Raw genomic sequence first — 484647 nt, 5'->3', positions numbered from 1 at the left:
TACTGGAACACCGGATCTCCGAAGTTAAACCTTGGGTTTGGTCACGCTTTGGATGGGTTGTTCTCGTGGTGTTGGCTAGAAGAAGCAGCAGAAATTAACTGGCCACCATACCACAAGTAAACTCCGCCTCAGAATACCTGATCAATAGCCCATAGCCTAGCTAAAGCTTTGGATACAATATACCTTCTCGGTTCTGCGTGATCATATTTGTATACTGGTGATACAACATACTGTACGTTCTCGACGAGTACCTGAATGGTTTACCACACCGAATGAGTTCTTTCTTGGTTCAGATAAAGTGAACTGTGATGAGTGTAGTGACTCGTTTTTCATTCCCTGCTCACAATATAAGTTAAATATCTGCTTAAATCACTTCGTGAACTCTGACGTTGACCACTTTGTGAAATGTAACTTCCATCTCCCTATTCAGAAGTAGGTACTTCCATACCAGTCAAAGGTAAAATTTATATCCTTCTCCCGTGGACAAAGTTTTCCATTAGCGGCAAATATTACTCATGTGAACTAGACTTTCAATGATATCAACAACATTGTGCACGAACGACCTCGAAGTGGGATAAGTATTTGCGACACTTAACTCACTTAGAAGATTCCGGAACATATTTTCCCGAGTATTAAAAGAACGCCTCATTTGCACTCTGGCATTACCTCATTTCGACCACTGTGACACTGTGTACAACGACCAGATTGCTACACTTAACGACAAACTACAACGCGCGCAAAACGCCTGTGTTCGCTATATTTGTGACCTACGTTACTTTGACCATGTTACACCTGCCTACGATGAACTCGGTTGGCTAAAACTCAAACAGCGCCGTAATCACCATGCTTTATTCCTTCTTCATCGAATACTCTTCCCATGCTCACCTCCCTACTTTTACAGTCAATTACACCACCTCTCATCCAATCACAGTTTCGGAACACGGTCAAAATCTGATACACTCTTATCTATTCCACCTCACCGCACCACACGATACACAAACTCACTTGTTATTTCTTCGGCACGACAATGGAATACACCACCCATCTCTGTCAGAGGAGCCTCACCTGCTAGTTCTAGGCAACTTTGTCACCAATACATACTAAGTAATAGATGAAGTCCTAAATTGTTATTCGTATATTATGGAAATATTGTAGATTTAGCCTTCCTCAGACTATAGACTTTATATATTCTAACTGTTATTATCAAGGTTAAGTTTAATTCAAATTAAGTAATAATGTCATAATTGTGTAAATAATAATAATTATCATCATCATTTTCCTATCTTTTCCTATTTTTATTTTTGCTTTTCATCATAATATTGTATTGTTTAGTAGTTGCAAGATGTTTCAGTTGTAAGTCTATTTATTTTAATTTTGCACATGTAGACATTGTATTTTCTGGTTGGATGGAAGAGATGGCCTAATAGCCTTAATCTTGCCAGACAAAATAAATTCATTGTATTGTATTTTATTGTATTGTATTGTATAAGTTCTACATGAGTAGCTCAGTGTCTTCGGGCGCCACCGGCATTTAACCTGGAGTTCATTTCTATTGTAGAATAAGTGAACGGCAAGGTAATATGCTTTTCCGAAAGTAGTAATTTTTCTAATGCCAGGTAGGATATTGAATCCACGTCCTTCAGAGTAAATCTGCCTGTACCATTCCAGCATGTAGGCCTACTCTTCCTTTCTTCAAAATACATTAAAGCGAACGGTAAGAAGTACTTCTTGGGATTTGTCTGGTATTGCGGATAGCGACAGACACTATCGTATACTCTCTTTGTCGACTGTGAGATTCAAAAATAAAGTAGCTTTACTTCATTGTTAGATTATGGCTTTGTCTGAGAGCCTTGTGCCAGATTCTTGCGTCAGTAGTCATATTAGTGTGTGAATAGATACGTACCACGCTAGTCCTAAAGAGACAACATTTAGTGATTAGATCCGGGTCACAGTTTCCTTGGCCGAATTGTTTGTGTTCGTCTTAATACAGATTAGAAGTCGTTCGCTCACGCTCATTCGAACCCCATACGATCGACCGTATCGCTGTCGACTTCGAGCGGGTTGGCTAGCAGCATGTAGTCTGAGGTAAGGCGGTCCTTAGTCTTCGCCATCATTAACTCGTTTCTTGACATAGATCAAGTAACCTACTCTCGAAATCTGTTGTACACATTTCGACTCACTTCTGTGTAATATTTTGTTTGATATCGTATGGCACGGTATTGTATTTGATAGACGCACTTGATTCGGCTGCACATTATACACGTGTGCTTTCCTACGTGAGGTAGAAGATGCAAACATCAGTATGGAAGCACAGCATTTACATGGCACATATCCTGCACGTTCACTATTCGCAGTGGTTACTAGCAAGAACTATTCCCACACTTCGGTCTTCATCTTTTCTTAATTTAGTAATCAATATTACTTCCTCTCAGGTTTTACTTTCACCCTGTCTTTGGATTCCCAACGGTTTGCAACGAATGCCGTAGTGACTACGGATGTGAATCAGTCGGAATGAATATGGTGCGTTCGCTCAGACTGTCGATCGCCAAGTGGTCGGACAGGTCGCTCTCACTAGAGAAGCAACATGCACGACTACCTTCGTTCGACCATCCGACTCGTTGGCTGAATGGTCAGCGTACTGGCCTTCGGTTCAGAGGGCCCCGGGAACCTTCATTGGTTGATTCCAGTGGCCCAGGGGCTGGGTGTTTGTTCTGTCCCCAACATCCCTGCAACTCACACACCACACATAACACAATCCTCTACCACAATAACACGCAGTTACCTACACATGGCAGATGCCATCCACCCTCATCGGAGGGTCTGCCTTACAAAGGCTGCACTCCGCTAGAAATGAAAATGAAAACCTACAACCTGTTTTCCAGTCTTTGACCGGATCAGGGATGTAATGAATGAATCAGATATAGGCTGGTTATTACGATGGGGTCGCCACTCCCAAAGTGATTTATATTAATGAGTGATAGATGCTATGAAATGAGAATGGAGAGTGTTGCTGGAATGAAAGATGACAGGGAAAACCGGAGTACCGGGAGAAAAACCTGTCCCGCCTCCGCTTTGTCCAGCACAAATCTCACATGGAGTGACGGGGATTTGAACCACGGTATCCAGCGGTGAGAGGCCGACGCGCTGCCGTCTGAGCCACGGAGGCTCCCGCTAGAAATAGCCACACAAAATTACAATTATTACTTGTTCGACCGACCGTAACACATCACTTCATTTACACTACCGACTACTATAGAAACATGCAATAGTGAATACATTCCCTCCACAAAGCGTCGGCGTCAGGAAGGGCATCCGGTCGTAAAATTGGGATTAAACTACACACATAGTGCGGACTCCCCGTAATTAGGAAAATGCCAGGAAGTAGAAGATTCCGGGACACAGTGACTATTGTAAATTTGATTTCTCCTCACTTGTTGTATTGTAAAATGAAATGAAATGGCGTGTGGCTTTTAGTGCCGGGAGTGTCCGAGGACAAGTTCGGCTCGCCAGGGGCAGATCTTTTGACTTGACTATCGTAGGCGACCTGCGCGTCGTGATGAGGATGAAATGATGAAGACAACACATACTCCCAGCCCCCGTGCCAGCGAAATGAACCAATGGTGGTTAAAATTCCTGACCCTGCCGGGAATCTAACCCGGGACTCCTGTGATCAAAGGCCAGCACGCTAACCATTTAGCCTTGTTGCATTGAATACTGTCCGTTCTGAAGAAGTTGGTCCCTTTGTGCAATCCTTGGTCAACATCACAATAGCACAGGTTATCAGGCAGGCTCCACATGTGTTAAGTTACAAGACGTATGATGAACAACATGTATACATACATTATCATTACAGACAGTTATGCCTTTCAGCGTTCAGTCTGCAAGCCTCTGTGAACTTACTAAACGTCGCCATAATCCTCTATTTGCAACTAGTGCTGTGGCCTCATTTAGTTCTATACCTCTTATCTTTAAATCGTTAGAAACTGAGAAACCATCGTCCTCTTGGTCTCCCTCTACTTCTCTTACCCTCCATAACAGAGTCCACTATTCCCCTAGGTAACCTATCCTCCTCCATTTACCAAACATGACTCCACCACCGAAGCCAGTTTATGCATACAGCTTCATCCATCGAGTTCATTTCTAACTTAGCCTTTATCTCCTCATTCCGAGTACCCTCCTTCCATTATTCCCACCTATTTGTACCAGCAATCAATCTCGCTAGTTTCATGTCTGTTACTTCTAACTTATGAATAATATATCCTGAGTCCACCCAGCTTTCGCTCCCGTAAAGCAAAGTTGGTCTGAAAACAGACCGAAGTAAAGATAGTTTCGTCCGAGAGCTGACTTCCTTCTTACAGAACACTATTGATCGCAACTACGAGCTCACTGCATTAGCTTTACTGCACCTTGATTCGATCTCACTATATTACCATCCTGAGAGAACACAAAACCTAAATACTTGAAATTATCTACCTGTTTCAGCTTTGTATCACCAATCTGGCATTCAATTATGTTGAATTTCTTACCTACTGACATCAGTATAGTCTTCGAAAAGCTAAATTTCATGCCATACTCATTGCACCTATTTTCAAGTTCCAATATATTAGACTGCAGGCTTTCGGCACAGTCTGCCATTAAGACCAAGTCGTCAGTCTGGCCAGACTGCTTACTACATTTCCACCTAACTGAATCCCTCCCTGACACTTCATACCTTTCAGCAGATGATCCATGTAAACTATGAACAGCAGCCTTGTCTAACCCCTGTAAGTAACCTGAGCCAAGAACTCATTCTACCATCAATTCTCACTGAAGCCCAGTTGTCAACATAAATGCCTTTGATTGATTTTTAATACTCTACCTTTAAATCCATAGTCCCCCAGTATGGCGAACATATTTTGCTTCGGTACCCTGTCATATGCTTTCTCTAGATCTACGAAACATAAATACAGCTGTCTATTCCTCTTGTAACATTTTTCAATTATCTGGCGCATACTGAAAATCTGATCCTGACAGCCCTTCTGCGGTCTGAAACCACACCGGTTTTCATCCAACTTCTTCTCAACCACTGATCGCACCCTCCCATTCAAGATGCCAGTGAATACTTTGCCTGGCATTCGAATCAATGTCGCAAAACCTTTAACTGAATTAGCATTAATATACTAAGTGCCATGGTATTAGAGTTAAGATGAACTGTTCAGATTACCGGTATATTATATCGGTCAGTGTACATGCTCAGTGAATCTTCGAAATAATGAAAGAAACATATGAGCAATTAGATTAACTTTGAGATAGTATTACAACAGGTCGAGAACTTGCATTTACAAGTCCATGAAAGAACGCAGAGATTAGAAGTTTTAAATACGACGCTACGAACACCAGGTTTTGTGTCAGCATGTATGTTACTGTAAGGAGGGGATTAAATGATTAAATAATCAATTTTTTTCTTCTCTCATACTACTCGGCATAACCAGGTGGTGCTTTGATTTATGACCATTCCAAACACAGAGAGTCGAGTCATTCTCACTGACGAGCGGTTACAAAATTCGATGCTCCATATCAATGTATAAAACTGCTAATGGCTATATGTAACCTTGTTCCTGTACTACATCGCAGGTAATAAACCTTCACCTATATTGAGCAAGCGTTATTTCATATTTAATGGATTGCTGTCCTTTGTACGCAGACCTTGTCGTTATGAGTTACCTTACCATGTAATTACAGTTCAATAATTCTTGATCTGCATGGTGTAGATACAGTGCGGGTTAGTCAGAATTGAATCACTGACCACTGAAACGAATATCAATGTCCTTTCTTACCGTTGGTAGTCCTGGAAATGGTTTTCTGTGATTATCTCCAATTCAACTCCTGGAAATTGTTGGCACGGTTCCTTCAGCTAGACTTAAAGTAGCTTACAAATATTCGCTTCAGAAGAGGGTAAAATACTTTTGGAAATGCTTGCTAATCTATATTTTAGGGGCTAGTTTTAAATGACTCATGACCGAGCTCGATAGCTGCAGTCGCTTAAGTGCGGCCAGTATCCAGTATTCGGGAGATAGTGGGTGCGAACCCCACTGTCGGCAGCACTGAAGATAGTTTTCCGTGATTTCTCTTTTTTCACACCAGGCAAATGCTGGGGCTGTACCTTAATGAAGGCCACGGCCGCTTCCTTCCCACCCCTAGCCCCTTCCTGTCCCATCGTCGCTATAAGACCTATCTGTGTCGGTGCGACGTAAAGCAACTTGTAACGTAAAGCAACTGGGAAACCACGGAAAACCATCTTCAGGGCTGTCAACAGTGGGATTCGAACCCACTATCTTCCAAATGCAAGCTCACAGCCGCGTGCCCCTGACCGCACGGCCAACTCGCCGGTGAAATGATTAGCACGAGCTTAGGAATGGGTGAAAGTGTATTGAATTTCATTAGGACTAGATACCAGTATTGACATGAATATGTTTTACGGCTGGGGGTCACCTGAAAATTTGCGTTACGGAAGTTAGCGTGACGGAAGTGTAACCCTAGAAACCGTGCAGGCTGTGATGTAAGGTATGAATGGATGGCCAGACATTGTTACATAGCAACCGTGCAGGCTATGTCATATGGCTGGTCGTCATCTGAAATTAGCAGCTGTTGATGGATGGCCATGACCGAGACCCATGTTTATGATAATTTAGTAAAACTTCCGTACCCGGTGGGCGAAAGCAAGTACACTATAGAGAATACGTGTCACTTTGCGAGATACCGCAAGACATTGAGATCCAGCACACCTAGCGGGACGGTCTTGAAATTGAGTACAGTAGTAATTCCGATCAGCTGTTGAAGTGTGAAATGTTTTTCTCGGATTTACATTAAGAGGATGATTTTCGTAAAAATTGAATTTATCCGATGACAAAAGTTTTTGGATTTACAGTCATACAAGCATTGAACCATGCTTGGTAAGAGTTGTGCTGTTTTTGCCTAAAATAACTTTGAACTTATCCAGCTATCGAAACCTCTCTTCTGTTTTCCTCGAGACAAAACACTGGGGTCTTTCTTAACAATATTTATTGTGTCTGTTAGGTCATCAGCCCAGAGGCTAGTTGGATCCTCAAATAGCACCACCAAAGGTTATGCGGTTATAAGGAAACCCCAAAAACCAATGGCAGCACCAAAATGAGGCGTACTAGGCAAGATGAGGAGTGAGGTAGTTTGCCATTGCTTTCCTCACTGGGTCAGAAAGTACTATTGCAGCACGACTGACCCTATGAGCAGCACCTTTCATAACATTCAGATGCACTAGTCGTGCTCTGAATGTCATTACTCAGCCACTACCCATACCCCAGCAACTTCCATATTGTCACAGCCATGGATGTTGACTGGGACTTTGGTGGAAGCTACACTTTACTCTGGCCTGTGCCAAGAGATGGATGCAAAAGTACTGCATCCATCAAGAAATGACAGCAGGCAGACAATATTTATTATCCGTGAAAAATGCTGTCTTCTTAATGTATTCGGTAGTTTGTTAGCTACCGAGTTATTATTTTCCTACTGTCTGTGGATATTAAGAAATTCGTGTAAATATATTTGATGAAGAAAATTAAAACAAAATTCATAAAATACAAATTCTTGTTGTTGTTATTCTTCTTCTTCTTCTTCTTCTACTACTACTACTACTACTACTACTACTACTACTACTACTACTATCACTTTTCTCACATATGTGGAGTCACGGGTGCGAGCTGTGGGGCGTACATGTGCAGTTGGCCCTATTTTACGCCCGAATGCCCTTCCTGATGCCAGCTATATATAGGGGGAATGTAATCACATGACCTCGGAGTTAAAGAAAAGAATTATTTTGTTCCTGAAGAAATAACTTAAAATTACGTTTTATTTAAGTTACACGTTCTATTTATTTATATAGTTAGAAACGGTGATGCTATAGTAGGTACCTAAAAAATGCTTAAATTGACGTTGGAACCTGTATTCCTATAATTCGTATTTTTATCCCTAAATCGGTTAAAAATGCTTTTCATATATTCCGAGAAAATAAAATATGTGCTGTCTCGTTTTAAGTATCTTAAACAAAATCTTAAAATCGGAAAGCTGCAAACCACACTCTCAGGAAAGCCTTAAGAACCTCCCTCAGCGAACACTCCTGTTGTCTGTCACGAGGCAGGAAACAGTAGGCATATATATTGGACTGGGGGGGGGGGGAACCTCGATTTCATTCTGTGAGAACATTTGGGTATTCCCATTTGTTCAGTGTGTGAATTATGCCGAAAGTATCAGGTTCCAAGTCATCTTTAATAAAAAAAAAGTGGTTACAGGAGTTTCCCCATTTCACATTGAATGGTAAAATTATATTCTGTGACGTTTACAGCAAAGAGGCGACTGAAACTTGTTTTATATCGCCCCCCCCCCCCAAGGAGTTATCAATTCAGCAAAATAAACCTGGTATTTTAATTGATGCCTATTAAAATACGTAAATTTGAAGCTACCTAAAACTAGTTTAGAACCTATTTGACAGTCTATTTTGGGCAGATAAAATGATATCTTAGCACCTAAAAATCCGAGGTCTAGTAATCATTATTGGATGTTGGATGCTGGTTGGAAGTATAGTGTGTTCTCTGAATATGAAAAGTGTTGAAACAAACACGAACACCCAGTCTTCGAGCCAGAATAATTAATTAGACGCGATTAATATCCCCGGTCCGACTGGTAATCGAATCCGGAACCTTCTGAACCGAAGGCATCAACGCTGACCATTCAGCCAAGGATTCGGACAAAACTAAATCTTTTGAGTTTCATTGTCTCTATCAGTACCAGTATTAACATTCAACTTTCGTAGTAGAACAAAGCAAGAATCATTACCGTATTTCTATCAATTTTAACATACAACTTTTGTAGTTTCAATCTTGTCGTCTGATGTTTAAGGTCAGGCCGGCAGGTGCGCCACTGTCAGTTTAGTACGGGAGAATACGGTACTGTCCAGTACTGGCGAAAGGGATCCAACATGGCGCGCCCCAGATGACGTCACATAATCAGCAGGCTCGCCCGAAGAGAATGGGGGCTCCCCAACGTCTGCATTGTTAATGGCAAGACCAGTGGGCTGGATTGGTTAGGTCTAGGGAGTGACAAAACCTTTGGTCTGGATTGATTAGATACGGCTAGTGACAAAACCATTGGACTGGGGGCATAAGTTCCCAGGTTAGAGCCATGAAGCGGCCCTTAGGCCTCTAGTATCCCTCATGACAACACCATTGGTCTGGATTGGTCAGGTCCGGCTAGTAATGGTCTGGATATGTTAGGTCCGGCTAGTGACAAAACGATTGGGCAACTACCAAATTTGCGGTTCTTACATCTGCCGAATATGGCAGCCCTTTGTTTGCACACTATGCAAGTTCTATCGGAAACAATACATAATTTGGACGGCGAATAAGAACACAGCACGAACCTCATTGCATATCATTTTAATATGATTTTCCTCCTCTCTAAGTCTGCCCACCGGGTACAGGAGCGCCACTGATAAATGCCTGAAAATGAAGCTGCCTAAAATGTATTTTTAGAACATACTCTTTTTTTTTTTACATTTGAGAGCCTATTTTAGTACCTAAAAATCAGAGGTCTAATAATAATAATAATAATAATAATAATAATAATAATAATAATATGGCAACTACTGAGGTGTGGGCCTTCTGATGTGGTGTCATTTAAATCGTATAAATTTCAGCTCATATTACTTGTAGAAGAGCGATGTGTTGAAGTCAAGGCTAAAGACCCAACAACCTGCCCCTAGAAACATAATTACTATATAACTTATAAGAAAATACAAAATATGAAACATTTTCCACACCACTCACTTCAACAGCCACTGCCATTGGCTGAAATTTATAAAATATGGCATCACTCCTGGAAGCTGCCATCGTTATATTATGTGGGATTAGAGTAAACATTATTAAAAGTAAATAGATTTTGTAAGTATTGATGTGGACTTTTAAGGTAGAATTTTAAAGCTTTGTAAGGCCTGTTGATAGTATGAAGCTTCGAAATATAAATTACACACCAGGATTAGATACCCTATTATTTTAAAAATAATGGTTTTAATTGAGTTGTAATAGTTAAGTTCTTGAGATGTGATTACCACCTGCAACACAATAAACAATCCAAATCAAGGAATTGTAAACACCGGGCGAGTTGGCCATGCGCGTAGAGGCGCGCGGCTGTGAGCTTGCATCCGGGAGATAGTGGGTTCAAATCCCACTGTCGGCAGCCCTGAAGATGGTTTTCCATGGTTTCCCATTTTCACACCAGGCAAATGCTGGGGCTGTACCTTAATCAAGGCCACGGCCGCTTCCTTCCAAATCCTAGGACTTTCCTATCCCATCGCCGTCATAAGACCTATCTGTGTCGGTGCGACGTAAATACCCTAGCAAAAAAAAGAATTTTAAACATGTACCAATATCAATAATAATAATAATAATAATAATAATAATAATAATAATAATAATAATGGTGTGTGGCCTCTTCCCTACTTTTGATGAATTCTAATGATGAAGACTGCATACACATCCAGCCCCCGAGCCATTGGAATTAACCAGTGAAGGTTAAAATCGCTAACCCGGCTGGAAATCAACGCTGGGAAACCCCTGGACCAAAGGCCAGCACGCTAACCATTTAGTCATGGAGCTGGGCAATACAAGTATCAATGAAGTAATGTATCTTCAACTTGCAACCTCTGCAGAAATTAGCAGCCAACAGTAATAATGAAACACAATTTCATTGCCTGGGAGGCTCTATAAAATGGAACTCGAAAAATGTGGACCAATGGAGTGTTTGTACAAGCCAGGTCTGTTCAGACCAATGAAGTGGATTCTTGTTACCAAATAGTATTATGACCGATAATCATAACCAACTAAGACACTAGCAACCAATGAGCATCAAGGTGTGGTAGTCTACAGTGTGTTATCTTGCCTGGGGATATCTTATTATTTTGTTCTACCTTTTTTGGTTGTTAGTTCTATGTTTTTTCTGCCTAGAAACTCTGATATTGAGCTGATGATGATATTTTCACCTTCAAATTGACCACTACCAATGTTACTTGATAATGTTTTATTATAGGTTTTATGATAGGGGCTGCCTGGCCGAGGCGGTAAAGGCACGCTCGGTTCGCCCGGAAGGACGTGGGTTCGAATCCCCGTCAGGAAGGTGCACATGGCCGTGGCAAAGGCAGCCAGGCGTAGAGCTAACAACTCTACCCCATCAAGTGCCGAGGTTACAGATAGTGGAAGCCTTTACCTTCCACCCCTCCAAGGTCCTTCATGGCCTGTACAGAGATGACTTGGCTTTATAGGTTTTATGATACCTACTGGTATTGTGTATAACCACAATTACTTGTGTCTGGTATTAAATATTGTGAAATATGGTTCAGTCCAAACATATTCATATAATGAGTTACCGGTATGTTAAAAAAAGGTAGAAGAAAGATCCAAAATATATGCCCAGGTTAGCTGTTGTTTGTCTCAGGTGAGATTTAAATCTGGAATTCTGAGTTCAGGTTCCTAGTCCTATCGTGGAATGTGATGTAGAATATTCAGATGGAACAGAGTTAATATGAATGACTTTGAAGCTTGAAAGTTTCACATTATAAAGGAAAGGATCAAATCCATGCTTGTATGTTAATCAGTTACTTCATTTCACAAATTCCTTTTCTTATTTTATAGCATGATAAACTTTCACTCTATTCTTTCAGCAATACTTTTCATTAGAAATGTAATTTTTTATTCTTACTAAGGCAATTTAACTGGTTCCATTCATTTTGGCTTACATCTAGGTGACATTTTTCCAAACTTTATAGAACCCATTTCTATATTTAGTCAAGGGTAGTGATTGAACACTGATACTTCTCTCCCTAGGAGGGAAAGGAGTATACGGACTCATCCTATTTGCTCTCCAGGCCTTCATGCTGCAATTTGATGACAGAGGAATGTTTAGCTACACACCCTATCATAATTCATTAACTAACACAGGTCACCTTGCAGTTCAATAAGGTCTCTTATTTATCACATTTTCTACGACTCCAAAGAACTCCTGTAAGACAACATCTATGATAGCACACAATCTTCAAAAACCATACAAGTAGTTGACAGGATGCAAAGTAAATTACACTAGTGTTTCTGCCACTCACAAATCATCATTGTTTCCTGACCATGATGAATGACAAACCTATTTCACTAATGTCCACCATTTCTCTTTTGATCTTTCCATTATTAGTGAAGTTGTGACAGCAATACAGAAGTAGAGCAGTATACAGTTATTTTAATTTACAATCATTGACTATTTACTGTTGTCAAGTTGGATATGTGATTTGTTGTTCTGTGTTTAATGTTGAAAAGCAGTATATTTTTTGTGAGTAAATTTTAAATCTGTTAACAACATAGCTTTAAAGAAAGTATTAAGTTGTATTGGAAAGCTGAACACCTGAACAGAAGTGATGTGATGGTTTAAGCTGGCATTTATATTCATGAACAATCATTGAAAAAGAAGTTCTGTATCCTTTAATTGCTCTTGTACACATGTGATGTTTGGTAATGATTAAGGTTATTATTTTGTGCATGTGGTTAGTTTTCAAGATGAAGAAAAAAACTATTTAACATCTTCCCAGGCATCAAAAACATATGAAAGTGAATGATGGAAGCATAAACAATGGCAAGGAAATACCAACAGTGTCGTGTAGTTATAAAGTAGGAAATCGCTATAATGAACAAATAACCACGTATAACAGTGGGACAGAGGACATTCCTGAATGTTGGGATTTAGACAAAAAGCAGGAATTTTGCAATAAATATGAATGGCTGGTGGTAAAAAAATAAAATATCTTGGCTGCAGAAATTGTAAAGAAGTTGGTGATTTTGGAATTGAAGACATGTCATGAAGGATGAACATCTCACAGCAGTAGTTTTCAGTTTCTATTTGTGCAGTGGGAAAAACTGAAAATAAACCTCAGAAAATCTCTGCAAGAAAATATTTTTGCATAAAGAGATTTCAGCTCATCAGGCTACAGTTAAAATATTAAAAACAGCAAAATTGAAAACATTGAAAACTGCATGCACTTTGAAAGGAAGTAATTGTCAATGTTTTTTCTGTAGAAAAGCTAGAAATTTTAGTTAAAAAGAAATACTAGTCCAAGAAATGGTCCCTTTGTTCTGTCCATATCATTTGAAGACTGAACAACATCGAGGACCTATACCAAATGAATGGAGAGTTGCTATAGTAGCCCCTGTGTATAAAGGAAAGGCTGACAGACATAAAGCTGAACATTACAGGCCAGTCAGTTTGACATGCATTGCATGTAAGCTTTGGGAAAGCATTCTTTCTGATAATATTAGACATGTTTGCAAAATTAATAACTGGTTCAATAAAAGGCAGTTACATATGCAGCAGAAACACTCTTTTACCTGAATAAACAATCAAAGACTGACAGACTTCAGAAAATTGAAAGGAGGATTGGAAGAACCTGTATCAACAAAAAATATCAGAAAGATGGACAGTGGCGGTTAATACCTAACGAAGTCATGTACAAAGAGCTAGAACCCATTACAGATACTATGCGTAAGAGGAGACTGGGATTCTTTGGACATATCATGAGGATGCAGGACTCGAGACTTCTGAAACAACTAGTACAACACAATCTCGTCTCAAAAAATACCACAAGAGGATGTAAATGGATCAGAGAAGTAAGGGAGGATCTGAAGGAAATAGGCCTTACAACAGAAGACACCAAAAATAAGATAAAATTGAATACAAAACTCAAGAATACAAACCTCCGCTTTACCCTTACACAAAACAAACCAACAACACGCACATTTTCAACTGAGGAAAGGGCACGAAGATCGGAGCGTCTGAAGAAGTACTGGGAGGACCGCAAAGCCCAAACAATCCCTTCAAAGAGACCTGAACGACGGACTGACTAAAGTGATCCTATGTGGTCATAAAAGAAGAAGAAGAAGAAGAAGAAGAAGAAGAAGAAGAAGAAGAAGAAGAAAAGGCAGTTTGGGTTAGAAAAGGTTATTCTGCTGAAGCTCAACTTTTTAGGATTTCAGAAAGATAGAGCAGATGTCTTTGTTTCTGGGGATCAAATGATCTGTATTGCGGTTGACCTTTCTAAGGCATTTGACAGGGTGGATCATGGGCGACTACTGGCAAAAATGAGTGCAATTAGACTAGACGAAAGAGTGTCTGAATTGGTTGCTATATTTCTAGAAAAATAGATCTCAGAGAATTAGAGTAAGTGAAGCTTTATCTGACCCTGTAATAATTAAGAGGGGAATTCCTCAAGACAGTATTATTGGACCTTTATGTTTTCTTATATATAAATGATATAAGTAAAGAAGTGGAATCAGAGATAAGGCTTTTTGCAGATGATGTTATTCTGTACAGAGTAATAAATAAGTTAAAAGATTGTGAGCAAATGCAAAATGACCTCGATAATGTTGTGAGATGGACAGCAGGCAGTGGTATGGTGATAAACAGAGTTAAAAGTCAGGTTGTGAGTTTCACAAATAGAAAAAGTCCTCTCAGTTTTAATTGTTGCATTGATGGGGTGAAAGTTCCTTAGGAGGATCACTGTAAGTACATAGGTTTTAATATAAAGAAAGATCTTCATTGGGGTAATCACATAAATGGGATTGTAAATAAAGGGTACGGATCTCTGCACATGGTTATGAGGATGTTTAAGGGTTGTAGTAAGGATGTCAAAAAGAGGGCATACAGGTCTCTGGTAAGACCCCCAAATAGAGTATGGTTCCAGTGTATGGGGCCCTCACAAGAATTACTTGATTCAAGAACTGGAAAAAATCTAAAGAAAAGCAGCTCAATTTGTTCTGGGTGGTTTCTGACAAAAGAGTACCATTACAAAAATGTTGCAAAGTTTGGGTTGGGAAGACTTGAGAGAAAGAAGAGCTGCTCGTCTAAGTGATATGTTGCAAGTGATAAATATCATTATGGTTCCGTATTGAAAAATAGATCTCAGAGAATTAGAGTAAGTGAAGCTTTATCTGACCCTGTAATAATTAAGAGGGGAATTCCTCAAGACAGTATTATTGGACCCTTATGTAGGATGCTAATTAAATTTATTAATTAACCACCTATTCAATACATTCAAATTTTTATACAATTAAGAATCGATCACTGTCACCTTAAGAATGTAAGGCATCATCATAGAAGACATCATCAGTCACTGTACCTCCTCAAGATTAAGTCAGGCACCTGATTTAAAATTAAAGTATAGTTACTAAGATCTAATATTAACATTTTTACAATAGAAGCAGTCTAAGGAAAAGATTACAGTATTTGGTATTAATGTGCATAACAACATCAGCCGTTGGCTGTTGATTATTAGTTGTATAAGGAACATATACAGTGTTTAGTAGCAGTAGTCTAATTTGAAAATTTGGAATGTTAGAAAAATATACTAGCAATTTGAGAGAATGTTAAATGAGACTTTACTCAGAAGTAAAGTTGTAATATTGGAAAAAACTATCTGGTTGAAGTCTTAGCTTCGAGAATTATGGCTTGCAGTAAGTAATTGGTGATTTAACTTGGCGTAAAAGGAAAAAGCATGTTACTAGTTGTATTGAATGTATTGAATAGGTGGTTAAATAATGAATTTTTGCTGAGTACCAGTGGTCTGATTTGAAAAATTTAAATATTACGTTATTTGGAATGCTAGGAAAAATAATTACTAACTTTAATATTAACATAATTACAATAGGAGCAGTCAGCTTGAAACTTCTGTGATAAAACTTTTGTCTTGCGCTTCAGTAGCATGTACTCGTAGGTGTTTCATCATCTGACCATCTTAGTGCGCGGACGATGGGACACCTGGTCTCAGGTACTTCAACTAGTTGGAGGGATCTGCTGTGACATTCCTGTTGCTTCCTTCTATAGATTTGATTACTTGTACTATAGCTTGTGTTGGTATGTTCAGCTTTTTCTCTTCTGTAGAAAGACCAATTGAATCTCTGCTCTTCCCAGTGTAGATGTACCTACAGTAACTGTTCAGTGCAAAACATGTTAATGCTTCTGCAAGAATAATAATTTTCAGGACAGATTTTCTGGGTTTGCTGGCCATGTACATTTTAAATCTACAATGGTCTCTAAACCCCATTAGCATTTCATCTATTCATACATTTGTGCCAACAGAATAGTTGTTCTGTGAATTTTGGAAGAATCTGCTATATATCTGACCAAGTGCAGCAAGCACATGGATCAGTTCCCAAACTCTCTTATCTGTCTTCTCTGTTGTCGAAGCCAAGGGCTGATAAGAGAATAAAAAAGAGAGTTCCATTCATAACTGCTCGAAACACCTCCCTCCCAGTTCCATCTGTCGCAAAAAAAAAAACAACGTATATCTTCATCATTGGGTTTGTAGACTACTGTGTAGACCAAAAGCTTCGAGTTCCATTGTGTCTTATGGGTAATAATTCAGGCCTCTTACAATCTAGATAGGATGCCGATATTTAGGATTGCCAAGTTTTCAAACTAAAAATACAGGAGATTCAGGAAATGATGGCCAAAATAGTCCCATCGTCGTATTATTGACATGTTTTACCTTTAGGAGGCCATTATATTCAACTGTATACAAGTCTTTGAGTGATCCTCATTGTCATTTTCCCTATCAACAGTTAAATAGATGTACTAAAACTGCACATTGAACTGAGATCGAGCATGTAAGTCTACATGCTACTGAAGCACAAGACGAAAGTTTTATCACGGAAGCTTCAAGCTGACTGCTCCATTGTAAATCTGTTAATATTAAACTTAGTAATTATATTTCCTAGCATTCCAAATAATGTAATATTAAAATTTTTCAAATCAGACCACTGCTACTAAGCATGTATATGTACTGTGCCATTTCATTGTCCTGATTAATGAAGGTACAAAATTTTAAAGTTGTCATTTGCCGTGAATAACGCTAAAATTTTCGTAGATCAAACGGCAGAAAATACAAGTTAAATGATACGAGCAAGTGGAATCAAAGTGGCCATGACCGAGATAAATGTACTATTTTCAAATTGTTAAAGTCAACAGAGAGAACAATTGAACACTGAATTGAAATAAGCCACGGTGAAGCTCGAGAGAGTAATTTCGTGAAGGAATATACCATATTCTAAAACAAGAACAATTTTAATCACTAAAACTGAATATATCACGTAATCATATTGCCGTGTATCTCAAATATGAGATTTAAAGCGAAGTACGAAGGAGGAGGTAAAGTACAACAGAATTTATACTGGGATTGCACTGAAGAAAAGCGAAAGTTTCTTTAGGAAACACATCTTAAGGAAACGCTAATATTTAAAGCAAAATACCAATAAATCAGACGATCATAAGCTACCATTAACATCCTAGAAACCTCTATAGCAGATAAATTGACGTATACTTTACCGTACAAAAACACGGTAATAGTGAAGGCTTTGCAACTAATAAGATGATGATATTAACATTGTGTTTGGATATGTTTTTCATACATGTGCCCGAGATCGACGTAATGGCTTGCTAAATCAAAAATGGGGTTGACGACTGATGGAATCCAGCCGACACTACCCATGAATACGAATGCAATTGCCGAGACTCGTAGATGACGGAACCGAGGTCCAGAGAAGACATACCCGCAGAAGGATGTAGCAGAACAACTATCCCGACCACAAGCACATGCAAAATAAGATAGGTTTTGCAATTTACTTTAAAATCATTTTCATTTAATTAGTTCAAATCCATGCAGACTTATAGGAGATGAATTATATTTATCCATGGAATCGAGAGATTAGAAAAACTGATATTTATATTTTTTTGATTGACAGATATGACGACCAGGAAGAAGAAATTGAATTTAAATTGAGGCTTTCAAAGAGAGATTACTGTAAATAGTGATGGATATTTGGACTTTTGATTTAACTTATCCAGAATATACTATATTATTTGAATAAATAATAGTTATTAATCCATTATTATTATTTATAGATTATAGTATTAATAGGCCTATATAAGATGATGTCATCGTTGATAAGAACTTGCTGAATCTGTGGTTGATTTTTAAGATCAAATGTCCGTTAAAACATAACGTAACTGAAAGAGAGATAATGGATAATTCTCAGTTGAAGTCACGTAACATTTTTTATGTTTAACATAATCCCTGAGATGTCTTACGACTCTAGCTGCGGATTTTCTTGAATGCCACGAAATACGGACCCCGTACGGCGCAGTACCTTTGTCACAACTAGTAACATTGTATTATTATACACATTATTACCCAATATTTTATGCTTTTTCGTTTTACACTAAGTTAAATCACCAGTTACTTTAACGCCATAATTCTCAAACCTAAGGCTTCAACCAGATAGTTTTTCCAATATTACGACTTTATTTCAGTAAAATCTCATTTAACGATTTTCCTAACATTCCAAATAATGAAATATTTAAATTTTTAAATCAGACCACTGCTACTAAGCACTGAATATGTTCCTTATACAACTAATAATCAACAGTCAACAGCTGATATTGTTATGCACATTAATACCAAATATTGTATTCTTTTCCTTAGACTGCTCTATTGTAAAAATGTTAATATTAGATCTTAGTAATTATACTTTAATTTTAAATCAGGTGCTTGATTTAATCTTGAGGATATACAGTGACTGATGATGCCTTCTATGAAAGGCGAACCATGTCTCACATTCTGAAGGTGACAATGATCCATTTCTAATTGTATAAAAATTTAATGTATTGAATAGCTGGTTAAATAATAAATTTAATTAGCATCCTACAAGTAAGTGGTACGTTCTGAGGTGTGAGTGGAGAGATGGCATGTAATGACATAATTAGACGAATAAGTTTGAGTGGTGTCTTTAAAAGTAGGAAAGATCACAATATGAAGATAAAGTTAGAATTCAAGAGGACAAATTGGGGTAAATGTTCTTTTATAGGAAGTGAAGTTAGGGATTGGAATAACTTATGATGGCAGAAGTTCAATAAATTTCCCTTTGAAATCATTCAAGGAAAGGCTAGGAAAACAACAGATAGGGAATCTGCCACCTGGGCAACTGTCATAAATGCAGATTAGAAGAGATAGATTGATTGATTGATTGATTGATGGATTGATTGATTGATTGAAGAGCAAAAATAATTTTACCAATCTCTCAAATTTTGTGAACATCCACTACAATGGACATTAGGTGGGGAAACATGAGTCATCAAGGGAGATTCAAGGGGGCAGTACAAATAGCATTCAAAAGGATGTCATAGGAGTATAAAATTAATGTAGGTAAGGATGAAAAGAGAAGAAATATTTACAAAAGGAATGATATAGAACAAATGCTTTATTTTGAAAGAGAACGATGTAAGACATCATTTTGTACCAGAAAAATTCCTGATTTGAATAAAATGGGTTGCTCACACTGGGCTTTTCATCCTGCAGGCACACAGCATGAAGTGGGTAGTTGGGTGACCAGTGTGTATATTATCTGCGCACTTTTTAGTGATAGATTTACACCCTAGTGCTGAAGCGGTCGACTTTGGTTATCTTCGAGATTCGTATTGGCAACCTTTGAAACACAAACTAAGAATCGCTTATCATCGCTGTGCGCCATCTGGCGTACACTTTAAGTACTCGTACTGTTGTTGTTTACACAGCAAAGCTAAACTATAGAATTCATGCTAGGACCACTTTTCGCAACGGGAAATGTTATATAGTATTAAATATTGTGTGTGTGACACAGTTGTTTGCTTAAAATAATAAAGGTTTATAAAATTCATATCGATCGATCATATTATCGATTCAATTCAGATTTCATTTCCATTCAGTTGGCAGTATTAACGGAACCCTTCTTACTTCTCCAACGAGTACAAAAATCTATCACTAAAAAGTGCGCGGATAATACTTCATCCACAGTGACCATGTGGTTATATCACAGGCCATGAAGGTCAGAGTTGGGCGAAGGCCTACCTGTCAGACTCGAGCATTGCAGCAATACCCAGGTTGGAAATTGAGGCAGAAACTAATGAAAAAGAGAAGGCCTCATGAAATCTAACTGTAGAGAGCCAGTGGGAAGAATAGTAGTTTTTTTGCTAACAGTAGATCGTGCAAAATGCTTACTACATGGGCAGTCTGTTATATCGTAAAGGTATAATGTAGAATGCAACTACGAAATGAAACATGCTCATTGGCATGATGAAGATGAATGTTAAATACTATTTTCAGAAACTCAATGTACAGGAAACATCACAAATCACTAGAACACTGCACCAAATCAAGCATAAAATAGTTTTATGTATTATGTTTTACTGAATGGATTACAGGAATTTTTCTTTTCACAATGGAAATTCTGTCAATCCCACCCAAGAAATTGTAAATCATAGCTTGCATGCTTCAAATCTGTATCTTTGTACAGTCACTCAAAGGAAAAGAATAGGCAGAGCCAGTTCGATGATCTCATGATCATGTTCCTCACAGGCACATTTTTTTCAGAAACAATTACACCTACAGATATAATGTTTGTTGTGAATTATACTTCGATCACAATAAAAATTAAGGCTAATAAAATATTGTTAGGAACACACAATGCCATGAGCTCATTCTCTTTTTGAGGTACTGTACTTGGTAACAAAAATTGTAACGTGTCAGTTTTCTTTGAGTATGTAAATACAGGGAGATAAAACCATGTATATTAATATTGTGTGCAGTATAAATCTTGTTGCTTGTTGTTTAAAGGGGCCTAACATCTAGGTCATCAGCCCCAGTATAAATCAAACAAAAACATTGGAAAGATAAGTTTTTCTTGCTATTATAGTGCCCTTCTTTATGCTGTATTCCAATCAACATTTAAATGAAAATGGTGTGAAGAAAGATTCGCAATCACAGTTCAACACCACTCGTCCTGTGCTGCACTGAATGTTTTTACTCTCTCGCTTGACTGTAATGTATGCTTGGCGTGTAAGCTTGTGATAGTGCATATATCACACCCTCGCACTGTATATTTTATTCTTAATATTTTAACCTGGAAGGTCTCCATATGTGTTATCAGTAATTTGTTTTGTACAACGGTTGGGAAAACATTGCTATTTTGAACTCGGGAACTTTGTATTAGTCATGGGGACATCCCAGAGTCTGATTAGGTGGACTTGTTGTTGTAGTCGGAAACTTCCGATGACTCATGTGAAACACCCCAGAATCTGTTGATGCTGTTACTGTCATGTGATCCGGAAGAGGTTCAGGGCATGGTCTTGATAAGAGGATCTACTCAGGATTGGCTGGCCAGGATAAATTTCGACGTATCATGTGCAAGCTTAGGTCTATATATGCATGTGATCAAACAGTGAGAAAGGCACACAAGAAAGAACTTCTAAACACACTGGACTGGACTAGACTTCAAACATTTGGGAACATAATATTATCATTATGGAACGTGGCTGGCCTACAAACTGTGGAGTGCTTAGGCACTGGGTATTATATCACTTGTGGCAGCTTGGTATTATATGTTGATGAAAGCTATCTCAGACTTTCCATAATTTATGTTCAGGAACGACAAGTGTGTGTTGCTCAAGTGAGTGTATCTTTAAAACAAGTGTTAGAGTTTGTGAACACAGTATTATGAGGTACAGTATCTGTGTGAGATAATAAGTGCCAATTATGAGAATCTACAAGTCATGTTGATACCCAGAGACAGTGAAGGGTACTTATCTACATATATGTGCATTGTTCAACGGACCAACTGCAAATGGTGGCTTGGTCCCCGCTATTGTTTTCCCACTCTTTTTGTTGTCGTTGTTGTAAATATGGAGTCTTTCAGTGATATTCTGTGAGTGTATTTATGTATATTTTGGTGTGTTGATGAGGTGCTCATGCATGGATGTTATTGAGAATATAGTTAGTTATTGTAGAATCAGTGGAGTTATTGATGAACCTAGGTGCAGTTCCTACCTATTTAATCATTTTCAGAAGGTTAGTTTAGGCCTGAAGCAGATGTACCAGTATGCAGCTTTATGTACACGCCCTGGGAGAAAAAGATTTATCATGCTCCATCTAAATTCGAGGGATCCATTCTGGTGAACTCGGGCGATACTACTGACATTTCAACTAATTATATTTATTAATTTAATTTATTTTAGTAATTAATTCAGTTATATATATAAAATTAGATTTCAATTTACACCCATGCATGAGGCAATTAAGTACTTTATTCTATTCATATTTGATTATTTTAATCATATTGCTATGGTTAATAATTCTTATTTGATTGTTATTCAAATATAGTTACAAGCTGACTGCATTTACATCAAGCCAGCCTGGCCACACTGGGCTAGTCTCAAAGGGTGCCAGATTGAGCAACTCTGCTGTACACGGTAAAAAGGACAATTAGTAAAGTATCAAAAACATTTCATAAACAGGACTGTTTTTGGTTGCTTTTTTGGGTTGGAAGGATTACTGAAATGGAGAAATTATTCAATTCAGATGTGTGTGCTAAACCAAGGAGCAAATATTTTATGCAATTTTGTTCAATCCTCCTCACATGGATGCCTAACTGATATGAATAAAATACTTGATGATTAAATTAAAGAGAGGGAGCTTCTGAACTATCTTAATCACTGCCCGACAAGGTAACTGGAGACTGTATTGGTACCTCCACGTAATGGGAAGTATGGTAGACACCAATTTTGTCAAGCTTTCACAAGGTTAATCTACATGTGCACAAAATTTGGAAATTCTCATCAATGGGATTTAATTTTTGAGATTTTAGCATTTCAGTTTTCAAATGCCAATTTTATTTTAAATTGTCATATAAGCCATCATTTAGAGAACCATTCTTGTAGCATAGTGGTCTATGCACTGGCTCCATAATATAAAGTGCACAGATTTGAGTTTCCATCAATTCATTTTTTACTTTTAATTTTTACTCCTTGCTGTTGTTTTTAGTTGTATGGAGTATCTCTCTTTCATAAGTTATGTTATTGACAATTTATTATAGTGATCCTAATGTTCATTCATAACATCTCTTCCAAAAAGAGTGGCACATATAAAAAGTATTTTTCCAATAGACAGTCTTGAAAAAAAAAAAAAAAAAAAAAAAATAATTGCAGGTTACATAGATAAACAGCAGTTAAGATTAAGAGCAAACAAATACGACATTTTAAGGAGAGAAAGAAAGAAAGAAAGAAAGAAAGAAAGAAAGAAAGAAAGAAAGAAAGAAAGAAAGAAAGAAAGAAAGAAAAAAGAAAGGTGTCTCAAACCCATACACCGTACATTAGAGCCAGTGCCATGACCACATGAGGATGCTTCTCTCAATGCAAAACTTAGATGACTTATATCTGGAGTTTGAAAGATGAAATACTGAAGTCTTTAAAACTAAAGACCATTCAACAGAATTTCAAAATGGGTATTAATTTTATATCCATGTACACTAAACTTGGTGTCCGTTACACTATAGATTCCCCTTGTGAATGTTGAATGAAGTATGTGACATTCTATTTGTTACTGTATTAAGTAATCAGTGATTTAATATTAAAATTACCGAGTAAGTGGCCGTGCAGTTAGGCTTACGCAGCTGTGAGCTTGCATTCGGGAGATAGTGGGTTCAAACCCCGCTGTCGGTAGCCCTGAAGATGGCTTTCTTGGTTTCCCATTTTCACACCAGGCAAATGTTGTGGCTGTACCTTACCATAATTAAGGCCACTTCCTTCCCATTCCTAACACTTTCCTATCCCATCATTCCCATCATCGCCATAAGACTTACCTGTGTCAGTGTGATGTAAAGTAAATTGTAATTTTTTTTTAAAGAAAAACAAGAAACAAACAACTAAAAATAAAGTAAAATGAATAGTAAAATAATAATAATAATAATAATAATAATAATAATAATAATAATAATAATAATAATAATAATAATAATAATAATAATAATAATAATAATTACATATACTGTAAATATATTAGTGCAAGATTTGCTTGTTTCAGTCTGAACATCTTTATTGTTCTTCTTAACTGAAGACTTTGAAACACATTTATTACTCTAAGCAGCAGCAAGACTTTAAAGATGAATTCTCAAGTTTTAAAGAGATTTCATGCACCTTGTGATCCATAAGAACATTTGCAGATTTACACTCTTGTTCTTGAATTCATTCACTATACTTCTTTTTTTTTTTTTTTTTTTTTTTTGCTAGTTGCTTTACGTCGCACCGACGCAGATATGTCTTACGGCAACGATGGAACAGGAAAGGGCTAGGACTGGGAAGGAAGCGGCTGTGGCCTTAATTAAGGTACAGCCCCAGCATTTGCCTGGTGTGAAAATGGGAAACCATGAAAAACAATCTTCAGGGCTGCCGACAGTGGGGTTTGAACCCACTATCTCCCGAATACTGGCCGCACTTAAGCGACTGCAGCTATCGAGCTCAGTATACTTATCTTTTAATTGCTTATGTAGTTTCTGTATGATACAGTATTTAGCACATCAACACATATTTGTCGACTGTATACAGAACTCTGAATGAAGAAAAAGTGTACATATGGAGGAACTAACTCACCTGTACAAAGTGATGCGGAGGACCTTGAGAAAAGTGCAACTGGTAGTTGGACTGCCAAAGACAAGCCAGTATAGTTTGAAATACCCCAATGAAAATTAAATTTTATCCGGGATTCAAAACCAAATTATATTCTCCTAAATTTATTAGTGTCTTGGCTAATAAAATAGTAGTCACTGCCATGATCTTATGTGTACCCGTCAATCTGTCAAACCTTCCTATATTTGTGTTACTCCAGTTCATAGGCCAATTATCATTTCTCCATTCCCTTATCAAGTAAGCTGTGATCCATATATAAATATATTTTTATTTTATATCTTATTTATGTAAAGTTGCATCCCCATCTATTACTTCTACACACACATTTGGTGAAGTAACAATCAATAACAAAAATTACATTGACTTAACACAGGTTCATCCTTTCTTATTACAGAAAATATACTGACTATTGACTATCAATGAAGTTTTATAGTAAAAATAAACTGAAGACTAGTGCCAATATTCATCCAGCCATCCATGATGGAGTTTCATGTCCATTCACTCAAATGTACCAAGATATAATAGTATTCACATATGAATCAAAATGTGTAGGTGAAGGATCATTCAGAAATTAATTAACTTTGTCTTATTAGTAATAAACATCTTCAAATTTGGTTTAAGGGAAATTTGTCATCAATTTGTATACTGTGATTTAGAACAGAACAGGGGCATGTGCTACAATGGGATAACTACAGAAGAGTTCTTTTGAGATTTTGATAACGCCTCTTATGCCATCTCTGTAATAAAGAGTGAGGCAGATCTTAGGCCCTGGAGAATTTATGGACTATAGGAATGATGGCCAGGGCCTGGGCATTTTATGGCCAGGTATAGAAGCTTTCCCGAGAGATAACAAGAGGAACTTTCCACCTGCTGACAGCCAGCTGAGGGCTTGTATCTGAACGAATAAGGCATGTTGGAGTGAAAACGCAGTACACAAGACAACACTGTATATTTTCTGTTGAGACATAAAGTCCTATGAAAAATTCATAGCTAATTTTCACAGCCAACCACTTGACCATCAAAAGGTACCATAGTGCAGTTGTTCGTGAAGTTGCAAGAAAAAGGATCTATTTTCAATATAACACAATGTCCGAAATGAGCCCTGGCTGCCTTACCTGCTTATGATTATCACCCTTGGGGCACCCTCAAATGGAAAATGTACAGAAAAAATCCTTGCACTCTTCAGCCTCTCAAACTAGAGATCATAAAAAGTGCAATATAAAATACAAGCCAAGAAGAACTGCAGCAAGTTTTCTAGAACTTTCTACTCCTCTGCGATTTGTGCTTGGATACAAAAGGTGAATATTTTCAACACCTACTGTGAAGTGCAGTTAATATATAACAGTTAATACCATAAATTGTCGGTTAAACATTTACTCCAGTCCATCACATTACGGCTCACTTCAGTGAGGCAGTGTATGCTGTCGACCACACGGGTCCTGCTTCAGCCCATGAATTCTCCTGCGCATTAGGTAAACTTCTCACTGTATTATACATAATCATTATAGACTGTTATGCCTTTCAGCGTACAGTCTGCAAGCCCCTGTGAATTTGCTAAATGTTGCCACAATCCCCTATTTGCAACTAGGGCTGTGGCCTCATTTAGTTCTATACCTCTTATCTTTAAGTCGTTAGAAATTGAGTCTAACCATCGTCGTCTTCGTCTACCTCTACTTCTCTTACCCTCCATAACAGAGTCCATTATTCTCTTAAGTAACCTATCCTCCTCCATTTGCCTCACATGACCCACCACCAAAGCCAGTTTATACATACAGATTCGTCCATCAAGTTCGTTTCTAAATTAGCCTTTATCTCCTCATTCCGAGTACCCTCCTGCAGGAAACTAAAATTTGTGTTTTTAATTTTAATTTTTAAAAGCACATCTTACATCACAGAAATGACAGATTATGATAAAGATTTTTTACTGAAGGAGATTCTGACTGATTTTGCTATTGTCAGAGGGAAAATAACTGTTCTATACATTTCATACTGGTTAATGCACTATCTAACCATCCTACCTCACCTGTTCTGCCTCTGCGACACTCCCTTGAAATTTTAATGGCTTTAAAATAAACCAAAAATATAAAATTATTTACCCTAACTTGTGATACCCTGTAAACTTGCTGATATTATTTCCTTTTATTACAAATTCAGAATACTTTAAAGGAAAAATTAATAATGCAAGCATTTTATAACTAACACTCAATTAGTCTATCTGATTTTTAGAATCTTAGCATTGTGTACACTACATAGCTAACAAAAGGAAGTTTAGTATGTCTTGCAATTAGCCCTTTACTTGTTTTCTTTTGTTCTGTTCCAAAGATTGAGGTAAAGCAACACCTACTCTAATCAAATCTCATGTGAATACTATTTTTCTTTGTGTATTCTTGATACATTCTTTGAACTCTGGTCATAAATTAATTCTATACAGTAAAGAAAATAAGCTACAGAAACCATAGAACTCAACCATAATTAGTACGGTATATTATATGGTAATTAAATTTCTTAGTAAACAAGGAAGTAACATATTTCATGTACTGTACAATAAAATATTTATACTATGTTAAATACAGGCTATAACTAGAATTTCTAAGGTCAGAAAAGTGAAATCAAACTTGAAATACACCTTTCATCAACTTTTGGTGTTGAAACTTACAGTGAAGGATGCAAAACACGCCTTAAGTTATGTAATTACAATGTTTATACTCGCAAAAAAACCTGCTTTTTAGTATGTACAAATTAGAATTAGGTGAAAAATCTCTTCTCTTTCCACATTCACATCATAATGGTACATTTTGCTATGGGAGAATTCCATTATTGGAAAATATATTTTCTCCCATTAATTGGCAGTAAAATACAGAATATAGAATAATGATTATAGATACATTGCCATAATTGTTTATAATTTATAATAGCTAATATACAGAATATTATACACCTTGGTCCACTAAAAGCTTCTTAACAGAAACCTCACTTGCATTTTCACTGAATTTCATGGAAGATAGTTGGCAATTTCTAAGTGTGGGTTTTGCCTCTGTCACCATGAGAACTATGGTACCATACAAAGGGCACTAGGGAAGTTTTGCAATATGCAAAAATGGTTGGCTGGACACCCCTGTTATGGTGAGGGATAAAAAGAGTGGTGAAAACCGGTCTAGAAGACAGCAAGGCGCAACCTTCACACCAGTTGTTACCAAGCAGTGGGAATGAAAGCAAGTTAAGATGTTAGTGTGGTCTAAAGTTGAATATTTTGCAGTTATCTGCTACAATTTTGCTCGTGGATTAACTGTTGACAAGTGCCTGAAGGAAATGACTCCTGTGCTGGAGAAAGACTGTCCACAATGGACAACAATTTTCCGCTGGTACAAAGAGTTCCAGAGGGGAAATTTTGGGGTTGAAGACGATCCTTGTTCTGGGCGACCGTCTGAATCATTGACTGAGGAAAACATTGAAGGTTGGAGGAAAATGTTGCAGCAAAAGAGGCGGTTGACATATCGGCAGATAGAAGAGAACCTCCACATCCCTGCAACAACTATTCATTCAATTCTAAACAATCATCTCCATGTTAAAAAGGTTTGTTCCCTTTGGGTGTCCCATTGACTTTCAGAGGAACAAAGTGCACATCGAGTGAAATGGTGCCGAGATAAGCTAAAACAGTTTGAAAATGGGACTTCACAGGTGACGAAACTTGGCTTTATTATTATGATGTCCCAACAAAATCCCAGAACAAGGTGTGGCTGTTTGAAGGTGAGGGTACTTCTGTGACTGTAAGAAAGTCAAGGTCAGTGAAGAAAAGGATGATTGCAGTATTCTTCATTAAACGGGGCATCCTTACTCGGGTTATGCTAGAAACACAAAGGACAGTTACTGCGAAATGGTACAGTGAGACTTGTCTGCCTCAGGTCATCCAGGCTCTCAAGCAGCTCCATGCAAGGTCACGGCTCAACACTTGGCTCTTGCATCACAACAATGCTCCAGCATATCATGCTAATGTAACAAAGGATTTTCTTGCCAGATCAGGGTTGACTGTGCTTGATCTCCCTCCATACAGTCTTGATCTTGCCCCATGTGACTTTGCACTCTTCCCAGAAGTGAAGATGAAGCTGAAAGGGCAGAGTTTTGCATCCGACGAGGAGCTTCTGGCAGCATGGGATCAAGAGTGTGAAAATGTAATCAAAGAAAATCAGCAGAGTTGGTTCAGTGACTGGTTTCGACATATGGAGAAGTGTATTGAGTGTGGTGGAAATTATTTTTAAAAAGTCTAAAGCGTTCACTCACATTGCAAAACCTTCCTGGTGCCCTTTGTATTTATTTTCTGTTTATGATACCAAATCCTACTTAAGGAATGTACCAGTATGGAATGTTAACTCTAAATATACAAAAGTTCCATTCATAATTGAGGTTTCACATTTATAAGTTAAACTGAATTGAAACATTTTTCTTAGTTAATTTCATTTGAATACCTTCAGAAAATTGTACAATGAAATATTTATCATTGCTGTCATGTCTTCCAGTAAATCACTTCCATACCCAACTGAGGTATGATAAAGATGATAATGCAAAGTTCTTGAAGACTTTCAAGACCTGAAGAGGAGTGGGAGGTGAATACTTCCACCATATATAACTTCAATTATGCCTAGCCACTTTCTCTCTAGGTATTAACATGGTGTAAGCTGAGTGACATGGAAGTGTCATTGCTAAATTTTTCTACTTCCTGATGAAGTTCTTTCTGTGTGAAATAATAATAATGATAATAATAATGATAATAATAATAATAATAATAATAATAATAATAATAATAATAATAATAATAATAATAATAATACCTGGAGCCATTAGAATTAACCAATGAAGGTTAAAATCTCTGAGCCGGCCGGGAGTCAAACCCGGCACCCTCTGAACCGAAGGCCAGTACGCTGACCATTCAGCCAACGAGTCGAGTGGTGATCAGTTGTCAATACGGACCATAATGAAACTTGTGAGTCAGACTTTGTCAAGATGAATTACATCCAAACCAGATATGACTGTCGTCTGGGAATTTCTCACATAATCGTATACCATTAATGTACCTTGCAGGATGAAAGATGCACCCTGCAGATAATCAGCTCAATTTGTGAGATTTTGTCACTGTAGGTACCTATAAGTGTGGCAGTTAGTTGACCAACTCAGTCCTGCTAGTTATGGGCCTCAAGTTAGGAAGAGATGAAAACAGTTTTTGCTAGTGGGTTGCATCAGTCAGCTTTTCATGGCCCTTTTACCTGAGATAAGATAACCTATTCTTTTATAAAAGTGGCAACGTTGTTCCCCAATTACAACTCCAAGTTCAGATAATGTAAATTTCTTAAAGAATTTTAAATATGAACTCAAGGCAGTCTTTAGCCAGTTATTGATGTTGTGAAAGATACTGAAGAATACTGGAGCATTAACAGTTACTAACTTGTTAATTGAAGGAAAAGTGTTCTATACACATAATTACAGAAGAGGATATGCCCTTTTAGATGATATGAATAACACTTTGCATATTACTGCCTTTCTGATCTCATTTATACAGTTCATTGTCCACAACTGCACCAATTCCAAACAATCTCACACTTGCATTGCCTTGGTAACACACCAGCTTCTCACTCTTGCCACTTCAGTATTGTTCTTGCTTCCTTGAAGCTTCCCAGGGAGTTCATATGTCACTAACAACACTGCATACCACACAGGGCGAGTCTCTCAGTCTTGCCCCAGCCTAACACAATACTCTGCTTAATTTAGGAGCAATAGCTTAGGTACAAAGTATGTGAAACAAGGGTGATGCCCTATGATGGTTCTGCAGCTGTAGGTTTTGCTGTGCCAGTCCCATTGGCAGCAGGCTGATCTTCACAAGTCTGCAACAGGAATATATTAATATAACCTTTATCAGGAGAAGCAATTTAATTATTAGTTAAGGCAAAAAGTTGTTAAATGTCATAGAGTTATAACTGACAAAGTTGATCACTTAGGGCCGGTTCTACCATCTGCTGGTAAAGTGGCTGGCAGCTGCCCGGGAGGTAAACTACCTGGGGGTGTAAAGCAGCTGGTACTTTGCGTTGCGTGCAACCACCTCCGCACAAGCGCTGGGTAGCTACCAGGAGCTAGACACCGATATACGGAGTTGGCTAGACTGATTTTCGGCGACTTCTCGCTTTCGAGTGTGCTGCTATCTATCGTCAGATATATGAAGCTCATTTCGATTGTCTTATTTTCCTGTGCTTGCATCTGTTGATTATCTTCAAAAAGCCTAATAAGGGGAGTCTTAAGAGTTATGGACAACGATTTATGTCAAGCTTTCGTGATTTTAATCTACGAGCTTCAAAATCAGTACCTAATTGGGATTAAAATCTCGAGATTACATTTTTTTATCCCAGTTATAACCTGTCATGTCAGGCAGCGTTTTTGGAAAGTATTCTCGTAGTAGATTGGTCAAATCGCTCGCTGCGTAATAGAAGGTACGCAGGTTTTCATCGTATTTCTAATTTACATTAACAAATATTTTCGTTCCCTGCCGTTGTTCGTAACTCTTTCACGCGCTTCCATATACGTTTATACACCTAACATCTTCCTTACGGACTTAATGCCTTTGAGCATTCTATCTGCAGGCTTCTGTGAATTGATTAAGTATCTCCACGATGCTCTATTTGCAACTAGCTCTGTGACCTCGTTTAGTTCCACATGCTTCCATTTATTTATAATGCATTTCATTCTAATGTTTATGAAGATAAAGTTGGAAGGTACCGTACTGTTAAAGAACTAATCGGGGTAAATATCCATCATAGGAAGTGGAATTAGGGAATGGAATAGTTTCCAATTTCTTCGAAATCATTTACAAGAAGACTATGTAAACAACTGATAAGGAACCTGCTACCTGGGCGACAGTCCTATATGGTATGCTATATTAATCGTATCATCACTATCTATAAGTAGCACACATATAGAGCATTTTCCTAGTAGACATAATATTGTGATTAAACATTTCAATGAAATATGTTATTAACAAAAGAACGTATGAAAAGAGGCATACAGATTAATACAACGCTAATAATGAGGAAAAAAAAGGATTCGTCATAATGAGTACTCGAATCTGAAAACCTCGTATTATGAACTGTGTGCATTAGCCATTGCGCTACAAGGTACTTTGAGGTAATATGGCTACATAGCAACAAGTTATACCTGGAGTTTGAAAACTGAAAAAAAGTATAACGCTAAATCTCGTTTGAAATTATTTGCAAATAGGTTTCGATTTTATATCCTTTTAGAGTTTATTTGCGAAAGCTTGACGTGTAAAATATGTTCCCTACGCTGTCAATGCGAGAGACTGGTGTGACCGTTGCAACTCTAAGGAACCATTAATGTTCAAAATCCTGCAATACAATATCGATCACTGTTACAGTATACTGCTTTTTTCAGTATACTAAGCTAATTTCAGTTGTATGTCACCAGAAATACAGCTAATAATGTTCAGGCCGGGCTGAGTGGCTCAGACGGTTAAGGCGCTGGCCTTCTAACCCCAACTTGGCAGGTTCGATCCTGGCTCAGTCCGGTGGTATTTGAAGGTGCTCAAATACGACAGCCCCGTGTCGGTAGATTTACGGGCACGTAAAAAAACTCCTGCGGGACTAAATTCCGGCACCTCGGCGTCTCCGAAGACCTTAAAAAGTAGTTAGTGGGACGTAAAACAAATAACATTATTATTTATTAATAATGTTCAGCTCTCAAAACTTGCCCGGCAGGTAAAGTCTTATCGGGTCCTCGAGGTGGCCAATAAATTACGCGCCGGGTAACGACGATTTATGCTGCCGATATCGCTACCTGGGAGTGGTCGAACGGAAACAGCCTTTTACGCGGAGGGCAAATTACGCGCTACTTTACCAGTAGGTGGTAGAACCGGTCCTTAGTAAAATAAGAGAATATTTTTATGTACATGTAAACAAATTAATTTCCTAATCTATATTAATCCTGAAAGCTATGGTCTACAAATTATTGAATTGTTTTGACACAATTAATGTATAGTCACTTTTTACATTTAGGCCTACTGTGATGTATTATGATATGAAGAGTACCACAAGGTCCTCATAATAAACCCAGTACTATTTGTAATTCGAGGACAGGATAAGAGATGCGCCCCAAGAACAGCCTGATGCTATAAATGAGGAGTTGGAAGATTGTAGAATTAAAAACAGCGTGGAGGAAAAACATGACAATTGTGCTGACAAGAGCAGAGGGAGAGTATAAATGAGTGATAGGAATTGGAGATAAAGATTTTTTTTTTTTTTTTACAAGGTGCTTTACGTCGCACCGACACAGACAGGTTTTATGGTGATAAAGGGATGGGAAAGGGTTAGGAGTGGGCAGGAAGTGACCATGACCTTAATTACAGCCGCAGCATTTGCCTCATGTGAAAATTGGAAACCACGGAAAACCGTCTTCAGGGCTGCCAACAGTGGGAACTCACTATCTCCTGAATTCTGGATACTGGCCGCACTTAAGCGAGTGCAGCTACTGAGCTCAGTGATAAAGATATTGAATTGTGGACAGCTTGAAGTATTTACTGAAATGAAGGAGAATTCAAATTTAAATATGGGAATCAACTGATGGAGGTAAAAAAGAGTATCTTCTGTCACAGAGTTTGCAACTCCTATGGAATAATCAAATACCAAAAGTATGATAAAGAAATATAGCACAAGGTAAGCCCATTTGGTGGCCATAATCATGATCATGAGTTCTGTTGGTGGAAAAGATTTTCACCATCAATGTTGGCCAGCAGGGTAGGAGAGGTAGTGGTATAAAATTTCTAATCACTGGATTGTGTGCTAAAAGCCTGGATTCAATTCCAAACCTTTCTGCAGTGTTCATATGGAGTAACGGTATGTGACGCTGTTGATGGTGATTCATTTGTTGGATGGGGATGTTAAACCTTGAGCAGGCCCCTAGGTGTTATTTGACTGGAGTGCGCTAAATCCTCTTCCCTCCATCTACTTTATCCTCCCTCTGTACCTTGCTCTACTTGGGTGCGGATACTCACAGTACAAGAGTAACTCTTATTTCACATATAATTCTACTTTGTTTTGTAAAACTCTTTTTATAACTTAAGTGTTTATGTATATCCTCAAAACTGTACTCATTTTCTATAATATTGTACTTTTTCTCCTTGACTTCTATAACTCTTAATGTACAAGTACCTAACTGTTAGCTATGGTTAAGTAGTTCTACATAGTTTTTAAGTTAAGTTGCTTTTTAATGATTTGTAATTAATTATTTATCATTCCAATTATGTTACTGGTTAAGTATACGATAGGGACAGCTGCCCCTAACTTTGCCAGGATAAATAAATAATCTATCTATCTATATGCTGACACTGGGTTTCACCCTCTCCCTCCCTCCATCATCATCATCATCATCATCATCATCATCATCATCATCATCATCATCATCATCATCTTCTCACACCCAGATGTTTAGGTCACTCATGGACGTCAAATAGAAGACAATGGGTTGGGATATAGTACCGTATCTGAAGACTTATTTGATTATTGTTTACATGAAGGAGCTATACCAAATGAATGGAGAGTTGCTATAGCAGCCCCTGTGTAGGGTGATAGACATAAAGCCAAAAATTACAGGCCAGTTAGTTTGACATGCATTGCATGTAAGCTTTGGGAAAGCATTCTTTCTGATTATATTAGACTTTTTTGCAAAATTAACTGGTTCGATAGAAGGCAGTTCGGGTTTAGGAAAGGTTATTCCACTGAAGCTCAACTTGTAGGATTCCAGCAAGATATAGCAGATATCTTGGATTCAGGAGGTCAAATGGATTGTATCACGATTGACCTGTCAAAGGCAACTGATAGGATGGATCATGGGAGACTACTGGCAAAAATGAGTGCAACTGGGAAGACCCACACCAGATGAACTGAACAATCTTCAGAGACTTCCAGCACTAAAATCCATGCACTAAATAAATAAAAACACAATTGAATTCCTTATCTGCAATGAGTGGAACTCTAACATGACCAATTAATATTGTATGGAACATTTCTGAGAATTATGTTTCAGATCACATTAGAAAATATGAAGACATGCACTAAAGAAATAAGAGTTGTTCAAATAGAAAATAAAATAATATTTAAAGAAGAACTTCAATCTCTTAATTTATATTTTGATTAATTAGTAAAGACATATTGAGACAAACTTCTAGATTTAAGTTTCATAAATTCACCAAGTTGGAGAAATTGAATATCTAGAACCCAATCCACCAACCTGCAAGTCATACACCCTTCTATTGGCAATGTAAGGGAAGGTGCAAAGCAGGTACTATTAAGAAAAGAAAACCAAAAATACAATATGTAACATTTGTTCATTAATGTGGAGAAATACAATTAAACAATTTGGGATACCATCTAAGATTATAAAGGAACGTTGGGAATAGCTTCACTCAGCTTTTTTTGCTACCAATTTGGTGAATTTGTGAATTTAATGATTTTATCTACCTAAACGTTATTACAATTCAATGGTTGAAACAAGACACGTGTCATGTTATTTGAGGCCAACAGGAAGTCTTTATGTAGGGCATAGGATAGATACACAGTGCTGATAATATTATGAACTGTTAAGCTAATAATAAGTGATATACTATCGCTGACTGGTATCCTTAAACAATCCAGCTATGCTTTAGTGGCTGCAGCAAATTTTCAGTGAAATTCAGGAATGGTAAAGGAAAATACCAGTTTCAAGAAGAGTAAAGTTCACTCTCAGTTGGACCTCTTATTTGTAAACACAGACACCATATGTACTTGTACATTTGTAAGTGGAAGTTGTTATTTGTTATCTACTGTTGTGTTGGTTGCTGCCCGTCTGATGGCTCTGAGTCTTCCACTTACATAAAACATTATTTCTGCATCTACTGACATTTTCTGGCAAGGTTTCAGCCATTTTATTACCTACCGGTGCTAACAGCCACTTACAATTTTTTAACAGATGCTCCTGCCTCACTTGATGACGAATTTCATCAGCGGCCTTGGAAAGATTGTATTCATGACAATCAAGTTTATGCTTGTGTTCACGCCCTCATGTCGTTGGCTTTATATTATTACCACTTTGGTTTTCCACTAATATTTTATATGAACTGTTTTAATTAAAATTTTAATAGAAGAAGTTTTAGTCTCCGACAAGATTATAGTTTAATCACAAGACAGTTTTCCATTAGCATCTTTATATATTGTATCACTTTTCACATTTTTATGTTCTGAATTTTAATAACTGACTAAACTTTTAACTTCCACTTTTAATTTAGTTGTATTTTTGATGATTGTGTTTAGGCTGAAGATGCCCTTAATTGAGGGCGAAACATGTCCCATGTAACTAAGAATCTATTTATGTAACAACTATAAGTGAAAATATAAGTATTGAATAGGTGGAACAAATTAAAACACCTTTATTATTGTTGAACTGTAAGTGGTATGTTCCGAGCTGTCAGCGGAGAGATGGCATGGAATGACATTAGTAGACGAATAAGTTTGAGTGGTGTCTTTAAAAGTAGGAAAGATCACAAAAAAATATACAGCGAAACCTCGGAATGCGAGTAACTTGGTCTACGAGTGTTTTGAAAGACAAGCAAACATTTTAAATTAAGTGTAACTTGATAAGCGAGTGAGGTTCCGCAAGACGAGCGTCACGTGTGCCTACGTTTTCCCCTCCCCTGTTTGTTTGTTGAATGGATGAATGAGAACTTTGGTCCTGTAGTGAAGAAACACCTATCAGAAAATAATCTGCCATTCAAACTCTTGTTGGTTATGGACAATGATCCTGCTCATCCTCCAGGCCTTGAGGTCTTGAGGACGACTTACTGTAGGAATTCAAGTTCGTTAAGGTTAAGTTGCTTCCTCCCAACACTACTCCACTACTCCAGCCTATGGATCAGCAAGTCATTTCGAACTTCAAGAAGCTATACACCAAAGCACTATTTCAGTGATGCTATGAAGAGACCGAAGGAACAAACCTTACCCTCCGAGAGTTTGGGAGAAATCATTTCCCCATCGTGAACTGCCTGAAGATCATCGATAAACCTGGGATGGCATCACCAAGAGAACTCTCACATCCGCTTGGGGAAAGCTGTGGCCTGACTGTGTTCTTGGACGTGACTTTGAGGGGATTGTTGGTGACAATGAGCCGCCGATTGTCGATGAAATTGTGTCCTTAGGGAAGACCATGGGGCTGGAGGTGAATGACGTGGACGTTCAAGAGCTGGTGGAAGAACATCGCCAGGAATTGACCACCAACGAGCTGATGGATCTGCATCGTGAACAACAAGAGGAGGTTATGGAGATCTCGTCCGGGGAAGAGGAGGAAAAGTCAATGGAATCTCTCACTTCAACTGAGATTCGGGAGAAGTGCAAAATGTGGGAAACGGTGCAAAATTTCGTAGAAAAACACCACCCGAATAAGGCTGCAGCAGCGCAAGCGATGAATTAGTTCAATGACATTGCAATGTCACATTTTCGTGAAACCCTCAAAAAGAGGCAAAAGCAACAGTCATTGGACAGGTTCCTCGTTAAAGTTGCACAAAAAGAAATTGTCTCCCTCACATCAACAATGATTTTATTGTAAGGAAAAGTGCACTTTAATTTTTTACGTTATATTTTGCTTTAGAAATGATATGCGAATATTTTTGTGTTGTGGACGAATCATCCGCGTTTCAATTGTTTCATATGGGAAAACTTGCTTTGATATATGATTGTTTTGGATTACAAGCATGTTGCCGGAATGAATTATGCTCGCAATTAAAGGTTCCACTGTATACAAAAATTGGTGCCTTGTTATGACAAGTGTCTTACTTATGGTGACGACCATGTGCAGAAGTATTTTAAAGTATGTAGAATTCAAAGGAAATCGTCATCATCATCAATGTCCCACTGCAGTTGCCCGAGTGTGGTTTCAAAGGGAATATATATTTAAAAAAATGTTGCATTTCTTAAAAATATTATCTGTACTTTCTTAAAAATGCACCTTGTATATTGTTTAAAATAATAATTGCCACAAATCCACCACAAAAAATAATTGCAATAGACATACAGAAATATAGACCCATTTACTCTGATATCCAAGCAATTCACAAACGCTTTCTCAATATTAGCTATTTATCAGTGGCAGTTCATGTCTTGGACTGGACACTCTTGTACTTCTACTAGTGTCTTTTCCCATTGTTTCAGCAGAGACAATAACCTTTTTCCTGTTTGATTCCAGGCCTGGCACAAATTTATTTCTAAAAGGTGGCTACTACCAGAGTTTTCCTCTGTTGGCAATAAACACAAATTTCAAATTCCCTCCTTATATGCAGCAAAGTACCAATGACCTTAGTTTAGGACCAACTGATGTATCTATTTCCAAAGAATATAAAACAAACAAAAACATTCTTTTTCTGCTTTTGTGGAGTTTTATCCTTTTAGTAATAAGTGATTCAATTACTAATATTATTCACCTTAACAGTTGGTGTTTCTGACTAGGACATAGTATACCAATATACATTATAATTCAAACACTGAAACTGTAGTTAAATAGGTTGAGAAAACTGGAAGCAACAGTTTTACAGAAATGGGACAATTACATGGGACTTGTAGGCTATGTATTAATTCTCAGGATTTTATAGATGATTTCTCTTCAAAGTGTGAAGTACGACATCCCAGCAAATCTGCTGCTGAATCCCATGGGATTTGAAAAGTTCCACAACAGGTCTTAAAAATGTCCCATGGCTTCCAAACAGCCGCCCTACCACACACAGTTTCATGCTTCCTGGAAGTAACTTACTGTTGGTTCATACATTTTGTTTTGGCAAAAGCTGTCACCTGATTCTTCAGTTATAATACCTCTACCCCTAGTCCTGTCCTGCACAATGATGTCTATTCAGTGAGTGCTTCCACCTTCAGCCACAAAGTGAGCTTCCTTATGAACTTGTAGTTAGTAACGAGAGTTTTAGCAGTCATCTTCTGTGTGAGATGGTGTTGGTAATTTCTTAAAAGCTCTCCGTGATGACAAAAAGCCAAGTACATGGGCAAGGGTTTTGGTCTCACTGCAGTGCCTGAGGTGGGTATCACTTGGCTTTACCCATGAAGAGCTCTTACTGGAGCAATGCTGCACTACTTTTTGAGGGTATCTCTCCATTCAGAGCTTATAAATCCCATTTTAATCGTAAGCTATCTGTTAGCTGGAGGATATTAAAGCTGCACCGAGCTCATGACTTTTTTAAAGAGCACAATTTCTGATACTCCCGGTTTCTCAACATTCCCTTAATGTCACTGAATCCTTATTAAATTCTTCTTAAAGCCATCCATTAATTGAGGCACTTCATCAAGAGCCTAAGAATTTTGTTATTGAAGCAACCTAAAATGGGATTCAAAAATAATTAATGCTTGAGATATATCATTTGATCAAAGTAAGATAAATAATAATCACTTTCTAAATGTACCTCGTAGACAATTTTTAAAAGTTAGTAGTAGCATAGAGGCACCGTAAAATGGGGTGAATAGGAACATGGGGGTGAAAGGGAACGCACAGTAGGGAATTTATTTTATGGAAGGTTTGCATCGTATGTAAAGCAGTTCAGTGGGATTTTTTCACCCAAAATATTTCCTATCCTTATTTCCCGCCATTTCTATGTGCTCTGAAAGGATAACAATAACTTGTAGCAACAATAGTGCCCAATAAGGAAACCTTGAATTTTTTATAGCTATTAAAGACCATAAAATCTTCTTCTGGATTAGAAAATCACGTGGAGGTAAGTGCTTTTAATGTCTAGAATAAGTAACTATGCCATGTTTTGATACAATTAAACATAATTTTACCATGACATACAAGCACACTTTTCTACGTTAACACTATGCACAATTAGTGAAAAAAATCATTGAAAAATGGGGTGAATGGGAACACATACATGATGTGTAAAATGAGATTAAATGTGAATACAGTCTTCATATAAATACTGTTCGGTAATTCTATCCCTTATTTTATCTGTATTCCAGTTGATGAAGAAAGATGCCAAGGCAATGTAAACCAGATCAGAGTGGCAAAATCCACAGGAAAGACCCACCGGAAACACTTTCTGCTGCATTACAGGATATTAAAAGAGAATCATCATACAGAAAATGTTCAGAGAAGTATGCGATTCCTACAACAGTGTTAAACAGACGTATGAAATATAATAAAAGTGAAGGAGGAATAGAAATATAACCAAAAGTTGGACAGACATTGTTTAGATACTGAAAAGCATTTGGTTGATCAGCTGGTGATGTGTTCTCCTCTGATTACCCATTTGATGCATAACGACCTCCGCTGTATTGTTAAGGCTTACCTTGATAGAATGGGAGTTACTGTGAAGAGGTTCAGGAACAATATGCCAGGTTATGACTTTGCACTCAGTTTCCTTAATCGTCATGAAAATGTTTTATCTCAACGAATGTGTCTAAACAGAACAGGCACCGTATTCTAAGTCGCTTGCCCCGTTTATCAGCAGAAGAAACGGTGGATGATGTTGAAGGAAACATTCGTATCACTGATGACTGCATTGTTTCTGTACTCAATGATATGAGGTTCAGTCCTGGGACAGTAAAAATTAGAAAGAGAAAGCTAAACATTCGTCCTGGTCAGAGTGTGAAAGCTGACGACTTGGAAAATGATAGCCAAGAAGGATATCTGTCAGATGATTAGCAACAGCAGAAGGAGATCTCAAAATAAAATGAAGTTCCTACTGATAAACATGCTAGTAAAAGAAAGTTGCCAATCCCAACCAAAGGACGCAAGAATCAGAATCCTAAATCACACCTAAGGCAGGACTGCAACTGAGAACTACATCCGGTTGAAAAAATAATGAGAGGTGTGTACAAGAAAGCACGAGTTGTAGGTGTCTGGGTTATGGTAGATTTTTCTTCTCCATCCACATCATTAATCAAATCACCCAAATTCTTCAGAGCAATCCTATTTCATTGAAACAGTCACCAGTGTTGGACTATAAATGCTTCACAGTAACGTTTCTGAAGTAGGCCTACTGTATGTGCCAACTAAAGTTGAGAGCAGACAAATTTTTAAGTGGTCCGAACATAAAAATGTCTGTGAAATTGATAAGGCAAGCGTTGTTGGTGTGGTACACCACCCTAATCTTTTTAGAAGGGGACTCCTGAAATTCGATGTAAATTTCCACGTATGGTAACATTTTGGAGCATGTTTTAGGTCGACAATTACCTTATTGTATTATTTCTTACTGTTTATGCATTTTTCAGATCTTAGATAACATTTTTAAAGGTTTTCAGTGTTCCTTTTCACCCCAGTATGAGGAGAATAGGTTTAGACGGGACACTTAAGTATCTGTTCCTATTGACCCCATATTTGGGGTGAATGGGAACACTAATTTTTCAGTCAATATCACGTAACGTTTTGTACCAATCTGTTCATTTCATGTGCCATAACTAGCTATCTGACCTTATCAACACTGCTACATGAAGAAATTTATTAAATTATCTAAATCAAGAAAACAGCGACAGAAAATACTATAAAACCGTTCCCATTCACCCCAATTTACGGCAACTATAAAATGTGTACAAACATGCAAAAATTTGTTTAATGATGGTGCAAACAAGTATCAGTTAGTCTGCACTGCAAACAAGTGTTTGTACAATTATCAATACATTACCTAAGGATGTCTTAACCATGTATTTAATTTAATATCTATCCATTTCACTACAGACATCTACTTCTTCCAGTCCAATAGGGAGCATCTACCACTTGTGTTTATTGCATATTCAGTCTCATTATTGTGTAATTTAATGTCCACTCTGTTTACAAAAGAAAATGATTTGACTTAGTTCAAGACTCAACTCTCTTCTCTTCTTTATTATCTTCTTTTTTCTTGGAGAAACTATATATATTACTAAAAACAAATAACTTACATTGTTCTTCTGTCAAGTCAAATTGCTAACTCTTGCCTCTACATTACTCCTTTACCAGAAACTAAGTTATATTTAGACAATGTTTATATATAGGGTATCAACAGAAAAATAAACAAAGATAATAGACAATGATAATACTACTGATATAACATGAGAAATGCAACAAATAGAACATCAGTGACACTAGTTATTCCAATTAAATAAAATGTAGACCCACTTGTTGAATATATCTAAAAGAAAATTTGATCATTCAACCTCTTCATGAGATTTTGATCGGTCCACATCCCTGCAACTCCTCTTCTGGTCTTTGACCAGCAACAAGTTGTTCAGTAACAGGAATAGTAGGTTATGGTCTTAAGCTTTTAGTCTCTTATTTTTTCTTCTGCTAGTTGATACTCAGGCTTGATTCTGTCAATGGAGAGATTAATGTCCCTGCCTTTGACATTAATTGTAAAACATTTGTCTTGCATATTCATAACTAGGAATGGTTCTTCATATAGAGCCTCAAGAGCCTTTTCGATTCTGTTTGTTCTGAGGAACATGTGTGAACTCAAACAGAAGTCTTCATGGATGAACAGAGATTTTGATGAAGCCCTGCCAGTTGCAGTAGGTTTCAATTGTTCCATGATTTTTCTTTAATATATTTATTTTTTTTTTTTTAAGTTGTGACGCTAACATATCAGCCTCTGTTTGTAGTACTGGTGGTTTCTCAAAGAATTCTCCTGAAAGCCTGATTACATCATCTCAGCAACTGAATATTTGCAACTTTGAGAGCTGCTCGCAGGCCTAGTAGTACTGTTGGAAAGGTCTCTGTTCATTAAGGGTTGTTAGGAGCTCTTCTTGCCACCTTGAGAGTTTGATGTAACTGCTCTATTTTCCCTTTTGATTGTGGGTGATAAAATGTGGTGTGTTTGAAATTTTGCTCCGCAAAGCATGGCTAAACTCCTGAATAACTCTGATTCAAATTGCTTACTTTGGTCAGTAGTGATAGATGCTGGCGCTCCAAATCTGGCAATCCAGTTATTGAAGAATGCTTTTGCTATTGTTTTTGCAGTAATATTAGTCATAGGTTCGGCGCCTAACCGTCCATCCATCCAAATGGTCAGTGCAGGTAAAACAGTAGAAAACAAAATACCAGAAGATTGGAAAAAAAGGAATCATCTTCCCACTATTTAAAAAAGGACAACAGATGGAAATGTGGAAACTATAGGGGCATAATGTTGTTGTCACAGACCCTGAAGCTGTTGAAAAAGATCATCAAAATGAGACTTAGGAAGATAGTGGAACCTTTGTTTGAGGAAGAACAACACAGACTCAAGAAAGATTGAAGTACTATGGATCTCATTCTTGTCGTAAGAATGCTTACTGAAAAGTTCTGGGAACATGGAAAGAATCCTGTAATTACATTCTTGGACATTGAAAAGGCCTCTGACAGTGGCTTTTGGAACAAAATATGGGAATGCCTAGAAGATTTCAAAGTGCCAAAGTATCTGACTGATAAAGTAAAGATGCTATACCAGAACTGCTACAGCTGTGTTCAGATAGGCAATGGATGATCCAAATGGTTTGAGACAGAGGAGGTGTCCAACAAGGAAGTGCCGTATCACCACTCTTGTTCACAATAGTAATGGATAGATCCTAAAGTCTATCAAGAAAATGGACAGCAGACAAAATGTCTTGGTATATGCTGATGATGTGCTATTATGTGGAAAAATTGAAGCTGAACTACAGAAAAAACTGACCAAGTGGAACAATATGTTCAATAAATTTGAGATGAAGATAAGTAAAACAAAGACTGTAGAAATGACCATCAACAGGAAAGGAACCAACTCAAACCTCGAGCAAAATTAGAATCATTTTCTCACTTCAAGTACCTTGGAAGCACAAGCTCCAAAGACAACACTCTCAAGCACGAAATACTCAGCAGGACATGGAAAGCATCAAACTTTTACAATCAAGTCAGAAATCTACTCTGAGACTGCAAAATACCACAGAAAAACAAAAGCAACTATGTATTACACCTACTTTGTACCGATTCTGACTACAGCAGAATTCAGGCAACAGAAATGAGATTCATTCAAACTATGAATTAAACTATCTGAAAGGAAAAAAATCAGGAATGAAGTAAACAGGAAGGTAGCTGGCAATGAGGTCCCTATTACCAGTGTAATAAAGAAGTGTAGACTTCAGTGGTATGGACACGTCATGAGAATGAAGAGCGAAAGACCTGCCAGAAAATATTTTGACCTTACTGTCCATGGGAAAAGACAAAGGGGAAGGCCAAGGAAATGCTGAATAGACACAGTGAAATCAGATGTGGGGGAGAGAGGTCTCAAATGGGAAAATGTACTGGAACAGAAGATGTATGCAGCCAGGAAGAGATGGCAAGCACTTGTACACCATACCTGGGAAACTGAAGTTGGTACCGATGATGATGATGATGATGATGATGATGATGATGATGATGATGATGATGATGATGATGATGATGATGATGATGATGATGAATTTAGAAGTAATATGCTTAACAGTGGTTTTTTATACTCAAGTGTGCAAAATTGTGAATTTGACTATCTTGTTATGAAATGATTTTTGAATAAAGGGACAAATGATACAAGTAGAGACATCACACCACAACACTTTCCCTGATGGTAACTGACATTGCTTAAATTTTAAAAAAAATGTGTTGATTTTTGGGTGTAACTGATCCAATTATTCATAGTTTTCTTGATGTCTGGCTATGTCCTCATAATCAACAACAGTGATCACACTGAGTTAGGATAATGTATAAGCTATTACATTATCTTTGCCACTTACATGTCTTACATCAGTCATGAATTGCCATATATACTGCAAGTGACATAACTGTCAAGGTGAGACTTTCTTGTTCTTCTGGTGGAATGTATATATAATTGTCTTGTAGTCTCTGAATATTGTAAAGTCTCTTCCTTCCAGGCAATGTTTGAACTGTTTCACAACCAAGTAAATTGCTAGTACCGGTAGTTCTTTGTCATATGCACTATATTTGTTCTGAGTGTTATTGAGCTTTTTGGAATAGAAGGCAATAGGCTTCCAACCATCATCATCATATTGCTGCAATACTGATCTAACAGCTTGATTTGATGCATCCATAAAAAAATGCCATGGGGAAGTCTTAGTTTGGAAAGGTTAGTAGTGCAGTATTCATCAAGCCTTCTTTGAATTTCTCAAACCATTTCCTAGCTTCCTCTGCATTGGATTCTTTTGCCTGTCATTCTTCATTGATCCCTTCAAATATACACTCAGAATAGCTTGAGCAACATTCTTAAGATAACAATGATAGAAATTCATTAAGTTTAGGAAAACAAGAGTTCTTGTACTGCCTCTGGAAGCTTGTAACCTTGGATTACCTGTACCTTTTCAGGAAATGGTCTTGAGCCACAAGGAGTGATCAGGTATCCTAAGAATTCCAGTTCTTCAACACCTATTATAGATTTGATGTTCTTCAATACCTAATATAGATTTGGTGATGTTAATGCGAAGGCCATATTTCGTTAACCTTTCAAGTACAAGTTTTAGATGATTCTGATGTTCTTCTGATGATGAAGCTATCAAGATGTCAAGTATGGAAATGCAAACTCCAGCTGATGCATTACTTCGCTGATGAAACATTGGAATGTCGAAAGTGCATTTCTGAGGCCAAAACTCATAACATTAAATTTAAACAGGCCAAATGGTGTGATAATGGCTATTTTGGGTTTATCTTCTTCAGCTATTGGAATTTGGAAATACGCTTTGAAAAGATCAATTGTTGAGAAAATTTTGGCACTTTTCAATCTTCTGTAGTCTCCACATGGCTGAAGAGAACCATCCTTCTTAATCACCATATGAAGTAGACTAGCCCATTCTGAATGTGATGGTCTGATGATCCTATGATCCGGCATAAACTGAAATGCTTGTTTTACCTATTGTAGTTGAATTTGGTCTAAAGGTTGCTGAGTGTTAAATTGATGTTTGGTTTTGTGTGATCTTTTCTGGTACTAAATTTGGCTTTGTTATATCTGGATAAGAATTGAATATATCAGAGAATTTAATGTTCTTGCCACTGTGCCTGAAATGTCTTTTTCTGAAATGCACGTAACTTCACCCCGGTTAATAGGTTTGGTTATGTCATCAAGCATTTCTTGTGAATATTAACTCATAAACTGAATTCTTGTCATAATACAATACCATACTTCAAGAGATTAGCAACAGAATACAGAAAGCTTCCAAATTCTACCACGCTGTACGTCAAATACTTTGGGATGAAACAATTCCGTTAGTTTCCAAGATCAGCTTGTACAAAATATATCTAGTACCTATATTGACGTATGGCCTGGAAGCAGCAACACTTACTGGACCAACAAAGAGTCATCTTCAGGCAGCAGAAAATAAGTTCCTCTGTTTTTGTATACAATAAACAAAAATGGATAAAATAAGGAATGTGGATATCCGGCAACAGCTTGGATTGGAAAGAAGCTTGCTGGAGACTCTAGAAGTGAAGAGATTGCAATGGTATGGTCATATGAAAAGAATGGACCCTCACAGGACCCCTCGAACATACTTTGACCACGATGCTCCTGGGAAGAGACCAAGAGGAAAACCTCATGTTTGGGAAAAACAGATATTGTAGCTCCTTGAAATTAGAGATGTGACCTGGCGTCTCATATATGAGCAGCATCTGTGGATGGATAGGACAAACTGGAGGAAGCTCGTACACAACCGCATCTGGCTTGTTGGAGTGAAGAGATGATGATGATGATGATGATGATGATGGTGAAATTGAATTTATGTAGGAAATCTGCTGCTAATATATCTTTTCCAATTTCGGCATTTATAAATGTCCACTGAAAGTTTCTTTGCTAACCTAAATACAGTTTCAATATCCTAACACCACAAGTTGGAATTTTGGTTCCATTTAGAGTTTGTGAGTGTAATGAATTTTATTGCATTTTCTGGCTGGAATAATGGAAACGTCTGCTCCAATATCAACAAGAATCTACAGGCCTATAATTTTAACTCGCAAGAGTAACCGGTCTTTGTGACTTCTGTCATAGCTGTTGGCAGTCTGACTCTCGGCTGATTCTGCTGCCAGTTGGGGTTTTGTAATGTTTTCCATGCACAAAGTTGCTTACATTTTTCTTTGTCCAAATCTGAAATGGTGGCAGCAATACCGCTTGAGTCGAATCTTCTTTGCGTATTGCGACTGGAGCTGCGGCCTCTGCTTCTACGATATGGACTTGGATTGAGACTGTACTGTCGGATTAATGGAATAGCTGTAATTATTGTTCTAATTTAGGAATTTTAGCAATTCATTCATCATATGAAGCATTCTTTGAACCTTGACCTTCAGCAATATATATTTTGCCACAGGGATTCATCTCCAGCATTTTACCATCCATTACCAAATTCGATCTAGGCGTTCTTCACTCACAATTAGGATATTCTTTATAGAATCTGGTAGCTTGTTGAGCCAAAGTGTTCACAGGACTTCATTGGATACATTCCGTCCATCTAAGGACTGTATTTTCCTCAAAAGCTCAGTAGGCTTATAATCACCTAACTCAGTGCCAGTTAATAAACGTTTGATTTGCTTGTCCTCACTTTCCTTAAAACTATCGATAAGTTGTGATTTTGCTGTGGAATATTTGTTTCAGTTGCACTTATGATGTCCCATATATCTTCAATGTACGTATTTAGGTTCTAGCTGAGCTATTATGTAATTAAATTTTGTGTCCTCAGAAGTTATTCTATTTATTGTGAATTAAGCCTTCACATGATAGAACAAGATGTTGGGTTTGTCTGCCCAAAATGGCAGAATTTTAATGCTACTCTAACCTTATTTGCTTCATATTTGTTACTTGAAGGTTCTTTGGTATTATTCTTCTCCATCGTATTATTCTATGGTTATGTTCAAACTTTAATTTTATTTCTATAGATGTTTGTATGTAATGTATATAGCTCTAAGTTGATCTGCTTTTCTTATCTCATGCTATGAATATATATAGGAGTCCATAAAAGAGTTATTTACGAGAATGTCAAGAAAGCATCTGTACACATGCAAAGGTTAAGCTGAATTATCATGTGATGTTTAACAAGTAGTCACAGCTTAGGCCTACCCACCACTACTATGTCTTAGTTATAAAATGTGTTTTTCCTCATGCACTGGCTCTTTAACATACCACAACTTTCTTTTATATTAAATTCACTTGAGAACCAGCTAAGCAACAACTCTTGCATTTATTCCTAAATAGTATCCACATGCAGCTCAAACTAGTTTGGCATTTCACTTACCAGTAACTAAACAATCAAGGTCACCAATTATCATATGTTCAGTCTTGTTATTGTAATTTATTTCCGTTATATTTACAAAAGAAAAAGATCTCTGTTTAATTCAAGACTCAACTCTCTTCTCTTCTTTATTATCTTTTTTTATAGGAGACACTATATATATATTCTTTACTAAAGAGAAAGACAATGTTCTGTCAAGTCAATAGTGGCAACTCGTACTTCTATATGTCGATAGAATTTTGCCTACATGCACTATTTTTGGTTTATATTTTAGCAAGCGTATAACCTTAGTAAGCATATGTATAATTGAGCTCTCATTTTTTAAACTGTAAGTAAACTTAGCTTAGAAGTGTTTGTAGCTTCAAAGATTTTTAAACATAATCTGTTGTGGAATTCCTGTGAAGTTTGAATGTTGGTTGTTCACATTGTTGTCTATAATCAAGTAGTCTTCTTCAAATCATGCACTTGAATGCCGTGCTCTCCTCTTGTGTTATTCTTTTAACAATTAGAAATTATTTTAATGGAAAATTTTAGAATATTAATAGAATTATATGCCTACTAGCATAATAGAATGTTATTGGTAAAAGTTATCCTATGAAAGAACTGTTCTTATAACATTAAACTAGTAGTTAATTTTTATGCTAAACTAATGCAAAAATTAAGTGAATGTCCCATCCCACCGAGAATGAAACTATGATAAGTCGTACCCATAGTCTCTTGCTGGATTTCTACCTTGTAAGATGGATTGTCATAAGCTGACTGACTCTTGCGACTGGATGAGATGGCTGCTTTGTGTTGGCTATTCTTCCTCATGAGGATGAGCAGTAGAATGAGGGTGGCAAGGATAGCAAGTGCTGCAAGGATAGCCACAGCGACTAGCGGGCTGTAGTAGTCTCCGGCCTGGTTCACAGGAGTAGGAACACTCTCCAGCTTGCCTGGAATGAAAAGCACAATTCATTTCTCGAACATAATATATTTTCAGTAGAGTTAATAAATTGCTGTTTTAGTATTTGATATGAAGGTTTTGTTAATAATGGATAGAAATGTCTTGCTAAGCAGTGAATGACCATTTTGAAAGGTCAAAGTTCAACTCTCTGATATTACCAAATATTTTTCAGGGTCCATTATGAAGCTGAAGTAACTCTGCAAGGTAAACATCTCAATAACAGTGAAGCATTTATACTTACCTTTGAAGCAATATAACAGTTTATAACAGAAGTAAAAGAGATCTGGTTAGCAGAATTATGGTTATATGGTCAGAGTGGATGCTGAAATCATTTGCAAGACAGGCACTCATGTTCAGACCAGTTGGATGGAGTCCCTCAGGGTGGCCAAGGAAGAGATGGGTGGACTGCTTGTGAAAAGACATGTAAGCTGTCAGAATCCGTCTCACTGATGTAGTATATCAGACAAAGTGGTCAGCGAGATGCAGAAAGGAGGACTTTGTATCTTGATAGGAATAACACTTATAAGAAAATAAAGCCCTCACGTCTAATAACATCAACTTGAAGCTAGGAGATACTGGTCACAGCATATATGGAGTGTGTTCCTCCATCAAAATGAGGCCTGGGCACAACTTGTGACAGATGGAAGAAGAGTCAAAGCATCTGAATTATGTTGTTACAGAAGAACGTTGATGGTATCCTGGCCTGAGAGAGCAATGAAGTACTGTACCGAGAAGAATAGGAGAGACGCCATGCTTGATAAAGTATATGAGGACGAAAAGGAACATGTGGACTGAACACATCAGGCATAGGAGTCTACTAACAGCTATCTTGGAGGATTCAGTGGAGGGAAGAAATTGTAGGAACAGGCCTAAGCTGGACTACATAGGATAACTAGTGAGGAAGATAGACTGCCAATCTTACATGGAGCTAAAGAGATTGGCACAAGACTAGGATTGTTGGAGAACTGTTGCCAACCAACCACAGGGTTGACAACCTTAGAAGACCTTCCAGTTGGTCCACTGTAAATGAGGCCATAAAGTTGATTGAGAAGCAATTGTAACTTAGAATAAAGATATGAAAGCACGTATTCATTTTGAAGACCAAATATACAACTACACTAAACATGGTGTGAAATACAACCAATTTTTCTGTCATTCAGTTACTAGCAGAATACACTATGAACCTAAAAGTGAAAATAAAATTGATCAAAGAATGAGTGTGGTTAATTAGGAACAGGCACCCCCTTTCTTTGAGGAGTGGGGTCCATTCATGAACTTCTTTTCTTGGCATCAAAAGTAGGATAAGGAGAAAGCATGTTTATACAGGTAGCAGAAGACAAACAACACAGGACAAACTCAAAAGAAGAAAAGGAACCCCATTCTTGTATGTATTAATGTAAAATAAAGGGAACAAGATGTGGAGTTTGTCCTTACTGGTTTTGATTTTGGTTTATCTTTTTGTCTCCTTTCTGTTGCTTTTTCTTTTCTTACTCACATTTCATTGTTTATCCTTTATTTATACTTCTATCCACCTTTATTGTTCCTTGTCTTTCATATATATTCAACAACTTGTGCATGTATAAAATTAATTATAAATTATGAGAAGTTCTATACACTCACCTTGCTGTGAACTATCAACTGAGGACACTGAGCCAGGCCTAGTGCTGAAGTCCTGAACGTTGCTTTTCATAATTTTTCCATTTGTGAGATACACTTCTAACCACAGCCGATATCTGTCAACATAAAACACTAGACTGTAGTAACTAATACTGGGGTATCTAGTCTGAGGTGACATCCTATCAAGTTTATGACTCAGAAAAATGTTACAAAGTAAGATAGCCATTGCTCATCAGTATATGTGATGATCTCCAGGAAACCTTACATTATGTAACATGTCAAGATTTTACAGGACAAGCAAAAAATGTAACATAGTTTAAAAATATTGATTTTAAGATTTCAACACCATCCATTAGCCTAAAACTATTTGATGCTAGCATCAATAGAGCTGTCAGTACACTGGAAAGTCTCTCAAAAGCCCCTCAATACAGGTTATGCACACTAATGAAACTATACCTTACATCACAATGGGAATTCCACGTATGGTATGGTTTCTTTTACAAAGTTTTTTCTATCATATGTAAACAGCATGTCATGATTAAAATGATTTTTTTAAACTTAGGATGAGTAATTTACTCGCTGTTCAGTTCACACATAACTAAAGATAAAGGATAGAGGTGGCAGAGATATGGAGCAAGAAAAAGTTGTGTTAGATATTTGTAACTCTCCTGAATTGTGCCAATAATCCTGACAATATACAGGAAATTTATTTGACATAAGTTGACCGTATTAGAAATAAAACTGTGCAGAACACCTTTAGAATCACCTCTATTCCTGACAAAATGAGGGAAGCAAGGCCACTATTGTCGTTACATGGTCAAAGTGGATGCTGAAATCATTGCTAGACAGGTGTTCATGCTCAGTCCAGTTGGATGAAGACCCTCAGGTCGGCCAAAGAAGAGATGAGTGGACTGCTTGTGAAAAGACATCTGAGCCATCAATGTCTGCCCTCCTGATACAATATATCAAAGTGGACAGAAAGATCTGATGTTGATTCAAGGGAAACATGAACATAATATCAGACATGCTTACGGAGACTATAATGATGAAAGCAATGTATTTTTGTTGCTGTAGTATACACTACAAAATTATGATCTGTAATGTATGCCAATTTTAATTTGGTATTTAGAAGTAACTTGAAAACTGATTTTCTTAATTTTTATATTCTTCTTCTTCTTCTTCTTCTTCTTCTTCTTCTTATTATTATTATTATTATTATTATTATTATTATTATTATTATTATTATTATTATTATTATTATTATTATTATTTCACTGTTATGACCTCATAGGATCACTTTAGTCAGTCCATTATCCTAATCTCTTTGACGGGTCTGTTCAGGCCTTGCGGTCCTTTTTCATATATTCCAACCTTTATGCCTTTTCTGGTGTTGAAAATATTTGTGTAGGGAGTTCTTTCTTTGTGAGCGTAAAGTGGATATTTTTGACCTGGATTTTTGTTTAATTTTATCTTATCTGTGGTGTCTTCTGGTGTAAAGCCAATTTCCTTGAGATGATCTCTTATTTCTCTGATCCATCTTCATCCTGTTGCGTTTTTTTTTTTCGTAAGTTAATATTAAACTGTACAAGTTGTTTCAGAAGTCTTGAATCCTGCATTCTCAATGTGTGTCCAAAGAATCCCAGTCTTCTCTTATGCTTACAATAGTATCAGTAATGGGTTCCAATACTTCGTACATGACTTTGTTTGGCACTATCCACCATTGCCCATCTTTCTAGTGTTCATTGTTGTTGCAGGTTCACTCAATTCTTCTTTTGATCTTCTGGAGCCCATCAGTCTTCGATTGCTCTTTCCCATAGAAGAGTGTTTCTGCTGCATATATGACTTCCGGCTTTATAACTGTGTGTTTTAGTTTTGCATTTATGGATAGGCAATTTTTTTTAAAATTTTTTTTTTTGTCCCAGGTTAACTTTCTTGCAGTGGCATGTATTGAACCCCATCTAACCCAGAACTGCTGGATAAATAACTTTTATGTACATTTTCTTATTATTCCTTAGAATGCTTTTTAAAAAGTTTAAAAAACTTCAAACATCTAAGCCAAGCCAAGTACAGCTGTCTTTATGATCCGCTCGCACTACCACAATTCAGCTTCTTCAGTGAGCTGGGTTTACTTGCCAGCATGAAATAGAGCTACCCCGGCAAAATTTAAGTCGCTTGATTGACGCATACACTTGAAGCTTTGTTGTCCTTGGAGCAGAGCAGGGCTGTGGGATCTCCCATGACAGCAATTTACAGCTACAGGCCAGCTAGCTTGGGTAAGGTATGTTAGTTTAAATACTTGACACTCAAAGTGTTCAACGCCACACACTAGATACTACAAGAAAAAAATATCAACAAGTTAACAGTACAGCCACTTGGATATTGTCTTGCTAACAAAAATAGAGACAGTTTATGAAATCAGTTGTAATATAGAAGAATTTATTTTATTTTGGATTTCGGCATTTATAAAGTTTTTTCAAGCAATTCATTGATGGCACATGTAGAGTATGTTTTCTGATAGCCGCAGAAAATATTTAGGTCGCCCAGCATGAACACAGAGTTAAGCGTGAAGTAAAAGAATTTCGTAATTTGTTGTCTGTGATTGTCGTATGTAGTGTATTTTTGTAGTATTCCTCTTGGATTATAGGTGAAGTTTTTGTGAGTTCTGTGCCATTCTTCATGAATATAATGCGTGTTATACGTCGTTTTTTCCTTGTTTGTCATTGATGCATGTACACTCGGTAAGTGAGTGAAACTATAACACTTCGGTGACGGTAACAAAAAGTACCCGGATTTGTTAATAATTAAAGAAAATAAAGGAACGAATTAGCTGATAAGAAAACAGGGCTTATACAAATTGCTATTTTAAAAAAAATAATTCGTATAATTTCTAGTTTCAGGCAGCTAAAATGGAATAAAATTGTAATGTTTTTCCACAAAGTGTGGGGGGGGGGGGGGCGACTGTCCCCCTCGACTCCCACTTATTGCTGCCACTGCTTTTAGGACATAATTTCTGTCTTTTAGCATGTTATTTTGAGACCAGTTTTAGTTGTAATGTTTTGAAGTTCTGATATCTGTATTCTGCATTCATCTAAGTCAGTTGCTAGTAGTGCCAAGTTGTTGGTAAAATGAAGGAAAATTGTTTTGATTTTTCTGCCTATTTCTATTTCTGTGGAGCATTTGTTAAATTATTATTATTATTATTATTATTATTATTATTATTATTATTATTATTATTATTATTATTATTATTATAATAATTGAGATCTTAATACATTACAAAACATGGTCCCTATTATATGTAAACACTGTAAAGATTTATATTTTTACAGTTTCTCAAACTTTTCTGTTTCATTTCATCTTAATTTTTATAAACATTTATTTTATTTTTCTGTGAATAAAACCACTATATATATACCCACACATGAGAATTATTTTAGGAACTCTTACTGGTATCCCCCCTATGGATGGGGGTGGTAGAATAACACCCACGGTATCCTCTGCCTGTCGTAAGAGGCGACTAAAAGACGCCCCAGGGGCTCTGAACTTTGGAGCGTGGGTTGGCGACCACGGGGCCCTTAGCTGAGTCCTGGCATTTCTTCCACTTACTTGTGTCAGGCTCCTCACTTTCAACTATCCTATCTGACCTCCCTTGGTCAACTCTTGTTCTTTTCCGACCCCGACGCTATTAGGTTTACGAGGGCTAGGGAGTCTTTCATTTTCATGCCCTTCGCGGCCCTTGTCTTCCTTTGGCCGACACCTTCATTTTTCGAAGTGTCGGACCCCTTCCATTTTCCCCTCTGATTAGTGTTATATAGAGGATGGTTGCCTAGTTGTACTTCCTCTTAAAACAATAATCACCACCACTCTTACTGGTATTCCTCTACCTAATTAAATAGCCAAATTGTCTTAAATATTAACTATGTGTTTGCATCACAATATAACATTTTGAATTTTTTTAATTTGGTAAATCCAGTCTTATGTATTGGTAACAAGGCAAATGCTCAATTTTTAAGCTAGAGACTTCTGATTTTCAAGAAAACAATTCTTTCAGTATTATATACTGTATTATCAAAATAGGTATTAAATAAAGAGAAGGACATCTTCTGACTTACAGCATAATTTCCTGATGACTGTGCCATATGTTAAAATCAATTAATCATTTGGGAGTATAAAGGAAGATGAGGACGAGTAAGCCATACTATGTGCATGACATATATAACTTCTTATACTTTAAAATAGTTATTACAGTTGACTTCATGTTTCTCAAAATCAAACTTGAAACCTTAGAAACAGCGATAATACAGGTTCACATAACTAGTCTGAATGATATCTCTAATGTCAAACAATGCCGTACCTAGTGCCAGGAATGAGATCCTTAATCAAAGTAGATGCTGGCAAGTTCCTCTTAGCAACTTTAAATGTGCTAAAGTCTTCTTTCCCTGAGTCACTCTGATAGATAACTCGGAAGATGTTGACATACTTGTCCACGGGATAAGGTACACCTGTCCAATTCACTTCCACTGAGGTTGACTTGATGTGGTGTACTTCTACTCGAACATCAAATTTGTACAAATCTGTAACAATTGGGACATTATATAGTACAGACATTTGAAATAGGTGATTCTATTTATAGAAGGATTGACTTACCAGACAATAATACTGTTCATTTGAAACAGTTCAAACATGCAGTGCTTTTTCTGCATGCTTGCCATCCATTCCTTCTTACCTGTGTTGTTGTTTTCTCATTTTCCATTTGTTTCCTTAACATGTTGCTCTTAGTTGGCAGTCATACCTGAGTATTCACACCAACATTTGATCTAATAATATAAAGTTTGTGGTGGTGAAGAAGGCATATTCTAAATACAGACTCACACTTCTAGTGTGAAGTAGTCAATAAACATGGTTGTTGTGGTTTTTGTTGTTGTTGTTGTTCTTCTTCTTCCTTCTGTCACTCTCTCTTCCCATACTACTAACCTGTCATTTTGTTTTAATAAGTGATTTTTTTTCCATCAGAGAGAGAGAGAGAGAGAGGGACAGAGATATTTTTGGTGTTTCCATGTTTATCCTTTTCTCTTTTTACAGTTACCTTCTCCTTCTAAACTGTTTTCATTGTGTTTACCCTAATATGTGTTCGTATACAAGTTCCTATCTCTCTATACAGTGTGATTCAACAGCCCCTTCCAATATTGTTTGCTGCAGCCCAACTAACGTGCACATGGTTATAGGGGTGCTATTCCCCTGTTACTAATGTTCAGTGAGCACATTTTGCACACAATTCTGAACCCTAGCGAAATGTTATTTCATCCGTTCGCAAAACATGACACCTTGAAATCATGTAGCAACACCCTTTTACCATATAACTATGTTAATGTGTCGTGTCTCATGACCGGGTGTAACGAAGAGTGGAATTAATGCTTAAAACTAGGTAACAGTGCAGTAATTAATGTCTTAAACACCAAACCAGATGGCGTATGAACTCTGCTCTCGTCATACTACCAGCCTGTTTTCAGCAGCGTAGCGTGGCTGATGTGGTTAGGCGTTCGCCTAGCAATTGACAGAATGCGTCAGCGGCAGTTCGGTTCCTGCATCGTTCAAATATTTTTATATTGGTATGATGTTTGAATACGTAAACACAGGCCCACTTCTGCCACATTCAAACAGTAGAATGGCGCTGTTATTCATCTTGTGCCCTGTGCATACCCTGCTGGTTGGGGCCTGAATGTACTGTAATCTCTGCTGTCTTTCTGCATGTTTTCCACAGAGGAATACATTGACATGCTCCACATTTATGGGGAAGCAAGACAAAATGCATGTGAAGCGCTACACCTGTACCAGGAACGGTACCCGACAGGTGACACCCGGCTGCTACGACATTCCGCAGTGTTGAAAGAAGCCTAAGGACAACAGGCGTGATTTCCAACCAGCCACCAGTCCGCGACAGGCCCGTTATATCGGGTGAAACAGAAGAGGCTGTTCTGGAGGCAGCTCGTAATAATCCACACATCAGTACATGCTATGGGCTTTACGTCGCACCGACACAAATAGGTCTTATGGCGACGATGGGATAGGAAAGGCCTAGGAGTTGGAAGGAAGCGGCCGTGGCCTTAATTAAGGTACAGCCCCAGCATTTGCCTGGTGTGAAAATGGGAAACCACGGAAAACCATTTTCAGGGCTGCCGATAGTGGGATTCGAACCTACTATCTCCCGGATGCAAGCTCACAGCCGCGTGCCTCTACGCGCACGGCCAACTCGCCCGGTACACACATCAGTACAAGGGCAATTGCACGACAGATGAATACCAGCCAGCCGTCCATCTGGTGAATACTGCGTGAACATAAATTTCATCCATACCATCTGTAGCTACACCAAGAGCTCCATGGGCAGGATTCTGAAGCTCGAATGGAGTTCTGTCGGCGGCTATTAGGCAGGCTGGACAATGATGCAGCAGTCGTATTGCATATTTTGTTCTCGGACGAATCGCGCTTCCACAATAATGGGAATGTCAATCGCCACTACATGCACTATTGGAATCTGGACAATCCTCACTGGGTGCGACAGGTGGCCCATCAAGTACGATGGGGAGTGAATGTTTGGTGTGGAATCTTGGGGGATCGCATGATTGGACCTTACTTTTTTGAGGGCCATCGGATAGGCCCACGCTACCTGCAGTTTCTGCATCAGGAATTTCCACTGCTGCTGGAGGATGTGCCCTTGCACAATCGTTCGACAGTGTGGTTGCAACAGGATGGAGCTCCACCACAATCAATTTTGCCCATTTGTAACCATCTGAACGAGGAACTGCCACGGAAATTGATAGGATAACAAGGCCCTGTTTCTTGGTCCACCAGATCACTGGATTTAATGCCATTAGACTTCTTCTTATGGGGACATTTGAAGAAAGTCGTTTACACTCGAGCACCAGAAAACTCCGACCAGCTCTGGCAACTCATCACGGACACTTGCCGAGCAATTACACCTGGAGTATTTCAGCGCGTAAGATGATCTATTGGACATCGGACCTGAATGTGCACAAACCAGAATGGTCATCACATCGAGGATTTGCTGCGATAAAACATTGTCAGGGCAGTTGTGTTCCTATTATTCTTAGGGCCACAAACTCATTCATTCGCACACAATTTGCATGAAAGCGGGAACAGAACTTACATTTGTGTGGTACGTGTTAAACGAATGTTTAAAAAATTTGTAATCCTCGCCCCGGACTCTAACCTCCCACCTGACATGCAAGCCGCTCTGCTACGCCTTTACCGACTACACTACGGTTCTGTACGGCACACTGGGCAGCTTATAGCAAGTGTTAGGTTTACTGCGGTCACGCTATCAATTTAGTGTTTCGCTGGCGTGTCAGGTTCATATGATCTAGAAGGCACACGCATGTCTTCCAGTGTTTAATATGAGTATAACATTACGGCGTCCTATCATGGTGAGGCAATAAATACCAAGATAGCTGGTTGTGTTGTCTGAGCATACCGGCAGGACAGATGTTTTCAGGACGGAATGAATATTGTGGGTTGCATAAATTGCACTGGAGGGGGTGGCTGAATCACGCTGTATATCACTGTATGTAAGGGAAAATTACAGCGGAACCTTGATATCTCGAATGACTCCTGGAGTTAAATTTTATTTCTAGTTATCAAAATTTGAGATATGCAGAATATCCATTTTTGAGCAAGTATTTGCACATATATCTATGAACTGATACAGTATTATTAAACTAAAGGTGTTTTATCACGTCAATTACAACACTTGTTATAACTCCTTGTTGAAGACAGAATACATACAGTAAAAGAACATGAACATGAAATGTACCTCTGTTAACACCTTGGGAAAAATTCTGTTTGTTTCTTCAGGTTTTTACTCTTAAGCTTCTTTTCTCCCATATAGTTTTCAAGGAAAGATATTAGGAGCCGATGACCTTGGATGTTAGGCCCCTTAAAACAACAAGCATCATCATCAGGAAAGATATTGCTGTGAGAACACTATCATTTACATTCGATTGACTCCGTATGTAGGATTGAAGAACAGTCACTGTACTTAACGCTTGGTCTGTGATGATACAGAAAAGGGCTCATGTAGCTCTAATTCTTGCAAATCACCTTGTTTGAATTCATCATTATCTTCTTCTTCTCCTCCTTCTCCTTCTTCTTCTTCTTCATCACCTTTTTCTTACTTGGCAGTAGCATTAATAATGTCTTTATCTGTAGGATGCTCAGCCATTATAATGTAAGCCTTGAAACCAGCTTTGCAATTAACAAGCTGCTGATGAACCACCAATTCTTTAAGAACAGGTGCGACGTCTTCCTCTGCAGCTTTTGAGTCATCTTTCGAAAACCCTGCTTTGCAGAAGCAGTTTTCAATTGTTTCTTGCTTCACATTAACCCATGATTTCCTCAGGATTGTTACAGACTCTAGTAGATTGATGTCTGTTAGTGAACTGAGCAAACTGGCTGTGCAGTTAGGGTCACATAGTTGTGAGCTTGCATTTGGGAGATAGTGGGTTCAAATCCCACTGTTGGCAGCTCTGAAGATGGAAACCATGGAAAACTCATTTTCACACCAGGCAAATGCTGGGGCTGTACCTTAACTAAGGCCATGGATGCTATATTTCCCATCCTTGCATTGCCAAAAACCTTTGATGTTTTAGTGGAACATTAAACCACTAGCAAAATGAAAAGTTTTAAAAAGTGTTAACGACTCCTCAAATTCAATTTTTGTTAGGATTCTCTGAACACCCCTCTTTCTATAGTAGAATTTTAAATTCTAGAGCATCCCTTGGTCCACGGGCTGTAGGTTGGATATTAATTTCAGTGGCAAGAAGACTACGTGCACTGCCTTCAACTCCTGAGTGAGCAGGGCAGTTGTCGACGAAAGGGAGGATTTTCTTCCCTTCTCATTAAAACCTCTTGTCAGTACAATGTAGCCAAGATCCATAAATGGAGCTTGTCATCCACTACTTCCTGTTACTTTTGTACATGACCTGTAATGATTTCACACGCAAAAACAACAGCAGGGTTTTGCTGATTTTCCATTCACTAGAAATGTTTTTTTTTTTTTTTTAGTCCTGACTCATTAGTTCTCAGCATTATTGTAATCTTTTCTTTACTTCTTTTTTCCAACAAAACACTTTCAACCTTTAAATGCCAGTATATTTCCAGGCAAACATTTGTAGAAGAAAGTCTCATCAGTATTAAATGCATCATTAGAACTGTCCTCTTCATTCACTGCAGAACTGTCACCTGATATTACCATTTGCAAAATTCCACTTCTAAGTTTAAATTTTTCCAGCCACCCAGAGCTGACCTGTAAATATTCATAATGTAAGTCTTCAGCAAATTTTTTTGCTTGTTCATGAACTAAGCTACTGGTGACTGAAATATTTTTATCTTAAACAGGTCACCCATTGAATCGTAGCTTCTTCAAGCTCTGGGAAATTTGATGTTTTTAAGTTTCTTCCACTGTGGTGTAAACTGTGATTCATTTACCACTAGGCAAATCTTGTCTTTATCTTTGAGTGTTGGGAGAAATTCCATACTCAGCCGGAGCTGAAATATCCTCCTTTTTCTGACTTCTCTGTACCCGGTACTTCACTTATCACTTAAAATCTTTCGTGTTTACATTTCTCCATGCTTTACATTTTCAGGACTGTAAGCAGACACTGAATGACTGGTAAAAAAGTTGCTCTGGTTTGCCTGGTACTGATGTAATGCAGGGATATGGCCCATCAAGCCTTTTCATACCTTCACTTCCTCTCTCAGCTTCCTATGGTCAATGCACCAGGGGTGGACAGATAAGCTGCTATGTAAACTTATTGAGGTCGGCTGGGTAAATGTATTGTAGTACATTTAAGAATAATAATACACACATCATAAATGCTTTACTGCAGAGTTAATGTTGTACAAAATTCGAGTTACAGGATATTTTCTACTTCTAGGGAGGAAACTTCTGCTTTAAGAAATTGAGAAATTCATACAATCAAATTTTAAGTAATAGAGAAATACACGTGAAGAATAGGACAGATGTCCAGGAAACTGAAGTTACTTTTAGAGATAATGAAACTTTGAGTAATGGAGATTTGAGATATCAAGGCTTGACTGAATATTCAAAATTTAACTAAGCTTAGGCTATAACTTATATTTTAATACTGATCCCCCTGATTAACACATGAAGCTAATTAGTATACAAAAGCTTGTTTTCAAAAAGCCAGTTTTAAAAGAAGCTAATGAAATAAACCAGTATATAAAAAAAAAAAGTAAGAAAACATACCTTGAACCTCAGCAGTTGTCACTTGGATTGCAGAGTCAGCCTGTAGCTCAGTGCTTTGTCCTGGGAAAGGAATGAAGAAGATTCCTATTTCATATGTTGTACTGGGCTTAAGTCCTTCAAGGACGTAACTTGTTACAGCTCTGTGAATTAATGGAGTTGTTGAGTATACCTGCAAATAGTAAAATATCTATTTGGTCATACAGGAACTATATCTCAACCTATTTGATAAAAATTTAACCTTTTCACTCCGGCGTAGTCATTTTTCCTTTTTTTTTTTTTTTTTTGGCTTTTTTTTGTTTTACAAGTTGCTTTACGTCGCACCAACATAGATAGGTCTTATGGTGACGATGGGATAGAAAAGAGCTAGGAGTGGGAAGGAAGTGTTCATGGCCTTAATTAAGGTATAGCCCCAGCATTTGCCTGGAGCAAAAATGGGAAACCACTGAAAACCATCTTCAGGGCTGCCGACAGTGGGGATCAAACCCACTATCTTCCAAATGCAAGTTCACAGCTGCACACGCCAACTTGCTTAGTCCAGCATAGTGAGAGTGGAAGCATGGCCTTGGGGACGAGGACACTGTAGCTGGCCGTGCCCAATGTACGGAATACTTCCAGCTCTCCACTTTCTCGCTTGTATTTGTTCCTTTTGTTGCACGTTGACCATTTTTTAAAATAGGCTATTTATATAATTTGGTCAAATATCATTGTTAGTTATTTTCATTTATGCAAATCTTTCGATCCTCCTTTTAGATCCATGCCAGTGGACTTAGCACTAACAGAGTTAAATCTTCACATCTTCATGTTTTTTGAAGTCACAATTCAGTATGAAGGTAAGAGCTTCCTCGACAGTATATAGTTTATCCGGTATTATGTAATACATTATAAGAATGCTTTAAAGCTACCCAGAGAAATGCCGACATGTTAGCAGTGAACAGCAACTAGACAGCAAAGTGAACTCACGACTGCTACAGCAGTCCACTGGCATCACTCTCTCCTCTAACTGCTACATAAGTCTACCAGAGTGAAAAGGTTAATATCTTTACTACCGAAATAAGTTGGTTATTCTTTACACAATAAATAATTTCTGTTTCCTATAATGTTGTTATAAAGAATGAAAATGGTGTCTATTTTTATAGATAACAATGCTAATACCTTATCATCAAGTTCTTTATAGCGCAACTGGATTCCGTCAATAAGTTGCAGCTCGAAGTCATCAAACTTGCGCCATGTTACCGTTATCCAAGAACTATTGGCTTCCGCAGCAGACAGGTTAGGTTGAACAGCAATAACAGGTGGGAGAGTTGTTGATGGTGCTGTAAAACATCATTACAACCAATCAGACATCATAGATGCTTAAGGCTATTCATCTGAAATTGCTTTACTGATTCTTTAATGTAGTAGTGTATGTTAAAATCTGCAACATTATTTTCTGTAGGAAAAAATATGTCTTGTATTAATAAGAATTTTCCCTTTAGTCAATGGCAAAATTTAAGCAAGTTCACTTCTTTGTATAAAAAAAAAAAAAAACTGCACCACAGCCCTGGCATACCATATGACCACCGCTCAGCCCAAAAACCTGAAGATAACAAGGTGCATTGTCAAAGCAAGAAATCCTTTTGGCTGTTATTCTTTATTTTATAGACCGAGGCTGTTATCCCACAATCAGATAGACATAGGTTAAGTGGACCTCAAATCGGAACTTGGTTTCAGGTAAAAATTTCTGACCTGGCTGGGAATCAAACCCACGGCCTCCTGGTAAGAGGCAGGCTCTGTATTCCAAGACTGAGAGTCCAGCTACTTATCCTAAGAAAGACTGAATGAGGTTTATATACTATTTAATATTCAGCTAGAATGAAATATATAAATAACAGGTAAATGCTAAAATGGCTGTTGAAATTATTTTCTTGTTATTCTGACTTATGACAATGCTACACACAAGAAACTATGAATGTTTGGAGTGAAGGATAATATTGTTTGTGCAAGAGATGCTGTAATTCTTTCTTATATGGCTCAAATGATTAACAAGGAATCTTCTGTCCAATAAAGAGTGAACATATCACTGCAATACAGTATGCTTATAAGTTATCAGCACAAATAAGTCAAAGTTCTCTGTTTTTCTACTGTTTCTTTTTCACACACTCGTGGAAGCATGGGTGAGATCTATGTCGCACATGTCAGTCAATCAATTAATCACTATTGATTGGCATTTAGGGCTGTTGTCCAGATGGCAGATTTCCTATTGATTATTTACCTAGTCTTTTTTTAAATGATTTCAGAGAAGTTAGAAATTTATCGAACTTCTCTCTTGGAAAATTATTCCAATTCCTAATTCCCCTCCTTATAAATGAATATTTGCCCCCCCTCCCCAATTTGTCCTCTTAAATTCCAAATTTATTTTCACATTATGATTCTTACTTTTAAAAACCCCAGTCAAGCACATTCACCTACTGAGTTATTCCATGCCATCCCTCCAATGGCAGCTCAGAATATTCTGTTTAGATAAGCTGTTTGTATTGTTACTCTCGAGTATTTCCAGCCCAAATACAGTAGTGTTGCTACAGTTGGATCTTTTTCAATTCTTTAATAAAGTAATCCTGGTAAGGGTCCCATAGATTTACGTGTTCTTACTACATTTCCTACATATCTCCATAACCATATGAAGAGATCTGTAACCTTTATTTACAATCCAGTTAATGTGATTATCCCAATCAAGATCTTTCCTTATAGTAACACCTAAGTACTTCATAGTGATCCCCATGAGGTACTTCCACTCCATCAACACAGTAATTAAAATAAGACTTCTTTTCCTCTTGGTGGAACATACAACCTGACTTTTCACCCCATTTACCATCATACCACTGTCTGCTGTCTATCTGACAACATTGTTGAGGTCTTTTTTTTTCTTTACAGTCATTCACAATCCAATAAATCTGCCTTGCAGAACTCCCCTCTTTAATATTACATGATCAGATATTGATTCACCTACTGTATTCTTTAAGATCTGTTTTCAAACAATTTAGTCATCCATTTAATCATTTTTTTTTGTCTAATCTAATAGCTCTCATTCTCACCAGTCGTCTCCCATGATCTACCCTAACAAAAGCCTTGCACAGGTCAATAGCGATGACATTCATTTGACCTCCTAAATCTAAAATATCTGTTGTATCTTGTTGGAATTCTACAGGTTTAACTTTACTGGAATAATCTTTCCTAAACCTGAACTGTCTTCTATCAAACCAGCAGGTAATTTTGCAAAATTGTCTACTATAATCAGAAAGCATGCTCTCCCATAGCTTCATGCAACACTCCAAGTTGAGTGGCTTGCTGGAGAAAACATTCACACTCTATCCAAAGGAGAAAATTGTACAGTTTTTATTCAAATTGCTTCTTTAACTTAAAGGCTGCCTGGCAGATAAAGCAGATCAAAGACAGTATTTTAAAGTTTTACATGCATTTTTACATAACCTACTTGATTGCCATGATCATTAAGACATCAGACCTACAGGGTCTAACAGTATGATTAGCCAGTTCTAGTCTTGTTGGTAGAAAAAATATGTCATCATCAGAATGTTGGCCAACAGGGTAAGAAAGGTGGTAGTATACAACTTATAATCAATAGATTGCATACCAAAAGTCTGGATTCAATTCCACACCTTTCCACAATGTTCATATGGAGTGAGGGCATATGACACTGTTGATGGTGATTTGTCGGATGGTGGCATTAAGCCTTGAGTGGGGAGATCTAGCTCAACACGGTAAAAAACAGGCCAATATTCATTCGATTGTTAAATATGCTACAAACGTTGTTGAAAAATTCTGCACATATCCCAGTATTGGCATGCTTCCGTATTGAACTAATTCTTTAAAATAACATTTTCTTAGGATTTCGCCAAAAGTGATCTTTGCTCCAATACGGCTGATGATGACCCCTAGATGGGTTGAAACTAGTACCGTGTAATTTATAATTTTGTGAATATATTTTAGTATTGAAAAGGTGGAAACGTTTACGTTGTTATTATTATTACTTCTATATTATTCTCAGTTCAATACGGACCAAAAACATGAAATTCATAACCATTAATGATAGATGGAATGAAATGATACTGGAGAGCGTTGCTGAAATGAAATATGACAGGGAAAACCGGAGTACCCAGAGAAAAACCTGCCCAGGCTCCGCTTTGTCCAGCACAAATCTCACATGGATTGACTGGGATTTGAACCACGGAATCCAGCGGTGAGAGGCCGGTGAGCTGTCGTCTGAGCCACGAAGGCCCTTTCCCTGCTTACTTTATATTCCTTAAAATCATAAAAATAATATGAGGATATGTGATATCTTGTGATGGGAGATGCAACCACCTCTCTCTATATCTAGAAATATTCCACTGCCACTATCTGCATGTATGTTTCAATATAAACATCTCAAAGTGTTACTTTTGAGCAAACAGCCTTGACATTAGAATATTTCCTGATGATCCTCTGTTGAATGTTTATAAACAGGATCTGTATTGTGAGTATTACTGTAGAAACTTGTTCTCAGTATGAAATACCATTGTACTGTATGTGTTGCTGCTATATTTTGTATAATGATAATGATAATAATGATAATAATAATAATGATAATGATAATAATGATATGACTTCCACCACTGTGTGCAGGCATTCTCATTTGATGCCATTTAGGCTGCTCCAGTGTCATTTCAATGTACTGCTTTACTATATGAGATGACAGAGAAATAGATCTCTGCTGGGTGATCAAAGGCAGAGTTTTAATTATTTTTGTCTGGTAAACACCAAATGTGTCACCAGAGATCTGGAGCCTGACACTCTTGCTGACCCGTACAAGGAAAAACTATTGTACTGAAACACACTATCCCACATTAGTATATGTCTTCAATATCATATGGTCTCTTAGTATCAGGTGTCCTTTTGGGGAAAAAGTTCCGTTATGAATATCCTTGGATTTACCGTTGAACTAAACCAGCCAATAGCCAGTCTGGGTGGATCAGACAATTCAGACGTTGGCCTTTTGACCCCAACTTGGCAGGTTCGAGCTTGGCTCAATCCAGTGGTATTTGAAGGTGCTCAAATACATCGACCTCATGTTGGAAGATTTACTGGAACATAAAAGAACTCCTGCGGGACCAAATCCTGGCACCTCGGCATCTCCAAAAATCGTAAAAGTAGTTAGTGGGACGTAAAGCAAATAACATTATTAACTAAACCAGCATAGTTTGTTGTTCCTTGCGTCTGCAGAAATGCATTAACCTGTATTTGCCTATAAGTACTGAATTATTAACTAGGACATGTTAATAGCAGGCCTTTAAGTTGTCCAAACTAAGTTTATATAGTTTTGAGAAAGAGAGTACCAGGTAGGAGGATGAAATAATGTGTAGCTCTTGTATATGTCCTTGGTAATGCTTGGTAATAGCCTGTTGTGATTGGAATTACGTCTGAACGTAGTTTAGAGTTATTGTTGTGTATTGTAGTATCTGTACTTAGTCTGAACATAGTTTAAAATTATTGTAGTGTATTATAGCATCTTATTAGAAATTAGTGTGTTTATTCTATTACTGAGAAATATTTGTGTAGTATAGTACCGTTTCTGTGGTATCTATAGTAGGTAACTCTCTTACTAAAGTTCTGTTGTTGTAATTAGGATAGACTTAACTGCAGTTAAGAATTGTGTAATTCTTGTGTATTATTCTCTGTTTCCAGTAATTAACAGCAATTTTCATCCTGTTAGCGTGTTGCAGGAATAAAAAATCGTACAATTTAGTATTGTAGTGTAGTAGTAGCAGCCTATATTAATTCATCATCAATCAATCAATCAATACTGATCTGCATTTAGGGCAGTCGCCCAGGTGGCAGATTCCCTATCTGTTGCTTTCCTAGCCTTTTCCGAAATGATTTCAAAGAAATTGGAAATTTATTGAACATCTCCCTTGGTAAGTTATTCCAGTCCCTAACTCCCCTTCCTATAAATGAATATTTGCCCCAGTTTGTCCTCTTGAATTCCAACTTTATCTTCATATCGTGATCTTTCCTACTTTTATAAACGCCATTCAAACCTATTCGTCTACTAATGTCATTCCACGCCATCTCTCCGCTGACAGCTCGGAACATACCACTTAGTCGAGCAGCTCTTCTTCTTTCTCTCAATTCTTCCCAACCCAAACATTGCAACATTTTTGTAACGCTACTCTTTTGTCGGAAATCACCCAGAACAAATCGAGCTGCTTTTCTTTGGATTTTTTCCAGTTCTTGAATCAGGTAATCCTGGTGAGGGTCCCATACACTGGAACCATACTCTAGTTGGGGTCTTACCAGAGACTTATATGCACTCTCCTTTACATCCTTACTAAACCCCTAAACACCCTCATAACCATGTGTAGAGATCGGTACCCTTTATTTACAATCCCATTTATGTGATTACCCCAATGAAGATCTTTCCTTATATTAACACCTAGATACTTACAATGATCCCCAAAAGGAATTTTCACCCCATCAACGCAGTAATTAAAACTGAGAGGACTTTTCCTATTTGTGAAACTCACAACCTGACTTTTAGCCCCGTTTATCAACATACCATTGCCTGCTGTCCATCTCACAACATTTTCGAGGTCACGTTGCAGTTGCTCACAATCTTGTAACTTATTTATCACTCTATAGAGAATAACATCATCCGCAAAAAGCCTTACCTCCGATTCCACTCCTTTACTCATATCATTTATATATATAAGAAAACATAAAGGTCCGATAACACTGCCCTGAGGAACTCCCCTCTCAACTATTACAGGGTCAGACAAAGCTTCACCTACTCTAACTCTCTGAGATCTATTTTCTAGAAATATAGCAACCCATTCAGTCACTCTTTTGTCTAGTCCAATTGGACTCATTTTTGCCAGTAGTCTCCCATGATCCACCCTATCAAATGCTTTAGACATGTCAATCGCGATACAGTCCATTTGACCTCCAGAATCCAAGATATCTGCTATATCTTGCTGGAATCCTACAAGTTGAGCTTCAGTGGAATAACCTTTCCTAAAACCGAATTGCCTTCTATCGAACCAGTTATTAATTTCACAAACATGTCTAATATAATCAGAAAGAATGCCTTCCCAAAGCTTACATACAATGCATGTTAAACTTACTGGCCTGTAATTTTCAGCTTTATGTCTATCACCCTTTCCTTTATACACAGGGGCTACTATAGCAACTCTCCATTCATCTGGTATAGCTCCTTCGACCAAACAATAATCAAATAAGTACTTCAGATATGGTACTACATTCCAACCCATTGTCTTTAGTATATCCCCAGAAATCTGATCAATTCCAGCCGCTTTTCTAGTTTTCAACTTTTGTATCTTATTGTAAATGTCATTGTTATCATATGTAAATTTTATTACTTCTTCGGCCTTAGTCTCTTCCTCTATCTCGACATTATCCTTGTAACCAACAATCTTTACATACTGCTGACTGAATACTTCTGCCTTTTGAAGATCCTCACATACACACTCCCCTTGTTCATTAACTATTCCTGGAATGTCCTTCTTGGAACCTGTTTCTGCCTTAAAATACCTATACATACCCTTCCATTTTTCACTAAAATTTGTATGACTGCCAATTATGCTTGCCATCATGTTATCCTTAGCTGCCTTCTTTGCTAGATTCAATTTTCTAGTAAGTTCCTTCAATTTCTCCTTACTTCCACAGCCATTTCTAACTCTATTTCTTTCCAGTCTGCACCTCCTTCTTAGTCTCTTTATTTCTCTATTATAATAAGGTGGGTCTTTACCATTCCTTACCACCCTTAAAGGTACAAACCTGTTTTCGCATTCCTCAACAATTTCTTTAAACCCATCCCAGAGTCTGTTTACATTTTTATTTACCGTTTTCCACCGATCATAGTTACTTTTTAGAAACAGCCTCATACCTGCTTTATCAGCCATATGGTACTGCCTAACAGTCCTACTTTTAAGACCTTCTTTTCTATCGCATTTATTTTTAACTACCACAAAAACAGCTTCATGATCACTAATACCATCTATTACTTCAGTTTCCCTATAGAGCTCATCTGGTTTTATCAGCACCACATCCAGGATATTTTTCCCTCTGGTTGGTTCCATCACTTTCTGAATCAGCTGTCCTTCCCATATTAACTTATTTGCCATTTGTTGGTCATGCTTCCTGTCATTCACATTTCCTTCCCAATTTACATCTGGCAAATTCAGATCTCCCGCTACAATCACATTTCTTTCCATGTCGTTTCCCACATAGCTGACTATCCTATCAAATAATTCCGAATCCGCATCAGTGCTACCCTTTCCCGATCTGTACACTCCAAATATATCAAGTTGCCTATTATCTTTAGAAATGAGCCTTACACCTAGAATTTCATGTGTCACATCTTTAACTTTTTCGTAGCTTACAAATTCTTCTTTCACCAGAATGAAAACTCCTCCTCCCACCTTTCCTATCCTATCTCTACGATACACACTCCAGTGCCGTGAGAAAATTTCTGCATCCGTTATATCATTTCTCAGCCATGATTCAACTCCTATTACAATATCTGGTAAATATATATCTATTAAATTACTTAATTCTATTCCTTTCTTTACAATACTTCTACAGTTCAGCACTAACAATTTTATGTCATCCCTACTTGATTTCCAGTTCCCTGTTCCCTTATCACCGCTCCCTAGGCCATCCCGTTTCCCTGAATGTACCTCCCTATTACCCTTCCAAACAAATTTCCTAACTTATACGTACCACTGCGGTTTAAATGAAGGCCATCCGAGCGCAGATCCCTATCTCCTACCCACCCATTAGGATCTAGAAATTTCACTCCCAGTTTCCCACATACCCACTCCATAGTCTCATTTAAATCCCCAATCACCCTCCAGTCAGTATCCCTCCTACACAGTATTCCACTAATAACAATCTCCGCTTTCTTAAACTTCACCCGTGCTGCATTTACCAGATCCCACACATCTCCAACTATGTTGGTACTTATATCAGCTTGCCTTACGTTGTTGGTACCAACGTGAAACACTACCACCTTCTCCTTCCCCTCCTCCCTCTCTTCTACTTTCCTCAACATCTGCCTCAACCTAATTCCTGGATAACATTCTAGCCTGGTTCCCTTTCCTCCACACACTTTCCCCACGTGTCTAACGATGGAATCCCCCATGACCAGAGCCTCAACCCTACCCACCTCATTTGATCCCCTCCCCTCCTGGTCAGCCCTATCTTTCCTGATAGCTGCAGAAGCTACTTCCTCCTCCCTTTTCTCCTTCCCATGACCCTGTTCCACCTGTCTTTTCCTATCCTCTACTCTACATTTCCCTTTCCTACCTTTTCCCTTCCTCCTACTTCCATGCATCTCAGCAACAGTTCCCTGTCCCTCATCTTCCCTCTGTTGTTCTACCTCGAGTGACTCGTACCGATTTCGCACAGACACCTGTCCTGAATTCTGATCCTGAATAGAGCCCTTGGCCTGCAATCTCCTTCCCCTTAGAACATTAGACCACCTGTCTTCTACAACTCCTCCCTTTCCTTCCCCTCCCTCTTGTACACCTACTGTAACCTGTACATTGTTTGAGGGAGTCCTATCTTCCTTCCTGTCTTTTGTGAGAATCCTAATTATCTCCCTCAAACTTTCCAACTCCTCCCTCATACCCCTCAATGCCTCACCACACCCACAATAAGTACACTAGCGCTCCTTAGCCATTCTTTACGGGGGGAAAATTATAAATTAAAAAAATAAAGTAACTTATTTGCAAAAAAAATAAATGAACGGAGGGATATATTGTCTGGGATAGTACACAACAATAAGGTAATTAATATACGACTACACTACAATACTACTTAGTCGTGCTCTATATTTTTTTTTTATCCTACAACCCCTAACAGGATAAAAACTGCTGTTAATTACTGAATATCGAAAGTAATACACAAGAACTACACAATTCCAAACTGCAATTAAGCCTATCCTAATTTCAACAATATTTTAGTAAGAGTTTCTACGGATACCTCTACTACACCAGTACTACACAAATATTTTACAATAATAAAATAAGCACACTAAATTCTAATAGGATATTACTCGTATACTACTGTACAGTACACTACAGTAATTTTTAAACTACTTTCAGACGTATCCTAATTACGATATCGGTACCGTACCGTATGTCACTACTAAGCACAACAGAAATGAAATTTGCAAGAACTACTGTACTCAAAGATTACCAACGAAGCTAAATGCTTAGACAAATTATTATTAGTATTAGGGGCTAATAGATACACACGAAAGATAACACACGAATATAGCAGGCAAGATACGGCACTATCTAAATGTACCGTACTGTATCTACACTACAATGTATCTACACTATACTGCGTTTGGTTAAATGCTTAAGTATGAAAAGGATTGCCGTACACAAAGAAAAACACGAATATAACTGGCAAGATACTATCTAATATATTATACCTTATCTTCACTACAATTCTACTGAAATGTGGTTATGTGATTATTACAGCTGGTGGATTACTATTATTTTCCCTACTCCACGGGACGGAGAAAATAAAAAGTGTCCCTAATTAGGCCTACTGAAAAATACGAGGTTGTCTACAATAATTTCTCAAAAATTTCTGTCAAAACTACTACTACTATTACTCCAGGGACTTGAACTGCAATTACTGGGATATATGAACTTTATTATTATTAGCTAACCGCTCATAAATACTGAAAGATCGAGGAAGCGAAATATAAATTACGGATACTAACTACCTACTCAGAAGTACAAATGAATGGAATACAAGGTCAGCTGATTTTTATTTATATTTACTTGACTACACTACACCCTTTGTTCACGACTGTAGCCAACAATGCAATATTTGAATATGAGGAGCGACAATAATCAATAACAATACAACGACTGTTAACTATTACGGTGTAATCTCTTTAACTTCTTTTTAAATGGAAGTTTAATTACTGTCATGTGATCTTTGTGAACTAACCTAGACAATATTTCTTTCCTTTCATTTTTATTTTGCACAGAATAAGTTATCTTATTTCTCCTTTTCTTTTCATTATTTAGAAAAAAAAATGGCTAAGCAGTGTGAATGTAGGAACTGTGGGTGTGGCCAGGCATTAAGGAGTATGAGGGAGGAGTTGGAGAGCTTGAGGGAGATAATTAGGATTCTCTCAGAGGACAGAAAGGAAAGTAGGCCTCCAAACAATGTACAGAATACAGTAAGTGTAATAGAGGGATGGGAAGGAAAGGGGGATTTGTAGAAGACAGGTGGTCTAATGTTCTAAAGGGAAGGAGATTACAGGCTAAGGGCTTCATTCAGGATCCAAATTCAGGACATGTGTCGGTGAGAAATCGGTACGAGTCACTGCAGGTAGAACAACCAAGGGAAGAGGAGGAACAGGGCACTGTTGCCGAGAAATGTGGAAGTAGGAGAAAGGGAAGAGGTAGGAAAGGGAAATGTGGAGTAGTGGATAGGAAAATACAAGTGGAACAGGGTCATGGGATAGAGAAAAGGGAGGAGAAAGTAGCTTCTGCAGCTGTCAGGAAAGATAGGACTGACCAGGAGAGGAGGGGGTCAAATGAGGTGGGTAGGGTTGAGGCTCTGGTCATGGAGGATTCTATCGTTAGATATGTCGGGAAAGTGTGTGGAGGAGAGGGTACCAGGGTAGGGTGTTATCCAGAAATTAGGTTAAAGCAGATGTTGAGGAAAGTAGAAGGAGGAGGGAAAGGAGAAGGTGGTAGTGTTTCACGTTGGCACTAACAACGTAAGACAAGCAGGTATAAGTACCAACATAGTCGGGGATGTGTGGGATCTGGTAAATGCAGTATGGATGAAGTTTAAGGAAGCAGAGATTGTTATCAGAGGAATACTGTGTAGGAGGGATACTGACTGGAGGGTGATTGGGGATTTAAATGAGACTATGGAGTGGGTATGTGGGGAAACTGGGAGTGAGATTTCTAGATCCTAATGGGTGGGTAGGAGACAGGGATCTGCGCTCAGATGGCCTTCACTTAAACTGCAGTGGTACATATAAGTTAGGAAATTTGTTTAGAAGGGTTATAGGGAGGTACATTCAGGGAAACAGGGTGGCTGAGGGAGCTGTGTTAAGGGAACAGGGCACTGGAAATCAAGTAGGGATGACATAAAACTGTTAGTGCTCAACTGTACAAGTATTGTAAAGAAAGGAATAGAATTAAGTAATTTAATAGATATATACTTACCAGATATTGTAATAGGAGTTGAATCACGGCTGAGAAATGATATAATGGATGCAGAAATTTTCTCACGGAACTGGAGGGTGTATTGTAGAGATAGGATAGGAATGGTAGGAGGGGGAGTACTCATTCTTGTGAAAGAAGAATTTGTAAGCTACGAAAAAGTTAAAGATGACAAACACGAAATTTTAGGGGTAAGGCTAATCTCTAAAGATCATAGGCAACTTGATGTCTTTGGAGTGTACAGACGAGGAAAGGGTAGCGCAGATGCTGATTCAGAATTATTTGATAAGATAATCAGCTATGTGGGAAACGATAAGGAAAGGAACGTGATTGTAGCGGGTGATATCAATTTACCAAATGTCAATTGGGAAGGTGATGCGAACAACAGGAAGTATGGCCAACAAATGGCAAATAAGTTAATATGGGAAGGGCACCTGATTCAGAAAGTGATGGAACCAACTAGAGGGAAGAATATTCTGGATGTGGTGCTGGTAAAACCAGATGAGCTCTATAGAGAAACCAAAGTAATAGATGGTATTAGTGTTCACAAAGCTATTTTTGTGGTAATTAAAAATAAATGTGAAAGAAAGGAAGAGATTAAAATTAAGACTATTAGGCAGTACCATATGGCTGATAAAACAGGCATGAGGGAGTTTTTTTTTTTTTTTTTTTTTTTTTTTGCTAGGGGCTTTACGTCGCACCGACACAGATAGGTCTTATGGCGACGAAGAGGGAGTTTTTAATAAATAACTATCATCATGGAAAACGGTAAAAAAAAAAAAAAAAAAAAAAAAAAAAAAAAAAAAAAAAAAAAAAAAAAAAAAAAAAAGTAAACAGACTCTGGGATGGGTTTAAAGCAATTGTTGAGGAATGTGAAAATAGGTTTGTACCTTTAAAGGTGGTAAGGAATGGTAAAGATCCACTATATTCTAACAGGGAAGTAAAGAGACTAAGAAGGAGGTGCAGGTTGGAAAGAAATGGAAATGGCTGTGGAAGTGAGGAGAATTTGAAGGAACTTACTAGGAAATTGAATCTAGCAAAGTAGTCAGCTAAGGATAACATGATGGCAAGCATAACTGGTGGCCATACAAATTTTAGTGAAAAATGGAAGAGTATGTATAAGTACTTTAAGGCAGAAACAGGTTCCAAGAAGGACATTCCAGGAATCATTAATGAACAAGGGGAGTGTGTATACAAGGATCTTCAAAAGGCAGAAGTATTCAGTCAGCAGTATGTAAAGATTGTTGGTTACAAGGATAATGTCCAGATAGAGGAGGTGACTAATACTAAAGAAGTATTAAAATTTACCTATGACAGGAATGACATTTACAGTAAGATACAAAAGTTGAAAACTAGAAAAGCAGCTGCAATTGATAAGGTTTCAGGGGATATACTAAAGACAATGGGTTGGGATATAGTACCATATCTGAAGTACTTGTTTGATTATTGTTTGCGTGAAGGAACTTTACCAAATGAATAGAGAGTTGCTATAGTAGCCCCTATATATAATATATAAAGGAAAGGGTGATAGACATAAAGCTGAAAATTACAGGCCAGTCATTGTATGTAAGCTTTGGGAAAGCATTCTTTCTGATTATATAAGACATGTTTGCAAAATTAATAATTGGTTTGATAGAAGGCAGTTTGGGGTTAGGAAAGGTTATTCCACTGAAGCCCAACTTGTAGGATTCCAGCAAGATATAGCAGATATCCTGGATTCAGGAGGTCAATTGGACTGTATCACGATTGACCTGTCTAAGGCATTTGATAGCTTAGATCATGGGAGACTACTGGTAAAAATGAGTACAATTGGACTTGACAAAAGAGTGACTGAATGGGTGGCTCTGTTTCTAGAAAATATAACTCAGAATTAGAGTAGGCGAAGCTTGATCTGTCTCTGTAATAATTAACAGGGGAATTCCTCAAGGCAGTATTATTGGATCTTTATGTTTTCTTATATATATCAATGATATGTGTAAAGAAGTAGAATCAGAGATAAGGCCTTTTGCAGATGATGTTAGTCTGTACAGAGTAACAAATAAGTTACAAGATTGTGAGCAACTGCAAAATGACCTCGTTAATGTTGTGAGATGGACAGTAGGCAATGGTATGATGATAAACGGGGATAAAAGTCAGGTTGTGAGTTTCACAAATAGGAAAAGTCCTCTCAGTTTTAATTACTGCGTTGATGGGGTGAAAGTTACCTTTGAGGATCATTGAAAATACCTAGGTATTAATATAAGGAAAGATCTTCGTTGGGGTAATCACATAAATGGGATTGTAAATAAAGGGTACAGATCTCTGCACATGGTTATGAGGGTATTTAGGGGTTTAGTAAGGATGTAAAGGAGAGAGCATATTTGTCTCTGGTGAGACCCCAACTAGAGTATGGTTCCAGTGTATGGGACCCTCACCAGGATTGATTCAAGAACTGGAAAAAAAATCCAAAGAAAAGCAGCTCGATTTGTACTGGGCGATTTCCGACAAAAGAGTAGCATTACAAAAATGTTGCAAAGTTTGGGCTGGGAAGACTTGGCAGAAAGGAGATGAGCTGTTCGACTAAGTGATATGTTCTGAGCTGTCAGTGGAGAGATGGCGTGGAAGAACATCAGTAGATGAATAAGTTTGGGTGGTTTCTTTAAAAGTAGGAAAGATCACAATATGAAGATAAACTTGGAATTCAAGAGGACAAATTGGGGCAAATATTCGTTTATAGGAAGGGGAGTTAGAGATTGGAATAACTTACCAAGGGAGATGTTCAATAAATTTCCAATTTCTTTGCAATCATTTAAGAAAAGGCTAGGAAGACAACAGATAGGGAATCTGCCACCTGGGCGATTGCCCTAAATGCAGATCAGTAGTGATTGATTGATTGATTGATTGATTGATTGATTGATTGATTGATTGGTTGACAAAACTCTCACCATACACTGCTCGTCAGAACTGTTTTCCTCTAAAATTATTGATGATGACAGCCATTTTAAGGGGCCCAACATCTGGGTCTCAAATTATCCTGGTGAGCAAGTCCTTTATTATCTTCTTTTTTTTTTTTTAAAAGAAGGTTGACATACCTGGTAGTGTCCTGACTGCCACTACTGAACTGCTGGGAGAATTATGAAGGTCTCGGAGGATCACAGTGATCTTGATCCTGTACTCAGTATCAGGCTGTAAGCCTCCAAGAGAGAATTCCAGCTGAGGAGTAGCAATGAGGTCCTTAGGAGGAGCTAGTACTTGCTGTTCCCATGTTGAGATGTCATTGTTCCTGTGAAACAATGATTTATTGAGCTTATTCAAGCTGAAAATGGAGATAACTTATTTACTTTGAGTCAGTTCATGATGATGATGATGATGATCAGCTGCTTAGGAATTCCTCAGATATTATCAGAAAATACACAACATAACACAGTATAACACTATATTTGAATACTGATTTGTAAATTGAGGTTACCACTGAAGGACTTGGATAATGAGTGGTGCAGAATTTATATACATATAAAGGATTACATCACTTACTGCTTATCACTTGTGTATCTAAGTTCCACTCGTCCGTGCAGACCCACAAGTACTGGAGGTACAGAAAACACAAGGCGTACTGTGTGAGGATCCAGAGGTATCAAGGTCTGGATCACAACTTCATCTGGAAAAATACACTCTTATTCAAAACTTTCTGATTCATGCTGTAAAAATCTGAATGACTGTTCACTTATCTGGCAAGCATTCAGTCAGCTACAATGGATTGAAAAAGAAGCTAAATTCTAATAACATTTTACTAGTGAAGATAATTTATATTAGGAAAAGGGACAAAATCACCCCTGTCAAATGATCCCAAATGTTATGAAAAGCTGAAAATGAAAAGAACATAACATGCCAAGTACAATATTCGATCTATATTGGTGAAGCATTTTTTCAGTGTTTGAATATAAGATAAGAGAAATCTTACACCTGCAATACCCACTATATATTGACCATTAAAGCTAGATAATTATCCAAAAAATTGAGTTCATTAAATGAAATTAATGGACTTGTTACATGCATAAAATCTGAAGCATGGCATATCTGCATCTATTGCTTTGTAATGATATGGGTAAGAAAAGCTAAACAGAAGGATACTTACCTGGTTGGTGACCATTATGTATATGAGGAAGCTGAGAAAATCCAGTGGGAAGTGATGTAATGCCGAATTCTGTAGAAAAACAGAAATAAGCATTGTAAACACACATTTATAATTTGTTAAAATTTGTGTGACATTCATAGTATTTTAACTTTTGGTGACTATAAAGAGGTCATGCATATTAAATTATTTAGGAGAATAGATCAACAGAGGTGCAACTTGTACACAATTACTTTAATTTAATTCTAGAGGATTTTATCATTCTGTAATGGAGTCTGGCATTAAATGTTATCATTTAACAGTGTCCATTAAGAAAAAATTAATCCTTTGCTTTCATTAAAATTATAATGGTGCCACAGTTGCTTGAATTTGCACTGATGATGCTTGGGGTTCTCTCAGGTTATCTGAATGGGACTACAATCCTTCCATACTGTTGTGGTGTGCCTTCATTTGAGGACTATACCCATACACATTGTATTATAACTACATGTCATCCAACACATGTTACTTCAGTTCTTAGAGATAACCCAGTCTCACAGATTCCAACACTTTGTTGATATCATCAAGACATGTGGGATAAGGGATTACTTCACTTCATACACAACAAATCAACAAAGCGGTGCTGTGCTTTGCATACTGGAGGTGGTTCAATTGTGGCCATTCATGTGAGAAGTGATATATCAATAATACAGTTAGCCTGAAACTAGTATTATTCATGTAACTCCATGGCACCATTCTGTAACTCCAAAATCAACACAAATGACTGGTTCTTTATTGGTATTGCAATTTTCATTTTGAGTAATGTAATTTGCATAGTTAATTTTCATGAATGAATGAATTAATTAATTAATCCAGGAACAGCGATGAGTTTAGCTGTTAATAATGTTTGACAGTTAACTATTTCTATAAGTCAATATTTTGTATCTCTTCTTCACATTGGTTTTTCATGCTACATTCTTGAAATATGTCTACCATCCACCACCAGAACAAACATTTTTAATATGAGCTATAAATAAAACAAATTACTTTAATAATTTCTGTTCCCTGGAAAAGAAGCCTCTGGTCATTAAAGCTGTAATAAGTATAGATGGATGAACAATTCAAGAAACTCTTCCTTCTACATTTCCTCCTCATACTAAAAATCATGGGTACAAGCCATGGACCATCTGGCAAATGTGGGTAGCAAATGAGTTAACTTCTTGATAAATATTATTTCAGCCATATTCTAAGACCCTATTAAGTCCACAGTTTTAAGCTAAATATTTCTTTCTTTCTTTCTTTCCTACATTTTGTGAGAATTTGGAATGCCTGTCTCAGATAATAAAACTTGTAAAGGACAATATTAAGATGATGAAAGGAATGCATTCACCAAGATTGTTAGCATTCATGTTATGTAACTCTCCTCGCAAGGGTCAATTTGCTTTGGCGTCATTTCAGCTAATGTCGCAACACTCTATACACATGTTCTCAGTACTGATGTTGATCATTACTCCCATTTTGACGTGTTCAAGTTGATAACAGCACCACCAGTGCCTTCAAACTGGTGTTTGCAGGTGGTAGTACTGCCTTTGCTGGCAGGAACTAGTGTTTACAGTGCACTATGTCTTTTGGTATAGGCTAGAGCAATTTTGTTACTTTCATAGATCTGTCTCTGTCTTATCCTTGGCTTTGAAAGTATGAAAGTGACTGAGGTATGAGCGATGCTAGTAATGCCAATCCTTATGCAGTCAGTCCCTGCTATGAACGGTGTGAAAATGTTGCTCATAGAGTCAGTTGGTGTATGCATTTCAGTGGGCTTGGCAGACTGATATGTAATAGCAACTCTGGCTCGGTGAGGAAAGCAACGAGAAACTACCTCACTCCTCATTTCCCTAGTACGCCTCTTCAGTGATGCCTAGGCCATCTATGACAGCTGATGGCAGAGCTATTGAGGATCCTACCAGCGGAATCGCTGACAGACTGAACATACATACAGTACTGGAAAGGTCTGACCTTGAGTGATACAGTACAAAGCATGTCACTCGCCTCAGCCTTCTCAGTTGCAGGGGAGTAGTGAGGAAGGAGGTTATGTTCGCTGTACCCAACATGGATCTCAAGTTGCAGCAATGTGCTTCAATTAAATTTTGTGTTCTCCTGGACAAAACTCCAACACAAACAGTGGAAATGTTGCAGCAAGCTTATAGAAATGAAGCTATGGGAAAGATGCAAATTTTTTAGTGGCACAAATGCTTTAAGGAGGGTAAAACTGATCCTGAGGATGCTCCATGCCCCGGATGACCCTCAACTTCGAAAACCGACATCAAAGTGAACACTATTGATGTCATGTTGCGAGAAGACCGCCATTTAACCATTTTTTTTTTTTTTTTGCTATGGGCTTTACGTCGCACCGACACAGATAGGTCTTATGGCGACGATGGGATAGGAAAGGCCTAGGAGTTGGAAGGAAGCGGCCGTGGCCTTAATTAAGGTACAGCCCCAGCATTTGCCTGGTGTGAAAATGGGAAACCACGGAAAACCATTTTCAGGGCTGCCGATAGTGGGATTCGAACCTACTATCTCCCGGATGCAAGCTCACAGCCGCGCGCCTCTACGCGCACGGCCAACTCGCCCGCATTTAACCATTGAACAGATTGCTAGAATGATAAACATCTCCTATGGATCAGCCGAAGACATTATACACAATGTTCTAGGGCTTAAAAAATTTTCAGTGAAATGGGTGCCACGTGCGATGAACGATGAACAGAAGGCTCACCGTGTGATGGCAAGTCAAGAATGGAAAGGGAAACTTTGGCGGGAACCAGACTTTTTGGGCAGGGTTATCATATGTGACAAGTCCTGGTTCCATCATTATGACTCAGAGATAAAATTAAAGCTTTTTCTTCGACCTCCCCAAGAATGGCACTCCTAACAGTTAAAGTAGAGAATAAAACATACACATTGATAAATGTCCATGTCCCAACGAATGACAAAAATTACAAATAAAAGGAAGAAACAGAAAAAGTTTGGGAAGAATTGGACCAGTTGATATCAGGTATCTCTGATACACATATTAAAATTTTACTTGGTGACTTTAATGCTAAAATAGGAAAAGAAAAACGATTTCGTACAGTAGAGGGTAAATGGCCAGCGCATAAATTTACAAATAAAAATTGTAAAAGATTAATTGATCTTTGTATAGATCATGGATTAATTTTGGAATCTACAAGGTTTAAAAGAAGACCACACAAACTAATGACTTGGAAATGCCCTAATATTAAATTGGGGGAGTTCCAGATTGACCATGTGGCCATGGACAAGAATAATCACAACAAAATTTATAATGTGAAAGTACTGCGTGGGGTAGACATAGATTCAGATCACTATATTTCCAAGATTAAAATAAAATTAATGCCAAAGGAGAAGAACAAAATATCCAAATCCAATAGGAGGAAGTATGACCCTAGTTGTTTAATTAATAATAAACTGTATTTTGAAAGATCTAAAACTCCTCTAAGCGACAATTTGGGGATGGTAATTGAAAAATTAAAAACCATAGCTGAAGAAATTGCTCCTGTTAAAAAACGAAAGAAACATGCTTGGTGGAATGTGGAGTGTGACACAGCGATTCAAAACAGGCACAAAGCATGGATGAATGATCAACAAAAGAGAACAGAAAAGTCCCGTGAAGAACTGAATAATTCTAGAAAACAAACAGCCAAAGAAATCAGAAGGGTTAAGAGAAATTATCACAAAGAATCATTAAACGCTATAGATGAAGCATTCATACAACATAAGACGAGGGATTTTTATAAAACGTTTCAACAATACCAATCAAACTATACTTCACCAACACTTATGATAAGAAATACAAATGGAAAACTGGCACATAGTAACCAAGATAATGCAGGAATTTTAGCTCAATACTTTCAAGAATTACTTAATAGTGAAGAACCAACACAATACCCAGAGTATGACCTTCCTTCAAAAAATAAAACACCATTAGAAAAGGTTATACCACCAGATTACAACAAAGTGTTGAAAGCCATTGATTCACTTAAAAATTACAAAGCTTCAGGGGAGAATCAACTAACTGCAGAAATATGGAAGAATGCTAATACACAAACCATTCAGAATTTACATAAATACCTCATAGACATTTGGAATACTGAAAAAATGCCCAAAGAGTGGAATATGGTGATAATACACCCTTTACATAAAAAAGGTAATAGATCAGATCCCAACAATCATCGGGGGATATCATTGCTGGATATCACTTACAAAATTTTTTCAAAGTTATTATACATGAGAATTCAAGAACAACTTGACTGTGAACTAGGAGAATACCAGGGAAGCTTTCATCCAGGGAGAAGTTGTCCAGATCAAATTATTAGTTTAAAGTGGATTATGAAGCATCACAGGGTTAGAAACAAAAAGTTAGTTATCACTTTTGTTGATTTTAAAAAGGCCTATGATAGTATCCATCGTGAGTCATTACTGAATATCCTAAAAGAATTTGGTTTACATCCAAAACTTATTCGCTTTATTGGAATTACCCTTAAGAACACTAAATCTAAAGTCAGATTTAGAAATAAACTCTCAAAGCCATTTGACATTAATACTGGACTTCGGCAGGGAGATGGACTCTCACCATTATTGTTTAATTGTGTGTTGGAAAAAATCATGCGGGAATGGATTAAGATGTGTCAACCTAACGTCAAGATTGGCAGAAAAATAAGACTCAATTGTTTAGCATTCGCTGATGATCTTGCACTACTTACTAATGACATGGAAGAAGCTAAATTGCAAATGGAAGAACTTGATAATATAGCAAGAAAAGTTGGATTGCAAATTTCATATGAAAAAACAGTAATAATGCCAACCTTCCCTGTTACAGCACCAACCATTACCTTAGCCAATACCAAACAAATTAAAATTGTGAATAAGTTTAAATATCTTGGTGAAATTATAACTTGGAACACCAATGAAAAATCATCAATAGAAAGCAGAACATTTGAGTTAAAAAAAGCACAACTAATTACATGGCCAACGTACAAGAAAAAATCTCTTTCAATAAATGCTAAACTTCAACATTACTGTTCTGTCATTAAACCTGAAGTGACTTATGCTTGTGAAACACTATTTAAATTGAACACCAAAGCAACAACTGATACACTGCAAAAGGTTGACAGAAGGATACTCAGAACAATCATTAATAAAAAACATCAGGTGGATGGACAATGGAGATTATTGCCTAATGTAGTGGTTTATAGGGAAAGTGAATCTATAATAGATACGATGAGAAAAAGAAGAATTGCCTTTTTCTGCCATCTTTCTAGATTAAATGATAATAGGATAATAAAACAACTATTTAATTACTTTAGGAAAAGTAAAACAAAAAATAATTGGTTTAAAGAAGTTCGGAATGATTTAGAAGAGCTGAATATTACAATGAAGCAAATTGAAAATAGAGAAGGAAAAAGGATTCTCAAGAACAAACAAATAAGATTGTCATTAAAAACCGTACAACACAAACAATATGTCATATCTGATGAAGAAAGGGCAGCCAGGTCAGCCAGAATGAAGAGGTTTTGGGAAAGGAAGAAGATGATGCAAGCTAAATCTTCAGTTCATTCTTTGTTAACATAAATGTATTTGGTTTTAATTTAAGTGCTCCAATGTGGGCATAAACTATGTAAATAAATAAATAAAAAAGTTCCCAGTGGAAACATCATTCCAGTCCAAGATCCAAAAAGGCCAAAGTTCAGGCAAGTACAGGGAAAGTCATGCACCTTGTCTTTTTTGATTAGCAAGGTATTGTGTATGATCATGTAGTGAAAAAGCAACATACTGTTACTGCTAATTACTATTGTGAAGTGTCAAAGGGGCCACTGAAATGAAAAACTGCAGGAAAAAGACCAAACTTTACTCAAATGGAATGGATCCTGCACCAGGACAACGCACCTGTGCATCAGGCAATCAAGACAAAAGACACAATACCCGAATTGGGCATTGAGGTGATGCCATGTCCACCTTATTCACCAGACCTAGCACCAGGCGACTTCTACATATTTCCTGCAGTGAAAATGAAACTTTGGGGGTCATCATTTTCAAAGTGATCAAGAAGTAAACAATGCAGTTTGGGGTATATTCAACAGACTATCAAGAAGGGCTTCGGGGAGTGTTTTGAACAGTGGACTGAATGCTGGAACCATTGTATTGTGTCTGAGGGAGAATACTTTGAAGGTCTGTAAGTGAATTTGAATAAAGGTAGCCAGTGTTTTACTGTACCGGTAATAAAATAATTCCAGTTATTTTTTGACATCCCTTCTACTGCACATCTTTCCTCTAACTATTCAAAACAAATTATTTCATTCTATACAGAAACCTTCAGTGATCCCAGATAGCAGTGGTGTAAGGGCTGTGGTGTTGTCATTGAACTTTATTGGATTAAATAGACTTATATATTGTCTTATAGTAAATTAATTACATTTGCTGAGGACAGCCATTCAGAAAGTCGTAAGCATTTCAAATAGGTAATCCATTAACCATTATGAGACAATAGTGAAGTAGGTTTAATTCCTTAAAGTTCGTATGATCACTATGTACAGCATCTATTCCAATAAATACACATTTGGTATTTAAAATCAGCCTTGTTAATACTTAACAGATATTTAATTAATTATTTGTTATCATGTTATACACAATACATGTTTCGAGGACCTTACTGTCCTCTTCCTCAGGGTTTTTTTCACACTACCAAATATACTTATTGTCAGACTATGTCAAACTTACTGTCAAACTATGTCAGTATATAGAAGTGTTCCTGCCATAATCATGCATTATTGTTTAGGTCAAAGTGAAGAGTTACCATTCTAAGGAATGTTTAAGGACAAATGGAAATACCAGAAACATTTAACTGATGTAATCTCTGAATTAGAAGATTTTAGAAAAATTTTAAGAGATGCTAATTTTAATAAATCTCTTACATTTTTAGGTAATAGACAAGGATGACATTTTAAGAAGATTGTAAATAGAAAAGTGTAGTTTTTAGTGTTCCTTTATGACATTTGTGATATATTTTATTTTACTAATGACTCATATTAGATATCAAGTAAGAGATATTTAGAACTTTGGTGTTTGGTGTTTAATAATAAGTAAAGAGGTCCAAGACATACTTAGTAGTGTGAAAAACTGCTGAGGAAGAGGACAATAAGGTTCTCGAAATATGTATGGTGTATTAGGTGATAACAAATAATTCAAAATGAAATCAAATAAAAATAACTTTATTTACAAATAAGGCGCCTACCTCGGTGGCAAATGGTACACAAAAATACATTATTATCAAGCATTAAATTTTGAATTAACAAAAGAAGAAGACATTTTCCCAAAATACAGCATTATATAATTTACACTAACACAGCTTTACAAAATTCTACTCATAATATCTTCTGTTCTTGCAAACATAATCAACTCATATACAGTATGTGAACTTACTTCAAATAATACAACTGTTATAAGATTAAAATTTACATTGCATTAAAAAAATATATATATATTTTTTTTACCACTTTGGTACCTAACAAGCATAACGACTTGCTGTGTCTTTACCAGAGTCCCTTTTGTCACCGCTTTTCAGAGTTACTGAAGGGCCTTCATAGCTACCGTAGCGATCCCAGGGCCCTTGAAGTCCTCACTGTACTTCACCCATACAGGCAGTCCCCTACTTCAGCTGTCCAATCTCCATAGACCAGTGGATAGAATTGATTTATTCACAAAAATTCTTTATTTACAATAACCTGCAGAGGTTGAATGCCCTCTAACATTCTAATTAATTAAATAACGCTAAGTATTGACAAGGCTGATTTTAAATATCAAATGTGTATTTGTTGGAATAGATATTGTAGTCAATACGGACCATTATAAAATCAAACGACAGTGGTTAAGTTAATAAACTCACTACGTAATGAACGGAACACTGAGGTTGTCATTCATGTTTACAAGAGCAGTCTTGGATGTATGGCTAGTACTTGATGATTTGTTGACTAAGAAGCCAGCTCTACTCGTATTCCATTTATGGCAACCTGAATGTTACTAAAGTTCTGTGAACAACAGTGTTTCTCAGATGCCATGTTCAGGGTATTAAAATAAGTCTGTACTACAGGCCAGTATGTCATGTTAACCAACCTGCGTGAGACTGGTTGTGATGCGGCACCTTGAATTGTCCTGGTGGTATTAGGAAATGTGGTGGTGGAGGAGGAGGAGATCCAGGATGGATAGTGTACTGGGGAGGAATGAGTCCTTGCTGTTGAAGGTGAAGTAGCAGTTCTTCGTCGGGTATTGGTTGAGGGCGAGCAGGACGACGCTGTTGGAAAGGATGAGGGAGGGAATGAGGTGGTAAAGGTTTTCCTGAAGGGTGCTGATGATATGGATCTGGAATAGTCTGTGGATGTCCAGGGATGGGTCGTCCATGTGGCTGCTGTTGAAATGGAAGAAGACCTTGTTGAAACTGAGCCAGAATATCTTCCTCAGATTCATGAGGAGGTTTGTCATTTTGAGGGCTTTTTGGATGTTTTCCTTGTGGAGGGAGACCATGCTGGGGAGGAATTAATCCTTGTTCTTGAAGGTGAACCAGGATGTTGTGCTCTGTCTCCGGATCAGGTTTCTTAGGTCTCTGTGAAGGAGGGACCCGATGTTGTGTAGGTTGCTGTCCTTGAGTGTATAAGCCATCAACTCCAGGGTGAAGTGGTGGGTGTTTCCCATCTGGTCTCGGTAATATACCCTGGTGCTGAAGATGAGCCAAAATCTCTTCTTCAAGTTCTGGCCTGCTGCTAGGGGGCTGATGCTGATATACTGTGTAATGAGGAGGTAGCACACCCTGCTGATGAAGATGTTCTAATAAAGCATCCACATCTACGTCAGGAGTATCTTGGTCCTGAGGAGCCTTGTTTACTGGAGGCACAGCTGGCTTCCTAACTGGACCAGCCTTTTTAACATTCTGTTCAGTTTTAATTTGCTGGGAAGGATCAGTTTGTGGCTCTTGGACATGTTCCTCCAAGTGGGGATGAATCCAGTCTACTATACTGTGTGGATGTTGTGGCAGGAATGGAGGCTGTACCTTGTATGGGCCTATGTTTTCATCACTATTTTCATCATTCTCTGGTTGTTCTTCAACTTGAATTTTGTGCTTGTTATTCATTCCTTGCATGTTCATATGATGATCTAATTTATTTGAGTGCATTGCCACATTTACATTTTCTGTTTGTGAATTGTTTGTCCTCTGAGGACTGACTGGCCCTGGCACCAGTAGCCCATTATCCTGAAACTGTGGTTTTGATTTGTTAGAGTCTGGTAGATTTTGTTGAGGTGTTGGGGATGGGTGTAAGTGATCAGGATTGAAGGGGCCAAGGAAGGGTTGTTCAGAGGATGGCATACTTGGATGACGCTGTAGAGTATTTCCTAGAGGAAAGGAGTTAGAGTCAAATTTAGTTGGTCCAGGTAGTATCTGTCCAGTTGAAGACATATTTTGTTGTCTGTGTCCAGTCTCAGCATGTCCGAGTTTCTTGTCATCAATTCCTGTAACATGAAAGTCAAAGTCTTAGATAATTGTCACAAACAAATGTAAAATCAAGCCATTGTAAGTCATTTTCCTTATTTCCATTCTTTTGGTGTTCTGTCAATTTTGTTTGATATCAGGTGACACCGGATTCAGGAAAAAATTCCAAAGCAGCATCGCAATCACAAAGAAAGTAGCACATTTGCTCCAAGTAATTTTGATTAATATTATTTCAGGAAATCTCTCATGTGGTATGACTTTAGAAAAGTATTTAGTTAGAAAACAAGCTATCCCTGAGAAAGTTCATGGTTTAGAACTAAAATATAGATAATATAGAAATTCATGAAGATATGTAAGACATGACAGACAACATTGCAGTAGTATAAAGAAGCCCAAGAGTCTCCAGAGATTTACTTACCTAGGCAGTAAGGTTTGTACCTATCACTCACTGGAGTTGTGGTTTTAATACTGGTACAGTGGTAATTTTCTTTGTACACTGATTACAGTTCTTTCAAACTTCTATGATAGTCAATCCTTCACCATTTCTAAACCATAACAACTACAAGAAGAACTTTATATACGAGGGCCGTAAATAGAGTAGTAGCAATATTGATAGAATGCAATATTTAATGAACTAATGAGTACAATAGCATTACATTCCTTCATTGTCTATTACTGTCTATTACTGTTTGCCAAATGTCAGGAAGCTGTTGGGGACCAGTGGCAAAGAGTTCTCTGTTGATGACAGCAACAGATTGCGCTACTGTGCAGAGTACAGATGCCACATCAGAAAATCAGTGGCCTCGGAGGGGTTCGTTCAACTTTGGAAACAGGTTGAAGTCACAAGATAGATAGATAGATAGATAGATAGATAGATAGATAGATAGATAATGCCTTTACTGGTGGTAGGACTCACGTCTGGTGACCAAGACCTTCCAATACCACCATTGCGATAAGAGCTTGACATTGTCTGCGACATGAATCATGCATTGTCATGCAACACAATAGAGTGATCGTCTCGCAATAAATGTGGAAGTTTGCGCTGCGTAGCCGTATGCAGATGTTGCTCCAGAAATCAGCTAAAGTAGTCACTCTTGACGCTTTGTCCCTTAGGCACAATATGCGTAAGAATAACACCCACGTAGTCATATACCACAGTCAGCATGCTTCACCCGACTGGGTTCCTGACAACATTTCTGTGGACGTGGTGAATCGGGTGACGCCATTCATTCGAATGAGACTTTACTTCAGGCTTGTATCTTGTGCCCACGTCTCATCAGTGGCAACAATACACTTTGGTTGCAGTATCTGTGCAGGTGGATGTTAGCCAGTGCATACCAGTGAGTTGATATGGAACCCAATGGTACGCAATTTTCCTCATGTTAAGACATTTCGTCAGTATGTGTCACACATTTGATGACTGAAACTAACTTCTATGCATAATTCCTGGACAGTCTATTGACTGTCTATGAAAACGAGACCGCTCACAGTCTGATCTTGAGGAACGGACAGCCGACCTGTGCGATGCAAATCCACAGTCTCATTCTGACCTGCAAAAAATACCTCGACCCATCGTGCAACCGTCCTATTTGATAATATATTCTTGCCACAGGCTTCAAATAATCCTCGATAACATTCTGATGCATTTTTGCCGTGGGCAACCTTGATTTTAATCCACAAATGTTGAGCACCTTTTGAAAACATGCTTTAGAGTGGTGAAATCGACACTCTTCACTTCAACGCCACAGAGCAACAACACTACTAACTGGATGCCCATCAAATACACACTACACTTCAAAAATAGCACCACCGGGCGAGTTGGCCGTGCGCGTTGAGGCGCGCGGCTGTGAGCTTGCATCCGGGAGATAGTAGGTTCGAATCCCACTATCGGCAGCCCTGAAGATGGTTTTCCGTGGTTTCCCATTTTCACACCAGGCAAATGCTGGGGCTGTACCTTAATTAAGGCCACGGCCGCTTCCTTCCAATTCCTAGGCCTTTCCTATCCCATCGTCGCCATAAGACCTATCTGTGTCGGTGCGACGTAAAGCCCCTAGCAAAAAAAAAAAAAAAAATAGCACCACCTGACCGCTCCCATATCCTATTTGCGCATGCCCGATCTCTAGCGAGTGTCTTTATTTACAGCTGTCGCATAAATGAAAACATGTAAGGGTCATTAATATATATAATATATTGCTAGAGATACCATAATATTAAAGCCTTTCAGATCACTTATGCATGCTTATAAGAAAGTATATGAGACCTAACATACATACATGAGACCTGCAATTAGCCTCGAAAATAAAACAAAGGCAGAAGACTTGATGCCCCAGTGTGACTATTAAGCAGTCAACATTTGAAGGGATCTTACCTGGTCCTGGATGGTGGAGAGGAGGACATATCCAATACAGACAACAGTCATCTTCTGGAAGATGGCCTAGGGTTGCTTCCTGCGGTTGACACTGAATGTCTGCGGGAGGAGTTGCCGTGACAGGTGGGCACACTGACTGACAGGTAACATTGCCAAATTGACAGAAACATCTCTTCTCACATCCAGTGATTGTTGTGGGGACTTCAGCCCAATTGCTGTATAACTCTCCTTGGTATTCGCATGAGCCATTGTTCTTACATTGGACTTTGTCTGGACAACATCTTGGTGGCACAGGAACAAATCCATCTGGATGGATATCCCATTCCAGGCAGTGAGAGTCCACCAAGTCTAGTCCAAACTCAGTGGGACAATCAATGTTGGCACATTCTACTCCAGTTTCAGAGCAGACACAAAAGGCTTCACATCCATCATGAAACTCCTGGTTCAAGGTATAGTTTTGACCCTTGTAAATGCACACTCCCATCTCCATATCAGTAGCATCTATAAGAATCAAAGTACATTAACTAGTTTATAGGTAAATGTTCAGACTTAATTACATTTATCAATGAGGTATCTATTTTATTAATCTCAATAAATGTCACGAAATAGGTGTAAGTATGACACAGAACTCATCATTCAGAAAAAGCATTTATTGTCTCAAGATTTAAAGCAGGGGCCAGCAACACATAAACTGTAATATGTGGTGAGATGCTGGAATATTTTTGAAATTGTAATAATTTTTTTTAGGGAAATATCAAGATAATATGGAACTGTAAATGAACACTGCAAGATATGAGAATTGTTATGAAGTGTTTTTTTTGTATGTAAATTTTCTGTAATTGGTAATTTAATGTCAGCAAACATGTAAAAAGACACTTGGGACATTTTAACTTGAAGTAGAAATGTAAATAGGAAATCTCGTTATTCTAGCGAATGAAATTGCATGACCATATATGGCCATATTAAGATAGTTAGCAACTTCTCGAGATTTCCTATTGCGACACCTATTTCAACAGCAATAACCGTGCGTGTGGTATACACTGTTTCGAATTAAAGCACCTTTACATTTCCACTTCAAGTTAAAATGTCCTAAGTGTCTTTTTACATGTTTGCTGACATTAATTAAATTACCAATTACAGAAAATTTACATACAAAAAAAAACAACAACACTTCACAACAATTCTCATATCTTGCAATGTTCATTTACAGTTCCATATTATCTTGATGTTTCCCTAAAAAAAATTATTACAATTTCAAAAATATTCCAGCATCTCACCACATATTACATAAACTATGATTTGCTGGTTGATAATGAGAACACATTTAGTAGATTGCAAGCTTTAAGGAGTGAAATGAGGTTTCCAGAAAGACTCAAATGTCCCACTCTAAATCCCTATACAAGCAGCAAAAGAAGATTGTATTGCATTAAGACTTTCATTTGTTTCTGTATGGGCAGGTTCCATAACAGATGAAAGTATTATTTCCCATACATTTAAACAATATCGTGAGACTGCACTGCATCCCAATTTTTATATCTATCCATTCTAAACAAACAAACAAACAAACAAAACACTAACCATAATGATGAGCAATTCTTTGATTTTTCACAGTGTGAATTAGTACTGTGATATCAGTGATTTTAATTCATGATATGATCACAACTTCTATAGCATGACATTTTCTATGAAATTCATTGCATTAAAATGAACCAGTTATGTTTAGTCGTGTCTTGCATTCAATAGAAACATACGCTATGTTAGACTGATTGAAGGCATCCCCCATGTCAAGTGGCTAAGGACATTATCAAAAATAAATTTGACGTAAACAAGCAATGGTCACATAAGTGGGAACCATTCTCATCTCTACGGCTTTATGATATGCTTTGTATCATGGAATCTGTCCCAGGATCTGACCCTTGAAGAGTTTGGTCAACTCTTAACCGTGTATAGACAAAGCATGGAGTTTGTTGAGACTATCTATATACCTACAACTGGGGAAGATCATACTGTCTGATAAAGCCCTTACACCGCCAACTGGCAAGGCAACAGATGCACATAGCCATCTGAGAAAAATAAAATAATTAAACTGGACAATATGATCCACAATAAAATCTGTTCCGAAAACCTAGTACATAAATAATGTAAACAGACACTTCCAACATTTACATAATTTACCAGTTACTGTAAAAACAATCTAGTTATAGGGTCCTCTGCAAGAATGAATCAATCTGTGAATGTATGCCTTGAATTAAACCATCAAAACCAAATACGTACATCATCTTGATAAAACTGAAATTGTAAATATCCCAAACTATGGACTTTGAATAAAAAAAACAACAAAAGAACAAATTTGATTAGCCATGAAGCCAAATCCCCTTCCATCTCCTCCTTTCCACAAATCCCTTATCCAACTCCTCAATCCTTCACTTCAGTTTCACCCCTCCTGAATCTCTTGGATAAAGAGTCGTTGCCTTCTAGGTGGCCTGCCTCCCCCTTCAGGGGAGGAATGAAAATTTGCTATCATGGTGATGATGATCCTGAGTGCCTATACTAGGGATCCAAAATAATATAATAATAATAATAATAATAATAATAATAATAATAATAATAATAATAATAATAATAATAATTCATCATTCAACTTCGCTAATCGGCCAACTAGGGACCACGATAAGCTTCACTTTACATTCTGGCATTTGTCCACTTTTAGCTTGATCCACATCATCTTCATTAGCTCACTGTGTTTAGCACAACGTTCTTCTGTCCATTTAGCACCAGTTGCCCGTTTTTTGTCCCGGAAAGTCCCAAACGTCTTCATGGTTGCTCTGAAAAGATTTTGGTCTTGTGCTTCTTCTGCTTGTAGGCCCAGTTCTGTAAGATCTTTCTTGACATTAACGTACCATGGCATTGCCGTTTTTGGTTTTGAGTCAAATATACTGAAGATACGTTTCATCCATCGAGAGTCAATCATCTGTCATATATGACCATAGAAGCGAACTATGCCTTTACGCATTGTGTCAGTGATCTTCTCTATCTTAGAGTATACTTCTTGCCTGGATTTTCTAATGTAGATGCCATTTTTGTAATAATAATAATATTTGCTTTATGTCCTACTAACTAACTTACAGCTTTCGGAGACACAGAGATCCTGGAATTTTGTCTTGCAGGAGTTCTTTTATGCGCTGGTCTAGTGACTCAAGGCTGACATATGTGAGCACCTTGAGCAGCAGGAATGAACCTGCCAACTTGAGCTCAGAAGGACAGCGCTCTACCCCCTGAGCTACTCAACTTGGCTGACCCAAATGACTTTTCTCTTGTCAAAACCTCAAGCAGTTGATTATATATCTCTTTTAAAGTTTCCTTTATGTCTCACCAACACAGATAGGTTTAATGGCAATAATGGGATAGGAAAGGGCTATGAGTGGGAAGAAAGTGACCATGGCCTTAATTAAGGTACAGACCCACTATCTCCCAAATGCAAGCTGTTAGCTATGTGACCCAAACCACACAGCCACTTGCTTGATTACTTAAATTTAAAAATTTAATTTTTATACACTGAATATCTTAAAAACTGTTTGCTTAAATTAAATTAAAATCTTAATTTTGTTGTCTAGAACTCTTTTACTGATACATTAATTTTTTTTTAACAATATGTCATAGATCCAATTACTTAAAAGGTAAATCATTTGAAAATGTGAAAAATTATCAGTAGATCACTGAAGCATCTAGGTTGCTGGCCCCTGATTCAAAGGATTTAAGGAAAGATGAAGGAAAAAATCACCATATGTTTCATTTTTCAAGGAAAATTATTAAAGTTGTCCGCAAGTAATTCTGTATGTAAGCTTTTTCTTAAATTTGCAATCAAGGCTACAGTATGGCAAATACTGATTTTGTAGTGCGTTTGCGAGGTTAAACTACATGGGTAAATCATTGATAGCTATTTAAACATTCTTATGAATGGCCTTTAATTTTCCAGAATTCCAGTTTTCAAAACACCACTTAAAAGCAATTAAATAAACCGGCAGTCAGAGAAGTGTTGTTGTAGCTTAGTGGCCAGGGCACTGGTTCCCTAATGTAAAGTACACTGGTTCGAGCCACTTTTGAACTTTCTCTCTTTTTCCTTTTACTTCTGTCTTGGTACATTGTTCTTGTCTGGCTCCTTGGTCAGTGTACTGGCTTTTGGTTCAAAGGGCCCCAGGTTCAATTCCTGGCTGTGTCGAGGATTTTAACAGAGTATAGTTAATTCATACGGCTCCGGGAATGGGTGTTTGGGGGTTTCTTAATACACTTCTCTTCATCTATGTGTATATACAACACATCTCACTATCAGTCATCACAGAAACACACAATAGTGAATGAATTCATCCTTCTACAAGGGTTTGCCATCAGGAAGGAAATCAGCCATAAAACTGGGCCAAATCAATGCCAATAAATTGGGAAGAAGAAGAAGAAGAAGAAGAAGAAGAAGAAGAAATCATCTTATTTTCTTATTTTAAACAGTACGTTATTTCTAGCATGATGCATCCTGTAAAAGTTCAACGTACAGTTAAAAGCAAAAGTACGAAGTAAGAATTTTAAAATAAAAATAACCTGATTACTCTTTTCTATGCACCTTACATTTCTGAGCCAGCGCCTTGATCACTATGCTAGAAGAACACTTCTCTCAGAGAAAAGTAAAATGCTAAAATCTTGAAAATTTGAGAATTTCCAGATAGGTATTGACTTCATACCCATGTAGAAGCTAGTGAGAACTCAACAGAAATTGGCATTTGCCGCACTTTATCCTATCAATATAGACAGTACATCTTGTGTGTATTGGTAGTTACAATTAGTACTTACTGGAAGGATTTTCTTTGGGTAATACTACTTGTACTATATTGCTGACGACTCCTCCTGCATTGGCTCGCAGATAGTATGTATGGCCTGGTTCAAGATCTAGTACCAGTAAGCCTTTTGAAGGCTGCAATTTCCATTCGTGCTGATCCATACTGGCCTCAATTGTCACATTAAGTGGTGCATCCCCTGCTAATTCCAGTCGTACTGCTGATGCGTTGACAAACTCGGCAATCAAAAGCTGAAGAGGAGGACTCGCGTGGTCTTCTTGTCCTGAGAATGGAATTCCTTTTTTTAGTGACTACTGTCCGTGGTGTAAAATTAAATGTGAACAAAAAGGAATGGATAAAATCTGATCAGGAATCTTTCAAAGGAATTGAATAGGAATGAAGTGGTAAAAGAACTCCAAGATTGGTGAAAGTGATAATAGAGCAGCATAGAAGAACATTTTTAGTAAGATTGGAAGAAGAAAGAATGATCTCCATAAGGGAGATTAATCATTAGTCATTACATGGGGTGCTGGGGTTTGAAGATTAGTGGGAGTGGTTTCCCATTTTCACACCAGGCAAATGGTTGGGCTGTACCTCAAGTTAGGCCACAGTGGCTTACTTCCCACTCCTAGCCCTTTCCTATCCCATCGTCACCATAAGACCTAACTGCATTGGTGGGATGTAAAGAAAATTATAAAAATTCACAGTCTAAACAGGGGAAGGCCCCAGAAAATGTGAAATTTAACCCTCATGAAAGGGCAGTTTTAAGGTTAAAAAAAAATAGTCTAGTTTTCTCAAAGAATGATACCAAATTGATTTTAGAGAAAAGCAGATTGTCTCAAATTGGTATTTATTATTAGTATAATTATAAAAGAAAAACTGGAAGTCTTACGTCTTTAGTTCAAAATTTAAAATCTTTGCAGATTTTCCAATTCTCATTCATAAAGAGAGTATTGCTAAGAACAGTCGATCATCTGATGAAAATGTTTGCCACAGTTTCGGAGTTCAATAATTTTATTTTTTGTTTCTTTATTATGGACATGCATGATTGTATTGTCATCAAGTTTTTCATGTATTATGGTACTGTGCAGGTAAGTTTTAAATCTTCTGAAGGCAGAGAAAACACGTTCTGATATACATGAAAAAAATCAGTTACCCTTTATGAAATTTTGGATGAATCAGATCTAATTAATAATGTGGCCGGATTTGGGACAGCAGTGGGTTAATGATGGAAGTCTCTTCATTTAAGGTTCTGAAAAATTGTCTGTATTGTTTTGGAACTAAAAGCAAAAATCTGTTTTGGAAATATTTTTAATTGTTTGTATTGTGTTGGAACTAAAAGGGAAAATTCTGTTTTGGAAATATTTTGTATAATGTTGCTGTGAGTTTTAAAATTAATATGTATCTAACTTATGTAACAGAGTGTACTGACACGTGCCGTTTTTAGAAAAACATTTCCTGTTGCGCAAAAGACTTTTCTGGATCATCAAGAGTGAAGAGACCTTTGATTGGTCAAAATAAGCTTAATTATTATTGGTGAATGTGAAAGTCGAGAGTAAATTCCGTATCGTGATTGGTTACTTTGGTGCTTACACCATTTCCTGTTTCTCGATTTCATCGGCTCCTTCCGTGGGAGTGAGGTAGCCTCCACACTTTTGATACTTGACCATCCTTGGGAGCGGTCGTGCTCCTGCATCGATCCTGTCATGGGATAACTGTCTCGGGGTAAGCACTATTTCTTCTTGTTTTTCAAACATTAACTTCATTAAATGTAATTATTCCTTTTATTGTGCAGGAGTTTATCCTTGGGATTCACATTCACTATGATTGTTGTAATGACTTAGCTTTTTAGCTAAGCACACGTCATTTTGTTTTTGGAGGCAATTTCCTTTTTCTTTTTTTTAAACTTGTAACTAACATGTAATTTAACTTTCTCTCGGGTTGCCTCCCGTAGTTCAGTTTCTCTTAATACACGCATCTAAAATCAATGTTCTTTACTGGAAGCGTTTTAGGAACTAATACTAGTTTTTGGTGCCTCTGTGTTAAGATTTTATTTCTTTCTTTTTTGTAATTTGTGTGTAATGGGGATTAGCCCTCATTTAAATCAGCATACATCATTGTATCTTTTGATTGTAACTTGACATTTTTTCCTTGTATGTAGCGCATATCTGCAAGCGCAGTTAGAATTTTAATCTTGTAAATGAGTTTTAGTTCTTTTGTTGATGATTTTTTGGTACATCTTTCTATTAATTTATTTTCTTTATTTCAATAAAATGTGAAGGGCAATTACCATCTTTTAATTCTTTCCCCACAACGAATATGTTCCATTATCTCGTAGGGGTCATGCCGTTTCCTACTTCCATTTTATACTTGTCATGTTTCCCAACCTGTTGTTTATGTTTTATGCTATTTTGAGTCTGTTCTAATGTTTTTACTGTGTTTTTAAATTCTTAAAATTTATCATAAACCTTTTATTATTTTATTATTTTATTATTTTATTATTATTATTATTATTATTATTATTATTATTATTATTATTATTATTATTGTGTAACACATGGAGTAGTTACAAATAATATAAAATATCCATATAACTCACTTGTAATTAAGAATTAAGGAAAGAAAAGTTCCATAGTGGGCTCCTCAGCTCCCTCCTCCCCTGTTGGCAAAGTAGGGACAAAAATACCTTGATACTGTTAGGGTTAAGAAGTATGATGAAAACTTCACCCCTTTTTCTTTCTTTTTCCTTCTGTTATTATTTTTTAAATATTTCTTCTCCCAGTTTGTGGGGATTGCTGGGCATCCCCAAATTTTTGTTATGGGTGCTTGAGCAATTTAGCACTCCAGAGTCAGCACCCTTGGTCATTACAATCCGATTTTGATATTATGAGGCATAGTTTGGGAGTTTACTGGCAATACCCCTGATTTGAGAATTTAGAGAATGACAAACGTTTTACAATAACATTGTCACTTCATCTCACATATATGAAAATGACAGAACAAAGTTTTCAACTTACCTACTTCACTGGCATCATGGTCACCAAGTGTTACATCACATCGAACCACCTTGCAGCATGAATCGGTTGGATCTGTGAGAGTCACACACCGATCTGAGGAGTTGTTAGGCATTGCTGGACACCTGCAAGAGAATGTGTATTAATATTACTTGTTACAAATAACATATATTTTTATTTAATAAGTTTCACTCAATTAGTAACACTTTGATTTTGTATCAGTCAAAACCTTATTATCAGCAGTTTGATGCACAAAATTGCCATTAATGACCAGATCCTCACTAAAAGGAAAGTTGACTGATTACATATGTCACAGGGACCAATGATCCCTTTAACATGTAGTGAAGTCAAACTTGCAAGCTTCTTTAGAAACCATAGCCACAGAATTCTGATTGGCATCTGGAAGCGATGCCAGTACTTGTATCATTTATGTAATTGCCTACAATATTTTAAGCACCTAAAATGTATAAACAATAACATTTCACTGACTTGTTGTTGCTGTTGTTAGTTGAGGTGTGCTTTGTCTTTTCTGCTGCCAGTCATCTCCATTAGATGGCATTACCCCTCAATGAGGATACAACACTAGATAGTTGTATAAAGCCTTAGAGACTTCTGTGTTTGGATTAATTTGCACGCTACTGTATAATCACTCATTTGAGAAGTTTTGAAAAATGATTAATAATAACGTTGTTTGTTTTACGTCTCATTAACTACTTTGATGGTTTTCGGAGATGTTGAGGTGTTGAAATTTTGTCTCATAGGAGTTCTTTAATGTGTCACTAAACCTACCGACACAAGGCTGTTGTATTTGAGCACCTTTGCATACCACTGGACCAAGCTGGGATCAAACGTGTCAAGTTGAGTTCGGAAGACCAGTGCTCTATCATATGAGATACTCAGCTCAGAAAAAAATTCTTCTTGCTGAATAAAACTCAACTGAATTCATTTAAATCTTCTTTCCATTCACTTAGTACTTGCTTGTTAATGTTTTCTGAGCTATACTTTTTGGCAGTGCCGCTTTGTTAAGATATGGTATTAGGAATGAGTAGGTAATGGATTTGTACCTTACCCCACAAACTTACAATAGATTTCAAGTTTGATATTCATCCCCTGTAAATGAATAGGTCTAATACTGGAATATTTTGGTATCTCAGAACTGGTTTTAGAGGATTACAATTGCTTGCTAACTCAGTTAAAAACTGTACACCTTTGTATTAAAACATACTGTGCACTGCACTGCTTCAACGAGACTACTCGCAGAGAGATACATTGCCAGAATGCTAGGGGTTGCACAGAATATGACTTAGTATCCGTGGAAACATTTCCACAGAACTGAAAGTGTTGTCAAGTGCCCCAGTACGGAAGAACAACTCCAGTGCAGGATCATTTTATGTGTCTACAAGTTTTCCGATTCTGCCAAGTTACAGTTTGAGCACTACAGGTGGACCTACAGCAGGCTTTTGCAGTTTGAGTTAGTGACCAAACAATCAAACAGGTTTTGATAGGTTAATGTGAGATACCAAAAACCTGTCAAGTAGATGCACTGGACAGACAACATTGTGACAGAAGACTACAGTCTGTTAGAGGTCCTCTACACTGGAATCCTGTGCTGTTCTCAGACAAATCGCACTTTGTGTTACATCATTCGAATGGTCGTTTGCAAATCTAGAGAAGACATTAGGAGAAATTTCACCTGACAGCTGTACAATTTCACCATTGCTTATGGAGGTGGATCTGTTACGGCGTGGCCAGGACTAAGTCTCGACTTGAAAACACTGATTCAATGATTTTCAAAGGATCCTAAACTGTTCGACAGTACATTGACGAGATCTTAGTGCCACATATGATTTCTCACATGAGACATCTTGCAGATGACTTGAATCCAAGCAGACAAGTCTGGGACCAACTGGAGCATCGAATATGAATGAAAAATCCACCATCCCAAACACTAAAAGCACTTAAAGATGCCCTTTTGGAAGAATTGGGACACAGCTATGTTAACCGAACAAGCAGTGCCTTGTCAGAAGCATGAGAAGACATTGTAAAGCTGTTATCCATCTGAGGGGTGGCAGTACACCTTATTAAGACACTTAATTATTATGTAGCAATTTTGGTGTATGGTCAGCGACCACTTTGCTTATGACAAGTTGTGCAATGATGACTTGTACACTACAGAATGTCCAAAGAATACTTTTCAGTTGTTAAGTTTTGTAAAGAAGGAAGTATGTTTTCATTGCAAGTCTGTTTTAATTTCAATACGTATGCATATCATGGAGGTAGGAAATTGAAAGGAGACCAAATTTATTTTTTGAGAAGTGTATTCAATGGCATATCAGGTGTTTGATAGATTAAGGAGCTGCTTGTTTATTTATACCATTTGACTATGTTGACAGAGAAAGTAAAGGAGTATATATGAAAAATATACTAAGTAGTAATAGAAATCTGTCTATTTATTCCTATAATTTTGATAAATATATCTTAGTACATCTTACCTTGGTTTACAGGCCAGCTTTCCAGCTTCCTCACAGGTACACACAGCCTCACAGCCATCATTAAACACATCTCCTCGTTGGTATGTTTCATTCTTAAAGGTGCACTCCTCTAATGGTTCAGGAGCTGGAACAGCATATTCTATATTTAATTTTTTATATTTTTGTTCTGGAACAGCCCATCATCTACAGTAAATTTAAGTATAGGGGAAATCTCTCCTCTATGGCAAATAGCAAGGTGGTAATTTGAGAGGGGATCAGGAAAATAACAAAGCTAAGATGCCCTTTCACTACAGTTTTTGTGCTACATTACAACTGTATGCTGCTAAGATATCAATTGCAGATCCAGATCTGTATCTGATGATGCTAGAGCAACTGTTACTTCTTAATAACACTCATAACAAATGCAATTTAAACTTAAGTGTGAATACTAGGTGTGTACGATACCGTTTTGTACCAACATCCGTGGGCAAATTGTTGATGAGTGCGCCTTGTGTAACCGGACCTATGCTGTGCTGGGAGAGAAACAGTGTTAACAGCAATGACTCGAAGTGACCTCCATTGGCATGCATGAAAGTTCACAACACTTGCTAGAGGCAGCACAACACAATGAGTATTCTCCTCCAACTTAGATAAATTCTGAACGTCAGAGGTAAACTATCGTAAGTAACATTCCACTAACTTTACAGGAAAACAGAATGAAGCTGCAAGGCACATATTTTGCTACCTTTAAGGCAGATTGAATCAACAGTCCTGACCATGGTACACTATCGCAAGAACCAGTACGATAAGGAGGGCGGCGGGCAGCGTAAGGTTTGAACTGTTGTACGATCACTTATCATTGTTTTTCGCTGGGTTCTCCTTGCATATACGATAGTATCACATAGCTTATTTTCATTCCTGTGAAACACACAATAGTGTACCCATAAGAAGAGATCAAAATAAGTCAGCTCAAAATTGTCGTTTTTGAATTTACGATAGTTTACCTTTGACGTCCAGAACTGTAATAAAGTAAATTCATATTCTCATCCCCGATGAGGCAACAAATAGCACTAACAGTTACACTATGAAGATGGACATAAACTGTAATTCACTACCACTAGTAATATACTGGATCACACTTCTTGGCTTACTACCCTCCTGATCATCATCCCAGTCACCTCCCTAAGTTTTGCCCTAGAGGAGAAACACTCCCTTTATCATAATTTAATAACATAGGATAAATCCCTTCAAAAGAGCTGAAATAAACTGCATTGCCAAATGGTTCAGGAAGATCAATAAATCCTACTTTATTAGGCCCCTTATGAATTTCAATATACCCTAAAACCTTCTGCTCCAGTAATGTTAAAAACTGCTAATCTTAGCTTCCATTGTGTCAAATATTTATAATGCATTTCCAATAAAGAAGAAGGGATTATTTAGAAGTTTTATTCACTAACATTTATTTAAGTGATTTTTATAATGACTTCTTTAAGAGTTGGCAGTCTTGTATATGTTAACAGAGTGCCTCTAACAAACATATAACTAGCAGAGCAAGGGGGCCATAGTTGTAGTAAGCTTCTATTTATTATTATTTGGGTATTTGTTTCATTATGATAGAGGGTATATACATTCAATAATTAACTATGAATAAACTAAACAGAAAGAGAACTTAATTTGACTTTGATTTTCAGAAACAGGATCTAACAGCACTTTATCAGTATTGCCTGCAGTAACAGTTACAACCAGGTGAAAGTCGTCTACTAATGCAACGAATGACATTAGTTTGACTAATAAACTCATGAAGGACTATGAGGAATTTAATGTGTTGAATAATGCTTGGGTGCCATCAAATACTTTCAATTTTTCTTCCAAAAAACAATGTGGATTACAAATGTCACCGGTTGGTGGGACGGAGAACTGAAACTACAGTGTGTTTGGAAATGTAAATTTTAATTTTTTTATTTGTCTGAAGGATTTAATTTTTTTGCAACTCTGGACTCTACTGGAATTTTATGTAACCGCAAGAAATATTGAACTGTATGAACATTTCAACATGCAAAGGTGTTTTGAAGTGATTTTTTTTAAAATGTAGTTTTTATGTAATCTGATGTAAAATTTGAAAGGTGATTTATTTTGGAGCATCCTGTACCTGTACCACACGTGTGGTTTCCTATGATGAAATTTTGGTGTTGTAATCGTAATGTTCCAGAACTTGTGCAATTGCTAACGATGTTAAAATTACCATATATGGTCACAAGATTTCCTATTGGCAAAATGGTCCAGGAATCTAGGGTAAGTTTGATCTTATTGGTTGATTGTAATCGGGCCATTTCCGGCCTTGTGGCCGGCTTCGAAAAATGATGCGTGAGCTCGGCGTCAATTTCCATCCGACCGCCCAAGCGAGCGTTCGCGCTCGAGGGCTACTACCCTCGGGAACTCCTGCCTTTCCGAAGTAAGTATTATTTCAGTGTTTTTGCAATGTTATTCTCTATGTTTTCTGGTTTCGTTTCATTTAGTCTAATCCTTTTGTGTTTCATTATTTCTTCGCTTAATGTCATCTTAAAAGTTTATTTGATGAGTCCGAGTTTACCCTAGGTTCCAATTGCCGTACTTTCAATTCTTTCATCCATTAAATACTTTCGCTTTAAACTATACCTTTAATGTAGCATCACCTTCATTGTTAAATCAACTTTTATGTTAAGTTACTTAAGTATGTCTTGTTTCCGTGTCGTGGAACTGTATTTTGTAAAACTTTCTTGTCATTTTTAATATAGTTGAGCCAGAGGGTGTTTCTTGTAAGTCTTTTCTCCCCCATAACGTCATACGTTCCATGTACCTCGATAAGGGCTTCCCGCAGCTTCCACATCCTGTCTTAGTTGTCATTTTTAGGCCTGTAAGTGTTCCCTGTATTTGGTTTACATGAATTCTCCGCCACTGCGTCATATTTCTACCTCCTTATTCATATTATTAAGTATTATCTTATTTACTACAATTATTATTATATCATTATTATTTCTATATTATTATTTACTACTGGTATTACCTTATTATTATTATTATTATTATTATTATTATTATTATTATTATTATTATTATGTTATTTACTATTTCTATTATTATTTTTATTTATGTACGCTCGAAATAGCGGTTACAACAAAGTAGAATGTTTATGCATTGTTGGTTAGGGAGGTTCAGGTGGCTGAGTTATTAAAAACTTGAAGACTATGTATATTGTAAAATTTGTGTGTATTTTGATCCTGGTGAAGTAGAAATGCTGTATTCCCAGAAACAGGTAGTTTGGTCAAAATAGGCTTCACTGGATGAGAAAAAGCTCTGGAGTAATTTGAACAACATGAAATTACTAACTGGTTTGACAGAAGGCAGTTTGGGTTAAGGAAAGGTTATTCCAGTGTGTTCAACTTGTAGGATTCCAGCAAGATATAGCAGATATTTTAGATTCAGGAGGTCAAATGCACTGTATTACTATTGACCTAGCCAAGGGTTGTGATAGGGGCTATTTGGAATAGACAAGAGATTGATTGATGGTTGGCTAAACTCCTATAAAACAGATATCAAAAAATTGAGAGTAGGTGAAGCATTACTGATCCTGCAATGATAAGGTGGAAGGTCCTACAAAGGCAATATTATTGGACCTTTATGTTTCCCTATATATATATATATATATATATATATATATATATATATGCGATATGAGTAAAGAACTGGAATCACAAATGAGGCTTTTTGTGGATGATGAAGTATATCATAATTCATTTAATAAGTTATGGTGTTTTAAGCAACTGCAAAATGACCTCGACAATGTTGTGAGATGGACAGTAGATACCAGTAATATGATGTTAAATGGGGTGAAAAGTTAAGTTGTAGGTTCAATTTCAGGAAGAGGAAATGTCCTCTCAGTTTTAATTACTGTGTTGATAGATGAAAGTACCTCATACAGATCACTGTAAGTAACTAGGCGTTAATATAAGTGTAATCACATGAAAGTTGTTGTAAATAAAGGTTGTAATAAATACATCTTCATATGGATACCAGAGAATCAGTGAACTCATTAGAGTACTTGTCTTGATAATTTAGTAAATCGTATACTGGAGAATTTCTGAAACATGAAGGAATTTTAGTCATTCAGATGTCTTTTTCTTTCATCAAAAACTGCTGCAGAAGGTGATGTGGTGGAGTTAATTCAAGTAGCAGACTTCTACAAAGAGAATGTTGTAACCTTAAATTCTGAAGTATTGGATTAAAGAGGATATATATTTTTTTCTTTACCTGTCTCTGCTAGGCTAGTGCATAGATATTCTCTACCTTGTGTCAGATCAAGACTTACTGTACCTCAGGAATACACTACCAAAGAAGATTAAACGGACTGGCAAATCTCAACATCATCAGGGATTTTCAAGTAGATGCAGAAGACAAAATTTTATTTCTTCAAGAAAAGTTTCCAAGAATATATTTTACTTTAAAATTTTGCATGTGAGAGTGACTTCCTGTAAGGCTTAATCAATGAATTATAGATTAATCACAAAATGAGATTTAGTTTTGGTCAATATTTTTTAAATTTAGTGGATTCATATTTTGTCTGTAAGTTGGTGTCATTTATTTCATGAAGGAAACTTTCATAATACATAACGTATGATATTATTCCTACCAAAAATAATCATACGAAAGTACATACACATATTGCTCTGAGCTGAAGTAGTTTTACATGTAGATATGGTAGTTCTTTAAGTCTCTCCCAAAAAAGAAATTCTGAGTGTGCCTCTGTGCTGTGTATTTTAGCTACTATTATAGGAGAAGGTATAATCTTTTATACCACTTGTACCTTGTAGCTGTGTAAAATTACTTACTGAAAAGGAATAAGTATAAGAATAATAACTGCCAACCATTTTTTTTGAACAATTGAGAGATCAGGGACTTCAGACTCCTGATATTTCACTGAAAAGCTATGATCATCTTTTACAGGAGTTTGAAGAATTAGGTGCTTGAAGCTCATGACATTTTGATGAAAACTATGTTCAAGACTTTCAAGGGTTTGAAACTCCTGACATTTCATTGTTGAAAGTATTTGAATGATGTTGCATTGGGGTCATGGATGAAAGGTTTGATGTGCCATGTGATAGGTAGGCCTGTGGTCGAAATAAAACATCTAGTCAGTATGGGTTTGAATTTTTACTATTAATATTTATTTCCTTAATTCTTATTTCTAAACAAATTTACATATCTTGAAGACGAAGTCAGTGTATGTCGAATGGGTACCTATATGATATGAGAAGTAATACACATATCATTAGAGACAGAGGTCAATATTATGGGCAGAATTTATATATTATCAAGAAGAGTAGTGGGAGCTTCAATGGGCGCACTGGAGCCACATCGTCGCCTCCAGGGTGATCAGTGTTCACATCCATGAGTTACAAATAATTTTCCATCAATAGGGCAGTAGAGAATTCAGGCGGCAGTGCGCCGGACTCTTACCGCTGGTTCTGTGTTTCAAATCCCGGTCACTCCATGTCAGATTTGTGCTGGACAAAGCGGAGGCGAGACAGGTTTCTCTCCGGTTTTTCCTATGGTATTTCATTCCAGCAACACTCTCAGATATCATTTCATTTCATCTGACATTCATTAATCATTGCCCCAGAGGAGTGCGACAGCTTCGGTAGCCAGCACAATTCCCATCCTCGCCGCTAGATGGGGGTTTCGTTCTTTTCATTCCTGACCTTGTGGAATGACTGGAAACAGGCTGTGGAGGTTCTCGGCTGAGCTCCACTAACGCGCAACTCGCCTTACACCGGTCGGCTGCCGCAAATTTAGAGACGCTCCCGATAAGCCCTTTGACGCTCCATGTTGGAGATTTTGGACAATTTGGAATTCTGATAAACCGACCTATTCTTGATAGTTTTGAAGCCATTCATTGTCTATATGTCGCAACATTTTACGAAGGAAATAATTTGTTCGCATTTCTTCATTTTTATTTTTCTTTATTTGAATCTTCTTCACTGCACACTTGTCTCGCCGAGAAGAGTCAAATTACACCTCACACGATGTGCTACCGCTCTGGAGTCCAGAACTACATTCGGGGCGATTTTAGTAGTACCTCAAGATGGCGGCGCAGTTACATTGCCTGATGACATCATTCTGAGGTTGGACTCTTGTTGCTGGGTATGCTGGTCCTTCCTCATCCTCACTGAACACTGTTGTCGCATGCGTCTTCTAGAAACTATTTTCTTTTTAAAACTGTCATGTTTTCGTAATGCTTGCGGGCCCTAGTACGGTTCAGAAACTATAGACGTACGGTACGATATTATACATCAAAACTATGTTTGTCGTTTTTTCAAGTGTTTGAAGAGTTTGAGGTTTGAATCTCTCGAAGTCCTACTGAAAAATGATGTTAAACATTTTAAAGAGTTTGAAACTCCCAACATTCCAATGAAAAATATGTTCAAAATCTTTGAGAATTTAAAGCTCCTGATATTCTACTGAAAACTACATTTGGTATCTTCAAGGATCAACTGTTTCCAATTTCAGTTTCAATTATAGGCTATACCAGATGACCTTTCAAAATATCAAACAGATTTTCCATTGAAATGCCAGGAGCTTCAGACACTACAGGAACATGACCTACCGTACAAGTTCAGAAATCCTACTATGTTGGCCATGAAAATCAAAACAATTTAAGCCTCACTCGTCATAAACTTGTTCTTATTGAATTGTGGAAAATGTCCTAAGTAAATCAGAAAATATATCTTTAGCTTATGCAGGTATTTCTGAAGTCTCTGGAGTCATTCTGCCTAAATTATGGATTGAGGTTTGTATTTTAGGCTAGATGTCCTTCCTAACATCAAGCAGGTTTTCAAGTGTAAATTCTAAGCTCAGATCCACGGGGATTCGAACCTTGATCATACGGGTAAAAAACCACCCAGCGAACGACTGCACTAACCACGCTCCCAATTCAGGATTTTGAAATAAAACCCACTACTTGGTGAACGGACATTAATACTAACCAGATTTACTTCAATATAAACTTCCATTTTCATAAGAAAGAGTTCATGAAATTCGCTATTAAAATATTCGCATTTGAATTACGGTAGTTTAACTAATTTTGGGTTGTTCGGAAAGTTACACGTAGGAGTGTCCTTGTCTTAAGTTGTCTTTCCAGCGATGTAAAGATTATATCGCTAAAGAACTTCTCTGGCTTGAAGGGGAAGAAGTCATATAAGTTATATGGACAAAATTTTCCTGAACTAATATTTTATTCAAAGTATCCAGAACTAATGAAGGACAGACGTAGCATTATGCATTAATTAAATGTGATTAATGTGTTTAACAAATCCAACCCGGAGTAACTCGTGTTTAGGCAAATACGTAGTACTCATTAAGTTCTGAGGACAGACCTGCGCAACTCTCAAAACCTCGCTGTACGTGGACGTATCTTCGTAGCAGCACCTCCAGTGTCTTTTGATCGGCCGGGTGGCTTCTTCACATCTATAATAACAGCTCCCGCCGACCTGAATCAGCATAACGGCCGACTCCTAGTTGGATGTCAGCCTCCCTATTACGCTCAACAATGACGACCACCACCACTACCACCACAACGACTTCCGCCCTCACCTTTTTCTCCCACCCTCTGACGACTATCACGTTTTCCCATCCTACACCACTTATGTCCTAATCTTTCTCTGTGCCACAAACTTTTCCTCAGATCAGTGTACTACCTCCTCGCTTTCTGCGCCGCAGTTCACCACCTGTTTCTTCGTCTGCACAGCCACCATCTACGACACCGTCAACTCCAGCCGCATCAGCATTGGCCGCCCGTCAACCAGCGTCACCGCCATCAACATCAGATACCAACACAGTCTTCAGTTGCGTCGTTCGCGGCGTCGACCCACTCATCTCCGTAATAGAAGTCCAACGCCATCTACGCCTTCACGCCATACCAGTCCGGAGGGCGTTTCGGATCTTCAACTCCACGGGCCCAACATACTTAGTGCGCCTACAGCTACCCACCGCAACAGCCGTCGACCATCTCATCGCCACCGGTGCCCCCATCTACGGTTGTCTCCATAACGTCGAACCCTCTCGTTCCCCTCCACAATCAAGACATCCCCTCACCACACCACGTCGCCGCACCCGGCTTGACCATCCTCCTTTTCAACCACCCCACAACGTCCGTCCACCATCTCCCCCATTTAATATTTCCTTCCCATCGCCGCCAACCCTCGAACATCTCCGACAACTCACAACTATACTGTATCAAATCGCCTCCACACTTTACCACTTCACCTTTCCCCGCAACTTCCCTTTAAGCACTCCCGTATAAACGTCCATTTCTTCCCATCTTCATAACCAAGAGAACCCATCTTCTCTTCCTAATAAATATTCACATCGCTTTACCCACCCTCTTCATTCAGCCACATCGCACTGCTCTCTTCGCATCTCCCGGCCCGAGCGAGAGCGTCACTCTCTAAGGGGCCCGCCCCACCCCCTTCAGGGTGGGGAATGAAAACGTGATAACGTAACGTAAGTTCTGAGACTTGACTCCTGGAGAATAGGCATCCACACGGCTCTATATGTTGCACACGATGCCGCAATACACGGCATACACCTACACAGAACCACATCCACTCTCAAGATAGTCGCCGTTGGCCGTTAGGCACGTTTGCCAACGTTGGTATAGCTGCTGGAAGCACCGATGAAAGGAAACACCATGTTTCGTCTCCGGTTATTATCCGGTTGAGAAACGTCGGATCATCGTCAGCACTACTGATGAGGTCACCACAAATCGTTATACGATCATCATGTTGGTCTTGCGACAGGATTCGTGGCACACTGTGATGGGTAACACGAGACATGTTGAGGTCGTCCGTCAGAATTTTGTGGCAAGTACCATGGCTGGCCCCTATTGCTGCTGCGAGATCGTCTACCGATTGGGAGCGGTTAGCACGTACCAACGTTGCAACTTCTTGGATCTTGCGTTCTGTTCGAACTGTTTGTGGTCGATCAGTTCGCACATAATTTCCCATACTGTCCCGTCCTTGCACAAAACGTCGGTGCCACCTAAACACAACACTGCGACTCAATGCGTCCTCGTATCACGGCACCATATATGCGCTATAGTGCACCACGGCGCCATCATGTGGTCAGTCTCAGAACTTAATGACTGTACTACGTACGTGCTGTGGAAGAATTTAACATTCTTTCTGGTTGCTAGTCTTGGCCTCTTCTTTTAAATCCTATTGTGTAGTTTATCCAACTGGCTGCAATACTCATCGGAATTTCTTTTCAGTTTTGACCCAGTTAATTTGTAACTGTTAGGTTCTCCAGTCTGCCAAAACTAACTTATGAATAAATAAAAAACTTGGCTATGCAGTAAGGAGGAAATCCCGGCCGGTAAGATCTTTCAAAGGAGGCTAATGTCATGCAGTTCCTAATTCTCAACGGGAGAGAATTCCGCAGCCTGGCACCTGACACTTGGAATGAGCGATTATACACGATTTATGGGCAGGCCTATATTAAGAGAGGAGTTGGATCGAGTGTAATGCTGATGAGTGGAGGAGAGTAGCTAAGGTCTGAGGTAAGTTACTGCGAGGTTGCTTCATTTAAAAGTTTGAAAATGAGTGTAGAAATGCGTAAATACAACCTGTGACAACAAAGTTCAGTGAATGAAGTCAGAACTGTCGATCCGGCAACACTGGCGACACACAACGCTACACCTGCGTAGCAGCAGGTTTTGACTACCTGCTCTCAACGTTGTTCAGTTGAGCACCGTGTGTGTGTGTGTGCCGTGTAAGACCTATTTGACACAGTGCGTGTTTAGTGCGTTGGTTCCGAACTGCGAACCGGAACATGAACGACCAAAAGATCAATGTACAGTTTTGTTTCAAGCTTGGCAAGACACCGAAAGAAACCATGCGATGCTGGTACGTGTTTATGAAGATCAACCACTGTGCTCGAAGTGTGTGTACGACTGGTTCACCCGTTTCCGAGGAGGCCGGGAAAGTGTTTCTGACAACCCCCGTAGCGAAAGACCGGCGACCGCCGTCAGTGGCGAAAACATTGAGAAGGGGAGGACATTAATCACGAACGACTGGCGGTTAACTGTGCGCATGATAGCTGATGAACTGCAGATTAACCGTGAATCCGTGCGACAAACCGTTACCCGGAAGTTAGGGAAGAGGTAAACGTGTTCTCATCTTGTGCCACATCACTCGACTGACGATCAGAAGCAGGCACGTTTAGAAGCTTCACAGGATTTTTTCGAAATGGCGGGCGCGACACCAAATTTCTTGAACTGTATTGTCACTGAGGATGAAGCCTTGTGTCTCAGGTACGACCCTGAAACGAAACGGCAAAGCATGGAATGGCGTTCTCCGAGATCCCCTGGTCGCAAAAAGGTCAGAGCCGAAAAGTCACGCGTCAAACTCGCTTTGAAAGGAAAGAGATTTGACGATATTCCTGACATCCAACGAAGCGTGACGAGGCTTTTGAACACCATCCCAAAGGAAGCCTTCTTGCAAAGTTTCCGGGACATGCATCGCCGATCTCAGCAGTGCATAGTTACAGGAGGGGACTATTTCGAAGGACAGTAAGGTCACTGTCGTGCATTGTTCAGCTATGTTAATAGTACAGGACTATTCAGCGAACTTTATTGTCACATGCTGTACACCGTCTGCTTAATCTTTAACCAGCCGAGAGTCTCATAATAATGGTTAGGTGACATGAGTGATATACTATAATGTAAAAAATAAAACCGATGCAAGCGTTCATTGCTTTCTGCAGTTCATGTGTTTGTTCCTCGTTTCCGTCAACTAACACAACATCGCAACAGTTGAGTACGGGTAACACACAATGGGCAACACGTAAGTCTGAATTAATCTTATTTTCATAGTGTGTGTGGAAGACACGACTGGTAAATTCTAAGAGGGTGAAGCGAAGCATATACTTTCCTACAAGTATCAGTTATTTGTTTATTCCAGTCTACGGTTTCATGTAAAATGACCTCAAGGCTTGTCACAGACTTATATACTTTTATTACCACTCCCTTGATTATGAGTAGGCGCGAAGGTCTTTCTTTTAGTATAGTTATTGTCTGTCCTATAATTATTGTCTGTGTCTTAACTGGATTATCTTATAACTGAGGCGAAAGAAAAGAGATGGCTTCAGATATTACATAAAACCAAAACTGGATTACCGGTATTTAAGAGAAAAGATTCACTGTCATGGGAGTCGATTTCATTTGCTGAATTGCGGTATCAATATCCTGAATTTTTAAGTGGCTATAGATTTGTAGGTCACCTGCAGAGAAGTTGTGGGTATATAAATTATTAACCATACCATTAACATAATGAATAAATAACAGAGGTCCAAGTACATAATCCTGCTGGACGTCTGTGATTTCACTCTTCCACTCCGGTATTTTATCGTCTAATACTACACGCTGAAGTCTGTGAGGTAAGAGGAGAACGGTCGCATTGTAGTGGAATTAAGATCAACTCCTTGCAACTTAGCTAATGAGATGTCAATATTAACAGTGTTAAATGCGCTGCTGAAGTCTAGGGGAGTTGGAAGTGTCAATTTCCTGTCGTCAATGGCTTTTATGATATCATCCGCAATTCTAACTAGGCCTGTCGCAGTGCTGTGTTCTTTCCTAAAACCTGACTGAAGGTGATAAAAAAGTGAATACTTTTCCAAATATTATACCAGTTGTCGATGTGTTAGATTTTTCAGGGCTTTAGGGAGAGCTGAAAGTATGAACACAGGGTGAAAATCTTATATGGCTTTTGCAGGAGACTTCTTTGGAATGGGAATGATAAGATCATCTTTCCATGTAGCTGGAAAGTGACCAGTGGTGAGACAGGCGTTAAATACACTTGTTATTATGGGCAAAATTATATGAATGATTTTGGTGATGTAGGAGACAGGAATGTCATCAGCTCTCACAGCTCGAGACTTAACCGGGAGTATCTGCTTCGTCACTTCGTACGCTGTAACTGTTCGGAATTTGAATGTTGGGCGGTCCGGTGGTTGTCGCCTTTGTATGCAACTGATGGCATTTTGCACTGATTGTTGTTCTCTTTTTAAGACTTCCCTAGCTAAGTACTGATGCAACTGTTGTTAAATCACATGCGTTGCTACCACACAAACACATAAAACGATGAAGCCATCGTCCTTGTAACTAATTAACAAGTTCTATCTGGCTAAGGGACCGATTACGTTGATATTTGGCCCCCTTAAAACAACAATTATAAGCATCATCATTACCTTTATCTGGACAAGCGTGAAGTATTTGTGGAAAGATGAGGAGGAGGGGAAAGAGGAAGATGGATATGCTAAAGGTTGACTGGACTGATAGTAATAAAAAAGAGTTTACTTAGGTGCCTTTTTCTTATGAGAGCTAAGACTGAACCTAATGCTGTGGATAACTAATATTACATTAAAAATCTGACATTCTGTCTGTCTACTCCGTTATAAAGTTCACGAGATCTCATACCCTTAAAATGAAGTATACTGCTTTTCCAGGGTTTCATTCTCCTTCAACTGTAATCTTTTGCAATTCCTTCATCATGTCTCCCCTTTGTGTTTCAAAAATAGAATAACGCATCGGCTGGTCAGTTTGATAATGTCATTTCCGTGCTTGGTGCTAAGACACATTCAACTATCGAGCGGCCCAGTTGCATATGTTTACGGGAGTTCACGACAAAACACACTTCAAGTCTATAACTGTCCAGAATAATTTTGAAATTTCCTTTATACAGTATGTCACTTACTTGCATGTTCAAATTCAATATGAAAACACTTCTTCAGCTGTTGTTTGAACAGGGTACGTTTAACGCTCACCATTACGTTTAAAATTCGTTGTAGAAATTATATTGGAATTAATTTAAAGCAAACATATCTTTCCCACTATCGAACATCGGTAACCCCTAGAATGACTGGATATCAACTACAATCTGGGGCCTTTCATCTGTTAATATAATCGTTATTGCTATAATGTTTATGTTTTTTTTTTTTGATAGTTGTTTTACGTCGCACCGACACAGATAGGTCTTATGGCGACGATGGGACAGGGAAGGGCTAGGAGTGGGAAGGAAGCGGCCGTGGCCTTGATTAAGGTACAGCCCCAGCATTTGCCTGGTGTGAAAATGGGAAACCACAGAAAACCATCTTCACGGCTGCCGACAGTGGGATTCGAACCTACTATCTCCCGAATACTGGATACTAGCCGCACTTAAGCGACTGCAGCTATCGAGCTCGGTATGTTTATGTTTTGTAGTCTAATTAATTGCAGGTAAGATTGGCAAATCCCGGGATTTGGAAATAATTTCCTTTTTTTTAAAAACTTTTTTTGATGGCGTGTTCCTCGGAGAGCCCTGGTGCAGGCATTTCGAAATGACAACAATAGGCGACTTGCGTGTCTGTGAGGATATGGCCCTACCTATGATTAATGAAAATCCACAGCCTGTTTCCAGTCATTCGACCGGGTCAGGAATGGAATGAATGAAGCGCCATCTATCGGCGAGGATAGGAAATGTGCCGGCTGCCGAGGCCTGTCGCACTCCCCTGGGGCAGTGATAAATGACTGACAGATGAAATGAAATGTTCATGGAGAGTGTTGCTGGAATGAAAGAAGACAGGAAAATCCAGAGTACCCGGAGAAAAAACTGTCTTGCCTCCGCTTTGTCCAGCACAAATCTCACATGGAGTGACCGAATTTGAACCACGGTATACAGCGGTGAAAGGCCGGCGCGCTGCCGCCTGAACCACGGAGGCTCTATTTATGATGAATGCTAATGCAAATTAATTTCGTGTTGCTATTTCTAGCCGAGTGCAGCCCTTGTAAGGCAGACCCTCCGATGAGGGTGGGCGGCATCTGCAGTGTGAAGGTAACTGCGTATTATTATGATGGAGGATAGTGTTATGTGTGGTGTGTGAGTTGCAGGGATGTTGGGTAAAGCACAAACACCCGAGCCACTGGAATTAACATTACAATCCCCGACCCGGCCGGGAATCGAACCCGGGACCCTCCGAACCGAAGGCCAGTACGCTGACCATTCAGCCAACGAGTCGGACAATGCTAATGCTGAAGACGGCACATACACCCAGTCCACGAGCCAGAGGAATAAATCCATTAAGGTTAAAATTCCCAAACCGGTGGGAATCGAACCTGGAACCCCCTGGATCAAAGACGAGCATACTAACCATTTAGCCATGGAGCCGGATACTTCTAGGTTGATAAGGAGTGGATGTCTCTTTTCAAGTGGGTAGAAGTTTTGGACAGTACTCACCTGTGTCATGGGCACAGACCAGCACTGCACAACATGGATCTTCAGCAGGCTGCTCGTAGCACATGGGATCTAGCTGACGAGCTCCTCTTCTGAAGGTAGGCTGCACACATCGCGGGCTGCACTCCACTTTAGCTCCTTCCGCACATTTACAAACTTCCTCACAGCTCCTGTTGAACATGTCGCCCACCTTGTACATCGCACTTCCCTCAGTACACATGTCCTTAGTCATGTTCGTGTCCGAGATGCTGGCCTCTGACGTTACTGGCAGTGTGGTCATCAGTGATGACATGTCAATGTCATCAAGGCTCAAGTCTTGAAGTGAACCCTTCTCAGGCTCGCTCGAGTTGTTCTCCGCACCGTCCTCGGCCATGTTGAAGTTGATAGCCCGACCCGAAGAGTTCCTAGGTGACTCCGTCATGCTTCCTGGTGTGGTTTCCATCATGGACATGGTCGCCATGTCCATGGTCGAGTTCGTCATCGGTGTGGTTTGCATCGATGAGGACGTACTGCTGTCCGGGCTGGTTCCATTGACTGCAACATCAGAGAACGGCATGGCGTTAATCATGGGGATACAGTACTTCCAAAACAATTAACACTTCAATAATAATAATAATAATAATAATAATAATAATAATAATATAATAATAATAATAATAATAATAATCTTATGGCCTCAGCTACCGTGTGCAAGCATTTTAATTTGACGCCATCTGGCTACCTGCTCGTCAATTTCAACGTTCCGTTTTACTCTAGGCCAGGGTCTCTTAAACGCCCAAAATCTCACGCGTGCAAACTGAGGCGCAGAGGTCCTGTGCACAGTGCATCGGTCCCACTCGGCTCGAGTCGTACCACCGCGTCGTCTCGAGGCGACTCGGCTAAGCACGGCTCAACTCGGCTCGGATTTGGAGCGCTACGGAGCAAGTGAGGAAGAGGGAGACAGGCGGAGAGAGCGAAGGCAGGCGTGGGGAAAGAGAGAGACAGCGCTATTGCTCCAAATCGAGGAGTGGGGGTCTGCACTCTTGTCAACCAAGCGAAATCGTCTTTTGCACCGTGCACCGCGCAATGCACTGGTGCATGCACCCTGAGAGGCCCTGCTCTAGGCCTACTAGATGGCAGAGTAAACCGAATCTCTCTTGGGCCACTATGGCTGAGTTTTAATGAATTGTCGGGTAAACACCAAATGTGTCACCAGAGATGACGCAAGTTATGTTATGTGTGTAACTAAAAATAATTTTTCGTGTATTATAGGCTATTTCTTCTTCGGTTTAATCATGCTGTATATACCTTATTTATTATAGGTTAGGCTATGTTTTCTACAATCCTTGATGTGTTCAATAATTCAGGCGGTTTCTGGTCATATGTACACTGACTTAGCAAATGTCAGGGGATAGTCGCCTAATAGCGTGTGGGGCCTCCTCTGGCCCTGCGAACTGCAGTGAGACGCCGCGGAAGTGAGTCGACAAGTCCCTGGTGGACCTCTGGACGCAGCTGACACCAAATCGTTTGCAGAGCGGCCGCCAATGCTGGTCTGTTCGTGGGTGCAGGATCCATGGCACGGAGCCTGCGTTCCAGGACATCCCAGACATGCTCAATAGGGTTCATATCGGGGATCCTGGGTGGCCATGGCAGTCGTTGGACCTCCGCTGCATGTTCCTGGATCCATTCCCGGGTGACGTAGGAGCGATGTGGCGGCGCGTTATCGTCTTGATACACCGCAGAACCGTCTGGGCGCTGGAAGGCCAAAAATGGGTGGAGATCGTCTCCGAGGAGCTCAACATACCGCGTACCATTCAAAGTCTCTTCCAGAACAACTAGGCGGCCCATTCCATACTAGGAAAATGCACCATAACAGAGACACCACCGCCCTGGACCACACCTTCGAGGCAGGCGGGGTCCATCGCTTCATGTGGTCTGCGCCATACACGGTGCTTCCCATCGGCATGGTGCAGTTGAAATCTTGATTCGTCCGACCATATCACGTTACGCCATTGTTCCAGTGTCCATCCCTGCTGGCTGAAGACAAATGCGCGTCGTTGTGCCCGATGACATTGGTTTAACAGTGGCATCCGTGTGCGGCGCCGGCTCCCATACCCCATAGAACCCATGTTCCTACGGATTGTCCACTGGGAGACGGCCTGTGTTGAATTGAGCCGTGATTTGTTGCACGCTTGCCCGTCTGTCACTACTGACAATCCGTCTCAGATGTCGCCGGTCACGGTCATCGAGGGTGGCTGGACGGCTGGTCGTTCGTCTGTTGTGGACGGTAACACCCGCATTCAACCATTCACTATACACCCTGGACACGGTTGATCGTGTGAAGCTGAATTCCCGCAGCGCTTCCGAAATCGCACTTCCCATCCGTCGGGCACCGCCCACCATACCCGTTCGAACGGTGTCAACTCACGACGACGTTCCATGAAACACCTGTCACATGCACAGCCACTGCTCACAAAGTCTTCTATACAACTGCCGCTGGCGCAGGAGGCGTGTGGTGCGCAGACAACACACCTGCACATCAGTGCTCCGCTATGTCATGACTTTTGCTCAGTCAGTGTATATTAACTCAAGGGAAGTCAGGTGAAGGTTACATTATGTTCATCACTGCATGTATAACCGTCCCAGATTACTCAGGAAAACCCCCAGTTGTGCTTATGTCAATGTAAGTGAGCTCTGGAATCTTCACATACCAAGGACATTTTTATACAGTATATAAAAATTCAGCCTGCGTATGTTAGTGTCGGTCGATTGACTTAAAATCTTGATAGAACGTTGCATTTGAATACGCGCGTGTTTACGAAGTGGTTTGAACGAAATCGGATGGGTAGTTTTTTAGAATGAGTAATTTTATGGAATTAATTTAATTACAAAGCCGCACCAAGATTCGATGGTTCTTGACGGACAAATTGTCGCTAGGAGACAACGATTTACTCTGTATCATTATAGTCCGGTAAGAATTGCTGTATATAGGAGGATGGGAACACGCTGCCATGTTTTATGAGGTACCTTTCGTGCGAGGAGGTTAATGTAATTAGGCAACTCATTGCCTGTTACTGTAAATGTGAATAAATGTGAATATACGTGAATAAATGTGTCCTGTGCTCGCAAAACTCTAAAAGTAGTCGATCGTCGTCTGTGTTTTCACCAGGCATAGTGCGCGTTTTATGAGTTGAGTCGAAAATAAAATAATAATAGTAAGCAGAAGAAGAAAGAGCTGCAAAATCGTCTCAACAGCACCAAGAACAATTACTATAGATCAACATCGAAGACGTATGCAGTTTCAGTATTTGAATGATCGAGCTCTTATATCACCGAATTTCTTTTCCATACGAACCAGATATTCAATACGATACCAAATGTAAGTTCGTTCGAATCGGAAAAATGGACACTTGGATGAAGTTTGTCCGCTCTGCACAGCAATGAAATTTAAAGAAGAAACCCCGGAAATGTGCTGCGCGAGTGGAAAAGTGAAGCTATCTGAGACGTGGTAAGTAATGATGGTGATATAAGAAACACAGGAAAGATCACCATATTGCCTGCCACATATATTGGTAGTCCGCGACATATGTACGAATATGCGCAGGACGCTATTAGCGTACGTGCGGAAATATGGTCGTACTGATCTTTTCATTACATTTACATGTAATCGAGCATAGGATGAAATAAGAGTTACTACTTCCAGGACAAACACCTACTGATCGCCACGACATAACAGCACGCGTTTTTACACAATTCGCTACATGTTTTCGGAGAAACACAATGTTGCATGTACTCTGTGGAATGGCAAAAAAGAGGATTGCCACATATGCGCATTCTAATGTTGCTTACTGTGAAGATAATGCCAAACGAAGTCAATCTGTAGAAATACCAGATCTCACAATTGATAATGAGTTGAGAACATGATAGACCATATGGAGCAATCAATACAAATTCACCGTGTATGATCGATGGAAAATGCGCTAAACGGTATACTCGAGAGACGCAATTACTGGCAATGATGGTTACCCACTAAATCGACGAAGTACAGAAGACAATGGAAATGACATTGAAGTCGATAATCGTTGGATTGTTCCATATTCACCATTTTTATCGAAAACTTTAAAAGCACATATCAACATTGAGTATTGCAATTCTGTGAAATCCAAAAAATACATTTGTCTAAATCTCTCTCTCTCTCTCTCTCTCTCTCTCTCTCTCTCTTTCTCTCTCTCTCTCTCTCTCTATATATATATATATAAAATAACAGATGTTTGTCTGTACATTTCCTAGAATTTTGAAAGGATGGTATTTCTGTATCGGTCGTGTCAACAGTAACAAGGAAATGCACTTTTTTAATTTCCCGTTAATTTCTGTTTGTCTGTCTGTATGTACACGCATCACCAGAAAACGGCTAAAGGGAATTTAATGAAAATCGGTATGCGAAGTCTGGGAGTAAGTCGCTACAATCTAGGCCATAAATAATTGTATTCCCGCTGAGAGAAATGGTAATTTAGGGGAAGGCCTACCATCTAATTTTGAAATATTCGTGTTATTATTGGTCCTATCTTAATGAAAATCGGTATGCAAAGTCGAGGAATAAGTCGCTATAATCTAGGCTATAAATAATTTTATTCACGCTGAGTGAAATGGTAGTTTAGGGGAAGGCCTAAAATTTGATTCTTAAATTTTTATGTTATTAGTGGTCTTGTCGATAACTACGAAGTAATACATAACTTAAGTTATATAGTATTAAATTTTCAATCATTTATGTTTTAAACATTCTTACCGTAACGGCTAAGATAACAGAGATATTCATGAATTTGAATTTTTGTTGCTTAAGTGTATACCAGCGCCGAGTCACGAGAAAATGGGTGAGCAGAATTTAATGAAAAACGGTACGTAAAGTCGGGGAAGGAACTAAAGTGTACACTATAAATACTTTTATAAGACGCCCTAATATCACACAGTCGAAAGAAAACTAAATGTGAAGGCCTACAATATAGAAAGCTCATAAAATTGAACAACAATAACATTGCACTGGCCATTGTTGTGAGGTGCTTTGTGTCCTCTCATCTCCGATAGATGGCATTACTGTTGCTTACCGAGTTTTTTAAAATTTGCTTTACGTCGCACCGACACAGATAGGTCTTATGGCGACGATGGGATAGGAAAGGGCTAGGAGTGGGAAGGAAGTGACTGTGGCCTTAATTAAGGTAAAGCTCCTGCATTTGCCTGGTGTGAAAATGGGAAACCATGGAAATCCATGTTCAGGACTGCCGACAGTGGGGTTCGAACCCACTATTTGCCGGATGCAAGCCTACAGCTGCGCGCCTCTAACCGCGCGACCAACTCGCCCGGTCGTACCGAGTATAACCGCCTGCCTGAATATTGGCGGGAAGTAGTTGGGGAGTTAGACAACTTCTTTCTTTAGCATGCCATTCCTCTGGTTCATAAATTTTCTGATACTGCTGGTACGTAACACACTGGTTCATCATAGCATTCGAGCTATTCAATCCCTACTCTGTGGCACTGATTGGAATGAGCAGTTTGCACACTTACATAAATGACAGAGGAGTGTTCGCGGCTATCTGCGGCCTGGTCATTCCGGCACTGGGACTTTGGACTGTTAGATCGGCACCGTAGTACTGTTCGCTAAAAGTGAGAAAATGTTCGGTTTTTCATTTGATCGAGTATTTTATATGATAACATTGCTTTTAATCGCTACATTCCTATTGACGTTTTTGTAATGACCTATGTTGAATTCAGTTACAAAAACCACAAAGACAGTCTTTCTGAGAATCCCGTAGTGAAGCACAGGTACATCGGCTATTATGTTAATAAAGGCAGCGATATGGCCGTGTTTAGAGTTTCAACAAGAACTAATTTAGATGAAATCTCTCAATATCCGATCGGAAGATATATCAGCAGCAATGAAGCTGTGTGACGTATTTTAGGATTTCCAATCAACGAGAGGGATCCAACTGTCGTTCTTCGTGCTGTCCATCTTGAAGATGAAAAAAAAAAAAGAGCAACAAATCCACCGAACGCAACATTAAGAGCATTTTTTTCGATTATGTCAAACAGATGATTTTGCAAGAAATTTCATGTATGCGGACATTCCGACTTATTGCACTGGGAACGCAACACGAAAGAATTTTGAAAGAAGGGAGAGAGACAAAGCAGTAGTTGGACAACCTGGAATATTTTCATCAAATGCTTTTGGAAGAATATACACTGTACATCCGAACAACGCTGAATGAATGCTATTATTTACGGTTGCTTCTGATTACCGTTCGTGTCCTACATCGTATTGGGATAAGTCAATTAAAGATTCATCTGACACTTCTAATCCATTTCAAATACGTACTCTGTTGTGAATTATTTTATCTACATGTCCCCCGTCACAGCCAGTACAACTGTGGGAGAAATACAGACTTCATGCCCGAAGATGTTCTGCTCAGAATGCGTCAAGGAACACTAAATCATGACTTGGATTTCACAGAAGAAATATAAAATAAAGCGCTAATCTTCATTGAGGATCTTTGCTTTGCAATGTGCGACATGTTGTTGGCACAATTGGGAATGACAGCAGCAAATCGGTCCATCAATGCAACATTCGACAGAAAACTGCTCAGAGAGCAATCACACAACAGAAATGACTTAGCCGGGCTGAGTGGCTCAGACGGTTGAGGCGCTGGCCTTCTAACCCCAACTTGGCAGGTTCGATCCTGGTCCAGTCCGGTGGTATTTGAAGGTGCTCAAATACGACAGACTTGTGTTGGTAGATTTACCGGCACGTAAAAGAACTCCTGCGGGACTAAATTCCGGCACCTCGGCGTCTCCGAAGACCGTAAAAGTAGTTAGTGGGACGTAAAGCAAATAGCATTATTATTATTAGAAATGACTTACAGCTGCTCATCCGAGAAAATACACCGAAACTCCTACCAGAAAAAAAGATAACATTTGATACCATCATACAATCTGTGGCCAACCAATCCGGTGGAACTGCTAAAACGTTCTTAAATTCCTTGATCCTGGCTAAAATCAGTTCAAATAGCCATATTGCGTTAGCTCTTGCTTCTTCAGGCATTGCTGTCACATTGATGGAAGGAGGGAGAACAGCGCAATCAGCTCTTAAACTGTCACTAAACGTGCAATTAACGGAAAACCCAACATGTAACATTTAAAAAGCATCAGGAATGGGAAAGGTTCTTCAGGCGTACAAAGATATTGTATGGGATGTGTGTGTAAAATGGCTCACAAGAAGTCATTGGAAGCATTAGACCAAACATTGAAAGACTTGCGAAATAATCAGGTTCCATTTGGTAGAGCATTGGTGTTACTCTCCGGTGACTTCAGGCAAACGCTTCTAGTTACACCTCTCTCAACACCAGCTGAGGAATTTCATGGCTGTTTGAAATAATCAACTTTTTGGAGCACAATAAAAAAAAAGCATTTAACAACAAATATGAGAGTTCAGCTTCAAACCGATCCAATAGCTAACACATTTTCAAGACAGTTACACCAGGTCGGTAACGGCAGTGTACGTACTTATTCAGAAACAGGAAAATCACCTTCCCATCTACTGTATTTCTGCAACATTGTGAATTCAAAACAAGAATTAGTAGACAAATATTTCCAAAGCATTGAAACAAATGATCGAAATCACGCATGGTTGAGCGGAAGAGCCATTCCAGAGGCTAAAAATGTCGACGTACACGATATGAACATCATCATTCTCAACAGAATTGCAGGTGAAACAGTGACATACAAATCCATTGCCTCCGTGATGAACCAAAGTGAAGTAGTGAATTTTCCAACGGAATTTCTTAATTCTCTCGATGTTCCCGGATTATCGCCACACGTTCTGAATTTGAAAATTGGAATCCGTAACATCAACCAGCCAAAGTTATGTAATGGCGCACGATTAGTAGTTAAAAACTGATGAACAATCTAATTGAATCAACAATTCTGAGCGGACCTCATAAAGGTGAAGACGTACTACTTCCATGAATACCACTCATTCCGACCGACATGACGTTCGAGTTCAAGCGACTTCAATTTCCCAATACGTCTTGCGTTTCCTATGACTATCAATAAAGCGCAAGGGCAATCTTTGTAAGTGTGCGGTTTGAATTTAGAATGCGATTGTTTCTCTCACGAGCAGTTACACGTTGCATGCTCCAGAGTCGGTAAACCGTCTGATCTTAATAAACAAAAAAATAGTCAATCCACTAGCTTTACAATAAAAATTATTTTTTGTGAAAAATCTTTCTTTTTCTTCCTTTCCTTTCATCCACAGCATAGCTACAGCAACGCAATGCAGGGCACTGAATTGAATGATGTGTTTTCTCTGTGAATCCATGTTCGCTAGAATACATTTATTTCCTTACCCATTCATTTTATATCAGAGTGAGCCACAGTGAAGCGTGGCCGGATTTAGTTAGTATTGTATAATATTCTATATGTTTGTAGACACCTTTAGGTTATATGCCATAGTTCATGACAATTGTAGAACAGGTACTCACCAAGGAATTTCCGATGTTATTATAGAATCTGCCTGATATATTTTTGTAATGAAATGTTGTAAGAAAGCAGAATTATCTAGAATGCTAACCAGTGAGTTGTACAGAGATGCAAGTTACATAACCAATTCCTGTGTTTGTTGTAATTCACTCTGCTACTCTGACCTTCGTCCAGGTGTGTTGTGTTTGTCACCACAGGTGGCTTGCTCTTGCGACTGCAGTAACTCACAGCATACAGAATTAAGCCAATGCACTGCGACGCGTGTTCTTATCTGTTGGATTACCGTACACAAAAGTATTGTGCTTTATAACGTGCCATTACAGTACCAAATGTTTTTCACGTATACTTTACAAATATAATTCTCTGCTAAAAACATTTAAACTCTTTAGACCTAACATTTGCCATCGATGAAATATTGTTTTCTCCTGGGAACTTAATTTTTGATATCATTCTCTGCTATCCCGCGCGATCACGGTACAACATTTCCTTTACCCTGTGTTAGGAGGGGTTGGTAATATGCCTAGTTGTCCCTCAAAACAACAGCAGCAACAATAACACCACCGCCAACTCAAAGTTATAATTACCCTAATATGCATTTAACATCCTTTTAACTATTAAGTAATGTCAAGATGTCATAACTTTCTGTTAAGAGGAAATTTCGGGTATATGAAAACCTTTCCACGCCGACTGAGGGGCTGCCTCGGTTGGGTTTACCTGGAAGGACGTGGATTCTATTCCCTATCAAGAAGTAAAAGAATTTAGGAATGAGACTTGTACTTATGGAGAGACACGTGGCCGTGGAGTTTCACTCAGCCTACACCAGAAACGAGTACCAGGTTAAATATTGGGGTTAAATCGGTCGGGAATAGTGACGAAGTTACGGGTTGTAAGAGCGTTTGTCTTCGACTCCTCCAACAACCTCCATGGCCTGTACAGTGATGACTTGGCTTTTAAATGCCAACTGACTCTCTCGTTGGATGAAAGAGATACAAAACTAACCATCAGCGTCTGTTGACGGCTGTGGGACAAGGTTGTTGTTAATTACTCCAGAAGACCTTGAACTGGCCAATTATTATTGCTCTTAATGATAAATATTCAACTATAAAATAATAGTAAGGCATCGGTTGTTAATGTGGTACTTAACGGCATCACCAGTCAGAACAATAGAAGTAGTTCTGTAACTGTTAATAGCGTTAGCCTATGCAGTTGCGTTTAGCGTCCTACTTTATAGCACTTGAAGAAGCGGTAACAGCTACGAGACCTACTGCACTGGGTGGTAAGAAATAAATGTCAGTCTGTGAAAGGTCTGAGCGTGTAAGTTTCTTTATTAGAATTCATGTTGAGAAACGTGGCTTTCATTAGATAAGCTTGCATTTGGTTACCACTGTGCATCAGTGGAGCAGTCGTAAGTCCTTTGAGGGAAGCATACGTCTTCCACTCTTCCAAGGGCCTCCATGGCCTGTACAGAGACTATTTTGCTTTATAAAGGCCGAACGATTGAGGTCAGTGGCATTTAAGTGTGTTTTGCAAGTGACACTCTTTATCACCGGTTCCCAGGCCATTAAAGGCCGTTATCTGTTAAATAAATGTTTATTATTATTATTATTATTATTATTATTATTATTATTATTATAGTTCCTTTTTCGGATCACTGGTAGAATATCGGCCTCCAGATTCCAAGTTCGCTGCTTAAAAGCTCGACAGAATTTGTTGGATTGTTGAAGGGCAGAAATAAATCTATTTTGCACTCCATGCTGTACGATGTCGGCTTGTAAATGATTTTGTGTTCATCCGACACATTTTAAAACTCAACCACTCAGCGTCTAACAGAGTTCCGATTTCTTGCCACCTATTCAGTGACGCCTAGGCTTTTTATGACAGCTGTTGGCGAAGCTGCAGAGGATCAAACCAGCCTTCGGGCTGATTACCCAACATACATACATTGGAGTAAAATGGAACGTCGAAACCGACATGCAGGCAGACTAAATGATGATAAATTGAGAAAGATGTAGTCTACAATACGGTAGCACCGGGCGAGTTGAGCGTGCGGTTAGGGGCGCGCAGCTGTGAGCACGCATCCGGGAGATAGTGTGTTTGAACCCCACTGTCGGAAGCCCTGAAGATGGTTTTCCGTAGTTTCCCATTTTCACACCAAGCAAATGGTGGGGCTATACCTCAATTAATTAAGGCCACGGCCGCTTCCTTCCAACTCTTAGCCATTTCCTATCCCATCGTCGCCATAAGACCTATCTGTGTCGGTGTGACGTAAAACCAATAGCAAAAAAAATAGAAAAAAAGAAAAGATCGTATTGCTTTCGGCCCACTAACTACTTTTATGGCTTTCGGAGACGCCGAGATGGTAGATTTTGTCCCACGTGAGTTATCTTACACGCTGGTAATATGCGTACACGAGACTGACGTATTTGAGCACCTTCAAGTACCATCGGACTAAGTAGGGATCGAACCGGCCAACTTCGGTTCAGATAGGCACCACTCTATCGTCTGAGCTACTCAGTCTAGCGCTTCAAAGTGACTTTTACTGCGTAAACGATACTTCTACAATTATTTTTGATTTTTCAGTTCTCCAAATTACTTCAGTCTTACAGAACGTTGGTACAGTGTAGTGTATTCTTAAGGAACATGTTTTCGGTGTGATTGTACCACTGAAGATCGTAAGTATGTGTTGATACGTTCCACTACGATTATTATTGTTCCTGCATATTTAACCGAGCGAATGGCTGCGCGGTTTGGGTCACGAAGCTATCAGCTTGCATTCGGGAGATAGTGGGTCCGAACCCCACTTTCGGCTGCTGTGAAGATGGTTTTTGTAGTTGCCCATTTTCACACGGGGCTGTGCCTTCACTACGGCCACGGTCGCTTCCTTCCCATTCCTAGCCCTTTACTATCCTATCGTCTCTATAAGACCTATCTGTGTCAGAGGGACGTGAAGTAACTTTTTTTAAAAGCTTATTTACTTATTATCTTTTCATAACACATGTAGCAAAATTTGAAATTAAAGTCTGGAGTCTTAAACTGAAGAGAGGATGATGATTTATGTCTACTTCCAGGATTTCAAACCTATGCGTACATTGTTGTAACTACAAAGACGCACACACGCGATGCTGTCTATTGTGTACATTCTTTTATTTACAACTTATATATACATTATACACACACACATTAATGAGCCACCATTTTGAACAAAACACTTCTACAAAGAAGCAGAAGAAGACTGCCAACCAACTACCAACTACCAACACAACAAAATCACAACATGAGTTCACGACTTTCACTAGCAACTCTCGCTAACAACTCTACTCCAACTCCCAAGGCTCCCTCTGTATATACATTGCCTGGCCAGGCTTCTAGAAAAGTATGACACAACATATTTTTTGTAATTTCTAGTCTCTCCAATAACCTATTTACATTGAATGGAATTTTCTATACAACTCTAGTGACAAGATGCGTTGTTCTGGACAATTATCGTGTGTTGCACAATATTACACTGGATTTATACATCATCATATTTACAGATGATATAATAAATTATATACTATTATTTACGTGTTCTTACATTAAATAAACTCATATTAATATACTTACTTACAGTAGACGTGTCGTGACATAACCTCACATGTTTTGTTACGACCACGATTTATACCAAATAAAGTCCGTACATAACTACTTAAGTAATAATAATAATAATAATAATAATAATAATAATCGAGCTCGATATTTTCATTATTTTCCCATGGGTTAGATAATTGTTTCCAAGTTATACTACTTTACATTACACTTGCATCAAATTATATTTATTGGCATCCCTTTGTTACTCTCTCTCCGGGTCGATATTTAACCTTCAGTTACCCAAGTCATATTTCGAGGACATACGTATCCAGGTCCGGTCTGAGTGACCTCTATGCAGGGAACAACGTGAATCGGGCAGGCCTATATGAGCGTTAGACGGTTTGTCATACTGATAAATAATTTGAAATAATTCGATATTCACATTGTTGTCATTTTATCTCTCGCTGCAGTTAGCCACTCGAATCGCTTCGCGAGCGAATTCCAGTGTGTTTTGCGAGGCGGTGTTGCTAAATCTGCTTGTGGCTTAACAACACTAATCGAAAACATATTCGCCAAGGTAGGAATTTCAGCACGTACGTCCGAGCTGGTGCGAAAATCCGCTACGGTGAAGTCTGCTAAACAGTATTGCCAACTTATATTTTCAAGATCCGCTAAATACTACTGAAAATCCGCTAAAATTCCGCCAAGAAATCCGATCTCAAATAATGAGCAATCTAAATTAGCAATAATAATAAATAATAACAACATTAAATGTCTTCACTCACCTGATCTGTGAGTGTCGCTGGGATTAACCCCCCTACCTGCGAGCCGGCGTTTTATTGCCGGGTGCAAACTAGGTGAATCCCCTACCTAAAAGGCCACACACAAAGCAGGCCAGTTCATTTAACGGTCTTCCTTCATAGTATAAATATAAATGCTACCCTCTCACAGTTTCATTATCTGTCGTCATTCGTCAACTAAGAGATAAGTACCCTTTCCCCACGCATTACAAATTTATGATACCATGATCTCATAACATCAAATCCAAATAACATGTTTTCCTCATGTGACCGCTAGCTCCTGGGAAGAAATACGGAATAGCTCGGAGACAGACTAGAGTACAAATTTTAATAAAACGTAAAATGGATAAAACACTGAATTCCGCTATAATAAATCTAGAGTTCCGTCAAAAATCCGCTATCCGCTAAATGATATATTTCTCCGCCGACAGTCTTCTAATTCCGCCAAATTTAGAGGAAAATCCGCTAAGTTGGCAACACTGAAAATCCACAGTGTGTTGTTTTTGATGCTCATTTCTCGTCATTGGTAGCTGCTAGGCGACGTGTCATTTACGAAAATGTGTGTTAAGAAGCCATGTGACATACAAACAGTGGACTTGGACTCGCAATGAAAAGGAAGCCTTCTTCGATCGGTGCTCTCAAGACGGTCTTAACTTACTGCCTCACAAAAGCCATTGGAATTCGCCCGCGAAGCGATCTGACTGGCTAACTTCAGCAGCTAATAAAATGGCAACGGCCCAGGATATCGAATAATTTTCTTTCAATTTATTTATCAGTATGACCAACCCTCTAACGCTCATGTACCCGGCTCACGTTGTTTCCGACCAACCTGTATACTTTTTCATACTACGAACAATTGCACAATTAAAGCGGGTCCTAACCTATACTCCCCGTGTCATATATATTTATATGCATACATATAAAAAAGGAACATAGTATACATTTTTCACATCAGATACTTTGTTAACGGACTAGATGATTTCTTTGAAAATCTCCTCTTAATGTAAATTCAAAGAATGCAGGAAAAAATATTGGATATGATTTGTTATTATTTATTCGTATAGGAAAATAAGGACACAACATGACACAGTACCGTGAAAATATAAGAAAAATAGTAAACAGAATGCTGATACTCATGTCCGGTTTGGCAGACCGCGTGAAGACTATAAAATGTAAATCACACGATGTGGCAGCTGGATGTTCTCCTTCAACAACGTTATTAGTTATTAAATCTGCTTACCCTCCAGGGTTGGTTTTTCCCTCGGTGTCAGTGAGGGATCCCACCTCTAACGCCTCAAGGGCAGTGTCCTGGAGCGCGAGACATTTGATCTTGGATAAAACTGGGGAGGAGAACCAGTACCTCGCCCAAGCGGCCTCACCTGCCATGCTGAACAGGGGCCTTATGTGATTAACTACCAGTATATATCATTGCTCTTCTGTCACTCTGCTGTGACGTAACACGTGACGTAATTTTGTTGAGAAGTATTCAGTTAATGACTGCTCATGTTTACATACAAACTCACAAAGAACGTGTGAACTTGCCCGAAGCTGTCATTTTCACCTTGCGGGATAACTTCTAAATTAAAAGCTCATCAGAGGTTTACGAACATTTAATTCCATGTTACGTTATCAACAACAGTGTCCGGTTCTGAAATAACGGGATAGTTGTAACTGTTATTCGAATGACGCTTAGGAAGATTCACAGGTCCGGTTCTAGGGTAACGTGAAAATAATCTACCGAGATGTATAACTACCAAAGTCTGTGTTCGATTCCGGGGTCTGGCTCGAATATAAGACCGATTTTGTGGACTGGAACAGTATACACTTGGCCTCACATTTATAACAAGTACAGACACTCGAACAATAGATATAATGTCCAGCTCCATTGCTAAATGGTTAATGTGCTGGTCCCGGGGATCCCGCGTTCGATTCCCCGCCGTGTAAGGGATTTCGACCTTCATTGGTTAATTCCAATGTCTTGAGCTGGTTGCGTGTGCCATTCTCAGCACTAGAATTCGTCATACATAGGGCTCCATCCTCGCTACGCGCAGGTCGCCTGTATTGGTGTCAACTCTAATGACCTGCACCAGGCCTCTTATATTATAGGCAGATGTAATCAGACAGACTTAATGTCACGTGGCTGTTAGCGAGGATATGAGAGGCCTTCTTACGTGAAGAGATGGCAACAATAACAACAACAAAAAAAAACGAATAGTGTAGCGACTGGAATACTTGAATGATCCTAGTTATGTACCGAGACTCCAAATATCATACCGGCGATCTACTCTATTCACTCCACACGGCACATGGTAATTGTGAAGAAGTTCCCGGTCTGGTCGTTGACGGAGGGGTCTTCAGCTGTCTTGGCCGGTCGATGATCGTGTAACAGTAAATTACTTAACTTGTCGTGGACCCGATAGTATGCTTCAAGTTTTATTGTGACTAACTAGAACAAATGTATGCGGAGAAAAGAAAAGCTGTGGTTTACAAAGCGCTGTAGTATGATTTTAAAAATGAATACCATTTAGACACACTTGGTCTCGAACCCTACTGTCGGCAGCCCTGAAGGTGGTTTCGCGTGGTTTCCCATTTTCGCGCTAGGAAAATGTTGGGGCTGTAACTTAGTTAACACCACGGTCGCTTTCTTCTCACTCCTAGCCTTTTCCTACCCCATCGTCGCCATAGGACCTATCTGTATCGGTGCAACGTAAAGCAAATTGTAAAAAAAAAAAAAACCAACCAAAAAACCATGGTTATGGATAAATGGCGGTGCTCGAGATACGATGCGGGGGAAATCTTCAAGCTTAACAAAAGCGATCTTCAATATTTCCTTTCACTACATAGCAAAGTATAAATATGATTTACATCCTTATTTACTTCGTATATACGAATGTTTCACTCACTTATTCAGTTGGTAGAATTTTATTAACCGAGCTCGATAGCTGCAGTCGCTTAAGTGCGGCCAGTATCCAGTAATCGAGAGATCGTGGGTTCGAGCCCCACTATCGGCAGCCCTAAAGATGGTTTTCCGTGGTTTCCCACTTTCACACCAGGCAAATGCCGGGGCTGTACCTTAATTAAGGCTACGACCGCATCCTTCCACTTCCTAGGCATTTCCCATCCCATCGTCGCCATAAGACCTATCTGTGTAGGTGCGACGTAAAGCAAAAAAAAAAAAAAAAAAAAAAAAAAAAGACTGTTATTTCTTCTTAAAATATTTAGTTAATTTAATTCAGCTGTAATAGTTTGTCAGGTTTTTATTGAAAGAACCCACGAAAATGAAATGAATTTCAGTAAAAAAAAGTACAACTGAAACGTACATACTGAAGACGAGTGTGTGGGGAGTAATAAGATCGGAGCTTGTTCGACTGATGTACGGTGCCTTAAGCAGTCTCGCATAAATAATGTCATTTGAATGTCTTTCGATGAGGTCAAACATCATCATTCCTGATTAATTTCTTTCTTCGTACGTTTGTTACCGTTACTGATGTCTACGCACACTTGAACGTGAAAGAATATGATGTATTTTTACTTAATATCTCAACGAAGAGACTAGCATACACACAAAGGTTAATAAAACAGTGGAAAGTTCTCTTTGAATAATAATAATAATAATAATAATAATAATTTCGTGTGGCTATTTCTAGCCGAGTGCAGCCCTTGTAAGGCAGACCCTCCGATGAGGGTGGGCGGAATCTGCCATGTGTAGGTAAGTGCGTGTTATTGTGGTGGAGGATAGTGTTATGTGTAGTGTGTGGGTTGCAAGGATGTTGGGGTCAGCACAAACACCCAGCCCCCGAGCCATTGGAATTAACCAATGAAGGTTAAAATCCCCGACCCGGCCGGGAATCGAACCCGGGACCCTCTGAACCGAAGGCCAGTACGCTGACCATTCAGCCAGCGAGTCTGACTCTTTCAATCCTTAGGAACCATTTATATATCTAATGCAGAAATCATATACGTTTCAGCATACAAATGAAAAATGGAATTTATTACAGCTTTAATATCATTTTAATTTTGGTATCAGTGATGTCTTTAAGCCTGTCATTTTTAGCTGTAACTATTCTATTGTTTTATGAAGCGAACAACAGCCGCACGATGTGAACTCCGAGAAACAGGCAATTTACGTTCCAGTATCCAGTTACATCATGGAGAAATACCACGTAAATTCCATCACCGTTTATGGATTGTTAGTGGGTGCAAGAGGTACCATACCAGGAATGATAGCTGACTTGTGGAAGAGGTTTGCCCTCAAAGAAAGCTACCCAGCCACGATTGCCGAGGCGGCTTGCGGGGGTCTGTGGTTCTTTTAGGAAACCATTTATACTTTCTAAAATTTTACAGTACTGTGTCTTATGGAAAACCCGTTGAGGATCAGTTTCATGAATAAAGGATTATATATATAAGGCATTTTACTGACATTTATTTCATTTTCATCGGTTCCTCCTGTGAACTAATTTTATCTTAGACTTTGTCAATCTAGGCAAGCTCCAATTATGGGTAAAGCGAAATACATTTTAGTCAATATTTACCAACTGAGTGGAGAAGATATCGAAATAAAACGATACAAAACAACACAAGATTACGTTTGTTTGCTATTCGTTTCACGTCGTACGGACACAGACAGATTTTTATGGCAACGATGGGATAGGACAGGGCTGGTACTGGGAAGGAAGCAACCGTGACCTTAATTATGGTACAGCCCCAGCGTTTGACTCGTGTGAAAGTAGAAAACCATGGAAAACAATTTTCAGGACTGAAGATAATATTATTTGAGTTTAAATCTGGTTTGTCACCTGAAGCTTTGAAGCGTTTGCTCGAGAATGCACGGTAGAAGAACGTGGAACAAACTAGCTTTCAATTTCAACTAAAACATAATAGGTTACAAAACAACGGAATTTAAAATTAATTATACAAGCTATAAACTGTATAATACTTTAACGTTCATAATAACAGTTGTGTGAATGATTTCAGAAAACTAGACAACGATTTCTTAGCTCCCGATCTTGAAATTTCCTTGATGACCGTACAAGATCTATGTCTCAATTCATATAGAAGTGGTATTATATATTAAATAGTCGAACACTGTAGTGAAATTCGTCAGTCGTTGTCTTTTCTATCCCAAGATAGCGGGTTGGGTTCGCACTGAGATCGGTGTCTTCTCAGTGTGTTCAAATACATCTCCGTGTCGTTTGCTCCCAGCACGTTAAAGAGCTTCTGAAAAACAAAATTCCGGAACCCTGACGTCTCTTGAAGTCTGTAGCAAGTGAAGGGTCGTTTAAAATCAACATCTATTTCAACAATCCTACAATTCTGCTACTTAGATGCAAGAACACAAGCATACGTAAGGAAATATACAAAATAATTCTTTAAACGTTTTCTAGTTTTGAGACAATCATGCTTACAAAATAACCCGTAGACTTTCAAAATGGATATCAGTTGACAGGATTACGAATTTGAAAAGCGAATTAATCTTTCTCCATGCACAATGCGAGCGAGGGTGACTTAACAGTGGTTTCTCTCAAGAACTGCCCTCAAGTATTTGCGAGAATTAGTATAACCATATATCAGCTGTTAGAGTTTCGGATGTTACATCTAGGTAATTAATAATTAATTAATTAATTAATGCTATTTGCTTTACGTCCCACTAACTACTCTTTTACGGTTTTCGGAGACGCCGAGGTGCCGGAATTTAGTCCCACAGGAGTTATTTTATGTGCCAGTATATCTACCGACACGAGGCTGATGTATTTGAGCACTTTCAAATACCACCGGACTGAGCCAGGATCGAACCTGCCACGTTGGGGTCAGAAGGCCAGCCCCTCAACCGTCTGAGCCACTCAGCCCGGCATTTAGGTAATTAGTCATACGTTTAATATTCTAACAGTATTTGAAGAAAAATTATGGGCAAATGACATTTTTTAAAATTTCGCTGACGAGCTTTGATGGGAATATTTTTGGTAGGCAAATGCTGGGGCTGTACCTTAATTAAGGCCACGGCCGCTTCCTTCCAATTCCTAGGCCTTTCCTTTCCCATCGTCGCCAGAAGACCTATCTGTGTCGGTGCGACGTAAAGCCACTAGTAGTAGTATTTTTGGTAGGTTGCATGTGTTCGGGTGACATGGGCTAATATCCTTAACTGGTGGCATTTCGTTTCCCTGGCATGAATAGCGTGACCATAACGTGCATTTACGGACAAATCATCTGTTATATTTATGTTGCAATAACTATTCAACCTCTCCAGAACGTGGGATTAGATGATACGTGACCGTGCGGTGTTACATAGCTCAGGTTCAAGGCGCACGATACCGTTCAGTGTTACTTGCCTAGTGCACTGTTCTCGACTGGGTTGCCTATGTAGAAGGCACTTCTCTTGCCTCGGAATCGATGGTGGCTATTCTGGTTTATTTAGACGAAGGGCATTCTGGACATAGCAACATATCTGACTTAATGTTCTATCAAATCATAAGCATGAAATTACAGTAAGAATGATCCAAAGGACAACACATTTGAGAATTGCCGCTATAAAGTCTGGTTGAAAACCTCTGATCTGTGGAAGGCCTAGCATCTCAGATCTAGTCGACAGGAGTAAGACAGCCACCACAGCACCACGTAATCTCAGTGTAATAATTATGCCGGAATAATACGAGTACCTTTTTCTCAAGTAGCTATCCCAGTACTAACACACACCCCTCCCCCTCCACCCCAGTGTTGAAAATATGACCACTTAGGATCTCAGACTGAAATTCTTCATTATCGAAAATATCATCTATTGTTTCTTCTGATTTAGTATTGGCTACCTTTGGAGATATTTCCCTAGCGCACCATTAGAGAAATGCGGAATTTGAGCTCGAATCTCTAAAGTGGTCATATTTTCAGTTAGTTCATCTTAGATAACTCTTTCAAAAATATCCTCTAAATTCACCTCCAAGTTCGAAATTATAGTTGCATTAATTACTCAAAACATTACATTAACGAAGAAATTCAGGAGTATTCAAACAAATATTCAAGGAGATTTTAAAAAAAATTGGTCTTAACCTGATCCTGTGATTGGGAGTGGTAGATTACACCCACGGTCTCACTTGTCTGTCATAAGAAGCAACTAAGGATCGATCCTTAGGTGATCTCAACTCAGGAGCGTGGGACACAGTGGAGTGGTGACCACAGGTACGATAGCTGAGTCAGACATTGTTCCATGTGTGCCAGCCGCCTCTCTCTGATCTCCTTTGGGCAACTCTTGTTCTCTTACGACCCCAACGGTATTAAGTTTGATAGGCATAACGAGTATTTTACGCCCTTTGTGGACCATCCTTTTGCCGATACATTCATTCTTCGAAGGGTCAGACCACTTCAGATTTACCACTCATTTGTGCTAAGAGAGCATTGTTGCCCAATTGTACTTCTTAAGCAATAATCCTCGGTCACAGCCTTTGAGATAAAACAAGGAAAATTCCATTTCACTAACGGAAACTAATATCTAACGCGAGTACTAATTCTATTAAAGGTAGCGGTTAAGAATAACGGATGATACATATTTGACATGAATGAAAAGTGCAGTTAGTGTTGAGAGGTTAGTGGATACGGACAGTTTCTCTAGTTCTATAAATGTAATATGCATATCGGTAACATTATGGGACAAGTGCTTGCTGTCCACTTTCCCAGCCACGGGCGCTGTGCGGACCAGAGCTGGTGACCTACGGCCTCATCTCTACTGGGAAGTGTGTTACGTGCCTGAGTCGAGCGCGATGCCCTCGAATCCTCGATAGGTTTTACTGTTTAACGCGTGGTCGACTGAGATGACCCACAGTGCAGTACCTTGAACTGCAGAGAGGTAACGTTACAGGTTGTCTCGATAGGCCTAGGTGCAGTCGCTTAAGTGCAGCTAGTATCCAGTATTCGGGAGATAGTGGGTTCGAACTCCACTATCGGCAGCCCTGAAGATGGTTTTCCGTGGTTTCCCATTTTCACACCAGGCAAGTGCTGGGGCTGTACCTTAATTAAGGCCACGGCCGCTTCCTTCCAACTCCTAGGCCTTTCCTATCCCATCGTCGCCATAAGACCTATCTGTGTCGGTGCGACGTAAAGCAAATAGAAAAAAAAAGAGAAAAGGTTGTCTTTCCAGTTTATCGACCAACACAATTTGTGTGTGTGTGTGTGATATATAAAATATATTTTTTAATTTAAATGAGCCTGAGTAGCTCCAGTGACTCGAGAAATAACTGAATATGCTTTTATTAATGTTATTTGTTTTTTACGTTCGATTAGCTACGTTTTTACGGTTTTCCGAGATGCCGAAGTGCTGGGATTTAGTACCACGGGAGTTCTTTTACGTGCCAGTAAATCTACCAACACGAGTCTGATGTATTTGAGCACTTTCAAATACCACCGGACTGAGCCAGCATCTAACCTGCCAAGTTGGGGTCAGAAGGCCTGCGCCTCAACCGTCTGAGCCACTCAGCCCAGCTATACTTTTATTCTCTCTCTCTCTCTCTTTATTCGTATAACTTTTACACTTGTACAATTTGCCTTCTATTACATGTTTTTGCATTTCATTTTTCTATTTAAGAAAATTGTGACTTCTTCTTAAATCCTTTCCTAATTCGCAATTCAGTTGTGTTTAATGCTAGAGGCTGGGGCACCTTTAGTAATCTGATCGGCGAGTTTGCTTGTATAGAACATGCAGATGCTTCGAGTATTATGTGCATGATTATTTATTTTGATACGGTACCTTGAAAGCTGAAAGCATGTACTGTTCCTACAGTGAGGAGGTATCTTTTATACCAAGGAGTAATCAACTTCGAGGTCGGGAAAGCACAATGCTGTTGTTGTAATTGATAAGGAAAGCTCTGTCCACAGGAGAACTACCGAAAGTTTTCTGGGGGGGGGGGGGGATTCATGTTTTGAAATAAGAGGATAAAATGAAATGGCGTATGACTTTTAGTGCCGGGATGTGTCCGAGGACTTTGGCTCGCCAGGTGCGGGTCTTTTGATTTGACCCCTGTAGGCGACTTGCGCGTCGTGATGAGGATGAAATGATGAAATCGACACGTACATCCAGTCCCCGTGTCAGGGGAATTAACCAATTATGGTTAAAATTCCCAACCCTGCCGGGAATTGAACCCGGGACCCCTGTGACCAAAGGCCAGCACGCTAACCATTTAACCATGGAGCCGGACAAATAAGAGGATGAACTATAGGAGAGGAAAGTTATACTTCACAAAATGGCCATTGTCAGACTTCATAAAATAACCATTGCGGACTTCGTACTTCTACTATGAGCAGCGAATGAAGAACTTGTCTCTTCATTGATCACAAACAAACGGGGGGAAGACGGCCGCTCCATCTACATCAATGCGAACGCCTTCAATGTGGTAAACCTTTTATGACGATCATATGTTTATAGCCTGTTTATTCAATTTACTGTTACGAATGAAAGACCGTCTGATTTGTTGTTCTAATTTATTTCAGGATGGCCCAATAAATGCACACACACACACACACACACACACACACACACACACACACACACACCTTTACTTTCACTTTCGCTCCTCACAGGGCTGCTGACCGTCACACACATGACGACTGTTTCTTGGCTCTACTCTAGAGAAAGTCCAGTAATTGACAGTCAAACACAGTAAACTACTTAACACTGACAACCAAATAGTAACAGGTCAACAGTGCTAAACATCGGGACAGTATTCCTCACAACAATGACCATTAACACTGTTCCAATTATACTTTCGACAGCTGCTCCACGCGCTGACTCTACGGCAGTCCACAATCCACAGTAGTACACGCACAGTACTCCAAGGCAGTACACTGCTAGTACTCTGCTCAGAACGCGACGATACCCTTGACTCGGGCAGGGCACAGACGACAAGCAGCACTTCTGTCAAGCTCCAATCACTCACTCAAAGTCAGTACACACACCGCACTCAGCTCAGATACTCTGACAATGGTGAGACACTGGCGGTAACCAACGCTACTGTCGACCCAGCCCGACTATCTACTCGCCAGCGGGACACAGGAGAGAGTACCTACACGATGCCACAGAAGATGACTACCGTAGCAGTAGTCGAAATGTCTGGACGAAATGAGAGGAAATAATAATAATAATAATAATAATAATAATAATAATAATAATAATAATAATTGTATGGCCTCAGCTACCGTATGCAATCATTTTGATTTGTCGCCGTCTGACTGCCTGCTCGGCAATTTGGACGTTACGTTTTACTGTAGGCCTACTAGATGAAAGAGTAAATAAAATCTCTTTTGGGCATCTATGACTGAGTCGTAGTGAATTTTGTCGAGTGAACACCAAGTGTGTCACCAGAGATATTTTACATGCCGACATCTTACGACATGGAGTGTCGAAATGGACTTTTTCCCACCTCCACAATTTCGATTACTTCTGCTGGGTTTAAACCCGCTACCTTGAGATCCGGAGGCGGATACTCTACCAGTTATCCACAGAGAGGGTTTTCCAACTTGTTTTAAGTCGCACCGACTCAGATAGGTCTTATGGCGACGATGGGTCAGGAAAGGGCTAGGAGTGGGAATGAAGCGGCCGTGGCCTTAAGGTACAGCCGCAGCATTTTCCTGGTGTGAAAATGAGAAACCACGGGAAACCATCTTCACGGTTGCCGACAGTGGGGTTCGAACCCACTATCTCCCGAATACTGGATACTGGCTGCACTTAAGCGACTGCACCTAGGCCTATCGAGTTCGGCGAGGGAGGTTTTACAAGAAGTAATTACAATACATATATATTGTATAGTATACTTCAGCAGTTACAGGATTGTAAAGACGTTTTGGCATTTCTTTTAAAATTCAGCGCACAGGAGTGGTGCCTCAATATTCCGACGGAGTCCCTCGCTACAGAGCTCTGGTGATAAATATAGTGTTTAGCATCATGTGCTCCTTGTGCCTGCATATAAATTTGAGCCACTACGATGCCAGAATATTTTTGCGAGGAGGCTCTACAACACACCTGAAACTGACTCAATTACAGTCTATTAAATTTGAGCACCTTAAAATGTCGACCGACTCTGTCATATTCAGTCCTACAACCTTAAAGATTTAGCGCCTAAGCAGCTGATCCCGTATGCTTGTGTGCTGCTATAATATTAGTCCGGCTCCATGGCTAAATGGTTACCGTGCTGGCCTTTGGTCACATGTGTCTCGGGTTTGATTCCCGGCAGGGTCGGGAATTTTAACCATCATTGGTTAATTTCGCTGGCACGGGGGCTGGGTGTATGTGTCGTCTTCATCATCATTTCATCCTCATTACGACGCGAAGGTCGCCTACGGGAGTCACATCAAAAGACCTGCACCTGGCGAGCCGAACATGTCCTCGGACACTCCCGGCACTAAACGCCATACGCCATTTCATTTCACTATAATAGTATGGGTGCAAGACTGGGAAAGGAGCCCTAGGACATGAAACAAGACTATATACCAGCACTCAATCGGAATTATTATGGAAACGTAAGGCAAAACCATGCTGAAGAAAACTACCAAGATTTGTCGCGATCAAGAACCAACCTATTCTTCTGTAAGTGTAAGAGCTGGGCTAGGCAGGTTGATCCATTCTCTTGGTGGGTGGCTTAGTCTTCACTAGCTTCCTCTCTAAACTGAGGACTGACCTCATCGCAAGTTTGTGTCACGATTCAGAGAATCAGGGCAATGTCTGGCACTGTGTAGTGTCAATGAACGTCAAGGAGCTGGCAATGCACTGACTGACGTAAAATATCCGATAGTAGGATGGGAGTACCTTGAACCTGTTCTGCAAATGTTTTATTGTTGGTGATCGATAGCATAACACATCTAATTAAAATCTCAGAATACAATCCGGAAATTAATAATGATAATGATAATGATGATAATGAAATGAAATGGCGTTTGGCTTTTAGTGCCAGGAGTGTCCGAAGACAAGTTCGGCTCGCCAGATGCAGGTCTTTTGATTTTACTCCCGTAGGCGACCTGCGCGTCGTGATGAGGATGAAATTATGATGAAGACACATACACCCAGTCCCTGTGCCAGAGGAATTATCCATTTATGGTTAGAATTCCCGACCCTGCCGCGAATCGAACCCGGGAACTCTGTGATCAAAGGTCAGCATGCTAACCATTTAGCCATGGAGCCGGACTAATAATAATTGTACCAGGAGGTTCACCCGCCCCACTCATTTAAATGAAGCGCCCTGAAGAATGTCATGTGATATATGAAGGTCGCAATACTAGCGCAAGAAATTTGGACTTTTCTCTACAGATGTCTCTACCAAAAAACTTATGTTATGCCCTCTAGTGTGACAAGGAACTATTAAAATCCTATAATTTTTTATTTTCAGGTTTACTACACTGAGTTGATTATCCTTTATTTTTGGTATGTTAAAGTTGTCAGTACTTCGATCTCTTCCCGCCAACTTTGGATGCTGGCCAATAGAACATTTTGTATATTTATTTTGTAACCAATCAAATCTGTCTTGTGGCTATTTAATTGTCCAATGAAAATTGAGTGTGTGTCGGGCTTTAGCCGAGAGCTCTCTAGAACCTTCCTCTCGGGTATAAAAGCTGGCACCTTTTCGAGCCACCTTGTCTTATTAATTGTCCAGTATACTGAGTGTGTGTTAATAGTGGAGGTGGGGGCGTCTCCCCCATCACCGAGTTTTCCAGCAGATTAAGATAATGGCAGCCATTTTATAACTATGTGATAGCCTCTGAAAGCTAGCTAAGGGAAGGTTTGCAATCTTTAATTATGTAACCTTAAATTTCCGAAAATGTAAACTTCTATTTCGAATGTAAATTTAAAACTAGCCGAAAAGAACTTAGCTGAAATTACGGAATAGAGAGTGCGATACCCTCTCGTATTCCCTCTGAACTTGATTTTGAGGTGACTATGAGTTTGTAACCGCTTCATATTTCTGTAATTTAACTTTCCTCCATCTAGTCACCTTATTAGCACAGGATTAGCCTCCACTTTATTTTGATTTTTGGGCCAGTAACGTTAACCTGTTGTTGTTTTTTCTCACAAAGGCCCGATAGATTGGGTATTTGATAGCCCTGTGGAATTCTAGTTCATTCTGTGTAAATATGTTAGACTGTTGAACATCTAAGACAGTAAATAGTGTTTGTATTGTAGATGTAGGTTGTGCCTTTGATAGGCCTGGGAAGGTTGTTGAAAATGTAAATTTTATAGAGCGAAAACGCTCTGGGTGTTAATGTAAATGTTGAAGGATGCCTCTGGAAGGCTGTAATGGTGTAATGTTAGGAGAATAGTCTCCTAGACTCCTAGATAATCTATTGGTGCTCTTGAAACATTGTATATTTTGAATACTCTGTAAAAGAAATTGGGAGGTTCTTCTCCCTGACTGTTTTTGAAGGAGCCGCGGCGCTCAGGGAGTGTATTATTAGGAGCTCAAAGCTAACAGTTGTTAATTAATGTTATCAAATTGTTATCAAATTTTAGGATCTTTTGTACCTAAATTTTGTTCTCATTTTTGAAAAAAAAAAAAAAAGAAAAAGATACCTGAGAAAGAAATATATCCATAATTTTAAAGTTTTAAATCAATCTTCTGATTGCCCTTTCGTGATCCATTCATGCCCACACCTACATTCACCTCTATGATCCACAAAACACGGTAATAATAATAATAATAATAATAATAATAATAATAATAATAATAATAATAATAATAGTTTGGCCTCAGCTACGGTATGCAAGCATTTTAACTTGTCGCCGTCTGGCTGCCTGCTCGTCAATTTCCACGTTCCGTCTTACTGTAGGCCTACTAGATGGAAGAATAAACCAAATATCTCTTGGGTGTCTATGACTGAGTCTTAATGAATTTTGTCGGGGGAACATCAAGTGTGTCACCAGATATATTTTACATGCCGACATATTACAACATGGAGTGCCGAATTGACTTTTATTTCCGACCTTCAAAAATTCGAGTACTTCTGCTGGGTTTAAATCCGCTATCTTGGTATCCGGAGGCGGATACTCTACCACTGATCCACAGAGAGGTTTGAGAAGAAGTAATTACAGACATATACTGTATACTTGCCAACGGCCGTAGCCGTGTTGAAACACCGGATCCCGTGAGATCTCCGAAGTTAAGCAACATTGGGCGTGGTCAAGAGTTGGATGGGTTGCCACGCGCTGTTGGTGGGGGGTAAGGGAATGGAGGAGCGGAAAGGAACTGGCCACCCTACCGCACGTAAACTCCGGCTCAGGAACACCTCTGCGTAGGTTCGGACCTGCCTTCGGGCAGAATAACCCTTACCTTACTGTATACTTCATCAGACAGGATTATAAAGAAGCTCTGGCATTGCTTTTACAATTCAGCACACAGGAGTGGTGCCTCAATATTCCGATGGAGTCCCACGGTATAGAGCTCTGGTGATAAATATAGTGTTAAGCATCATGTGCTCCTTGTGTCTGCATATAAATAAATTTGAGCCATTATGTTGCCACAATATTGTTGCGAGAACGATCTACAGCACACCCGAAACTGACTCAATAAAATGTCGATCGAATTTATCATATTAACTCCTACAAAAATGTGCTCGCCACAACGAAGTTTATGGGAAGTTAAAAAATGTCCATTCAAGACAGCAAGAAACACTGTCATATATACCAGGATATGAAATACGTAGTTACTTACATTATAAGGCTCTGAAAGTAAGGTTTTACGTAAGGCATGGCCGGAATTTCGAAACGAATATGTGGAACACTTCCGCCTTTTGAGCGTCCAACAGCTATCTTCTTATAATTTCATATTCACAGCTAACCTTATCACTCAGAACTGAGCCTAGATGATTATGTTCATATACAAGTTCAAGATCCGCGACACACTGTGAAGATGCCTGCAACGGCCAGCTACTCAACTTATTCTTGTTAAGTTTTATCTCCAAGCCAAGAATCTGTCCACGAACGATAATTTAACCTGCTGTCAAATCAAGCCAACCCATTTCTTTACCTCCAGCACCTTGCTGGGGTCACGGATCTACAACTCCCAAATTGTGGCCGATTGGTCCGTCGAATACTCCGTGAACATGCATATTCTTGCGTGATTCCAAAAGTTATCCAACCTCAATCCTATTGAACACACATGGGATTTTGTTGAGAGGGATGTGCGCGCTGTGAGGGACTTTGGCAGATGTACCAGGGGTCCCATTTTATCACATTTGAACGGTTTCAATACCAGGATAGCACCATTATGGACATGAAATGTACCTTGCTGGCAAGAGGGATTCATTGCCTCGTCTGCTTGGTGATTCACTATCTGGTACCTGGAGTGATCTGTCCAGGGGACCTTCTTCCATGCTTCGATAATCCAACGGTGGTGGCCGATGTTCGTCTTTGTGTCTTATAATGTGCAGAAAGTGGGGATAGACGGAGGTGGCAGCTTCGGTACCCCGTTGCGAGAAGATGGTCTCTATGCTACGGTTAATCACATTCCGTTGTTACCCAGCACTGAATTCGCGAGAGATCTGCTGGACTGTGGGCCGTCTATCGGCTCCTACCACCCGAGTTAGCAGACGACGACGACCCTTGTCATCAACAAGTTTTACGCCACTGCTTTTGACCTTGACCACAATGGTTTTGCTTTAATGCACACACGGTATAGTCCTGTCGCGGTGATCGTAGGCTGGCCCAGTGCTTGCAAGCTGGAGTAACCTGTAAGTCTGGCCCGGCCAATATGGGAACGATCAAATGTGTAAGTTTCTTGTCTTAATCATTCCATGCTCAGCTATTACTGACATGCGAGAACGAGGGCTGACGATATCTCATTCACATGCCACGCCATACTATTATATTCACAGGGCTGATCACTTCGTCATTTCACTTAAACGGGAGTTATTTTTAACTCAATTATTCATCAGTTTAACTTGAGTACGGCAAGTAACTACTAGGTGTATGCATAAGTAATTTCCGGTTTCATTAAGAGATGGTGCCAGAGAACAGTACGCAGCGTATGAATTTGACACATACAGCCACTCCCATAAATATTCGGCCACTAATAAAATCCGCGAAAAAATGACGACAGCAACGTCACCATGAGCAGAATGTGAAACCAAATGTGTGTAAGTAATGGAACTACATGTGGTTGCTTATGCCGAAGAGGAATCACGGAGCAATGATTTACAGTATGCTGTAAAAGAAAGGACATTGCATACAAGGGTGAAATGACACGCCTCAAATATATTCGGTCACACGGAAAGGCCACGATTGCCGTTGTGCTCATTGACAGAGACAGGGCAGACAGCGTTGCAAAACGTTCAGTTCAGTAGTGGGGTGCCGCAAGGCACGTCGTGCGGAAGTAATTTGCTGCAGTGCTGCGGACCGGTATCAAATTGGGAGCATAAGACAACACAATACCACGTTTGAAGAACGCCAGCTTGTGATATTCCATCATGCTCGAGATAAACCTCATCGAAAGTTATCGCAGATGCTTAACATAGCAGAATGATACTTGGAGATATGATCAGGCGATTCAAAAATGAAGACGGAATTGATTCAATTCCGCAGACAGGCAGACCAAGAAGGCTGACAGAACGAGAGGAGTGGTTTGTGTTTCGGAATGTGAAACGAAATCGAAAATTAGTGCTCCGAAACTGGCAGCAGCTGTTTTAGAGGAGTGTGGAAAGAAAATGGGTACTGAAACCGTGCGAAGAGCACTGAGAAGAAATGAGTTGTTTGGAAGAAGAAGTAGTGCGGTAAATGAGTAGAAGCGGTTAGAGTTCGCGAAAACCTACGTAAGCGAACCCAGTGTTTGGTGGGAGGATGTGTTATTTGTTGATGAGTCGAAGTACAACGTCTTCCGGTCCGATGGAAAGCAAATGGTGTGGCGGAAATATCACGAGGATATATGCAATTTACAAGCACCGGTAAAACATGGTGAAGGAAGTGCAATGGTGTGGGGATGTGTTGCATCGAACGGGGTTGGTGCACTGAGTTTCAGTGAACATATTTTGACAAAAGAGGGCTATTTTGCTATCCTGAAAAAACAGTTTGCGACAATCTGCGGAATAACTTGGTATACAGCGTACTTTCAAGTCCTACCAAGATAAGGACCCCAAGCACAAGTCATAACTCGTCAGGGAGTGGCTGCTATACAACTGCCCGAAGGTTTTGGAGACTCCACCACAGTTATCCGACCTGAACCCCACCGAGAATGTGTGGAATCATATGTAGGTAGCTCTACAATTGCGGATGCCAAGTTCCATCATAGTCTTGAAGAGGAGACTGCTACAAGAATGGGTGGCATTAAGCCCTGATTATATCAAGAAAGTTATTGCCAGAATGCCGAATCGACTGAAAGAGGTCATAAAACATCAAGGTGGACTTACAAAATACTGAATGTGTTGTGAATTATGCGAGTTTACGTTGCTTTTTGCATAGTGATCGAATATTTTTGAGGCGGCACTGATATTATTATTTTTAATTAATGTACGGCAGATGGCGTACTAATGACTGTCAGAATAGTTTGACATACATCACAATATCTGTAGAACGTGTTATTATGTTTTCCTACATGTTTCGTTGCATTATACATTTTCATTATAGTGTAAGAATAACTACCCAATACAAGTGTGTCAAAAATCAGAATGACCGAATATTTATGGGAGTATCTGTACGTCATTTTGTTCGTCTGACATCAACCTACCAACACACATAAGTTGAGTTCACCAACCACTAGCGCCTGTATTGTACCGTTCAGTGATCTGTCGACTTTTGTGCTTGGAAAAGAACATTTGCGGCACGCATTGCTTTCCTTATTTAATCAAAAGAAACAGGCTCTGGCAAGTTATAGTTTGCTGGTAGAAACATACGGTGAACACGCTCCAGCGATCAGAAAAAATGAGACATGGTTTCGACAATTTAAACATGGTGATTTCAATGTGAAGGCCAATGCGCGCTCTGCCAGACCACAAAAGTGTGAAGTCGAGCAATTGCAGGCGTTACTGGATGATGATCCAACTTAAACGCAACGCTATCGCCAACAAATGATTACCGTAATTTATATCACGCACTGATCGAACGGCGACCGGAATGGGCCAGAAGACATGGCAAAGTGATTTTATTACGCGACAATGCGCCGTCTCATACAACGAAACCAGTCAGAGACACCTTGAAATCGCTTGGACGGGACATCCTTCCGCAGCCGCCGTACTCTCCCGACCTGGCGCCATCTGACTTATCACCTCTTCGCATCAATGGGGAACGCGCTCGCAGAGCAGCACTTAGCAATTTCGAAGAGGTTGCAAAAATGGCTCAACGAATGGTTTGCCGCAAAAGACAAGCAGTTTTTCTGGCATGGTATTCATAACTTACTTCAAAGATGGGCGAAATGTGTAGAAGCCGATGGCCAATATTTTGAATAAACAAAAAAATGAATTTCCCTTCAAAATTGCATGTTTTCTTTACCGCAAAAACCGGCAACAACCTATGCATAGACGTACACCTCGTACAGCATTGTCAAGTTCCACTCTTTTCATTTTGAAGTATACATAATCGACATAAAGTATGAAATAAGAAAGTATTTACAGATAGCAAAGGCCAACGGCCGTAGCCGTGTTGAAACACCGGATCCCGTGAGATCTCCTAAGTTGAGCAGGAGTTGGATGGGTTGCCACGCGCTGTTGGTGGGGGGTAAGGGAATGGAGGAGCGGAAAGGCACTGGCCACCCTACCGCACGTAAACTCCGGCTCAGGAACACCTCTGCGGAGGTTCGGACCTGCCTTCGGGCAGAATAACCCTTACTTTACAGATAACAATGTAACTTGGTCGCCCAACAGATACGAACGAAGAGGAGCAGTGTGATGTGATCACCAGGACAGTGGGCTGGTCCACTAGGTACTCGACAATACCATCCACATTGAAAGGAGTCCCACGTGGCTATTGTGGGTGCTGGGAGCACAATAGGACCTTAGCCCCGCAAGCTAATGAAGTTCGCTAGCAGAGGGCGTTGAACGCTAGCCGTGCGTGCTTGCCAGCCTGCTCTTCCTGTAGAGGTCACTGCAACAGCAGTGAAATGAATAAATCTGAACGGAGACAAGTTAGAGGTTATTGTTTTGTTGTGATCTGGTCGAGCGTGACCGTCCGCGGCCTTGCACTTTCCACATCAGTCATTATTCGAAAATATCTTGAAACTTACGATGCAACTTCCGGAACCTCGTGTCTCCGGGGACCAAAAAACTACTGTAGCTAATCTTATTATTCTCCAGTTTCGGCCAAGTAATGACCATGTCATTTTAATTGATTTCGTCTTCTTCCGCGTTTAACTTTTGTCAAGTACTCTCGCATACGACTACGGCGTTGTTCTTTTCTTTCCTCTCATGAGTTTCGAGTTTTCATGGAAACCTGTGGTAAATGAGTCCCTCAAAGAATTCAAACGCATGGACATTAATATTATTATTGGTCCCGCGGTCTAGGGATAGCGTACCTGCCTCTCACCAGGAGGCTTCAGATTCGATTTCAGGACTGGTCAGGGATTTCTATCAGGACCTAAGAGTTGGTTCAAGGTCCACTCAGCATACGTGGTTACAACTGAAAAGCTGTATGATGGTGATCGCCGACTCCGGTTAAAAAAAAAGATAACAAGAATAACGACAGAGACGATCTGTGGCGTTCACCATGCGTCACCCCGTAATCTGCAGGTCTTCGGGATGAGCAACGGTCGTTTGGTAGGCCGTGGTCCATCATGGCTGTAATGCCACGGGTTTTCATTATTATTATTATTATTATCATGTGTGTCCCGCAAGAAATTGGGGAAAAGGCCAGGAAAATGATTATTACAGTAATAATTATAATAATGTTGTTAGTTTTACGTCTAACTGATTTAGCGGTTTCTGCAGATGCCTATGCGCCAGTCTTTTACCCCAAAAGGAGTTACTTTACGTACCAATAAATCTATCGACACAAGTTCTGGAGTATCTGAGCACCTTCAAATACCAGCGGATTGAGCGTATATTGAACCAACCAACTTGAATTCTGAGAGCCAGCACTCAACCGTCTGAGTTAAGACAACTTAGAGCTAACTAGTGGCTTTACGTCGCACCGACACAGATAGGTCTTATGGCGACGATGGAATAGGAAAGGCCTAGGAGTTGAAAGGAAGCGTCCGTGGCCTTAATTAAGTTACAGCCCCAGTATTTGCCTGGTGTGAAAAAGGGAAACCACGGAAAACCATCTTCAGGGCTGCCGACAGTGGGATTCGATCCCACTATCTCCCGGATGCAAGCTCACTGCCGCGTGCCTCTAACCGCACGGCCAACTCGCCCGGTACAACTTACAGTAGTACTGGTACTGCTGATTATGATTTTAAAGGAAAATGCATCAAGACAAGCATTCTCCCTAATCACAGGCGAAAGGGTGTGATTGACTGTTGTAAGAATAAAGATAGGTCCGCCTCTGTGGTGTAGTGGTCAGTGTGATTACCTGGCACCCTCGGAGGTCCAGATTCGATTTCCGGCCGGCCACGAAATTTGAAAAGTGGTACGAGGGCTGGAACGGAGTCCAATGAGCCTCGGGAGGTCAAGTGAGTAGAGGGGGGGTTCGATTCCCACCTCAGGCATCGTAGAAGTGGTTTTCTGTGGTTTCCCACTTCTCCAGGCAAATGCCGGGATGGTACCTAACTGAAAGCAGCAGTCGCTTCCTTTCCTCTTCCTTGTCGATCACTTCCGATGTACCCATCCTCGTACAAGGCCCCTGTTCAGCATAGCAGGTGAGGCCGCCTGGGCGAGGTACTGGTCATTCTCCCGAGTTGTATCCCTCAAACCAATGTCTCACGCTCCAGGACACTGCCTTGAGGCGATAGAGGTGGGATCCCTTGCGGAGTCGGAGGGAAAAAACCAACCCTGGAGGGTAAACTGATTAAGAAAGAAAGAAAGAAAGAAAGAAAGAAAGAAAGAAAGAAAGACTGTTAGGGTGAGGCCACCTGGTCGAGATACTGGTCCTCCTTCCCAGTTGTATCCCAATACCCAAAGTCTGACGCTGCAGGACACTGCCCTTGAGGCGGTAGAGGTGGGATCCCTCACTGAGTTCGAGGGAAAAACTAACCCTAGAGGGTAAACAGATTAAGCAAGAAAGAAGAATGAAGGTACCAGATGAAGAAATGAAGGATTCATTAACGGTGTTAAAATGAAGAATTCTTGGAATCGGAAAAAAAGTATTGTCGAATAGGAAAGATGAAAGTTAGGAGTCTAAAACAAGTAACTGAAATTGTTAACTACCAGACTCAGCTAGGGGTTCTGTGGCTGACACTGCACGTCGGAGAGATACACGCTTACAAGATTAACGGTTACACGAACGTGTTTACATGGAAATTGCTCGTTACTTCACGTCTAAAATCACGATCGGAAAACAATGAAATTTATAAAACGACATTCTGAGGTGTTTACAGGTTTTGATGTTCCAGATACTACATACACAACCACTTTCACTTGTGTTGCAGAGGAACGAGTCGGCTCGAGAATACTGTACGTTCTTACCATACGAGTCGCGCAACAGCTAGTTCCCCTGGGATAATGGCAGACACCACCATTTCGGGTTTACTCTGACGTCGTGTTATCTGGGTGGAGTCCGGCTCCACAGCTAAATGGTTAGCGTGCTGGCCTTTGGTCACAGGGGTCCTGGGTTGGATTCCCGGCAGAGTCGGAAATTTTAACCACCATCATCATCATTTCATCCTCATCACGACGCACAGGTCACCTACGGAAGTCAAATGAAAAGACCTGCATCTGGCGAGCCGAACATGTCCTCGGACACTCCCGATACTAAAAGCCATACGCCATTCCATTTCATTTTATCTGGGTGGACACTAGAAGATGAGAAAGACTCAGGGCCAACAATTCAGTTGTCGTACAAGATAGTGTCAGAGTTATTTTCAGGAAGTATTGTCACGATTCTGGCCTTCCCCGGGTTCAACACAGTAGCCACTGGGATAGAAGGCTAATGTATTACAAGTTCAAGTGATATCGTCACTGTCCTCTCACGAAGACGGTCATGGTTTGATTTCCGGCCAATGTATGTGGGACATTTTTAACTTATTGAGCTTTACAACATCTTTCGTTTGCCGAGAAGGGTAACTAGAATACCCGAGTCATGAAAGAGCATTAATTTTTTAATGTGCTTTTTATGATATTTTATGTAGACACTCACCCTCAAGACTTGTTTGTGTATGAACTGACTCGAGAACTTTCCTTCATTGAAGAGTTACGACATACTATGACTCTACAGTCTATAAAAGAATATCAAGAACTGTTACTTGAATTCAAATCGTAGAAGACAGAACTTTAGAGTGACTTTTATATAACGGATGCAATGACAACAGGTAAATAGTGCCAAAGTTGCTTCTACCTCAGGCATACAGTGACTCGTACAGCGCTCCATGTTTTCCATCATAAGGTATGTGTTGTACTTAGTTTTCACGAACCGAACCATGGTTGTGTGTGTCGATGGTGTGAAACATGTTGTCGTCGTTACCACGCCCTGGAGTGCCCGAAGAGGCCTTGTTCATCGAGATCGATAGCTGCAGTCGTTTACGTGCGGCCAGTATCCAGTATTTGGGAGATAGTGGGTTCGAACCCCGCTGTCGGCAGCGCTGAAGATGGTTTTGCCATTTTCACACCAGGCAAATTCTGGGGCTGTACCTTAGTTCAGACACGGCCGCTTCCTTCCCACTCCTAGCCCTTTCCTGTCCCATCGTCGCCGTAAGACCCATCTGTATCGGTGCGACGTAAAACAACGTGTAAAAAGAGACCTTGTTCTCTGAGAACACTTTATAGCAAATACATTTATACTCTTGTGCATTGTGTGCTTTTACTATTTAATCAATTTTTATGATGTTTTAAACAATTCTAACGCGATTGGCTAGAAATATAATCATCATCTGTACTTTCTGCCTATCATGCTGTATTCCTGAATCACTCTCTGCTTTGGTCTCAACAGCAACGTTTTTCAGTATGAATGGCTCCTTATATTGTTGCAATTCATCGTTGTCATCAAAATGAAACATTTAATTATTATAATCATTACCAGACTTCATTGCAAAAATGGAATAATCTCTCCACCAGTAAAACCTCTAGCCTTTACATATCTTTAGACATTTAAAAATATACAAGTTAAAATCAACGCTGATAAATCACGATTTTTAAATAAATATATCATATATAACTACATAACTACTATATATTTGCATGTTATTCTAAGACCTTCACGTAGAGGACATAGTTTCTAATGCGTGAAGTAAAATCAGCCATGGCAGAAAAGAACGTAGCAAGTGAACATAGCTTAACATACTAAGTGCCGGGCTGGGTGGCTTCTGAAACCAACTTGGCAGGTTCGATCCTGGCTCAGTCCGATGGTATTTGAAGGTGCTCAAATGCATCAGCCTCGTGTCGATAGAACTCTGCGGGACAAAATTCCGGCACCTCCGCGTCTCCGAAAAACGTCAAAGTAGTTAATGGGATGCAAAAACGGTAACATTATTATTATTATTATTATTATTATTATTATTATTATTATTATTATTATTATTATTATTATTATTAATAACATACTAAGTGGAGTAACCTGACACCGACAGATGGTTTTCAAAGAAATTTCTAACTAGCATATGTACCTCTTCTTCGCACGGGAAATGGTAATAGATTTCACGATTCCAGCATGTAAAATTCCATTAAGTTTGCTTGTGTATATTTTGGTCCTCCTCTGTGGTGTGGTGGTTAGTGTGATTAGCTGCCACCCGGCTCTGCCACGAAATTTGAAAAGTGGTACGAGGGCTGGAACGGGGTCCACTCAGCCTCGAGAGGTCAACTGAGTAGAGGTGAGTAGAGATTCACACCTCACTCATCCAGGAAGTGGTTTTCCGTGGTTTCCCACTTCTTCTCCAGGCAAATGCCGGGATAGTACCTAACTTAAAGCCACGACCGCTGCCTTCCCTCTTCCTTTTCTATCCCTTCCAATCTTACCCCCCCCCACGCAAGGCTCCTGTTCAGCATAGCAGGTGAGGCCACCTGGGCGAGGTACTGATCCTCCTTCCCAGTTGTATCCCCCGGCCCAGAGTCTGAAGCTCCAGGACATTGCTCTTGAGGTGGGATCTCTCGCTGAGTCCGAGGGAAAAACCAACCCTGGAGGGTAAACAGATAAAGAAGAAGAAGTGTGGGAGTGCAAAATCACGGTTTAGGTTTCGTATAAACCCCCAGTCAGCTCAGGGATTCAGAAATATTGGACCTAAAACCTACCCAAGGACCAGTGGATTCTAAATATGATAGTTGGTGGATATATATCCAGTAGTTTTCAAGTTATCAGAACTCCGACAAACAGACAAACAGATACCAAAGCCAAAATATATGCAGATGGTCATTATTACACCTGAAACGGATAACTGAACGAAAATTTCGCCAAAATAGTCAATGTACAGACACACGGTCGTTATGACTTTATTGATATAGATAAGAATACGTACCTGTCTGACTCACTGGCTGAATTGTCAGCATTTAGGCCTTCGGTTCAGAGGGTCCCAGGTTCGATTCCAGGCCGGCTCGGGGATCTTAATCGCCTTTGATTATTTCTTCTGGCGTGGGGACTGGGTGTTTGTGTTTGTCCGAACACTTTTCTCTTCATATTTAGACAACACACTACACTACCAACCACCACAGAAACACGCAATAGTGATTACATCCCTCCATGTAGGGTTAGCGTCAGGAAGGGTATCAGGCCGTAAAACAGGGCCAAATCCACACGTGCGACACAGTTCACAACCGTGGCCCCACAGGTATGGGAAAAAGCGGTAGAAAAAAGAAGATAATAATACGTACCTAACAATGAGCATATTTGTAATTTCAAAAGCATATTACACTCACAAGTGTGTCCTATAACTCATATTTATTTGATTTAGAAAAATACAGGTTGGATGACCAGATTATCTTTTTGCCATTTGTTTGATGGTCTTATGGCGAGGATGGAATAGGACAAGGCTGAAACTGAGAATGAAGCGACCAAGGCCTTAATTTATGTACAGCCCCAGCATTTGCCTGATATGAAAGTGGTGATCTACAAAAAATTACCTTTAAGGGCGCCGACAGTGGGGTTGGAACCCGCCATCTCCCAAATGCAAGCTCACAGCTTCGTAGCCCAAAACGCACAGCCAGCTCGCTTGGTGGTTACCAGAATAATCCGCTTGTAATGCAAGGGTTAAATAAAAAGTCATTTCCCACGTTCCACAGGCAAACGCATGTGGGATTTTAGAACTGAAACGTCACGTTTCTATGGCCTGAATTCCACAAGGTTCCGTGGTTATGATTGCGATATAATTACGTAAAACTACAACTCACTTGCTCTGTCTTTAAATCTCGGGGATATATCCACATCATAAACTACAAAGTATACACGTTTCCTTCGGCCTAGCAACCATTCTGTAGAATGACATGGGCATGGTTAATTAAAGGTCTAACACTCTGGTGCGTTAGTCGTTCGAAAACTTTCGCCAGTATGTAGCTCTCTGATCTCAGGCTAATGAGACTCCTAGTGAACTTTTGAAGAGTTATGATATTTTTCCATTTCTAACATTTGCATGACCCATGATCTCGTGCGGATCTGTAAATAATTGGGAATTCTTGGTATCCTCTCATCTTTCCAATGTAGGCCACGGCCGTATTTAGTGCTACACTCTTCGTCTCTCGTCTAACCGGACATGAAATGGCTCTGCCTGAGATGAACCAGTGTGACCTGTGACCTACGAATACAAGACGTTTTGTTACACACACCTGCAGAAGGCCTCACCGGAAGTCATACGCCATTTATTATTATTATTATTATTATTATTATTATTATTATTATTATTATTATATCCAACGACAAGCCATTGAAAAAGACGCCACACATTGTATATCATCTAAGCATATTAAAGGAAGAGAAGTGTCAGGAGTACTATGCGACAAGACAAAGGGTAAAATGTGATTGACAGGAAGTTTGTAAAAGTAAGAATATTAGACAGTACCGTATGGTTGATAACGAAGACGTGTTTAAAAAAAAATATTATGATCGATGTAAAATGGTAAATAAGAATATACACAGCCTATGGGATGGGTTTAAAGTGATGGTTCAAGAATGTGAAAACAGGATGTAGGCCTACCTTTAAATGTGGTACAAAATGGCAAAAATCCACTGTTTTAGAACAGAGAAATAAAGAAGTTAAGGAGAAAGTGCAGTCTGAAAAAAATAGAGTAAAGAAATGTGGTAGTAAGGAGAAATTGAAGGAACATATTAGGAGGCAGTCATGTGAGTTTAAGTGAAAAAGTGGAAGCGAATGTACAGGTTCTTCAAGGAAGAAATGGGTTCCAGGAAGGACATTCCTTGAATTATAAATGACGAAGGGGAGTGTGTATGTGGGGATTTAGAGAAGTATTTAATCAGCAGTATGTAAATATAGTTGGATATAAGGCAGAGAAGGTGACTAATTTTAACAAAATACTAACACTTACCTACGATAACGAATATATTTTTTAAAAAGATAAAACAGTTGAAACATAGAAAGGCAGTTTGGATTGATAAGATTTGTGGGGATATACTAAAGGCTGTGGTTTGAGATACAGTACCATATCGTAAGTACATTTAGGCTATCTAATTACTGTTTGCATGAAGGAGCTATACAAAATGAATGGGGAGTTACCATAGTAGCCCCAGTGTGCAAAGGATAGGGGAATAAACATAAAGCGTATAATTACAGGCCAGTCACCTTGACACTTACGTACAGTACAAGCTCTGGGAAAGCATTCTTTCCGATTACATTATACACTAATCACTAATAATTGGTTTGATGGGAGGCATTCGGGTGTAGGAAAGGTAATTCCAGTGAGGCCCAACGTGCAGGATTGCAGCAAGATGTAGCCTTTGACGGGAAGTTCATGGAAAATTAATGAGGAAAATGTGGGCTACTGGAGTAGACAAAAAAATAGCAACTGGATGTATGGCTATTTCCAGAAAAGACATAATTAGAGTAATTAAAGTACTGTAGGGGAAACGTTATCTGATCGTGTAATGATTAAGATGAGTGTGTTTTCTTATACATATGTATAAACGATATGGTCGAGCGAGTTGGCTATGCGCCTACGAGCGTGCAGCTGTGAGCTTGCATTCGGGTGATAGTGGGTTCGAATCCCACTTCCAGCAGCCCTGAAGATGGTTTTCCGTGGTTTCCCATACACCATACAAATGCTGTGGCTGTTCCTTAATTAAGGCCACGGACGCTTCCTTCTCACCCGTAGCCCTTTCCTATCCCATTGTCGCCTTAAGACCTATCTGTGTCGGTGCGACATAAAGGATATTGTATAAATGATATGAATAACGAACTAGAATCACAGATACAGCTTTTTGTAAAGGGTGTAATAAGTAAGTTAAGGATTGTAAGAGACTGCAAGATGGCCTCAAAAATAGTGAGATGGAGAGCAGATTGTAAACGGCGTGAAAAGTCAGGCAGTAAGTCTCACAAAGAGGAGAACTTTCAGTTTTAATTACTCTGAGAATTACTTGATTCGGGAACTCGGAAAGAGTCACTGGAAAGCAGCACGATATATTTTAGATGATATGTGAAAATGTTGCAATCTCTGTGCTGGGAAGACTTGGAAACAAGGAGAAGACTACTGTAAGCGGAATGTTTCGAGCTGTTAGTGGAGAGATGACTTGGAATTACATTAGTAGACGAATACGCTTGAGTGGAGTTCTTAAGAGCAGGAGAGATCATAAAATGAAGATGTAATTAAAGAGGAAAAATGGGTCAAATACTCGTTTGTAGGAAGATGAATATGGATTTGCAATAATTTCCAATTTCTTTGAAATAATTTAAGAAAACTTGATAACCTACTGATGAGGAATTTGCCATCTGGCCAACAGCCATACATGCAGATCAACAGTGATTGCATGTTTCAAAAACAACAATATTAAAATCGCCATATTGAATGGCGCGGAGTGTTGGTCTATTATGAATGGATATATTACATCCAGTCGAGATTAAAATACTGGTGGTGCCACTCTATTGGACAAAGAGAGAAATTACCACTTACGTGGTACACTGTTAACAAAATTTTAGATTCGGACAGTAATGGAACAAGAACTCAATCGAGAGGCCGAGGATGACCTCGTCAAACTCGGATGTCTGTTAGGCATAAGGACCTGCATGAAACTCAACTAAATCCAATAATAAGTCGGGATAGGAGGAACTGGCGGATTGAAACGAAGAGAGACGACCCAAAGTAACATAAAACATAGGACAAAGAGAAATGAGGCGGAATAATAATAATAATAATAATAATAATAATAATAATAATAATAATAATAATAATCGAGTATCGTTCAATTATCCTCACCATTCAACATTTTGCATTACGTGGCACTATGCCAAAGCCATCTTCGTACAAGTTTAGAAGATCCATGGAGAAGTGGAGTGTAAATGCTTCGACTATAAACTCCGAACAAACTGGAATAGATAATTATGCCATCACTTTATCCAGGTACCCTCGTTTCAAAGAAAAATCTGGTACTTCTTTCTGAATGAATCCTTGTGGCATGTGCCTTAGTGGTCGTAATATTTATGACTAACACCTCACTAGGACGGAATCGAACATGTATTTCGAACGAATAAAACATTCTATACCGTCTTAGCTAGACAGCTCATGTAAGAAACATAAGTACATTATAGGTAAATCAGACGCATGCAGTAACCGAAAAGCCACTGACATTTCTGACTTTTAATTATTTATTTTTGTTACTACAAGATGAGATCGATTCTACTTCTACAAAAAAGACGACGACGACAAAGACAACTTTTAACTATCCATGAACTAACAAGGGTCTTAATAAATATCATTAAATGAGACACGAGTGTTATTTTCCTATTACTCATCACTCTTTTCCAATTTTCTCTGTTGCCACCATATTTATCTTTCTATTCTCCACATCGATGTGTCTCATTTTGCATTCTTTCTCGTTTACTGCGTCTAGCTGTTCCTGGACTCCTTTCTTGCGCTTTCAATTTCATCATCAATCATTATTTTGTTCATTATTGTACCATCATGAGTTCCTTGTGCTGCTCTGATCTGATCTGTTTTTTTAACATGCTCTGTTGGTGGAAAATATCTAAATCCCTCCTTGGGAACTTAGAATTTACATCCCGATAGAAGTCATAATGATATACACTAAGAGTATCAGTTCATCCATACTTCTGCAGATATACTATCCACAGATGATATTCATATAAGCGACGCCAGTTTATATCTCTCATTTCAAGGTCCTTGAAAATCTGCTTCTCCCAAACATCACGAGGTCTTCCTCTCGGTCTCTTTCCAGGAACACTGCGGTCAAAGTATATTCGAGGAGTCCTATGAAATTCATTCTTTTCATGTGACCATACCATTGCAATCTCTTCACTTCCAGGCTCTCCAGCAAGCTTGTTTCCAATCTAAGCTGCTGTCGGATATTCACGCTCCTTATTTTATCCATTTTTGTTCTTTGTAGACAACAACGGAGGAACTTCATTTTTGTTGTCTGAAGACAACTCTTTGTTGATCCAGTAAGTGTTGCTTCTTCCAGACTATACATCAATATGGGTACCAGATATATTTTGTACAAGCTGATCTTGGAAATTAACGGAAATATTTAATCCCAAGATATTTGATGTACAGCATGACAGAATGTGGAAGCTTTCTGTATTCTGTTGCTAATCTCCTGAGGTATGGTATTGTTTGAAGACAGAACACCAAGTACAGGAGGTTGTCTACAATATCCATCTCCTAATCTTAAATTCTTCGATGAAAAGTTGGAGAGTTTTTTCTCATCAGCAAGCCAACTGTCTTGGTTTTGCTGATTTTAAGACCTAAGTTGTAACAAGTTCATGCCAAAGATCTAGTCTAGTTTGTACTTCCACTTCTGTCTCACCCCATACCAGGGCATTACTTGCTGGATCCTTTCTTTTAACTGCTTTTAAAACATCCATTATGATTATGAATAGGAGTGGGGAAAGTCAACTTCCTTGCTGGACTCCACTCTTCGCCTCGAACCATTTTAAATCAACATAAGTAACATTTAGTTAAATACAAAAACGTTACTTACAGGATGAAATGTGTAAAGTGACGTATCCAGTAGGTACGCACTTGTATTCAAATTTCGTTCTTTAATCTAATACTACTTATTCACAGCAATCCGTGAATGTGTGGTAGAGTATCGGTCTCTGGACTGCAACCAGAGGTTGTCAGATTTTTGAAGGGTGGAAGGAAGTCCATGGCGGCAAGTAAAAGATCCTTGGTGATCTTTTGCCCGAGAAAAGCAAAACTCAGCCATAGTTTACCCAACGAAGGTACATTTCTCTTTCATCTTTAACGTAAATTGGGGTGTGAAAACTGACTCGCGGGCAGGATAAAAGCCGTGAAACCAAAATGCTTGCACGCGGCAGCTTAGGCTACACCATTATTATTATTATTATTATTTATTTATTGAAGTTGAGGACCCCATAAGATGGTGACTAGTTGACAAGTATGTGTTCTTGATATTCAGTTCCTCTTGTTTCTTTCTGTAATTGCAATTAACTTCCATTAAACGAACGGTCTCTGTTCTATAAATGATGGAGTAGCTACACATAAATTACTGGAAGAAAATTGGACATCGTTTTGGACTGTGAGCGTCATGATGTTAGTCGTGACTCGTCCCCTCTATCCTTACGTTATTAACTGATTTTTGTCTACTCCATTACAGTTGAGAACCATACCCCTGACCTGTTTTTCCTGACTGGTCACTCCTGTCCCAGATAGAAGTGCGAGGTTAGTTACCCCTCATAGTGTGGGCAGTGCGGCCGCAGAGAAAATAGGCAATCCGTTAGCCCTGGCCATGACCAAAGGTGTGGAGACCAGTTGACGGAGTCTTAGCGTTACGTTCGGAGGACTGACCTCTTAAGACAATAATAATAATAATAATAATAATAATAATAATAATAATAATAATAATAATAATAATAATAATAATAATAATAATCGATGGACTAAAATACGTCTTACACACATGTTACTAACATATCCTGACCCTTAGCTAAATGTTCAGCACTGAAACCTTCGGTTCAGAGAGTCACGGGTTCGATTTCCGATCGAGTCGCAGATTTTATCCACGTCCTCCGGTTAATTCCTTAGACTCGTGGACTGGGCATTTGTGTTTGCCCAAATACACTACCAATCACCAAAGCAACACACAATACTGAACACGACCCTCCATAAAGGGCTAGAATCAGGGGAGGGGGGGGCATCCGACAGTAAAATATAAAATACAACCAAGTTAACCAAGTTCACAACCATGTGCGACACGGTTTAGAGACACGACTCCTCCAGTGAGGAAAGAGTGTGTGTGTGTGTGTGTGTGTGGGGGGGGGGGGGGAGAGAAGGTCTATGCAACTAACACTGGATTGTTTAACTTATAACCTTAAGGAAATGATTAACTTTTAGTGACTTACAATGACTTACAATTATATTGTTTACAATAATATTGTTACATATATTAAAAATAATTAACAAACCTATTCTTTAATTACTGTGAGTGGCGCAAAAAAACAAGGTTAGAAATAATATGAAATATTGTCACAACACAAAACAAGGTGCTATACGAGCTGCTCGACTAAATGGTATGTTCCGAGCTGTCAGTGGAGAGATGGCATGGAATGACATCAGTAGACGAATAAGTTTGAATGGTGTTTTCAAAGGTCACATTATGAAGATAAAGCTGGAATTTAAGCAAACTGGGACAAATTTTCGTTTTTAGGAAGGAGAATTAATGATTGGAATAACTTACCAAGGCAGATGATCAATAAATTTCCAATTTCTTTGAAATCATTTAAGAAAACGCTAGGGAAAGAACAAATAGGGAATCCGCCACTTGAGCGACTGCCCTAAATGCAGATCAGTATTGATTGATTGATTGATTGATTGATTGATTGACTGATTGATGCTAATTATTTCTCAATAGAATAGGTCACTGGTGGTGTGGCGTGTCTACTAAATATCATCAACCTTTACATCATTTTCGAACACATTTCCGCGATATTATTATATACTTTTAAATTTACGTCCTAGCTTTTCTTAACAATTAGTTAATTCATTCATATATGATTGGGCAGCTAAACGGTTTATTTCTGTGTGGTTCATCTAACATCTAGTGAAACAACATTATGAAAGGAAAATTGTGAAGGGAAAATGTGTAGCGTTTGCTACACAAAAAATAGTAGGTTTCTATTCCAGAATTTGAAACTGGTACCTCTTAAAGGTGCAGTTTTTCTGTCTTAGCTATGACCTCATGGACAAACAGTAAGTCGTTAGGCTAGTGAAATAAGCATGAGAACAGCTGATCCACATAATATATAGGTCTGTGTTTCATTGTTAGCAAGGAGCAGGAATTTCTATAGAAGTAGTACTCCTATGTTACAAATAGTTATTAAATTGTAAGAATCACAGTCTATATTTTAATTGCAGTAAATGATTGGACTAGTAATTTCTGAACTTCAGTTGGTAGCGAGTTCAGAGGGATACGTAGGGCCAGTTATTGGTGACGTCACATGTTAATGACGTCACTGGCCTTGGGCAGATGGAGGTCAGTCCCTGACCACAGCGTACGCGCGTCCGGGACTTGTTCGTATGTCGGCAAATCAAAGCCTGGGAATAACACCCGCCACTATCCGACGGCTCTATACTTACGAGAGAAGATTTTGTGGAAAATAGCGAATTATTGATGACATCTTGTAGAGACTTTTAAAAAATTCTTAGAATCTCTTCGGTACAAATTAAGGCAGAGAAATGAAGAATTAGTGAAAATATGCTGGTCTAGCAGATGATCTAATGTAGATTTAGGAGAGACTCTCTCTTCAATTGTTCGAGTCTGGCAGTTGGTCATCTATACAAGCTTATCTCTGAGTAACAGCAGGACTAAACCACAATTTAGTGAATACCTTGTACTTTCCTCATTCCTCGCACAGGGATATAGGGAACGTAATTTCAGGTGCTAATATATCACTGTCTTAACCTCCACGCAGCTAACTTCATGTGTGTATGTATGAATATATCTGAGTCAAGTTGGCAACTCCTTTTACTTTTCTTATTCACTGGGATATACAACGTTGATTTGAAATAATAGTGACAAAGAATAATTATGGCGGACCCAACACCCATGTCTGTGGCCAGACTCCTGCCGGACTGAGTGGCTCAGACAGTTGAGGCGTTATAAAATTCCGTGTTTAAGGCAGTCGGTGAAAATGAATGTTACATGTATGAAAATATAAATGAAGAAATGCTTGCATTTTAATCTCTTATGGACTGAGTCCATTCAAAGAATGGAGTTATTCAGGTTGCTATTGAGGTCTAAATCCATGTATCATATTTTATCGGTGATTTAGATAAATTAATTCACACCTCAGGTAATATCTGAGTTATTACCACTGATGCAAAGAAAGAAAAAACAAACGGGGCTGTGTCCGGGCCGCGGCCTCTGGTTTAACGTAGAATACGAACCGCGCGATAGATACAGTCGAAATAAAGTGTCCATTTAGTGTGGGTTGAAATTTACTTATGGTATTTTCTTAATTTTAAACAAATTTACACACTCTCAAGATAAATTCGACTACAGTGGGTCTGTACTAAGAGAGGTGACATATACATGCTAACAGTTTGATGTCAATTTTATGAGCGAAAGTTAAATGCATATTTACACCACCCAGGGTCGCGCGAACTTCAATAGGTAGATGATCTCGTTTAAAATTCGTTTCCATGAAACATAGAGCGTTTATGTTCCGTCTGGCATCGATATTGAAATCCACAACTGGCACGATGAACTATCATATTTTGACGGACATTATTTGTAGTCGTAGAGCAGTCTATAATTCCTCCAACATTTCCAAATCAGAGACAGACTGTAGCTCCAGTAGCGCGAAACTTGCCTCACGGCGCTCGGCTGCCTTAACTTTGGGACGCTCCCGATAAGCCCAATGCTGCTCGGTATTGGTAATTTTGAATGTTTTGGAATTGTGATAAGCCGTTCTATCCTCTCAAATGCGTTCTCGATCATTTTGAAGCTATTTATTGTTTACATGTCACGATATTTTGTGAAAGAGATATGTTTCGCTCTTCTTCTTGCCATAATGTTCTGGGGCGATGACCTCGCTGTTAGGCTCCAATTTACAAAGACCATCATTTTATTTTCTGAAATGTTCTATATTTGATTTGTTTTGAAGTGTATTCGTAGAACTCTCACGAATAAAATGACACCAAAAACGACGTGTTACCACGCTGGAGTCCAGAGCGACACTAATTATTAGCCGTGCAACACGACGATTTCAGAACCTCAAGATGGTGGTGCTATTGCAGTACTCGAAGTCAGAAGCCATCAGATATAGAACGCTGTCGTCTGAAAGTTATTTCGACTTTATGCATTTGTAACGCTCACCGGCCTATGTACGGTTCCGAAAATATAAGTATTCTACGTTAAAACGAAAAGGAAACACTCAGCCAGGGTTAGAGATTTAACACATTACATACCCTTTGACACACACTGTCCCACAGAACGTTCTGAACAGGACATGTACATATATTGTGATCTGTTCAAAATAACAAAATAGAGCTTCATAGCCACTTGGTTTTAAACGTAACATAGTCTTCGAACCAACACCAGATGATCCGATTCTGGATAACTTCGACTCTTTATAAAAATCGTCGGTATCTGCTTTCTCTGGTTCTACTCTACTAATATATTAACAAGTCATATACAGCGTGTTTCCGCAATGATTATAAAACCTTTCAGAAATGCTGGGGAAAGACATATTTGTCAATTTGAGATAGGGATGCCCGAACCGGAAACGCCTCAGTCGTTGGATAAATGCCAGATTTGTTTGGTATATCTATGAACGTGAGATACAGAAACGTTACGAATCTCAGTGTGAACACGTAAAACCTTTATATACTTGCTTCCGTGGTTTCCCATTTTCACACCAGGAAAATACTGGGGCTGCACCTTAATTAAGGCCACGACTGCTTCCTTCTCACTCCTAGCCCTTTCCTGTCCCATCGTCGCCATAAGACCTATCCGTGTCGGTGTGACGTAAAGCACATTGTAGATATGTATTTAGTTGCAATACACGATACAAAGATATTTACAACTGCTGTCCCAAATGGCGACTCCCAGCCTCGATGCAGGCATGATAACGTCGCGGTAAATTCTGACGTTGACGTATCCAGTCGACAACTCTGGCGGCGGTCTAACGATATCGCAGGCAGAAAGGATTCTTGCGAGTAGTTCCTCTTCAGTCTCTATAGGTGTGTCGTACACAAGATCCTACAAGAAGCAATCAAGTGAGGGTCAGATCAGACGAACACGATCTCCTCTTCTTATCCACTTGTCAGGAAACGTCTGATTATAGTGTTGACAAGGAGCATGTATTAAGTGGCTGGAGACCCATTATGTCGAACCCATATGTGTTGATGAACCCGCAACTGATGATGTGCGGCTTTGGTGTATATTAGATGTAGCTGAGTTACTTCTGGACCGGGGTTCCCTATCTCATATTGATCTGTGTCATCACTCATCATGACGGAAACACTCTGTATAGTACTTCGTACACACTCTACAGGACCACGGATTATTTGACAGGTCACACTAGTAAGTACTGTAATGATGACTAATGTAATCGTAGTCCATAATTTATGCTTATATAAGTTTATCATCAATGTTGACTTGACGGAGACGAGCTCACAAAGAATCGTACAGCCAGTAAGCATTAGCAGACAATGTCGGTCTTGAGGGCATGGAAGTGATTAATTGGGTAGAGTTGATCACATTGGTAAAATTGGTCTGCTATTAGCTTTGTCGTTTCTTTGTGTTCCCCTCGGAACTTCCGCTGAAAGGTAGCTGATCTACTGAAGGTCGTAGCGTGGAAGGGACTTACGTGCATCAAGAGAAGTGAGAGGGAAGGGTGGGGCGAATTTCTCAGATTGAGGAAAACATATTCACTAATTATGTTCTTTAACAGACCATGAAATGAGCTTATGAAGAGAATTAACTTATGACTGAATAAGCTGTAAGACATATTCCATGCCACTGATAGACAATTAACTTTACTATATAACTAAATATACCATAACCGAGCGAGCTGGCTAAGCGGTTCGGATCACGTAGCCTTCATCTTGCATTCGGGATATAGTGGGTTCGAACCCCCACTGTCGGCAGTCCTGACGATAGTTCTTCATAGTTTCCCAATTTTCACACCAGGCAAATGCTGAAGCTGCATCAGACAGTAATTAAAGCCACGGCGTTCCTTCCCAGTCAGCCATTTCATATCCCATCGCCGCCATAAGACCTGTCTGTGTCAGTGCAATGTAAACAAATAATTAAGATATCTGGTTGTAATTTTCATATTTTTCGTAGTTTTATATTTTGATTGGATGGCAGCTTTTCTTTTCGCACTCTGGCGATAACATTACTGCATCACACAGAATAGGAAGCGGTAGAAGATTACTAAGCTCCAGTTGACGTAATTGTGTTTCCTATCCACCGTGGGAAAGTTCATGGTCGATGAGAGGATAATGAGAAAATCGCCACTTAACCTGAGTCATGACTTTATCTTCATTCTTTTCAAGGTTTGTATTTATGATCACAAATTTAGATCATTACCAGCGAGGTAATGTCGAGTCTACAATACTTGCTCTTTATCGCAAAGGAGGTGGTAAAGTTTCAATCTCTCTAATGAGCTCGAAGCCCTTGTCCGTTTCTCTACGGATTCTGGCATGAAGTGAGATGAATCTTCGCAGCTAGTTTTCACGACCGGATATCCTTCCTTATATCAACCTCATCAGAGAAGTTAATGAAATGAAATGAATGACGTGATATATATGATAGTAGGAAAGGAGAGGATGAAACCCGGTGCCGGCACATAGCCTACTCCTGTCGAATAGCACCAAGGGATCTGCTAAAGGCTTCACGTCTCCACCCGACCGAAGAATCACCACCAACAGCGTCATTTGCCTTCACTCCATATCAACACCGCGTAGAGATTTGGAATTCCATCCAGGCTTTTGGCACACAATCTAGTGATTAGGAATTACCCTGTCGGAAACATTCTGTTGGTGAAAACCAACGGGTCTCGAACCTGCTAACCACGGTGTCAGACCATAATAGATGTGGCGCCGTAATGATCTTGGCCACCAGATGGGATTGACGTTAAAAAGCAATAATAATGTCATATTCGTTACACTGTGATTACCTTAAGTGTCTTTGATTCTGAGTTAGGTGTAAGATGAGTAAAGTTAGGAACTTATCTGTGAAAGGAAGGGCGTATCATAAACAAATTCATATTAGAACAATCTCGGTGCTTGCATCCTGGAGATAGTGGGTTCGAACCCCATTATCGGCAGTCCTGAAGATGGTTTTCCGTGGTTTCCCATTTTCACACCAGGCAAATGCTGGGGCTGTACCTCGACTAAGGCCACGGCCACTTCCTTCCCACCCTAGTCCTTTCCTGTCCCATCATCGCCATAAGACCTATCTGTGTTGTTGCGACGTAAAGCAAAATGGCAACAACTAAAAAAGAACAATCTTGAGACACTTCATCCAAGAAGGAATAATTTCATGTTTCATACCGGTGATTCGTTCCCACTCTATTCGTAATTCAGAAAATCTCAGAAACTCAAGAACCCAGAAGTTGACCAACAGCAAGTTTGCAAATTTGAGTATCCTGTTTCAGTTCGAAAATGGAAGTTCCCTTAGAGACGCGCGATTCTAGTCGGAGCTGTTGGTGATGTTGCAAGACCAACTTATTCTTTCTTGGTTCTCAGGCCTGTGTAAACTTCGTCAGTATGGTTCAAGTATGAACAGAGTTTTAGTTCGATTCCAGGCCATGATAACTTTGCATGGTTATAGCGAGTATGATTCTCCCCAGGTCTTTCTAACTCACTCCTGGAAAATGCCGAGTACTTGACTCCTCAGACACATGTTCCATTATTGGACCCACGTAATTAAAGATACTGTTACTTCCACAGTAAGACTGATTTTCAATAATACGAAGTATATTTTTACCCCTAAAATGAAACAAACAACACTAGAAATGGGAAAGAAATCGCTACAAAACCATTCCGGTGTCTTCTGGACTAAACTTTAAAATACCCGGCTACTAACTGGAACCAGGGATGAATTAACTCGAGTCAGGCTGAGTGATTCGGACATAGTGCGTTGGCCTTCTGTTGGGTTCGATCCCAGCTCAGTCCGGTGGTATTTAAAGGTGCTAAGTCAGCCTCACTTCGGTAGATTGATCAGCACGTAAAAAATTTGAACGCAAAAAATTCTGGCACCTCAGCGTCTGCAAAAACCGTACATGTAGTTTGTAGGACGTAAAACCAATAACATCAATACAGAAATAACTCGCACTATCTCATGGAAATTGAAGAAGGAAACAAACATGTAAGCTTCTTCTTCTTCTTCCAGCATTTCCACACTCTTTGGTAAGGTAGCGGGTGCGAGATGTGTCGAATGAGGACTTGACAATGTTTTACAGTTTGATGCCGTTCCTGACGTCAAGCCTATGTGGAAGAATGCATTCACTAATGCATGTTACTGTAGAGGTTGATAGTGTGGTGTGCTGTGTGTGTATGAACAGGTGTTTACTGAGACAAACACAAACACCCAGTTCCCGAGCCAGATGCATTAATCAAACGCACCTAAAATCCATGACTTAGCCGGGAACTGAACCCGAAAACTACAACGCTGACTGTTTGGCTAAAGAGACGGACTGCCAATTCAAATTAAAAGAAAATGACTTAACATATCGAAAATCAAACATGTATTGAACTAAATTCGAGTCTTGTTGAGAAACCAACGGTGTCATCAATTCTGTCTTTGTGTGCTTGGCTATGGAGGTAGGTGTGATGCTTCTCCAGTTATATCCGGCTGGTAGACGAAGGACTTTGCAGAGGGGAATACAATGCGTTCTTCTTAAACGCTGTTCACACGTCATAAATCTTGGAGGCTGTTGGTTCAAGATGCTAATTAAAACTTTGGAATGTCTATAGACATGTCTGTAATGTTAATCAGCTCAACAGGTAGCACATCGTTGAGAAGAAGTGCGCATTGCTGTTGGGTATGACCGTCACGTGGTACACGTCAACCGCCCACTGAGTACGTACAAGAGAAGATTGAGCCTGAACAAAGGGAAAGATGAACATATGACGTTCATAAACAACATGTGGAACAGAGTCTATCTTCGTAGGGTAACTGTTAGCAATAATAACTGCTCTCCTCGGAGATCTTGGCTTGATTATCAGTCCTGTCGGAGATTTAGAACCGAAGGAAGACTGGTATATGGCTAAAACGGTACATGCAGCTAACTTGAAAGATCTGTACCAACTCAGGGAATGAGAGGACACACATTTACTTCTCAACAGTGACATCGTTACATGAACATGCAGTTTCCTATGGACGGCAGACACCACGCACCCTCGTCAGGTTAGGCAAAGAAAAAGTAATTTGGTTCTTTTATTTCACAGTTTAACTTACTGAAGCCAGCCTCAGAAGCGCAGTCTGTTACTCGTCGTTCTGTTCCTAATATAACAGGTTCGATCACGACTGACGTTGGAATTTGAGAACGTTAAAAATTGCCAACTCCGTATCGTGTACTTCAAATATTATTATTATTATTATTATTATTATTATTATTATTATTATTATTATTATTATTATTTCTTTTCGTCTCTCTCCGTTAGACTCTTCTAATGACCACGTGCCAATTTCAATGCTTCATCCTCTGTTGTAATTTTTGTTCATCCAATACTCCATCTTCTCACTATATCTCATGTTTCTTTCCTCGGATCATTTTGAGCTTCTTTCTCTTCCGATCTTGGAATCCTTCCATTTTTAACATTTTCTTTCTAAAAATCTTTCTCTGTGGTTTCTTCTCCTTATATTATTTCCTTATAAATCTTGATTGACTTCATGAATCCAGGCTGTTGTTGACTTCTTGTTCCAAAGATATTTGAAGATCTGTTTGGTTAATCTGTTGCCATCCATTCTGTATAAATGTCCAGAAACATCAATAGCCTCTTCCGTATTTGTTCCGTTATGTTCTGATATATTTCATCATTACTTCTTAATTCTAGAGTTCTGTAGTTCTTAGGGACCGAGTATTTTTCTGTATAATTCTTCTAATTTATTCAGCCTGCAATTCAGTACCAGACATTCACTCGCGCATGGGCATTCCGGTTTGACCACTGCGTTGCAGGGTTGTATTTTGAGATTTTTAGATAAACACATTTTGTTGTAGATATTACTAATTTTACCATATGCTTTTTCAATCTTGTGTATCCTCTCTTCTTCAGCTGACTTAACAAATCCGTTTTCTTGAACTGTTTCTGCCAAACACCTGAATTTCTTTCTTATCCGACTAATTTCTGTTATTAGAAATTCTGGAGCATTTTGTTATATTTATCATAAATTTGGCTTTTTTCTACAGAAATTCTTAAACCTGTTTTGTTTGCTCTCTCTTCCAAGATATTGATTGTATTGCTGCATTTGTCAGGTTCTCTGAAGATTATTGTTATTAATGATTTGTAATTTAAAAAAGTCCATAATCCCTAATAGAAATAGTGAAATTAGCGTTAATCATGAATATTCTCCGTTAATCCCTTTTTTCCCCCATCCAAATGGAATTTTCTGATTTTTACGTTACACGAGGTTTATTTTGAAATTGCTTTCAACTATTAGTTACGAATCAGTTTCTGTCTTGTAACACAATAACATCTTGTTAATTACCACGAGTTCACCTAATACAACGTTCACGGCTACTTACTTCCTAATCGTAGGCCGAGTCAGTTAAAAACATGCACACGCATACCGCCATCAGTCAATGGCACCTTCAACAAAGGAAAGGAACGTGTATCTTACAGCTTGCCGTGGTGAAGGTTTGAGTCAAGAAGTCTGACTCATCCCGAAAAGCCAAGTGCACAGCTGTGTTCTTGCGATTACAATGACCCTTGTCCTTGTGTTGCGGTCAATTTTGTTTTGCGGAGATACGTACTCTTAGGCACTGCTTTACTGGTGTTTTACTGAGGGTTTTTACCAAGGTTAAGGCAATAAGAGAGCAAAACGTCTTCCGAGGAAGTTGTATGTGTAGTTCATTGAGACGATCGCCTGCTGTGCCAAAGAGTATGGTATCAAATCCTATTATTATGACGATGCTTGTTGTTTAAATGGGCCTAACATCTAGGTCATCGGCCCCTGTTATTATTATTATTATTATTATTATTATTATTATTATTATTATTATTATTATTATTATTATTATTATTATTATTATTTCGCTATGCCCGACTAAGGAGCGCGATTGAAATTATTTAACTGATTTCATTGCTTTTTCCTTCTCCCAAAATCTCTTGCGATCTTCTGACCAGGTTTTGTTGGTGGTAGTGCTTGAATGGCGTGTAAAGCGGTAATGAAATGGCGTATGCCGGAAGTGTCCGAGGACAACTTCTACTCGCCAGATGCAGGTCTTTTGATTTGACACCCATAGGCGACCTGAAGAAGATGAAATGATGAAGACGACACACAGTGCCAACGGAATTAACCAATTATGGTTAAAATTCTAGAACCTGACGGAATTCGAACCCGGGAACCTGTCACCAAAGGCCAGCAAGCTATTTAGCCCTGGAGCCGGACTGTAATGCGGTGATTGTTAACTAATTTTCTGAATTTAGATCTGTCTAATACAATGTTATCTGTGAGGCCTATTTCCTGAAGATCTTTTCGAACTTCGAGCAGCCAAACTGCTTTTTACTATTAGTGATAGGGCAAGATTCAGAATTCTTTTCGTCAATCTATTATTAGTATTTTGAGAATATATCCGTAAAATGTCAAACGTATTTTCCTAAATGTGTCTGAGATTTTGTCTGAGTTTTAATACAGGTCATAAGATTTCCTTCTTATCATCCAGATCCCTCCTGCAGTCTATTATTATTATTATTATTATTATTATTATTATTATTATTATTATTATTATTATTATTCCGTCTCACCAACTACTTTTCAGGTTTTCGGAGACGCCGAGGTGTCGGAATGTTGTCCTACTGGAGTTCTTATACGTGCCCAAGAATGCATCAACACAAAGCTAGCGTATTTGAGCATTTCCCAATACAACCGGACTAAGTTGCGAGAAAATCGAAGATTTTTGGTTCTAGTGTTTATAGAGTTACAACGTACTCGTCATGGTGGAGCGCAGTCCTGTATGCATGTCGCTAACATATATAGCGATTTAAGTATATATTACCAACTTTTAAAATTCGTTTCGAAAGGAGAAACTGCCCTTAATGATTTCTGCTGAGTGGTTTCTAGCCTGGAATTGGAAACTGTTTGTGATGGTGGGCATTCCTGCTGCCATAGTCATTAGGAGTTATCACTGGTACTAATATTACTCGCATTATCCAGTTATTGTCTGTTAACATCAATTGCCCTTAAATCGAAGTTGCTCTAGAAGGACCGGACAAAGCTCGTTTTAGCCCCTCACTGCGAGAAAAAAATACTCGATAAGTCATTTCAAGGCCATAAAAACCATCCGCATCCTAGATATTTCCGGAAACCTCGCCTATCTTGGAATACAATAAAATATTAGAAAACCGGGCGAGTTGGCCGTGCGGTTAGGAGCGCGCAGCTGTGAGCTCGCATCCGGGAGATAGTTTGTTCTAATCCCACTATCGGCACCCCCTGAAGATGATTTTCCGTGGTTTCCCATTTTTACACCGGGCAAATGCTGGGGCTGTATCTTAAGGCCATGGCCGCTCCCTTCCCATTCCTAAGTTGTTCCTGTCCCATCGTCGGCATAAGACCTATCTGTGTCGCTGCGACGTAAAGCAAATAGCAACAACAAAAAAGATTAGAAACGCAGTCTGTATCCGTATAAATCAAGTTTCTTTGTTACAACCGGGTTTCGGAATTAAATTCCACCAACAGTAACATATTATATCTCCATATTAAGTTGCAAGAGCCTCCGGGGCTCAGACGGAAGCGTGTCGGCCTCTCACCGCTGGATACCGTGGTTCAAGCGCTGGTCACTCCATGTGAGGTTTGTGCTGGACAAAGCGGAGGCGGGTCAGGTGTTTCTCCGGGTACTCCGGTTTTCCCTGTCATCTTTCATTCCAGCAACACTCTCCATTCTCATTTCTTAGTATCTATCAGTCATTAATAAATCACTTTGGGAGTGGCGACCCCAACGTACTGTATATATGATTCATTCATTACATCCCTGACCCGGTTAACGACTGGAAAACAGGTTGTAGGTTTTCATTAAGTTGCAAGGTACCTGAAAGTGGTAGGACTAGTACAAAATACATCTGTGAGATTATTAGGAAGAATATTACCGAGGAAGTTGGCGTGCGGTTAGGGTCGCGCAGCTGTGAGCTTCCATTCAGAAGATAGTGGGTTCGAACCCAACTATCGGCAACCGTGAAAAGGCAGATATTGGGGCTGTGCCTTAATTAAGGATACGGCCGCTTCTTGCAAACTCCTAGCTCTTTTCTATCCCATCGTCGTCATAAGACCTATGTGTGTCGGTGAAAAAATGTTTAAAACAAGGCTATTATTACATATTATACCCGAGAAAGTTATCAGCAAAAAGGTATCTTCTTCTAACGTTTAATTTATTACGCAAATCATTTTAATAGTGTAACAGTTAGTGATAGACATAATATTATGTTCATCTCTTTCTTGTCCTCTTAGTGAAATAATGATATTTTAAATGTTGTAATACGGTTTACTGGACTACTATAGTGCAAGAGTGGGTGTGCGAGTGAATGGAGCCAGCTACTGTTCGCGTGTCAAAGGCTGTAACGGAACCAGTTTCACATTTGGAAACCATTATATTGAAGTTAGCCCAAGGACTGAGACACAACCCTGAGCATGACCAACGGGGATACAAGCAAGCTAGCAGTTTTACGAGACCATTGATATCGTCATCGTAGCCATGAGATAATCATTCTTACGTGGAATACAAACCACAGCCACATAACATTTTATTTTAAAGATCCTATGGGTACTGACCGGGACTCAAACCAAAACCACATTGCTGGGAAGCCATTGACTATGGAACTTGGCTATCACGCCGGAAAGGATGGTCATGTTTGCCTGTCTGTCTGTCTGTCTGTCTGTTTGTTTGTTAAGTCATGAGCTCAGAGGATGGTTGGATCCTCAAATAAAACCATCGGAAGTTATACTGTTATGTGGAAACAGCAAAAAAGCCGATGGTGTCGCTGTTATGAGGCGTACTAGGTAAGGTCAGGTAGTTCGCCCTTGCCTTCCTCACTGGATCTTAGAATATTATTGAAGCACGACCGATGATATGAGTAGCAACTTTCATGGAATACAGACACAGAAGTCATCATTACTTAGCACCATTCCTACCTCAGCAGCTTCCATCAAATGACACTGGGTCTTCGTAAGAAACAACATTTTTTGTGGCCTCTGTGAAGAGACGAATGAAGAAAAAAACCAGTTAAGGATATAACCCTTTAACAGAGAGTATTAATTCAGACAACTAAACATAGAAAAGCATCTTTCTTGTACGATATGATGAGGAATCTCAAATATGAAACTATTCTGCATATCCTGTCCATATTCCCAGTAATGTGGAGTCGGTACTAGTATGGACTAAGCCACGATTTACGGCTGTTAGGACAGGTGTCTCGGAATATCATAACAGTAGATAGTGGGATGTAAAATACATAATACTATTAGTATTAATACGATCACGAGCACTCAGTTCCCGAAATAGAGTAATTAACTATATATGCAGTTAAAATCATAGGCCCCGGCCGGGAATCGAACCCGAGGCCCTCTGAACCGAAGGTCAGTACGTTAAAGATATAGTCAAGGAGCAGGAATCTCTCGGATATGAAATGCTTGAACTAATTCTTCAAAGCAAATAAGTTGGCAAGAAGAGAAATGTCTTGGCTCACAAACATACTACTGTAGATTGGACATTATTGAGAACTACAGCCTTGTATGACCATAACTTAATCTCTCTGCGGGTGGGGGTGGTAAAATAACATCCATGGTATCCCCTGAATGACGCAAGATGTGAATAAAGGGGGTTCTAGGAGCTCTCAACTTGTTAGCGTGGTTTGGTGACTACGGGGTCCTTACTCGAGACCTGGCGTTGCTTCAATTTACTTGTGACAGGTTCCTCATTTTCATATATTCTATCTGACCTCCCTTGGCCAGGTGTTGTTCTTTTGCGACTCCGACGGTACTAGGGTTTGAGGTCTAAAGAGTTTCATTTTCATTTCCTTCGTGGCTCTGTCTTTCTTTTGCCGATACCTTTATTCTTCGAAGTGCTGAATCTCTTCCATTTTCCCTCTGATTATTAATAGAGGATGGTTGCCTAGTTTTGCTTCCTCTTAAAACAATAACCACCACCACCACCACCACCAATAAATTGTTAAATGAAATAGTCTTACGCCAGGCTGTACTGGCAAACCACCGAACGTTCCTGTAAAGCAGCACTGTATTCTACAGCAGAGCGGGAAAGATCCGGTCAAGTCTTTTCTCGTTTGGTCGTTTCTGTCGTTTCATCCTACAGGCAATTCCTTTGCTTGCCATAGTACCACCACTGCCAGCAAAAGAAACATGGCCATACAGTATGGTGTTTAAAAAATATGTCTAAGTTGATATTATGAGTGAGGAAATAATGTTTCAGTTATTACACACTGGTCATGAATTAATACAATTATTTTTGTTAGCAGTGAAATTACAAGAAGTGTATTACTTGAATCCTTTAAAATAGTTTTCTTGTATGGAGCCGAGGTGTACACTCTTCGTACTACAGACCTGAAGCAGATTGATTCTTTTCAAATGTGGTGCCGGAGAAGAATGTTACGCATACCTTGGACAGTATTCGCACCAACGATTCAACCCCAGAATCAGATCATCATCAATATGTAAACAAAGAGTGTTCAATTCTTTGGACACACTATGCGTCGTGGGAATGAAGCATAGAAAAACTGATCATGCTTGGAAATGTTACCGGCAGGAGAGATCGTGGAGGATTTCGCACTCGATGGTCGAACATTATCAAGAATATGACTGGGTTGAACATCTTGGTGCAGCACGTCTTCCCGAGGACCGCAGGAGATGGAGACAACTGACCAATAAATAGCCTCCTAGCAGATCACGATCCTCAGAACTGAGGGAACAATGAGAGAGAGATAAAGAAAACAAGAACAAATTCCCCCGGTTATAACAATGTTTCGTCACTTAAGAACCAGCACCACGTAAAAACAAGATTCTAATCTTACACCGGCATGTAAAATAGTAAACATGGTTGAGAAATCTCAGCAATTGGTCTTTTACAATGAAATAGCTCAGCTATTTTTATTTTGAGAAGAGAAAAAATTGGCCTTGGAGTGTCACTATTGTAACAGCTATAGGGTTTCGTAGACTTACTTATTAGAAATAATATACAACTGACCACAATGTATTCTCAACGACAGTTAACCACCAACTGTGCGTGGAAGTCAACATAGCGCCATCTTGTAACAGAGTATGCATGTGACGTCACATTTAGCACAAACTTTGCCTTACTTCATGAAAACTACGTTTCAAATTTTCAATTTTTGTTTACAACAGGCAGCCTCCTCTTTCATCTGTCAATTGAGACATTAAACATAATGGAATTTTTTTTTTTTTTTTTTGCTATTTGCTTTTCGTCGCACCGACACAGATAGGTCTTATGGCGACGATGGGACAGGGAAGGGCTAGGAGTGGGAAGGAAGCGACCGTGGCCTTAATTAACGTACAGCCCCAGCATTTGCCTGGTGTGAAAATGGGAAACCACGGAAAACCATTTTCTGGGCTGCCGACAGTGGGGTTCGAACCTACTATCTCCTGGATACTGGATACTGGCCGCACTTAAGCGACTAGAGCTATCGAGCTCGGTTAATCGTAATTTAAGTACTCTCTTGCGATATACGCGTTCTATTCAAACTTTTTCTCTCCATGTACCCATTGTCGAGGAACGTAAGTCTACGTTCATTTATATACGCATTTGTCCATGCGAGTTAGACGATACTGAACAACTGAATTTGGCCGTATTTTGATACCTATACGGTGTTGTTTATTAAGCGATTCTCTATTCAGGGCAGGATCGGTCTCCTATGAGATGTTCAGTCGAGTGTTGCTTGTTGATTGGTCGAAGTCGAACCAAGTCTAAACCAGTTTATGCTAGTGAGAACAGTTGACGAACTCAACCATGGAGCTTCTGACAAAATAACATTCCGAGCTGTGTTCGTCAACATTTAAGAAGTGGAAGAGGAATAATTCTCCCCTGTTCCTCCTGTGTACGAAGGTCAAGATAAAAGGACTCATTGTTCATTTCAAGATATTCTTGCTAACATCTACTGTATAGTGAGGAGCATACTTGATCATTATCCCAAGTCAAGAGCTGTGACTAGTGGTATGACCTGTTCATTGTCTGGATGTTTACCTGAAGGAGGACTTTTTAGCACGTGCCCTTAGCAGTCGTTCATTTTCACGCCCGGAACTAATTAACATGCTGAGAACAAGTGCTTTGTTCCTCGAACGTCATGCTTGGAGAATCTCCACTCATACCATTTTCATTAGGTAGGGGACCCTCAAGCACAACCAGCTCTAAGATGGAAATTAATCACCACCACCATTTTATCATTAGTAGGAGAAATACAACAATGAAATCAACGCTTATTACCTATAAAAAGAAGAGGAAAGGGTACATTTGGAAAGATGAAAGTACTGGAAATAATAATAATAATAATAATAATAATAATAATAATAATAATAATAATAATAACTTTTTGCTATTTGCTTTACGTCGCACCGACATAGATACGTCTTATGGTTACGACGGGATAGGAAAGGCCTAGGAAGTGGAAGGAAGCGGCCGTGGCCTTAATTATGGAACAGACCCGGCATTTGCCTGGTGTGAAAATAGAAAACCACGGAAAACCATCTTCAGGGCTCCCGGCATTGGGGCTCGAACCCACTATCTTCCGATTACTGGATACTGGCCGCACTTAAGCGACTGCAGCTATCGAGCTCGGTAATAATAATAATAATAATAATAATAATAATAATAATAATAATAATAATAATAATAATAATAATAATAATGCTGAAGAGGTGATTGATATTTTTTAGACATTTATACAGAATGGGTGACAACAGGTTAACCAAACAGATCTTCAAATATATTTGGAACAAGACGTTAACAACCTGGATTCATGTAGTCAAGAAAGATTTGGAAAGAAACAACATAAAGGAATAAGAAGAAGCAGCAGAGAGAGAGAGAGATTTTTAGAAAGAAAATGTTAAAACTGGAAGGATACCAAGGTCGCGAGGGAAAGAAAACAGGCTCAAAATGGCCCGAGAAGAGGGAAAGGAGGCGTAGTGAGCAGATGACGGAGTATTGAAGGAGGAAGAAGGAACAACAACGGATGAAGAATTGAAATTGTCTCGTGGTCCCTAGATGACCCTAACGGAGTAAGAAGTAATAATAATAATAATAATAATAATAATAATAATAATAATAATAATAATAATTCAGATGCCGTTTGGAGGCAGTTTTTGTTTGCTGTCATTTAGGCTGCTTGCGTGTCAGTTTCAGCGCCCAGATTCTACCAGATGACAGAGCAATGTATCTCTTTTGAATGATCTGTGGCTGATTTGTAATTCATTTTATCGCGTAAACACCAAATATCTCCCCAGAGAGTTGTTTACGTGGCAACATCGTACGATATGGAGTGGGGAGTGGACTTCTTTCCTGCCCTTTAAAAAATCTGAGTACCTCTTTCGTGAATGAATCCGCGATCATAGTATTAGGAGGCCGTAATTTTGCTTCGATCCACATGGGGAACTGGTATTGGAATTGAAAGTGTAGGATCAAGAGTTCATATGAGACTGCCTAGGCCTCGCAAGCTTAAATTTGTAAGTATCACAGGAGAACAAGACCCGGCTAGGGGAAGTCGGATAGGGAAAAGTGCGTAGCCATGGAACTAAAAGGAATTCTGATAGTTATTCATAACTATTTCTTAAATTATTTAGGAGGCATTACAGCTGTATTTTTTCTGACAAATATAATGAGGTTTTAATTATTATCAGACTTCCTTCTAGATCTAGCAATTTATCCTCTTCCTGCAAGGCTTCTTTAAAAAGAACGACTTAATACTTTTCAACTCCAACCAATTCAGTTGTATCGAGTGATGTTAAAGGTTTATATATAACTATATATGCAAATTAATTTGCAGAGACCTGTGAATTTAAAATCAGGAAATGAATTTAGGAATGTAGGCCTAATTTTGTTATTACTTGCGGAGTGTTTGGAGCACTTTTGTATATAATAGTATTTATTTCGTAGTGAATCTTCTAAATACATACGAATCTTCCGTCACTTTTAAGTGTACGAATATCTAAAGTAATGAGTCACACTTCAAAAGAGTACTATTTTCCAACAGAAAACATCATAAAATAAGTTCAGCTGTTTTTGTAAAGGATAATATCGCCGAGCGCTCCTGCACGGTAAACCTGCAATGTGACGAACTTTGTTCGGCGTGGTGCAGTTAGTAGCCATCAGGGGAAGGCCTGTTCGTATTTGTGTCAGTGAAACTTTCAAGGCCGTTCTACAAAGAAAACTGGTAAAGCGGAACGAAGTTATTTACACGTTTGTTCGTATGTGAACAGGAATATTCTCTTAATAAATAGAACACGTGTTCACAAGATGACTACTCTACGCGAGATGTTTTCTTCACACTGCTGTTGTTCTTGTTGTTTCGCTTTGGGTAAAAGTTGAGTCTCTAGAGACGTGGAAGAAGAATAATTCTCCCCTGGACCTCCTGGGTACGAAGGCCAAGTTACAAGGACTCATTGTCCATTTCAAGATATTATTGTCAAAATGTAGTGTATCATGAGGAGCATACTTGATCATTATTCCAAGTCAAGTATATGCAAGACAAACTCGCTCTAACGCTCAAAGTCGTTGATATGTTCGAAAACTTTTTCCATTGTTCCTTATTCAAAATATAGTAAAATGGTGTAAAATTGCATTACCATTTCGTTGACAGTCACCAAAGAAATATACACATACCGGAAAAAGTTATCAGGATAGGGTAGAAAGTATAAAGATTAATAACTGTGATATCACAAAACCCTCCATCGGAAGTCGCGAGCCAACCAACCAATGAATCAACCGAAAGTGAAATAATTGTTCGATAGTACCCATATTCATGAAATGAGGGCCTTACGAGTCGCTAGTATCGGGAATTTAACCCAGCCCTCTGAATAGCGCTAACAGTTACACCGCGACGGTGGACAGGCTGACGAATAATGCGATTAGATCGTATTTGGCACTCAGAGGTTAAACACACTGTGTAAATTCGGACGGAATACGAATATTATCAATTGTTAACTCTGAGCAGAACTAGAAGTGATTCAAGGGATGTATAGGTCTTATATGGCTGTACAAGCTCAGAACGACACCGCTATTGTAGGCCTACTACTGTGACTTCACAGCTGATTGGTATATAGTTCTATGCGAACGCAACTGATTGTGCAAAGGAACAATGAAGGCCACGGTGACTATAAGTCGAATCCAGTTTTCTAGTGATGATGTGGTCTCTAGAAGGTCACCCAGGCGGTGCAATAAAAACTTCCTACGCCAGTTCGTGGTCTCGCGTCACCAGTAACCCGCAGAGGGCAGACTCAGGAAATGATTACATCGCTTGAGGAGTCGTGCGTAAGGCGGTTACAGCAAGTATTTTCATAAAGAAATAATCCACCTACTTCTACATATCTCAGGACAATTTACTTCAGAAATCTCAATTATGCAAGAGTATTTTCGAAATACGTATCGGAATGTACAGTAAAGTACATGAGCGTTTAAATCACTTCCAATTAAAGCGTATAGTGATGATTGTATCGTATTTAACCTGTGATGCGGTAATAATAATAATAATAATAATAATAATAATGAAATGAAATGTCGTATGGCTTTTAGTGCCGGGATATCCCAGGACGGGTTCGGCTCGCCAGACGCAGGTCTTTCTATTTGACTCCCGTAGGCGACCTGCGCGTCGTGATGAGTATGAAATGATGAAGACAACACATACACCCAGCCCCCGTGTCATTGGAATTAACCAATTAAGGTTAAAATCCCCGACCCGGACGGGAATCGAACCCGGGACCCTCTGAACCGAAGGCCAGAACGCTGACCGTTCAGTCAACGAGTCGGACATAATAATAATAATAATAATAATAATAATAATAATAATAATAATAATAATAATAATGTATGGCCTCCGAAGAGGCCCGGTGTAGGTCTTTCGAATTGACGCGTATAGGCGACCGGCGCATCTGCAAGAATGGGACCCTTGCTACCTATGATAAATTCTAACTATCAAGACAGAACGCACACTCACCCTCCGAGTCGTCGCAATTAACCAATGAAAGTTAAAATCCCCGACTCATCCGGGAATCGAACCCGGGAGCCCCTGGACTAAAGGCCAGCACGTTAACCATTTAGCCATGGGCGGTACTGGCCCCTCGACCCTGCCTCTTACCGGGAGAATGACGTATTTGAACACCTTCAAATATAACTGGACTGAGTCAGGGTCAAAGATTTTCCTCGATATGAAGTAGAATATCGGCGTTGCGCCTTGAAATACCGCTATGCGAAGATGTTGAGCGGAGAAATACTGACCCGCAGCACAATTATCATTTGAAACGAAAATTCGTTGAAAAAATTCATGCAATACTGATCCTTGGAGAGCAGAATCTTTCTGGTTAGAATTCTAAGCTGAAATATTATCACACAGCGGTTCTTCTTGGCGCAACGTCGATATATCTTCTGTTGGTGTAATTTGAGAGACAGTTTTCACGTAATATTTTTCACATTGCAATCCTAGATGTTACTGTTGATTATCCGCTTTAAAATAAGAAACCACTAATACCTATTGTGTTATTTTGAACCAATTCAAAGTTAGTTTTAAAGTTCTTCCCTTAAATTTGTGCACAAGAAGAAAAATGACTTTGTAATTTATTTCTTTGTAAAGTCAAGTCTCAATTTTGAAACATTTAAAATATTTATGGATCGGTTTAGTCCGGTACTATAATAATAATAATAATAATAATAATAATAATAATAATAATAATAATAATAATGGCATTGGCTTTAGGTCCCAGTAACTATTTTTATGGTTTTTTGAGACGCCGTGGTGCCGGAATTTAGTCCCGGGGGGTTCTTTTATGTGCCAGTAAATCTACCGACACGAGGCTGACGTATTTGAGCACCTTCAAATACCACCGGACTGAGCCAGGATCGAACCTGCCAAAATAGGGTCAGAAGGCCAGCGCCTCAACCGTCTGAGCCACTCAGCCCAGCGGTATTATTGTTCTTCTTCTCCTTCTTATATTTAAAGAGGGTTGTTTCCACTGATATTTCTTCCTGCTCCGTTAAATTAATTACCAAATGAATTGGCTACGCGGTTTAAGCCACGTAGCCGTCAGTTTACATTCGGCAAAGAGTGGGTCAAACCTCACTGTTGGCAGCCCTGAGGTTGGCTTTTCATGATTTCCCATTTTCACACGAGGCAAATCGGCATCACTCAATGTTGTACTTTAAATAAGGCCACGATCACTCTTTCATATACCATTATTGCCATAAGATCCATCTGTGTCGGTGTGACGTAAAACAAACAGAAAAAAAACTACTATTCTGGCTCACTGAATGTTTGTGCGGTACCAGGTTCATCAGAGTTGTATGTAGGTTTCACTGTATAACAAACCTCCTACCTTCAACGGACTTTCAGGGAATCGGGACAAGTAAGAAAGAATTTCCGCTTAAGGAAGGTGTACTGGAAAGTAGTGAGTCTTATTCTTGCTTTTCCGATTTCCCACTAAATCTTAAGCGCCAGAAATTATACCAAACACATCGGGATAATTTCGTCGTAGAGCGAATTTCTGTAATTTCTATAAACTTCTGATGACATCTGATAAAGTCTTCAGTATGCACTCAGTCGCTTCTTTTGCGACCTCCTTCTCCTCCACCTTTCCTTCTTTCCACCAAGACCATCTAGAATTATAGGATGGCTAAAATGTTACTAACCGGGCGAGTTGGCCGTGCGCGTAGAGGCGCGCGGCTGTGAGCTTGCATCCGGGAGATAGTAGGTTCGAATCCCACTATCGGCAGCCCTGAAGATGGTTTTCCGTGTTTTCCCATTTTCACACCAGGCAAATGCTGGGGCTGTACCTTAATTAAGGCCACGGCCGCTTCCTTCCAACTCCTAGGCCTTTCCTATCCCATCGTCGCCATAAGACCTATCTGTGTCGGTGCGACGTAAAGCCCATAGCAAAAAAAAAAAAGTTACTAAAAGTTCCGCTAGGAGGATTTGAAATTCTCCATTCAGTGCATATTTGGCTTCCGTTTCGGCATTTGAAAGTTCCACTTAATCCAGGGTGATATGCATTGCATTATGATGTTATTGGCTGTACGTTCCACAATCTACTTTTACTGTTTTCACATTGCATTTTACGCCCAATTCAAGAGAGTGCAAGTTTCCGCTTAGTAGAAGATCCGTTTTAAGACAGATTTTACTGTGCAATATTTACGTTGCTTTAACGTATTTACGTTCTTCTAGAGTAACTGAAGAACATTCCTAAAGGAAGTACTCAATGCTGATTGTTTATTAACAACACTGCACTTTTGTGCAATTAATTGTTCTTCCGATGTTATTACATGATGTGTTACGACATTAAGTTCGTCTTATTTTCGTAGCGGGAACTCTATGAATGCGACATGATCCGCCAGCAATCAAGCATGAAGTATCACTGGTTGCCTGCATCTCAGGGGAGCACACTGCTGTGTCCAGTCAGGGTTTCATAAATTGAAACTCAACGACGTTTATTCGTATCATGCTGCCTTTTGGCGTGTTGGTAATCTAGACTAATTGGATTTTTTAAATATTGCTTATCTCTCATAAAATATAAATACACAAAATACCAACGAAAACTTTATTCATTTGTTGTTGACTTTTCTCAGTATGTACCTAATAAAAGTGATAAAAATGAACCGCACGAGGCACTCATATAGGCGATTGTCGTTTCAAGCGTCAAAACAACGGAATTATCAATTTCAAACGTAACAACAGAAAAATATCTTATATACTGTAGTTTCGTTACTTTAAAGTAACGTATAGTGTGTTGCACATTATAAGAGTAATATTCATTCTAACCTTATCAATAACCTTCCTGTGGGGCTGGGCAGTTCAGGCGGTAGAGCGCTGACCAGTGGTATTTGAAGGTGCTCAAATACGTCAGCCTCGTATCGGTAGACTTATTGCCACGTTAAAGAACTGCGGAGAAAATTCCGGCACCTCGGCGTTTCCGAAAACCGTAGTTAGTGGGACGTTCAAATTATTATTATTATTATTATTATTATTATTATTATTATTATTATTATTATCATATATTTTACAATGTTGTTTATTATGGGATATTTTCCACATACTCCATTTTCAATACTGGGACGATGCCTTGTCCTGAGCTACAGGAAATAGACAGGCCTAAATTTCGGAGCCGGGCCGGCAATTGAACCTGAGGTCCTCCGAACCGAAGACCACTACGCTAGCTGTTTATTCAGGAACCGGATGAATGGTAAACAACAGATAAAAGTAATAATATAACCAGCGCCGTATAAGGAGAGGCCATTTTTAACCACTAAATCATATAGTATCATCAATGACGCATATATTCAAATACATTCGTATTTGCAGTAAATGCGTTACAAATTCAGGATCCTAGTCGGGAAGGGGGACAGTACTGGGGTTTAGAATCCCCCACCATGGAATTTTTACAAATGGTAATAGATAAAAATTGACAATAAACAAGTGAAAGTCGATTCGAGGGGTTGACTCTTTTGAACAATCACAGAGACATAATTGTAAAACCAACATATTTCTTGAATCTAGTTTCAAAGAAGCCCCAAAAGTTGGATTTTAGATTGCAATCTGAACATACCATACGCCGTAAAACTGTTCACCTCGATCATGTTGGTATTTTTCTGAATGTTAATGTAAGATTTTGTAGTGTACTGCAATCTGAATATCAACATAATTTACTTGTATCAGCGACATTATAATGACACTCACGCATGTACGCACCTCACATGCAGAAGCACCTTCATTATGTTCTATGAACATTCTGTAACTACAACACCCTCCCCCCCCCCCGTCCACCTACAGTGTATAAATTTCATGTCCTATTTCCATGAAACAGTACATCATCGGCATAAACATCTAGGTTACTTGTCAGAGGGGTCCTTATGAACTCCTGACTTCTGTTATTTTCCAGAACTTTGTTTTCTTCAATCACATCTGTCCTATTTATTTAAATATTTCGTGAGTATGTCTAACGAATTAGTTGGTAATTGCCATCTCCTGTAGATAAAAAGCGTCCTTCAGAAAGCTGAGGAATCTCGAGAGTCATGACTCACTGTTTGCTTCAGCCATGATGACGCCATCCTACATCCTCAACGCTTGCAAACCTCCCGTTGACCAAACAATCGATATCGAGCGTCCTCTCACCATGAACTTGAAGACCAGTGTGGAATATCCCAACAGATTCTAGCGCAACACAGAGTGTCACCTCGTAATTGTGTTGCGATGTGCCACAGATCGTTGCTGACTAACACGACCATTACTCAGTATACCTGGAATAGTACAGAAAGTATCCAGCTTTACTTATTTTAATTCCAGGCCCGAAATGTTTACATTTCACACGTTATCAAACATAAAACATAAAACTTCCTTCTCACCCTTAGCCTTTCCCTATCCAATCGTCGCCATAAGACCTATCTGTGTCAGTGTCACGTAAAAAAATCAGATACTGTTTATCACAAGTTTCAAAGGATTGAGTTCGGGTCTTTGGATCGATGGTCAGCGTCAAGACCTTTGGTTCAAAGACTCCCGAGTTCGTTCCCATTCGGCTCGGGCACTGGATGTTTGTGTACGCCCCAATAAATTGCTCTTCCTTTACAGTACATGCAACACATCACACTACCAACCACCGAGCGAGTGGCTGTGGTTTATATCATGTAGCTGCCAGCTTGCGTTCGGGAGATAGTGGGTTCAAACCCCACTGTCGGTAACCCTGAAGATGGTTTTCCGTGGTTTCTCATTTTAACACTAGGAAATGCTGGGTCTGTACTTCAATTAGGGCCACAGTCACTTCCTTCCCACCCTTAGCCTTTCCCTATCCCATCGTCGCTATAAGACCTATCCGTGTCAGTGTCACGTAAACAAATCACACACACTCCCAACCGGCACAGAAACATGCAATGGTTAATACATCCCTCTGTACTGAGTTAGCGTCAGAACAGGCATCCGGCCGTAAAACAGGAGCGAGTAGACATATGGCACTTTCGTGGGGTTAACAACCATGTTACCCGCAAGTATATAAATGGTTACAAAGCGCTCTTGATATGAGTCCCTCTTTGGCAAAATGATTCATCATCATAATCATCATCATCATCATCATCATCATTGGAAGTCACTCGTGATCTAGTATGATAGTCTTGCTACCAAACCGTGCGAAATGGCTATGTGGTACAGATAGCTTGCTTTCAGAAGAATGGGTTGGAACCCTTCCATCGGCAGCCTTGAAGGTGATTTTCTGTGGTTTCCCACCACGTTAATTCAGGCCGAGATCGCTTCCTTGCCGGTCCTAGTCCTTTCCTATCTCAATGTAGCTGAAAACCTACTTGAGCTGGCGTGACGTCAAAACACCAGTGGGGAGAAATAACATCATCTTACCGACGAGTCTTAAGTTTGCCAATCAGCTCTATGCGCAATGTACACACTTCACTCCAACGGTGGCAAACACATATTGTGGAGCCATTTGGTAACTGGCCATTCCTCTTTAGGGATTAATTATGTTTTCTCCTTGTCTGCTGCTGCAAAGTGATTCATTCCTTATTGACTTAAATTTGAGTGATCTGTATTTTAGTTACTTTCATTGATCTGTCTCAGCTTTATCCTTGGCTTTGACAAAATGAAAGTGACTGAGGTATGAGTGATACTAGTAATGTCATTCCTTCTGCAGCCAGTCCATGATATGAATGGTGTGAAAATATTGCTCATAGGGTCGGTTGGTGCATGCCTTTCAGTGGGCTTGGCAGACTGATATATAATAGCAACTTCTGGCTCGGTGAGGAAAGTGACGGGAAATTACCTCACTCCTCATTTACCTAGCACGTCTCTTCAGTGATGCCTAGGCCATCTATGACAGCTGATGGCGGCCCTGTTGAGGATCCAACCAGCCTTCGGGCTGAGGACTAAACATACATATTGCGAAAATAAGTTCTTTACAAACATAGATGTTTGTATTCATACACAATTAACAGCAGCAAAAACATGTTTGTCTATAAATGCAGATGAGCCGACAATTCAAGTAGGCCAAACTAACGCGGAAGAAAATTCAGTTTGTTAACTGTTTAACGTTGCGCTCAGATAGATTTTCGATGATGCTGGGATACGACCAGTAGAAGCTGAGATAAGGTACAGCCCCGGCATTTTTCTGATGTGAAAGTGTGAAACCAGAGGAAACTGTCATCAAAGCTCCCAACAGTGGAGTTCGGATCCATCCTCTCTCTCTATGACCTCGTCAACATTGGAAATTAAATATTTCAAGAAGATAATACATTCCCTTACTCTGTACTCATAAGCAAGGTCTGCCATCATCACCCCTGTGGGTGGGGGCGGTAGAATAACACCTACGGTACCCCTGACTGTCGTTAGAGGCGACTGAAATAGGCCTCACGGGCTCTCAACTTGGGAGCGCGGGTAGGTGACTACGGGGGCCTCAGCTGAGTCCTGGAAATGCTTCCACTTACTTGTGCCAGGCTCCTCACTTTCATCTATCCTATCCGACCTCCCTTGGTGAACTCTTCTTCTTTTCCGACCCCGACGCTATTAGGTTTCCGAGGTCTTGGGAGTCTTTCATTTTCACGCTCTTCGTGGCCTTTGTCTTTCTTCAACCGATACCTTCATTTTTCGAAGTTTCAGATCCCTTTCTTTTTCTATATCAGATTAGTGTTATATAGAGGATTGTTGCCTAGATGTACTTCCTCTTAAAAGAATAATCACCGCCAGCACCATCTGTCATCATCTCTTATCTTCATTTCTTTCGGAGATAAGTGGCAGATGACCAGAAAAAAACTGAAGAATTGTGCTTGGGTGGTTCTTATAGTTAAAAAAATTGACACTTATTTCCGTGTACTTGACGCGACCTGCTGTACATTTTATTTGACGTATGATACATTTAATTTGTGGTATTTTATACAACCATTTTCAGGAAAGAGGCGAACATACAGTACATACACTGCTTCAGTTGTCGCTACCGGGAAACGTCGAAGTTTTAATTTCACGAGTGTAATAATGTTCTCGGAGACACTGAAGTGCCAGAATTTTATTCCTCATGAGTTATCTTATGCTCCGAAAATCTATCGACATTGAAACTGAAAAATCGCGGTAATCCATTCTTTGTCCAGCAGAAGTTTTCAATGACAGACACAGTTAAGTGTATATCTCTGGTTTATTAGTAGTGCTAATGGAATGGTTAACACACCCGTCCGCAAAAGAGGAATTCGTGCTCGAGTCCCGAGTGAGATCACTTATTCACCGCGATGTTCATTTTAAATATTTACGCATTTCATAAAAATGGACGTTTCTTTCATTGCGGCCTGGATGAGTGACTCGGTGGTAGACTGCTGAATTTTTGGAACCCAAGTTGTAGGTTTGAACCAGACACAGTTTAGTGGTATTTGTAGGAGCTCAAAACAATTCAGCCTCGTATCGCTAGATTTACCTGCACGTAAAGGACAAACTTTCCGCCATCTCAGTGTCTCCGAAAACCATAAAAGTGGTTAGTGAGGCAGTCCGTCCGATGAGGGTGGGCGGCATCTGCCATGTGTAGGTAACTGTGTGTTATTGTGGTGGAGGTTAGTGTTACGTGTGATGTGTGAGTGGCAGGGATGTTGGGGACAGCACAAACACCCAGCCCCCGAGATACTGGAATTAACCAATGAAGGTTAAAATCCCCGACCCGGCCTGGAATCGAACTCGGGACCCTCTGAACTGAAGGCCAGTACGCTGACCATTCAGCTCTTTTCAGGGACACCTCCGTTGGAGGTGAGCTGCATGTACCATTTTAACCACATACCAGCCCTCCTGCCATTCTTAAATTTCTGGCATCGTCGCCATAAGACCTATCTGTGTCGGTGCGACGTAAAGCCCCTAGCAAAAAAAAATTCTGGCAGAACCGGGAATCAAACCCGGGCCTCCGAGGACGGCAGCTAATAACACTAACCGTTACGCTACGGAGGCGGACAGTTAGCAACTTGATTGCCGCTAATTTGCTAGTTTCTGATGTTCACGAATCTAAGTAGTTCCTGATTTCACCCATTAGCCGAACGAGTCCTTCCGAGCAGTTAACTTTCTAATGTAAATTTGGTACATACGTAGGCTGTCAGTTGGGAGAACCCACTTCGACAATGTTTGCTGCATTGCAACACCGGCTGACTTGACGTTACTAGCTATGGTTAAACGACGCTAGATGCTCAATAATGTCAAGGTAAGCTGCTTGTGCGAGGATGAACGAGTCATGCGTGTGACGCGGTCATGCGAGAACACATCTTACCGATGCGTTGAGTGTTAAAGATTAGGAACATGACGGTACCGATACAGAGCGATTTGTGTGATGGAGGACTCATGCTCTGGTTTCTGGTCTCCCCGCCAAGCCTCAAATTGAAAGCTGGGTCAATGGTCAGGAACAACGTCCATTGAACGTCGATAATAATATTTTACGATTTTCGGAGACAGAGGGGCCGAGGGGCACGAGTTGTTTTCCGTGCCGGTATATCTAACGACCCTATCTGATCATGTTTAAATAGCATCTGAGGTGAACCCATCAACTTGGCTCAGAAAGCCCAGTGCTTCACCGTTTGAGCCCTGCATTCAGCCGCCAAGACACACATAAGTACAAACGTAATTTAAAATCTACCGAGCGAGTTGGGCATGCGGTTAGGATCGCACAGCTGTGAGCGTGCATTCAGGATAAAGTACGTTTGAATCCCACTGCCGGCAGCTCTGAAGACGGTTTTCCGTAGTTTACCATTTTCACATCACTGCTGCGGCTGTACCTTATTTATGGCCACGGCCGCTTCCTTCCAACTCCTAGCCCTTTCCTATCCCATCGTTGCCATAAGAAGTACCTGTTTGAATTCTGTTAGAGGTGGTTTTCCGTACATTACCTTCTCAAGTTCAGGGGAATATAAGTGGCATCTAGAATAAAAACCCACAGCTACAGTCACCCCAACCCGGGCTCCAGGGATAGAGATGCCCAGATAATGCACTGAAATAGATTTCATTTACTTATTTACCAAAGTGTCAAATGGCAGTGAAGCTATCTACTCGAGTGACATGACTAATTAATTGTTGCCCATCTATTAACAAGACGGCAGGTTTTATCCTGGCGAGCATTTGAAAATGCGGCCCCTCTGCATTATTGTCTTCTGATGCGTTGAAAAATTCCTGAAACCAAAATTCTTACAGAACAGCGATTATTACAGCAAAATAATTAATATAAAATTATTACTTTTGTAGTCCTACTCCTTGGTTAACTGTTCAACATCTTAGCCTTCTGTTATCGGGGCCCTAAATTCGATTCTTGTCTGGAATGAGTGTTGAAATTTCTTGGGCTGAGGGACTGGGTGTTTATGCTGTTCCCATCACTTCTGCAACTCACATACGACACACACAACGCTATCCTCCTCCACGTTAACACGCAGTTTTCCTGTACGTGGAAGATGTCGACTATCAGGATAGACATAGCCACACAATAATAATAATAATAATAATAATAATAATAATAATAATAATAATAATAATAATAATAATAATAATAATAATATCATAATAATATTTTTATTATGTTATTAATTATTACGAATTAATTGCATGCATGAAGTAGTCTATACGGTGCTGCTGGCCAACATGTCTCAGAAATATGTTGACGACAATCATATAGATATTAAATTACTCTAGGGGCGAGGTGGTATCGATGGAGATGACAAACTCCGTTACTTACTTGGCCTGCTCATCGGTTATAGTACAGTTGAGGCACGTATCTATGCTTCTAATAACACGAAGATTTCGTTCCGTGGTTTATGATTACAATATTTAGTCATATTAAACTGGGAAGTTAGTTTAATTATACCTACAGTGTATAGGTATGTATATCTACCCCTCAGTCCCGTTTTCTAACACAGGTCGAGGATGAAGTGAGCTGATACTGTATGGCATGCTCTTACGGCCGTATGCCCTTCCTGACGCCAACCTCAGTTGAGGAGGTAATGAAGACGAAGTGAATGATGATGAATGAAATTGTGTTAGGAGGTGGAAGGAATCGACTGTGGCTCATTGGTCCATTAATAGCAACTATTCAGGGATTTGCCGAGAAGTGAACATAGGAAACCATAGAAAATCATTCTCAGGACAGCCGACGATGGGGTTCGAACTCACTCGCTTCCCGAATGCAGGACTTGGCCAGTACGCTCGTTAGTTTCATTATGCCAATTTTAGTGCGTCAATGATTTCAAAGTGAAAGTAAATAAAGGGGCCTGTCAAGTGGAAACTTTCAGAACATGCTTGCTTCTAAAGGCAGCCTAAAAAGAAAATAAGACCGAGGTTTCAACTTCTGGTAGAGCACATGACCCTGAAGTTCATTAAGCCCACGCCAAGAATAAGTACCAAATTCATTCCTGAGGACTAAGGTATCCCACTTGGTGCCGAAGTTGCAAATATTGAAAGCATTTGCCTTCCACTCCTCCAGTCCGGCTCCTTGGCTAAATGGTTAGCCGTCCTGGCCTTTGGTCACAGGGATCCCGGGTTCGATTCCTGGCAGGGTCGGGAATTTTGACCGTAATTGGTTAATTTCACTGGCACGGGGGCTGGGTGTATGTGTCGTCTTCATCGTCATTTCATCCTCATCACGACGCGCAGGTCGCCTACGGGAGTCAAATCAAAAGACCTGCATCTGGCGAGCCGAACTTGTCCTCAGACTCTCCCGGCACTAAAGGCCATACGCCATTTCATTTCATTTCCACTCCTCCAGGGCCTTTGTGGCCTATACGGAAATGTAAAAAAGCACCTAAGACATTCCTCATGCCGGGCTGAGTGGCTTAGACGGTTAACGCGCTGGCCTTCTAACCCCAACTTGGCAGGTTCGATCCTGGCTCAGTCCGGTGGTATTTGAAGGTGCTCAAATACGACAGCCTCGTGTCGGTAGATTTACTGGCACGTAAAAGAATTCCTGCGGGACTAAATTTCGGCACCTCGGCGTCTCCGAAGACCGTAATAGTGGGACGTAAAGCAAATTACATTATTACTACATTCCTCACAACATAATTTGTACTCGATCACGTGGAAGTTTTATGTACAATATCAACAATTTGCAGATGTCTCCTCGCGCATTATCAAAGCATCTGGAATACCTCTACGCAATCCGAGGTAATCAGATTTTGATTTTTGACAACGAATACTGATGTGTGTTCGAAACATGTGCCCTATATAATATGCGTAATATAATGTCACAATGCAATCCGGAATAAGGGGTCTGGGAAGTTGGGCGTGGGGAGTACATTAATTTTAGCAGACCTTAGAAGCTTTAATCCAAATGTACCTCTAGTTTACATACCCGTAAGTAAACAATGTGCGAAGAAATATAATGTTATGCCAAAATATTTCAATAATATAAAGCTATATCACTATCAATATCAGTTAATAAGTTATACACCCAACCTCACAAAAATGGCCATCGCATAGGGTCTAAGATTAGTTTCTTTCAAAATTCTCTTGTTTGAAATAGGATGAACATATTGTGCAGATGGTAGGATTCCAAGTATCATCTCTTCGACCAGCGGTTATCCACAGTTTACGAATATCTTCGTATGCCGAGAATGTATAAAGTTAAATATTTCTTTGCCGGCCATTTTTTGTGTGGTTGAGTGTACTTATTTTACTAAGCATGGCTTTCGTAAGGACGAAGTAATATATCGTCGTTGCGCCTAAGAAAACCGCTACCGGGCGAGTTGGCCGTGCGCGTAGAGGCGCGCGGCTGTGAGCTTGCATCCGGGAGATAGTAGGTTCGAATCCCACTATCGGCAGCCCTGAAAATGGTTTTCCGTGGTTTCCCATTTTCACACCAGGCAAATGCTGGGGCTGTACCTTAATTAAGGCCACGGCCGCTTCCTTCCCACTCCTAGTCCTTCCCTGTCCCATCGTCGCCATAAGACCTATCTGTGTCGGTGCGACGTAAAGCAACTAGCAAAAAAAAAAAAAAAAAAAAAAAAAAGAAAACCGCTATGTGATAATATTTCAGCTTAGAACTCTGGTTCTGTCATGTTAGGTTCAGTATTGCATGAACTATATCAGCGATTTTTCATTCTAAGTGGTACATGCGTTGCGGGTCAGTATTTCTCCCCTCAAGATCGTCGCATAACGGTATTTCGAGGCGCAGCGATGATAATGTATAACTTTCGGTAGAAACACTGCATTTATTTATTTATTTGTTTATTTAATTAATTGATTGATCGAGTGACTTGTTTAATTAAATATTTGTCTTTCTTTCTTTCTTTCTTTTTTCTTTCTTTCTTTCTTTCTTTCTTTCTTTCTTTCATCTTTTGTTTACACGCAGTGTATATTACATTGCTGAACTCTCGCTATGAACACTATTGTTCTATATTTGTTTACAGATGGTGTATGATGCATATCGGCACTAACGTTATCCATGTCTTATTAGTATCTTCAGTACATGCATCATAAATCCTCTCAGGTAATCTTGGATAGTATTTTTTTTTTTTTTTTTGCTACTTGCTTTATGTCGCACCGACACAGATAGGTCTTAGGCGACGATGGGACAGGAAAGGGCTAGGAGTGGGAAGGAAGCGGCCGTGGCCTTAATTAAGGTACAGCCCCAGCATTTGCCTGGTGTGAAAGTGGGAAATCACGGAAAATCATTTTCAGGGCTGCCGATAGTGGGGTTCGAACCTGCTATCTTCCGAATACTGGATACTGGCCGCACTTAAACGACTGCAGCTATCGAGCTCGGTTGGATAGTAATAATAATAATAATAATAATAATAATAATAATAATAATAATAATAATAATAATAATAATAATATTTGCTTTACGTCCCACTAACTACTTTTACGGTTTTCGGAGACGCCACTGTCGGATCATTTATTATTGTTATTTGAAAGGTACTTTAAATTTTACTCTGCGTTAATATCTGCTATTAATTGAGGAACTGCGGCAGAAAAGCTAAGTTACTTGTTTTGAACGTCAATAACCATCGGTTTCCTCGGAGATGAACAACTTGTTAAACCTGCCAGTGCGAAGGTTAGCTCTACCAGCCTGCAAATGATTACAGCATTGCCAATAAAAAAAAATCTTACTACATTCTTGCCCATCTAGCACTGAGGCGATTAGAAAGAGCATTGTTCATTGGGTGGTGTCGTGATTACATATTTTTTTCACGACGCTACTAGCACTACACTTAAGACACTGCGACTGAATTCCAGTTAATTAGAACATATATCCTCCACTGTTCACAAAATTCGCTTCTGATAATTTGTCTGACATGCTGCGGCGGTGAACGTCCGTATTCGAAACATATAATTCCAATGAACAGCTGACTGACACATTTTCCGTAGAAAGAAGTACGACCTGCTAACCTCAGATACTAGCCTTTGCTGTGTATCAAGTCAGAAAAAGCCCGCCAGGTGGCCATGGTCGTTAAGATGTGAAGTAATGCGGTCTGACACCGTGGTTTGGCGGTTCAAGTCTCGTTGCTTGAAATAATGTTCAAGATCAGAATAATTGCCAGCAGGGTAGGGGGACGGTGTGGTGTTACGCGATTTATAATCACTAGATTGCGAGCTAAAAGCCTGGATTCAATTCTAAACTTCTCCGAAGTGTTCACACGAGGGCGTATGTCACTGTTGATAGTGATTAGTGCGTCGGATGAAGACTTTAAGCTTTGAGCAGACCCTTTCATGTTATTCGACGAGAGTAGGCTATGTTACGACACCGGGTTTCACCCCCTCCGTACCTTATAATAATAATAATAATAATAATAATAATAATAATAATAATAATAATAATAATAATTATCATTATCATCATCATCATCTCACAACCAGATGCTCGAGTCGCCTATGGGAGTCACATAGAAAGTCCTACACCAGGAGAGCCAAAAATGTCCTTGAATACTCCCCGCACTAAAAGCCATACGCTAAATTAATAAATAAACAAAACCAATCCCTAAACCCCATGGCACTACAGCCCTTGAAGGGCCTTAGCCTAACAAGCGACCGATGCTGAGGCCGAAGGCCTCCTGATTACGAGGTGTCGTGTGGTCAGCACGACGAAACCTCTCGGCCGTTATTCTTGGCTTTCTAGACCGGGGCCGCTATCTCACCGTCAGACAGCTCCTCAATTCTAATCACGTAGGCCGAGTGGACCTTGAACCAGCCCTCAGGTCCAGGTAAAAATCTCGGACCTGTCCAGGAATCGAACACGGGGCCTCCGGGTAAGAGGCAGGTACGCTACCCCTACACCACGGGGAAATAAATAAATAAATAAATGATATAAGTCAGTAAGGAACAAAATATGGAGTTTAGTTTTACCGAACGAGTTCGATGCGCTCTTTGGATCGCGTAGTTATGAGCTTGCATTTGTGAAATGGTGGATTCAAGTTCCACCATCGGCAGCCCTGAATATGGTTTTCCGTGATTTCCCATTTTCACACCAGGAATTCTAGGGGTGTACCTTCATTAAGGTCATAGGCGCTACTCCCCCCACCTCCCCCTTTCCCATCATTGCGTCACAGATAACCTTCGAGGTGTTAGGATAACGTAAAATCACTATTAAAATAGTTCAATCCAGCTGTAACAAGCTTGAGGCGATTCATGAAAGTCGACTAGAAAATGTTTGTTTTAAAACGGCGAACTTTGAGGTCATCTGCCCAAGTCTGGTGTTTCACTTGTCCTTTCAGTGTTGCCGGGCTGAATAGCTCAGCCGGTAGAGTTGTAGGGTTCGACCCCGCCTCAGTCCCGGGGTATTTGAAGGTACTCAAATACGCCAACCTCGTGTCAATAGATTTGCGGATACGTAAAAGAACTCCTATGGGACGAAATTCCAGAATCTGGCCGTCTACAAATACCGTAAAAGTAGGTTGTTTGACATAAAAACAAATAGCATACTACTACTACTACTTTTTTTTAGAATTTGCTTTACGTCGCATCGACACAGATAGGTCTTATGGCGACGATGTGATACGAAAGGCCTATTAGTGGGAAGTAAGAGGCCGTGGCTTTAATTAAGGTACAGTCCCAGCATTTTCCTGGTGTGAAAATGGGAAATCACGGAAAACTGTCTTCAGGGCTGCCAAAAGTGGAGTTTGAACTCAGTATCTCGCGGATTCAAGCTCACAGCTGCGCGCTCCTAAACGCACGGTCAACTTACCCGGTACTACTATTACTACTTATTAATATTATTATTATTATTAATCAACATTGTTTTCATCTTCAGTAAAATAAATCTGCGTGCCTATGTAGGTTTCCTGGGCACAGCTTAGTAAACGTAAGGTCGAGGCAGTTAAATTACATAGTTTTAGAGAACTAAATAAGTGTCGTGTGGCCTCCGGAGTGGCCTGGTGCAGGTCTTTTGATTTGACTCCCGTAGGCGACCTTTCCGTGCCAGGGGAATTAGCCAATTATGGTTAAAGTTTCCGACCCTGCCGGGAATCGAAACCTGGACCCCTGTGACCAAAGTCCAGCGCGCTAACCATTTAGACATGGAGCCGGACATTTAGAGAACTAATGCGTGTGAGACTTCTGAAATGAGAAGTCGAGTCCCTCTAGGTACTTGCCTAATGATCACAAGTTAAACTGCAGAAGTAATCTGAAGTATCTTCAATTTTTCGCCGGTGATATCCTTGGCGTTGTTGCTCTGTATTTCAGCTTAGGACAGAGACGACAACCCGGAAATAGGTGAGAGGAATCTCGATCAGATCGCACGTCTCTCAATATTGTAATCTGCCGCTCAATCGCTCAGCAGACAAGAGATGTGTGCACGTTTTCGAGAGCCACACACCCTGCTTACCAATAAGTGTGTTGGAGTGCGTTGATCCCGTCCGGTCAGCAGGCACGAAAGACCCATCTCAACGTACAGGATGACAAACAACAAACAGGGGTGTATCCAGCGTAGTGTATGATCATTTTTCATTATGTACTGTTTTGTGAACATTTGCTTATCATTAAGATATACAATATTTAAGTTACAAGCAGTAAATCATTTTTTTATACCTCTTCATGCTAGTGGTTTTATATCGCACGCACCAATGACAGGTTCTACAGGCGACGGTGGAAAGGAAACGTCTAAGACTGGGAAGAAAGCCTTAAAACATGCAACTCCAGTATTTTCCTCATATAAAAATGATAAACGACGGAAATATTTATTTAGGACTGCCGCCACTTCTGTAATGCAAGCTAGTGCCTACACGACTCGAACCGTGCAGCTGACTCACTCGGAACATTTTACGTTTTTTTTTCTACTCGTATGGTGGTAGTATTTCGGACGTATGTCCTTTCTAGGAATACTGCATGGTTGGTAAATCTTTTTTTTTTTTTGCTAGGGGCTTTACGTCGCACCGACACAGATAGGTCTTATGGCGACGATGGGATAGGAAAGGCCTAGGAGTTGGAAGGAAGCGGCCGTGGCCTTAATTAAGGTACAGCCCCAGCATTTGACTGGTGTGAAAATGGGAAACCACGGAAAACCATCTTCAGGCCGATAGTGGAATTCGAACCTACTATCTCCCGGATGGTTGGTAAATCTTAAGCTTCTAGCAATTCTTGGGCAATATTATGTCTATAAAGTAGCAATTTAGGGTCTTTAGTGCACAGTAAAATCTTACTGTCGAGGACTTAAGTGCCTTTCATCCCGTAGTAAAACAATGTAATACTGTGCCGTGCTTCACGTTCGCGCCGTACGGAAGGAGGAGGCCAATGATAACAGTGAGAGTAATAGAACAACATTTAAACTATTAAACGTAGGTGGAAATTTGGACACTCTTGCCGGTTTTATTGGCATTAAATCGGATTAACGAGTAATGAAATAGTAGTGCAGAAAAGAGTCTCAACCATTACTAAGTTTCTTCTTTATGCCATCACCAACAGATGTTCCGGATAACATCAGTGCCATTGTACATGCCATGCCATGGTTTCAACATATGGCAGCTGCACCACTTTGACTGCTTTACCAGTGAAGTTTTAGAAGACACTAGAAAATAACTAGGTTAGTTAAGTACCATTTTAACTGTTGCCTATGAAGTTACAGTTACATTCTTTTCACTGCTATGACAAATATGTAGAGTACTGCATTATCAAGTCTCTGTAATGTATCTTTGAATGTTGTAACTTCAATTTGTTTCATCCATCTGTACTGTGTTAACATTAATCGCTGTAATATTATTTATTTATTTATTTATTTATTTATGAAACTCCTCCAAGTACTGAGGCTGTGAATATTTTATTGCAAGAATCGATGGTATATAATAAACATCGTTACATTAAAATAAAAGTTACCGGGCGAGTTGGCCGTGCGGTTAAGGGCGCGCAGCTGTGAGCTCGCATCCGGTAGATAGTGGGTTAGAACCCCATTGCAGGCAGCCCTGAAGATGCTTTTCCGTGGTTTCCCATTTTCGCACCAGGCCGCTTCCTTCCCATTCCTAAGCCTTTCCTGTCCAATCGTCGCCATAAGACCTATCTGTCTCGGTGCGACGTAAAGTAATTAGCAAAAAAAAGTTTTAAAAATAATTAAGCCTAAATCCTTACAACTAACAAAATTAACATGTATATAAAAATGTTATATAACAGAATTATTTATTGTATACTTGCCCTAAATCATACAAGTGAAATGAAATGGCGTATGCCTTTTAGTGCCGGGAGTGTCCGAAGACAAGTTCAGCTCGCCAAATGCAGATCTTTTGGTTTGACGCCCGTAGGCAACAAATGATGCCTGATTATGGTTATGGAACCCTTCAGGGTGCTGATTCCAATGACCGCGACAAATGGATGGGTGGGTATTGCTCTAGAACCTACCAAGAGGCCTGTCATATGCTATAATAAGGGATATCATACTGTAATACTGCGTTATATACTTCACTACAGCTGTATAGAACTATTTTAGAAAATATTCTTGACTTTCACTAATTCGGACCAGGTCTCTCTCCTATTAGCCCACATTAGTGACGATTTACTGTAATTCGACTGTCCTGTCCAGACGAAAAGCCAAAAACCAAACCTAACCCCATTGAGCTACATCCCCTAAAGAGCCATGGTCTAACAAGCGACCGCTGCTCAACCCGAAGGCCTGCAGATTACGGGGTGTCGTGTGGTCAGCACGATGGATCCTCTCGACCGTTATTCTTGGCATTCTAGACCGGGGCCGCCATATCACCGTCAGATGGCTCCTCAATTGTAATCACGTAGGCTGAGTGAACCTCGAACCAGCCCTCAGACTTAGGTAAAAATCCATGGCCTGGCCGAGAATCGAACCCGGGGCCTTCGGGTAAGAGTCAGGCACGCTACCCTTACACCGTGGGGCCGACAGACGAGGAGCCACTGAACCATAAAGTATACTTTGTCAGTCTGAATGTTACAATGGACTGTGCCGAGATTAGTAACTCACTTCTTCTCAATAATTGAATAACTTAATGCAATTGGGTTTTCATCGAAGTGTTTGCTTTGAGACGTCTGTATGGAGAGTAAATATGGATGAGAATCATACCCACAAGTTTATAATTTGAAGTTTTTTGAATATAAAAAATGCTATTTGTTCGGGGCGTCGACCCATGTGGATCTTTTGCCCCTACTGGCACCATATTGTGTGAACCTGTGTGTAATTGGAATGACGGTAGTGTGGAATGTTGTGTGTGAGGAAAGGAAGATGAAGGAAGTCACAAACACCCAGTCGCCAGGCCAGGGATATTGATCATTACAATTAAAAAAACCTGACCCGGCCGGGAATCGAACACGGGGCAAAGGGGTGATAGGCGGACGCGTTTCTCCCTACACCGGGGGGCAGGACTAATTTGAAGTTAGTATAGAAACTGTTTCTGCCTGCTGTCATTTCTTGATGGATACAGTACTTTTGCATCCATCTCTTGGCACAGGCCAGAGCAAAGTGTAGCTTCCACTAAAGTCCCAGTCTCATCCATGGCTGTGACAATATGGAAGCTGCTGGGGTATGAGTGGTGCTGGTTAATGACATTCAGAGCACAACCAGTGTGTCTGAGTGTCATGAAAGGTGTTGCTCATAGGGTTAGTTGTGCTACAATAGCACTGTCTGGTCCAGTGAGGAAAGGAATGGCAAACTACCTTACTCCTCATCTTGCCTAGTACGCCTCATTTTGGTACTTCCATTGGTTTTTGTGGTTTCCCTATAACTGCATAGCCTTTGGTGATGCTATTTGAGGATCCAACCAGCCTCTGGGCTGATGACCTAACAGAGAGACATAGAAACTGTTAATACTTAAGCATTCATTCTAAGCGTTCATATTTTCCAGGAAATAAGATACAAAATTCTTATTCCACTGCCAAGGTTCAATCAAGGAGTCATTAGTGAACTGAATCATGCCTTGCCGCATGCACAAAGATGATATATTAAGGACAGGCATCCTCGTTTGGGAATTACTGTACTATTATATCCTGTCCTACAAAGGAGACCTTCGACGACTTTCTCTATTTTATGTTTCTCTTTTCTTTCCTCCGAGAATTTTATCTTCGTACAGTATATACGTGTTGCGTTGAAGTTCATATCCGACAAATGGTGCTTCCAAATTACTAGTGTCAGAAGAAGCAGCTGGCCCTGTCTCTGAATGAACCCTAGAAAACAGTTGTAGCTACGTTTTAACTCCGCAACAGACTTGCAGATTTTACGCCAATTGTCACATTCAGAGGGCAGGTACTCCAACACTACAGCACACCCAAATACCTTGGAGTAGCATTAGGAAGATCACTGACATACAAGACCCAAATTTCAAACGTTGCCACCAAACTTAAGACACGGAATAACATATTCCAGAAACTAACAGGTATCTCTTGGAGAGCTAATGATTCTGTCCTCCGATCCACTGCTCTTGCTCTTTGTTGCTGAATACTGTTCTTCTATATGGCTAAATAGTGCTCATACCTAAATAATAGATACCCAATTAAATCAGACAAAGCCCGCATTACTGTTTGTCTTCGTCCTGCCAACACACACTAGCTACCACCACCGCACTTAGGAGATTAGAAGCATTACTGAAGACATGGAAGAAAACTTCAAGCATTCCGCGCTTACCAATTCAAAGAGATACGTTAAGAATTTTTAAAAACCCTGAAATTTCGGCAGTCATCATGACGCACGGCAGACAACCTTATTCAGAGCTCTTTCAACAACTCAGATTCTCAACCTCAATGGAAAGAACGTTGTCCTCTGTTATACCATACCATTGCTAAAAAATCGTGTGTTCAGCCAGCTGCGTTCCACCTTCCCAGACGTCAGTGGAGAATATTCAAGTCGAATTACGATTGATCAAGGCAGACGTGGTGTTACACTCACCCAAACAGCGATGGTGGAACTGTGACCGTAGAGAACAATTCTAGACAGATATAAACATTGTCTTCGAGTGCCCACTTAGAACTTTCCACGGCACTGCGACATATATTCAGCTCACTTCTAATGAAGCCGTCCAGTGGATTTCAAATCTGGATTTGGATTTATAACAGACGCTCTGATCTTGTGATCTCACAGTATATCTTCTATTGTGTACATAACTTATTCATACCTTTGTATTATAATCTTTAAAAAAATGTCAGAATTTGTATTCATCTTGAAATTTTCTCAAGAATTCTCCATTAGCGAGTTTTTTTTGGTGCAGATTTTTTTTCACAACCGAGCTCGATAGCTGCAGTCGCTTAAGTGCGGCCAGTATCCAGTAATCGGGAGATAGTGGGTTCGAGCCCCACTGTCGGCAGCCCTGAAGATGGTTTTCCGTGATTTCCCATTTTCACACCAGGCAAATGCCGGGGCTGTACCTTAAGGTCACGGCCGCTTCCTGCCAATTCCTAGGCCTTTCCTATCCCATCGTCGCCATAAGACATATCTGTGTCGGTGCGACGTAAAGCAGATAGCAAAATAAATAAATATATATATATATATATATATATATATATATATATATATATATATATTTCACCACAGACCTCACCGACATTTCAAAGGCATTTATTCTGTTTTAGTCTTACCATAAAAAAATCTGACTTCACAATGAAACAAATCTGTGATCTGTATGATTATAAACATTTAGATTTACATTTTTCGTTAGCAGTATTTTCCCCCTTAAATGGATTGTTACCCAGTGTAGTTCTTTTCATTCTACTGCTACTTAAGTTGTTTAGTATTTACACAGCAAATGTAAGAAAAGGTATCTACTTGCTTTACTAGTGTATTTCGAAGATGATTGTTGCATTCTATTGAGTAACATTATAATAAAATATATACAGAATATATTTAACTGAAATGTAATCAAATATATCAAGACTGGCTACTTCTATTAACTACTTCGATTATCTTTGTACAGATTTTCTATTTGTCCCTATTTACGAAAATTGTTAAATTCGTCAATGGAATATATTACTCTTACTTCTCTCTAAGATCCATTTTCAATTAATCGAAAAAGAGACGTTACTATCATATAATTTAACTGGGAAATACATTTAAACATCTGTAATCCTAAGCAATACTATTTTGTTAATATCAAGTAGTAATTTCTACACAGTGTTTAGGTATGCAAAACCAAACATGACAGCTATTAAAAACCAAGTTCCCAGAAGGAAACCATAATTTCATCGACTGCAAACATTTTTATGACAGGTATTGTTCTTTTCTGAAGTATGAATATGATATTTAAGTTCTCTTGTTGCACTTCCATATAAACTAACTCAGTAAACACTACGTGGGTGAAACAGACAAAAGCCAGCCATCTTCGTACAGGCAGTAAGTGGAATAGAGTAGCTCTTAAATTTTAATCTTTTACCATCAGGAAAAATTATCGTGTTCATTTCTGTTACAGGATGAGTGGACCCCAAGGACATAACTCGTTTTCAGAAGGGGAAGTTTAGTTTATAAACTTGTACTTACTGGTGGGAAATCCAACCCACGTCTTTCAAGGTAAACCGAGTACACACAGGCAGCTCCTCAAACATCGTATACTGGGCTAATAACACGTCAATATTACATTCTTTTAAAATTGTTTCACCGGGTGATTTTGCCGTGCGATTAGGGGCACGCAGCTGTGAGCTTGCATCCGAGAGATAGTGCGTTCGAACCCCACTGTCGGCAGCCTCGAAGATAGTTTTCCGTGGTTTTCAATTTTTACACCAGACAAGTACTGCGGCTGTACCTTAATTAAGGCCACGGCCGCTTCCTTCCTATTCCTAGGCCTTTCATATCCCATAGCCGCCGTAAAGACCTATCTGTGTCGGTGCGACGTAAAGCAAATAGCAAAAAAAAATGTTTTAATAAAAATATTTCTTATCTTAATTTTGATTCAAATTTGTTTATTTGATGCTTCCAGCTAAGGCGTGAATCAATATCATCCTCCCGTTCCGAAATCCCGAAACTCGTCCTAAGGGTTAGAGGTCAAAGGAAAACTGAAATACTACTAAATGCCAGCAGGCTAATTTAACGTTACCTTTCTTCCTGAAAGAGGGCATACGCGTGATCGAGTTGTCCGTGAAGAAAAATGCGTGTATGAAGGAATACTTGGAATTTTAAGTGACCTTCGTCGAACTCTTAATGGCATTTCGTAAGAAAATACTGCAAGTTCACAGAACCATCCTGAGGCAGTGGCACTATCTGATGCTGTATACAACATTTATTAAATAATATTTTATGCGTAAATTTTGAAAAGTAATAAAGCTTAATTTAAACTTGCATTCAGTAATGTTCTCATTCTGTAGTTATGATAATTGCTCGGATTTATTTATCGATGTCTTAATTACACTGTGCAATAAACTGTGTCATGGGATAACAGCGATATTTATCATTTTGTAATCATGTACGATTTAATTTTTCACCTTCCATAGCTTATTAATACATCGTGATTTGAAACTCAGCGAATGCATGTGGGATTCTGGGTATGCGAAATCTCGTCTCTGTGGTTGGGATTCCACGTAAATCCGGAGGTGCGTAATTCTAATCAAATTACCAACGGGCATCTAAAGCTGCAAGCTTGGTTTCCTTTCTTGTTATCCCTTCAGTCATTCCCTATTGTTTTAACGTTACACTAACATAGTTCTCGTTGACAGTATGACAGATTTGCCTGGTAGGAGGGTTCAAAAATACAATACGCTATCTTCAGGTCGGTTGACGGTGGTGTTCGAACCCACCATCTCCTGAACGCAAGCAAACATATACACGACCCGTACTGCGTAACTAACTCGCTCGGTGCATTATGTTCTTGTTACACCTCTGCTTTCCTAGGAAAATGGAATTAATGTGAGAGGAAATCCACTTTTAGGGCCATTAGATTGTGAGCATAACCTATTTCTATACTCACCTTGTTTATTTGAAACTTAATACGCCCGTTACAGCATTAAAATCGTGGTGAAGCCAGGAATCGAAACACCGAGCTCGATAGCTGCAGTCGCTTAAGTGCGGCCAGTATACAGTATTCGGGAGATAGTGGGTTCGAACCCCACTGTTGGCAGACCTGAAGATGGTTTTCCGTGGTTTCCCATTTTCACACCAGGCAAATGCTGGGGCTGTATCTTAATTAAGGCCACGGCCACTTCCTTCCCACTTCTAGCCCTTTCCTGTCCCATAGTCGCCATAAGACCTATCTGTGTCGGTGCGACGTAAAGCAACTTGCAAATAAAAAAGGAATCGAACCCAAATCAACCACGCGTACCATCCCAACATAAGACCACGGCGGGCCATTGTGAAGCTACCCTGCATTCTCCTTTAACATTTGTAACATTCCTTTTTTCTTACGATATCATTTCGGGTGGTAGGAATATCAATAAGCCTCTTGTTTTTGGAAACAGCTGCACGAGTCCGGCATAGCTCGAACGTGACGTCATAGCACTTGTCACTCCACAAGCTCGGCTGGGTCATGTTTCATTCACCTGCCTGCTGCAGGCCAGCTTCTTGCCCAAGATTTTGCCTCGTAGGAAACTACCGTACCTGATCATGCCTCTAAAGCAATTTAAGGAAGTGATTACATAGCGGCGGAATGGAAAAATGCGAGGAGTGTTAAGAAACTACGGTACAATCATTGAGCTTTTGAAATAAATATAGGAAGCTCAGGTTTCAATATTCATCCCGGTATATTGAAAATGGATCATGTCAAATATAATCTTGTAAGACTTAAGAGGGTATATACTACTACGACATCAACACCACCACTTCAGCCGCTTTTCCCCACACTCTGGTGATGTCACGGATGCGAACTGTGTCGCAAATGTGGACTTGGCCGTACTTTACTGCGGATGCCCTTCCTGACGCCAACCCTTTATGAAAAGATGTATTCATTATTGTCGTTTGTCTAGTGGTTGTTTGTGATGTGTTTTATGTATTTATGAAATAATAATAATAATAATAATAATAATAATAATAATAATAATAATACATTTCTCATGGTTTGACTTATCTCATTGTCTCACCTCTCACGCAACTGATGCACACTATCTGGCTACAAGTCGTCTTTCAAGGATGGAAATCAGGAGCGGATAGACTGTGGCCTGGAAATATATATTCGTTTAAGTGGGAGACCTCTGTTAAGATGGTTAAGGATTATATTTTCACCCCACTTCTAGTTAGAAAAACTCAAGAGGCTAAGTGCTCATTGTTTCTGGCTTTACACCAGAGTTCAAAACTCTTGCTGAGCCAGGACTATCGACGATCGAATATGATCAAGCTTCTCCCATATGTGTGTAATGTTAAGTATATCCTGCAAAATCTATATATTAAAAAAAATGATGAAAACTAAATTCAGTCAGTCCGGCCATTCTATCCGGTCGATTTCCTTCATTTTCGTTTTAACTTAAAGGTATTCATGCACAAATTTGTCATCAGGTATTATAAATCACTTAACTTCCACCTTCCTCAAATTATTTCATTTTTTCAATTTTTTTGTATCTTTGTATCTTTCGTTCTAATTGAGGTACGCAGTTGGTTTTGGTCTAAAAACGCTCAGTGGATCAAGCGCTTTCTTTTGATGTAATAACTACGTACATTGGTAGATTATGAGAATAGTTATGAGTACATTTGTCTCCAAGACGAAGATCTCTGAAGGACTTTTTAATAGTTCGGCGCGTAGTGTTGTTCCAAGGAACATTTAATTCAATTTCTTTGTGTAATGTATATTCAAGTGTTTTCTTGACACAATATTACATTCTATTACCGCAGCAGATCATGTGCTTTATTTCATTAAGTCGGAACTTTGCAAATACATCCGTGAGGATAGTAACGAACAACACCATACATTGTATATTGCGGGCGGAGCCAGCGGGAAACTGCTAGTTTATTCTGATTTTTTTGCTAGTTGTTTTACGTAGCACCGACACAGATAGGTCTTATGGCGACGATGGGACAGGAATGGCCTAGGAATGGGAAGGAAGCGGCCGTGGCCTTAATTAAGGTACAGCCCCAGCATTTGCCTGGTATGAAAACTGAAAACCACGGAAAACCATCTTCAGGGCTACCGACAGTGGGGTTCGAACCCTCTATCTCCCGGATGCGAGCTCACAGCTGCGCGCTCCTAACCACACGGCCAACTCTCCTGGTATTTATTCTGAAAAGGAGAATTCCAGTTTTCATTATTTGGCATAATCCCGCATGCTACAGTCCAAATATTTGCAGTACACTCTATGACGTGTCGATGAGCTGATTCTGTAAACAGATAAGCATTTTCCGTTTGATCTCAGAAAAATTCTGGCATTTATTCTACATTGAAATCGAAAGTGGATGTTCAACGTTTGATGATGTATTATAATTCGGTTTTGACTAGGCTGATATAATTGTAATTTTTGTTATTCACTTACCTATCTCAATATCATGTTTTGAAAAATGCAACTACGAAGTAAAACATCGCTCAACTTATTGCATGCAGTCTGCTGGTCGATAAGACTGTTGTAAAATTGGATATACGTCCTCTTCTGCTAGCATTGCCAACGGCCGTAGCCGTGTTGAAACACCGGATCCCGTGAGATCTCCGAAGTTAAGCAGCACTGGGCGTGGTCAAGATCTGGATGGGTTGCCACGCGCTGTTGGTGGGGGGTAAGGGAATGGAGGAGCGGAAAGGAACTGGCCACCCTACCGTACGTAAATTCCGGCTCAGGCACACCTCTGTGGAGGTTGGGACCTGCCTTCGGACAGAATACACCCTTACCTTACCTGTTAGCATTCTCTTCTTAAAGCGTCAGTCTATGCACAACTCGGTATTGCTCTGTCTATATAATATGTAAATAATTATGTTGCAAGTTTTTCACCGGTACCTCAGAACAAACCTTACTATTCATACAGTACTTCACGCTTATCAGTAGCGTAAATATTTATATACCACGTGGTAAATAAACGCGCATAATCTTGCGAGAAACTTTTTCTGGTCGGAGTTACGGAAAGCACAATGTTGCTGATATAGCTGAAAGCCCAACATCTAGCTCAGATGTACAAGATTACAAACTAAAGGAAAACCTTGTCTAGAAGAGAACGGTGGAGAGTATGCATTTGAGTGGTGCTAAATGGATCTCCCTATAAATATTAAGATAATATGTGGGAGACAGGAGTTACATTTCATCGTCAGAGTCCACCAAATAGGTCAACGCACACTTTTAATTTGTAGGAATGAATGAAAAATAAATATCATAAAGTGGATGCGTAAAGGCGTGCTTGGTTCACCCACAAGGACGTGGGTTCCATTCCAGACCAGAAAGACGAAACATTTGGAGACTAGATTTCTACGTCTGGAGAGGCACATGATTTTGATATTCACTCAGCCTTCAGCTAGAAATGAATATCAGGTTAATTCCAAGGTGCCAAAGGTGGCCAGGTATAGAGATAACCACTCAAATAACTTAATGCCGAGGTTACGGATGGTGGAAGTCTTTACTTTCAACTTCTCTAAGTATCTAAAAGAATGTTTGACAATAATCATAAAATGCCATTCTCTCCACATCAAAGGTGAACACCTTCGGTGTTGTAAACCATTCAAGATGATATTTGAAATGCATGGTAATTAAAAATGCGGTTACACGTCTGATCACCCTCAGTGGTTTAACCACACCGAAGACTTCGTTCTGACTTCGATGGAGTGAACTTTTGGTGTCAGTGCAGTGAATCTATCTCCATTCACTGCTCATGGTGCTGGTTAAAATATCTGATAATTTTGTGAACTCTAATGATGGCCACTTTTCTTTTTCTTAAAATCTGCTTTACGTCGCACAGGCACTGACAGGTCTTATGGCGACGATTGGATAGGAAAGGCCTAGGAGTGCTGGCTGTGGCCTTAGTTAAGGTACATTTTCCTGATGTGAAAATGGGAAACCACGGAATGCCATCTTCAGGGCTGTCGACCGGCGGTTCGAACCCATTATCTCCCGGATGGAAGTCCACAATTGCGCGCCCCTAACTGCACGTCCAACTCACTTGTATGGCCATTTTGTGATATGTAACTTCTCTGCCCTATAGTTCATCATTATGCTTACTTTCCGGGCTCAGATTGCACGATGTCCATCCAGACCATTGCCACGTTGATTGCTATCTCACCTGCATGCAAAATATATTCCTTTATGCAGGGTTGGCGTACATTTACACAAGTCACCAAATGATGGAAGTCCTGCATTATTCCACGGGAACACAGAGGTTTTCTCCTTCCAGGGCATCCCTCTTTCTCTGAATTAGTTCGCCATTTTGAAATCCCTATGCGGATGCGGTTAAATGTCTCCCACGTAGCCGAGGAAATTTTTTTCCCTGTGGCAACTCTTCCTTTAGTGGAACGATGTGGAAATTAGTTCTCCATTTCTGAAGAATTCTTACTTCCCCTCTTCTATCTACTGGTCTTGTTCTTCCCGGGAAGCTATGACGTGATCCAAGTACAGGTTTGGCTGTTTGATGGTTATACAGTGGTTGCCCATGACCCGTTTCTTGTTCCTTACTTTTTGCCTCTGCAGAAACTTCTCTTCTTTTCTTAGGTGAAACAATGCCAGCAAGGGATAGGGGAACGGGAATAGATGAGGTAGTCAGTTTGGGTAAGAGCTACAATCCCAATCCCAAATGGACCCTAATCCAATTCCAACCATGTCCCAAAACAATCGCATCTCAATCCCAAACTAATTCCAAATAAATCCCAAACTAACTCTAAACCAACCCCAAATCAACCTGCTTTGTAGGAGCCGACGCATCCCATGTCCGAAAGGACTGCTCAGCTGCAGCGAAGACGAGTGCCAAAGCTGATGTTCGTAGTATAGTTGGTAGTGTTCCCCTTGTTTTCCCAATAAGATATGCAGGAGTCTGTTTCTGGCATTAACCGTAGTTCTTGTGTTGAGTCTACGCTTCCTAAATGCAAGTGATCTATCCAAGGTAACGCAAGAGGCAACGTAGAAGCAGATACTTTTCGTAGCACCCAAAGCTAAATATTCCATCGTTCTCCAGAGGACAAAATTGTCCATTAACGGTTGATGTTACGCCTGTAAACTAGACATCGTGTGACACTTTTAACGGTATCAGTAACATTGTACTATTTCGACTTTCAAGTATGACTTGTTCCTAGATTATTAACAGTTTACGGTGAGCGACTGCCAGGAATGATAATCCTCTTTTTGCAGTGCCACCTCAATCCGCAAAACACGTTGCAGAAATAAGACTCCGTGACTTGAGGATTAATGAATAAATGTGAAGAATCTTTCAAACATCACCTCTTTTTCTTCTTAGTACCGGCCGAGTTGGCCGTGCGATTAGGGGCGCGCAGCTGTGGGATTTGGCCAAGTTTTACGGCTAGTTGTCCATTCTGATGACAATAGATGTGAGGGATGTAGATGTATTCACTATTGCATGATTCTGGTAGTGTGATGTGCTATATGTAGATGAAGAGATTCATATTAAGATGAACACAAATACCCTGTCCCCGAGCACTTAATTATTCGCAAGTAAAATACCTCCTCCGACCGGTAATCGAACCTGGGGCCATCTGAGCCGAAAGCCAGTATAGTGACCATTCAGTCAGGGAACTGGACATTAAACATCTCTTCTAACAGTTGAAATGTACGCTGAATCACGGATATTATACAGGAGATTAATCGGTTTAAGAAAGTCTGTAATGCATTACAGCTGGAACAAAACAGTGTTACGACCGTTTCCTGCTGCACCAGTGTGTCCTCAATGAGAAATGAAACAGTATAATTTCCACTGGCACGGAAACTTCTCTAGCTGTGAAACAAAGAGAGCTGTACAAAATTATGAAATAATATAATGCATTGCTTCAGTATTTCCTTAATTTAATTTCTTACAAATACCGGAATTTATTGGACAACTTAGGTGTGAAATTAAAGGGAAGCTAGTGCCAATTTGAAGTTTACAATATTATTTAAATGTCGAATAATTTTGCGCTTCTTGGTGTATTATGTGTCTTTTACCGCTTTAATAATGTGAAAATAACCCCGTGAATGGATGAGAGTGGATTTGATTTTCCAACTCCAAGATGTCGGGCTCGGTTCTGAATGAGTTGGTGGGAATCTTGAAAGCCCCAAAACTAAGACTCTCTCTCTCCTATAATTGTTGATATGGAAAAGAGTTTAGATGGCTTTTATGGCGATAGTATGGGAATCTGAAGCAATATCCGTGCTTCATCTGTCCGACCCATTGGCTGAATGGTCAGCGTTGAGGCCTTCGTTTCATAGGGTCCCGGGTTCAATTTCCGGCCGGGTGGGGATTTTAAACGCCTCTGATTAGTTCTTCTGGCCCGGGGACTAGGCGTTTGTGTTTGTACCAACACTTTCCTCTTCATATTCAGACAAAACACTACGCTACCAACCACCACAGAAACAATGATTACATCCCTCCATATGGGGTTGGCGTCAGGAAGGGAATCCGGCTGTAAAACAAGGTCAAATCCACATGTAGGACACAGTTCACATCCGCGACCCCAAATGTGTGGGAAAAATTGGTAGAAAAAGAAAGATAGATCCTATGCTCATCTGTCTAGTATTTTGGTTTCGCTGCCACTTCAGAAATAAAACAGGACAGAGATCGAGATGGGGCAACTGTGAACGAACACACGAGGTAGGTGATAATTTAATTTTTTCTCCTTAGTTTCGGACGTCTATGGACCACGTTTGGCAATCTTCGCGTTTTTTAGCCTTCTCTGCCTCCACTCTTTGCCACTCTCTTTTCATTCCGTCTTCTATTTCCTTTTTCTGTTGTTCTGTATAGGATCACCCTTTTCTTAGTTGTGTTTCCCCAGTCTCCTGGAAACCACGGAACTTTTTGATGATTTATCTAAATCGATTTCTATTCATGATGTAATATTATGGAACCCCCATCTTCGTCAAGTCCAACCTCGTCTCTCGAAAACATTTCAGCTCTGCCTTCCTCTTCCTGACGAATTCAAAGATTCTCTTCCTTAGTCTGTTACAGTACATCGTCAACAAGTGTCCATAGAACTGTAATCTTCACTTTCTCATCAATTCAACCACTCCTTCAGTTCTTTGATACAATTCTTTGTTAGATTTGAGTCTCCTCATTCCATAATTTACATTTGGCCCCTGAATTTTTCTTAGCATTTTCTTTCTGTTTTACGGATATCTTCAAGTCCATTTTTTTCAATCATGTCCAATGCTTCTGCTGCACACAGACACTCAGCTTTAACAACAGTGTCTATATGTCTCAATTTAGCCCCATAAGATAGAACCTTTTTTTGTTGTAGGTATACATTATTATTATTATTATTATTATTATTATTATTATTATTATTATTATTATTATTATTTATAAGTAGCCGTGCGTTAATCATTGGTATATCACTTTATACTACAAGCAACAGCCTTAACACTAACCAGACGAATGTCATGGGTGGCACATGAGTACGTGAGATGAAATCCTAAATGTCTCTTACAAGGGAAAAAAGTAAATGAAAAACTAAAATTAATTCTTTACGCCAATATTTCCTTTAAATTTTAAATTTAAATTTTCTAACACTAAGGATTGTGTTTTCTGAAGATTAAGGACAAAGTTCACACCCAAGGTGACAATCGGATTCAAATTCCTCACTTTGCTTATCTTGCTATTGACATATACTAACCCAATACTCACGACGAGGAAACAGAGGAGGGCAGTAACGTTGCAGATAGTGTTAGGATTCCTTCATCTCTGCTCGGAATCTTACACTGTGTTGTAGCAGATTGCAGGTGGGAATGTAGGACGCCTTTATGGGAGCAACCCGCCCTACGTTATTCCAGCTATGTATTGTGTTGTGCGGGCGCAACTGGTGCAACAGGACCACGTAACGGAGTGCTCTCAGGCTTTCTTCAAGAGTCTGGTTCCCAGCTTACATTTCTAGATGTTGTCATTGCCACAACAATTGCCACGTGCCAAGGAATGAGAGTAAGCACATTGAAAATGGTGCGGATGGCTATTCGATTTTATGTAAACCAATAACACAGACAGCTTTGATACCAAGTTATCTTAGCTCTGAATACCCTCCCAGTTATCCAAGAGGAGATATTTCCACCTTAATTACAGGCTATTATTGGAATGGTACATTGCGAATTCCGCCTTGATGCATCAGTAGCAATGAGTGCAGTATCGTCTGCATAATGTAGGATGGATATTTTCTTACCATCAAGAGGAAATCCGCCATTCCATTCTTCAAGTATAGCTCTCATTATGTGGGTACTCGCCATACATATCGAAGAGCCTGGATGAGTAGTATACAGCCCTGCCGAATACCTATCTGCATCTTGAAATTCCCAGACAGTTTGCCATTTATTTTAACTATACCTGAGTTGGCTTCATACAAATTCCTAATCGCCAAAGCCAAATGTGCAGGGACACCCATAGCCCTGTGGGTGGGGGACGCAGACGAAGAATACACCCAGGGTATCCCCTGCTTGTCGTAAGAGGCGACTAAAAGGGGGTGACACCCCTGGTGGTAGGCGGAATCAGATGAAGACTACACCCCGGTATCCCCTGTCTGTCGTGAGAGGTGACTAAAAGGGCCAAACAAGGGGTGATGGACTTAGAACCATGAGACTACTTGTGATTAGTATCATTACGTGAGTAACCCTATGGGTCGACGTTATTTCCGATTAGTACCTCCGTGTGAGGAACATCATGGGTAACGTTGCGTGAGAGTAGTATCATTTAGTGCGGAACGCCATGAGTCTGTGTTGCCTGTGGGTGGTGCTATTGTGTGTGACATACCATGGGTCCACATTACCTGTGTTTAGTACCACCATGCGAGGAACACCATAAGTCTACCTTATCTGTGATTAGTACTATTATGAGGGGCCGGTGACCTGGATTTTGGACCCCTTTGGACAAAAAACATCATCTCAGAAAGTAAAATATTGTGAATTGGATCCACTGATTGTTTTTGGATTCATGGTAATATTTTCATCTTCGTTTTAAATTCTAGTCAGAGGATAAATTTTGAAGTTTAAATAATCGTTTAATTTCGTGGCACCTCGTACCATTAGGGGCAGTGAACTACCTGCTAGGCCCCTTAAAACAACAAACATAATAATAATAATAATAATAATAATAACGGTAGATTTCTATGGTTATGTGGCAGAATTTTCTCTCAACAGACTGACCAATCGCCCGTTCATCTTCTGAGGAAACAAGAAAGTACGTACCACATGGCTGGCTGTGCCTGAGAAAGATATAAAGAAATGGGGATGGCAGACTTACAAAGCAGTCTGTGAGACCGATCTTAAAGGAAGTCCGTGCTTTTCGGGGAAAATCACAGAAGAATAATAATACAGGATGATGTACTAAGAATTCTTAAATCACTATAACTGGACACGTTCATCGTAATAGGTATTAGAAAGTAATATTCTGCGTGTAATGTTGCATATTCGACAGACTTCTTCAGTATTCTCGACGCCGTCTTCTTTCAGGTATGGATTTCCCCACCCAGCTTCATCCAGTGAGAAGCCTGACTAGAACGTGCTTGGCAGTCAAGATCAAAACTGATGTGGCGAACAACCACTAAAGATGCTCATCACGTGCCTCTACGCCACACTAAGGATCGCCAAGACAAGAGCTGCGCTCACTCGGGCAGGAAGTACAGTGACACACAGTAGCCAGATGAAACATATTTCGGGTCTCAGGATGCCCAGTCACAAGCTATTAGCGAGGTCCAGCCTCAGTCGGCACAGCTCTTCTCTACTCATCGCGGAGATAGCGGTACCATTTAACAGTAAGCTGTGTTAAACTTATTCGACGTAGTTTGAGGTCATCTTTCAGAAACTTAGTGGGCCTGTTGTGTGTTCAATGCAGTAAGATAAATACGTTTAATAATAATAATAATAATAATAATAATAATAATAATAATAATAATAATAATAATAATAATAATTATTTTAACGTTAAATTATACACGACGTAGTGGTAATAATAATTTCGTGTGGCTATTTCTAGCTACTGGCTTTACGTCGCACCGACACAGATAGGTCTTATAGCGACGATGGGACAGGAAAAGGCTAGGACTGGGAAGGAAGCGGCCGTGGCCTTAATTAAGGTACAGCCCCAGCATTTGCCTGGTGTGAAAATGAGAAACCACGGAAAACCATCTTCAGGTCTGCCGACAGTGGGGTTCGAATCCACTATCTCCCGAATACTGGATACTGGCCGCACTTAAGCGACTGAACCTTTCGAGCTCGGTGCTATTTCTAGCCGGGTGCAGCCCTTGTAAGGCAGACCTTCCGATGAGGGTGGGCGACATCTGCCATGTGTAGGTAACTGCGTGTTGTTGCGGTGAAGGATAGTGTTATGTGTGGTGTGTGAGTTGCAGGAATGTTGGGGACAGCACAAACACTCACCTCCCGAGCCACTGGAATTAACCAATAAAGGTTAAAAATCCCCGACCGAAGGCCAGTACGCTGACCATTCAGCCAACGTGTCGGACACGACGTAGTTGTGACTAGACAGATAATGTGGAGTGCTTAAATTCTCCCTTATGATGATCTTTCAAACTGGTTTATTTCAAATTCCTTAGTCCTGGCTTCCCATCTTCTCTTTCTAAACCATATTTATTTACAAAGAGACAGTTAACGTATGGTCGAACCCACGTTAAAATATCCTCTGTTCATTTTCGAATTATAGTTTTAGCACTGTCCGACTCGTTGGCTTAACAGTCGGCGTACTGGCCTTCGGTTCAGAGGGTCCCGGGTTCGATTCCCGGGCGGGTCGGGGTTTTTAAACTTCATTAGTTAATTCCAGTGGCTCGGGGGATGGGTGTTTGTGCTCTCCCCAACATCCCTGCAACTCACAAGCCACACATAATACCATCCTCCACCACAATAACACGCAGTTACGTACACATGGTAGATGTCGCCCACCTTCATCGGATGTCTGTCTTACAAGGGCTGCACTCGGCTAGAAATAGCCACACGAAATTATAGCACTCAAAATACACAGCTATAATAATAGTGACGTGTGGCCTCTTTAGAGGTATGGTGCAGGCGACCTGCGCGTCTATGACGAATTCTAATGCTGAAGTCGGCGCGCACACACCCATCTCCCGAGTCACTGGTATTAACCAATGAAGGTTAAAATCCCAGACCCAGCCGGGCATTGAACCCAGGACCTTTTGAACTAAAGGCCAGCCCGCTAACCATTTATTCATGGAACCGGACATAATACAAAGCTGAAAGCTACACAAGACACTGTCATATTTTTCTCAGATAGGACAAATAGTGACAATATACGAGCTAGAGAATTCATGTTAGTGTCCGACTTCTTTACTGAATGGTCAGCATTTAGGCCTTCAGTTCAGGGGGCCCCGGCTTAGATTCCCAGCCACGTTGGGGATTAACTGGCGTTTGATTAATTCTTCTGGCTCGGGGACTGGGTGTTTGTGCTTGTCTCCAAACTCTTCTCTTCATATTCACACAACACACCACATTACCAACTACCATAGAAACACGCAATCGTGATTACATCCTTCCGCATACGTTCGGCGTCAGGAAGGGGATTCGGCCGTAAAACGAGGTAAAATCCATATCTGATACACAGTTCGCACCCGTGACCTCACAGGTGTAGGCAAAGCGGTGAGAGAAAAAGAAAAGGAGTTCATGTTAGCAACTAAAACATTGTTGGTACCACGACAAACTTGTCAAGAGACAGGGTGCTGTGTTTCACTGAGGACAAAATTCACGGTAGAATTTAACCCGCCTTTGCTGTAAATGATTTTCAAGAAAGGAATGCTACAGACAGGCAAATACATGGTTTGATATTATATGGTGTTGCAGCTTAATTGTCTGCAGATTGCTGGTCTGATGGCGTATGATCTCCGGAGAGACTAATTGATGCAGGTCTTTCAAGCTGATGTCCAGTGAGGATGGAGCCCTTCCAAGGACGAAATCTAATGTTGAAGAAAGTACAAATACCGGGCACCTGAGCCAGAGGAATTAATCAAATGGTTAGCTACGGAGCCACGAGGTCCGTGGAAACGACATTTATTTTTAAACAATTCACTACAATCGTAGAAGTTCCTGCACAATATAGGCCCTATCAATTTACCCCGACTTACGCAGAAGCATGAAAAGCAATACATTGTCAAATAAAACAAAATCATAATGATAATTCGTATAGCACTATGCACCTTATTTTATGTTTAAACATTTTATATAGAGCATAATTTTATAACCGACAACTCCATACAATATAGCCTTCTTCATAAACCACACCTATAGACCATAACAACAAGCTGTCCTGTTTTCATTTAAGTATTAAAAAGCTTTTGTGAAATCAAATCTTTTGGTTAGGGTAATCTTTGTCATTGTGGGAGCGTACAAGTGTTGTAGGCATATATATCTAATAAAGAAATGAAAGAACAACGTTGATAACAAACTCTAGAATTCATATGCATTCGTCGAATACGAGGAGCCACTTTCCATGTCGTACATTTCATGTCCATGCAATCGCCATCGACGTTAACGGAAGCCGAAGTTCCTTGGGATTACGATTTAAGGAAGAGTTCATTAACGTAATCTATTGACGCAAGTATCTCATATTCAATGACTGTTAAGTACCATCTAACTATGCTGGGGCTCGATCCCGAAACCACGAGTATCGGAATTCAGTACTTAAATAAATTATAGGTTGCAGGCAGTAAGGATTACTGGAATCACAAATCACTAAATGCTGAATGAAGTTAATGTGAAGACAGAAAATTTGTAAATGTCCTCATGAACTATCCATCCCTGTGGTGCACTGGTAGCGTGTTTACCTCCTAAGAGGCTCTGGGTTCGATCTTGGTTCAGTCCGATGATATTTGAACGTATTTCGATTACCTAGCGTATGTCAGCAGATATAGTGGCACGTTAAAAATCTCCTTCGGGACAAACTTCCATCACACTGGGATCTCCGAAAATCATGAAAGTAGTTAGTGGGACGCAAAATCAATCATGTAGATTCGCTTTGCAAGTTCTCTACCAGTAAATTACGCACGGGCAGTTCTGCAAGTTCTCACCACGCCTTAAGTAACTCGATTTCGGATGCGTAGTTCATGCAAAATGGTTCTTCAATATAGCTGAGTAGTGATTCACAGCACTGACAGAATCGTTAAGGAAAGGAACATTTCTTCTTTTTCTTTTTGTCATGCACAGTCTCCTGAATGTTGACAATCACTACAGATAATGATTAAGCGTTCTCTGCAAGACGGTACTGTTTTTCAGTGGCCTGTATTCATTATCCAGTGAGGCGCAGTTTACTCGCATTTCGAAACGAATGAAGAAATGTTATCGGAATCTTTGAAGAACTTCACTGTCTTGAATAGTTTCATGAACGCAACCTAGTTCACTTTGAACCGACTGAAGTGAATGTATAGTGTGTTAATATCCATTCTCCCCAAACGCCACACCTGAAACCTGGGCCTCATTATGAAATAAGAGATTCCTGCACAAACATGAAACACGCCTCTGAATGTGATATTCATGAAGAGAAAGTGCTCGTCTGATATGAATAAGATTGAAAGTGGAAGAGTACAATGGGGGGAAGATAAGTGCACAACATATTATTATCAATGTGTTGTAAGTCTGTTTATTATCAGATCAGTCTTATCTGTTACGTCACTAGCCAAGTTTTTGGAGCTCCTCAAACAAATATATTTTATCAGTAAGATCGGATTGTGTAGCCTACACAGCAGAGCGCTGGTCTAACTTGGCAGGTACGATCCTGGCTCAATATGGTGGTATTTGATGGTGCTCGCATACCTCAGCCTCGTGTCGGTAGATGTAATGACAAGCTAAAGAGATATCTTGCGGGCCAAAATTCCGACTCCTCGGCAACTTCGAAAGCGGTAAAAGTAGTTAGTGGGACATAGAAACCATAACATTATATTATTAATGTTCTATGTATGGTATATTGATTGCTATACCGATATATGGAAATTAGATGAGACATATCATCACCATCTTCCACAGAATAGCTGCTCTGTCCATCCACAACATAAGATTTCCAGAAACAGGGAGGCATTCACTTCAGGACTAACTATGAGGCCAAAGTCTGAACACTATCCCTATGAAAAAAGACAAAAACAAAGCCATCTGCGTACAGAACATAACATCCCCTAGAGGAGCGGGAAGTCACGGCTTCCACTATCCGTGTCTTCGGCATTGAGTATGGTAGAGTAGTAAGATCAGCCCCGGGCTGCTTTGTCCACAACAATTAAACTGTACTCGTTTTTGGCGTAGGCTGAGTGAACCCAGAGTCAGATGTGTAAATTTTACGACTTCCCAGCTGAGAAGCAAACTCTTGTCCTTTCTGATGAACAGAGATAACCTTTGCCACTTGCAGCTAGGCAGCGCCCATCAGATTTGCGGTACTAAGACAATCTTAAAAACCATACAGGAGAGTCACAAAATGCCTACTACTTATTAAGCCATGTGGCACTTCCAGCCCATTCAGGCCTGGCAAGATGATGTTTGCTCACCGAGCGAATTGGCTGCGCGGGGCGAGTCACACAGCTGTAAGCTTGCATTAATGACAACTAATGTATGTCCCTGTTCCTGGAAATCTTATATTGTGGGCAGAGCAGCCATTCTGTGTGAGATGATGATCATAGGTCTCGTCTCATTTCGATATAGTCACATTGCTGGCAGCCGTGAAGATGGTATTCTGTGATTTCCCATTTTCACAGCCAGTTAAGACCATGGTGGCTCCCTTGCCAGTCCTATCTCATGGTTACCGTAAGACTTGCGAGATAAATCCAGAAACTAGTGACTGCTATATGGTGAGGATATAGCTTTGTCAACTTTGTAGAGGGCCGGACGTGCCGTTCCAGGGAGGGCGTCTCCTTTTCTTCCTCACCAGGGGGTGAGGGGGGGGGGGGAGGACGACACGGCCGGTCAGTAAGGTAGTTAGTTATAAGAGTGGCGCTCACATGTGGATAGGTTTCCCACCTGTGTGAGCGTCTACATAGTAGATTTAGTTTATTTTTATGTTTTAAGGGTGGCGTTTGCTTGTGGCCCGGTTATCCGCCCATGTGAGCGTCCACATTGTAGCCTACTTTATTTTTTATTTTGCGTCTACATCGTAGATTTAGTTCATTTTTAACAAAATTATCTTTGTAAGGGGAACATGTATTTGGACCGAAAGCCTGTAATGTTCTTCAATAAATACTGTACTATAGTGACTGCTATCCAGTCAGATGACCTGCAGATATTGGAATGTTAGCACGAAGACTTCGTCAGCCGTATTGCTTGGTTTCCTTGACCAGGCCTGATATCTCCCGTATCAACAGCTCCTCAGTTAAACTCACAAGACTGAGTCGAGCGAATGCCATTCTAGTCTATGGTCGAATCAACATTTTATGACTGGCCAGGAATCGAAACTGAATCGTCCAGGAGCCAGAAAGGCAACACTTTTCATCCACCCGTGAAATAATATTTGGCGTACCCGTGGAAAAATCTAGTCACTCATCTGTTTTCTTGTGCGGTATGGGTGTTTGTGATTGTTTGGAACTATGGTAGGGAGATGAATTCTTAGGACATTAAGCGAGACATCAGTGAGGGTAAGACCATAATTTGTGGTGTTCGAAATTTTTGACATGTATTTTTTATCCTGTTCTTTTTTCTCTGAACAGGTTAAAGTACACAAATTTCTAGCTTTTATGAAACGATGATACGTTTTTATTGGTCATATAAATACATATTTCACTATATTTTATTATTAAGTCATACTAGACGAAAGATATGGTATAAGCACATATTTCTGGCCATATTGCATACTTTTTGTCGTTAACCAAGTATTATTTAGATGCTTCGTGCTTATAATGGCAAGTGGCTTTGTGTGTGTTTGGTCATTACGGATTTTATTTCATTATAAATAACTCATGCACCGAGCTCGAAAGCCGTGGTCGCTTAAGTGAGGCCAGTATCCAGTATTCGGGAGATAGTGGGTTCGAACCACACTGTCCGCAGCCTTGAAGGTGGTTTTCCGTGGTTTCCCATTTTCACACCAGGAAAATGATGGGGCTGTACCTTAATTAAGGCCACGGCCGCTTCCTTCCCAGTCCTAGCCCTTTCCTATCCCATCGTCGCCATAAGACCTATCTGTGTCGGTGCGACGTAAAGCAACTTGTAAAAAAAAAAAGTTTATGTTGTAATTAAGTGAAGTTTCGCGTGTAGTAATGTGTCAAAATAGGAAGGACGAAAGTATGTTAATCAATCAATCAATCAATCAATCAATCAATCAATCAATCAATCAATCAATCAATCAATCAATCAATCAATCAATCAATCAATCAATCAATCAATCAATCAATCAATCAATCAATCAATCAATCCTGATCTGCATTTAGGGCAGTCGCCCAGGTGGCAGATTCCCTATCTGTTGTTTTCCTAGCTTTTTCTTAAATGATTTCAAAGAAATTGGAAATTTATTGAACATTTCCCTTGGTATGTTATCCCAATCCCTAACTCCCATTTCTATAAATGAATATTTGCTCCAATTTGTCCTCTTGAATTCCAATTTTATCTCCATATTGTGATCTTTCCTACTTTTAAAGACACCATTCAAACTTATTCGTCTACTAATGTCATTGCACGCCATCTCTCCACTGACAGGGCAGGTGGTTGGTTTGCTGCTGGTCCTATAAGCAAACTTTCAGTTTCTTTTAGGTCATATTTCCAATTTTCTACGTCATATTGTTGTATTTTTGGGGCATAAAATGCATGCATATTTCCAGAGTTTTTAGTCCAAGCTCTAATAATGAGTGAATCAATGTCAGTTCAGACCTGAAACCTAGTGTATCCCAAGTGTGTTGCTTTACGCTCGTAACTTCAAGCGTGATCTTACTACTTGATTATGTTGATGAAGTCTCTTCCACGCATTGTTCGCACGAGTGGAGAACTTCTCTGTAACATTGTCGACCTATGTTGCAAGAGGTCAATGATCTACCCATGTGAAGTCACTCAGGGGTGAAGTCGTCACTTCGATACACGGTTGCTACACCTTTGTGCTCTGCTTCATATCTTAATTGATGCTCCAGATAAGGTAACACGATGCCTCTGTAATCGTATTACGTGAGTGGTGGATAACCTAGAATTCTGAAAGTGGGAGTATAATTATGAGCACCGAGCTCGATAGCTGCAGTCACTTAAGTGCGGCCAGTATCCAGTAATCGGGAGATCGTGGGTTCGAGTCCCACTGTCGGCAGCCTTGAAGATGGTTTTCCGTGGTTTCCCATTTTCACACCAGGCAAATGCCGGGGCTGTACCATAATTAAGGCCACGGCCGCTTCCTTCCAACTCCTAGGCCTTTCCTATCCCATCGTCGCCATAAGACCTATCTGTGTCAGTGCGACGTAAAGCAAATAGCAGAATAATAATAATAATAATAATAATAATAATAATAATAATAATAATTATTATTATTATTATTATTATTATTATTATTATGAGCCTAATGCGCAAGTCCAGTACTGCCGCACGTGTCCGAGGTTTCATATCACTATGATATGAGTGTCATTTTAGGTCAAAATTCGCAGAGAATGCTTCCCAAGTATTCAAGGCATAAAGTCTTAATGCGTGAGTACAGAGAGATATGGAAGACTTTCATTATAAAAATTATTATTACTTGGAGTATAATAGCCGATTGAAATTGTACCCAACTGGGCAGGTTCGATCCTAGTTTACACCGGTGGTATTTGAAGGTGCTCAAATACTTCAGACTCTTGTCGGTAGATTTACTGACGCGTAAAAAACTCCTGCGGGACTAAATTCCGGCGCCTCGGCGTCTCCAAAAGACGTTACAGGGTAGTTAGTGGGAATAACATTATTTATTATTGAAATTGTCACTGGCTTCTCACCAAAGCGGCCAATGTTCGAAGCTCGGACAATTCAGGGTACTTTTGAAATGAGAAGCCACGTCCCTCTGGTTCATATTTCAGATAAGAGCCAGTAGCCATAGTCATATCAGCAATCGTGTAAATCTTCTAGCTTTCTTTTTGCAGTCGCAAGAATTACGCTTAATTTTCAAAATGTACATTATGGCATTTGATTGATCACCGTTTGGTCAGCTGATAGTGATAAAGGATAGGTATTGGTCTTCTCGTCATGAAACCAGTCATGGTATTGCTACAAGTTGTGAAGGTCATGGAAGAATAATAGTGAGTGGAATGTACAGTTAGAAGATTATATTTATTAACTATTTTCACTCGGTGGCTTCACGCTTTAATTTTAAAATAATGAAATCTGAATAGCTATATATTAATATGTGCAGGCTAATCTAGAGCAAAGTGAAGCCATGAATGAATAAGCCATATGTCCGAGGGAAGAGTGGAAGATAAAGGCTTGCGCCATGCACGATGGAGTTTCACTGACGTTTAATAAAACCTCATAATCATTACCGTATCCTCTCTGTCTCTTTTTGTTGTACAATATAATTGCTTTACGGAAAATAGTGGATAATTATCCACTGTTACCAACCAATTTTCTTCCATAATTAAGTTTTTATCAATTTTTAACTATGTGAACAGATTTAAAGTCAGATTCATCTCTAGTGCGCTAATCACTATATCTTTAGGTGTGTGATGGCCTCAGTCTGGTACTATTTGAAGTTGCTCATATACGCTAGCCTCGGATGGATAGAGTTACCAGCACGCAAAAATAGGATCTAGCACTTGGGCGTCTATGAACACCGTAAAAATAGTTAGTGGAAAGTGAAACCAATATTATTACTATAATTAACCAGGTTTTCAGTTGTTTACCTGGTTTTCAGTTACACTGGGCAGGATTATAAACCAAGCCTTGTGGAACACTGTTGATCTTCTGGTTTTCTTCATTTATGGTTCTTTAAAATTCCTCACTTTCTAAAACCGATAAATTATCTTCTGAAGCTCGCTGTTGACATTCTCGTTAAGCTTTAGATGGTGAAGTACATAATACAGATGGTGAGGAGGGGGCTTCTCCTAGATTATTATTATTATTATTATTATTATTATTATTATTATTATTATTATTATTATTATATTCAAACAATCTATGTTCCTCTTTTATTACTGGGACCTGAGATTTCATGCAGTAAAAGGATAAAAATCCAAACTGGAATCGACTGCCATCTTGCCCGCTCTTCCATCGTGTAGGAAAAGTTGCATAAATGGCAGGAGTTACAGTATAACTGGTTATACCCGAAATATCCATGCAAGTCTCTTTCTAAACCATCGCATGAATAACAGGATACATGCTACTCGTTTTGCACTTTAATGCATTACTATATGACATTCCTGGCCCTTTACCTGTTACGGGTCGACGGAAAAATATAGTAGTACAAACAACCTCTATACCGATAATTAGAGAGTCCTGCGCGGATATGTAAAATATTATCCGCATCCACTCTTCCTTCATCCGCACCCGCATCCGTATCCACGGATATTGTAAATATTTAACTATAGTACACCCCAATTGGCCTTTGCTGGCAGGACCTAGTGTTTGCAGTGCATTATGTCTTCTGGCATAGGCTGGAGCAATTTTGTTACTTTCATAGATCTGTCGCTGTCTTATTCTTGGCTTTGACAATATGAAAGTGACTGAGGTATGAGCGATGCTAGTAATGCCAATTCCTTATGCAGCCAGTCCCTGCTATGAATGGTGTGAAAATGTTGCTCATAGGGTCGGTTGATGCATTTCGGTGGGCTTGGCAGACTGATATGTAATAGCAACTTCTGGCTCAGTGAGGAAAGCTACGGGAAACTACCTCACTCCTCATTTCCCTAGTACGCCTCTTCAGTGATGCCTAGGCCACCTATGACAGCTGATGGCAGAGCTGTTGAGGATCCCCCCAGCGGAAGCGCTGACGGACTGAACACCCCAAGGTATTGAAATGGATACAACAGCCCAGACCCGCTACAGCGACAGGTTTATGAGGGATTTCCTCTCGCGACAACTACCGACGTAGTGCGCGGTTCTCTTTCGGAACCTCTGTTCCTCCCTTTCACTAACTGCGAGCAGGAGCCAGTCAGGCTTAGGTCAGATTTACGTCTGTATGTTCTCAAGGCTCTTTATATATTTCCATTCTCCCATGCCAATGTCGAGGGTCACTAACGGCAAGCAAAAAATACGAGTATACCTGAGTGAAAATCAAAGAACTTCATTATTTAGAAATTATCAGCAAAATTATTCGTACTGCCTTACAGTTTGCATCCGCCAAGACATTAACTTCGTGGATATCCGCATCCGTGCAGGGCTCTACTGGTGATAAAAAACAAGTGTTTTATTCAAGTGAATAGAATGAAGAATCTTAGAGATAAGCCACAGTTATTAAAGGTACTGCTGGGGTCAACGAGTGATGATATACGACAGATCCCTCTCCACTCGTACTACGAGTATGACCTTCGAGTAGTGTTCTGTGATTGAAGACAGGACAGGAAGCAGCAAGTAAATAACGGCCCAGCCTTAAATGAGGCGGAACAGCCACGCTCCGGAATGTGAGGTCGGCTACCGTCAGATCGTTGGCCCTTCCGCCCCCACCGCACGAGAGAGCAGTACCGCCAGCTGACATCCTCGGGCCACGCAGCTTTTGCTTCTCAGTGCGGCCACGTGATACACCTCAACTGATTTCTAGAAAAAAAAAGTAAATATTAATTTCCCGTTATATACAACTGCATTGCTGAAGTGATTGTGTGATCCATTTTGTCTTCAATACACAACCGGTTAACCTGATGCTGAATCTGAGCGACCTTATTAACAACATTCTCTTGTCGCTTCATTAGGGAACTTGAGACATCTTGTCCAACAGCCACGCGTGCGTGTGTATATCATAACTAGTTATAAGCCTACTTTCCGTACAACATGTGTGGTTATCATCAATGAGGTTAGTAGTCTAAAAGAGGAAAGTGTGCGGCTTCAGCAGTGGCCTTCGGTTCAGAGGATCCTGAGGTCGACTAAATCCTTCCACCGAGCGTAGGCGTATGGAAGGGCATCCGTCCGTCGACATGTGTGACTTCATTCCTACAGTCTCAGTGGGGGCATGGGAAAGGAAGTGATCAAGGGGATAAGGAGTAAGGAGTAGTAGTAGTATTAAGAAGGAAGCGATCGTTTAATATTGGCTATTTTAGACATATTCGAGACAATTGACTGGAGCTGATGTGAAAAACCATAGAAAGAGGACGAGAAAGGGGGGAAGTTCTGTTCCCAACTGTATTACCTTAGAATGATAGCACCCCATCCTTAGGAATGATTGCGAAAGAGGTGGAGAATCAAAAACGGGCCAACGAGGCGGTTAAGCTGCTATGCTACCCTCTAGACTTTTAATTATAACGGAATGTAATTTATTCATAGGTACAGTAATGTGACCTGATCACAGTTATCATATGTCAAGACATTACTGAAAAGGCATCCTCAGCCGCAGTTTACTTGCTTCACAATGGTCAGTCAATTGTTATCCACCAACCAACACAATCCGGTCACGCTTGTGACCACACCAATATTCTCAAATTCCAAAATCATAAGTCATCGTGGCGCAGTCTGTTAGACGTCGACCACCTGTCTGTAAGATGGGGAGTTCAACCCTGACTGAAGTCCGGGTTAATTGAGTGTGTTTTAATGTGACAACTCCGTACCATTGTCATCTAGCACGCCAAGGAAATGATGATGATGATGATTCCCCTCACATAACTTCACCACCGAAGCCGGTTCACCAGCACTACTCCATCCAGTGAGTTAATTTCTTACTTAGCCTATTATCGCTTTCTTGTTTGTACCAGGAACCATTCTTTCTACTTCCATGTCTGTCACTTCCAGTTTCTCAGTAAGATACCGTGAGTACAGCCAACTCTCACACCGTACAGTAAAGATGGCCTGAAATCAGACCCATGTGTTCCTGTGGCAATTCATTTCTTTCGTACAGAATACCATTAATCTGAGCTCACAGTATTAGCTTTGCTGCTATGCTACCATCCTGAGAGAATACACATTCTAAGTACTTAAAATGATCCCCCAGATCCAGTTTTGTATTTCCTATCTTCAATTCAATCCTACAGCCTCCGTGGCTCAGGCGGCAGCGCACCGGCCTCTCACCACTGGGTTCCTTGGTTCAAATCCCGGTCACTCCATGTGATATTTGTGCTAGACAAATCGGAGGTGGGACCCCCGGGTACTACCGTTTTCCCTGCCACCTTCCATTCCAGCAAAACGATCCAATATTTCATTTCATCTGTCAGTCATTAATCATTGCCCCAGAGGTGTGCGACAGGCTTCGGCAGCCGGCACAATTCCCGTCCATACCCCTAGATGGAACTTCATTCATTCCATTCGTCATCCAGTCGCATGACTGGAAACAGGCTATGGATATTTAGTTCGATCCTCATTGATTAGCCTTGAAAATACGAATATTTCGTGTCTACTTGCATTTATTTTCAAACTCTATGATGTTTTGTGTGTGCTATTTTATCATTATTTCCAACTTGCATAATTCGCTGTTTGAAACTACAGAATTTACGTAGGTTAGGCACCTGATTATATATTATTCATCAGTAGTTATTCTGATTTGTCAAGAAGGATCACTTTCACAGATATATATTTTTCGCCAGTAACCTATCAGAAAATAGGTCAGTAGTGGCCTAACCTCAGTCGCAAGTCACTAAGCAAGAATGCAGGTGGAGAAAGGCGCTGTGACTAAGCAAAGTCCGCGTGCAGTAAGAACACCTGTTTCCTTCCACGTGGAACGAGCTTCATTTGTCTCGTTTGTTACACGAAATAATTTAGGGAAGCACTTGTAAAGGGGAACACAAAAAAGACGGCCCCTAATTGTTCCCTTGGTCACGCTAACGACTTTTGAAATAATACACATTCTTCTTATTCTTCTTCTTCTTCTTCTTCTTCTTCTTATTATTATTATTATTACCGAGCGAGTTGGCCGTGAGGCACGGGTCACACAGCTGTGAGCTTGCTTTCGGGAGATTGTGGGTTCGAACCCTATTGTCGACAGGCTTGAAAATGGCTTTTCCATGGTTTCCCATTTTCAAAACAGACCACTGCTGGGGCTGTACTTTAATTAAGGCCATGGTCGCTTCGTTACAACTCCTAGCCCTTTCATATCCCATCGTCGCCATAAGACCTATCTGTGTCGGCGTGACGTAAAGCAAACATGTAAAATAAAATAAAAATATTGTATTATTCTTTTAGTATAACGTTACAAGGTCATACGCTCCGTGTCTGTAATTTATTTGATCACATACAGGAGAACTCATATTAGATACCACTCCAGCATTCGTCCCGAGGAGAAGAAAGTACTTCTTGGACGGCTAAGAATTGGGTTGTAATCAATATTTCTTGATAATGATTTCGGTTTCTTATTTATTATTATCGTTACTTTATTTTCGCGGTTGATAAATGCTGAATGTTTCCTGAATGCATCCTTGGCTGAGTGTTCAGAGTGGTGGCCTTCGGTTCAGACGGCCCTGCGTTTGATTCCCGCCCAGGTCAGGGATTTTAACTGTGTACCGTTGATTGTCATGGCATGGGGACTGGGTGTTTGTGTTCGTCTCAATACATATCTTCATCTACACACAACACATCACACTACTAAACACCACAGCAAACACTCAGTAGTAGTGAAGCTAGGATTACATGTTTTTCTGTTCAAAGGTTTATGCGTGGAATATAGTACGGTTATTTATGTAATTTACTTTCCATTCGTTTGAACTTAACCACATTTTGCTTCATCTGGGATATTTTCCATTAACAAGTCTTGTGAAGGGACTTTCCATGATTTACGGAATTTATGCACTTATTAGGATGCAAAAAAATGCCTTGACAGGTTTGTGAGACATGCCAAAGTCATTCTACTCACTGTTGAGCGTAATGACGTCATTACTCTGCTCCTTTTTAATACCGCATCCGGACGTCATCACCCAAAACGGTCTTCAACTCTTCGTGGTATAAAGTGGAAAGGTAGGCCGATGATCTTCTTCATTTGATTGAACTATTTTCTCGCTGTTCATTCTTGGGGGTCTTCTTCTTTCTACTTTGTCTTTAAAATGCTATTCTCTAAATTTTGCACTTTCTTCCTCAAAATTTGCCCAAGAAATGAGAAGTAGCGATCACTCAGACAGTTCTTCTATGATGGACGCATTTTGTCTTTTCTCAGTCCATGATACTCGTAACATCTTCCGCCAATACTGCTTCTCGAAGGCATCAGTTCGACTCTTGTCCTTAGCCTTCACGGTCCATGTGCCACAAAACCAACCCCCATGGCACAACAGCCCTTGAAGGGCCTTGGTCTACCAAGCGAACGCTGCTCAGCCCGAAGGCCTGCAGATTACGAGGTGTCGTGTGGTCAGCACGACGAATTCTCTCGGCCGTTATTCTTGGCTTTATAGACCACGGCCGCTACCTCACCGTCAGATAGCTCCTCAATTGTAATCACGTAGGTTGAGTGGACCTCGAACCAGCCCTCAGATCCAGGTAAAAATCCCTGATCTGGCCGGGAATCGAACTCGGGGCCTCCGGGTAAGAGGCAGGCACGCTACCCCTACACCACGGGGGCGGCTCTATGTGCCACAGCCGTACAAAAAAACGGAAAATACCAACAATTCAACCAGACGTATCTTTATAGTTTTTTTATAATGCCCGATTTTGGCAGATCTTTGTTTAAACATGGCCGCTCTACTTACGATATTCTGTCATGTTTAACTGTTAGCATTTAGTAAAGGATGAGTCAATAAGCTGGGCTGAGTAGCTCAGATGGTAAAGCGCTGGTCTTCTGAGCTCAAGTTGATGGATTCGATCCTGGCTCAGTCCGGTGGTATTTGAAGGTGCTCAAATACGTCAGCCCGATGTCGACAGATTTACGGGCACATAAAGAACAACTCCTGTGAAGTCTCTTCTTGCCTGTTGCACAATGTAGCGGTCATCTTCTGCTGTAGTTGACCGTGGTCGATCCCCTCCTCTCCTTCGAGCAGCAGTGCCTGTGGTTTTGAATGCTCTCCATGTACATTCTCCATGTACGTGAAACAATGCTATCAGCAATACCAATCTCTTGGGCTACGCTCATCACACTTCTTCCAGTTTCCCGATGACTCTTCCCCGTGTGAAGTCATCCAAATGTTGTCTCCAGCCATGCTGTAATGAATAACAGCACCACAGTGCACCGTAACAGCTCGCTGATTGACTCACACTGGCTTGTTCCGTTCCTTGAACTGCCTCGTTTTGTGGGGCCAAACCCATTTGGCGCCATAGGTTTCTATACACGTGTGGGAGACCGCACTTTCATTCATTTCCACCGAGTAGTTGATACGTTATGTTGCTTTATCCATCTCGTCCTTAAGTTTTGCACAGCAGTGTACTTTATAAACAAGTATATCGCAGATTTTTCATGGTTTAACACTGCAGTACTGAAGGATAAAATCTATAGAGATTGATTTAAAAAATATGTTGGTATTGCACCCATCTGATCCGAGTTACTTAAAGGGTGCAGTATCAATATCCCCGTTATTACGAAAACCACGGGAAAGGGCAGCATATTTTTTCGCGAGTCCCTTAATATCATTCAAGAATATGAAAACAGAATGACCGAATGAGTTGGCCGTACGGCTAGGGTTGTTCAGCTGTAAGCTTGGTTTCGTCCGGCCCCGCGGTGTAGGGAGCAACGCGTCCGCCTATCACCCTGCGGCCTCGGGTTTGTAATTGTAATTGATTAATATTCATGGCCTGGCTTTTGTGTCGTCCTTAAAGTACCCTGCCTCACATTCAACACTCTATATTTCCGGAATTCCACTTACACGCAGGTTCCTCTCAAATGCTGCAAGTAGTGGGACAAGATCTCCAGAGGTCGAAGCCACGAACAAATATAAATTTTTTTAAAGCTTGGTTTCAGGAGATAGTGGCTTTGAATCCCATCGTCGGCGGCCCTGAAGATGGTTTTCCGTGGTTTCCCATTTTCGCAGCATGAAAATGCTGGGGCTGTACCTTAAGTAGGGCTACGGCTGCTACATTCCCATCCTTCCGTCGCCGAAAACCTTTGACATGTTAATGCATCCTTAAACAAGTAGCAAGAAAAATGTCGGTATTTTAACGGATCTGGAGATATTTCAACATTCTTCTTTACTTATCCTGTAGCGGGGCTGAGTGGCTCAGACGGTTAAGGCGCTGGCCTTCTAACCCCAACTTCGCAGGTTCGATCCTGGCTCAGTCCGGTGGTATTTGAAGGTGCTCAAATACGACAGCCCCGTGTCGGTAGATGTACTGGCACGTAAAAGAACTCCTGCGGGACTAAATTCCGGCACCTCGGCGTCTCCGAAGACCTTAAAAAGTAGTTAGTGGGATGTAAAACAAATAACATTAATTAATTATTAACTTATCCTGTATATATTGGAATAAGGCTCAAACAATAAACCGTAGGTGTAGTCAGTGGGAAAGGGAATTCGTTCGTAAGCGAGCGCATTCTCCAGTTATGCTCCACTAACCGTCATCACAGTACTGTGTAATTCCAATATCAGGGTTCGTTAGCACCTAACAAGGATAAAAAAGTGCCATATACTAATTTACTTAGCATTAGAAAGATTATATATATGAGGGAAACAAAAGGAAAGTCACACAACATTACGCTTAATGTGACCCGCTTAGCCATTTGTTACGTTAATATTATTAGCGACGCTAGTTTCAGAAGCAGTTCTTGGCAATCTTTAATTTTTTCAATACAAGGTGTTATAATTTATATTTTTAACAAGTCAGTTTTAAATTATACGCTCGATTTTTTAAAGGCTGGGATTTAATTATATTTTTAAAATAATGTATTCATTTTTAAATAGCCGGGCTGAGTGGCTCAGACGGTTGAGGCGCTGGCCTTTTGACCTCAACTTGGCAAGTTCGATCCGATTTGAAGGTGCTCAAATACGTCAGCCTCGTGTCGGTAGATTTACTGGCACGTAAAAGAACTCCTGCGGTACAAAATTCCAGCACCTCGGCGTCTCCGAAAACCGTAAAAAATGTAGTTAGTGGGACGTACCTCCTCTGCGAACCATGTGACCTTGCCGCGGTGGGGAGGCTTGCGTGTCCCAATGATGCAGATAGCCGAGCCGCAGGTGCAACCATATCGGATGGGTATCTGTTGAGAGACCAGACTAACGAATGGTTCATCGAAAGGGGGGGTAGCAGCCTTTCGGAACTTGCAAGGGCGGCAGTTTAGATGATTGACTGATACGGCCTTGTAATAATACTCAACATGGCTTAGCTGTGTTGATACTGCTACACGGCTGAAAGCAACGGGAAACTACAGCCGTAACCACCTCCCGAGGACATGCAGCTCTCTCTGTATGAATGATGTACTGATGATGGCTTCCTCCCGGGTAAAATATTCCGGAGGTAAACTAGTCCCCCATTCGGATCTCCGGGTGGGGACTACACGAGAGGGGGTGATCATCAGGAAGATGGATGCTGACATTCTGCGAGTCGGAGCGTGGAATGTTAGAAGTTTGAATCGTTGTGGTAGGTTAGAGAATCTGAAAAGGGAGATGGATAGGCTAAAGTTAGATGTAGTTGGTATAAGTGAAGTACGTTGGCAGGAAGAACAGGATTTTTGGTCAGGCGACTACCGAATTATCAACACGAAATCAAACAGGGGTAATGCAGGAGTTGGCTTAATAATGAATAAGAAAATAGGGCAGCGGATAAGCTACTACGACCAGCATAGTGAAAGAATTATTGTCGCCAAGATAGACACCAAACCAATGCCCACCACAATAGTGCAGGTCTATATGCCTACTAGTTCAGCGGATGATGAAAAAATTGAAAGAATATATGAGGAGATAGAAGATTTAATACAATATGTCAAAGGTGACGAGAATCTAATTGTGATGGGGGACTGGAACGCAGTGGTAGGCCAAGGAAGAGAAGGTAGCACAGTAGGAGAATTTGGATTGGGACAAAGGAACGAAAGAGGAAGTCGGCTGGTTGAATTCTGCACTGACCATAATTTAGTCCTCGCCAATACTTGGTTCAAACACCACAAGCGACGGCTGTATACGTGGACGAGACCTGGAGACACTGGAAGGTATCAAATAGACTTCATTATGACTAGGCAGAGATTCAGAAACCAGGTATTGGATTGCAAAACTTTCCCAGGAGCAGACGTGGACTCTGACCACAACTTGTTGGTCATGAAATGCCATCTGAAGTTGAAGAAATTGAAGAAAGGAAAGAATGCAAAAAGATGGGATCTAGACCAAGTTGAAAGAAAAGAGTGTGATGGATTGTTTCAAGGAACATGTTGCACAAGGACTAAATGAAAAGGTCGAAGGAAACACAGTAGAGGAAGAGTGGAGAGCCATGAAAAATGAAGTCAGTAGGGCTTCTGAAGAAATGTTAGGAAGGAAGAAAAGATCAACTAAGAATCAGTGGATAACTCAGGAGATACTAGACCTGATTGATGAACGACGAAAATACAAGAATGCTAGAAATGAAGACGGCAGAAAAGAATACAGGCGATTAAAGAATGAAGTGGATAGAAAGTGCAAGGTAGCTAAGGAAGAATGGCTGAAGGAGAAGTGCAAGGATGTCGAAGGCTGTATGGTCCTGGGAAAGGTAGATGCTGCATACAGGAAAATCAAGGAAACCTTTGGAGAAAGGAAATCTAGGTGCATGAATATTAAGAGCTCAGATGGAAAGCCACTTCTAGGGAAAGAAGACAAAGCAGAAAGATGGCAGGAGCATATCCAACAGTTGTATCAAGGTAACAATGTAGATAATTTTGTTCTGGAACATGAAGAGGCTGTTGATGCTGATGAAATGGGAGACCCAATTTTGAGGCCAGAGTTTGACAGAGCTGTGAGTGACCTAAATAGGAACAAGGCACCTGGAATTGATGATATTCCCTCTGAATTACTGACTGCCTTAGGAGAAACCAGCATGGTAAGGTTATTTCATTTAGTGTGCAAGATGTATGAGACAGGAGAAGTCCCATCCGATTTTCTGCAGAATGTTGTTATACCTATTCCCAAGAAAGCCGGTGCTGACAGGTGTGAAAACTACCGCACTATTAGTTTAGTATCTCATGCCTGCAAAATTTTAACACGTATTATTTACAGAAGAATGGAAAAACAAGTTGAAGCTGAGTTGGGGGAAGATCAATTTGGCTTCAGAAGAAATGTAGGAACACGTGAAGCAATCCTGACTTTACGTCTGATTTTAGAGGATCGAATCAAGAAGGACAAGCCCACGTACATATCATTCGTAGATCTAGAAAAGGCATTCGATAATGTTGATTGTACCAGGCTATTTATGATTCTGAAGATGATAGGGATCAGATACCGAGAACGAAGAATTATCTACAACCTGTATAAAAATCAGTCTGCAGTGATAAGAATCGAGGGCTTTGAAAAAGAAGCAGCAATCCAGAAAGGAGTGAGGCAAGGCTGCAGTTTGTCCCCTCTCCTTTTCAATGTTTACATAGAACAGGCAGTAAAGGAAATCAAAGATAAATTTGGAAAGGGAATCACAGTCCAAGGAGAGGAAATCAAAACCTTGAGATTTGCCGATGATATTGTTATTTTATCTGAGACTGCAGAAGATCTCGAGAAGTTTCTGAATGGTATGGATGAAGTCTTAGGTAAGGAGTACAAGATGAAAATAAATAAGTCCAAAACAAAAGTAATGGAGTGCAGTCGAACGAAGGCAGGTGATGTAGGAAATATTAGATTAGGAAACGAAGTCTTAAAGGAAGTAGATGAATATTGTTACTTGGGTAGTAAAATAACCAACGATGGCAGAAGTAAGGAGGACATAAAATGCAGACTAGCACATGCAAGGAAGAGCTTTCTTAAGAAAAGAAATTTGCTCACTTCAAACATTGATATCGGAATTAGAAAGATGTTTTTGAAGACTTTTGTGTGGAGCGTGGCATTGTATGGAAGTGAAACGTGGACGATAACTAGCTCAGAAAGAAATAGAATAGAAGCTTTTGAAATGTGGTGTTACAGAAGAATGCTGAAGGTGAGATGGATAGATCGAATCACGAATGAAGAGATACTGAATCGAATTGGTGAGAGGAGATCGATTTGGCTAAATTTGACGAGAAGAAGAGATAGAATGATAGGACACATCTTAAGACACCCAGGACTTGTTCAGTTGGTTTTTGAAGGAAGTGTAGGTGGCAAGAACGGTAGGGGTAGACCAAGGTATGAATATGACAAACAGATTAGAGCAGATGTAAGATGCAATAGTTACGTAGAAATGAAAAGGTTAGCACAGGATAGGGTGGCATGGAGAGCTGCATCAAACCAGTCTATGGACTGATGACTCAAACAACAACAGTGGGACGTAAAGCAAATATTATTATTATTATTATTATTATTATTATTATTATTATTATTATTATTATTATTATTATTATTATTATTATTATCATTATTATTATCATTATTATTATTAGTTTAACGTCACGCTTGCTACGATTATACTTTTTGGATGCGCAGAGGTGCTGAAATTTTCTCCCATAGGATTTATTTTTTTGCCGGTAAATCTACCGAAACGAGGCTGTCGAACACAAACACCTTCAAATACCACCGGAGTGGCCTGGGATCGAATCGGCCATCTTGAGTTCAGAAGAGAAACAATCTACCGCCTGAGCTACTCATCACAGTACCCAATGTGGATACTGGTGTCCTCAGAATATTGATATAGAATTCTCTATTATTCTCTATACTTACCATCACGTTCTAACTTTCTTTTTTCGTATTTTCAGGTACACTGTTGAGTCTTCAGCCGACTCCGCGCTGTAGGGGTAGCGTGCCTGCCTCTTTGCCCCCGGTTCGGTTCCCGGCCAGGTCAGGGATTTTTACCTGATCTGAGGGCTGGTTCGAGGTCCACTCAGTCTACGTGATTACAATTGAGGAGCTACCTGATGGTGAGATGGCGGCCCCGGTCTAGAAAACCAAGAATAACGGCAGGGAGGATTCATTGTGCTGTCCACACGCCACCTCATAATCTGCAGGCCCTCGGGCAGAGCAGCTGTCGCCTGGTAGGCCAAGGCCGTTCGAGGCTGTTATGCCATGGGGTTTAGTTTTGGTTTGGTCTGATGAGTCTCCACTAAAATCAATGAAGTATAGAATAACGTAATTTAAGCTTGAATTGGTTAATTTGATTGAACTGTGCCAAAACCCGCCTGACTTTCCACCACTGCTTCTTGTACTCCATGGTTTACGAATGCTCTGTTGGAAAACTTGGAGTTGCACATTAGAGACAGACGATCAGCTGTTAGAGACTGTAGTGCTAGTAAAACGTCGTGGGACCTTGTAACAAGTAGGACGGACAGTGTGTCTCCGTTACTCGCGCCACCCACACTCAGCCACTCTAACCGTAACCTAGTTGTTGGAAAGGCATTGTTCAGAAGCACACCATTATTTTTATGATAGAGCAGGATACTAGAGAGAAATCTGAGATTCTTCACTTCACCAGCCACTTAAATAATACACACAAAACACCGGGTAAGAAGAAATACCACCATAGGCTACTGCATTTCCAGTGGCTTGCATTGAACCCCATCTACCCCAGCGCTGCTGGGGTAAAGAACTTTGTATTTGCATTTTCTACTTATTCCTCAGAACGCTTCTTATAATGTTTAAAAAATTGCGAACATCTAAGCGAAGCCAAGTGCAGCTGTCACGACAATTCGCTCGCACTACCGCAGTTCAGCTTCTCCAGCGAGCTGAGTTTCCTTGCCGGCGCGATAGAGAGCTACCCCCAGCGAAATTTAAGATCGCTTGGGTGACCCATGCATTTGAAGCTTCCTCGAGGCGGAGCTGTGGCCCCTCCCCCGACAGCAATTTACGGTGTTGAAAAAATCGAAGCATTTTATGCAGTAATGTCGTGGAAGTGACACACGTACTAAAAGTCTGTAATGAGACAAGAAATATCAAAGAAAATGTATAGCTGGGAAGGAGATAGGTAAAATTGAAAATAAACCTGAAATATACACTCTTGATAAGTTGTTAAAGAGACAGTGAATGACACCAGGGAGAAAAACAAAGCTATGTAATATTGTAAGAGGAATGTGGGAAAATAAATATAAAGAGGGTGAAATCAGAGGAGATGCATGTAGCTAGTCGGCAGCCGCGAAGATTGTTTTCCATGGTTTCCATGGTTTCTCTATTTAGATTTATTTTCCCACATTCCTCTTACAATATTGCATAGCTTTGGTTTTCCCCCTGGTGTCTTTCATTATCTGTTTAACAACTTAGCAAGAGTGTAAATTTCAGGAAAGTGCTGGGGCAGTACCTTAATAAAAGGCCACGGCTGCTTCCTTTCCACTCCTAGCCCTTTCCTTTAGCATCGACGCCATAAGACCTGTCTGTGTCGGTGCGGCGTAAAGCACGTTGTAAAAAGAAAAATGTGGAGGTATCTTGGATTTTGACTTAATTCAAGTCTAGGGAGTATCTCAAAAGCTAACTTTATCTCATTATTAATTAAGGAAACGTCTAAGAAGTATTAATTGAATATCCCGAAGCATACTGATAAATTATTATAAATACATTTGTAACATGTTCTTTGTTGGATTATATTTAATATTGTGTATTATAAGAAATAACTCTGTGTATTCATCAAGATTAAAATAAATCAATACTCTGTCTCCTCATTTTGTGGTCAACAGAGGCTCAATCATGCGGATAATAATAATAATAATAATAATAATAATAATAATAATAATAATAATAATAATAATAATCGTAATCGTATGCCCTCAGTTACCGAGTTATAGATCTTCTGAAGGGACGTCATCTAGGCACCCTGACCACCAATTTCAACGATCCGATTATGCTGCAGTCTAACAAAGCAATCAGAATTCTACTGGACGATTCCTATGTCTGAGCTAATTTAATTTTGTCAGATGACACTGAGTGCGCCACCACATGCCAACAACGACAAAGGGTGTCAAGATATTTGACCGTCTGTCAAAAATGGAGTGCCACAGCCGGGATCGAACCTTAAATCTTGGGATCATGAATCAACTGACCGAGTGAGCAGTGATCTGGAAATTACCTTCTCTGATTTCTAGAACCGAGATCGTCATGCAAATTCTTGGGTGTGTTGTGTTTGAACCAAAGACCTGTAGCTCTGTAAGCCGGTCAACCTAGGCCTGAGGCCAGGTGACTAACACTAGGTTGTTTACCTTCCCTTATAACGTTACACCCTTCTATGGCACGTCCTTCGTGTTTAGGTTGTATTTATGTTACACATTAAAGCCCTTCCAGTCAACATGCTCGTGTTATTAGGGAGTCAGTAGAATAAATTGATCTTTTTTCTTGAGTAAATATAATACTCACTGTTCAATTAGACCATACGCAGAAACTATGCACATAAAGGACAAGAGTGAAAATGTATTATATAACTCCTACAATCATGTTTACCGAGCTCGATAGCTGCAGTCGCTTAAGTGCGGCCAGTATCCAGTAATCGGGAGATAGTGGGTTCGAGCTCCACTGTTGCAGCCCTGAAGATGGTTTTCCGTGGTTTCCCATTTTCACACCAGGCAAATGCCTGGGCTGTACCTTAATTAAGGCCACGGCCGCTTCCTTCCAATTCCTAGGCCTATCCCATCGTCGCCATAAGACCTATCTGTGTCGGTGCGACGTAAAGCAAATAGCAAAAACAAAAAAAAAGTCATGTTCATCTTGTATTTCTTGTGAAACATTGTTCTGTTTGCTCATGTGTATAATTGTTTACCAACATTCAAGTTGGTAATATCATTTTTATACCTGCTGTCTGCAGTTTATGATCATACTAGAATAATTTGATTTCTTTTGACTATGACTTTTGTCTTCCAGTTAAGTGACAAGCGGATGTACTGACCACTAGACTACCCAGAACACTTTCAAAGCAGGCAGTACTGGACTTATGTCAAATAGAATAATAAATAAATAAATAAATAAATAAATAAATAAATAAATAAATAAATAAATAAATAAATAAATAAATAAATAAATAAATAAATAAGTAAATAAATAAATAAATTCGTCACAAGTCTGCGCAGAGTTATCCTTCAATTACAACAGACATTATGAATGCATCAATGAATTAATTATTGAATAAATAAATCAATCAATCAATCAATCACTCAATCAATCAACTGAAAGAACACTCTCAGCCTACAGCTACGGAACCCCAGTAGCTGAGGAGAGAATATTCCATTATTATGAATGAATGAATGGAATGAATTCAAACATGCATGAAAAAAAGAAAAAAAAAACTCTCCCAATCAGGGATGATTACCAACTGGGAAGAGTGCCTTCAAAATAAAAAAATAGGTAAAATCTCATTACTTGCAGGTATGTTCTTATTCATTAATGTTGCTGTGCAAGGATGCTCGCTATTCACACGAGGACAAAGGAGAGAACAATGTTTATGCGTTATACATTTCTCAGTTTTTACCATATTGGTCTATTTAAGGTTATATAAGTAAGGATTACTACTTCATGGCTTAATCACGAGGGTGAACAGACGGAAATTTCCTGCCACAAATGAGGAATACACATTTCAAGCCTCTCTTCTTATCTACAATTGTCATATCACAATAGAGTAAGCAAGAATGATCCATAAGTGTTCCTAAACTTACCACATGAGAGGAAAACAATCGTAAGAAATTAATGGAAGCCATGCTGTTTTGGTACAGCAAAAAGCACAAATAGAAGAATGAGATCGTATCCAAAAGCGAGTAATTTGAAACCAATACAAAAATATTTATAGAACAATAATTCGGTTCTCAGCCACAGTGGAAAAGTTTGTTATTATATAAACAGTTTTAACTCGATATGCTCTCTGTTTGTCTGCCTCTGCATCCTAAGATTGAGGGATCATAACCGGTGGGGAAGTAGGATTTTTGAAGGATGGAGAAAAGTCACTCCAGTACACCTTGTCGTACGATGTCAGGCAAGTAACAAATCTCTGGTGACACATTCGTTATTTACCCGACAAAATTTTTTTTTTTAAATGAGCCATAAGTGATCGAAAAGAGTTTCTCTACCTGAAAAGCCTTTGTTACATCTGGTAAAACATCAAAATTGACAAGCAGGCAATCTAAATTACGCCAAATTAAAATGCATGGATACGGTACCTGAGGACACACTATTATTTATATTAACCCAATATTACGTTCATGTTTAAAAGGGAAGAGTTAGCAAGTTATTTTAAAATGAACAATGATAGAAACTTCGTGTATTCAGAAATTTACTCTCAACAAACATGTGCAATTTACTGTGTGGCACACTTCAAGGCTCATGCTCTAAAATGCTTTATCGTGCAGAGCAACTCAGTTTTGAAAAATGACAAAATAATGGAAAAGAATTTTCCAGTTTTCGTCGGCTGCCTGTCGCGGCATTACTGTCAATATCTTTCCAAGATTTTCCTAGAAATTCAGAGGTTATGATTTCAGAATCATATAGTTAAAGAGAATAGGACATGTATAGGCTAAGCCCGAACCACCTGGCCGGGCTGAGTGGCTCAGACGGTTAAGGCGCTGGCCTTCTCACCGCAACTTGGCAGGTTCGATCCTGGCTCAGTCCGGTGGTATTTGAAGGTGCTCAAATACGTCAGCCTCGTGTCGGTAGATTTACTGGCACGTAAAAGAACTCCCGTGGGATAAAATTCCGACACCTCGGCGTCTCCGAAAACCGTAAAAGTAGTTAGTGGAACGTGGATCAAAAATATCATTAAAATAACTTTAAAATTTGAGTTTATTACTGTAAAATATATTTTCATCAACGCCAACAGATGTTCATCAGTTACTGTAAATGGATATGCCTTTTTTTTTCAATTTGGTTCACGTCGCACCGATACAGATAGGTCTTATGGCGACGATGGAAAAGGAAAGGACTAGGAGAGGGAAGGAAGTGGCCATGGCCTTAATTAACGTGTAGCTCCAGCGTTTGCCCGGTATAAAAATGGGAAACCACGGAAATCCACAGAAAACCATCTTCAGGGCTGCTGACATTGGAGCTCGAACCCACTACCTCCCGGATGCAAGCTCATAGCTGCGCGCCCCTAACCACACGGTCAACTCGCTCGGTGATACACCTTTCGACTTTGCATAATTCGTGTATGAAAAACAGTCGCTCACTCAATAAGTAGAAGGAAACAACCAATATTTAAGCTGAAAATCTTAATTTCATAAGTAGGGTTCGGAAGTTTATGACTTAAAGAAGAACAATAATTGCAAGCAAATTTTGCCTTAAAAACTAGCTAAATATGACCTAAAATAGGTAAATTATGACAAGTATTTTAGGAATAGGAAGCAAGTATTAGAGGATTAGTAACAATGAACGTGTCAAAAGTTGATAAGCGATAATACAACAGACACAATTAATCATGTAAACTGACAGAGCAAAAGTAGGCAAATAAAAACTTCATACTTTCCTTCAGAATCATAACCCTGAGGCGCAGTTCTAATTCTGTTATTGTAAAGAAAAAGTATTATCATGCTTTTTGGTGTCTTTCGGCGTATGTTCGTACAGTGTCTTGCTAAAATGAAAATATATATCTACAATACTATTTTGAAATCTTGTGTTTCAAAATTAATGCAGATAACATGTATCTTATTTTTTACAAAAGACTCAATTTAAACAAAATTGCTCAAAATATAACGAAATATGACCTTATATCACTAAAATAAACAAAATATGACCAAAAATTGAAAGTAGACGAAGTATATATTTATATGCAACATACAATTGCTTTAAACGGGGTCAGAAATCCATAATTAACAGGAATTTTTCAGATTCTGGGTAAAATGACCTCAGGAATGAAATGGAACTTTTCCTTAACATCCAATCCTCATTCATAAGCATAGCAACAGAAAAATGTTTGAATACAGAAGAGTGGCGGACGAATTAACACTGATCACCCCTCCTCGACTACAGTGCCATCTCCTGTAGTGGTCCTCGAACCAACAAGTGCTCATTCATGGAGTAGGGTACAGCTGATGGGAGTTTGTTTGAACGAGGGCGTGATAAGCGGGTCACATAATCGTTGGTTGCTCATCAAGACAGGCGTGCTTAGAATTTCCAGTGACGGATATTTCAAATGAAAGCTACCTGAATCTTGTGGTTAGAATTTTATGTGAATATGGCAATCCAGAGGATTCTGTCACGAGATAAACAGTCACATATTTACTTTACTAATTTGAAGTGATACTATGCTGAACAGTAGCCTCCGTGGCTCAGACGGCAGCGCGTCGGCCTCTCACCACTGGATACCGTGGTTCAAATCCCGGTCACTCCATGTGAGATTTGTGCTGGACAAAGCGGAGGCGGGACAGGTTTTTCTCCGGGTACTCCGGTTTTCCCTGTCATCTTTCATTCCAGCAACACTCTCCATTCTCATTTCATAGCATCTATCATTCATTAATATAATTCACTTTGGGAGTGGCGACCCCATCGTAATAACAGCCTATATCTGATTCATTCATTACATCCCTGACCCGGTCAAAGACTGGAAAACAGGTTGTAGGTTTTCATTTTCATTTTCACTATGCTGAACACGTTTGAACAGCGAGTTCTACTGTCTGGACTGTTTACTGTACAAGCTTCTCTCTTACCATTGCTAGCTCAGTGGATCTTGACAGTTAATATAATTTGTAGTATTAATATGAAGGGTAAACAAATATGAAAGGAGATTGTAAAACACAGAAATTTCTAGACTCTCCGTGGAGACTGACCTTCATAAATCGTGCCTCCTGAAAGATTATTGAAACACCAGGAAGAATGTTGTGTTCTTTGAAAGTGATGATGAATATCTTCCGTTTGGATAGAGAGCAATTTCGTGAGAATATTGAGAACAGTGTTCACAGTACTCCAAGCACAATACAGATCCGGGAGGACAAATTTCTCAGCGACTTTGCGAAATCAAGACTTGACATTTAGGTACTGATTTCGATATACGATGCTGACTCAGGATAACGGGTATATTGTTTCTTGTGTATAAGGCGATAAAATTTAAGTCCAATGTCATCGATTTTTCTCTCATAGGTCTGTACGTCCGGCTTCGTGACTGACTGGTCACCGCCTCGGTCTTCGGGCCGCGGAGTTCCTTCAATCACTCACTACTGATCTGCATTTAGTGCAATCGCCCAGGTGGTAGATTCCCTATCTGTTGTTTACCCAGCCTTTTCTTGAATGATTTCAAAGAAACCGGAAATTTATTGAACATCTCCCTTGGTAAGTTATTCTAGTCCCTAACTCCCCTTCACATAAATTTTGCCCCAATTTGTCCTCTTGAATTCCAAATTGATCTTTATATTGTTGGTTTGATACTCAGCCGGGTTGAAGAACTTTAATCGTGAACAGTTACTTCAATTTACTTGGGGAGTAGTTGTATAGGCTGTGTCCAACATTCGTGTAACTCACAGCTTTACCCTCTATTTGGCAGCCGCTGCCTACCATCTTCGGAAAACTGTCTTATAAGGGCTGCAATAGGCCAATAATAATAACACTAAATGGATTATTATTATTATTATTATTATTATTATTATTATTATTATTATTATTATGCCTGTTCGAGGCGGTAAAAACGTGCTTAGTTCACTCGGAAAGACGTAGGTTCGATTCCCCGTCAGAAAATCGAAACATTTAAGAAACGAGAATTCCACTTCCGGAGGTGCACATGGCTCTGAGGTTCACTCAGCCTTCGCCAAAAGTGAGTACTAGGTTAATTCCAGGGTGCAAACGTGGCCATGTGTAGATCTAAGCACTCTACCCCACCAAGTGCTGAGGCTAAGGATAAACGAAGCCTTTAACTAAAACCCCTCCAACGGCCTTCATGACCTGTACGAGAAGGATTTGCTTTTTACCATTCTCAATCTACGTGGTATCCTTTTGAACGTAGAACACTTGTAGGATAGCGAACAGTAGTTCTTGTAAAACACTTCTGATTACAAACACACGTCTTTACACACACAGTAGGGAGTCCCTTCTCGTTGGGATTGTCTGAGAGGGTTATAATTCCTATTCACAGCCTGGCCTTACATTCACTTCCCTCAAGTCCAGTCACCCCACACAGGAGCTGCGAGTAGACAGCTAGATTTGAACACAGGGCTACTCGCCACGCAATACACGATGACTGTTCCTCGGTTCTACTCCAGAGACAGTCCAGTAATTCACACAGTCAAACACGGTGGACAATTAAACAGCAACAGCTCAACAGTGTTAAACAGCAGGGCACACAAACACAATCACACTCACGATAGTTGCTCTACTTGCTGACTCACTGCGATCCTCAGTCCACAGATGTACACACACACAGTACTCCAAGGCAGTACACAGTTTTCTGTCCAGCTACTCACTCAACGCTCCGACGTAACGATAACCCCTCGTTCAGACTCCGGTGGGACACTAGCGAGCACCCACACCGCTATCGCTCTCAGTCCAGCTTTCGAACCCCAACACACTGACTCCAACACTGAGTCTTACACTGGCTCTAACACTGACTCCACCATGAAGTCCAACACTGATCGACTGTCCGCGGCTAGCCTCCTTTTTTATAGCTCGGGTGATGTGTACCAGGATATGCGTGACGTGGCTAGAGACGGAATATTCTCGTTGCATTTCCCAGACACACGTGGGTAAACCAGCCGACGAGATCAGTACACGGAAAGGCCAACCCCGTCCTACAGGCGGGGTGGGAGATCTCCGGTCGTCTGTCTCACTAGCCCCTTCCAGGAAGTACCCAAAGGGGCTACCACAGGGCTGGCACGTAACATTATGTTAATAACTGTTCTGACTTCCTCAAAATAGCTGTATTTAGACCATCTCACTCCGCAGCATACTCAGAAATTTGGCGTTACGAATATCACCCTGTCTATTACACACTGTTTCTGACATTCCGATGTCACTAGGTAACTCAAAGCCTCAGCTAAAAGCCACAGCAAGAATAGCGTGATGTTGCAACCTCTCCCCGCGGGGACCTCGTGCTTTAAGCGCTCGACTACGCTCACTCAATACACACCGAGGCGCGACAGCGAGTCGATCTGTCTGAAAGATTCTGGTCTCACTTTGTTTACAAGTAGACAGGCTAACAAATGTGACATTATGGCGAATAAAAGTGTATTTTGCGATTAAGATCTGTGAACATTGTACCAAAGTTTTGAAAAATCTGTGAATTGATAGTCTCAATGTCAATTCCAACCGCCGATGTGGGGTACCATCAGAAAGCTCTCTGTAAACCCAAAATAACGGTACCACAATTGTTGTCATACGACTGTTAGCAACGAATTTATGCAGGGTTGAAATTGTGAGAAATCGACATCAAAACCTGCTCCTGGATGAATAGACTCCAAATATGAAGTTTGGTAGAAATGTATTCAACCCCTTTTCCGCGATGGTGGAACAGATAAATACGAAAGCTAAAAACTACTGATACGGTCTTGAGTTGACCTAAAACGGATAAATATGTTTAAACATTTGCAAGATAAACGAATTTACAGACATCAGACTCCCTACGACTTCGTTTATATACCCAGGTAAAGGCTTTTCTATTCAGGAAGTGAAATAATGCGCAGCTTACTATTCAGTTAAAAATCTAACAATAAAGAAAATACGAAAATTAAATTTATATTTGTTACATTTTATAACTACAAATAGGTTTATATGTGATATCTAGAGTTGATTTCGAAGTCCCGTATATATGGTTATTGATAATTTTGATAGAATTTATAAAGATGGTTTCACAGATGCCTATTAAATCCTGTTCATCAAGTTTACACTTTTCAAAGAAATCGAGAACGGCATCTGTTACTGTTCCTTTTACTCCATAAAGAAGATCATAACAGTTGTAAAGTTAAAATCAGTTAATCAGTATTTATTTATTTATTTATTTATTTATTTATTTATTTATTTATTTATTTATTTATTTATTTATTTATTTACATGACGATTGCATACTCCGATGCCATTCGTCTCTTACTGTAGTTATCATCGGCAACTTGTAAATAAAGTTGTCACTGAAATGATTGCCTAATATGGCTTTCATGTCACGCACGAAACTCCAGTGGACATTCCCTTTCCCGACCCAACCGTAATTTTTTGAGGTGATCTTCAAACTTTGGTTTTTCCTACCATAGCTATCAAATCGCGCTCAAAAATGTTACCTTGGTTAATCACTAACAGTCTTTATGTGAATAATAACTCACGGTCCAAAGGTAAAGGAAGGAGGAGAAAACATTTATTCCTCTGATGAAGGCCACGATAAGAGTGTAACAGAGCAGTAAAGTGAAGTATGTGATTGCTATGAGCAACATTCTTGTTTTACGTACACACGTGGTTCATTCCATAAATCCAACCTGCTGTCTTCCACACAGACTCCACAGCAAATCCACACGAACATACTCACCTGAAAAGGAAAGATATACAGGTCAGAATACATAATAAATGATAACTCTTCCATCAATGTTACTTTCAAGTAAGGCAGGTTCATTGAAAACATAAATAATCCCTTGAAATGATAGCTTTTAGTTAGTGATTTAGAAATTGTCCGACTCCTTGGGTGAACAGGCAGCCCTGAAGCCTTCGGTTCAGAAGGTCTTGGGTTCGATTCCCGGCCGGAGCGGGTATTTTAATCGCATCTGTTCAATTATTCTGGCTCGGGCACAGGGCGTTCGTGTTTGTCCGAACACCCTCCTCTTCAAATTCAGATAACACACCACACTACCAACCACCACAGGTACACACAATAGTGATTATATTCCTCCAAATAGGGTTGGTGTCGGGAAGGGCATACGGCCGTAAAGCAAGGTCATATCCACGTACATACGTACGACACAATTCGCGTCCATGACATCAAAGGTGTGGAAGATGAAAAATGAGAAGAAGTTGGGGATTTAGGATTTGCCATTTGTTATCTGCAGTAGTCTTGGAGACTAATACACGCACTGACATACAGTAGAGTTTGTGTACCAAGAAGGAATCACTAAATTCAAACGAAATTTTATCACTGTAGTGGGAAGGACAAAATTAAGTGATAGTACCATATCATTAAATAAGGATGATGTTTCGCTCGCCTATAGTATCGCATAGGACCACCTTGTGCCTGTCTACATGCGTTGATACAATCGGGCAAGTAGTAAGCAGACTTCGTATATTATTCTATGGGGGATTTGCTTTAAGTTGTTCCAAATTATGCTTCAGATTACAACACTTCAACGCGGAGGTTTCTGGCGTCTCATCTCGTGTTAAATAATAATAATCGTATGGCCTCAACTATCGTTTGCAGACATTTCGATTTGACGCCATCTGGCTGTCTGCTCGTCAATTTCGACGTTCCGTTTTTACTCTAGGTCCGCTAGATGGCAGAGAGAGTAAACCGGATCTCTCTTGGGCGTCTATGGCTGGGATTTAATTAATTTTGTCGGGTAAATACCAAATGTATCACCAGAGATCTTTTACATGCCGACATCGTACGACATGGAGTGTCGAATGGACTTTTTTCCGCCCTTCAAAAATCCGACTACCTCTGCCGGGTTTGAACCCGCTATCTTGGGATCCGGAGGCCGACACTCTACTACGGATCCACAGAGGCAGCTTATCTCGCGTTATAAATTGTGGACGGCGACAAATTAGGTGAATGGTAATGTCAGAGTATCACATGTCATATTAATTCTTGAGTATGGGAGCAAAGACTAGTTTGATTCAATTGGAAATCTAAAGTATTCCGTCACTGTATTCTAACTCGCCCTAGCCCACTTCAAACTGTCATTTTAGTTGAAATGTCTTTCTTCTGACAATCTTTTGTAGCACCCTATGAAAAATAAACTTTGTGAGGACGGTAGAGGGCAGGGGTCAATTAGCCAGACCCAATTCATTTAGCGTTGTAAACTACAGTATTCGAAACTTAATGGAATTCTCGTGACAGAAACGAAAGATATACTGAATTTCATTTTATTATTTTTAAGGCTTCTTGTTAACAAGTTCTTACATTCTTGACAGGGAAACCCGTCATATATTATGTTCACCTTACTTAACCAGATAATTTATATGTTAGTAGAAATGAATGAGAGAAGGCAAATAAAAATCCCTGATAATGGGAAGTCCCTTTATCAAGGATAGCATTTATTCTTGGTAACATTATACAGTCGTACAATATAGTCTTTTTCCCATTCACCAGCAGGATACAAATTACTTAATTATAGTATTTTCTGATGAAAATAAATAAATCTAAAGACATCATTTAAAACATTTCGGATTCGCAACTAAAAATACGAACCAAATCTTTTCAATGTTGCCTACATGATCAAAGGAAAAGTTGTACCGCGATCCTACGAGATAATAGAGAATGTTATTTTCAGCTTATACGTGAAAACTATTTTTATATTTAGGATATATTGTAGGTACTGTGATGGTACGTTGTAAAACACAATGTTTTTATGTAAGGTAATACAATAGGTAAGAACACACGCCACAGTACAGTGGCTTGTTTCTGTATGCCGTGAGCCACCCCAGTCGTAACGGCAAGCGACCTGTTGTGACAAACACAACACACCTGGAAGAAAGTCAGAGTAGTAGAATGAATCACAACATGCAAAAGAACAAGTTATGTAACTTGGTGTCTGTAAACACTCACTTCGTGTCATAGACACAAGCACCACTGCCATGGTTGTTTGGCGCTCACCCGTGTGCAGTGAGTATGTATGTGGTTACAAACAGTCGCCCCGCGTGCGACGCAAAGCAAAACGGAAAATTTTTATCATTGTGGACAATAACAGGACGTCGAAGGCTGTGCTATCTATATATATAAAAGCAAGTCGGGCTGGAGCGATGTATATATAAATATTTAAAAATGAAAAAAGACGTGAATTAATGAGGCACTTCCAGAAATCTCAGAAATTTGAAACTTGGTACGGAGGAAACTGATGACCCCAGGATCCCTAGAAAAATCGGAAATTCTCAAAATTCCCTGAAGGGGGCACGCTGGGGGGGCTCAAATTTTGGGCTCAGCACAAGAACACAGTCGTATAGTATATCCAAAACGATAACCTATAGGTTTCGTGGGCTTAAAAATTTTCGAGAATTTCCTCATTTTTATCCCCTATCCCCCCAAATCAAAATGGCGGCACAACCTGCCAGACGAAGTAGACAATTGAAATTTGGTGAAATTATAGCTTTTGGTCCCTAACCGACGGGAAAATTCCAAGATGTTCAACTTTTTCACTTTTTACCCCCCAATGATATCGAAATATGGAGGCAATTTTAATGACTGTGCAGACATTCCTTTTGAGCTATTTTTTGGCTAAACGGGAAGTCGTATCACAAAACGGATGGCACAATGTCTCTTCAATTCGGAGTGATCTACAACTTTGGTCCCGTGACATTTTGTCGTATCTCTCTCCCTTATACGTTAAATTTGGCCGTATTTCTGGATTGTTCGTAAATTTGGTGATTTTTACAAGTATATTTCATTGTTTGACACACTTATAAGAATGATAGGATCATCACGTTGTGTGCGCACGTTGGCACGATTAAGGGACATGTGTGTACCAAATTTCATGATTCTAGCTTATACATAAGTAGGCAAAACGTAATGTAAAATGTTAAAAATGCACCCAAATTTCACCCTATTCAAAATTTGATCTCAATTTACCCCCTTAATATGGGAGATACGAGGAAATGGTTTAGAAACAAACATGTAGAGCGATAAATGAGGCGTCTGATGGCGCAAACCGTTTCTTAATATCATAAACCGTTTAGGAGATATGAATCTCGAAGTGGAAGTCTGCACTTTTCAACGTGCTCATGCTTATCCGTCATCTATATATATAAAAGCAAGTCGGGCTGGAGCGATGTATATATAAATATTTAAAAATGAAAAAAGACGTGAATTAATGAGGCACTTCCAGAAATCTCAGAAATTTGAAACTTGGTACGGAGGAAACTGATGACCCCAGGATCCCTAGAAAAATCGGAAATTCTCAAAATTCCCTGAAGGGGGCACGCTGGGGGGGCTCAAATTTTGGGCTCAGCATAAGAACACAGTCGTATAGTATATCCAAAACGATAACCTATAGGTTTCGTGGGCTTAAAAATTTTCGAGAATTTCCTCATTTTTATCCCCTATCCCCCCAAATCAAAATGGCGGCACAACCTGCCAGACGAAGTAGACAATTGAAATTTGGTGAAATTATAGCTTTTGGTCCCTAACCGACGGGAAAATTCCAAGATGTTCAACTTTTTCACTTTTTACCCCCCAATGATATCGAAATATGGAGGCAATTTTAATGACTGTCCAGACATTCCTTTTGAGCTATTTTTTGGCTAAACGGGAAGTCGTATCACAAAACGGATGGCACAATGTCCCTTCAATTCGGAGTGATCTACAACTTTGGTCCCGTGACATTCTGTCGTATCTCTCTCCCTTATACGTTAAATTTGGCCGTATTTCTGGATTGTTCGTAAATTTGGTGATTTTTACAAGTATATTTCATTGTTTGACACACTTATAAGAATGATAGGATCATCACGTTGTGTGCGCACGTTGGCACGATTAAGGGACATGTGTGTACCAAATTTCATGATTCTAGCTTATACATAAGTAGGCAAAACGTAATGTAAAATGTTAAAAATGCACCCAAATTTCACCCTATTCAAAATTTGATCTCAATTTACCCCCTTAATATGGGAGATACGAGGAAATGGTTTAGAAACAAACATGTAGAGCGATAAATGAGGCGTCTGATGGCGCAAACCGTTTCTTAATATCATAAACCGTTTAGGAGATATGAATCTCGAAGTGGAAGTCTGCACTTTTCAACGTGCTCATGCTTATCCGTCATTTATATATATAAAAGCAAGTCGGGCTGGAGCGATGTCTATATAAATATTTAAAAATGAAAAAAGACGTGAATTAATGAGGCACTTCCAGAAATCTCAGAAATTTGAAACTTGGTACGGAGGAAACTGATGACCCCAGGATCCCTAGAAAAATCGGAAATTCTCAAAATTCCCTGAAGGGGGCACGCTGGGGGGCTCAAATTTTGGGCTCAGCATAAGAACACAGTCGTATAGTATATCCAAAACGATAACCTATAGGTTTCGTGGGCTTAAAAATTTTCGAGAATTTCCTCATTTTTATCCCCTATCCCCCCAAATCAAAATGGCGGCACAACCTGCCAGACGAAGTAGACAATTGAAATTTGGTGAAATTATAGCTTTTGGTCCCTAACCGACGGGAAAATTCCAAGATGTTCAACTTTTTCACTTTTTACCCCCCAATGATATCGAAATATGGAGGCAATTTTAATGACTGTGCAGACATTTCTTTTGAGCTATTTTTTGGCTAAACGGTAAGTCGTATCACAAAACGGATGGCACAATGTCTCTTCAATTCGGAGTGATCTACAACCTTGGTCCTGTGACATTTTGTCGTATCTCTCTCCCTAATACGTTAAATTTGGCCGTATTTCTGGATTGTTCGTAAATTTGGTGATTTTTACAAGTATATTTCATTGTTTGACACACTTATAAGAATGATAGGATCATCACGTTGAGTGCGCACATTGGCACGATTAAGGGACATATGTGTACGAAATTTCATGATTCTAGCTTATACATAAGTAGGCAAAAAGTAATGTAAAATGTTAAAAATGCACCCAAATTTCACCCTATTCAAAATTTGATCTCAATTTACCCCCTTAATATGGGAGATACGAGGATATGGTTTAGAAACAAACATGTAGAGCGATAAATGAGGCGTCTGATGGCGCAAACCGTTTCTTAATATCATAAACCGTTTAGGAGATATGAATCTCGAAGTGGAAGTCTGCACTTTTCAACGTGCTCATGCTTATCTGTCATCTATATATATAAAAGCAAGTCGGGCTGGAGCGATGTATATATAAATATTTAAAAATGAAAAAAGACGTGAATTAATGAGGCACTTCCAGAAATCTCAGAAATTTGAAACTTGGTACGGAGGAAACTGATGACCCCAGGATCCCTAGAAAAATCGGAAATTCTCAAAATTCCCTGAAGGGGGCACGCTGGGGGGGCTCAAATTTTGGGCTCAGCACAAGAACACAGTCGTATAGTATATCCAAAACGATAACCTATAGGTTTCGTGGGCTTAAAAATTTTCGAGAATTTCCTCATTTTTATCCCCTATCCCCCCAAATCAAAATGGCGGCACAACCTGCCAGACGAAGTAGACAATTGAAATTTGGTGAAATTATAGCTTTTGGTCCCTAACCGACGGGAAAATTCCAAGATGTTCAAATTTTTCACTTTTTACCCCCCTAAGATATCGAAATATGGAGGCAATTTTAATGACTGTGCAGACATTCCTTTTGAGCTATTTTTTGGCTAAACGGTAAGTCGTATCACAAAACGGATGGCACAATGTCGCTTCAATTCGGAGTGATCTACAACTTTGGTCCCGTGACATTTTGTCGTATCTCTCTCCCTTATACGTTAAATTTGGCCGTATTTCTGGATTGTTCGTAAATTTGGTGATTTTTACAAGTATATTTCATTGTTTGACACACTTATAAGAATGATAGGATCATCACGTTGTGTGCGCACGTTGGCACGATTAAGGGACATGTGTGTACCAAATTTCATGATTCTAGCTTATACATAAGTAGGCAAAACGTAATGTAAAATGTTAAAAATGCACCCAAATTTCACCCTATTCAAAATTTGATCTCAATTTACCCCCTTAATATGGGAGATACGAGGAAATGGTTTAGAAACAAACATGTAGAGCGATAAATGAGGCGTCTGATGGCGCAAACCGTTTCTTAATATCATAAACCGTTTAGGAGATATGAATCTCGAAGTGGAAGTCTGCACTTTTCAACGTGCTCATGCTTATCCGTCATCTATATATATATATAAAAGCAAGTCGGGCTGGAGCGATGTATATATAAATATTTAAAAATGAAAAAAGACGTGAATTAATGAGGCACTTCCAGAAATCTCAGAAATTTGAAACTTGGTACGGAGGAAACTGATGACCCCAGGATCCCTAGAAAAATCGGAAATTCTCAAAATTCCCTGAAGGGGGCACGATGGGGGGCTCAAATTTTGGGCTCAGCATAAGAACACAGTCGTATAGTATATCCAAAACGATAACCTATAGGTTTCGTGGGCTTAAAAATTTTCGAGAATTTCCTCATTTTTATCCCCTATCCCCCCAAATCAAAATGGCGGCACAACCTGCCAGACGAAGTAGACAATTGAAATTTGGTGAAATTATAGCTTTTGGTCCCTAACCGACGGGAAAATTCCAAGATGTTCAACTTTTTCACTTTTTACCCCCCAATGATATCGAAATATGGAGGCAATTTTAATGACTGTGCAGACATTCCTTTTGAGCTATTTTTTGGCTAAACGGGAAGTCGTATCACAAAACGGATGGCACAATGTCCCTTCAATTCGGAGTGATCTACAACTTTGGTCCCGTGACATTTTGTCGTATCTCTCTCCCTTATACGTTAAATTTGGCCGTATTTCTGGATTGTTCGTAAATTTGGTGATTTTTACAAGTATATTTCATTGTTTGACACACTTATAAGAATGATAGGATCATCACGTTGTGTGCGCACGTTGGCACGATTAAGGGACATGTGTGTACCAAATTTCATGATTCTAGCTTATACATAAGTAGGCAAAACGTAATGTAAAATGTTAAAAATGCACCCAAATTTCACCCTATTCAAAATTTGATCTCAATTTACCCCCTTAATATGGGAGATACGAGGAAATGGTTTAGAAACAAACATGTAGAGCGATAAATGAGGCGTCTGATGGCGCAAACCGTTTCTTAATATCATAAACCGTTTAGGAGATATGAATCTCGAAGTGGAAGTCTGCACTTTTCAACGTGCTCATGCTTATCCGTCATCTATATATATAAAAGCAAGTCGGGCTGGAGCGATGTATATATAAATATTTAAAAATGAAAAAAGACGTGAATTAATGAGGCACTTCCAGAAATCTCAGAAATTTGAAACTTGGTACGGAGGAAACTGATGACCCCAGGATCCCTAGAAAAATCGGAAATTCTCAAAATTCCCTGAAGGGGGCACGCTGGGGGGGCTCAAATTTTGGGCTCAGCATAAGAACACAGTCGTATAGTATATCCAAAACGATAACCTATAGGTTTCGTGGGCTTAAAAATTTTCGAGAATTTCCTCATTTTTATCCCCTATCCCCCCAAATCAAAATGGCGGCACAACCTGCCAGACGAAGTAGACAATTGAAATTTGGTGAAATTATAGCTTTTGGTCCCTAACCGACGGGAAAATTCCAAGATGTTCAACTTTTTCACTTCTTACCCCCCAATGATATCGAAATATGGAGGCAATTTTAATGACTGTGCAGACATTTCTTTTGAGCTATTTTTTGGCTAAACGGTAAGTCGTATCACAAAACGGATGGCACAATGTCTCTTCAATTCGGAGTGATCTACAACCTTGGTCCTGTGACATTTTGTCGTATCTCTCTCCCTAATACGTTAAATTTGGCCGTATTTCTGGATTGTTCGTAAATTTGGTGATTTTTACAAGTATATTTCATTGTTTGACACACTTATAAGAATGATAGGATCATCACGTTGAGTGCGCACATTGGCACGATTAAGGGACATATGTGTACGAAATTTCATGATTCTAGCTTATACATAAGTAGGCAAAAAGTAATGTAAAATGTTAAAAATGCACCCAAATTTCACCCTATTCAAAATTTGATCTCAATTTACCCCCTTAATATGGGAGATACGATTAAATGGTTTAGAAACAAACATGTAGAGCGATAAATGAGGCGTCTGATGGCGCAAACCGTTTCTTAATATCATAAACCGTTTAGGAGATATGAATCTCGAAGTGGAAGTCTGCACTTTTCAACGTGCTCATGCTTATCTGTCATCTATATATATAAAAGCAAGTCGGGCTGGAGCGATGTATATATAAATATTTAAAAATGAAAAAAGACGTGAATTAATGAGGCACTTCCATAAATCTCAGAAATTTGAAACTTGGTACGGAGGAAACTGATGACCCCAGGATCCCTAGAAAAATCGGAAATTCTCAAAATTCCCTGAAGGGGGCACGCTGGGGGGGGCTCAAATTTTGGGCTCAGCATAAGAACACAGTCGTATAGTATATCCAAAACGATAACCTATAGGTTTCATGGGCTTAAAAATTTTCGAGAATTTCCTCATTTTTATCCCCTATCCCCCCAAATCAAAATGGCGGCACAACCTGCCAGACGAAGTAGACAATTGAAATTTGGTGAAATTATAGCTTTTGGTCCCTAACCGACGGAAAAATTCCAAGATGTTCCAATTTTTCACTTTTTACCCCCCTAAGATATCGAAATATATAGGCAATTTTAATGACTGTGCAGACATTCCTTTTGAGCTATTTTTTGGCTAAACGGGAAGTCGTATCACAAAACGGATGGCACAATGTCCCTTCAATTCGGAATGATCTACAACTTTGGTCCTGTGACATTTTGTCGTATCTCTCTCTCTTATACGTTAAATTTGGCCGTATTTCTGGATTGTTCGTAAATTTGGTGATTTTTACAAGTATATTTCATTGTTTGACACACTTATCAGAATGATAGGATCATCACGTTGTGTGCGCACATTGGCACGATTAAGGGACATGTGTGTACCAAATTTCATGATTCTAGCTTATACATAAGTAGGCAAAAAGTAATGTAAAATGTTAAAAATGCACCCAAATTTCACCCTATTCAAAATTTGATTTCAATTTACCCCCTTAATATGGGAGATACGAGGAAATGGTTTAGAAACAAATATGTAGAGCGATAAATGAGGCGTCTGATGGCGCAAACCGTTTCTTAATATCATAATCCGTTTAGGAGATATGAATCTCGAAGTGAAAGTCTGCACTTTTCAACGTGCTCATGCTTATCCGTCATCTATATATATAAAAGCAAGTCGGGCTGGAGCGATGTATATATAAATATTTAAAAATGAAAAAAGACGTGAATTAATGAGGCACTTCCAGAAATCTCAGAAATTTGAAACTTTGTACGGAGGAAACTGATGACCCCAGGATCCCTAGAAAAATCGGAAATTCTCAAAATTCCCTGAAGGGGGCACGCTGGGGGGGCTCAAATTTTGGGCTCAGCATAAGAACACAGTCGTATAGTATATCCAAAACGATAACCTATAGGTTTCATGGGCTTAAAAATTTTCGAGAATTTCCTCATTTTTATCCCCTATCCCCCCAAATCAATATGGCGGCACAACCTGCCAGACGAAGTAGACAATTGAAATTTGGTGAAATTATAGCTTTTGGTCCCTAACCGACGGGAAAATTCCAAGATGTTCAAATGTTTCACTTTTTACCCCCCAAAGATATCGAAATATGGAGGCAATTTTAATGACTGTGCAGACATTCCTTTTGAGCTATTTTTTGGCTAAACGGTAAGTCGTATCACAAAACGGATGGCACAATGTCCCTTCAATTCGGAGTGATCTACAACTTTGGTCCTGTGACATTTTGTCGTATCTCTCTCCCTTATACGTTAAATTTGGCCGTATTTCTGGATTGTTCGTAAATTTGGTGATTTTTACAAGTATATTTCATTGTTTGACACACTTATAAGAATGATAGGATCATCACGTTGTGTGCGCACATTGGCACGATTAAGGGACATATGTGTACGAAATTTCATGATTCTAGCTTATACATAAGTAGGCAAAAAGTAATGTAAAATGTTAAAAATGCACCCAAATTTCACCCTATTCAAAATTTGATCTCAATTTACCCCCTTAATATGGGAGATACGAGGAAATGGTTTAGAAACAAACATGTAGAGCGATAAATGAGGCGTCTGATGGCGCAAACCGTTTCTTAATATCATAAACCGTTTAGGAGATATGAATCTCGAAGTGGAAGTCTGCACTTTTCAACGTGCTCATGCTTATCCGTCATCTATATAAATTAAATCGTAACGACCGTGTGTCTGTACATTGATTATTTTGGCGAAATTTCCGTACAGTTATCCGTTTCACCTGTAATTATGACCATCTGCATCATTTTTAGCTTTGGTGTCCGTTTGTCTGTTTGTTTGTCTGTTTGTCTGTTTGTCTGTCCTTCTATAACTTGAAAACTACTGGATATATTTCCACCAAACTTCATATTTAGAATCCACCTGTCCTTGGGTAGGTTTTAGCGCAAAAAATAAAAGCGTAACGACCGTGTGTCTGTACATTGATTTTGGCGAAATTTCCGTACAGTTATCCGTTTCAGGTGTAATAATGACCATCTGCATCATTTTTATCTTTGGTGTCTGTTTGTCTGTTTGTCTGTCCTTCTATAACTTAAACTACTGGATATGTTTCCACCAAACTTCATATTTAGAATCCACCTCTCCTTGAGTAGGTTTTAGCTCAAATATCGTTTCTAAATCCCTGAACTGAGTGGGGATTTTTACGAAACCGAAACCGTGATTTTGCACTCCCTCAAAGTATACACAACCGAACTTAATGGAAATCAACCTGCCTTAATGAAAATGAATTTCTAAACCTTTTTTTCTCATGTGCATCATTTCGATAACAGGATTTAGTAAGGGATATATCATTAACGGACCGTTTTTCGGTACAAATCCCAGCGGGTGCGTGTAAAGCGTACTTCTTACAACTTGAAAACTAACAAGATATTTGAACCAAATTTTATATATAGCATCCATCTGTCCAGGGGTAGGTTTCCTTGGGTTCTGTTAGTTTGTTTGTTTGTTTCTTTGTTTGTTGGTCTGTTTGTCTTTCTCTAACTTGAAAACTACTGGATATATTTCCACCAAACTTCATATTTAGAATCCACCTGTCCTTTGGGGAGGTTTTAGGGCAAATATTGTTTCTAAATCCCTGAACTAATTGGGGGTTTATACGAAACCGAAACCGTGATTTTGCACTCCCTCTAAATACACACAACCAAACTTTATGGAAATCTACCTGCCTTAATGGAAATTAATTTCTAAACCTTTTCTTCTCATGTGCATAATTTCAATCACTTACAGGAAAGATAGTATGATCAAACTCTACACGAACATTGGCCCACCCATTACCCATATGTGAGCCAAATGCTATGCCACATAATTATCCGAAAAGTAATGGAAATGTAAGATATTCTTACACAAATTTCAACCTATTCAACGTTTTTGATTCAATCTGACCCATGAATAGATTAGATGCGAGAAAATATCATAGGACCAGCCATTTAGATCGCTAAATACTGCGCCTTACGGTACAATCCTTTGTCGATATGACGTACCGTTTAGCAGCAGTTAATCTGTAAATGAAGGTCTGCAATATTGTAAACATTCATATACTTTCGTATGTCCATCTGTATATATATTCATTGATGTCGATTTGTAGAGATCGAGAAAGGATGTGTCTGCTATTGTAATCAGTACTCCCTACACCGACTTTGACTGCTGGCAGTAGGAATGGGGTCCTTCTCCAACTCCTGTGTAACTGGCATTAGTAAGGAGGGCCTACCATTTTAATGAATAATTCACTTTTCGATTTGTCTTGCAGAAGGCAAGGGATCATGCAGTTTTGTTCGAAAGTCCCCTACTCTATTGTGTTTGGCTCTAGGCCAGGGTGCCCGCCATTATAAACAAATGTTCCAATCTAAAATTTGACTAGCATTAGGCATTGTGGCCTGCTATTTTCATGGAAACTCACTAATTCTGTGTGACTGGCAGTTAAAAAGGGACTGTCATTATAATGATAACTGCACAACTCAATTTTGACTGGTGGTAGGGAAGTTGCCTGGTATTATAATAAAAACTCCTCAACTGTAACCTGTCTGAAAGTAGGAAATGGGTCTGCCATTGTAACTAAAACTCCCCAAATCGATTGTGACCGCGCAGTAGGCATTGGGGCCTGCAATTATAATGTAAACTTGCCAACTCGATTGTGAATGGCAGTAGGCAAGTGAGCCTGGCGTTATCATCACAACTCCGCAACCCTCACTTTACATTGGAAACAACGTATGTGTACCTCCCCATGCTATTTCTCGGATAAGGCTAAGAGACATGCAATTTTAAAACAATCTCATTTGCTGCACGCACAGTATTTACGTCGATATCCGTATACAATGTAGAATACCGTAGCGAAGCACGGGTACATTTGCTAGTATTGTATAAGGCATGATCGAAAAGTTTCCAACTGAGGGCGTTGCTGCATGGGATATGCAACGTAGCACGACTCCGCTGCGGGTATATAAGCACGAACACGTAGGCAAAGGGATTATTGTGGCAGTCGTGCCGTGTCGAGGCGAGGTGCGTGCGTTAAATGCGGCCACGTGAATTATGGAAGTTATTAACAAATGCGTCCAAACAGGACCAACGTGATGTTATTCTGTTCTTGGCTGCTAAATTACGAACACCGGTGGACATCCATCGGAGAATGAAGGCTGTGTATGTCTGTCGAAAACCACAGTTGTGGAATGGTGCACCAAGTTCCGTGCGGGTCACGTTTCAATACAAGACGCCGTTCGATATGAGAGGCCAGCCTCATCCATTACGGACAACAAGAAGCGGGCGGTCAATGAGGCCTATAGTCAGGATCTCTCCCCATGCGAGTATCACGCCTTCGGTCCCCTCAAAAAGGCCTTGACGGGTGGACACTTCCTGTCGGACGAAGATGTTATGGACTCTTCACGCAGCAGGACACGGTGGTCTACCACACGGGGATCTTTAACCTGCCTCAATGCTCACGGCGATTTTACCTGATTGGCATCCCGATTCAGGACTGTACGGCCGTCGAACAGAAACTTTTTTTTTTGCTAGGGGCTTTACGTCGCACCGACACAGATAGGTCTTATGGCGACGATGGGATAGGAAAGGCCTAGGAGTTGGAAGGAAGCGGCCGTGGCCTTAATTAAGGTACAGCCCCAGCATTTGCCTGGTGTGAAAATGGGAAACCACGGAAAACCATCTTCAGGGCTGCCGATAGTGGGATTCGAACCTACTATCTCCCGGATGCAAGCTTACAGCCGCGTGCCTCTACGCGCACGGCCAACTCGCCCGGTAGAAACTTTTTGATCGCCCCTTACAGTAAATGCACTTCCTATACTCCCCTCACGTTTTCGGTGTAATATTTTCCCTTACGCCGTCTATTGCAGCGTAGCTATCGTACCTATCTTCCACAGGTTAGACATGTAGTCTGCGTCCTGTTCATTCGTACTAGTGCCTCTATGGCACGGATCCAAAACTATGATACTCGAACAGTATGACGGACCAGTGTGTCATGTACCAGTAGTTCTTCGACTATGTATGCTCCAGACGAATGGCCATATGACGATACTAAAAGGAAAGTTATCTAACACCCCAACTCCTACGCACCAGTATTGAGACAGAGGTTGTTGCATAGAGGTTGTTACCTCCCTACCACACGGCCTGCTTTGGGACAGACAATACATTCAAGTATCGGGACCGGTACATTTTCTACTACGATCAAGATATGTGAGGCCTGGGAGAGCATAATTTACTCCTCCTCCTCAGTTTGTTAGAAAGGATTCTTCGGTAATAATAATATTAACAACCGTAGGGTTCAGGTATTAATAATTAATAAGTAAGATATACAATCGAAAATATTTCCTTAATTGTTCGTCGTACTGGCACATCAGTTTGTAGTGCGTATACGATCAGAAAGGTATTTTCTACAACCTTTGTTAAATAGCATTTATAAATGGGATCAGTATTAATTTTTAGACCTTCCCCTAAACTACTATTTCACCCAATGAGAATACAATTATCTATAACTTAGCTTGTAGTACGTTCTCATCTGACCTTAACTATCGATTTTCATTAAATGATGTTCTGCCATTTCCACGAGACATGCATACAGAGAAATACAAATGACGAAACTGTAAAAAATGATATTTCTTCCTTACTATTGGCATAACCGACACGCGAATAACTCCTCTTTTCTTAAATTGTGACCAAAGTACAGACATTTTATTTTATGTATATACTCGTAAATTGCCCAGAATTTTATGAACTTAAATCTAAGGAATTTATAACGCACCCTCAACTCTTCATCAAAAATCCACCTCTCTAAATTTCCCATCTCCTCACATTATCAGGTTTCCCAAAAGTTCCATCCAAAAGATCATTACATCCCATATCCGGATTCAAAATACCTTACCCGACACCACCTTCCATCATACCTTCAAATCCAGCCCGTCTCTTGGCTAGAGAATAGGAGTTATCAACCAGATGGCCTACCTCACTCTTCAGGTGGAGAATTAAATCATGTACAAAGAAACCATTTACGCGTGATATTGCTGTTCAATTCGTTTTAAAAACTAGTTATATTCACATAACAGTAGCTTTCTTTGCTTATAGTTCTCTACAACTCCACTTTGTTACAAAGGATTCTTCAGTAAAATGAATATTAACAACGGTGAAGTGGAGATAATAAAAAAATACATCATTTACAATATTTCCGTAATTGTCCATCGTATATCAATTGAAGGGTACAGGGAAAAAAGCAGGTAGGCCTAAGTCACTTTTTTCATGAAACCCAGGAAACAGTTTTTTAATTTGAAAACGTAATTAAGTGCTTCCAAAACAAAGTAATTATTTGAAGCAAAGTGAAATATTGAAGTCTCAGGTGTAGCGAACCAAGTAAAAGGGTGCTTAGTGCCCTGAATGTCAACAGTATCAAACAAAGCCACAAATTTCACTCATACACCACTTTCTTCAGGGAAAAAACCAGGTAACTCACCTGAAACAGAAAGAAAACCAGGCATGTCAGCCCTATAATTTTGTGTGTAAGACTGTAAGACGATATAATTACTACTATTTTAATGGAATTCAATAATAATAATAATAATAATAATAATAATAATAATAATAATAAAGCCATGGTAACTCACAGTTTATCATTTATGTACCAATTCCTGGAAAAACTTCACTGCTGGATGACCACAAATTTTCATGAGGCTCATTATATCTTGGTACTTAGCTTTGGAAATACGAAGAGGACCTGAGGGCAATTGAGAGATTTGTTACACATTTTCCACACAACTAATTTTAACGGGAAATTTAAAGGAGAGAATTAGATAAATATATTAACAATTTTACCTGAATAGGCCAAAGAAGGTAGCTCAAATTCTCCATTCTTCTGTGTTGAAACACCTTTGGCAGCCTTTTTTATGATGCTGGATTCAAAAGAGCCATTATAAGAAGCTCGCCAGTGCAGTAGTCGAGGGTATTTGGATGAGGCCACAAATTCCCTGACGGGTTGGGTCTTAAACGGACATTTAAGTACGGTACATACTTCTGATCTAAAATATCTTTCCAAGCAAATAGCATATCCTTGCAGACTGTCACCACAGTGAAGGGCGATGATTTAAATCTTGAGTTTTCAATCATGCTTATGAAGTCGTTTGGAGTTTCCATCCTTTGTTTCATACTCCACAGCCCAGCGTCCTAATCAGATTCCATGTATGAATGTCCTCGTTATGGAAATATGATCTTCAAGTTTGTTAAGCCATGGATTAGATTATCAACAACATAGTGCATGAAGCGAAAAATGATGAAATTCTTGTTTTGCCCTCCAGCAGAGTCACAAAATACTTGAAGCTCTTCAACCTCATCATCAAGGTAGTTCATAATAAAATGAAAGAGAAAGGAGGCAACCTCGTTAGGCCCTTTCTTCCCAATACCCTCATGGTATACATAGAAAACCGACTTCCCAGTAGAGAGAATGTGGATGTTGAATAAATACATTGATAGCTGACGCTTTTAGTATACATCGTTGGTACTTATATTTGGTATTGGAACATTTTTGGAGAAATCCATACAAATTGCTTCCATCTTTGATTTCATAGATTTGTTTTTTGCATCTCTTTTACGTTGGTAGAATGATTCAGCCCTTTTTGTGAAGAATATTCAAGGTTGTCAGCTCTTTAATTTCCTTTTTTATCCTCTTCTGAGGTCAGCGCTTTTAGTTTGGCTGAAAATTCGTCACAACGAATGCATGTGTCACTACGTGGGTATCCAAATAATATGTTACAAAGTATTGGAATAATAACTTGCACTAATAAACAGAATGTAAAAACACAACCGACTCACAAGAGTTAAAATGAGATACTCGCGGAATATTTCAGCGATCACACTGTTCTCTATTGGGAGGCAGATGACTTGCCTGGTTTCTTCACTGTAACAGTTGAGTTACCTGCTTCTTTTCCTGTACGCCAAATCTTTGAAGGTAAATAAACCCATGACTAACCTGTTTCTTTGCCTGTTTCATATGTCTAACAGATAGTCTTTCCCATGGAGAATCCAATGGCACCTCAAACTAAATTTCGATTAAAAAGTGACTTACCTGATTTTTACCCTGTACCCTTCAATTTGTAATGTGTATAAGATCAGGAATTGTATTCTCTAAAACGTTTGTTATATAGCATTTATGCATGGGACTAGAACAGAGAATATTAATTTCACCACCCTAGCCGCTGGCGACCACGGAGCGGTCAGTACAGGTAGCTAAAGGCGATTTGTCTCGGTTATGTTTATAGCTGTAGAACCCTTCACTGCCCTAGGCTGTGTTTCAACTCTTACTGTTCCACTGACACACTCTGAGCACCCATCACCTCGGATGTTTACTTTAGCTCTCCCGTGTGAGCTATCCTCTCCTCTGGGAATAGCGGTTCAGTAGCTAAGAACCGAGCGAGCTGGCCGTGCGGTTAGGGGCGCGCAGCTGTGAGCTTGCATACAGGAGATAGGGGGTTAGAACCCTACTGTCGGCAGCCCTGAATATGGTTTTCCGTGGTTTCCCATTTTCACACCAGTCAGATGCTGGGGATGTACCTTAAGGCCACGGCCACTTCCTTCCCACTCCTAGCCCTTTCCTATCCCATCGTCGCCATAAGACGTCGGTGCGACGTAAAGCAACTTGCAAAAAGAGAAATAGCAAAGAACTACAGTACTGAACTACAGTACTGCATTGATTCTCTCAGATAACGTCTTTTCATTAGGTGACATATTCTCAAATTATCGTAGAGACTAGTGGAGTTCGTTATTTTTAAAGCTCCAGCAAATAGTTTTCTTTTGTACGAGCGTAATGACGGAGTAGTATCGTCGCTAGTTTCTAGGCAGGCATCAGTTGTTCAAAATCCCTGCAATACATGCAGGATGTCAGAGAGGATAACTCACGTCCCTGTGCTTCGAAACCACGAAAAATGCAGGTATCTCGGTAACGATCACACTATGAACAGTCATGTAAAACTACAAGATTTCTTTCCTTCATTTTCTTCCTTGCATGTTGCTACTAGACACTGTAAAAGAAAGTGGGTTTCGCAACATAAATGTGATTTAAGACGTCGTGAGAGGCTCCTCCCATCACCCTATGATATTCTAAACAACAGACTTCTAACCGTATATTTATAGACAATGAAATCAGGTCCTCTCATGAGTTAATATATAATGTAATGTCATGTCATGTCATGTAATATAATATACCTCTTACCATAGCAATTAGGCTTTGCGCAGTAGAAATATTTATTATTGTTCACTTGATGCACTGTCTCAATAATAATAATAATAATAATAATAATAATAATAATAATAATAATAATTGTATGGCCTCATGAACCGCATGCAGGCATTTTAATTTAACACCATTTATGAACCCTGTGTGTCAACTTGTACGTTCCGTGTTACGCTACAAGATGGCAAAAAGACCGGATCTCCACTGGGTGACCTACAGCTGAGTTTATTTTTCGGTAAAGAGAGTCGAACGTACTTTTCTTTACTCTTCAAAAACCAGTTACCTCTGCCGGATTTGAGTCCGCCATCTCTTGATTTTCAGAGACCGACACTGAATCGCCAATCAAATGGCAACACAAAAAGGAAAATTATCACGAGACCATTGTGAATTTATCGTCATTTTCACAGCACTGAAAACTCATGTCATATGGCATCATTGATCTAGATAGGGTTAGGGTGGCCAACGTCCTCTTTTATCCGGACATGTCCTCCTTTTTAGACCATTGTCCGTATGCGGGTGGATTATTTTAGAAAACGAAATGTCCTCCTTTTTTATTGAGAATCTGCTTTTTTTGTGGTAAATACTTCGTTTTTACATTCGCTTAAGTGCGGCCAGTATCCAGTATTCGGGGGATAGCGGGCTCTAATCCCACTGTCGGCAACCCTGAAGATGGTTTTCCGTGGTTTCCCATTTTCACACCAGGCAAATGCTGCACCTTAATTAAGGCCACAGCTGCTTCCTTCCCACTCCTATCCCCTTCCTGTCCCATCGTCGCCATAAGACCTATCTGTGTCCGCGTGACGTAAAGCAACTTTAAAAAAAGATATACAAATATACAGTACATGCGATTAATCTGTGCAGGCCTTGTATTGTGATAATTGACGCTACGCTTCTCTCTCAGGAATACCTCGTCAAAACACTGCAATGTGAATGTATGATGATTGTGATAATTGACGCTACGCTTCTCTCTCAGGAATACCTCGTCAAAACACTGCAATGTGAATGTATGGCAGCTGACAACGTGACAAGTGAGAACCGGGATTTGAAGGAAGCTTGTTTTAAATGCACGGCGTTGAAAGTGATATTGATTATTGTGATGTTGAAAAAAACGTATTCTGCATTTGGCTTTCAAACTGATGATGTGAAATCTTTTGATCACTTCTGCAATTTCAAATAATTCCTGAACAATAGTAGTAATGACCCTGAATATAACAAGTTATCTTGTAGTCAGAAGTGGGCAAAGTTTATTGTAGTTCCGAGTTATTAAAACTTCCAGAATACTTTTTCTATATTAGGGCACAATGCTAATGTATAAAGAGTATTTTCACTGATCTCAGCACAATTCAGTGATAGTAAAAACAGTTTTAGAGTAGAATTTGTGAAAATTCTCTTAATGGTTCAATACAAGGAATTTAAATGTGTATCTCCTAAAGGCAACTGAATCTTAAAAAAATGTTCCACCAAGACCTGTAAATTAGTTTCATTGTTTAAATTTTGTAGGAATTTACTGTGTAATATATACATGGATAAAACATTATGTATGTAAAAATTATAATATATTACAGTATGTCTAAATTCAGACTCTCAACGGAGGAATTTTGTGTGCTCTTTTTTTTTTCGGCATTGTCCTCCTTTTTAAATAATGTTGTCTTCTTTTGTATCTATTTACATCTGGTCACCCTAGATAGGGTTAACTTCTAGCCGAGTGCAGCCCTTGTAAGGCAGACCCTCCGATGAGGGTGGCGGCATCTGCCATGTGTAGGTAACTGCGTGTTATTGTGGTGGAGGATAGTGTTATGTGTGGAGCGTGAGTTGCAGGGATGTTGGGGACAGCACAAACACCCAGCCCCCGGGCCAGTGGAATTAACCAATGAAGATTGAAATCCCCGACCCGGCCGGGAATCGAACCCAGGACCCTCTGAACCGAAGGCGAGTACGCTGACCTTTCAGCCAACGAGTCGGACACTTCTCTTCTTGATCTTCACTCATAGACCTGAATAGACTGAGATATATCCGCTTTGCTGAGAAGCAACAGGTCAGATAGGTCCTATTGTCTATTCCTGAGGCTGGAAGGGTTCACCTCGATTGTGGATTTCTTATGAACTCTTTTGCCATCGGGGTACACATCACTTCCCGATTGCGTCATTTAAGCTTCTTCCTACATTCTTGTTTCCTCTTAGGTCACTGAAACAAAATCTAATAATCATGTGATGGCGACCATGTTTTCTGTTGAAGTTCATTGAGATACGCTCTTGCTTTGAAGAGAGGATGTGAAGGCTCCATGACTCTTGAACTGAATATAGAGAGCTATCTATTATCTCGTGATGTAGTTGCTGGCATATCAAACCCGGCAATAAAAGTGAACAACGGTGGAATCACTGAAATCTCCCAGAAAGGGTTTCAAACGCCAAGTAAGTGACTCTCACACGCTAGATGTTTTATCGTATCACATTAGCATACGCAATTATCTTGTGAACTGTCACGGTCTTGTAGGGCATTGTCTTCTTACAAACAGAGAGAGATCATTATCCTCGGAGAACCAGCACAACAATGTAATAACATTCTGTGACTTTGTCGGATCACTTCGGGGAGAATCAGTCCTTTTAACATTTGATGTTTTGGCCAAATTCGTTAATTTATCCTTTTTCTTTCATAATTTAGCTCTAACAAAGGATATTCAGTAGCTGGTGCAATGCAGTGAGCGGTATTGTTTTAGTTTCAGGAAATTTCTGAATCTTAAACTTTATGTCGTCGTCTGAAAGTTAGCATGCAGTACCGGCTTTACTAGCCGCTACTGGCAATTTGCGATGCAGCTTGGAGAAGTTTGACAGATGAAGAGGAAAGCTGGACAGAGTTTTCAGATCTTTCTTTAAAAATAAATATAGGAATATATCTTTGACATCGTGCACCGTGTAGATCATATCCGTAGCGCAAAACGTAAATAGGCCCTACATAAAATAACTTATTTTTATAAATTAGGCCCCTAAATAATGTTATAGGATGTATATTTATATATTATTTGATTCTATAGACATCATCAATAATTATAGTGGAGATTGATCACCTAATAACTTTAGTTTGAAATGTAAAGTATTCACAAATAGGCCTACTATAAAAAAAGATAGGGCAACCCTCTATAAATACGGCCTGGTTAATGGATATCTTTTCTGAGACACGTTCGTTATAAAATGTTATACAAGGGTTAGGGAAAACGTCGTCTGATAATTACAGGTCATAATGAAGAGGATCTGTACAGCTGTATTGAGGGTAGGAACCAACTTTCATCCAGTCAGCAAGGGCAAAGATAGTTTCGCAACCATATTTTTTCAGGTGGGTGTCTCAGCGGTCGTCCTGGTGACTCAGTTCGATTCTTTATTTTCGATGAACTGTGTAAGTGAAGAGGGTATTACTTGGAATAAACTTTCACCCTATTAGGTCGTGTTCAGTACATATAGTATACATCGAAGAGATGTGAAAAGTCCGACTCCTTGGCTGAATGGTCAGCCTTCAGTTCAGAGGGTCCCGGGTTCGATTCCCGGCCGGGTCAAGGATCTCAATAGCGTCTGACTAATTTTTCTGACTCGGGGACTGGGCGTTTGTGTTTGTTCCAACACTTTCATCTTCATCTTCAGACAACGCATCACACTACGAACCACCACTGAAACACGCAATCCGTCCATTGGGTTGGCGTTAGGAAGGGCATCCTGTCGTAAAACAGGGCCAAATCTAACATACATACATACATACATACATACATACATACATACATACATACATACATACATACATACATACATACATACATACATACATACATACATACATACATACATATATATATATGTGTGGCACAAGTTGCACCCGCGACCCCAGGTGTGGGAAAAAGTGGCAGAACAAGAAGAAGAAATGTCAAGTGCCGAACACCGTAATTCGACATTCGAATTTGACGGATCTTGACGTTTCATGGCCACTAGACACGAAAAAGAAAGTGGGTTTCACAACATAAGAGTGATTTAAAAATTCGTAAGACTCCTTTCAAAACATATGGACAGACATCTTCTTAAACGGCGTTATGTAACTTGTCTCATTTGAATCTGGATGGAAAATGAGAGTTAGGGTTCGTTCTTATCCTGATCCCTTTTATCATGGTATACTATTGTTGGACGGCATTTTCCCTTTCTCTGTATATATATAAACGTATTGAAATAATAGATGAATATAAAAGAAATAAAGAATTTACACAATTATGCAGAGTTTATGAAGAATACCCACACCGAACGAGTTGGCTATGCAGTTTGGGTTACGTAGCAGTGAGTTTGTATTCGAGAGATCTTTGGTTCGAGTCCCACTGTCGGCAGCATTTTCTGTGGATTCCCATTTTCACATCAGAAACACGCTGGAGCTGTACTTCGATTAAGGCCAAGGCCACTTCCTTCCCCGTCCTATACCATCGCCACCATAAGTCCGTGTTGGTGAAATGTAAAACAAATAGGAACAAACTAAGTGTGAATGTATAATGCCACCTCCGGAGGCCCGGGTTCGATTCCAGGCTCTGCCACAAAATTTGAAAAGTGGTACGAGGACTGGAACGGGGTCCACTCAGCATCGGGAGGTCAACTGAGTAGAGGTGGGTTCGATTCCCACCTCAGCCATCCTTGAAGTACTGTAGTTTTCCGTGTGATCCCACTTCTCCTCCAGGCAAATGCCGGCATAATACCTAACCTAAGGCCACGGCCGCTTTCTTCCCTCTTCGTTGTGTATCCCTTCCAAACATCCCATACCCCTACAAGGCCCCTGTTCAGCATAGCAGGTGACGCCGCCTGGGCGAGGTACTGACCCTCCTCTCCAGTTGTATCACCTGACCCAAGAGTCTCACGCTCCAGAACACTGCCCTTGAGGAGGCAGAGGTGGCATCCCTCGATGAGTCCGAGGGAAAAACCAACCCTAGAGGGTAAGCAGATTAAGAAAGAAGAAAGAATGTGAATGTAGAAATATTCAATTTATCAAATAGTTTAACATGTAAACTAAGTTAACCTATGACTTATTTTTATTGCAAGTGGTATTCTTTGTCTTACGGTAATATGCAGTGGCAGAAAGAAATTTAAATAATATATAATGGAAGAGTTTTAAGCAGATACAATGAAAGAAAAAGGAAGAGGTACTGTCCATGGGTGTTCCATAGTTGTTTGTTGGGTGGAACGTCTTATTGTGAGTCGGGGATGTGTATGAATTGAAATTAATAAATGACATGAAATAAATTTTGAAGCTTAAGTCTCCTAAGCCTACATCTGGCGCATTGGTTATCGTCGTAATCTACCGTACTCGAACCGCCGTTAGCGTTAGAAGTGCCGCCATCATCGCCGTCAATTTCGACTGTTTACACACCTACATAGAATGGACAGCAGCAGACTCACAAAGAGGATTTTTGATGCAGCTGATAGCTGAAGGAGACTGAGTGACTCAGACGGTTGAGGCGCTGGTCTCCTGGCCCCAACTTGACAAGTTTGATCCTGGATCAGTCCGGTGGGTTCTGAAGGTGCTCAAATACGTCAGCCTCATGTCCGTAGATTTACTGCCGCTTAAAAGAACTGCGGGACTATTCGGGCACTTCGGCGTCTCCGAAAACCATAAAAATAGTTAGTGGAACGTATAGCCTTTTACTTCAAATTTCGCGTTCATAATTTTATTTCTGAATATATTCCTTTCATTTTTCATTGCCTTGTTGTAGATCATCTTCTATTTCTTTCAGCCAATTGTTTTTATTTATTGAGCTATCAGCCGCATCAAAAATCCTGTTTGTGAGTCTGATGCTGTCCATTCTATGTAGGTGCCCATACAACATTAGTCGGCGTTGTCTGATCATGTTTATGAGTCTGTCTGTGTATTCGTCCAGTTCTTTGTTTGGTCTCTTCATCCATATACCATCTCTGTGTATAGCTCCAAAAATCTTTCTTAGGATATTACATTCTATTTTTTCTATCTGTCTGTCTAATTTTCCAATCGTGGTTTTTTCTGAAGCGGAAAGGGCTTCTGGTAGTACAACTGTATTGTAGTGCCTGAGTTTGGCCTGTCTCGATATGTTTCTTTTATTATAGTGTGCCCATGTGAGTTTGTATGCTTTCTGAAGTTTCTCTGTTCTGTCTTTGTTGGATGCCTTATTTGATCCTCCTATTTGTATTTATTATTATTATTATTATTATTATTATTGTTATTATTATTACCTTTAGTATTATATTTTTGTTAGTTTTTTAGCGTCGCACTAACACATCAGAGGTTTTCGGTAATGCAAGGTACAGCCTCAGCATTTGCCTGGTGTGAAAATGGGAATTCACCATCATCATCATCATCATCATCATCATCATCATCATCGTAATCTACGAGAGAGTTAGAAAATTTGTTGTAGCAAGATCCTGACCTTGATCTGTGCTAGTTAGTACTTCTTAACGACCTTGCAGGTATTTTAATAGACCGTGTTCTATTACTATTGTTTACCATGTGACATTGAGTAATGTGCCGTTCAATAAATTGAGCATGCGCCACATTCTCCACGGTGACGAGTGCACGTACTACTTCGTGATTTACTCATGCTCCATCCATTCCCTCAGGTAACTCGAGATGTGACACACATTATCAGTAAAACACACTACGTGATCATTTCGATTTCTTTGAGTACACGGAGCAGTACTGGGTAATTGAGAACTTCCTGATGAACTGTACAATATCGTTACAAATGGAGGGGTGTGAATTAAAATACTTCTAAACTTGCATCTTGAATTTAGAATGCTGCCTTGTAGTGTGTTCTCCATCCATGTCTTTGATAAGATGGCCACGTTGAGCGCCTTCCACATCATGTGATATACGGATCTCATTTGAAGGGTGTACAACCCAATGGAGATCAGCATAAGCAATACGAATCTGATATGAATTGGAAGGGTGCAGTAACAATCCACGTTCGGTAACAATGATACACTCCGAAGGCAAACGTTTTGCTCGCCAGTAAATAAAAGCCTAAATGATGATGATGATGATGACGCCGACGCCGACGATATCTTGTCATCATCCTGAGGTGGTGCAGATCTTTCCATGCGCACCTTCAATGAAGGTGAGCTGCGTGTACCTTTTCAACAGCAAGTTTCTGGCGGTACTGGGGATCGAACCGAGTTCTTTGAGGATTGCAGCCAATAGCGCTAACCGTTATACCACGGAAATCGATACGATGATTATGACAGTGACAATGAGTGTGTACCGAACATGGGATTGATAAAAGTCTGAGTTTTTGTGGCTAGTGTTTGTACACTGATTATTGTAATTTCTCTCTGCCCCTCAGAGCTTTAGAGTTAAACGCGAACCTATCAGGACCTTACTACCTCCCGAATCAAAATGAAATCTGCAGCATGATAATAAATACTAGTGCATTTCCAACCACCGACATAGTTGCTCCCTGCTTCACCCGAAGAACACTTCGACTAAGGGAGGCAGGTCACTGAAGATGCCTACCGTAGGTGTAAATAAAATGTTTGGTAGAATGAGGAGTTCCACTGATCCACGGTCATACAGGCTGGAAAATATTCATTCTTGAACATGGAGTTGGCAATAAAAATATATCGAAAACACCTGATACACCATCAATACTAGGGAAACACGATTGAACCACGTGGTGAAAAGGGGGATTTTATCATTAGTAAGTGAGTCTCTAACATCTGGAAAGTGTGAAAGAGATTAATATTATTACTATTCTTTCTTTCTTTCTTTCTTTTTCTTTCTTTCTTTCTTTCTTTCTTTCTTTCTTTCTTAATCCATTTACCCTCCAGGGTTGGTTTTTCCTCGGATTCGGCGAGGAATTCCACCTCTACCACCTGAAGGGCAGTGATCTGGAGCGTGAGACTTTGGGTCGGGGGATACAACTGGGAAGGAGGACCAGACATCTTTACCTCCCTTGTGGGGGATCAGAAGATCGGAAAGGATAGACAAGGAAGAGGGAAAGAAGCGGCCGTGGCCTTAAGTTAGATACCATCCCGGCGTTTGCCTGGAGGAGAAGTGGGAAACCGCGCGAAACCACTTCGAGGATGGCTGAGGTGGGAATTGAAACTCCCTCTACTCAGATGACCTCCCGAGGCTGAGTGGACCCCGTTCCAGCCCTCGTTCCACTTTTGAAATTTCGTGGCAGAGCTGGGAATCGAACCCGGGATTCCGAGGGTGGCAGCTAATCACACCACTACACCACAGAGGCGGACATGTCGTTATTTACTGTCGTAAATATCACATGTCATATGGTTTTATTTGCACACATTATTCAAACAAATATGTTGATCGCCATGTGGTGGGATATTACAAAAACGATTAATAGTTCCGCAACAGCATGTCTTTGTACTAGGTCACGTTTCTGCAGTCGATCACACCACCTGTCTTTAACAGCATTCTTCACTTTGTAATGGAATTTATGTCGCTGCAATAATTAGTTTTTAATGTTTTTGTTTACTAGTTATTATTCTCTCCGCTCCCTCTGCAAGTTTTCCATAGAGGTGACGACACCACCGCAGTGTTCACGTCTACAGTACAGTGCCTCCACCTCATTAATATCACGGCTCTCGATTTACAGAGTATTTTAATAAGCTCTCGTGGTTGCAGGTACCTTGCCTTCCTCTTAACCAGAGATACGGATTCGATTCTCGGCCAGTCCAAATAATTAACTTCTGGATTGAGAGCTGCAGACAAAATAATAATAATAATAATAATAATAATAATAATAATAATAATAATATTAATAATAATAATGTCCGGCTCCATGGCTAAATGATTAGTGTGCTGGCATTTGGTCACAGGAGTACCGGGTTCGATTCCCGGCAGGGTCGGGAATTTTAACCATAATTGGTTAATTTCCCTGACACGGGGGCTGGGTGTGTGTGTGTTGTCTTCATCATCATTTCATCCTCATCACGACGCGCAGGTCGCATACGGGAGTCAGATCAGAAGATCTGCACCTAGCGAGCCGAACCCGTCCCCTGGGATCTCCCGGCACTTAAAGCCATACGCCATTTCATTTTTTCATAATAATAATAATAATAATAATAATAATAACCATCATAAAGATACTGATAATGTTAATGTTATTGGCTTTACGTCTGACTAACTATTTTTCCGTTTTCGGAGACGCCGAGGTGCCGGAATTTTGTCCCGCGGGTGTTCTTTTACGTGTCAGTAAATCTATCAACACGAGGCTGATGTATTTGAGCACCTTCAAATACCACCGGGCTGAGCCAGGATCGAACCTACCAAATTGAGGTCAGAAGGCCAGCGCCTCAACCGTCTAAACTACTCAGCCCGGCGCAGATCAGATAAGGGGTGGTTGATAAGAGAGGTGGCGTATCAGGTTAAGAAAGCCCAGCAATACGGCTGAGGATGTCATAACGCTGATCAGAGATACCAGTATCTGCAGGCTATCTAGTTGGACCGTCACCGTCTTGACAGCCAAGGGCCCTGATAGGCTATTGTGGCCACACTGTCACTAGCAATAGTGGCGATGGGAAAGCGGATTAATCTGTAGAGTGTGGGTACTACTACTACTACTACTACTACTACTACTACTACTACTACTACATGTACAACTTTTTGCACATTAAACTGGAGTCCTGGAGGTCTCATTCGTATGATTTTGACATCAACATTCGCGCAACATTAAAAGCTCGCGAACTATTTGTAAACCTATACGTCTCACTAAATTACTCCCACAGTCTTGGGAGATGCCGGGGTGCCAGAAGCCAGAAGTGTTGCTCTGCAGGAGTTCGTTTATGAACTGGTTAAATCTATCAACCTTCAAACACGACCGGACTGAAATTGGATCGAACCTGCCATCCTGAGCTCAGAAAGCCAGCGCTCTACCGTTTGAGCCACTGAGACCATCGTATGCGTGAGAGGAATATCCATCTAGGCTTCACTCTTACTCTGAATGGATATTTGTGGCATGCCACTGTTCAACGAACGATATAACCATTTATTATACTTCTGTACACCTGTCCTTAACTTAATGAAACGCATACCATTCACCGCACAGTCAACGGACACTTCCGGAGGAGTGTAAGGTAAATGGACTTACTGGAGTCCCTAAGAAAAAAAAGTGGTACTCCCTTCTGTCGTAGGTTGTTTAAAATTGAAGGCCATTTATGAGTATCCAGTTACTTTACAAAATTTCTCGATAAGAACCCGCGTTCTTCCGGGCGAAGTCTGTACCGTCTTGGCAAGAGAGTCCGCCACCCTCTGCCAATAGGAAAGGAAGGAAAGCAACGCCATCTCTATACAGGCCATGAAGGCCCTGATAAGAATGGAGGGTGAAGTCTTCCGCTATTTGTAACCTCTGCACTAAATGCGATATAATGGTTAGCTCTATCTCCAGCTCAATTTTCCCCAGGAATTAACTTAGTCATTATTTCTGGTGTAGGCTGAGTGTACCGCAAAGCCAAATACCTTCTCGGAAGTAGAATTCTCGTTGCTGAAGGGCTAGGGAACCAATATCCTTCTAAGAGAACCAAGCACGTCTTTAACAAGTCGAGGACAAAACTGCCATCATTCATTTGTTGATCTAAAGAGAATCTCCGAATCAAATACTGATTTGTTGCTGTTGTTCCATTTCATGACTTTGGTTCGTCACGGTCATCGACTCAAGAGGTGTCGGTACATTCTGTCACCCGCGTTCATTTTAATAGATGTCCGGCTCCATGGCTAAATGATTAGCGTGGTGGCCTTTGGTCATAGGGGTCCCGAGTTCGATTTCCGGCAGGGTCGGGAATTTTAACCATCATTGGTTAATTTCTCTGGCACGAGGGCTGGGCGTATGTGTTGTCTTCATCATTTCATCCTCATCACGACGCGCAGGTCGCCTACGTGCGTCAAGTAGAAAGACCTGCACCTGGTGAGCCGAACATGTCTTCGGACACTCCCGGTACTAAAAGCCATACACCATTTCATTTCATTTGATTTTAATAGATTCAGGACCGAGCAAGCTGTCTTCACGGTTAGTGTCACGTAGCTGCAAATTTGCATTCGGGAGATGATGGGATCGGATCCTACCGTCGGAGCCCTGAAGATAGCTTTTCGTGTTGTCCCATTTTCACGGCCACTTTCTTCCCAATCCTATCCCTTTCCCATCCATGCGTTGTCGAAAACCTTCGAAATGTTAGTGCGACATTAAACCACTAACAAAACAAAACAAACAAAAATCTAGATCTTATGAACACGTTCCCCAGAAACACTTTACGTTAGATGACTGAAACTTTTGGGAGGCTTATTTCACTATACGTTTAAGCGTACTTTTATTGAACATATTCAGGCATATGAGTACACGCAATATAGCATTTTTAATATTCTAGTGTTTTAAACAAAGTTTATAATTTACTGACTGGTACCGAGCGAGTGGATGCGCGGTTTGGGTCACGTAAATATCAGCTTTCATTCGGGTGTTAGTAGGTTAGAATTCCTTGAAGATGGTTTTCCGTGGTTTCCCATTTTCACACCATTAAAATACTGGGGCTGTACCTTAAATTAAGGCCATGGTCACTTCCTTCCCATTTATAGCCCTTTCTTATCCCATCGTCACCATAGGACCTGGGTCAGGGGGACGTAAAATCATCACCAGGATTACCTGATTCGAGAACTGGAAAAAATACAAAGAAATGTAGTTCGATTTGTTTTGGGTGATTTCCGACAAAAGAGTAGAGTTACAAAAATGTTGTAAAGTTTGGGCTGGGAAGACCTGGGAGAAAGAAGACGAGCTGCTCGACTATGTGGTATGTTCCGAGCTGTCAGTGGAGAGATGGCGTGGAATGACATCAGTAGACGAATAAGTTTGAGTGGTTTCTTTAAAAGTGGGAAAGATCACAATATCAGGATACAGTTGGAATTAAAGAGGACAAATTGGGGCAAATATTCGTTTATAGGAAGAGGAGGTATAGATTGGAATAACTTACCAAGGGAGGTGTTCCATAAATTTCCCATTTCTTTGCAATCGTTCAAGAAAAGGCTAGGAAAACAACAGGTAGGGAATCTGCCACCTGGGCGACTGCCCTAAATGCAGACCAGTAGTGACTGATTGCTGGTGATTGATTGGGAAACATCAAAAGGGCTTAACGGAATCTCTCAGGCAAGAGCTAAACATGGATATGGAGAACAAGGTCATACGTACCAAAATGCAACAAAAGGAGACAACTGAAACTTCGAGAGGATGATTTGAACCGAATCCCTTTTGAAATAGTAGCAGAACCAGGACAGCCGGATGCGAAGCTACTGTGCCAACAAACAGAGCCAAAACAGTGTGGATGGGGTCAGTAGAATACATCCGTGGTATCCTCTGCCTCGTAAAAGGCGACTTGGAACCAGGGGCTTTCATCTTGAGAACGTAGGTTGGCAACCACGGGTCACCTGGACGAGTCTAGCACTGATTCACTTATTTATGCCAGGCTCTTCATTTTCATCCTTCCTGTTCGACCTCCCTTTTCTTAATTCTTGTTCCTTTCCGACCTCGGCAGTATCAGGTTTGTGAGGCCTAGGGAGTCCTTTCGTAGCTCTTCCTTTTCTTTTGCCGAAAGTGTCAGATGTCTTCCATTCTCCTTCTAATTAGTGTTAAGAGAGGATGGTTGCCCAGATGTATTTCCTTTTTCCTCTTAATCTGCTTACCCTCCGGGGTCTGTTTTTCCCTCGGACTCAACGAGGGATCCCACCTCTACCACCGTAACGACAGTGTCCTGGAGCTTCAGACTCTGGGTCGGGGGATACAACTGGGGAGGATGACCAGTAATTCGCCCAGGCGGCCTCACCTGCTATGCTGAACAGGGGTCGTGGTGGGGGATGGGTAGATTGGAAGGGATAGACAAGGCAGAGGGAAGGAAGCGGCCGTGGCCTTAAGTTAGGTACCATCTCAGCATTTGCGTGGAGGAGAAGTGGTAAACCACGGAAAACCATTTCCAGGGTGGCTGAGGTGGGAATCGAACCCACCTCTACTCAGGTGACCTCCCGAGGCTGAGTGGACCCCGTTCCAGCCCTCGTAGCACTTTTCAAATTTCGGGACAGAGCCGGGAATCGAATCCGGGCCTCCGGGGGTGGCAGCTAATCACACTAACCACTACAGCACAGAGGCGGACGATGTATGTCCTCTTACAACAATAAGCACCACCACCGACTAGAGCCAAATTAGGTGCGAAGTTTTACGACAACAACAAGAAGAACATAATCATCAAAATGAATAGCCAATAATAATCAAGGAGTTCCTGTTTAGCTGGACCTTGTTCGATTCCCGGCTGTACCATGAGTTTAAGACTGATTTGAGGGAACGGAAAAGAACATTCAGCTTAGCGAAGATCTTAGTTAATTTCAGCCAACCTGTGTATTCTATTATTTCCGCTCTTCAAATCCAAGTGAAGACCGAAATGATGCCCAATATAATGGTTACGGTCACTTCCTTTTCAATACTATTTACAGTTTTGATTTACTATACAGTTCCCACTTAACTTTAATTAGTTACTAAATGATACTACATTTTTGTCTAAATTATCTAGGACTGTTGTAGGATTGTAGCTTCAATGAACACCAGGCAGTGACCTGTCGCAGTAATAGATGCAACAAAGACTAAACATGACGCTGATGATAGAGGAATCGTGAGAAAAGTAACGAAAAATATACTGAACTCCGGAAGACCATTCATTTTCCTTTGAACTTACACTTCCGTTGTTACTATATTATGTGAAATTTTTGAACCTTGGCATTTCATAGAATTTTCGTCAGTAATTCTGTTCACAAGATTTGAATTTATCACATAAAGCTGACCGTATAATGCTTGGCATTTTTCCGTTGGCAGTAAATCTGAAATGTATCTATGAATCATCCACTGAATCTTAAAACAGTAAGGACATAATCCCGGAATATGATTACGTACTGTTATACTGCTTTATATGGTTCATGTAGCATCATACCTTTAAGTATGTCGTTTACTTGAGGATGTGGAAAATAAACCAAACCATTGTGGCAACACGAAGTAAAATGTCCATTTACCATATCCACAGCGAAATGTCGTGCTTGGCAGTGCACACAGATTCCATTTAATAACCCTACACTCAATAATTCAATGGAAATTTCACCGTAAATAGTGCTCCGAACCAACGGACTTCTTTCCCTGTTGCTGAAATTATTAATTCGATCCCTAGTTCGAGTTCTGACATGTGTAGTGCTTTGTAAAACAGCACGCCTTCTTGGGTTTCCTATCCGAGGAACAGAACTCATTTCACATTTCACAAAAGAAAATCGAAAACTATGTGTCTGTTTCTTAGCGCTAAAAATGATGAACACAGTGATAATTGGCTTTCTGCTAGATGGCAGGAGATATTCAGTTAAGGAATAAGTAACCATGAAAAAATGGAGAATATGTAGGACAGAAACACATAATACGCAGTTATCGATAGGCCTAATAGTCCTTCCGTCACTACTACTAAACGTTTTCATTCCTCCCCTGAAGGGGGGAGGCGGGCCTCTTAGACGGTGACGCCGTTTCTCAGGCCGGGAGATTTGTTACGGTGAAGGAGATGTGCGGAGAAGGTGAGGGGGTGGGTGGCCATGGCCTATACTACGAACTGTCCCAGCATTCGCCTTAGTGCAGGAGAATGGAAAACCACGGAAAACCATTCTCAGGACAGCCGACGGGTGGGACCAGGCGTGAAGTCCGGCACTGTGCCCCAGGCCCGTCTCCCGAATGCAGAGGCGTAGAGCAACGGTAGAGCCGTGGCCAACTTTCCTCTGCTCGTTTGGCCGGTCAGTGTACAGAGCATATGGGACAACAATCCACTCTGCATCTACCGACGCCTTCCGTCAATGCATTCCAAATTTGAAGCAATGGCGCTTCTGCTACGCCATTAATGGCGCTGTGCAATAAAACTTGGTACGATGACGCTCTGTAGTCTCTTTTACCCAATAACGGCAGTTCATTTGGTACGACGAAGGAAATATACAACCATATAAAGTACCATTAAAAATAAGTTGAAGGAACCACAAACAAAACTACCGTCTGAGAGAATACCTATTTACTGGTACAATGGTGCTGTGTGCGCGCGGAATGAAATGGCCAACATTGTGTATGGACAGCACACTATCGTGGCAGTCGATGTGACATGGCACTGAAAATCAGCGGACTACGCCGACACATAATCACAGACTCACACAGCTATCTACCGGCAAATATAGTTAAATGAACCGCCCACAGCATGGTATTTTGCGAATAACTGACTATGTGAGTCAAATAAAAGACTTTTTGAAATACAGAATATCCTGAGACGGATTTATTTCTTTTTCTCGCTTATTAGAACCAACATAGAGTAACAACTAACATACTGGTGACATCTTGATTTCACAGACCGCTTTGTTGGGCTGGCATGGGAAGATCAGCGAAGACCTCTTTCATAGAGTCGTCTACGGCGAAGCTGTTAACTGCAACGTCCTAAGCATCGTATTATTTGAATAAATGACTATTTAATGCAAATTGACTTAAAGAAATTAATATATTTTTTAGTGATTCTGAGATGGAGACCTTTATATTGATGTATAGTACACAGGCGTTAGTATTGCAGTTGTTACACCTTCTAGTTATATATCGAGAGAAAATAGATGTGCTGAAAATGAATGCGACGTTATCAAAGCTAAAACAATTCGAATATGCACTGAATTTGGAAATGCAATTAAGTTTGTTATTAAATGTTATTTTCGAAGTTATATTTTAATTTAAATGATTTTAAAATTGGAATGACAAACAAAAGCTCTAAGGGAAATATGCTAAACCACAGAACAAGTTTTGTTTCCATATGTATGAGAGATTCTCAACCAAGTTACCGGTTTTCAAGTAAAAATGGTAGTGCAATAGGTTTTTAAACGATTCTTTTCTTTCTTTTGTGAGGTGACCTCAGGTCGGGGACCAGAGTTAATGTTCCGGCAGAGCTAATTATACTGCCACAATAGCTGCGTGTGGATACCTTGCGGGCTGTCGAGTGGGTAGGAGCAGGCACAAGGCCTTCTCACTTAATAATGTGTTTCAATCTTTATGGCAATCTATTGAAAGAGTGGAGTTCCGTGATCGAAATCCAAGCTTGCCGTGACTGAAGCTGATCAAGCAAGGCTCTTACTTGGTAAGTGAAATACAGTACTTGTCACTTTATAGCAGCAGAGATTATAATGTGTGTAAGCTTATGGGGATTCAAGAGAAGAGACTAGAGGAATTTGTCGCTAGAAATTAAAGATCACATTAATATCAAAAATGTATAAAGTACTCTATAAGAGGAATAGATAATTTGTATGTGAATATCCCATCAATTTTGTAGTCATATTTTTGACCTCGCTTCTATTAAAGACAGTAGTAGATCAGAAAGAATTAAGAGAAGATTGTAGACTACGCCTGTCGATAAGTATTGCAGAATTCTCCTTATCGATTTACTTCCTAATCGTATGCTGGATATACCATATTCATAATGGCACAAACATATTTTACAGAACTGGGGATTTTACAGCCTCCTCTGTATTACACTAGACTGCTTGAATCTACTTTATTATCCTATATTTTAATATATAAGTCAATTTTACGTAAAACACTTCCATAAAAGACAAAAAATTATGACGAAACCAAACTTCGTAACGTAACGCAAATTATTTACATTGTTCTCTTGTTAAAGACGCTCATGTCTGATATTGAGTCCGACTCGTTGGCTGAACGGTCAGCGTTCTAGCCTTCGGTTCAGAGGGTCCCGAGTTCGATTCCCGGCCGGGTCGGGGATTTTAACCTTAATTGGTTAATTCCACTGGCACGGGGGCTGGGTGTATGTGTTGTCTTCATCATCATTTCATCCTCATCACGACGCGCAGGTCGCCTACGGGAGTGAAATAGAAAGACCTGCACCTGGCGAACCGAACCCGCCCTGGGATATCCCGGCACTAAAAGCCATACGACATTTCATTTTCTGATATTGTGATGTCTGTAACTGACATTACATATAGCGTATGTCCGCTGGAACTCAAGAACCTAAGAACTTTACTACAATACACCAAGCGAGATTACTATGACGTAGGGAAGTGAAACTAAAGATTGCTATCGGAGGATGGTAGGTTCGAACTCAACTTTACAAAACCCTGAAGATGATTTCTCACTAGGCATATGGCGGGGATTAACGTTAATTGAGACATCGACCACTTTCTTCCCAGTCCTAGTCTTCTACCATTCCGGTGTCGACGGAAGCCTATCAGTTTTAGTACAACTTTGAACCGCTAGCAAAAGCAAAAGGAAATCACAAAAATATGCGTGGTAGCCCAACGAATGAATGAGGAACTAGAAAAACAAAGAAATCTTATCCGGCCTCTCTCCTGGAAACGGAGAAAATTCTCTGGAGACGACGACCGCCCTTATCTCTTAAACTGGAAACCATGAAAGTATGATAGCAAAATCTCAACGTCCCCTAGCAAAGCGGATACACTGTATACGAAGCTCACAATGATCGTGACCCAAATCTGAACTAATTACTAATGTTTGAAGTAACAACTCATGCGATTGCTGCTAAGTCCGAAGGCCTGTAAGTTAAATGACGCGTAATCAGAACGATGGTCCTCTCGGCTGTTAGTTTTCTAGACCAGGGCCGTTATCTCGCCGTCAGACAGCTACTCAGTTGTAATCACTAGACATTGGATTTGTATCCTGAGATGTAGACCTCGAAAACCGACAAGGAAGTGCGTTTGAAGGTGAAATCGGACGACGTTTTAAGGCTAATAGTGCATATATTTGAGATTAGTGCATACATTTCTAATTTCGGACTTATTATGTATGTTTTCTGCTTTTATTATACGTATTTTAACATGTTTTACAAGCATTCTTCAAGAAAAAATAACGTAATTAATGCCGTCAACTCTTTCGGCAATGAAACGGTTCAAAAGCGAACTGGCTCTTATCGAGGCACACTTCCAAATCATATGACCTAGAATCAATCAAGAAGCTAGTAACACGTGGGTTGCGTCTAGGTGATTCGTTGGACATTATGGAGAACTTGAATCATGAACTGGAAGGTACCCCGGGAAACCTCGGACTTCGTCTACAAACAAAATATCGTGATGTCCTTAAACGAAATCCATACTACGACATCATGGTAGCTATAAACAGATATTTGGCTGGTACTGATATTGTGGTCCTACTAGAATGTTTAACACCTACACTCGCTCCTTAATTCAGGTGCTGTCCTGTCACATCGGCAGATGTAAAGAGATCATTCTCCGCATTGAAACTAGTTTCAACAGACAAATGCCACAGACGTAGGCTATACCAGGTCCGGCCCCGCGGTGTAGGGGCCAACGTGTCCGCCTGTCACCCGGCGGCCCCGGGTTCGATTTCCGACCGGGTCAGGGTTTTTTAATTGTAAATGATTAATATACCTGGCCTGGGGACTGGGTGTTTGTGTTCCTTTCCCTACATTCAACACTTTACACTTCCGCCATTTCCAAATACACGCAGGTTCACAATATATGGTGCAAAGTAGAGGCAAAAGATCTTCTTAGGTCGACGCCCCGAATAAATAGCATTTTTTTTTAAAAAAAAAGGCGATAGCAGGAAACTTGGGAGAAGGCTGTTGTAGTGTACAGAAAAGCAAATTATGGACAGGAAAAATAGGATGTGCAGTGTAAAATGAAAGAGGAATGTACAAGCTCGTTAGCTGCAGTCGCTTAAGTGCGGCCAGTATCCAGTAAACGGGAGATAGTGGGTTCGAGCCCCACTGTCGGCAGCCCTGAAGATGGTTTTCGGTGGTTTCCCATTTTCACACCAGGCAAATGCTGGTGCTGTACCTTAATTAAGGCCACGGCCGCTTCCTTCCCTGTCCTAGCCCTTTCCTGTCCCATCGTCACCATAAGACCTATCTGTGGTGTCGGTGCGACGTAAAGCAAAATAGCAAAAAAAAAAAAAAAAAAAGAGGAATGTGTATTTAGGTGTGTTTCTATTGTTTTTTTTTGTTTACAATGTTTCCTTATAACCCTGCTAATTGATTTAGCCGGCCCCGTGGTATAGGAGTAGCGTTCCTGCCTCTCACCCGGAGGCTCTGGGTTCGATTCCCGGCCAGGTCAGGGATTTTTCTCTCGACCTGAGGGCTGGTTCGAGGTCCACACAGCCTACGTGATTAGAATTGAAGTCCGACTCGTTGGCTGAACGGTCAGCGTACTGGCCTTCGGTTCAGAGTTTCTCGGGTTCTATTCCCGGCCGGGTCGGAGATTTTAACCTTAATTGGTTAATTCCAATGGCACGGAGACTGGGTGTATGTGTTGCCTTCATCATCATTTCATCCTCATCATGACGCGCAGGTCACTTACGGGCGTCAAACAGAAAGACCTGCACCTGGCGAGCCGAACCCGTTCTGGAATATCCCGGCACTAAAAGCCATACGACATTTCATTTCATTAGAATTGAGGAGCTATCTGACGGTGAGATGGTGGCCCCGGTCTCGAAAACCCAGAATAACGGCCGAGAGGATGCGTCGTGCTGACCACACGATCCCTCGTAATCTGCAGGCCTTCGGGCTGAGCAGCGGTCGCTGGGCAGGCCAAGGCGCTTTCAAGGGCGTTAAGTGCCGTGGGGTTTGGTTTTTTTCTGCTAATTGGTTTATCTCTTGTATTAACACGCTGCGTCTTATCTAGAAGTGCGCATATTGTTTTAACAGTGATATATTATTACCTCCCACAAACTACGCACGGATTGTTTATACCAGTGGAACAGCCGCAGCTGTAAATAGTGTAATTTTTTGTTTTTCATTCAGTTGTTCGTTCATGATCATGATTTTATATATTGGTGTGGGTGAATCGCGTGAGTCTAGTAAAGGAATGCTACGTTTGAATTTTAGTGTTTAATAACATGAAAATAAGTGCATACTTAAATGCATATTTAATAACTTTGCAGCATAGTAGCATGCTTATATTTGATATTTATACAACATATAAAAGAGCCTCCGTGGCTCAGGCGGCAGCGCGTCGGCCTCTCATCGCTGGATTCCGTGGTCACTCCATGTAAGATTTGTGCTGGACAAAGTGGAGGCGGGACAGTTTTTTCTCCGGGTACTCCAGTTTTCCCTGTCATATTTCATTCCAGTTACACTCTCCAATATAATTTCATTTCATCTGCCATTCATTAATCATTTTCCTAGAGGAGTGCGACAGGCTTCGGCAGCCGGTACAATTTCTATCCTCACCGCTAGATGGGGCTTCATTTATTCCATTCCTGACCCGGTCGAATGACTGGAAACAGGCTGAGAATTTTACAGCATATAAATCCTATGTCTAGGCTGAGTGGACCTCGAACCAGCCCTTCAGGTTCAGCAAAAGTTCTTCACTTGGTCGAGAATCGAAACCAGGATCTCTTGGTAAGAGACAATCACGCTACCCCTACACCACGTGGCTGGTAAATACGATTTTATAAGTCAAAATTCTTCGTAAGAGCTGTTATATGTATTTCAGGTCACAAAAGAAGACGTCGTACGACCAGCCGAAGTAGAACTGTGGCAGATTCACGTTGGAATGACGCGGGTTTATTATTCGGATCTAACTCTGATTTAAAATGTGCCTCAGGTTGAATGAGACATCTCACTCTCGTTCACTCTATGTGTGGTTTTCTAGAGTTCCCTCGCGCCAATATCGGGTAAGTGCCAGGACGATAGTTCACACGCACACCATGCTCATTTCCTCCGTTGTCCAGACAAATTATCATTGTTTAAATTCCCTGCATTAATTACATACTATTTTCCTGTTGATTTCAACTGTAACAATAACCGAGGTTATCAGATTTCCATTGGCGTGGTAGTAGGTAACGAGGTGGTGACCCAATCTCCCAATGTCCACTAACCCATAAGTCAACAACCAGTACAGTTCTGTTGGCACCGATTATATACCTAGTATGCAACCCGCAAAGCATTTCAGAAGGTGAAGTTGGGGGTCCGCTAGTGACTTACCTTTTACATGTACATTTAATTTCGTTAGAAGTTAAGACGATAGGGGAAAAAAAGAAGAGTAGAGTGTTTCAGTCAAAAAGTATTCCAAGGTCAGCGAGAGTGATTCAGTATTAACGTCTGTCCACCTAACATAAATGACAAGGAGTGATAAAGGTGGTATGCTAGAAACCTTATTCACATCTTCGATGGATTGAAAGAAAATTCAAAGTCTGGGAAATAATGTTAACACAAACACATATTTCTGTGAAAAAATCAGAGTTGCAAACAATTGTAACCAGCTCAAAAAACCTGTAATACCGGCTCCTGAGGTATTACAACTAAAATGTATACTTCATAATTAAGTCAAGGAAACTGCCAAAGATTAATGATAACCGTTATTCCATTTCTCAGCGCTGTAAGAGACAGCTATTACTGGACTAGCTCCAATTTCTAGGTCGTGATACCTACAAGTCCCTGCCCAAGGCACACTACTTCATCGGGTTTCAGTCCCGCAAGGACTAGTATTAAGAATCAAACACTTCAGTTCACCATTTGAAGATCAAGATGATAAAATAATGGAAGGGTCACTTGACAATGTCACACGGTACTTGTACAACGATTCCGTTATACCGTTCGTAAAAAGTGGTATCATGGCCGTTGAGCCAGCGTTTCACCGCTCTTCTTACACCATCATCACTTCGAAAACTGTGCCTCACAAGATGTTCCTTCGAAGCCAGAAATAGATTAAAACAACTTGGGGCTAGATCAGGACTATACGGTGGATGTGCCAAATCCTCCCACCGAAATTCGGAGCACCAGTTTGCCACACTCCGACTTACCACACTTCTGTCATAGATTTCCATTAACTGAACATGAACTTCCGCAGCTGGCATCTTCCTCACGTTGAAAAATCGAATTACAACATGAACTTCCTGCTTGTACTACTGTTCCAGTCGACCCTTCATCTTTAGCTGGCTTTTATCACCAGGATGGTAGCGCACAGTGCTATCAACCGATACGAAAATATATATTGGAACATAAACAAAGTCCCCCTACAATTGTAATCAGTCTAGTATCTCATTTACAGATAATAAATATCTTGTAAATTTAATTTTGCTATGCCCCTCGTAACTTGAAAACTTCAAAGAGTTCTTATTTCTGATGTTTACACATTGCGTATAGTAAGTATGCATAGTTGGCTTTTAAAAAATTCTTTTAACTTCTTTTTCATTGAGATTATGATCTATTCAAGATCTCTGAATGGACAATAACATCCCTGGACGGGTCCGTAAATGTAATACGAGATACAATCAGAAAGGCAGGCCACGGACAGGAAACTAGAGTGAGTTTGTAGAGATCCTATCAATGTACACACAAGCTGAAAACATTGTTGTTGCTTTATAATAGTGGCTTTAGACAACTTCGTCAACGGCCCTCAGCGGTGTTGCCATCTCACATTCCACCGATCCCGTTAGACAGAGACGAAAAACTGATTCTGAGTAAAATTAACTAAATTTCTGTAAATTTAAAGTGTGTACTTGTTTTACTGTATGTTTGCAGAAAAAGCACGCTTACGGGATATCATCTGTCTTGTTCGTATTCTTCGTGGCCTTTTTCCAATTACTTGCGATCGACACTACATGTGGCTTAAGCCCAGTTTTACGGTCGGATGAATTTCCTGTCGCCAACCGTCCGTGAAAAGATTTATTCACTCTTGCGTGTTTCTGTGGTGGTTAACAGTGCGGTGGGTTTTATGTGGATGAAGATATGTGAATCTGAACACATACATCCAGTCTCCAACCCACAGGAATATTAACCTGACGACGCGGCTAAAAACTGACCATTACAGAATGTATACTTCACTGTATTACTAGAAGCGAGAACTTGAAACAGATACATATATATTTAATAAACGGTCGCTTGAAAATGCGAAAGTGTTTTGCTTACATTCTAAAACCATACTCACTATCCAATTACATCAGAGCCGCTCACACAGTACACATGTACATGTGGCGGCCGCTGTGGCAGTGCCACTGCTCGATGGAATTGTGGTCCCCACATCGAAGCCTGGGAGGGAAAAGGGGCAGAGAGGGAAAATTATCCGTGCGGGTAGGGCCACGTAATTGTGAGGTTGCATTCACGAGATGGTGGGTTCGAATCCCACCGTCTGCAGTCGTGAAGATGGTTTTCCGTGGTTTCCTATTTTCACAACCAGGCAAATGCTGAGACTATCCATTAATTAAGGCCATGGTCACTGCCTTTCCAATCCTAACCCGTTCATCATTCCGTTGCGAAAAACCTTCAATGTGTTAGTGCGTCGTTAAACCACTAGGGAAAAAAATGGGGGAAGACGGGTGGGGGAAGACTTCTGGCTGGAGCTGCGGCAGGGAGAGAGAGAGTACGTGTAGTTTCCATTTCTGTACAGTAAAATTAGTAACAAAAAGCCTTATATTCATTTTTTAAACGAAAAACTCTTCTTTCAGGACATCACTGATCTGCATCCCGTGTTCGATGCACTTGTGACATCGTTCTCTCTAAATACAGCAGACGTGCAAGAACAATTGAAATTATAACTCCTGGATTTTCAGTGTAATACTGGACAACGGGACATATTTTACGCAGAAAGGAGTTTACCTCCATTTTATCGAACTTCTCCCAGACTAGACATTTCTCGGCTTCAGTGAGAAACAGCCGAAGTTTTGTCCGTCTTTGGGTTCACTTATGTAGGTGAACAGTGTTTCTCCGTCCTTAAAATACGAAGGGAAGATTATGATTGGGTCTGACGGACGCAAACCTGAAATATATTTGTTGTTGTTGATATCACGGACATTACTGGACGAAATCAGAAATAAATGAAAAACTGCTGTGTCATACATTTAATATTTAAAACGCACAGTCGATTGGGCACCATTCGCTGCTACACAGCTACGTAGGGTAAGATGGTGGGCGGGAGAGCGCAGGTTGAGGGATGCCTTTCCAACACAGCACTTCGCAAACTTCACAGTGGGAAGCACAGTGACCAGTCCTGACATTCATTAATAGAAACTGTTCTATAGGCCAAATAATACTTAGAATCACACGAGCATTTAAGAAGGTTTATCCAGAAATGACATTTTACTGAACAGCGAAGCACAAACAAAACTGTGAACGCTAAACTAATCCAAGTCGAGGAGTCTCCAACAAGCTGTTGTCAAGTCAAACGCTGCAAGCGAATTGTCTCATTATTAACTAAAGAATCAACTGAACAAATCAACTTCACGTTACGGGTTGAATAACAGTGAGAGAAGGAGGGATAAAATCTCCACCGTTGGAGGCCTAGACGTGGATAAATTAATAGAATAGCACACATTTACTGTGTAATTTACTCTTTGTCATATAATATAACAATCATAATAATGTTTCTTACATCCTACTATCTACTTTTACGGTTTTCGGAGACGTCGATGTTAACTGTGTGTCGAAGGAGTTATTTTGCGTGCCAGTAAATCTACCTACACGAGGCGGTTTTGAGCACCTTCAAATAACACCAGACCGAGCCGGGTCGAACCCGTGAACTTAGGCTAAGAAAACTAGCACTCCACCCTCCTGAGTTTTTATCAAACAAAAAAAAAATACTGGATCGGAAACGTGACATGTACAATATTTAAAAAAAACACAGATAATCCTGAATATCCTTATGCAGTGCACACTGAGCCTCCTGGAACAGGGGATTTCATCACAAGAGAACCACAGCACTAAAAATATTCAACAAGCGCCTACGGAAGAATCAAAGTAAAAACTCCATTCAGTTTTCGCCTGAGATGTTTTGCACCCTCAGCTAATGTACCTATTGTAAATCTATCTATTATGTAAAGGAAGTAAAAGGTAATAATACGAGTACTAGGCACATTTCTAGCATAGTTCTAAATTTGACAACATACTTCTAATTAATGTTATTTGCTTTTCGTCCCAATAACTACTTTTACGGTCTTCGGAGACGCCGAGGTGCCGGAATTTAGTCCCGCAGGAGTTCTTTTACGTGCCAGTAAATCTACCAACACGAGGCTGTCGTATTTGAGCTCCTTAAAATACCACCGGACTGAGCCAGGATCGAACCTGCCAAGTTGGGGTTAAAAGGCCAGCGCCTTAACCGTCTAAGCCACTCAGCCCGGCGCACACACAACTTACTTCAATCCAATAATTGGGCACGACTGTACATCACATATACATGCTATTTTCCTGGCAGAAAATATTGTAATTGTATTCCACTAGTCTACAGCAGACTTCGAGAATCCACAGTCAATCTACTGTATATTCCACTGGTTTATAGCCTTCCAAGATCCTCAATCAATTTACATCAGCCAGTAAATAATTTTTAATACATTTTTCAGTTTTTGAAAAGCTTCAGAATAGTGTTAATACACACTCACTCATTCCGTAGGTTTCTGAGGGACGTGAAGTTCCCATGCCGATCTCACAATCCTCTTCCATCCTTTTCGATCTGTGCCCGCTCTTTCCAGTTATCAATTTGGAGGTTCCGGCATACCTTGTTGATCTCCTTCTTCCAGGTGCTTCGGGGTCTTTCTGAAGGTCTTTTCCCATTAAAATATCCCTTGTATAGATCTACTGGTGCTCTGTTATCCTGCATCCTCAGTACATGTCCAGCCTAGCGCAGTCTGTTGGATTCTATCACACCCATTATAGTGTGTTGTTGAGAGAGGGTGTAAACCTCATAATTAGATCTTTTCTGCCAGCTTTGAGAGATAGGACCAAACCATGGGACAAATATTTTTCTATAAACTTTGTTCTCAAAGATTTGCAACTGCTGCTGCTATTTCTTGGTTATACTCCATGTCTCGGAACCATACAGAAGTACTGGTCGAATGATTGTGTTGTAGATACTCATTTCTGCATTCTTTGTTAAAAACTTAAGAGTGTAATATAGGGCTCATAGAGTAAATGCCTTATTTGCATTCTTTGTTTAAAAGAGCCTAATATAGGGCTCATAGGGTAAATGCCTTATTTGCATTCTTAATTCTGGCTTGGTGTTCCTGCTGCCTTCGGTTTTGCTCATCGATTAATACACCAAGGAATTTACACTCCTCTACTCTTTTAAATAGTGTAAATAATAATAATAATAATAATAATAATAATAATAATAATAATAATAATAACGGCGTATGGCCTCCGAAGAGGCCTAGTGCAGACTTTTTTCTAGTAGATGGCCTATAGGTGACCTGCATGTATGTGAGGATGGGGCCCTATCGAAGATGATTTCTTAAGTTGAAGACATCCAGCCCCCGGACCAGACGAATTAACCAAAACGTTAAAATCCCCGACCCGGCTGGGAATCGAACCCGGGGCCCCATTTTTCAAAGTCCAGCATGCTAATCATATATACATGGAGATGGATGAGAATAGTGTTAATTAAACAGTACTGATGTTGCAGTTACTGGTAATGAAAGGAATACATCTAAAAATTGAAAAAAAGAATCGCTTAACACTGTATCTTCCAGGTTTTGAAAACAGTCAGTCAACGCCCACTCTGTTCGAATACCGGCTACTAGTACCAGCACGTGGTAACAAGAAAAGCATCTGGTCTTAAATCCTCGGACACGTCCTTAATTGAACCTGAACGAGAAAACAGTGGAATAACGAACCGTAATACATACCGTCGTTGCACATAGAAGAACCGCTATGTGATACTATTTCAGCTTAGAACTCTGACCAGAAAGGTTTTATCATCCAAGTTTTGGTATTGCATGAACTAGATCAAAGAAGTTTCGTTCTACTGTAAGTTGTACATGTGCTGCGGGTCAGTATTTCTCCTGTCAACATTGTCGCATAGCGGTATTTCGAGGCTCAACCACTATAGACTTCACGCTGAACTCAACTACGGCCGCATTGAGGAGGTTAAATAAGGCTAAACATTTCATAAAATCAGCACTGCTAATCTTTATAAGATGAATATTCTTCGTACAGATGTTGGAATAGAGACACGTGTTTTCTTGTGCCGTGAATCATCTTCCTCCTTGATCTGGCGTTAAGTCCTAAAATTCTCTAAAATTAAAAAACCACCAAAGAGTATGAAATAATAATAATAATAATAATAATAATAATAATAATAATAATAATAATAATAATAATAATAATAATAATAATACCTCGTAGCTGTTGGTAGTCTGGTGCAGCCCTTGTACAGCAGACCCTCCCAAAAGGTGGGTGGCATCTGTCTGTATGAGAAACTGCCTGTTATTATGATGAAGGATAGTGTTGTGTGTCACGTAGCTGTCACCTTGCATTCGGGAGATAGTGGGTTCGATGCCCACTGTCGACAACCCTGAACATGGATTTTAATGGTTTCCCATGTTCACGCGAGGCAAATTTTGGGCTGTGCCTTCGTCAATGCCACGGTCGCTTCCTTCCCACTTCTAGCCCTTTCCTATCCCATCGCCGCCATAAGACGTATCTGTGCCGGTGCGACGTAAAGCAAAAGGAGATAAAGTGTTGTGTATGGTGTATGAGTTGTAAGGCTGTTGGGGACAGCACAAACACCCAGTCGCCGAGCCAACAGAATCAACTATTTAACATTAAAATCCTTCAACCCGACATGTAATTGACCCCAAGGACCCGAGGACTGATCACCGAGACATTGATCGCCCAGCCATGGAGCCGGATATATGAATGGATTAACCCACAACAATGAATTTGGACGTAACTATGCATCCACCGCGAGAAGAAGAATGTACGGAAGCTACTGCTAGACATTCCAATTTCTTTTCAGGTCATTTCACTTTCCGATACCTGACTGATGAAGTGGCGCACTCGATGAGGTGCCAACAAAAAAAGAAAAGGCGGCTGCGACCTGGATAACTGTCGCGTCCTTGTAATCTTCTCGGGTCGCTTCCAAAATCTTATAAAGAACCCACCCACAGGCCAGCAAACTGTGCTAACTTGATACATTTACATTTGTTCCAGTCCTAGCGAACAGTCTTGGCTGCCTTTCAAATGCAATGCGTCCTCCTAACACAAGGTCGTGTTTCTTGTTGGAGATGGTGTGCCAGCATATTTAAGGAAGGGTTGGAAAATACTCTGTACTATTCGTTCTAATACTACAAGTCATGGAAGAAATCGTAATTCACTCTGGAGCACTGTCTCGTCAATTGAAAACGCGCCAACTGCGTCGGGGTATTGCAAAAATAGTCTAACTCAGATCCTACAATAAAGCATGAAGTATTAAGTTTCCACTCGCAGAAGTGAATATTGCTTTTTTTTTTTTTTTTTTTTTTTGCTAGGGGCTTTACGTCGCACCGACACAGATAGGTCTTATGGCGACGATGAATATTGCTTAGTATCAATGGTGAAGGTCTCAAAAATCAAATTTTATTTAGCGATAATAATAATAATAATAATAATAATAATAATAATAATAATGGCATGTGGCCTCCGGAGAGGCCGGGTGCAAGTCTTTTGAGCTGACGCCAGACAGGCGTGAGAATGTGACCTTACCTATGATGAATTCTAATTTTAGAGATGATGAAAATACAGGATAATTTTCAATTTTTGCAAAAGTTTTCAATTCGGTTAAACTGCGTGAAATCGTAGTCTATATGTAGGAGAAAGAGACATTAAATGTCCTGGGAAGAAGTTCCCACTTCAAAGGAAAGGAAAATTTAAGTTTAACGCTTTCTTGTTTATTTTCTCTTCCTTCTAGTTTCATGAGGAACTGTATATTGGAACAAGGATTTACTGTACATCATATACCAGCATAAATTAACATTAATACAATGCTAAATATTTCACTATATTGGGCTAACCATGTTGTATAGGGGTAACCCGGTGATCCCAAGTTCGATTCCTGTCCAATCCAGCTATTTTAATTCTGAACTAAGGACTGCAACGGGGTTCAATCAGCCCCGTGAGACCAACTGGGGAGCTGTCTGATATGAGAGACAGCGGCTCGGTCACTAAAGTAAAGCAATAAGATTAAGGATGTCACCACGCTGGTAACGTGGCACTAAAACTGACTGGGCAGCAGCTGTCTTGGCTGAGCTTCTTTGTTATGTAAACTTATCAGTGGAAAAATCGCTTAATATCGGGATTTGCAGGAGTTTCTGACAAAAGGGATATCAACATTTATGCTTAATGTTAGATTTATTTCACTGATTTACTGTGTTCTTCACAAAGTTGATAATACGACGACAAATTCTTAAAATACGGTACTGCTTCACTATAGGCCTACTAGAAAAATTTCAGGTCTTGTACACCTTGGTACATTTCGGTGGGTATTTTCAGAATATTTAAACAAACAAATGAACTTAACTGTTTTCTCCCCTGAAAATTATATTTTTAAAAAACAATTTCGCAAAATATTTAAGTATCCGCTACCTACACCACTCCAGACATTGAAATAATTAGAATTCAAACGTTTCTCACATAGATTCTTCAAATTAGAATAATTTAGCGCTGAACTAAGTTTGATTCAATGGTCAGTGGAGTGGCCTTCGATACAGAGGGCCTCCAGTTAGATTCCCGACTGAGTTCGGGAATTTTAACCATCCTGTGGTTAATTACTATGGTTTGCGAACTGGGCGTTTGTGCTCCTTTCAACGCACGCCTGTTCTTTCACGCACAGCACACCACACCACACTACCAACAACCACGGAGGCACGTATTACTAGAACACATCTCTCCACGTAGGTTTGGCGTCAGAAAAGCCACCTAGTCGTAAATCTGGCATTAATCCGCATATCGCCGTTGCATCTAAAAAGACCGCTAAGCGACAATGTACCCACAAGTACATAACTCCTTAAGAATGAGAACTGTTTGTTACACGTAATACAATATTGGTCTTTGCGCGACAGACACTGTGCGGCTAGAGTTCTAAGCCGAAGTACGCCTATTTTACATAGGGATTTTCTGGGCGTAACGGTCATATAGTGCCGAAAACGACTAGAAGAGAAAATGGAAATAAGTTGGATGACGAGTATTTACACAAATTTAGTGGTAGTTTAGTTATTAAGGATGTGCCCATCAAAATATTGTGTTCGTCATCAATACAGTGTAGAGATAAGAGATCGCTCATGTAGGCAGAAAGACTGGTCTTTGGTATGTGTGTCTGTGTACCTAATTAAGAAAATGCAACAAGGCTCTGACAATAAACTTAAGAGTGAGGCACCTACAGTTAAGTTTTATGAAGCTGGTGACAAGGTGATAAGTCATTCCTTCTGCCAGGTTATTACGGTGTTGATGCATTCTACAGCTCTGCGATGGTGCCAGGATGTTCAGCCGGTACCAGCTGAGATGTCATAGTTTCTAATGCTGAGACCTTGACTTCTTTCGTTTTGACGAGTAATTTCAGGAAGCTCAAGTTGTAAGCTAGCAGACTTTCTCCAGTCCTGCCATGGTCTACTTGCTCTGCGGCCCAAGGTCGCTAAGATGAATTCAGTGACACACTCCATACAGTTCCGTCGGCCCACATTGATACTCCTTGGTTCATAGCCAGGAGACCGTTAAGGATACCAGGTGAGCCAGTACGTGTGTGAAGTCTCCTTCATTTTCCGATCTCAGTGGCGCAGTCAATTAGTGGTTGTCTTGTTGTTCTTAAGATGTTTGATTGACAACCTCATGTCGATGGTCGAGCCGAGTGGCTCAGACGGTACAGGTACTGATTCCTGAGCCTAAATCGGTGCATTCGATATGGTGATATGTGAAGGTGCTCAAACACGACACTTTCGTTCGGCAGACTTACCAACTTGGACAAGAACAGCTGTGGGTAAATAATTCGGCACCTCGGCGTTCCGAAATTTGTAAAAAAGCTTAGTGGAACATACGGTTCTTTAGCTGAATGGTCAGTCAACTGGTCTTCTTTTCAAAGGACCTCAGGTTCGATTCTGGGCTGGGTCTGGATTTCAACTAAAAAGCAAAAAGCAAAATCATGTCCGTACAGGCCATGAAGGCCCCTGGAGGGGTGGAAGGTAAAGGCTTCCACTATCCGTAACCTCAGCACATAGTGGGGTAGAGTGGTTAGCTATACGCCCGGCTGCCTTTGCCCCCAGTAATTAACCTGGTACTCATTTCTGGTGTAAGCTGAGTGAACCTCAGGCCATGTGCACCTCCGGAAGTGGAAATCTCCTTTCTTACATTTTTACGACTTCCTGATGGGAATCGAATATACGTCCTTCCGGGTGAACCGAGCACGCCTTTACCGCCTCCGCCAAGCAGACTCTCGGGATTTTAACTGTGTAGTGTTAACTCCTCTAGCTCAGGAAGTGGGTATTTGTTATCGACTTAACACACTTATCTTCATCTGCACACAGCACACCACACTACCAACCACCACAGAAACACGCAATAGTCACTACATCCCTCCATATAGGGTTGGCCGAAGAAATGAGCCAAACCCACCCCAAGTGCCGACCCCCATCAACTGGAGGAAGGCCAGGAAGAGAACTAAGAACAAGTTAATGGGATGTATTATTGTTGTTATTATTAATAATAATAATAATAATAATAATAATAATAATAATAATAATAATAATAGAAGTAGTATCAATATCGTTACCTTCTGGCATGTTGAAATGTTCCTGTATGGTATATTTTTGGTACATTGGCGTTTCCGAAAACCGAATATGGTAATCAGTGTGGCGTAAAGCATTATTATTATTATTATTATTATTATTATTATTATTATTATTATTATTATTATTATTATTATTATTATTATCTTTCGGAGACTTAAATTACTCCTCCTGCGAGATAAACGGCATTGAGTATCTACAAATAGGAAAATGTTGGTAGGTTGTTAAACCAATAACATGATTAATGTTCATATTTCTATGACGTCATTCTTTTCCTTAACTTAATCACACACCTGTCTTTTGTAAACACGATGATTTTGTTGGTCGTATAAATGTATATTTTACTTTATATTATCATTATTGGATATTCAACCCGAAGACTGTTTTTATCCTCAACAGCTCCATCAGGCGTACTAGGGAAATGATAAGTGAGGTAGTTTCCAGTCGCTTTCCTCACTGAGTCAGAAGTTGCTATTACATATCAGTCTGCCAATCCCACTGAAATGCATGCACCAACTGACCCTATGAGCGATATTTTCACACCATTCCTAACTGATTTTGTTAGTCATCAATACAGTGTAGGGATAAGAAATCGCTCATGTAGGCAGAAAGACTACTTTTCGGTACAAGTATACGGAAAAGTTAAAACATTTGAGAAAATGTGGTGCGAAGAAATTCAAATTTCTTAACGTATGGCCAATAGACGTTTTCAAAATGACGGAGGCTACCACCTCATGTATTTCTCTGTAACTGGTTGATGGATCCATTGTTGAAGTACATGCGGTACATTTTCGATCAGCTGGAATGGTACAATTTCGATCATAGATGTGTGCATTTTTCTGACTGCAGATGCCACATAGAAGGTCAGAGAATAATGTTTATATGAAATTATCAATTATGCTCCTTCAGTCAGTTGGTTATAGAAGAAACAATACCCTTGCCTGAAATTTCTGAGACTCCTTCAATCAACCCAAAATGGACCAACATCCTGTCGTCGAATGTAATGAATGACTGCAATTCAGTACTAATTCAATACCAGATAATTCAACCATTATGGAAACTGCTTCAACGTTAACTTGTGAAAGGAAATACCTTCATCCCACTTAATATCAGGTCACAATTTCCAGATTGTTAAGTTAAATAATGACAATAGCGCAAACATAAATCTGCACGTCAAGCACAACAAATCTTCAAGATTACACATCTCATCGAGAACATTCGAAAGACAACCAGTGCGAATTTTGTCATCTGGATTATAACTGTTGAGAATTACGTTATAAAAGGTCGATGAATTCAATGCAAGCACGGCAATGCGTGGTATCATGAAGTAAGTGCTGAAGGAACAGGAAAGAGATATTTTGTGTGTGGAAAATGTGTGTGATTCAAATTGTATCTTGAGTGATCAGAATTGTACGCGATCAAAGACAGGCTCTTCTGTTCCGTACAATTTTTACAACGAGGGTTTATTTAAATACTATCATTACTAATGTGTGCCATTGTCTTAGGTGGCTACTTCATTGTCAATATAAAATAATGTTGATAGTACCACAAATGAAGTGTGCGTGCACGATTAATTAAATTTTAATCGACAATGTACAACCTTATCTTATAGGCATAGAAATCCGAGCTTTAATTATTATCCATGCCACTGGCATCCAACACGTACTCCCGTGGGACAAGATCTATGTCAATTGAAGGAATGTTAAACGAATAGCAACATTATATGTTTGTATAAAAGGGGCTGAGTAGCTTAAGTGGTAAAGGGTGTTCGGAAGAGTGTGGGTTCGATTCTCCACTAAAAAGTCGAAAAATTTAGAAACGAGACTTCCATTTCTGTAGAGCCACATGGCCCTGAGGTTTATTTAGCCTATTCCAAAAGGCAGTACCAGGTAAATTTTTTTAATGCTAAGGTGAGCGGGCTTGAGCTAACCACTCTATACCACTTAGTGTTGCGGTCAAATCCTTTGCCTCTCATTCGTTCAAGGGCCTTCGTGGCCTATAATGAGACGACTTGTCTTTGTGTTTGTGTAAAAACGGTTTACTTTATACAATGCTTCATTCAGAAACTTAGTGTGGGCATAAAATTCGCTCCATCAAAATGAGAAAACAAAGAAATATCAAAGAGTTCGATCACGAATATTTCAAAGTCCTGCGGATCGAAACTTCGATCCGAATGGCTTGATATTATTTCATTTCTGTTAGATGCTTGACAGTTCAATGTATCTGTCAGTAAATCAACGAACATGGATCTCTCTCAGTTAATCGCTGTTATATGCTAACCAACTGCACTGGAACTCGATCCTCCAACCGAGAGCGCAGAATGCGAGTACCAAAGCAACTTCCTCCGCCCTCCCCTATGGCACTACTGACCCGATGGGCCTTGTCCTACTAAGCGACCGCTGTTCAGCCTAAACATCTACAGACCGTGAGGCGATGCGTATTCAGCGAGACGAATCTTCTTATTCTTGGCTTTCCAGACTTGAGCCGCCTTCTTATCGTCAGATAAACCAAACCAAACCCCATGGCGCAACAGCCCCGAAGGGCCATGGCTTACCAAGCGACCGATGCTCATCCCGAAGGCCTGCAGATTATGAGGTGTCGTGTGGTCAGCTCGACGGATCCTCTTGGCCGTCAATCTTGGCTTTCTAGACCGGCGCCGCCATCTCACCATCAGAGAGCTCCTCAATTTTAATCACGTAGACTGAGTGGACCTCGAACCAGCCCTCAGATGCAGGTAAGAATCCCTGACCTGGTCTGGAATCGAACCCGGGGCCTCCGGGTAAGAGGCAGGAACGCTACCCCTACACCGCAGGGCCGGCTATCGTTAGATAGCTCCTCTATTATTCTCAATTATTTTTACGCTGGCTGAGAGGACCTCGAATCAGCCTTCTTATTTAGGTAAACGTCCCTGACTTCACCGGGAATCAAATCCAAGGCCTGCGGTTATGAGGCAGATTCGCGGGGACGGCTAAGCACGGGTGATAGTGGTAAACAACGGGTCTTCAATACTGTAGATTGTTTTATGTCCTATTGTGCCTCTTGACCTGAATTACGACAACTTACCACTAGCTAACTTCGTATTTGATCGCCAGTTCTGATACTTTCCACGCTTCTCCTCGCGTGGTTCATATTCGCTACTTCCTATTATGTGCAATATTTTAGGAAAGTAAAGGTGTCATGAGATTTGTGCTGGACAAAATGGAGGCAGGACCGATTTTTCTCTGGGTACTCCGATTTTCCCTGTCATATTTCATTCCAGCAACACTCTCCAATATCATTTCATTTCATCTGTCAGTCACTTATCATTGCCACAAAGGAGTGCGACAGGCTTCGGCAGCCGGCACATTTACTATCCCCGCCGCTAGATGGGGCTTCATTCATTCCATTCCTGACCCGGTCAGATGACTGGAAACAGGCTGTGGATTTTCAAAAGTGTCATGAACACGTAGATGATAACCAATAACTTAAAATATGAACAGGCTGATCTAAATCCTCGACGAAGTTCGGGGAGTTGGTAATTTTTTGCCTTAGTTTCGACATCCGCTAGACTACAGAATTTTCAAACAAACTCGGTAATCTAATATGGAACAAACGACTTTGGATACTCTATATGGAATGTCTGTCCCCAAATGAGCTAAAACCAACCTACCTCAAATAAGTTTACTGCATTCATTTTGTAGCCTCAAAGTTTATCAGTGCCATTAGTTTCATATGTTCTTTAGTGTTATTTTCCAACTTCATTGCAATGTACGTTTTAATACAGGTCGTGTTGTAGTGAGTGGTATTCCGTAATTCATTTTCCTAACGTACCTGCAAACAATGTGTGTGTCACTAGAGATGTTCTGCAAGTCGTGCGGTGTCTGAATATAAAAGGCTTGTGATGACACATTAAGTGTTTACCCGATAAAATTAAATAAATCTCTGCAGTATGTCGCTCAAGTGAGTTTCATTTTCTCTGCCAGAAGGTCAAAACTGACTCGCAGGGAACTTAAACGGCGTCAGATGAACAAGCTTGTACGTAGTAGCTGAGGCTATAGTTAATTACCTGACAAATGAAGAATACGCTACTATTTATACTGAGACAGGGCGAGTTGGCCGTGCGGTCAAGGGCACGCGGCTGAGAGCTTAGGTTCGAATCCCACTGTCGGCAGCCGTGAAGATAGTTTTCCGCGGTTTCCATTTTCACACCAGGCAAATGCTGGGGCTGTACCTTAAGGCCACGGCTGCTTCCTTCCTACTCCTAGCCCTTTCCTATCCCATCGTCGCTATAAGACCTATCTGTGTCGGTGCGACGTAAAGCAACTAGCAAAAAAAAATATTTATACTACACCATGAATAATTTTGTAGGATAAAACTTTTCAGGTTCGTCCTTTCACCATGCAATATCGATATACCTTGAGGTTAGAATACTTCTAACTGATCTTCTATCAGAAAGAGAAAGTTCACTCTGGTTTTTATCTGTAACAGTTAACCTCGATCGGTTTCCATAGACATTAAGATATAAGAAACCTATGATTTAGGCGAAGAGCGTGGCCGATGCCAGATGGTGCTTCAAATTTACAGACTTTTCCCTTCTTCAATAACAGGGAGAGTAACATCAAGTCAGAACCAGAGAGTGCAACTTTCTTATTGAAATAAACAATTATACTATGTTGTACTTCGTACACCTTAGGGTTTGAGTGCCTTAGAAGTCACAATAACTGCTATACAGTATTTCTTATGGGATCCAGTTCACTCTATGATGATATCTGCTAATATTTAAAGGAAAGTAATACTTCTAAGACCGAGCTCGATAGCTGCAGTCGCTTAAGTGCGGCCAGTATCCAGTATTCGGGAGATAGTAGGTTCGAACCCCACTGTCGGCAGCCCTGAAAATGGTTTCCGTGGTTTCCCATTTTCACACCAGGCAAATGCTTGCTCTGTACCTTAATTAAGGCCACGGCGGCTTCCTTCCCACTCCTAGCCCTTTCTTGTCCCATCGTCGCCATGTCGGTGCAACGTAAAGAAACTTATAAATACAAATAATGCATAAATAGACTTATTTTCCACACTTAGAAGTTTTTTTTTTTTTGCTAGTTGCTTTACGTCGCACCGGCACAGATAGGTCTTATGGCGACGATGGGACAAAAAAGGGCTAGGAGTGAGAAGGAATCGACCGTGACCTTGATTAAGATACAGCCCCAGCATTTGCATGGTGTGAAAATGGGGATCCACGGGCAGCCATCTTCAGGGCTGCCGATAGTGGATTCGAACCCATTATCTGTCGAATATAAACTGACTATGCGTGACCTTTGCGTGTGTTTTGAACACTGTTACGACAAATTGTCTGTCTGTTAGAATAAACAGTAAATAGTTATATAATATTAGGTCTAATAAAACAATAACATCCAAATGTAGATAAATGAAAGTACCTCTAAAAAAGTAGCGAATAAAGCCGGATAATTCAGTATTATAAATGGTTTACCAAGCTCGATAGCTGCAGGCGTTTAAGTGCGGCCAGAATCCAGTAATCGGGAGACAGTGGGTTCGAACCCCACTGTCGGCAGCCCTGAAGATGGTTTTCCGTGGTTTCCCATATTCACACCAGGCAAATGCTAGGGCTGTACCTTAATTAAGGCCACGGCCGCTTCCTTCCCATAGTTGCCAAGAGATCTATTTATGTCGGTGCGACGTAAAGCAAATAGTAAAAACAAAAATGGTTTGTCATTTGCATGTTTGTGTTACTGTTTTATTATTACAAAAACGTATTCTACGCTTGATATTTTCATAAAAACCGTTTAATTTCGTAAAACTCATTTCGAATTGTACGTGCAGCGAAGGTCACAAATACCAGTAGTCTCTTCCAGGCGCTCCTCAGTTTTGAGTTACCTGTTTCATATACAGAATGAAGCGAAATTCGCGCACTCGGGCGTCGCAGCGTGACTCCTCACATGCCAGAAATAAAAAAAAATGTCTCTAACAAAAGTTCGTCCTGCGAGTATATCCGGGAGAAAAAGGACGTTGAAGAGTGGCAATCTGGCAACACTGTAACCACATGTAGGGTAACTACGTCTGTCAACACACAACAGTCGTGCTGTATAGTTGGTGCAGTGGATAGAGTTCTGGGTTTGCATGCAGGAGGTCGAGGGGGTCGATCCTGGTTTGAGGCGTATGTTTTTTATTTCGTAAGTGTAGTCCGGGTGTTATGGCATCTGGCATCTTAATCGTCAACAGCGATTGCAGCGGGTCCTCTAGAGACCATTTGCACTTACATACTACGATCCTAGAAATGGACGAATATTCGTTTTCATTGGTCAGCTTTGAAAGACGCCCTTTCCATGTCGTGGGCGTGAATTTGTTTGCACCACTTCATCTACTAGATGCGTTACAACGTGTTCAGCGTTACTAAATTTGTAAATGTAGGATACATGTAACCTCAGAATCGGTATCTTACTGTATTACAGTAGGTAGTGTCCGATGGAAATTAGCAAATAAAAAAGTGCGCCTCAACCTAGGATCGAACCCTCGAGCTCCTGCATGCTAACCCAAAACTCTATCCACTGCACCAACTGTACAGCACGGCTAGTATGTGCTGACAGAATTAGTTACCCTACATGTGGTTACAGTGTTGCCAGATTGCTACTTTTCAACATCCTTTTTCTCCCGGATATACTCGCAGGACGAACTTTTGTGAGAGTCGTTTTTTTATTACTGGTATGTGAGGAGTCGCGCTGCGATGCTCGAGTGCGCGAATTTCGCTTCACCCTGTATAGCAAACTGTCATCTCAGCTTTCAAGTCAAACGATGTGATTGATTACATTATGTTTTGCTCCTGTCTAACGAGTGCTTTTACACTGTTCTTAAAACTGACCTCCTACCCAATTAATCTGAATACCGGTCATGTATTGGTGGAGTGAAAAGACCAAGTCATTAGGTGATATTTCTAGGAGAGCACGGATAGAACTAACAAAATAAATACCATGCGAGTCTAGATTTCAAAAGAAAGTACTCGGAGCCTGCTAACATTTGCTTGTTAGCGAGATGGATCTAATGCGTGAAACCGCGGTAAGAGATCGGAATACGAGAAGAAAGCCTCGCTGCGTCTGACCTGATTTCTCTGACCGTATATTCAATAGCGCAACTAGTACCATTATGAAATAACTGGTTCGTTAGAGTTATCGGGCACATACAACAGAAAGAATAATAATAATAATAATAATAATAATAATAATAATAATAATAATAATAATAATAATAATAATAATAATAATACCGCAGAAGGAGGGAATATAGTGACAGTATGAAGGAATATTGGAAAAACTGGAAGGCAAGAAGAGGAAGGAAGTAATGAAGTTACTTCACGTGGTCCACAGCTGTCCAAGGTCGAAGAAAGAAAGAAAGAAAGAAAGAAAGAAAGAAAGAAAGAAAGAAAGAAAGAAAGAGAAGAAAAAAGAATACTACAGTCCTTCGATAAGTATTGAAGTATAGACCAGAAAGTAGCTTCTTTTATGATGTACTACGATAAATTTAAGGAACTTACGGAATCTTATACTGTGGATTCTAAAATTTCATTGTTTTGTGCCTTGAAACCACCACCACCACCATGCAGCAACAGTGTCAGTTAATTATGGAATTTCTGCAGTAGCCAGAACACCTGATAATTTTATTAACACAATCCGAAATTGTAACAAAATTTGTGTAAAAATGCCTCTTCATAAATTTCTGTTTCGTGTCAAGTTCTTTGTCTAATTTTATGATCTAGATTGTATACAGATATCAGTCCAAAATTCTTTTTTCCTAACTTGCGACTTAAATATTATTAAAGGCTTGAAGAATCGAGAAATGAAGCAGCATGGATTATATTGAATTATAACTCCAATTTATCCGCGCAATCCAGGTTGGCTCTGGTTTATTTATTGCCCCATATTAAGATAGATATGCTTACCTCCGAAATTCTGAAAGAGAGTGAGGAAAGAATATAAGAGCCCGTGTTAGCTTCACAGCGAGAGGTACTATTTTAATGGAACTTATTAAGTGTAAAAATGGATTATAAGTATCTAACCGTTGCAAATTTAGTAAACGTCATTGTTTTCAGCTGTAAACCGAGCCTTAGAAATTTCCTACTCAGCACTTCCTACAAGAAGACCCATTCTCAACTGAACTTGTGAATACAGAATAGCTTATAAACATGAAACTTCTACGTAGACTTTAAAGGAACTTACTTCATAAAGAGAAAAATCATCAGTTTTGTCGACGTTGTAAATCGTGCGTTCACCATCGATTTCTCATTAAGAATCAAAACTTAAATACCAAACTAAATCGCTCTCTAGAACATGTACAGGAGGATATACTGATAAATGGAACTATGTGAAGAAAGTGAGTTTGACTGTGAATATTGTGAACTTACACAAGTCGTTACCGTCTTCATGAAGAAATTTGAATTCAGAGGATTTTAGAATAAATTCATACTTATGTATGAATACCTTTTGGAGTAAGCAACTTGGTACCTGTTAGCTTGCATTCGGGAAAAGTGTGTTAGTACTCTTTCATCGGTACCTCGATTTGCCAAGTTTTTTCCAATTTAAGGGGACAGTCTGGAGATAAAAGTCGATATTCTCTCATAATATTCTGTCAAGTGTAATAAAAGCCTGTGTATGAGAGTTTTGATTGCAGAACTTTCTCGAGTAGTAGGGATCTTAAAATCCAAAATTTTAGAACATAAAAGTTACCGGAATTTTAGTTCAATATATCTTATAAAAATTATGTACGGAAAAATCAATATACGTGCTTTTTTAAAAAGAATTATCTACCTAATTCTAAAACTTAGAACACCTCAATTGGAAGAAAAAATGGAATGAAAAATTTCAAAAAATATTTTCAATTTTTGTTGGAAAACGATTACTTGTATATGAAATATTTTTTTGTGAAATTTCTAGCTTTATTTAGGTGACATTCCCACAAAGTTTCGTGAAAATACAGCCATTAGGTAAGAATATATCTTTCTCTCCAGACTGTCCCTTTAACATATTGAGGAAAATACCAAGGCTGTATCTTAATTATGGCCATGGCGCTTTCTGCATACTAAAATCCTAGCCCCTTTGCCATCCCTGCATCGCCGAAAACCTCTATGTGTTAGACTGACGTTAAATCCCTAGCAAGAAAGAAAAAATGGTTTTCGTTACAACGGTGAAATGAAAAACACGCTAGACAGTTAATTCAATACGGGACATTTTTACAAGTGGTCGATGATAACTACAGTGACAGACGAATTGCATCTTAGTGGGTAGTTATCTCGTAAATAAATAAAAATTGACTGATCTTACCTTTACGGCTGTTATGTTCTTATTCCTGCCTGCTGTCATTTCTTGATGGATACAGTACTTTTGCATCCATCTCTTGGCACAGGCCAGAGTAAAGTGTAGCTTCTACCGAAGTCCCAGTCAACATCCATGGCTGTGACAATATGGAAGTTGCTGGGGTATGGGTAGTGCTGAGTAATGACATTCAGAGCATGACTAGTGCATCTGAATGTTATGAAAGGTGCTGCTCATAGGGTCAGTCGTGCTGCAATAGTACTTTCTGACCCAGTGAGGAAAGCAATGGCAAACTACCTCACGCCTCATCTTGCCTAGTACGCCTCATTTTGATGCTGCCATTGGTTTTTGGGGTTTCCTTATAACCGCATAACCTTTGGTGGTGCTATTTGAGGATCCAACCAGCCTCTGGGCTGATGACCTAACATGACACACATGTTCTTATTATTATTTATCTGGCTGTTCGTTTAACAAAATGGAAGACTAATTATGTAGCCCGAACATATGAACAACAAAGATACAGACATATAGGGGAGATAGTGTGAAGTTAAAGAGTAGGCAAAACAGTGAGGCACGTCACACATTTATCTGAGGTCTGCATACCACTTTCGCCGAAAGAAGAGAAACCTTTCGAAGCCACACCTGAGCTAACATCTTCATTGTCTTCAACATTTGCTGGTCCGTGCACATGAATTACGAAACAGCGGAAGACCAGTAGCTGATGCCGGGAACTATCAGCAAGCACTTGCAGTGGTACGGTCCCCCTAGCGCTCTGCGATTTGATACGAGTAAGTTCGATAACTTGAACTCTACTGTTACGGTGAGTTTTGTGAGTACGACATAGCGATGGTACAGCCATCCGGTAGGCAAGATAGTTTTTCATCACAACCCACTAAGAATCAATAACATGGTGCATGGAGCCCATATCTTAAAATGTTATTGGCGGCCATGTCAAAGGCACTCGCCTCTTGAACTCGAAGTTGAAAAATCGAAACCTTGGAGAGTCTGTCGTTATTTGAGGGTGATTTAATGCAAGGTAACCGTTACACATAGCATTTCCATTATTCTTCTCTGTTTGACAGGTTACTCTCGCCTCGTTTCCTGACTGAATAGTCTTTGATTCAGATGGCCTCGAGTTCGACTGGTTAATGCCTCTGCCTCGGGAGCTTAAAAAACCTTCTTCATTTGCACATAAAACGCTACACTACCAACCACCAAGTTGATATGGTATATTTTTTCTACAATGTGCTTTACTTCACACTGAAGCAGGTAGGTTTTATGGAGGCGATGGGATAGGAAAGGGCTAGGAGTGGGAAGGAAGCGGCCGTGGCCTTAATTAAGGTACAGCCCCAGCATTTACCTGGTGTGGGGAGTGATGTGTTAGAAGAGTGTCCAAGAGACTATAATGATGTTGTGTATTTCTGAAACACAAATTTGACTACAAATATTTTGGTATGGTAACATCTTATAATTCCACAAAAACCTGCAATGGTGAATATATCAGTCCATCTAAGGTTGGTGTCAGGAAGTGCATCCGACCGTAAAGGTGAGGCCGAAACCTCGGATACAGCTCGATAGCTGCAGTCGCTTAAGTGCGGCCAGTATCCAGTAATCGGGAGATAGTGGGTTCGAACCCCACTGTCGGCAGCCCTGAAGATGGTTTTCCGTGTTTTCCCATTTTCACGCCAAGAAAATGCTGCGGCTGTACCTTAATTAAGGCCACGGCCACTTTATTTCCACTCCTAGCTCTTCCGTATCCCTCGTCGCCATAAGACCTGTCTGTATCGGTGCAGCGTAAAGAAAATTGTAACTGAAAGGTGACGGCCTCTTCCTTTCCATACCTAGCCCTGGTTCATCCCAGGGTTGACAAAAAGTACATGTTAGTGTGACCTTGAATCGCTAAGTAAAAGAAAAACAGGAAATGGAAATACGTCCTGCTTTTTCTCAAAGCAAGCTTATGGTTTTACTTGACTTGATATTATGATCATAGCCATGGGGCCTCCAGTTTTACATGATATCCAAACCACAGAGGCGTAGTTTTCATTTGAAAGAAATTGTATTTGCCAGGTTTCTAACTGGAGGTGCAATCGCGAGAAGCAACAATGATACCACTTGACTGTCACGCCGTCCAGATTTAACTGCCGCTAAAAAATCTGAAGCCGGGCTGAGTGGCTCAGACGGTTGTGGCGCTGGCCCTCTAACCCCAACTTGGCAGGTTCGATCCTGGCTCAGTCCGGTGGTATTTGAAGGAGCTTAAACACACCCGCTTCGCGTCAGTAGTTTTACTCCTACGGGACTAAATTCTAGCACCTCAGCGTCTCCGAAAACCGTAAAAATAGTTAGTGGGACGTAAACTCAATAACATTATTATTAAAAATTCTGAAGAGAGTCTGAAGGCTCTACTGAATCAAGGAAAGTGGACTGAGCTTAAGATGTATATTATAACTGTTTATAAATTTGTACACTTGATCAATTACTGCGTCTGCCCTTGAATATGCTTTTACTCGACATTTTCACGTCCCTCTTCTCTGAGAAGAACGTGGGAGAAACATTTTAATAAATCTATTCTCTGAATGGCAGGCTTTAATTCATATTCTCTAGACTACTTGCGAGAAGCAATTGTTTTTTAATCTTAGAGGTTTTAGTGTGCCTTATATGACGAATGGTGTCGTTCTCAGATAAATGTGTATTCTCGGAACACACTTGTCATATTTCTTCCAATGTTTGGAAGAACGTCTTATCTTCACAACAGGTGCTGTGGTTGCTTCGCTTTCCATATCCCATCCTTAAGCTGTAATATATGGCAGTGACGTTAGCGGTATTTGTAAGCGATTGTGTGAATTGTGACTAACCACGATAGCACTCCGTGAGTGTCATGTAGAATGTGGTACAATAAAGTGTTCAAGGAGAGACTTCTTGTCTTATGAATAAAATATCACCTGTTGTTTCCGGAGTAGTGGATGTGCAGACCAGATGTAAACTCTAGAGGGACATAACAGTGCCAGAGAAGGCACAAGGCTATGGTTAGCATAGATACAAATCCCAAGAATGTGTTTCTTGGATATTAATATCCCATACGGTGTTCTTTATATCACATGAGTTCAGTTTTCGGGCCCGTCAGGGGGGATGGGGGCTATTCCTTGAATGTGTCCTGGAAGGCTGACATGATGCTGCTTACCTCACATTAAAGAAAGCATCATGTGTCACTTTTTGGCCTGCCAGGATTTACTCCTTGTATGTGATCCGGAAAGAAGTGTACTCAGTTTCGTGAACAGAAGTGGCTTAAAATATCTGTCAGTCATTCTGGTTAACTCTATGCGAATGCTACAACCGTACTTGGCCTACAGACTATGTTGGATATCCTCCATCCCTAACATACTTAAAATACAAACACAAAAGAGTCATCACAAAGAGATTTGCAGGCATATTTCATAGTACACGGGGCTGTTGTCTACAATGTCGCAAGCCCCTTCAACAATACAATAACGCTGCACTGAGGGGCTCAACGACAGAGTGTAGGCTCAATTTCTGGCACCACAGCGTCTCCAAAAACGTCAATATAATTATAGTAGTTGGACGTAAAGCCAGTAACACTATTTCATGTTTTTCCCATCTGTTGTTGTTTCTTGAGGGGTGGAGTATTTTTGCACCTGACTCTCTTGGACTGCAAGAGCAAAATATAGCTTCCACTGAAGTCTGTCTTATTTATGTCTCTTTCAATATTCCAAGGTGCTGGCCTTTGGGCAGCACTGAGTAATAACTAGTACACTTGCATATTATGAAGGATGCTACTCCTAAGAGTCGATCGTGCTACAACAGCAGTTTCTGGCCCGGTGAGGAAAGCAGTGACAAAATACCTCATACCTCTTCGTGCCATGTACGCCTCATCATGACACCACCGTCAGCTCTTGCACTTTCCCTATAACCGTCGTTAAGGCAAGACATTCATATTCCTATATTTATAAATGCGATTTGATCTGTCGCTCGTTCACTCCTTTACAGTACTTACATGCCATACTTCTGTATCTATACACCGTCGCATTATCGTAGTCGCGCCTGTGAAAACCACTGTGAGATGATGACTGACCCGCAACACATCATCAACAACGAGAATGGCGTAATTCGCACAATACTGAATTTTAGATGACCGGCCAAAATTCTAAGCTGAGATATTTCACAAAGCTTTTTTTTCTCAGGCGTAAATACGTTTATTTCTGCATGATACTTCAAATAAAAATATTAAAAGAGACTTCATGTTACGCCATTTTACAACAAATTCGTTTGAGGAGGACGTTTTGCCATCCTGTACCAGGTATTCTCTCAAGAGGTCTCTCATCTGGACAATGACTTCTTAAGAAGGATGACGACATCGCCTGAATTTGGAGAAAAGTTCTCATGTTGAAGCGTGACTACTCTGAGAACCTCTCTCTTGCTCACAATACAGATGTGGAACAGCTCCTTCACCACGGGAATTATCATTATTAGTTCCTTATGAGATGATTATATGAACAAGATGAATCGAGAGCCCATTCCAATTTATTTCTAATCACTATAATCATCCGTGCCTTCAGTACGTTGCTTTTCTGTCACGAACGATTACATTCTCCGTGAAATACCCTTTTAAATGTGGCGAAAAGGAAATGCTGAAGTAGTATAATTTGCCATATAGCTTCCGCTACTCTCACAGACACGGGAAAGTTCAGGAGGGTTAGTGGAAGGCTGACAACCAGTGCCGTAAAGTATTCTACATAAAGAGTGGTAAACGACGCTCTCAAATTACGCACACATATCATTCACTATCTATCCGGCTCCTTAGCTGAATGGTCAGTGTAATCTTAAAATGATTATTTCCGCTGGCTCGGGGACTGGCTGTTTGTACGTCCCCCACATTCCTGCAACCCACACAGCACACCCAACACTGTCCTCCACTACACAATCACGCAGTTTCCATACACAGGAGATGCCCCCCACCCTTGTTGAAGGGTCTGCCTTACAAGGCTGCACTAGGCTAGCATTAGACGCACGACATTATTATTTTACTAGCGTGTACCCGCGGCTTCGCCCGCGTTTATTAATTCAACTATTAGATGTTTTTAAATCATGTATTTAATAGCAAAATAAAAAACCTTATATTAACATACATCGTTTTTACATGAATTGTATGAATTACATTAGTTTATCTTTAATAACATTTTTACTTTCAGTGCTTGAGATACCGGCTTGGTGGATGGTACAAATAATATCAAAACAATATAAAAGACCATATTATATAAAAACATAACAAATTTATCCCCACAGAGCTTCCGGCTAAACTATAATAAGTGTCCTTCCATGTGGATGTATACAATATGTTTGCTTTCCCAAATCTTGAACAACCAACGTACACTTGACCATGTGAGAAGCGCAGTTTCCGAAGATCGAGTCCTACAACTTTAAGCGATTTTCTTCGTGTCTCGGTGATGTACACAGCGAAACTGAAACGAACTGGGAACTTCAGACGCCTAAATTGAAACGGTATAACTGAAAGGATGATTTGCATCCGAGAAATGAATTCTTCTTTCGCCCGCAGCATGTCCAGTCAAGATGGTGGATTCAATAATATTCGGCATCAGTTTCTTGGGTGAAAGTCGTGCTCCATTGCAGAGGGAAGGAGGATTCGTATTCCTGAGAAGGATAATTCGTGTCACAATCGTCCGCTCCAAGATGTTCGAGGGCATTCCAGGTTAATCCTAGTCGTTCAAAAGCTCTGTCGTGTAGTTGACAGCCTCATCTATATTACATGTGGAGTCAATATACTTGTAAATTTGTAGAACACCGGGAAATTCTTGTAAAAGTTTCTTGTTGATGACGTTGACAGATTCATTTCTATGCGCAAGGATTGTCTTTGAAATAGCCATGCGTGATTGGCGAAGTAGACAATAAAAATATATATAAAGAATTAACGAAAGCAGGTAGTTACCAGTTATAAATATTCATCTAAGAATATGCGTATGTTAAAAATTTCACATTGCTACGTACCGTACATTTGATAGGACACCGCACACATACACACAGGCAAACAATTTTGGATATCACGGACTCCTCGTGTCGGGGACCGAAAATGGCTTCCTACGCCATGGGCTTAAAATGGCTCCTTGACTTGTATTATCTATCTTGTGTACATTGCCTAACGACAGTGAATCTATGCAGTTAATCCTGGTGACAGCACGTTGGATTGGCATGTCCCAACACACGTTTCCCGCCAGTTTTTAATTCATAACACAAGAACGAATGCACACATGGGAACTGACTACAGTACCTAGTACCACAGGTTATGAGGTAGAATGTTATTACACGGGATAAATAACGACGCCGTTCTATATCTTCAAATTCTAGATCTCTAAATCATGGCCTCTCAAACGCCCAAAATCTCAAGCGGCAAACTGGGGCGCAGAGTTCCTGTGCAGAGTGCATCGGTCCCATTCGGCTCGGCTCGGACCAACGCTTCGTCTCTGGGCTACTCGGCTAAGCTCGGCTCAACTCGGCTCGGATATGGAGCGTTACGGAGCATGTGAGGAAAAGGGAGACAGGCGGAGCGAGCGAGACAGGCGTGGGGAAAGAGAGAGAGATAGCGTTATTGCTCCAATCGAGGAGTGGGGTTCTGCACTCTGGTCAACCAAGCGAGGTCGTCTTTTGCACCGTGCACAGGTGCATGCACTCTAAGAGGCCCTGCTCTAAATAAAGCTACAATATGATTGCATGGCAGGGAATGTTACGTAGCTCGTCCACTCCCTGTTGTAATGAGTCGTAGAATTTGGAAGAAATAAGTCCTGAAGTGTAGACAATGACTAGATTGATTTTAATCCCATCAGGGGCAGAGATTAAGAGAAGTTTGAATCATAAAAATATAATTTTAAGTGATAATGGCATGACTTCAACTACCGTGTAAAAGCATTTTGAAACGACGTCGTGCCAGGCTGAGTGGCTCAGACGGTTGAGGCACTGGGTTTCTGACCCCAACTTGGTAGGTTCGATCCTGGCTCAGTCCAGTGGTATTTGAAGGTGCTCAAATACATCAGCCTCGTGTCAGTAGATTTACTGGCACGTAAAAAGAACTCCTGCGGGACTAAATTCCGGCACCTCGGGGTCTCCGAAGACCGTAAAAGTAGTTAGTGGGACGTAAAACAAATGACGTTATTATTAAACGACGTCATTTATGCTGTCTGAGTGTCAATGTCGACATTCAATTTTACTCCACCAGATGGCAGAGAAACTGAACTACTGGGTTATCTATGGCAGAGTTCCAATTAATTTTTTTCGGGCAAACACAAGGTATGTCATTAGATATCTTTTAAATTCCAACATCGTACGATATAGAGTGGTGAACAGATTTGTTCCCGCCCTCCAAATTTCGACTACGTCTGTCAGGTTTGAACAGCAAACTTGTGGTCTGGAGATCAACGCTCTACTCGCAGAGTGAGCTACATTTTAAAATTTTCATCTCGAAAAGGTACAGTTCGTGATAAAATTGGTGTATGATTTATTCAGAAATTCACTTACTGAGTTACATGTGAAATTACACTATTTCTTATCTGTTTCTGTTAAAAACAACACATTTCTAAAACCAAGTGCTAGAGGAAGATTTAACTGCGAATTTGTAGAAACAGGTTAATTATTTAAGCTGATAGAATTGCATTAAAATCTGGTTTCCTAAATCGAGGTGCTTGGTCTGTAATTCAGTGCTTAATTGTAGCTTTACAAGCAACATAAATAAAGTCAAAAATCTTACTTCTGACAGTGCTGTAGGTAAACCAGTACGGGCTGGTATGCAGTACCGGCATAAATAAAAACATGTTGTTAGCGTACCGGCAAAAGTATGTAGAATTGAAAATACTTCTTTATTAAATACTGATTTTATTAGTTAGCTGTTTTAACGTCTGCCTCTCTGGTGTAGTGGTTAGTGCGATTAGCGTCCACCTCCGGAGGTCCTGGTTCGATTCCCAGTTCCGCCACGAAATTTGAAAACTGGTACGAGGGCTGGAACGGGGTCCACTCAGCTTCTGGTGATCAAGTGAGTAGAGGGGGGCTCAATTCCCACCTCAGCCACCCTAGAAGTGCTTTTCCGTGGTTTCCCACTTCTCCTCCAGGCAAATGCCGGGATGGTACCTAACTTAAGGCCACGGCCGCTTCCTTCCCTCTTCTCTGTCTATCCCATCCAATCTTCCCATCTCCCACAAGGCCCCTATTCAGCATAGGAGATGATGCAGCCTGAGCGAGGTACTTGTCCTCCTCTCCAGTTGTATCCCCGACCCAAAGTCTCACGCTCCAGGACACTGCCCTTAAGACGGTAGAGGTGGGATTCCTCGCTGAGTCCGTGGGAGAAGTCAACCCTGGAGAATAAACAGATTAAGAAAGAAAGAAAGAAAGAAAGAAAGAAAGAAAGAAAGGTGTTTGAAACGTTTATATTTAGGTTAGATTTATTGTAACAATTTTGATTTACAGAAATAACATTTTAATCCCTCTGTTAAACACTTGTTCGTTGTTCGCTTTCCTTGAAAACCATAAGGAGCGAGCAACAAGAGTTTCTGTGATGTGATTAGTTAATTTCAAACATTTACGGCTTTTTCTCTAACTGGCTGTTTCACATCAAACGTAAAATGAACAGCATCAAGAATACCACTGCCGTGAGTCGCTTATTTGAAAAATGACGAAGGGGCCACGCTGACAGGTTGCTAGGAGGAGAATGAACTTATCACTCGTGGCTAAGTATACACTTTAAAAGGAATATTTAGCCACAGAATTCCTTTAGTTTTCAATTGAAAATTTACTACTTAGGCATATTAAAAATGAATTTAGCCACTAAACCGAGAGTTTTCATCGCTGTTAATAAAGCCGTTAAGTCATTTTAGATTGTGCAGTGGCGAAGTTTAGTCTGAATATGTCGGCTAGTTGCACGAGTATAAATTTTGAGCATTCGTGAATGTGGGAAGGAATATTTCTGTAACCACTTTTTTTATGATAGTGAGGATTTACAGTATGTAACTGTCATTGTTTTGCGGTAATGGGCCTCCTTTGACGTAATGGAAAATGATTTTAACAGTAGTCCTCAAAATATTTTTCCAATTGCAGCAATGACTTCTGAGAAAAATGGGTTTGAAAATTTTCGTTATATTAAACGTACTGAAATTCTCCGACGAGCCCAACACACTGAGGGGTGGGATAACGCCACACCTTAGCAGCTCCATGGTTGGACAATTCTCAGTAGCCTCTCGAGGCCAAAACGCTTCGTATTTGATGCAACTATAATTTTGTACCCTCGTATACTTCTGCAGGTATCCACTCTGTTTTAAATATTTTATTTAATACCATAGCTTTTGCCGTTATCGTTATCCTGATATAGTTTGTAAGGCTCCACTTCTAACATACTTTAATTACTATTGTTGTGGTGGTCATCTGCATAGCGACCAAGGTTCACAGCCATAGCAAGTAGCAACTCTTATATGGAGATCACATTGCGACGTTACTTGTAACAATGACCGTCGAAGTTATAGGCCTATTACACTGCCACTCGACGTAAATATACGTGTAACGAATAACTGTTTATAACCGTTAGATGTCGCAGTTACGTTCTTGTAACCGCAATCCTTGCAACTATTTTAGTGAAATTACCCTTTGACTCATCAGTGCTCAGTGCTGGTAATAAACGTTATATCTTAGTACGTAGGCTTCAACAGGTTTTGATACGCGAGAATTCAAAACTAATAAAAACTTGCCACAGATAGTTGTGGAGAGTGCACCACGTGCTCGTTCGAGTAATATTCATATAATGTCTATAATTTACATTCAGTAATTGGACTTTCACTTTCCAACGAGCGCGAGATGGAATCAAATTAATTCCTTGGATAAGTGCCTAGTAGGCCTGTATTATATGAAGGCTGGAACCCGTTAGCATTCACATGTAGCCACAAGTGTTCGGAGCACTGTGTGCCGTATAATACTTGTTTTTCAGTGGTGTACTTGCATTGAGTTCGGTGATCTGAAGGAATTTTTATTCGTCTAATAATAATAATAATAATAATAATAATAATAATAATAATAATAATAATAATTGTACCGGGCGGTACACCTTCACGCCGCTAATTCAAACTTGGCGCCAGTTGAAACTCCTCTGCTGGAGGAAGTCTGAACTTTATCTACTGTGTTAATTTTCAAGTTTCTCAGAAGATGTCACTACTTGGAAATTTTGGAGTTTCTGAACTGGGTCGTTTTCGATGTATTTTTGTTTTACCTGTAGTAAGAAGTGTAAACTTTCTCTTCTAGAGGACACTACTGAAGAACTACAATGGTGCACCCTAGTGCGAAGTGAAAGAACTGTTTTTTTGGAGAAATTTTTATTTCAAAAGTTTGTTCCTTGTTAAATTTCTTTCTGTTAATGTTTAAGTTGGCTGTATAACCCTTTCCTTCCCCTTGTTTTGAATTTAGCCAATCCCGAATTTCTTTAATTAATTTCTGACCAATCAGATGTATCTTCTCCAACTTGAATATCTTGCTTAACCCTAGCCAATAAAGTTTTTGTGGGCGGGTGTTCTCATTTCCGAAACGCCTCGAACTTTCCACGAGAGTATATAAACTGCTGATTTTCGGGTCTCTGCGCCACTTCAGTACCAACTTTCAAAGTGTAAAGTACGTAGCAGGGGGCGGGAAGCGCCTCCTTCTTCGGGCAGCAGTTCAACAACAAGGTAATGGCCGTTTAATAACTTCTTTTCTTGCTAGCTCAGCAGTTTAACTCTCGAGGCGGGTCCGAAGCGTTTCTACCGTGTAACTTTCCCTAAAATGTAAAGACTCTTAGCATCTATTCTCTTTTAAAGCTACATATTGGGATAGAGAGTGCTTAACCCTCTCGAGCTCCCACTCATATTGTTTTGAGGTGAACTTATTTGCCATAACCGATTCTTCCTTAACGTAATGTAAATTGTTTCCTTCTAAAGTCACCTCTTTAGTATGGGATTAGCCCTTGCATTAGCGGCCTAGAGCCAGATTAGGTTTTAAACAATAGGTATTAGGAGTGCAGATCGCCTCCTCTCAAATTGTTATTTTGGAGGTCATGTAATTAACCTTTTTCTCACTTAATAGACCTCAGTAGGTTGGGTATTTTACCCCCGTGTCTATGTCCTTAGAGGACAACTTGAAGGCGGAGTTTGGTGTGGCCTTTGATAGGCTTAAAGTTGAGAGCGAGTGGCTCTTTCTTGAAAATTGAGTATGTATGCCTCGAGGAGGCTTTTCTGTGTAATTTAGAGCAAGTGCTCCTGGGCATGAATGGGGTTTTCTGCCCCTCTGTTAAATCTTGTTTTGGGGTAAAGTTGGGCTAGTTGCCCAAGAATTGTGAGTTCGGGGCTCGAAGCCCAAATCCTGTAAATACTGTAATTGTAATTTGTTACCTTGCTACTCTGTACCTGCCATGCTTGTTATTTTTTGATTTTGCAAAGAAAATATAACCTTGTTAAATTTTAAATTAACTTTAATTTCGTAGCCTGAGACCTGTTCACCCCCGCACCTTCTTTCACCTCTAACTACCACGGAAAACTCCGTAACAATAATAATAATAATAATAATAATAATAATAATAATAATAATAATAATAATAATAATAATAGGCACCTCACTAAGGCGACACTGGTTCGAATCTCGGTCAATGCATGCGACATTTTTACCTGAACAAATACCTCTCCGTGGCTCAAATTCCACGTAAAACTGCAGTTCTTGTGACAACAATCACGTACAAGTTTTTATTGCGTATAATAATAATAATTGCCGAGTGAGTTCGCTCGAATCCCTCTATCGACAGCACTGAAGATTGTTTCCCGTGGCTTCCTATTTTCACACAGGCAAATTCTGAGGTTACACCTTAATTAAGGCCACTGTGGCTACCTTCCCAATCCTCGTCCTTTGCCATCCTTTTGTCGCCGAAAACTTCAGATGTGTTAGTGCGACGTTTAACAAATATTATTATAGGCTATGCGGGATTACTTCGAGATGATTAGAAATGAAATGGCGTATGGCTTTTACTGCCGGGAGTCCCGAGGACATGTTTGGCTCGCCAGATGCAGGTCTTTTGATTTGACGCCCGTAGGTGACCCGCGCTTCTTGATGAGAATGAAATTATGATGAAGACGACACCTACACCCAGCCCCCGAGCCAGCAAAATTAACAAATTATGGTTAAAATTCCTCCCCCGCCGGAATCGACCCCGGAATCCCTGTGACCAAAGGCCATCACACTACCCATTTAGCCATGGAGCCGGACAGATGATCAGAACTATTATGGGTTAAAAATGACGGTGGGTGTCCTTTCCGGAAACCCCTGCCCCCGTATATAACGCCCCTGCACACACACACACACACACACACACACACGCGCGCAGGATGACCGTGGAGTAGAATGTGAAATGAAACAGACACCTCCCGTCCCACTTTGATTGAACCTATCTGATGAATCCGGAATACTTCAAATAATTTAGTTAGCTAATGAAGTAGATACCACGTCATAAAACTTGTTTCAGAATTCAATTTGCTGGTCCGTTTAAAGAAATAAATTACAATTTATAAACACGAAACTTACGTAACGTTTCAAAGACACACGTCTCCCCTGAGGAGCTGTAATTTAAATTGGAATCCGAAACACAGAGACTTGACTTTCCATTCCTAGAATGACATTTGGACTGCGGTCATCCGTTAGAAGTGCAGAGACAATGTCAGCAAGTAATCACGCCCAAGAACTTGACATTAGGTATATCAGCCCGGGATTTTCCATCCCATATACGGAATTGAATGCCGATTAGACACGGAGGTGAGAAGACACTGCTTCAGTAACAATTACTCCTCTTCAAGGCCGATGCCATCTGCAAAGAACGGTGTGAGATACATTGCAACTTACTTAAGACTGAGCGTTGTACAATAAAAAAACCTGTAAATATAATGATGGGCATGTATTTCCACGCAAGGTATCAGGAATGCTAATTTATTACTATTATTATTATTATTATTATTATTATTATTATTATTATTATTATTTAGACGTTTACGGCTACTGGAGACCGCAATAAGCAACATTTACACATATTTAGAAGCTTTCTTTGCAGCCCAGTGTCGTTGCATTCTCTCTCTCTCTGGCAGCCTGTGTCCTTTCTGCTGTCCGCCCGCTGTTCAGCTGTACTTCTTCACGAAAGCTCTTGAAGTTATTGACGTCGTGTCAGTACTTGGTTCTGTTAACAACGCCTTCACGATTTAGTCGAGTTTTTTCAAATCCTTCCTGACCTTCCTGAACCACTTATCACAAGTCTACTATCGAGTATGGTAAAATGTTCTTAAATGTCAAAAACATGTAAGGCTTTTCAGGCGTTTGCTCTATTAACCAGCGTTTCGTCTTAGGTCTGACACTAGACTCATCAGAGTGGGATGTGTCAGACCCTACCCACTGACGCTCAGACTGAGCCTCTTATAAGGGCTTCTGATAAGTTCCCCTGCATACACCCCAGCGTCAGTGGGTAGGGTCTGACACATCCCACTCTGATGAGTCTAGTGTCAGACCTAACGAAACGCTGGTTAATAGAGCAAACGCCTGAAAAGCCTTACATCTGATATGTTTTTGACATTTTTTGTCATGCTCTATGGGTGAAAAATATCTAATTCCCTCCATGGGAATTTAGAATTTTCCATTTAAAATGTTCTTAGTCAACCGCTTGTCTTACATTCTAAACAGGTGGCCATAGAACTTGAGTCGTCACTTCTTGATGGATTCCATCAGTCGTTTGGTTTTCTGATAACGTTCCTCTCGTCCTAGCAACTTGTCTTGTCCAGACATGATCTTTGGGCTCATTATATTTCTAAGGATCTTCCTTTCAAACTTCTCAGCTTCTCCCAGACCAGCCTTTCTAGTAACTCGGAGTATTCCCTTTCATAGCGACATTCGGGTTTAATAACCGTAGTAATGTCTGAGTTTAGCTTGGATTGAAATTGTATTTTATTTGTACAGGTCGTATGTTCTGCGAAACACTGCGGCCATCCTATCTCACCAACTGTTGTTAGCTTCTCTCTTATTAGATCCCATCTGCACAATCTCACCGAGATATTTGAAGCTGGTAACACTTTCAATCTTACCACACCTTATCTTTAGTTGTTGGGGAGCTGCGGGGATATTAATAAAATGTATTATTATTGTTATTGTAAATGCTGAAGGAAGATGAGAGTTAGATGAGAATCACAGATCTCATCCTTGTAACTCTTCATTGTACTATTGCTTGCAGTAGTATCCAATTCCGAAGCTGTGTCTGTCACGGCTAGAAACATATGAGTACCAGTCCAAGTTTGACGACTCACTCAAAATCTCGGCGCTAAGTAGGATACTTTTTGCCTTTGTTCTCAATTATTAACCTAGTACTCATGTGTGGTGTAGACTAACCCCAGGGCCATGTATCACTGTAGAAGAAAAGGTCAGCATTCACACTGAAAATCGAACCAACATCCTTCCAAGGATGACTTTTACAGCCTCGGCTAAGTCGTCTCCAGATAGCCAAATATTGTATTTCTTGTAGGTTTCCAACACTTGCCCTCAGATAAGCCTGGCATTACTCAACAGGTCTGCCACGGTAATGAAACCATCTAAGGACAAGGACTTAACCACCCAACTGTACCAACGCTCCCCTTGAGAAAGAGAGTACCGAAGTTCACGGCTCAATTTCTTTTTACCTCAAGCGTTTAAATCAAGGAGAAGGTCGACATGTAGCAACATATGCATTTTAACTTACGGTATCGTGATCTGCTCAGGTCGTCCCACTGGTTTCACTTACCTAGAACAGAAGAAATTTACGTTAGAAGCAGGAAAATCTTGAGTAAACTTGACTCACATTCTAATCGCCTTTATCGGATTGAGGAGAAGGTATGACACAAGGAACTGAGCACGGGTTGAGGATTAACAATCACTTCCGTTGACTGATTTTCTGAGTTAGATTTCCACCACACAAGCAGAATCTCTCCTTCTCACTATAATAATAATAATAATAATAATAATAATAATAATAATAATAATAATTACCGTGCGACCTCACGTACCGTGTGCAGGTACTTTGACTTGATGTCAATTAGGCTGCCAATTTAGACGTCCCGTTTTACTGCAACAGACGGCAGAGGAACAGGAACTCTGTTGGACGACCTACGTCTCTGAGATTTAACTTGCTCGAGTGAACAATGAAAGTGTCATCAGAGATCTTTCACAAGTCGACATCGTATAACATGCACTGTGGAATGTACTTTTTATCGCCTTTCAGAAGTTAAACACTACCGAGTCTGAACCGACGATGTTGAAACCCCCCAGGCGGATATTCTACAACTGATCCACAGAAGCAGCTCTCGGTACAGTTATCCTTCTAACACAGCTGGACGTTTAACCTGCTCTTTCTTCACAGTCTTAGCAGGCCGCGGTATTTTGACTCTGCAAAGGCAGCATAACCTTTAACATTTTAACTGAAGTCTTGGGTTAAAGATTTGACGAAATATTAACTGCCTCTCTATAATACGTTTGAGAAATAGGGTTTAAATAAATATAAAAGACGAGAATACCCTATAGAGGTGTACATATTTGTATAACCTTTTTCTTTAACAATCTGCGTTCTGTACTTGTAGAACCATCAGTCCCGGGTCGTCCGACCGGCAAGTTCTTGAACGATTGTTGCGTAGGAACGAATTACTACTCGGGCCATACAGTAAGTTCTCCAGAAAGAGTCATTTTCTCTTCTATATGAACATCGATACAGGAGCTTCCGTGGCTCAGACGGCAGCGCGTCGGCCTCTCACCGCTGGATACCGTGGTTCAAATCCCGGTCATTCCATGAGAGATTTGTGCTGGACAAAGCGGAGGCGGGACAGGTTTTACTCCGGTTTTCCCTGTCATGTTTCATTCCAGCAACACTCTCCGTTCTCATTTCATAGCATCTATCAGTCATTAATATGGATCTCTTTGGGAGTGGCGACCCCATCGTACTAAAAGCCTATATATGAATCATTCATTACATCCCTGACCCGGTCAAAGACTGGAAAACCGGTTGTAGGTTATCATTTTCATGAACATCGATACAACGGAGTGAACAAACCTATGCGCTTAATGCATGCGAAACATGCACAGTTTTGGTGCCTATCATAGTGCATGCATTTATTATAATAAATTTAAAATAACCTAGGACTAGGATTCAGAAGAAATAAACCGTTAGATACCACCCCAGTATTCGCTAGGAGTCGAAACATGTTGAGTGGGTATGAAAGAAACATTTGCAGTCTTCCTTTATCAGCTGTGTACGAGTCCGACCTTCCAGACCTTCAAAACCAGTCCAAAATTATTGTTAGAGTGAGTCGTTGACACTGAGACACTCAGGTGGGAAGCTAATTCAGAGTCTACGATGATATGATAACTCTCTCCAACCAGGGTAGCTCGTCTTGTAAAAACCTCATGAGTATTTGCTGGGTGGGCCTGCGTAGCCGAGGTAGTGAAGACTTCAAACTGTGAAGGGAAGCTTCTGCCTTAACAACTGTACATGGCTCACCGGGAAGGATATGGGTTCAATTTCCTCTCAGAAACGGAGTGAATAGCTGCGTGGATTGGGTCGCGTAGCCGTCAACTTACATTCGGGAGATGGTAGGCTCGAATCCCACTGTCGGCAGCACTGAAGATGGTTTTGTATGGTGCCTTAAGGTCACAGTGGTTTCCTTCCTACTCCCAGCTTTTTCCTACTTCATCGTTAGAGCCCCGCGCGGATATTGTAACTATTTAAGTACATTATACCCAAGGTATTGAAACCGATAGAGACCGAGCGACTTGGCCGTGCGGTTAGGGGCACCCGGCTGTAAGCTTGCATCCGAGAGATAGTGGATTCGAATCCCACTGTCGGCAACCCTGAAGATGGTTTTCCGTGGTTTCCCATGTCCACACCAGGCAAATGCTGGGTCTGTACCTTAATTAAGGCCACAGCCGCTTCCTTCCAACTGCTAGACCTTTCCTATCCCATCGTCGCCATAAGACCTATGTGTGACGGTGCGACGTAAAGCCACTAGCAAGAAAAATGAAACGGATAGATAACACATAACACAACAGGCCTGATACCTGCCACCAGACCCCCACAGTCACAGGTTTACGAGGGATTTCCGCTTGGCACTACTACCGACATATTGAGCGGTTCTCTTTCGAAACACATGTTCCTACCTTTTACTAATTTAGTCATTCAGGCTTTGGTCAGATTTACGGCTTTATAATATTAAGGCTCCTTATATATCACCATTCTCCCATATCAATGTCTAGAGTCGCCTAACCACAAATGAAAAATCCGTAAACTTCATTATTTAGAAATTATCAGCAAAATTATCCGCACTGCCATACATTTTGCATCCGCCAAGACACTAACTTTGCGAATATCCATATCCATGGAGGGCTCTACCCATCGTCACCATAAGGCCTATCTCTGTCAGTGTGAATTAAATTAAAAAAATCGTAAAATGGAATAAAATAAATAAATAAATAAATAAATAAATAAATAAATAAATAAATAAATAAATAAATAAATAATCATCTCAGGAAGTTCAAAAATTTAAGACAAGTCTTCCAGTTCTGAAGAGGCACATCTTCTGGGGTTCACTCATCTTGCACCAGAAATGAGTACAGGTTCATTCCAGGGACCAAAGAGGCTGCGCATAGAGATAACCACTCGCTAAGTGTCGAGGTTACGAATAGTAGGCCTACAAGCCTCCAGCTTCCAGTCCTCCAAAGGCCTTTTGAACTGTGCGGCGATGGATTGGTTTTACCGCGCTTTGGGTGTTCATGGAACTGTGAAACACCGGGCGAGTTGGCCGTGCGGTTAGGAGCGCGCAGCTGTGAGCTTACATCCGGGAGATAGTGGGCTCGAATTCCACTGTCGGCAGCCCTGAAAATGGTGTTCCGTGGTTTCCCATTTTTCACACCAAGCAAATGCTGGGGCTGTACCTTAAGTAAGGCCACGGTCGCTTCCTTCCCATTGCTAGACCTTTCCTATCCCATCGTCGCCATAAGACCTATCTGTGTCGGTGCGACCTAAAGCAAAATAGAGAACTGTGAAACTAATGGATTTGAATCCCTCCGGTTGAAGGCTCTTTTCGTGGTTCTCACATTTCACCTGAAGATAAATTCCGACGTGTACCTCTTCCAAGGCCACGGTCGCTTCCTCCTCAATCTGAATTCTAATTAACCGCAAATACTTAAACCAGCGCACACTTTTAGACTGCCATATCTCAAACCGCTGAAAGAGAACAAGACAACGTCAGCGTTTCGTCGAGGTACGAAATAGGTCCCAAACTTTGGGGCACTGTGAGTAATCTATAAAGATCTAGCAGTTGGAAGGAAGCGGCCGTGGCCTTAATTAAGGTACAGCCCCAGCATTTGCCTGGTGTGAAAATGGGCAACCACCGAAAACCATCTTCAGGGCTGTCGACAGTGGGATTCGAACCCACTATCTTCCGTATACACCTCACAACCGCGCGCCCCTCACCGCACGGCCAACTCGCCCGGTGCACTGAATTTAAATCGGTATTCTACCTGTATTTAACAATCGGGTCGCAGTGAGAATTCATAGTAGAACGAGTTCTTGGCAAAGAGTAGTTACAGGGGTTAGACAACGCTGTAATCTTTTGTTATTCATGGATCAATTCCTCGGCTTTTAATGATTTATAATTATTTAACGGGGTCACAGAGCTAGTAGTAAATAGATTATTGTGGCGGTGGTTAATCAGTTTACAGAGGCTTGCAGACTGAACTTTGGAAGGCATAACAGTCTACTGTAAAAGGAAGATGTATGTACGTATTCTTATTAAGTTTAGAGGAGCTTTCACTTTCATGTTTCCACACTACCAAACATGGTTGAGTGTTCAACATGAATAGGCATTTGTGTGTAATGCTCATGGTTGTGGGATCGCATCCCGGCACAGTTAACAGTCCTTGAAGTGAAGGACTCTTATTAGTAGATTTACTGAACCCACTTTCAGTGTAAAATGCTGCCACTCTGAATCGAGTAAGAATGATAACTGAGGGGGGCGTCAGATACACGTGAGGGCTACCTAGCCGAGGCGGTAAAGGCGTGTTCGGTTCACCCGGGAGGACGGGGGTTCGATTACCTGCCAGGAAGTCGAAAAATTTAAGAAACGAGATATCCACTTCCGGAGGTGCACATGGTCTTGAGGTTCACTCAGCCTACACCAAAAATGAGTACCAGGTTAATTCCTGGGGGCAAAGACGGCTGGGCATAGAACTAACCATTCTACCCCATCATGTGCCGAGGTTACGGATAGTGGAAGTCTTTGCCTTCCACCCGCCCACGGGCCTTCATGACCTGCACGGAGATGACTTTTTTTGACAGATACACATATATTAATATTATTATTATTATTATTAAATATACTCGCCTCCCAAATTCGTAAGCAAATCTCATTAAAAAGAAATGAGCAAGGTTGCAGTTTTACTTGACTGTTGATTTGTGATCATAGCCACGGGACCTCCAGTTCTACGACGAACCCGAGCCACAGGTACGTGATTTTCGTTTCAAAACTCTCCCGTGCATTGGCCGGGATTCAAATTACGGCTACCTTGATGAGAAGCCAGTAACAATATAATTTGGCTACCAGCCCCCAGAATCTAATTACAGGTTTTTCATTATCTCAACTACACCGTTCGATCAGGAAAGATAACAATGAATTCAAAGAAGTCAACATCTCCCCAAAGTTTTAAGGGGACATTATTCTAACACCTCGTACAGAACAGTCACCAAGCATATAGAGCAATGGCGTTTCGTTTCAAACAATTGAAGAGAAACTTGCGGCTGACAGGTTATCCAGACCGCTCTGGTAAACAGATAAAACACGAAAATTCCTCGCCTACGTGTTGGAATTAATGTCTTCCTCATAGCACGAGATATATAACTCAGTCTGATAACCACAATAAATCAAATTATTTACTTTAAGCTCGACCGTTATCAAAAATGTCGCCTCTGATCTCTGATCTCAGGGATAAATATTTATGAACGCAGTCTAATGTGTGAGGATCAAAGAGTCACTGATAAATTTCAGCCCAGTATCAGTTCCTGAGGATGTAGGCTACTGTGCGGTGGTTCCTAACCACATGTGGGATACATTGAGGCCTCATCCCACATGTTGGCTGGATACCCAAAGATTTGCCTTCACTGAAAACTCAGACGTCACTGTAGAGACATTATATAGAAATTAGTTTCCCGTTGCTTTTCTCGCTAAGCCAAAACGTGTTCAGTCTGCCAAACCAATTGGAGTATACACACCAACTACCTGTACAATCCGTACTGGCATACTGCTCACCACAGGGACTGTCCGACTCGTTGGCTGAATGGTCAGAGTACTGGCCTTCGGTTCAGAGAAACCCGGGTTCGATTCCCGGCCGGGTCGGGGATTTTAACCTTCATTGGTTAATTCCAGTGACCTGGGGGCTGAGTGTTTGTGCTGTCTCCAACATCCCAGCAACTCACATACCACACATAACACTATCCTCCACCACAATAAAACGCAGTTACCTACACATGGCAGATGCCGCCCACCCCCATCGGAGGGTCTGCCTTACAAGGGCTGCACCTTGCTAGAAATAGCCACACGAAATTATTATTATTATTATTATTATTATTATTATTATTATTATTATTATTATTATTATTATTATTATTATTATCACAGAGACTGGCTGCTTAGCATGGCATTACTACCATCACTAAAACACAGTAGATGGGGCAGGAAACAGATATGTCTACTTTAAAAGGTGACCAAATGGGGGTAGAGCCCAAAGGCCCCATACTTAGGAACATAGGGTAGCAAAGAGCTTGGTTGGTCGTTTCTTCCACTTCCCTGTGCCAGACTCCTCAATTTTATCTTTTCTATTGGACATTCTTTGGTCAACGCTTGTTCTCCTGCGAATCGACGATATTAGCCTTGCGAGGCCTAGAATAAGTTTTATTTTCACGCCCTTTAAGACGTTTTCCTTTCATTCGCCGATACGCCATTCCGTCAAAGATTTGAACATTTTCATCTTTCTTCTATGATTTGAGTTAATAAGGGGCGATTACCTCGTTTCACTTTTCTACGTACGAGTAAGATGGAGTGTGTCGCAAATCTTGAAATAAAATATAGGATTACGAAATGCACAGATCATTAACACCGTTAAAATCATCATCATCATCTGTTTACCCTCCAGGGTCGGCTTTTCCCTCGGACACAGCGAGGGATCCCACCTCTACCGCCTCAATGGCAGTGTCCTGGAGCTTCAGGCTCTTGGTCGGGGATACAACTGGGGAGAATGACCAGTACCTCGCCCAGGCGGCCTCACCTGCTGAACAGGGGCCTTGTGGAGGGATGGGAAGATTGGAAGGGATCGCCAAGGAAGAGGGAAGGAAGCGGCCATGGCCTTATGTTAGGTACCATCCCGGCATTCGCCTGGAGGAGAAGTGGGAAACCACGGAAAACCACTGCGAGGATGGCTGAGGTGGGAATCGAACCCACCTCTACTCAGTTGACCTCCCGAGGCTGAGTGGACCCCGTTCCAGCCCTCATACCACTTTTCAAATTTCGTGGCAGAGCCGGGAATCGAACCCGGGCCTCCGGGGGTGGCAGCTAATCACGCTAACCACTACACCGCAGAGGCGGACCGTTAAAATACGTAGGCCTAAGCTGCAGTACATGAGCCATGTAATGAGAGGGGAGCGATATCGTCTTCTGCAAGAAATAATTATCTTAATAATTCTTTTTTTTTTTTTTTTTTTTTTTTTGGCTAATGACTTTACGTCGCACCGACACAGATAGATCTTATGGCGGTGATGGGATTGGAAAAGGCTAGGACTTGGAAGGAAGCGGCTGTGGCATTAATTAAGGTACCATTTGCCTGGTGAGGAAATGGGAAAAAACGGAAAACAATCTTCAGGGTTGCCGACAGTGGGATTCGAACCCACTATCTCCCAGGTGCAAGCTCACAGCTGCATGCCCCTAACCGCACGGCCAACTCTCCCGGTAACTGTGGAACCTGAAGGGTGTTAGCTGTAAACCTACTGTCCCGACCATGCACTTTAATCATCTGAAAAAAGACTTGGTCAAATGTGGGGGAGCATTAGATTTAAAAAAAATTCTCAGCAGTGAGCAAGCAGCTGAGTATGATCTTCTATTCCTGAGTTTTATACACGCTGCGGCTTTGTAGTAAAACGTTACGTGACGGTCTTTACAAATATTGAAGACGATACGCACACATGCATTCTGAATACGCTGGAGTTTGGTATTATATTTTCGCACCTAGAATGCTTTAAGGGCGCCGCTAGCTTGCCCAGCTAGATGACCTGCACATACTGGAGTGTTTCTTAGTCAGCGTGACCACATCGTTAAACTTCGTGACTAAGGAACGTGTCTATACTGTAGAAATAGGCAGCTCGAAGACTGTCAGATGAAGAGGGGAGGTTCCGTTGTAAGGCTGAACCTAGATGACGGAGGCTCTAGTTCCAGCTATGTATTGATGGTGACCAAATTATATTAAGAGGATGAGTACCTCACCAGTGTATAGATATATAAAAATGATTGCATAAATGGAGTGAGATTAATGACAATGGCTCAGTAATATATTGAACGTAAGACGTGAAAATAACCTGCTCCACCTTCATGTTGTCCACTGCAAATAATGCTAGATTCAAGATATTAAAATTATAGTTAGGCCAGTGCGGTTTTCACCGATTGAAATGGTGCGCGCACATTACACATGTCGTCTCAGAATAGTAAGCCTATTATGAATAGTCTTCTCGCCTGACTGACTGTGTTCCGGTCAGCCAAGTAGTTAATCACTAACGGTATTCCTTCGATAACAGTAAGACGTGAGGGTTGTGCTCGTACTGTCTTGTTCAGTAAAACACGCCAGAGTTGTGGTACAACGTATTTTATCACTATAGCCATTGTTTGAGTTTATTATTACAATATTAAACTATTTACTTGTTAGGGATGAGAGGGTATCACGTTCCAAGATGAGTGTAATCGAAGGTGGAAAATCGTATAGTTCCGTTAATTCTGGAATCTTATGTTGGGTGTGACAGCCAAATAGCATTGTCACTAACTCGTCACAAAGGCGGCCGATGTTCGTTTTACGACCAATGCGTGTAGAATATTTAAAATGAAATACCATGTTCCTGGGGTTCGGATTCCATGAAAAAGTGGAGGTCGCGTGACTATGATCATGAGATCAACAGTCGCGTTATACCAGAAGCTTGCTTGCTTCTAAATGGTTTGAATCACAGTTCTGGAATCCTTCATCAAGCTCAGGGCAACATTTGATGTACGGCTCCATGGGTAACTGGTTAGCACGATGTCCTCTGGTCCAAGAGGTCCCGAGTTAGATTCCCGGTTGGGTCGGGATCTTAATCTTCATTGGTTAATTCCTCGTGGTCTGGGGTTGGGTGTGTTCTCAATCTTCAACATTATAGTTCATCATAATCAAGGCCCCATCCTTACAGATGTGCAGGTCACCCATGGAAGTCAATTCGAAAGACCTAGCTATTTGATAAGCATGTTGCCCTGCCAAGAGACCCATGCTGCGTACTGCTCCACTGGGCGAGTTGGCCGTGCGGTTAGGGCCGCGCAGCTGTGAGCTTGCATCCGGGAGATAGTGGGTTCGAACCCCATTGTCGGTAGCCCTTAAGGTTTTTTCCGTGGTTTCTCATTTTCACACCAGGCAAATGCTGGGGCTGTACCTTAATTAAGGCCACGGACGCTTCCTTCCCACTCCTAGCTCTTTTCTATTCCATCGTCGCAAAAGACTTACCTATGTCGGTGCGACGTAAAGCCAATTATAAAAAATTAAGAAAAGCGTATTGCTCCGAGAATTTGTTTCAGTGTAGTTGAGGAAGACAGCTTAAGAATAGACGATAATTTTACATTATTTATTTATTTATTTATTTATTTATTTATTTATTTATTTATTTGCGATTCGGAACTCATTGGCGTGTCGTCAAATGTTGTGTTACTAGTGCTGTTTTACCCTGTCGGAAGGACGATACGAAAGTCTTGACGACACAAAACGCAGGAAAACAGGCAATTTCGGTCACATCCTGTGATCTCCTGTGGGTGGGGGACGCAGATGAAGAACACACCCACGGTATCCCTTCCCGGTCGTAAGAGGCGACTAAAAGGGGCCCGGGGCTCTCAACTTGGGAGCGTGGGTTGGCGACCACCTGGCCCTTAGCTGAGTCCTGGCATTGCTTCCAGTTACTTGTGCCAGGCTCCTCACTTTTATCTATCCCGTCCGACCTCCCTTGGTCAACTCTTTTTCTTTTCGGACCCCGATTGTATTAGAGCATTAGAGGCCTAGGGAATCTTTCAATTTCACGCCCTTCATGGTCCTTGCCTTTCTTCGTCTGTTACTTCATTTTTTGAAATGTCGGATCACTTCTTTCTCTCTCTCTCTCTCTCTCTCTCTCTACCCCCTATGGGCCGGAAACGGAGATGAAGAATACACCCACAATATCCCTTACCTGTCGTAAGAGGCGACTAAAAGGGGTGACCGAGGGATGATTGAATTAGAACCATGAAACTACTTGTGATTAGTACCATCACGCGAGGAATACCATGGGTCGCCTTTACTTGCGAGTAGTACCACTATGTTCGGTAAACAATAGGTTTGTGATTAGTAGCAACAGAGAGTGGTTCACTGTGGTTTACAATTCCTGTGATTATTACCACTATATTCGGAACATCACGGGCTTACGTTGCCTGTGATTAGTACCATTAATGTGAGAAACACCACGGGTCTAGGAGTTGCCTGTGCTTAGTACCACTATGTAAGGAACACCGTGGGTTTGCGTTGCCTATGAGTGGCACCATTATGTAAGAAACATCATAGGTCTGCGTTACCTGTGCGCCGTACAATACTTGTGAATAGTACTATAATGTGTGGAATACCGCGAGTCTACGCTACTTTTGATTAGTACCGCAATATGAGGAATGCCATGGTTCTACTTTATTAATGATAAGTACCATTTATGAGGGGCAGTTGACCTGGATTTTGGACCCCTTCAGACAACTAGCACCATCGATCCAGGTTTGTGCTCTGAAGCAGTCCCTTGGTTAGTATTATTTTTAAGATCGTTTCTGAGAAGGTGGGGCATTGCCGGTCGGATCCGCTGATTGTTTTAAGTTCATAATCATTGTTCAACGTCGTCTTTTTGAATTCTAGTCGGTGGATCGATTTTGGAATTATTTTTAACTTTCAGTGTCGTGAGTTGGATCCGCTGATTATTATAAATTCATATTCATCAATTCCTTCTTCATCAACACGTTTTGAATTCTGGCCAGTGAATGAATTTTGCACTTTTAAATTGTCATTACATTTCATCTCATTTCGTAGCATTACGCGCCGATGACCTAGATGTTGGGCCCCTTTAAACAACAACAATCATCATCATCATTACATCCTCCGACTTGACAAATACAACCTAGTACAACTGATCGTAGAAGACAAAATAGAAGGGAAGTGTGGACGTGGGAGAATATTATCTTGGATACAGCACCTCCAGTACGGGCTCAAAGTCCACTTTACGGCTGCCCAGATACGGGAAACAGAAATAACACCATGATGGTCTGGTCGCTAAACTTTGGTGAGGATACAGAACCAGAACAACACATTTTATTTATTTATTTATTTATTTATTTATTTATTTATTTATTTATTTATTTATTTATTTATTTATTTATTTATTTATTTATTTATTTGTTTATTTATTTATTAAATTGCCGGTCCTGCGGTCTAAGGGGTAGCGTGCCTATCTGTCACGCAGAAGCGTAGGCTCGTTTCTCGGCTAGGTCAAAGATTTTCACCTGATCCTGACGGTCGGTTCAAGGTCCACTCAGCCTATGTGATAACAATTAAGGAGCTGTCTGACGGTGAGGTGGAGATCCCAGTCTAGAAAGCCAAGACTAACGACCGGGAAGATTCGTCGCACTGACCATGGCCCATGAGGGCTGTAGTGCCATAGAAATAAGTACATTGTACAGGCTACAGAGATCCAATTCACTCGCACTGCCACCAGGCGAAATAATGAAAATTCACAGCCTGTTTCCAGTCATTTGACCGGGCAGGAATGGAATGGAGCCGCCTCTGTGGTGTAGTGGTTAGCGTGATTAGCTGCCACCCCCGGAGGCCCGGGTTCGATTCCCGGCTCTGCCACGAAATTTGAAAAGTGGTACGAGGGCTGGAACGGGGTCCACTCAGCCTCGGGAGGTCAACTGAGTAGAGGTGGGTTCGATTCCCACCTCAGCCATCCTGGAAGTGGTTTTCCGTGGTTTCCCACTTCTCCTCCAGGCGAATGCCGGGATGGTACCTAACTTAAGGCCACGGCCGCTTCCTTCCCTCTTCCTTGCCTATCCCTTCCAATCTTCCCATCCCTCCACAAGGCCCCTGTTCAGCATAGCAGGTGAGGCCGCCTGGGCGAGGTACTGGTCATACTCCCCAGTTGTATCCCCGACCAAGAGTCTGAAGCTCCAGGACACTGCCCTTGAGGCGGTAGAGGTGGGATCCCTCGCTAAGTCCGAGGGAAAAACCGAACCTGGAGGGTAAACAGATGATGATGATGATGATGATGAGGAATGGAATGAATGAAGCTCCCTTCTAGCGACGAGGATGGGAATTGTACCGGCTGCCAAAGCCTGCCGCACTCCTCTGGGGCAATGATTAATGAATGATCAATGAAATGAAATGATATTGGAGAGTGTTGTTGAAATTAAAGATGACAGGGAAAACCGGAGTACCCGGAGAAAAACCTGTCCCGCCTCCGCTTCGTCCAGCACAAATCTCACATGGAGTGACCGTAATTTGAACCACGGAACCTAGTGGTGAGAGGCCGGCGAAATAATATTAATAAAATATACAAAAAAACTCGGTATGAAAAACAGTTATATAAGAAAAGCTCGAAACAGACGAAATAAAACACAACAAAATCGATGACTACACCAAAGAACACAGTAAGATACATTTACAAGGAAAAGCAATCAAAATTGAACTCCGTAGGAATGTTCCTGTTTACGACCGAGAAACCATTGGACAAAATGGTGGGTCTCTTAAAGTTTCTCAATACTGCTGTAGAACTTGATAGTGTTTTGAGCTAATCTTTCCTAATGATAGAATACTGGAGTTCGGATTTCGAAAGATCTTGTGAGGAGAATGCGCAGTAGTTCTTTAGATCTAGTGGAGCAGGCGGACATAATACTGTGTGTACCGAAGAAGACAACATAACGCGAGTGAGAGAATAACAAACTTTTTTTGTACTTGTTTAACGTCGCACTAACAAATCGAAGGTTTTCGACGATGGAAGGATGGGAAAGGGCTGTGATTGGAAAGGTAGCGGCTGTGCCATTAATTTAGGTACAACTCCAGCATTTGCCTGGTATGAAAATGGGAAACCACGGAAAACCATCTTCAGGGCTGCCGACAGTGGGATTCGAGCCCACTATATCCCTACTGCAAGCTCACAGCTGCGCACGGCCTACTCACTTGGTATTTAAAGACTTAAAGAGATAAACTTTGAACTTATCGGAAGATTGTGGGTTCGGATCTTACTGATGGCTGGTTGCCATTTCTGTACTGTACAGTACTTAACATCTCTTCAGTATGTACTGTAAGTACCGAACACGACCTAATAAGCTGAAAGTTTATTTCGAGTACAATGCGGTCGGAAAAATTATTCATTAAATGTATCTTGAAGGAAGTTTAGCTCAGGTGCCTGCAGTTTGATACTGAATGGTGAAGGGTGTTAACACCTGCTTAAGACATATATTTCACCGAGCTCGATAGCTGCAGTCGCTTAAGTGCGGCCAGTATCCAGTATTCGGGAGATAGTAGGTTCGAACCCCACTGTCGGCAGTCTGGAAAATGGTTTTCCGTGGTTTCCCATTTTCACACCAGGCAAATGCTGGGGCTGTACCTTAATTAAGGCAACGGCCGCTTCCCTCCCACTCGTAGCCCTTTCCTGTCCCATCGTCGCCATAAGACCTATCTGTGTCGGTGCGACGTAAAGCAACTAGCAAGAAATATATTTCGTGTACGGTATTGTTTTTTAACTTCTGATTGCCTTGGTAGCTAAGAGAGTTCTAAGCGCAAGTTAGTTGGTTCGATTCCAGCTTACTCCGGTGATAATTGAACGTGCTTAAATAGTTCTTCCTCGTGTCTGTAAATTCAGCCGCACGTTCAGTAAAACTCCTGCGGGACAAAATTCCAGCACCTCGGTATAAAAGCGCCGTGGTTAGTGGGACATTAATTCAGTGTTATTATTATTATTATTATTATTATTATTATTATTATTATTATTATTATTATTATTATTATTATTCATACTGTACATCTTAATTAATCATTAGTCATTAGTGTTCAGTCTACAAGCTCCTGTGCATTAACTACGCGCATTCACAATCCTTTATTTGCAGCTAGCTCTGTGACTTCGTTTAGTACATCATCTCTTATCATAAAATCTCCCTCAGTTTCTTCTGCCGGCCACGTTCGAGTCCATTATTTTTCTAGGAAACCCATCATCACCCATTCCCCTCACACTACCGAAATGTATGGAATGGAATACTTGAAACGAGATTATAAAAATTCCTGTTCTCTTGAGGTACACGCCTTTGCGTCCTCGGATATGAAAGTGGATCATTTATTCCTTTAAAGTACACACCAGCTACACTCTATCTGTCTTCAAGTGTCTTACCTGTTTTGAAAGGCGATACCACGAGGCGTAAGTCAGAAAGAGACGGCTTGTTGGCTCGTCTTCGTTCTGGTCACGAGGACACAGACAAACAGCAGGTAAGATATGGCCTTGTCCACGACAGTTATAAAGATGTACAGTTGAGATAGTTGTTTACAAGACGGAGGAAATATGGTCATCTCACAAAACGTGTAATGGCCCAACGACTTCTTTACTGGTCTCCTAATCATGCGGCAAGGCTCTATTTCCGGCCCCTGAATGCTATTGTCTTCTGATCTGCATGTATATAAACGATTATAATTCTGGCTATAAAGAGCTTTACATGTCTAGCAGGAGCGATTACTACACAAAATTATCACTATGTTGTGACTATTTCCTGTTTGATACAAATGGCAATGTATGTGCTTGAATGGGTAAAAGCATAATGAATATTATATACTTACAAAGGATCCATTCAATGCATACGACAACGGTGTTAACATTTCTACTGTAAATCATATAAATAAAGTTGTAGGGGGTCCTCTGTCTGTCATTTCATTTATTTTACCATATTTGATATTTTTATCCGTTTTAGGTCAACTCAAGGTCGTATCAGTAGTTTTTAGCTTTCGTATCCGTTTGTTTGTTTGTTTGTTTGTTTGTTTGTTTGTTTGTTTGTTTTTGTTCCACCACGACGGGTAAGAGGCTTAATATGTTATATCTCGTAAAAACGTCATATTTAGAGTCTGCTCATCCAGGAGCAGGTTTTGATAAGCATACGATTTGAAAATCGCTGAATAGACTGGAGGTTTGTAAGAAGACCAGAAGAGTTTTTTTCAGTTTTCGTTTATTATTTCCTCCCATTTTCCAAATTCTGTTCAAATCACGGGTACGTGTTCCTGTGGTATTTGGCAGTGAAACGTGTTGTGTGTCTAAGAAGATGTGTGAGGTGTGAATTAAGTAAAGAAAATACCTGGTCTCTGAGGCAAATTAATTAACGATCCACCCACGAATAGATCTCAGGACGCGTTGAACCGAAGGTTTACTGTGATACGATATATATATCATATTGATATTCCCTGATCATTCTGACACGATGTGGTAAAAATAATGAACAACAATCTGGCTTACATCACGAATATATCATCCACATTCCTGCCCAATGCTATAGTAAAATTTGATCGAAAGTAGGAACAATTTTAACGATGGGTCTTAAACCAAACTTTACTTTCTTATCAACTCGTTTGCTTTACAAACGTACGCTATTCCTGTTACTTCCAGTACGAGAGGAAGGGCCAGCCTCAAACAATGGGCGGCTAGCAACCACCTGTTAGGTCACCTAATTGCTGAGCAAATGATGGCTTGTTTGTTGGAACTAATATAAAGTAAATGTAGGGTCGGTCATGGCTCTAATGTGAGAAACGTGGAAAAGCACTCAAGTATTTGGCACTTGACGATTCCATCACGTGATAGGCTCTAGATAAATGACACCAAAATATTATCAACGTAGGTTTCCATTGAAAAAGATGCACTTTACTGAGTGAGTGTTCTATTCAGTACGAGTCGTGAGCTATAAGCCTGCCTTCAGAAGATGTTCATGTGGTTTCTCATTTTCAAACGAGATAAATTCCAGAGGTGCATCGTAATAAAGGCCATGGCAACTTATCATTCCACTCCAACCTTTTCTATTAATAGTCTCACATAACCTGGGCATATAGGTCTATGTTAGTGCGACACTAGGAAAATAATGTTATAGAAAAACTCGTTATATAAGGAAAAGAGCCAAAAATGGTCTTTCCTCGAAAACAGAAACAGAATCCCCCGGTCTTCGGTCGAGTGGTGAACTGCTTCACCTAGAACGGTTCACACACAAGAGAATCGTTCTTAAATCTTTGATTTTGAAGAAGAGTTGAATATATAGCAAATACTAAAATTCTTTGAACCAGGCGAGTTGCCCGTGCTGTTAGGGGCGAGCAGCTGTGAACTTGCATCCGCGAGATAGTGGGTTCGAGCCCCGCTGTCAGCAGCCCTAAAGATGTTTTCCATGGTTTTCCATTTTCACACCAGGAAAATGCTGGGGCTGTACCTTAATTAAGATCACGCAGATTATTTCCCACTCCTACGCCTTTCATATCTCCTGTCGTCGCCATAAGACCTATGTGTATCGGTGCGACGTAAAACAAATTGTTAAAAATATCTTCGTACATCAAGATTCGAACGGGGCTGTTTCGGGGTCACGGCCGCAAATTTAGACGTACAATGCAACACGTACCCAATGGCAGGTGAAGCTCCTGCCAAGCAATGCTTTTATCTTCCTCATCGTCCAGTGATAAAGGAAGATAGTAGCCTACTACTACTTTTGAGCAGATTCATCGAATACTACAGGAATTGTTGAAGTAGTCGTATAGCTTTGAATTTTTATTGTTGGCATTTTATTTCTCAATTCTAAAAAAATCACATTTTCAAAACCAATTCTTAAGAGTTGCCATATTCTTTCGAATGACCTTTTAATACATTGTCAACATGTCGCAACATTCTGCGATTGAAATTCTTCGTCGTCCCACAATTTTCTTAAATATTTACTGTTTGATTATTTTATGTCTCATGATTATAGAAAACACTGAGACAAATCAAATGACACCTCAAACGACGTCCTAACATGCTTGAGTTAGAGTTACACTAATTGTTAACCGCGTGGCACAGCTACACTGCTGTTTGTAGAAAGTGAAACACTCAGAAGCAATGGTCTGAAACACGCTAAAATTAGAGGACGTGTAGAACAGTGGAACCATAATAAGTGATTTAAATTGCAGAGAGATGGCGTGCACGTAGGCCCAGCAGTGCCCTTCTGTGTGTGACCAGCCAGGGCAGTGTTACGCAACGCTCAGTCAGTGCGGAGCCGTCATACGAAGTGGAAACGTGTACCTAAGTGCCACTATGCCTCGCCGACATCACAGGAGAGAATATCAGCATGTGAGTGCGTTCGAACGGGGCACAATGATAGGGCTCCGCGAGGTGGATCTGTCGTTCCGTGACATTGCGCCTCGTACAGGTTACGCTGCTTCAACAGTGAGGCGTATGTGGAACCAGTGGAGAGAAGAGGGCTGTGCACAGCGCCGACAGAGTTCTGGACGACACAATGTGACCACAGCGCGAGATGACCGCCATATTGTCCGCTTGGCCGTAACGGACAGAACAGCTTCGTCCACGGTGTTGGCTTGACGTTAGAACACTGCAACGGGTGTGGGGATGTCTGCATCGACGGTTCGACGCCGTCTTCTGAGGGCCGGACTGGTGGCACGCATGCCATTGCGCTGGCTTCCAATGACCAGCAACTACCAACGCCGTAGAGTGCAATGGGCACGTGAACACCGACACTGGCGTGCTGAGTGGCAAAATATAATGTTTTCGGACGAGTCCCGCTTCAAATTTTCGTACATTGATGGCCGCATACGCGTTAGACGCCGCCGCGGTGAATGCCATCGGGCAGACTGTATTGTTGAGTGGCATAACGGACAAAGGCCAAGTGTGATGGTTTGGGGCGCAATTGCCTATAACATGCAATCTCGCCTCCTACATGTTGAGGGCAATATGAACAGCTACCGCTACATCAGGGAGGTTTTAAACCCGGGGCACTGCTCCTCTTGCAGGCCGTTCCAGACGACATATTCCAGCAGGACAATACCCGGCCGCATGTGGCGAGGAATGTGCAAGCCTTCTTCGAAGAACGATGGATACCACTGCTTCCCTGGCCTGCTCGTTCGCCGGATATGTCACCCATCGAATATGTTTGGGATATGGTCGGTCGGCACCTTGTTCGTTCAGGTCCTCCTGCAGCCACTGTTGATGATTTATGGACACGCCTACAAACCGCGTGGCAGAGTATTCCCCAGCAGCATATTCAGGCACTTTTTGATTACATGCCACGACATCTAGCGGCTCTGATTGCAGCGCGTGGTGGCGCTACGCCGTACTGAATTTCCACGGTCACCGTGCATGTACAGTTCTGTAACTGTAATCATTTGTGTCTTGTCATGTCCCTAATATGTGGAATAAATTGCATTATGATCCCAACTCTCGGTCTTGGTGTTTCACTTTCAACAAACAGCAGTGTGTTTTAATATCTCAAGATGGCAGCATTACCTTATGATGTCATAACGAGTTCAGACGCTCATTACAACAGCCTTTCTCCTTTAAAATTAGATATTAAACTTTGTCATCACGAGTGTTCTCTAAAAATTATTTCCATTTGGGGTCCAAGTGGGGTTCCGAAATAAAAATCCCAGTCAGTATTAGTTTGAAATTGTATTTTTGGAGACTGAGAAAGTGGCTGCTCGGTTTGCGTCATGTAGCTATCAGCTTGCATTCGAGAGATAGTGGTTTCGAACCCCACTGTCGGAAGCCCTGAAGATGGTTCTCCGTGGTTTTCCATTTTCTCACCAGGCAAATGCTGGGACTGTGCCTTAATTAAGGCCACGGCCGCTTTATTCCCTGGGGCCGATGACCTCGATGTTAGGCCCCTTTAAACAACAAGCATCATCATCATCAGCTTTATTGCCACTCCTAGATTTTTTCCCATCCCGTAATCGCCATACGAACTATCTGTGACGGCGCGATGTAAAGCAAATCTTGTAAAAAAGTAAATAAAAAAGTAGTTTTGGCACTTTAGTTTTTATATTCTAAACAACAGTAGAGCAGGTGCTTTTGTCTCACTATTTAAACATAGTGGGAGCTGGTAAGGAAGGATGGGTAAGGGAGGGCAGGACATACCCGTAAAAAGATGGGGTGGGACGGGCCCACTCCAAATAAGTCAAAGAAGGGAGATATGAGATAGACGGGAGGAGAGCGGCTCCATTTTCACGGGGATGGCCGCAACGGAATGGCGAGAAAAAAAAAGCATTGTCATCTGGTAGGGTTGGTGAGGCCTTCATTAGGACCTCACAGATAGGACCGGTCGAGTCATCATCGGGAGGGCGGCCTTCTTCTCACCAGGGGTGATGACGCGGCCGGACAGTAGTAGGAGTATTTAGGGGAGACGATGGACGTGGCATGAAGGTGCCGAGGATGACTACTGTGGTGACATCTTTAGGGGTCGCGTTTCCGGGGTATCCGACGGGCTTCATGGCATGTCTAAAGAGTACGTTTGGGATGATCACTACTATTATCATTTATTGCGGGTAGTATTATTTTTATTGGTAGTTTGTTTTGTCTATTTCTGTTTATTATTATTTATTTACGGTATTATTATTTTATTAGTAGTGTGTTTTGTCAATTTCTGTTTGTGGAGTTGGTGGCTTAGGTTGAACATTGTTATTTTTCTCATTAAATGGATCGAATGGGTATTTGGTTACTGTGATCTGGAGAAAAATAATAAATAATAAAATATTCTAAACAAGTGTATGCATCTTCAAAGCTATTAGTTCAAAATCATTTTCCATCACTGGGGCAGTGGGTGTGTCAATACAAAGTTTCGTGTGTTACGTTTTACGATAGTCTGCCGGTGATACGGTTCCACAGTTGGTAGGAGGGTGTTGCCCCGCTGCTGAGGAACCTTAATATTCAGGTTGACATATGTGATCATATAATATGCACGGTGACTTTACTGAGATGTGAAACATTCTGGATTAAGCTTCAAACTCAGTGCTCCATGTTACAAGGAATAAATTCTTTTAGGATCAAGAATAACGGGAAGATGAGGACTCCAGAGGTTTCTTACAATTTCAGGGCTTGAACATTACCTACTACGGAATGCAATTTCTGTTTTACTGTTGCACTGGCTTCTGAACGAGTTTCTTCAGAACAAACAAACAAACAAACAAACAAACAAACCAACAAATACACACACTCACTCGTGGGACATACTGCCCATTTAGAGTCATGGCCTGCCAAGATGACTGTAACCGGGCGAGTTGGCCGTGCGCGTAGAGGCGCGCTGTACTTTGGGGCTGGGGCTGTACCTTAATTAAGGCCACGGTCGCTTCCTTCCAACTCCTAGGCCTTTCCTGTCCCATCGTCGCCATAAGACCTATCTGTGTCTGTGCGACGTAAAGCAACTAGAAAAAAAAAAGATGACTGTTGACATAGAGATGGCGTGCAGGTACTGGGGTACTATGTAGTCAGTCGTATTATATCGCTTTTATGACTGAAATCATTAAAACGTTATTTTTTTTATATTTCCATTTAAAGAGATGCATTCGCTTTAAATTCAAGATGACTCAACGTTTATTTCACTAAGTAAAAATTGTACAAATGTACAGTAGTAGTATAGGCTATAAATTATACTGTATTTAAGAGCAAGAGATTGAATTTCTAGATATTCTCCTCAGTCCGTATGTAGCATATGCTCTACATGTGGTTTTCTTTACTTACAATAATACAAAACAATTTAAAGCAAAAATAATAATGGTAGGAAAGTCAACTCTGAGTCCTGATGTAGCATATATGCTACACGTCCTAAAACAACTTTGTGAAACATACTACATCCTTTGGTGAATTTTTAAAATTTATTTGAGAAAACTATAATCCATCGAATGTAAAAACAAGCTCGGGACTGAAGAGGATATAAATATGGCTTGACAACTAGGAAGCTTAAAGTGAATGGTTGAACCCCACGCTACGGCAACGTTCGATCAGAATCGTGCGTGGAAACCCTGACATATTGTACTTGATACGATGACTGTGCATTTCCAAAACATCTAATTAATAATAGTTACACATGACTGCACAGGCATCGATTATAATTATAACGTAGTCTCTTGGTAAAGAAATGCAGGAGATAGATGCCCATCAACGTGCCTTACTTTAAAAAAATAACGACAACACGATATCAGTATGATATTTTAATAACAGCAGGAAAAGTATAACAGAAACAGTGCAAATAATTTCTATTATTAGTAGTACTACTAGAACGCATCCTTTGTTTTACCAATATAGTCAAATATCAACGTTCATCACCACTGTCATCCGCACACTGACATTGGTATCTAACGTAATGCTGTTCGGCTCCATGGCCAAATGGTTAGCGTGCTGGCCTTTGGTCACAGGGGTCCCGAGTTCGATTCCTGGCAGGGTTGGGAATTTTAACCATAATTGGTTATTTCCCCTGGCACGGGAACTGGGTGTATGTGCCGTCTTCATCATCATTTCATCCCCATTACGCCGCGCAGGTCGCCTACTGGCGTCAGATCAAAAGATCTGCGCCAGGCCTCTTCGGAGGCCACACGCCATTTCAACGCAATGCTATTGCAGAAAGAAAGGACTGTGGGCTGAACGTAGGCGAGAGACCTTGATTGAATTTACCTGCTTCTATGCCGAAATCGTGCGGAATAAAGCACGTCTCCTGCAAACATGTCACCGTATTGTTATTGACCTACACTGCGTACTACAGGCCAATTCTTATATCAAGGGTGAATATTAGTCTGGTGTGAGATTTAAGAAGTTCTAAATGAAAACTGAGAAAGTACAACTGTATACCTTCACTATTTCATGATAATCTGGAATATTATTTTACAACTTGAGAAATAAAATATATAAGGTACTGTTTTTAAGTAGATTCTCTTGCCAAGATTCACAAACTGGATTACCGAGCGAGTTATATGTAGGCACTTTGTGCGACAGTGGATCAAACGCCAACATCGACAACCCTGAAGATTGCTTTGTACTGTTTCTCACTTTCTCAGCAGGCAAATTCTGGGGCTATAACATTTTTAACGTCATGACTGATATCTTTCCAATTCTTGTCATTTTGTACACCAACGTCACCGAAAAACTATACTAGCGCAACATTAAACTGCTAGGCTGGGCTGAGTGGCTCAGACGGTGGAGGCACTGGCCTTCTGACCTCAACTTGCCAGGTTCGATCCTGACTTCGTCCGATGCTATTTGAAGGTGCTCAAATACGTCAGCCTCGAGTCGGTAGATTTACTGACATGTAAAAGAACTCCTGCGGGACTAAATTCTGGCACCTCGGCGTCTCCAAAAACCGTACAAGTAGTTAGTAGAACGTAAACCAATGACATTATCATTAAACTGATGGGTATTAAAGTGAGACTTTACTTTTTTAAAATGGAGCCTGAGGAAGTCTCAACATGACAATCTATTGGAGAAGAAGGAGGAGAAGAAGAAGAAGAAGAAGAATGAAAGAAGTGCCGCTGTTCAATATGAGTATAAAATAAGATTGCGAAAGAAGTCACAAATACAGTATTTACGGACGTTGTTTGTTTGTTTGCTCCTAAGGTCGTCGGGAAAGTAGCTTTTCACGTTCCGTTTGTGTTTACTAATTTCCCGATGTAACGTAAGTGGGTTACTGGGCACAAGAATGCCGTTACCATTCTCACCTGGTTAGCCTTGAGCAAGTCGTAAGCGCCGAGCTACGCCTGCATTGTTCTTCTGCTAGCATCCGCCTTCCTCAGATCTTGCCGAGTTCCTTTACTCCACCGTTACAATACTTGAAGCAGGAACTTTCGATCAGCGGTCGATGAAACTAATCTTCAAGATGACCTGATCATGATGTGTAGAGTACATTGACATTTATGGCTATAGGATAAATACTTTGGGTGTGTAAGGAGACCAAGAGGTCATCAGCTGGAATTTGCTATACGAGTCTCTTGAGGTTCAGGCGTTAATCATGAAACCTTCGGGCTAATACTATATATTCTCACGCAAGCTCATAAAAACTACGAGGGATCGTGATAGTTATGTGATATTGTTTATTATTTCCCACCAAGGTGACCGCGGTTCAAATTCTGGCCAAGGCATAGAGGATTTTTCAAACTGGAATATTACGCCTCTGTATTTCACTCCTCGCAGAACTTCCAGGTCTCGTCGTTATAATGAGGATGCCAAGAGCCATGTAAAACTGCGAGCTTGTTTTTGATTCCATACTAATAATGATAATAGCTTTATGTGCCACTATCTATTCTTTCGGTTTTCGGAGATGCCGAGATTGTGTCCTACAGTTCTTCTTTTACGTGCCGGTAAGTCTACCGAATAATGGCCGCCTCGCAGAGCCTCCGTGGCTCAGGCGGCAGCGCGCCGGCCTCTCACCGTTGGGTTCCGCTGTTCAAATGCCGGTCACTCCATGTGAGATTTGTGCTGGACAAAGCGAAGGCGGGACACGTTTTTCTCCGGGTACTCCAGTTTTCCCTGTCACATTTCATTCCAGCAACCCTCACCAATATAATTTCATTTCATCTGTCAGTCATTAATCATTGCCCAAGAGGAGTGCGACAGGTTTTGGCAGCCGGCACATTTCCTATCCTCGCCGCTAGATGGGGGCTTCATTCATTCCATCCCTGACCCGGTCGAATGACTGGAAACAAGCTGTGGATTTTCATTTTCATTTCTCAATGGCTTCCTCCTAAGATGTAGGTACACTGCCCCTGCACCATAATGCTGGGTTGTGTTGCATCACGTAACTATACTCCTATACACCTGAGCGAACTATAGTCGCGCTCTACGATAGGACTAGAAGACTACTTTTAGTGACTCTAGACTTCCAGCGCTGATAGTGGCTATTTGATGTGTGGGGGATACCACTATGTGAAGAAAGTAAAAATCACGTTCTCTAAAGGTGTATATTCAGAATGATCACACGTTTTTAATGATGTAATATGTACCCAAAGAACTAAAAGATGGTGGTTTTTTTTTTTTTTTTGATAGACATGAAATTCTCTCATTGTATTTACCTCACTACAAATCTTCTAGATAATCTAGAATATTTTTTGGATAGACATGAAATTCTCTCATTGTATTTACCTCACTACAAATCTTCTAGATAATCTAGAATATTACCTTTTGCTACTCTTTTTTTTATATTCGCACCTACTCAGCTAAGCTTTTGGCGAGGTTAGGAATGAAGCGGCCTTACGGCCATACCTGATGTGAAAATGGGAAACAACGGAAAACACTTCAGGATTGCCGACAATGGGGTTCGAACCTACTCTCTCCGTAATGCGAGCTCATAGCCGCGAGACGCAAACCACGTAGCCAAGTCATTCGGTAGTTGTATAATAGACACGTGGTTTTATTCTGGGAAAGTGCAATGGAGTTTACGTCAAGTTTTCAGTATATTATTATTATTATTATTATTATTATTATTATTATTATTATTATTATTATTATTATTATTATTATTAAATGTGTGAAACATGCAGTACGTCTCAAACTGCAATCAACTACGTTTCCCGGAACGTGGTTGAAGAATTAACAATGGTATCGTAACACGCGGAAGGTATTTACTTGATGGCTATTAAACAATTACTACGAAGAAAGGATAGTTTTATTATCTTACATAATGTGAGATGTACATATAACACAGCATAAAACTGCAGTGGAATGGTTAACAATATTCGGTTTCGTGTTTCCTACTCTGAAGTATACTGAACTGTTAGTTCCTTCCTCCTCCAGGCAGTTCAGCGAATCCATCAGACTCACTCCAGCGAAGGCCAGTGACTCGTCCATTTCGTGACCAGTTACCTGGTTCAGTTCCAGCCCCGAGGATACAGTTCCTCATCTTTGCGTATTTCCTCACAGCTGGGCCTGTTTTTAACAGCTCCACTCGCTATAGTGTACCTTAAGTTGTCGTTCATCCGGCATTTCATGGCTGATAATAGCGTTATGTTGTTCCTTAAAAACAATCACCACCTGGAAATTAACGTCTTCTTCTTCTTCTTCTTCTTCTTCTTCTTCTTCTTATTATTATTATTATTATTATTATTATTATTATTATTATTATTATTATTATTATTTCGTGTGGCTATTGCTAGCATTGTGCAGTCCTTTAACGACAGAAGTCATCTGCCGTATTTAGGAAACTGAGTGTTATTGTGTTGGTGCATAGTATCATGTGTGGTGTATGAGTTGCATAGATGGTGGAGACAGTTCAAATATCCAGTCCTCCAGCAAAGGGAATTAACCACTTAAGATTCAAATCCCCGACCCGGCCGGAAACTGAACCCGAAACCTCTGATCCTAAGGCCACTATGCTAATTATTCAGTCAAGGAGCTGGCATGTTCAGCCATTCAACAATACGATTCGAAGCAACACATCTCCGAACGAAATAAGTCAACATTGTATTGAAAGAAGCAAAAAAGAGCTGTCACGAATTTCACTTGTAACTACCTGGAGGATGAATATTACACCTTACTCCCAAGTTAGATAGTAATTGGGTTGGAATTTGATCCTGGTAACTGTTGTAACCAAGGTTGAGATTTACAAAACACAACTTTATTATTCGCTTCAAATGCAAAATACACTATTTACACAAATAAAACTGAAATTTAACTTGAAGCAAAATGAATTAGGAATCTTGAGAAAGAGTCTATCTTTTGTACACTATATACAAGTTTGCAGTATTTACATCCACTACTATCTTGAAAAGATAGTCCTTGTGATAGCAAAGTCGATAGTCGAAAACTATCAGAAGTACTGACATAAATGTTTAGGAAAGTCCTTCCTTGCTGAGTTCATAAAAGCAAGTTCAATGTTGAAAGAATTCTACTTAGCGAAACTAAGGGAGCTTGCATTAATTAAGGAAATATAACGGGATGTAATAGTATGACTGGATATGGGCAGCGGAAGAGGAGCGGTGACCAGAGGTGAGACCTCGTACTGCCAGAAATTCAGTCCACCTGGTCGAAGCACATTTTCAAGAGGAGTAGCCTCCGTGCTCGACGTATGGTGTATTCTGGAGCTGGACACCGGGGCAAGTGGGCATCTGGACAGGCTGGGAGTTCCTCTTTATAGTACACACACGATGGTTCAGGCACGCGCACTGAGGGCTGCGCGTCGAGGCTAGAAGAATGACACTTGGCGCGCGTGTAGCTGGCTGGCGGAGCGAGCAGGGAGCGCCGGACATACAACAGTAACAGTAATAATAGAGAACTTCAAGAAATAGTCGTAAACATAGTAACAGATTCGCCGAGCAGTTAGCCGTGCTGTTAGGGTCACATAGCCATGAGCTTGCATTCGGGACATGGTGGGTTCCAATCACACCATCGGCAGCCCTGAATATGCTTTTCCGTGGTTTCCCATTTTCACACCCGGCGAATGCGGGGTTGTACTTTGATAATGGCCACGGCCGTTACCTTCCCAATCCTAGCCCTTTCCTCTCCTTCCGTCACCGGAAACCTTCAATGTGTTCGTGTGACGTTAAACCACTAGCAAAAAAGAAAAAAAAAGCAGGTTCGCTGTAAAGCTGATCACCTTTTCATCATATCATTCAGTGTTTCTGTTCGAAGAATTCACACACTGAGAGAAATAAATGGATGCATGACCTAAATATAATAAATCAAGAAATATTTTTATAATTGACTGCGAGACTGTGTCTCCACGATACGACTGTAACCCATTTTACACTGAGATGATGATGATTATGTTGATGATGATAATACTGCTCCAGTTTAACTTTCAATGACCGGGCGAGTTGACCGTGCGGTCAGGGGTGCACAGCTGTGAGCTTGCATCCGGGAGATAGCGGGTTCGAAAACCACTATCAGCAGTCCTGAAAATCGTTTTCCGTGGTTTCCCATTTTCACACCAGGAAAATGCTGGGGCTGTACCTTAATTAAGGCCACGGCCACTTCCTTCCCACTCCTAGGTCTTTCCTATCCCATCGTCGCCATAAGACATATCTGTGTCGGTGCGACGTAAACCAAATTGCAATATATATATATATATAATAAAAATAAATAAATTTGAAAGCCCTGAGGATCGTGATCAATAACTCCATGTCTCACTAATGTGAACATCCTCGTATCAACACAGTAGTATGTAGCCTAAAAATTAATATAAAGATAATATTCTTATTCATCTTAAATAATAAGAGAATGAACACAAATGGATATTCTGGATCTGCAAAGGAAATAGTATGGGTGTATAAAAATAATGAGCATTATCTTATATCTCAATGGACTAGTACTTTACACGTTGGCTGTAGCCTTCATTTAGATCTTCCATAGTCCACTGGAGAGGGTATCACCTGCAGTTGAGGAGGTGAGCTATACTTTGTTCCTCTCTTACAGAGGATCGCCTCGCGAGGCAAACCCCAATTTTTAAAGCTGGTTTTGGATCTACCAACCCCACAACGCAATCCAATACGCCACTTTCATTTATTATTATTATTATTATTATTATTATTATTATTATTATTATTATTATTATTATTATTATTTATTTACGCATCGCTAACTACTACTTAGATTTTCGGAGATGATGAGGTGGCAGAATATTTTCACAATGGTGTTCTTTTATGTGCGAGTAATTCTACCGATACGAGGTTGGCATAATTTGAGCACCTTCATATATTTCCGGAGAGGCCAGATCAAATCTGCCAACTTGGTCACCATCTCTCTACCATCTCAGCCTCTTAGCCCGGTCTGGCACGTGTTGGACGGCAAGTAACTTTAGCCACTGGGTTAGGTACAATCCTAACATTTATTTGAAGTAGGAAAACCTCTTAAAGGATGACTGAGAATGAGATTCAAACCTATTTGTTTCTGACGTGGAATTCGTCTATAGTTTCGGAAGCGTACTTGTGCTGATGAGTATTATGAGTACAAGAACATTTTAAAAATTCAAATCGATATAATTTATAGACAGCCTGTGCGATGATAGTTTTCAGTATCTCGTTTTAAATAGAAATTATCAATGTATGTAACAAGAGTTTCTCGTCATACAGTGATACAATAATGCTGCCATCTTGAGGTATTAAAATCGTGCGACATGCTGCTAACAATTACTGCAGCTCTGGACTTCAGCAGTCCGACTCGTTGGCTGAATGGTCAGCGTACTGGCCTTCGGTCCAGAGGGTCCCGGGTTCGATTCCCGGTCGGGTCGGGGATTTTAACCTTAATTGGTTAATTCCAACGGCCCGGGGGCTGGGTGTTTGTGCTTTCCCCAACATCCCTGCAACTCACACACCACACATAACACTATCCTCCACCACAATAACACGCAGTTACCTACACATGGCAGATGCCGCCCACCCTCATCGGAGGGTCTGCCTTGCAAGGGCTGCACTCGGCTAGAAATAGCCACACGAAATTATTTATGGACTTCAGCAAGGTAACACGTCGTGGGAAGTGTATCGTTGGTTTATACAGAAACAAAATCAAATAGCGAATATTTGAGAAAATTGTGGTGCTAATGAGTGCGAAAAAGTTTTTCTTTTGTAAAATTTCCCAATAAATGGACAACAAATGACTTCAAAATTTGAAAAACACCTTTACCTCCCACCCCTCCAAAGGCTTCCATGTCCTGTACGGAGATGACTTAGCATTTTTTATCAATAACTATCACGCGGTACGTACTTTACGTTAAAATTTGCAACCGTGACCTTCAGACTACTCCATTCAAATCTACTGTTTTGTTTCAGTCTTTCATTTTTGTGGTTTCTTACTTTATTTCTATTTTTTCTATTTTTTTGTTTTTTGTATTATTTCATCAGTTATCTTCGTGAAGTTCAGAAAACACAATATCCGCAACTAAGAAATGAATTCAGAACACGGCTGGGAATCGAACCGGATTCAACTGAGAGGGAAGCCATTATGACATATCAAACCACGTCAGCACAGTGGCCATGAATATTTCAATTTTTCCGTTTAGTTGTGTTTTACAGTTTCATGGCACAATAGAGGAACTAAAGTAAGGACGTTAACAATATGGCCTTGTTTCCGTGACTGACCATGAACGGATAACAAATAAGCTTTTATGGCTCTCAAGGTGAAAAAAAAACTTTTCAATATTGGCTGATAACATTAATGAGTTAAGAACTTCGCTTGAGCAGGTCTAGAGCTCAGCGGGTTATTTCAGTATCCATTGTCATTAAAAACTCTCTCTACAATGTTATTACTCAGCCAGAAAGTGTAGCCGAATAAACTTACTCCTGGTAAATCGCCCTTGTAAATAAATAACTGCCATCTACGTACAGGCCAAGAAGACCCCCAGGTTAGGCTTCCACTATCCGTAACTTCGCCACTAAAAGGGACAGAGTGGTTACTTCTACGCCCCGCTGCCGTTGGCCCCGGGAATAAACCTGGTACTCATTTTTGGTGAAGGGTGAGTGAATTTCAGGACCATGTACCTATCCAGAAATGGAGATAGCGTTCATAATGCTTATGACTTCTTTACGGGGAAATGAATCCACTCCCTTCTGAGAGAACCAATCATGCCACCACCACTTTGGCTACGTAATCCCTAAGCAAATAATTATGAAGATAAATATTCAACAAAGAAACCATTTTGATATCTGCAACATAAGGCCATACAAATAAAGCAGAGACCGCTTAACCAACATTTCGTTTTATCCGACGCGTTCAAAAAAGTAAAATTGGATAGCATTCCCCACAAAAATTCGTACAAACGGTACATTCCTTCCCGCGCCACTACCTGGAGGACTCAAAACCTTGCACATTACTGAAGTGTGTGGAGTAGCAAGAATGGAAATCTCCCCGCACTGATGTGTAACTTCTACAAAGAATGCGTGACATGCTGGCGAGAAGAAGGCAGTAGATAGACAAGAAAAAAAAAAAACTATCAAAAACATTTTTTACAAGAGATTCAAATCGGTATCAACAAAATGTTTATGCTAACATTTAAATAGCATTGTATGGTGAAAGTAAATATTTACTGCATGCGTGAGAAACCATCCGTAAAGAAGAGACCATATTCATGACCATTATTAGGAAGGCACTTTAAATGTTAAAGACCGGGCGAGTTGGCCGTGCGCGTAGAGGCGCGCGGCTGTGAGCTTGCATCCGGGAGATAGTAGGTTCGAATCCCACTATCGGCAGCCCTGAAGATGGTTTTCCGTGGTTTCCCATTTTCACACCAGGCAAATGCTGGGGCTGTACCTTAATTAAGGCCACGGCCGCTTCCTTCCAACTCCTAGGCCTTTCCTATCCCATCGTCGCCATAAGACCTATCCGTGTCGGTGCGACGTAAAGCCCCTAGCAAAAAAAAAATGTTAAAGAATGGAAGATAAAAAAATCGATAAAGTCGTACCGATGCAGGCAGGTATTATGGCGACGACGAGATAAAATAGGGCTAGGACCACCACGGAGGTGTCCGTGGCCATAATTAAGGTATGGCCCCAGCATTTGTCAGATGTGAAAATGGGAAATCACGGAAATCCAGGGCTACCGGCGGTGGGATTCTAACCCTCAATCTCTAATACAAACTCACAGCTCCGCTACCTGAACCGCGCAACCAACTAGTTCGGTACCAACGAGTTCGTTAGAGAATTACATTTTCATTTCAATACTTGTGTAGATTGTACATTTTTACGTACTGAGTAGTTTCTAAAAGGCATAATTCTAGATCAAAACTGAAAATTGTAAGCAACTTTCATTTACTTTCAGTTACATATATGTGGGAATCTAATGCTTAATTTAGTTTGTTTCCACTGCTCAAAGGGCCGCACACTAGTACAATAGGCTGGCATGAACCCGACAGAGACCAGAGCAGGTATCTTTATGGGTACGTTACAGAACCCCAACTTCACGCTTAAAATCCGGACTTCGATGTCTGTTAAAGAAGATAGCCATTCAAGTCCCAAGTAGCACAGTCGAACAGAAAAACAGCCCATTCTGGACATTGCTATGCTGAGACGACTGCTGCTCAGCCAGCTGGCTTTCAGGTATTGGGGTTCCGGGTGGCCGTCGTGATATCGTTAGTCATATTGCTGGGCTGTCAGACGGCTCCTCTGTTGGTATTTCGAGGCTGGCTGAACCACATTCCAGCCCTCAGCCTAGAATTAAAATCCCTGGACTTGCCTAGGATTGAACTCGGAGCCTCCGAGTGAGAGGCAGGCACGCTATCCCTACGCCACACGGCTAGTATGTTGAGTTAAATCTCCCTTTCGATCGTCCTAGAAGTGGTTTTCTCTTGACCTATTCCCTGCAGTCTCTGCATTTAACACCGATGGAGCAATAATGAAGATACTTTATAATTAAACGCACGCTTTTGAAGCAGTGCATTGTTGAATTTGATGTGTTTCTGAAGAAAATGTTCTGTTACTTCTGTCTTGTCAGAAATCTTAAAAGCAGATCAGTGTTTCCAGTGAAACAATTAGGAAAAACATTAAATGTTTCCATACTTAGGATCTTCAAAATGCTCTTTCAAAACTTTCACCTTCGTAGAGAACTTTCTTCAGCTTATCCCAGGTATTTCTGGGGTCGCTGGAGCTATTTTATTTTTGGCCATGAATTTAAGGCCGACTGGCCTCCCTGATGGCATGTGGTTGCTGAGATAAAGTCTCGACCCAGGATTGGTCGCGATTCGAACCTCAGCCCTCCGGATGTGAATCCAGCAGCTTAGCCACTGAGCTAATCACACTTCCCTTTACCTTCCTACAGAACACTATTGCTTTCTTCATTACATACAAAATAAGACCGCGCATCATGAACACTTTTAGATAAATGAACGATTCACCATTATTTTGAAAATGTTGGGCTTGAATTTTAAACAAAGTAAAACAGCACTTGTTCAGTCTTTGTATGTCCAGTGACTATCAGTCATTGTTTTGACCAACTGTTTTTCGAAATTTATTTATAAGTTGCTTTACGTCGGATCGACACAGATAGGTCTTATAGCGACCGTGAGATAGGAAAGGGCTAGGGGTGTGAAGGAAGCAGCCGCGGCCTTAACTAAGGTACAGCCCTAGCTCACTCGCAGCTTAATCTCTTCTGTATTACTGCTGCTCTTACTTTGATCGCTTCCTTCTGGCATAAGATAAAATATCAAGTTAGTATTCAAACAGTACAGACTAGCCTTTAAAACGTCGCCGGAATGATCTTCAAAGCACCTCTCCATAGATTTAGTTATCGGCTCTTGGACTCACTCTTCCACGCGACCACCACCGGTATTTTCTTTAATTTTAAGTGTATCAGAAAAAAAGGTATAGAACAAAAATTTTGTAAATGTTATTCTCAGTAAATGTTATCATGATGTACTTCTATGCGTGACCGATCGTAAAAGAAATACGTCGGGATTTATATTTCAGGCGTCCTCCAATGCTCTCCCATTTGCACTTTTGAACAACTAATTATGTTTCTTCGTCTTCTCGGCCAGGCTGTGTGGCTCAGATGGTTGAGGCGCTGGCCTTCCGACCCCTACATGGCAGGTTCAATCCTGGATCAGTCCGGTGGTACTTGAAGTGCTCAAATACGTCAGCCTCGTGTCGAAAGATTTACTGGCACGTAAAGGAACTCCTAGTAGACTAAATTCCTGCACTTCGGGGTCACAGAAAACCGTACAACTATTTAGTGGACGCAAGCAAATAATTTTATTATTTCTTTCTTAATCCGTTTACCCTCGAGGGATCCCACCTCTACCCCCTCAAGGTCAGTATCCTGGAACCTGTGACTTTGGATCGGGGAATCCAAGTGAGTAGGAGGACCAGTATCTCGCTCATCTTCTATTCTGGAGAAGGGTCTTCTGCGGGAATGGGAAGATTGGAAGGGATATACAAGGAATAGGGAAGCAAGCGGCCGTGGCCTTAAGTTAGGTACCATCCCGGCATTTGCCTGGAGGAGAAGCGCGAAACCACGGAGAACCAATTCGAGGATGGCTGAGGTGGCAATCGAACGCCCCTCTACTCAGTTGACCTCCCGAGGCTGAGTGGACCGTGTTTCCAGTCCTCGTACCAGGTTTTAAATTTCGTGGCAGAATCGGGAATTGAACCGGGGCTCCAGGTGTGGCAACTAAACACACTAATCACTACACTACAGAGACAGACTAATTATCAGGATAATATTTAAGAAGTACTGACAGAAGGACGATTTTATAGGCCGTCGTTGCGCCTGCGAAAATTGCTGTGATATAATTTTTGGGGAGAAATACTGCCGCGCACTACATATATCATTAAGGGCGTGAATTCTTTGTCATAATTCGCACAATGTTGTACCTTAGAGCAGGGCCTCTCAGGGTGCATGCGCGTGGTGCATGCACTGTGCACGGTGCAAAAGACGACTTGGCTTGGTTGACCAGAGTGCAGACCCCCACTCCTCGATTTGGAGCAATAGCGCTTACTCTCTCTTTCCTCACGCCTGTCTCGCTCGCTCCGCCTGTCTCCCTCTCCCCCACTTGCGCCGTAGCGCTCCAAATCCGAGCTGACTTGAGCCGAGTATAAGCGAGTTGAGCCGAGCTTAGCCGAGTAGCCCAGAGACGAAGCGTTGATCCGAGTCATGCCGAGCGGCAGCGATGCACAGTGCACGGAGCTCTTGCGCCTCGCTCTGCACGTGTGAGATTTTGGGCGTTTGAGAGGCCCTGCCTTAGAGGATAGAACCTTACCGGCAAAACGTTTTAAGCTGAAATATTTCAAAAAATGGTTTTCCGCTGTCGCAACGGCGATATATAGATATTTGTAGCATAGGGGGATAGGCGACCTTCTTCTTCTGCTTGTGCCATGTTCTCGCAGAATGCTGGCAATCAGTAGCATGATCTGTTGTTTGTTCATAGCTGTTCTGAACAGATTAAGCTTTGTCACCCCCAAACCACTGGCTCAAGTTGCCGATCCAAGATGTCCTACTTCTCCCCGAACCACGTTTTCCATTAATCTTTTCTTGGAGTGTTACTTGCAGAAGATGGTATTTACTCTTCCGCATCATATGACCAAAGTATTCTAGCTTCCTTCTCTTGATGGTAGTGAGAATTTCAGTTTCTTTGTTCGTACGGTGCAAAACTTCTATATTGGTCATTTTAGCTGTCCAAGGTATCTTCAGCATCCTTCGGTACGTCTACATTTCAAATGCTTGCAACTTCTTGCACATGGTCTCAGTTAGTGTCCATGCCTCAACCCCGTTCTGGCCTGCTCAATTCTGCATTGGATCTCATGAGCAAGGTCCCAGTCATCACTGATGTTGATGTTACATTCCAGATATTTAAACGTTGCCACTCTTGCGACCTGGCCCTTTGCTGCTGTGAGATGGTCTTCTTTACATTAAGCCTCAAGCCCATGCCGCTGCTGGCTTCAGTGACAGCATTAAATAGTTCCTATAGATCCTGGACGTTGGTTGAAAATAGTATAGTGTCATAGGCATACCTAATGTGATTTGTAATGAAACCATTAACCACAACTCCTTGAGTCTTTCCGTAAAGAGCATCTCGAAAAATATTTTCTGAATAGATGTAGAAAAGCATTGGTGAAATAACACAGCCTTGGCGAACTCTTTTCATACCAGAAGACATAGTGCTCTGTAAACACTAGGTACTGCCAGCAAAGGCATTTTATAGATCACATTAACAAGAAAGTTAACTGTCTTCTTCTTTAAGAATATTGTACTTAGGAGCAATGCGGTTTTAAAGTAACTGGTACCGAGTGGCCCACTTTCTCTGCTCCACTAGGCTAATAGTTACGGAAAGGCGAGTAGTTCTAGCTGTAGCTTCGGAGATAGGAAATAATTGTGGTAGTATCTTATTTAACCACAGCAGTTCGACCCCGTCGATACTGTCGGAGCGAGTGACTCATACGGTAAAGTACTGGGCTTCTGATTCTTAGTGGATGGGTTCGATGCTGGCAGTGGTATTTGAAGATACCGAAATATGCATATCTTGTGTCAGTTCATTTACCAACACGTAAAGGAAGACTCCTGGGACAAAATTCCTGTACCTCGGCATCACCGAATACCGTAGAGTAGTTGGTGGGACGTAAAGCCAACGTCGTCGTCGTCATCATCATAATCTCTTTTAACACAAACTATGGACTTGACAAAATGGAAGGGATTTCGTCGTATGAATCTGTAGCTCGTGTAATTCAAAGCCTGGAACTAACGGCACCATAGTTATGTATACACAGCGTGTCAAAAACATGGCCTACTGTAAGCTGGCCTATATTTCATTAAACAGCGAAGTACTGGCCTACAACAGAATATTAATGATCTCCCGGCCGCGGTATAGGGGTAGGGTGCTTGCCTCTTACCCGCAGGCCCCGGTATCGATTCCCGGTCTGGTCAGGGATTTTTACCTGGATCTGAGGGCAGGTTGGAGGTCCTCTCAGCCTACGTGATTACAATTGAGGAGCTATCTGCGAATGAGATGGAGGCCTCTGTCTAGAAAGCTAAGACTAACCGCTGAGAGGATTCGTCGCGCTAACCACAGCACACCTCGTAATCTGCAAGCCTTCGGGATGAACAACAGTCGCTTAGTAGGCCACAGGCATTCGGAGCTGTTGTGCCATGGGGTTTTGTTTGGTCTGATATTCTTTCTGAACATTTCACTTAAAATGTTTTGCTCAGAGATAAAAAAAATCAGATTAATGTTACCTCGAAAATAAGTTTTAATAACAATGTCCAAAGTGTGAAGGAAGGTCTAATGATTGTGCCAGAGAAAATCATCTATCTCACACCTGTTCCTCGATTCACGTTCCTAGAAAATCAAACTAATCCCAGAATAAATCCGTCGCTAATGATACCATAACGTGTACGGCACGTTGTGTTGTGGTGTTGCTCAACCAGAGATGTTGTAGCATACTAATAGCCTATCCTGTTTTTAGAATTCTGAGAAGCTTCAACAAACAATTACTGAAATGAGTAATTGTTCCGAGCCGTAAGAGTACTTCAAATTAATTACTCTCTCATATCCTTCTCTATTGTTGCCTGCCATTTGAAACACGCGCATGAATACGAATAAAGTTGTTCTTAATAACTCGAAGTAAGGAGAAAATACAACGTAGTTGATCGTCATCCTTCGGTAATTAAATCCATTAAAGAGATTTACTGAAATACCTGATGAGGAATGTACTTAGTTGGTTACCTTGAAACCAGCAATTTTGCAATAATAATTGTCAGACCTTTTGTAAAATATTTAATGCAGTATGATGGATAAGAGAAACGGTTCGTTCTGTTGTTGTTTTCTAATGGTATATCTTCGTATTTATTTTCTTAGTTTTTGACTTTCTAATATAATCTTCATGGACACACTAAGATATATATTTTTTGTTCTGATGTTTGCATAGTTTACAGTAGTAGAAATCAAGATTTCGATACGGAGGTGGTTTAAAGCGAAACAGTCAAGAACTTCTATAAGTGCTGGTTTACGTACAGTATGTAAAAGTAACAGAAGTTTCGAATACGTTGTAGTATTAATTATCAAGGCGACTGATGTTCCCTTACTCGACGTGAAGTAATAAGTATCCTCAGGCTATTCAATATGAACTACCAATAACACGGACCAACCCGAAAAACGGAACTTAATATAAAAAGTTTAGAGTCCAAAATCTGGCTGCTTGCTTTCTGAGTTTATTTCCTGTGGATTTGATGGTTTACCACTGTTGATGTTGGATGAATTACCGAGGATTTAAAGTCAAAGTCCTTCGAAGCATCAATCTCGACTCTGACCATTATCTCTCCGAAGTAAAGATCAAGTTCATCCCGAGAAACACACGGAAAAAGCGACCTCAACAAATCCCTCGATCTGACACCGAGAAACATACAGTGCTTCAAAGCGAACTCTTAGAGCATATCTCCTATCTTTGACCACCAGAAATCGAACAATTAGAATATTCCCTTGTTGACACAGCTCTTCAAATTGCACCTCAAACGAGGAAACCCAGACACCCTTCATGGGATTCGCAATGCGATGTAGCCTTCAGCGAGAGACGCAAGCCTGACTACTTTGGAAGTCCCATAAGACGCAGCGGGCATATCAGAAGTTCCTCTAAACCCGAAATAATACCGCCCGAAACATTAGGTTTAGCGAGAGAACTTTCTGCAAGAACGAAATGGCCAAAACTGAATCTAATTTTTAGAATAATAATTCGAGATTTTTCTACCACACATTCAAACGAAACCTAGCCAAGTACAACCCCCGAAACCTATGTTTCTGTGACCAACCACTGACCAGGACGCCCAAAATGTCAAAACTGTCAAATCTTAGCAAAATACTTCCAGTCCCTTCTCAACTGTAATCCACCACAATTGACTTTTATCTCTAACCTGAATCCATTTTCAACCAACCCTGATTCTTCACCATCAGACATTTCTGAACTTGGAGAGATTATCACATTTGTCAAAAAATATAAAGCTCCGGGTGAACACTCAGTGATGGCAGAATACTGAAAATTACTGGATAATAATACGCTACAGCCCCTTCTCCAAACTATCCAACAGATTTGGGAGACCACTCAGATACCTTGCGAAAGGGTCACAGCTCTTACTCATCCCCATCATATAAAAAGTGATAAATCGTATGTCAAAAATTACCGCGGCCCATATATTCCTTCTGTTACTTATAAAATCCTCTCCAAAGCCTTACTCACTGGAGCCGTAGAACTTGACTCACAAATAGGTGAATATCAAGCCGGCTTCTGAAAATCCAGATTCTGCCCAGAACAGATCCAGAAACTCAGAGCCAGACCATTTGTCATCACTTTTTTAAATTTCCAGAAGGCGTATGACTCGAATGACCGCACAACCCTTTTTCAAGTTCTCCAAGAATTAGGTCTAGACAACAAGGCCGGTAGATCATCCAAAGTCCACTCACTGGTACGTCTAAGTAAAATTCAGATCTGAGATTTGTGAAACCTTTCAAATCCAAACAGGAGTTCGGCAAGGAGATGGGCTATCACCACTACATTTCAACTGTGCTCTCGAGAGGATCATCCGGGAATGGAGACATGTTCTCCAAGCTAAAGGAATTCCTAATGCAGTTCAAATAGGATGAACTCGTAATGGTATCGATATTGATTGCCCTGCTCTTGCAGATGAGCTCGCTCTCCTTGCTTCATCTCCTGAACTAGCTACCCAACAAACCAATTACCTGCATGAATGCACAGTTAAGATTGGCCTCAAAATCTCCTGTAACAAAACCCACTTCATTTCTAACACCATACTTGCTCCACCACATCTTGAATCTTGAAAGATTCAAATACCTTGGTGAATGGGTTGAATCCAACAATGCTGAGAAGTTCGCCGTCGTAATACGTGCCAACAAGTTTGAAACAGCTTTCCGACTCATTCAAAATATATATAACAAAAATTATAACTTTCGAAATGCAAAAATTATTAGACATTTCAAACTGTAATTAGACCTGAAGCATTATATGCAGCATAATGTTTAACACTTCGAGCACATAGCCCGACTGAAAAATTGGCAATTAAGGAAAGGAGGATTACCCGAAAATTCCTTGGTCCCAACTTCAAAAATGGTGTTGCAGACTTCGGAGCAACTTAGAAATATACTCCCCGGCCGAAAAGATATCGAGCGTAATCCGGAAAAGAAGGATAACTTTCTACGCAGACTGCAAGCTGAACGAAAGTGTAAACGTTTGTTACCTACTTCAGAAGTCTCAAAACGATTCCTTCTTGGTTGATGGAGATCGATAAAGATATTTTAAAGTATGGAATCTCACAAACAGACATTTAACTCCGAGCACCACTCAGACACAAACTTAGACAGGTTCATCAAGAAGTCTCAACCCGACTGAAGCATGTCCATTCTGGAAGAAAGCACACTTCGAAAGGATGGAAACCTGGTGGGCCCGAAAGAAGACAAACAGTTGGAATTTCGCGGTCCTTAGTGGCCCTAACGATGAATATTAAATCATAATAAAATAATAATAATAATAATCTTCTTTTCCTATCGCTTTTCCCACACCTGTGGGTTGCAGGTACGAACTGAGTCGCACATGTGGATTTGGCCCTTTTTACGACCGGATGCCCTCCCTGACTCCAACCCTATATGGAGGGATGTAATCACCATTGCGTGTTTCTGTCGTGGTTGGTAGTGTGGTATTTTGTCTGAATATGATGAGGAGAATGTTGGGACTGACACATACACCCAGTCCCTGAGCCAGAAGAATTAATCAGAATCGATTAAAATCCCCGACCTGGCCGGGAATCGAACCCGGGACCCTCTGAACCGAAGGCCAGTACGCTGACCATTCAGCCAACAAATCGGACAATAATAATAATAATAATAATAATAATAATAATAATAATAATAATAATAATAATAATAATAATAATAATATGGCCTCAGCAAAGTGCCCACGCATTTTGATTTGACGCCACGTAGGCTATCTACACATCAATTTCGACGTTCGACTGTATCGCATGACAGAGAAATGGGTCTCTATTGGACAATATATGGCTGAGTTTTAATTAATTTTGTCAGGCAAACTCCAAATGCTTCGCCAGATATCTTTTTCATGCCGACGTCCTGTTGAATCGACATATCTCCGCCCTTCAAAAATCCAACTACCTCTGCCGAGTTTCTTTGGATTTGGAGGCTGGCACTTTGCCACTGATCCACACAGCGAGCCATAATAATAATAACCAAGTACTTTAACCCCTCCTGGACTTTGCAACGCACCACTGACCTCAGGCAGGCCAATACCAAATGATCGGCATCCTGCATTAAATAATAATAATAATAATAATAATAATAATAATAATAATAATAATAATAATAATAATAATAATAATTACCCCGTGATTATCACTAACATTCTGTACGAGAAGGCATCAGAAGAAGAAATAGTAGTAGTCTCCTGACTGTCTCCGAGTTCAACAGTGCTTGTTTTAAGGTAATTCCTTTGCTAACAATTTAATTTAATTTATTCCCACTGAAAGGCCGTTGTCTTCCCTTGTGTTTGCTGAGATTGCTTATCACCTCTTTCGCTTGTCCTACTGCCTAAATCATACCCTGTGTGTTTTAAATAAGAGTTTTAATCCCAGATCTAGAATCCATAAGGAAGAAAATTGTTTGAAAGCCAGTGATCTAATAAGTAATTGTTGTAGCGCATTGATATCTCCGATTGAAATGTACTGGGTGAATAGTTTAGAATAGTTTAGTGGTTTAACGTCGCACTAACACATCGAAGGTTTCGGTGACGCAAGGATGAGAAGCGCTAAGACTGAAAAGATAGCGCCCGTGATCTTAACTAAGGTACAGCCTCAGCATTTGCCTGGTGTTAACGTGGAAAACTTCAGGGCCACTGATGATGGGATTTCAACCAACCATCTCCCGAATGCAAGCTCACAGCTCCATGATACCTAAAGCACGGCTAACTCGCTCGGAGTATATTCCTTCACCTGCTCTTAGATCATAATAAATGGTGTCAATTTAATGTAGGTCTTGTTTTACAGTAAGGCATACTCAGTGAGATCAATTTAAGACAGAACGGAACGGCTGTGCAACTCAGCAGGTGTCCACAATGGTATCTGAAGGTGCTCAAATACACCCGCCGCGTGTCAGGAGATTACTGGCACACAAAAGACATCTTGCGGGATCAAATTACGAATTGTCAATGTCTCCAAAAATGCAAATATAGTTAGCACAAGGAATAACAATATTATTTTCTTTCTAATTCCGGTTTCTGTTAAATAAAAGAAAACAAAGAAAGTGTTGAAGACAACACACGAACACGCGTTGAGCCCAGACTTACATTCTACACTAAAATAAAATCGAACATCATTTCATCTCCAAGTTCCGTAACTGGTAGCACATAGGTTTTTAGAGTGAGGTACACTGCTTACTAGATATACTCATATACTTAACGATTACACAATATCATAGAACTTCAATATTACACTCCTTCTCACAATGAATGTGACGCTTTACTAATGCGCAAATCGTGTTTTCTCAACTGCTTGTAATTATATGCAAAGAACTTGTTTAAACGCAATCGCGGATCGTGTTTCATAAGGACGTACTGAGCAGAGACGACTACGTAACTCTAGTTGATGACCTGTCATTCTTCATCGGATCTTATGGGTTGGTAGGTTCTGTTCATTCATGCCGGAAGGACATACTCTCCGAAAGTAATATATACAAATCCAATGCCAAATTTAATATCGTACTTCTTTCCAAGTTCCAAGAATCTTCAAAAGCCATGGAAATATTTTAAACAATACTTCACCACTTCTATACATACAACCCCTTCATTGAGGAGACGGGCTATGGAAACCTCCGGTGGAGTAGCTCTAACTGTGACTTCGATAGAGCAGTTAGCTGTACGCCCTTCGGCTTAGTCTTTACGATATAATCTTATTCCCATATATGTTTTAGCCTGTTGTAACTCCGGGAATATGTGCCATTCCATATGTGGAAGTCTTGATCCTGAATTTATCGACTTCCTAACGGAGAATCGAATGTATGTCCTTCCTGCCTCGGTTACACTTATTATGAGGATCATATTTAAGAAGCATAATGTCCAAGAAACAAAATGTGAGAGCAGGAACTAGCTCACACATAATAAATGGGAAGAGGGCCTTGAAAAAAACCGGCACACATCTAAGAATGGATCCGTTACCGGCCCCTTGAGTGAATGAGATGCTTAATTTAATTCTTTCTAAAGCTAAAACCACCGACATATTTCAGTGTCTACGGTGTTTCCTCTGAAATGTATTTAGAGACGTATGGATGTAAACAAGACCTAACAGCTTGTTTAAAGTTTAAAGATGGCTGTAACTGCTTTGAGCTGATGTGTGCTTGTCATCACCTTGACATTACGGAAGATGAGATGAATGTTATTGCAACGTTTCTGTTTTCAAGGTAAATTATGATTGTTCTTCATCATCATCATCATCGTCGTCGTCATCGAGCACTCGATATATCAGTTAACCTCCTCTAATTATAGTAATTTCACAGTAGTGAATTTTTTTCTTTTTTAAACTGATTCATTTACTATCATCAGTTAATAGTTAATAGTTTTCAATCGTTTAACAAAATGAATATAAAAAATAGAGAGAGAAGATCACAATCAAAAACCATCTTTGCAACTTCCTGTTGCCTAAAGATCGTGATATAAATATAATATGACACTTTTTGCGTTTTTTAACTTAAAAGGATATGTATACTCTTAAACTGACAAATAAAAATTAGTAACTGAACAATAATTTATACAACCAGAAAAAATAAAAACATTTTGTTTTTAACGTTCCACACTAATTTCAAATAAATTAACCACATTCAACAGATTCACTGTTTCTGTCGTCCGTTCCTTTTTCACGTTCACACTGTATACTGGAGCACTCATTTTGTGGAACCGCACTTGCACTTGGTTGACATATGCCAGCTAGTTTACTGGCATATTTCCCGAAGAACTTCCTCTTCTTCGGACAAGTAAGAGCTTTCCTTATCCAGACACTCATATCCGAGAAGATATCTTCTTCACTTCCAGTACTTTCAGTGTGTAATACACTGCACATAACATCCTAGTAGCAGCACTGCTGCACTGTTCAGTTGAGATGGCCTCAAACTGAAGGTCGGACGGATTAGCCAGTCAGATGCAATGTAGATGTCTGACTGATTTATCAGGGTTAGTAATAGCCTCCTAAATTTTCTCCAAACCTTTTGGAGGATTTCACACTGAGCAAGTCTGTGATGTATGGTATCACTACAATTACTACATAACGTGCACAAATCGCTTTCTTTCATATGGATGCGGTGTAGCTTACTATTTGTGGGTATTTTATCAGTGATAGCATCCATGGTGATGTACTTCTTCCTCCATTCCATGTGTTGTGCTGATGCTCTGCGGGTAATCAACCTTTAGATAAAAGTGATTAGGCCTATAGTTCTCCGTCCGTCCTTTCCTGGGGTAATCGGTTCAACTTTATGTAACAAATCCGTCGAAAAACAATTGGTCGCACGAATTTACTACGCTGGCATAGCAGGGGGAGAGGTGATACTCCCTCGTGGCACGTCCCAGGTGGCGGATAGAGGCTTCCTAACCGGCTTGCCGGCGGACTTGAGCGAAATAAAATAGCTCTCGCGGACCAAACCCACATCCCCTTGTGAATGGAGGACGCAGGCGAAGAATACTCCCACAGTATCCCGTGCCTGCCGTAAGAGGTGATTAAAAGGGGCGACCAAGTGATGAACGAATTAGAATCATGACACTGCTTGTAATTAGTACCACCACGCGGGCAACATCATGGGTCGCCTTTACTTGCGCGTAGTACCACTATCTTAGGTACACAACAGGTTTGTGATTAGTAGCGGCAGTGTGTGAATCAGGGTGAGTTTTACTGTACCTGTCATTAGCGTCACTGTATGAGCGACACCATGGGCCTGCTTTGTCTATGATTAGTACCCACTTTGCGCGGAACACCACGGGATAGTACGAGTCACTGTGATTAGTACACCTGTGTGAGGAACACCATAGGTTTGCGTTGCCGGTAAATGGCGCCGCAATGTGAGAAACACCATAGGTCTGTGTTACTTGTACGTATTAAATTACCTGTGAGTAGTACCATAATGTGTGGAATACCGCGAGTCTACACTCCTTTTGATTAGTACCGCAACATGACAAATACTATAGTTCTACTTTCCTAGGGATACGTACCATTGTGAGGGGCATATGACCTGGATTTTAGACTCTTTTAGACTACAAGCATCATCGATTCAGGATTGTGGTTTAGAAGCAGTCCCCTTGGTCAGTAATATTATTGACTTACGATAGTTTCTGGGAATGTGAGGCATTGCGGGTCGGATCCACTGACTGTTTTAAATTCGTATCCACCCATTCATTCTTCATCATCACGTTTCGAATTCTGGTCAGTGGATGATTTTGGACGTTTAAATTGTCATTACATTACGTACCATAAGGGGCCGATGACCTAGATGTTAGGTCCCTTTAAACAACGATCATCATCATCATCATCATCATCATCATCATCATCATCACCACCACTATTTGGTCAAAATTTCCTAACCTTACACTCAACCTTCATCCCCATCGCACTTCTTCTTCTTCTTCTTCTTCTTCTGTGCCGTCTTCTTTCAGAGGGTTGGTGACCATCACGGAGCAGCATTTCGTATTTTATTTACCCTATATCAAAGTTATCAATATCATAGATAGTGAAGCCCTGTCGGAGGTCTGCGCTCACGATTATCTCCGCCAACGTCCTTTTACATTGTCTCCGACACGACGGAGCACCTCCTCACTGGTGATGTGGTCTACTCATGGGATCTTGAATATTCAGCGATACATCCACATTTCCAAGACCAGCAAGTCGGTTCACTCAGCTCACAGCAGAAATCGGACTACTGTACTTCCTGTGAGTAAAGGCAGCCGGGTTTACGACTAACCACTTTACACTCTTAGTGCTGAGGTTGTGGGTAGTGGAAGCCTCTATCTTCATTCCCGCAGAGGTATCCATGCCCCGAACGGAGATGGTTATATTATAATTATTATTATTATTATTATTATTATTATTATTATTATTATTATTATTATTATTATTATTATTATTAATTGGCTGTTTAGCTACGTGAAGATTACGAAAATCAAAATTATCCATCCGGCTGATCACTTGTGAGTATGCTTTAGAATTATGATGACTTATATCAAGAACCAAAAGAACGAAAACAGAAAGACCCGTTACGCATACTTCCAATTAACATCATTTGCCTGCCAAGACGATTGCTGCCCAGCTAGGTGACCTGTAGATGTTGTACTGTCAAGTGGTGATCGTAACAATATCCTCAGCCGATATATTGGCTTTCGTAACCTGGAACATAGCAGCTAGTACTACGAAAACTGATCTCCAGAAGCGCAAATGTCAGTTGACTTGCCATGAAATGTCATGGAAGCGAATTATAAGTTCAAATTCAGGGCATAGATATTCGGCGATCATTCTGAGTATTATTTTACAAAGATTCTCTAATCATAGTCTACGAGATAAATGTTTATAATAATTAATTCATTTCAAGTCCCAGGAAGTCCAGCCAAATCCTTAAATTATGCAGAAGTACGGTACAGAGAGGTTGTTGCGGATGTGGGTGTGAGCACAGTCCGCGTCAGCCGTTAGGAATGTAGTTTCATTCTGACTAATCAGAATACAGGTGTAAGTGCATTTGTATGACATTGTGCACATAATAGGGTCCCTTTCGGCTCACAATGGAGCGTGATTTTTCTCTCTCTCTCTCTCTCTCTCTCTCTCTCTCTCTCTCTCTCTCTCTCTCTCTCTCTGTGTGTGTGTGTGTGTGTGTGTGTGTGTGTGTGTGTGTGTGTGTGTGTGTGTGTGTGTGTGTGTGTGTGTGTGTGTGTGTGTGTCAGTTTCCTTAACAAGAGTGACTTAAGTTGACCATGGCTCATATATTTAACTAAAGATGCGAATAAATTCTCAATACTACTATACCTGAAAGGAAATGATGTTTTTAAATTCCATAATATCAGTACGAATCCTCAAACTTTACTTTCTCAAATACTTTCGAAAGAGAAAAAAACGTTTTTTTAAATTTTGAATGTAAAACTAAAGGTGCCAATTCAGGAAAGATTTAAGATTAAATATATTTTTAAGTATATTTAATCGGAAAATAATCTGAAAATTAGAACGAGCTTACAAGCTTAAAATACGTTATCTGATAGCACACGGTAACGAGACACGTTGAAGTAATTTGCATCTGGCAAATTGTATAAGTCCACCTCTGTAGTGTATTGGTTAGTGTGATTAGCTGCCACCCCCAAGGCCCGGGTTCGATTTCCGACTCTGCCACGAAATTTGAAAAGTGGTACGAGGGCTGGAACGGGGTACACTCAGCCTCGGGAGGTCAACTGAGTAGAGGGAGGTTCGATTCCCTCCTCAGCCATCCTGGAAGTGGTTTTCCGTGGTTTCCCACTTCTCCTCCAGGCAAATGCCGGGTTGGTACCTAACTTAAGACCACGGCCGCTCCTTCCCTCTTCCCTGTCTATCACTTCAAAACTTCCCATCCCCCCACAAGGCTCCTGTTCAGCATAGCAGGTGAGGCCGCCTGGGCGAGGTACTGGTCACCCTCCCCAGTTGTATCCCCGACCCAGAGTCTGAAGCTCCAGAACTCTGCCCTTGAGGCGGTACAGGTGGGATCCCTCGCTGAGTCCGAGGGAAAAGCCGATCCTGGAGGGTAAGCAGATTATGAACGAACGAACAAATTGTAGAAAGGATTGCCTTTATTTGCTACTGCAGAGAAGTGCGTATGGTATTCCTAGGAACGAGTCAACGAAACCTTACGACAATAAACACACAGTACTTTAAGGGATATGTCTGACAAAAGTCTATTTGCACCCTCTTTAAAGCAGATTTCTTGTACCTAGGACTAGTTTGAGGTTTTCGGGCTTGTCAATAAAATGGTAACCGTACATTTATCTGAAGAGAGTACGAGTGAGAGCCTCCGTGGCTCAGGCGGCAGTGCGCCGGCCTCTCACCGCTGGGTTGCGTGGTTCTAATCCCGGTTACTCCATGTGAGATTTGTGCTGCACAAAGCGGAGGCGTGATAGGTTTTTCTCCGGGTATTCTGGTCTTCCCTGTCATCTTTCATTCCAGCAAAACTCTCCAATATCATTTCAGTTCATCATTAATCATTGCCCCAGAGGAGTGCGACAGGGTCGACAGCCGGCACAATTCCTATCCTCGCCGCTAGATGGGGCTTCATTCATTCCATTCCTAACTCGGTCGAATGACTGGAAACAGGCTGTGGATTTTCAGTACGAGTGAAACTCAGCGGAAAATTACTCTCTGAATACTCCCTGAATATTACTGCAAACTGCCCTCGAATCATGTGTTTCGAGCACCTTAAACTATCACAAGACTGAACCGGGATTGAACCCAACAACTTGGATTCAGAGAGCTAGCGCTCTACAGTCGAAGCCATCAGGCCGGGCGAACTGGAAATAAGCTGGAAATCTGCAATAATGAAGCTGGTTGACAATTGTGCTAGCGTTGCTGCTACCGAGCTCGATAGCTGCAGTCGCTTAAGTGCGGCCAGTATCCAGTAATCGGGAGATAGTGGGTTCGATCCCCACTGTCGGCAGCCCTGAAGATGGTTTCCCGTGGTTTCCCATTTTCACACCAGGCAAATGTTGGAGCTGTACCTTAATTAAGGCCACGGCCGCTTCCTTCCAACTCATATGCCTTTCCTATCCCATCGTCGCCATAAGACATATCTGTGTCGGTGCGACGTAAAGCAAATAGCAAGTGTTGCTGCTGATGATAATGAAAAGGAAGCTTGCACTTTTACATGATTTTTGATATCGTGATCACAGCTACGAGATCATTGTTAGGTTGAATTCGAACCACAGAGATGTTAATTTTGAAGAGGTCACCTAGGTTTCCCAGAATTCGAAATGTGATTATCTTGGTGCGAAGCTATTGTTGATGTCACTCAGCTATCGCGCCTTTTCATTATGATGATGTCAATTTTTTTTTGCTAGTTGCTTTACGTCTCACCGACACAGATAGGTTTTATGGCGACAACGGGATAGGAAAGGCCTAGACGTTGGAAGGGAGCGGCCGTGGCCTTAATTAAGGCACAGCCCCAACATTTGCCTGGTGTGAAAATGGGAAACCACGGCAAACCATCTTCAGGGCTGACGACGGTGGGATTCGAACCCACTATCTCCCGGGTGCAAGCTCACAGCCGCCTGAGCCTGACCGCACGGCCAACTCGTCCGGTGACGTTAAAATTTAATAAATCAACTTCGTGGTCACGTCTACAGTGCATCATTACCCAGCTTATTTACGACAGCTCAGCACTGTAGCAGTAACTTCATCTAGAACAAGTGGTTCGTCCGAAATTGCGACCATAAAAAGTAAATGCCGTGAAAATGACCGAGATTGCCAGCAAGCATTTCATCAACATCACCTGTATCTTAGCTTAATGGCGATCTGTGATATGCTACGGTCATAATTGATATTAACTGAGCAATATGCAATTCTTACACAATAGCTATGGATGGTGATAGGACAATCGAAGTCGTGAATCGTCCAGTGCGCTTAACAACTGCCGTCAGCTGTCACGTGGATGACACAATGAGTATCCTGAAGTCCTTCTTGAACAAAGTAAAATCCCATCAAGTACCCAATGGCGAATATAACTGATTCTTAAAATCTACCGCAATTGGAGGGATGTTAAAAAATTAGCATGCAAACTGACTATAATTATATAAGTCCTGCCCCGCGGAGTAGGGAGCAACGCGTCCGCCTGTCACCCGGAGGCCCCAGATTCAATTCCCGGCCGGGTCAGGAATTTTTAATTGTAAATTATTAATATCCCTGGCCTGGGGACTGTGTGTTTGCGTCGGCCTTAATGTTCCTTTCCTCATATTCAACACATTACACTCCCGCCATTTCCAAATACACGCAGGTTCACAACATATGGTGCAAAGCAGGGGCAAAAGATCTTCTTAGGTCGACGCCCCAAATAAATAGAAAAAAACTGTAATTATTTTCACCATACGACCCGCTTTCTTCCCTTCTCATTTTTCTGTGTACGTGTAGAATTATTATTCGTAAACTATTTAATTAAAATACACATACTTGTAAGATTTCAAACTATGAATGCCTTCCTCTTCCTGCCTATTTTCGCAAATTATTAGGGCCGGTACTTTATGTGGGATTGACCCAGATTTAATAATAATAATAATAATAATAATAATAATAATAATAATAATAATATTTTTGCTAGTGGCTTTATGTCGCATCAACCCTGATAGGTCTTATGGCGACGATGGGAGAGGAAAGGCCTAGGAGTTGGAAGGAAGCGGCCGTGGCCTTAATTAAGGTACAGCCCCAACATGGAAACCACGGCAAACAATCTTCAGGGCTGACGACGGTGGGATTCGAACCCACTATCTCCTGGATGCAATCTCACAGCCGCGTGCCCGTAACCGCACGGCCAACTCGCCTGGTAATAATAATATCGGGCCGATGACCCAGATGTTAGGCCTCGTTAAACAACAAGCATCATCAGCAATAATAATAATAATAATAATAATAATAATAATAAACTGTTTTTACGTCCTACTACCTACTTTGTCGGTTTTCGGAGACGCCAAGGTGCCGACATTCAGTCCCGCAGGAGTTCTTTTACGTGTCAGTAAATGTACTGTCACGAGGCTGACGTATTTGAGCCAGGATCGAAGCTGCCAAGTTGGGGTCAGATGGCCAGCGTCTCAACCACCGGAGCCACTCAGCCCGACTGATCCTGAGTTACGACCGGATGCCCTTCGTGACTTATGTGGAGAGATGTGTTCACTATTGCGTGTTTGTGTGCTGGTTGGAAGTGTGGTATGTTGTGTATGGATGAGAAAAAGTATATTTAGACTAACACATGCTCTCAGTCCCCGAGTCACATGAATTAACCGTACGATAGGGCTGTGCCGTGTCCCCTCTCCTTTTTAACATCTACTCCTTCAGAGAAGCTATCGAGGATGTTAACCTGGGGATCGGGATAAATGGCAATATCATTAATAACACCCGCATTTTCTGTTAATACAGTTGTGTTGGCCAGTAACCTTTGTGGTTTTAAAGGATTATTAACATTGTAAAAATCAGGGCAGCATTTGTCTGTTCATGGATATTGGCAAGGCCAAGCTGATTGTATTTCGAAAAAACCTAAGCAGGCCTCCCTGCGCATCAACAACAACACAACTGCTCAGCACAAGTGTCGTCCTTCAAATCTGTTGAGACTATAGTGACTGAGCACTGCGATCCCAAGAATAAAATCTTAGCCAGGGTTTGGCAAGCCAAAAATGTATTCAACAGTATGAGGGTCATATTTACCCGTAGTGATCTCAAACTTCAGCTCCGAGTTCGGACGTTGCGATGCTGTCGTTCTGTTTGTTTCCGAAGGCAGGACGCTCATTCCTTTGCTGGAGAGGCGGAAATGTACTTCTACAGAAGAATGCTTAAAATATCATGGATAGGAAGGAAGAGCAATGAGGAAGTCTTCGACTTGTTAAATAAGAAAAAAGAGCTTCTAACAAACATTAAGAAGCGAAAGCTCAGACAGAATGGGCACACCATGAGATGTGAACGATATGAACTTCTCCAACTAATCATCGAGGAGAAAATTGACGGAAAACGATCCGCTGGGAGATGGAGAAATTCCTGGCTTAAAGACTTGCGTTGCTGGTATATGACGAACTTCCATCGAAATCTTTCGAGCCGCTATTTCGCGAGTTATCAAAATCAACTGGATCACCAACCTTCGTAGACAGGCGGCGTCCTAAAATGAAGATAAAACACCCGGTCCCAGCACTCTGAACCGAAGGCCAGTACGGTGACCATTCAGTCAAGGATGACTAACATGTTAAATACTTATAAGTTGACGTTAACCTCAGCGCCCGTTATACCATGTTCTAATAGAATTTTAATGTTATTTCCTTGATAAAGGTACCTGAGGCGTAGCCAAACTGCCATTTCCCACATCAACCCCAGACAAATACACCTCACTACGGCTAACTGCTCCCTTATTACACTAGCCGCACTGGTTTTCTGGGTACAGGTGCTGAAATAAGCCAGTCTTGCGTCGCCTGATTCATTAACACATAAGGGAACTCCTGCGGGGCAAGACTTCGGCACCTCGTCTCAAAATGATAATAAATAATAATAATAATAATAATAATAATAATAATAAAAATAATAATACCTTTACATCTTACTAATTACTTTTATGGCCTTAGAAGACGCCGAGATTCTGGAATTTAGTCCCGGGGGATTTCTTTTATGTGCCAGTAAATCTACCAACACGAGGCTGACGTACATGAGCACCTTCAAGTACCACCGGCCTGAGCCAGGACCTGTCAATTTGGGGTCAGGAGGGCAGCGCCTCAACCGTCTGAGTCACTCAGCCCGGCTCTCAAAATGGAAAATCTCATATTATAATTAAGAAAATATCTTGGATCACAGAGGTGTAGGAAGCTGCTGGGGTGAATGCGCGGACAAGGAATTAACTAGAGCGTAAGTTAACACAATAAATTTAGAAATTGTATTTCTTTCTTTATTTAATGTTAATTCAAATCTGATAAAGAGAAGATCTGAATAAACCATAACAATATTATAATGAGCCCGTCAGCTCCAACAACTTTACTTAAAGTCCAAAAAAATCGGGTACAACTTGGAAGAATTACAAATACTAATTTACACAGAAAAGAGTTGGATTGCTCTTGGCACATACAAAATTTACAAGAGCACAATTTGCTCCTATCCTTCACACCACAAGGGCGTCACGTCTCCAAGTATATCATAGTCCAGCCTCACAAAGGCATCAGTCTTTAATAGCGTACTTGCAACCTGCACGTTGTTCTTAATTAATGTATTTGCATATCGTTGCCCTGACGTGGGCTTATTTATCGCTCAACAGTTTGTTACACCTTGGTCCATAAACAATTACCGAGTAAACAGGGGCAATGACTGCCCATACTAAATGGCCTTAATGTAAAAAAGAAAAGGTTTAACATGACTGGCCATGAACAAAAGGGTAGGAGGTGAAACACTTGCAGTATTTTAAAACCCTACGTGGGCTTATGGCCCAAAGATACTGAGGCTAAGCCTATTCTACGCTGGGGTGACTAAATGAGAAACATTGCATTTCAAAAGAGTGTTAATGATTTCTGATGATTAGAAACCTTCGTTACCCCATACCAAGTTAAATACGAATCAACAGGGTAATCACTGTTTGTTCCCTTACATTACATATTTTCCAAAAGGGAATAGAACGGAGTCCTCAGACCAGCCAAAAATTCTACATTCACATCACCAGGTTTAGAAACTTACATAAAATAAAACAGGTTGGAAACCTTCCCTTCAAGCTATCTGCCAGAGCTATCACATCTTATGAAAACTGTGCCATTACCTTGTGTTGCTGGGCCTTCCGATCGCTGACCGCGAAGAACACGCCTCACTCACTAAACCGGAGTGATGAATATGGCAATCTGGCCCTAAAGCGCTCAGCTTTTATAGTATTTCGAGGGAAAGTTTCCAGAATTCTATACAGATGGGCTGGATTCATGTACACATCCCAAATTTAATCGGCTAGCGAAAATATTTACGAATTTCTGATTGGTTGACAGCTACTGAAGAAGGGACCAGAAGATGAGTAGACAACATTGATACATTTTAAAAAAATCCTAAGAACCAGGTTGAGAAACCTCAAAATTACAAATTTCTTTATGGAATAATTATAGTTTAGCCCGCAAAATGGAGCAATTAAACCGATGGTAGAGACATCTAACAGTTGAAATCCCAAGTACCTTGCATAACATCAGTTCAAGATAGATTACATGGATGACCTTATAGAAGGCGCGCAGTTTAACTGGCCGGAGAAGGTGTGCCCCAGGAACTATTATTATTATTATTATTATTATTATTATTATTATTATTAAATACCCTAATAGTAATAATTCCAGCTCTTGTAGTGCAGAATCTCTGGTGAGATTGGGCAGTATCTGCCGTGTATGGGAAACTGCTTGTTAGTGAGGTAGAGGATAGTGATGTGCGTGGTGTGTGATTTGCCGGATTGTTGTGATTTTTTTTTTGCTATTTGTTTTACGTCGCACTGACACAGATAGGTCGTATGGCGACGATGGGATAGGAAAGGCCTAGGAGTTGGAATGAAGCGGCCGTGGCCTTAATTATGGTACAGCCCCGGCATTTGCCTGGTGTGAAAATGGGAAACCACGGAAAACCATTTTAAAGGCTGCCGACAGTGGGACTCGAACTCACTGTCTCCCGAATGCTGGATACTAGCCGCACTTAAACGACTGCAGCTATCGAGTTCGGTGGATTGTTGTATAGAGCACAAGCACCCAGTCTCCGAAACAAGTGTATTAACTGTTACTGATTAAAATCCCTTAACCTAGCCAGAAATCGATACGAGGGCCCCAAGGATCAAAGGCCACCATGCTAACCAATTAGCCTCGGAACCGGGCTAAGGTTCGAAGATGTACGAGTTGTATCAAATAATTCTCGTTCTGCACGATGTCTGTGCTGCGGGTCAGTATTTCTCCTACAACGTCATCACACATAGCGGTCTTTTCAGGCGCAACGACGATATCCACGTGTGTTCAGCATTTTGAACTATACGGAGTAGAGAGTCGTGAATGAACACGCCTTCTATTACTGCCATGATTGAACTCACGATATTTCATTTAGTAAACACTATAAAGGTCATCGCCTTCAGAATCACAGCACAACATACTATTAAAAGCCTCTGACCAATCTGGTTCAACATACGGTGCAGCAGGACTGCCAGGGAGTAAGTTACGCAGGAGAAAGCAGCAAGAAACTTCGTGTCCCGGGTCCATGTTGAGAGGAACGCACGCCCGCCAACGTCTGTGGAGCTGTATTGTTTCTCTATAAAAGGTGGGTAGCACGAACTGCCTCAGTACTTGACCTACTTGGTAGGCAGCCGGACCTCGTTGGCCTAACGGAGTGTGTTTAGCTCTGAATCATGTTGTAATACCCTCTCTGCAAGGTCAAATCTTCAGAATCGAGAAATAGGAGACCGATGATTAATTTTGCCGAGAAAAACATTGTTTTCTTACTATAACCTTAAGGAATACGAGAAGCTTTATTTTCTCTCTAAAGACAACGTAAAATCAACAGACACTTGAAGACAGGACTTTGAAGACAGGAATTTGCATTATAAAATTTTAATTATATTCAAAAACTATTTGTAACATAATAATTATACTGGTTTTACGCCTCTCTAACTACTTTCATAGGAGCAAAAGATCTCTATATGTCGACTCCCTGAACAAACAGCATTAAAAAAACTACTTTCATGGTAGCTAGGAGCGGGAATATTTGGCCTACAAGAGTTTCTTTTTATATCGGTAAATCTACCGACACGAGGCTAACGTATTTAAGCACCTTCAAGAACCACCGGACTGAGCTAGAATCGAGCACTCCAACTTGAGGTCAGAAGGCCAGCGCTTTACCGTCTGAGCCACTTTGTCCGGCAAGGATTTGAACTTCCTATTTCAAAACCCATTACAAGCCATTAAATTAAAAATATATTTCTTTCTTATGAAACAGATAACCATTTGGCGGGCAAGTTGGCCGTGCGGTTAGGGGCGCACAGCTGAGAACTTCCATCCGGGAGATAGTGTGTTCGAAACCCACTGTCGGCAGCCCTGAAGATGGTTTTCCGTGGTTTCCCATTTTCACACCAGATAAATCCCGGGGATGTACCTTCATTAAGGCCATGGTCGCTTCCTTCCCATTCCCAGGTCTTTCCTGTCCCATCGTAGCCATAAGACCTATCTGTGTCGGTGCGACGTAAAACAAATAGCAAAAAAAATAGCTTCCAATTCCTGGCCCTTTCCTATCCTATCGCTGCGATATGGGCACGCAAGTTGTAAAAATAAAGTTAACCATTTTCCCATTTCTCATAACTTACACTATTCTGTTCAGAGCTCCCTTTGTGGATCTGTGGTAAAATGTCGGCCTACTGATCCTAAACTCGTGGGTTCAAACCCCCAAATAAGTAGTCTGATTACGACCGGAAACTGTCCACTCGGCACTCCGTGTTGCGATGTCAGCGCGCAAAATATCTCCGGTGACATATTTGATGTTTATTGGACGTCGCCCAGCAGAGATCCGTTTCTCTGCATCTGTTAGAGAAAAACAGAACGTCAAAATTGAAATGCAAGTATCGTAAACTGCGCGAAAGCAAGATTCCTGCTCACGGTATCTGAGGTCATACGATTAATAATTAATGAAGGGGAGTCACGATTGAAATGTTCCAATTTTTGACCAAACAATCGAATTTTCTATTTTCAATTTTAACCTTAAAAATTCCCCAATTCTTTCTCTTTCATTTCAGTTTTCGCCGTAACGCCATTTTTAAATCTCTAAATGCCGAATTTAAATGGTAGCTGTTCGGCTTATAGAGAGCAAGCCCACGCTCCTTGTCCCTCACGCTGTCACACAAAACTAGCTTCGGACCACTATTTCAATAATACCGCTGAATTGCATTTACCTTGTAGTAGGCCTACGCGGTACCTAAGAGGAGAAATACATCTGAGGGAATAATTTACAGTCCAGGGCTCTTTTAAAGCAAGTATGCTTCTTAAAACATTCTACTGCTTTTATCTACCTTAAAAAGTTTTAGCTACTTGTCATGCATAAAATTCTCCTTGCAACAGAGCTCTTACCGGATTCATCTGAAATTTTCAGAGAATGTTTGAATATGTATAGGAATTAAAAGTAGTTCTGCAATTTTATTATCAGATGAATATTATCTTCATATTTTTACTCCTGAAATAGCACGAAACTAGACTTTTGCCTATTGAATTAATTATGAAAAACCGAAAAAATCTCCAATAGTTTATATCTGATTGCAAAACCCAGAGTTTTATCAAATATATGGGTATGTTTGACATGTCCGCAAAGTTATAGCGAAAACAAATTGTGCCCCAAGGAGCATTTTCCATGCAGCATATAAAAATAAAAATTATTTGTCAATAACCTTGCGACCAATAAAGGAATTAACTCCAAGTTTTGCATGAGGCTTTATCTTATGAATATGTGCCTATGTTTTAAATTTGGTTTTTATAAGTAGTAAATTGCATAAGTTCAAAATTTCAGCTATGACCCCCCTTAGAAAATGAACTAGGTAAGGACCCAAAAACAAGGATATTTTACTCATTAGTAAAATCTCACCTAGGGTTAAATAGACCTCTAATTTTAAAAGTGCATTACAATATGAAGCATAGGAAATATTTCTCACAGAAGCAATCGTTTATCAAAAATGTATTTATCTACAAAGTGAGGGTATTTAACTGCCACAACCTTCAACCCTTCCGGTACTTAAGAAACTAATGGTGGACAAAATGCCGATACTCTGGTGTCTCTCAATATCTACTGTAATTGAAATTCCATTCTCGGCCATCCTAGAAGAGGGTTTCCGTGGTTTTCCCAGTTCAACCCTATACGAATGGCACTATGATGTACGATGTATAGGTCTCAATCCTGTAAACACAGTAAGACAATACCAGCAGAAGAACAGAAACAAATAGCTCCGATGAGAGATAATTTTGTTCCTTAAGTAAACATCTGACCACCTCTGTGGTATAGTGGTTAGTGTAATTGGCTGCAGCTCCGGAGGCTCGGGTTCGATTCCCGGCTCTGCCACAACATTTGAAAAGTGGTGTGAGGGCTGGAACGGGGCCCACTCAGCCCAGGGAGGTCAACTGAGTAGAAGGATGGTCCATTCCCACCTCAGCCATCTTCGAAGTGGTTTCTGACCTCTCCTGCAGGCAAATGCCGGGATGGCATTTAACGGCCACGGCCGCTTTCTTCCCTCTTCCTTGACTATCCCTTCCAATCAGACCCCATAGCAGGTGAGGCCGCCTGGGCGATTTACTGGTCCTCCTCACCAGTTGTATCCCATGAGCCACAGTCTCACGCTCCACGACGCTGCCCTTGAGGTGGTAGAGGTAGGATCCTTCGCTACATCCGAGGGTAACACCAACCCTGGAGGGTAAGCTGACTAAGAAACCAAGAAAGAAAGAAAGAAAGAAAGAAAGAAAGAAAGAAAGAAAGAAAGAAAGAAAGAAAACCTCTCTTTTCACACCAAGCACGCTGCAGAACTGAACTCGCTTACAATCTGTGACTCTCCTGCACCAGATGTTACTGTGTCCTGATTTCTCTTTGTTTCCTTCCTCTAGTATTCCTCAGCGAGACTGATTATTCCTTTATTTCACCATCTGCTATCAAATGAGTAACTTGCAGCTTTCACTCAAACTTCCATCAAGTCCCATTTACATGCCATGTGATATTTTTGGTTAAAACTATTTCTCTCAGCAATTTATCACGTACAAGGTAATAACATATCCAGTTCCTGTATCACCTTTAGCCTTTCATCAAGTGATTTTAGCTTGCTTTCATTATCATCATTATGAAACACCAATCCTTCTCCTCCTTGGGTCTTTTGCTTCAAGGTCATATTTTATTTGGTCACTCCATTCCTCTGTTGACCCTACAGAGCGAGTTGGTTGCGCGGTAAGAGCCGTGTGGCTGTTAGCTTGCATTCGGAAGATGGCGGGTTCGAACTCCACCGTCGGAAGCTCTGTAGAAGACTTTTCACGGTTTCCTACTTTTACGCCAGTTAGATGTGTTTGCTGTACATTATTTATGGCCACGACTGATTCTTCTCTAGCCACTTGCTATACCATCGTCGTCGAAAAACAGAAAGGATCAGTGCGATAAATAAAAAAAATATCAATCTTCCTTGGCGCACTTCTTGCGTCCTTGCCTACAACTTCCTTTCCGGACCGCTTCTTCACTTTTCTCAAATGGCCTGTTCTTCTCACATTCCAAGAATTAAAAATCGAAGTAAGGATGTGTATCTGTCAATGTTTGTTATTGCTATCAAACCTGATACGGCTGAATAACCATCCTAAGAATGCAATCTTTATAATATTCTCGTTGTCGTCAGCTGTTTCTATGCTCGATAGATATTTTGCCACCTGGTTTCAAATGAAGTTATGTATATCCTTGGATGATAGTATCGAACAACTGTACAAATATCACTTTGGTATCATCAGAGTTCCCAGTGCAGTACTACCAGTGCTTGCAGACTATGTATAGAACATCACTCCTCTGATATACACCAAATTTGGTGCATATACTTCAGGAGTTACGCAATATACAGTACTTCGATAGAGTCATTTGTGGGGCCAACTTATGAAAAAGCTAAATCGAAATATTAATCCCTGAATGAAAATTTAGCGAACAATGCATCAGATAATTACAAATTTAGTCCAGAAATGGAGTTTAAAAATATATTCAAATACTATTTAACTATTCGTAGTTGTACTCCTGATATGGGAACCTCTAAGAAAAAAATCTCTATGATTGTAATCAACCTTCTATGAGGAGACTGTACAAGAAGAAGAAGAAGAAGAAGAAAGTGATGTCAGTCTGGTACTATGCATTATCTAACATGACTGCTTCTTATTACATATGCTTCCCATAAGTTGCTTTATGGTGAAAAGTACTAAAAGTGCATTTTTTTTCCAATTACAATAGCTTATACATTAATTGTACTGTACCGCACAGCTGAAGTTAAATGGTTCGATTGCAAGACATAACTATCTTGACAGTTAATTCCTCAGCCTTTTACATTTCACCCTGGTCAAGGATACGGTCCCAATGTTCCAATATCATAAAGAAAAATAATTACAGTTCGACAATCACAACGTCAGTAGCTCCTAGAATAAAGTGACTAAATTTGACAATTCAAAATTTGTGGGTAAAAGTACAGATTCATTGTTAAGTGTAAGGCAGTGATACCGGGCGAGTTGGTCGTGCGGTTAGGGGCGCGCGGCTGTGAGCTTGCATCCGGGAGATACTGCGTTCGAATTTCACTGTCGGCAGCCCTGAAAATGGCTTTCTGTGGTTTCCCATTTTCACACCAGGCAAATGCTTGGGGCTGTACCTTAATTAATGCCACGGCCACTTCCTTCCAACTCCTATGCCTTTCCTATCCCATCGTCGCCATAAGACCTATGTGTGTCGGTGCGACGTAAAGCCACTAGCAAATAAGGCAGCGATGGCATATTTAGTTCACTCTGAAGAACATGGATTGGATCTCTCCGTCAGAACGTTATGATAACTGAAACGAGATTTCCTCTTCGGGAGAGATATATGATCCTGATGATAACCAAAAATAAGTACCAGGTTGGTTGTTAATTCTTGGGAGAAAAGGCGGCCGGACGTAGGGCCAGCCATACCATCTTATTTACCAGGCGAATTGACCATGCAGTTAGAAGCGCGCAGCTGTGAGCTTGTATTCGGAAGATAGTGGGTTCGAACCCCATTATCGGCAGCCCTGAAGATGGTTTTCTCTCGTTTCCCATTTTCATAACAGGCAAATGCTGGAGCTGGACCTTAATTAAAGTGATGGCCGCTTCCTTCCCATTTCTAGGCCTTCCCTATCCTATCGTCGCCATAAGATATCAGCGTGACATGAAGAAAATTGAAAAAAAAAAAAAAACAATTTTACGTAGTGTTGAGGTTCTCTTCCATGAGGGAACTTCACAGCATGTAGAGATATGACTTTGCTTTCTTTTTTTTAATTTGCTTTATGTCGCACCGACACAGATGGGTCTTATGGCGACGATGGGATAGGAAAGGCCTAAGATTGGGAAGGAAGCGGCCGTGGCCTTAATAAGGGTACAGCCCCAGAATTTGCCTGGTGTGAAAAATGGGCAACCACGGAAAACCATCTGCCGACAGTGGGGTTCGAACCCGCTATCTCCCAGATGCAAGCTCACAGGTGCGCGCCCATATCCGCACGGCCAACTAGCCCGGTTCGTTTTGTTTTTTTTATTGTTGAATGTAAAGCTATGTGTTACAGGTGTAGTTTACTTTAATGCGAAAGATTTAGATAATATTCCTTAAACATATGCATGGAAGATATTGAAAATTTGCACAGAAAACTGAATAAAAAGAACAGCAAGATGAAATCTCTTCCGGGGATTTCGTGGAACGTAGAGGTATAAGAAGGTGCCGAGGCGAATGGGCGTACAGGGAAATGAGCAGAGCATAAGTTAAAACACTAAATTTGAAATGTTATTTCTTTCCTCCTTTTCTTAATTTTAAAGCTGGATAGATAATTTGAATAAGAAACACCAAATAACAGTTAAAGAGATCGTCAGCTCGGGCAACAACAGTAGACTGTAAATAAATAAATAAATAAATAAATAAAAGGTACAATAGAGAAAATTATCGACACTTTTATAAGAACATGCTTGCTCCATTATTTGCATTTTAGGAGACTTAGCTCCGAAAGGTTACTGTAGTTCAGCCTCTAAGAGGCACAAGCTTCTTACAAAATCATCTAAAAAATTTCAAAAACCGTTTTTATAGTCATTTCTGCTCAACAATCCGTTACACACTCGTTTATCAGCAATTGCCAACATAACAGGGGCAATGAGTGCCCATTCTAAATGGCCTTAATAAGAAAGAAAAAAGAAAGGGTTTAGGCCTAACATAATCAGCCATAACAAAAGCCTAGGAAGCGAAACACTTGCACTCCTTTAGAAAAACACTTAAAATCCTAAATGGGATTATGGCCCGAAGTTGCAGAGGCTAAGCCTATACTGTAGAAGGGTGACTAAACAAAAAATTGTAAATGCCGAAAGCGAGTGAATAATTTAGAGGTTTAGAATATTTTAGTCACCCCATGCCAAGTCGAATGGGAACCAACAGAGCGTGAACACTCCTTGTTCCCTTAATTTACATGTTTCCCAGCAGGATTTTGAACAGAGTCATCAGACTTGCCGAAACTTCACATTTAAACAATGGCTTTAGAACTTTACATTAAGAAAATAAATGTGGAACCTTCCCCTCAAGTTATCTGCCTGGAGCTATCACATGTTAAGAAATTTCTGCCATTACCTTGAGTAGTTGGGCCTTACGAACAAAAGCAGGCAGCCCCTGCCTCCTTAATACGCCGAACACACATTAGACAGGAGCGATGAAGATGACGATACGGCCCTAAAGCGCCCAGCTTTCATAGCATCTCAGAGGGGATGATTCCAAGCCAGAATGCCTGTACACACTCCCAATTTTAATTGGCTAGAGAAATATACACAAACTTCCTGATTGGTTAATAACTTAAGGAAGAAGGAAGCCGTAGGAGTGTAGAAAACATAGATAAATTTAAAAAATGAGAAAAACTTAAGGTTTGCCGGATTCAAAAAATTGAATTTCCCTTCAGAATGAATTAGCTTAACTCCCGCCAGAGGGGGCTCATAGACCGATGGTAAAGACATCTAATGGTTAAAGTTCCAAGTATCTTGAGTTACATTGGTTCGAGATTCCTAGCACAGATGGCCCTCTAGATGGTGCGCAGTTCAACGGAACGGAGAAGGTGCACCCCCGGTACAAAATCTAATAGTGCAGACCTTTCAAAAGAAGAATTGGTAACCTGTTAGGCTATAGTTAAAACATAGCAGTTATGTATGGTTCTCTTCTTTGTTTAGGGACAAGACATTTCTTCATACTTTGCAAGCATTACGACAGTAATTTGCTCGTGGCTTAAGTGGAAAAAATGGTTTAGTTACATTTCGATAACTTCAACATTTACGTCAGGTACAAACAACTATCTACGGAACATTGCAAGACATGTGAGGACGCTGATTATTACCAACAAAGATAGCCAGTATTTCTCACCGAGGTTCGACATATCTACACTTGCTGACCTTCAAGAAAGTTACTTTCCTCGAGGCCATATGTGCTTTACTAATGCCGGATAACGATTAACATCACAAAACGCAAGTAACTACAAATGACAAGTAATAGCGTATCGAATGTGTGGTCATGTTGAATCAGTCGGCTACACGGAATGACACCATAGCTCATCTCTCTATTAAAAGAAAACTATCCATCAGACTGTGGAGGTACAGCCAAATATCCGCTGTCATACTTCGTCATATCCTGGGAAGATAAGTTCCTCCGATTTCTTACACACCCACTTAAAGCACTAGAGGAATAATAACAGAAATGTGAACGAACTACTGTTATTTCCTAACAAACAAGCTTTTCTCTTTCTTAATGATATTTATGAGTGAACTACAGAACGTATCATCTTAAAATTCGTATCGCTGGTTAAATATATTTTGAATTGCAGTCCAATAGCACAAACATTTTTTTGATTTAAGGAAATTCAAATATTTGAACAAGTACAAGCATAAAAATGTTGCTCGTGGTCAAGATTTTACTTACATAGGTCTGAATTTGATTAACAACAATACATATGCGATTAAAATTGCTATGAACTCTGTTGTACCTTCGATATTATATATATTTCTTATTTCAGCAGAGTATAGATCCCTTTTGCCGGCCCCGTGGCGTAGAGGTAGCGTGCCTGCCTCTAACCCGGAGGCCCCGGCTTCGATTCCCGGCCAGGTCAGGGATTTTTACCTGGACCTGAGGGCTGGTTCGAGGTCCACTCAGCCTACGTGATCAGAATTGAGGAGCTATCTGACGGTGAGATAGCGGCCCCGGTCTAGAAAGCCAAGAATAACGGCCGAGAGGATTCGTCGTACTGACCACACGACACCTCGTAATCTGCAGGCCTTCGGGCTGAGCAGCGGTCGCTTGGTAGTTCAAGGCTCTTCAAGGGCTGTAGTGCCATGGGGTTTGGTTTGGTTTGGTTTTTATAGATCCCTTTTGCGGCGCTCACAAGTAACCGCCCAGTGACAAATGAGCATTCAAAAGAAAGAGAATAGTTATTATTAGTGACGATTTGCACTCTCATTTCATAAATATCGATAATTTATTTTTAAAATGAGTTTGAAAAATTGTACGAAGTGTGCGATTGGTATATACTGTTGCTGTAGGAAAATACGCACCCTCATTGCTGTCCACTTCAAATTTTGGCCACTGGGACGCCTGTCTTATGTCATTATAATATGTTGTAATTATGAGTTGAGAAAAGAATGATAGTAAAACCAAAAATTACTTCCGGAACATTCGTCAGTATAATAATGCACATGCTTTTGCCTCCGTTCAAGTGGATACCATAAATGTTAAAAAAGCAAAGATTACAGTAAGTGGTAAGTAAGACTGTCTAATATTGTACTTATTTGTGTATTCCTTAGTTCACCAGTAGTTTAGCAGGGGGCTACTCCGCCTCATACGTACTTTATGAACGCGAGATTTCTCGCACGAGTCCCCTAGTTACATTAAAAACAACTGACTGAAACGATAAAATTTTACTTTGTCCAAGGTAAAAACAAATACCGTTTTAAAAACAGAAATCCTACTGTTATTTTTCACAGATAGAAAATGCAGAGAAAAGTATATTTACCGTCTATTTAGAGCTGCATGATAATTTTGGGCTAAACATAAAAATTGAAACGTAAGGAGCATATAGTATCATCTTACCTGCAATGAATAACGCATTATGAGAAAATAGATAAAGTTGTAGGATAGTAACCTAGAACAAAACAGTCCTTTACTATATGCAGGACCCTCCGATGCCTTCCTCTTGTCTTCTTGGGAGAAGTTCTTCAGCTTTTTCTCGGTATGTTCCTGATTAAGGTGGCTATGATCGTACTGTCCACACATTTTGATAACGAGGTCCTTTAATATCAAGCGCAACCATTTTTAAATCACCTTGGGAAACATCACAACATTTCTGAATGCAGGAAAGAAAGGGATATAATTTTGTGCCTCTATTTACCAAAATTCAATGCTTAAATCTCCTCAAGCTATTCAGCTCTGGTATCCATAATAATGTACATAACACTTTGTAATATTTCATAACAGTTTACAAATTTTCACATACACTGGCGGAAAAACATATCCAAACATCATGAAATAACTAATATAGAATACGGAAATTTTGGAAATATATTTGTCGAGGTAATATATTTAATTTATTAAAGGTAAAAGACTACAGGTTAAACGCGCGAGAAAAACCATCGCAAATGTGCCATGCTGGTCCATTAATAAACGGTGTAATCGCCTGACTGTTGAATGCGGGCATGCAAACGTGCATGCATTGTGTCGTACAAGTGCCGGATGTCAGCTTGTGGGATGGAGTTCCATGCCTGTTGCACTTGGTCGGTCAATACAGAGACGGCTAATGTCGGGTGTGGGTGACGCTGAATTTGTTGTCCAATAATGTCCCATACGGGCTCCATTGGGGACAGATCGGGGGATCGAGCAGGCCAAGGCAACATGTCGACACTCTGTAGAGTACTCTGGGTTACAACAGCGGCATGGGGGCGTGCATTATCCTGTTTGATAACACCCCCAGGAATGCTGCTCATGATTTGCAGCACAACGGGTCGAATCATCAGACGGACGTACACATCTGCACTCAGGTTGCGTGGGATAACCATGCGAGTGCTCCTGCTGTCATGGGAAATTGCTCCCCAGACCAGAACTCCCGGTGTAGGCGCAGTGTATCGACGCCGCAGACAGGTGGAAAGCAGGCGCTCCCCTGGCCTCCTCCTAACCAACACACGGCCATCACTGGCACTAAGCCAGAACCGGCTTTCATCGGAAAACACAACGGACCTCCACTCCATCCTCCAATGAGCTCTCGCTTAACACCACTGACACTGTGGTGCCAACTGGCGCTCGAATTGCTGCTGCAGACGCAGTCCGCTGCGCCACAGCCACCCGTCGAATACGGCGGTCCTCCCTCTCAATGGTGCCACGGGGACGTCCGGGACCCGGTCTTCTTGCGAGCGTACCTTCTCGTGACCACTGCCATTCTTGCGAAGACGTTCTGCAATAGAGCGGAAGGAAAATCCACCTTTACGTAGCCATACTATACGGCCTCGTTCAACCGCAGTGACCTGTTGATACTGACCTCTTCGTCGTCATAAAGGCATTCTTGACCCACTCACAGACACTCCGTCCAATCTCACAGGTAACTCGCCCAGTAGAGTCCGTATTTAAAGCAAACCTGATGTGCAACATAATGGGGCCGCTACTAGCGCCACGCTAATGCAATTTGCGGGAAATTTGAATCAACGTCATTTTTTACATGTATAAGCTCTCCTACCAACGTTCGTTAATCCAGCACAACCTCTTCTTGGTGTTTGGATATTTTCTTCCACCAGTGTAGTTTGTACAAGACCCTGTATTTGTCTACTTCTGCTTTTGAAAACAGTTTCATCTATCAGACATTGATAACAATAATTAATGAACAGTAGCTGGTACACTTGGTGGAATACTCAATAGGTAAGTCTACTTCTATATTATCCACACTATTGTATGGAAATCGAAGGGCAAAAATGTAGGTGTAAAAATTAAAATGTAGATGAATTAATGAGGTAGTTCCAGCAGCCCAAGAAACTTACATTTTGGAAATAGAGAAGCTGATATCTCGAGATCCCCAAAAAAAATTAAAAAAATCCCCGATGATGCGGAGCTGGTGGAATTCAAATTTGGTGCTCTGAAGCAAAAAAGAAAAAAGACGTAAATACACAAATGTGACCAATTTTTACGTACTCGTGTCGTTCAGATTGGAGTCGAGGCATACCCGATGTGACGCTATTCGCGTAACGCAAAATGACATTATAGCTTAAAATGCTTTGCGTTTATGGGAATAGTTTAGATATTATTTTAAAGTAAAATAATGAATGTACAGGACGTGACCACGGCAGGTGATGTGATGTAGTGCGCAGGACGTCATCAAAAAATGGTTGCCCATTTAAGGTATGCTTTTAGCGATCGAGAATGAGTTACCGCGTGGTGTAGTTCGGTGTATAGACGTCACACAGCGATAAGTAAAGTTCAATTCGGAAAACACCAGACAATTGAAATTTGGCAGTAAATTAAATCAATTTTGAAGGTTTCATGACTAAAAATTCAGGAATATTGGCACACTTTATAAAAATCCTTAAATATGTCACTAATAAGAGGGAAGGAGAAGAAACAGAAACGCAGATTTTCCGATGGTGGTGTTATTTTATTTGAGTCTGCAAAAGATCTGTAGAAATTGGTGAATAGTATGGACAAATTCTTGGGGAAGGAGAACAAATTGAAAATAAATTTCTTAAGAATAGAAATTTGCTCATTGATATAGGAGTTAGAAATATGTTTTGAATACTTTCGTCTGGAGCTTGGCATTGTATGGTAGTGAAACATGGATAATGACTAGCTCAGAAAGAGAATAGAAGCTTTTGAAATGTGGTGTTACAGAATGTTGGAGGTGAGATGGGTAGATCGAATCAGGAATAAAGACACAATAAATCAAATTGGTGAGACGAGAACGATTTGGCGAAATTCGACGAGAGAAGGAGATAGAATGATAGGACAAATCTTAAGACACCCATGACTTATTCAGTTACCTTTTTTTAAGGGAAGTATGGGTGACAGGAACTACAGGCGTATATTGAGGCATGAATATGACGAACAGATTAGTGTAGGATGTAGTAGTTAAGTAGAAATGAAAATATTAGCACAAGATAGGGTGGCATGGAGAGTTCCGTCAAACCAGTCTATGGACTGATGTCCCAAACAAAAACCAGCTGGTAAAATCCTATGGAAAGTAGCATATGTAGGAGGAAACTAGGTTCGATACTGGATCGAATAAGACCAAAAGTACATCTACAGAACGAACGAGACGGCCACTGGAGCGTCGCACTGGCTTCTTGTAGAAACAAATGAAAAAAAACAACAACAGGTAAGCGCTGCAGTTAGAGATCAGCGCTTCGTGTGAGTGGTTGGATTCGTAGCCACACAGAACTCAAATTGATAAGACCTGTGTCCTGAAGAACGCTAATCGAACATATGCAGAAGTTGGACATAAATAACTGTAGCGGAAGCACAGACTACTACGTGTTTTGTTCGCCCAGGGGATTTTTTTTCAAAAGCGATGACCTGCAGTATTGTTTTCGTGGGCTTACAAGCTGACACTGAACACATAATGTTATTGTTATAATCCGCTGACTTTTCTCACACTTTTCTGGATGTTCAGCACCCTTGTAACCCCACACAACTGGAGCGGAGCCGTTGGTTGAAATCCCTGTGCACTCGTTAAACTTAATCCGCAGCTTATATGCAGACAAGACCTAGGTTAATTTGAGGAGCCATGGATGGGAGCCACAGTTCTGCTACATAATTCAACCTGTCTGTCTTAACAGCGTAGCGTTCCTTGGTGCGGTTCAAAGTTGCTCTGCACGCATATAATGAAGATGACTGAAAGCTGTGAATCGCGAAAACAAATTTCTCCCATAGCTCTCTTTCTTGAATCAACGGTAAATAAATATAGCACAACAACAGTGTGCTAACTACACGAACTGAGCTCAGTTTCTAGAAAAAACGGCATACAAAGAGAACATACTGAAACCGAGGTATACAACTATGGGACACTGCGTTGCATAGGTGGTAAGATGTACGTCATTGTGCTCATGGTAGCGTGATGGGATCTTAGTGAATTAAGACAATGATTAAATACGAGACACAACATTACATTTGCCATCACGTCACGGAATCTCTGTTTAGGGTAAAATTCCTGCACTCCGCCGTCTCGCATTATCTGTGGTAATTGAACGAACGTTAAACACACACTATTTTTGCATTCATCTCTTGGCAGAGGCCAGAACAAAATGTAGCTTCCACGGAAGTTTCAGTCTGCTCCACGAAAGGGATAAAATGGTAAGTTACATTTCTCAAGGCTGTGACAATATGGAAGCTGCGTGAATCTGGGTGGTGTGCTGTGTAATGACATTCGGAGCTCGACTATTATGTCGGATATTATTAAAGGTGTTATTTATAGCGTTGGTCATGCTGCAATAACACTTTCTGGCACAGTGAGAAAAGCAATGGCAAACTGTCTCACTACTCATCACACCTTGTACACCTCATTATGGCGCTACCATCGATTTTTGCGGTTTCACTATAACAGGCAGCTAAAAACAGCTTTGGCAAATCCTTCCGGTCGTTCTATTGGACCGATGTGCTTCATTTTTGTTGCATTCTCTCCGTAATCACCTGCCGGTGAATCATGAGACATTGACAGCTCTCTTAATTCAGCCAACTTTGAGTAATCATAAAATCAATTCATTAAACGATCAGTCTGATAATTGCAGGCGAACGCTTTCCCTAACCCGCAATACATTCTGTACTTAGCGGGTTGCTAAGCGACTAACACTTTCAATACCGGGCGAGTTAGCCGTGCGGTTAGGAGCGCGCAGCTGTGAGCTTGCATCCGGGAGATAGTGGGTTCGAACCCCACTGTCGGCAGCCCTGAAGATGGTTTTCCGTGGTTTCCCATTTTCACACCAGGCTGTACCTTAATTAAGGCCACGGCCACAGCCATGTTTGATTACTAGCTGTCACGCCAGAGAGTACACACTTCCTCTGATCTCCGGGCTGAGTGGCTGAGACGTTTGAGGCCCTGGCCTTCTAACCCTAACTTTGCAGGTTCGATCCTGACTCAGTCTGGTGGCATTTGAAGGTGCTCAAATACGTCAGCTTCATGTCGGTAGATTTACTGACTTGTAAAAGAACTTCTGCGGGACTAAATTATGGCACTTCGGCGTCTCCGAAAACCGTAAAAGAAGTTAGTGGGACGTAAGGCAAATGACATTATTATTTTATTCTTCCTCTAGTCACGGAAGAATACTATTTCCTTCCATATACTCTTAGATTCTCTCACCTTTCCCAGCTTCCAAATATATTCAACAAATGGCAGAACGTTCCTAATAACTTACATGTTGCCAAGAGAAAAAAGTCTACATACAAACGGACCCCATCATGGCATACGCCTTAGACATTAGTTGGTAGCACCTATCGAAGGATAACCTATCTACACTAGAAAGAGTGAAGGCCGTGTATCTTAATAAAAGTTGTCTGCCTGGCAAAAGAAACGCCTCTTCCAGACTAACCTATGAGCTCACAAGACAACCGTTCCATATAGAAGAACGGACATTAAAATTACCACTGCCTTCTACGACAGAATACCAAGCTTTACATCAGGAACTGCAGGATTTAAAAAAAAGCGAATATATGCATAGATTTTACCAAACAGACGACATGATGACGTTAGAATAGATTAATTCTGACTACGAGCTGCGGTATATCATAACGCGCTTCTTATTTAATGTTCATGAAACCATTGAAAAGGGCAGGCAAAAAATATGACTACGATAAGTATATCAAGACGAGTTGTCTGACCTATTTATAACGAATGCTGCGGAGCAGCACGGGTCAATATCAATCAATCAATCAATCAATCAATACTGATCTGCATTTAGGGCAGTCGCCCAGGTGGCAGATTTCCTATCTGTTGCTTTCCTAGCCTTTTCCTAAATGATTTCAAAGAAATTGGAAATTTATTGAACATCTTCCTTGGTAAGTTATTCCAATCCCTAACTCCCCTTCCTATAAATGAATATTTGCCCCAGTTTGTCCTCTTGAATTCCAACTTTATCTTCATATTGTGATCTTTCCTACTTTTATAAACGCCATTCAAACTTATTCGTCTACTAATGTCATTCCACGCCATCTCTCCGCTGACAGCTCGGAACATACCACTTAGTCGAGCAGCTCTTCTTCTTTCTCTCAATTCTTCCCAACCCAAACATTGCAACATTTTTATAACGCTACTCTTTTGTCGGAAATCACCCAGAACAAATCGAGCTGCTTTTCTTTGGATTTTTTCCAGTTCTTGAATCAGGTAATCCTGGTGAGGGTCCCATACACTGGAACCATACTCTAGTTGGGGTCTTACCAGAGACTTATATGCTCTCTCCTTTACATCCTTACTACAACCCCTAAACACCCTCATAACCATGTGCAGAGATCGGTACCCTTTATTTACAATCTCATTTATGTGATTACCCCAGTGAAGATCTTTCCTTATATTAACACCTAGATACTTACAATGATCCCCAAAAGGAACTTTCACCCCATCAACGCAGTAATTAAAACTGAGAGGACTTTCCCTATTTGTAAAACTCACAACCTGACTTTTAGCCCCGTTTATCAACATACCATTGCCTGCTGTCCATATCACAACATTTTCGAGGTCACGTTGCAGTTGCTCACAATCTTGTAACTTATTTATCACTCTATAGAGAATAACATCATCCGCAAAAATCCTTACCTCCGATTCCACTCCTTTACTCATATCATTTATATATATAAGAAAACATAAAGGTCCGATAATACTGCCTTGAAGTTATTTATAATTTCTGAGGTGCATTTCAAATTCTCACTTTCCTAGGGATTTTATAATGCATAATTACTGTTGTTATTGAAATTATTGCGCCCAATATGAATGTCTAGGTTAAAGAACCGGTCGCTACGGCCATTATTGATGAATTTCAAAACAGATTGGTTCATAATCTATCCTCAACCAATCATGAAACTGTTTCCACTTCACCTCCAAGGAAATGCTGAAATGGTATATTTCTTAAGGCTACAAACATTTCCCTCCATTAGAAATACATACAAATGAACAGACAAAACACAGGGCGAGTTGGCCGTGCAGTAGGGTCGAGCAGCTGTGAGCTTGCATTCGGAAGAGAGTAGGCTCGAACCCCATTGTCGGCAGTCCTAAACATGGTTTTTCGTGGTTTCTCATTTTCACACCATGCAAATGCTGGGGCTGTACCTTAATTAAGACCACGGCCTCTTCCTTCCCACTCTTAGCCCTTTCCTATCCCATCGTCGCCATAAGACTTATTTGTATCGGTGCGACGTAAAGCCAATTGTTAAAAGAAAACAGACAAAACACGCAGTAACGTCCTATTTCAGACAGGATTCACATAGGCTCGTAATAATTATGTTAATCTCCCACATGGCAAAGGGTATAAAATGCCATACAAAAGCATGTAAAATACTTCTCCAGCAAGGTATAGGAATGTCCCATGCAAGTAGTTATTTCATACAACGAACTGATTGGCTTAGGATTGATTTCTAGAAGTATACTCACCTCGATTAGTCAGCCCCAATAGAGGGAAGTGAAATTGTTATACACATTAAAGCATGCCCAAGTACATAAAATTAACGGTACTCTAATGTTTTATATTCTAAAATACCATCATCGTGGTTGAGAGACTGTCAAACGTGAACTGGTACAGCAACACCCAGCATCACACGATAAGATGTCCGAATCGTTGGCTGAATGGTCAGCGTACTGACCTTCGGTTCAGTGGGTCCCGCGTACGATTCCCGGGCAGGTTGGGGATTTGAACCTTCATTGGTTAATTCCAATGGCTTGGGGTCTGGGTGTTTCTGCTGTCCCCAACATCCCTGCAACTCACACACCACATATAATACTATCCTCCACCACAAGAACACGCTGTTACTTACACATGCCAGATACCGCCCACCCTCATCGGAGGGTCAGCCTTACAAGGGCTGATTTTTTTTTTTTTTTTTTTTTTTTTGCTAGTTGCTTTACGTCGCACCGACACAGATAAGTCTTATGGCGACGATGGGACAGGGAAGGGCTAGGAGTGGGAAGGAAGCAGCCGTGGCCTTAATTAAGGTACAGCCCCAGCATTTGCCTGGTGTGAAAATGGGAAACCACGGAAAACCATTTTCAGGGCTGCCGACAGTGGGGTTCGAACCTACTATCTCCCGAATACTGGACACTGGCCGCACTTAAGCGACTGCAGCTATCGAGCTCGGTACAAGGGCTGAACTCGGCTAGAAATAGCCACACGAAATTATTATACACGATAAGATCTGTAATTGCATCTGCCCTGCGAGACACGAAATTCCATGTTTATGGAAGAAGTGCACTGATTGGAAGTTCATTGATCCACGAGGAGGATCTGCATTATCGTTATTCCATCAGCCTCGACAAACAACTGCATCACTAACCCGACTATCAGGGTGGATCATCAGCGGAACTAGCTGAATTTCATGCGAAAAAATGCGAGATGTACAACCGCAGTAAACCTCACTATTAAGAAAAATAAAATGTAACATTCATTCAAGTCATAGGGTTACTGGTTGAAGCCAGGAGAGCAATAAGTATGAAGTTCGCGCCGGGTATTGTGAACTATTCGGACTAAGATGTATTCTCGTTATCGATGTCAGCATATCCCCTCTGGAAGGCTCTTGAAATATTCTTAAAAGTCATCTGCACAACTCATAGTTCCACTTCACTTCTCTCCTGCAACAAAAAATTTCACCATTCCAGCGAGTTATTTTGGAAGCCTCCCCAATTAGGCAACCTCTGATTGGAGGTAGCAGAATACGACCATACTTTTAATAAACTGCTGTGCGTGAGAGTTGGTCTCTGACAGTGAACATCTCTACAAAATTGTTTGAAATAAAATAATGGGGGATTTAAAACAACGACATGTTAAAAACGCCACATAAGGAGCATTTTTATTATAAGATAAAGTTTGGAAATTCTCCCCAGCTGCTACAACAGGGAATACGCAGTACTCTAGTATCAAAGTGCTATCTTTCAACTTTCATTTTTGATAGTTAGATCCTTGGGAAACTAAATCTCGAGTTTTATATAATTATATCCCTTAGCCCTTGTAAAATTCTGTCTTAATTTACAGTAATACATCCTACACTTTGTTTACATTATGTAGTAGACATTTCATGTTTTATTTTGGAGAATATTTATGTGAATGTTGAAAAACGACCCTTAACAAAGAACGCGATGAGTTCTAATCATTATGGCCAACAGCTCCCAGAATAAATGGCAGCTCAAACCCATGTTGTAACAATAAATGTATGAGAGGTTTGAACAACAGCATTACAATGTTTAACTACTTTATGGCATAATGTGGAGACTAAAGCCCACCTTCCCTAAGCTGGCAGGAATTTTGCCAGAGGCAGGCACGGACTAGTGAAGTTGTTTCCTCAGGTGTTTACAAGAACTCTCCAAGATACGCTTGAGTACGTAATGGCTTTACACAGCAGTGGTGTGCTGGACAGGAAAACCTAACCACCTCAATACAGTATTTCCTTCCAGTACATTTCACTCCACCCCGATGGTTGAAGATGAAAGGGGGCTGAAGAAGAAGAAGTAGGAGAAGAATAAGAATAAGAAGAAGAAGTTTCGCTCCTCATCTGAGACTCTCTTTCATGTCATAAGGCAAGCTTTCAATTATTCATTTAAAAATTCAGACATCGATTATAAAATAGAACGTCGACTCCAAATATTCATAACGATTTATTGAAATATGACCTATTTTAAAATATAACTTGATGTATTTACAGTATTTCAAAGTATCTTTCCTAATTCCAAATAGTATGCTGATACTTTGAAAAAACTGTCAACTAGTACTATCAATTTCCTTGTGGTGGTGGTGGTACTCATAATTGTTTTAATGATAACTACAACGAGATAACCATCCCTTGCATGAGTATATAAAATTTTACCTTTTCTTTCTGTTAAACACAATTATTATGCAATCTTAAATTATGCTTGATATAATTTGATAATGAGGTTTTATGCTGTTTAATGTATTTCGTCGATTACCTATTAATTCCGTTTAATACAATGTATCAACCATATTTTACCTTTCGTACAATATTTGTAAATTAACTTTTCATTCTGTTAAATCGCACCGTGCAAAATAAATATATTTGGTATGCAGTTTGTTAGTCCGGCTTCTTGTCTGAATGATCATCGTACTGGGCTTAGGTTGAAAAGAACCCCGGGTTCGATTGCCGGCCTGGCTGGAGATTTTAATTGCGTATGGTTAATTTATCTGGCTCGGGAACTGGGCGTTTGTGTTAGGCTTAATTGTACTTGTATTTATCTACACATAATGCACTACCAATCACTTCAGGAACACGCAGTAGTAAATACATCCGTCCATATAGGGCTTGCCGCAGAAAAGGCAACCGGTGGTAAAAGTGGGCCAAATCATCAAGTGTAGGCCCCAATAAATGTTTAGAAAGGCCAGGCAGGACATTCACTGTATTTTTTCATGGAGTGTGCACACGCGACGACCAGGCATAGAAGACATACGGCCTTTACGCCCATCACCACCAAATTCTAAACTGCCTGCTCTTCCGGTCCCAAACGAGGAAATGTGAAAAAAGAATAAGAATAAGAAGTCATTTGCCAGGATGAGTGGCTCAGACGGTTGAAGTGCTGGCTTTTGACCCCAACTTGGCAGGTTCGAACCTGGCTCAATCTGGTCGTATTTGGAGGTGCTCAAATACGTCAGCACCGGGCAAGGAGACCGTGCGGTCAGGGGCACGCGGCTGTGATCTTGCATCCGGGAGATAGTGGATTCGAATCCCACTGTCGGCAGCCCTGAAGATGGTTTTCCGTGGTTTCCCAATTTCATACCAGACAAATGCTGGGGCTGTACCTTAATTAGGGCCACGGCCGCTTCCTTCCAACTCCTAGGCCTTTCCAATTCCCGATGTCGCCATAACACCTATCTGTGTCGGTGCGACGTAAAGCCACGAGTAAAAAAAGCAAATACGTCTGCCTCGTGTTGGTATATTTACTGGCACGTACAAGAACTCCTACGGTACTAAATTCCGGCACCTCGACGTCCCCGTAAACAAGTAGTTAGTGGGACTTAATGCCAATAACATTATTATTAAGAAATAATTATCACCGGTCACTGCTGAAAGGTACATCTGCACCATCTTCTCGGTAATTATCATTAAATTTAGCTTCAGAGGAACTCATTCACGTGCGGTCTAAGGCAAATGTTGATAAGGTACGAGGTGGACTTCATTGCAGGCTCAGTAAATTTAATTTGTTTTATAATATTCTTTTCAGCTGCTTAAACACGGCAGCCTCATGTCGGTAGATTTTACTGCCATGAGAGAGACATCTACTGCGGGACAAAATTACTGTACTTCGATGTACCTCCGAAAACTGTAGAAGTAGTTAGTGGGACGTAAAACCATTAAAGGACTCCCATTGAGAATATTATTTTGATGCACTGCCAAATGAGCAGCGCAGACAACATTTATGAGATGAGACTTCCCGTCTCTCTGGCCAAACCTGGGCTAATATAAAGCCCAACTCACCACAGGTTTATGCCCATGATTACAGCTTCAAGGTGAACAGGGTACGCACTGCGCGCTGCGTAACATCAGGTACGGTTAGATTATTTAGATCTCGAATAATAAGCAATCTCTCACGCTACCACAGTGGCTGGAGTACTTTTTTTTACGTCCTACCAATCTGTTCACTTCTTCTACAACAGCTGCTTTTCAGCCTCTAGATATTCTTCTCATATTTTCCCTCCAGCAGATTTCTCCTTTCTAAGAGACTGCCCATCGGAATGTATTTGCATTTCTTTGCGGAAAAAAGATTTTTATTTACACAAAACCGTAGTGTTGATTCACTGCTCATAAACTTCGCAGAGCTCCATCGGATAAACAATAAATTGTTTTGTACATGGGCAGGGTGTTCTCTGTGTTTGCGCAGTATTTTACGACTCGCTTCTCTTTTCATTATTACAATGCTGATATAAATATGTTTCTCTGGAAGACCTCAGAAATCATGACATCCCTCACGCCTAGACTGGCATTAAATCTCAGGGTGAATAATTCTGTGAAATTAGTTCTTCTTACTATTCTTTCTTACGACCGACTCTCAAAGGAGCTGTTCGTGTTTGATGAGACAGATGTCAGTGAAACTTGGGTGGATGATAAATTAACATGTCCTGAATTTAATGGTAATAATAATTTGCCGCACTTTCAACGGTATTATCAAAATTAATTACTGAATAGTAGCTAGGTGGCTTGAATCAGCGACGTATGCGTACGTACTGTAAAACACACTGAGTGGCCAAAAATCATGGGAAGACACTGAATGTGATGTTAATAACGAGTTGCTCCTCCGCGAGTCTTCAAAACTGCAGCAATACGGCAGGGCATCGACTTTACAAGGGGTTGGAATCGTTATGGAGGGATCTGGACCCACGCATCTTGTATTGCTACCCACAATTGGTCATGGTTCATGGAGCATACACCAGCATTCCATAAATTCTCGATTGGATTGAAATAAGGAGATCTGGAGGGCCAATCCATGGTCGTAACTTCACTGTAGTGCTCCTCCAACCACCTGCGTGCCACCACAGAGAGGTGACATGGCGCATTGTACTGTTGAAACATGACATCATCATCAGGGTACTCTAGGGCAGTAAGGGATGCAGATGGTTCGAAAGAATGTGCACATAACGTGTACCTATCAGCGCTCCCTTCAGCCGGACAATGGGGCCTAACTGCGACAATGAGAACGTCACTCAGACCAGAACTGAGCCACCTCTCGCCCGGACACAACCTTATTGACATGCGGGATCCATAGCTTCATAGAGCATACGTCACACTCTCACGCGACCGTCAGCTCGATACAACTGGAGCGGGGATTCATCGGACCATACCACACGACGCTACTGTTCCATGGTCCTTTGCTGATGTTCATGGGCCCATGCACGTCGTCGAGCTGTCAGCGAAGGGACACGAGTTGGTTGTCGGTTGGTGAAGCCTATGCAGTGCAGTTGCCTCCTTACAGTCCTGGTAGAAATGGGTGTCTGACTCCCAACATTCAACTGGGCTGTGATCACAGTAGCCTGTTGAGCGTCCAGTATCTTTATGCAAGGGCGGCGTGATATCCGTTTGTTAAACACCTGTGGTCTTCCCGTGCGGCGGTTTATGCGCATGGTAACATTCTCTCTGCGATATAGAAGATCCACCCTAGACATTGTTGATCTCAGAAACCCGAATTCGCGTGTAATCTCCGCAATGCTATGACCCATGCGCCGTGCGTCGATGATCATCCACGTTCAAAGTCGGTTAACTCGCGACGTGTTACCATCTTCATGACAGTGATGTCTGTGACGGAATGCTCAGCTACACCGCAGTAAGCGTCAGCGCTCAGGATTCATACACGGCAAATTTTCTAATGGGACACCCCTTTCCATGACTTTTGGCCACTCGGTGTATACTGATAGTTCTATTTTAAGTAACATAAAACACTTCATCCCAAACATGAGATTCTGACGATACAAACAGGATTGCACGTTCTAAAAAGCTAATTTACAACACCTTCTGTATATTGGTATATGGCTAGGCACACGACTGTTGCATCTTCAACAATTCGTATCAACTTTACATTTGGTAATATCCACCTTACTTCATCAGAGTAGACTACTCTATTGTTGAACCAGAAAATAAGTTACGCTAACACTCGTGGAGTTCCTGGTAATGATAGTGGAATGGATGGAACGTTCCTTTGCAAAGGAGAAATAAACTCCAAGTCAAGTACTTCGGTCATGCCCGTTGAATTCATTGCTCATCAACCAGAGACACCATAAAGTGAAGCATGTACTTACCCACTTGTTGAAAGATAGCGAAAATGACACCTATGAAAAAGTCCATGTCTTTGATGGTACGGGAGCGAATCAATTTGTAAATACTGCAGCAAAGAAGAGACATTCTAACATTGTCTATATTCTTGACCCGACAATACGTCATGAAACACAATTTTAGCTGACATCTTGCTCCAGTCAACAAACAGTCAATGACCTTTCCTTTAAGGTTATTTATTCTAGAGAAGAATCAGAGGAAGATTTCTCTAACTCATTATCCCAAGTTCCCAGTAGAGATACTGTAGTGGACTTTTAAAGAGCTGTCAAAAATCTTGGCACACATATCATTGTTGTTGGCATGTTAAATATCTCGGGAGGCGCACTCAGAGTAATCCGATAAAATGTGCAGTCCGGTAGAAATCGGCTTTCGTTTCTAGAGAGCAACATTTAGAAATTTCGAAATTGAAAGACAAGCTTCTTAGATGGCACCAGTTCAGAATGTTTGCAACTTGGTAGCTGAGGCCATACCATTAATAATAATAATAATAATAATAATAATAATAATAATAATAATAATGAGATGGGAGACAATCTACATATACATAACATGTCAACGAGACATGAAACTGTCGATAGAGTTTTGAGTGTTTTGACAACTATATATTCGAATATTAGGTATGTCATCAGGTGATCACACAGTCTGTAAACACATGATATTGTGTAATAGCTTGAAGGTCGTATTTGACTACGTCTCTCCATATAACTGATATTTTTTTCTCTCTACGTCAAATTCTAGTTGTAATTGTGAAACATTCTAGAACATCATCGAATTTAAATGCAAACTCTTGTAAGATGTGCGTGTGGTGTATTACTCCGTATAATATTAAACTTCATTTTTTGCATTAATCAGATATGGCGTTCGGCGGTTTGAGAGAAAACCGTATCAAAACGTCCAGGATATAGATAAAAGAACTACTCCTACCCAATCAAAGGAGATGTCATCTCCAATCCACTTCAAATAAAGAGGTTAATTCAAGTATAGGTTAGAGAGGGAATTCCGTGGTGTAGGGGCAGTGTACCTGCCTCATACTCGGAGACCAGGAAAGATTTTAGTTCTCGACTGAGAACTTAAAAACGACAATCACTCAGCCTCTTGAGACTGAGAACCTTGCTGGTATGAGAGGTAGAGAAGTCGGTCGCGAAACCAAGCAATTCGGTTGAGGGTATTGTCACTCTGACCTCGCGGCACTCCAAGTTCTTCAGATCGACTGAACAACATCCCACCGTCGTCGCCGTAAGACCTGTCTGAGCTGGTAAGACTTAAAACCAATCGCAAATAGAAAAATAAATACCCACTGCCCGGGCTAGTGGAATTAACTAGGCGTGTTTAAAATCCCCAGTCGGGTCGTGAATCGAACCCGCGGCCTAGACAGCTATCCTGACAATTCACCTGTGTACAAACCGATTCACCCGATGTCCTTATCAACAACTGACGTGCAGCAGTGCTGAATGGTTTCCTGACCCCTAATGGCACACCTGTGACTTCGTGCTCAATTCTAAACACGCTGGAGGTCTCATTATCCATCCAGTTACAGATCCTTCCACCGGGAATTCGTGAGTTGTTCTTCGTAAATAAGTAGGAGAAAGGGTAAGCGTATTGTCTGGAGTAAGTATCATTCACTTACATGGAGAAACATTTTATTGTAAGAGAAAGGAAAATTTTAAGAGTCAGTGCACATCTTTATTGAACTGGCCTTAAAAAGAACTCGTGCGTAGCACAATATTTCTAAACGACAATTCTGGTCGGAAAACCATTGTTCACAGCACTGATATTCAGCTTGAAATTAAAAGGAAATCTTACATTTTAGCAATATGTAACTCTAAATAATATACAATCATTTAGAGTGGAATTAAAATATATATTGTTTAGTTCTTTGGTGTATACTCCGAACAGAAAATGGGGGTGGGGGGTTGGAGAAGGAGTATCATAGGCATTTTATCTTTGAGATTTCCTTAGTTACAACATTGCTTTTTTATTTGTTGTGATACAATCAATCAATCAATCAATCAATCAATCAATCAACACTGATCTGCATTTAGGGCAGTCGCCCAGGTAGCAGATTCCCTATCTGTTGCATTCCTAGCCTTTTCCTAAATGATTTCAAAGAAATTGGAAATTTATTGAACATCTCCCTTGGTAAGTTATTCCAATCCCTAACTCCCCTTCCTATAAATGAATATTTGCCCCAGTTTGTCCTCTTGAATTCCAACTTTATCTTCATATTGTGATCTTTCCTACTTTTATAAACGCCATTCAAACTTATTCGTCTACTAATGTCATTCCACGCCATCTCTCCGCTGACAGCTCGGAACATACCACTTAGTCGAGCAGCTCTTCTTCTTTCTCTCAGTTCTTCCCAACCCAAACATTGCAACATTTTTGTAACGCTACTCTTTTGTCGGAAATCACCCAGAACAAATCGAGCTGCTTTTCTTTGGATTTTTTCCAGTTCTTGAATCAGGTAATCCTGATGTGGGTCCCATACACTGGAACCATACTCTAGTTGGGGTCTTACCAGAGACTTATATGCACTCTCCTTTACATCCTTTCTACAACCCCTAAACACCCTCATAACCATGTGCAGAATATACTGTATGTCAAATGGTGCAAACATACGTATAATAATAATAATAATAAGAAGAATAAAGATGAAGAAGATGAAGAATAATATGATGGATGACAATGATTCAACGGAGTGGTGAAAGATCTCGAGGTAAGAAGTATGGAAGCGATGGAGGCCCCAGTGTTGGCTCCTGAAGAAGGATTATGGAGGAGTGTGGTTTACTTAACAAAAATTTCTGAATGGTATAAACGGTCTATGAAGAATGTGTATCCAAGAATATTGTATTTGAAATGCTTATATTCCTCACGCTGAGGGTGTGGGGCGGGCCCCCTGAATGGTAACACACCAAGCTCGATAGCTGCAGTCGCTTAAGTGCGGCCAGTATCCGGTATTCGGGAGATAGTGGGTTCGAACCGCACTATCGGCAGCCCTGAAGATGGTTTTCCGTGGTTTCCCATTTTCATAGCATTTTCATATGTATGAATGACTGAATGAATGCATGTAAGGGCATATTATATTTTTTATAATAAACAACTGATTCTCCATCTGTTAGTACATTTGAGGAAGACGAATTACTACATAGTATTCGTAATATAATATCCAAAACATTAACATTATATAAACTTTATGCCATGAATTGCCTCCGAAGGCCAGGGTATATTTTGTAGTATTGTTGGTATCAATTAAATAAGGCGAAAATTGCTCGCCACTTGAGACAAATTCGAAATCTGATTTCTTCAGTGATAATTAGGAACTGCAGATGGTATAGTAGAAGATAATAGTAGAATGAGACGAATGTTATGCTTTATTAAACAAATGAGGGACTCCTGCTGGCTGTCTACAACCTAACGTGTGCTATACACATCTGTGTTTATCGTTGGTTTCACAATGTAAACGAAGCAGAAGAAGAAATTTAATTCTCGGCGACCATATCTCTATTGCCATCAAGAATAACTTGCAATAAAACTAATACAGTCCTCGGTAATTGGCTATCACCATTCTCACGTGCTTACGTAACACGCAGGATGAAAAATAAAACAGGGAAACAAGTTCTTAGCCTTGAGTTCAAGAACTACGTACATTAGTCTGCACCGTGGCACAAATTGGCCATACCCTTTTACAGCACCCCGCGGGCAGAGACAGGCCCAAAATCGCCAAAACTGCGAATAGAAAAGATATAAAGAAATAGCGATTATGAAAAATGAAAGTGTAGCTGGTGATTCACACCATGAAAACTTTCAATGACCGATCTGATCGAAACGTATAATAATCACGTTCATGCCGAGTTTGCTTTGCCCATTTAAATTCAAAACACAAGCGAGCCCGTAAGTGTTGATATCATGATTGTAGCCACAGGCCCTCGAGTTTTGCGTGAAATCAGAATCACGGAAAGGTTAACTGACCGGATGTCGATCCACATTCGCCTTGGTTGGAAGCCAGTGACAATAAAATCTGGCTATCACAGTCCCTCTATCCATTTCCAGCACCCGTGAAACCCGCGGTACACACTGACCGTTACGGATTTTGGCCGGCCAGGACGACTGCTGCCCATCCAGATCGCCTGTAGATACCGAAATTCTAAGAGGTCAGAGAGCCGGGCTGAGTGGCTCAGACGGTTGAGGCGCTGGCCTTCTAACCCCAACTTGGCAAGTTCGATCCTGGCTCAGTCCGGCGGTATTTGAAGGTGCTCAAATACGACAGCCTCGTGTCGGTAGATTTACTGGCACGTAAAAGAACGCCTGCGGGACTAAATTCAGGCACCTCAGCGTCTCCGAAAACCGTAAAAGTAGTTAGTTGGGCGTAAAGGAAATAACATCATTATTAGAGGTCAGAGAGACGACATTACTCAGCCGTATTGCTTGGGTGTCGTAATCGGGCCCTGTGCCTCTCATATCAGCCAGCTCCTCTGTTGGTTTTAGGAGACTGGGTGAGCCCCGTTCAAGCCGTCAATTCAAAATTAAAATCCTTGGAATTATCCTGATCCGTACTCAGGGTGTATGGGTAAGGCAAATGCATGCTATCCCTACATCACGGAGCTGGTATCATTTCCACCACCGCATGTGAGAGTGTTTTATATTTATAATAATGGACATGAGGAATAATAAAAAGCAGCGTGTGGAGGTAATTTCTTTTTTTGCTAGTGGCTTTACGTCGCACCGACACAGGTCTTAGGGCGATGATGGGACAGGAAAGGGCTAGGAGTGGGAAGGAAGCGGCCGTGGCCTTAATTAAGGTGCAGCCCCAGCATTTTCCTGGTGTGAAAATGGGAAACCACGGAAAACCATCTTCAGGACTGGCGACAGTGGGGTTCGAACCCACTATCTCCCGAATACTGGGTACTGACCGCATTTAAACGACTGCAGCTATCGAGCTCGGTGTAAAATTAATTAAAATGAAGGCAGCCTACATGAAGGCTCTTGAGACATTCAATAAGACAGCACTATCATGGGGAGCTAAGATCCGACAGTTGTAAGACCACAAGTTTTATAGGCATTAGAAACACTGAGCTTGAGATATAAAACCTCAAAACGAGATCTGGAGAAACTAGAACAAAGGATGGGGAGAAAGATATTTGGACCCATTAAAAAGGAAGGGACATGGAAGCTCAGAAATAATGAAGTGCATAACAAGGTTGGCAAAGTAACCGAGGAGAAAAAATTTCGCCACAACTTGGTCCAGTCACCCTTGTGTAAACAATGTGAGATTCCAACTATTGACACACGACTCCACAGACTAACACGATGTGATGGTTGATAGACGTTTGGTAATGGACACTTAATATGGTGCAGCAGTTAACATCTTCCAGTAACCCTAATGATATGTACCAACATACCCAACAGGGACCACAAGTTTGCCCTAATATGGCAAGCAATGGGCTTTCTTCATTATGCGCAGACAAACTAGAGGTGCTCTGTACAATGTTTTAGGCAGTTTATCAAGACAAGACAAGAACTGACAGTGTATAGTGCTTCTGGAGCGCAGGAGAAGTTCAATGGACTTCATGTTCTTAACTTGCGATGATAGAGCTTGTGTAAATACTATTTTGTTTATGTACGCATTTACTTGTTTCTCCATTTAATAATTTAATGTAACGATGTAACTGTATAGTAGTTACGGGACACAGACGAAAGTGAATGGCCTTTCTGTTCTTCATTTTGAAGTGATAGATAACATGTGTTAGTTATTTAAAGGAACCGGGATATTCTTAATAGTCATGCATTTCTGAAGATTTGTTGTTTGTAGTTTTTGTGTCTGATATTTATCTGTAACATTCTGTCTGTTTAAACAGCACTGTAATTAATTATGTATCCTTTCCTTTGCCATAGAAAATAAAATTTTCAAAACAATGTAACGGACGTCGTCAGGAAGAGGAGGCTGACTTTCTTCGGTCATGTGTTCCGTATGTCTGACAGCAGGCTGACGAAACAGATCCTAACATAAGTTTGGAATCTCAAACGTAAACCTACATAGCACAAACCAGGGGCTGATGATCTAAGGCTGAGCGGGATAACGGAACAAGATGTCCTAGACAGATGGATCTTTAAACAAAAAATCCAGGATTGGAGGGTACCTGATGATGAGATCAAACCAGCAAAACGACTTCCCTGGTCAAAGGACAGAAGAAACGCTCACATTAAAAGAATGAAGGACATGTGGGCAAGGAAATGTAAACATGGTTGGAAACTAAATAAATGTGGTCCAATGAGGCCGTAATGATGTTTAAAAAAAATGGAAACTCCAGTCACGCGAATATCTCAGCAACGCAGTGTGTTATTCCTTATTCCTCTGTACCCAAGATAATAGAGTTCGATCCCGACTGAGGTCAATGGCACCTGAGGGTCCTGAAATGCATTTATTCCGTCCCATTGGATCTCGATGTTTAAGAACTTATTTAACGGAAATTCAAGGAACATTTAAAAAAATGACATACATAATCGACTCTCATTGAACCAAAGACTTTCTTCTTATGTGCCGTGCCTAGTCTTCTCGACGTTGACAGTCACTCCGGCAACCTTTTTCTTGATCTTGTGCCAAGTGAAAAAGCTGTTGGACATTGTAGATATCTGACCATTCCTCGATGCCATTTAGCCATGAATTCCTTCTCCATCCATGACCGTCAATTCTTTTTTTTTTTTTTTTTTTTGCTAGGGGCTTTACGTCGCTCCGACACAGATAGGTCTTATGGCGACGATGGGTTAGGAAAGGCCTAGGAGTTGGAAGGAAGCGGCCGTGGCCTTAATTAAGGTACAGCCCCAGCATTTGCCTGGTGTGAAAATGGGAAACCACGGAAAACCATCTTCAGGGCTGTCGATAGTGGGATTCGAACCTACTATCTCCTGGATGCAAGCTCACAGCCGCGCGCCTCTACGCGCACGGCCAACTCGCCCGGTCAATTCTTTTGTTGTAACATAACTCGCTATGCCTGTAATATAAGCCGTAAAAGATGGTATTTGTTTTGTCACATAATGAGACTAGTATGTTCCAGTTTCCGACATTTCTTCAAATTTTAATAACTTTCGCTGAATTCTTGTTCTTCGTAATACAATTTCAGTAGATTATTTGATTTACTTTTTCTGGAGTGGGGTGATCCATAAGATATGGAGCATTCCCATCCTGTATGCACTCAAATTACAGATATTTTAAACCGTTTTATAGATGTGGCTGCGCGGTTTGGAACACGTAGTGGGTTCGAACCCCACTGTCGGCAGCAATGAAGATGATTTTCCGTGGTTTCCCATTTTAACACCGTGCAAGTGCTGGGGCTGTACCTTAATTAATTAAGGCCACGGACGCTTCCTTCCCACTCCTAGCCGTTTCCTATCCCATCGTCGCTTATCTGTGTCAGTGCGACATAAAGCAAAGAGTCCATGCCTCCATGCCTTATAAGAGTACCGGTCAACAATAACTGCTAACCATACTTTGACGTATCTTCTGAGATCATCATTGCAAAACAGTGATCTCATCTTGTTAAACACTGCCCTGTTTCACGAACACGTTCAGGATTCATGTTTTCTCAAATGACGTACACAGTGGTTCTGAAATGAGTTTAGGATAATTATCAAACATGGTCGTAAATTTTAAATATCTACGTAACGTTTTATCCTATTTTAAATGGAGACTCCACTTTTGAGTAGATAACTCATAAATTTGGCTGTACTTATCAATCCACTAAATTTAGTATGAAGAGAACTTCGCCTTGACTATGGTAAAGCTGATTCCTCGCTGGGTTGAAGGCTGTAGTCACGGTTCTGCCTGCTCTGAAATTGCGGTCAGACGTGACGTACTGTTCCGCTCGCTAACTGGAGTCGTCACACTTGAAAATCCTTTTTACCTTTACTATACACTGCTATTGACGCCTGCCTCCTTGGCTGAATGGTTCCATTCAGAAAGTCCCGAGTTCGATTCATATTTTAACTGCGTGTGAATAATTCCTCTAGCTCAGGGACTGGATGTTTGTGTTCGTCTTAATGCACTTCTCTTCATCTTCATACAACACAGCACACCACCAACCATTATAGAAACATGCAAAAGTAAACATTGTGTAGAGGGCAGGAAGGACATCCGTCCGTAAAACTGAGTGAAATCCACATGGAATTCCAGTTCCAGTAAATCGGGAAAAAGGACAGGGAGAACAAAAAATATACTGCTATTAATACAGCTGGTCTGAGTATCTCAGAACTTGTGAGCCCAAGTTGTTGGGATTGAACCCGGCTCATTCAGATTGTATTCCAAAGTGTTCAAATACAATATATTTACCACCAGCAGTAATAGATGATAAGGTATTCCCTCGCACTGTGAAGTGTAGTCGTAGATAACCTACAAAGATGATAAAATGAGTTGCAGTAGGTCAACAAGGCGATAAGAAACTAATTCAAATAGACAACAAAGTGTTTGTGTCGAACAAGAAATCTCAGGGCTATAGAGTTTGACCGGCGCAATTTAGTAACGATTCAATCACACCACTTGGCAGAAGAGCCTCAAGTGCCCCATATAAACAGAGAACCAGGAATCACTCACATGATTATCTTTCTTTCTTTCCTTCTTTCTTTCTTCGATCTTGGCCAACTGTGGATCACGTGAAGTAATTTAAAGATGTTTTTCCTTTCGTTGCCTTCCTGCCTTTCCAGTATTTCTTCTTTCTTTCACTACGTTTTTTCTTCAATCCAACCTCCAGGCAGATTCCCTTTGTTTTTTCTCTTTCTCCTGGAACTCGTTAATCAATTTTCTGAAAACAGCTCTTTCTAATATCTCGTTTCTTGCGATTCCCAGTTCAGTCTTGTCCTTCGATGAACCATCAGATGTATTATTATTATTATTATTATTATAAATACGATACGACTTGCGATCTCGGTTTCGGAAGCCAAGAATAACGGCCGAGATGATTCGTCGTGCTGACCACACGACACCTCATAATCTGCACGCCTTCGGGCTGAACAGCAGTCGCTTGGTAGGCCATGGCCCTTCGGGGCTGTTGTGCCATGGGTTTTTCTTTAAGACGTGAGACGAATTCACCAGTATTTCGCTATGACACAAGAAACTGGTAAACTGTAGACATGAGTCTGACGTCTGAACAGAATGCAGTTTTGTTCTGCTTAACAATGTCTTTTAATTCAAGTTCCGAAATAACGTTTAAATTGCCCGACGATGACGACGAAGAAGATCATAATGATGAAGCCGTCTTAGCTGGCACATACAGTAAATTCTCCGTGGATGAGATAGAGATTATTAATTTATTATACATTCAAACTTACTTGTGAAATATTTTCTTAAAAACTAGATTCTAAGAAATCACTGTTACAATTAGGTTACCTTCAACGTTTTTCAAGTACAGTATATCTATTTCTCTTCTAAAAATAAATGTAAAAGTCAGCCTCTGGATGAGAGGGAGTATTTCATAAAATAAAAAATAAAACAATGACTGCATATAATATTACAGGAGTCTCCCATAAACACACACAAGATGGGAACTTCAATTCTGAAAAGTAACAACTATCTTAACTTTCCTTGACTTGTAAATGGTGATCAAAAGTCTCTTTCAACACTGCACATTTTCCATCGATTGCAAATTCTAATGCTTATATTAAAATATTGTTTTAAATAACCCCACCACATGTTTATGATCCTTTACTCATTTATTAATTTAAAGTGTGATTCCTTCATATACTGTACGTTGAAATAATCCTAAATAAGTATCAATTTGAAAAGTCTTTAACACAAAGGCTCGTTCAATCCTCTCAAAGCAGCATCTTGTGTTAGGAGGGTCTAGGAAAACCCCCAAAACATCTGACAGTGATAAAGCGAGGAATATTAATCAAGAAAAGGAGTATGTTTTTTCCATTGCTATTACAGCGCCACTGATCCTTTTACAGCTTCATGGTACTGGGTCATTACTCAGTATCGCGCACATCCTAACAGATTCCGTGACATCACAGTCACAAAAAGAGACGTATGAGCACTGTGTTTTTCTCTTGTTCGTGTCAAGAGAAAGATGGGAAAATAATTCATCGATCAAGATACAGCAGTACTCTTACGTACGTAAATAATAATATTAGATATAATGTGAAAAATTAGCTTACGCTGGACTGAGTGGATCAAACGGCAGAAGCCCAAGTTTGATCACTACTCAGTCTGGTGGTATTTGAAATTGTTCAACTACTGACAAATACATTGACTCTTGAGGAACAAATTCCGGTACCTCGGCGTCTTCGAAAACCACAAAAGGAGTTGTGGGACGTGAAACCAATATTATTAGCTTTCTTTAGGAGGTGATGAAGATTGTAGTTGTTCTAAAAGGCCAAACGCTGCAGTCGCTTAAGTGCGGCCAATGTCCAGTATTCGGGAGATAGTAGGTTCGAACCCCACTGTCGGCAGCCCTGAAAATGGTTTTCCGTGGTTTCCCATTTGCACACCAGACAAATGCTGGGGCTGTACCTTAATTAAGGCCACGGCCGCTTCCTTCCCACTCCTAGCCCTTCCCTGTCCCATCGTCGCCATAAAACCTATCTGTGTCGGTGCGATGTAAAACAACTAGCAAAAAAAAGTCCAAACATCGAGGTTAACGACTCCTCATCCGTATAAAACACTCACCTTGAGCGACCTTTACACTCCATCGTTAATTTAGTGTACAAATATACAACCTGGAGGGGAATTTCCACACCACAGTAGTGTTTCAAAATAGTTTCCAAGATCCGAAAGAAAAAATAACAAAAATCCAACATCGTAAAGTCCATGAAGGCCTTTCAAGGAGAAGAAGGTAAAGGCCATCATTATTCGTAACCTCGGCACTTGTTATTGGGATATAGTGGTGAGGCCTGTGACTTGACACCTTTGCAATGTTTTTGATACCCATGTCTGAGAGAACCACAGGTCTATGAGTCACTACAGAAGTTCCCTTTCTTAAATTTCTTGACTTCCTTGCGTAGAATCGCATCTGCATCCTACTGAAAGAACAGAACCGTCATCACCGCTTCAGCTAGGCAGCTACTAGAAAAATATACACTGCACGTATAATTAAGAAATAGAGAATGGTGGTTGGAAAAAATAAATATATTGTAAAATTATCAATGGGCACTGAAGAATTTTCTATTAATTTGGTTATTATTTCTGGCCATTCTGGTTGAACTGGTACTTCTAATTACACTAGCCAACATGATTTTGTGGTAAAATAGAAAATGTGTAATTCTTATGGAAATCGCTGCCCTGATTCCGAAAATGATGCTATTTTTTTCCTATCACGTCTAGTTTTGACGCAATTCGGTGTTTTAGTATCTGCATGAATTCGTAAGATGTAATGTTGAGAGATGTTCTCGCGTAACATTTTTTAGAATACAATTATGTGATTTGATTTGTTATTGTTTGCATTTTATTATAGGTTTATTGCTGTCTAAATTTTCATTTGGTAGTTGGGGATTTCCTGGTAAATTTATAACAAACTCCCCCAGATACGCAATAGACCGCGAGGTATGTAGGATTGAAGATAAGACAGTTGAGAGTTTGCCTTTCATCTTACACCACTTGAATAATCAGACGTGTTAAAAGCCTCAGCCCTTATGCAATGTTTATGATGGACTGATAAAGCAGTTTCTTTTCAAAGATAACTGTCCGAAAGTATTATACTCAAGAAGATGAACTTGTATTTTGTACGGATGTTTCAAATCTTCTACGTCGATTGGGAGAGAAAGAGGATGTCCTAGTAACTGGCGTGTTTTTATTTCAAAATAAGTTTAAAGGTTGCTTTGCTTCATAATATAAATGTTCTGGCATCCGTCCACTTGCACACTCCACAAAAATATCTGAAACATACGAGACCTTAAAGTTGGTGCTTGAAAAAATTAAATATCATGCGCATGGGTGGCAAATTTGCGGTGATTTGAAAATCATTGGATTCTTGCTGGGACAACAAAAAGGCTATACAAAATTTCCCTGTTTCGTATGCGAATGGGATAGCAGGGCACGGGATAAACAGTGGGATACAGTGAATTGGACAGAAGGGAAACAACTACAACCAGAATCCAAAAATGTCTTGAATGTAAGTCTTATTGACCGTGAAAAAATTTCTACTGTCACCCTTGCACATCAAATTTGGATTGATGAAACTGTATGTCGAGGCATTAGATAAAAGTAGCCTATGCTTCAATATTTATCCACTAAATTTCCCTCATTATTAGATGCAAAAATCAAAGAAGGCGTATTTGATGGACCACAGATTCGTAAACAGATGAAGGATAAAATTTTCACAGACACGATGACCAAAACTGAGAAAGAGGCATGGAACGCATTCAAAGATGTAGTAACTAAATTCCTTGACCACATTAAGGACCCTCAATACAAAAAAATTGTAAGGAAAATGTTGGTAAAGTTTAAGGAACTCGGTTGTAATATGAGCCTTAAGCTTCATTTCTTAGCTTCGCATCTGGATTATTTCCCTCTAAATTTAGGAGCTGTCAGTGAAGAACAAGGTGAAAGGTTTCACCAGGATCTCAAAGATGCAGAACGACGCCATCAGGGACGTTGGGATGTGAATATGATTTACTGTTGGTGGACTGCACGAGACGACCCTTCTAGAGATCATTCAAGAACTTCAAAAACCCGGAAATTCCACGGAAAACGGGAAAAGACGGAGGTGTGAATCTAACCTGCACATAATGTAACAAAACTATGTATGTTTAACCATGTACTTTTTATTCAAGGTACGGTTATATTAATTTAAAAGCAACTGTACAGTCGAAACTAAATAGGCGCTTCATGCTTCAGTTTCACGAACTTCAATATACATTAAAAATATAATACATACTATCTACTTGCTTACAAAGCAGCATTCATGTGTATTCAATGCAAGAAAAATATGATTACGTTTTGCAAGCTGAAATTTACATTAATACATCAAATTTAATCAATACTAAGTATCAACAATTTTACGTAAGAACACAATTATATTTTGTAAAATTGCTACCAAACCAGACGTGATTCGCCAAAACTATTTTTTTTTCTCGAATTCTGCGTTAAGAAATTCATAAAACCCACCTAGTTTTGTTTTTACCGCACAAAAAAAAGTTTTATTTTGCAGGCTAGTGTTTTCTGAAGCCGTAGAAAATTAATAATTAATAATAAATAATTTATAAATAAATAATGTTTATTATTATTAATATTATTTTGAATCTGCTGCCATCTTGCAGGCATTTTAATTTGACGCTATTTATGCTGTCTGTGGATCAATTTTGATGTTCCATTTTATTACATCTGATAGCAGGGAAGCCAGAACTCTGTTGGTTTATCATTATCTTAGTTTTTAATTAATTTTCTCGGGTAAACACCAAATGTGACACCACCGATCTTTTACATGCTGACATCTTACGCAATGGAGTACCGAATGGACTGTCTTCTGCCATTCAAAAATCCTACTATCTCTGCCCGAGTTTGAATCCGAGATCTTAGATGCGGAGGCTGACACTCATCTATAGAGGGTGCTACCCGTAGAAAGACAAGTTGTCGAAGTTCCGCGGTTCACTACGAGAACAGTAAATACAGACACAGTTCTTCTCAATACCGGTTTACATAATTAACATATGAGTGGTTGAGAGATGAGCAAACGAAGGCTGTCGTCCTTGATTGAGTAAATAACTCGCAAAAGATGTATACGTGAACCTCAGTCAACATCGACGAAATTACGAACCCAGTAGCGTCAATTTGTAGTCTTTCACAGTTCACTGTACCTTTCTCGAAGCTAAGGTTATTTTTTCCCAATCCTAAACCCAATTAATTAAAAATACACCAGTATAGACACCACAAGTAAACAGGTTTTCAGAAGGAATTTACTCACACTGTTGCTGCATGTGGGACATTGTCTATGATGGCTGAACAATGAAACAATGGAAAGCAATAATAACTACTTTTGAGATTTAAAACAACTTCCATTTTTTCAGTTGTTTTTCCAAGGTAAGACGACCCTGTTCCATTTCATAAAACCAGACTTAATTCTTACCAGTGATAGGAATGGAACTCGGGGCAACCGAACATGAACCTCTTTTTGTCTTCGGCCGAAAGCTTACTTTTTTCCTTCATCACATGCTATTCTGCTTATGAGGATGGGTGATGTCCAGGCATCCATCCTGCGTTAAACTTAAGGCAAATGGCACCTCAAAATTAATACAATGAAAACCAAAACCCATAACATTTTGTAAATCCAAGCAAACGCCTAAAACAGACACCAAGATAAATTTGAACAAGTGAAGTAATTTTGCTATGTTGAAACCCTAATTTCGAATGACAATCAGAGTCTACTAGAAGTCACACAAAGCATAACAATGACAAAGTAAGCTTTCCAAGATAAAAAGCATCTGCTGGCAATATACAAAAGGCCTTTACGAAAACCTTGGCACAGAGTGTACTTCTGGACATTAGAAAAGGAAAAGAAATTGTTAGAGGCAGCTGAAATGTGTATCTTGTGGAGAATGCAGAGGATAAGTTGGTCTGAAATGAAAATCAATTCCGAAGTTCTTAGAGGCATATGAGAAAAACGTAATCTGGTCACTGAAATTGGAAAATGGAATAATAAAATGTATTTGTCACATTCTACTGCATGATGAGTTCCTTTGTCTGTGAAATGTAATATGTCCGAATGCTTTAACTGCATGAAACAGCACCAATCATTTCTCAGAATCTGAGATGGCTAGGTGCCGTGGTCAGAGTTTCTGACAAAATCCATGCAGCCTTGAAATGAAATCCAGCTTATTCAAACTCTATTTGCAAGATCATTAGTGGTTAAAAGATATTCCTTCTTAACTTTATTCAGAAACATAGAGCTGTTTCATTTTCAGTGCATGAGGGCAACAGGAGATTATCTACAACAATTCATTGTGTAATATATTCCACGATGTACAGTACATAACATTCTTCTTAAATATTTGAAGTATTTTGTTTATGCGTTTAATCCGATTATTTAATACTGTTAAAATTAGAAAAATAGTAGGCTATATAAATTATCTAAATCAACAACGATGACTTGGTCATAAAATATGGAGGTATTTAAAACAATTATATTGTCTCATATTTCTTTTTACAATTTGTTTTACGTCACACCGACACAGATAGGTATTATGGCGTCGATGGGATTGGAAAGGCTTAGGAGTGGGAAGGAAGCGGCCGTGCCCTTAATTAAGGTACATTAGCCTTGTGTGGAAGTGGGAAACCGCGGAAAACCATCTTCAGAGCTGCTGACAGTGGCGTTCACACCCATTATCTCTCGGATGCATGCTTACAGCTGCGTGCCCCTAACCCCAAGGCCAATTCGCCCGCTTCTCATATCGTGACCATGTCATAATAAAATATACGAACATTTTTGTTAATTTTCTGCATTAATACTATTACATATTTTATGAATATCGCATACTTAACGATATATCTCACTGATATTTACTACACTGTATGTACATATTTCGTACTTTGATATTATATAAAAAAAACCGGGCGCTAGTTATCAATGAGCTGCATTCTGAAGATAAGCTATGGACTTCCTCTCTCCTTTCTGAATTCTCGTATTGCCATACTTTATCTCTCAACTGTGTGTTGTTCTGGCTGGAGATGGATGATCTTTCACAACATAGATATCTACCCATGGGATAAACGTTACTGATGTCAGTGAACAACTAATGTGAAATGGACGCAATATTTAAAAAAATATATATTACTTTCAATAATTATTTCAACGTCCCCTGTGTTTAGGTACGCAAAAGAAGTCCTAAAGATATTCTTCAAATCAAAACGTTAAATGTCAATATTAATGACCAGTAACAAGTATAGGCTAATAACATTAAATAAATAGTAGTCTACTGTACTCAAATCTGAAACTTTCTGCCTGGCACTGTAGAGTGCAACAAATTACACTCATAGGATGAAAAAAATTCAAATATAGCCTACTTCATCGCTGTGGCTAATTTAGTTTCTCTTTGTATGTGGGACGATCACTTCGATATTTGGTTCCTTCTAGCAAAAGTATCATGATGTATTCCGTTTGAAATGCTTCATTACATCTGAAGAGTTCACTTTCTGAAGACAAATATAGATAACCAAATCATGGTTGCCATGAAGTAAGCACAAATAGGCACTTACTTCCACATTAATTTTGAGCTTAGTATGAATTTACTGGAAAATTCGATAGTTAAACTAGAAAACACCATTCCTTTCAACTTAAGCTGTATAAGCTACTATACAAATATCTGCACTTCCTAGTTTCTTAACGACCTAATTGGAGAGGCCTCAGAAGAATTCTGCTCATTGCCAGACAAGAACAAACTAGCACTTATGAGGCAAATATGGAGTGAAGGATGACGTTTGACTGTCATTTAGATTTCCAGATCAGAGTCGACGTTTATTTCAATGAAGGTGCTCAGGATCCTTAAACCAACGTGGCCTGTGAGTTACAGTCAAAGTGAAGTGTAACCTTAAGGTCGAGATTAGCGTGTGAGCCGTAAGTGGGCTACAGCAGTCAAGGCGCAGCACCTTTCCAAAGTGCGCCACTTAACAGTACAATCTCAATCTCCAGACCAGAATTCCTTTTACCGTGAGAACATCCCATACAGCAGGATGACGATTATATTTGCGAACTCTGGATGTGTGGGACAAAAGAGAATGGAAATTAAAAGAAGGAACCTGAATGTGACTATAATAATAATAATAATAATAATAATAATAATAATAATAAATAATTTCGTGTGGCTATTTCTAGCCGACCGGGCGAGTTGGCCGTGCGCGTAGAGGCGCGCGGCTGTTAGCTTGCATCCGGGAGATAGTAGGTTCGAATCCCACTATCGGCAGCCCTGAAGATGGTTTTCCGTGGTTTCCCATTTTCACACCAGGCAAATGCTGGGGCTGTACCTTAATTAAGGCCACGGCCGCTTCCTTCCAACTCCTAGGCCTTTCCTATCCCATCGTCGCCATAAGACCTATCTGTGTCGGTGCGACGTAAAGCCCTTAGCAAAAAAAAAAAAATCTAGCCGAGTGCAGCCCTTGTGAGGCAGACCCTCCGATGAGGGTGGGCGGCATCTGCCATTTGTAGGTAACTGCGTGTTATTGTGGTGGAGGATAGTGTTGTGTGGTGTGTGAGTTGCAGGGATGTTGGGGACAGCACAAACACCCAGCCCCCGGGCCATTGGAATTAACCAATTAAGGTTAAAATCCCCGACCCGGCCGGGAATCGAACCCGGGACCCTCTGAACCGAAGGCCAGTACGCTGACCATTCAGCCAACGAGTCGGACATAATAATAATAATAATAATAATAATAATAATAATAATAATAATGCCACTGCCTTCAGAAGGAGATGATCTTTAAACATAATTTTACACATTATATATTCATTTCTGTACGATCTGGAACTTAATGCTATTAACTTCCTTCTGTTCTCGCCTCTGACTTTGATGATCCATTCATCTTGAAGGAAAATCTTTCAAATGCCCTACCAAAGCAGTCAAAATAATGAGTCACCTGCGCTAAAATAATTTAGAAGGTGTAAATCTTGATCAGTATCACAAGATTCTCACAGTGACCGTATACTGTATATCGTTCTGGGATAAACTAAATTACAGTAAATGACAAGATTTGAGGAATTTGAGTAAAAAACTCATCAGTCAAAATCTATCCTGCTGACGTATGACTTTTATGTGGTAATATTTTTGTGTTGTTTATTTTATCCGCATTAAACAAACTACTCCCAGAGTCTTGTGGAATAAGATTAAGTATCTCATCATATAGATATCATTCGGTTGTTGAACGTCCCGCACTGACACATAAGCTGAAGGCTCTAGCTTCTCTTAGACTACATAGCGACTGTACTGTACGTGAAACCGGTGTGTATCACAATGTCCAGCTTAACAGTGTTGCAACGTCCTCTTTCATTCGAAAACCAGACAACATTTTCATTTATACCAATATGACTTCATGCTCTGTGGTGCTATGCTTGTCCCCGAATTTCTTTTCATCCTGTGTACTATAAAAGAGGACATCGTAGTAAATAATAATAATAATCATAATAATAACAACATTGTTTTACGTCCCAATAATTGCTTTTTCGAGAGAAGCGGAGGAGCCAAAATTTTTAACCTGTAGGAATTCTTTTACGTGCCAGTAAATCTACCGACACGTGGCTGGCGTATCTGAGCACCTGCGAATACTACTGGACTGAGCCGGGTTCGAACCACCAACTAGAAGTCAGAAGACCCATCGCTCTTACGTCTGAGCTGCTCAAACAAAGCCAACTCCATACGGTCGCCCATTAAGGCCCTTAGTGGAGAGGAGGGTGAAGGCTTCTATTATCCGTTACTTCCGGCTTTAGGTAGGATTTTTTTTTTTTGCTAGGGGCTTTACGTCGCACCGACACAGATAGGTCTTATGGCGACGATGGGATAGGAAAGGCCTAGGAGTTGGAAGGAAGCGGCCGTGGCCTTAATTAAGGTACAGCCCCAGCATTTGCCTGGTGTGAAAATGGGAAACCACGGAAAACCATCTTCAGGGCTGCCGATAGTGGGATTCGAACCTACTATCTCCCGGATGCAAGCTCACAGCCGCGCGCGGCTTTAGGTAGGATAGGGCAGTTAATTCGATGCCCGGCCTCATTGGCCCCCATGAATTAACCTTGATACTCATTTATGGGGCAGGCTGAGTGAACCAGAAGTGGAAATTCCGTTTCTCAAATGTTTCGGCTTGCTGATGGTGAATCGAACTCACGTTCTTGTGGGTGAACCGAGCACGCTTTTACCACCTTGTCTATAGTCCTCTCCGTGTAAGGACGTACCCTAAGGGTGCAACCTTACCCTTTCTCCCCTGTAATATTAAGGTATCGATTTATAGTTACTTTTCTTGCTGTTGGGTATTTTGCAGGTCTTTTTCAGTGTCGGTAACCATACAGTTTAGGGACCCTACTTGCCGATACGACGTCTTACATTAACCGTTAATCTGGCACGTTGGCAACGTTCAATCACTGTTCTAGCATGAATTGCGTGTTGCCACCGCATCGCCGTTAAAGTCACTAGTGATACATTTGCGAGAATATTTAAAGCATATTTTCTTTTTCTGTGGGATTGTAAATCTATTTGGCTAATACCAAGTAAGTAGAATTGTGGCATGTTCGGATAATGCATTTATTAACATTGTTTGCGTGAAATGATTACAGTGCTCAAGTACGTCAGTCTCATGTCTAGATCTACCGGTACACGAAATAACTCTTGCGGGACGAAATTTTGGCAGTAGAACTTATAACATTATTATTTTCAAATCCGCAGTGAACTTGAAACCTGACCTAATTTCCGTTCACGGAGCTTGGCACATTAGTATTCCTATATATTTCCTGATAAGCTTGAAGATATAACCAGCCTGCAGGCTGAAAATATGCCCAATAATTTCTCTCCTTACTGGTTACCGGTGTTGAAGAGAGGAGGAAATGTTCGCGCAAAAGAAAGGGAAGTCATTGGATGTCTGGAACTTTCTAAAATCACACTGCAAAGACTTATTAAATAAATTGCATCGTTTAACACGCCCCTCTTGTCAAGAATATGGTTATAGTACGCCTAGTGTATATCAAAATAAAGACGGATAATTTGAGTGAGAAAGTGTATTTATTTCCTTAATTCCTCATTGAGCGTGGAAATCGACGAGATATTCATAATTATCTTGATTTATTTGATCTTATCTTTTATCATTTACTAGGGTAGGGAAACATTGATTATCGGTGTTTCCTACATTGAGGTTAGTTTGTTATGGTTATGTCTGGTGATTTTAATATGTAACCAGGCAGGTTGGCAGCAGTGATCAGCCATTACAAAAAAGAGAAAAGAAGAGCATCGGGTGGCGATATTTACTTTCTGGGGTATTTCCTTACGTGGAAATTACTATAGGCAGCCCCTTCTGAGCTACTCAACTTGCTGTAAACAGCTTTGTGTACCTAGTGCATGTGTAGTATGTTTAACTCGTGTGGTGGTGTGTGTTTCTGTTTATATAAGGGTATGATTCGAAAGGAAGTGACCATGTTAGAGAGCGCCGCACTGTTTACCTTGAGTTAAGCAAGGAAACTCGGGATAATACGATCGAGGGTGAATTTGAATTGTCGATAATCGTCTTCCCGTTTCTTAGCGCATTCCTGCCAGACTTTCAAACTAGTCTCTGGCTCTTTGAGCTCAGTGCAACCGGACGGGGAAGTACCATGTCGGAAGTGACACAATTTCTAGTTCTTTTAGACCTTCAAGGATGAACGAATATTACGTTAGGTACATGCAGCACTCTACTTCACAGCTCATACTTCTAATACAGTTACTATTAAAAAATTAAAAGCTTCATTCCCAAGTCCATGTTCATAACAAGGTAGTTCGTCACCTTCCTTTGCCGTAGAACATAAAATATTTCGCTATCTTTAAATCATGCATTTTAATATCAAAATACATTTGGAAACATGATGCGTTTTATGGGCTTTCAGCTCCTTTGATAAATGTTTGATAAATGGAAAGTTAGAAGCTGCCTTGAATAAACTTGCACTCTCTAGAGGAGATGCAGCATAGTTTTCGCAGTAACTGCTTCGAAACCATTAATATAAAAGTGATCCAGAAAAGGTACCTATACACCGAGTAAATTGACAACGCGATTTGGGTCACACAGTTGTGAGCTTGCATTCGGGAGATGGTAGATTCGAATCCCTCTGTCGACAATCCTAAAGTATACTTACCTTAATTAAGAACACGGAAGTTTCCTACCCAATTCTAGCCGTTTTCTATCCCATCATCACCATAAAACCTATCTGTGCCGGTGTGATGTAAAAAAGAAAAAAGGATTGCACTGATAAATCAGACAATCACATATAATTGCTTCGTTGCATCCGGGAGATCGTGGGTTCGAGCCCCACTGTCGGCAGCCCTGAAGATGGTTTTCCGTGATTTCCCATTTTCACACCAGGCAAATGCTGGGGCTGTACCTTAATTAAGGCCACGGCCACTTCCTTCCAACTCCTAGGCCTTTCCTATCCCATCGTCGCCATAAGACCTATCTGTGTCGGTGCGACGTAAAGCAACTAGCAAAAAAAAAAAAAAAAACAACCAATTGCACAAGCCTCCAATTAGAAATAATGGCAGCTCAACCGCAGGTACATGCTGCTGTATTATATTATGGAATTGCCTCCGTAGCGTAACGGTTAGTGTTATTAGCTGCCATCCGTGGGGGCCCGGGTTCGATTCCCGATTCCCGGTACTGCCAGAAATTTAAGAATGGCAGGAGGGCTGGTATGTGGTTGAAATGGTACATGCAGCTCATCTCCACTGGGGGTGTGCCTGAAAAGAGCTGCACCACCTCGGGATGAGGACACGAGTTTAGCTTTTTAACCTGCGGATAAATTCTATGTAGGAAACATACATTCATAATTACTGATTCACAGAATAAGGATTGGCTACTGTAACTCTACTCTGTAAGCCATTTTCTTAAATACGTTTTTCCTTTACTTAGGTATGTGGTTCCACTATTTCAGACTGTCTAAATTTATTTATTTATTTATCTGAAAGTACACAGGTTTTACACCCAAGTAAGTACCTTCTTAACATTCAGTAACAATCTGTATCTGTGAAGTTAAAGTTTAACAAAAACAAAGTTAAAATCAACAAAAAACAAAATAGGACAAAATTAACATTATATATATCATTTACAACTTAATTATAAAAATAAAAATAATAATAATAACAATAATAATAATAATAATAATAATAATAATAATAATAACAATGCGATTTGCTTTACGTCCCACTAACTAGTTTTACGGTCTTCGGAGACGCCGAGGTGCCGGAATTTAGTCCCACAGGAGTTCTTTTACATGCCAGTTAATCTACCGACACGAGGCTGTCGTATTTGAGCACCTTCAAATACCACCGGACTGAGCCAGGATAGAACCTGCCAAGTTGGGGTTAGAAGGCCAGCGCCTTAACCGTCTGAGCCACTCAGCCCGGCTCATTTACAACTTAAAAGAAATGAAAAATGCACTAAGAAATCGCACGGTAGTACAAAGTAAAAGACAATACAAAAAACAAAGAAACTTAAAACACAAATCAGTACACTTGGAAATATGATGAGTACCAGAAAGAAAGAATCATCAAAAATTCACAAATTGTAAAGGCAGGCTTCTAGTTTCTTAATGAATTAATTATCCGATTCGGTGAATATATCGACTTCTTTTGTTACAGTATTATAAAGCGTTGTCATTTTTACGAAAGGTGAATTTGACTGATGCAATGTTTTTGACCTTTGAACGTGCAATAAATTGGTGCTGGCGTTTCTTGTCTGCGCAACATGGAACGAAATGCGTTTTAACAGATCCAAAAAATCAAATCGTCCTATTACATTCTTAGTACTTGTATAGAAATTAAGGACCGTCTGGTTTTCAATGAAGTAAATTGAAATATATTCCTTAATAACTGGGTTGATGTGCCAAAAGGGCAAAAAGTATTAAAAGTTTTGAAATGAAGATAACGTAGGAACTTGTTTTGTACAATTTCAATATCATTCATTGTTGCTTTTATACGGGCTCCAGATTATTACAGAATATTGCAGTTTTTTAATTTTTAATTTCGTGTGGCTCTTTCTAGCCGAGTGCAGCCTTGTAAGGCAGACCCTCCGATGAGGGTGGGCGGCATCTGCCGTGTGTAGGTAACTGCGTGTTATTGTGGTGGAGGATAGTGTTATGTGTGGTGTGGGAGTTGCAGGGATGTTGGGGACAGCACAAACACCCAGCCCCCGGGCCATTGGAATTAACCAATAAAGGTTAAAATCCCCGACCCGGCCGGGAATCGAACCCGGGACCCTCTGAACCGAAGGCCATTACGCTGACCATTCAGCCAACGAGTCGGACAATATTCCAGTTTGCTCCGTACTAAGGTAATACCGTATATAATTTATTCAGTACAGAGGGCTGGGTAGAAGGTCTCGAAGTTCTTATAAAACATCCTAGTATTCGGTTATTGTATTGATGTGATCGTCAAAAATTATACCACGCTCCTTAAACGTTGAAACCCTATCCAATCCCACGCCCCCATATATGATAGGCCGAGACTTCAAATTCCTTCCACCTGGTAAACGTCATGTATTTCGTGACATCATTACCAGTGCCCTAAGTCTCACAGTATGGACTGAGATTCTACACGAGCCACTGGAATCTTTGGATAAGCCTACCACCAAAAAAAAATGATTTCTTTCTTAAGTTTCTCCTCGACTGTGGAGGTACTTGCTTGAAAATACAATTAAGGTTCACTAAAAAAATAGCCGGCTGATCAAAAATCCCTTATGTGGTTAAGTGGATGTATAAATATAGATATATCCCAGTGAAAACTGAATCTCTATAATCTCTACAAACCTCACTACTACATGAAAAACCGCACACAATCCAGTAATGAAAGTGACTATTGAGAACTGTTTGAATCTAGTTGCATTTGTGATAATTATTGTCGGAATATAGCATCTAATATTGAGTGTAACACCTGTAGCACTTGGTTTCACAGAATGTGCGTGAACCTTAACGATGAAGATGTGGAATTTTTGAAGTCCCAGGGTCACACATGGAGGTGTGACCAGTGCAACTCATAGCGGCGTAGGAACATGCAAGAAGAAGTGCAGTAACTCGTGTCGGCACCATCAGTTGGGAACATTTATAAAATGCTGCAAACTTTAACTGAAGACATGGCTACACTGAAAAAATCAACCAGTTAAATAGAAAAACAGTTAGGTAAATCGATTGATGTGTGTCATGAAAGGCTGGACGAGCACAAACGAATTCTAGAAAATCACCAGGCAATAATTAATAGACAGCAAAATATTATTGATAACTTATTATCTGGAAACAATCGCCTTGCAAAAACATTCAGTGAACTTAAAATCAGGTGTGATGACAACGAGCAATATTCTAGTAATAACACACTCGAGATATACGGTGTTCCAGAAGTACAGAATGAAAATGTCTGTCAGACTATCATCAGCGTCGCCAAGGCGCTGGATGAGAAATAAAAGGCGATATGAATAATTTGTTTTAGTTGAATGTGACAAGTGTGACACTACACGCCGCATGTCTGGACTAAGAAGTCGATGTTTATGTTCTCTCCCAGTCATGAGCAAAGTCAGTGACTTCCCTGAATTGGATTATAATATCCATAAGTTTCCCACATATGCACATTTACGCACTCACAAGTACAGGCCAATAATGGCTAAGGATGACCTTAGGTTTCAAAATGAGCTAGTAGCATACCAATAACGACTTTTATTTTTATTTTACATTTTATAAATGACTTCCAGCCTTGCTAACATTGAACCTACTGAAACTGCTCCCATGTTTATTACGAAGGACGCCCATTAGTGTGGGTAGACCTGTTGTGAAGCATAGCTGCAAAACAATACCAGAGTTTAACGACAGTACTCTGTTTACACTCGTAGCGCGGTGAACGAACTGCAGGCTCAGCTAATGGAGCGGAGACTTCAACGCGGGGGAATGAAAGGAACCAACTCGCAACTTTCGTTTGTGACCTCATGTCTGTCAGACGCATTATGTATATTTTTTTAACCATGAGCAATGATAAGGAATGTCACGACATTTTATGGACTACGTGTACTGAATGATCAAAATTAACAACTCACTTGAAACATCCAACTCGGTCATAAATTATTGTACCGAGCTCGATAGCTGTAGTCGCTTAAGTGCGGGCAGTATCCAGTATTCGGGAGATAGTAGGTTCGAACCCCACTATCGGCAGCCCTGAAAATGGTTTTCCGTGGTTTCCCATTTTCACACCAGGCAAATGCTGGGGCTGTACCTTAATTAAGGCCACGGCCGCTTCCTTCCACTTCCTAGGCCTTTCCTCCCCCATCGTCGCCATAAGACATATCTGTGTCGGTGCGACGTAAAGCAAATAGCAAAAAAAAAAAAAAGCTTCCTTCACACTCCTAGCCCTTCCCTGTCCCATCGTCGCCATAAGACCTATCTGTGTCGGAGCGACATTAAGCAACTAGCTAGCTATAAATTATTGTCAGAGTGTTTCGCTACCTGAAGAGCCTACCGAATAATTCGATTGACTGTGATACTACTTAGTTGACTGAATAATTCATATCTCTACTTGTATTAAAAAGTGATCGTCATAGAGTTTATACTTCTACGGAGAGAAACGAGAGAGGAAGTGTGACGAGTCAGTTTTCTCCAATAAGGAGCTCCCGTTTTACACTTTTCTTGAACATACCTCTACTTCCTTTCGTTCAGTAATCTCTGTTATACATTTTGTTCTCAATTCTCAAGGACAACTTCGAACATCGGCAAGATTTCTTGAAAGGCTACTACGCGACGTAGGCCAACAAGAAAAGTAAAAATAAATACCATTTCGCTTAGAAAATATTCCGGCGTCATTAAGGTTATCTCGAAATGGAATGGCAGTGAATGCAACGTGTTATTTTCTCTGAAGTTATAATTAAATAATGTGTCAATCTCAAAATCATTTCGACATAATAAACGAGACATATTGGATTGTAATTTACCAGTGAACAGTTTCAGGTATTTAGAATTAAATTTCGGAAATAATAATACTTTATATAATCTTATTTTATGATAAAATAAATACAATCCACTTTCAGAGAGCGAAGGACACACTGTTAAATCTTTTCGCTAGTGAGATACTTAGGGTTTATGTTATTATTATACTCCTCCACCTAGCTGCAAAAACTATTATTTTAATGCATAGTCGTAATACGGTCTGATAATCCAGTGAAGATAAGTACTGGCTAAAGAATGTTCATTGTAAAACGTTGATAGAATGCAAGAAGACAATCTACGCTTGAATTCAGTTGTTGGACCACTGGAGGGCACTCTCGCATATGGTGGATGTTTAAGTTGATACATGGGAATTTATATCGTCTTAAAATGGAATTATGACTATAATTCGCACGAGAAGTTATTTTAATAATCGATACTTATAAAGAAGAAATATCTCATTTGAGTGGAAAAAGGAATGTATGGAGGACATTATTTTTAATGTCTCTGATTCACTGACGTGACCCTTTTTCCATTTCCTAATTTTAAAAAAATACACAGAGATTTCCCATTATAATTCTTTGATCGTAAAGTTGTGGTTTAAGACAAAAACTGTTTCTGTATTTACAATAATCGAATGTCTACTAGATGCCAAACTGTTTATAGATATGAAGGTAAGACAGACACCGGAAAAAATATAGCCCCTGTAACAAACGTGATCTTCACTTTTTCTGCCGAACTTCTGACAGTGTAGTTTTATGGCAATAAGATGCACTAGTTTACTAGCACACAAAAGAAAGGTAAGTCAACCGTGGTCCCTTCAGTATATATATATATATACTAGCAAGATACCCGTGCTTCGCTACGGTATTATACTGAAATTTATAATTGAATGCTTATTGTTTTAGATATATAATCCGCCGAAATTTGCGATCTGACCATTTTTCTGCGAGAATCCGCCAAAATTCGCGATCTGACTCGTTTTCTGATAGATTACGGCAAGTTTCCTCCCATTTTTCAATCTTTCTTTCCAGCAAACGATTTCGTACTTCCCGGGCTAGGTCCAGGTATTCCCACCCAGTTAGTTGGATCCCTAAATCTTTGCCATCTTTTCCTATAAGCATTTTTAATATGAATCAAATCCTTCAGGGGATCTGTCGTGGTGTCGTCTTGGGTGCCTTGGCGGTAGCCTACTGAACCAGCGGCCGGACTATATTCTTAGTCATTAGCCGTCCAGGACCCGTTTCCAGCGTGGTCCGCACATGTGACGACGGTCCAGAACATTATTATTATTATTATTATTATTATTATTATTATTATTATTATTATTATTATTATTATTATTATTATTATTATATGTTCTGGACCCCACAGCAATATGCAAGACCGCTACTTGGCGGTAAATTACATCTGCTGCCATTGTCATTGTTGACAATGTGGCCAGCACCATTGTCGCGCGTAGGCAAGTGTGCGGGATTTCTGGCGATACGAATGACATACATCCGTGTATTAGTGACCTTATTATAGAAGTGAACAATTTGACGGTCAATATCATTCCTATCGTTTATTTCAAATGTGTTTAAATTTTTATTTATATGCCAGGAGAATCTACTCTAATCTAAGAACGTTCTCCGAAGGAAAAGATGGCTGTTGAAAAAGAACCCAGGAAAGATTAAAAATTATCGGTTTATGATCACAATAAGTACATCGAAAGTCAACAGCCTGTTTCCTATCATTCGACAGGATCAGGGATGGAATGAATAAAGCCCCATCTAGCGGCGACAATATGAATTTTGCCGGCTGCCAAAGCTCCCCTCTGGTGCAATGATCGATGAGTGACAAATGAAATGAAATATTGGACAGTGTTGCTGGAATTAATGATGACAGGGAAAGCCGGAGTATCCGGAGAAAAACCTGTCCCGCCGCCATTTTGTACAGCACGAATGTCACATGGAGTGACCGGGATTTGAAACACGGAACCCAGCTGTGAGAGGTCGGCGCTCTGCCGCCTGAGCAACGGAGGCTCCTTATAAGTACATTATGAACAGTAAAATCAATTGGTCTCACCGCCTTTTACACCCCACTCCGTTAAGTTTATTTACCCCCAGCCCCCAAAAAATTAAAAGAAGGTGTGTTTCTTTATGTTTAAAGGAGATTCCAAATACCAATGTTCACGTTTATTACCTTCAGTTTTGAGATATAAGTATCCCCTTAAAAATAATTCACTTTTTTAACTTCCTTTCACACTCCCCCCCCCCCTTACAAAGTGATATTAAGGCAAAAATACTTGTTCCTTTAATAGTAAAGGATCTTCTAAACACCAATTATCACCACTCTAACCTCTCTAGTTTTTGATTTATGTGTCCTCATGAAAGGAATTCAGCTCCTTTTCACTCCCGCCCCCGCCCAAGATTGTTTCCCCCCCAAAACGCGCTTTTCTTTGTTTTTAAAAGAGATCAAAATACTAATTTTCACGTCTGTAACAACTTTAGTCTTTATTAGATGAATGTATCTCATACAATTAAGTCAATTAATTTTTTCAATCCTTTAACCCCCCAAACCCCCTTCATTGGATTTTCCGAGAATACGTGTTTGTTTACGTTTAAAGCAGATTCCAAAAATCAAATTTCACGTGTGTAACATCTTCATTTTTGAGATATCAGTAGCCTAATTAAAAGAATTCAACACCATTTTCAGTCACTTTTACACCCCCCCCCCACTTCCCAAGTGGTATTTCCGAAAACTAAAAATACACGTTTCTTTATTTTTAATAGAATTAAAAAATTACCATTTTTCACTTCTGTAACATGTTAATATTTTGAGATATACTGTATAAATTCTCATTTTAAAATTTCACCCCTTTTTAGTTAACCCTTAAGTGGAGTTTCCAAAGACAAATCACCTATGTTTCTTTACACTTAGAGGAGATTCCAAATACCCACTTTTTACGTCTGTAACATTTTACGCTTCTCAGATATTCTGTAGATATAGTCTTTCAAAAAATTCACCCCAATTTGCCACTCCTGTTTAACCGCCATTAATTGAATTTTACAAAAGCAAAAATATACGTGTTTCTTTATTTTTAAAGGAGATCCCATTTACAAATTTTCAGTTCTGTAATATCTTCAGTTTCTGAGATATATGTATCCTCATTAAAGGCATTCAACCCATTATTCACCCTTTTACACCCCTCCTATTGGGATTTAGAGAAAACAAAGATATACGTGTTCCTTTATTTTTAAGGGAGATTCTAAACACCAATTTTTACATCCGTAAACGTTTAAAGTTTTAAGATGTAGACACACTCATTTTAAAAATTCACCCCCCTTTTCACCCCCCTTTATTTGGATTTTCCGAAAACGAAAAAATACCTGTTTCTTTATTTTTAAAGTAGATCCTAAATACCAATTTTCAGGTCTGTAATATCTTCTGGTTCTGAAATATAAGTAGCCTCATTAAAGGCATTCAACCTCTTTTTCACCCTTTTCCACCCTTCCTATTTGGATTTTCCGAAAACAAAAAATACGTGTTTCTTTATTTTTAAAGGAGATTCTAAATACCAAATTTTACCTCTATAAACTTTAAAAGTTTTGAGATATAGATACACTCATTTTAAAAATTTCATCCCCCTTTTCACCCCCCATTATTTGGATTTTCCCAAAACGAAAAAATACCTGTTTCTTTATATTTAAAGTAGATCCCAAATACCAATTTTCAGGTCTGTGATATATTCAGTTTCTGAGATATAAGTAATCTCTTTAAAGGCATTCAACCCAATTTTCACCCCCTTTTCACCCCTCCTATTGGGATTTTCCGAAAACAAAAGACTACGTGTTCCTTGATTTATAATGAAGATTCTAAATACCAATTTTTACATCTCTAAACATTAAAACTTTTGAGATATAGATGCACTCATTCTAAAAATTCACCCCCCTTTTCACCCTTGCATTAATTGGATTTTCCAAAAACAAAAAAATATGTGTTACTTTATTTTTGAAAGCGATCAAAAGTACCAATTTTGAGGTCTGTAATATCTTCAGTTTCTGAGATATAAGTAATCTCTTTAAAGGCATTCAACCCTTTTTTCACCCCTTTTTAACCCTCCTATTGGGATTTTCCGAAAACAAAAAAATACGTGTTCCTTTATTTTTAATGAAGATTCTAAATACCAATTTTTACATCTCTAAACTTTAAAACTTTTGAGATATAGATGCACTCATTTTAAAAATTCACCCCCCTTTCACCCTCGCATTAATTGGATTTTCCAAAAACAAAAAAATATGTGTTTCTTTATTTTTGACAGCGATCGAAAGTACCAAAATTGAGGTCTGTGATATCTTCAGTTTCTGAGATATAAGTAGCGGTATCCTGATTAAAGCCATTCAACCCCTTTTTCACCCTTTTCACCCCTCCTATTGGGATTGTCTGAAAACAAAAAAATACGTGTTTCCTTATTTTTAAAGAAGATTCTAAATACCAATTTTCACATCTGTAAACTTTTAAAGTTTTGAGATATAGACACACTCATTTTAAAATTTCACCCCCCTTTTCACCCCCTTAGGGAAGGAATATCCAAAAATCCTCTCTTAGCGAGCACCTACGTTATAATATGAATATATCCCCAAAATTTCATTTCTTTATGTCCAGTAGTTTTGGCTCGGCGATGATGAATCAGTCAGTCAGTCAGTCAGTCAGTCAGGACAAGCTACTTTATATATATAGATATATATTTATTTTTATTTTTGGTCAGTGGACAGGTGCTGTAACGCGTGACCGCCCGGAAACACTAGTATTAAGATTTACTCTGGGAGAATTAAGCAGCTGCTAAGACGGTTCTCTCAACGGACAGATACACTGGGATTCTGTCACATATGAATACGTCAGTAATAATGTTTCATGACCTGTGTTTTGTGGTGTCTATAATACTGAGTGCAGTATTATGTACTAGCTTGTTTCAGGATTTGTATAGGTTCCTTGGAATTTGATCTAGTATTTTCCTAAAGAGTGAGGAGGAAGAAATACATTCATGGTCTAAAATGGAATAAGCCACCGATGTAGAATCGTCAGCATTGATATACTCTACCCTTATAAGTTACGCTCAATAATATATTGTAGGTCACGTCAGACATTCTTTGTTGTTATTTTCTCCATGTATTTTACTTTCATTTATAACTCGACTGCGTGCTGGTCATCATCACTATCATCATCAACAACAAGTACGACACACTGTATATTTGTTTCCTTTTATTTTAGAGCAAATGGATGTTATCAAGTGGCCAGAACTTAGAATGTGATAGTGTGCATCGCATTACTTATCAACATGTATCATCCATTTCTCTCCTTTTATTTAAATTAACTGGTAGAAATTTTAAATCCCATCTTTTCACGGACTTAGATATCACCTATGGTTTGAGTGTTCTGGGCAGTAATGCTAACCCAGCCGTCTAAGCGGAAGACCTAAAGGGTAACTGGGACATATTTCAATTTCACAGTCGTCGTATGATTATGATCATTATGTTTACTCATAATTTACCATATGCAAGTCATAAACTCCGTTATTTTCCGTATTTGTTTATGGATGTAAGACTCAAATCAAAACGTACAGCGATAAATGACGTGGAAAATGTAGAATGTTAAGGTAAATACTTCACGGTGAAGTTGGTAAGGAATTGAATCGAGAATGTATCGGCCTCCATCTTTTCCATTCCTACTTACTAACGTGAAGAAATACGACGCTACCGTCAATACTCATGATAGGTTTCAGAGCTAAAATTCAATTTCTTAAGGGCATCATAATCATTCACATGAAATGCAAGATAGATTTCTTACCTGACAGAAACGTCTGACGGAAGAATAAATAAAATGAATAATTATTAATACAAAAAACAATGCATTTGCAACTATCAGAGGTCTTCTAGTCTGCACGGTACTCAGGTACAACAAATTTGAGGTCAACTTAAACTTTACATGGTAGGAATTAATTAATCATATAATATTATCTATCTTACATTCAGTCAGTCTAATATCTCTCCTGAATTTAATTTTATAATTAATATAATGGTATGGTCGATCTGCAAAGCTTCTACTATTCGAAAACTCACCACTAACCTGTGAGACAGAGTGGCTATCTCAATACCTGCCCACTTTTGACCCATGAGTTACATTAATACTCATTTCATTTACCGGCTGTATGAACCACAACTTCTTTAAGGGAGTCTCAAGGTTAAAATTTCTCAAGTTCCTAAAGGGAAAACGAACCCATATCCTTCCGAGTGATCCAGTATGCCTTTACTACTTAGGCTATACTACCATATCTTCGTCTGTAGATACTGCGTGGAACGAAATCTCCGGGTGTCGGACAGAATATAACATGTTATTAATTAATCAAAACAAAATTCAGGATGTTCTCTTGGATAAGACGTGTTTAACATTACGACGCCTACATAATTCACCTAACTTGTTTAAAATGATAGTTTAATGAGAAACCATAGGAAACTGGATTTCTGGGTAGATTTGTTGGTCTCGTATTCAAGGTTGTGAAATACAAAAGATCCTTTGATATTTAAGGGTATTAAAATGCCATGAACACTTTCTGAAAGCCGAATTCCGACTCTCCCATGAATGAAACCTACAGTAGTTGAAGGAGCGTTTATATTATTATTAAACTAGGAAGTTGAACTCTTCTAAACAAAGCTACCGGAGTTCTACTTGTCAGTAGAGAAGAAGATAGCACAACTACCGTACCGTATATTAATTACTGTAAACGTTACTTCAGTTTTAACATTATGAGTGGCCAGTGACTTACAAGAAACAAGAAAATAGGGCATGTTTCTATTCTAAAAGGAATATACAATCCCGTTTTGTTTCGTTGCCCAGTATCTTCTCCGTCAAGGCACATGTCCTACGATAACAATGATTATGTTGACAAAAATAAGAATTAGGATAATATAAAACAAATACACAGGTAGTCATAACCTATAGAGAGAACAACTCTTTCACCACGGAAATATACTGGCATTTCTTTTTTCATTTAACTCTTTGAGCGCAGTCTTTCACTATATCCGATTGTGCGATATGTGGTCAAATGTATTACTTAAGATGCTTCAGTGCGCTATTCTGGTGATTTTTTAATAGAAACAAATGCACCTAAGTGCAATTAATGAAAGTGATTTCACGAAAACGATAAGATGACAGACACCTGTTGAATGGTTAAGTTCCTGATATTCTTATAACGGACTGGTCGCTGGAGTCATGAGCTTATTATCAGGAGCAACCGAAGTCAGGGGCCCGAAATTAGTACCTTTATGGTGAGGTTCCTGTTCAAGAAGGTTTTGAAGGCATCTCGTGCTTTAAAAAATTCTGTAACAATATTTAATTAACAGCCGTATTATTGCTGCAATTGCATATGAGATTATATCGAAATAAACACAAATAATATACCCGCAAGACAGTGAGGGGTGGGGAGATTCACAGCAAGTCCACCGCTATGTGAAAAATCACGAGCTTTATGAAGACCAGAGATGGTGTTTACGAAAGCCGAAGTAGTCGGTGGGGCGTAAAACTATTATTATTATTATTATTATTATTATATCCGACTCGTTGGCTGAGTGGTCAGCGTACTGGCCTTCGGTTCAGAGGGTCCCGGGTTCGATTCCCGGCCGGGTCGGGGATTTTAATCTTCATTGGTTAATTCCAGTGGCTCGGGGGCTGGGTGTTTGTGCTGTCCCCAACATCCCTGCAACTCACACACCACATATAACACAGTCCTCCACCACAATAACACGCAGTTACCTATATACACATGACAGATGCCGCCCACGTTCATCGAAGGTCTGTCTTACAAGGTCTGCACTCGGCTAGAAATAGCCACACGAATTTATTATTATTATTATTATTAAGATCAAAGACTCACTAACGCAAAATCAAGTTTTAGGGTGGCAATGTATCATCCCTTAATTGATACTATGTGCTTACGACTTGACAAACGGTTCAAAGGCATGAAGTCCATAGTAGAAACATATAGGATAATTTAACTATACTTTTTGGCTTCTTCTATTAATGATCGACTGGAAAAGAAAGCGTTTGACAATCGCAATTATTGGACCTTCTGCTCCGGTGGCTCCGAGAACCTAGCTACGCCAATAGCAGTTACCACCTATGAAAACATGTAAACTGTAGTGAGTTAGGGGCGCTCAGCCGTGAGCTTGTATTCGGGAGATAGTGGGTTCGAATCCCGCTGTCGGCACCCCTGAAGATTGCTTTCCGTGGCTTCTAATTTTCACATCAGGCAAATGCTGGGGTTGTAGCTTAATTACGGCCACGGTTACTTCCTTCCCACTCTTAACCCTGACTTATCCCATCGTTGCCTTACGTCCTTCCAATGGCGGTGCGACGTAAAGTAACATGTAAAATGTATTGGGCATATGATCAAACTATTCACTTTATCTGTCTAATTTTAAACAAGTACTCTAGTTTTGAAATATGTGAAGGATTTTTCTGATTGTTTTTTTTTTAAATCCATGACCCTCTTTTCCTTAACTTGGTTCACATGAGGCTCCGCATTCTCAGATTATCAAGATGGAATGAAGTGTGAACATAAGTAATTGATCTCATTTCTGAAGTGGCACACTCCGTCTAACGTTGCTTTCACCGGATCAAGAGATGGAATGTATGGCTGTACTTCATGCTCGATCGTTCACTAACGAGTAACATTACCTGTTAATTATTTAGACCACTAAACTATGTAAGTCATTTCATTATGAATGATTGACACTTCATCTTTAGCTGGTACATGTTGTCATCAAGCAAAATCAATAAATTTCTCACCATTTTCATATCACACGTGAACGATCAGTAGTTTAATCGGAATTATGTTGTAGAGCAAAGACTACAAATTGACATGAAATGTGATAGTATGGTAAATATTATTTTAAAAATAAAGAACATCACACAAAACAACACGTAGACTATTATTCACTCGTAGCGTTTTCATGTTATCGTTATGAAAAATCTATGGAGCATAGTAACACAAAATGAGTCTCAACTAATGAACTTCTGTGTGAAGAAGGTACGATAGGTACTTATTAACATCATCTATGTATGGTAGGGAACAGATAACCCCACGTATCTTTTGTCATTATTTCTTCACTTAAACTACAATTAGGAAATTTAACATTGAATATTAAAATAGTATAACCTGTTCTTCCGATGAAAGCTTAGAGATGAATGTGTATTAGAAACGTGAGTAGGTACAGATATTCAACAGAATTGTTCATATACTATTTGCTTAGATCGCTGTCATCACTGTGACAGTTCTCGTTTTGCAGTATGTATTTTGAAAATCTTCTCGCTACATTTGCAGGTTGACAGAGTATCTAAAATCGTGCATTGCCGACCGAGTTGGCCGTGCGGCTAGAGTCGCATAACTGTGAGCTTGCATTCGGGAGATAGTGGTTTCGAATCCTGCCGAGAGAGAAGGCGTTACTTTCTAGGTGGCCCGCCCCTTCTCAAGGGAAGGAAAACCTTTCTTTTGTCTTTGGTTTGAATCCCACCGTCGGCAGCCCTGAAGATGGATTTCCGTGGTTTCCCATTTTCACACCAGGCAAATGCTAGGGTGGTACCTTAATTAATTCCACGGTCGCTACCTTTCCAATCTTACCTCCTGCCTATCCTTCCATGACAGAAAATATTTGATGTGTTAGTGCGACGTTAAACCATTACAAAAAAAAAAGTCGTGCATTTAGTTAAAATGTAAAATAATTAGAAATCGCGCTTAAAATATCTCTGCGAAATCAACCTACAAAACATGTCTTAAGGTCCAAGATATGGTTCCCAAATATGCACAGCGTATGTGTATAAATTTGTAGAAGACTTCAAATGCAAACAGTCCCACTCGGAATTTATCTAGACTAGTAATTGCGTTCAATGTAGTGTTCATCAATATTTCGATACGCCAATATAGTTAAAATGCAGTATGTTGGTATGCAGACATTCCGACAAGCGTTCATGACCTCCCAATTTCGTGACATCATTACCAGTGTCCTAAGGCTTACAGTATAGACTGAGATTCTGCACGGGGCACTGGAATCTTTGGATAAGGCTACCACCAATTAATTACTTCTTTTTTAAGTTTCTCCTCAACTGTGGAGGTACTTGCTTGAAAATATAATTAAGGTTCGCTAAGAAATAGCCAGCTGACCAAAAATCTGCCACAGTCACAACTTAGTATCGATTTACGCGGTAATTTAATAAACAGCAGAATTTAATGTTTATAAACAATACTGATGATGTCTTCAAAGAATTTCAATACTGTCGTGGTGAGGAGCAAAGATTAACATAAATATTCTAGGGAAACCCAATTCATGATAATTTGGCAGGTATACATTCTAAAATAAACTCTGCAGTGGATGTTATTGACTCTGAAACACGCACTGGCGCTGATTCAAGGAAAAACTTCCGCTAGCCAGAACATAAACAAATAGGACTGGAAGCGCTGTGGTCACTCGGCCACAAGTTAACGCCGTCTTGTCGAGCACTACAAGAAGCTGTGTCTGCCACTCACCATTTTGTGGATCTTGTGTAGCGACAAGGGCTGCTGCGGTTAGCAGCACTATAGTCAGCAACATGGTCACTTCACTCACTAGGTACACTCTACTTAACGTCTGCACGCACACTGCAGGTTGAGGCCAGGCTGTTGGTGCTGGCCCACATAGGAACTGCCATCTAGCGGTCAGCCCTCCACTTCTTCATGGAATGTCGCCTCAGGGCAGGTTTCTCTGCTATGCTGTGCGCCACCTACCAGATCCACTAAACCACCCGCGTTTCGGCACTCGCCCATCTACACCGTACAAAAACTTCACCAAACCATGTAAGTGAGCTGCTACTGTCCTGTGTGCTCCTCGACTTCTTCGCCGTGACGTACTATCTTGCACGCTGGTTCCTGTTTCTGTAAAAAAAATGGACCATTTTCTAATAATCTTGCGAGTTTCCCTGTCGACCCCAGCATTTAATTCTCTGCGACAGCGTCTTTCTTTCCTTCTTTCCTTCCCTTCCTTCCTTCCTTCCTTCCTTCCTTCCTTCCTTCCTTCCTTCCTTCCTTCCTTCATGTACATTCAGGGAAACGGAGTGTGCTAGGGAGAGGTGATGAGAATATAAGGAGCTGGAAATTAAGTAAGGATTACATAAAGTTGTTGTTGGTAAACTGTAGAAGTACTGTAAAGAAAAGAATAGAATTAAAAATATACCAGATACTGCAACAGGTGTTGAATCGTGGCTCAGAAGTGATATTAGGGCTGCGGAGATTTTCTCACAGAACTGGAGTTTTTATCGTAGAGATTGGATAGAAACGGCAGTAGGGGGAGAACCAGATATCTTAAAAACCGACTGATATTTCATTACAAATTTATTATTCTTGATAATAATATTTACTGGTGAAAGAGGAGTCTGTAAGATATGTAAATGATGTTACGGTTCATCCCGAATGATAATAGGCAACTTCTTGTTTTTGGAATATACGACCTGGAAAATGTGGGAATGTGACGCTGAGCTGATGTGGAATTATTTGGTGATGTAATCGGATGTATAGGGAACGAATGAACAAGGAACATCATTGTAGCGGGTGATCTCAATTTAACAAATGTTAACATGGAAGGTAATGCGAATGACAGAAAATGTGACCAACAAATGGTAAATAAGTTAAGAATAGCTGAATCAGAAAGTGATTGATCCAACTAGAGGGAACAATTATTCTAGACGTGGAGCTGATAAAATCAGATAAGCCCCATAAAGAAAATGAAATGATCGATGGTGTAAGTGATCACGAAGCGCATTTGGTTGCAGTTAAAAATAAATACGATAGAAGGGAAGGTTGTAAAAGTAGGACTATTAGGCAATACCATATGGTTGATAAGAGTGGCATGGCAGAGTTTTTAGAAATTAATTATGATCAATGGAAAATGTTGAATAAAAATGCAAACTGACTATGCGATAGGTTTAAGGCAGCTGTTGAAGAGTGTGAATGTACCTTTAAAGGTGGTAAAGAATGGTAAAGACCCACTACAATATCACAGAAAAATAAAAGGACTGAGAAGGAGGTGCAGGTCAGAAATAATAGAGTTAGAAATTATCGGTGAAGTAAGAAAAGATTGAAGGACGTACTAGGAAATTGAATTTAAGAAGAAAAGTCAGCTGAGCATAACGTGATGGCAAACATAATTTTCAGTCATATCAATTTTAGGGGAAAATGTAAGTGTATGTCTAGGTACATTGAGAGAAACGGGTTTCAGGAAGGATCATTAGTGACAAGCAGAGCGTATATGTGAGGACATATAGAAGGCAGAAGTATTCAGTCAGCGTTATGTAACGATGGCAGGACCATAGTGCAATATGTCTTCTGGTATAGGCTAGAGCAATTTTGTTTTCATTGACCTGTCTCAGTCTTATCCTTGGCTTCGATAATATGAAAGTGACTGTGGTATGAGTGATGCTAGTAATGCCATTCCTTATGCAACCAGTCCCTGCTATGAATGGTGTGAAAATGTTGCTCATAGGGTCAGTTGGTGCATGCATTTATGTGGGCTTGGCAGATTGATATGTGATAGCAACTTCTGACTCGGTGAGGAAAGCAACGGGATACTACCTCACTCCTCATTTCCCTAGTACGCCTCTTCAGTGATGCCTAGGCCATATATGACAGCTGATGGCAGAGCTGTTGATAATTCAACCAGCCTTAGGGCTGAAGACTGAACATACATACAGCTGTAAGGAACATACATACAGCTGTAAGGATAATGCCCAAGTAGAGGAGGTTACTAACTGGTTTGATAGGAAGCAGTTTGGCTTTCGGAGAGGTTATTCCAGCGAGGCTCAACTTGTAACATTGCAGCAGAATATAGCAGATAATTTTAGATTCAGGTTTTAAATGTATTGTGTCGCTATGACTTATCCAAGGCATTTTCTAGGGTAGATCATGGGGGACTGCTCACAAAAATGAGGGATATTAGACTGGACAAAAGAGCAGTGTTGCCAACTTAGCGGATTTTCCGCTAAATTTGGCGGAATTAGAAGACTGTCGGCGGAGAAATATATCATTTAGTGGACAGCAGATTTTTTGGCGGATTTGATGTTATGAGATCATGGTATCATAAATTTGTAATGCGTGGGGGAAAGGGTATTTTTCTCTTAGTTGACGAATGACTACAGGTAATGAAACTGTGAGAGAGTAGCATTTATATTTATGCTAGGAAGGAAGACCGTTAAATGAACTGGCCTGTCCTGTGTGTGGCCCTTGAGGTAGGGGATTCACCTAGTTTGCACCCGGCAATAAAACGCCGGCTCGCAGGCAGGGGGGTTAATCCCAGCGAAACTCACAGATCAGGTGAGTGAAGACATTTAATTTTATTATTATTTATTATTATTTATTATTATTTATTATTATTTATTATTATTGCTAATTTTGATTGCTCATTATTTGAGATCGGATTTCTTGACGGAATTTTAGCGGATTTTCAGTAGTATTTAGCGGATCTTGAAAATATAAGTTGGCAACACTGCAAAAGAGTGATTGAATGGGTAGCTAAATTTCTAGAAAACAGAACTCAGTGTTAGAATAGGTAAGGCGTTATGTGATCCTATAACGATTAAGAAGGGTGTCCTGCAAGACAGTATATTGGGCCTTCATGTTGTATTATGTAGGATATTCGATACGAGTAAAACGTTGGAATCACAGACAAGGCTTTTTTTACAGATGATGTTATACCGTATAGAGTTGTGAATAAGCGACTGCCGAAAGACCTCGATAATGTTGTGAGATGGACAATGGTATGATGGTTAATGGGGTGAAAAGTCATGATGTAAGTTTCACAAAGAGAAGAAGTTCTATCGTTTTAATTGCTGTGTTGATGGGGAAAAATTACCTTGCTGTTAATATAAGAAAATATCTTCATTGGGATAATCATATCAACGAGGTTGTAAATAAAGTTTACAGATCTCTTCATGCGGTTATGACACGAGAGTGTTTATGTGATGTAGTAAAGGAGAGAGCGTTTTAAGTCTCGGGTAAGACCTCAAATAGAGTTCCAGTGAATGGGACCCACATTAGGATGACTTGCTGCAAGAACTGGAAAAGCTCTAAAGGAAAGCTTGCGCGGATATTTTAAATGTACGGAGATGAATTGGGATTTAAGATGATGAATTGGGACAAGTGGGACAAATATTCATTTATAGGAAAATAAATCACGGGTTGTAATAATTAATCACGGAAAATATCTGATAATGGCGACGGCCCTAAAAAAATGCAGATCAGTCTTGATTGATTGATTGATTGATTGATTGATTGATTGATTGATTGATTGATTGATTGATTGATTGATTGATTGATTGATTGATTGATTGATTGATTGATTGATTGATTGATTGATTGATTGTGATTGTGATTCTTTCCTTCCCTCCTCCCTTCCTTTCTTCCTTCGTTTTCCTTTTCCTTTTCCCAACTTCCTTGCTAATTTTCATTTTTCCTAATTTCTAAATGTCCTTCCTTTTATCCTTTCTTCCTAACTTATGTACCCATTTCCTCTATTTCCTTTCCTTACTATCTTTCATTGCTTCTTAATTTCATTCCAAATTTCCTTTTTTTTATCCTTTCTTATGAACTTAGTTCCTTTTTGTTCTCCTTGCATTTCTTCTTTCCTTTTTTCATAAATTCCTTTCCTTCCTTTTTTAATTCCTAATTTACTTTCCTTCCTCAATCACTGTTCCTTTAGATCAGCCACATTGGTCCATTTATTTAATTATTTTTTATTTATTTATTCATTCATTCATTACCCTTTTCTCATACCTTCTTCTCCGTATTCTTATTTCCGATTGTATTTCTTATTTCCATCTCATCCTGTCCTTATCCAGGCTTTACCAGGTACATCGGATCGGTAACTTCCTTCCATTTGTTATTCCTTGACTTCCCTCTACAAATCCCAACCCTAAAGACGGAATAACTGAAGATATCCGCGTAGTACAGCATAAACCTTGCTGGTCCCTGTAGAGTATCCCACAAGGTGATGCATTCTCTAATACCAATGTTGTTGTTTGGGCTACTAATTCCTTAAATGACTTAGTACAACACTCCTTTTCACTCTATCCTCTGCTAACCCTTAATTCCTAAATGACTATTGTATTCTGTATGCACTGTAATCGTTCTTCAGAAAAGTTCGCTGGTCTCTCGGTACAGTTCTTACCCTCCACACTTCCAGAAACACCAGATGGGCAAGCTCTGCGTGTCCTATCATTCTGTTTGCCAAATCATTCTTCTTCAACCGACTTCAGTCAGTATCCCTTCATTTGTAATCCAGTCTGTTCATTTCACCCTCAGCATTCCTGGGTACCGAGCAAGTGGCTGTGCGGTTTGTGTCACGTAGCTATCAGCTTACATTCGGGAAATACTGGGTTCGAACCACACTGTCGGCAGTCATGAAGATAGTTTTCCATGGTTTCCCATTTTCAAACGAGGCAAATTTCTGGGGCTGGCTGTACCTTAATTAAATTCACGGTCGTTTCTTTTCCACTCCTAGGCCTTCCTCTCCCATCGTCGCCATAAGACTTATCTGTGTCGGTGCGACGTAAATCAACTTTTAAAAAAAGAATACCATGGTTCAAAGGATTCTATTCTCTTTCTTGCTTCGCCAGTTTTTGTTCATGTTCACTTTCACATCTTGCAGCGCTCGACACGAAGGTTTTCATAAACATATTAATACTATTATTATTTTATTGTTTTCTTAAGGAAGGCTTTCCTTGTTATGGATAGTATACATTTTACGTTCTCCTTATTCGCCATAATTATCATTTTACTGTATTACCCAAAGGGCTATATTCATCTACCTCTTTTAAGACTTCAACTTCCTGAGACGATTTTTCCTTCGTCATCTGGCCTCTTTCCACTGCTTTAATTTATTTTTGTTTAATATTAATTTGTTTTCACCTTGTTAACCGGATGCGGTGGTGAGTTTATGCGAAGAGAGTGGGGGAGATTAGGATTCCTAGGAGGAAAATAGACTTAGCCATGGGTGGTAAGAGAAGTAGAGGAAGTCTAAAGCAACGATGGTTAAAGGTAGTATTTAATAATTTAATCATGAGGTATGAAACTAAACGAAGCCGCAAGGCTAGTTACAAATAGAGGTTTCTGCAGGCGCTTATTAATTGACACGGGCTTGCAGACTGAAGGCTGAGAGGCATAACAGTCTATAATGAAGATGTATGTATGTATATTTTTTTGTTATGGGCTTTACGTCGCACCGGCACAGACAGGTCTTATGGCGACGATGGGATAGGGAAGGCCTAGGAGTTGGAAGGAAGCGGCCGTGGCCTTAATTAAGGCACAGCCCCAGCATTTGCCTGGTGTGAAAATGGGAAACCACGGAAAACCATCGTCAGGGCTGCCGATAGTGGGATTCGAACCTACTATCTCCCGGATGCAAGCTCACAGCCGCGCGCCTCTACGCGCACGGCCAACTCGCCCGGTATGTATGTATGTATGTATGTATGTATGTATGTATGTATGTATGTATGTATGTATGTATGTATGTATGTATGTATGTATGTATGTATGTATGTATGTATGTATGTTGTTTCTCTTAGAGTGTGTTCATTTATCATTCAAAAAATCTTTCATAACCTTTGTACTCAGATAAAATATCATGCGCAAATCTTAGAGATTTTATTTACTCTCTTTGAGCTGCTATTCCGCTTCCAAATTTTCTTAGTGTTCCTTTAGCACCCGTCGTATTTAAACATGAAATAGAGGGGAGGACAGATTGTAACACAGTTTTTTCTCTTTCCGTACAGTTGCTTCTCTTTCAAATCCCTCGATTCAAATCACTGTAGTTGAATTTTTATCCAGACTATTACCAATACTATATAAACACTAAGCATACAGAAATTAATTCCCATCAAACTATAGTTCTAAGAGAAACAGGATGTAGTCATTTCCTCATTTCAAGATAGGAGATGTGAGCATTCGTAAACATAAATCGCACCGGAAAATTAATTATACGAGTATTCTGTTGGGAGACCGACTATTTGAACAAAATTAACAGTTAGAAAGACGCTTAGTGACAAAATATTTGGAATTAGGCATTGAAGGTGTCATTTAGAAAATTATACTGCACCTTGTGGATTTACAGCTCCTTCGTGATAAGGAATGGGTTAGAGATTTCATTCCTCATATGATTTTTTTTTTTTTGCTAGGGGCTTAAGTCGCACCGACACAGATAGGTCTTATGGCGACGGTGGGATAGGAAGGGCCTAGGAGTTGGAAGGAAGCGGCCGTGTCCTTATTTAAGGTACATCCCCAGCATTTGCCTGGTGTGAAAATGGGAAACCACGGAAAACCACCTTCAGGGCTGCCGATAGTGGGATTCGAACCTACTATCTACCGGATGCAAGCTCACAGCCGCGCGCCTCTACGCGCATGGCCAACTCGCCCGGTCCTCATATGATTAAAATTTCACGTAGATCTCCCCTCACTCCTCACAAACGAAAGAGCAGTACAACAGCCTAGCACAGGGATGACAAACCTTTACCGACTAGCGTGTCACTGTCGAGTGTGCCACCGGTTATTTTTCTTTAAAATCATCATGAAATCCCTCATTTGACTTAATTTGGGTATTAAATTGAATTACATATAAATGCATTCGACTGGATGTTTTATGACTTTATTTTGCAAACATTACTGAAAATTAGATTTTTAAAACCGGTAAATTTTAAGAATAATGTATATTTTAGTTTTTACCCTAATTGAAAAAATATGGTCATAGAATTGAGACACACTTCTTTATTAAAGCGTAATATTAAAATATGCTATGTTGCTAGATTCCCGACATGTTTATTACATGTTAAAAACATTCACTTATGTTAGTATGCTGTACGTTGTGCCACAGAAGTCGAATTCGCCATCCCTGGCCCTAGCATGTGAAGGTGTTGACTGTTAGTACGTCAAGGTGGGAATGGAAAGGAAATGTATTCAAAGCACTGCCTTGACATTTCTATGATACGAGTAGGTATCTTTATTTTCAAACACCATCAGTAGCGTAGCCAGGATCGAGGGGGCTAGTTGCAAAATGACGATAGAACATAAAGAAGGTGCTTGTGCGCATGCATGAGTGCCTTTACAAGGACACTGATACATGTGAATTATGTTGATATTCAGATTTCAGTACCGGTACGCTACAACATACTAGAAGGAGAACAATATGGTCAAGGTCAACAGTTTTACAGCGGATGGTATGATCAGATTACGATCTGAAATCCAACTTTCGAGGCTCCTTAGGAAATATATTCAAGAGATCTTTTGGTTTTACAATTATGTCTCTGTGAGTATTCAAAAGAGCAAACCACTGAGTCGACATTCACTTGTTTATTGCCCGTTTCTCTTTACTTCCTATTGTAAATTTTGCTAGTTGTTTTACGTCGCACCGACACAGATAGGTCTTATGGCAACGATTCCTATTGTAAAACCTTCATAGGGAGTGTCTAACCCCCAGTAACAACCCCCCCTCCTTGCCTACGCCCCTGAGCACCATAACTGATTGGCTTGGTCACTAGCCTCCGACCAAGACGGCCGAGGCTCGATATTCGGTTAATGCAAGTGACATTATTTGACGTGGTAGGTAACGTTCCGATTCCACTTAAAAGTATAGAAGTCAATATTAATAGTTGCGTAGTACATCGATCTATCGGCAAGTCAGGCATTTTTACCTGGACATGAGAGTTCGTTTGAGGCCCACTCAACCTACGTGGTTACAAATGAGGAACTATATGGCGGTGAGATGCGATCCCGGTCTAGAAAAAACCAAGAATAACGGCCGAGAGGATTCATCGCACTGACCATGCTTCACCTCGTAATCTGCAGGCCTTTGGTCTGAGCAACAGTCACTTGGTAGACCAAGGTCCGTCTGAGCTGTAATGCGTTTTTTTTTAATACGTCGAGCTTGGTACCCCATTACATTGCGAGATCGTGACGAATAAGTGACTTCATCGAAGGTCCACATTTCTATCTGCAGTCTTCCAGAGCAACTATTCCTATCAGTGAATAGGAGATGCGGCATAGTAGTTCAGTCTTCGATGAATACGGTGGTAATTACTTCAGAAGATGAAAAAATGTACGTCCTAAATGAACAACACCATGACCAACGAAGACTCGAACCCAACTATCTGAGGAAGTTGTGGTTGAAAACTTAGCTGTTTCACCCATTAATCATAAAGTGAATTACTTCCAACAACATGAGTAATAAGGATTTACTTGTAACTTATCTCAATTATCCAATGTGTGATTTGGATAAGATTTTTTTTTTTTTTTTTTTGCTAGTGGCTTTACGTCGCACTGACACAGATGGGACAGGAAAGGCCAAGGAGTGGGAAGAAAGCTGCCTTGGCCTTAATTAAGGTACAGCCCCAGCATTTCTCTGGTATGAAAATGGGAAACCACGGAAAACAATCTTCAGGGCTGCTGGCAGTGGGATTCGAACCCAATATCTCCCGGATGCGAGCTCACAGCTGCGCGCCCCTGAGCGCAAGGCTAACTCGCCCGGTAGGATAAGTCTAAACGTAGCTTAGAATTAGTATCACGTACGGAGATACCAATCATTTAGCTTTAACCCCAGTCCTATTGTTTCAGTTAAAGTGTTATAATTGTGATACATGCTTATCGTACTTACTGTATCATTGCGTATTATTTGTCTAGTAGAGTAAAAATCTCTCTTCTAAACAGTTCTCCCTAACTAAACAGTTACTGCATCGCACTGTTCACCATGATATCTCCCTTAACCCCCCCACCCCCCGGCACTTAACGCCCTTGAAAGGGCCTTGGCTTGCCCAGCAACCGCTGCTCAGCCCGAAGGCCTGCAGATTACGACGGGCCTTGTGGTCAGCACCACGCATCCTCTCGGCCGTTATTCTGGGCTTTCGAGACCGGGGCCGCCATCTCACCGTCAGATAGCTCCTCAATTCTAATCACGTAGGCTGAGTGGACACCGGATCAGCTCTCAGGTCAAAAGAAAAATCCCTACCTGGCCGGGAATCGAACCCGGGGCTTCCGAGTGAGAGGCAGGTACGCTACCCCTACACCACCGGGGCCGGCTGATATCTCCCTTACAGTAGTCTTAATTTTCTAGAAATGAAATATGATTGTGTGTGTCTCTGGAATATGAACTCGAATGTCTTCCTGTCAATAAATACCATATCTGCCTCCGTAGCGTAACGGTGAGCACTATTAGCTGCCGTTCTCGGTGGCCCGGGTTCGATTCCTGGTACCGTCAGAGATTTAAGAATGGCAGGAGGGTAGTTATGTGCTGAAATGGTACATACCGCTCACCTTCATTGGGGATGTGCGTGAAAAGAGCTGCACCACCTCGGGACGAGAACACGAGTTTACTTAAAACATACCATATGTTTACAGTTTCTGTTTCACATCAGAGCATTCGATGACAATGTTTTATCATGACGTAGTTACCTCTCTCTGTGAATAAGTGATCGAGTATCGGCGTTCGGATCCCAAGATCGCAGTTTCAAACCTAGTAGAGATAGTCGAATTTTTGAAGGATGGAAAGAAGTCCATTCGACACTCCATGCCGTACGATGTCGGCATGTAATGTATATATGATGATATATATGGTGTTTACTCAATAATATTAATTAATACTCACCAACTGATCGCTGGTCAGAGATCCTGTAAAATTGAACCTAGAAAGTGGCATGCAGACAATCTAGATGGTCATAAATCTACCTGTGCACGGTAGCTGAGTTCATGCAGTTATTATTATTATTATTATTATTATTATTATTATTAAAATTCCGGCAATTCAGCGTCTCCGAAAACCGTTAAAGTAGTTAGCAGGACGTAAACACAATAACATTAAAAATTAATAATAATAATAATAATAATAATAGTATTTTCGTCTTCTTCTTCTTGCGTTAGGGCCTACTAGGGACCACATTCCAATTTCAATTCTTCATCCTTTGTTGTTGTTCCTCCCTTTTCTTCCGATATTCCTTCATTGTTTCAATACGTTCCTTTTTTCTTTCTTTAGACTACTTTTTACCGGTTTTCTTTGCCTCCCTCCCTTGGAATCCTTCCATCTTTAAAACTTTCTACCCGAAAATTTCTCTCTCTATTACTTTTTTTTCTCTGATGTTTCTTTCCAAGTCTTTTTTGATCTCTCGTGTCCAGGTGGTTGTTGACTTTTTTCCAAAGATCTTTTTGGTTAGTCTATTGTCGTCCATTCTGTAAATATGACCAAAACATAGCAGTCTCCTCTTCCGTACTGTTATAAATATGTTTTCTATGTCCTGATAAATTTCGTTAATACTTCTTAATTTCCAAAATTCTTTATCTCAAATTTGTTTTTTTCAGTACGCCATATATTCCAAAATACATTCCACTATATTCCAAAATTACCAAAATTAATGACTGAGACAAAATTTTGAAGACTACGTTCCCCGCTAATGACGAAAAATAAACTAATAGTTTAAAATTAATGTTTTCGTTAAAAAACTGTATTTGCATAAAGAATGTAGAAGGCGCCATCTGTTGACAATCTGTTTAACCGGACCTCCAACCAGAGGGCGTTCCACACCGTTGGAACGTATCACAGAAAAGGTTTACCTCAGTTCTGATTTTGTCCACCATGAAGAAATAAACAACGTTCAATTGTACCCCCATGCAATTCGTGAACTGCCAGGCTGAGTGGCTCAGACGGCTGAGGCGCTGGCCTTCTGAATCTAACTTGGCAGGTTTGATACTGACTCAGTCCGGTAGTATTTGAATGGTAGTTTTCGAGAATGGGTGGAGGTATACATTTCCAATATGCAGTTGATGACTGAAGAATTCCACATTTTACAGAAAGTTTCAGGTGAATGATTTTAGCTACCTGATCATTTCGGTGTTTATAATCAGTGTTGGCCAAGTGTGGGCAGCCAGAGATGACGTAATGTATGCTCTCTGTAGTTCTGGAACAGCGGTGGCAATTGTCTGTGACAACTGTTGGATCATTCATGATGAATGTACGGTAGTTCCGTGTAGCAATTACTTGATCTTGGATGGCCAGAACAAATCCTTCTGTTTCTGGGAAAAGACCAGGGTAGGTCAGCCAAGCGAGCGGCGCAGGTTTGTCGATATGAGGCTGATCCAATTCCCATGAAGAGGTTTTTACTTCCACGTGGTCATATTCATCTCCTTTGCAGGTGGGGTGGAAACAGGCATTTCCGACGACGACAGATTGAGAGGTGTATAGTTTATATCAGCTCTGCAAACAGCTTGATGAAGACACAATATTTCAGCTCTCGAGTGGAAATATTCTCTTGGATTTAATATCAGATTGGTGTGTAAATTGACAATGGATAAAAAGCCCCTACCACCTTCTGATCTCGGGAGTGTAAGACGTTCGGTTGCAGATATAAGGCGATGCATATGGTACCGGGTGACTGAAACTGCTGTTTTCGTTTGTAACTGCTGAAGTTATGTTTGAGTCCATTTTATGACGCTAAAGGAGAATGTGAGCCGTGGTACGGCGTACGTATTGACTGCTTTGGTCAGTTTTGATGATAGTACTTTGTTGATGCGTGTTATGTATTGCTGCGTGACATTTCTCTTGATGTCGGCATGTTTCATACGAGTGCTCTGAAGAAAACCGAGATATTTGTACATTTCTTCTTCCTCCAGCTCTTAAACTAGGTGTCACTCGTGCTGAGTAGGATCTTCTGATGAGAGTTTGGGTTCTGCATTTGTCCAATCCAAACCGCATGCCTATATCTATATCTTGGTAATTGAGAAGAGATGTTGGAGATGGGGTTTGGTAGAGACATACAGCTTAATGCCATCCATATAGAGTAGGTGGCTGATTTTGAGTAGCTCTTTTCGCTTGTTCTTAATGCTAAATCCATACCCACTTGTGTTCAATAGGTAGGATAGTCGTTTCAATGCCGTGAAGAACCATAATGGACCCATTGAGTCCCTATGGAAGATCCCTCGTCGTATTGGTATGGCTCTTGTTGCAACACTGCAGTTTCTCAGAGAAACGTGAAGTGAGGTATTCCAGTTTGCCATTACCGTCTTCAGGAAGTGAATGATTGAGGGGTCAACTTTATATAGTTCCAGAACATCATTATTATTATTATTATTATTATTATTATTATTATTATTATTATTATTATTATTATTATTATTATGGGGTATCTGTGGAACAGCAGAGGTGAAAGAAGGTGTCGGGATGAATTGGTCTAACTATAAAGTCAAAGTTAATTTAAAATTTTAAGAAAGGTTATATTTTATTTTCTTTAAAAAAACTTTTTTTTCTATTTGCTTTACGTCGCACCGACACAGATATGTCTTACGGCGACGATGGGATAGGAAAGGCCTAGGAATTGGAAGGAAACGGCCGTGGCCTTAATTAAGGTACAGCCCCGGCATTTGCCTGGTGTGAAAATGGGAAACCACGGAAAACCATCTTCAGGGCTGCCGACAGTGGGGCTCGAACCCACGATCTCCCGATTACTGGATACTGGCCGCACTTAAACGACTGCAGCTATCGAGCTCGGTTTAAAAAAAACAAAAAAAACAACAAATAACAATGTAACAGGAGCCAGTATCAACAAATAGGTCGAGTCAAGATAAGATAGGTGGCATAAACTGATCTTGGGCTTCAAGCCCTTACTTTACAATTTTGAGCTCCAAGCTCACATTACAAACACAAATTCGTTCAAAGAGCAGAAATACCCTAATACGCGGAGCCCTTGCTCCTCATTACAATATTAAGTCTCCCAGAGGCATTCTTACAATACTAGAAAAGAGCTGCCCCGCTCTCAGATTTCCAAGCCTCTTAAAGGCCATACCAGACTTTACAATTAATTGCCATCAAGCCACAACTTACAACAATGACACGGGGGTATAGTGTACCCCATCTACTGGACCTGAGCAGAAAAGAACAGGTTAAGTAAATGGCCCGAAATACAAAATGAATGGAGGCGTGTACTTGCACTCCTAAATACTCATTTTAAAACCTAAAAGGCACTAGGCCGATGAAACAGGGGCTATTCCCAAACTATGGAGGTGACCCGTATAAAAATAATTTAAGACATTACAGAAAGCAAGAAAACTAGTTACCAAAACGCAGTCACCTCAAACCAATATGAAGGGGAACTCGAGAGGGTAAATCACTCTCTATCCTCGAATTACAGTTGCAGATTTTATGAAGTCTTTACATAAGCCGGCAGAAAATTACATATTTAGAAAAGTAAGTTACATATTAAAGTTTCGGTCATTTCCCGCGGGTTAAACTGCTGAGCTAGCAATAAATAAGATGTTAAACGGCCATTACCTTGCTGAAGAGCTGCTGGCTGATGAAAGAGACACCATCCGCCTCCTGCTACACGTCCACACACTAGGTTAGATGTTGATCAAGTGGCCGAGAGACGAGAAAATCAACAGTTTATAAACCCTCGGGGAAAGTACGAGACTTTTCATGAAAAAAACCAGCCACACCCTCTCGGTTTTATTGGTAGATGAAAGGTTACACACAAAATCGAAGAAGCAGCCCGTGATTGGTTAGAAATTAATTACAGAAATTCTGGATTGGCTAAATTCAAAACTGGCGGAAAGAAAGATAAATATTGCCAACCCACAACTGAATGAACGAAATTTAGTAAAGAACAAACTTATAAATACAAAATTTCTTCAAATAAAGTTCCTTCACTTCGCACCACGGTGCATGATCATAGTTTTTTAGTAGAGAGATCTATGAGAGAACGTCCACACTTCTTGAGGAAGAGAAAACAAAACAAGTTGAAATTCACACAGTACTGGGAACTTCACAATCACAAAATTAAGGTAGTGACATCTTCTGAGCAAAAGTTTAAGGAGGTCTAGTTTTAAGTTCAGTGTTTCTCCAGTGGAGGGGTTCTAATTGGCGCAAGATTTAAACGTGCGGCGTAGAGGTGTACCTCCCGGTACAATTATTATTATTATTATTATTATTATTATTATTATTATTATTATTATTATTATTATTATTATTATTATTTAGTTACTGTGAATGAATGAATTGTATGATCACCTCTCATCGTTGCGTGTAGAACTGTAAATCAACTGGATATTTGATTGGGCAGGAGCTTCTGGACTTGAAATCAAACACTATTCTAGCATATGCTAGAACTTCTGATTTCCTTACGATGCAGCTTCTCAATTTTACAGAGGAGCATTTCTTTTAACACACTGTGAGAGGACTCACAGAAAGTCGGTTACCAATCTTGATACTTCAATTTTTTGAACTACGTATCACTAGCAAGCATGTAGTTACACCTACTCAGTTGTCCTCTGGATGAGGCTGTGTTTCCTGGTGGCCACCATTGTTTAGTTATCAGATCGTGTCACAGTGCGCAGTTTAATGTATGAGAAAGTCCCGTTACCGTCAACAATGATCAGTTCCCTGTCGTTACAAGATCAACATCCTATCTCTAGTAGCTATTCCTTCCATTCTTTGTTCATTCAGACCGAGCAAGTTGGCCGTGCAGTTAGGGTCTCGCAGCTGTGAGCTTGCATCCGGGAGGTAATGGGTTCGAACCCCATTTTCGGCAGTCCTAAAGATGGTTTTCCACACAAGACAAATGCTGGTGCTGTGCCATAATTAAGGCCACGGCCGCTTCCTACTTACTCCCAGCACTTTCATATCTCTTCGTCACCATAACGTGTTGGTGCGATGTAAAGCAAATAGTAAATTTGATTTTAAATGCGTGTGTTTTCTAGCGATACCTGTTTGGCGGCTGAAGTGAAGTGATAGTTCAGCCAGGTGCCATCTAAGGATTGGATTCAGATACATTAGACTTTTTGCAAGTTGTTTTACGTCGCATCCACACAGATAGGTCTTACGGCGATGATAAATATGTAAAGGGAGGCAGTGATTCTCAAAGACTACTGACTGTTCTGAGTTGTAACAATGCACATTTGAAAACCACTATTTTGTAAGTTGTAATGAGTAATTGCAATATTTTAACTGTCGAGTTTCAGTCATTAATTTTTATTCAAGATTCATGTTAGTGAATATTTATTCGGCTACACAGTTAGAGGACATTGTAGTGTCATGATTATTTAGAACCAATGTAGTCAACTGGAGTATAATCTGTTTAATTAATGAATGATGACACTTAATTTAGACCCACCATAATTAATCAGTGTGGTTGATTTCGAGGATAAATACAGTCAACAGTGGCGCTTCGTGACATTTTACTCTGGCAGGGCTGTGCTGTCATCTCTTTTCCCTCCCCAGCCGGTCCAGTTTTCACTGACCAACACCACGATACTTATACGTAAATGTAAATAATAATAATAATAATAATAATAATAATAATAATAATAATAATAATAATAATAATAATAATAATAATAATCCGATGACAGTGGCTGAATAGAAATCTGCTTGAACTACAACATTAATTAATTAACTACATTACAATGGCATTTATCCACACACATTAATTAACAGGCTAACAGCTAATACAATCCCGACTATTATGGCACTGCACTGATTCACTGATCACAATCACAATTGATAATAACAACATCCATGGAAACAAACAAACACTGCACTCCCGAATTTCTATCTCTTTGCTCAAATTTCAAAGCATGACAACGTATTTAACAAATTGACCACCCTACAAATAGTGCCACCGGGCGAGTTGGCCATGCTGTCAGGGACACGCAGCTGTGAGCTTGACTCCGGGAGATAGAGGGTTCGAATCCCACTGTCGGCAGCCCTGAAGATGGTTTTCCGTGGTTTCCCATTTTAACACCAGACAAATGCTGGGGCTGTACCTTAATTAAGGCCACGGCCACTTCCTTCCAACTCCTAGGCCTTTCCTATCCCATCGTCGCATAAGACCTATCTGTGTCGGTGCGACGTAAAGCAACTACCAAAAACAAATAGTGCCGTCACGTTAGCTTCTTTACAGAACTGAATTGTTTAAATAGTCGGTTTAATGGAATCCATTGTTTTGTGAAATGTTTTGGAATTAACCTCTAACAAAATTAATATAAGACGTGGGAGAAAAAGCCTAGGTAGATTTTAAAGTGGTTGGCAATGTTGCTGAGGGCTTCCCCGTTCAGCGGTTACACCCACCTGCACTCTTTTTACCTCTGATAAGCCCATATCGTTCTTCCAGACTTCTCCCACAGCCCGCATACTTGCAAACTCTTGGGACTTATTGAGAGCTCTGCCGGGCAGATCATACCTGCCTGCACTCTTCCTTCTCCTGACAAGCCCTCCCGGACCCCGCACGCTAGCAAAGTCTGGGGACCTACTCAGGGCTCTGCTGCCACAGTCCGAGTGCCTCACGACTAAAGAGAAAACATCGTGCTTGCTGGACAGTAGCCACGCTCTGAAAGCCTTTGCTATTTTCTTGAAAATAGAAAATAGAAAAGCAAAAGAAAAAGGCCAAAATAATAAAAATAACATTGTATAACTGAATATCACATCACGTAAGTTCGACTTCGCTACATTTGTCCAACTCCTTATGTAATCATTTACAGCGTGAAATAACGTTAAATGTTTTTGAAAAGGCGGCGAGACGGTGCCCAAAAGCCCTTCATACACTAACCGCCACTTCTCCAGAGCTACTTCACGCATTTGTGGATAAGATCGTCGCTCTTCCGGTAAAAGGTCATATCTCACAATGCTCTTCTTGTCCATTATTTTCCTTAGGTCTGGTGTCGCCTCGCAGCCGAATATGGATATGCAATTCATCAGAACAGTTTTCGTTGTGTTCATTTTCGTGTGCTAACGCGTAAAGGAAAATTAACCTTAGGTACATTATAATGTTCGGGTGCGTAAATAAGTCATGCAAACATACATTCATAGAGTGCGGTACGGTTAGGTTCATTTTCCTTTAAACGTAAGCATAAATTAATATTGTTCTGATGGACTAAATATCCATATGTACTGGGAGGTGCGACCAGTTTTAAGGAAAATAATGGATAGAAAGAGCATTAGGAGTGGGATATATGACCTTTTTCCCGAACAGCGATGAAAAATTGGCCGTCGCAGAAGATGACTTTCTTTCAAAATCTTCTTGTTCGTAATAGGATAAAAACATTAGCTTTACATTGTGTGTATCGCAGTTGTTTTATCTTCAATGTAGGCTGAAGTGTTTAGGGTAAGAGCGATGAGGCATGAAGTAGTTTACCAAACACTTGGACTTATAGTTGTTAGGAGCAAGTAATTTAACCAGATGGAGTCTTAATCTTAGCCTTGGAGCCTCGACTGACTTCATGCTGTAGTGGCGACATCTAGTCTACCAGTGATCACTAGCTTACATCATCGTCCAGAAGGTATACACTGCAGTAACCTTCTTCATTTACTTATACCAGGAGTGCCAAAGTTAAACCAGATTCATAAACTTACCAAGGGGGCCTAGCGGGTCCTTGATCGACGCATACAATATGACCTTTTTTGCATTATCAGGCCATAAAACGCATTTATTTTACGTCATGTCAACTCAGACAAGTCTTATGGTGACCGCAGCCAAGGGCTAGGAGTCGGAAGGGATAACATGGCTTCTATTAAGGTACAGCCCCGGTGTGTACAATAAACATACCGTTTATAATGAACTAGCAAGATACCCGTGCTTCGCTACGGTATTATACTGAAATTTATAATTGAATGCTTATTGTTTTAGATATATAATCCGCCGAAATTCGCGATCTGACTCGTTTTCTATTATTTTACAGCACGTTTCCTCCCATTTTTCAATCTTCCTTTCCAGCAATCGATTTCGTACTTCCCGGGCTAGGCTCAGTTATTCCTCCTGGTCAGTTGGGTCCGTAAATCTTTGCCATCTTTCCCTTTAATCGTTTTTAATATGGATAAAATCCTTCAGGAGATCCGGAGTGGTGTCATATTGGGTGCCTTGGCGGCACTGAACCCGCGGCCGGACTGCATTCTTAGTCATTACCCGTCCAGGAGCCGTTACCAGCGCGGTCCGCACATTTGATGACGGTCCGGAACATTATTATTATTATTATTATTATTATTATTATTATTATTATTATTACTATTACTATTATGTGTTGCTCGAATGGCTGATGACAGGGAAAACCGGAGTATCCGGAGAAAACCTGTCCCGCCTCCGTTTTGTCCAGCACGAATGTCACATGGAGTGACCGGGATTTGAACCACGGAACCCAGATGTGAGAGGGCGGCACGGTGCCGCCTGAGCAACGGAGGATCCTTATAAGAACATTAATAAGAGTAAAATCAATTGATCTCACATCCTTCTACACCCCACCGCCGTTAAGTTTATTTACCGCCACCACCCTCCCAAAAAAATTAAAAGAAGGCTTGTTTATGTTTAAGGGGGATTCCAAACACCAATGTTCACCTCTATTACCTTCAGTTTTGAGATATAAGTATCCCCATGAAAGTAATTTACTTCTTTCACTTCATTTCACACTACTCCCCCTCCCCCCACCTAAGTGAAAATTCCCGCAAAAAATACTTGTTTCTTTAATAGTAAAGGATCTTTTAAATACCCATTATCATGACTCTAACTTCTTCAGTTTTTGATTTATGTGTCCTCATGAAAGGAATTCAACTCATTTACACTCCCGCCCTCCAAGATGGTTTCCCGCCCAAAACGCGTTTTTCTTTGTTTTTAAAGGAGATCCAAATACGAATTTTCAGTTCTGTAATATCTTTCCTTTCTGACATATATGTATCCTCATTAAAGGCATTCAACCCATTTTTTACCCTTTTAAACCCCTCCTATTGGGATTTACAGGAAACAAAAAAATACGTGTTCCTTTAGTTTTTATTAGATGTATGTATTCTCATACAATTAAGCCAATTAATTTTTCAATTCTTTCACCCCCCCCCCCCGCTTCATTGGATTTTAAGAGAATACGTGTTTCCTTACTTTTAAAGCAGATTGAAAATATCAAATTTCACGTCTGTAACATCTTCATTTTTGATATATCAGTAGCCGAATTAAAAGAATTCAACACCATTTTCACAGTGACTTTTACCCCCCTCCTCCCAAGTGATATTTCCGAAAACTAAAAATACACGTTTCTTTATGTTTATTAGAGATAAAAATTACCATTTTTTACTTTTGTAACGTGTTAAGTTTTTTTAGATATACTGTAGAAATTCCCATTTTTAAATTTCACCCCTTTTGAGTTCCCCTTAAGTGGAGTTTCCAGAAACAAATCACCTATGTTTCCTTACATTTACAGGAGATTCCAAACACCCACTTTTTATGTCTGTAACATTTTACGTTTCCAAGATATTCTGTAGATATAGTCTTTCAAAAAATTCACCCCAATTTGTCACTCCTCTTTAACCGCCATTAATTGGATTTTCCAAAAACAAAAAAATACGTGTTTCTTTATTTTTAAAGGAGATCCCATATACAAATTTTCAGTTCTGTAATATGTTTCGTTTCTGACATATTGAACCCGAGTGACTTAGGCCCATAATCAATCATGATTTGATCGGTAAAATAATATGATACATTTATTGAAATACAGAGGAGTGTATTTGAAAATATTTCGTTTAGGTAATGTCGAAATCAGAGCGAAGGAAGGACGACAGACTGGAGCCTGACGGATTAGCTCAACACGACAACTTTTAGCTACTTCACAGCAGGGAATATCATTAGTTGGCGTACAAGGAAATACAGAGTCCACAAATAAGTCTTGGTCAGAAAGAGGAAGGGGGAGAGTCATACAAAGAAAACCCACCACATGAGTAAGACCTTGGGATATTTTTGGTAGGACGGAAATTCCATGACCTCATGGAAAATTACAGCGGCTGAGTGTACGTTCGCTAGCCTAAGTTCGAGCAGGTGGAGATTTAAATCACGTGACCGCTTGCCGGCCAATAGTAAAAATTTGATGGGAGACTCAGTGATACCATCTTAAGGAATGAGGGATGAGATATTTTCGTAACTACAAAAGGTAATCAGTAATAAATTAATATGAGTACGCGGATGGATGTAATGAATTTATTAGATGTCACGCATGGAAAAATAATCAATACTTATTGGCAAATTAATTAAATTGAAGGCTGGATTTCTTGGAAACCGGACAGCTTGAATCTCATTGGCTGAAAGAAGACCACGTTGTCAGGGACGCTTACAAAGGCGCGAAATGTGAGGAGCGAAATCCACCCATATCTCCTAAATCTGTGATCACCTGGAGTTCATATTTTATCCAGCAGATATGCTAGCGGAGTGGATTAATTTGATGTAAATTTTAACTTCCAATTCGGAGTGCAAGTACCGATATTAAAAATCCACCCCCTCCCTAAGGGGCATGACGTCAACGAATCCGCGGGAAAAAGGCTTCATCCATATATACGGAGCTGAATTGACGGTCGCCAGCCACTTGTCTTGAATCGTTGGAGCTGAATTGACGGTCGCCAGCACACGTGAATTGAATATCGGGAGTTGAACTGTTGGTCGCCGGTAACTTAGAATTCTACGGACGTACAGTCATTTAATGGCGCGAGCATCCGCCAGTGTTTGTAAAGTGTGATCGCGCTCAAGCAACATGTTAAATCTGGAAATAGTTAACGTAGGATAGTGTTTTTTATTTATGAATAATCAGTGACGTAAAGTAATTACCCTGCAAGAGAGTAGTATAAAATATATCACCATAAGTACGTACATAATAGACTGTGTGACGAACAGTACTTTAAGGAAGTAGTAGCCTGTACTTAGCTATACCGAACCGATGTAATGAACACGTCAAGAATGCCGTATAAATCGGGCGTATCGCGACGGGCGAAAGAGTTGACACCACGTCGTACGTGTCCAGGTCCATTGTGCGGTAGGTGGACGAAGATTAAATAGTGTAAATATATTAAATTCTTGGGTCTAGGATAGAAATTTGTTGTGTTAACGTTGTAAATGGTGAAGGTTTGTGGCAGTCAAGATATGAGTGTAAAATGATAATGTGCCAGGAAATCTTTTGTGAAACTACGCCATCAAGGATGGAGGAGTAAAACGCAGAGAGGGGCTGGATGAAGCCTCTCGTCTGCAAAGCTGCAATGGAATACCGATAACTAAGATGAGTACTAAACTGTAAAATATATTTGGGAAATGTTATCGTGATGGGAAAAATGGGAATAATTTGGTCATACTTGGTTACCTTCTGTAACGAGATGGGTCGCTTAACGACCCCATCCTAAATTTGTAGCACGGACAGTAGTAAATCATAATAATGTAAATAATCGGGTCTTTTATGTATTCAGTTTGTTGGAGATGTAAATTTGTATATATAGTGTAGTACGTTAAGTCATGCATGCATTCATATTTTCTTTGTAGTCGATAATTTTCTTTACATTTGATTTTGATTATGCTAGTTAAATAAGACCCGATATGTGCTTTTATGTTTTGTCATTTTAACGAGCCATTTAATGACATGGAAGGAAAATCCAGCTTCGCCATACCAAGTGTGTTTTGTTGAAATTAATATGGTCATATTTTCAAAGTGAAGTTGTTAAATTTGTGAGATGTGATTAATATAATATTTCCAAGTAAATCATATCTGGAGTGATTAGTGCCAGAATAAATTGAATTTGTAAAAGGGGTTATGCGTTAAGCATAATAAGAGTGGACTACCGTATTACAGGCGAAATTATTATTTTTTTTAAATATTAATAATAATAATAAATAAATAATATAATTATTTTTTTTGTGAAGATATATTTTTTTAATCCGATTTGGAGAGAATAATAATTCATATAATTTATGTGATCAAGTGTTGAGTTTATTGGGAATCATTTAATGACGGGAGGTCGTTTTAATTTGGAATTAAAGTGCGTGATAACTTAATTTGATCGATTAATAATATTGAAATGTAGATCGGTGTTAATAATCCGTACATGTTAATGAACGTGTGGTTTAAATTACGGTCCAATTTTTTTTTACGTATAAATGTCGCGTTTTGAAGTTGCGATTCATTAGCCGGAACATGTAGTGCTAATATTACGAGACCATGATTGTCAAATTTTGGTAAATATAATTTCAAGATGTTACGATTATTTGTGGAGAATGAACTAAGGCATAGATCCAAATGAGATAGAAAATGTGAAAGAATTTGCAGTCAGATAATAAAAGGTCGTACGATGTCCGAAATGAATAAATAAGTCAGTTGATAATTCTGTGAGGAATAAATAAATGAATCGAGGAATATTGAGATAGAGAGAAAAATAAATTCCGTACGAGAGACACTTAGGATATTGATATGAGTGTAAAATGTACGGGCAGTGTCACAGAGAAATACTGAGTTACGCAGCGGGTAGAATTCGAACCCGTGACAGCATGTACGAAATAAATAGACTGCACAGTTATTCGTTGAGATACAACGGATCTAAGGATAATGAGAGTTCAGATTCCACAGAAATGGTCGTATATTGTATTCATTGTAATAACGAGTGAGGACAATCATGATGTCGTGATAATAATAATAATAAATATTGCAGATAAAGGATTGGACCGCCTTAATTAATTGAGCGTTGATGAAGATGTTAAACGGGAATCTAAATGATAATATGCAACCGATAATAATAATAACAATGTAAGGACGATGTTAAGTCATCGCGGTCAGATTAATAATAATTGTCATAATAATAACTGTAATGATGTCGTTGGTTGATCAGTGAAATGTTTGTAATTGCACCGATATCTTAATATATATGTTTTGGCGCAAGTGACCGGTTCATTAATGATAATATCCTTTTTAAGTGACGTGAATAATAATAATATCTTGAGTCACCTATTCATTAATAATAATAATAATCACGAGAGGGATATAATAATAATAACAGTAATAACCACTTGGTGTTTGCATCCCGCATAATAATGACGATATTAATCAACGTGACAGTGCCAGGAACCGTCGAGGAATAATAATAATAATAATAATAATAATAATAATAATAATAATAATAATAATAATTTCGAGGATGATAACATCGTGAATTAAATTATTTGGTGACGATATCCCTCTATTCGTATGTTTGAACAATGAGAATGATAATATTAGAGTCTTTTGGTATCTTTTTATTGTACGGTTTCCGTATGGGACGATGTGACAGTCATACTTGCGTGTTTGTTTACTTCGCTCGCGATGCGAGGGGGGTCACTGGCACGGTATTTCCCACCGCTTCTCGTTATCTCATCTGTGTCAGTAGTCTACTGAGGCTAACTGGTGACAATTCAGATCACATGTAAATAAAATGTAAATGCTAATTCATTGGTATGGCATCAGCTGGATATCGTAAGATAGGGACTGTCCGTGGAATCCAGTTTTCGCACTTCACGAGAAACATTACCCAGTCCGAGTACCGGTCTCGGAAAAATGTATATAGCCGGAGTACATCATCTTAGTTAAATCGGGAAGCCGACCGTAACATGGGTTATGCTCGGGCTCCCGATAGAAGGAAGCTATATCCTTGAGTAACGGTTCGATTCAAATGGAATCGATCCGTAAATTATACCTCCAAAATGTCATTTTATTTCAGAAGCAACGCAGCAAGATATTGATACCACTTGCGGTATGGCAAGTGATTTATATATGTAACATGTGTGTAAATTCAAATATTGTTGCCACGTGTATCAAAGTTTTATACGTCAAATGGCGTAATAAACCGCTCCTTCTGGCAAATTATTTCAAAGGAAACCACTCTCATAATCTTTTTATTGTAGTTAGATGATGCCCTTTTTAAAGTAACAGTCACTTCCTAGTCCTATCATGGAGTCCTTAAAGTCAAGTTACAATCGAGCCTTCCCCCTTTTAATTTTAAGTTGCTCCGTTCATCCCCGTGTTCTATTATGCCGTTATATTTATATTTGATGATTTAAATAATGAACCGACACCCCTGAGATAAATGCTAGTCTGGGACTCGGGAGGTGGACGGGTGCAAAATGGCTGGCCCAAAGTGGGGCTTTAAGAACGGCAAAGTGTTGCTTTAAGAACGGCAGAGAGGCCAATTTTATTGCTAATCAATTGTAAAATTTTTATATTTTTATATTTTTTTCCAAATTTTATATTTTTAAATTTTTGATTTTTATTAATTGATGACCGCATCACGGTCAAGTGTGTGTTCACTTGTAACGTAATACCATGCTAGAGTAAGGTTAGTTTCGAACGGAGCTAGATTTGACTAGTTTATTAATATAATCCATTGCTAATCTCTTCAAGTTTGGCAATGATTCAAAATTCAATAAGCTCGAATATTTGATGTTTCTCTTTTTCCCATATGGAATTTAATATTATTTTGGTAATTCAGGACTCCATTTAAATGTCATTGGACATGAGATGAATATTATAAACAGTTGTTTAGGAAGGCTTGAAATGGTAAAAATATTACTGAGCACCAGTTCAAGTTGTTATTTAAAAAGAGGTTGAGATGGTATAAATTAAAATTAACGTATTTCAGGGCAGGAGATTTCCAACTTCATCGTTGTTTCTAATGTTGTTGTTGTTGTTATATTGGAGCGGTTTATTGTGAAATCTTAGGCGCAAGCCAGCATTCAAGTTGAATGACCTGCAAATGTAAACAAGTTTTATAGTCAAAATTTTTTTTTTGTTAAATGAAAGTTAGTGTAGGGGTATAATGTCATAGGATAGGGCCTAGACCCAATAGCGTATTCCTTCGTGTGCAGCAAGGCGAGAGGCCGATCGGCCCTTTTGCTTTCTCAAGAAAAGTTATAATGTCTGACGACGGTGGGGAGCGATCCCAGGACATAGTGGTAGAAGGACAGGGAGAGATGAAAGCTCTCACGTTAGAGGACTTAATGCAAGCGTTGGCTGTAAATAGTGTTTCAATGAAACATGAACTTGCAGAACAATTGCGAGCTGATAGGATTTCAGATAAACAGGAAATTATTCAACAAATGAAGGTTAATAGTGTTTCATTAGAAAACAAAATAGATCAAGTACAGGCTAATAGTGTTTCATTAGAAAACAAAATAGATCAAGTACAGGCTAATAGTGTTTCATTAGAAAACAAAATCGACCAAGTACAGGCCGCGAGTGTTTCACTAGAGAATAAGATCGACCGAGTACAGGCTGCGTGTGAAATTAATAAAACAGAACTCAAGGCACAAATAGATGCAGTTCAGGCCGCGAGCGTAGCGATGGGACAGGAACTTAGGGACAAATTAACTCAAGTCCAGGAAGCATGTCACTTCGCGAAAGACGAATTAAAAGTGCACATGGATGCGTACATTACCATCGTTAATGAAAAGGTTGACCGCGTTAGAGATGAGGCTCAAATGGAACGCGCAGAAATTAAGGAAAAATTGAACGCTAGTGTCAAGGAACTCGCCGCTCTGCGATTAACTGATAAAAAAGACATAGAATCACACATAGAGGAAATTCGGGATGAGTGTAGGAAGGAGAATGACATCGTCCGGGGACAAGTAGAAGAAAAATGCGCGCAGATAGCTGGCACCTTGGACAAGCATGACGAGGGCATGAACGAGTTACGTGGGGAAGCCGCACGTACACTTGTCATCGTAGCAGGACTGAAAAACAAAGTTGAAGAACTAACTGTAAATTTAGAAGACCGTAGCCAGAGAATAACTAAGTGCGAAGACGCAAACTTAGCGTTATTCCAGCGGACGGAAGACTTAATTGAACAGGGCCAATCATTTGCCGACACGGAAGTTCGCCTATTAGAACAATGCAAGGCGTATAATGGGCAAAATTCCGGCACAAAAGAAATAGCCAGTTGTAATCCCGACGGAATGGATGACATCCGAAAAGACTTGGAGATGTTGAAGGCTAGGTTGGAACCATCAGCGTCTAGCCAAGATTTTAACCTCCAATATCGCGAATACGAACCCCATGATAACCAGGGGATTCATAAGAAAGGAGGCCTATCCCATGCTGATACACACGGTTTCAAGTTTGAAAACAGAGATGGGTCGTCTACGTCATCAAGTGCTATCCCGACATCGGTGGTACACGTCATTAAGATGTCTGATGACAAGCCACCAAAGTTCGATGCCCGTGGGCATGTCACCCCGAAAGGTTTCATCCGGGAAATCGCCAGTTATATAAGTGAGAATAAAATACCAGTAGAGCGACAACTGCGAACAGTCGAGAAATTCCTAGACGGAGCACCAGCTGTATGGTTCAGGGCTTTCTTGTATACTTTTGAAGATTTTGAAGGATTTCGGCGGGCTTTTCTCCAAAAGTTCTGGAGTATTCAGGAACAGCAGGAGTTAAGGCTGGAAGTATACTCCAGACGATATTCGACATCTTCACCCACGAAATTCTCTGATTACTTTGTGGCACAATTTCACAAGCTACGGGAGCTTGATAATCCAATGAGCGAAACAGAATTGATTAGCGCCATTGGAAAGCAATTGCCATTCGAGGTCCAACGAATGATGATAGCGTCAAATGTCCAGACAGCTGTCGATGCGGAGGCTTTATTACGTCAATTAGACCTCACAACGCATCATTCGAACCCAAGACAAATTAGGAGCAGGGACCAACAGGTGAATAATATCGAACGGAAAATCGAACCGAAGACCACTAGTACGAAGAACCAGGGAACTAGTACGGATCCGGAACCTCGTCGAGCATATAATACGGAGTGGAAGCCGCGACAATGGACGAGACCAAGGAATTTTGCGGAAGGCAACCGGCAAACCAACCAAGGGAACTTTCGAGCTGACAGGGGATACCGTGGATTCCAGAGAAGTAATTATAGGCCGTATCCAGCTAGGAATCAAGGGAACCCGAGATATTACCAGGGAGGATCTCGTCAGGAGAAGGATGACAGATATCAAGAGTCTAGGCGGTATATAGAAGAGCTGAACAAGAGAAAATGGAAGGAGGCGATCCATGATCGGGGCCGTGATGAGGAAGCGACAGGAGCGGAGAGCTTGCAGTTCCAAAGAGCAAGGAAGGGTGGCAGCAACTTGAACCCAAATGCACCGACGTTCGATTCGGGACAAGGAAACAAAGAGATGTGACTAGAAGCAGAGGATGAACGAGAGGAAGCAGATGACGAGCCGGAAGAAGATGATGTCGAAGAAGAGGATGAAGAAGATGACGGAAGGGAAGAAGAAGTCCAAGTAATCCATACACCAATTGAAGCAAGGCCATGTCCAGAGTGTGGAGAGATAGACAGCGACGTGCAGGAATTTGTCAATACGATCCATCAAATCGAAAGACAGAACGAGGAGTTAAGGGTCAGGAACCAGATGTTGAGAGACGAAATCAATAGCCGTCGCAGAACAGAGGATCCAATGTCAAATCATGATAGTGATGATATGGACACATCATAAAAAAAAAAATCTCATAATGCTCACTAGATTTTTTTTACCTGGGCAAGAGGAAGATGAACCCGAGTGACTTAGGCCCATAATCAATCATGATTTGATCGGTAAAATAATATGATACATTTATTGAAATACAGAGGAGTGTATTTGAAAATATTTCGTTTAGGTAATGTCGAAATCAGAGCGAAGGAAGGACGACAGACTGGAGCCTGACGGATTAGCTCAACACGACAACTTTTAGCTACTTCACAGCAGGGAATATCATTAGTTGGCGTACAAGGAAATACAGAGTCCACAAATAAGTCTTGGTCAGAAAGAGGAAGGGGGAGAGTCATACAAAGAAAACCCACCACATGAGTAAGACCTTGGGATATTTTTGGTAGGACGGAAATTCCATGACCTCATGGAAAATTACAGCGGCTGAGTGTACGTTCGCTAGCCTAAGTTCGAGCAGGTGGAGATTTAAATCACGTGACCGCTTGCCGGCCAATAGTAAAAATTTGATGGGAGACTCAGTGATACCATCTTAAGGAATGAGGGATGAGATATTTTCGTAACTACAAAAGGTAATCAGTAATAAATTAATATGAGTACGCGGATGGATGTAATGAATTTATTAGATGTCACGCATGGAAAAATAATCAATACTTATTGGCAAATTAATTAAATTGAAGGCTGGATTTCTTGGAAACCGGACAGCTTGAATCTCATTGGCTGAAAGAAGACCACGTTGTCAGGGACGCTTACAAAGGCGCGAAATGTGAGGAGCGAAATCCACCCATATCTCCTAAATCTGTGATCACCTGGAGTTCATATTTTATCCAGCAGATATGCTAGCGGAGTGGATTAATTTGATGTAAATTTTAACTTCCAATTCGGAGTGCAAGTACCGATATTAAAAATCCACCCCCTCCCTAAGGGGCATGACGTCAACGAATCCGCGGGAAAAAGGCTTCATCCATATATACGGAGCTGAATTGACGGTCGCCAGCCACTTGTCTTGAATCGTTGGAGCTGAATTGACGGTCGCCAGCACACGTGAATTGAATATCGGGAGTTGAACTGTTGGTCGCCGGTAACTTAGAATTCTACGGACGTACAGTCATTTAATGGCGCGAGCATCCGCCAGTGTTTGTAAAGTGTGATCGCGCTCAAGCAACATGTTAAATCTGGAAATAGTTAACGTAGGATAGTGTTTTTTATTTATGAATAATCAGTGACGTAAAGTAATTACCCTGCAAGAGAGTAGTATAAAATATATCACCATAAGTACGTACATAATAGACTGTGTGACGAACAGTACTTTAAGGAAGTAGTAGCCTGTACTTAGCTATACCGAACCGATGTAATGAACACGTCAAGAATGCCGTATAAATCGGGCGTATCGCGACGGGCGAAAGAGTTGACACCACGTCGTACGTGTCCAGGTCCATTGTGCGGTAGGTGGACGAAGATTAAATAGTGTAAATATATTAAATTCTTGGGTCTAGGATAGAAATTTGTTGTGTTAACGTTGTAAATGGTGAAGGTTTGTGGCAGTCAAGATATGAGTGTAAAATGATAATGTGCCAGGAAATCTTTTGTGAAACTACGCCATCAAGGATGGAGGAGTAAAACGCAGAGAGGGGCTGGATGAAGCCTCTCGTCTGCAAAGCTGCAATGGAATACCGATAACTAAGATGAGTACTAAACTGTAAAATATATTTGGGAAATGTTATCGTGATGGGAAAAATGGGAATAATTTGGTCATACTTGGTTACCTTCTGTAACGAGATGGGTCGCTTAACGACCCCATCCTAAATTTGTAGCACGGACAGTAGTAAATCATAATAATGTAAATAATCGGGTCTTTTATGTATTCAGTTTGTTGGAGATGTAAATTTGTATATATAGTGTAGTACGTTAAGTCATGCATGCATTCATATTTTCTTTGTAGTCGATAATTTTCTTTACATTTGATTTTGATTATGCTAGTTAAATAAGACCCGATATGTGCTTTTATGTTTTGTCATTTTAACGAGCCATTTAATGACATGGAAGGAAAATCCAGCTTCGCCATACCAAGTGTGTTTTGTTGAAATTAATATGGTCATATTTTCAAAGTGAAGTTGTTAAATTTGTGAGATGCGATTAATATAATATTTCCAAGTAAATCATATCTGGAGTGATTAGTGCCAGAATAAATTGAATTTGTAAAAGGGGTTATGCGTTAAACATAATAAGAGTGGACTACCGTATTACAGGCGAAATTATTATTTTTTTTAAATATTAATAATAATAATAAATAAATAATATAACTTTTTTTTGTGAAGATATTTTTTTTAATCCGATTTGGAGAGAATAATAATTCATATAATTTATGTGATCAAGTGTTGAGTTTATTGGGAATCATTTAATGACGGGAGGTCGTTTTAATTTGGAATTAAAGTGCGTGATAACTTAATTTGATCGATTAATAATATTGAAATGTAGATCGGTGTTAATAATCCGTACATGTTAATGAACGTGTGGTTTAAATTACGGTCCAATTTTTTTTTACGTATAAATGTCGCGTTTTGAAGTTGCGATTCATTAGCCGGAACATGTAGTGCTAATATTACGAGACCATGATTGTCAAATTTTGGTAAATATAATTTCAAGATGTTACGATTATTTGTGGAGAATGAACTAAGGCATAGATCCAAATGAGATAGAAAATGTGAAAGAATTTGCAGTCAGATAATAAAAGGTCGTACGATGTCCGAAATGAATAAATAAGTCAGTTGATAATTCTGTGAGGAATAAATAAATGAATCGAGGAATATTGAGATAGAGAGAAAAATAAATTCCGTACGAGAGACACTTAGGATATTGATATGAGTGTAAAATGTACGGGCAGTGTCACAGAGAAATACTGAGTTACGCAGCGGGTAGAATTCGAACCCGTGACAGCATGTACGAAATAAATAGACTGCACAGTTATTCGTTGAGATACAACGGATCTAAGGATAATGAGAGTTCAGATTCCACAGAAATGGTCGTATATTGTATTCATTGTAATAACGAGTGAGGACAATCATGATGTCGTGATAATAATAATAATAAATATTGCAGATAAAGGATTGGACCGCCTTAATTAATTGAGCGTTGATGAAGATGTTAAACGGGAATCTAAATGATAATATGCAACCGATAATAATAATAACAATGTAAGGACGATGTTAAGTCATCGCGGTCAGATTAATAATAATTGTCATAATAATAACTGTAATGATGTCGTTGGTTGATCAGTGAAATGTTTGTAATTGCACCGATATCTTAATATATATGTTTTGGCGCAAGTGACCGGTTCATTAATGATAATATCCTTTTTAAGTGACGTGAATAATAATAATATCTTGAGTCACCTATTCATTAATAATAATAATAATCACGAGAGGGATATAATAATAATAACAGTAATAACCACTTGGTGTTTGCATCCCGCATAATAATGACGATATTAATCAACGTGACAGTGCCAGGAACCGTCGAGGAATAATAATAATAATAATAATTGTGCCGAACCCCCGGCAGGATGACCCAAAGGAGAACGGGCCAGGGATCTGGATATAATGTAAGGTCCAAGCCAGAGGATAATGTCAAGTCCCAATTCAAACAGCTTGACAACAACTTTATTCATAGACAATGTAAAACAAACCAATTCGGAAGCGCACGAAAATCAACATAACATAACTAAAGAAGGGTTTTAACCCGTTTCCATTTCTCATCCTTGTAAAATATAAGAGGAATTCCACTCCTCTAATAAAAGGTTTAACATAACGTAAGTTGCGCACCTTGGTTCCAAATAAATGTCTTACTAAATCACTACAGCGCTACAACGCATATACAGTTCGCCAGTTACAAGGTAAGGAAAACTCTTCTATCAGTGAACTCGCAATGACACGCATACTTCCCAACTACACGTCCAGAACATTCTGGAATCTTTCTTTCATGTTACAAGGAACGTACAACACTTTAAGTTACTTTACGTTACTTTCACAAAATATCTCGGCACCAAGCCGTTCCTGATCAATTACAACCAGATACATGGCGTTACATAACTGTACAAGTTCCTAGTTCCTCCCATCATCCTACCAACACATAGCAAACCAGTAGATCTTACCTCCCATGCCCCTCTCACGGTCCTTGGTTCGACCCAAGAGTAGTGCTCTCCACCAAGAGCAGCAGGTAAGTGAGACGGACCACCGCCCGGCGAGGCACACTGGCTCGCCGGGAGGGGTAGGTCCCGATACCAACGTCATCACGCCCCTCTCCCGGAGAAGCCGGGAGGGGGTAAGTACACGCGAGGGAGCATGGCAGACGATCGACATACGAAAGAAATGCAAATACGGAGGGACGCCCCAGGACGGAAAGAATTCCTTGTCCATGGAGCCATAAGTGAGGAACAGGGAGAGACACATTTATTACACAATCAATGCCTAGGACATTCAGAAATACGCACAATGATGGTAGTAAATTTTCAATGAGCTCGCTAGCACAGGTACCAAGTCCTTTAAGGCGGGAGGAGACCAAACACACGGTTCAATAATAATAATAATAATAATAATAATAATAATAATAATTTCGAGGATGATAACATCGTGAATTAAATTATTTGGTGACGATATCCCTCTATTCGTATGTTTGAACAATGAGAATGATAATATTAGAGTCTTTTGGTATCTTTTTATTGTACGGTTTCCGTATGGGACGATGTGACAGTCATACTTGCGTGTTTGTTTACTTCGCTCGCGATGCGAGGGGGGTCACTGGCACGGTATTTCCCACCGCTTCTCGTTATCTCATCTGTGTCAGTAGTCTACTGAGGCTAACTGGTGACAATTCAGATCACATGTAAATAAAATGTAAATGCTAATTCATTGGTATGGCATCAGCTGGATATCGTAAGATAGGGACTGTCCGTGGAATCCAGTTTTCGCACTTCACGAGAAACATTACCCAGTCCGAGTACCGGTCTCGGAAAAATGTATATAGCCGGAGTACATCATCTTAGTTAAATCGGGAAGCCGACCGTAACATGGGTTATGCTCGGGCTCCCGATAGAAGGAAGCTATATCCTTGAGTAACGGTTCGATTCAAATGGAATCGATCCGTAAATTATACCTCCAAAATGTCATTTTATTTCAGAAGCAACGCAGCAAGATATTGATACCACTTGCGGTATGGCAAGTGATTTATATATGTAACATGTGTGTAAATTCAAATATTGTTGCCACGTGTATCAAAGTTTTATACGTCAAATGGCGTAATAAACCGCTCCTTCTGGCAAATTATTTCAAAGGAAACCACTCTCATAATCTTTTTATTGTAGTTAGATGATGCCCTTTTTAAAGTAACAGTCACTTCCTAGTCCTATCATGGAGTCCTTAAAGTCAAGTTACAATCGAGCCTTCCCCCTTTTAATTTTAAGTTGCTCCGTTCATCCCCGTGTTCTATTATGCCGTTATATTTATATTTGATGATTTAAATAATGAACCGACACCCCTGAGAAAAATGCTAGTCTGGGACTCGGGAGGTGGACGGGTGCAATATATGTATCCTCATTAAAGGCATTCAACCCATTTTCACCCTTTTACACCCCTCCTATTAGGATTTACAGGAAACAAAAAATACGTGTTCCTTTTGTTTTTAGAGGGGATTCTAACTACCAATTTTTACATCTGTAAATTTTAAAGTGTTAAGATGTAGACACACTCATTTTAAAAATTCACCCCCCTTTCCCCCCCCAATATTTGGATTTTCCAAAAACGAAAAATACGTGTTTCTTTACTTTTAAAGTAGATCCCAAATACCAATTTTTAGGTCTGTAATATCTTCAGGTTCTGAAATATAAGTAGCCTCGTTAAAGGCATTCAACCCATTATTCACCCTTTTACACCCTTCCTATTGGGATTTTCCGAAAACAAAATATACGTGTTTCTTTATTTTTAAAGGAGATTCTAAATACCAATTTTTACATCTATAAACTTTAAAATTTTTGAGATATAGATACACACATTTTAAAACATCACCCCCTTTTCACCCCCCCCCCAATTAATTGGATTTTCCAAAAACAAAAAAATACGTGTTTCTTTCTTTTTAAAGGAGATCTCAAACACCGATTCTCAGGTCTGTAATATCTTCAGTTTCTGAGATATAAGTAGCCTCATTAAAGGCATTCAACCCTTTTTCCACCCCTTTTCACTCCTCCTATTGCGATTTTCCGAAAACAAAAAAATACGTGTTTCTTTATTTTTAATGAAGATGCTAAATACCAGTTTTTACATCTGCAAACTTTAAAAGTTTGGAGATATAGATTCACTCATTTTAAAAATTCACCCCCTTTTCACCCTCCCATTAATTGAATTTTCCAAGAACAAAAAAATACGTGTTTATTTTTGAAAGAGATCAAAAGTACCAATTTTGAGATCTGAATATCTTCATTTTCTGAGATATAAGTACCGGTATCCTGATTAAAGGCATTCAACCCCTTTTTCACCCATTTCACCCCTCCTATTGGGATTTTCTGAAAACAAAAAAATACGTGTTTCCTTATTTTTAAGGAAGATTCTAAATACCAATTTTCACATCTGTAAACTTTTAAAGTTTTGAGATATAGACACACTCATTTTAAAATTTCACCCCCCTTTTCACCCCCTTAGCGACGGAATATCCAAAAATCCTCTCTTAGCGAGCACCTACATCTTAATATGAATATATCCCCAAAATTTCATTTCTTTATGTCCAGTAGTTTTGGCTCGGCGATGATGAATCAGTCAGTCAGTCAGTCAGTCAGTCAGTCAGTCAGGACAAGCTACTTTATATATATAGATTTAAGTTGTTTGTACGCCACAGAAGTGTGCCAGCTTCCGCACAGTCCACTAGTGCTTTTCTTCCAGTTTTCAAGATAGCGGGTTTGATCTATGGTATTTTGACTGAGTTCGATGACATTAGAGAGTTTTAAAATGTGGTAACACAATGATATGCTCTTACAGCACGTCAAAGAAACTCCTGCGGCATAAAATGCTGAAGACGTCATATTTTTCTCAAACCGCTTGAAATGTCTTCACTCTTAAAAAATTGTAATTGAAGAGATCATTAGTAAATAGCATTTTATTAACAAAGAAGTGGAGCTTCTGGGAGTTATAGCAACCATTTCATCAGTGAATTTATCGTCATTTTAGCCAAGAAAGTGCTAACATTGTATTCCTTAAAATGCCTTCACTGCCCGTATGATCAGGACCACTAGCTTAATCACTAAATTTACGCATGCGGTTTGTGTGACCATGGAAGAAAAATACATTAATCTGTGCATCTACACCCTTCATTAAGCACAATAAAACATTTACTGCACTAAAAAGATTACCCATATCCCGTATGTGAAGGGCATGTTACTCTATAAGTAGGCCTACTGTACATACAAAATCTGAATGATAAAACCTTATATAGTTTTTTTTACTATTTACTTTACGTCGCGCCGACACAGATAGGTCTTACGGCGACGATAGGACAGGAAAGGCCTAGAAGTGGGAAGGAAGCGACCGTGGTCTTAATTAAGGTACAGCCCCAGCATTTTCCTGGTGTGAAAAGGGGAAACCACAGAAAACCATATTCATGGCTGCCGACAGTGGAGTTCAAACCCACTATCTCCCGGATGAAAACTCACAGCTGCGGGATCCTAACCGCACGGCCAACTCGCCCGGTAAAACTTTTCTAACATCATTAAATTGAATTCAAGAGGTTGACTGAACTCGGTTAGCCGGCTCCGTTGTGTAGGCGTTGCGTGCCTGCCTCTTACCCGGAGGCCCCGGGTTTCATTCCCGGCCAGGTCAGGGATTTTACCTGGGCATGAGGGCTGGTACGAGGTCCACTCAGCCTACGTGATTAGAATTAAGGAGCTATCTGACGGTGAGATAGCGGCCCCGGTCTAGAAAGCCAAGAATAACGGCCGAGAGAATTCGTCATGCTGACCACACGACACCTCGTAATCTGCAGGCCTTCGGGCTGAGAAGTGGTCGCTTGGTAGGCCAAAACCCTTCAAGGGCTGTAGTGCCATGGGATTTGGTTTAGTTTGGTTTGCACTGAACTCGGTTCCAAAACTGGAACAAAGATTAAATACATTTGATAAACCATAAAATGAACCCCTACGCTACGGTAGCCTGGAAAATAATATACTATTTCAGTTTTTTTCGATAAAGTGAGCTGTCTCAGACATACCCCGACAATCAGACAGCCGAGGATGCAACGCATCTAATTAGGAGTCCAGACTTCAGTTGTTTGAACAAGACACATAATTGATGAGAGTAGACTATTTATCCCTTAAGTTGATTTACGGTCATGAGCCAAAACTATTTTAAAGAAGAAATATCACGGTTTTTGTTGTACTTATTCGTCAATTTTTCTCGCAGGCTAATGAGGTTTTGGGAAAGAGTTGTGTTGCACATGTGAACTTGGCCCAGATTTACGTCCGAATGTCAGGGAATAATTCACTGTTGCTTATTTCTGTGCTGGCTGATAGTGTATATAAGATGATGTGTGTGTTACGACCAACACTAACACTCAGTCCCCTGGCCACAGAAATTAACCAGACATGGCTTAAATAGCCGCCCCGTCTGGGAATGAACTCGGGGCTCTCTCAAGGGTAGGTTGGTACTCCCGAACCGGACATAATATTATAACATTATTACAAATAAAGACTATAATTATTCCATTTATCTCATTGTGCCAAGTGGTCTTAAGGCACCTGGTGGCTCACAAGCCTGGATCCGAGAAGACGGCAAGGCAAGTTTCTCACGGCACTTGAGCCCTTAGTTCCTGTTATCATTTCAAGAGGGAGAAAACATGTCCCTCATGTAACACTGGAGAATGCGATATGGGGACAAACGGTGCTCCAAGTATTGAACTAGATTGTAAACCTTGGTCATGATCGTCGAGACCCAAGTTAGCTTATCCTTTTTAGCAGGTTAGAAATTGTTATTACCAGATCTGCCTGATAATTTGAGTTTATTTCTGCACTATCTCTTCTACCCGTCCTAGACGGCTTACTTTTTGTATAATTCCATCAGTAGCGGAGGTGAGTGGAAGCAGAAAAGAGAGAGTTAATAGCGGTTTAATGGTATTGTTGAACAATTTAATGAGCTCAAGGCATTTTAGAACATCGCATTTATTTTTATCCGTCTCGATGAAATGAAATGACATATGGCTTTTATTTCCGGGATGTGTCCGAGGTCTTCGGCTCGCCAGGTGAATCTCTTTTGATTTGACGCCCGTAGGCGACCTGTGCGTCGTGATGAGGATGAAATTATGACAAAGACCCAGTCACCCTGCCAGGAGAATTAACAAATTATGGTTAAAATTCCCGACCCTGCCGAGAATCGAACCTGGAACTCCTGTGACCAAGTGCTGGTGGTGATTATTGTTTTAAGAGGAAGTACAACTAGGCAACCATCCTCTATATAACACTAATCAGAGAGGAAAAATGGAAGGGATCCGACACTTCGAAAAATGAAGGTATCGGCCAATGGAAGACAAGGACCACGAAGGGCGTGAAAATGAAAGACTCCCTAGGCCTCCATACGTAATACCGTCGAGGTCGGAAAAGAACAAGAGTTGACCAAGGGAGGTCGGATAGGGTAGATGAAAGTGATGAGCCTGGCATAAGTGGAAGCAATGCCAGGACTCAGGTAAGGGCCCCGTGGTCCCCAGCCCACGCTCCCAAGTTGAGAGCCCCTGAGGCCCCTTTTAGTCGCCTCTTACGACAGGCAGGGGATACCGTGGGTGTTATTCTACCGCCCCCACCCACAGGGTGACCTGTGACCAAGGACCAGCACGCTAACCATTTAGCCATGGAGCCGAGCGTCCGACTCGATGATATTAGGGCATTTGAGATCAAGAAAGTATTCATTACTCCCTTGTTTCATGACTCCCTTTTCTCTTATTCTTTACATTTTTCTTCTCATTTCGATGGTCATCTTCAATATTATCTAATCAGTAGGGGCCGGTGATCACGTAGTTTAGCACCTTATAATTACAACACGTCAACAAACATTACCTTCACCTTCTTCTTCCGGGAGTATGTACCTTTTCATGGGTGGTCTAACGTTCTGAACTGTGTCCCTTATTTGGCACTCTCTGATGCATCAGCTGGGCGAACACCGACATACACCTCCGTTTAGGTCCTCCTGGAGGTCGTCGTTCGTCTGAGTTGAATTCGAGGGCTGTTCTTGCAACCGACGCTGCATTTCTTCTGACCATGTGCCCATACCACCGTAGTTTATATTCTCTCATTTTCCTAGGAACGGGTTACACTCCGAAGGTATTCGGGATGTACTCGCTTCTGGTTCGGTCCAACCGCGTAACTTCCAGTGTTGCCAGGTCCTCTGAAATTTCGCAAGATCATCCGATTCCAGAAAATACGAAGTTAGATGGAAAACTTCCGTTTTTTCCGTCCTCACTTTATCGACACAAATAATAATAATTTCGTGTGGCTATTTCTAACCGGGTGTAACCCTTGTAAGGCAGACCCTCGGATGAGGATGGGAGACATCTGCATTGTGTGGGTAACTGCGTATTATTGTGGTGGAGGATAGATCGAAACACGTTACTATAGTCCTAATATTAACAGAAGCGTTCTGACAACTAGCTTAGGAAGAGTCCGTTGACTGCCTACCTGGCCAAGGCAACGCGTGTGGTTCCACTGCGGTCGCCGTGGAGATGTGCTTGTTGTCCGTCTGGAGTTGCTTGCAGTTGCCAAATATCTTGTCACAAATGGTTCAATGTGAGTTATAATCTATTTCTGTTTCTGTTGCAAGGCCGTTGAAAATATGAAATGGCGTATGGCTTTTAGTGCCGGGATATGTCCCAGGACTTCGGCTCGCCAGGTGCAGGTCTTTTGATTTGACACCCGTAGACGATCTGCGCGTCGTGATGAGGATGAAATGATGATGAAGACGGCACATGCACCCAGTCCCCGTGCCAGGGGAATTAACCAATTATGGTTAAAATTCCCGACCCTGCCTGGAATCGAACTCGGGTCCCCCGCGACCAAAGGCCAGCACGGTAACCATTTAGCCATGCAGCCTTACTTGTGTGGCCGTTACTAATTTCAAATAGAATACAGAAGTCTGAACGAACGAACAAGAGAGGAAAAAGGAGAAAGGAATGTAGAATTGTGACAACACCGCACAACGGCCCCTCCCTACTGAGCTAGCTCTCAGAACACTTCTATTAATATTACGACTATATATAGAAATATTTTACACCGCTGCATATCAATGCAGTATTATGTGTTTCACTTTCCTTCAACTGCTTTCAGTTTTAAGAGAAATTAGGATTCAATACGGATGTACAGGGTGACCCAAAAAAACACTGACAACGCTTAGTATGTTGTACGGGAAGGCAAACTGATCCGTTTTCAAGAAGGAGCCCATATCCAGAAACGCACGGCTTGGACGCTGTAGTGCAACGAAGTGTGAGATGGGTGTGCGTTACGCATGTCGTCGATAAACCCAACATGAGTAGCACTTCGGGCTCATTACAAACGGGGTTAGAACTGTGTATCTCCTACGTCATTGCAGAGCCTACATCGGCGGTGCTGAGCCTCACGCACATGACCCGATACGTGCGGTTGTCTATGAACAATTTCAATCGCTCCGTGGACTCGGGCAATGAGGTCCTCCGCTGACGTTACAAGAGTGTCATACACCATACTCTTCGTACTACCAACGTGGAACTGTCCGGCTTCTCTTAGTCGTTTCTCGATGGCCACGAACGTGGAATGATGTGGGGTACGTCTGTTTGGAAAACGTTCCGCATACAATCTTGCAGCAGCTCTACCATTGTAATCCGCTTTGCCGTATGCAAGCACCATGTCGGTCATTTCCACAGCTGTGAACTGGTACATGTCGCACTGCTGTTAACAACGTTACTGCACTGGCAGACTACAGTACTCCAGTAACGCAGTAGGATGCGCATCAAGGACTGTGTGGAAGAATGTCGCGCATGCGCAGGAATGTTATTAGGCTGAAGTCATCCATCCGCAGTACACAGATGGTTAAAGGTTTGCATACCTTCCGTATTAAGACACCAAATTGGAACAAATTGTCACAACCGTTCTCAAACTTCGACGCTCTACAGCCCCCAACCGGTGCATTTCCCGACAGAGGCTCCTTCTTGAAAACTGATCAATCCACCATCCCACACAACATACTAAGCCTTGTCGGTGTTTTTTGGGGACAACCTGTATTACCCTCAGAATGGGTTCTTTATCGTACCAATGGTACGGGCCTCTCACATACAAGCACTCTTAAATGACAGCCGACTGCACTGGGTTATCAGTACATGACGAATCACATCTACGATGGCAAGGGGAAATAAGAAGGGGAGTGAGGTGATGACCTAGATGTTAACCCCTTTAAATGACGATCATCATCCTCATCATCTCAAACAGGAAGATCCTCAGGTAAATGGCTGAAAGTTATTCAGTTCTATCACTCAATGTTAATTATATGATCATTTAATTTTCAGTAACATTTAATAATAACTGACGTATTTCTAAACATCTTCCGAGATTTTGACTGAATATTCCGAAATGTTCGAGCTCTGTCTACCAAAATATTACTTTTAGATCTAGCAATACTGTTCCCAGAGACGAAATCATCCTCATGTCCATTAAATGAAGTGCTTGTTCATGTCGCTTCGTGGCAGCCCAGCTTTCAGTTCCATGTAATGCTACCGGACGGATGATATTTCGGTAGACCTTTGGCTTAAGACGATCACAGAGAACACCCGTGTTTTGGGACCGCTTCAACCAAGCATCATTCATTCGAGTTCTGGTGTCAAAGAGCGTGTTACTGTCAAGTGATATATGTAAGACCCAGATGTTGATGACGTAAATAATATTAAAAATGCATTTAAAATGTTAAAAATGACTATTAAATGGCCTAAACATTAAAAAAAATGCATTATAAAAATATAATAAATGATAAAATTTAATGTTTAAAATCCCTTCAGAAAATAATATGATGGCCGATGACCTTAGATGTAGGGCCCCTTTAAACAACAAACATCATGATCGTCGAAAATAATAGGTTGGACAAAAACTTACAAAGTACATAATATAGACCTTTTATTTGGTGGTTGTGTTCGAAGACAGAGAATGCACAATACATTGAATCGTGTTCGAAAAATAAACAGTTTGAAAAGAACTCGAAATAATAAATGACTATTTGTGAAATTAAGGTGTACAAAAACATTTAAAAATATGATACAACTTGAGAAATTAGTGTCTACAAATTAAAAATATGATTCAGCAATAAAGACTCCGCCTCCCATCACTCTTTAACAATATTAATAGGAGACAAGAGCTTGATATAGCATCAAATAAAAGTGTATTCGAGAGGTGTGTAAATAGTCTCTTGAAGATAAGTTGATGTGAAGGGATTATACCACCATCTTGACCCACGACGACTTGGCTATGAACATGGACATTCTCATGGTTTTCGATTCGGACAGTTGTTATTAGTAGGCTGTGTACCTGATCTTGTTATATTTTGTTATTTTTGCTATATTTTATTATGAAAGTTTACGTTTGTTAAATAGTCTTTTGCCAGTGCAAGTGAAGTTTGCTCAGTGTAGCTGTATCTTGTGCTTCGTGAATAAATAAATAAATAAATAAATAAATAAGACTACTTAATATTACGCCTATGTTGAAATGTGTTATTTCAATATTTGTATAACTACTAGTTAAGCAGACGTAATTTCATAAAATAATATGATAACATGACAAAAGGGACAAAATGACCTACGGAGACAAACATTTCTAAAATTTGACCGAAAAATTCTCCAAAATCATTTTCTTACAAAATTTGCTCTTAAAATATGAAGAAACAAAAAAAACGCAAAAATAGAGCAAATATGTGAAATAAAAACTTCATATTTGTAGTCGAGGTGCCATGAACAGAGTTCATACATATTGCATTTTTAAATCTGACCACTGAATAAAAAGATGACATGTCATCAACATTCGGGTCCTAGTTATGTGCGATCCAAGGTAGTGAAAACCACGGTGTACCATCTACAACAACCATTAACATCGCTGCCTGTTCGAGGAAATCCGTGAGTATAAACTGCGTTAAGTGACAAACTCGAGCGTGAGTGCGGATTTTAAATAATAGGAGTTAAATGTAGTCTATATCAAAACACCTTACCTCTCTGCGTAGCCATTTTAATTTTAACGAACCTAAAAACCGCCATAACATCAAGCTTTCATTCAGTACATTCATCACTGAGTCGTACGAAGTAAGTTTTTTCATGTTATTTTGGTAGTAAATGTTTTTGTATGTCAATAATATGTATGGTATGCTTAATTAATTTGCCAACAGGTTCACGCCATCTGCTACATCTTAAATACTTTCAGCAGTAAAAATTTAGTTGTTGCCTTGAAGTTTTACAATTTGACCTATTATACACAGTTTCATAAACATTTTTTTTCTTACCGTGAATAATGCTATCCTCAAAGTAGACATTCTGTTGTTGATAGAAACTGATATATATATAATAACAGTTCTGTCTGTACATTGCTCAGAATTTAAAAAGGATGGTATTTCTGTGTCAGTCGTGTCCACAGTAACAAAGAAATGCACTTTTTAATTTTCCGTAATGTCTGTCTGTCTGTACACGCTTCACGAGGAAACGGCAGAGGAGAATTTAATGAAAATCGATATGGAAAGTCAGGGAATAAATCGCTACAATCCAGGTCATAAATAAATTTATTCACGCTGAGTAAAATGGTAGTTTAGCGGAAGGTCTAAAATTTAATTCTCCAATGTTTATGTTATTAGTGGTGGTATCTTAAAGAAAATCGGTATGCAAATTCGAGATAATAAGTCAATATAATCTATCCCATAAATAATTGTATTCGCGCTGTATGAAATGGTAGTTTAGGGGAAGGCCTAAAATTTAATTAAATATTTATGTCATTAGTGGTCCTATCTTAATGAAAATTGGTACCCAAAGTCGGGGAATAAGTCGCAACAATCTAGGCTATAAATAATTGTATTCACGCTGAGAAAAATGGTAGTTTAGGGGAAGGCCTAAACTTTAATTCTCAAATATTTATGTTAATTAGTGGTTGTATCGATAAATACTATATAACTACATAAAGTTATACAGTATTAAATTTCCGATCAGTTATGTCTTATACATTGTTACCGACTATGATCACAGAGATATTCATGGATTTGGATTGTTGTTACTAAGTCCATATCAGCGCCGAATCACGAGAACATGGTAAGCAGAATGTAATGAAAATCAGTATGTGAAGTCGGAGAATAAGTAACTACAGTCTACGCTATAAATACATTTATAAGACATCCTAATATCACAGTGTCGAAAGGAAACTAAATGTGAAGGCCTACAATATAGAAAGCTCATAAAATTGATCAACAATAACATTACAATAACCATTGTTTGTTATGATGTGCTTTGTGTCTTCTGTTGCCACTCATTTCCGATAGATAGGATTACTGCTGCGTACCAAGTATTTATTTAAAATTCACTTTACGTCGCACCTACGTGCGGTGACGATGGAATAGGAAAGGGCTAGGAGTGGGAAGGAAGCGGCCTTGGCCTTAAATAAGGTACAGCCCCAGCATATGCCTGGTGTGAAAATTGGAAACTTTGGAATACCATCTTCAGGGCTGCCGACAGTGGGGTTCAAATCCACTATCTCCCGGATGCAAGCTCACAGTTGCGCTTCCCTAACCACACGGCTACTCACGCGGTCGTACCGAGTGTAACAGCCTGCCCGAATATTGGCGGAAAGTACCTGGGGAATTAGATAACTTTCTTCTTTAGCATGTCATTCCTCTGGTTCATAAATTTTCTGATACTACTGGTACGTAACACACTGGTTCATCATAGCATTCGAGCTATTCAATCTCTACTCTGAGGCACTGAGTGGAATGAGCAGTTTTATATTTCACGGAACAATAGCCCAGGAGTGTTCACGGCAGTCTTCGGCCTGTTCCTTCCAGCTCTGGAACTTTGGACTGCTAGATCGGGACCGTAATACTGTTCGTTAAAAGTGAGAAAATGCGCTGTTTTTCATTTGATCGAGTATTTTATATGATAACATTGCTTTTAATCCCTACATTCCTACTGACGTTTTTGTAATGACCTATTTTGACTTTAGTTAGGAAATCCGCAGTCTTTCTGAGAATCCCATAGCGAAGCACGGGTACATCAGCTAGTATTAAATCAAATGCAAGCTGTTCTCCTTCAGGACTATCGTCGCCTTTGAGGATCGTCCATATGGCTCTAAATAAGTACATTCATTTACATTTTTTTTTTAATTTTCGTATTTATGTAGTGATTGTGTTTTCAATAGAAACTAACATAGAGTAAAATTATTCGGGTGTTAATGGGTTAATTGCATTTGGTTCTCTCTTGTAAAATATTCCATAAAACAAAGTCTCATAAATTAATTTAATGGTTTTAAACTTAACCTTATGCTCACAACAATTATAATAGATTTGAGATCATACACGGCGTGTTTAAATTAAATATTAATTATTCATATGAATGCACTTACTGTATATTAATAAGTTTACATCAGAATTGTTCTTTTTATGTGTAGCATTGTTTGTTATAGAGTAGTAAGTCAGGAATGTTATTTCATTAACGTTCCTCCAGTTGCTGCAGATTTTTAGAGATGCGGGGATGTAGTAATTTGATGCCACAGTAGCTTCTTAACGTTTCTAAAGTCAGCGACACGCACTTGTTACATTTAAACAGCAACAGATGTCCTCGACCTCAGCCAGACTAGAACCCACTATTTTAAGAACAGAAGGACAGTGGACTAACTGACCACACAATTTGGATAGACGGTGTGGTACGAACAATTATTACCAATGACAAGAGGAATTAGGCCGTCTTCGTGTTAATTTTCATCTTGTAGGTTCATAATTGCCGAGCGCCTTCATTGGTGGATCGCCAAGATTGCCGTGGTTCAAATCCCTATCAATCAAAGTGAACTTTCTCAGATTGGAAAGTCACATCCCAGTGCTTTAAGTTCCACGTAATACTGTAGATCTCATGACAATTTACTTAACATGAACAGTGATGCATAATCCATGATGATTACTTCTCACTTTGCAATACATTAAATTTAATTAATTATTCTTCCTCATACTCTTAAGGTTGCATAAAATGCCAAAGAATATCTATCAGACTCCATTGGAAAGTAATGAGGAAACGAAAAAATAATTATATAATTGATGTTGTCACAAGCGCATAGAGTTAATGCTTTAAGATTAATTGAACATAATAGCAATTAGACCGGTGACAGCTTTCTAACAGATGGAAAATTACCTTCGTCTTATAAATTATTATTCATACTAACGCTACTGATTGATTACCTAATAATAATAATAATAATAGTAATAATAATAATAATCATAAACCAAACCCCATGGCACTACAGCCCTTGAAGGGCCTTGGCCTACCAAGCAACCGCTGCTCAGCCCGAAGGCCTGCAGATTACGAGGTTTCGTGTGGTCAGCCCGGAATCCTCTCGGCCGTTATTCTTGGTTTTCTAGACCGGGGCCGCTATCTCATCGTCAGATAGCTCCTCAATTCTAATCACGTAGGCTGAGTGGACCTCGAACCAGCCCTCAGGACCAAGTAAAAATCCCTGACCTGGCCGGGAATCGAACCCGGGGCCTCCTAGTAAGAGGCAGGCACGCTACCCCTACACCACGGGGCCGGCAATAATAATAATAATAATAATAATAATAATAATAATAATAATAATAATAATAATAATAATAATAATAATAATAGGGTCTGAGCTATCGCGTGCAGGCATTTCATTTAACGCCATTTAAGCTGCTGCGTGTCAATTTTGATGTTACATTTTACTCTATCAGATGGCAGAGAAACCAGATCTCTTTTGTACGACCTATTGTTGAGTTTTAATTGTCTCTCCAGAGATCTTTTACATGCCCACACCATACGAGATGGAATACCGAATAGATCATTTCCCGCCCTATGAAATTCCGATTTTAAGTGTTCGCTTCTGTGATCAAGAGATCGACACTCTACAGAAGAGTTTGAAGTAACTCCGTGTATTTGCACTGGTACTTAAAAAAAAATCCATGGCCTTCCAAGCGATCGCTGCTCAGCCATAAAAGCGTGGTCAGTGCGACTAATCCTCGACATTTATTCTTGGTTTCCTTATCCGAAGTTGCCACCTGACTGTCAGATAGCCCCTCAAGTGAAATCACGTAGGTTGAGTAGACCTCGAGCCAACTCTCAGGTCCTGGTAAAAAATCCTGACCTGGCCGAGAATCGAACCCGGGGCCTCCAGGTGAGGGACCGACACTTGTACTTATTACAAAATATTATTATGAGCACATCCCGACTTGCCGAGAGTTACGGTTACATAAATTGCAGGAAGTTCCCCACCAACCAGGGACGTCTCTTTGTGTCAAGTTAACTGTACCGAGCCACCCGTTGACTCGTAATTCGCAGGAATGGATGAAGCCAAGATAGTACGTCACTTAGATCTGTTCTTCTTCCCCCACACCTTTGTCTGAGGTGTTTCTCGGATGACGCATGGATGAGAGCTGTGCCCACGTTCCCGCCACCTCACATAAACAAAGGAGGTATGGGGAGACCGCGCAGTCGACTCTTTTACCACATACGCCCACCCTGGGGAAATGAACAGTTTCCTAACATAGTCACGTAGCTGAAGGACTTAACATGCATTTAAACGAAGGAACGAATGTTGCAAGATCGTGTTGCAGAGAAGGGACTGCGCCTAAGTTATTGATTAGTGCGTAATAATAATAATAATAATAATAATAATAATAATAATAATAATAATAATAATAATAATAATAATAATAATAATAATAAATCATATTCATTATTATTATTATAAATATAATATATAATAAATAAATAAATAATAATTATCTTTATTATTATTATTATTATTATTATTATTAACTAACAAATTTCAGTTGCGAGATAACCCCGAGGAAAATTTCTGCTTACTGTACCTCCCTCACCCCCCTACGTTACAAAATACAGCCCATTTAGGTGCTTGGCTTGTCAAGACGAATCCTGCCCATCCATATAGCCTGCAAATTTTGGAGTTCCACGTGGTCAGCGTGATTACTTTCTCAGCAGTGTTACTTGGTTTTCGTGGCCGGGTTCGCTGTTCCTCAAATCAAACACTCGTCAGTTACTAACGAGACAGAGTGAACCTGTTCTTGGCCTCGGTCCAGAATTCAAATTCCTAGACTGGCCAGGAATAGAAATCGGGTCCTCTGGGTAAGAGGGGGCACACTGCATTACTTTATGAAAAATTAAATTGTATACAAATTGCATAACAAAACGTCACATCAAGAAAATAGTACATGAAGGTGAAAAGTTACATGAAAACAAAGATGAATTTAAAAAATAGCTACATAAAGATTGGATGTTACGTACAAGTAGCGTAACTTAAATGAAAGCTTTTTTTTTCTTTTTGTTAATTGCTTTACGTCGCACCGACACAGATAGGTCTTATGGCGACGATGGGACAGGGAAGGGCTAGGAGTTGGAAGGAAGCGGCCGTGGCCTTAATTAAGGTACAGCCCCAGCATTTGCCGGGTGTGAAAATGGGAAACCACGGAAAACCATTTTCAGGGCTGCCGACAGTGGGGTTCGAACCTACTATCTCCCGAATACTGGACACTGGCCGCACTTAAGCGACTGCAGCTATCGAGCTCGGTATAAATGAAAGCAATCGCGTAGGAATTTACATGAAAATGCGAGAATATAACAAAATATACTAGTGCAAGTAGCGTAACATATTTACAACACAGTCCATTGGAAGTGATACCTGTTTTATCAAGAATAGACCCTACACCAAAATACTCCATTACCAGTAGCGCAACAAGTGACAACGCAAGAGTCGGTACATTTTCAAACAAAACAAAATGACCAGCCCCTCTTGAACTAATCAAAGGAGAAAGAGAAATACTTCACACACTGGTAGCGTGATAGTCTGGTGCCAGTGTTGTAGATTTCTCGCCAAGCATAAAATCCCGGAAAGTGCATGTGATGTTTAGAAGTAAAAGTCATGTCCTTGTGGTTCGGATTTCATGCAAAATTAGAGGTGATAAAACTTTACAAGTTTGCTTCTTTAAAATAACGCGCGCTTTTCAGTCGCTCAACCTGTGATAACTTTCTTCAGTTTATTCCAATTATTTTTGGGTTCGCTGGCTCATTTTTGATTTTGGCCTGGAGTTTAAGAACCTCTGCCTTCCGAGTAGACAGCTAGTAGTTAAGCCACTGCACTAGTCACGCGTTCCTCTCGGTCAATATTTGTTGTTGTTGTCCTCCTGACGCCCACCACCTTCTCCCATGCTGTAGTGGGGTGACGCGCTGTTTTACGACCATATGCCCTTCCTGACGCCAAATCTATATAGAGGGATGTTCCTGTCAACGCTTGATAAAGTTTCAGATTTATCTGTATACGTGATTAAAAATTAATTAATACAAAATTAAACAATTAGGTTATCGATGTTCACGTACTCTAAGCGCTTGGGTTTGTTGATCCTGATAACGCACTCACTCATATGAAACAAGAAGGACATGCCTGCGCTTGGGTTTGTTGATCCTGATAACGCACTCACTCGTATGCAACAAGAAGGACATGCCTAAGGAGATTGATGATACCTAAATGAGTACCATACCTATAAAGTATCTTCTGATATTTGCCAGCCCCGCGGTGTATGCATAACTTGTCTGCCTGCTACCAGGAAACCCCGGTTACGAATCTTAGTCATTCCAAGGAAGGGCTGGAACAGAGCTCACTTAGCCTTGAGAGTTCAACCGAGGAGCTGATAACACGAGAGGCAGCGAACCTCGTCAACAAATCCATAGTATGTACCAAGAATTGCTTATATATCTTCTGGCAGTGCATTTTAAAATGAAAACGTGGCGGAACTCACCCGAAATCCGTAAAAAAACTGAATCTCACAATTTGTCAGTATCTTGTACCGTCTTCTCTTCCAAAGGTATTGATTTTACTACTGGCTCAGTCTGAAGAAATGTTTTTCTGGTCCTAGTCTTGTAACATCGTGGCACATCTTATAAACTAGTATTTTATTTTTCGCATAAAACCACTCGTTTCTCTGGAAGAAATCATTTTTCTCAGTTAATGCCTAGCACTCGGGTCCATCATGGTTAGAATTCTTTCCCTCTTGAACTGCAGTAATATGTCGGTACTTGCGATGTTTTCTTCACATTTACTTGATTCACCGTTCCCAGGTCAGGAGATGCTTCAAGAAAATCGTCATGATTTCTTTCATTGCGCACCGGTACAAAAATAATGAATTACTTTATGTATTTCACACAAGTTGTGTACCTTGTTGCTACTAAATAAATATGAACTCGCTTGTCTCCGCAGAACGAAACAAGTGTTTTCATACTTTTCAACCTAGATTAACTATGGCTGTTAGCTGTTTATTCTATTGTATTCCAGTTGCCAAAAATGTGGAAGGAAAACAAAGAGCAAGACGAGGATTATCTCTTTAACTCCGAAATGACGACATGAATGATAATTTTAGAATGAAACTTCAATCATGAGCTTGTACGCATTATATCTGTAGAAACGTAACGAAACCGGACAAACAAACTTACTTTTAAGCCATGAGCCAACACTTCAAATGAAATATGATAGGAATATTCCGAATAACATCCAATTCTTGTTTCCTTTCGAGAAAAAGGTGACAGTACTGTGTACCGCCATAAAAAATCACTGTCTTCTGGTACACGTGTTGAATTCATTGATCAGTCCTGACCTAATCCTTGCCTTTTACAATATGAAAGTAGCAGAGGTATCGTGCAGACACTCCCTTTGCGGAATAATTTATTCTTTTACAATTAGCTTTACGCAAACCGCATAATCAATTCCCTCGGTCATTGATAATAACTAAAATTAAATCCGATGAAATGCAAGGATACCATGCCCTCATTCTCGTTTTCAGTGATTGAACACACCAGCCGACCCTATAAAGACACTATATTCAGCAGATTGCTTGCATTCGGGAGATAGTGGCTTCGAACCCCAATGACGGCAGCCCTGAAGATGGTTTTCCATGGTTTCCCATTTTCACACCAGGAAAATGCCGGGGATGTACCTTAATTAAGGCCACGGTCACTTCCTTCCCATTTTTAGCCCTTTCCTGTCCCATCGTCGCCATAAGACCTATCTGTATCGATGCGACGTTATAAATGACTAGCAAAAAATATTAACATTTGATTCAACTCTCGTGTAGATAAAAGCCCTCTGGATACCCACAACAGATATCTATAGGTTCAATTGCTTCTGAGAAAAAGTTTACGTACAAGGAACTTATACAATGAAGATAGGTCTCCGTCGTTCAATGTACAGGATAAGATAGGTAGGTAAGAGAGAGGAGAAGGAAGGGGAAAAGTTGTAAAAGACAGGTGGGATACTGTTTTAAGGCCAAGGAAAACTAGAGGTAAGAGTTTTTCTTAACAAGTGGGCTCAGGAGAGGTATCGGCTAGGAATCGGTATGAGTCACCACAGCTAGATTAGCAGAGGGAAGATGGAGATCACGGCCGTGTTACAGAGGAGGTGCGAGGCAACAGGACAGGGAATAGTAGGAAAGAGAAACGTAGACTAGAGGATAGGAAGAGGGAGGAGGAACAGGATATTGATAAGGAAAGAGGTGAGGACGAAGTAGGTTCTCTAGGCGTCTAGGTGTGTGAAATATGGTTACGGCAGCACGGAACAAATTTAAGGAAGCAGAGGTTGTTTTCAGTGGGATACTATGTAGGAGGGATACTGACTGGAAGGCGACTGGGGATTTAAATAGGTGTGTGGGAAATTGGGAGTGAGATTTGTATATCCTAATGGAATCCTCCGTGGCTCAGGCGGCAGCGCGCCGGCCTCTCACCGCTGAATACCGAGGTTCAAATCCCGGTCACTCCATGTGAGATTTGTGCTGGACAAAGAGGAGGTGGGACAGGTTTCTCCGGGTACTCCGGTTTTCCCTGTCATCTTTCATTCCAGCAACACTCTCCAATATCATTTCATTTCATCTGTCAGTCATCAATCATTGCCCCAGAGGATTGCGACAGGCCTCGGCAGCCGGCACAATTCCTATCCTCACCGCAAGTTGGGAACTTCATTCATCCTATCCCTGACCCGGTCATTGACTGGAAAAGAGGTTGTATGTTTTCATGGGTCGACCCCAGCTCAATCCGATGGTATTTGAAGGTGATCAAATAAGCCAGCCTCACGTCGGCAGATTTATCGGCACTTAAAGAAACTCTTGCGGGACGAAATTTTGGCATCTCGGCGTTTCGGAAAATCGTAAAAACAGTTAATGGGACGTAAAACCAATAACGTTGGTGTTACGAAACACAGTACCATTCAAATCTTACTTTGAGTGTTTAGAAGAAAATGGTACTACGAAGATAAGACTGTTGAGCGGACCAAAGTAGTACTAATAATAATAATAATAATAATAATAATAATAATAAATTATTATTATTATTATTATTATTATTATTATTATTATTATTATTATTATTATTATTATTATTATTATGAGTGATTCATGTTCTTTCATGGATTTTAAGGGACGCTGGAGTGCCGGAAATTTGCCCAGAATAGGTGTTCCTTACTTTGTCAATTAATTTAAGCACTATATTATTTATTGCCAACGTCGGGCTCCCTAACTGAATGGTCAGCGAATTGGCCTTCGGTTTCGATTCTCGGCAGGGCAAGAGATTTTAACAATGGCTCGGGGACTGAGTGTTTTTGATTGTCCTAATACATTCCTATTAATATTCAAAACAACTCACTACCTACCAGCAGAGAAACTCGTAATGATGAATAGATCCCTCCACATAGGGTTGGCATCAGGGAGGGCAGTCGGTCGTAAAACCGAGCCAGATCCACATGTGTGACACAGTTCGCACCCATGACCCCACCAGTAAGGGAAAAGCAGAAGATGAATACGACTATTGACTGCCAACGACTTCGTCCAGATGTTATGATCCATGCAGCTGAAAATATGAAAGCAGGTTATTTCATTTGCTGTAGGACTGTAAAGGTAGCGGCTGTAACCGTAATTTAAGTACAGCGTTAGTGTTTCTCTAATATTAAAATGAGAAAACCATGAGAAACCATATTCAGGGATGGTGACAATAGGCTTCGAATTCACCATCTTCCGAATGCAAGTTGTCGGGTACACGACTCGTACCACGCAGCCATCTCACTCTGTACTACATGTATATGAGCTGTCCTACAAACACTTTGTATCTATTAATAACAATGTGTTGCAAATACCTGAGTGTCAAGTTTACTTTTCCCTCCTTGCACGTCTATCAATAACTGGAAATCACTTTCTCGCGGACATAGTGTGAAGTAATCTTCAACTTACACTGCTTTCTCATCAATTTCAAAATACGACTTTCTTTGTCCTTGGTCGTGAGGTGATTGCCAATGCTGCAGTATATCCGGCATTTGACTGCGATAATGAGGTCGAAAAGTCATGAGCGATGCCGAGAAACATCTGCTGTTAATGTTCCTGTAGCCGCTGCTTCATTTAGAAACTGAAGACATCGACGTTATTAGCCCTTGCTCTTGTTGGAGTAAATTATTACTCTCTCTCTCCTCAATTTCATTTGTTGTCTTTGAGGGAAATTACATCGCAGGTTGTCATACGTCCTGTACGTCTACCTTCTGTGGGTTATTTCAATTTACCGTTACTACATTTTGCCTTAGGAATAAATCCATGTTATTTTCTCAAAGTGTAGCCTACCTGCTGTGAGAAATGCTACGATTAGAGGAGAGTGCCTAAACCAAATCACTGAGCTGGCCTTCTCAGCCCATGTAGGTGGGTTCGATCCCGGCTTAATCCAGTGGAATTTTAAGGTGCTCAAATACGTCAGCCTCTTGTCAGTAGATTTACTGGAACGTTAAATAACTCGAGACAAAATTCCAGCACCTCGGCGTCTCCGAAAACCGTAAAAGTGTAGTTAGTGGAACGTAAAACCAATAACATTATTAGGAGAGGTCAACCGACAGGGGCACTGGATCAATCTACGTAGGCCAATAAGATTTGACTAAAAATCCCGTCTATTTCACAAGATACAAGAATAAAGCAAATGAACTTCCCTACATTCTCGAATAAGCTTAATCCAAAATATGAGCTTTTAATCTACTGAATCTGACAATAGCCAACCGCGAGGCCATATACTCCATCTAGCACCGAGTGTGACATCCCCCGTCATTGGAACTAGAAGAAATAAATACAGCCACACGTCCTAGAACAGAAGTGAAGACAAGACCGAAGACGCAGTGAAAACTTGCCTCGCCTATTATCGAGGAAGAGAACACGTGGATGGGTAACCTTCTTGAAAATGAATTTGGCTAGAGGAGAAACAGAATCGAACTAGTCACACTACCGCACGTAAACTGCGACTGAGAGAGTCTAATCAGAGGGGCCAATGACTGACTTACTGTAGAAGTTAGGCCCCTTTAAACAACAATAATAATCTTCATCATCATCATCATCAGATTAATCAGCACTCCACTGATCTAACTGGGAGCACTGCTTAGGCTAGCAGTGTTTAGGTTTGAATAAGGATCTAGTAGTGGCTCTCACTTATTATTGTTGTACCCGAAGGTACAAACGCTCCATTCATTTAAATGAAGCGCCTTGGAGAATGCCATCTACAATCTAAAATTCGCAACAACGAATACAAGGAGTTTGGACATTTCCCTACAGATGTCTCCACTATAAATCTATGTAATACCCTCTGGTGTGAACATTAACTATTAAAATTGTAAAGTAATTTTATGTTCTAATGTTTCCTAAACTGAATTGATTATTCTTTGTTTTTCGGTATGTTAAAGTTTACAACACTTCTATCTCTTCCCGCCAACTTAAGATGTTGTCCAATAGAAAATTTTGTATTTTGTATATTTTGTATATTTATTTTTCATCCAATCAAAGATTATTTGATCCTCCAATAAGAATTGGGGGCGTGTCGGGCTTTAGAACAGAGTTTTCTGGAACTTTCCCTTCGGGTATAAAAGCTGGCATATTTTCTGACCAGGTTGTCTTATTGGTCGTTCCAGTCTACAGAGTGTATGTTTATAAAGGAGGCGGAGGTGCCTCGTCCATCGTCCAGTGGCCCATCAGCTCAAGGTAATGGCAGTCCTGGTTTAACTAAGAGACAGTCTTTGAAAGCTAGCTCGAGGGGAAGGTTTCCAATCTTTAATAATGTAACTTTAATTTTCTTAAATGTAAATTCAAAAATTATAATGTAAATTTCAAACAAGCCGAAGGAACGTAACCGAAATCAGAAAATAGAAAGTGAGCTAACCTGTCATGTTCCCTATCAACTTGATTGTGAGGTGAATATGATTTCGTAACCGTTTTCTGTTTGTAATCTTCGTAACTTAAATATTTTCTCCATATATTCACCTCAGAGGCTAAGCCTCTGTATGAGCCATAAGGCCAAATAGGGTTTTTAAGCTTTTCATTTCAAATTTCAAGGAGCGCAAGTGTCCGCCTCCTCAAGATTTTGATTTTTGGGCCAATAACTTAAACCTGTTTTTTTCACAAAGGCCTGGTAGGATGGGTACTCGATGCCCCTGTTAAGCTTTTTTCATTCCTTTTATGTAAAGATGTTAGACTGTTGAACACCTAAGACAGTGAATACTGTTTGAATACTGTAAAATGTAGATTGTGCCTTTGATAGGCCTGGATATTTCTGGAAATAGGTTCCTAAGTGTAAATTTTATAGAGCAAAGACACTCTGTTTATTAATGTAAACGTTGAATGGTGCCTAGGGAAGGCTGTAATGTTATAAGTTTTGGAGAGTAATCTCCTAGATAAACTCGTACAGCAAAGATGCTCTTACTATGGTGTAAGAGAAATTAGGAGATCCATCTCCTTGATTATTGAATGAATGGAGCAATAGTGCTCAAGCAACATCTGTAAATTGGGAGCTTTAAGCTCAGATTGTTAATTGGCAATTTGTTGATTATTCTGATTTTTCCAACATTATACCTAAGCTAACGAGCTAGCTCTGTAGGTGAAATCTTGTTTTCGCTTAGCGAATTGTTTGTTAAAATTTAATACCTTAAAAGAAACGAAAAGATAGCAGGGAAAGAAATATAGGTCTAATATCAAAGTTTTAAATTAATCTTCTGATTGTCTTATATCGACCCATTCATTACCTCACCTTCTTTCCCCTCTGTGATCCACACAAACACGGTAAAAATTATTATTATTATTATTATTATTATTATTATTATTATTATTATTATTATTATTATTATTATTATTACCGGGGGAGTTGGCCATGCTGTTAGGGATGCGCAGCTATGAACTTGCATCCAGGAGGTAGTGGGTTCGAACCCCACTGTCGGCAGCCCTGAAGATGGTTTTCTGTGATTTCCTATTTTCACACCAGGCAAATGTTAGGGCTGTGCCTTAATTAAGGCCACGACTGCTTCCTTCCCACTCCTAGGTCCTATAGCATTGTCGCCATAAGACCTATCTGTGTCGGTGCAACGTAAAGCAAATTGTAAAAATAAATAAATATTATTATTATTATTATTATTATTATTATTATTATTATTATTATTATTATTATTATTATTCTTTGCGATCCCGAATATGTTATGCTTGGAGATAATTTATTTATTCCAGTTTCTATCG

General features: G+C 40.3%; 1 protein-coding gene across 2 annotated transcripts; it reads right to left on the bottom strand.

Annotated features, from left to right (window-relative positions):
• Positions 1–24835: 24835 nt before the first annotated feature.
• sas (stranded at second) lies at positions 24836–429187 on the bottom strand. 2 transcript variants are annotated; one of them, XM_067136827.2, is made up of 15 exons: positions 429090–429187; positions 113568–114098; positions 99289–99412; positions 96800–96921; positions 93799–94065; positions 88960–89460; positions 77063–77131; positions 76462–76585; positions 76020–76210; positions 61847–62007; positions 60695–60863; positions 54767–54986; positions 50416–50528; positions 48557–48784; positions 24836–30458 (listed from the first exon to the last, which is right to left on the bottom strand). In XM_067136827.2, the coding sequence occupies exons 1-15, from the start codon at positions 429151–429153 to the stop codon at positions 30451–30453; spliced, it is 2892 nt and encodes a 963-aa protein (XP_066992928.1). In that variant the 5' UTR covers positions 429154–429187; the 3' UTR covers positions 24836–30450. The 2 variants fall into 2 exon arrangements, with proteins under 2 accessions (XP_066992928.1, XP_066992927.1); XM_067136826.2 differs by having other exon boundaries at positions 48582–48784.
• Between the last annotated feature and the right edge of the window lie 55460 nt (positions 429188–484647).

This window comes from Anabrus simplex, chromosome 1 (genome assembly GCF_040414725.1).
Source record: "Anabrus simplex isolate iqAnaSimp1 chromosome 1, ASM4041472v1, whole genome shotgun sequence".
Lineage (NCBI taxonomy): Eukaryota > Metazoa > Arthropoda > Insecta > Orthoptera > Tettigoniidae > Anabrus > Anabrus simplex.
The sequence above is the reverse complement of the archived record's forward strand: the minus strand, read 5'-3'. Positions and strand labels throughout refer to the sequence as shown.

Coding starts and splice junctions, on each gene's coding strand:
- sas (XM_067136826.2), bottom strand. CDS start 429,153: ATGTTGCTGACTATAGTGCTGCTAACCGCAGCAGCCCTTGTCGCTACA. Junction 96,922..99,288: donor AAGCTGGCCTGTAAACCAAG/GTAAGATGTACT, acceptor ATTCTCTTGCAG/GTGTCCAGCAATGCCTAACA. Junction 76,586..77,062: donor ACATAATGGTCACCAACCAG/GTAAGTATCCTT, acceptor GTATTTTTCCAG/ATGAAGTTGTGATCCAGACC.